This window comes from Malaclemys terrapin, chromosome 11 (genome assembly GCF_027887155.1).
Source record: "Malaclemys terrapin pileata isolate rMalTer1 chromosome 11, rMalTer1.hap1, whole genome shotgun sequence".
In the NCBI taxonomy this organism is placed as follows: domain Eukaryota; kingdom Metazoa; phylum Chordata; order Testudines; family Emydidae; genus Malaclemys; species Malaclemys terrapin.
The window spans coordinates 69,701,960-70,278,675 of record NC_071515.1 but is presented as its reverse complement, the minus strand read 5'-3'; the positions used below and the strand labels follow the sequence as shown (position 1 = coordinate 70,278,675).

The window sequence follows — 576,716 nt, the reverse complement described above, 5'->3', positions numbered from 1 at the left end:
AGGTGTCTATATAAGAAAAATCCCCAAATATCGGGACTGTCCCTATAAAATCAGGACATCTGGTCAGCCTACAGTGCTCTCCAACTCCGAAGTCAGAGGTTCCCAACACAGTGCCCGTGGGTGCCATGGCACCCGCCGGGGCGTCTAAGTGCGCCCGCGTACTGGCCAGCGGACGAGCATCCGCTGAAATGCCGCCGAGAAGCAACGTCATCCAGAGGCGGCGCCGCCCAAATGCTGCTGATTTTCGGCGGCATTTCGGCGGCGATGCCTATTAATGTTGCGGCATTTCGGCGGATGCTCATCCACCGCCACAATCCTCCGGGGCTCGTCGTCTGGCATCCACCAAACGAAAAAGTTTGGGGACCACTGTCCTAGGGTGTGTTTGGCCCTCAGTGAGTGAACGCTGTTGAAGGAACAAAGGAAACTCAGGGATCTATACCTTCCGCAGACCCGTGGTCATTCACCTCACAGTACGCTTGAAGGGATTATGTGAAAATCCTGTAATCGCTGGAAGGACTTTGCCACCTGGGACATGTGTCTTATGCAGAAAACATTGAGGAAGGAGTTTATTTTATTCAGGCAACTCCTTAGACAGCCCCTTTTTCCTGTCTTTACCTTCATGAAGTTTGGCAATACGTGTAAGGAGCAACTGGGATTGTCACGTAAGGATGTGACACCAAAGGTCCTCCTCCATTTTAAAAGGCAGGGCTTTGGGCAGCAAGCTGCCATCAACACCTGGCTCTGTGTCCTGTCATGTTAGAGCCATGCGGTGTTTAAATAAAATTCTTGTAGTTCTTAAACACAAACTCTCTGTACCCTCAGAAGAACTTTACAACAGGTAAGGGAACACGATTTATAACCTGCCATTGACCCTTTAATACTCCACCTTCTTCATACCTCATTGTGTATTATAAAAACCCCAAGCTATTTGTAACTGTATGTATTATTTTAAAGCAAGGTCTGTCAGGGATTTGTCACTAAAAGGGAGGAAAGTCTATGTGGAGATACTCCTGGAAAAGGAATTTCAGACAGGATCCCAAAGCCAGGCGCATTGATAAATGGGCCACTGCCAAACGCTTGCACAGCCCAAGTGCATCTATGATTATGATGAATGTCCCCAGCTGCTGGAGTTAATGCATAATGTATTGATATCATTTGTGTTCATTTGTAGCAAATAATTACCTTAAAATATTATCACTCATTTACATTACTTGACTTCTCTATTAATTGCATAAATAATTGGTTAAAAAACTATGTTCAGATCAATGAGAAGCATCAATAATATACTTTTGTTTCCTGATAAATACATAGGAAAAATAGGCAGCCACAAACAGATGCTGCATATGGTAAAAAGCCTGGGCCATCTAGGAATTTCATGACTGACACTACGCATAGTTATGAGAAGCTGCACAGTAGGAATAAAATTTAGCCGTCCAGCTTCAAAAGTACCACTGTAGCTAAAGTAGCTCTCCATTAGTTCTTGGCAGTATAGGGCATGTAACACAGGTACAGGTAGTTCTCTTTCCACCCAGTAGAGGGCAGTGGCATGCCATATTCTGTTTAATGTATGATCCAGATTGTAATTGACTGGCTAATGTGTATACACATTAGCCAGTCAATTACAATCTGGATGATACTTGAAACAGATAGAATATGTTGGCAATGTATTCTGTCTACATCAATTTACAAGAGATGTGTCAAACTAACAAGAAACTCTCAAGTCAGTATGTGTGCATACTTTAGGGCCAAATCCTATAAGCCAGCTGCATATAGAGATCCCAGTCATTTCCAGAGGGGTGTCTCATATGGAGGATTAGTAAGACTGGAACCAACATCTTCTTAGTCACGTACAAGTAGCTAGGAGCGTCACATGGTGCAGAGCTGAGGAAAGAGCTGTGTTAATAGTGGGGGGTCATGGTTTAATTCATGGGAAAAAAGGAGGTACCTGTTATGCTCTTGCACTCAACACATCCTTGGCTGTCATACTCCTGGGGGAATTTTGTACCACTGCGCAATGCAGAATTTTGTAGAAATTAATGTTGTATGTGAAGAATTTCATTCACCCCTCCCCCCCCCCCGAAATGGGCTGCAGAGCTGCTGGCTGCCACTAGCAGCCGCTGGACCCAGCAGAGCCCAGCTCGGAAGTAGGAGACCCTGCCGGGGGAAGGGGGAGGAGGAGCTGCAGTTCCCAGCATGCCCTGAAGGAAGGAGATGATGGTGTGCAGGAAACTCCATGTTTCTCTCTCTGGATCTCTGGGCTCTGGGGGGTAGTGTCTGGGCTGGGAGGTGGGGAGTGGTTGGGCTCTGGGGGGGGGGTGAGTGTCTGAGGGGGAAGGCCCCATAGCTGGGCTTTGGGGGGGAAGGGGCAGAGAAACAGGAACTGGGTTGTCTTAGGGGTTTCTTTAACCCTCTATTCCTGGAGGAATATTTTGTGTGTCCGTATTGTTACAGACATACTTGCTGACAGGTACTTTGAAATAAATTACCAAAATAATTGAAACTGGCATGATTATATTGTGTTTTTTTGACAAATAGAATTTGCAGAATTTTGTAGAATTTTAAAATATTGTGCGCAGAATCTTTATTTTTTTGGTGCAGAATTCCGCTAGGAGTAGCTGTCAGACTAACACCTTAGATAGAGGCTGCTGAAGCCAGCACAGCTCCTCAGGACTGGACCAGCACAGGGGGGTGGCACTGAGGATGAGGGAGCTGCAGAAATGACTTGCAGACACCTCTGCAAACCTCTGAGCTACACCAGAAGCACAGGAGCTGGTCTGGATTACAAGCTTATGACAGATGCGCTGCCTGAACCAAATGTAAAGGGTCAATTGTGTAAGAAATCCATTTATATCTATGGCATCACATTTCCACTTTAAAAATTAGGACATAACCTGTGATTTCTCGGGAAAGAAGGACCAGTGTCTACTCTGATCTCGTGATCTTTTGCTGTAAATTTTCTGCCCTGTGATACTTCTAGAAAGAGCAATCCTAATCACCCCCCTTTATAATACAAACAAAGGTACCAGGTGAAAGGCTGCATGGCCAATAACTTCTCCACTGTGTGCCCTTCCGTCTTGCTTGATAAATGGTGATTTAGCTCAAAGATTTTTCATGCACTAAAATATCCACACAATGCTATTTTCCTTCCTTACAACGTGAGACAAAAGAGTTGTGCTTTCCGGCCCAACGGCAGTTGTCTTTATTTCCAGAGCGATCTCAAGGAGGGACAGAGAAGGGGGATTGGCTGCAAAGAAGTGCAAAAGAATTTTTAGAAGTTGTTTGTGGGGCTCTCCACCTACTACTGATGCTTCAGTCAAATCAATAGAGCATCAGAAAAACATGCTGACCTCATTAGCATCTTGTCAGAAATCCTCGGCAAGGTTGAATTAATGGGAGACACCAGCTCCCTGACGACCCGCTCCAATCTAGCAGGCTGCCAAAAACTAAAAAAAATTACCGGTCAATTAACTGATTCTCTCGGAAGAAATTATTCCAAACCATTCTGAAGAGAAAACTTAAAAGCTCTCAAAGTTTAATTTGATAAAGGTTTTGATTCCGTCTGGATGGATTAGTATTCAAGGGGCAGTTCTGCCCTGCGAGAGGCTGTGGAATATGGGCTCTATGCACTTGTTGCGTCTCAGTGATTTCCATATGAAACGTAATTGTGACCAAAGCTCAAAACTGGGCAGTCATTTAATGGGGGCAATGCCATTTACAGATCCCTCCTTCTCCTTCTTGTCCTGCGCCCTGTAAATCCTAACATCAAGCCTGGTCACAGGGATTGCGAGCAATAAAAGTGGGGAGCCAACAAGGAGTTCTGACACCATGGCAAATGCCCTCTTTCAAGCTATGTACCTGACATGGCCCCCATCACAATCACTCATGTAATTATCCTCACAACACCCCTGTGAGCTAGGGCAGTTTTGTTATCCCCATTTTACAGAGGGGTAACTGAGGCACTGAGAGACTAAGCGACTTGCCCAAGATCACACTGAAAGGCTGTGACGGAGTCAGGCCTTAAACCAAGATCTTCTAAATCTTAGACAAGTACCCTAACCACTGAACTATGTTTCTCTCTCTCTCGCCCTGTCCCCGAACAATACCTACATGCTGCATCACTTGCTGGAGGTCCTAATAATAATGTTAAAAGTTAGGATGGAGGCTCTTTCATGCCCTACATTTTTTTCAGACATGTTCTCTGCTAGAAAGGCTGCACTGTAGCTTGCCCTGACAAATGTTTTTACCTTCCTTTAAAACATGAGATGATTTAAGAAACTGAAAAATTCAAGCCAGGAGTTTTAACTGAAAAGATGTATCGATTTGCTGGAGGTTGTAGAATAAAAAGAATTAGTGTGGCACAAAAAAAAAAAAAAACTTTGTTCTAAAAGACAGCTCAGTATTTCCAATGTATTTATGGGAGCTGATGCTCACATAAACTGAAGGTGGTTCTCCTATAAACCTAAACCATCACTTACCCCAGTGTGGATTTTGGGGGTGCTGTGTGGCGGGAGCATATCCACCTAGGAAGGAGGCACATACACCCCGTGGAGTCACACACAAAAATAATGATCACACTTAATGCTTCTACCAGGACTTTTTTAACCAGGGATCCCCAAGCACTTTCCAGACATTCATGAATTAAACCTCACATCGTCCCTCGGAGGAATTATCTCTGTTTAACAGATAGGATATTAATTGATTTGTTTGCTGGATTTTCTGTGGTGCCTCACAAACATTAATGCATTTATAGTCACACACCTGTAAGGTAGGGAAATAGTATCATTTTACAGATGGGAAACCAAGAGGTTAAGTGTCATGACACAGGTCACTGAGGAAGCATGTAGCAGAGATAAGACTTAAACCCAGATCTCCTGAACCCTAGTCTAATGTCTTAAGTACAAGGCCAGAGAGGCATAGAGGCTTGCCATTGATCATGCAAGATCTGTAGCAGAGCCAGGAACAGAACCCAGGTCTCATGACTTGCAGTCCTATGCCTTGACCACAAGAGCCTCCCCTGCCCATTGCATACCCTGCATATGTGGAGAGCTGTGCAATGCATTCCCAATGAATCTCAAGCCATCACCATCTCTTCATGAATGATAGACTCAAGTGCTAAAGTGAAAGACTCAAAGAGCTCTGTGTCAAGTATCAGAGGGGTAGCTGTGTTAGTCTGGATCTGCAAAAGCAGCGAAGAGTCCTGTGGCACCTTATAGACTAACAGACGTATTGGAGCATGAGCTTTCGTGGGTGAATACCCACTTCATCAGATGCATCAGACGAAGTGGGTATTCACCCACGAAAGCTCATGCTCCAATACATCTGTTAGTCTATAAGGTGCCACAGGACTCTTTGCCGCTTTCAGCTTAACAAAGAGAAGGTTATGGGGTGGTTTGATTACAGTCTATAAGTGCTTACAAGGAGAACAAATATTTAATATTGGGCTCCTCAATCTAGCAGAGGAATGTATTATATATTCTAATGGCTGGAAGTTGAAGTTAGACAAATTCCAATAGAAATAAAGTGTGCATTTTAAACAGTGAGAGTAATTCATCTTTGGAACAATTTACCAAAGGTCATGGTGGGTTCTCCATCACTGACATTTTAAAATCACGATTGGATGTTTTTCTAAAAGATCTGCTCTGCAAATTATTTTAGGGCAATTCTACGGCCTGTGTTATACAGGAGGTCAGACTAGATGATCGCAATGATCCCTTCTGGCCTTGGAATCTATGAATCTTTGAAACCTGGTTGTCTATATCCTCTGCTCTCCAGACCCTTCTAATGCCCGCTCTGCTTCCTGAAGCCACATGGAGCCCCAATGAGGGTACAGAGTGTGCCATGGAGTGGGAGCTCCCATCTACCATCCCCCTCTGTCCCGTGTCGCTCCCTTCTACATATAAAACCAATGGGGATGACCCAGCCCTTGAAATAACTTGGATCAACCATCATGCTATCTAGTTCTATAACTATTTTAACCAAAACCTGGTCTCAGGGTCTGAGCATTTGTTTGGCTCATCATCTGGGATTTTATCAGTGAGATTTCACATCATCTATTTCTCTGCCCCCTTATAACGTTCATAGACTTGCTCTGGCTTAAAAAGCTATCCAGTTGCCCATGAGGGATAAAGAATACAAAGCAGTTGGTGGTAGATAAATGCTTCTGGCCTGTTTTGCATAGATCTCTGCTGTCTACCTCCCCCGCCCCAAACCAATACACGTAGATATAGCTAAACATTTCCATGTTTCTGGAGTTCTAGGAGGAAAATGCTTTCCACTTCCATTCTGCTCTTTCCAAGCATAGTAATTGGAGTGTGGCAGCATCAGAGAACTCCCAGAGGCGGGTTTGGATCCTGGGAAGCTCAGATCCCAAAGTTCTTCAGACATGGAGTAAAAATCCTGCCCTGGGACTTCTCCAGATCCCCCAAAGGAGACATCTGGCCCCCAAAGCGTCATCGTATTTAAAAAGCAACTAAGATTTATTAGCACATAAGGAGCAAGGATTATTTAAGTTAGCGAGTAGCCAACTAAGCCCCACACCAAGCTGGAGTCTTCAGAAAACGTGCCCTCAGAAGCTTAAGCTTGCCAAGGTTAATGAAAACCTCCAATGGCTGTGTGCGCGCTCAAGTAAGATTAAATAAAAACCATATATTCCAACTGGCCCCCAGGAGGGAGAGCAACGGAAAATTGAAAATATGCAAAACGTTGCACAGTAAAAGGCTGCAAGGGCTTGAAAATCCTGCAGTGTTTCATGGCAGAAGTTTCCAACCATGCCCTTGGAATTGTTTTGGGGGAATTCTATGGCTTTGCAACACAAGAGGTCAGACTCAATGATCACGGTGGTCCCTTCTGGAATCTATGACCTAGATCAGTGGTTCTCAAACTGTGGGTCAGGACCCCAAAGTAGGTCGGGACTCCGTTTCAATGGGATCGCCAGGGCTGGCTTAGACTTGCTGGGGCCAAAGCCCAAGCCCAAGGGCTTCAGCCCTGGGCAGCAAGGCTCAGGTTACAGGCCTCCTGCTTGGAGCTGAAGCCTTTGGGCTTGGGCTTGGGCCCGCTCCCAGCAGGGGAAGGTGGGGCTTTGGCTTTGCTCCCCCGGGTGGCGGGGCTTGGGCAGGCTCAGGCTTCGATCCCCCCTGCTGGGGTCCTGTCGTAATTTTTGTTGTCAGAAGGGGGTCGTGGTGCAATGAAGTTTGAGAACCCCTGACCTAGATCACAGCTTTATGGGAGTTAAATTAGAAGTAAGACACACATTTTAAATAGCAAGGGGTGATTAACCATTGGAACAAACTGCCAAGGGATGTAGTAGACTATCCGTCACTTGATGTTTTCAGATTAAAACTGGACGCCTTAAAATATGCTTTTAACAAACACAAGTTACTGGGCTCAACAGAGAAGTAACTGGATGACACTCTAAGGCCTACATTATACAGGAGGTCAGGGTAGATGATCGAATGGTCCCTTCTGACCTTAGAAGATACGACTCTAGATAGGAGCAGATTCCTGGTATGAAAAAGGCTGAGCACCATTGCTCTGAAAGAAAACTTCAACCAAAAAGTCCCAACAAAGGGTTGACAAGCTGGTCAAGAGGAGACTGCGAGCCAACGCTACTGGGGTCTAGACAGGAGTCTGCCACTGACATGCAATGTAACGGTGGACTAATCCATCAACATGACTGCTTTAGCTGACCCATCTGTAAAATGGGAATTGCATTGGGTAACTGTGGAGTTTGTTGATGAAATTTAATGAGGAAATGGTCTCAAAGGGGCTGTATTGGGGCAGAAAACCAGCACTACAAATGAATGAGGTTTCAGTTTGCCGTCACCAGCCAGCTGTACAATGCATACTTGAAAATAGTAAAATGAAAACCCTGCCTGTCCTATCCAACTCTTGTGCATACTAGTGCTTCTTGGAGGTGTAGCCATGCCCCTGAAAAGGCTCTATAGGGGGGACTGAACCCCAGACCCTCTGGCACTAAACACACAAGCCTCTACTGCTTGAGCTAGAGGATCAAGTCTGGTGGCTGCAAGGCAATAGCAGATTTAGGATATGTTTTAGGGTGACCAGTGTGAAAAATCGGGACGGGGTGGGGGGTAATAAGAGCTTATATATAAGACAAAGCCCTGAAGATCGGGACTGTCCCTATAAAATCGGGACATCTGGTCACCCTAGTATGTTTACATAGCAAAGAAAAACCCATGTCTGGCCCATGCCAACCAACTCAGGCTCGTGGGGCTTGTGCTGTGGAGCTGTTTCATTGCTGTGTAGACTTCTGGCCTTGGGCTGGAGCCCAAGATCTGGGTCCCTCCCACCCTCCAGGGTGATAGAGCTCGGGCCCCAGCCCAAGCCTGGAAGTCTACACAGCAATGAAACAGCCCTGCAAGCCGCCGTTGGCTGGCACGGGCCAGCTGCAGTTTTTCTTTGCTGTGTAGACCTACCCTCATAATCTCCTATGTGTGGGCTAGCCATTCAGGGGAGACAGACCGACTGCGTTCGCATGAGTAAGAGACAAATAAGATATTTTATTAAAGTTAGCAGTAGCTGAAAGTCTGTGCTGTCACACAGGTGTAATTCGTGAAGTCATGTGTGTAAAATAGCTGAAAATGGCTGAGAACTTAAAAAGTGGACAGTAACAGACTGAATATTCGGAACAAAAACAGCTCTTAGCCATGCTTGTAGCTGTTTACGCTGACTCAGCAGACATTCCAGGCTTCAGGGTGGTTGTTGGGATTATAGTGTGTGGGCCATGTTGTGCTGGGAGAGTTGTGCGTGTGGTGAATGAGGGGTGTGTGCTGCAGTGAGGAGTTAGTTGTCTTTATGGGTATTGTGTATGATGGTTGTGGTGTTGTGTGGGTGCTTGTGTTGATTTGTCATGGGGGGTTGTGATGGGAGACTTGTGTTGATTTGTGCGGCTGGCATGCCATGAGGGGCTGTGTGTGTGTTTGAGGTTATGCTGTGTGGTGTCATATGGCTGTGACAGTTGGCCCAAATAATCCAGCATCTGTCTAGTCTCCCTCATATGACCAATGAACTTGCTGCATGCAAATTAGTTGTAGTATAAGGGTGGTGATTGTTTGAGTTCCCTTTGATATCATAGTGTTCTAGAGCAGTGGTTCTCAACCTAGGGCCACCGCTTGTGCAGGGAAAGCCCCTGGCGGGCCGGGCCGGTTTGTTTACCTGTCACGTCTGCAGGTTTGGCCGATCGCAGCTCCCACTGGCCGCGGTTTGCTGCTCCAGGCCAATGGGATCTGCAGGAAGCGGCGCAGGCCGAGGAACATACTGGCCGCCGCTTCCCGCAGCCCCCATTGGAACTGCGGCCACTGGGAGCTGCGATCGGCTGAACCTGCGGACGCAGCAGGTAAACAAACCGGCCCAGCCTGCCAGGGGCTTTCCCTGCACAAGCGGCAGCCCTAGTTTGAGAACCACTGGTCTAGAGTACTTGGCATGGCGTAGACCAGGGGTGGCCAACCTGTGGCTCCGGAGCCACATGCAGCTCTTCAGAAGTTAATATGCGGTTCCTTGTATAGGCACCGACTCCGGGGCTGGAGCTACAGGCACCAACTTTCCAATGTGCCAGGGGGTGCTCACTGCTTAACCCCTGGCTCTGCCACAGGCCCTACCCCCACTCCACCCCTTCCTGCCCCCTACCCTGAGCCTGCCGTGCCCTCACTCTTCCCCCCCCCCCCCGCAAGAGCCTCCTGCACACCATGAAACAAATGATAGGGAGGGGGGGAGAGGCACTGATCAGCAAGGCTGCCGGTGGGTGGGAGGCACTGGAAGCGGAGGAGGAGAGGCGGGGGGGGGGGGGCTGCTGACGTGTTACTGTGGCTCTTTGGCAATGTACATTGGTAAATTCTGGCTCCTTCTCAGGGTCAGGTTGGCCACCCCTGGCGTAGATACATGCCTTACTGTGGCTGTACACTGCACAGGTGTCATTTATAAAGTCAAAATGACTGATCATTTAAAAATTGGACAGTGGCAGCCCGTGAACCCCAGGGCTGCTTCAACCTGGTGATATTCTGGACAAAAAGAGCTCTCAGCATGCTGGTAGCTGTCGTCACTGCTTCACGCTGACTCAACAGACATCTTAGGCTTCAGACAAGTGACAATCCTGGAATCTTATTATCTATATAGAGGGACTGAAGAGGAAATTGCTGGTAGTGTTATAACTGTGTCCAGGTAGGGCAGGTTTAGGACCTGAACTATGTAGCTGTGGCTATCCACAATGTTATTAGTCATTGAAATGTTATTTTAATTTTCCTGAACCATCTTTTTTGAGGTAACAAGGCAGCACCAGCCCTGGTATTGCTACCCCTGCTCTCCTGGCATTATGATGCTCCCTCAAATCACTAGATTGTAATGAAGGGGTTGCTAGTGGTTTCAGTGTCTATAGTGGCTTGGGATGGAGATTGACCATCACAAAAATAATTACTCCCAGCTCAAACTTGGCAGCCCATTTTTTACATGGATCTCAGGCCTGACTTATCACAGCACCCAGACAGAACTTTAGACCCAAACTGCCTTAATTATATGATTTTAGGTCAGACCCTTAAAGGGACATCATCAACTTGACATTTAGTCAGTTTAAAAGGACTTCGGGGTACTACACCTGCCCCACAGTCCCCTGGCCAATTTTGTTTTGTTTTTCCAATCACATTGTCCTAGTTTTTAAAACATTTTTCTCTACCTTGTTGCTGAGTGAAAAACCTATGTAAACAACAGTGGGAACTGACTATAGAGAAACACAATTAATCTGACGGTTCTCAAAGTTCCGTCAAATGCACAAAACAATCAAGATGGGAAAAATGGACCAATTCTTTCTTTTTTTTACACCTCTGTTCTCTCTTAGACTCAGTCATGTCAGGCCTCACTTGTAACAAGAGTAGGTAAAACAAACGTTCAGACCAAAGTGTAGTTTTTAAGCATCTCCCTTTAATATGATGTTAATGTAGTTCAGTGTGAGACCCTCATTAAGATTATGAGAGCTAATAAAGTTAAGTCTAAGAGTGTATTAGGTTAAATTCCTGACATACACATAAGGAGTGAATAGTTTTGTGGTTAAGGCACTGGCTTGTGAATCAAGAGGATCTGCATTCAATTTCCAAGATCTGACATATACTTCCTGTGTGACCTGGGGAATGTTATTTAACCTCTCTGTGCCTTAGCTCCCCATCTGTAAAACAGGGACAATAATGCTTTATTTTGTGCATCCTTTGTGGGTTTTAGAATCTAAATAGACAAGCTCTTCCAGACAGGGACTGTCCCTTAGTATGTGTGTATACAGAGCACACCACAACGGGGCCCTGATCTCAATTGCAAATAACAAATAAAATAAATAATTATATATAATATAATAATATATAAAAATAAATAAATAAAAAATAAATAATAAGAGCTAATACAGGTTCAGAATGTAAGAAACTTTCTCCACTTGAGAAGCAGGCCTCTGCCGTGCAGTGGAAATAGATGCACCAGCCAAGTGTTTGTACAGAAAGTGAAAACAGTTCTGTCCTGTGAGCAATCTTTCTTGAGGGCACTGAGGTACATGGTAATTGATGACTTCCCTGAGCTTATCATTGATGCCCTAGGAGAACAGTGAAGTTCTATCACTGTTGTGTACAGGGAATAAGCTGTTGCCAGTGCCCACTGGGTCAGATCAGAATGCATATTTAATAAAGAAGAGCTGTAAATGATGGCTCATCTTGGCATAGCCATCTGGGTAATGGCACCCCAGTTTTGAGTAAGTGGTGGTGTTCTGTGGTTTCCTTGTGACTGTTGTTTCCATAATCATTTTTATTTTTCTGATGCTTTCATTGTTGTAATTTTAACCTGGCCATGGAAACCAAGTTATTTTCTGCTTCACTAAACTACCACCAGTGAGCAGATCACAGGACATATTGTATTATTCCCAGAGAGCTGCTGCTGGCCTCAGATTTTCAACTGAAACCAATTTTTAATGGCAGCAAATTGTTAATTCCCTCAATGGACTTAGAGCTAAGGAGGTCTAAAACCCCCAAGCAATTGTGCTTGTCAGTTTTAAGCTGTTCTGATCCTTGCGTTTCTTGTTGTTGGTTTTGTTTCTCTCTTTTGTCAATTTCACATCCAGGAGCCTTGTGTGCTTGGCAAGAAGCAGATCATAGGCCTGGGAGTGCCACAAAGCACCTTGGGGTCTGGGGGAGCGCAGGAGAGAAATACTCCTGGATTGATGGCATCTAATCAAGAAGCAGAATTTTTATTTTTATTTTGTGTCGGAAACTGGCAGCCCTAAGCTGTGACGTACAATATTTCTGGTAAAGTGATTATGTTTGGCCGAGTTTGCGTTACTCACAAAACCCCTTTAGAGCTAGATCACGCCTTAAGGCAAAGACTTGAGCAAGAGGTGGTGAATAACATGCACCAGCCCAGGACAGCCCCAGGAAGTATTGTGCCTCAGAGAGAGAGTTCCCATACTGTTTTCTCTCTGACTCTGGGAAGAGTATGAATGTGTTGCTTGTATAGGTAAGCATAAGAACATAAGAATGGCCCCACTAGGTCAGACCAAACGTCCATCTAGCCCCGTATCCTGTCTTCCGACAGTGGCCAATGCCAGGTGCCCCAGGGGGAATGAACAGAACAGGTAATCAAGTGAGCCATCCCCTGTTGCTCATGCCCAGTAATACTACCTCTCAGTTCCAGCGTGGCTGTGCTAGCCCTTGCATTGCAAGGGGTGGGGCCAAACTCTGACCACTCCCAGCCAACCTGTTCTGTGGGCATTATGGTGCCTGCTTATTGCTGCATGCCTAGACCCAAAGACTGGGGAGCACAGAGGCATAAGGGTGCAGGAGGGTTTTACTGGCCTGAGGCAAGAGAGGGAGGAGACCCCCTGCTGTCCAAGTCGCACTTTAGCCCTGTGTCACCAGGGTCATCCCATTCAAATACATTTTTCAGGAAAAGCAATGAGAAAAATCCCCCTTGGAAAAGGCCTGAAGAACACACTGTCCAACGTTTAAATTGCTCAATGTACTTATTTAAACAATTATAAATACAAGACAGAGTCTCTCACCACAATTACAGCAGTAGCTTGTCACCCTGACATTGACCTTACAGTCATTTACTTTCCTACTAATTCCCAGTGCAATCCCCAAAACACCGTCAATCAGTGGCACTGAAGAGCTTGGCAGTATTTTCATCTGCACTCCATGAAAGCACTTGTTAATTCTCTATTCCTTCCTTAATTACATTAATGCAATGACCATTTTATCAGTGCTTTACAACTCTGCAGTTAAATCTACTATTAAGGCAGGAATGCTCCTGTTCAGATATTTTAATTAACATGAGTGATCTCACCTTTGTCTGTACTGGGTTTTTTTTAATGTTATTATTCCAGGCAATTGTTAAACTACTCACTGTTTTAGAGAGTTTGGCACTTTTGCAAAAATGTCAGAGCTATTTCCCTCTTTTTGACTCAGATTTAATAATAATCAATGGAGACATACCTATCTCATAGAACTGGAAGGGACCTGAAAGGTCATTGAGTCCAGCCCCCTGCCTTCACTAGCAGGACCAAGTACTAATTTTTGCCCCAGATCCCTAAGTGGCCCCCTCAGGGATTGAACTCACAACCCTGGGTTTAGCAAGCCAATGCTCAAACCACTGAGCTATCCCTCCCCCCCCCCCCATTTTTTTTTCTTGCTCATTTTTTAAAATGTAACATTTGCAGATTATTCATGCTAAATCCAGTTAAATGAAACAAGAACAAGGAGATTTAAAGCAGGGATGGGCCCAAGCTATGAAGTTCCAGTTTGACCCAGAGCTTCCTCAAAGTTCCAGGGGTTTCACATCATGGGTTTTGGTTCAGGATCATCCCCAGAGCTGGTTGAAAAAAGGTAACTATAGTTAGTAAAATACTTCAAAAGAAACAAATGGGATTTTTTTGTTTGAAATATTTAAACAAAAAAATTCATTTTTTACGTTTCCTGACAAAATGTAAGACAAATTAGGATTCTTTTTCAAGTAAAACTAAAGAAAAAAATAGAAACTTTTTGAACATTTGTCAGAAATTACATTTTTTTGTTTTGAACTTTCAGTGAAAAACAGGAAATTTCAAAGAAATTGACATTCTTTTGTGAACTATTGTGATTTCGGTTAAATACCATTTTTGACAATTATTTTTTCAATTGAAAAATTTCAACCAGCTCTACTCATCTCTAGTTCAGGGCAAAATAAAGTATTTTTGTTTGATCTATTTAGACTGCTGTTTCTGGGTGCAGCTTACACTATTGTCTTAAAAACCCATAGCTAAGGGACCAAAAACCAATCACAGCCCTTCCTCCCCCCACAACCACCTTCACCTCCCCTCTGCTCTACCCTCCCCCACACACCCTAGCACTTCCAGAAAAGAAGATAGGCCATGGAACATGACTTGAAGGTTTCCAAATCCAGGCTCTGGTGAAACCACGCATAGGTGCTCAGATAGATAGATAGTTCATCACCATCATAAGTACTAATAAGTTCTCCACTATAGTATCTGAGCACCTCCAGAAGCTTATGGATTAGCCTCACAAACACCCCTGTGTGGAAGATAAGTATTCTATCACCCCAGTTTACAGATGGGGAAAAATAAGTGGCACAGAAAGATTAAGTGACTTGCTCAAGATTACATGGCCTGTGGCCGAGCTGGGTGTTGAATCCAGAGTTCCTAAGCCCCAGCCTATTGCCTTATCCACAAGACCATCTTTCCTCACGTTGAGAGATAGACAGCAATGGGACGTGCATGCCAAAGTTGAGGACCCTTTCCTGCTTAAACAAGGGGGCTCTTAGTTCAGGCACCTCGGCTGATCAGTTACCATGTCTCTAAGGTACTCTGGCCAGAAACCACTAGGAGAGAAAAATTTAAAAAGACCAAAATTAGAACCTCAGGTCTAAATCCCTTCAAATTTCCAGGGAGAGTGTGGCTGAATCTGAGTCCAAGCCAGATCCTTGAAGTCCTGGTTCCAGGCTCAATCCAGACTTGAAAGACATTTCTTTTCAGGTTCCAGTCTGCATGCATACTTTTCAGGAGACTTTGATGCTGTCCAGTCCTGAACCTGGACCCCACTGAAAATGCAGTCCAGATCTGAACACCACGTCCTTGGCCCATGGCTAACAATTAGAGGTACACGCTGATTTTGTGAAGGAGGAGAAATTACCCCCATTGCTCACCCTTTTTTACACATTTCCAATAGCTGCCATCTAAAAAGAACTTTTTGCTCATGTTCTTGCATAGCAGTAAGGAAGTTCCCATCTGCAGAAGATAAACTTAAAAAAATGTTATTTATTACTTAACTAGCACCAATAGTGCACTGCATGTGTTGCAGGCAGGCCCAGGCACCTACAATCTAAGTAGACAATGGACAAAAGAGGATTGGGAGGAAAAAGCAGCTACAGATTGAAGGTTGAGGGTAAGCCCGCGGACTGATTTGTTTTCCCCATTGGCTTGCTTTGTTTTCATGCATGTGTATGCACCTCTCTTTCCATGATTTAAGCAGATGGCTGGGCTAGAGTTATACAAGCCTCCTTGAAGAAAACTGTTTCACTTAGATTGTAAGATGAATGGGGCCTGGGCTGTCTTTTTGTTCTGTGTTCGTACAGTGCCTGGCACAAAAGGGTCCAGGTCCATGACTGGGGCCCCTAGGTGCTGCAGTCATACAAATAATCAATATTAAGGAACATGAAGAAGGGATGGGTGCGTCAGACCAACTTAGGGAAGGGTTTTGCAGGCATGTGGGGCAAGTGGAAGAAAGCCTGCAGTTGAATGTGGGAGAACAACATGGAGATGGCCTTTAGTAATACAGCTTGGGTGCTGAAATCAATGGGACTCCTCTGTTTGCAGGAGCAGGCCCAGGCCCAATGTAGCGATGCCAAGAATTGTCGTTAACTGGGTTAATTATATTCATGTTGCTAGGACCATTGTGAATTATGTTAATAGCAGCATCTGGGGAAATTACATCTTCATTAATTGGTCCTGATTGCTTTTCGCTGGATGTGATGTTTTTGGCTTTAACATACAGCGTAACAATTACTGTAATCAGCCCATGCAGTAGATGCATAAACAGTCGACCATCAACTAGCCCAGCTAATTAATTCTTGTAGGCACTAGAAATGGCAAAGGCCTGTTGGGGTATTGTGACCGGGGTCCCAGTGGGAGCCATCTGTGGTCACTCAATTAGGGTGAACTGCAAAGAATGGGGCAGACAATCCCCAAAAAGCTGGTGGATATTCCAATACTTAGATTTACCAAGCCAGCATAAAACAGCTTCATTACCTTACTGGTTACTCAGAAGACCAAACAACACAGTTCCCTTAAAGCGATCCAGCCTTATGCCTCCCTCTAGGTACCTAAGTCAAATATGATGATTTCTGAAAAGCTTATTTCTTCACATAGAAGAAAAGGTTCTAACAATCCCAAAGGATTGGACATATTACCTCCCAGGTTAATGAATGTTTCAGATCTTATCCAAAGACACGCTGCAGCCAATTTTTATTAACTAAACTAAAATGTATTAAAAAAACAAAAGAGTATGGTTAAAAGAGCGATATATATACAGACATGAGCTCAATTCACTGAGGTTCAGATTCATAGCAGAGATGGGGAGCTTTGTAGTTGCAAAGAGTTCTTTCAGAAATAGTTCATAGATTACAGTCCAATGGCCAAATATCCTATTCAGGGTGGACCAGCATAACTGGGACCTCAGTCTTGCGACTCAAACTTCCCCCAATGAAGCTTAAGCAGATCTGAGATGACAGAATCAGCACCCAAGGATCTTTTTTTCATGTCTTTTGACAAGTTGGAGTTCAAAATGTAATTAGGATGACTTTGAAGGAGGTCCATCACTGGTACTTAGCTATAGAATTAACATAAGGCAATTTGCTTGTTCCTCCACCATTCACAGCACCTTTCAAAGAGAGATGAATACCAAGATATCCCGTGTTTACAATTCATTTAAATGCTTGGATGTTCTTTTGATCTCTGAACTATCAGAATACAGCATAGACCGGGACTGTTGGTTACATTATTGACCCTACTCAGACATATGTAAATACACAAAACCACATTATCTCCCCAGTCTTTTGAGGGTTATTTATTTTGCAGGATTATTTAGCCCTTTCTAGCCGTACATCACAGTCATCTTCTCCCCTCTCCCTTCTGTCTCCAGCCAGTGAAGGGTTGTTTCCGGTGCTTTGTCTAGTAGAGTTTTAAACATTACCCTGAAGTTAAAAATGACAACATTGTGGCCTACAGCCATAGAGAATGCCATGGGACAGATATGACATCTGAGCTCGAAAGCAGTGAGCATCGTTTGATGTTTTGGGGCCCAGATTCTGGGGACAGTTACACCTTGGTCCTCTTGGTTCAGTTACAGCAGGACTGTTGCATTTTAGCGCTGATTCAGCAAGGCACTTAACCTCATGAGAAATCCCTTTGATGGCACTGGAACTACACACATGCCTAAAATCAGACATGTGCTTTCATAGGTTAAGGCCAGAAGGGACCATTAGATCATCTAGCCTGACCTCCTGTATATTAGAGACCACCGAATTTCACCCAGATAGCCCTGTACTCAGCCCAATGATTTAAGTCAGTCCTGGGGGGACTAAACTGTTGTGCACCACAAGTCAAGAGCAGAAGAGGCCGCGGTGCCCCCAATGTCCAAGAACCCTGTAATGGCAAGGAACTGATTAGGTGAGATTTACCCAGTTGATCCATACCCTGCGCAGTACAGGAAGATGGAAAAACTCCCAGGTCCCTGCCAATCTGCCGAGGGTGAAAATTCCTTCCTAAACACAAATCTAGTGATTGATTTGACCCTGTGCAAGTCAACAAGACACACCAGCTGGGCATCTCAAAAAGAGGATTCTCTGTACTACCGCAGAACCCTGCTCCACTCTGTCTAGTGTCCCACCTCCAGCTGTGGCTAATCTCTGATGCTTCAGAGGAAGGCAAAAAAAACCCAACCAAACCAAAACAAAAATACCCAGAATACATCTGACCAATTATGTACTGGGGGATAGAGGGGGAGAAATTCCTTCTTGACCCCTGCAGATGACCAATTGATCACTTGAAGCATGAGATTTGATTACGCCATTGTCTTAATCCAGAGCTGCAAGTGTTATGAGTCTGTTGAAGACAATGCAGGCAATTCCATTCTCCCCATGGCCCATGAAGGCCGGGGATGAACCGGGGCGGGACACTCCTAGATTTACAAATGCCAAGGCCAGAAAGGACCACCGTGCCCACCCAACCTGTGCCCCTGCAGGCATCATCCGTAGAATTTCTCCCAGAAGCCGGATTAAAGCATAGCTTTTAGAAAAATATCTAATCTCACTTTAGACTCCAAGCAATGGTGAGTCCGCCACCTCCCCTGATAAGCTCTTCCTATGTTTAATTACACTTATTGCTAGGAAATCACATCTTATTTCAAAGTTGAATGTGTCTAATTTCAGCGTCTGGCCACTGGATCTTCTTATGCCTTTTTCTGCAAGATTGAAAACTCCCCATTATCAGATCTTTTTTCCATGTGTGAGGACCTATATACCTATATACCCTGAGATCAAGTCACTTCTCAACCTTCTTTTTGATAAACTGAATAAGTTGAGCTCCTTAAGCATCACATTGTAAGGCTTGAAATCATGCATCCGACGAAGTGGGTATTCACCCACGAAAGCTCATGCTCCAAAACGTCTGTTAGTCTATAAGGTGCCACAGGACTCTGCTCCTTTTACAGATCCAGACTAACATGGCTACCCCTCTGATACTTGATTGTAGGGCTTGTTTTCCAACCCCTGGTCCATTTTTGTGCCCCCCAACTCCCAAATTCCCGTCAGAATTTCCACATCCTTCTTGAGGTGTTGACACCAGAACTGGAACACAGTGTTCTCATTGGGGGTCTCACTGGTGCCGTGTACAGAGGCAAAAATCACTTCTCTACTTCTACTTGATATTTACCTTTTTATACATGGAAGGAGCGCATCAGCCCTTTTGGCCCGAGCATTGCACTGGGAGCTCGTGTTGAGGAGATTGTCTAGGATGACCCCCCCCCCAAGTCCTTCTCTGAGTCACTCCTTTCCAAGACAGTCTCCCACCCTGTAGGTATAACCTGCAATCTTAGGTCTCAGCATTTGGCTGTATTAAAACGCATGCTTCGGCGCCTTTCTGAATCAGGCCTCTAGCCCTAGCCATGGTCCCACTCAGAATAACCTAAAAGTTATTGACAAAGCTTCTTATGAAGTTGTGCCCCCCACAGACATTATTATCTTGATGGTTGCTGCGGGACAGAAGATGTGAGGATTCAATGTGGAGACAGAAGGAACTCTTGGATAAAATGGCAATGGTCTATGTGCAGAGCAGAACACGCATCTCCTGTTTTGCTTTCAATGTAGCTGCAAACAAGGAATTAAACTACATTGCAGTGAACTATTGCTACATGACAGAAAGCTAGGGCACGGAGTCTAATCTCTTTTGACAAAAGACAAAGCTCAAACAATACAGAATGCCGGGCAGAGGTATTGTATTACCACTCATGAGGAAACAGGCTAAAACTCGTTCAAGGCAGAGCTCCTCATAAGTTATAAGGCGGTTCGTTCTGGGCTGGCAGTAAGTTGTATTATGGCCCTGCCTGCTCTGCCTTTTATTTACACAACATCATTTTTCACTTTAATGGTGGTTTTTCAGTCAGCTTTGTAAAGGCTGTTACTAATTGGATTGGATTCGTATGCTTTGCCAGGACTCAGAACAAGGGCAGCATTGGTTAAATGAAAATGGTGAATTTTGCCGTCTAGCATTTCTAAGCCTTTTGAATAGCCATCTCCTGAGCTGGGGAGCAATGGAGGGAGGGACGTTGTAATGATTGGAAGAGAGAAATTTAGCACAGGAGTTTAGCCCACTTTGTTGTCCCGGAAACTCAGACGTGCTCTCCAGTTGCAGTGGTTCGGTAGAATGCCAGTATATAAGGGGTTAAACAGAGCAGCAGCAAGAGAGGAAAAATACGCTAGAGCTTTTTGCAAATAAACTTCACAGCCTTCCTGGGGAGAGATGTGCTTTCTTTTTAAGAATGTGGGTTTAGAGATCAATGTTCTCGGCTTCCATTCTTTGGAAAAATGTGTTTTTATTTTAAATTGATTTTCCAGGGTTGCAATACCCGTTGGAACATCCTGAAAAGATTCCCTTTCCTAGGGCTTTGGAAAAACCAAAAAAGCAAAGTCTACCCCCAAACACTTCGTATCAGGTTTTACTGGGACATCACAGTACATGCTTCAAACGCCTTTAAATGGGGGCCCGTCAATTTATTTGCCCGCAAGGTGCCAGGTGTCCTCTATACAGAAGTAAATGATGCTGGGAGCAGGCGTACTAGAAGCTTTAGTAAGTGCAATGTAGGTCTCAGGCAAAGCTAGATGTATTAAATATAGCTGCTAGCCCTTTGCCTTAAAGTTGAGTTCAAGTGTTAGCTAAAAGCGCCCAGTAATCTAGTCAACAAGACGTGGTGGTCCTGGGTTCCTAGTTTATCCAACCTAACCAACTCACTCATATGATGTGGCAACTTCATTCCCAAAATAACTGCAGCCCAGATATTCAAACTCCCAGCAGCGATGTCACATTTTTAGCTACATAGGGGTTGTCGAGACAGGAAAAAAGTTGAAGTCAGGCTGGACCATGACCTGTTCCCTAGCACAGGTAAAAAGTAATGCTTTGTACCTCGATTGAGCTGGTTAAGGTCTACCCCAGCTCCCTCTCTAGATACAGTAATTCTGTCTTCATGCCCATTCAGATTTTGGATTCTGTGTTGAGACTGCCAAGGTAAAAGAGATAAAAACCGCTGATCAGATGGATTAAATAAACTGGATGGTGATTTAGTGAGGTGTCCCCTAGGAATGTCTCCAAAACTGAGCTCTTAAATCGTGTGTGTATTTTATTTAAAACAGGACGGTTCCTTTCTACCACCTTCAACTATTGCAAGCGGTGCACACTGCAAAATCCTTCCTTATGGCCCCAGTCACTAAAATAGACTCATCTTGGTTACAGTGAATTGTCAGAGCAAAGACATGCTGATGATCACCGGGGCTCCGTGTGCGGCTTTGTCTGCCTATCTGCATCGCATTGCAGGATCAGATTCCTAGTTAGGAGAACAAGGCAGATGAAGGTGAGAGGTAGAGAGACACTGTGATGATGCGGTAGATGGCTGTGTCACACATTTGTGATAGATTTTTTTTTAAGCCAGTGTTGTAAAAAATGGTGTCCGCAAAATATTACAAATAAAGAGGCTGCCATTACCATAAGCAATTAGGGCTGTGCAAGCATTCACGTTGCCTCATCAATATGCCAAATTCATTATTAGTTGAACATTCCAACTTCTGTCTAATGCTGAAGCATAACATATGCCATTGTTCTTTAGCACAATTGCGTTGTGACTTCAAATAAATACAGGAAGTCATGAGACATACAAAGGGAACAAAATTTAAATACAGGGAACTAATTAATGACATGAAGTAAAATGGTAACTTGTGAAATGACGCTTCTGTAATGGAGAAAAAGGTTTACAAGAAGGGAGCAAAAATTTGTAAGAAACCTAATTGCTTGGGTGTTTTGTTTTTCCCTAAAAGATGTGACTATTTTTGCAGACATCCTAAATAAGTTCAGCTCCCTTCGTGTTTGAGGACAGAAAGTTACTAGTGCTGTTTTAAAGAGTCTGCAAGGGGAATGGGGAAGTTTATCTTGCTTTGATATAGGAGTTTTCAGTTCCTGTCATCTTCTGGTACGTTGATAGCTAAATTATCTCACTTAAGTATGCAAAAGTTAGCTTGCACTTGTCCAGGCTTTCCAAGGTAGCTTTAACAGTGACAGAGCAAAACTTCAGCATTTGACTGTGATCAATGGCAGTAAGGTGCCTAAAGAACTTTAATAATGTGGGCCTTTGGAGCCTAAGTTTTACTGACAGTCAATGAGACTTACAGGTGCTTAAGTGCCTAAGTCACTTTTGAAAATGGGACATAGCCATATAAATCATGTAGGCCTTGCAGCTCTGAGTGGAGCAACACCGAAATACCTTTACAAATCTTTACAAATCTTGGCCTGTGGGACTTTTGGGAAATCTCTCTTCCTTTTACAGGTCTTGGCTATGCACAAAAATCCTGTCCCCAAAAAAGAAAAAGAGTTTTGCCATTGAGGTCAATGGAGCTAGGATTTCATGCAAAGTTACATGGGCTTAACTAGAATCTGTTTTTAATATAGATGGAGTTAAATCAGTGCAAACTCCTGCAAGCCATTCTTAATTTGATTTCAGTCTGGTTTCTAGCCATTTAGCTTCAGTAAGTAAGGGATCAACACCAGCTAAATGGCTATAAACCAGGCTGAAGTCCTATTAAGAGTGTCCATTCAGAAACTGGCATTGATTTAACTAAAACAATTTTAAAACACCCTTTGAGTTACACCGGTGCAACTTTGTGTGTAGACTGGGCACTAGAAACATTAATTAAACATTAACCCTTCAGACACCACGAGTGACGTTACTCTTCTGGATACTGGCAAAACTGCTTGTCTGGTTTACTAGGCCAGACAAGCCCCCACAACAGCTTGATCCTATGAGCTCCCAGCCCTTTTTGTTGCTACTTACGCCTCCCACAACCTCCTCCAGCAGGACTGTCCTGTCAGTTGCTCTGACGCCAGTCCTTGCAGCCAGCAAAGTTTTCCTAGGGAACCCCCCCCCACACACACTACTGGAAAAGCACCCTGCTTCCCTCCCACTATACTCCGAGAAATGCACCCTCTATGAGCCTGCTTCCACACCTAGGGAGACATCCTGGCCTCCTCCAGTCAATGGCAAAAATACTGCTCTAAGTGACACGGCACAGAATTTGCAGCCAGGGAGCGGGGGCTAAAGTGATTTTAAACCATATTTATGCCTTCCCAATCCTGGGTTGCTCCAGGTGCTAGAGCCCTCAGCAGAATTTAGGGAGTCCTGGGGCCTGTCTCAGCACTTGGCAGCCTCCTGGGACTACCTTATGGGCTACAGCACTGTGCAGAATCCCCACAATGCTGCAGTCACACCCTTGGTACCAGCCTCCTGTCCTACGCCTGGCACGCTCCCAACGCCAGGCCTTGCAAGAGCCATAAGCCATCCTGAGGACTTATCTCCCCCAGTGCTGAATATGGAGCTTTCAGAGCCCTTTTCACTTCTCTGGGCCTTTCGCCCAGGGAAAGGGGCCAGAGGAAGGGTGAGAACTGTAGTTTAAGGGTTAACCATCATGGTACCTTGGTAATGGTATTAGGATTAGCTGTATACACTTTATAACCACTACCTTATAAAATCTTTACTTTGGTAAGGATAAGAGATATCAGGAAATCCATGGTCTATATTCTTTTGAAATAAAAATTATAATTATTGTATAGAAAAATAGCTAGAACATCGGTCTTCACCTTCCTTAGCCTTGGGTCTATGAGGACTCAGCTCCCACCTCATTGTCCAAACAGGCTGTCATTAAAAAGGTCAGAACTCAGTTTGTTTAAACACTCTTAATATGTAGAAAGTTATTCAAACTCCTGTGTGCAGGCACATGACAAGAGAGTCAGAAATCATGGTCTTCTGTATACTCTGAATTGGCTCATGGAACTGTAAATTTCCCTCTTGTTAGTCCACGGGCCATTTGCCATACATGACTCCATTCATCTGTGGTAATTTTTCTCTCCATAACCACTTGCACTGAGTATGACTCTGATTTTTATAGTCCGCCTCTGAGACATGAAGCCCTTCTGGTGCTTTTACCTAGCATTGTAAACCGATCTGCTCTGGCCTCCCCAGATAACGATCTCTGACTGTAGCCTCATCCGTTAATCATGGTCCACACCTGGCGAGACATAAAAATGCTGCTCTCTGCGGACAGATTGAATGTTTGTTTAGAGCAATGAGTGATGTCTCTCTCTCTAGCCTAATGCATACAATTCAGTGCTGGGGCAATGGCTTTCCCTGCTATGCAGACTCTTTTAAAGGTAGGCCCTCCTGTACCAATATCTGGGTTTTTGCCCATAGGGGAGATCGTGTTAGGATCTTTAGGAGTCTATAAGCCTTCTCAAGGACAGACATTCTGACATACAGAGTTGGGAAATCTTTCACATTAATATAAAAAGCCCTAGCCCTGTGATATCTGAAGTTATCTTTGCAATAGAAAAAAAGAACTTTTTCTAAGCAAGCTTAGACTTTGCCGAATGTAGTAGCCCTGCACCCGAGGATCTGCTCATTCTTCCCACCCCGTGAATGTACCCTCTCTCAGATATAAAAGCTTTCTTCATGAGGATTTTCACTGAGTGTATTTGAATGAAACATTTACAATATCTCTCACCTTATGCAAATGTTCCCAGCAGCAGCCTCTGTCTGTGCCCAATGCCTGTGGTCAGGCTGAGAAGAGAGCAACTGTAGCAATGTGACAAAGGGGATGGAGCTTCATTAGAGTGTGGTTTTATTATGAAAAGTGACTATGTAAAAACTGCACCTTCTTACTCTACAGATCTGCTCCCAGGGTGCCGCGTGAGTCACTAAAGGCAGCAGATGCCACTACAATAAGTTTCTAACTACTTCTTACACCTCCTGGCATGGCATCACCAACACACAGACCGGTAAATGAAGTGGCTTCTACTCTGGGTCATTCATCAACAGAATGGCTTACTAACTTCCAGTCTGTCACACCTGTGCGATCTCACTGAGGCATTACCACTGAGGGCATTAAACAGACAGGGGGGTTGTATAAATGTAATAAGTGACCTAATTTGGCCTGCAATCTTTGTGACTGATAATAAAGAAGAAAAAGGAAAGAACCCATCTTGGTTCTGGGGCCATGGTTGAGTGTGGAGGACTGGGAATTAGATAAAGAGGATTTTACTTGTGAACTGAGCACATTTAGGGCAGATTTCAGAGTAACAGCCGTGTTAGTCTGTATCCGCAAAAAGAAGAACAGGAGTACTTGTGGCACCTTAGAGACTAACAAATTTATTAGAGCATTATTATTATTAGATGCTCTAATAAATTTGTTAGTCTCTAAGGTGCCACAAGTACTCCTGTTCTTCTTTTATTTAGGGCAGAGAGAGACAACAAATATGCCTCCCAACCTCCTAATGCAAAGAGTCATTTTTCAGAGCAGAACCACATTTTAAACTCCGCTGAAATTCTTAATTTCCACTGAGCATGCTCAGAAGTGACTTTTCCCAACTGCTTATAATTTTATTCTCTAATTTTAATTCCTCCCTCCTCCCAACCAAAGGACAAGGGCCCAATCCTGCAACCCTTACTCATGTCAGTAGTGAAGAATCTGACCCCCAAATGCTCAGTAAGGAACATATCTCTGCACCATTTCAAATTTCCACCTCCATTCATCTTTCTCTAACCCTCTTCAAAAAGGGTTTTATTTTTTTATTTTTTTTAATGACTGGAAAAGTGTTTCTCACCCCCATATTATTATTATTCATTTACATAGCTGTAGCACTCAAAGGCCTGAAACAGGATCAGGGCAACACAGCGCTGGGAACTGTACAACTGCAGATGAAGAGAATCTTCACCCCTATGACTTCCATAACTCAAAAACAGTTGGAAAGCGACTTGTGTGAAATAGCACCATTGGGCAGAGATCAGGCCAAGAAAATTTCAGGCCAAAAGGTTGGGTGCTTAAGAGAGCTATCAATGGGTAAAACAGGAAACCAGTTTGTCACCTTAATAACTGCAGACGTTATTCCCAAAAGAATCTGGCTGATGCTATAATTAGGACAAGTGCCATTCTGAAGTGCTGCCTCAGGTCAAGCAAAGACATTAAGCATTTCAGGGGAATTTTAAATGACTTTCCCAACTGTGTTTTATTGAAATGTTCTTGCGAAGATCCTCCAGCTAGACATATCCTATGGTGAAAACAACACTGAGTTCACCATGTGTTAATCCCCCAAGACCATGCTTCAGAGAGCAACACCGTAGCTTCAAAAAGATTCTGCACAGCTTCTAAACTTGTGAACAGACCCTTGCTGTGTACCGGAGAAAATAAAATATGCTTTTTCCAGGATATACAAAGATGGATTTCCTCCCAATTTCCCTGGAAACCTGCTGAAAAAAATTAATGAGTCTAAAATAGCCCACTGTATGAAGAGGGATTCAAATTTGCTATGATCTGAACAGCCGCTCAGAGGGTCTGAGCCGAGGGAGGACTGCAGAACTTACAGCACTAACATTTTTTCATATTTCATATGGAGTAGCTGGTTTTCATGCATTTTCCATTTCATGTACTATTCCTTTCCTGACTCTTTTTAAATCCTCATTGTAAAACTATCTTCTTGGCTATATTTCCCTGTGCTGTAGCCCAATCTACCTGAGGACCACCTCCTGCTCCTTGTAGGTTCTTTTCCCACCCCACCACAGAACTTTTTATTGGAGCCAGCCAGCACTGGCTGAAGAGAGAATAGGTTTAGTGTACCGAAATAGTGCATGATTCAATACATCTCCCAGGCAGCTTTGGTTCGGAGATTGAAGCTGCCCTACTATCTGGTAGACGACAGCTGTTTTTCCCCTGGGATGAAACTTCCTTTCAGGTACAGTTATTGCTGTGTCTGAGCCGCTGAATCAAGCCCAACATTCCATGAAATGCTGAAGTGGATTAATTACATCCTACTCTGTTGTTTTCCAGTTTTGACCATGGCCATAAAGTACTGGGTGCTACAAGATCTTAACTCCCCATAGTTATTGCCTTTCGCAGGATTACGCCTGTTTCAGTGACAGGATACTCTGGGACCAAATGCTGGTGTTCACCTCAGGTGTAGTTTTTTTGCCACGTACTGAGAATCTGTTGTCCAGGTGTGTATCAATTTCTAGGCTCCACTCATAGAGTCATAGCATTTAAGGCCATAAGGGACCATCAGATCATCTAGTCTGACCTCCTGTATATCACAGTCCATCAGAACCACCCAGAACCCACACACTAAACCCAACAACTGAAATTAGACCTAAGTATTGCAACCCCCAGGAAACTAGACTATTATGAGACACAGGCAGAGAATAGGAGGCATAAAAGTACACCAGTGCCTACTGTCGGACTCATTCTCTCATTAGCCTGTGCATGAGTTTGTTTGAACCCCATATAAATTGAGGCTCCACATATCTGTTATAGGTTTAAACGAATTATTAGGTTACAGGACACTTAAGATACACTCCACAAATTGGAACCATGTTGTAACCCAATCAGGGGACAATTGTGTAGCCACTGGGTATTTTATATTTCTAATCAGATGGATCCCAAAGGGGCTTTGTTTTATCTCTATTAGTTGTCTCTGCCTAATGTTATTTATTTATTCTTGTTTCAGGTATTCATTTTTATTCTGCCATTTAACCATTTGAAATATGGTGCTGGTCTGGGGCCTTACATGCATTCCCAAGCATACTTGTCTATATCTTAAAAATATGCAAACTTTTTTAACAAAAGTAAAATATTCAATTACTAGTGAGTTAAAAAACCCAGAACAAGCCTGCCAGTTTCCTCTTTATTTTAGAAATGATAAAATACTCTATCAAACTCTCTCTCTCTCCAACAAGAGACCAGCCACTAAACTGACGACTTGTGGATTAACCAAACAATCTAACAAGTCATTTGTAGAAATGGCCATTTGTGAAGAGTTTGCAGTGCTGTCTGAATCTGTTTGAGCTGCAAGTGTTTCGCAGTCATTACTCATTACCGATTGCTTCCCCGTGCAGCAAGATTTTCCAAAACGTCCTTCTTCATTTTTGCTGAGACAGTCTCTAGAGTCACTTTCCGCTGCTCCCGCCCCCACTAAGCTTGCTTCTTGAGACCGTGGTAATACTGGAATAAGATGCACCCCGAAAGGTATTTTCTCCAACTTTTTTGCTTTAACCACTGTAAAACCAACTTCATGGGTTCCTGATTTATAGTCCTCTGGTTTGGGGTTGACTTGTATTTTCCTTCTTTTACATGAAGATGCCTCCTTCTCTGTATCATGGGTGCTGGCATCTCTGTCCTCTGATACAGTTACCTTTTGATATTCTAAATATGCAGACATTGCTCCATTTAAGTACTGAAGATTGATTTCATGGGATGTTGCCTCGACCTAAACAAGCAAACAAAAATAAACATAGTGAACAAGCTGTACGTTTCTAGTCAATGCTATGCTGCTGCTTAGCTGTATGAAAGGCACTTAATTTATTACCCAGGAAAAAAAGACTCCTAGTAAGTTTAAAACAAATGTCAGTAACTCCAGGCTATTGCTGCTAATGGAAACAAGAAGGAGCTTACTTCTGTAGGATTCAGCCAGGCATCCACAGGACTGGGGTTTTCTGCAGATTTTATGGCACACACTAGTGTTCGAGTTATTGCCTCTTCCACCCGGGCTTTGTGGTCTGCATCCTATCCCAAGAAAATAAAAGGTAAATGGAGAAAATGTGGCATTTTGCACCCTTTAGAAAGCCTTGGAGGACCTTAGAAAGGACCAAACCAAGAGCCTTATCTTGAAAATCCTTCTTAACACAAGAAATCATGGGATTACTTACATGAAGAAGAGGTTGCAAGAGGGATTATTTTGTTAATTAAATCTGATACCTCATAAATTATACAGAATATGAATGCTCTTGAATTTCTGATGATATGCATTTATATAGCCCCTTTAATCTAGATGGACCCCAATAGCATTTTACAAAATTATACATATAAATATTTTAAACACTTGAACCACAAAGGATATTACTGTGAGATAGCAAATACCTTGGGGCTACTAAGGCACATGACTAAGTCCTATGAAAATTCAGGAAGCTTGTTGTCATTTGACAGTAACAGAAGCCCACTAATATGTTGTTGCAGTTTTAAATAGCAACAGAAGGAAAAACAAATGTTTCCTTCCCGGAAGGATGCTGATGGGCTTCTGCTAAACTAAAAAATCAGTAATTGATACAGCTTTGCAAATGTGAAGAGAATATATAAAATGACAGGAGGGATAGCTCAGTGGTTTGAGCATTGGCCTGCGAAACCCAGGGTTGTGAGTTCAATCCTTGAGGGGGCCACTTGGGGATCTGGGGCAAAATCAGTACTTGGTCCTGCTAGTGAAGGCAGGGGGCTGGACTCGATGACCTTTCAAGGTCCCTTCCAGTTCTAGGAGATGGGATATCTCCATTATTATTATTATTATTATTATTATTATAAAACAAAACTCATCCCACAGTGGCAGCTCCTGTCTCACGGGGCCAGGCCTGGGGGCCTACTCCAGTTTGGTCCAGCCACTCCCTGGTCATGATGGAGGGACACCTGGGTCAAATCTGAGTGGCACTGTGACCCTGCATGCCAGATTGCAATGACCAGAAAGGAGAACCGGGGCCCAGGCCTGTGAGACAGGAGCTGCCGCTGTGGGGTGAGTGCAGGGCAGGCTCGCTCTGCAATACCGCAGGGCCTCCCACTCTCCTGGCAGGCAGGATAACACAAAATAACATGACATTCCCAAAAAATAAAATGAAAAATTATAGAAAGATTAAGAGTTTTATGGGGTTCTTGTAATTGATTCTTGTGTGGTACAGACCTTGAATTCTTCCTTCATCCCTTGGCCAGCTAGACATGGGCTAATTTGGGATATTAGAACAGAGAAACATAATTTTAAACGACAGTCTGTTGTCTTCCACTTTCTATTTAACTGAATAGCTTAGAGGCAGTGGAGGGGTAGTTAGAGGGGAAGGCGGTTGATCAGGGTGTGCGGTGTTGATTAGCACTCAGCTATCACAGTGATGAGTACAATAGAAATGGACAGATAATTTAAGAGTCACTTGGGCTCTTAGGGGGAAAAGCAGGAAAAAAAGGAAGATGTACCATAAGTATGAGCCAACCAGCCAGCCATGGACTGTCAAATTTTGGGTTGGGGGTTTGAAACATTAGGATGTGTCAAGCCTTATATCTTGCTGGGAAGGGTGTTAAAGGCTGTAATGCATCTTGGAGTTTCACAGTAGAACCTGGAATTCACGCAGAAAAATAATCTATCTTCATTTCTGCACACTAGTTTTAGGACAAAATTCTGCCATTGGTGGTGTGTGTGGGGCTGTCATATGGGGGTATCTGTTCACATTTATTAATGTTCTTTCATAAAAACCTCCTCCCTGCCAAAATGACGACATCCTGATTTCTACATATAGTAAAGTTGTCATCAAGGGTTAACTGGGTTACTCAGAGTAGCAGCCATGCTCTATTCCTCTCTTCTTGTCTAGTTAGAGGGAATTGACTCCCCCTTCCCTTCTAGGCTCTGTTGTGATGTAGTAAAATAAAGCAGCACGTTCCCAGCCTGCAGTCCTGTGAGTAGACTTATTTTTGTTGCACTGAGCAATCCCTTTGCAAAACTACACGTGTACACGGTTAATATTTTTCAAGGTATTGTGATCTTGGGAGCCATCCGACTGTGCTAAATCCTGGGGCCGCATTAATCATGTGACTTAGTTCGTTAGAAAGCAGGGCTTGAATCTGTCACATTATGTTGAAAACAAATTAAACTTCTACTCTTATTCTAAAAAGTCTTGGCAAAATAATTAAAGGTATCACTAGGATGACGCTGGCATGACACGCATCTGTCAAAGTGAAAGCGGCTGGTTACAGCTCCAAGTGAGAGCACTGCTTGAATGGGTAATGGAAACGTTCTCAATATTATATTTTAGTGCCCGTGTCATGAATTATTTTCCTAGATGGATTGCCCACATCTAAAAACAATGTTGCTGTCATCTGCAGGGATAATAGGCTGTAATCGACTGTCACCTGTGCCGCAATGATTACAGGCGCTCCTTTCTAAGGTTCAACTACTGTGCAATTTGCTTATTAGCCAAAGTCATTTATTTTGTTTGTGGGGCCTTTTAATTTTTGATATCTTATTAGGAAACTCCAACAGACTCTATTCAAATTGGACTCCCATTGTGTTTAGTCAGAGCTTTGCCTTAGTAAGGGTTGCAGAATTTGGCTCCATTTTATTGTACCAGTGGATAACAAAATGAGAAAATAGTAAGGGAAAGGAAACAAAAATATGCCCAACAAATAGCTCTATCATTCTGTATTTATCTATCTCGTACAATGGGCCCGACTCCGACCTTCAACTCCTGAGTGGTGCAGTTCAAGAGGCGGAGCCCAGTTTAGGGATGAGGAGGGGGCTTTAAGTCACCTTTACATACTAGACACTAACCGAGGCCCCCCCAGTCGCTGGCACAAATCAGAACTGCCTCAGGGCCTGTACAAATTTATGACAGCCTTGAATGGCTGCCTGTAGGCTGCCTTGCTGACCCAGAACAGAGGGAATGCAGTGTTCCTAGATGCCCCCTGTATGTGACACTGTGTAAGCGACTGGCATAGGACTGCTCCACATTGTTCTTATAGCTGAATATCCCTTACAATGAGAATTCTTTCATAGGAGGATCCACCCAGGTTTGAACCCCTCTGTGCTTCCAGAGCAGTATAAAGATGCCAGAAGATGGCCCAGAAAAGGGGCCAGCCCTGTATAACTCATTCGGTACTTCACAGATTTCTGTCCTAGTAAAGCCTGTTTTTTTAGCCACTTTAATAGTATTTCATACTGCAATAGTATTCATGATAACATGATTTGGATTTAAAAACATTGTGGAGTATTGAGACTATATCACTGTTAACCAATAGATATGTGATCGTTCCAAACACAGTAAAAAATCAACGCCTAGAGAAAAGAGAAATTAACTAAGCCAGAAAATCCAATACAAGCACAATCTCCACTCTCAGGAAGATGTGAATTAAACATTCCAGGTAGTCGTATTCTTTGCCATTTTGTTTGTCATTTAGGCCCTGATCTGGCAAAGCACTTAAGCATATGCTTTGCTGAACAGGGAAGGCGTCAAGCTCATACTTAAGTCCATCCTGTTCAGCAAAGCAATTAAACACATGCTTAAATGTTAACCTGTGACTTCAATGGGACATAAGCATATGCTTTTTTTTGTCCCATTAAAGTCAGTTTAAAATTAAGCATGTATTTAATTGCTTTGCTGAATAGGGTGAATGTAAGGACATGCTTGAGTTCAAGTGCTTTGCTCAATCGGGGCCTTAAATTCTGAGCCTTCAAATCCTTATTCATGTAAAGTCTGACTGATCATGTTGTTCAGGGGTAGAGCCTGCCTACTCCCTTGCCAAGCCATGAATGCAGCTGCTAGGCATGGGGCAAGATTAAGGGAGCCTCTACTAGGCTCCTTGTAATCCAGTGTAAGGATTTAGAGGAAGAGCTGGGCCAGTGGATGCATGATTAAAGCTCCTTCCTCAAGAGCAGACATGTGATAACTCTGTGACCTGATCAAATTCCCCTCTGTAGTATTAGTTAGAGAAGTTCTTCTGCTTCCTTACTAAAAACATCCAGGCAAACACAAACAGTTGTGCAATGTATTGGCCCAGCATGGCTGCATTCTAGTGATGGGTGATAAATAATCCTTCTATAAACACAAGTCTGTAAAGTGTGTTGGGATCCCTCTGGATGAAAAGTGCTATGAAAACATTAGATTATAAACCACTCTGTGGCTCATCGTGTCATCAGATGTGGGGCAGAATTATTTATTTTTAACCAGTGAGCCTACACTATATGGCATATGCTTTGTAGCTTAAGAACCCCATAGCCATCTCTTAAAAGGAACGTACCAGTTCAATCCAAGAGTTTATACTGACTGTGATGGGGTCAATGCTTTCTACATAGTGCCACCAGTGTCTGGGAACAAACAGGACCTGAAATGAAGGGACACAGTCATTAGAATAGCAGCAGGAATCTTCCTTTTTCAAATACTGTAGCAAACGGTCTACTAAACCTCTAGTGTAACAGGAATATTTCCCTTATTTAAAAGGAAGTTAGAAGAGTATTCCCAGTCTGAAACAGTCAGGCAAAAATGATGGTATGGTCTCATTAGCAAAGCACCATACTGTACCCAGAATCATTAAAAGAAAGCAAATGTTATTTGTATATACCTTTCATCCAAAGAGTTCAAACACAAATACATTTCACCTGTGAGGTAACAGCATGCTTTTTATGTAGATGGACACACAGAGGTTAAATGATTTGCCCAAGGTCACGTAAGAGGTTAGCCAGGTCTACAATGCAGGGGGTCTGACTTTCATTTCTCCCTCAAGCTCAGCATATTCCACTGTTTCACAAGGTCAGTCGCTACTGTGTATGACAGTGGACTCAGTCCTCTACTACCTCTTATCCAAAATCCTCTGATCTGAAACAGGGTTGTAACCTCATAACTGTTTCAGTTAAGTGAGGGCCAGAGGCATAAGAAGCTGCCAGCTGGCTTAGCAGGACATTAGAGAAAGTCCTAACCATACCCTGCTGAGCAAGGACTCTTTGTAGACTCTCCAGTTTAGTAGGTTTTCCAGTTTCTCTATAAAGACTGCCAAGCTGGCTTCCCCAGGAAGTCAGTATTCTAAAGTTCTTCTAAGTGATTAATAATGTGCAGCTCTAATTCTGGTGAATAACTATCCTTTATTACACTTGTCAAATTTAGTAGACTATTTAAAAAATAAGATGCCCTAAAAAATCATGACTATCTAGTTTAGATCAGAGCTATATTACTATATTAGTGTGATATTTTTGACATAAAATTGATTTTAAACCTTGGTTTTTATGGTACAAAGACATTAATGTTGTTTTGATGATATAGTGCTAGCTTTATAGATTGCAGAACACTAGATTAACATAGGGTTATCAAGAACCGCATAAAAGACTGTTTCTGAACAGGTAAGAAAATGGTTGGACTATAGAGACAGTAAAAACATACACTTCAGTAAGGGGAAGAGCAGCAATGATTTTTATCTGAACTATAGCCATTTTTTTTTCTTGCTAGACACAAATTACTTATAAGAATGTCCTATCATCAAGATAACCACCTTTTCAGATAATACAGTAGTGGGTTGACTAGAAAACTATGTGGAAAAAGACCAATGAGGCCCCCGTTCTACAAACACTTACTTACACATTTAACTTTATGGACATGAGTGGTCTCATTTAAGTCAATTAAGCACCTGCATAAATGTAGCATCAGGGCTGTGAGCCTGGGTTAATTTTGGATGATGAGCTGAAATACGGCTCACAAGTTTCCATTTAAAACAAGCGAAAGGCTATAGATGTTTGAGGGTCAAGAATATTCAGAAAGTCACCTTAACCTCACGCAGCTTACAGACCAGAGTAAGTGGCTGATCTGAGCAAGAACAGACCGAATCATGCAGCTGTGAGCACAATGCATACTTGCCATTAAGCAAACCAAATGTTAAAATGTAGATGTGGTGCAGAAGTCCAAAGATGTTACAGATCCTTCCAGTTGCTAGAGATGGATCACAATGGAATCAGAGAAGTTCTATGGCCTGTATTATACAGGAGGTCAGACTAGATGCCAAGGTCCTCTCTGGTCTCAGAATCTATGACTATAGTACCCAGTTTTAGAGTTTGAACTTGATCTACCAAAGTCAATAGCAAAACTCTAAGCACCCAATACTCATTTACATTAAGGCCACTTCACACCATCACTCAGGAGTGTAATTTATGCTTCCTTTATACTTCCAGAGCGGTGTGAATGAGCATCAGAATAAATGAGAAACAGGCCCTAAGGTGCAGGGTGAAATCCTGGCCCCACTGATGTCAACAGTAAAACTCCTATTGACCAGGATTTCACTTTGAAAGTTCTGATATATTAGCTGGTGACAGGAAGGGGGAGTAGAGAGAAGAGGGAAGGATATAATATTCTTAGACTTCTGTACGACATTTGACTTGGGGTCACACTTGGGATTTGATTAAAAATAACTAGACCAATATAAAATTAACATGGCACACATGAAATGGATTTAAAGCTGGCCGATAGGTCTTAAATGTAATTGTAAATGGAGAATCGTCATTGAGCAGGTGTGTTTCTAGTAGAGTCCCACAGGAATCAGTTCTTGGCCTATGCTATTTATTAATGATTTTATGTTTTTTTCCCCCCCATCTATGATAAAGTTGCAGAGGACACAAAAATTGGGGAGTGGGAAATAATGAAGGGGAGAGGCCACAAATACAGAGCTGTCTGGATCGCCTGATAAGCTTACAGCAAGCAAACAATGGTGTGTTTTAATATGGCTACATGTATACAGCCAAAGAACGTTGGCCATACTTAACAGGATTATTCCCATTTTACAGATGAGGAAACGGAGGCACAGGGAGAAGTGACTTGTTTAACATCATGTAACAAATCAATGGCAGAGCTAGGACTAGAACCCTGGTCTCCTGAGTACTAGGGAAAGGGTGATGGCAAGGAAGCAAAAGCAAGATAACATAAATTGGTAAGTGCAGAAATGCTTAAATACAAGGTGCTGTTTGGAGAAATGTATTGGATGTAAGGAAAGGAAGGTTGTGAAGGCAGTCTGGCCTTTCAGTGTGGCTGGTCTCTGGTTGCAGGAGCAGAAGAGGGGATTTCATGTGCCATTACATCAAATGTAATAATTGTAAAGGATGTATATATCTGGAGCCAGCACTGTTTCCTTACAGAATTTTTGGGGCAGCTACAAAGCTTTGACTGCACGAGGAAAAGTAGGAAACATAAATAAGAAGCAGCGAGAACAGCTGGGTTTAGTAAGCATATGATCATTAAAATCAGAATTTATGCTAGCAAGAAATGTGAAATTATTAAAGGTAATAGGCAAATCTTTAGGGAAGTTGCAAGACATAGCAAAAAAGTGATCACAGACACCTGTGTGCAAAAAATAACCTGTATGGGGCTTACATAAATTATGTAACACATTTTTTGGTGATTTTTTTCAAGACCCCTCCATCCCTTGAACACTTTAACACTGAAACAAAACACACAAAATTAAAGACCCATCCACCCCTTAGTGCAGGGATACCCAACCTACAGCCCGCGGGCCATACACGGCCCACCAGAGCATTTCATAAGGCCCGTGGTCTGCTTCAACACAGTATACTAATAGCTGATTCATTAGCATTTTGTCATCATGTTTACACACTTGTGTAAACTAAAATGATGTAAATAGACAGTACTGTACATAGGTTGTTTCAATCTAAACACAGATGAAACAAGAAGGATTTAAAATATAAATCAATACAGGTGACTTTAAATCTTATTAAAATATGCTGAATCTGTTTGGCCCACACAAGGTTGTGCTTAGGTTTAGATTGCCCTCCTGTGTAATAAGATTGGGCACCATCTGCCCTAATGAGTTACATAAATTATGGACAGCCCCTAAGGGAACAAAACCGGCTGAACACGGGGAATATTTCAGATCAGAAAGAGAAATGGAAAGGTAGGGATTTTCATATGCCTAGTTTTACAGAAAGGAAAGCAAAAACTTCATCAGATCTCCAAATGAAACAAAACAGAGTTCCATACCTTTGTGCTCCTTCAAAGTGGAGCATACATATTTAACAACATCTGAAAATCAATGGGAAACATGCTGGTAAACCACAGTGAAATTGAAGGAACAGGGATAAATGTTTAGCGTACAGATCTACGGACGTTGGTGAAAGGTTAAGTCAAAAAGCAAAGCACAGACAGAATAATGTCAAGCTGAGAAAGAATTCGCTGTTGGCATGCTTTTCACTCAAGCCACTTAGTTGCAGGGGTTGGAAAAGAAAGATACAAAACTAAATAACAAACGATCAGATAGAAGCAACTCAGATAATTGTAATATTTTGGGTAGTGGATGGCAGATATAGCTCATCGCAGATAAAGGCAAACTAAACGCATTTGCACAAATCTCCTGAAAAAGATAAAATGAAAGGGCAAAACATTAGAGCACAGATACAGAGATAACTTCTATAGAGTAAATGGAATGATGGATTTGTATATCCAGAGCCACATAATGGGTTGGAACTGCTACTGAAACTTACAGCAAATGTAAGGTGCTGATATTCTCGCTTTTTAAAGAAATAAAAAGCCCAAGGAGCGAAGTATGTATATGCAAGTAATCACTGCTTGTCACAAAGAGCTATTTGGTAATCAGAAAGTGATGCACAGAGAACTTGGGTGGTGAAGGCGGCAATTTAAAAATTCCAAGGCCAGCTCAGCTTATTACAGTGGTCTTCCCACTCTGAGTGCACCCACTATTGCGGCAACTGTGGCAGATGCTGACAGAGCTATCCCGTTCTTGCATCCTTCAACAGAGCCTCTTAAAGAATACGTCTACACTGTAATAAAAAGACCCATGGCACAACCACAGCTGGCCCAGGACAGCTGACTTGGGCTTGTGGAGCTCAGGCTGCAGAGCTAAAAAATGGCAGTGTAGACGCTTGGACTGAAACCTTGTGAGGGGGTGGGTCTCAGATATCTACAATGTGATTTTTAGCCGTACAAGCCCAAGTCAGTTTGACCTAGGCTCTGAGACTTGGTGTCCTGCGTTTTTATTGCAATGTAAATGTACCCTGGTAGGGCGGTGCACCACAAGGTTCTCCCGTCCTCCCATTCACAACAGCTTGTCTTGTCTCCACTTCTTCTCACACACTGCAGGAGAACTGGGCTGCTATCACAGCTGCAGCAATAGGCAACAGCTATCTGGTAGGGGAGCCATCTTGAGCAGCCTCAATGAAATACCGGGGAGGGGACAAAATGGTGGGTCAAGAGGTACTAGACCAGGGGATGGAAGGATTGATGGAATGGGAGGAAACAGTATGTAGTTAGTAGATTTCCTTATTGATGGGTACAGGGAGGAGTGGAGCGGATGGGTTTTTTTTCCATGGGGAAGGTGATTCAGCCAGGGATTTTTCACATATTTTGCGGATCGAAGTGAACATTTTTTTGAGGCAACCTATTCTGGCAGCTCAACATCGATAATGGCATAAATCCACTACCAGCTGCTCCACCTCGTCCAACTTTTCTGTACCTGATAGGCTTGTTCTGATGTTTAACTGAGCCAAGCAGATGCTGCACGGTGTTAGCACGAGCCCACTCCGTAGGGCAGCGTGAGAGGCTGATCTGCAGCCACATGCACCGCTGCCCCCAGAAGAGTTGTTTTATCCAGGTTAATCGAATGGCCTCACCTCCGACACTTGGATTCTTCTTAAGTTAAAATCATTCAAACTCCCAGTTACAGCAAAATCCCTTTAAATATTTTAATCTACCCTCTGAGCCTGAACATTTTACTGACTTTTAACAAGAGCTTGAATATATTATGTTTCCTGTATTCCTGACCTGCTCTTTATTTTCAAGGGTATTTATGTGGAGACAGGAACTTTGTTTATCAAGAATTTATCTGCTCTTGCTTCTTATTACTTGGGGCCAATTCCTGAAGTGCTAAAAAGCTGGTTACTCAGGTAAAACCCTCATTGAAATCAGTGGGAGTTTTGCCTGCCTAAGGGCTGGGGAAGAGCAAAGTAAAGAGTTCACGACCTGGTCCCACCTGAAGTCACAGTGTTGTTTGGGGTATTATTTTGTTATTTGTATTGCAGTAGGACCCAGGAACCCGAGTGACGGACCAGGACCCCATTACGCTAGCTGTTGTACAAACACAGAACAAAGACCCTCAAAGAACTTAGCAGAATTACTGATTGTGGAAAGAGAGGCTGGTGTGAGGACATGTATACTGTTTGTTTACAATTTTAGCAGGAAGCCAGGGAGGAGGGGAGTTGTGAGATGTTCTAGGCAGAAGCCACACAATGAAGCAGAGGGGGAGAGAGAAAGACAGAGTGTTAGTGATTCTTTATTCTGTTTTCCTTATTTTGATAAAGCTCTTTCTTCACTGTTGGAAGACAGTGCCTCGGTTCTGTGATTCTTTTCTACTGATCACATGACATGGGGGACGTAATGACAGGAGCACCAGAGCCTGAGAAGTTAGGAGGAGACAGTAACGGGAGGTGGGGCGTAGGGAAACAATGATCAATAATTCTTTGCAATTATATACCATCTTAAAGTATTTTAGAGGCATTAAATTTAAGCCTCTTATTACTCTGGAAGGAGTCCAGGAAAAGGTAGAGAAAGGAAGAGGATGAAGGGAGAATACGATATGGCTCAGGCTTTTCTTTTTTTAAAAGTTTTTTTGTATTTTTTGGACACATTAAATCATCTTTGAACAAAGAAACCAGAACAGCAGCATTTTGGGTGAAAACACATGAGTTTGGTGAATGAATGTATCAGCAGTCACTCACTCACTTGGGATTCTCCCCTGTGGAACAATCAAGTAATGGCTAAGGCCGCATTTTTAAAAACAGCCTCTCAATTTGCCCCTGAAATTTTGCAAATTTGCATGCAATTGTCTGAGCTTGCAATTTTGTGAATTCAGTCACTTGCAGATACAAACACTAGCTTGGAGACCTCCAGCTACCTGGTTGGCCCTCCAAACAGTTAGATGTCTCAGTGTTATCATGTGCATCCAAAATATATTGTGGATGCAAAATTGGAGGTTGCATTGAGGCTTTATTAGAAATTTAGCCCACAGCCACAAGTCATGTTTAAACTGAAGTCTTTTTTAAAAACTAATGCAGTCTTTATACAGCTAGTTAAATTGGGAATAGAATCTATTCTTCCAGCGATAAGGGGCTAAAGAGCACATAATGTTATAATCAAAGCACACTGTACCAATATATAATGTCTCAATGTACTAATGAGGGATACTGCATTAAACTTTGCAAATGAGCATAGAAAATTGCCTATAGCAAACTGATGAAATTAAACACATTGGCCAGAAGGTGGCATTAGAAACATTAAGTTTATTTGATATTCATAGCTGCACTCAGCCTACATGCAGTTGCTTTCCTGAATACCCAAGAATATCTTTGTCTTTATTTTTCAATCCTGTACTGTTACAGCATCTAACCCCAAACATTTTGTTCACTCTCTAAGAAGGAGTGGAGATAACTAAAAATTACCACAAAATAAATCTGATTGAAAATCCTAAAGTAATTGTATTAATTCCCATCTGAAAGAGAGAGACTGAGTGGATATCAAAGTATTTATTCTTTAGGGATCTTTCCATCATTAATAATGGCATCCTTTTAGGTTATTTCTTCCTTCTCACTCAAACAATAAAGGTCCCAAGCCAGTAACCACCATCCTTGTGGCTGAGAAGTATGGGATGAGACTGCTCTAAGAGTTTGCTGTGGAATGGATGGAGGCACTTCCTCAGTACCCCAAGTCAGAGAGAGAGAGAGAGAGAGAGAGAGAGAGAGAGTGTGTGTGTCTCTCTCTCTTTTCATGGCACTGCATACTACTGAGCTGACCCACAACCTTTATTCTTAACAAAGATTAATTTGTAATTAGTTTAAGCCTAATTAAGATCATATTATAGTCATTATCAAACTGAATCATTCAGACAGAGGTTATACGTTGCAATAGCAGTGCTTGGCACTGTAGATAATGCTATGCTAAATAAACACAGTTTTACTGATATTAAGCAAAAAATAATAATTTAGTATCAAACCTCCCCCCCCCCACTAATGCTGTAAGGAGGGCAAATGGCAAAACCATTCATTTAGTTTAACATAGTGTAAACTATTAATATGCTTTGCACACAATAAAATTACTTTGAAAAGGTCTAAGCTTTCTATTTTCAGGAGCACTTTACAAGAATGTGCATTGCTAAATGTAAGAAAATGGGTAACTAATGCAGTAAATGGCTAGAAGTTGAAGCTAGACAAATTCAGACTGGAAATAAGGCATACATTTTTTAACAGTGAAAGTAATTAACCACTGGAACAACTTACCAAGGTTCATGGTGGATTCTCGAAAAGGGACACTGGTGGCTCCGGTCAGCACCACTGACCGGGCCAATAAAAGTCTGGTTGGCGGTGCTGCGGAGCTAAGACAGGCTAGTCCCTACCTCTCCTGGCTCCGTGCTACGTCCTGGAAGTGGCCAGCTGGTCTGGCTCCTAGGCAGGGGGGCCTTGGGGCTCAGCGCGCTGCCCCCACCCGAGCACCGGCTCCATGGACAATGGGAGCTATGGGGGTGGTGCCTGTGGGCAAGAGCAGTGCGCAGAGCCACCTGCTGCGCCTCTGCCTAGGAGCCAGACCTGCTGGCCACTTCCGGGGCACAGTGCAGAGTCAGGGCAGGCAGGAAGCCTGAGGAAAGCCTATGCCCCAGCCCTGAGCCCTCATCCCCCCTGCACCCCAACCCCCTTCCCCAGCCCAGAGCCCCCTCCCACACCCTGAACCCCTCTGTCCCACCCCCAGCCCAGAGCCCCTTCCCGCACTCTGAAATCCACATTTCTGGCCCCACCCCAGAGTCTGCACCCCCAGTTAGATCCCTCACCCCTTCCTGCACCCCAACTCCCTGCCCCAGCCCAGTGAAAGTAAGTGAGGGTGGGGGAGAGTGAGCCACTAAGGGAGGGGGAATGTAGTGAGTGGGAGACAGGGCCTATGGAAAGGGGCGGGATAGGGGTGTGGCCTCAGGGAAGGGGTGGGGCTAGGGTGTTCAGTTTTGTGCGACTAGAAAGTTGGCAACCCTATGTGTGATGTTGAGTAACTCACTTATAGCTTGATTTTCAAAGACTGATTTATCAGTCCATCGGTTGGTTCCCTCATCACTAAAATAGGGTTACTAATACTCAGACGCCCTTGTAAAATGCTACACAATCTTTCAATGAAGTGCACTATAAATGCAAGCATTGTCATTATAAATACTCCACTGTTAAAGCAACAAGTTGGGCAAATGTTTCCATGGTGAAGGTTATTCCTCACCGTCATAACATAAACACGTTTCTTTGTTAGCTCTGCCTACTCATTAATCAAGTACACTTCACACAACATCCAGGTTTCAGAGTAGACAGGCTAGAGCACTGCTCTAGAAAGTTTCAAAACACCTTTTTAAGAAGAGGATATGTAAGTACTTGCAAGGACTTCTATAAAACTAGGCAGCCTTTTGAGCTAGTCCTCAAAGTGTTTGCAGTTCTCATTTAAAAGTCAGGAGAAACAATAATAGTGAGCAAAGCAAGTTACTGTAGCCAGATAATTGTATTAAATCCCAAGTATACTGGGGGAGGGGAAGGGGAAAGCTGTTCTGTTGTCTTTTCCTAGCTCATGTTTAGCAGCATAAACTATTTACAAAAAGTTCCAAAATAAAGTAAAGTCTAAGTGTGGGTGGTACCTGTCCTGGATTGAGTGTAACCACATGGGCCTGGGCTTTAGTGAACCGAGGATAGTGTTTCAGATCAGGGTTGACAACGTTGACTTTGCTGAATATGCTGGATTCCTCATAAGGGATCCTAGTGGGATAAAGGAAAGTGGTGTTGCTAGGTGGGAAAAGGTGCCATCTTTTCCTGAAAGGAGAGAGAAGATAAAAGTTGATTCAATAAATGCCTGTTCTGATGGATGACTGAAGGCAATCACAAGGTTTTCAATAAAACATAAACCAGCCTGCTGTTTGCATCTCCTACACAGTAAGAACACATGCAGTTCTTACAGGCTGTTCAACTAAAAATGGTTTAAAAAAATTCTACACATTTTTAACTAAAAAGGAAGATTTACAGCTTCTCAACAATTAGTTTTGCAAGGGGAATAAAAAAAGTAGTCTGTAGCTCTTCCATTTAGTTTCTCCTTCCTTCTACAGAGCACTTGAATAACCTACACATATGCAGGGCAACTCTACACTACAAAATTAAGTCAACTTAAGTTACGTCGACACACAGCCACTGCAGTAATTAAATTTTTTGCATGGTCACACTAACTCCTTCTGTCGGCAGTGCACGTCCTAACCAGGGGTGCTTGCACCGATTTAACTGTCTGCGTGGGGTACTGACAGCCGGAGCCCTGGGCAGCGGGGCTCCGTCTGTCAGCTGGAACAGTCTGAAGTAAGCAACGCAGTGTCTACACTGACACTGCACCAACCTAACTACATCAACGTAAGTGCTACACCTCAAGGAGGTGGAATTGTTAAGTCAGTGTAGTGGGCGGCTTACATCGGCGGGAGTAAAGTGTAAGCGTAGACTCTTAGAGAGTTAGGCCTCAAAATGTTCACAACACCTGACATTTTTCCTATGAACCATGATCTCATGGATGAAGAATAAATTTTCACTAGGTAAATATATTTTGATTCACTAATTGACTGTCTGTAATATCTCTGCTTGCTATAAGTAGTGGGCACTGTACGTAGGTGATGTTGATAGTAATAGGAGTACAATGTTGATATTCTACTCCATGTTGTCGTCTACATTTCTTATATTCATTTGTTAATCACAAAGTTAATTGTTATTTAATTTATAATCCATAATAATTTGGTGGTCATCTACCATAGTTATGAGTATGGTATAAAGACATAAGTTAGATAGATATGTGATGCGCAAGACAAGGTGGGAGAGGTAATTTTTTTATTGGATCAACGTCTTTTGGTGAGAGAGACAAGCTTTTAAGCTACAGGTGTGGGAAAGGTACTGTGTCCCAGCTAAATGCAGGGTGGAACAGATTGTTTAGCATAAGTAGTTAGTACATATTCTAATCTAAAGGGACCATTCAAGGTGGAGTGGCCCGTTAACACCTTTGTAGTCATATGACAAAAAAAGTGGGTTACAGATTGTTGTAATAAACCATAAATCCAGTGTCTCTGTTCAGTCCATGATTTGTACTGTCTAACAGAGTTTGAATTTAAGCTCCCGACTCATCTTTTGAAAGAGTTGTGTAGATTTTCTTTGACATGAAGATTGATAGGTCAGATACAGTGATCTCTCTGTGAAAAGTGTTCACCCACAGGTAAAAATGTATTTTTGTTTTTTGTCATTTTCCTGTCTGAGTTCATTTGAGAGTGTAGAGAGTTTCACTCATGATAGTTGTTTTGGGGCATTTAGTCCACTGGATGAGGCATTTGTAGGACCCATGGATCCATGTTGTGATAGGCGTGTATAGGACCCATGGCTCTTGAAAGGTGTGTTGTGGGAGGGTGTTGATCACTGTAGCAGTGGAGATACGTCTGCAGGTTTTGCATCTCTTATTATGACAGGGTCTGGTGCCACTTTGGATTACGGTATATCTATACGTACAGCGCAGCAGTGGCGCAGCTATACCAATACAGCCGACAAGAGAGAGCTCTTCCATCGGCATAAAAAACCCCCACAACCTCAGTATTGTCAGTGTAACACACTGGGTAAGGTCATGACGTCTCTAGTAGCTAATCCACATAGTGATAAGAGCCTACTACTGCTCCCACTTAATGGGATCTTAACTCTAGTAGTAGAGGACTATGGTTTAGAGTGCAAGGTCCCAAGCTCAATTCCTATCTGTGACTAGTGGTACTCCATCGGCATGCACCATGCTGTGCAGAACAAACAGGAGAGATGGACCATATCCCAAAGAGTTTACAATCTATTTAAATTGCACATTCTGCACTGAAAAAATGTTGAGTTTGCCAGACCTTGGAGCATCAGTTTTATGTATAATATAAATAAATCTTCTTACCAGGTAATTTCTGCACGTATTTTTCCATAAAGCTGAATGGCTAATACATGCGGCAAAGTAAACAGGCATATAAATAACAATTTATAAGGAGAATACACTACGTGATGGAAATAACCAGGAGTAGGAGTAATTAAAGTAATAGCCCAAATGGTGAATTTATGAAATGTTTTAAGAGTAGCCATCTAATCAATACAGCAGTGACCCGCACATTTACTGACACCATGGACTGGAAAAACAGAAGGCAGCACTTTGAAGCAAGGTTAAAACAATCTGCGCTGCTCCCCTCTTACTTCCAGATTCTGGCTGCTTCCCCACTTCTTGTTCCTCTCCTATTTTCATGCTATTCAGCTCTTACTTACTTGCCTAGAGAATCTGGTTGTCAGTTCTAAGTCACAGATCTGAAAATGAGACATGAAGAAAGCGAAGTGGCACAAAACCAGAAGAGATGGGAACAGAAAAGTAGCCAGAACCAGAGAGATCAGCACAGATGGGAGTACCACAGGTTGCTGACATTTCTTGGTACAGATAATAAAAACTACTGCTAAGCAGCTGGCATAAGAGAGAATTTTCAGTATAAATAGTTAACCTATTTCCCAAAACTCAATTGCAGTAATATTTTGCACAACCATAACGCCCTGGGAAGGGACAGGAGAGTGACTCGCTTAGAAAGCCATAGGGCTCCAGACCTGGGTTCTATGCAGGAAGGCAAGCGTTATATGAGCAGGACCACAATACAGCAGTATAGCCTGTTAATCTCTAAAGAAGCCAGTCTGAAACACATAAGAGGAAGCAAGTGTTAGCAGCACAGGGCTAGGGTAGCTCAGTGGCTGTACTGGAGAGGCAGCACCACTAACTTCAGTGTAAGCCTGTTTTGTCAAACCAACGACTTAGATATTGGCATAGAAAGTACGCTTATTAAGTTTGCGGATGATACCAAACTGGGAGGGATTGCAACTGCTTTGGAGGACAGGGTCATAATTCAAAATGATCTGCACAAATTGGAGAAATGGTCTGAGTTAAACAGGATGAAGTTTAACAAAGACAAATGCAAAGTGCTCCACTTAGGAAGGAAAAATCAGTTTCACACATACAGAATGGGAATAGACTGTCTAGGAAGGAGTACGGCAGAAAGGGATCTAGGGGTTATAGTGGACCACAAGCTAAATATGAGTCAACAGTGTGATGCTGTTGCAAAAAAAGCAAACATGATTCTGGGATGTATTAACAGGTGTGTTGTGAGCAAGACACGAGAAGTCATTCTTCCGCTCTACTCTGCTCTGGTTAGGCCTCAGCTGGAGTATTGTGTCCAGTTCTGGGCACCGCATTTTAAAAAAGATGTGGAGAAATTGGAAAGGGTCCAGAGAATGATTAAAGGTCTTGAGAACATGACCTATGAAGGAAGGCTGAAAGAATTGGATTTGTTTAGTTTGGAAAAGAGAAGACTGAGAGGGGACATGATAGCAGTTTTCAGGTATTTAAAAGGGTGTCATAAGGAAGAGGGAGAAAACTTGTTCACCTTAGCCTCTAAGGATAGAACCAGAAGCAATGGGTTTAAACTGCAGCAAGGGAGGTCTAGGTTGGACATTAGGAAAAAGTTCCTAACTGTCAGGGTGGTTAAACACTGGAATAAATTGCCTAGGGAGGTTGTGGAATCTCCATCTCTGGAGATATTTAAGAGTAGGTTAGATAAATGTCTATCAGGGATGGTCTAGACAGTATTTGGTCCTGCCATGCGGGCAGGGGACTGGACTCGATGACCTCTCGAGGTCCCTTCCAGTCCTAGAATCTATGAATTTGGGAAATAAAGACTGAGTTGTTTGCCAGCCAGTTAAAAAGGCTTTACTGTCTCTGCTCTAAAGAGGCAAGGGATCCCCAAACTGTCTTAACATGCAGCCTCTTTGAAAGCTTTACGTTCTTCTTGTTCTGAGGAGGAAAAGGACTTTGTTTCCAGTCTGCTTGAAGGTTTTATGCATATTCTGTCACAGGGAGGAGCAAGCAACAGGACTTTCCTTTCCCGGAGAGAGAGGAAGTAATTTTGAGAAGGCAGACAAATTTGCAGAGCAGACCTAGAATTCTGTCCACCGTTCCACGCTGGAGACTGGAACTCCAAAGTGTATAAACTATAAGGACAGCTGGGCGGCAATTCTGTGATGCAGATGATCCCCCAAACATGTACTACGTGGTTAGGACAGCACATAGTACCTCTGAAGTCAGTGGGACTGCTTATGGTAATAAGCCCTGTGGTCAATCGTATTTGTTGAATTGGGCCTATCGAGCCTCCCACATCAGGATCTCAAATCTCTTTACAAACATCTGTGAAAACACTTCTGTGAGCTAAGTATAACTAACCCTGTTTGAAAGATGCAGGACCACTGAGATAAAAGCCTTGCAGCAATGCAGGGCCAGAACTCCTGACTCCCAGTCTTATGCCTTAGTCACAAGACTATCCTTCCCAAAACACAGTGATTTAATTAATCACATTAAAACCCCACTGGCAAGCTATTCTGCTCCACCCCCACAGTACACTGGAATGCTTGACACAAGTATTTACAAACTGCTTTGTTATTGGACAGTTGCTAACTGGGGTTGGGTTTAATAGAATTTTTTTTAAGGAAACTAAAGCAAATACTTAAGGGAAAGGGAAAGAAGAATTGCTTGGAATTGGCAAATAGGAAGAATGAACATCAAAAAGACAGGCCCCAAATTTGAATTTCAAGCCTTGAAGTGTCCATTTTAACTTTCCTCAGAGCTGGCTGCTTCTGTCCTCATGTTTCCCTTTTAAATTAATTCTAACAGGTGATTACAGGCTTTAGCCTAGAGCAGTGGCTCTCAACCTTTCCAGACTACTGTACCCTTTTAAGAGTGATTTGTCTTGCATACCCCAAGTTTCATCTCACTTAAAAACTACTTCCTTACAAAATCAGACATAAAAATACAAAAGTGTCACAGCACACTGTTACTGAAAACTTGCTTACTTTCTCATTTTTACCATACAATTATAAAATAAATCAACTGGAATATAAATACAGTAACTCCTCATTTAACATTGTTTCAATGTTACGTCCCTGCCCAATTAGCGAACATGCTCATTTAAAGTTGTGCAATGCTCCCTTATAACGTCCTTTGGCTGCCTGCTTGTAAGATTCTGTGGAAGAGCAGTGAATTTACAAGGGAGCATTGCACAAGTTCCACTTCTCCGCCTCCTCCCCCTCCCTCCCAGGGCTTCCCCCACCACCAATCAGCTGTTTAGCGGCACTTAGGATTTTCTGGGAGGGAGGGGGAAGAATGGAGACATGGGGCTTCTCCACTCCTCCCTCTCCCTCCCAGCACTTCGCGCTTAGGACTTTCTGGGAGGGAGGGGCAGGAGCAGGGAAGTGCTGCGTCTCCGCTTCTCCCGTCCCCCCCAGAAAGTCCTAAGCGCCGCCAAGCAGCTATTTGGCAGCTTAGGACTTGGGGGGGGGGGGGGGAGGGATGTGGTGTGCTCCTGAGAGGAGGTGGAGTGGGGGTGGGCAGAGGTGGGCCTGGAGTGGAGTGGGGACAGGAAGAAGCGGGCCTGGAGCATTCCCGGCAAAGTCCGAGCCTGTTCTTCTCTGGGGAAGCTGCTGCTGCAAAGGTGCTTCCTAGCGTCCTTGCCTGGGGCAGGCTGTGCCTGTGTGGGGTAAGCCAGCGGCACTTTCCAATCACAGTACTGTACAGTATATAATGCCTTTTGTCTGCCCCCCAAAAATTTCCTTGGAACCTAACCCCCCGCATTTACATTAAATCTTATGGGAAAGCTGGATTCGTTTAACATTGTTTCACTTAAAGCTGCATTTTTCAGGAACATAACTACAATGTTAAGTGAGGAGTTACCGTATTGTATTTATATTTCACGGTACAGTATATAGAGCAGTATAAACAAGTCATTGTTTGTATGAAATGTTCGTTTGTACTGACTTTGCTAGTGCTTTTTATGTAGCCTGTTATAAAACTAAGCACATATCTAGATGAGTTGAGGTACTCCCTGGAAGACCTCTGCATCCCTGGTTGAGAACCATTGGCCTAGATTAGTTTATTTCCATATTTTTGATTGCAAAACACAAAAAAGCCAAACAAACTTTCCTAGCCTCCTAACCCCATCCTGCTCAACTCATAACTACTGAGGATTTAAAATATTTATTTATTTTAGATGTATAAAATAGGCCCAGTACAACCAGTTTACTGTATAATTTACAATGACATTTAAAAAAAAAATAGGTAAACAAAGACTCTCCTTCCTCAAACATAACAAAATGTAAATTATGCACCAAACCCTCAAACCTTTCATCACTTTCCAAAGAAAAACGCTCAGCTGTGCTGGGTCACTGAAGGCTTCAGAAAATTAAAATGTTTGACGAGTTAACAATTAGAATACCCGAAGGCTGGTTTATAGTAAAAGTTGCCTCTGTAAATTCTGCACAAACATAAATATCTCTGGTTACCTTCCTTGTATCTGTAGTACTAAATTGCAGCCATAGGAATCCAAATGACAAGGAGTATTTGCTCCTGCTGAGCCAATCCACAACGTGCTCTCCTTTCCATTTCTTCCAGGGAAACCAAAATCAGACCACATTATATCCTGTTGCAGAGACAAAATTATTGATGTGAGCGATGACCTCTTATCATCCTTCGACTTCTGTGACCCTGTCCTCTTATGTTTCTCTTCTCTCATTACTCCTCTGATCACTCTTTCCTTTTCATCTTTTTTTCTGTTCCCCCTATTCTCCTCCATATATTTTTTAGTTAAAAAATAGCGTCGGGGGGGAATTTGTCAATGTCCGGACTTCCCCCCCATGCAGAGCGTGTGGAGCTTACAGGGCAGCCAGCTGGATGGTGCCACTCGCACGGGGCTCCGGCAGCCAAAGCCCTTCCTCCACTTCCCCCCTCCTCTCTCCTGCAACTTGACACCACTCCCCTCCTCTCCCTCCTTCCCCCCACCTGCATTCACAGATCACCGGCCCTCGCCTTGGCCCTCGCCTCAGCCTCCGGCAGTCTGGAGCTCCGACCCTGCTCCCCTCCCTCGCTGCCGAGCGCGCTGCTCTGCAGCGCAGTAAGGGGGCCGGGGGTCAGAGAAGCGGCAGGGAGGTTCTGGGGGGGGGTAGTCAAGAGACAGGGAGCAGGGGGAGGGTTGGATGGGTCAGGAGTTCGGGGGGGGCTGTCTGGGGGTTGGGGGTGTAAGGTTTTGGGCAGAGTATAGGTGGGGGGGTCTCAGGAGGGGGAAGTTAGGGGACAAGGCACAGGGAGGCTTAGGTAGGGGGTGGGGTTCTGGAGGGCAGTTAGGAGCAGGGGTCCCAGGAGGGGCAGTCAGGGGACAAGGAGTGGGGGGGGTGTTTGGGAGTTCTGGGGGGGGCTGTCAGGGGGCAGGAGTGGGGAGAGGGATCGGAGAAGTCAGGGGACAGGGAGCAGAGGGGTTTAGATGGGTCAGGAGTTTTGGGGGGGGGGGCTGTCAGGGGGTGGGGAGTGGTTGGATGGGGCATGGGAGTCCCAGGGGTCTGTCTGGGGGTGGGGGTGTGGATAAGGGTTGGGGCAGTCAGGGGACAGGTAGGGGGTAGAATCCTAGGGGGCCAGTTAGGATGTGGGGAAGGTCTCAGGAGGGGGCAGTCAGGGGACAAGGAGCAGGGAGGCTTAGGTAGGGGGTGGAGTCCTGGGGGGCAATTAGGGGCAGGGGTCTCAGGAGGGGGCAGTCAGGGGACAAGGCGTGGGGGGGAGGGTTGGGGATTCTGAGGGAGCAGGAAGTGGGAGGGAGTGGAAGGGGCAGGGGCGGAGCTAGGGCAGGACAGGGGCGGGACTAGGGCAGGGCTCCTCCCATCCTCTTTTTTGATTGTTGAAATATGGTAACCCTAACTTAGGTGATCTGAGTTCTATTCCTAGTTCTGCCCCTGACCTGCTGGATGGCTTTAAACAAGTCTGTGCTGCAGTTTCCCCATCTGTAAAATGGGGATAATGATACCTCCTTTGTCAAGTACTTTGAGATCTATAGATGAAAAGCAATATAGCTAGATAATAATTATTACTGCCATGACTCCACATTCTGGAATCTTTCAAAACAAATGAGGTATTGTTAGAGACATCTCGATTTTAAAAATATAATTAAAAAAATACAAAAGTCTAATAAACATTTGTCAAAAATCAGCAAGAAATCAAAAAGGAAAAATTGCTCATAGAGCTTTCCACAGACATAAAATTTAAAATCCAATATAACTATTTCAGTGATAAAGTTAGGCGTAATAACATCTCTACCCTTTAATCTCACACCTAAATAGTTTCTGTATTTTGTTACAATTTAAATGGAAAGATCGTGTGCACAATCAATATTAGATTTAAAAGAACTCTTTGAAAATGCTGCAGCCATAGTAAATACTTGAAGCGATTGTGAGTAAAATCGTTTTTAACCAATGAGCTGAAAAGAAATTGGTAGGATTACTGATATCTTGGCACAATGGGCTTCTTTTTTACAATAAAAAAGCTACAGAAAGAAGAAATGCACTCAAAGAGGTGTTCCAACCATAACAGATGGCACATTACTTGTGAATTACATTTATTTCATTTTCTGCTTATAATGAAGTTAATCTGTATCCGTATATCACTTTAAAAGGACTCATTTCTATTTAAACTTCATGCATATATCTTGCTGCTGATTTATATCTCAAATGCTGTAATAAAATATCAACTGAACAAAAAAAAAGTAAGATGCTAGATACTGCTCATAGATTAGAATAATGGAATCATTACCTTAACCCACACAACTGTAAATGATAAACAGTGCAATCTAAATTTCAAACAACTTCTAAATGGCCCTATTAATCACTATAAATAACAATGTAGTTAGCCTTCTTTTCTCCTTCAAGTCACCTTAGGTAAATCTAAATAAAATCTAAATGAAAAAGGTGTTAACATCAAATTCATAGAACAAGGGAGAATTACTGCTGTACAAATAATACTTTTGGGTGGCACAATAGTGCAGTAGTGCTTGGCAAATCCTGCCAGTCTGTAGCAGACTGCAGGATTTCACTCCCATGCCAGTACAGTCAGCATATGATAAGTAGATAAGATCCTTAAACTCCTAGTTATGTACTTGTGTGGGTGGGATGGAAGTTGCTTCTCTCAAGAAAATTTCTTACTGACCCACTGAAATAGCAGTTTAGGTAGATGTTCTGCATGTGGTTATTTTATGTAATTCTCCCAATCTTGTGCCATAAACTAAGGATCCATTGGGGCAGTAATCTATAGGGCCAAAATTCGAGGCAGTCATGTAGAGTCTGGGCAAGCCTGAAATGGTGCTAGAGCTTCCAATCTTGTTTAGCCAGAGAGAATTCCCCTCATGAATCATGCTGACATTTGAGGGGGTAAACACCCCAACATTTAGAGTGGTTCAACTCCTACTGTATTATTTATTAAGCACTGGGAATGTGTTTGACATGCTGTACAAGAGCGTGCAGGCAGAAAAGGCCTGGAGAAAACTTGCAACGTGCCCCAAAACTTTGGCTTGGATGCGTGCTCATCCTTTCAAGAATGGGCTACTCCAGTGTATTTTAACACTTTCACGAATAGTAAGGACATAATCCTGCAAACACTTGTGCACTGGTCTTCAAGGATTATTTAATGAGGAACTGTGTGCCTCCTGAGTCAGTATACAGCTCAACAAAATGGCAGTGAAACTGCATTATGGTCTTGATGCTGCAGATGGGATCTTTGGGCCAGTGGAGCTCTACTGAAGTTAATGGAGCTGCACACAGGTGTAAGGGTCTTCCTGCATTGATCCAACTGCAGCATCAGGGCCTAGGTTTGGAAACTATCACGCTTGCTAACTGCTTATCATATTAGTGGAATAATCAAACCTCATACTCACATCTTAAGGTTTTAAGCTGTAGAGGTCACATAAATGGCAATTTAAGGGCCTAATCCAAAGCCCACAAAAGTCAGTGGAAAGCCAGACACCCATTATCTTCAGTGGTGTCTAGAGCAGACCCAAAATTATGTGTGGTTGGGTGGGAGGAAGAAGTTACAGCTGCTTTAGACAATTTGTTTTGTAACTCCTATAGTGATGTGTTTTTATATGTCAAGAGTTCCTCAAGCCTGAGATGGGTGCTCTTTGGTGTGATATTTTTGTTAGACTGAAATCAAAATAAATAGGTATCCAATAAAACTGAAAAATTGGTCAAAGGAATAGAGAAGTGAAAAGGCTAGACAGATTTAAAAAACTATAATAAATCACTTACAATAATTAACCAACATCTTTAGGGCATTTACCTGCATAGTTCTGAGTTGAAGGTAAAGTTAACGGTTTACCTTGAAAATTTCGGTCTTGTCTTCAAATATCCTAGCAATATATTTATAGTCAGCGTAAGCCCAATATTTGGAGGAATCGTAACAACTGAATGGTCTAGAGACACAAGTAGGCTGTCCAGAAGTCCAGGCCAAAAACTCTTCAAGTGTAGCTTCCACATAACTACACTCGGTTTCAAATTGAGGAGCTGGAGCAATATAAGAAAAGACAACATTACATGCATACTGAACACAGCACTATAAAAATAGAGATAGGGTGAAGCAGTTTAGCAGACGAAACAATAACTTTGTCTCAGCTTGGCCCACGGATTAAATGCAATATAAAATCCGAAGTGAAATTAGCTCGGTTGCCTCACCCCAACACACAACTGAAAATAGACCACATCGCCAAGCTCATGACTAATTTAACACAATTGACAGTCAGTCTGTCCTTTAATTAGTCTCTCTCCTTAAAGGTTCTCTCTCACGTTCCTCCCACCACCACCTTTATTGAGGCTTCTTTGATTATGGAGCTGGACTCTAACTTTTCTCCTCTTATCTAAGGGAATAACTAAATCAGCACCATTTTACAGAAGCAGCAAATAGTGGATCCCTACACATGGCCAATAATCCATCTGAAAGGCTGTCACTATTTTTCAGCACTTATGGATAAAGCATCTTGCAGCATCCCCTGCCAGCCATAAAAGATTCACTAGGACCATTACCCCAATTGAAACAAGCGTTCTTTCCTCAGGAATAGATATACAAGATAGGCAATTTTTATGTATAACAATTTTATGGTATTATATCACAAAAAAAGGATTTAAAGTACTTCCACAAATGGGAATCAGCTCGCAAGGCTGAATTCACTGAAGCTGACAGAATGGCTGTTTGGAAATTCAGTGAAAAACGCTCTGTATCTAACTCTGTTTGGGAAACATTTTAAAAACTTTGTTCAGGATATAAAGTACAGCCACAAAGATCTATGCTATAAATGCCCTGGAGTCCTCATTGTGCTAAGAGAAAAGGGATCATTAGCCCATATGTGCAGGGCTTCTGGAAAAAGGCTTGAATTTTGATTCAAAATATCGCACAAATACACCCATCTCTCTGCACAAAATCCTATTATGTTGATCTCTGTGGCAGAGAACAGTGGCAAGAGGAAACATACCACAACAGAAGCAACCAAAATAAACAGGTGGATCAAGTCTAATTATTACAGACAATCCATATGGCCAAGTCAGTAAAGATTTGCGTAGGGGATCATCAACTGAACTTGAGCTCTTAGCATGACGCTGTGGCCAAAAGGGTTAAAGCATAAACAGGGGAATCTTGAGTTGGAGTTAGGGAAGTTGTTATACCGCTGTATTTGGCTCTGGCAGGACCGCTGCTGGAATACTATGTCCAGTTGTGGGGTCCACAGTTCAAGAAGGATGTTGATAAATTGGAGAGGGTTCAGAGGAGAGCCATGAGAATGATTAAATATATGCCTTATAATGATAGACTCAAGGACCACGATTTATGTCACTTAAGAAAGAGAAGGTTAAGGGGGTGGCTTGATTACATTCTATAAGCTACATGGGTAACAAATCTTTAATAATGGGCTCTTCAATCTAACAGAGAAAGGGATAACATGAGTCAATGGCTGGAAGTTGAAGCTAGACAAATTTAAACAGGAAATAAGGTTTCATTTTTTAACAGTGAGAGCAATTAACCACTGGAAAAACTTATCAAGGGTTGTAGTGGATTCCCCATCACTTACAATTTTAAAATCATGATTGGATGTGTTCCCAAAAGATCTGCTGTTGGAATTGTTTTGGGGAAGTTCTATGACCTGTGTTATACAGAAGGTCAGACTAGATGCCCACAATGGTCCCTTCTGGCCTTGGAACGTATTAATAAAAAGCTGTTGTGTGTGGAGTGGCTGAAGAGGATGTTATCCAATCCCAAATCTGGGGTAGGCTGCAGTGTAGCCGTGCTCTGGCTGCTATTCCAGCCTTTAGTTTGAAATAATGTCCACAGTACCGCCATGCCTTGTACACTGGGATTCCTAGCCAATGGATTCATGTAACAGCGGAGTCAGAGGCCCAATCCTGAACTCTTTCCCTCACACAAGTGTATTCAGAGCAGACATGGAGGTCACCTCCCCACTGCACAGGTCCCCTTGCACAGCTACTCCGCCTACAAACATGTGCCCTGTGCAGTCCCACGGCACAAAAGCCTTTGAGTGGGCTCTGTGCTAATGGGTGAATTTGTCCCTTTGGGTGAGATTCTGCAAAGCACTCAAAGTTGGCTAACTCTGCTCCCATTGAACTCAATGGGGGATTTTTATCATTGACTTCAATAGGAGCAGAGTTAGGCCGATGCTGAACATGTCTGAAAACCCTTAGCAAGTAAGATGGGGGGAAAAATAGAACCTGGGGGTTGTAACAACTGTGTGATCTGTTAAGTCACCAGCATCATCAGTTCTGTTAACCATACCATAAAGGTTGGCACCATTACAGAACAGAGTATTGTAAGTCTCCACTGCACAGAAGACGGAGGGTACTGAATCAGCATGAACACTGGTTTTACTATCATTGCCCTCTTGTCCCAGGAAGACTGTGGTACACTATTTTAGGTCAAGGTCAAGTAGCACGGGAAGGCCTACATTGTTGTTGCTGCACCATAGTGCACATCACCTTTGGCTTATCAGAGACCTTCATTTCCCATCACAGCTAGTCCTGCCAGCTTCAGATATACTCATCCAGAATGTAAAATGAAAAATTCCATACTGTACTATAACCATTACGGATGGAAAAAATGACTACAGGCTGCCTGAATGGCAATGAAACAGCAGTAATTTAACCTTGAACAACTTTCACATAGCTGCTTAATAAGGGAATCCTTTTATTCTTGCACAATAGTAAGAGCTATGGGGGAATTCCTCATTACTCTGATTTTGCTATCATGGCAATTCCCATACAGTCTCATACATTTGTTCTGATTTCCTTTGGGCAGGTGATCAGCTCTCTTAGGGCTTGTCTATACTACTACTTAAATTGATGACAAGTATCAGAGGGGGAGCCGGGTTAGTCTGAATCTGTAAAAAGCAACAGAGGGTCCTGTGGCACCTTTAAGACTAACAGAAGTATTGCAGCATAAGCTTTCGTGGGTGAATGCCCACTTCATCAGATGCAAGTTACTTAAATTGATGTAATGTGTATCGCTCTGGGGTGTGAAAAGGCACCCCTCTGAGCAACGTAAGTTAGATCGACTTAAAACAGCGTCTATGCTCCGCTATGTCAGTAGGAGATGCTCTCCCACCGACCTAGCTTCCAATTCTCATTGAGGTGGAGTAATAGAGCTGACGGGAGAGCGCTGTCCCGTTGGCACAGCATGTCTTCACCAGACGTGCTCCAGCAGTAGTGAAGACAAGCCCTTACAAACTTGCACTGTCACCCTGTCATTTTCTACTGTAGTAGTGTTGGTAGCAGCTCTCCGTCCAGCTTATTTTCAAGTTTATTGGCTAAGAATGTCAGATAAGCTTAGTATTTAGCAATATATAACTTGGCTTGGTGCTATATAAGGGCTTCCTCCAGAAATCACTTTTCCTTGCATAAGAATTGCATTGAAGACACAAGAACCTCCCCCCCATCTTAAAATCTTATATCTGATTCATCCTATGTGTTGCAGTCCAATGCTGCCTTCAAATATCCAGTCATTAATGCAGTGCACATCATTTCGCTAAAGGATGGGCTGATATAAAAATTATATAAAAGGTATCAGAACTATTGAAGGCAGTTCAGTATCTGAATTATTTTGATGAGACCAAAGAGTGCTCATGATACTGCCTGTTTTATGAGATAAGATAGAAGCAACTATTTTAAAGTGAAGAAATAGGGTATTTCTAACTTCCCATGTATTACACAAAAAGCTTTATTTGGAAAATTCCAACTATGAACAGTAAATCCTGCAGACCATTGAAGACTGTTGTTTCTAGGCTGTAACTTCCTCAGGGCAGGGATCTTGGTTTAATTTAGATTTGGTTCAGCATCAATCACACTGTGGATAATGAATAATAAACAACAAAAAAACAAGTATTTAGAAATCTAGAAAAATGGAGATGTCTACTGCAGCCTGTATGCAAGTGTCAGTGATCAGAATTGGAAAGCAAGAACATGAACAGGCTTCTGACTATTTAGTGACTGAAGATTGAAGAATTTTAAAAATGAGATCATTCTTAGAGTAAACCAAACAATTCTAAACTGGGCTAGCAGTGCTGTGCATTGGACAATATTGGAGTTTGATGCCTGTCCCTGATCTCTCATTCCCTGCACTAGTGTTGTGAACTCAAACTTGCGAGTAAGATGGAGTACTTTGTGCAGAACATCAGCTCACCTACCTGCTTAAGCACTGGCATTGACAGAAGGCTGAGAAGGGACACAAGTCTTCAAATATGTAAAAGGTTGTGATACGGAGGTTGGTGATCAATAGTTCTTCATGTCCACTGAGGGTAGTACACCTCTACCTTGATATAATGCTGTCCTTGGGAGCCAAAAAAATCTTACCACGTTATAGGTGAAACCGTGTTATATTGCACGTGCTTTGATCCACCGGAGTGCGCAGGCCCCTCCTCCTCCCCCCGGAGCACTGCTTTACCGCGCGGTATCCGAATTTGTGTTATATTGGGTAGCGTTCTATCGAGGTAGAGGTGTACAAGAAGTAATTGTTGTAATTTGCAGCAAGGGAGATTTAGGTTAAATATCAGGAAAAACTTCCTAATTATAAGGATAGTTAAGCACTGAAATAGGATTACCTAAAGAGGTTGTAGAAACCCTGTCGCAGTAGGGTTTTAAGAACAGGTTAGACAAATACCTATCAGGGATGGTCTAGGTACATTTAATCCTGACTCAGTGCAAAGGGATGGACTAGATGACCTCTTGTGGTCTCTTCCTGCCCCACATTTCTATGATTGTATGATACCAACTGCTGTTTCATTCAGAAGGATGGTGTCTGCAATGCAGGGCCTCTTAGTAGAAGTAGGGGAAATGCAATACCCGAAGGCTCCAATAAAGATGCATGGCTCCACCTTTTTATGTATTTTGATTTACCACCCTACCAAACATCCATCCACATCTCTAGGGATCTTAATTATTTAAAATAACAATCCATGCAGAGAATAACTACTTAGCAGTATAACAAAGCGCACTCACACTCACATACCAAAATTCAATAAAATATCCAGGAATGTAAACATCCAAAGAACAGACCACCACATCCAGCATCCCATTATCACCCAAGCCCTCAGCCTTCCCCCAAAGCCTTAGCAGATGGTGTCATGATTACAGGGCAAGCTGCATTTCACTTCCCTTCATAGGCCCCCTTGAGTGCACCCCTCAGGTGACAGGCTTGGCTTTCACCTCTCTTGAGGATGGAATCCCACAATTCAACTACTCTTGGACTGAATCTCTGGGTTGCAGCTCCGCCATTTCCCAACTGCGTAATACAACAGGCCCGGCTCTAATTTGGTGTCTGCAAGAAAACTTTTCTCTGGGAGTCTATGGCCTACAGTTGATTAACGGGACCCAAAACCAGCTTCTCATATTGTTTATTCATCCCAAGGTATCGTAGCAAGCAGAGAAAAGGGTTAAAACAATGGAAGTCTATACGCATTTTGTCTCACCTAAACTTTATCCTTTCCTTGCAAGTTTTGCTAAGCTCCCCTGAGTCCAGCTATCTCCATCTCTAGGGTGTGGGAGAGAGAGACTGCGAAGCTACATTCTCTCAGCATCTCTCCACTGCAATCAGGAGGTGTGGTTGCAGCAGATGTAGTAATACCCAAACTAGCGTTGATCTAGCTAGATTAAAGCTAGTTTGGTATGTCTATACATCCTGCAACCACATCTCCTGATTGCAGCGCAGGCATATCCTGTCAGACACCAACCTTCAGCAGCTGCTACTTACTCCCCCCACCTTCCTATAGGCCGGTGGTTCTCAAAGCGGGTCTGCCGCTTGTTCAGGGAAAGCCCCTGGTGGGCCGGGGCGGCTTGTTAGCTGCGGGAAGCGGCGCGGGCCGAAGGATGTGCTGGCCACCCTTCCGCAGCCCCCATTGGCCTGGAGTGGCGAACTGCGGCCAGTGGGAGCCGCAATTGGCCAAACCTGCGGACGCGGCGGGTAAACAAACTGGCCCGGCCTACCAGGGGCTTTCCCTGAACAAGCGGCGGACCGGCTTTGAGCGCCACTGCTCTAGGCAGCGGGCTTTAACGGTTTAATGTCCCTTTGATCCTAAACTCTGGCCTTGAGAAAATAATGCTATTAATCTGGCTGGAGCCAGGCAGGTAGGCATTTCCTGATCAATAATCCCTCGACCACTCTTGGTATTCTCTCTGGATGAATCTTTGTCATTGTTTTATTCCCTGCTTGTTCTTTCCTAACAGCCTCCTTTGATATAACTTTGTGTAGTCGGACAGAATAATATCAGCAAGTAAGCTGAGGCACCAATCATATTCATACACACAATACAGATATCTCACTTGTTCTCCACATCTGGTCTGTGGAATGTGCACTAAAGATCAGTTGGCAACTGGCTATTTCAGACCAACAGGAAAAGCAAGTGCAGAGCTAAGTGCTTGCAGCAGCTCCCTCTCCTTTATACTGATTGAGTTTCAGTTTGAGGGCCGCCACAAGCTATAGCTTTGACTGTGTTAGAAGATAATATAGGTGGTCTCTCAGGTAGGCAGGTCCCAGGCCACTTAGAGCTTTATAGATCAAAATCACCATCTTAAACTCCTGCCAGAAACCAACAGACAGTCAGTGCAGTGATAATACTGTTGGCTTGCAACAAAATCCCCCTTTAAAAAGAAGGTTACTCACCGTTGTAACTGTTGTTCTTCGAGATGTGTTGCTCATATCCATTCCATTAGGTGTGCGCGCGCCGCGTGCACGATCGTCGGAAGATTTTCTACCCTAGCAACACTGGCGGGTCGGCTGTGGAGCCCCCTAGAGTGGCGCCTTCATGGCGCTGAATATATACCCCAGCCGACCCGGCACCCCCTCAGTTCCTTCTTGCCGGCTACTCCGACAGTGGGGACGGGGGGCGGGTTTGGAATGGATATGAGCAACACATCTCGAAGAACAACAGTTACAACGGTGAGTAACCGTCTTTTCTTCTTCGAGTGCTTGCTCATATCCATTCCATTAGGTGACTCCCAAGCCCAACTTAGGTGGTGGGGTCGGAGTGAGACATTGCTGTGTGCAAAACCGCTGATCCGAAAGCAGCATCGTCTCTGGACTGCTGCACTAGTGCATAGTGAGCTGTAAATGTGTGGACTGATGACCAAACCGCCGCTCTACAAATGTCCTGGATCGGAACATGTGCCAGGAAAGCAGTCGAGGAAGCTTGGGCCCTCGTGGAGTGAGCGGTGAGGTGCGGTGCTGAGACACCTGCCAGGTCATAGCAAGTCCGGATGCAAGACGTAATCCAGGAGGATAGGCGTTGTGAGGAGACCGGTGAGCCTTTCATTCGGTCGGCCACTGCAACGAAGAGTTGCGTCGTCTTTCTAAAGTGCTTTGTGCGGTCAATATAGAAGGCCAGGGCCCTGCGTACGTCCAGGGAATGCAAACGTTGATCCTGGCGAGTGGCATGTGGTTTAGGATGAAAGACCGGGAGAAATATATCCTGGTTGATATGAAAAGGAGAAACCACCTTAGGGAGAAAGGCAGGATGTGGACGAAGCTGCACTTTATCCTTGTGAAAAACTGTGTAAGGGGGCTCAGATGTAAGCGCCCTGAGTTCAGAAACACGCCTTGCTGAGGTGATGGCTACGAGGAAGGCTGTCTTCCAGGATAGGTACAGAAGTGAACAGGTGGCCAGTGGCTCGAATGGAGGACCTGTGAGCTTGGAGAGAACCAGGTTGAGGTCCCACGTCGGGACAGGCTGACGTTGTTGTGGGTACATCCGGTCTAAGCCCTTGAGGAATCTAACGACCATCGGGTTAGAGAATACCGAGGACGCGAGTTCCCCTGGGTGAAAGGCTGATATAGCGGCCAGGTGAACTCTAATTGAAGATATCGCCAACCCCTGCTGTTTTAGGGAGAGGAGATATTCCAAAATGAGAGGAATGGGTGCCTGCAACGGGGACGTGGCTCGTTGTTCGCACCAACAGGAGAACCGCTTCCACTTGGCCAGGTACGTGGTGCGTGTTGAGGGCTTCCTACTGCTCAGCAGAATCTGTTGGACAGAGAGCGAGCATTGCTGCTCTGCCTGGGTGAACCATGGAGCAGCCACGCCGTGAGGTGGAGTGATTGCAGGTCGGGGTGACGCAACCGGCCGTGGTCCTGAGAGATGAGATCCGGACATAACGGAAGCGGGATCGGAGTCTGAACCGAGAGTTCCAACAGTGTGGTGTACCAATGTTGTCTCGGCCACGCTGGAGCGATCAGAATTACCTGTGCCTGGTCTCTGCGCAATTTGAGAAGTACCTTGTGGACCAGAGGAAACGGAGGGAAGGCATAAAACAGGTGGTCTTTCCAGGGAAGGAGAAACGCATCCGAGAGGGAGCCCGGAGCTCGACCTTGTAGGGAGCAGAACACGTGGCACTTCCTGTTGTCTCGAGATGCAAACAGGTCTATCTGGGGAAACCCCCACTTCTGGAAGATGGAATGTATGATGTCCGGACGGATAGACCACTCGTGCGTCTGGAAGGACCTGCTGAGTCGGTCCGCTAGAGTGTTCTGGACTCCAGGGAGGAACGATGCCGTGAGATGAATTGAGTGGGCGATGCAGAAGTCCCACAGGCGAATGGCCTCTTGGCATAGAATTGACCAACGTGCTCCTCCTTGCTTGTTGATGTAAAACATGGCCGTGGTGTTGTCGATGAGAACTAACACACAACGGCCACGTAGGAGATTGAGAAATGCCTGGCACGCCAGGCGCACCGCCATCAGTTCCCGAACATTGATGTGCAGGGCTAACTGGGGTGCAGTCTACAGGCCCTGGGTATGGTGTTCGTTGAGATGGGCGCCCCAACCCAGAGATGAAGCGTCTGTGACCAGGTGCAGAGAGGGTTGTGGGGTGTGAAAAGGGATCCCCTCGCAGACCACATTGTGATCTAGCCACCAGGTGAGGGAGGTCAGGACCGAGTTCGGGACCGTGACCACCATGTTCAGGCTGTCCCGATGTGGACGGTATATTGATGATACCCAGGTTTGAAGTGGGCGAAGCCGAAGTCTGGCATACCTGGTTACGTACGTGCAGGAAGCCATGTGGCCCAGCAGGGTAAGGCACGACCTCACCGTGGTAGTTGGGAAGGCCTTGAGCCCTTGAATGAGGTTCTTGATGGTGCCAAAGCGGTTGTCTGGCAGGATGGCTTGTGCACGTCTGGAGTCTAGAACTGCGCCGATGAATTCTATTCTCTGGGTAGGTTCTAGAGTGGATTTGTCCTTGTTGAGGAGGATGCCCAACTCGTTGAATGTGTGCACTATTATGTGGACGTGAGCTTGAACTTGCTCCTTGGTGCGACCGCGTACCAGCCAGTCGTCTAGGTACGGGAACACCTGTATCCCTTGTCGACGAAGGTACGCTGCCACGACAGCCATACATTTCGTGAACACCCTTGGGGCCGAGGATAGGCCGAAGGGAAGGACTGCAAATTGGTAGTGCACCGTGTTTACCACGAATCGCAGGAAGCGTCTGTGAGGTGGGTAAATTGCGATGTGAAAATATGCGTCTTTCATGTCGAGGGCGGCGAACCAGTCTCCAGGATCGAGGGAAGGGATAATGGCCCCCAAAGAGACCATGCGGAACTTCAACTTTACTACGAATTTGTTGAGTCCGCGCAAGTCCAAGATGGGCCGCAGACCTCCTTTGGATTTGGGGATCAGGAAGTAACGGGAATAAAATCCCCTGCCCCTTAACTCTATCGGAACCTCCTCTATGGCCCCCATGGCAAGGAGCGTAGAAACCTCCTGTATAAGAAGTTGCTCGTGAGAAGGGTCCCTGAAGAGGGACGGGGAAGGGGGGTGGGAGGGGGGGATAGAAGAAAACTGGATAGCGTATCCCCTCTCCACCGTGCGGAGGACCCAACGGTCCGAAGTTATAAGGGACCAAGCACGGTGGAAGTGGGAGAGGCGATCCCGAAAGGAGGGGTCTGGATCCTGGGGGATGACTGGGGCGCCGTCCTCGACCGCACCTTCAAAAGTTCTGTCTAGGACCTGAAGGTGGTCTTGGTGGCCCCTGGTTCTGACCGGGTTGAGGGCCAGCCCATCTTCTCCTACCACCTCGCCCTCGCCTTCTGGCAGGGTCCTGTCTCTGACGAGGTGGAGGGGGGTAAAAACGTTGAGGCTGGGGCCTAAATGGTCTGCGCTGGGGACCCGCAACATGCATCCCCAGGGAGCGCATGATTGTCCTGGAGTCCTTGAGGCTCTGCAATCAAGAGTCCATCTTCTCCGAGAACAACCCCTGTCCTTCAAAGGGCAAATCCTGTAGGGTTTGCTGTAATTCAGGGGGCAAACCCGAAACTTGGAGCCAGGAGGTCCTTCGCATAGCGATACCTGCGGCCAGGGTTCTGGCGGCCGAGTCCGCTATGTCCAGGGAGGCCTGTAAGGAGGTCCGAGCCACCTTCTTACCCTCCTCAACCAAGGCCCCAAACTCTTCCCTGGACTCTTGGGGAACCAATTCCTTGAACTTCCCCATAGAGTTCCAGGAATTAAAGTTGTAGCGGCTCAGGAGCGCCTGCTGGTTAGCCGCTCTAAGTTGCAGCCCTCCAGCTGAATAAACTTTACGGCCAAACAAATCGAGTCGCTTAGCCTCCTTTGATTTGGGCGCTGCAGCTTGTTGACCGTGGCGCTCCCTTGCATTCACTGATGACACCACCAGTGAACACGGCTGGGGATGGGTATACAAGTACTCGTAGTCTTTGGAAGGGACAAAGTACTTTCTTTCCACCCCTCTCGCTGTAGGTGGGATAGAGGCAGGGGTTTGCCATATCGTAGTTGCATTCGCCTGGATCGTGCGGATCAGGGGCAACGCCACTCTTGATGGGACATCCGCCGCGAGGATATTTACAATGGGGTCCTGCACCTCCACTATCTCCTCCGTCTGTAGGTCCATGTTACGGGCCATCCTACGTAACAGGTCCTGATGAGCTCGAAGATCTATTGGGGGTGGACCTGTGCACGACGTGCCCGCCACTGCCTCATCCGGAGAGGAAGAGGAAGATGCCTCCGGTGGTAAGGGATCCAGGGGAGGAACCTGGTCTCCCTGTTCCTGGGACGGAGCATCACCTGCCCTTGGGTCCGGGACGTCAGGTGGTGCAGATACAGAGGCCTCCATGCCCCCTGGAGGAGGGTGAGAGATGGTGGACTCTGGGGCCCTTGTATCAGAGTGACCCGAGCGAGAGGTTGTTGGAGCCCCTTGCGCCTGGTGGTATGCCCACGGAGTCCAGAACGACCAGTGAGATGGGCCATGGTCAGGGTCCTCTGCTCCCTCTTGCCAATGGCCTAAATCTTGCTCCCCGGTTTGCCCCTGAGGGGGGTATGCCGATCTTGACAAGTCCTCAGAGGAGCGAGACACCGATCTCGATGGCCATGGCGGTGCCGACTGCGCCGAGACAAATCCCGTGGGATACGGTGCCGTACGGTGCCGGTCTAGAGATGTTCTATCTCTACGCGGTGCCGGCGATCGGTGCCGAGATCGCGATCGGTGCCGATGACCTCGCCGGTGCCAGGAGTCGGACCTGGATCGAGACGATGACCTGGAGTAGGCCCGGTGCCGGGAGCGGCCTCTCGACGTCGAACGTCGATCGTACCGGTGCCGAGAACTACGTCTCGACGTTGATCGGTGCCGACGATCATAACGGTGCCGAGATGTAGAGCGGTGCCGCGATGATCTTGGCCGCGAGTACGACCGGTGCCGAGGTGATATCCGGCGCCGGGACTGCGAGCGGCGTGGGGACCTGCTTCGGGACCTGGACCGGTGCCGTGGTTCCAGCCCTTGCGATGGAGGGCGCATCAAGGCAGGTTTTCCCCTAGATTGGACCGGGCGAGTCAACGGTGCCGACGGTGCCGGTGGTTGGGGCGGTGCTGGCTCCGTGAGGGCGATCAATTCTCTCGCCGTCGCGAAGGTCTCCGGTGTCGACGGGAGGCACTGTATCACCGCCGGTCTCGGTGGTGATTCTGTCTGCACCGGACTCAACGGCCTCGGAGCCGGAGTCGACGGTGCTGGAGGCACCTGTTTTCGGTGCTCCACAGGTGGACGCGGCTCTACCCCCGGCACCGGGGGAGCCGGCGTCTTCGGCACTGAGGTCCCCGCCTTATGGGATTTTTTATGTCCCGGGGATAGTGAACGGCGCCGAGGCACTTGCTGTGAGTGCGGTGCCGATGGGGTCCGGTGCCGTGGAGGCTTGTCCGACGTGGTCGGCATGGTCGGTGCCGCCGGGGCACTGCGCACCGAGGTGCTAGGTGCCGGGGCCTGACGCGCCGATGGAGCGTCTGGGCTAAGTGCCGCCTCCATAAGGAGTTGCCGGAGTCGAAAGTCCCGCTCCTTCTTGGTCCTCGGTTTGAAGGCCTTACAGATTTTGCACTTGTCTGTTTGATGGGACTCTCCCAGGCACTTCAAACACGAGTCGTGCGGATCGCTTGTTGGCATAGGCTTAGCGCAGGAGGCGCACTGTTTGAAGCCGGGAGCCTTGGGCATGAGCCCGGCCACGCGGCCGGGGAAAAAGGGGGAGAGAACCCCCTGAATCCCCTTTAACTATATAACAACTATAAACAAGTGAATAACCAACTATATACTATAAACAACTAGAACTATAACTGTAACTGTGAATAACTGGATAAGCTAGGGAGAGTGGAGAACAGCTACGCCGCGCTCCACAGTTCCAACGACCGTCAGGGGCGGTAAGAAGGAACTGAGGGGGCGCCGGGTCGGCTGGGGTATATATTCAGCGCCATGAAGGCGCCACTCTAGGGGGCTCCACAGCCGACCCGCTGGTGTTGCTAGGGTAGAAAATCTTCCGACGATCGTGCACGCGGCGCGCGCACACCTAATGGAATGGATATGAGCAAGCACTCGAAGAAGAACAAGTGATTTGTCTCAATCTGAAACAGCTTCTGAATGGATTTCAGGTGTAACTCCAGGTTGAGCACATAGCAATAGTCTAATCTTGAGGCAATGAACATAGACAATATCTGTGTCCGAAATAAATGTTTGCAACCCTCTAGCCAGGCCTGGATGGAAAATACCATCCTGGCTGTTGTTACGCTGACCACTGATAGGATCATCTAACACCACCATTATATTGTAAACTAAGGTGACTAATGGCAGGTGAACACACTCAATCAGAGGGGCCAATATAATCTTTGCTATATCCTCCAGTTCCTCCCTATAATCTATAGTACCATCAGCACCTCATTTTTGTCTGGACAAGTGATCCTGGATCTGGATAACAGTGATAGGAAAGAAAGGGCCAAAAACACCCCTCAGAAAAACAATGTTAATGCACAAGATAGCAAACAAGCTACTTATTTCTAGCAACACCATAAATATATTACATTATTTTAGACTCTTAGGTGGCTTATCTAACAAATTCTTACAATGTAACACTTTCTGTTGCAACAAGATCCTCACTTAGCTACAGTACAACCCCAGAGGGCTCTACTCATTTTCTTAAAGACATTTGCAACCTCTATTAGCATATAACAGTGTGGTTCTGGAGACAAAACTGATTTCCTAGAGACTGGTTGTCTCCAGGGATCAGCAATGAAGGGCAAGACATACGAGGACTTTAATCTTAAAATATGAAGACTCTAACTGTTTTGAATCCCTGATGACTGAAAGTTGTTGTTATACAAGGACTCTTATCAAGTAAGTTGGTGTCAGTCCAATTCTTGACAGGTGTTCACAACTGGAACTCTAGTTGCCAACCTCAAGAAAGATGCCTAAGATTTGACAGACACTGAGACTAAATTACCCTTTCATTCCTATTGGTGCTTCCTCCATGTTAAGGTGGAAGTACATTAACAGAGCATTGTGGAGAGCTTCACGGCCATTGCCTGTATTGTGCTAGTTTCCATTGGTATCAATATGGTACCATCTGTGAAATGGCAATGATAATAATAATAGCTGCTTAGATAGCACTTTTTATCAATAGATCTTAAAGAGCTTTATAAATGAAGTCAGTGTCATTATTCTCATTTTACACATGGGGAAACTGAGGCACGGGGGGGAATGACTTGTTGAAGGTCACCCAGCAGGTGGGTGGCATAGCCAGGAACAGACTAATACCCAGGTCTTCTGCATATCAGTTCAATACTCTCACCACTAGTCCACATGTCAAAGGGGTGAAGAGAAGATTAATTCTTGTTTGTAAAGTGCTTTGAAAACATAAAATGCTAAGTATTACATATCTGGCAGTTCTTGTCTTCCACAATAACCCAACATAGACTTTGTCAATTCCATGCTTGTTAGTATCTCATTATACTGGTTACATATTTTTATCTTCCTGGTGTTGCTTTGACTCATTTAAAAAAAAATATTAAATCTTCCTAATTAATTAGCTCGTGTGTGTGAGACACTGCCCTCTACTGGATAGACTCAGAACTGTTTAATTATGTCCTGTCTGGACCGGATTGTAACCACAGACAGTAGCCGCTAAAAGGCTGCGTCATTCCACCCCTCCTCCCCACATAGGGGTAGAGCTTTGGTTCTGCCCTCCCAACACAATGGCTAGTGCAGCTGCACCTTTGAACTGGGTGGGAGGGTGTACGCTGGAGCAGGCATAGGGATGGAGAAAAGTATATCGCACCCCCTTAGCAGGGAGAAAGTAGGAGGCAGGCTGTGGCTTTGACTCACAGCCTACTTTTCAGTCTGCTATTTAGGCAGGGTATACATGGGGCTTTCGGCAAAGCCACAATTGACTCAAATCATATTCTTAGAGCAGGAGGTTCTGTGTTCTAGGCTCTATGCTGTCTTGAAGCTCACAGTGGCTATGGCAAATGCTTTTATTAACACTTTGTACTTCTATAGCATCTTTTATCAGAGTATCTCAAAATGTTTTAACAAACAGTAATTAAACTCCCTATAAAACAGATGAGGATTACCTCCATTATACAGATGAAGAAACAAACAGGTTGGTTAATGGCATGACTTTCAAATATGCACAGCCCAGCAATTCCTATGGGGATGCTCAGCACCTCTGAAGATCTAAATCATCACTTACCATCTAAAACATCTAAGTGATTTAGGGATGACCACACAGCAATTATGTAACAGAGCCAGGAAAGGAAACCAGGATTTATGATTCTCAGAAGTCAGCTCTAACCATTAGACTTACTGATCCAAATGTTAAAAGGGGAAGAAAAAAAAAAAAAAAAAGAGAGCCAGTGAGAGAGAAAGATGAGACATCACTGGCTAAAACAAACCTCCCATTTCATTCCTCTCACCCACAGTCTTTGTTAGATGTAATGTACTGTGAAAAGAACATTTGGCATGAAAGCATTGCAGAGGATTAAGAAGGATATTAAACAGAATTTCTAAATGTAACCTAATGCCATCTAAAATCCTACCTGCGTCCCTTTTCTTCATTCCCATCCTAAACCGTATTGTCCTTCCATCCAACACCTCAGAAAGATATTTAGCATTCCAATATAGTACTGGCCAATCGAAAACCATGTTACAAAACACTGCAGGTTGTTGTAGACACATCACAATTTCCTTGGCTTTCTCTGGAGTAAAAGGTTTGACGTCTTCACCTTTGGAAAGAAACAAACAGTTGTAGAGAGGATTTCACACAGTGTGAAAAACACAAATTACTAATATCTCCCTCGATGATGGCTGATTTTTTTCTATGTACTTGTTATATTTGTTTAATGAAAATTCTATTGCAATTCCTGAGAGGTCATATCCTATCCTAAATTAGAATTTAAAGAGGTACATTAACACCCAGAATACAAACACTGTTAATTATTTATGATTTTCAGTTCCCTAATGTAGAATGTAGCCCAGTGGTTTAGAATTACTCTGACAATTAAGAGCTTTGTGATTAATGTCCAAAGTTTAGAGAATATAAATTTTATGACTAACATTCCTTCTGTGAAGGATTCCTTCTGAAAAGTGCAGCATACCATCAGAGATGGCACACCGAGTGCCTAATGCATCTGACTTTAACCAATGAATTAAACATTCATTCCTTTCAGTGCAATCACAACAGCAGATATCTCAAAAGATAGATATAGATCTATTTTAAATTATTTTCACCTACAGGTTTTTAAAAGACAAAAGTGCCAATCCAAGGACTATGCTAATCCCAGATTTCAATTTAGCCCTTAGTTGTGGAAAGATTTATATGCCCCACTGAAACTGTCAAGCTGAAAAGTTGGCAACTTTGTATAAACTTGGCAGTTTTACAACTTCCCTTTAGGAATGTGTTGAGAGGTAAAGTTTCTTTAAAAAAAGATAACAGCTCCACAGTGTTGGGGCAGTGGACTACATTTCTGGATCATAAAAAACTATAAATTCAATTTTACTAAAGGTTAGAATAATAACTCATCCAGAATTTGTATCCATATAATGCAAAAAATTGAGAAGGACCAATAACTTTGTTTTGTCACACACAACCCTGCCAATTTCCTCCTCCTTTAAAAAAATAAATAAATAATTTTTGGGGGGGCCAAATCATGGCCCATGCCGCACAGTGCCTAAGCACATCATAAGGTGGCCCTTGTGCTAGTTTCCCCTACCACCACTCCAAGTATGGAAGGGGAAGCAGGATCTGCAGAGCCACTAGTTCTCCCAGGTGTGTGGGAAGGGGTGGAGTCTTGGTTCTACACTCTCTACCCCTCCAGTGTGTTAGGCAGCATAGCTGTGCCAACATGCCAGAAGACAAACCTTGCACTAGGTATAGTCCTAATGTAGAGTACTCTCTCCTCAGAGTGGCAGGGAAACTGAAAAGGTAATTGTGACTGTGAAAGTGAGTCTCCCTAGTAGGCTGCTCCTAGGGCAGTACCCCATGCTGGCTTTCACTCTGGGTTCATGACAGTGCCATGAGAGAGCCAACTATTATTAATTAATGAATAAATACTTTCACTGGCGTAGTGCCTAGAGGTTCCAATTACAGACTGGCTCCCTATTATGCTACGTATGATACACACATATATGAAAAGATGGTTCCTGCCCCAGTACAAAACAAGAGACAACATGTGGATAAAGCAAAAAGACAGGGGAAGCACAAAGTAACAGTGAGACAAGTCTGGCTCATGTAATAAACAAGAGGCCCAACACACCTACTGCATAACCATTTAAAAGGCATTTGTAGGTGAGTTTTAAAGCAGGGATTTCAAAGGGGACAGCGGAGTGGCCCGGGAGATTTTTACAAAGGGCAATTCCCATTTGCAAGGGGTGGTCTGAGGGAAAGCACAAGGATGCCTGATGGAAAACTTGACCAATAAGCAATAAAGGCACGTACTGTATTTCCCATGGAATAAAAAGTAAAGGTATCCCATCAGAGGCACTGATACTGAATAATTAACAATTACTGCACAAATGATAAAAGTTCATTTTGTACGTTTTTCTTGGGGAAGAGAAAAGTTTAGCAAAGATAAAGTTCCCGGTCCTTGGGGGATATTAGCAATGGTCAAACTGATGTGGATCTGACTGATAAAACAGAAAAGTAAAATTACAAAGATATTGTTTCCAGTGGAAACCGGGATGTCAAAGAATGTAGCTACCTGAATTCAAAGTGCAGACTGCGTGATCACCAGCATTAACCAAATACCAGCTTTCCACCCTGAAAATTATACTGCTGTTGGCAAAGCCAAGAAAACCACAAATGCAATATGGGCTCAATCTTGCAAAGTGCTGAGCAGACTGGCCCCAAGTCAGCAAAGCGCTTAAACATGTGAATACTGTAGTTCCATTGAAACCAGTGGGACTGCTTACTTGCTTTAAGTTAAGAATGTACTTAAGTGCTCTGCTGGGCTGGGGCCAGACTGTTTAGTATCTTGTAGGATTAAGCCCTATATAAAAACTTCTTTGCCTCATATATTATGCTTCATATGAAAACTCCGTTCAGTTTCTTTACTTAGTCTAGTTGTCCCTAGAAGTCATGGTATCATTTATTTTAGAAAAACACAAAGCCCTGGCACTTATCAAACGAGATGTAGAAGGGACAATGTGATTTGGTTTCATACCATGTAGAAGTGGAATAACATAAGCAAAGATCTGATTTTGTGAGCCATACAAGACTTCCACAGGTTCAGTTTAGACACCCAAGAGAAAGAACAATGTTCATAAAAAAAAATTCTTCAGCATACACAGCAGTTTTTAATCAATCAATAAATGTTTAGAAAATATAAAAATAACTGGATATCCTAGATTTCTATATTCCTAAACGCTATGGAAAGGCTAATTTTGTCTGGCAAGAAACTGGTATGTTAAAAAAGGAAAAAGAAAAACAGGATGGAGTTATTTAAATCAAAGCAATTTAAATCAACAAGTGGAAAGCCTTGAAATCATTGATCTTCATCTGTTTCATTTGTTCTCTAGTTAGTTTCTAAATAAACGTTCATTTTCCTTGGTTGATATAACTATTAAAACATGTTGATTTACAACTAAATAGAGCCTTTTCACTAGATTTGGTACATCGTTTTACTACCTAGGAGGGTAAACTGCAACTATATATATTTAGTAAGCAATTACATAGCTTAACATTTTCAGATTCTTAATTGTAAATTTTTAGTATGTTAGAAAATGGTGAATGATATATTGCTTATTTATTAGTTAACTTTTTGCTCATGATATGTGTCAAGTTGCATTAGGATGGTAACTGACATTTAATTAAATGCACAAAACAGCATAGATTTTTATTCAACAAAACTATGTTAAATGTTATGGATACATTAACTTCTCTTATCAAAATGTGTTTCACATTTACAAGTAAATGATTTATTAAACAGAGGGATTAACTGTTGTCAGTGAATTAAACTGATTACTTCAGGTTAGCCTGGGAAAATTTTCAAATATGCCTAAGTGAAAGTGACAGGAGCTTAACTTCCTACTCAGCTGTCTCTTGAAAATGATGCATTCTCCTAAGTTACTTAGGCTGACCTATTGTTCCATATTTATAAATCTAGACCTCAAAAGTTAGCCATTTCCCTCAGATGCTTTCTTTATATAGGAAACCAGCCTTTAACTCAACAATGGATTCAGCATATTTATTTTTTATTTAAATGTTTTAAGAGATGATAATAAATTTAGGCCTTATCATATTTTGTATTAAATCCAGATTTTATTTTAAACAGGTTTATTTTTAAAAAGAAAAATTATTATAATTTAATTAACAAAATAAAAAAATCTAATTTAAATAAAAAAAACTTTTTTTATTTTCTTCAAAAAATCATTGATTTTTATCCACCTGGAGAAAAATGGATAAATTCAATTTCTTCTTATAGTAGAGTTCAGACCAGTGGTTTTCAAATTTATTTATTGGTGACCCCTTTCACAAGCCTCTGATTACAACCCCCCCCACATTAATTAAAAATGTATTTTTTATATTTAATACTATTATAAATGCTGGAGGTGAAGTGGGGTTTGGGGGTGGAGGCTGACAGCTCGCGACTACCCATGTAATAACCTCACGACCCCCTGCAACGGGAATAAATGAAGTTTTTGTATTTTATGGAAGCACTGGTTCCTACTCCCATAGAGGCACTGAGTCTGGAACCGTCAAAGGAGACTAAGGGAATTCGGTCCCTAAATCTCAATGAAAGTTGAATTCCTAACTGCCTTTAGCTCTTATGAAAATTCCAGCATGTAAAGTTTTAAGAATAAACCAAAGGCCTCTCTGTTCACTCATTTTAAATGATAAAAGTACGGTAATATTTTTAAAGATAGCTGCCATTTCTTAATTCAGGAGGTTTTTATAAGCTCTCCTCTTATAAACAGAAAAAACTCCTCATGGCACTGCCGAGAGAGAAGGTGAAGATAAGTCCTGGCCTTCGGCCTCACACACTCCACTACATTAATACCCAACCATATGGAGGTCTCATGGGGACCATATGCCTTGCCATATGTTATCCCGTACACCAGGAAGAAGCCGCAATGGGTTACCAAGCAATAGATTAATACACCTGGAAAAAGCAAGTTCAGGAAAAGTGTTCATCTGGGAGCATGACAGCAGATACTGGTGCAGTCACAAGCAAGCTGGCTATCTGGTATGATTAACAGATTGCTACTCAGCATGTTTTTGCTGTGACACTAGGTCAAAGATTAAGGGCAAAGCTCAGACACTGCTGGAGGGACAGACAGAACTTTGGGAGGAGAGACCTTTTAAAAAATTATACCACCCTAAACTGCTAATTCCTGGTGCAATTCATTGTGATATAAAGCAGAGTTAGCCTTCCATGACTAGGCAGCTGTGCTGGTCGTATTTGTCTTTCAGCTTTTCAAACATACAGTAAAATAAAATTACTCCTAGTTAGGCTAAGTTTATCAGCACACAGCTGTTCTTTTGCCTGGTCTGATTTTAAAAAGCCTGCAAAGTTTCATTTTTAAGGACATAAATCCAAAGAAACACAAACAATTTATGGCAGTTTTCTTGCTTGTAGGATTTTTTACAATTGCATTTTAATGTGGAAACATCAGTTACATTGTATAGTTTAAGATGCTCAACTGTTGGGGCGTACTGCAAAAGCCTGTCTGTTTATAGAGACTCTCCCTGAAGGGGTGGGAAGATTCATTACAGCATCCATTCAGCCAACTGTTGATTTTGAGAGTCATTCTAAACTGATTTATACACATACCTTGTGCTTTAGCAAGGTGCATCTAAACAAATACTCTCTTCTAGGAAGCTTGGGGCTTGAGCCATAGAGAGTTTGTACTTATGTCAAATAAAAACAGAGACCAACTAAAAATCCTTTCTTGTTTCAATTACTCTAGTTTCTCTTGTGATGTCAAAATCACATACCTTCTCCAGTCATGTGGGCATATTTTATTGCAAAATTTAAAATAATAAAATAAGGTAAAGGTAATTTTTAAAATTCCATCCCTTCCCCCAAGGAGTGGGGGCGGGACCTGGGGCAGAGCAGGGGGTTGAGCACCCAGTAAGTCCAGGGATGCTTGTTTTGAGCTACACATATTGGAGCAACTAATGAGGATCAGTTTGGACCCAGAGGAGGTAATAATGGCAAAAACGGAACCAAAGAGGTCATCTAGTGCCCCCGCAAGCATGCACCATTCCATCATCTGGCGGTAAGAAGAAGGCATCAATGAGAATGTTGGCACTGACAACCTCAATTCTGATGGCCTCAACTCTGGAAAGTCGGTGCCTGTGTCTCCTTGAATCCTTGCACAAGCACATGGTGACTAGGTTCCATAGCCATTACATCACCTCTCGCGGCGAGCACATTACTCAGTTTGGACTCAGAAATGGGAGTGTAAACACTGTGCTCCTGTGGAAATTTTTATCAATATTTTTCTTACACCATCTAACAATGGAAGGCAAGTGCAAACGGAAGAGAAAATACACAGATGAAAATCGAGGCTTCCAACAGGAGTGGAAGAATAAGTACTTTTTCATTGAATGTAATGGGAAGGCCATGTGTCTTCTTTGCCAGACGTGTATCTCTCAGTTCAAATCTTCAAACTTGCAGTGTCACTTCTCTTCGAGCCCTGCACATATGGATCAAGAATTCCCACAAGGTTCTGAACTCCACACTTTAACATTGAACACTTTGGGGAAAAAAGAAAAGATGTAGAACCCCAGTTCCTCACCAGATTTTCCAACCAATAGCAAACAGTAACGTTAGCCTCCTATCATGTGGCCTGGCACATAGCCCATGCGAAAAAGCCCTACTCTGAAGGTCAGTTCGTAAAAAAACATGCCTCACTGATGTGATTTCAGTCCTGTCACAAGGATCTACGGAAGAAAACTTCTGGTCTGCAGCTTTCACGTCACACAACAGAACGCAGAATCTCTGACCTGAACGGTGACATTGAATCGCAACTGCACTCGCAACTTCAGCAGTGGGAGTATTTGAATATCACTTTGGTTGAGTCATGCGATGCACAGGATAAACCTCAATTATCGGTATTTGCCTGCACTGTGTCTGACGACTGTGTTATCAGGGAAGAATTCCTCGATATCGTGTTACTAAGGCACAGAACTCGTGGATGAGATCTAAAGTAGGCGTTAATGTTGGTCATTGTGAAAAACAACTTGCCTTTACCAAGCTCACTGCCATTGCAACGGACAGAGCTCCATCCATGTGGGGATTTGCGAATGGATTAGTAGTGCTTTGTAAGTCTGACGAGAGCTTTCATGAATTTTGGACATTTCACTGTATTATTCAATCGGAAGCAACTAGTATCTAAAAATCTCAAATCTGATCATGTCATGAAACCTGTCTTGCACACTGTGAATTTCATTTGCTTAAATGCACTCAATCACAGACAATTTCAAAATCTAATTGAAGAACTGGATGAAGACGACTCCCCTGCTGATTTGCCATTTCACTGTGCAGTTTGGTGTCTCTCGAGAGGTAAAGTTATTTCCCGTTTTGTTTTGGTTTTTTTTGAGCTTCTGGAACCAGTAAAATTGTTTATGGAGGAGAAACACAGAATACTGCCTGAGCTTACAGATCCTGTGTGGGTTCTAGATTTGGCATTTCTTGCAGACATGCTGCTGCATTTGGATAAACTAAACGTGGACTTGCAAGGAAAATTCCGGTTGCTGTCTGATCAAGTGCAAGGCGTATTTGTGTTCATGAACAAACTGCAGTTGTTTCTCAGACAAATGCTTGAGGGACAGCTGACACACTTTCCCTCAATGTCACAACTTCAAGCCACATCAAAAGAAGATGCAGCAGAACCCCTAAAATGGAGCACAACTAGGTATACGAGCATGATTAAGGATTGTAAGGACAGTTTTGAGGAAAGATTCCAAGATTTGCAGCGGAAAAGACCTAACTCAGATTTCTGATTGACCCTTTTAGTGCTGAAGCCGATTGTCTGAAGCATCCTTTAGTCACTGATGAAGCAACATCCCAGACCGAAATAATAGAACTTTTGGAAGATGACAGATTGAATTCTGCTCAGAAGACAGAGGGGACCCTTACTTTCTGGAAATCTGTACCAAAGGATAAATACCCCAACATCAGAGGTGCAGCCCTAAAATTAATCTTGATGTTTGTTTGCCTCAAGCTATCTTTGTGAGTCTGTTTTCTCGACACTCCAACATGTGAAATCCAACCACCGATCCATTTTGACAGACAGCCACTTAAGAGAACTGCTGCTTGTGAGCACAACTAAACAGAAATAAAACTTCAAGGGAATTGTTGAAAGCAAGGATTGCCAGAAGTCCCACTAAGTAAAAGGGTAAGTTTTTTATTATTGTTAATTATACATTATAAACATATAAAATATGATTATCAAATTATATAATTATGTGTGTGCATATATATACATAGACAGTCATTATATTTTACTGTGGCTCTTTGGCAATGTACATTGGTAAATTCTGGCTCCTTCTCAGGCTCAGGTTGACCACTCCTGAATTAGAGCCAATATGTTCTCAACTCTCTCTTTGGAGCGTTGCTGTCTGGATAGGTACTGAAACACCTTCTCCATTCAGTAAAAAAGCAGTTTGTGTACAGCAAATAAGCAATTCTTTAATTAAAGCAAAACAAAAACTCCCTACGTCCTTTTGCCCAGGAACAGAGAGTGGGTGGGTTAGTTTTTTGGCAAAGGAAAAAAGGCCTCTTAGTGGCAAGAATTGCCTGGAGCTTGAAGCCTCAGAGAACAGTCTTGTAGAAAGCCCTTTTCTATTTAGGTAATTTGTATGATTTGGTACAATCCCCAGGAACAGAGAACTTGCTGTATCTTTGGAAGATCTTACTGTATTACATATGTGTATCAGTATGGGCCAGAGATTGTAAGTAATTCCATGGGGGAAGGATGAGACAGTGGGAAGGGATCAGGCAAATTCACTCAGGCTGTAACCTCCTCAGAGAGATACCCCTAACCTGGACAGGTTCGCATATACTGGTTCTCTAGAGAATCCAGTTTGAACCAACAGACAAAGAAATGACTTTTGGATAAAAAGCCTAAGTTTAAACTGACTTGAGGCCTGCTTTCTGATCCAGCAAACAGACAGGCCTTCTGTCCAAGAGGTCTCAATCCTTCCTTGGAAGGGTTGGAAGGACTTGACCTAGTCATGGGGGTGCTTGTTCTGAGTCCAGGTGGTTATGAACTTATAACCACAGAAATACCCCCAGGTGGGATCTGAAGGACTGATCACCTGCCATAGCCCTTGTTAGAGTTGGGGGTGATCTCTGGTTAGTTAGCATGCATTCAGGTTCTTTTATTGTTTATTTGTCTGTAATGCTTTCACCTTAAGAATAAATGTGCTTGCTTAGAAGGAGCTGTGTAGTAACTTATACCTATGGGCAATTGTGCTGCTTATAGCCTCTGAGGAAAAGGCACAGCAGCCGTGCTTAAGAAGTCTAATTCGCTGGGGAATTCAGTGTAGGCAGCCTGGAAAAAAACCCAGTGAGGAGGGAGAGAGACATGACAGCTGGGGAACTGGAAGCCCGAGAGTGGGTGGACCATAGAGGAAGAATATTGGTGCAGTTGCCCTGATCTGTGACACTTGCATCAAGAGTCTTTGAGGGATCAGTCATTCTGGAATCTGAGACTCCTGAAAGCTCCCTATATTCATTTAATTTATCATTTTGCAGCATTATATCAATCCCCTCCACGGCTTCCTGAAGAGCTGTAGGCAATGAGAGTTGACAGGAGATATGAAGGTAGATTTTTTGCTTCAAATTTTTGTTACCTCCTTCCTTCCTCTGGGCTGACTATAGCACTGTCAAGTGAAAAAATGCACATCTAAAGGTGCTGCGATAGGATTTGTCAAGCTCTTTCCTGTGTAGCTCTTAACCAGGAGGAGATCTCTGGTGTAGTCCTCTTCATGCCTCTTGGTAATTAGCAAGCTAAATAGAATATTCATTTTTCAAAAAGTTCACCCAGGTCGAACGAATTATTTCATTCCTTAAGTGAATTCATGGGCAGCACCATGATACACACAGTATGTTAAGAAGGCTATCTACTCCAGGGAGATGATTATCAGCCAACTGCAAAGAATGTAGCCAGTAAATCCTGGCATGAAATAGAAGGTAAAACTTCCTAAATATTCAGGTCATATCATACCACTTAATAAAATATTTATGTCACATTAAACTTTCACACAAAAATATAATTATGTTTCTGTCATGTGAAAAATAGGACAAAAGATCAGGTTTGAAAAGGCAAAATTGTTTTAATCATGTACTACTTCATTTAAATTGTTTTATACTCCCTGGTGCATGTCAGTTGTTGTAAATGAATGTAGTGATTTTTTGCTTTATTAACTGTGTGGCTGTGAGCTATGGATAAATACTTCTTGCTCAGAACTGCAGGTATCTAACACGAAATCTTATTTTCAATGCAGTAAAACAAGTCACTCCTCTAAATTTTTATTCTTTATCTCCAAGTAGGCGCAATCCTATAATACATGTGCTCATGTGAGTAAAGTTAAGCATATACTTGCAAGATCAAGGCTTTAATGATCGTGAATAACTTATTAAGCCTGTCAGTTGATGCAAGATATGCCACTGCTGCTTTTAAAAAGAAAAGTTCTTTCCTCTAATACCTCTGGTTTACCTTCAATTTTACTTAAACTCATTCCTAATTGCCAAATTCTACACTGATTTATACCCTGTGCAAACTCCCCACATTGTATCGTGTGTAAATCAGTACACAATTTGGTCTTTGATAAGTAAAAGTAAAATTTATACGAAGGAAACAAAATGCCAGTAACACATCTTGGACATAGTACGCCACAAGCCACGGGGAAGCGGGGAGTGGAGATGTATGTTCCCTTTAAAGAGAGGAAACACTGAGACTGTCTTCTGCTGCCCAACTGTAATCTGATTAAAAAAGAGACAAGATATTAGCAAACTAATTTTTTCTATTGGCCCCAACAAGCGATGTATCTCCACTGCACAAAAGGCGAATGAATAATTTGTCCCACTTTTTGACTTTACACGAGACATGTTTAGAAGCCAACCAAGAATCAGACTTTGTCAAGTTTCAACTCAAATTCAATTACTGCAAGAAATTATATGATTTGGCACAGATGTTTTGCATTGTTTGCAATGGCACTTCATTGCTGTTACGTTCCAAAATAACAATCTGCTAATTGAAAAGCCAATCATCTTTACAAGAGGTGTTTTAATATCCAACAATGGATCCAGATTTTAATACTGTGGGGGAGGTGAAAGGGTAGTGATGATTTCTGACAATCACTTTCCAGTCTCTCTGTGCTGCCAAGAGAAAAATCAGTTCTCAATTTCTGATTTAAAATTTATTCTGAATACTGTGCAGGGTTTGGGAATAAAGAGTTTAGCACAGCAGGGAGTCTGCAGAAAAGTGGGTTTGATTAAAGTTGTTCAGAAGTTAAATGTACAGTCATTAAAAAGTTAAATGTGCTGTCATTAAAGTAGAATAATGTAGCAAATTACAAGAATTCATTAGCGAACAGTAGTTGTCTCCTGCCAATGTACCCCGCTGTTTAAATAATGGAGTTTAATTGAGAGGGTTTAGAATTATTTTCGAAAGGAAAGAGAACAAGTTCTATTGAAAATATTTGTAGAATAACCCCCATTACATTGTTTTGCTTGCAAATCTGTAAGAATTTATCATCCTAACGTCTTATAAAGAGAAAAAAATGATAAAGAGTTAAAGGACGACCCCAGGTATTTTGAATACAGTACTCTGGGAGTGCCAAGCCACTCAAGTCAACTAACCTCCATCTTCCTAAGTGCCTGGCAATCAGGGGAGGATGGTTAAGAAGGGGGGGATCCAAAACCCCTCAAAACCAAAAGTAAATGTAATGATCTGGGCAGGGACTTAAACTTAAAATTTTTCTCAATTACACCCACAAGGTAAGTGTTATTTTTTTAAATATTACAGTAATCTGCATGTGATTACACTGGTCTGCAAAACTACAAACTATTTTACGGCACTAGGAGGCACTTAAATATATATTGTTAAGATTTCAGGGCAATACATGAGTGTTTAGATACAACTTCTCTGGGCATCAATGAGACTTTCGTGATAAAACTGTCACTGATCTCTGCTATTAGTGGAGGAGTAGCGGAAGAGAGAAGAAATAGACCTCACCCACTACCAACAGCATCCTTGAAGAATCCTGCTAATAGCAAAGAGTGATCAGTCTGCAAGATACGCTGATGCAGAGTCTGATGACATATCACCTGACCTACAGTTTGTTTGGTTTTTTTTTCAAGGAAAGAAAAAAGAAAAAGAACGAGGAGTACTAGTGGGAAGATTTATTATATATATATATATACACACACACACACACACACACACATACAGAGAACATGAAAAAATGGGTGTTACCATACCAACTGCAACACCCATTTTTTCATATTCTCTGTGTATATATATCTTCCCACTGTATTTTCCACTGCATGCATCCGATGAAGTGGGTTTTAGCCCACGAAAGCTTATGCTCAAATAAATTTGATAGTCTCTATGGTGCCACAAGTACTCCTCGTTCTTTTTGCTGATCCAGACTAACATGGCTACCACTCTGAAACCTGTTTCCTTGAAAAGTGATTCAAGTCATTAACTGAGAAACCAGCTTTGTGCTCAAGCTGCACTTTCATTGTTGCCAAGGATCAAAAATCTCCAACATGATGTAAGGTGTGTGGGGGAGGCTTTGTCTTTCTTGCCTGCCACAAATCCACACCTTTGTCCTTTGGCACATAAATTACATCCACTTACACTGCTGTGAGAGTGATTTAGCAGCAAAAAAGTACCTTTCAAGTGCTTCTGCAGCACTTGTGTACCCCGATCACAACCCTGTATGTACTTTCTTCAAAGGTACAGGATATTTAATGCAAAGAGTAATGTTGCTACAATGACACAGTAGAAAAACTGAGAATTCACAAGTCAGGATATTTAAACATTCATTTTTCAAACCAACCAACAACAGCCTACAAAATCCCACCCCATCACATGGTGTAGCCACATTATACAGACAAAATGTTTTCTATTTTTTGCTTTCTTTGTTAATGGTCAATTTTAATATTACTGTAAGTTGTTCAATGCATACTATAAGATGCACTGACATTTGTAGTCATGTAGGACCTCACAGATGGGTCTGTATTGTACAACATAGTCAGAACTTCAGGGCAATAGCAGAGAGAGAGAGACTATAGATCTTTCTGGTCAAAAGGGACTACTCCCTTTAGCTAGTAACAGTGTACAGCCTATAACACGGTTTCTCAATCCATTGGTTGCAACCCAAAATTGCATCACCAGAACGTGTCAAAGGGTTGTGTGGATGTCCCAGTGGGGGAGGGGGAAATCAAGTCCATCACCCAGGAGACGGGAGGCCCTGAGAAAGGGTCAGGTTCTGCCCGCAGGGGGTATGGGGGAGGGTTGCAGAACTCACCCTACACTCACCCTGCAGGAGTGGCTCCTGCAGCTCCGGTCCCACAGTGCTGGCTGGGCTTGGCTCCCCTCTCCAGGCACTGTGAGGTTGCAGCGCCACTCTGGTATGGCCTAGCCACCCCTTCATCATGATGATGGAGGGCCAGTCAGATCAAGTTTGAGTGGCGCTGTGACCCCATGTGCCAGGTCACAACTTTACTCTCCAAATTTGGGTTGGCCAGACCCTCATTAAGGAGGTCAGGCCAAGCCTGACCAACACTGCAACCCCAGAGATCGCAATGGCCAGAGCAGGGAGCTGAGCCCAGCCCCAGGGGACGGGAGCCGCTGCAATGGTATACGTGGTTGTGACATACCAGGATACAATCCAGACTAACGAGTAGCTGTGTCACCCTGCCCTGTAACCTCGCTGCTCACAAACAGCCTCCAGCATGTAAGTCACTCCCAGCTCTGCCTGTGTGCGTGCTGCAGTCAGCCAGCCACCCCTTGGCTCTTACCAGCCTTAAAGACTGCCACAGGGTGATCCCAACAAACTCCCACTCTCAGATTTCCCCCCAGAAATGTATGTCCTGTACTGCCCAGCCCCTCCTGGTCAATACCAATATACTGAGTCTGTTATTCCTTTAAGGGAATAATACAATTTGTTACCCAGATACTTCAACTTGAACACACAGGATTATATAAAACAATCACACTAGTTTATTAACTACAAAGAGAGATTTTAAGTGAGTACAAGTAATGAGGCATAAAAGTCAGAAATGGTTAGAAGAAAAATAAAGATGAAATGCTTTCTGGTGGCTAACAAACTATATTAGAGTCAAAGCAAAGTTTTCTCATCATATGCTTACTGACCGAACTCCATTGGTCAGGACCCCTCCCTGCCACCCCTCCTAGAGTTCAATGTCTGCTTCCTTCATCTCTTTGGGTCTAGTGAATGTGATGGGCAGGGGGGAGAGAAAGGGGTGCACCTTGGGGTGTCTGTCCCTCCTTTTCAGAGTTTCAGTCCCCTCTTGAAAAAAATTTCCAGCTGAGAACCAGGAGTCAGAGAGTCTATGCGGATGGATATTCCCTGCTGGTTTTTTTCCACCTGTTTGAACTTCCTTAGCCGTCCCTTCCTGCTTGATGACTGTATTTACATTTAAATTAGGAATGTGTGCTCCGCTTAATTTTTTGTTTTGGACAGACCTGTTTGCCAAGTTTTGTTTGGGCAGGGTTGTGGGGTTTGGAAAATGTGTTAACAACACCATACAGGGGAATCTTATAATTTCACATACAATGTTGCCATACGTATTTCACCAGGACAATACTGACCAGCAAATTATGAATTTTCAAAGGATACCTTACAAGGCATACTTTACACACTATTGTAATAATCTTTATACAGAGTGTGAATACAGAAGTGTATTCCGTCACAATGGTGTACTTATTTCATTGTTATTCAATACTTATTACATTAACATGTATATACTGTGGGTAAGACATATTTAGCAAGCTAGGTATTTTTTGCATTAAAGCTATTTACTGGGTCACAACAGGCCATCAAGGTTTACAAATAGGTCCTAAGCCCCAAAAGGGTGAGAACCATAGGCCTATAATACAATTGAGCAGTTCTTATTCTATGCAGCAGGGGGCAGTGGTTCACATATGCACTACCTAGTATAAGTGTGTGTGTGTGTGTGTATATATATAGGATGTGCATCATGATTAAGAATATAGTTTTGTCAAAGTTCATGGATTCTGGGACTTTAACAGGCCTCTGTGACTTCTTTGGCTTCAGCCCCTGCCTGCAGCGGCGGGGCTGGAGGATCTGTCAGCTCCCAGGACAGTGGCAGGACTCAAGCTGTCAGCTGCTCCCTCACGCGTGCAGCGGGGCTTGGGCTGTCAGTGATACCCCTCCCCGTCCCGGACAGGTTATGGACTTCTGTGAATTTTTGTTTATTGACCATGACCTGTCTGTGACTTTTACTAAAAAGAACCATGACAAAATCTTAATCATAATCATGGTTAGTTATTGATGCAGTATAGTTTCTTAAAGGGCTGTCAGGTTAAAATATATACTTTACAACAAAACAAATATTTGTGCTAATAACACCTTAGATTATTAAACTGAAAGAAATTTGAAAAATCCATTGTGTACATGTCCAGAGAGGTTTATACAGCATGCAGCACAAGAGGGTCTCCGATCCTGATTGGGGCTTGGGCATTACTGTAATGTAAATATTTAATAACAGCGCTTTTCATTGTTTATTATGCTTGTTTCCATTTTCCTTTGATGAAAATAGTCTGGTGAGTTTAACTTTTGAGTCAGTTCCTAATCAATTTCACTTTCATGCACTAGCACAGAGGTGGGCAAACTACGGCCCAGAGGCCACATCCGGCCCGCAGGACCGTCCTGCCCGGCCCCTGAGCTACCAGCCGGGGAGGCTACCCCCAACTCCTCCCCTGCTGTCCCTCCTCCTCTGCAGTTATGCCGCCGCGCGGGCAGCGCTTTGGGCAGCAGGGTTGCACACTCCAGCAGAGCAGTGTGTTTGCCTCCGGCGGGACGGCGCAGTTGCCAGACGTGCTGCTCTGAGGGGCATGGTAAGGGGGCAGGGGTGTGGATAGGGGGCAGGGGATGGGGTACAGGGGGGTTGAATAGGCGTGGGGTCCCAGGGGGCCTGTCAGGGGGTGGGGATGTGGACAGGGGGGCAGTCAGGAGTCTGGGAGCAGGGGGGTTGGATAGGGGGTGAGGTTAGGGGTGGGGGGGTCTTTGGAGGGGGCGGTTAGGGGACAAGGAGTGGTTGGATGGGTCAGGGATTCTGAGGGGGCCAGTCAGGGGGCGGGAAGTGGGAGGGGGCGGATGGGGGTGTGGGCCAGGCTGTTTGGGGAGGCACAGCCTTCCCTACCTCGCCCTTCAATGTGGCCCTCACGCCAAAAAGTTTGCCCACCCCTCCACTAGCATAATATTGATGTTTAGGTTTCCAGCAAAGAAGGGGAATAATTGTTTATGAAACATTGTTTCCAGCATTTTGTTTTGAATTTCATAGTTTGGATTTAGCAAAAACTTGCTGTTAAAAAACCTTGGTTTAGGGCTAAATTTGACCTAATGTTGTCCATTAAGGTGTGAATCCCCTGACCTTTCTGAATGAATTCTCAATCTTAAAGTTGCATTAATGTTAGTTGTTTTACGTAATACATATACACTCAATAGAGAAATTACTGTCTGTCCAGAGAGATAGAATATACAGAATTTTACTGGAAAGTACAGCTTTAGAATGTAGAAATATATTAAATTTCACAGCTTTATAGCAGACAAACTACTACTAATGGTATCAAAATATCTCTCTTCAACCCCGAGATTTTCTCCACTGTTTATATATAATGTCCCACTCCAAAGTGTCCCTATCTATGTTCTGGTGGTCGTGCACCATCTTCAATAGAAAGACCAGCTTATTGAAGGCAGTCATTCCCCATTTTTCATGAAGGGCCTGATCACCCTGAAGGCACTCAGCTCCTCAAATTATTTGATTTTGTAAGGTGCACCGTGCCTCCTTTGATTCCATATGGCAGCCAATTATTCAAGATCGAATATCTTCATATATAAATCACAAATGCCTAGATCATTACATTAGAGCAATTACATGGAAACAGCACATCCATTAGTGTGGTGACAAAAGGAATTCACTTAGTATGGAGAGACATGAACATATGAAACAAGTTACAGAATCAGTGTTCTCTGGTTCATATTTTTGATGTTCTGTGCAAAGAACGAAGATGGTAGCTATCATCTCTAAGGGGCAAGGAAAATCTAAAGTGGTCTGGATGCCTTTTTTGAGAAGCGCAACCTTACGGGCTTGTCTACACAGTGGAAATGCTTGCAGCAGTTAGTGTGCACTACCCTGTGTGGACACTCCTACAGCACAGTAAGAGTGCCTTTGTGCGTTGTAGCTTAATGCACTTCAGAAACACATTAAGCAAAACACCCTAGGGTACTCTCAGTGCTCAGTAAGGGTGTCCACATGGGGAGTTAGTGCAAAGCCACTAGCATGCTTTAAATTCTCACTCTAGCTTACGGTACACTAACTTCACTGAATAGACAAACCCTAACTGTGCATTTTCTGGGGTCTGAATGTTTGGGGGTTGGTTGTTAAATAACATTCTTGAAAAATAATACGCATTCAGATCAGTGACATGTGCCTTCAAGCTTCACTGCACCTTAACCAAGTTTGGGTGTGTGGGAATAGCAAATTGGTCTCAAGTGCTTGTTAGTTCTTGTCTAACTAATGCTGGCTTCAATCAAAAATACCAATGTAAATTATTTTTATTTATAATGAACTTCACACTGACTATCAGAAACCTGCAAATGTACAGAGATCTTGAATATTTTAGAAAATCCCTAGTACCCTCTCCAAAACAAACAAGACTCCCATAAAAACCACAAACAAAACCAATCAAAGATATTATGATATAAACAGGATTATATGCACAGCAATGCACTTTTTCAAATTTTTGTACAGTTAATTTTAAGACATATATAATAGCAGGCATTGTGAATTGCCTTTACATGAAAGATTGGAGCAGTTTCAAAAGAACATCTCCCTACTTCATGTTTGCAGTGTTGTTGTAGCTGTGTCGGTCCCAGGATAATAGAGAGACACGGTGGGTGAGGTAATATATTTTATTGGGCCAACTTTTGTTGATGAAAGAGACAAGCTTTACGGAGCTCTTCTTCAGGTCTGGAAAAGGTACTCAGAGAGTCACAGCTAAATACTAGGTGGAACAGATTGCTTAGTATATTATAGCATATTCTTTTATACCTTCAAAAGACAAGCCTGGGAGCTCAAATTCATAACTTTTCTAGACACGAAAAATCATGGTCTTAATAAAAACACTGGATTTATGGCTATTAGAACAATCTGTAAGCCACTAACTCCCCTTTTTGTCCTATGACTGCAGGGGTGTGATCAGGCCACTTCATCTTAAATGGTCCTTAAAATGTGTGTGAACTACCGACACTAAACAATCTGTTCCACCTTGTATTTAGCTGTGACAGTCTGAGGGCTAGTCTACACTTGAAGCGCTATATCGGTGCAGCTGTGCCGCTGTAGCATGTCTGGTGAAGACACTCTATGCTGATGAGAGAGAGCTCTCCCATTGGCATAATAAATCCACTTCCAAGAGAGACTCTCCCGCTGACATAGCGCTGTCCACTCCAGCACCTAGGTCGGTGTAACTTACGTCACTTGGGGGTGTCTTATTCACACCCCTGAGTGACATAAGTTGTACCGAAGTAAGTGGTAGTGTAGACCTGGCTTGAGAATCTATCCTATACCTGAAGAAGAGCTCCGTATAGCTCAAAAGCTTGTCTCTTTCCCTAACAGAAGTTGGTCCAATAAAAGATATTACCTCACCTACCTTGTCTCTCTCAACTTCATAACAGAACTCTAACCCTTCATGACCAAATTCTTTGCTACTACATTAAAAAAACAAAAACAAACAAAAAACCCCATAAAACTCTACTTGTGTAAGTCTTAGGAGTCAAAAAATCTTCATATTTGTCTGAATACACGTTTAGCTGATCTGATGATATTCAAGTGTCTAGGTTACATTATAATGAGCTTAAAGCATGCAGAGATTTCCACACCCAAATATATAAATGTCAGTTATGAGAATGGGAAAAATGCCATCATATGGAGGAAAGAGTGATATTAGCATATTTAGAGAAGTGTTATATCCATGAGTGAAATAATGCAATCAGTTAGCTGCCAGATAATTTGATTTCCAACAGTTTATCAACAATGCAATGCTCCTTTACATTAACAAATTTAAATGGTATGAAATCCTGCAAACAAGAAAAATTCATGTGAAATGTTACTGTGTTAATTAAATAGCTAGAAAAGGTCATGCCACCACTGGAATATCTGCATATTTGTTATAGTGCTATGAAATATGGTGGAATGATTTCAAATAAAATTAAAATAAATCATTTTAATCATATGAAATCAATAGTAAATAAAGATAGCGTTACATTATCTATTTTAATATCTGCTGCTCATTTTTTGTTATTATTGCTGTTTCTTGCTTAAAATATATCAGTTCTTACTGGTCAGTATGAGAGTCAAAATATACTCCAAAACAGTCAGACGATGAGAAGGCTTGAATTAATTACTGAGCATTTATTGTATTAATTATTCACATATATTCAGAGTCTTCCTTTTTACACTATGGTAAAAACAGGGGAGTATTGTATTTACTTATTAGACCAGTGATTCTCAGACTGAGGCTTGGGAGCTGCAAGTGGCTCTTTAATATGTTTCTTGCAACTCTTTGCAGCACATGATATTAAAATACAGTGATTTAATTATTAACCAATTTAAGTTATTAGCCAATCAGGATGCTTTTACTATGTTATTAACCAATTGTAGAATCCTTGGTCCGTCATTTTGCTGTGAGAATATTATAAATATAAAAATATTAAATGAAACAATGAATTCACAATACTTTGGCTCTTTTGGATAATGTTGATCGCTAATTTGGCTCCAGAATGACAGAGGTCTGAGTATCACTGTACTAAACATTAAAGAGCACTGAAAAGTCACACTTCTGAATGAATTATATTTTCTACTCATTAGTGTAATAAAAAACACCTAGGATTACTATAACTGAAAAAGGTTAGAGGGGGGAAAAAATCTCTTCCCCCCCCCCTCTTTGTTTATCTTTTGCATTTGACAGCACGTTATCATTGGCCCTACTTTAATGAGTCAGTGAAATTACAGTAGCAGTGTAGTTATACTAGATTGCAAGATCTCTGGGGCACGGCTGTAATATAGTGAGGTGTTAGTGTTTGTAAAGCACCTCGCACTATGAGGCACTTATCTTGGTTGATACCTCTACACACTACTTAATTGAGCCAGGCCTGAATTTGGACTGATCTAGTTTGGCTGCCATTTCACATTAAGGTTCATATCTATTTACTCTCTGCTATTATCCATATGTCTCCTATTAAATAATTGTGTGTGAATTATATTTTCCCAGGTGAACTAGCCTGAATTTGTCTAGACGGAATCTCATTTTCTTATTTTTTGCCCATATTTCTAATTATTTAGGTTGGTATAAATTTTCTTCAATCCACCCTGGTGCTTGTAATTCCTAGTTTAGGCCCCAATCCTGAAATCAGACCTGCATGGGCATACCATTATGCCAGTGCCCATAGTCTTTCATGGGACTCCATAAGGGCATAAGGATCCACCTGCACAGATCCAATTGCAGAATTAGGGGTTAAGTATCATTTGAATTTCATTGATGTTCTGCTTAGATGTATTAGTGAGATAAATTCTGGTGCACCCTACTACCCAGCTTACCCCAATTCAACATACTGCCATTTATCAATTACATTTCCAATCACTGTGACAGAACTGAAGCCAATTTGAAATAAATAATTTTTCAGAGAAACTGGAATACTGTGCAGCATAAGCTATTAATCTTATGATAATTGCATGTGGTAAACAGAGTCTATTACCTATTGATATCTATGGCATAATGAACTGAATATATTCTTCAATTTATTCAAATGATAATAGTTTATAATGAGCTTAGCTCACATGACAGATGACTGTAAATTCATCTGAGGTTTTTTTAAAAAAATAAATCCATATCATAACATTTAATGGGGATTTAATTTTTTTTATTTAGACCACCATTATTATAAAACAATACTAGCAGCCTATAAGGGTAGTTTACATTTGGTGGAACTGTGCCCATCCAAGTCATATCTAGCAGTCACCAGCAGAAACCAGATCTCTTTCCCACCTCTTTGTTTCCTTTTGCATTAAAGAAAAAAAGTAGCAAGTGGATGACCTGTCACAACACCAACTTTTATAGCATCTCAAAAGCAAATTTAATCCTGGATCCTGCAATTGGATCTGTATAGGTGAATCACAAGGAGTCTCATTTAAGTCAAGGAGAGGTGATATCAGATCAGAGAGATTTATGCAAAGTACATATAATGAGGTTGCTTGTACTAATAAGATACCCATACATACTGAGGAGTTTCCTTTAAAGATTATATGTGTTTTAGGCATGGGAGTGTTGGTCATTGTTGAGGGAAATGTGGACTTTGAGTGGGGATCTGAAGGAGCAGAAGGAAGATGCATGATGCACAACATCCCAAGGGCCAGTGGAAGATTAGTCAGAGGAATTTACAGAAGGATATAAGGGGTGAGTGGAGAGAGAGAATAAGATTTAATCTATAATTTGTAATGCTGGAAAACAGCAAATAGAAAAACAGAATTTATTTTAAAAATACAATTAATTTAAATCTTAACTTGGAAATATGAAGTGGATATTCATGTGGGCAAGTTAATGTTACTATGAGAACTTTAACTTCTGTGTTTCCTGACATTTTACAGCCTTAATGCGTTTAATGTCATTGGGCTGTTAATTTCCTACTTTTGTTGTTAGTTTTTCTTCCCCTTTTTAAAATCAGAGGGCATGGCTACACTTGCAGATGTAGAGCGCAGTGAGTTAAACCTGTCTTCATAGAGCGCCGTAGGGAAAGCGCTGCAGTCTGTCCACACTAGGGTGACCAGATGTCCCGATTTTATAGGGACAGTCCTGATATTTGGGGCTTTTTCTTATATAGGCTCCTCTTAACCCCCACCCTCTGTCCCGATTTTTCACACTTGCTGTCTGGTCACCCTAGTCCACACTGACAGCTGCTTGCGAACTGGCATGGCCACATTTGCGGCACTTGCAGCGGCATTGGGAGCGGTGCATTATAGGCAGCTATCTCAGCATGCAAGTGACTGCAATGTGCTTTTCAAATGGGGGGTTGGTGGAGTGTGACAAGAAGTGTGTTGTGTGTATTTGGGGGGAAGAGAGTGGGCTTTTGGGGGGCTGAGAGCATGTCAGCATGCTGTCTTGTAAGTTCAGACAGCAGCAGACCCTCCCTCCCCCCTGCCTCTCTCTCTCACACACACAGGATTCCACACTAATCTGTCTCAGAGCACATTTATCTGTTTTGGAGCAGATAAGCAGCCGGCTGTCAGAAACAGAGCTTTCAAACGGCATATCCGAATTCCTACAGTGATTCAAAACAATGAGAAGAGTGGCCATTTGACTTAAGGGGATTATGGGATGTTTCCAGAGGCTGATCAGAGCGCAGTAATGCAACATCTTGTCCACACTGGCGCCGTGGCACTCCAGCGGGGATGCAGCAAATGTTATTCCACTTGCCAAAGTGGAGCACCAGCAGCGCTGTAGCCGTGGGGTCAGAGCGCTTTACGTGCCTTGCCAGTGTGGACGGGTAGTGAGCTAGTGCGCCCGGGGCTCCTTTACTGCACTGTAGCCAAGCCCCAAGTAGTAATGACTCGCCAGAGGCACGAATGTAAAGGACCATGCACATGACACATTAACAGCCTTGTCAGCACCAGTAACCTTTGTAGATGTAATTCCTCAGGGGTACAGCTCCAGCGATGTTAGGAACAGTGGATGCAGTACAGCAGACAGGACTCCCCACAGGAGGCAAAACCTGTCTACACCTCAGCTTCCACTGCTGGCTACCCCCAGTGGAGCTGAAGCGGGGCTGAGTTTGCTAGTGCAGAGGAATGCACGTCTCGAAGACCTGCTAGCACGGAGGTACTTACCGGAACTGAACTCATGCCTGGAGGTTAAGGGAGGCCAGACTGTGAAGTGCTGGGAGCAACCCGTGCATGTGTGTGCACACGTGTTCAGGCAGCGAGGGAGGGAGCCGCTAAGGCGCCAGCGCCCCGTCTGCAAAGAGGGTGTTGAAGACCCAGCCAGGCACTTCACTCTGGGGGCCAGCTCAGAGCCCGGACAACGGGCTGCGATCTAAGGCCAGGCCAGAAGCAGGCAGCCAGCGCGCTCTGCGAGCGGGGCGGGCTGCGAGCAAGCCGCCCCCTTGCCCGGCAGTACACCCACCGCAGCGCACACGTCAGCCGGCCGGGGCCACCTACCGGGCAGCGGGGGGTCCAGGGCTGCGGCCTCTGCCATGCTCCCGCCGGGGGTTCGGGCAGAGCACCAGGGGGTGGGGCTAGGGGACAAACATGCCCGGCTCACGCTTCGTCCGTCACTAACAGCCCCGCCCCCTCCGATCACGTGCGAGCAGCGGACCCCTCACGTGGGTTTGTTTGCGTGCGGAGGGGGCGGGCGCTGTGGTCACGCGCTCGCTGACCAGTCCTGGGGGCTCCGGCCAGCAGCGGGGGGTTGGTCGGGGTGGGGTAGCTCTCGCATAGCTCAGTACACAATGGAGAACCCCGGCCAAGGGCCTTTCAGGCTCCTGGCACCCAAGCGGCTCCAGATGAGGGAACCCAGGGAGTGACCCGGGGGGGGAGAGGGCTGTGACTGAGGGAGACTCCGAGGGAGTGACCGTTGGGGGGGGGGGCTCTGTCTGAGGGAGACCCCCCGCCCCCAGGGAGTGACCGTTGGGGGGGGGCTCTGTCTGAGGGAGACCCCCCCCCACCCCGAGGGAGTGACCGTTGGGGGGGGGTTGTCTGAGGGAGACCCCCCACCACCACGAGGGAGTGACCGTTGGGGGGGCTCTGACTGAGGGGGACGCCCCTACCCCCAGGGAGTGACCGTTGGGGGGGGGGGGGCTCTGACTGAGGGGGACGCCCCAACCCCCAGGGAGTGACCGTTGGGGGGGGGGCTCTGACTGAGGGGGACCCCCCAACCCCCAGGGAGTGACCGTTGGGGGCGGCTCTGACTGGAAGTAGAGTGGGTGGGTCGGTGGGAGGGAAGGCGCCGGCTCGTGGGCAGGGCCGCCCGGCTCGCGCATGCGGCTGGGCAGGGCCCGGCAGAGGCGCTGTGATTGTGAGTTTGGCGTCGTTTTCCCGGACCCCTCCCCGATGCCCTAGCAGGACCCGGGCCCCTCAACCGCCCCGAGAGCTGCTGGCCCCGAGCCCGTCCTGGCCGCCCGGAGGCAGGTCCCTCGCCGCCTCCCGCAGATGGGTCTAGGCTGGAGCAGCGCGGAGGAGCGGGAGTCCCTGCTACCACCCCAGCCCCGGGGGGCGGCGGGGGGTCCGGTTGTGCCCCAGCTTCGGCGGGGCCTTACCCCGGCGGCGGCGGCTCCCCGGCTGGTGCCGGTACTGGGCCGGGTTTACGGGCGGCGCTGGCTCGTGCTGCTGGTGTTCTCGCTGCTGGGCTTCGCGCAGGGCCTGGTGTGGAACAGCTGGGGCCCCATCCAGAACTCGGCCCGCCTGGCCTTCGGCTTCTCCAGCTGGGACATCGCCTTGCTCGTCTTGTGGGGCCCAATCGGCTTCCTGCCCTGCTTCGCCTTCATGTGGCTCATGGATAAGAGAGGTAAGTGTATATGTATGTGTGTATATATATCTCCTCAATGTATGTTCCATTCTATATGCATCCGAAGAAGTGGGCTGTAGTCCACGAAAGCTTATGCTCTAATAAATTTGTTAGTCTCTAAGGTGCCACAAGTACTCCTGTTCTTTTTTTAGAGGTAAGAGTGGGGGGGTCAGAGGCTCTGGGCATTCTGCAGGGGGGTCTGGAGCTTTCGTGGGGTGGGTGGCAAAGGGTTCCCATGGCAAAAGGCTTTCTGGCAGGCACGGGCTGCCATTGAACCCTGGGGCACTGTTGGGGCAAGCGGACTCCCATGGCGTTGTCGGACTCACACTGTATAAGGCATTGGGGGCTGGGGCTGCAAGGAGTTTTCATAAAGTCTCTGTTCTCCTTATCCCGCTCTCCCCATTCATATTTGTCACGTTCCCTGCTCACCCCATCCCCATCAGCACCTCTTCCCTCTTCTCAACTCTTCTTTCTCCCCCTCGCCATTCCCTTTTCTCTCTAGGGGGTCACATGAGGACTCTGACATACTTCTGTGTGTTTGTTGTTTTTCCTTTGGGTTTCATTTTTGGATGGCAGTGGTTTGGAGGTAAACCATATATTAAGATTTCTTTGTTTCCATAAATATATAATACTACTGCTACCTACCTATTATGTAGTGCTTTTCATCCTTAGATCTCATTATAACTAACCCATTTCCATTTGTGCTGAGTTGTCTGTCAAGATTGCTTGAATGAGGAAATATCTTAAAGATGAAATGAATGATATTTTAAATTGAAGCAAATGCACAGCAGAAGTCATTCACTACAAAGGATGTTTAAAAACTATCTTAACAATACCTTTACAATTTGGGGTGGGAAATTCCCTAAATCCCCTTAATCTCAAAACCTGTGGGTAAGGATGTAGAGAAGGTTTAGTGTTTCTAACATGTCCGTTTGAAGTATTGGGTTAATCTTTGAGACCATTCTAGTATCAATGTGAGGCTTGCATAATAAAAGTTCCTGAAAATAGGAAAATGTTATTACAAATTGGAGCATTTGGGGCAGTTGCGGTGCCTTGAAAAACTTTAAATTCATTTTTTAAAATGGACTAGCTGTCAAGTTTGTGATATCTTTTTAACCAACCTTTGAGGAAATTTAAGATAATTCCTGAAGTTGTGAATTTAGATTATAAACTTTTTGAGGATTGTTTTCTTACCTGTATTTAAAGTAGTACACTTTGTGTGCAAAAAGTCTAATATCTACAGCAAGTTTGTGCAAGGCCTGTTAAGAACATGAGCACTCCCACTGAAGTGAATTGAGGTTACTCATGGATAAAGGTGAGCATACGTATGTTTGCAGGATTGAGGCTTTTGTCTCTACTTATTTCATTTATTCTAGGGATTAACTGTTTGCTTATCTGAAGGAAAGGGAAAACAATAAAGTAATTATTACGTCAATCGGAAGTGCAAGGAGAAGACACAGCAAGTTTATTTTTGAACATAATGCAGGCCTATGCCTTTTAATTTTCCTGACATATTCAAATCCTGGACCTCAGCAGTCGTCAAATGGAATGTTATGGCGTTTCACCTGACAATTAGCATTTCATCTATATCTTTTTTTATTAAAGTTGATGAACTGGAGAATCTTTCTTGAATGTTAAATGCACTACTATTGTGGTCCTGACCTACAAACCTGCATATCAGCACATTTTGTTCATGGTGAGAGGCATCAGGAGTAGCATCACATATGATAGGATAATAGATGGCTTTTTCTTTTGCTGCAAGAATGGCCTTTTGCCCGCTTTTACCACCTAATTCAATAAACTCATTCTGACTCTCTCATGAGAGGTAATGTACCTGTCCTTGCGTTGTTCTAGCCTCTATCTGCTTCTGTTTACTCTAGCCAAATGGCCCTGAGTTATGTTGTCATGATCTAGTAACTCAAGAGTTCCAAGAAAGTTGCCATTGTATGGATCGTCAATCAGACTATCTCCTTGAAATGCTATGCCTTTTGAAGCAAGATGTAAGATAACATCTAACATTTTTTCCAGTATTGCTGTCCATCTTTCAGCTTTTGTTAATATTCGTTTTTGGATCTTACAGTGTGTTCCCCATCCACATCACAACACCTACTCTGATTCCTTTTACTGGCAGTAGTGGGTTTTATGATCTATGCTCTTTTTATGTTCAGGAAGTTTGATGTAGGTTGAGACATTTTTTCATAGCTGGAGAATACTCTTCACTTTTTGCCAGTATACTGCATTGTTTGTTTGTCCTCCCTCTCAGAAAATAGTCAACATGGGAAGCAGTACAGTGTTTGGTGGGTAGCCCTTCAAACAAGCCAATGTCTTGTAATCTTTTCTCTATTGTTGGAAGTCTTACATTTGAGAAGAAATTCCGGAAAATTATGGCCATCAACATCTTTTGGCACAGACTTCACCAGTGTCTGCATTTCTTTTAAATTCAGTACACCAGATAGAACAATTTTTTGATTAACAGAATCTGTAATGTGTTTAGGCCACAATCGTGAATCAGTTAAAAAAGCATGAATCAATAAATAGAAGCAGGAGAGATTAGTGCTGCACTTGCAGATCTTCCTCTGAGCTTGGTGGTGATAGACTCTTTGAAAGTCATTAGGTTGGAATCACATGATTCATCTGCCTGCTTTCATTCATCAATTTCCAAGGTCTCTATATTGAAATCACCTTCACCTTGCTGTTTGTGTTCATCCAGTTCCCGAGTTTGTGCATTGCTTGAACTAGACTGTTGAGAGGTCTTGTCTGTTTGGAAAAATTGGAGGATTTACTGTTGTCCATTAGCCAGAAACTTGAGGAGTTTAAAGAAAAAAAGCTATCTGATTTGTATTTACAGTCAGACATGTCAGTATGGCACATATATGAATAATACACCAGTGACAAATGCCCTCTAAGCACACTGGAGGTACTGTACCCTGTCCCTGTGATCTTGTCTCAGCCCTTCTAGACACCCCGGAGGACCAGCTCAATGTTCCATCTCTGGGATCGGTTATTAACTCTCAGACCTTCTAGGCTGTAAAGTTTTGGGGATCAGCCAGACCAACAAAGGGTTCTGTTACTTCCTGCCTTGTAACTTCGGGTGCTTTAATGCTATGCTGCTATAGCTCAAAGCCCTGACACCAGTTGCCAGCCTACAAGCATAAAGGTCTCACCCTGGCTTCTGTCAGCCTAGTTACGCCTTGCAGGGAGACCACAAGAGCGCTTCTGGTTCTGAGTCTCCCCAAATCTTTCTATCTTGAAATCTTAACTACCAGGAATTTAAACTTTTCCTCTCTGGTTCGTTACCTCTGAGTGAGTGAAACCTGCCTCTGTTATCAGTATGCTTTGGGGTACACACTCCATGCATTGTGCACCCCAGAGACCTGCTTGGGATAAAGACAAAACAAAAATTATTTAATAGAATAATCATAGATTCAGAGATGAAATAGTAAAGAAAATCAAACACATACAAGTTACACAGAAAATAAACATAAAGATGCAACTTCAGGCTTCGCCCTTCTATATTGTTGCCTCTGACCCGTTTCCCAGCATGTCCTCTGTTGTCAGCGCCTGGATGCTAGCCCTCAGTTTCTGGATGTCCTTCACTTCAAACCCCTTCTCCTTTTAAGGGTTTTCAGTTTTTCTTTCTCTCAGACTATGGTGATTTTCAGGGTGGGGGAAGTTCCTTTCTCTTAGGCCCTGTCTACACTGGCAAGTTTCTGCACAGTAAAGCAGCTTTCTGCGCTGTAACTCCCGAAGTGTACACACAGCCAAGCCACATAGTGTGCAGAATCTACGCAGTTGTGGCGCTGTATAAAAACCACCCCAACGAGAGGCGAACAGCTTTCTGCACCAGGGCTACAGCGCTGTGGTGCCACTGTAGACACTGGTCAATTACAGCACTGCGATTGGCCTGTTCTCACCTCTCTGGTCATTGGTTTGAACTCTACTGCCCTGCCCTCAGTTGACCAACCATGATCCCCACCCCTTAAATTCCTTTGGAATTTTGAAAGTTCCCTTCCTGTTTGCTCAGTGATGCGTGCAGTGGTCTCAGTGCATCTTTCCAGGTTGCCATGCCTGCTTCACTCACCAGGCGATCACCTGCTTGGAGCAATGCTGAGCTGCTGGACCTCATCAGCATTTGGGGAGAGGAGGCTGTCCAGTCCCAGCTGTGCTTCAGCCGTAGGAATTATCATACCTACAGACAGATTTCACGATGCATGACTGAAAAGGGGCCATGACCGGGACACATTGCAGTGCAGGGTCAAAGTGAAGGAGCTGCGGAATGTTTACCACAATGCGCGGGAGGCAAACAGCTGTTCCAGTGCTGTGCCCGCAAGCTGCCGGCTCTACAAAGAGCTGGATGTGATACTCAGCGGTGACCCCACCTCCACTGCGAAAACCACTGTGGATATTACGGTGGCTTGTGTGCTAGTCGAAAGTGGACCGAGCCAGGAGGAGGAAATCTTGAACGAGGAGGGGGAGGGGGACCCAGAGGCAGATGATGACTCGGAGGTCAGAGATGCATGCAGCCAGGAGCTCTTTTCTACCCCGGAGGAGGCTAGCCAGTCACAGCTGTCAGATGTTGGCAAAGCACAAACAGGAGAGGAGGCCCCTGGTAAGTGGATTTGATTTTGGGAATCGCTGAAGTGAGTTGTTGGGGGAAGGAGGGTTGCAGAAAACAGGCTTGTCTCCCACCATATGCCTACTCTGAGTGGTGGAACAGGCTGTTGATTGACTCCATCACTTCACGTGGATCTCCCTCACAGATCTCCAGGAAACTCTCGTGGAGATACTTGGCAATCCGCTGCTGCAGGTTCTTCGGCAGAACTGCTTTGTTTCTTGCACTGTTAACAGTAACTTTCCCACGCCAGTGTGCCGTCACGGAGCGGGGACGACATTGCTGCCCACAGGCAAGCCGCATAGAGGCCAGGGCGGAAGTCGCAGTCTTGGAGAAGACCCTCCCTTGATTCCCTGCTCACCCTCAGCAGCGAGATATCTTCCATAATGATCACGTCCCGTGGAAAGTGTGGGGAGAGGAATGATTATCAGCCCCCCCCTTCCATAATTGTAGCTCTCCCCAAGAGCCATGTGCCCAGTTACAGCAGGGTCCGGGAAGAGTGATTTACCCTGCCCCTGCAGCTACTCACCATTTTGGGGATCTTGTGGCTCATGTGTGTTTGCATGAGGTCAGCCAGTTAGTGACAGGTGTTTGAGTACTGGATGTGTTTTAAATCATTGAATCATTGTTGTCTGCAGAACAATACTGCTTCTGTAAAATGTTGCGTTTAAACTTCACAGAGATGACCTTGGGAGCCCAGCCTCCCTCTTTATCGGCGGCTGAACAGCTGTGCAAAATTAGAAAGCGTCCAAGAAGAACTAAGGAGGACTTTCTGCATGATGTTATGATGCACTCCGCCACCAAGAAACCGGAATGGAAGGAGTGGTGGGACAGCGAGAAGAGGGACCAAAAGGAGAACGTGGCGCGCTGGAATGAAGCCACAGAGTGGCTCTTAAAGGTTATGGAGTGCCAAGCAGACACACTCCAGGCGATACTAGCTCTGCAAACTGAGCAGCTCCGCGCCCGCACTCCCCTTCAGCTGCTGTCGCAAAACTCTTCCCACGCTCCCCCCAGACACTGCCAACACACTGTTATCAACCTCCTGGCTCCCGTCTGTACCCGCGGCATTCCACTCCTCCCCCCCTCACAGTCCAGCACTGCGGACTCCCACTACCCACTGCACACAACACCCATCCCTCTGCAGTTTGGCCCTGCTGAAGCACAGTGCCCGCTGCATTGTACTCTGAAGGAGAAGGTTGGATATGATCCCTGGACATACACAAATCTTTAGCTGTCCCAGGACCCCTCATCCCCCTCACTGCTGTGTTGTTGTTTTTTTGTTTTACTCTCTTCTCTGTTGTTTCTTAATAAAATAATTGTCTTGGTTTGAAAGCAATCTTTATTCTATTAATTGAAAGCAAAAAGAGCCCTGCAAAGCAACATACAATTATGTTTAAACCCACATATTGCATCATCTGCACCAATCACCTAGCATTGCACTCCCGAGCATAGCAACAAATATTAGTGGCTTTCAGCTTCAAATTGCTGCCTCGAGGCATCCCTGATCCTTATGGCTTCACGCTGCACCCCTCTAATAGCCCGGGTCTCTGGCTGTTCAAACTAAGCCTCCAGGCGCTGAGCCTCTGCGGTCCAGCCCTGAGTGAAGATTTCACCCTTCCCATCACAAATATTATGGAGTGTACAGCATGCGGCCAGCTCCAGATTTCCATAGAGGCAGCACCAGCGGGCTTTTAAATGGCCAAAAGCACACTCAACAGTCATTCTGCACTTGCTCAGCCTGTTGTTGAACCGCTCCTTGCTGCTGTCAAATTGCCCCATGTATAGTTTCATAAGCCACGGCATTAAGGGTTGGGCGGGGTCTCCCAGGATCACAATGGGCATTTCGACTTCCCCTATGGTGAGCTTCTGGTCTGGGAAGAAAGTCCCTGCTTGCAGCTTCCTGGACAGGCTAGCGTTGTGAAAAATGCGCGCTTCATGCACGTTGAAAGATGGCGCCAAATGCAGATGGAAGCACAGGGATTGCTGGGATGCGAAGCAATGCATCATGGGGCACTGGGACAGGACTCAGGATGCCCTGCAACCCCCTCCGTCTTCCCATAACTCTTAGCGGCAGAAGAGAAAGAGGTGCTCTGTGGGATAGCTTCCCAGAGTACACTGCTCCGAATACCGCTGCAAGTGCCAGAAGTGTTAACGCACTGTTGCACAGACAGCTGTCGTGAACACACCGCAGCAGTTTCTCTTTAGTGCCCTCTGAGCGGCACTGTAACCCTGCCAGTGTAGACATGCCCTCATTAGTTTTCCAAGACTGGGGATTTCTTTTCAGTTTCAACATTTTCCCATTAACTCTAAAGGTCCACCATTGTCTTTTCCTAGCAGGACAACGAATAAGTACTTGAAGTTAGTTTCACGCATACAACTGGCTTAAGAGGAGCTGAGATGTACTTGAAATTGTAGTGCCGGTCATGAGCATACTATACTATATAGCAGGGATCGGTAACCTTTGGCATGAGGCCCACCAGGGAAAGCACCTGGCGGGCTGGACTGGTTTGTTTACCTGCAGCATCCACAGGTTCAGCCAATCGCGGCTCCCACTGGCCGCAGTTTGCCGTCCCAGGCCAGTGGGGGTTGCGGGAAGGGTGGCCAGCACATCCCTCGGCCCGCGCCGCTTCCCGCAGTCCCCATTGGCCTGGGTCGGCGAACCGCGGCCAGTGGGAGCTGCGATCGGCCGAACCTGCGGATGCAGCAGGTAAACCAGCCCGGCCCGCCAGCGGCTTTCCCTAGTGGGCCTCATGCCAAAGGGTACCGATCCCTGCTATATACATAAATATGTATCTGATAATGACCATCAAGTTCAGAACATTACAGGTGTTCATGAAAGACCTTAAGTGACATATTTTTGTACACAATAACATTGTATATAACTAGTTGGTTCAATTGCTTATTCATTGGGGTTCAGATCCCCTGTTCCTACCCTTGGATTGTCTGGACCTTGATTGTTACACAGGCTTCCTGGGTGACCAGCTCACTGTTCCCTGTCCCTGGGATTTGGTCTCACTCTCAGCCCTTGTAGACATCGTGGAGGACCAGTTCACTGTTGAGGAAGTTGCTTCTGTTCCAATACTGCTTCTAATTGACTCAGGTAAACCTCATGTGATCTGGATGCTTTTTAGATACATAGGTGCAAACATACTGACTGACTAAATGTTATTTATATAATCTTAAACTGAAACGTCCACAATTTAGCCTGAATTTTTTTTTCTCGTGGTGCTGATGGGTTTGTGGCCGTCTGGCTGAGCCCCTTGGACTGAACCCTGGTAAAGTGTCCCCGTTTTCCCCCCTTTACTTGGGGTCTGCCTATGATTCACAGAAAAGTTCCTTTCTTGTGTGGCTTTTATGGTTCATGCTCCCATAACATTTAGAACTGCACTGCTGAGCAAAGTACCTGTTCCCAGCCTTTTTCTTTCTGAGACCCCTACAACATGCTATATAAACTTCAGGGCCCAATGGGGGGAAGAAGATGGGCTTTGAGCTTCAGTGGGAGGGGTGGGGGGGCTTTGGGGCTTTAGGCATTGGACGGGGGGCAGGGTGAGAGGCAACTTGGGCATAGTTTGACTTCTGTTTTGGGGGAGTGGGACATGGCGGGGTTCAGGCCAGCTCTGCACAGCGGGGCATGGGGAGGGAGCACCACATCCAACCTCTGACTCACCTCAGCAGGCCACTCAGCCTGTCTGGGTTGGAGGAGTGGCACAACCAAAAATTAAAACTCAAAGTATGTGTGTGATGGGGAAGAAGGGGCTCAGCTCACAAAGGTTAAAAGCTGCTCAGGGTGCAGGCAGGGGATAGCTAGGGGCTGTGTGCAGGCACGGGGGATACCTCGGTGCAGGGAGAGGGTAACCAGGGGCTGTGTGCCGGAAGGGGTTTGATCACTGCTCCCCGAGGGTTCTGCTGGCCCTGGAGCCAGTTCCACCCACCCATGCTGCTCTTACTGACTGCATGAGCAGTCAAAGTGAGTTGGGAGCTGATGAGTAGCTGCAGCCCTGGGCACCAGCAGTAGGAGGAAGGGACTGGAGAGTAGGGTGACCAGACAGCAAATGTGAAAAATCGGGATGGGGGTGGGGGGTAATAGGCGCCTATATAAGAAAAAGACCCAAAAATCGGGACTGTTCCTATAAAATCGGGACATCTGGTCACCCTACGGGGGAGCACCATGGCCGCCTGCTCCATGACACCAGCCAGAGCAGCAGCCGCCCTGCACTGCCCAAGTTAGGCTTCCTGCCTCTGATCTGGTCGGGGGCAGGGTGAGGAGGAGGTGGGGTGTGTGAAAGTGTCCCTGGGACTACCCTGCTCTGGCACTGCAGTTGGGGGGCATCACCCTCCATGCCCCACTCCCATCTATGCCCATGGGCTCGGGACTTCTGCCCCATAGAGCACCAGGGTTTGCGGACCCCCTGAAACTGGCTCATGGCCCCCCAGGGGACCGCAGACTCTCAGTTTAGGTGCACTGCAGCAGCAGTTCTCAGCTTGGTCAGAGCAGTGACCTTGGTTCTAAAGCTCTCTTGGCTAGGCATTTTCATTTAGAGCAGTGTTTTGTTTTCTATTTAGGAATACAAACATGTTTGTAATTACACTGAATTTGCTGTACTGTACAGACATACTGAAATCACACCATATATTCTTATGGTATATTCACCATTACTGGCTATCTTCAGCACAGAAAGATACATTGAAAACTGTATTTGTCAAATGCCATCATCTAAAATTTGCTATTTTAATTGTTACATATCACAACTTGTGAGAGAAGAAAAAACATTCCAGTTCAATATTACTACTGGGCCATATTCTGCCGTAAATATTTATGCACCTCTCTGAAGCCAGAGTATGGTTTGTCATTAGCTGTGTGCTGGCCATGATCTGTTCAGTCTGAATTTGTTTCATGATGGTTCAGATTCTTTGACATGAAAGCGGTATGTCATTTTTTTTTTTTAATTGTGAATAGTTTAAAAGCTTGGAACTTAAACCTGTTCCCCTACCAAACTTGTTTTGTCTGTATTACATGCATGTCTTGTTATACTGCTGCTTATTTGCCTGTTCTTACTGTTTTTTTTTTCTTTTAAAAGTAAACTGGAAATGGAAAAATACTTGCTCAGCATATGTGTTCAATAGTAGTCCCACTAACTAGGCTGAAAAGGATACTCTGTATATAGACAACAGCATACTTTATTTTTTCTAAGGATTTCTAAAATCATGCTGGTGTACTCTGGTGCCCCAGACACACTTATTTTGTGACATTACAGCTGTCAACCCTGGACTATGGAGTCAACCCTAAAAGAGTTAGGTAAGTGGTGTTTATTTTTAGTAAATCATATCAGACTAAAATAAACATCACTTAGCTGACCCTTGACCATGTTGTTTCCCTCCTACCAACATCTGCACATGGAAGGGATATTTCACGCACAGATCATAGACATATAAGGGATCTTGAGAGGTCATTTAGTCCAGCTTCTTGTGCTGAGGCAGGACCAACTAAACCTAGACCACCCTGACTGGTCTGCAGAGCTGTCCGTAGGGTATGGCGAATCGGGGTGACTGCTCCGGGCCCTACGCTTTGGGGGGCCCCCGCGGGCTGTGCGATTGGTCGGGTTGGTCTGTCCCAGAAGTGACAGATTTGTCACTTCTACTCCGGGCCCTCCCACCACCCTAGGGACGGCCCTGCTGGTATGTGTCCATTCAGTTCTTAAAATCCTTCAATGATGTAGATTCCTCAACCTCCCTTGGAAGCCTTTGTCATAAAAATAGGGTTCAGCCACGCCTATGCCATTGTTATTCTCTCCCCCTGTCACCTCCCGAGTCTCCTGGATCCTGTGGAGAGCTCTAGTTAGAGTTCACATAGGTGATGGGATTCGAGGCTGGGTGAGCTGCGGGTGTGAGGAGTGGCCAGGCTGCAGGTGATGTGTATCATGCCATATTTGGCTTCACAGAGAATCCCCAGCATATAGGCTGTGCTGTCTGGTCTGTGTAGCTTCCCAAAGAGTTAGGGAGCAGCTGCAGCTAGGGATGGGCTTATGGCAGGGGTTCTCAAACTTCATTGCACTGCGACCCCCTTCTGACAACAAAAATTACTGCACAACCCCAGGAGGAGGGGACTGAAGCCTGAGCCCACCCAAGCCCCACCGCTCCGGTCGGGGGCAGCCCAAGCCTCACCTCTCCGGGCAGGATGGCCAGGGCTAAAGTCCTCGGGCTTTGGCTTTGGCCCTGGGCAGTGGGCCTCAGGCTTCAGCTTAGGGGTCCCAAACCACGGTTTGAGAACCGCTGGCTTATGGCATGGCTCCTATGGAGCCAGATTGTCTGCTAGTGTCCATGCCAGTGTGGGAGAATGGGGCCTAACCTCCTGCAGATCCCCAGGGATTTCCTAGATTTGAGGGCAGGTCCCACAGCCTTTTTCCTAATGGTGTTTGTGGTAAACCCTGCCCCCTGATAGGACAGTGTGGAGAATTTCCTCAAGGGACGACTCATGGAGATTCTCACATTGCCTGGAAAAAAATCTCCCAGTCCCACAAAGAGTGGGATGATGTGGGTCCCACATGGGCCGATGTCATGCTCCACTAGGGTCGTTTCATCCCTAATGTATGTGATTTGGGGGTGGGAAGGGGGGGGGAGTTGGGTGTGCAGTGTCATAGCATAACTGTATCCAGTTGGCATTCTCTTGGGGCATGTGAGTGGACAGATACGTTTTGTTTGTTGTGCAGCATATTGTGTTAAGTAAGTGAAATGTAATGCTTTTGTTGTCAGCTCATGGTTAAGAAAATATAGTATGTAGTATCTTCTAGTTAGTACTCTTCTACCCCGATATAATGCGACCCAATATAACACTAATTCGGATATAACACTGTAAAGCAGCGCTGGGGGGGGGGGGGGGGGGCTCTGCATGCTCCAGTGGATCAAAGCAAGTTCGATATAACGCGGTTTCACCTATAATGCGGTAAGATTTTTTTGGCTCCCAAGGACAGCGTTATATCGGGGTTGAGGTGTACTTGTTTTCAGGAAAATAAACCCTAAAATATTATATGGGCTTGACAAACAAATAAAAGAATGAGTCAAGGGATACTTTTATGGTTGAAAATCTTTCTTCTGTATTGAGAGTGAGGTTTTCCTGACCTAATGTAATTTGACCACACACTTATTCTTCTAAAGTTGTAGGAGTTTATTTGAGAGGAACGAGGGTTTGATTTTCACAAATATATCTTTCTTCAGTCAGAGTAGAAACAATACAAATGTTAAAGAGAGTTTTCTTCAGTTCTCTTAGGACCTGAGCCATTGTTCATCAAAGTAAATGAGAATATTCCCACTGACTGCAGTGAGTATTGGATCAGGCTCTTATTGTTTGAATGGTACAAATTGGCTAAAGATTGTAACATGGCACTTAAATGTTGTGTACCATCAGTATTATGGCTTGTTTGGAATTGTAAACTCTCAGCCTTTTTATAAACTCAGAGTAATGACAATACAAGTCCTATAAATAATATGTATTGACAGTCTACATCATATGCACTCTCTCTCTGTAAATGTGGGTGTGTATGCGTGCACACAAAACGGAAGTAAATGGTCAAATAAATGTTCTACTTTGCATTAAGTAACGCAAAATTAAACTAATTGAAAATAACTTGAATATTATTAAATTGTCATTTCTGATTATGGTCTTGGCATTCTCCATCTTATAATAAATTTAACAGTCAGAAGAATTTTGACAGTGTCATGTCAGATATTTAATTGCATCTATTTCTTTCTTACCTGTTTTTAAATTATGAACAGTTATGTAGATTGTTCAGACAGTTTATTCTCTTGATTTTGCAAAAATCAAATTTATGATAGCCTTCCTGTCCTGATGATAAATAAGTGGGAAGAGAAATTTAGATAAATTAATAAAAAAAATTTAGTTTCCAAGATCGGCCTATCTAATGTAACTGTTGATTTTCTTGTTACCCACATAAATGACCATTCCTTTTCTGAATATTAAGCTCTTGACTTCATTGTTATTTTGCAACTCACTTAACTTCCCTGTGTCTCAGTTTCCTGATTTAGGAAAGACGTATGATAATTCCTACCCAAATCACCAGTGTGTTGTGAGGCTTAATTCTTTAATGCAGCCTTGCAAAATTGTCATGAAACTTTAACATGTAAGCATAATATTTACTTGACTGTCCTTTAATACTATGAGGACAATGGTGGAAAAACTGTTATATAGGTAAAATAAATTACTTATGGTGGATAAATAGAATTTTGCACAGTGGCTTTAATATTTGAAATTACCAGATGTGGTCAGTATGCACACCAACAACTGAAAAACTCTGATCTAAGTTGCAAGGGGGTCCATGTAGCTTAGAGCAGTGGTTCTCAAACTAGGGCCAATGCTTGTTCAAGGAAAGCCCCTGACGGGCCGGGCTGGTTTGTTTACCTGCCGCGTCTGCAGGTTCAGCCAATCGCAGCTCCCACTGGCCACGGTTTGCCGCTCTAGGCCAATGGGGGCTGCAGGAAGCAGCGCGGGATGAGGGACATGCTGGCTGCCCTTCCTGCCACGCCCGTTGGCCTGGAGCGGCGAACCGCGGCCAGTGGGAGCCGCGATCGGCTGAACCTGCGGATGTGGCAGGTAAACAAACCTGCCCGGCCTGCCAGGGGCTTTGCCTGAACAAGCGGCGGACCGGCTTTGAGAACCACTGGCTTAGAGCAACTTTTGGGCTAATTATTTCAATTCACATTGTTCCCTCTTTTCTTTGGACTTCCACTGAGGAAGGGTTTATGGAATGATATTTTTGGAGAGTTTTGAAAGAAAATACAGAGAGCGCACGACAGACAAGAAGTGAAAGATTGTTCCAAAATTTGAGAAGAGAGAAGATGTGAAAGACACGAATACAGAACCAAAGACAGCAGTTCTCTGTTTGTACAGTGCTGCCTAGCATAAAGGGGTGCTACTCCATGACTAAGGCTCCTAGGCAATACAGTAATGCAAATACTCCAATTATATTTATTATTGTTTATTTGGTGCACATCACTGACACTTGACACACAGTGCCAGACCCAATTTTGGACAAATCTTACCACTGTTTGCTTAAATCAATAGAGAGTGAGGCATTTTTCACACACAACAGGGTGGTGGCTTTTATTGTAATTTTTTTCATATTCATATTGTTGTAATCCCCAGAGACTTCAGTTAACATCAGTGCCTCGTTCCTTAATTAACATCAGGTGTTACACAAGCACAGAAGTAGGTAACTCCCTGCCTTAGAAGCCTAGAGGAGTTGTCATGCTGTGGCTAGGGAGTATACCTTCCACTCCTTTATGCCATGATCTCAAAAACAGTCTTTTCTTACCTCAGCTGCATTACTGCAAGAGGTTGGTGGTTTTGAAACATAGTAGAACCTCAAAGATACGAACACCAGAGTTATGGAGTGACTGGTGAATCGGACACCACATGGAATTGGAAGTAAGCAATCATTCAGCAGTGGAGACCAAAAAACCCCCCAAACCCTAGCAAATACTGTACTGTGCCTGTAGTTCATCTTAAAAGTAGGCACATCTGGGCTGCCTGTCCCCCACCCCAAACCCCTACTTGCCACATGGGGGGCAGCCACGTGCAGGTAGGAGGTGAAGACACTGAAGTTCACATACGCAGCTGTGAGCCCCCAAGCAAGCAGAGCAGGAGCAATGCTGGGGTCTGCGCTGCTTTTCTGTAAGCCACAGGTGCAGTGTCCCCTCCCCCCCTGGCCAGGAAGGGGACAAACTTGCAAGCTTAGTCCAAGCCCGGGAAAAGAAACTTCTCCAGCTCCTGCTGGAACCTGGCCTGGAGTGTGAGCTGCTGGAACCAGAGCCCAATCTTCTGCCTGCACGCTGTGCTCTGGAGGAGCAGCTCACTTTTAAAGGGCCACAGCCTGCTCCGCATGCTCACTGACGCCATAGTGCCCCAGTGTGCCTCACTCATCACACTTGCAGCCAGGGGTCTAGAATCAGTTGCCAGTCCCCACCCCCACTTGCTGGGCAGCCACTTACAGGTAGGAGGTGAAGATGCTGAAGTTCACAGGCAAAGCTGTGAGCTCCCGCTTCGAGCAATCCACCCTGAGAAACATCCCATAACGTCTTGTTCAGACTTAAGAACATTTCAGAGTTACAAACAACCTCCATTCCTGAGGTGTCCGTAACTCTGAGGTTCTACTATTATATTGCCTCCTGTTGGATCATTCACAAGTCAAGTACAAGTGTGAGCTCCAGCTAAAGAAACCCAAGGTGAGGCTAGACTCATACATTTCAAAAACTTTTGTAAGTAGAGTCCTGGTTAAAAGGGAAATTGAAGAATTTATGAAACATAATTTGAGCAGTCTCTTCAGTTACTGCGATTTTTGGTCCGGTCCAGTAAGATGTTGTGGCAGTTCTCAGGGTACCCGGGACAGTGAGTCACCTTGTTATCCCCTCCCTTTAGTGAAAAGGAGTCTGTCTTGTAGTAGCTGGATATCAACTCCCTTACATCTGCAGCCATCAAGCACTCGCCTCTGGGCTTATGCCACCTTTTCTTCATGTTGCAGGTTAACAATAGGTGCATCCCAATCTCCAAATCCCTTTTAATTGTTTCCCTGTAATATCCAGCCCATGACATTGGCTCTTCAAGAACTCCAGATCTTCTGCACCCACAGTTGCAGTGTACCCCAGTTTATCAGTTTTACTTTAAATCACTCCTATTGTAAATCAAACAGCACTTGTGAGTGTGACGAACTGGGACTGTTCTTACTGTGGTCTGTGAATGCTGACAGGGGAGTGTGGCTAGGATAGTCTGCATTGGGGGGTGGTGGACTGCCCGAAGGCGAATACCTGAGCGTGTAACATGAGAACCCAGGAAGGGGTTGGAGGCCAGGTGACACCTTGGCCCGGGAAACTGAACAAAGGCTGTGGGAGGGGTCGCTGAAGGCAGAGTGTTGGAAGCGGGCTGGAGAGATGGCTAGGAGGCGGCGATGGCTCTGACCCCCCAAAGGGGGGTGGGCTGGGATGCCCTGGGACCCCAAGCTGGACCTAACTGAGGGGGGCCCTGTTGTCTGTGCCTGCAAGACCTGTCTTGGACTGTATTCCTGTCATCCAAATAAACCTTCTGCTTTACTGGCTGGCTGAGAGTCATGGTGAATCGCAGGAAGCCGGGTGTGCAGGGCCCTGAGTCCCCCAATACTCCGTGACAACTGGTGGCAGCGGTGGGATCTACTGCACCCCATGGACGGCGCTTCCTGCAGTAAGTGACTGGGGAGCAGTAAAACGAAGGGGGATTGACGGGGACCAGGCGTGCTGAAGAGTGAGAGAGAGACGGTTATTACCCCTGGGAATGTGTGACCAGCGAGAAGGACTTTTGCAGTAACAGGGTCCCCCGGGGGGATCGCAGCGAGTGGTCCCAGGGGTGGAGGAGTCTGCAGCTCGACCCTGGCAGAGAGGTGGTGACCTCGAGAAGGGCTGGCACACTAGGGGTCTCCCTGGGAACTGTGGGGAGCTGTGAGCACACAGGCCGGTGAGTGGCCAGCAGGAAGATGTATGCCAAGCGGCTTAAGAGCGACCTGGTGGAGCTGTGCAAGCAGAGGGGGCTGCGCATTGGGAGGCTCACCAAAGAACAGCTCATTGCCCGGCTGGAGGCGGAAGATGGCGCGAATGAACTGATCCCTGTGTCTCAGGGAAGCAGCCTGGCAAATGCAGCGCAGGCACCAGTGTCTGTCCCAGCTGGGAGTGGTCAGCCGGCTGCTGAGGGCTTCCCGAGACCCCTCCTTCCTATGCCTAGGGGAAGGGTGGGGAGGAGCCCAGCAAATACCGAGGGCGCCGTGACCCCCCCGGCCAGCAGGGGATCCTCCCGGCGAAGCTCGCCGGCCAGCAGGGGATCCTCCCGGCGACGCTCGGCATCCGTGGAGCGGAATTGGCTGGAATGGGAGAAAGAGCTAAAACTGAGAGAGCTGGAGGATCGTGAACAACAGAGACAGCATGAACGGGAGGAGAAAGAGAAACGGAGACAGCATGAAGAGAGAGAGCGTCAGCATGAACGAGAGGAGAATGAGAGACAGCGTCAACATGAACTGGAACTGGCGAGATTGAAGGGCAGCGAACCCCCGGCTGCGGTGAGTGAGGGGGGACCCAGGACTGCACGGAGCTTTGATAAGTGCATCCTGGCCCCACGCAAGGAGGGGGAGGACATGGATGACTTCCTGGAGGCCTTTGAGACGGCCTGCGAGCTGCACCGGGTTGATCTCGCGGACAGACTCCGGGTCCTTACCCCCTTACTGGACCCCAAAGCCATGGCATTGTACCGCCAACTGGAAGAGGCAGAGAAAGGGGACTACGAACTATTCAAAAAGGCCCTGCTACGAGAGTTTGGGCTGACTCCTGAGATGTACCGGGAAAGGTTCCGGAGTCAGGGTAAAACCCCTGAGATCTCATATCTGCAACTAGCCGTCCGCATGGAAAGATACGCCAGCAAGTGGGCTGATGGGGCCCAGACGAAGGAGGACCTGGTCAAACTGCTGGTACTGGAGCAACTGTATGAGCGGTGCCCATCCGACCTGAGGCTGTGGTTGGTGGACAGAAAGCCAGAGAACCCGTGACATGCAGGCCGGCTGGCCGATGAGTTTGTAAAGAGCCGGTCAGGAGATAACAGGGAGGAGTCCCAAAGGAACAGTCCCACCACAACGCAGAGAGAGAGTCACCATGGGACCTCCCCGTGGGAAAATACAGAAAAACCCCATCAAAGGGGAACATCCGGCGTCAGGACCATCCGACCCACTCAAGGGGACCCATGGGACATGGGCTGCTACCACTGTGGCCAAAAGGGCCACATACGGGCCCAGTGCCCCAGGCTCAGGGACAGACTGAGCAGACCGAACCCACAGAGGGTTGACTGGGTAGAGACCCAGCCCGGCGAGAGGCAGCATTCCCAGGGAAGGGGGGCTGGCAGAGTACCACCTGCTAAGGAGGGAGGAGAGCTCCAGGCCAGCTCCTCTAGGGGGCTGGATGCTCCAGACTCAGGGTTTTTGGTTTATACGGTAGGCGCGGGGCTGTCCCTCCGGAGAGAGTACCTTGTTCCCCTGGAGGTGGATGGGAGGAAGGTCAATGGATACTGGGATAAGGGCGCAGAGGTGACGCTGGCCCGGCCCGAGGTGGTGGCCCCAGATCAGGTGGTGCCCAACACCTACCTGACCCTGACGGGGGTGAGCGGGACACCAGTCAAAGTTCCCGTGGCAAGGGTACACCTGAAGTGGGGGGCCAAGGAGCGCCCCAAGGATGTGGGGGTACACCCGTATTTGCCCACTGAGGTATTGATGGGGGGGGGACCTGGAGAACTGGCCAAGCAACCCCCAAAGGGCACTGGTTGTGACCTGCAGTCAGAGCCGGCGAGGGGCACTGCGCCCTGGCCTTGGGGGGGGTGCCTTGCCTGAGGCGCAGGACCCTAACCTGGTGGGGAGGGAACGCCCAGGGACACGGCTCAGGGAGGCTGCAGCTTCAGACCCAGCCGGCGAGAGAGAGCAGGTGGCCATCCCTGTCCCAGCTGCTGAGTTCCAGGCCGAGTTGCAGAGAGATCCCTCCTTGCGGAAGATAAGGGACCTGGCCGACCTCAATGCGGTACAGACCATGGGACGAGGTGGCCGGAAAAGGTTCCTGTGGGAGAAGGGGTTCCTGTACCGAGAATGGGCTCCCCCAGGGAAAATGGAGTCGGGGGATCACGAGGCAGCTGGTGGTACCCCAGAAGTATTGCCGCCAGCTGCTGTGCCGGGCCCATGACATTCCCCTCTCAGGGCACCAGGGAACCTGGCGTACCCAGCAGAGGCTGCTACGGAGCTTTTACTGGCCTGGGGTCTTTGTTACTGTCCGCCAGTACTGCGGATCCTGTGACCCCTGTCAGAGGGGGAGGAAGGCCTGGGACAAGGGTAAAACAGCTTTAGGACCCTTGCCCAGCATAGAGGATCCTTTCCGGAGGGTGGCCAAGGTTAAAAGGGCGGCTCTGAACCAAGAGAGCCCAAAGCACAGACCTCCAGACTGGAGCGCTGGGAGAAGACCACAGCCCAGTTGGAACCCCAGGGGTATGGGGGTGGGAAAAGGGCACAGGCCGCATAAACCTTCCCACATGGGAACTGCGAGTGCCATCAAGCACCCCCAACCTAAGGGGGGGCGTGAAACTGGAGGGGCCTGGTGTAATTCTCACCAAGGAATGGGAGGGATGCGGGGGCATCCATGGGAACGGGGGTAGGTTCGAACTTCCCCAGGTCACTGGCTGAAGTGACCCCGCTCAGTTCGGTCTCGAAGGGGGGAGATGTGACGAACTGGGACTGTTCTTACTGTGGTCTGTGAATGCTGACAGGGGAGTGTGGCTAGGATAGTCTGCATTGGGGGATGGTGGACTGCCCGAAGGCGAATACCTGAGCCTGTAACATGAGAACCCAGGAAGGGGTTGGAGGCCAGGTGACACCTTGGCCCGGGAAACTGAACAAAGGCTGTGGGAGGGGTCGCTGAAGGCAGAGTGTTGGAAGCGGGCTGGAGAGATGGCTGGGAGGCAGCGATGGCTCTGACCCCCCAAAGGGGGGTGGGCTGGGATGCCCTGGGACCCCAAGCTGGACCTAACTGAGGGGGGCCCTGTTGTCTGTGCCTGCAAGACCTGTCTTGGACTGTATTCCTGTCATCCAAATAAACCTTCTGCTTTACTGGCTGGCTGAGAGTCATGGTGAATCGCAGGAAGCCGGGGGTGCAGGGCCCTGAGTCCCCCAATACTCCGTGACAGTGAGCACTTAATAAAACAAAAGGAGGTTTATTTATAAGAAAGAATAAAGATTTAACTAGATTTACGAAATGAGAGAAAGTGATGGAAACAAGTAGATAAACCAAATCATAAAACACAAATCTGAGTCTACACTTATAAATAGTTACCTTTCCTATATAAAATAGGTTTTTGCCTCCAAAAGTTCAGTCTTTTGCCAAGCTGGCTGGTTTCAGAAGAACCAGGACCCAAACGTTCATGAAAGCAGCCTTGCTTCCCAAGGGGTTTCCTCAGCGAATCGATCCAGAGTGCTTCTCCCTTCTCTGTGTAATCATAGAATCATAGGAGTGGAAGGGACCCCGAGAGGTCATCTTGTCCAGTCCCCTACACTCATGGCAGGACTAAGTATTATCTAGACCATCCCTGACAGCTGTTTGTCTAACCTGCTCTTAAAAATCTCCAATGATGGAGATTCCACAACCTCACTAGGTGATTTATTCCAGTGCTTTAACCACCCTGACAGGAAGTTTCCTAATGTCCAACCTAAATCTCCCTTGCTGCAATTTAAGCCCATTGCTTCTTGTCCTATCCTCAAGATTAAGAAGAACAATTTTTCTCCTCCTCTTTGTAACAACCTTTTATGTACTTGAAAACTGTTATCATGTCCCCTCTCAATCTTGTCTTTTCCAGACTAAACAGCCCAGTTTTTTCAGTCTTCTCTCATAAGTCATGTTTTCTAGACCTTTAATCATTTTTGTTGCTCTTCTCTGGACTTCCTCCAATTTGTCCGTATCTTTCCTGAAATGTGGCGCCCAGAACTGGACACAATACTCCAGTTGAGGCCTAATCAGCACGGAGTAGAGCGAAAGAATTACTTCTCGTGTCTTACAACACTCCTGCTAATTCATCCTAGAATGATGTTTGCTTTTTTTTTTTTTTTTTTTTTTTTGCGCAACAGTGTTACACTGTTGACTCATATTTAACTTGTGGTTCACTATGACCCCCAAATCCCTTTCCGCAGTTACCAACTGTTTGTGGACACCTCACATGGTATCTCTGTGGTATAAGGAGTTTTTCTGGTCTGAGGTAAGAGCTATTTAAAAGGTTCAGGGGACCCTTTGCAAAGAGGTCTCTTGTCACAGGTATACCTTAAAGAAATATTGTCAGTAAAGCACAGAGCTTTGAAAATAAGGGTGGTTGTGGGGTGGGGAGAGAGTAGCAACATTACAGCACTCAATTGAAATATCCTCTGATAATACATTAAGATCCTGATCCTGCTGTCATTAAAGTCAGTGGCAAAGCTCCCATTGACTTTAACAGGAGCAACAACAGGCTCTGGAGGATTTAATGAAGGCTAAATGTGAAATTAGTACTTTTTTTAAACCAAAAGCTGTCTTTTCAAAGCAAAAGCAATATGAATTTGGTGAAAGGGCAAGTAAATTGATCCAGTTCAGTCAAAAAAGGCAAAAGAAACATGAAGAAATGTTCCTAGTTTAATTGCACAACAGGGCATTCATACTCTTCCTGTGGAAATAAGCAACTGAATTTTATGAATAATATAAACCTTTTAATGTCTTAAAAGGTGACACTAATCTGAACATAACAAGTTTTATGGAAGGGATTAATTTACCAAAATTAACAAATCTTCAAAGAGATGACATTGAGGGATCCTTTTCATGTGAAGAGATGAGAGAAGCAATTAAATATAGGTAAATCCCTCTGGAGAAAGACAGCTTTGTAAAACCAAGCTGTCAGGCTCATTGTGATCAGAAGGCTCCAGTATAAAAATCTGTATTTTCGAGGGATAAGGTAAAGGGCAAATTAGTTCCTCATTTAGTCTCAACCCAACAAAGAGATATGCACGTGCTTAACTTTGTTCTGAGTAGTCTTGAAAATCTTGTTAAGCCTGTGCACATGTGTTTGCAGGATCACGAACTCAAATAATGGATTCGCTATCTTTTGAGCACCAAAGTTAAGATCTACACTAACATTTGATCACTAAAGAGAGAAAGTCAGATCCCAACAAAATTGGATACCTCATATGGGAGAAATAAAGTATAGAAACTTAGTAGGTGACAACAGTGAGGAGTCCTTGTGGACCGTAGAGACTAACAAATTTATTTGGGCATAAGCTTTTGTGGGCTAAAACCCACTTCATCAGATGTATGGAGTGAAAAATACAGTAAGCAGTATAAATATTACAGCACATGAAAAGATGGGAGTTGCCTTACCAAGGGGGAGGGGCGGTCAGTGCTAACAAGGCCAATTCAATTGAGATGGAAGCGGCCTATTCTCAACAGTTGACAAGAAAGGGTGAATATCAAGAGAGGGAAAATTTCTTTTGTAGTGCTATTGAGGCCAATGTAATCTAGGTGGATGTCGCCCATTTCCAACTGTTGACAAGAAGGTGTGAGTATCAGCAGAGGGAAAACTACTTTTTGTAGTGACCCATCCACTCCCAGTTTTTATTCAGGCCTAATTTGATGGTGTCCAGTTTGCAAATTAATCCCAGTCCTGCAGTTTCTCGCTGAAGTCTGTTTTTGAAGTTTTTTTGTTGAATTGCCAATTTTAAATAGGTGACGTGAGCATTGGCATACTGAATATAAAGTGAATGCAACTCAGTTTTCCTTGAATATAAAGTGAATGCAACTCAGTTCTCCTTCTCTTCTCCATGTGTCTAGACAGGGAAAGCATTCAACAGGGTGGAATGGGATTACTTATTACAAATATATAAAGTGTGTCGCTTTATCCTGGCAATATCAAAGTGCATACATTGGCTATGCACAAAACCTAATGCATTGGAATTAAGTGATGGAATTGCATTCAAATCTTTAATGCTAGACAGGCACAAACAGACTATTGACTTCTACCACTCCTGTTTACATTTGCTTTATAATTGCCGAAGCATCCAGGAAACAAGACTTTTTTGAGGGAGTTTAATATACATTTTTCAGTGTGGATGACAGCTTATTAATACTAACTAATCAAAGTACATGCACTATACATCTGATAGAATTAATAAGTAAAAATTGTTTCTCAAGACTTCCCAATTGAAAAATAAATTAGTAAAAAAAATTAAACTACTTCCATTGTCCTCTACTGCCCAAATACTTGGCTGTCAGAATGGAACTTATGATGGTTACCAAAAGGGATCAAATATTTGGTTATATTGCTTAATGAAGGGTGAAAAACACAAGAGCCAGTAACAGTACTAATTCAAGCGTTGCACACTTTTTTAATGAACTGGATTGAACTAATACTAGTGGCATGGGGATGTACACAATCAAGATGACTGCAGAACCTTGGTCAAATTATCCTTTTGATATGTTCCCATTAAGGTATTCCAGTGAGGTATTTTGAAATAAATTAGAATGATTGAAAATTGTATGTAGGGAGGGGAAAAAAACAAGAATTTAAGCTGGGTAGAGTAGATATTCATAAAACCCTACGATTAATTTTGGGTCAGCACATAATAAACACCATTATGTCATCTGCGGTCTTGCTACACATACTGATACCATCCCTTCTCCATATTAGCAAAAAATTACACACTCAAGCTTGGGTAAGGTGGTGGTGAAAGGCTGGCATTCTTACTGGGGCAGAATTCAGATTTTGGGCTTGTTCTCTGTTGTGTATGGTAGTTGTGCTATTAGTTAAGGGATAAGCTTTGTGCTTTCATTTCCTTGTCTTTTAGGTTTCGTGTTAGTTATGTATAGCATAACCTTAACTAATGCAGAATACAGTGTTTCTTTGCATATTAATTTTCTATGTTTTTAGCTGAATCTTCAATGTAGCATAACTCTTATGAAGAACTGGACCTCTGTCAAAGAACTCTGCGATGATGCTACTTTGTAAAATGAGCTATTGCTTTGTCAGCGTTCCTACTCTTCATTAAACTGTTCAGTAGCAATGAACTAGCAGCTTCTTAATCTAAGATTTCTCAAACAGTACAAAGCCCCATGCCTAACAAACATCCATTCCCTATGCCACTGATTTGGGGTGCAGAGAACATTACTGAAAGCATACATCAAAAGGCAGGCTTACATTCCTCTCCTGAACTGTTCAAAAAGGCTTCCACACCTCAGTGTGGTATTTGCTGCCATAGGACCCCATTTTCAAGAAGAATGTTAATTTTTTCTTTCTATGAATTAACAAATAATTAACAAAAGAATTACATAACTCCAGAGAACCTACCAAATTAGGTAATTTTATTTTGCCTTTCTATAGTTTGTAACTATTAAGCTAGAGAGGTCCCCAAATTGAGGGTCAAAGTGACTTTTTTATTTTTTTGGTGGGGGTAATTTTTATTTGATGAAAATTTGGAAACTAACTGGTTTTCTTGAAACCTCTCCCCAATTTCAAGCTTTACTCAGTGATTGGAAAATTTGGGCTACATACTTCCTATTAAACAGGTTAAATTCCCCCTTAAAGTGCAAAACAAAACACCCTTAACCATAGTGTCTCAACAGCTCTGTTATAATTAGTAGCAGTATTATTGATAGGTGTTTTATGGTTAAGTGCTGAGCACGTACATGTCTTTACAAATATTAACTACTTAATGCTGAACTATTAACCCTTGTCTTTTCAGTAACTGTTTCTTTACAGATTTATTTTTGCACATGAAGGTAAAGAAATGGCAGCTTACTTCATCTTTTATTCCTTCCTTCCCCTTTCCACTCCCTGTGTGTCTTATTTCAGAATGTCTAGATGAGAAGACGCTATGTTAACATTTTAAGCTCTCACTTTGTCACACAGTGTTCTTTATTTAGTTACAAGTTAACTACAGAGTCACAGCCAGAGCATGCATATAAAAAGCACTAATGTGCCATTATACTGTCTTTTGACCAATCTTCCAGCTTCCTCAAAAATGTGCAAATTAAGCATTCTAATGCATGTTCTGTAAGCCAGAGAAGGACTTTTTTCCTCTTTGCGAAGTTTGAGGTTAATCTGACTCAACATCACAGAGGGATGAGAGTTTTGAAAGTAAGAGGTCTTCTGCTTTTGTAAAGTCTTCTGGAGTTTTTTCTGGAATGTTATAGTTCAAATGCAGCTGGGCCTAGAAATGCCACATCTGTTTTATTGAGTTGCCTTCAACAACAACTAGCCCCTTGGAATATTTTGGGAAGGTAGGGTTAATTTTTGATTTATTAGCCATGAAATTTTTTGAATCTTTGAAGACTTATCCTCAGCAGAGCCTATGAACCTTAATGTTTAATCCTTCAGGTCACTTCTAATCTGAATCATTTACATAACAGTTCCTAGCCCATTTTATTGCAAAGATAAAATTGAAATTGTAAACCAAATGCCAAGGTTGAAAGCTTGCTACAGTAACTTTTCCTAAAAATCACAGGATTTACATGGTCCTTTTATTGACTGGACTCTAGCAGTCCTATCTTCCTCACTCCCCAGGAGGGATAAACAGAGAGAGAATTTTCATACTTGCTTTTTTGTTCAGTGTCTCCACTGAAAGCACCACCAGGAGATAGTCTCTTTGCCAGTCGTTGAACCAGAGCTGCTTCTAACTCCTCTCCTTTGTAAGGTGGGATGGAAGCAGCTATATTTCTCCAAATGCAGAAGCTTCACCAACCATGTTCTGTAATGTGGGAAGCGAACTTAAGGTAACAGCAGAGCATTTATTCCTGCATCAGGTGGGAGCAAGAGAGGCACTCACCACAGTTAGAGGGCTCTTGTGCAAAGATATAATAGTGGAAACTTCTCTCCTCTTACAGCAGTCAGGAGCCCTTGGAGTGAGTGGGTGGGGAGACAGTCAGGTACTTCTCTTGTCCCTCAGCCAAAGGAGCGTGAATCTTAAAATTTCAGACACCTACTTGTCCAGATCTATTCCGCCCCCAACAATCTTCTATTCATTGAACTTTTTGAAACTTTGGACTTTTAGAGAGAGGTAAGGGATTATCTACGTGTACACGAATTTGCAGAGGGACAATAGGGTTGAGGTCTGTTATTTCTCACCTCTATATATTATTTAATTATTTATTTAAAAACATTATTGCTTTTAACAAGCATGTTATCTCTGGAGACACAAATCCATAGTTTGAGATCTGCAAAACTAAGCATCTCTGATGGTATCTTCTAGACTGAGCACTGAGTCCCATTGGGTATATAGAAAGATTAACCTAAATAATCTATACAGAAGCCCCTGGAGTCCCATAAGATTGGGTCCCTAATCCATGAACAACTGGAACTCATTTACAAAACTTTTCTTAAACATTACATGAATATATTGTTTTATACTATAGAATTAGAATTTATAATCCCTATTCCATGATGAGATATCTTTGAGCTGTAATGTATCTTTATCTTTAGATAGTTTTTTTTCTTCAAAAAGCATTTTATCTAAAAAAATCCAATTTAAATAAAAAAAAATCTGATTTTTAAAATTTGTTTAAAAAAAATTGATTTTTATCCATCCTGTTCCTGACTGATGAAGCTGTGGTAACCTAACTCTCAATGTAGATGCAGCTATGTTGACAGAAGAATGCTTCCGTCGATGTAGCTACCGTCGTTTGTTGAGGTGGTATTTGTACACCAACAGTCTAAACTGACAGAAGTGTTTTTTCTGTGCCCACACTAGGGATTATGACAGCACAGTTGTGGCAATGTGGCGTTGTCTCTGTTTGATTAGCAGCTGATGAGTTACTGCATCCCTACTACGTTACTAGCTCAAATGTGAACAAGATTGGTACTTCAGATACCCCACCCCATTCCCTTTGGCCAATAGATCAGTTAGCCCGAGGTTAAAGCACCACATAAACTAGATTTTTTTGTGTGGGGACAGGAGTCTTAGGAGCAAAACTTGAGTGATAGCTTGAGCTTAAAATGCAATGAAGACAAGCCCATGGTGAAAGACAACATTTGTGTCTCAGTGTATGTTTACAGCTGGGGTCTCAAACACAAGGCCTGCGGCCTGCATGCAGCCGCGGGGGTATTTCCTGCGGCCCGCCAAGTGGTGCGTCCCTCCCCCCCCGGCCTACCTCCAGGCCAGGGGTGGAAAAAATACACCCACGGGATTGTCCCCCTTGAGCCCTGCACTGCTCCCTGAAGCGGCTGGCATCACGTCCCTGTGGCCGGGGGAGGGAGGGGAGAGCAGAGGGCTCTGTGTTTTGCCCTGGTTTGCAGGCACCGCCACCCCCCACAAAGCATGTTGATGCAAAATCAGGAATAAATCTCTCATCTGTGTGTCTTAGTTTAGTGCTCTCTTTACTAGAAGTGGTGGTTTATTCTATAATTAGATTAACCAAACAAGTAGCAAAAGAGCTTCTTTAGCACCACACTTGTTAACAAGAAGCCAAACACAGTCCCCTTTAGGCATTCCAGCCCTTGGTTCCCATCCAGACAAATTGATCTGATAAAATGAGAGGTTACTGAAAACCCAATTCACCATATATGAGGTTCTACCAATGCCAAAGGATCAGACCCGTACCCTCTGGTCAATATTTATCTCATATCTTACCCAAATACCATCCTGTCAGCCAGTCCTTAGTTAAACTAAAGATTTATTAATAAAAGAATAGTTATGAATGGCTAATCATATACATGCAAATGATTGCAAAGTCCTTAGATCAGGTTTTTAGCAGTGATGGAATAGACTGATTTTCCAGGGTATTCGAAGTAACTACTCAGAGTTCCCCATCTTACAGATTGAACCTTTTCCTGTTTGAAGTTCAGCAGACTAGAGATGCAGGATCAGGCCCGAGGTTTCTCTTTTATAGCTGAAGCAGGTTTTCAAGTGTTTTGAGCACAGCATATGACTGCAGATTCTTTTTTGTGGCACACACACTGACCCACAACTTTAAAGTTAACATTCTATTTCCTATGCTTACTCAGATAATCTAGTTACACTTATTAACATAAGGCAAGAGCTGGTCATTCATTATAACAGGGATAGATAAACTGAAGACAATGTAGATATCAGTTTTCTGCAGTGTCTGACATCTTTCATCTGAAGGTTAACTGAACACAGTTGCATACATAATGTAAAGCAATTAAAACATGAAAAAGATTTAAAATCTAAAAGCTAATTTGGTTACATTGGTAAACTTCTAACAGGATATAGGTACACAGAGAAACACATTTAGCATCTACCCTTGATTTCTATTACTATGAATGAATGGATTAGTGATTACTGGTCTAATACATCTTCGATATTCACATACAAGTAAATTGCCCTTATTACAATTGCAATGCCTCTTGTTAAGTTGTTATGGGTCATACACAGGTTAGCTGATTTGCCAGTGTCACAGTAGTTATATGAGCTATCGTTTGGCAAAGTATGTTGTTATACTGAATAATGCACACTCAGTCTTGTGAGGGTTGTACTGCATGAAAGGCTGATTGTAATGGATATTGCACCTCTTGTTATGCATGTGTGTAAAAGTCCTGTAGTCATCCAACAAGTTATATGTAGCTGGAATAACTGTACTTCTTGATGTATATTGTTTTTGATTTAAAAAAGTCTTTACATTTTTATACTAATTATCTAATAATTCTGACACTGCATGTGTGCACAGTTGTAACCTTCTTTAAGAATTCAGTTTAATCATTTCATAATACTCATATTATTCTGGGGACCTTCTGGGGGTTTTATATGCCACTCGCAATAAACAGAAGAAAACAATTTATTTTCATTTCCTACTGCTCCTTTATTGCACTTATGGTTGTTGCTGACTGATAATAGCAGTGAAAATGTAAGCGGTAACATACAAAATGGTCTATTTTCCCCTCTCAAATAGAGGGAGTTTGTGCATGCAACTCCACATCCAGAGATAATAGACCTCAAAATATGAGAGTAATGCATGATTTTTTCACGTCCACAATGTATGAAAACCTCTTCCTGGGTTTGAGATACGGTAAATTAGGTTCTCCTTTGAGTATTTGTCCATGTTTATCCCGGTCTAGGTGGGGATGTGCCCCCTCAGAATCTTTGAAATAGCAGTGACTGTTGGGCTGCGTCTGTGCCCTGTATGACCTCCCCCCTCTTCCCCCTCCCCCCCCGTCACGCAAACTATGGCAGAAGGGGCAGAGCAGTTGCAACCATCCCCTTAGTGTATTCTCCAAATCTATCCTTATCCAGGTAGTTAAGGTTAATTTCTTAGAAATGGTCCCTTTAAAAAAAAAAAATCTTTAAATTCTTTTTTTGTAACTTATTTTTTCTCAGCACTTTGTGCCACAGCTGCTTAAAATGTCAAATTCGTAGCCATTGACCTTCAGACCTTGCCCTTCTTTTGCCAGGCACAGTCCTCTAGACCAGTGGTCTCCAAAGTGGGGTGCGCAAGAGGATCCTTGGGGGGGTGCGCGGCAGGAGGAGCGCTTTTTTTCTTTTGCTTCGTCAGTTCGGGTGGGAGTCAGAGCGGCCAAAATGGTAGAGCCGGCACGGCAGGGGGTGCGTGCTCAAATTTATTTTACTGATAGGGGTGCGCGATCAAAAAAGTTTGGAGACCACTGCTCTAGACAAGTCATAGCAAGTGTTTATTTTGTCTCGGCCAGAGCCATGTGTCTGCCCGTTACTCTGTCTGCTTGTCATTCTCAAGAAGGAGAAAATCTTGAGACATCTGGCTAAAATTACATCTTTGAGAGGAAGCGTATGAGGGACACTTTGGAAGAACAGGAATTGAGCTTCAGTATGGAACTTCCCACCTTGAAGTTCTAATCTATCAGTTTTCCCATCAGCTGGGATGAGACTCCTAAGGCTGGTATCAGTAAGAAATCTGACCTGGCACTGACAAGTCTAAAACCAGCTCAACACTGGCTGCTCTGGCACCAGAGATGAGTACTGCTTTTTCTACATCCACACAAGATCGGTCAGAGCACCCGACCAAGCACAGTTTCCAGAACCAATCTTTCTCCCCTAAGAAGGGAAAAGTTCAGAGGCCTGAGAAGAGCTCTTTGCCTTCACTCTCCTCTTGAGAACTGAACACACATCCTTCTCATGCTACAGGGGCAAGTGACGCAGGTTCAATTTCCAGCTCGGAGCTGAAGGGTCCGAAGGTTTTTCTAGTCCCTGTGTCTGGTACTGATTCCCCAACACCAAAAATCACGGTACCATCACCAGAGTTGGCACCAGCAATTGAGGCACTAACAGTTCCATCTGATTTATTATTAATGGACGTGCCCTCTTCCGTTACCATCCTCAGGACTGAGGGTGCTTCAGTACCAGCTCTGACATCTAAGCTCCCAGTATCACCATTACCTCAGAGATCAGGACCCCGCCGTTAAAGGAGAACTATTCCTTCTCACGGTCACACCACATTTCCCCTCACTCCCTCGCACCCCCCAAAAAATCCATCTAGGAACCTTCACCTTCTTGCTCACTGAGTTCAGGAGGTAGTTCTGATCTGAAGGGATGAACTACTCATTTCAGAGCCCTGGTTTACCCATCGCATGGATGTCAGCATCCCAACCAACGTATCCTTAACCAATCTGGTCAACTTTATCCATACAGCTTTCCACTATGGCCATACTGGACTTAATGGGACCCACCCTCCAGAGTTAGGTTTTCTTCCTGATCATCATCCAAATGTGGACAGTCTTGTTCTTTTAGCATGTGACTCAGGATGCCTAGGGTCGCCCTCACTGAAAATGCTAACATCAGGGCGGGCTCCAAAAAGGAGAGCAGTCTCTCCCAAAACTGGTGGCTAACACTGAAGTTAGGCTCACCAGTCAGTCACAAACTGTGCTCGTGATCACTCACACAGGTTATCAAGAAGATGAAAAAAGAAATCACACAGCCCCCTTTATTGCATTCCAGTTCTCTGCCTCCGAATCAGGACATAGGTCCAGTAAGATGAGGAGTTATTTAAAAACTCTGCTCACTATACAAAATGCTCTTCTGACCCCCAAAGCCACATTACCAGGTCAATGTTAGTTTGGATCTGATGCAAAATACCATGCTGCCAGCCAATACTTTAGTATCTGAAACTAACAGTTTACTATAAAAGAAAAGAACAACAAGAAGAGAGTTGTTAAATGGTAAAGCAATCAGATACATACATAAGACTTCAAAGTCCATATATCAGGTTCTTAGCAGTATTTATTCCTGGGGTAATTCTGCGCGCCTGCAAAAAACGCCTCTCCTTCCCCCCTGAATTCCTGTGCTTCTCCGCAGAAAACGGCAAGGAAGCTGCTCATGGGGAAGGAGGGGGCGGGGGGACGACCATAGGTGCAATTTTGGGGGGAGGATTGCCCCCCAAACAGAAGTGAGGCATGGGAGGGGGGCACACAGGGTTATGTGCCACTCCCCCCCTCATTTCTGTAAGTACAGGGCTGAACGCTGCCTCCTGGGTCCTAGTGCCAGTTGTGCTCCCCTTCTGTGTGCTGGGAGCCTTCCTGTTTTCTGTGCAACAGTGCCAGTGGTGGGGCTGGGTAAAGAGATCTGGGGGAATGAGGGAAGGGAGGGGATAGGGGGAAGAGGTAGTGAGGAAGAAAGGGGGGTGGAATAGGGCAGGGGGAGTGTAATGGAGTGAGGGGAGGGGCATGGGGCAGTGGGGGAGGGGAATGAGATGGGGAAGAAAAGGGGATAGGGGAATCATGGGGGGAAGTGGAAGCCCAGCATGCAGCATCCCCTATGCAGCAGCTGAGGTTCCCACATTACGCAGGCCCATCAAACCCTCACCCTGACAAGCCTGAAAATAGGAAAATGTTCCATGGCAGTGGAATCCTGTGATATCAGAGACATAGCTCTGCTAGTACTGCATGTCCGTTTTTTTGATGGAGAGAAATTTGTGGAGGATTTGTTGTCCCTTATACCAGATAACAATCTCATGTCAGGTGAGGATTTATTTAAACTGTTTTGTGTAATGAAGGTTTTGATGTGAATCAGATTGTATCAATTACAAGAGCTAGCACTCCTGCAATGATCAGTACTCACTGAGGGCTTGTGAAATGTCTGGAAGATCTGAACCCCAATTTGCTTTCCTATCACTGTATAATCTGTCAAACTGCACTTTATGCAAAGCTTAGTAATGAGTATGCTAATGTAATGTCAATGGTGATTAAACTTGTCCACTTCCTTCGGTTCAAGTCATCACTGCAACACAGGCAGTTCAAAAGCTTGCTTTCAGAAGTATCTGGTGATTACGACGATCTGTTGATTCATGATGACATCCGCTGGCTGAGCAGAGGGCAAGTACTTAGAAGGCTGCAAGAAACTTGAATTCATGTAGAAGAATACGTACATAACATTGCAGGGAAAAAGAGCTACATGCATTTTTGAGGGATGCTACAAGCATGAGGATATTGGCCTTCTTTGTTGATTTGACAGGCCACTTAAATGATTGTGATTTTTCCCCTATGGCTGTAAATTAAAATGTAGTGGATCTCCACAGCATTGTCGCGTCATTTCAAAACAAGTGTAGTCTCTTCAAAAGTGATTTGGAAACTGGGGAGACACTGCATTTCCTGCTGCTGCAAAGCTGCCAGAATACTGCAGGTGTGAATTATAGAATATCAGGCCTGGAAGGGACCTTAGGAGGTCATCTAGTCCAACCCCATGCTCAAAGCAGGACTAATCCCCAGACAGATTTTTGCCCCCAATCCCTAAATAGCCCCCTCAAGGATTGAACTCTCAACCTTGGGTTTAGCAGGCCAATGCTCAAACCTCTGAGCTATCCCTCACCCCCCAATCAAATGGCATCACCTCTGGACAGGCTTCTTCAAAACTTCCAACAGAGGTTCTAAGAATTTGAAAGTGTTAGGGACATCATCTTGTTTGTAAGGAACCCATTCACGATATAGGCAAATGGCACTTGGTGTGATCAAGCAAAAGCATCATTTACAGATGTTGAAAAAGCAAAACTGCAGCTGGAGCTTACTGATTTACAAGTAGATGAAGTGCTTAAGGTGCAACACACCGAAACTACATCTGAAACTTTCTGGACAACCCTTGTGCTGGACTCTGCATGTATCCACACTTGAGGAAGGTGGCATTTAACATATTGACTATGTTTGGCTTGACATACATGTGTGAGCCAGGATTCTCAACAATGAACAACATTAAATCGCGTAATTGCTCCGTTCTGACTGATGATCATCTGTGCAATTGCCTCTGTGTTGCCTTGACTGAACTCTCTCCAGACTTCAGGGCCCTTGTCCAGCAGATGACTTGTGTCACTTTTCCCACTGATAGCGAGTAGTCTAATTATACATTTGTGCATATTTTATTTTAAATTTGTATTGCCATATAAAGTTACATTTTCAGTAGTGATAATATAGTTTTAACAGGTATTTCACAGTAATTATTTGATTCTTTTGCTCAATACATGTGTAGGTGAGTGTGTACTTCTTATTGGAAAGACTTGAATCATAAAAGATAGAAAAACAACAAGGAGTCTGGTAGCACCTTAAAGACTAACAGATTTATTTGGGCATAAGCTTTTGTGGGTAAAAAACCTCACTTCTTCAGATGCAAGATAGAGTTCATATGTACTAAGTGTTTTCTTTCAAACTCTGATACTTATTAAATAAACCACAAAAGGCTTGAACATTTCGAATGTTTATCTATGCCTACGATAATTTTATTTGACAGAACACATTCAAAACTTAAAACAATTGTCTGAAAGTGTTTTAGTACTAATATTTATATCTATTTGACATTTTATCTATATACTTTCTCAAAGTCTCAGAAGTAATTTATTACATCTTTCTTGGAGGTTATTTTGAGGCTATACAGTGGTTTTATTTTTCATTTAATTCACTAAAAATATAAGAAATAGGCCCTGGGTATATTACACAGCATTGTATGAATGGCACCTGTGGTGTGAAAAATGTTGCCCTGGAGTCTGGACCTTGACTATACCTTGACCAAGAAATTTGGACCTTGACAAAAAATAATTGACTCCCCCTGCTTTAGCCAAACAAGTTATTAGGCTCAACATGGAGTAATGGTGAAATTAAATGACGTTTTATACAAGAGGTCAGACTAGGTGATCATGTGACCCCTTCTTGCCTTACAATCTATGAAAATAAAAACTCATAAAATGTACAGCAAGATGCCACCCCTTCTGTTGCGCTGGAATCTTGTGGCATTTGGTGTCTTTAGTCGATTCTAGTGCATGAACGTGAATGAGAGCAACCTCTGAAATTCTGATGTCCCTAAAATAAAGGCTTTGCCTCAATGATAAAGTAAATTTATATCCGTGCATTCTAATTTTAGGGCTAAATTCTGCATCCCTTAGTCAAGCACAACTCCCATTGGCTTTGGTGGAATAGTGTAAAGTGTTCCTCACTCTAAATATCTAATTTAAATTTCTCCATGAAGGAGCACTATGCTTACAATAAGCAAATTGCTGCTGTTTTTGTGACTCCCCAAAATGAGAATGTTTTGTTCACTGTTCTGATTCTGTGCAGCAGGTCACTAGCAGACTATGCTGATCTATGCTAACATCAGTCAATTGTGTTGATACACAAAGAAAGATGTTTGCTGTTATAAGACACTATATAAATAGAATTTTTCATTTCTTGACATGAATAGGAGTTTTGACTTGAATGGGTGTTTCTTCTGAGTAAAGACTGGGCCTTTACCATCTGCTTTTCACATGTACTTTTCAAGGTTCTCTGTATTTTCATCATAATAAGTGACTGAGAATATAGTTTAGAAAGTGAAAGGAGGAGTAATCTTTAAGTAATATTTAAGTAAATATGTGGATTTTATTCATGTCTCTTTATAGGTAGGTATACTGTTCCTATAATCTTTGTTTTTATGGAAAAATGCACTTGGTATGTCTTAGGTTGCAAATTGGGTAAAATGCCAGTAACAAAAGAAAAAATACCAATCCTATTTTAATGACTTAGTGTTGCTTACAAGTAGGCATGATGGGACAAAAAGTACAACACATACACAGTTCCCTGTGTATTTTATTTTCTGTCATTCCAGTGAAGAGTTATAACTTTTGAATTTTGTAAAAATAGAAAGGAAGCAGGAAGTTTGAATTATATTGAATGTTGTCACTGCATTCTTCAGTTTGGGGGGATGATAAATATTTAGTGGTTTGCAGTCCTTACAAATGGATCTAGTATTAAAGGAATAATGCTATGCTTATTATATTTAATAAAATTATAGGCTGAGATTCTGATCCCTGCTCTGGCCCCTTCATAGAAGGGCTGGATTGGTGTAAAGGGACACCTAAAACCCCTATAACAGCCTGGTGAAGATCGCTTTGGCACAAGCACTGTGGAGGAAGGCACCTGTGTAAGTGGTGTGCCAGGTCATCAGGGATGTGTTGGGGGGTAGGGCTTCAGAAAAAACAAACACATACTGAGAGTGATTCATGGTTAGAACAGAAAAATTAAACTGAGGAATTAAATGAAATATTAACACCTTAATGCTCAAGAGCTGTTGTATAGTGACTCCTTTTGCAAATGGTTACAAAAAATTCAGAAATGAAAGGTGCTTCCCATACTGTAACCTTTTCCTAATCCTTCCCGTGTAGTAGTAGAATGAAGAAAAAAGTTAAGATATGATCTTTGTTCAGTGACCTGTTCAGCAAAGAAGTTTTATAAATCACTGGTATCTTTCTTGGCACCTTCAAGATGATCATATTTTCCTAATTTAGCACTTTCAGTCTCTAAGTTGGAGCTGTAAACTTACTGTTGATAACTTCAAACAGAAGACACCTGTTGGAAAAATACTAACTCTGTGATGGGTAGGATTGTTCCCTTGATGTTGCATAGATACCACCCCGGTCTTTTAGAAATTCTTCCATTGCTTTAAAGATTACCAATCTCTTGTGTATTAAGTCTGTATGAGGTATGGTCAACTCCTGTCTCATGTTTTTGTTTTATGATGGTCACTGAGAAAGAGGCAGTGTCTCTGTTTTAGCAGTCACAAGAGAGAATCTTCAGGCAGTTTGGGGTATTTTGGGGGGAGGTGGAGTGGGAGGGCTTTACTACCCCAGATTCACCCTGAGGATGAAACACAAAGTGGGGACCAAAATGCTTGGAAAAATTTGCTAAACAGCTGGAGCTAATTTCTGCTCTTGAACACATACACATGGCCAGGAATTGTCTCGTTATATATGAGGGCAGGAATTAGTCCTAAATAAAAGCTTTCACTCAAATTGTGTGATCAACAGTTGCTGTGACCTCCCATGCAACTAGCCTCTTCTCCTCACTTCCTTATATTCCACACCCTGGTGCATTAGAAGGTTAATTAGTAAACAGTAAGGGCCTGGTTTTCTTCTCTCACCTTCTCTTTTACACCAGCATTACTCCTGATTTATATTTGTGTAGGTGAAAGATGATTTGGGCCCAGTAGTACATCATGTAATTTGCTGTATTTAAATACATATTATATTTGAGAGTTTAGAGGAGTGTTCCCCATCTAAAGCCTTGATAGATATTTAACAGTGGGGGAGAGATTTTCAACTAGCTAAATCAAACATTTGATTGTGTATGTTTAAAAACCATGCCTTGGGGTATGTCTATACTACCTGCCGGATCGGTGGACAGCAATCGATCCAGCAGGGGTCGATTTATCGCGTCTAGACTAGACGCGATAAATCGACCCCCAAGCGCTCTCCCGTTGACTGCTGTATTCCACCGCACGAGAGGCGCAGGCGGAGTCGACAGGGCAGCGGCAGCAGTTGACTCACTGCAGTGAAGACACCGCGGTGAGTAGATCTAAGTACGTCGACTTCAGCTACATTATTCACGTAGCTGAAATTGCATAACTTTGATCGAAACACCTCCCCTCCTCGCCCCAGCGTAGACCAGGCCTTAGAGAAATGTTATAAGGTTATTCAACTTTGTGTAAGTTTTATTTGTAGTTTGTGTGTGTTTATTGTATACCGAAAATTACTAGTAACCTGTTTCAGGATATGTGCCCCAGATAGCATTTGTATAATAAAAGCTTTAAATTTAAGAGCGGCTACTAACGTCAAAGCCAAAATATATGAAGGCTTTAGAGTAAAAGAACAGATACTAAACAATAACATACTGTAACTGCAGTTTGGGTAGTCTTTGTTAGACTATTGTCTTCACTAACGGAGATGGAAAAGAAAAAGGAGTTGAGAGAACAAGATGTGAAATGTAAAAAATAAATAAATAGGGAAGCATGTTATTAGCAATGAGACTATTGTCTAAAATAAGCTACTTGGCTGACATTCTTTTACTGCTTTTCTTTGGTGTGGCAGTTTCAATGTGCTGTATTATTCTTTAACCAAGGGGGATTTTTAGGTGTACATGCATATTAAGAGGAAACAAATGGTCAAAGAAATCATCAGCACAATGTGAAACACTTAAAGGCAATGCATTATAATTTGTAGCTTAGGAACTCAAGGTTTAGACTTCAAATTTGGAAGGGTTGAGGAGTTATCAAATACTTCAACTTCTTTATTAGGTAAAATGGATGATTTTCAGTTAAATTTCCTGGCATATGAGATTAAGATTAAATTTAAGGAAAGACACTAAAACTTGGATTCATTACAGATTTCTTAGCTGCAGGTTAAAGAGAGACTCTTCTGACAGAAGTGAGAGTGACTACAGACCTCACTGTTTTAAGAGTAAAGCGTAGAACCAAGGGCTGTTCAAAATTTTTGTGTCCATTATTTTTTCAGTGGAAAATTGGGTTTTTTGATTAATTTTTTTGGCAAAAGTCTGCTATGAATAATTTCAACTTTTCATCCCAAAAGTGAACATCTGAAAATGGAAATATTTTGATTTGTAAATGTTGCCTCATGGAAGTTTTAATTTGGTTGCTAATTCTTCTCTATGGGTCAGACTTTCTGACTGGACTTCATTTTCCATGTTGTATCCCTTCCCTCTCCAAGAGGGGAGACTGTGGTGCATCTTGGGAGATGTAATCCAACCACAGAACCTAGTGTGTACATGAGAATGGGAGCATGAGGCGTCCTACCTACAGCTCCCATGAGGCACTGCAGCAGCATTTCCAAATCAAAATAAAATGATTTTTTTCAGCTCAACTTTTTTCAGTATTTGAATTTCCACCAAAATATTGAAATTTTCCATGGAAAAATCAGACACACTTTTTAGCAGAAGAAAACTCACTTTTTGATCAGCTGTATGTGGAGCTCATTTCTTCAGTTTAGCTTCCCACAGCCACAATAGAAACCACAAATGAAGAAAGGTAGAACACTGTGTAGTAAAAGAAGGAGAACAAAAACAAACAAGGCTGCTTCAGGAGAAGGAAGGCCTTAGACCGCATGTGCCACCACAATATAAATGTTTAATAACAATGTGGACCTTTTATATTGTAATGGTGTTCTTTTTTAATAATGCGCACCTCCCCACTCTCGCACTGTGTGCAGGATGTATATATAGCGCTGTGCGGTCCAACCATCCACAGTTTCTTCTCTAATGCCTTTGATTTGTGACAGAATCCACAGCAGAGCCCGCTTCTCCAATTCACTTACTAGGTAGTGCTTTAGCTATTAGTGTAGTGTATTTAGTATCCTCTTCTCATCCTTTCTTTCTTCTATCTTTAAAAAATTGTTTGTTGTTGTTTTAACTTTACTTTCACGGTTATCTCATAGCTTAGGTTTCCATTTCCCTGATTCCCGCTCTTCCCGACCAGGAAGCTTTTTCCCTCACCCTTATGCTCGGATTCCCCAGGTTTAAGAGGCGTTTCTTGTGGGGCTGTCTTCCCGGTAACAGACGGCCACCCGAGGTGCATTCGCTGTCTGGGAGAGGGACATGTCCCACAAAAGTGTTCCCACTGCCTTGGCCTGAAACCCAGAGCCAGAAAGACCGGGACATTAGATTAAAACTTCTCCTCATGGAGAAATCGCTGCGACTGGCATTGGACCCGGGCCTACTTTCTTCCGCGGAGAGGCCTTCACACTCTGCCAGGTCGTCTGCTGATCCTCACTCCCCACTTCTCCCGAAGAGAAAGTTTTCTCTTTCTCATTCGGATGAAAAGAAACGGGCTCCCTCCTCACACTTTGAGGCACAGCCCACAAGAACACCGTTTCCAGCGAGGTCTGTTGTTTCAACATGATCTGACAGCGGACACAGCTCCTGGACCTATTCAAATACCCCTGATACTGACGTGAAGAAACAGTCTAAAGATCCTAACTGGGCAGACTTACAGCCCGCGGCACAGTTTCCCAACTCTGGGCAGTGAGATAGGCCAGCTTCAGGAGTTACAGCACTGACAAAAATGCCGGCACTGGTGCCTTTCCAACACTGATGAAACAGTTGGTGCCGGCCAAATTGCTGGCACCATCTTCAGACACTTCAGGAGAATACACCCTTCGTCACCGAGTCATACACTAGCACAGATAATGCTCTTCTCCCCCACCCCCAAGACTTTAGATATCCTAAAGATCTGCTGAAATCTGACACTCCTGAGTCTTCACTCCTTCAACGTGACCTCCCCGCACTTCCACCCTCCTCTCTGGACTCACAATACTCCTCCCTTTCTCCACCTAGGATGGCGCCTCCCTTCCCCAGTGATGAGGAGGAAGAGGAGGGCTCCATTGCTCCCTCATCTGCCAGGCAAATCACACAACTCATCCTCACTATCCACAATCCACATTTGGTCCACAATCTTGACATGGACCACCATGGATGCTACCACATTTTCCACTCCCTCAACATTGGCCATATTGGGACCCTTGGGCCATGTACAGGGCACAGTTTGGGAACTCTCCCAGGAAGCAAAGCTGGAGACCTATACCTCTTCCTTCTCCATTAATCTCTCACCCTCCAGCGATTGAACCCCCACCTGTACCAACTGAAGAGGAGGAACAGGAGGAGGACACTCCACAAGCACTAAGTTTTTCATCCTCCTCCTCTGACAAGGCTATCATGCCTCCACCTCCTACATCTGCCGACAGTTTTCAGACATTTTCAGGACTTATTCTGCAGGATTGCAGACTCCCTGCAGATTCCTTTAGAGGAAGTCAAGAACCAGCAGCATATACAGATTGATATCCTCCACACATCCTCTTCCTCCAAGATCACCATACCGATCAATGAGGCTCTTCTCAATCCTTAGAAGCTGTTCTGGCAGATCCGGCATTCATCTCGCCAACCTGCAAAAAATATTATGTTCCGGCAAAGGATGCAGAATTTCTATTCTCACACCCCACCCCAAATTCTTTGGTGGTTAATGCAGTACAAGAGAGAGGCCGTCAATACCAATCCTATGCTAGTTATCCAGACAGGGATTGGAAACGCCTAGACTTATTTGGATGCAAAGTGTGTTCATCAGCCACACTACAATTTAGAATCTCCAACTACAAAGCTCTCATGACTAAGTGTAATTACCTGAACTGCTCTACATTGGAGAAACTCTGTCATGACCTGCCGGAAGCCAAGAAAGAGCAATTCCAGTTCTTAGTACCAGAAGGACATCTCCTAGCCCAAACAGTCCTGCAAGCCTCTCTGCAGACAACAATGCCTGATCCATTGCAACTGTTGTGGCCATGAGGCATGCATCATGGCTCAAGCTCTTGGGTTTTCCTAAGAAGGTACCAACGTGGTAGAGGGCTTACCTTTTGAGGGCCAGAAACTATTCTTGAAGCGCATGGATGATTCTCTGCACTCCCTTAAAGACTCCCGAGCTACACTCCAATCTCTTGGCATTTACATGCCAGTGCCGAAGAGACACCCAGGGAAATATCTCCTACCGCGATCCTGACCACAGTAGTACCCCTCGATGGCACTGTGACACCCAGAACTGAAGACAAAGATCTCCTACCAAGCGTAGACAGACTGCTCCTTAAGGGGCTACCTCTCATGCACCCCCACCAAAGTAACAATTTTGAAGGTGTGGTCGAGATCTTGAGAAGCCTCCCCCTATTCCAGTCATTCCCACCATCTTCAGTGTTCCTCCAGTTTGGTGACTGACTAACTCCATTTTCCCCATCTTGGAGACTAATCACCTCGGACAAGTGTATTCTCAGGATAATCAAGGAAGGATACTCCATCCCCTTCCTATCTGTTCCGCCCCCGGCACCTCCCCTCCCCGTTTCTCTTCAGGAACCCCTCTCACAATTCCATTCTACAAGGAGAAATAAATCATCATCTGCAACTGGGAACCATAGAACTGGTCCCTTCCGAGCAAATGGGACAGGGTTTCTACTCCACTGTTTCCTGATCCAGAAGAAATCTGGCAGCTGGTGATCCATCCTGGACCCTTGCAATCTAAACAAGTTTGTCAAACTGCAGTGCTTCAAGATGGTTACCCTCTCCGCTATTATCCCAGCACTGGAACATTGGATTAGTTCTCAGCTCTTGACGTCCAAGATGCATACTTCCATATTACAATACACCCTGCCCACAGACGATATCTCCAATTCATTGTGGGCAACAATCACTTCCAATACAAGGTACTGCCTTTTGGACTGTCCACAGCACCTCAGGTGTTTGCCAAGGTCCTTGTGGTAGTTGATGCCTACCTAAGGAAAAAAGGAATCGTCATCTTCCCATACTTGGATGACTGTCTCCTCAAGGCCCCATCCGAGACCGACACTCTCCGAGCCGTCCACATAACAGTAGACCTGTTCCTAAAGTTAGGCCTCCTTGTGAACCTAGAAAAGTCCACTTTAGTGCTGGTACAACAACTGGAATTGACTTAATCTTAGAATATTGATAAAATAAAGAGTTTAAGAATTACTTTTAAAAAATGATTAAGCTTCTCTCATTTTGGGGCTTATGCTGCTAGCGTGGGAAGGAGGCTTGTATCATCTATTCAGAACAACTTAGATTGTAAGCACTTTTGGGCAAGGAGGGTCTTTTCTGTTTGTACAGCTCCTAGCACAATGGGTCCTTGTCCATGACTAAGGCTCTTAGGAGCTACAGTAATGTAAATAATAGATTATTCTTCCTTAATTAAAATTATATTTTGTCAAAAAATGGTACTGTGATGGTTATATGAAAGCAAAATCTTTAAGAAAACTACTAGTTCATATTAAAAGGAAATACATACATTCATATTTCTCTATTAATATGTGTTTATTCTCCTAAAACACTACTTCTGAAACCACCCAATTTAAAAAACACTAAGTGACAAAAAAGTAAGCATCTGAACCTCCCATTGTGTGTTTCTTTGTTCATCTTTTGGCCTCTATTCACATTTAGATCTGTAATGTGATTTTTTGTTCGTTTGTTTTGTAAATAACTAGAGATGCAGCCACACTTACTGGGTATATGAGACATTATCATGATTTAACTCCTAGTAGTGCATAGGAACCACAATCAAAAATAGGGGGTCCACAGTACTCAGCATTGTACAGACGGGTAACAAAAAGACAAGTTCTGCCTCCGGGAGCTCACAATCCTCATAGCAGACAGAATGCAACAGGTGGGAAAAAACAGACAAATGGAACTGGGAATGGGTTGGGAGGATGAGGTAAACAATGAAATGCAGAGAGTTTAGAAGAGAAGACAAAGTCTGAGCTCGCCGCTTGCCTAGCTAATGATGAACTGAAGTAATTTTTTTAATTTTGTTTTTTTAGGCAACAGGAGAGAGAGATTTAAAGGAGGTATTTAAGAGCATAAGGTGGTGGCTTTATGAATTTTAATAGGTTCTCTTCATGTCCACAAAATAGCTTTTCAGACATCACAACTATGTTTGTGCATCTCTCCCCCCACTCCCTTTTACTATGCTACCAAACTGTACTTGTACTGATGCATTCTGAGAAAATCTGGGTACTTATCCAATAGTGCCCTAACCTTCATACACTCAATCCACCAGCTATGTGGCATCAGTAGCACATGGGGCAATGTCCTCAGGGGTGTTCTATGGCAATGAAAACTGGGCAGAAGGCTGCCTAGCTTAACTGCTTATAAAACATGGAAGTCCTATTTGTGTTGCAAAACAAAGTGTGCAGAGCCCATTACATGAAGACAGCCATGTTCCAGCTCCTGCCTCTTGTCAGAGGCAAGACACTGTCAGTATTTTAATCAGGTAGTGTGAGGAGAGAGAATATTTAGAACCAGCCATGCTAGTAATTAATTACTAACTCAGTTAAAAGTTGTAATTGGCAGGGCCTTACTTTATATGCTCCTTGGAGTGTGTACCTCTGTCTTTGTCTTGTACAGTTCTGAGCACACTGTCAGTGATTGTAGTATGAGATAATCTATGCAGTTTAAGAATGCTGTAGATGCTACTTGTGCTCACATCAAAAAATGGTCATGTGTCTCCGTAACCTTATCTACACTAGGAAAATTAACTGTTGCTGGCAATAGCTATCAGAAATGGGTGCCATTCAGTGGTGCGCGGTGAAATTGTCAAGGCATACAGCAACTTTTTAGATGAGAGATTAAACTATTTATTTTCTAAAAACCTACCCCTAGCAATTAATAAACCAGATACATATGTTTTGGCAAATACTAGTAGTCAAATATAATGAAAGCTGAGAATATACAAATATGTGATTGCCTGATCTTTCTACTGAAACTGAAAATCTACTCTTCTATCTTTTTTTAAGAAACCCCAAGGTGTAGAAATCTGGTAAACTGCGCAGATACATAAGCAATTCCCTTTTGATGATCACTTAAGCCAATTTGGACAGGCATTTGCTGTGCTGAGTGTTGCATGTGTATGTCTTAATGCACTTTGAAGTTGAAAAAGACTGTTCCATCGTGGCAGTAGAGTAGGGAATAGTCAGAATTAAGGTATCTGACTTGTTGACCTCAGACAAGCAAAATATGTAAATCCAGCATATGAATAGTTCTATACAAGTCCAAATTGATCTTTCCCTTGGAGCTGTTCTGAGTTGTACACCGCAAACAGTTCTGAGTGCAGCTGACTAATATAAAAATACTGAGGTAACGTACTTGCAGAGATATGAGACTATCAGCTGGAAAATGTGTATGGAACACCCTGAATCTTTTTGGAGAAATTCAAGTTTCTCTACGCTTTCAAATCATACTGACATCTGTTTGCTGACATTGTCAGTAACCTCAAAGAAGAGGCGCTTACATGTTGCTTGGCCTTCTCTTGCTCTCTTTTCACGAGATTCGTGTGCATCTTGCTCTGACACCTTTCCAAAACTCATCAAAAGTTTGTCGCTTTTGGTGAATTTATTCTGTCTCACGAATCTACTGAATACAAAACCCAGTATTGTCCATCTTGGTTTGAAGAACATCAAATAACTCTCCTGTCACTTCAAATATGTCACTCCAGAGGCAAAGGAGAAACATAAACTGAAAATCATCAAGCATGGTCAGAAAAGTCTTGGCTGAGGTGAAAGACGAGCATTCCAATCTCCTGGATTTTGCACTACACTTCTCTGTTCTGCTTAACAGTTTGTACAAACCTTGAGTGAAAATTTCATCTTGTGGTACAAATAGAAGGCAGGCTTTGTTTAAATACGTTTCAGAGAAGTTCAGCTTGATTTGGAGATCAAGAGAAAAATGCAGATATTCCTTCCAAAATTTTTTTAAAGAATCAGTCATTCTCTGATACTGTATCTTGGAAAACTGAGGGCAGGATTTAAAAAATGAGCATAGCAATGAACAAGAAGTGCACAGGGGAATTTTTCACAAATATGTTTCTGAAGCCCACTTATATGACCTGCCATTACTGCTGCACCATCGTATGTCTGAGCTGCCAACTTGTCACTGAATTTAAACTTCTGGCACACCATTTCAACATAGCGATAAAGGCCAGCTGCAGTTCAGTTGTTGCTAACTTCAGTAAAACCAACCAAGAATTCTGTAGTATCACCATTCTTGCTCATATAATGCAGTATAGTTGAAAGCTGAGACTTATTGGCGATTTCTGAGGTTTCGTCCAGTAAAATAATAACAAATGGCATTCCTCAATTTCTTTGACAATGACACTAAATCGAACATTACTTTCTGCTTTGATGAGGTCATTTTGAATTCTGTTTGATGTTCCTGAAAAAACACAAGAGGTTTCCAGATGCTGCTTGAGTAAATAATTGAACTCACTGACTAATTATAAGATTTTTACATAACTGCCCTGTCTCAGAGAATCATCTGATTTGTTATGCCCATGAAATGCCAGCTCTTGTTCTCCAAGATGACATACAACACAAATTAGTTGCTGTCAGAATCAGGCTATTTAGCAAATTTTTGTGTGTATTGTCTCACAGCAATTCTCTATTGCTCATCAAACTGAAGATCAGTGCAAGCTTTTCCCAATGTTTGTAACTGTATGCAGGGTGCTATCTAGGGGCTTTGTTTAACATGGCAATTTTAGTGTGCATATAATTTGTCTATAGTGTGCTATATGAATTTCTATGTTCTCCTGTATATAAATTTAGCAGAACTTGGCTAGTGGCTACCACTGACTGACTGCTGCTTATCTTGGTCCCACTCTCCAGTGCATACCTAGTGTATTCAGTTACACACTTGCATGCCTGACGTTCCACAAAATGGCGTCCTCCATGCAATGTGCCCTTGCATGTGTGGTACAAGCTAAGTCACACTGAGCAGAGGACATGGTTTTAAAATGGCATTCTCCATGCTCGTTCGGGCAAGGGGGCAGGACAGAATGGGACCACAGGCAGCTAGTTTTTCTGGGGCACACAATGCATACGTTGCATGCATGGACGGCACACCCCTGGTGCAACTGAACCAGGGCTGGACTTTGTTTATTCGTATCTAGAAATGCAATTATCTATGTTCAGTTGTAGTTCAGAAATGGTTGGTAAGCCCAGGAGCGCTGCAAGTTTACAGAAAGGGGGTTTAGAGCAAGAAGCATTTATTAAGGTTTCTTATTTGCATATTAGTATTGCAGCTGTTTTAAGTTTCATGTAATTGAATAATTTAGGAAAAAAAATATTCCACTAGTCTAGGGGTAGGCAACCTATGGCACGTGTGCCGAAGGTGGCACGCGAGCTGATTTTCAGTGGCACTCACATTGCCTGGGTCCTGGCCACCGATCCCGGGGGGGGGGAGGGGGGTGTCTCTGCATTTTAATTTAATTTTAAATGAAGCTTCTTAAACATTTTAAAACCCTTATTTACTTTACATACAACAATAGTTTAGTTATATATTATAGACTTATAGAAAGAGGAAAAAAAATAACCCCAACTATACATACAATATGATGGGGGCTAATTTAGCTACAACGAGTCAGGAAAAAGACCTTGGAGTCATCGTGGATAGTTCTCTGAAGATGTCTACGCAGTGTGCAGAGGCGGTCAAAAAAGCAAACAGGATGTTAGGAATCATTAAAAAGGGGATAGAGAATAAGATTGAGAATATTGTTGCCCTTGTATATCAGTGATATGCCCACATCTCGAATACTGCGTACAGATGTGGTCTCATCTCAAAAAAGATATACTGGCACTAGAAAAGGTTCAGAAAAGGGCAACTAAAATGATGAGGGGTTTGGAACGGGTCCCATATGAGGAGAGATTAAAGAGGCTAGGACTCTTCAGCTTGGAAAAGAGGACACTAAGGGGGGATACGATAGAGGTATATAAAATCATGAGTGATGTGGAGAAAGTGGATAAGGAAAAGTTATTTACTTATTCCCATAATACAAGAACTAGGGGTCACCAAATGAAATTAATTGGCAGCAGGTTTAAAACAAATAAGAGGAAATTCTTCACGCAGCACACAGTCAACTTGTGGAACTCCTTACATGAGGAGGTTGTGAAGGCTAGGACTATAACAGTGTTTAAAAGAGAACTGGATAAATTCATGGTGGTTAAGTCCATTAATGGCTGTTAGCCAGGATGGGTAATAAATGGTGTCCCTAGCCTGTGTTTGTCAGAAGATGGAGATGGATGGCAGGAGAGAGATCACTTGATCATTGCCTGTTAGGTTCACTCCCTCTGGGGCACCTGGCATTGGCCACTGTCGGTAGACAGGATACTGGGCTAGATGGACCTTTGGTCTGACCCGGTACGGCCGTTCTTATGTTCTTATGACCTTCTAAAAACGTTAAAAATGTATTACTGGCACGTGAAGCCTTAAATTAGAGTGAATAAATGAAGACTCAGCACACCACTTCTGAAAGGTTGACGACCCCTGCACTAGTCTGTGCTCCCTGGGACACAGACATCCTGCTACATGCAATGCTTTCTTTTGCTGTGAATTAACTTCAAGTTGTATGGCCACATAAATATGAAATATGCAAGTGCTGTTTCATTGGATGTATGCCATATTTCATAAGGCTATCAAGATTTAACTCTGTCAAAGTATATTTATTTTCCTTCTGTTTACTGATGACAGAAACACATCATCATTAGTAGTGGCAAATGAAATTACAGCACTAAAGATGAAGTTGTTTTTGATCTAGCAACTTCTCAATCCTGAATCACAGATTTGGAGGGAAAAATATTTAAGGAATCAGTCAATTGTAACTTATTTTTTTAGAAATGTATTATACACACAACCTCTGACAACTTGATCCGAACACATCAAAAACTTCTGTTAATTGCAAGTATTGCAAAGAAGGCAAATTTTTCCAGTGAATAATTTATTTTTCAAGGTGAAATGTAAATCTGCTTTATGAAAGAATGCAGCAAACCTTCCCCACCCCCACAAAAAAACAAAACAAAACAAAAACTCACTACTTCATTTAGTGTTCAGAAAAGAACGTGTGTGGGGTCCATTTCTCCCTCTACATATATAGTCCAGAGATTTTTAGATTTCAGATCATGTTATTGCCTGACACTTCAATTGTGCATAATAAGGAACCTTCAGCATGAGTACCAGCGAAACTGTAAAGTATTTTTCTCCTCTAAAGGTGCTTATATATGATTGGCCCAGATCCTGCAAAAGATTGAAAAGGTTGGAGCTTGAATATAGAGAGGTCTGTATTTTACAATGTGGAGTCCTAGCTGATATATGTAATAACACAAAGCTTCATGGTTATGTTGGTATTTATGAAAAAGATGGTGTGTCAAGAAGCAATTTAAGGTTGCATGTATGTGTATGTATTCAGCTTCATTCTTAGCATTATTACTGATTTATTTAAAAAAATTGTAATATATTGCAATTTTTGTTTGTCTTAGGTCTCAGGGTAACAGTGTTGTTAACATCCTTCCTCATGGTGTTAGGAGCCGGCCTAAGATGTGTACCACTGTCAGATCTAACAATAAGAAAAAAGTAAGTGGAGAATATATTTTTTTTTGGCGTGTTTTAAATGTCCCTGTTTTCGCTGCTATTACAATACAGAGTAATGTCCACACAGGTTTTCCATATCGGACTCTGATATATAGAAACACCCATTCAATTTAAACTAGCTGTAACACTTCTTTCTTTGTTTCTCAGAATTGATTTTAGCATAATTCTTTGGATCTGAGGATTGCAAAGTACTTTATGAATTTCAATTAATTAAGCCTCACCCCTGTGAAGATAAGCATTAAGCTTAGTTTTACATATGAGGAAACTGAGGTATAGAGAGGTTAAGAAACTTGCCCAAGATCATACAGTTAATCATCCCACACAAAATAAAAATAGGTTATTTGTTTGCAAATGTTAAATAAGTAGCTTACATTTTATGTATTGGATTTCTGTGATCAAACACTGAGGCAAATGAACTAATATGAAAGTGCCCCTTTGCATACAGTATGTTACAGTCCTCATTCTTAGGAAATCTATATTTTAAAATTATTTGCTTTCTATGTGGGTGAAGTGTGTCCTTAGCACATAGGCAATGTCAGAGATGGGAATAGAAAGTAGGATCTTAATAAAGCCACATAAATCCAAACTGTTCAGTTGTGCCTTTCTTTAGAATGTCTTGAATTGGAAGCCTGTCCCTAGTACAGGCTACAAGTCCTATTTTTATGGTCATGCTAAATGACCATTTGTTGTTCAGCCATCTTTATTTGTCTGTTTTTATACACTCTCTTGCCAATAGGAGGCAGCATAATAACACATCTATACATTTCTTTTTCTTCAGAAAAGTGTAGTAGCATTGACTCTTGAATATTTGTGTGTGTGTGTACTGTATCTTATTATCTAAAAAAGGAGTTAATTTTAAAGGATTTTTTGGTCTGGAAGTGTCTCCTTGCTTTAGAAACTCAGTGGTGTATTTAACCTCATGTCTCTTTGCTTTCAGTAATAGGAGCAGGATAATTGACTTGCTCTAGGACCACATGTATTTGCTCTTTGTGGATCATTCAGCAGAGAACAATGAAAGAGAAGGAATTTTTTAAATTCTCCTGCTCCTAGCCTTGCTCCTGAATTTCAGCCAGCCACATGCTAGTGCAGAGTACTTGCATTGCTCCAAAATGAAATAGCAATGTGGAAACTTTTTTGCTGAGGAAAGAACAGTGGCTTTTATTTTTGAAATGCCAGTACATTGTAGGGCAGAGATTTACAGACCACAAATCAGGTAAGTTGTAAAGAGAGAGGTGGATGGTTTAGGGGACAGGTAATGAGATAAGACATCTAGGTCATTGATTCTAATCCAGACCAGGTCAGTAGTGAGTAAAGTTACCATCATGTGATGACTAGTTTAATGACTTAGGTGTAATGTGTTGATGATTTCATTCCAATTCTCAGATTACAAGTATGTATATTACAAAAACCACAGGTACACCTGATATTAACCATTTTTGTTGCTAGTCGCAGCAGGTTATTCAAGGATTCAATGGGCTGTGAAGTAAGGTTGAAGCATGTTGTCAAGGCAGCATGGGGAGTTGTTCTTGCTGATTGCCCATGCTGTACCTGTGCTGGGGATATGTAGCAGTACTCAGTCTCCAGCTCTGTCAATTCTGTATCTCTCACCAGCACCAACAATTAAATATTACAAAAATGTGTCAAATAGTTTAAATGCAATGGAATGAAATATTTTGTACTCTTTCATCTCTGACCTGCTATCTTAGGGTTACAAAGCATGTAAGCACCAGAGAATATTTAAAAAAATAAACAATACTGAAAATTTGAGGCGTCAGTTATTGGTCATCTCAAACTGCAGGGTTGCCTTTGGAACAAGTTTCTTGAGAAGATCAGATTAATTAAATCAGCCTTTTGAGTAAACTTTTCCACCATGTCCACAATGAAGGGAAGGGTGGGGAGAAAAAAACCCACTCCCTTATAGGTGTTTTTATCACCAAGAGCCTCTTAAATTAGGGAAGGGAGAGGAGCTGAAGACTCGATGAAGACCAATAAGGACCTTACCATCCATATCTAATTTATCAGGGAAGCTCTTAGCTTTTATGGTGAGGTGTGTTACTGAAAACCAATAGATCGATCGGTAGCCTGAGCAGAATCCTGATGGAGAAGATTACTTATTTCATTTGTTTGTGCTGTGAAAATATATATAATTTCAAATTGAAATTGATAAAATTGCTAGATATTTTGCCTGTTCTATAAAAGTAGAGAGGTTTTTTTTAGGAATTACAGCTCTACCTATGGAAATATACCTCTACCCTGATATAACACTGTCCTTGGGAGCGTTATAGGTGAAACCGCGTTATATCGAACTTGCTTTGATCCGCCGGAGTGTGCAGCCCCACCCTCCCGGAGCACTGCTTTACCGCGTTATATCCGAATTCATGTTATATCGGGTCGCGTTATATCGGGGTAGAGGAGTAGTTTGATCTTTTAGATTGTGTAATAAAAATATACAGAGGATTAATTATTTCCCAACTGTGTGGAAAAAAGGCTGTTCTTTTTATTGTAGATTTCTTGTGACAACTGTAACTGCACTGTTCACACTGTACATGCAGCTATCTGCTGTTAACTCTGCATTTTGAGGCCAAAGACTGAAAGCCAAGTTACATCACTTGAGAAGTCTTTTATCCAGTAAAACTGTGCTTATTGAAGTAGGCATTCTTGATTTATACAGTTTTGTTTTTAAATTTTTTAACAGTTGGCTGTGCCCTCAACTGTGCAGTTATTCCAAATACTCATAAGTATATGAGCTTTCATCAGCCCATAGGATTAACAGGTTATGCTTTGGCAATACTTCAGTAGTTTGTCGTTCCACAAATAAAGTCTTCTTGAATTGAAAACTGATTTTCTTCTTTATAATGCCTATTTTAGAAGGTGGTATAAGTGAAAATCTTTGAAACATTTTCGAATATTCTGTAATGATATTGTTACAGTCCAAGGAATAATCTATAGAAACATATGGTAATGGTTACCCATGGGAGAGTTGCAATGATGTTATGATGAATAGAATTAGAATAATGGCTTCTGGGTTTTTATTTTTGTTTTTGTTTTTTTCAGTCTCAGTTTGGCCTGGTAGACATTTCATCCCAAAAACTTTGGCAACTCAAAGTATTAAGGTTGCTCAAGCACATTTCCTATCAAAGTGATCACTAAAAATCCAGGAGATCACTAATTAAATTTACATTCCATCCACACCAACTCGCATGCTTTTCTGGATAAACAGTATAATCCCCAAATATAGAGTCCACAACAAACTCCTCAGTTCTAGTGTATAACCACCCACAATGTACACATGCAGTACCTCAAAGTCACAGTCAAACAAAACTTAATACTGACCTCAGCTGACTTGTGTCCTGTATGCATGCATGAAATGGAGAGGTATAGATATTGGCATGAGACTTGTGGACCTAGGGTAACCAGACGTCCTGATTTTATCGGGACTGTCCCGATATTTGCTGCTTTGTCCTGCATCCCAACACTGGACAAACAAGAAATTTTGCCCTCCTGGAGGGGGACTCCCCCCCCCCGCCCCCTCTTTCCCCCATTAGCTCCCTCCCCAAATCCCCACCCTGGCCCCGCCCCTTCCCCAACCACGCGGCATTCCTCCTCCCTCCCAGGCTTGCAGCTACATGGTGGCGCAAGCCTGGAGGGAGGGGGTGGCGGCGCCTGGATCCTGGAGCTAATGAGTCAGCTCCGGCACCTGGGCACCGGGCGGGCGGGCAAAGGGGGGCTGGCAAGGGAGGGAGAGAGAACGGGGGGGGGACTCAGCTCTGAGCCCCTTGCCGTGCCAGAGGGCTCCTGCCCGGCCCCCGGGCCGCTGCACATGGAGGGCCCGGGGCCGGGAGTGCAGCGTGGAGGCTGCTCCAGCCCTGCAGCCCGCGGGGCAGCGCATTGGGGTCCGGGCGGGGGCAGCGCGGAGTGGGCAGGGGCCAGGTGGGTGGTGCGGGCTGAATCCGCGCTGCTGCCGGGGAGCCCCATGCCTCTCCCTCCCGCTCTCGGCTGCGCTGCACTCCAGCGGCTGCGGCTTCTTCCCGGCGGGACGCGCCTCCCACCCTGGGCACATGCGGCGTGCGTTCCGCCGCTGCGGGGAGCCCCGCGCCTCTCCCGCTCAGCTGTGCTCCAGCGGCTCCTTCCCGGCGGGGCGCCCGCTGGGAAGGAGCCGCTGGAGCGCAGCCGAGCGGGAGAGGTGCGGGCCTCCCCGCCTGGGGCGGGCCTGGGGGCGGGAGGCTCTGCGGGGAGGGCAGCGTGCGTGGCCGGGAAGGAGCCACAGCCGCTGGAGCGCAGCGCAGCCAAGAGCGGGAGGGAGAGGCGCGGGGCTCCCCCGGCAGCAGCGGGGATTCGGCCCACCCCCCTGCACCGCCCACCCATCCCCTGCCCACTCCGCATTTCCCCCGCCTGGACTCACCGTGCTGCCCCGTGGGCTGCAGGGCTGGAGCAGCCTCAGAGCTGGAGCAGTCTCCGTGCTGCGCTCCCGCATCCTGATATTTTATCTCTCTGATCTGGTCATCCTATGTGGACCCAGGGTACAAAGTGGTGCTAAGGATTGGTGGTCTTTCATGCCTATGTAGTTAGTATGTAGTAAATGTAATATCCATTGTTACATTTAAAGAAGAAAAGAAAATCCTTCATTAAATTTATGTAGGCTCAGACCAGACACATCTAGACTTTCTCAGATAATTGCTGTTGTAAGTGTCAGGGATATTATGGTAAATTTGTAAAATTGTAAAAAGGTTATTTAAACAAATTTCTAAATGTGATGAAAGCCTCCACACCTCTTATATGCAGATTTAAATTGGGTTTCTTCTTATCTTTTCAGTTTGCACTAAATCTAAAATATTTGTGATTTGATATGAAGGCAAAATTTTCTCCATCCAGTAGACTTCAATATTTATTCTACTTGAAAAAACAGAGTAAAGAATTTTAAATATTGTATGTAAAGCGGAAATGCTCTGTGGATTTTCTTCTTTATTTTTGTTTCAAAAGTGTTTCAGTCCAGAAACACTTGTCTACAAGGGAAAGATTTTACCAGATGGTGTAATTATACCCATATAGTTACACCAAAATAAGTGTGTTCACATGAACACACTTATAACTCTATTATACCTTATAACTCTATTAGTTTAATAGTGGCTTTTTTTAGATTAGCTTAAAACCCATCCAAAGTGACATAAACCAAATAGGAGAAAGGGTGCTGTTATACTGGAATAACAGCATACACAGAGGGAGTTATACCAGTATAACTATATGGCTATAAATCGCACCATAGCTTATACAGGTATAGTTTGTCATATAGATAAGCCCTAATATCCTTCATGGTTGATTTGAGTGTCAGTCTCAAGGCATGGAGGGTCATTAGAGAAAATTGAGTATTGGGCAATGCCTGCCTGTCTGAGGAGACATGAAGTTCTTTACCTCTTGGAAACTTAGAGTACTGTCTAACAGGAAGGTGCAGTGTTTTACAGACAAGTGCTAATCATTTTATGTCTTAGATTCCAGGAGTGCGAAAATGCTTAATTCAAAATGGTAATGTCCTCTTGTGAAGGTGATGATTTTGTTTTTCAGGTTTGGGCTGTGGTGTGAGGCTCAACTCATTAATATTTTTTACAAATTTACCATTATATCCCTTGGTGATATTTGGAGAGACGACTCCGAAGAAGTGCAGAGTATTATTCTATTCTTTTACATTTCTCCTCATGTGGCAGCCCTTCCTTGAGACTTTGTTTCTTTATGCTGTATCTAGTGTCTCATGATTAGGCAATGACACAATTGTTTGTTTTTGGGCATGCAGCAACTCATGTCATATTGGGTCTTTTAAGATTTGTTCACATTTAGTGAATTTGCCCGGCATTCATGCTGCTTTAGCCATAACCTTCCCTGATTATAGGGTTTGAGAACATCTTTAATAGCATTGAAAGAAGAAAAATAAGGCTATTGAGCTGGGTTTGTTTAGTTTTACCTCAATAGTCTCTTAATAACAAATGTTGAAAAGAAACTTTCATTTCATATGGCCCCATTTTTCAAACTTGGATAAAGCTTTGACCAAAAAAACATTCTCATGTATATGACAGCTATGATGGCTGTACAAATAACATGGTGTTATGATGTGAGGATTTGAGTGAATTTGTTGCCGTACTGTCAGGGGTCTCGCTATACTGTTATGTTGTTGCTTTTTAACTGTCAGTATTGTCTGACAGAGATGTCAGTGTCTTGGCCTGATACTGCAGTGTTTGTTTCACTGTAAATCCTTGTCTTTCTCTTGGTAGGCTTTCAGTAATATTAGTTTAAAAGTAACTACACTTTTTCAATTATTTTAACTTTAAAAACACAATCCATTTTTTTTTCACAATTTTACAAGTTTTTTTTTAACACAGGTAAGAGAAGAGATATACCCAGATTTAGTATCTGAGAGATGTTCTGATCTGATGTGGGTCATTTCGAAGTCAGCTCATTCTCTAATAACATGATAGATTGTGATGAGACTGCAATAAGTGCACACCGACTGCTCACAGAACTTCTGCATAGAGACATAAGCCAGGAGAAGGAACATCAGTCGCTGCTACGACCCAGCAGCCAGGATCCAGAAGCTCTACCGGTCAAACAGCCCTAAGGCTATCAGAGAGAGCCTTGACAGGCCCTCATCTTACTGCGCAATCCTGTCAGAGAGACTATTCTCATACTTCAAGGGTATATTTGACTGTGTAGCTCAGAGCGACAAGCAGCGTCCAGAGTGCCTTCATCCTCTACCCCACATTGACTGTGCAGGAGACCTGGAACAAGACTTTACATCACAGGAAGTAAAGACCAGACTTACGAAGACCAAAAACACAGCCCCAGGAAAAGATGGTATTCGCTATAACATCCTGAAAAAATGAAACCCCGGCTGCCTGGTACTAACTGAATTTTTTAACAAATGCAAACAATTCTGCCTTACTCCCAGCTCCTGGAAGAAGTCTATGACGGTGCTCATCTACGACAAAGGCGAGCGAGATGACCCCAGCAACTGGAGTTGCTATCTCTCTGTGCTCCAACATGTACAAACTGTATGCCAGCTGCCTCACGGCTAGGATAACAGACTGGTCGGTGAATGGAGGACCCATCAGCTCCATCCAGAAAGGCTTCAAGTCATGTGAAGGCTGCTACGAACACAACTTTGTCCTTCAGACTGCCATCTGCACAGCCAGGAGGGCACAGAGGCAAAGTGCCTTAGCGTGGCTCAACTTGGCTAATGCTTTTGGATCGATGCCCCACCAGCACATTTTTGCCATGCTGCGAGAGTTTGGCATGCCTGAAAACTTTCTCCAGCTGATCCAGAAACTTTATGAAGGCTGCACCACCATCATCCGCTCCATGGAAGGATAGACGCCTGATATTCCTATCCATAGCAGCGTGAAGCAAGGTTGTCCCCTCAGCCCATCGTTTTCAACTTAGCCATGGAGCCGCTCATTTGAGACATTTCCAGCAGGCTAGGCAGTTTCGACCTCTACAGCAACAACATGAATATCCTGGCCTTCGCAGACGATCTGGTCCTGATTACAGACCACCTCGAGTGTCTCCAACAAATGCTCGACATCACCAGCCATCCTGCCAACTGGATGGAACTCCACTTCAGTGCTAGGAGGTGCACATCTCTGCGTATCGATGGCAGTAGAATGGACTCAGTCCAGGCGACGTCTTTTCAGATTCAGGTTGAACCTATGATCTTCCTTGAGGACGGGAAAGTATACCAACGTCTCGGCACGCCCACAGGTTTCCGCATCCAACAGACACCTGAGGATACCATTGCAGAGATCCTATGAGATGTGGCCACGATCGACTCCTCCCTACTGGCACCACGGCAGAAGATCAATGCCTTGAACACCTTCCTGATCCCCTGCATCTCATTTGTCCTGAGGGATCTGCTGTGGCGAAGATATCTCTGAACAAGGCAGACAGCACCATCAGGCAGCTAGTGATGAAGTGGATGTTTCTTCCCCAGAGAGTCAGCAATGAATTGGTGTACATCTCGCACAGGCAGAGTGACACCAATATTCCTGTATGGGTGATCTGTGCAGTGTTGCAGTGATCACTCACGCCTTCTGCCGTGCCCGGACGCCATGGTGAGGAACATCGCAGAAAGTGCCATTTGGGATGTCATCAAGAAGCAAGTCACCAGGACCCCCTCCAACCAAGATGTTACCTCCTACCTGAGCGGCTCGCTGGAAGGTGAATTTGGAAGAGACCGGGGAGACTTTGTTTCACTCTGGACTCGTGCCCACAACGCTATGTGACAACTGGAGAAGCATATCTGCTGCTGCTGGACATGGTGCGAGGAACGCTAGGAGCTGGGAGTCTTGGTGCCAAAGGTGAAGAACACGGACCACACAGTCCTCACTCCATAAGCTAGAACCATGCTGGAGAGGACCCTGAAGGATGCCATCCGCTGCCAGTATGTTGAAAACCTGAAGCGGAAGCCGGACCAGGGCAAGGCATTCGAGGTGATGTGCAAGTGGGACGCCAGCAACCACTTCCTCCCCGGGGGCAGCTTCAGCCGATTTGCCGACTGGAGGTTCATCCACAGGGCCCAGCTCAACTGCGTTCTACTGAACTGAGCTGTCCGCCACGGGAATCGGGACAAGCGATGTAGGAACTGCGACTGTGCCAACAAGACACTACCCCACATCCTGCAAGCCCCATTCCGGAGCCTGGCAGCTGGGACACAATGCCATCCTAGATCCCTGGTCAGAGCCATCCCACCACCCATAAGGAAGGTTGCCATGAACTCCACCATCCTCAGAACTGACAGCCAACTACAACCACACATTGTCATCACCCAACGAGGACTGGAAGAAGATCATCATGATGGACATCACGGTACCCTTTGAGAACAGGACCCCGGCCTTCCATGATGCCCAAGCTCGAAAGGTGGAGAAATACGCCCCTCTGGCCAACACCTTGAGAGCTAGGGGTTACCAGGTTCAGACGCACGTGCTGATCGTTGGAGCCTTGGGCACATGGGACCCCAGTAACGAGCTAGTGTTGCGGAAATGCAGAATCATTCAACACTACGCTTGGCTGATGCAGCAACTCGTTGTTGGATGCCATCAGATGGTTGAGGGACAGCTACATAAAACACATCACCGGACATCGGCAATACCAGGAGGGATGAGCTAGAGTGCTGATGAGAAGCGCAGTAAGGAAAGTAACTAAAAGACTTCCCTGATAGATTGTATTTCCTATGGACAACCTACCCTAATTCTCAATTACTGAGGGACAATCTCCACTCATTGATATATTTTGCTTTCCACCACCAAATCTCTGTACAACTTCTCATGAGTGATGTACCCGAATACTTGGATGCTAATATATAAACTGTGTTCTTAAATGTATTCACCTAATTTGGATTATTGCTAATTATGTACTCTGTGTATCATATGACTTTTTAAAAACAAACTCTGTATTTGTGGATAATCTAAGTACTATACCCAGATGTACAGACACTCTTTTCTCAACCTATTATATTACATAATTTTTTTAACATTAGCTTTAATAAAATGTTGAAATCTGAGAGATGTTCTGATCTGATGGTCTTTTTCAAAGTCAGCTCATTCTCTAATAACATGATAGAGTGTGATGAGGCTGCAATAAGTACAACAGATGAGATGTGAGCTGAGTTCCTAATGAAAACTGTAGACGGTACATTTATAACAATTTTTATTTAATTTATTGCCAGAGATAATGTACCACACAGTGGCTCTGCTACACTGTGACTTTCTACCTGTAATAATTCTTTTTACTGAGAAAAATGTCCTTACATTATCCCACATATATCAATGACTTCATGTGTCAAAAACAAACCAGAAAACGCTAACAATCACAATCCCTGAATATCCAGGTGGCACAAAGCTTTTGCCTTACGAATGCATCATTTAATGAAAATCTTGAAAAAGTTGCCATTTATGCACAAAGAAATCCTTTGGTAAGTTAGTTTAATACATTACTTTCTCCAGATGTAAATTTGCTTCCCAATTCTTTTATCCTGCTATGTACTGTAGGTAAATTATTTTTGGGCCATAAGCAGGAGAGAGTTTGATGCTTTTTAGTGGAATTGTATTGCTAGAAAGCACTGATATTATCTAGCTTCCTGGTTTCCGTCTATCTTTATAACTTAACTATTCTAAACCTCTAGCATGAGTCTAAGGAAAGATCTAGCCATTGTGAAAATTATATTTTTTTTACTCAAGAAGTAGAATCAATTTTCTCCTATCCTGTAATAAATCTTCTAATGTACAATGTGAATAGAATCTGTTTTTTCATATATTTTTTATTTTCTGGGCAAGTGACTTAACCCTACCGTGCATCAGTTTCTCCATCTGTAAAATGTGATTAATATTTACTCACCTCACTGCCATCTAGCAAGTCTAAATCCATTCATGTTTGAAATGTGCTTGGAGATCCTCACATGAAAGGTTCTGTTGTTTGTTTCCAGTAGCTTCCACAAAATATTAATCACTGTGTGAACTCCGAAGAAGTCACCATCTGTTTCAGATGAGCTGAGTAATGAAAATTAGCATGGATCGAATAATTCACTGCCTATGGTAAATGAGAAGCTTTCCCTGGCAAATGTGAGGACATAACCATCAATTGCTGCAAAATATAAACTTCACTACAAAAAATCCTTTCTTAAAGCAGCTATAAAGGTCAGCAAATAATCTGCCAATTGTGAACTGAATGTGACTCGATACAGTGTTGTTTTTTTCTGAGTCATCACATGGGCAGGTCATTGCCGCTGCTGCTGCTCATAGGTTTGCCAAACAAGAGAATGAAACTAACAAAACACTAATTATTTTTAGTGCCTCTATTTAAAAGTGTGGACGGCAATGAAACTGTCAAGAATCTTTTCAGTTATTGTTGTTGTTTGAGCCTGTAAACAGCAGCAGAGGCAGGCATGGTGTCCTTTGTGAAGGCAGAAAGGAGCAGGGACCTTTTTCCTTCAGCCTCACAGCAGCCAGAAGGAGTAGTGATATGAAGATACCCTTCGCTCCTTCACACAGCTCTGAGAGAAGGGAGACAGACTGCTCCTTTTCCATTCCAGTAACTAGATGAAGGTGGAGCTTCAAATTTACCAAACTCTAGTCAAAGACTAATATAAAAGGGTTTGAATGGAAAGTTTCAACCTTAATGATAGTGTTATCACTGATCACTAAATGCCTCCTCTTGTGTAATCAGCTTGTTTTCTCTTGCTCAGTTCATTCAGTGATGTTACTGTTAACATAACATAAGAATGGCCATGCTGGGTCAGACTAAAGGTCCACCTAGCCCAGTATCCTGTCTTCCGACAGTGGCCAATGCCAGGTGCCCCAAAGGGAATGAACAGAACAGGTAATCAAGTGATCCATTCCCTGTCGCCCATTCCCAGCTTCTGGCAAAGAGAGGCTAGGGACGCCATCCCTGCCCATCCTGTCTAATAGCTATTGATGGACCTCGCCTCCATGACTTTATCTAGTTCTTTTATGAACCTGTTATAGTCTTGGCCTTCACAACATCCTCTGGCAAAGAGTTCCACAGGTTGACTGTGCGTTGTGTGATGAAATACTTCCTTTTGTTTGTTTTAAACCTGCTGCCTATTAATTTCATTTGGTGAGCCCTAGTTGGTGTGTTATGAGGAGGAGTAAATAACACTTCCTTATTTACTTTCTCCATACCAGTCATGATTTTATAGACCTCTATCATATCCCCCCTTAGTCGTCTCTTTTCCAAGATGACAAGTCCCAGTCTTATTAATCTCTCCTCATACGGACGCCGTTCCATACCCCTAATCATTTTTGTTGCCCTTTTCTGAATCTTTTTCAATTCCAATATATCTTTTTTGAGATCAGGCGACCACATCTGCACACAGTATTCAAGATGTGGGCGTACTATGGCATACTGTCACAGTTCAGGGCTGCTACTACACCTGTATTCACCCTCTGTGATCCAGCAAGGGCACTCGCTGTAAGCTCCAGGTTACTTAGCCGTCACCTCTGTTGGGTGGAGACTCACTCGGGGGTATGTCTATGTTGCAATTAGACACCCGCAGCTGGCCCACATCAGCTGACTGGGGCTCGGGGTGTGGGGCTGTTTAATTGTGGTGTAGACGTTCCATCTCCAAGCTCTGTGACCTTCCTACCTTGCAAGGTCCTAGAAACTAGGCCTCAGTCTGAGCCCAGACGTCTACACTGCAGTTAAACAGGCCCACAGCTCGAGAGCCCTGCGAGCATGGGTCAAGTAGCACAGGCCTGCCATGTGAAGTGTAAACATACCTAGTATCCCTTTACTGCCTGAGGTACAGCGAGTCGCTGGTATACGTCGGGATTGTGTTCTTGAAAAGGGAACCCTCTGTACAGTACTGTACTCACGACTGCCCCGCCTCTTCCCACCCCTCCTCCATCCCCACCCCTCCTCTTCCCGCTCACTTTCGCCCCCTCCTCCGAGCATGCCCCATCTCCGCTCCTCCCTCTCCGATAGGCATGGGAACTAGCCATGTGGGGGGTGCTGCAGCACCCCCAGGTTTTTTGTGGTGCTGCCGGCCCCGTACCCAGGCCTCCACTCCCCAGCCCAGGGCTTAGGTCCTGGCTGCCACCTCTGCGCAGGGGGCCCACTCCCAGCCCGGTGTCTGGGGCCCCGAGCCCAGGACTCCACTTCCCAGCCCTGCACCCAGGGCTCCATGCCCGGGGCTCGGATCCTGGCTGCCAGCCCTCCTTCCCGGGCGCTGGCCCTGTGCCTGGGGTCACTGCGGCCGGGGCTCTGCTACTGGCCCTGCATGTGGGATCCCGGCTGCAGGCCCTGTGCCCAGGGCTCCGCTCCTGGCCCTGTACCTGCCCCCAGATGTTGTCCCCTTACCCCTGTCCAGGTCATCCCCCCGCCCCTCCCAAGACATGGCACTGCTCCCAGCCCCAGCTGGGGGAGGGATAGCTCAGTGGTTTGAGCGTTGGCCTGCTAAACCCAGGGTTGTGAGTTCAGTCCTTGAGGGGGCCATTTAGGGATCTGGGGCAAAAATTTGTCTGGGGATTGGTCCTGCTTTGGGTAAGGTAACTACCATCTTTTCATGTACTGCTATATATATCTTCCTACTGTATTTTCCACTCCATGCATCTGATGAAGTGGGTTTTAGCCCACGAAAGCTTATGCCCAAATAAATTTGTTAGTCTATAAGGTGCCACAAGTACTCCTTGTTGTTTTTGCTGATACAGACTAACACGGCTACCACTCTGTAACATAATTGTATGTTGCCTTGCAGTGCTCTTTTTGCTTTCACTTAATAGAAAAAAAAATGCTTTCAAACAAACACAATTATTTTATTGAAAAGCAACAACCAGAGGAGAGAGTCAAACGAAAAAAATCATCAGCAGGGAGGGTAATGGGAGTTGGGGGACGGGAAGGTCTCAAGAGGATGAGGGGTCCCAGGATGGCTACAGATTTGTGTACGTCCAGGGATCATACCCAACCTTCTCCTTTGGAGAGTGGAACCAGGAGGTTGATAACAGTGTGTTGGTGGTGTGGGGGGCGGCGCATGGGAAAGAGTTTTGCGACAGAGGCTGCAGGGGAGGGTGGGCGCGAAGCTGCTTGGTTTGAAGAGCTAGTATCACCTGGAGTGTGTCTGTTTGGCGCTCCATAACTGTAAAGAGCAGCTTTGTGGCTTCTTTCTGGAGTGTCGCGTTCTCCTTTCGGTCCCTCTTCTTGGTGTCCCGCCACTCCTTCAATTCTTTTTTCTCTGCGGCGGAGTGCATCATAACCTCATGCATAAAGTCCTCCTTAGTTCTTCTTGGTCGCTTTCTAGTTCTGCGCAGCTGTTCTGCCACCAATAACAAAGAGAGAGGCTGTGCTCCCAAGTCATCTCTGTGAAGTTTAAATGCAATATTTTACAGAAGCAGTGTTGTTTGCAACACAGACAACACGGTTTCAGTGCTTTAAAACACAGCCAGTACTCTCACACCTGTCACTAACTGGCTGACAAGCACACATGAGCCACAAGACCCCCAAAATGGTGAGTAGCTGCAGGGGCAGGGTAAATCACTGTTCCTGGACCACTGCGAGCGGCAGAAGCTGTGTCAGCAGGAGAAGCTCTCCTGCCAACATAGCGCTGTCCACGCTGGCGCTTATATGGGTGTAACTTTTGTCGCTGAGGTGAATGATTTATTCCACCCACCTGAGCGACGTAAGTTCTGCTGACATAAGCTGTAGTGTAGACATAGCTCTAGGCTATGTCTACACTTAAAACACTGCAGCACTTCAGTGTAGACACTTTCTATAGTGACAGGAGGAGATCTCCTGTTGCTGTAGGTAATCTACCTCCCTGAGAGGTGGTACCTAGGTTGATGGAAGACTTCTTTTGTTGACCTAGCACTGTCTACACAGAGGGTTAGGTTGGCATAGCTACATCTCTCGAGTGTGGATTTTTCACACCCCTGAGAGATACATAGCTATGCCAGTGTAAATTTTCAGCGTAGACCAGTCTCTGGATGTGGATTAGTGACCTGAGGGAAGAGTAAAAACTCTATAGCTTGAATCATTTACAATTAGACTTGATAAACACCTTGAAAAGAGGCAGACAGGATGGACTACAGGGCTCTTCTTAATCTCAGCCTCTATTGTTCTAGGCAGATTCTCCATTCTCCCTGTCTCTCGCTAACTAAAAAGATGATCTAGGCACAATTGGATGATTCACATGTCCTGTCAATTTGTATGGCAGTTAATTTTTATCCTATACATGTCTTTACAAGCACTCCTTATTATAGAATGCTGTGATACATGATACTTAAAGTTGAAAGACTAAAACCAGTGACACTCCCTGAGTCAAAAAGCTTGTAGCACAGAATCCGTGACCCACCCTCCAAATGTAAGTTTCACTTAATGCCAAATTCACTAGCCAAAGGAGCAGATATCCAAAAAGTGCTCCTAAACATGGGTTTCTAAGATGGCTGCCAAGATGGTATTTGAATCAGGCCTGCACTCACCCACTTCCATTTTAAGGCAGAAGCAGAACAATTGGTTATTTTATAAGTCTGTGTTAAATTCCTTATGAAATTTTTCTGTCATTTTTTTTCATGATTGTGATAAAAAGCATCACACTCTTGGGATGTTTTCTGTTATTTGAGCTCAATACTTTCTACATTGCTTGGTACCTGAAAATACTTTTCCACTATTCATCTAATTAATGTAGAAATCTGAGAGCAGAACAGAGCTGAACACAGAATCAATCAAAATTCAACTGTTAGTGTGTCAGGTCTTAAAAATGTTTCCAACGGAGTTCAGAACTGGACTAAAATTCTCTCTCAGTCCTCGCCTTTCATACAAAAGACATCTTGTATTACAGAATCAAACTTAAATTACAGTGTAAGGCTGTAGGAAAAAAATGTAGTTGCTCTTTGCTCCTTTTGGATAACACAAACAGAAGAAAATGGGGAAATAATGGGAACAAATGTTCTAATCTTAGAGCAATTTTTAGTGCTGATGATGGTCTGTAGGAAATAGTCTTGATAGTCTTTTAGACCGAAATCTAGTTCATGGATAGCAAGACACTGTAACAAACAGCAATCCCTGATACTATTGTGTTCATATTTCTCTGTCATCCGTATTAGCTGCTATATATTTGTCTCCTAGAGTATAGTAGTAGGTTGCTACTGAATGCACTGAACCACATTTTGAGTATCTTTTCCATCTCGTTTGGGAGACAAGCTAGAGATATACATAGAGGAACAATGAAAATAATCTCCTTCTCTTGAAAAGTAACTTAATTCAAGCAAGTTCATGAATGAGGGATAAAATGAAGTTAACAATACAAACATATGCAGAGACATTTGAAGCAGAAATACTCCGGAAGCACAAATAGTTGAGAGAATAAAGTTTTGAAATTTAAAAACCTAAAATATTGGCATTTGAAAAATAATGTGAAAATACTTGTAAAAGAAATAGACTATATGATGGGATAGCACCAGGCTTTATAGATGACTAAGAGGCAAAAAGAGTTGGCATGATATAGTTAAAAAGATGTCATACTAAATGGGAAAGGAAAGAGAGCATGGGTTAAAGAAAATAAACTGAAGAGACAAATGTGAAGTCTTTAATTAAAAAAAATTTCCCCCCTCAGTTAAGTTATTTGGATAATGTACTTAATTAAAATGTGATGTCTCCATCTTGGGTTCGTACAGTAAAGTGAATATTTTTGTTTCTCTGAGGTTATATATGCGATTATAGACCTTTAGAAAGATAATAGGTCGTCATTTTGCAACTTGCTCAAAGACAGCATGTCATTTCTTAACCCATTCTGGAGCATTGTTTCAGTACTGATTTAATCTCTCTGCTGAATCACCAGATTCTTTTTCAAGTGCTTGCTCATGTCCATTCCACATTAGGTGTGTGCGTGCTGTATGCACTGTTGCTGGAGATTTTTCCCTCAGCGGTATCCATTGGGCCGGCTCTAGCGCCCTTTGATGCCTCACACCTATGTGCTGGTATAGGAGGTCCCACTAGTCCCGCATCCTTTCAGTTCCTTACTGTCCATGATGGTTGCTGGAACAGCTACTCTTGCTTTGACAAGACATTTTTAAGTGGTTTCTTCTCTGTATCCTAGTTTATTAGTCTTAGTATAGTTTTAGTATAAATATTTTATATAATATTAGTGTAAATAGTTAGAACCTTTCCTTTATTGTTGAGGGGCTCCCTTCACCCCTGGGGCTGGGCATGCCCAGCCCCGGGCTTCAGACCTTGTACCTTCTGTGCAAGCCTGTGCCCGTGAGTGACCCAGACTCCAGTTGTCTGGAGTGTTTGGGAGGCTCACGTAAGAGCAACAGAGGGTCCTGTGGCACCTTTAAGACTAACAGATGTATTGAAGCATAAGCTTTCGTGGGTGAATGCCCACTTCGTCAGACACATATAATGGAAATTTCACGTAAGAGAGCACTGTCAGATTTATCAGGACTTTTAAGTCTCGTATGAAGAAAGACAGATTAGACTGAAGGCTATCCTAATGGAAGCTGCTCTTAGACCAGCTTTGGAGCCAAGCCTCTTGGATTCGGCACCAAGCACTTTGGCCTTGGTGTAAGGTGCTCCTCTGACACCACGCATATCCTGGCACCATTTGCCATCTCCAGTGCCAAGGAAGAAACATAAAAAGCACTGCTCCAAGAGAGGGTGCTCATTTGTGCCTAGAAAGGCAGGGAAAGGGAAGGTAGTGGAGTGCGACCCTCGCTGGGCTACTCCTCCACCCCTGTTCCCATGGTGGCACTGTTGACTCTGGCCAGAACATTGAGTTCGGTGCGGGCCCCCTGCCTATGCTAGGAAGTCATCATGGCTTCAGCGGAATTGCAGTGCCTTCAACCCTAGAGTCCTTAGCGTGGCCAGGGACTTATCACTCCGGGTACTGCCATCTCCAGTGGGACAACCACTGGCTCCAATGAGCTCAAGTGCAAGAGAGCATGGTGTTCCGAGCTTCTTCCCGGCACCGGGACTTCCGATACTTTCCAGGGGCAAGCTTACCCTGCTCTCTTCTACGAGGTTGTCCCCGGACCCTCGACACCGATCGGTGGAAATGAGGGGTACCTCGGGAGGATTCAGCGTTTGAGTCCGAGGTGGAGCCCTCCCAAGAACACCCATCCCAAGAACTGCCACCAGTACCTGTTTTACATGTCGCTGGACCCTGGTGCAGGTCCCCCCGCTGGTACTTGGCCACATGGACAGTGGCCTATACAATGGCCATTCTGGAACCCATGGGGGTTTCCCCCACTACTGGGTCCGTTTTCTCACCAGTCAAACTTGGTTGGTTGCTTCCAAGAGGAGGGCCTCTTGCTCCACTTCACTTGGCACCGGACCTTCACTCTAGTGCCGATACACAGAACATAGGACCCATGAAGGTAGTTGAGGCTGAAGAAGTGGAAGAAGCCCCCTCTCCACCTCACCAGTACAGGCCTCTTCCTTCTCCTCCCCAGATGAGGCCATCTCGGGACCGAGTGGCTCACTGCCACAAGATGACTTTAGAGCCCATCGGGAGCTTCTAAAGAGCATAGCGGCTAACCTGGGGCTAGAGGTTGAGGCTCTCAAGGAATCATCCCACAGCCTCGTTGACATTCTGTCTGCACCAGCACCATCTAAGGTGGCTCTATCCATTAACAAGGCTGTAATGGGTCTGGTCAGAGCCCTGCGGCAGACCCCGTCTTCTCTCCCTGCCACTTCAAAGAGGGCAGAGAAGAAATTCTGTGTGCCAGCCAAAGGGTACGAATACCTATACTCTAACCCCCCTCCTGGCTCCCTAGTTATATCGACAGCCAATGAGAGGTCTAGACAGGGCTAAGCAAGTGCTACCCACAAACAAAAGGGCACAAGGAAACTCTATCTGTTTGGGAGAAAGTTCGACAGGTGGACTCCCCAAGCCCTGCTGGGGAGATACGATTACAATTTGTGGGACTCCTTGTACAAATTTAAAGACTGTGTCTCAGGACTCAAGGCAGGAATTTTCTGTCCTCTTAAGGAAGGAAAGAATGTTGCCAGAGCCTCACTCCAGGCGGCATTGGACCCAGCCGATGCACAGCCAGGATGATGGCCTCTGCAGTGGTCATGAGGCGATGCTCTTGACTGCAGTCCTTGGGGCTACCTCAGGATGTTCAGCAGTTGATTCAGGACCTCCGTTTTGAAGGCTCGTTATTTTTTTCAGTGCAAACAGACACAAAGATCCATGGCCTAAAGGACTCAAGGACTACCTTCAGGTCGCTAGGCCTCTATGCTCCATCTACTCAGAGAAAGCACTTTAGGCCTCAACAGCCGGTTCACTTTTTGGCTCCGCCACCAAGATAGGACCTGTTAAAAAGAAGGAGCAGAGGTTACAAGTGTCATCAACCACTTCTATCCACCTCATCTTCGATGCCGGGATCACATAGGTACTCCGGTGGCCCCAAGCATGCCTTTTGAAAGTGCACTCGAAGGCACTATTATCAGTTCCCGCTTTGCATCCTTCCCCCCCACTTTGATTTTGGACTGATTTTCACACTTCAGCCCAGTGTGGTCCCACATCACATTGGACCCCTGGGTGCTAAATAGAGTGGTGGATGGTTGTACCCTTTAGTTTTCATCCACCCCTCCCTCCCACCCTCATCCTTCTTCAGGGAACCTTCTCACAAGCGACTCTTAGCCCAAGAGGTGCAGATCCTCCTACAGATGGGCGCTGTGGAAGAGTCACTTCAAAAATTGAGAGGGAAAGAGTTTTACTCCCAATATTTCTTAATCCCAAAGACCAAGGGGGGAAAGCAGGGCTTCGTCCCATCCTGGACCTGCTTCACCTCAACAGTTATCTCAAGAAACTGAGGTGCTGCCTGGTCTTCCTGGCCTTCATCTCCTCCTTCCTCAATCCAGAGGACTGGTGCTCCGCCCTCGATTTAAGGATACTTACTTTTACATTTCTATCTTCCATGGCTACAGAAGATTCTTCAGATTTATCGTAAACCAGGCCCATTACCAATTCACCCTCCTTGCATTTGGCCTGTCTGCAGCCCCTTGGGTTTTTACAAAATGCATGGTGGTGGTAGCAGCCTTACTCAGAAAGCAAGACATTCAAGTCTACCCGTATCTCGATGACTGGCTGATCAACGGTTGCTCAGAGGCCCAAGTAAAGAACAGCACAGGCCTGGTCCAAGCCACCTTCTGAACACTGGGCCAGTTGATAAATGAACAAAAGTCAATTCTCATTCCAGTACAGGGAATAGAGTTTATCGGGCCAGTGCTCGACTCAACCCAGGCCAGAGCCTTCCTTCCAGAGGCTCGATTCCAGACAATGTCAGCTCTGATATCCCAGGTCACAGCTCACCCAATCAGAACAGCCCAGGTTTGCCTCAAGTTCCTGGACACATGGCCACATGCACTTCCGTGTATGGCATGCAAGGCTGCGCCTCAGGTCCCTGCAGGCGTCGTTAGCTTCAGTGTACTCACTGAACAGACACCACTTGGACTCAGTAGTTACTGTTCCGGCCTCGGTCCTTGCCTCCCTCAACTGATGGAAGAGACCCCCAATCGGCAGTGGTAGGCATTCCCTTTGTTGCTCCCCAGCCATCCATATCCCTAGTGTCAAACGCTTCAGACCTAGGTTGGGGAGCCCACCTTGATCGCCTCAGGATGCAGGGCCTGTGGTCCCAGGAAGAGCTGTCCTGGGCATAAAAATGTCAGGGAATTAAGAGCCATCTGCTTACCTTGCCAAGTGTTTCTTTCCCAGGCAAGATAGTGCGAGTACTGATGGACAACACCACGGCCATGTTCTACATCAGCAAGCAGGGAGGAGTATGTTCCTCCGCCTTATGTCAATAGGCCATCCATCTATGGGACTTCTGCATGAAGCACCTCGAGGCTTCCCATCCTCCAAGAGCCCGGAACGCCTTGGCTCATCACCTCAGCAGATCTCTCTCCTCTTACCACGAGTGGTCCCTTCACCCAGAGGTCACCAGGTTCATTTTCCAAAGGTGAGGATCTCCCCAAGTAGTCCTGTTCATGACCAAACAGAACAGGAAATGCCATCAGTTTTGCTGACTGCACGGGCACAGCCCTGGCTCCCTTTCAGATGTCTTCCTGTTTCCATGGACAGAGCTCCTATACTGTGTATTTTCTCCAGATCCTCTAGTACACAATGTCCTTCTAAAAATCAAGCGGGACAGGGTGAGAGTTATTCTGATAGCCCTGGCATGGCCTTGCCAACACTGATTCGGCATGCTGCTAAACTTACCAGTAGCACTGCTGCTATCACTCCCACTCTGTTTGGACCTGATTTCGCAATACCACATCCATTTGCTCCACCGAATGTCAGATCCCTTCCCATGACCGCATGGAAGCTCCATGGCTGAACCTGGAGGAGCAAGCCTATTCAGAACACGTTTGACAAGTCTTGCTGGGTGGTAGGGCTGACCAAGTGGAAGTGTTTCTTGATATGGTCATCCCAATGAGGTCTTTCTCTGGCTTGGTTTTCGTTCTGTGTGTTCTGGAGTACTTGCTTCACCTAAAACAACAAGGCGTGGCACACACATCTGTCAAGGTACACCTAGCAGCAATTTCATCCTTCCATTTGCCAGTGGGCACTCGGTCAGTTTTCTCTCATGAGATGACAATTCGGTTTCTTAAGGGGTTAGAGAGACTTCATCCTCAGGTTTGCAAACAATTCCCTCATGGGATTGAACTTGGTCCTGTCGAAACTCACGGGCCCTCCCTTTGAGCTGCTAGTATCATGTCCTCTGCTGTTTCTCTCCTGGAAGGTTGCCTTCCTGATAGCAATTACCTCAGCTAGAAGGGTCTTTGAAATCGGGGCCCTTATGTCAGAACCATCATACTCAGTGTTCTTCAAGGACAAGAGTCAACTGCACCCCCATCTGCCTGCTAAAGGTGGTCTCTCAGTTCCATAGCAACCAAGCCATTTTTCTGCCAGTCTTCTTCCCGAAGTGGCACAAGAATTCAGAAGAGCGGCAGCTTCACTCATTGGATGTTAGGCGTGCCCTCGCCTTCTACATTGAGAGAACTAAACTACTTCGCAGATCCACACAACTTTTTGTGTCAATAGCAGAGAGGATGAAAGGCCTACTGGTTTCAGCTCAAAGAATCTCATCCTGGATAACCTCCTGTGTTCAGGCATGCTACGAGGAAGCGAATGTTCCACCGCCTGCCATCTTGACTGCTCATTCCACAAGAGTGCAGGCCTCTTCAGCAGCATTTCTGGCCCAGGTTCCAATCCAAGACATTTGCAGGGCCACAACATGAGCAAGACATCTTGAAGAACAACTTGTTACAGAAGGTCAGTAACTGTTCGTTTGGGGTTTTTTGGGACCTCCAATCTAAGAATTGAACATGCTTGATCCTGCTTAGCTTGCGATGTCCGTTAAAATCATAGCATGAGATAGTGTAGCTGCAGTTGCATATTACAAAGAAAGGTTTCAGAGTAGCAGCCATGTTGGGATAACACATCTAATTGTTAGATTTATAACATATTTTTCCTTTTATTTAATCGTTAATATAATTTAACCCCCAAGTAAAGAGTCAGTAAAATGTTTCCTTTAGATGGTATGTGATGGTGTTTTTTTGCTCTAAAGTATCTTTTATAAGTTTCCTTAATAGATTTGGATTGAAATGAATGTTGAATGAGTGGCATTCATCAGTTTTTCTTATAGGTACATGTTAGATTGTTAATTTGATAAACTATCTATCAGCCTTTTCCTGAGATGTTTTCCTTCCTACATTTTAAAGCTCCTGCAATGCTCTATGACGTTTAGCATTTGTGGCTTGAAGTGTTGCCTAAATGCTGATTAAGCTTGGCTTATGTTTCCCATTTTTAGGCCATATCTTTGTGTTTCTTATGACTATGTTCTTGCAGCAGTAACAGAGGGTTCACATTTCATTTTTAAAAAATAACCATCAAAATAAATTTTGAAATTACCTCCACTCTCATCTTAATGTACAAAGGGTGTATCCCTTTTGGAGATTGAAAATGATTTTGGCTGACTTGCTAGCTAGCTTGTCCCTGACTGCTTTTTTAGACTTCATGTCTTTTATAAATTCCAAAAGGCCTTGGCATCTCAAGTCTGATTACATTTGCAAAAGTCAAAGTGGAAGGTTTCTGGCTCGATTCCTTGTTTATAAGAGACCTCAAAAATCCTTCCATGTGTGTGTTCAGTGTCTATAGTGTTTGGGACTAATACCTTTGTTTTGATTTCCAGCCGTTAGCTGTTAGACCCAGGTGAGAGTGCATCAGGGAGTGCGGCAGGGAAAGGGAAATTGTATTTTGCTACATGGCTGTTCTAAATAGCAGAATAAGATGATTCTGTCTCAGAACAACTAAGGGTCCAATCTTATCTTGCTTTTAGCGTAAATCTTCCATTAGTGTGGAAGTAAATAATATAATGAAAATATGAAAAAGGGCTTTGTGATAGATCCAAAATTGAAACCCGATAAGGGGTTTTAAACTCCCAGTGGGACTCATGCCTGCATAACACACATGGGGTTAGGTTTAACATTTTGGAGCTTGACTGTGACTAAACCTCTTTCTTCCTTTATACCCTATCATGCTATCCTCCTCTCCAAAGCAATGTCACTCTTTTATTCCCTTCACCATTCCTTCTTTGAAGAGAACATTTAACTTCTCCATTCATTTAAGTGCTAATAAGAACAAAGTAGCTTGTAGATTCTTCATGAGTCTACTCCTGCTTCTCTTAGTATAGAATATTCCTTTTCTGCTAATGATTTCTGCATATCTTTTGTGGAGTTACACATTTTAGTGCATTCTATATCTTACATAATGTTTAAGTAATTACTTTGTAAATGTCTGCATGTTCTTTTCTCCATTCCAGACTGATTCATGGAGGGCAGCTGTTAAATGGATTGGCAGGTCCAACTGTAATGAATGCTGCTCCATTTCTCTCCACTACCTGGTTTTCTCCCGATGAACGTGCCACTGCAACAGCTATTGCATCATTGCTCAATTATCTTGGTGCAGCATGTGCATTTTTAGTAGGACCTTTGGTGGTTCCACCTCCTAATGGAACATCCCATCTTCCACTTGCATCTGAAAGTAACTCTGAGCATATCAAGGACCGCATTGAAGCTGTGTTATATGCAGGTATTTTAAAACTAATTTACTTTTATTGTGTCTAAAGTGTGAACTACTACCCTCTAGTGGCTGGCCTGCAGACAAAACTGCTGATGGCTTAAAGAGTAGTTGTCCTATATTTCAAGTGGTAGAATCCTGTGTTCTAGGGGGAGCTAAATTCTGTTCCCTTTGCCACACATGTGGGGTAACCAATTGGGCTGTGTCTCTGAATGCAGACACAGATTCATTTTAAATGCACTATCTGGTCTAGTTTTTCATATCTTCTGATTTCCCAGGACAAATATTTTCCACTAGGGCTTTGTGTTTTAATGCAGAACTTCAAAATTATGCTTGTTTTGTTGAACTTTTTAACAGTAAACCTCTCACTACCAGTTCATGTTTCTCTTTATCATTAACAGTGATAGTGTAAATCCAACAATCTCTCAGCATTTCATGCTTAACTTCTGTGATAAATCAGTCCTCATTTAGGGCTTAAATGTGTGAGAGTTAGGGCTGTCGATTAATCACAGTTAACTCGAGCTATTAACTCAAAAAAAGTAATCACAATTAAAAAAAGTAATCATGATTAATTGCAATTTTAATTGCACTGTTAAACAGTAGAATACCAATTTAAATTTATTAAATATTTTTGGATGTTTTTCTACATTTTCAAATATATTGATTTCAGTTACAACACAGAATACAAAGTGTACAGTGCTTTATATTATTATTTTTATTACAAATATTTGCACTGTAAATGAGAAACAAAAGAAATAGTATTTTTCAATTCACCACATACAAGTACAGTAATGCAATCTCTTTATGGTGAAAGTGCAACTTACAAATGTAGATTTTTTTTTGTTACACAACTGCACTCATGCTTTGGCCACCATTCAAGAGGACATGCTTCCATGCTGATGACGCTCGTTTAAAAAAATATGCGTTAATTAAATTTTGTAACTGAACTCCTTGGGTGAGAATAGTATGTCTCCTGCTCTGTTTTACCTGCATTCTGCCATATATTTCATGTTATAGCAGTCTCAGATGATGACCCAGCACATGTTGTTCGTTTTAAGAACACTTTCACTGCAGATTTGACAGAACGCAAAGAAGGTCCAATGTGAGATTTCTAAAGATAGCTACAGCACTTGAACCAAGGTTTAAGAATCTGAAGTGCCTTCCAAAATCTGAGAGGGACGAGGTGTGGAGCATGCTTTCAGAAGTCTTAAAAGAGCAACACTCCGATGTGGAAACTGCAGAACCCAAACCTCAAAAAAAAAAAAAAAAAGAGAATGAACCTTCTGCTGGTGGCATCTGACTCAGGTGATGAAAGTGAACATGTGTCGGTCTGCACTGTTTTGGATCGTTATTGAGCAGAACCCCTCATTAGCATGGACGCATGTCCTCTGGAATGGTGGTTGGAGCATGAAGGAAATTTTTAGCGCATCTGGCACATAAATCTCTTGCAATGGCAGCTATAACAGTCCCATGCGAACGCCTGTTGTCACTTTCAGGTGACATTGTAAACGAAGTGGGAAGCATTATCTCCTGCAAATGTAAACAAACTTGTTTGTTTGAGTGACTGGTTGAACAAGAAGTAGGACTGAGTGGACTTGTAGGCTCTAAAGTTTTACATTGTTTTATTTTTGAATACAGTTTTTTGTATATAATTCTATATTTGTAAGTTCAACTTTCATGATAAAGAGATTGCATTACAGTACTTGTATGAGGTGAATTGAAAAATACTTTCTTTTTTTACAGCACAAATATTTGTAATAAAAAATAAATGTAAAATGAGCACTGTACACTTTGTGTTCTGTGTTGTAATTGAAATCAATATATTTGAAAATGTGGAAGACATCCAAAAATATTTAAATAAATGGTATTCTATTATTAACTGTGCGATTAACCGCACAATCCATTTTTTTAATCGCTTGACAGCCCTAGTAAGAATCTTTCAAAAGTGATTTGTTAAATAATTATTTAAGAATATAATTGTGGAATAAAACCCCACTTGATCTTGATTTTTGTAACCAAAAACTACTTAATGCTGTTCTTTAGATTTATGTGACAGTTATTATTCAGAAGCAACAATTTACTGAATAATAGTAATGTATGAAAATGAACACTGTAAAATACTTGATTTATTTATCCAGGCTTTTCCTTGCGATGGTTTCTTCAGCACAGCAGGATAATTCCTTAGGTGTTTTAAGAAACTTATTCTAGGCATGTTCAGTGGCAAATTTTCTTTAAAGATGTGGCTGAACCCCGGTTTAAGAATCTAGGGCTTGATTCTCTTCTAATGTAAACTGCTATAGCTGACCATTTCATGTCAGTTAAGAATTTGGCCCAGTTTTCTCTCTAGAGTTCAGTCAAGAGATATTGCTAGGCTCATTTTTTTCTATTTAAAATGTTTTTGAAAAGGCACTTCAATGTTTAAAAGTGTATATACAAGTATATTGGACTCTGTTGGCTATTTGCAGTGCTTTGTGCCGGTCCATTCTTCATGAGGCGAGTTTTCTTATAGGTTAATAATGACAGGGTATGGGGCACTTTTCTTTCTTTACTTTAATAACAAGCAGTTGAAGTTGGATCATCATGTAAGTGGGTACCACATAGCCCCTGCTTCTTTGAGTGCTTGCTCACATCCATTCCATGTTAGGTGTGCGTGCACTGCGTGTACATTTGCCAGAAGATTTTCCCTCAGTGGTATCTGTCGGGCTGGCCATAGCGCCCTCTGGTGCTGCACACTCATGCACTGGTATAAGGGGCCCAGCTGGCCCCGCACCCTCTCAGTTCCTTCTTACCACCTGTAATGGTCGCTGGAATAGGTCCTCTTGCTTTGGCAAGACGTTCATTCAGTGATTTTTCCTGTTATTCTCTAGTTTAGTTTTATTTTAATCTTAATTTCTAGTTTAGTGTACATAGTGTAGATAGTGTATATAGTTAGAACCCCCCTCTTAGCTTAGAGGGGCTTCTTTCACCCTGGCTTCTTTCACATCTTCTGGGAGCCTGGAATGCTCTGGCAGATCACCTCAGCAGGTCTTTCTTTTCTCATCACAACTGGTCCCTTCACCCAGAGGTGACCAGATCCATCTTCCAGAGATGGGGGTCTCCCCAGGTAGACCGGTTCACAACCAGGCAGAACAGGAAATGTCAGCAGTTTTGCTCACCATGCAGTCAGAGCCCAGGCTCCCTCTCAGATGCTTTCCTGCTTCCATGGACAGACCTCCTGTTCTATGCATTTTCCCCCAGTTCTTCTGGTGCACAAGATCCTTCTGAAAGTCAACCAAGACAAGGCACAGATTATCTGTATAGACTCTGCGTGGCCATGACAGCACTGGTTTGGCATGTTTCTGGACCCCCGCCCCAGACCTGATCTTGCAAAACCACAGCCATTTCCTCCACCTGAACCTCAGGGCCCTTCACATGACTGCGTGAAAGTTCCATGGTTGAACCTGGAGGAACAGGCCTACTCAGAGCAAGTCCGCCCGGTCTTGCTAGGTAGTAGAAAATCATTTACTAGAGCGACCTACCTAACCAAGTGGAAGCGCTTCTCAGTGTGGTCGTCCCAACAAGGTCTCTCACCGACCCAGTCATCCCTCCAGTCTATGCTGGAATACCTGCTCCATCTGAAACAAAAAGGTCTGGCCTTTTCAGTCAAAGTACTTCTAGCGGCAATCTCAGCCTTCCACTCTCCAGTGGACGGTAAGTCTGTCTTCTCTCATGAAATGTCCATTCGCTTTCTCAAAGAGATAGACTTGACGCTCAAATTTGTGAACTGATTCCACTGTGGGACCTAAATCTGGTTTTGTCAAGACTCTCCTGGGCCCTCCCTTGGAGCTGTTGGCATTGTGCCCTTTGCCAGATCTCTCCTGGAAGATTGCCTTCCTGGTGGCAATTACTTAAGCCAGGAGAATCTCAGAAATTAGGGCCCTTACGTCAGAACCCCTGTGTATAGTGTTCATTAAGGACAAGGTTCAACTGCACCCCCTCCTGGTATTTCTCCCAAAGGTGGTCTTGCAGTTTCATAGTAACCAGTCTATTTTCCTGCCAGTTTTCTTCCTGAAACCGCACAGCAATTCAGAGGAGTGGCATCTCCACTCACTGGACGTTAGGCGTGCCCTGGCCTTCTACGTTGATAGGACCAAGCCGTTCTGTAAATCCATGCAGCTCTTCATGGCAGTAGCAGATAGGATGAAAGGCCTGCCGGGCTCAGCCCAAAGAATCTCATCCTCTATCACCTCCCGTATTCATATGTGCTACGAACAGGCGCACATTCCACCTCCTCCTATCTTGATCACTCATTTGACAAGAGCTCAAGCTTCATCAGTGGCATTTCTGGCCCAGATCCTGATCCAAGACATTTGCAGAGCTGCAACCTGGTCATCAGTACATAACTTCTCCATCCACTACTACGCCATCACCCAGCAGTCCAGAGATAATGCCAAGTTTGGATGAGCAGTGTTGCAATATGCATGTCCATGAACTCCGAGCACTCGAAGAAAAAATGGTTACTAACCTTTCCGTAACTTGTTCTTTGAGATGTGTTATTCATGTCCATTCCGTGACCCACCTTCCTGCCCCTCTGTCAGAGTTACGGGCAAGAGGGAACTGAAAGGGTGCAGGACTGTCCAGGCCCCTCATACTGGCGCATGAGTACATGGCACCAGAGGGTGCTTAGAGATGGCCTGACAGATACCACTAAGGGAAAATCTCTGGCAACAGTGCACACACATCCAGCATGGAATGGACATGAGCAACACATCTTGAAGAACAACAGTTACGGAAAGGTTAGTAGCTGTTGTTTTCCTTTTGAGTGATTCACTTTTTTCTGGAGCCAGATGTATTGAAACTGAAGGGAAGTACAATTTTGGGCTACAGCCTCTTTAAGAGGCAGATAAGATGTTTCATCCGAAAGGTTCCATGGCAGATCAAAGTAATGGTTCATGAGAAAGGAGTGCAAGGGAAAATGGATGTCCCTTTTGCTGGCCCCATGGCTCAGTGCAGCTCTATAGTAGTAATGTTGATAGAGAACTTAATGGTAGGTAACACAGATTTTCTGCGTTCCTGAAATGGAAAGGGTTATTAGGAAAATCCCCCCTTCAGACTTGTGGGTGGTATTGTCATGGGTGCAGAAACATTGTGTTGCATCTTTTAAATTTCCTGGGGAGCAACATTTCATAAGGCTGATGTAAGTTTTTTACTTTATTCAGCAGACTTTTAAACACACAACTGGATTTTTCTGTCTGACTTCACCTGCTGTGTAAGTGATGTGTCAGCGGGGGTGAGATTCTCTTTTGAGGTATAGCTCCTTTGCACCACTAATATAGTGAATGGAAGCTGGATCTTGGATATAATTGCCCAGTAGAGAATTCCGCTGGTTGTGGGGAAACTGTCAACTAGTTAAAAGGTGGCAGAGCTGGCTCAAGACACAATCACCCTGGACAACATAGGAAAGGGACTGGGATGAGACAGTATAGCCCATAGAATCCGAGAGCTGTAACTTACTCCCTGATGGCCCCATCCCCACTTTCCTGCAACCCGTGGAGCTCAGATATGGGAGAGAATCTCCCCCATACTGTGCAGCAATAATACTTAGCAGTTATATAGCTCTATTTACCTGCAGACCTCAAAGCACTTCATAATGGTGATAGGTATCATTCTCCCCATTTAACAGATGGGGAAATGGAGAGATTAAGGGACTTGCCTAAAGTCACATAGCAAGCTAGTGGGGCACCTAAGAATGGAACTTGGGTCTCTTAACACCCATTCCTTTGGCATAGCCATTGGGCCATGATGCAGCTCTCACTTTGAGATTTTGGATATACTACAAGAGTTGTTAACCTTGGATTGGTGGCATGGCAAAAGCATATTATTTTTCTAAAGCATATTTTGTGTAATGATGGATGAGGCTGTAAGTATACATAGATTTGCTTTACAATCTTTCTCTGAACCATTCCCTTCCCTATCTCTGTTTAATGTAGTGGCGTTCTTTGCACTAAGAGCTTGGCTGAATTAAGGTCAGGCTTGACAAAGCCCTGGCTGCGATGATTTAGTTGGGTATTGGTCCTGCTTTGAGCAGGGGGTTGGACTAGATGACCTCCTGAAGTCTCTTCCAACCCTGATATTCTATGATTCTATGATCATTGCATCCTATTGTCATTTTTTGCATACCATATTCTGAACACCATGACTGAAATAGCAGGGATGTTCAGATCAAAATCAAGTTGCATTACCTAAACTGCATGGGGAAGTTTGCCTTGCTGTTGTCTCTAACCAGAGCCATTAGCCATTCATTTTCCGGAGCATGAAATTAAACCCATCACATTTATTATTACAACGTTATAGATTCTTTCCTTATTGCATTGCAATTCAATACAGGATTAGGGCTTTTTAAGTCTGGATATACCTTTTCAAAAAGAGAAATATCTTTCACCAAAGATACTTGTACCTCTGAATATAAAACGTTCCCTTTCCCATTTAGAGCCCACTCAACTAGCCAGGTGCCTATTTCTCAGGCAGAGCTGGGGCCATCCCTTCACTATGACATACAGGGGGTCCCCGGTATATATCTTCCCCCTTCTCTGTTGTTTCGGATATCTGTCGCTCATCAATAGGGGAACCAGTGTTCCGATTTACATTGGTCCTGATCCGCATATCCGTCGAGAATTGGAATACCTTCCCCTATTGTACAGTACAGTACAGTACTGTACTTGCATCTGCTGGCCATGTTCAAGGCTTATTACCTACGGAGGACGTTCTCCATGCTGATTAAGGAGACGGCAGATGAAGGAAAGCCCAGTGTAAAGGAGTTTTGGAAGTCCTACAACATCTCGAACGGCGTGGAAAACATTGATGCATCGTGGGAAGATTTGATGCTGTTCCTGCTCTTGAGCAAGAAATTGTCAAGTTGGTGAAGGATGTCGGCTTCGAGGAGGTGGAAGAGGATGATGTACAAGAGTTGTTGGAGTCTCACACTGAGCAACTGACAAATGAGGAACTGATTGAGCTGGACCAACAATGGATATCCGAAGAAACCAAGGACAACGATGACGATGACGTAGGGAAGGAAGCCAGGAGTCTGACGACAAAGAATCTCTCCCGTTTCTTTGGATTGCTGGATGAGATGACGGAAATCATACAGAGCTGTTATCCTTTTTGTGAACAGTCTGCCAAAGTCTCCAGGGCTCTCAGTGATGCAGTGGCTTCCTACAGGAAGACCTTTTGTTCAAAGATTCATTCAGGAGAGCAGACATTGATAAAATCCTTTTTAAGATTTCTGCAACCAAAAAGCCAGTCCAAGAAAACCCAGCCACCATCCCTACCTAAATTTAGCGTAATTGACACTATTATATACTGTATTACTGTACTGTATTTACTATATTAAAATGTTCTATGTGTTTGGTGTTAGTAGGGTTCTGCATTATTTTATTCAACGTTTTATATGTAAAATATGTACTGTATAAGCTGTCGTAAAAAGGTACACCGTTTAGGCGAATAAAGCATTGTCATAGGCAAGTTGGTGAAGTTGTGAATGCATTCCCCCCGCCCCCATTGCATTATTTCTTATGGGGAAAAATTCTCCGGTATACATTGTTTTGGTATCCATCACCCTTTTCAAGAACAACCCCAATGTATACAGGGGACCCCCTGTGTACAGCTCATTGTGGCATGGTGCTCAGATTGTTTTCATGAGGCATTAGAGATTCACTCTTCAGCAAAAGACATACAGCTCCATGCTCAGTGTAGCATTTCCTGCCAATTAGTTTGTTGATGGTTCTTGTTCTCCCTTCTTGTTTCAAGTGCTTTGGTGGATCCATCCAGTGTTGCTGAAAGAATTGTCAGGAGGAAGGCAGTCAGTTACTGTTAAGGAGCTCTTGTCTCTGACTGCAATTTCCTTGGCACTTACAGTACATCCCTTACATCTGACCTTTTCCCGTGTCTTGCTCTTATTGTTAAAATCTAATAATAAGCTGGTAAACTTGGCCTAGGCTTGCTTTATCTAGAGCAGTGGTTCTCACAACAACATTTTTGGTTGCCTCAGAGTCCAGCACCAACTCTCACTGGTGGCCTCACTGACACTTTTTTCCTAAAATACTTAATTAACTTTAGGAAAAAAACAATTAAATAAGCACAGATTCACATCCAAATCATTGTAATTTATACACCTCTAACCCGATATAACACGAATTCGGATATAACGCAGCAAAGCAGCGCTCTGGGGGAGGGCGGGGCTGCATGCGCCGGCAGATTAAAGCTAGTTCGATATAACGTGGTTTCACCTATAATGTGGTAAGATTTTTTGGCTCCCAAGGACAGCGTTATATCGGGGTAGAGGTGTATTTGTAGGGTTTTTTTGGCAGACTCAATAACAAAAATAATGCTGCCCTCCCCTTCGCGCCCCCCACCCCCAGTCCAGGGCTTAATGGGTCCTGGGGCTTGCTATGAAAAGTGATATTTGTTAATATCACAGCACACTTAGGGTACATCCAGACTATCCGCCGTATCGGCGGGTAGCGATTGATTTATCAGAGATCGATATATCGTGTCTCGTTAAGACGTGATATATTGATCCCCGAACACACTCCCCGTTGACTCCGGAACTCCACCGGAGCGAGCGGCGGTAGCGGAGTCGACAGGGGAGCCGCATCCGTTGATCCCGCGCCGTGAGGACGGGAGGTAAGTCGGAATAAGATATGTCGACTTCAGCAACGGTATTCCCATAGCTAAAGTTGCGTATCTTACATCGACACCCCCCGCCCCCCCCCCAGTGTAGACCAGGCCTTAGCAGCTACCTGGGAGGCCGTGATAAGTGATATTAACAAACATACAAGTATCACTTTTCACAGATAGCTAGTAAATCTGCTGTGAAAAGGTGATACTTGCATGTTCGTTAATATCACTTTTCTCAGCAAGCCTCAGGACCCATTAAGTCCTAGATGGGAGGAGGGGGGAGGCGGAGGCAGCAGGGGCGGGGCAATGGGGGGGATGGATGTGAGGCCTGGAAAGCAGCAGGGGCCAGGGCCAATGGGGGTGGGTGATGAGCCCCACTGTCGCGTGATCAGAGCCAGGATCTGGTATCTGCTGCCATGCGGCCAGGGCCGGGGCTCAGTGCGCTCAGCCAGAAACTAGAGCTGGGGACAGGAACTGCGTAGCCGGAGCCAGGGATCGGAGCCCGCTGCCGCGCAGCCAGAGCTATGGGTCAGCGTCTGGGGCCAGTGCCTGCCACTGCACAGCCAGAGCCCCGAGCTGGGTGCCGGAGCCCAGGGGTGCATGGCTGGAGCCAGGAGTCAGTGCCCGCCACTGTGTGGCTGGAGCCAGTGCTTGCTGCTGCATGGCCAGGGTCAGGGGTTGGCACCCAGGGCCAGCTCCCTTCACCGCGTGGCCGGAGACCAGGAACAGAGCTGTGGGTCGGCGCCTGCTGCCGCTCATCTGGGGTAGGGGATCAAGGACTGGGGCCTCACGACCGGAGCTGTGGTGCAGCTGAGGCAGGGGATCAGCACCAGGGGCTAGAGCCACCGCATGGCTGGAACTGGGGCTGGAGGCTGACTGAAGCTCCGCAGCCAGAGCCAGGGGCCAGCCCCTGCTGCCCCACGGCCAGGGCCATGGGTTGGCACCCAAAGCCCCATGGTTGGAGCCTGCTGCCAGGCGGCTGAGGCTGGAGGTTGGCCCCTGCGGCCAATGCCTGCCACTGCTGCAGAGCCCGGGATTGGAGCCGGGAGCCAGCTAGAGCCTGGGGGGAGGGTCAGTACCCCCTGTCCCACAGTCAGAGCCTGGGGCTGCACGACGAGGTTCCTGAAGTCCCGCTGCTGAGCCTGCCGCCCAAACCCCATCCCCACAGCGTGGGTCAAGAACTCAACTTGCTCCTGCAGAGTTGTGACTCACCTCTCTCCAGAGGCGGTTCAGGATGGTGCATCCAGGAACAACAAGGAGGAAGAGGAAGGGGCCGATGCTTCCCCTTCCTCCCTCCCCCATCACTGCCCAGGAAGCTGTCGTGGCCGCACGAAAAGCCCTTGGTGCCTGCATGTGGCCACGGTAGCCGCATTTTAGAAATGTTGATCTAGAGCAGGGGTGGGCAAACTTTTTGGCCTGAGGGCTACATCAGGGTATGGAAATTGTATGGCGGGCCATGAATGAACACGAAATTTGGGGGTAGTGATGTGGGAGGGGGTTCCAGGCTGGGACCGAGGGGTTCGGAGGGCAGGAGGGGGATCAGGACTGGGGCGGGGGTTGGGGTATGTGGGAAGGGTGTGAGGGCTCCAGCTGGGGGTGCGGGCTCTGGGGTGGGGCCGGGGATGAGGGGTTTGGGGTACAGGAGGGTGCTCCAGGCTGTGACCAATGTGTTCAGACATCAGGGATGGGGGGGGGGGGGCAGGTAAGGGCTCTGGCTGGGGATGAGGGGCTTGGGGTACAAGAGGAGGCTCTGGGCTGGGATCGAGGGGTTCGGAGGGTGGGAGGGGGATCAGGGCTATGGCAGGGGGTTGGGGCATGGGGGGGGCTCAGGGGTCCAGGCTCTGGGCGGTGCTTACCGCAAGCAGCTCCCGGAAGCATGTCTCCTCTCTGTCTCCGAGGTGCGGCCAGGTGGCTCTACGCGCTGCCCTATCCTCAGGCGCAACTCCTGCAGCTCCCACTCCTGCATCTCCCATTGGCCGGGAACCACGGCCAACGGGAGCTGCGGGGGCGGTGCCTGCAGACAGGGCAACGCGCAGAGCCGCCTGGCCACGGCTCCGTATACTACGTAGGAGCAGGAGTGGGGTCATGCCGGCTGCTTCCTGGAAGCCACACGGAGCGGGGCAAACCCCTGGCCCCGCTGCCTGGTGGGAGCTGAGGGCCAGATTAAATGGTCTGACAGGCCGGATGTGGCCTGCGGGCCGTAGTTTGCCCACCCCTGATCTAGAGTATGGTATAATGAATGATGGTAGTGACAAAGGCAAACCTATTATTCTTGGTAGTCCTGGTGGGGACAGCAGTGCATCAGCTTTGTGACATGTGAGAAACTGATTCCGTTCTGGGCTCCTAAACCTCAGATAGAGCTGCAAGTGTAGGGCACACAGGACTAAACTGATATGAGGGTCCTTTATTACCTGGTAGCAGTGACCCCTTGGTTTTTGGCTAGATATCAAACTTGTTCTGTCCTTTTTTATGTGAAAGGGCAGTGATCACAAGGCAGGTTCATCAGAGTAGCAGATATAAGGTGGGAATATACTAAAGGTTCCAGGGAAACAGTTCAGAGACCACCAGGTTATTCAAATAATTTAAAAAATGACCTAAGCATTACTAGAGCATGCTAGAGAAGTTGGCTCTGATGAAAAGGACTGTCAGGTAAATCTCAGCAGTTCCCCTAAATGAGAATAGGCACTTGTAAAATACCTGCTCTTAAAAATATTAAATCAACATGGTTTACATTTTAAAAAGAGTTAAACCTTCTGATTTATAGTTAAACTATATAATAGCTAAATAGTAGTGTACATTAGCCAATCTCCAGATTTGTCTCTAACCAGATGATCTTTTGGATGTGTCCACATGTAATTCTGAAATCTTGTTTTGAAAGTGGAATAAAAGGCACTTTAAAAAAAAATTGTTATTGTCATACCTTGCTTCCTTTTCTAGGCTTCACCCCAGTATCACAGAAAGTTCTTCTCTTCTTTTTAAGTCTGGGTTTATTCAGTTACAATACAGCCAATTCCTTATTTACCATTTATTTCCTTGAAGGCAGTAATGTACAGCAGCATAGAACTTACTGTATTTGCCTAGAGGCAGTGGTGTTATAGTGTACAGTGGGGGTAGCTAACGTGTCCTTCACCCTCAAAGACAATCCTTTTATGATGAGACAGCAGTAGGAAAAGGAAACACGGCTTCGTCCAAAGTGAATCATTTAGTATTTGATGCTGGAGAACAAAATGGTCAAATCTACAAGAATTCACCCTCAAAAGAAATCCTATGTGTTTATAGTTTTTTTTCCATACTGAAACAGTTATTCTGTTTTTTTTTTTTTCCCCTCACCTGGTCCGTTCAGATTCTGTGTATCATTTACTTTTCACTTTCATGAATTATTTTCCCCTCATTTGGCAGAGCAGTTGGCAAAGTGCCTTCTCTCTCTGTATTGACTTTATTTAAAAAAAAAAAAAGAAAGGTATTTAGAGAGGAGGAAGCTAAAGCAATCTAGTACACAGCACTACTGGATTTCTAGATAGTATTTCCAGGTAGTACTGGTGAATCACTTCTTTGTAATAAGATCCCAGGTGCTCCTCAGAGGACATAATCCATAGCTATAGGGATTGCCTATACAGTAGTAAAGAATCCTGTTTTTAAGAGTTTAGGAAAACTAGCATATTAGGGTTAAGCCTGTGAATAAGGAGAATGCTGTGTAAATTGTAAATGCCTATAAATGTTAGATGGGCTGGGGGTTGATTAACATTTGTGGCTTTTTCTCAAAAAGTCTAATCATGAGACTTGCTGAGTGTCTCATGCAGGTTCAGGCCCAAATGGCCACACTGAAATTTCTGACAGACAGACCCACTGCTGTTGAGCAAAAGCAGCATCTGCAAACAACTCTGTTTCTTCATTTCTCTCCCATTTGTGTCCATTCTCTCCTTGGGGCATGGCTGACTGTACTTTCCTTCTTACGTTGTAAATCTGTCTGTTACCACAGTAACACACTCTGTGTGTGCTGTCTCTTGTTGAATTCTTTTTCCATGTCTTCATCACTCTGTGCTGTGACTATTGAAATTCATTGCTCTAGGGCTTCCCCAAGTCCCAGCTGTCCAAACTCTAGCATGTACTGCTACCTGTCTTCTCACACAATGAAAAGTAACCTCATCACTGCCCTCACGCCCTCAGAATTATCCAGTTGGGTCCAGTTTGATGATATCCTCCTTGTGTTTAAAACCACAAGCAGACCTGCTCCAGCCGGCCTCACAGACCTTGTCCGTCTCTGCACTGGCCTCCTTTCTGTCTCTTTGAGTAGTGTTATAACTGTTGATGCAAAAGCCTTTACCTCAGCAGCTCCTGCCATTGCCAATGACCTGCCTATATCTATCTTCCTACTTGACTCCCAATCTTGCTTAAAAATATATTCCTCTTCCTATTGTTTTAGATCTATAGTTCTATTATTGAAGTTTATAAAGCATTTGGCATACAATTTTTGTATGAAATAGGCTAGATAACTTTATTGTATTAAAATAAGCTCTCACTGTTAAAATCCATCACAATGTTAAACTGTTTTTTCTTAATTGTCTCTTAGAATTTGGAATGGTCTCCCTGATATTTTCTGCAGCACTAGCCTACTTCCCATCACGCCCTCCATTTCCTCCCAGTGTGGCTGCAGCTAGTCAGCGGCTCAGCTATAGGAGAAGTTTTTGTCGGCTATTAAGGTAGGTTCTCCTGGGGACAGCTTGGGTTTACAGTTCAAAGCCAATTCAGCTTTTTTTAAACCTACATTTAAAAAGCAAAACAACAGAACATGTGCTTTAATCTTTTCGCTGAAGAACAAACAAGTTAATTTGTAGTGCCTTGTAATCAAATTAAATATTAATACATAGACATGAAAGAACACTAGATGTTAAAAAGTGGAGTCATTAATTATTAACTATTTTCAAAAATATTGCAAACCACATGTCAGAGTCATTTAGCATCAACATCACAGCCTCTAAATATTTTTGTTACAATGAATACAAGACAATTAAAGGGATGTGCTCTGTAAAGTGTTGAGGTAATTTAACATTGTGAATAACTGAGCATTAAATTGTTTTCTTCATTTTCAGTGCTCTTAAGCTGCCAACATTGCTCATTATGTTGGAATAACTTGGGGTCCAGTTCCCCATTCAAATGTGAGCCCCACAACCCTTGCTATGATGAAAGAAGTACGCAAATGCATCTAAAGCAGAATTTGTCCTATTGAGTCCAGTTAATTGCATATGGTGTTAAAATGCAAAATGGGGGAATGGAAAATAAGTCATATTGCTGGACAAGGTCTCAGATTAAACATTTTCAGTGTTTTTAATTTTGTTATGAAGAAAATGTCCTAATGCTGCTTCCTTTCTCCCACCCGGGGTCGGTCTTGTGTATTTAAACTGAAAGCTCTTCAGGGCAGGGACTATTTCTTTCTATGTGCTCATATAGCACCTAACACAATGGCATCCTGATATTAGATGGGTCCTCTCGGCACTGCTGTAATACAAATAATAAGTAATATTAAAGGCCTGGATCCCGTAACTGATAGCGCAAAGGTGAACTGTTATGCCCATGCACAATCCAGTTGACTTCAGTGGAACTCTGCTCATGTGCAGCAGTCTACCACCATGCTGTCAGTAGCAGGAATAGAATCATTGTGTAAACGGGACCATTTAGGATGGAATATCTGTAAAGCTTTTTTAACTAAGCAATTATTAGAGAGCAATAAAATCATACTTGTCATAACTCTGTGCCTTCTTTACTTGCATTTAAAGCCTGCAAAAATTATTCCTCTCTTCTTCTTGTTCTTAGGGAAATCATTTCCAATCAGAAATGCTCAATTTCTGCTATTTGGAACCTGGCTAAGGCTATGTCCAAACTTCAGTTAGACACCCATGGCTGGAGTCTGGGTTCTGGAACCCTTCCACCTCACAGGGTCCTAAAGTCTGGGCTCCAGCCGGAGCCCAAATGTCTACACTGCAATTAAACAGCCTGAGCCCCACCAGCCCGAGTCAGCTGACACAGGCCAGCTGCAGGTTAATTTCAGTGTAGACATACTCTGTTACCAGAAGGTGTAAGGCAAGATAATCACCAAAGTGTGTCCTTTCTGGAGAAGGTTGGCAGTGAGGGAGGAGAAGGTGAGAACAGAATTGGTCAGTTAATCTGTAACATGACCTACTTGAGGTATTAAAAAATAGCAATTCCCTTGAGGGCACTGAGCACACTTATTAATGCTGCATTATGAGCCTAAACTGCTATAGGGAGAGATCTTGCCTGAGGGATGAGTTGTAAAAACGTTACTGTCAAATAAAAACCCAAACAACAACTGATTCTGCAGGTGAAATATAAAATTTCTGTTGACCGTATTCCGTTTGGGAGCCTTGTAACTAATTGGTTGTACACAGTACAGTAAACACTGGATCTGGAATACTTATAGTGTCAGCTAGTGAACTGCAAAACTCTGAATTAACAACTCACCTAAACCTTTCTTAATAAATATATCTTGCAGTTAAATAGTGAACTTATTTGTGTTTTAACAAATTGCTGTCAAGAGTCAGGATTGTCTATTGCTATTAAGTAAATGTTGTATCTTCCTCCCCTTATGCATTCTTCCATGCTGTCCCTTCCACAAGGCATTCTCTCTCTTCCTTTGTACACCAAACAATTGCCATCTCATCATTCAAAACACACTTCTCTTGGGGAGCCGTTCAGCAATAATCCATCAAAGAGGAAGGATTTATAAAAGAACGGAATCTGCTGTGCTGTGAGAGAGATCCATCATCAGTTGTGTTAGACATCAAACCATGTTGTCTGTCTAATCTACATTTTGTAGTCTTTGAGACAGGGACTCTTTCTTCTGACAGAGCTGTGTAAATTAGGGATACTCAGTTGATGAACCCTGGAGAATCCTGACTCCCTGGATTACAGAGTTAGTGTCCCTATTTTGAGATTACTTTCATATGTTGCTGATATGCATATCTGTATTTGATACATGTTGAGCCTGTGGGCTAACTCACAAGTCCATACACCAAAAAACACTTCAGCCATGAGTTTGTATCTTTTTGTTCAGGGCTTCAGTTTTATTTCTTCAAATATTTTTTTCAATTTATTTCTTCAAAATAAAACTGTTTAACATAAGTTCAACACCTCAGTCATGTCCTTTACCTCTGATGTGGTGTCTTCTTCAGGAACCTGTGTACTCCTTGCAGCCCACCTTCTTGGAATCAAGGTGAGCCTCTCTGCTCCTTTCTCCTTTGTAGTCTGCTCCCTGCAGGATTACACTCCACAGGCCAGCTACCTGGGAGTCACATATGATCTGGGTTCTTTCCCCTGACATGAGGATTCCTCCAGGAGCCTACCTACTCCCTTCAGCTCTCGCTAATAACGGAGTTTCTTGCTGACTCTTATGGAGACAAGGTGATCTTCAAGCAGTCACCAGATCCCAGTCTCACAACATCAGCTTGTAGGCAACTGAATATTCACATATGGGGGCTCAACTCAACTCAACTCAATGGGCCACCAATCTTGTTGCAATACCCTAGTCAAGACTGGGAAAAATACCCTTTCTTAGCTCCTTAGTTTAGCAGTGGTTTTTTTTACACTGAAACAGGACAAACAGCATGTCCTAGTGCTTCAGTAGGAAAAAAAAAAAAAATCCCAGTACCTGCAAATAGTTTAAAATATTTGTGTTTCAAATTAACAATAACAGGTTTAGTTTTAAAGCAGCTTGACAGTATTCGCCAATTATATACATTTAATATTTTGAAGAACCTATGTAAACTATTCTAAAGCTCATAAAACTAAGGACTCTGTGTATCTATTGCTCCTTTATGTACTAGAAGTCATAGCTTCACATGACATCTACATCCAGAAAGGAGGCCACAGAATAAGGTTGGTGCTAAATAGACATTGTCAAGGTTATTGCCAGGAAGCTGATTGACTTTGACAGGGCTCCCGTCTGAACAGTCTTGCCTTATGGAGTCTAGTAGTGTGCAATAGTTTTGTTTTCTTTTCTTTTCTTTTCTTTTCTTTTCTTTTCTTTTCTTTTCTTTTTTAAAGCTGATCCATATTTCAGGAGAATGTTTTAATAAAAAAAGGTTGATGCTAACTTTCCCATGTCATAGGCATGTATATATTATGATGGGAAATAATGTGGGTGCAGTGGTTGATAGTGTGACAGGCAGCAACGCGCTTGCTTTTTCTGTACAATTTTTGGATGGAGTAATTGCAAAGATAAATACACATGGCCAGATTCTTGGCTATATTCATCTTTGCATTACCTTCTAATGCTGGGGCTGCTGAAAACAAAGCCAGCCCCCAGGTGTATGTTAAAGTAGCCCAAAGGCTGCTGCAACTCATATTGTCTATTAATAGGTCCAAGGAGACAAAATGACAGCTTAAGATTGGCATAACATAAGATTGCCTCAGCTATGCACCCTTTTCTCTCCTCAAGTCCCTAATGCTGGTACAGGGGGTGGCATAAGTGACTGTCACCAGAGGGGCCCCTTACATAGATGTGATTCTCATGGGCTGGATACAGCAGCTTATGGCCAGAATCCATTGGCAAAATAGCCATACCACAGCCAAGGAGCTGATTCATAGCCAAAAGGCAAGACGATCCAGATGAGACCACCATCAACTTAATCTCCCCCGTTAGTGTCTCTTTTCAGTCTAGAAGGAAGACTAGATATGCAATCATGTACCCAGAATTTGTGACTATTTGACAGACAGTATTTTGGAACAAGTTCGGTCCCTTCTTTAGAAAGTGCCCAAACAGGTAGAACATTTTCCATTGTGTTTTATTCTGCAAGCATTGACATACCTTCCAAATGTGAAATGTTAAATAATTTTGGAAAATAGCACTGAGTACAAAAGGCAATCTGCCCTCTTAGACTCCAAGAATGCACAAGGTAGACCAGAGTCAAGGAGGAGAAAGTGGGCCTAGTAGATGGCGGACAAATGATGGTAGAAAACACTGTAAATGCATCTTTAAAATTGTAGTGAGAACATGAAATAACCTTACTCCTGTGTTTAGGCTTTCTTTGCACTGTTTTATTAAAAGAAAATTGACAAGTGGTATTGGGAGAAGGCCATGTTTATGTAATGTAGTTGCGTTGCTCGAGAATAGGCTGTGTGAAAGAAAAAGGGCTCCAGGTAAATGTTGGCTATGTTCTTTAGATCTTCTTATGGAATAAAACAAATGTGACCTCTGAAATTCTGAACATTTCAGAGAATGTTCTAAGATCTTTTCCTCAGCTTCAATAGTTGTGTGAACTAGCAAATTGCCCCTTCATGTCTAGGGAACTGGTGCTGATCAATTTCAGTCCTATGGAACCTGCTTTGAGGGAGGCCTTTTTGTGGTTACATGAACATCCTTTGGGTAACTACCTTGGACAGAGTCCTAAAAGTAAGCGATAAAATAAACACTGTCCAAATCTTAGAAATACTAGGGTTGCTGAATGTAAAGGCACCATTTTCTGTCTTCCTCTTTATTCCAAAACTGGAATACTTTAGATGGAGAGCAAGCTGCTCTCAGTAGAGGTTTTGTGCATGCTGTCAGTTACAGTAATGCTGTTGCTTTAGGTGATTGTTTTAGGACTCGTCGTGTCAACTCCTGTTTAACTTTGTAGGGTGAAGATGATGACAAACCTTTTGATTGTTTCACCTTCAATGAACAGTGAAGGTGAATCTTTTTAACTGAAAAAATCCTGATTTCTTTAGAAGAGATTCTTAGTCTTGTGTGTGTATTTGTCTCTCTCTCTCTCTCTCTCCACCGCTTTTTATGGTTTAAATTGCTGATGTTTTCCACTCTTGCTACTGTTCCCTTCTCCCTCTTCCCCAAAGAAAGAAAAAGGCATTAAGTACTATTAGCTGAATAATATGTGTAAACGTATTCAGAGTATAGTGTATTTGAACTGGAGCCCTGTTTCACCCATAATGTTGACAGTAATTTTGTCTCCCTGAGGCAGTGATTCTGGGTTCTAAGTTTGCACATTGTTGGTTCTCATTCTTGCCTGAAATTTCAGCATTCTTCTTTCTGTTATCTTCCTTGAAAGTTGAATTCAGAATTCAAATGGCATTGGCTTGTATCCAGATAAATACCCAATCTCTTTCAAGACTACCATGAGTGCTTCTTACAGTTACACTCTTCCACTGGCTGGTTTAGAGTACCTTGTTAACTATAACTCCATTTGTCTCCCCCACACTCCCAATGTGAATGGGTCACAAACACTGTGTTAGAATCGTAGGACTGGAAGAGACCTTAAGAGGCCATCTAGTCCAGTCCCCTGCACTCATGGCAGGACTAAATATTATCTAGACCATCCCTGACAGGTGTTTGTCTAACCTGCTCTTAAAAATCTCCAATGATGGAGATTCCACAACCTCCCTAGGCAATTTATTCCAGTGCTTAACCACCCTGACAAGAAGTTTTTCAAGCTAAACCGCCCTTGCTGCAATTTAAGCCCATTGCTTCTTGTCCTATCTTCAGAGGTTAAGGAGAACAATTCTTCTCCTTTCTCTTTGTAACAACCTTTTATGTACTTGAAAACTGTTATCATGTCCCCTCTCAGTCGTCTTTTCTCCAGACAAAACAAACCCAATTCTTTCAATCTTCCCTCATAGGTCATGTTTTCTAGACCTCTAATCATTTTTGTTGCTCTTCTCTGGACTTTTTCCGATTTGTCCCCATCTTTCATGAAATGTGGCACCCAGAACTGGACGTAATACTCCAGTTGAGACCTAATCAGCGCGGAGTAGTGTGGAAGAATTACTTCTCTTGCCTTGCTTACAACACTCCTGCTAATACATCCCAGAATGATGTTTTTTTGCAACAGTGTTACACTGTTGACCCATATTTAGCTTGTGATCCGCTATGACCCCCAGATCCCTTTCCACAGTACTCCTTCTTAGGCAATCATTTCCCATTTTGTATATGTGCAACTGATTGTTCCTTCCTAACTGGAGTACTTTGCATTAGTCCTTATTGAATATGAGGAACATATGAGGAATTTCTGAAAAGTTTATTGCTTACAATATTGACTTTTTCACTGTACTTTTCTATGATGCTTCTACAGAAAATGGGAACAGCAACATTTAAACAAGTGGGGATTTCAAATAACAGGACTGTATTCCAAATACATTCGTTGGAGGAAAGGTGTTCTACTGCTGAGCTAGAATTCTTGGGTTCTGTTCCTCTTTCTGCTGCGAACTCACTGTCACCTTGGGGGGAAATTACTGAAGGCATATTTTCAAATAAAAGTACCTAAATTGTGCCAACATAATACATGTGCGGAAGCAAAATAAGACAATTAGTTTAAAATATGTATTTACATGTGCAAAAATGGATAATTATACACACACCCAGTTTCTGCTTCAAAATTATCTATGTGCACAGTTTTCTTTTACATGTGCATATTTTATGAGTTTAGCTTGGGCTCTTTTATTGTGGAAACATGGAAAAATACTTAATCTAGTTCACAGGGAGGTTTGTTTGCCGGAGTGCTTTGAGATCCTTGCATAAAAGTTCTGATATAATTGTAAATTGTTGTTTATGTTTTGCATAAGCATTCCAAAGAGTTGGATTATAATATTTTTATGTTTTTGTTTAAGTAGAAAATAAGTTTTAAGAAAATAAATTTGTGATGTGTAATGCAAGTGACAAGCTGGTAGGGCAAGGAGAGAATGCAGTAAATTTCCTTTTCTCAAAGAAAGTAAACAGCAAGAGTACCTTGAAGAATATGAATCTCTGAATTTATATATGAAATATGCTTTTGTCACACTGAATTTATGCTTTTTGGTTTTTAATATGTTAACACTGCATAGACTGTCAATGTAATAAAATAGCATAAGAAACTGAATTTCTTGTGAAGACAAAGAAAGTCTGAGAACCTAGCATGTTCCAAAAATCAAGAAGGTGCCATTGATACGCACATAGTAAATGCTTTTTCTTTAATAACATGGTGCCAGGCAGTAACTTCTCAGCCCTTGGAATTTCAGTGAAATAGCCAAATACTATACTTGATTTTTCTGACTCACTCTTTAGATGTCTACTTTTCTTCTTAATGGGCGGAATATAGATTCTAGGGTACAATTTACTCTTGAAGTTAATCTGAGCCATTTCTAATACAAACAGCAGCTAACTGCATATATGTTGTCTTCACAGCAATTTCCGTTTTTTGATGATTGCGTTAGCCTATGCTATACCGTTGGGTGTTTTCTCTGGCTGGTCTGGTGTTCTGGACTTGATATTAACACCAGTTCACGTCAGCCAAGTAAGTATTTACATGCAGCAGCTGCTGTATTTCATAGGTATTTTGTTAGATTTGTAATGGTGTTTGAGCTGATGTACATATTCCCTACCTTAGTTTTTCTCACTGTTTTCTGGAACTATCAATATATACGCACCACTTCACTACTGAAATATAAAACAAAACAAACTTTTAGCATTGACATACCAAAAGTTATTGTGGCTCCCCCTGCTGATTCTACAGTGGCAGTTCATATTTTCAGAGCGGTACGCACCTATTGATGTTAATAAAGAGGCAAATAAATAAAAGGGAGTAGTGTTGGCTGCTGTACCTTCACAAATAGTGAAGGAAAAGAAAATCAATGTTTGCCAAATTGAAAGGACAAAATCAGTAGAGAGAGAGATTTTATTTTTAAGCCTCTAATAGGGTATCATAGAAATCCAGATGACAGTCCCCAGCAGATTCCAATATAAAGAGAGGTCACATTCGGGACATAGACTATTTGACCATATCCTTTCAACTAAATTATATTCCCTTTGAATTTCTTAGAAAAGTCCATCAGTTTTTTTGCTAGGATTTGTCAGTAACCCTCCCCCCCTTCACTCTTCCCCCTACCTCCTTTTTTCAAAGTACACCTCTACCCCAATATAACGCTGTCCTCGGGAGCCAAAAAATCTTACTGAGTTATAGGTGAAACCGTGTTGTATCGAACTTGATTTGATCCGCCAGAGCGTGCAGCCCCGTCCCCCAGGAGCGCTGCTTTACTGCGTTATATCAGAATTCGTGTTATATCGGGTCGCGTTATATCGGGGTAGAGGTGTAGCATCTTGTTTTCTCAGCCTTAACACTTTCATTTCCCCATGCTGTTTCCCATCAGGTGGATGCAGGCTGGATTGGATTTTGGTCCATAGTTGGAGGCTGTGTTGTTGGCATAGCAATGGCAAGGTAGGAATAATGATCTCTCCTTCAGTTCTTCATTTTTCTTCACCTGTAATGATCACTTAGGTTTTTAAGACTATAAACTGAATTTATTTCTAATCATTAGTGAAATATTTGAGATGGCAAATATGACTCTCTAAGATGATGTATTGTTTCTTTTTGTAATTTGTATATTTCATGTTACTGGACTACATGGGTTAAAAATGCCATTTGCTCACTCATCAAGTTTAAGAAGTCATATTGTTATGTCTGAGAGTGCTTCCCATCCGCTCCCTTTCAGGGTAGCCTTGTGAGAAGGAGGTTGCCTGATCTTGGGAAGAACCAGTTTAGCGCCTCTGAAAAGCATCAAAGAACATCAGTGTCTGTTTCCTGCCAATGCCTGTCTAGCAATCTGATCCACTGTGTGTTTGATGCTGAGAATACAACACACTTCCCACATACGTGGACACAGAGTGTTCCTAGCATCTCTCCTCCTGACCACCATGGGTGTAGAGTGACACTCCCCATCAACCATCTGAGAAGATGTGCATTTATGAGTGAAAAAGTGAGAATAGGAATGCCCTTCCCAAACCAAGCTACCAGACTCTTTCCATCCAAGCTTTGTTTAAAAAAAAAACAAAAACGAAAAAGCAAAAACCATCACCTTCCTTGCGGCTCTTGAAACTTAAGTTAATAAAAAATAGAAAACCACTACATTACACTCATCTCTGGATTTCCCAGTACAATTCTGTCTTCTTTCCATCCATTACCGAGTTCCTGATTCTGCAATGAATGCTGCACGGGTGCAGGAGTCTGTCTGCACAGACGTCATTGCAGGATTGGGACCCAAAACTGTAATCTCTTTTGGGGGCAGAGACAGTCGTCGTCTTGTACTGTACAACAACAACGTGTATAACTAATAAATAACAAACTGTAGGTTCAATCAAGAACTAGATAAGCTTGTGCAGGATAGGTCCACCAATTGCTATTAGCCAGGATAGTCAGGAATGTTGTTCCTAGCCTCTGTTTGCCAGAAACTGGGAATGGGCGACGGGATGGATCACTTGATGAATACCTGTTTTGTTCATTCCCTCTGGGGCACCTGCCGTTGGCCACTGTCGGAAGACAGGATGCTGGGCTAGATGGACCTTTGGTCTGACCCAGTATGGCTGTTCTTATTGGGTTTCTCCTCTTGCCACCTCTTATTCCACTTAACAGCTAGAAAGGAGGAAGAGGAAAGCTCCCCCACAGACATGGAAAAGGGAAAAAGACATTTGAGCTCACCCACCACAGTACTCGAAATGCTAACTAGCCAAAGAGCTAAATCATACGAATCAAGGGTCATACTCCAATAGGATCCCTGCAGAGGACCCATGGTTTGTTAGCTATTGCTAGATTTGGTTATGACATTTTTCTCCATAGGGAAAAGTTTAAAGCCCTCCTGGCATTTATAAAAGTAGTGTTTGGTAAATAATTACCTATTAATATATGTCCTGTCCATGCAGCAAAAGCAGTATGATGGAGAAACTAGTGTGAATACTCATGCGGAATTCTCTCTCATATGGGCTAGCCTTTGAGGCCCTTGAACCCACTAGAGGGGCACCCTTTGTAGCCTTAAGCTTCTCTAGCAAGAACTTGCTGATTCAGACCCATAATGCAAATCTCAGCCTTTATGGTAAATTAATTTATTTAATATATAGCCTAGTTTTAGTTTCAGAAAATGCGTAATGCCTCTATAACTGCTGCAAAATAGACTGCAAACTTTATAGCAAGGTCAGTATTTTGTAGAGTTCAAAACTTTGCTTTTGAGTAAATTAAAAGAATGCTAATAGTCTGTTTCCAAATATGTCTCTGCAATTCAGGCGATATATAGTTCAAACAGTAGCGTTTGCACACACACACAAAGTGGGCAAGGGTGATTTGTCACTTTTGATAGATGATTCCCTCCTCTTAGGCCTATTCAGCAGGTATCTGTGTAGGATCGAACCAGTGATGACTTTGACTGTAATCTGCTGAAAGTTATAATTAGGAAAATTAGGTAATGATTCTTGTCAAGTATGACAGGCTGATGTATTTCAGTGTCAGGACTGTGACTTACCAGGCAAGCAGCTATCTCTCTTAACAGCCTGTGGTAAGGTGGGGTTTTTGTTTTTGTTTTTAGTTTTTTGAGGGGGAGGGGGTTGTTCTACCAGCTGCTAATTTGTAAAACCAAAAATGTTACAATTTAAGAATGATAGTGTTGCTTTACTTTATTCTCCTCAAACCATAAAGTTTAGATATAATTTTACCCTTTCATTAACATGATTTAATCCTTTAACTGCATACAAAGGGCCTGATTTTTCAAATTTGGCTTCAGTTTTTGATGACGCAAATGGAACCATGTAGATATCTTAACCACCTGCTGCCTGCAATGGTAGCGTTTGTGCCTGCATTTCACTGTGGGTATTAAATTGTGCCCCTTCAAAAGGAAGGCCCATATTGAAAATCAGGATCCAAATCTCTTTATTTTGCTTTTGGTGGTATGAGGAGTTTTTCTCCACAAGGTATATAAATAAATCCTACTTCTCTCTACTCCCCCACAATCCTGAACTAGACATGTTTGGTTAATTTGTGTGATGCATTTTAATGATGGAAAAGTCTGGGATATTTTGGGCAATTGGCAGGTGTTGAACCCTTTGCTGGCAGAGGTAGAATGAGACTGGTCTGAAGCAAAGCAACTTTAAAGAGTGACATTCATGTTTTATTATCGCGCTGAAACATAAATCTATCTCCATTTCCCCAGAATTTTTCTTGTCACGTTTGCTAATGATCTCAGATATTTCTGGATTTTTGTCCTTCACAGCCCAGCATTTCCTTCTGCTTTTATCCTGCAGTGATGTCAAAATGCTGAAATGTTGTGACTTGGTGATAATTTCCCTAGCAACAGACTTTTCTCAGCAACATACATTTAGGCCTTAACTGCAGGATCCAGCACAGGGGGATTTGCTTGGTCATGAAAGATTTTGCCACAAGCACAGGGCACAGTGATATTCAGATACTCACCTACTATCCTGGCTTACCTCTTCTTTAGTACATGCACACATCCACCGTTAGTGCTGGTTTGGGATAATAGATGATGGTAGTATATGAAGTTGTGGGTGCAGGGTGGTGTTGGTGTATTGCTGCATGGTTGTAACTGACAGAGCTGCTGGGACTGGGGAACAAAAATTTTCTTTCTGATCATTGGACTGAGACCAGTGCTGTGAAAAGTTTACAGGTCTTGCAAGCATTTTTACTAGTCATACTGAGTTCACCAGAGGTGAAATACAGGCCCTTAAAGGACTGAGTATGACCGTATTTGTTATGTTTTCTCCATTTTTGTTTAATTCAACAGTTTTGTGAAACTTAGAACCAAATGAGGGGCAAATGTCAACTTTTACTCCCAGCAAAATCTGAGATGCCCATTACTGCTATTAATTTCAACAGCAGCTTATCTTTCTATATTAAAAGACAGCTGCAACTGCTCAGTACAGTAAAGTGGAGAAAATATCTGACTCAATTTTTTCCCACCCCCAATCTGATATTTCATCCATTTTTTTTATTAGGCAGCATATGTAGCCCCGCTCAGCTTTAGAAATGGAATACTGATGTTGGCAGAAAAATAACCCCTCGGACTTTGCTCCATGGGACAAATATGAAGTTCATGTTTTGTGACACTTCTGAGACGTTTCACATAGTTAGTTTAATGACAAAAATACAGAAAAAAATGAATGAATAAATGTGATTTTAAAGTTGGGTCAAACTGATTACTTTCTTCTTCCCCCCTTCAAATCCAGCATGAACAGCTAAACTTCTGCAGTTAGAAGTTAATACTCTATGCTATTTGAAAGCTGGGATTACAAGCTTTAAGATGATATACAGCATTGATTCTAGCTCTACCAGTTATTGACTTCTAAGTTCAGTGTGGAACTGAAATAGAGGGAAGGACAAAATAAGAGGAAAGATGTGGTCTTAAGATCCAATATTTCATAAAACTCCCATGCTAGATAAACTGCTGAACATTACTTAAAGGTGGCATTACTTTCAAGCTGTATATAGTGTTACCTTTTATATCAGGTGGGCCATGTAGGATTGGACCTTAAAATACCCACCCATCTCTTTTTTTAGCAGGGGAAAATAAGGCAATTAGCAAACAAGTTAGGATGTCTTCATCATTCCAAACTTCCTGGACCACACAACCCCAATCCAACAGGAGGATTAAAACTGAGCCATGAGGGGAGAAGTTCTTCAGACATAACTTCAGTAATAGCAAGGGAACTACTAACAAATTGAATAACATCTCCCTCTCTCAAATGTTTTTTCTAAGTTTGCACCAGTGTTAAAATCTCTTTTGAAAAGAGCAGTTGCAGTACTAATTGTGTTGTGGGTTCAGTGCTCAGCTGGATTGTTTTGTTTTTTTTTAATAAACACAAAAGGTGCAAAAAAATTGAGTGCCCCAGCAAACTGTTTAATAGATCTTATCTAGTTTTGTATCCAGGTGCAAGTGTCTGAGCATAGGGTTTCTGCTTGCCTTATTTACTGAGACCTCCATCATTGATTCATTTGGGTTTACAAGACCCAACTTATTCTCTTGTTATACACAGCATGTTGTTCTTTATTACAATGACTTCATAGTGATATTAGTATTGAGGATTTGAGAATAACGAGAAAGGTGTGAGTTTCTCCACAAAAATGGATCCTAGCTCTTCAGTCTAGCTTGATGAAATAAATACATATCTACACTTGCACATAATCAAGCAAGTCACCCTAAACTAATTGATCAATACACCCTCAAGTCTAAATGCCACTGACTGGCAAGCAGCCATGTAAGTAAGGATGTGATTTTGTTCTGAGAGAGATCTGCTTTGGGGGGAAAAAATTAAAATTTCCTCTTATGTTTAGCTGCTGAAAAACACCATCTGAACTATCTTTTAAGTTTCCCTTGTAAATATACAAAGCGAGACAGTGTCCCCATTGGCTGAATTGTTTTGAATTATTATTATTATTCATTTTTATTTGAATTACTGTCGTGTTTAGGAACCCTAGTCATGGACCAGGTCCTCATTGTGCTGAGTGTTGTAAAAACAGAACAAAAAGACAGTTCTTGGCCCAAAGAGCTTACAATCAAAGTAATAAATGAGACTACAGGCTGACAGACACACATGAGGGGAGTATAAATAAACAATGAAACGGTACTAGCCAGCATGATAGGTTGTGTTCTCTGCATACCAACAGGCTAAATGTCGTCAAGCTTTTTCTAGGCATCAGGGCGAACTAAGATTGTCAAGGAGGATAGTGAGTGAGTTTTGCAGATGTTTACAGGGGGCTCTTCCCAATTCTCAGGGGGCAGCATAGGAGAAAGTACAAAAATACTTGTTTGAAAATTTAATAAGTGGGCTATAAACACTGGCATCATGGGCCAGTCAAAGGCGGGAGTCAACATCTTGATAGCGAATGAAACATGATTGGATGGGTTAACGAAGAGAAGTAGTTTGATTTAATAGAGAAAAGGAAACAAGTTAAATGATGCAAAGAGAGGGGTGATATGGTCAAAGCACCAGGCTAGGACAATTATCTTTACAGCAGCATTCTGCGTGGATATGAACAAGGGCAAGATTACATTTATCAAGGCCAGAGAATAGGATGTTACAGTAATTTCACCAGCCAGATGAAAGCCTGGTTCAGAGTTTTAGCTGTGGATGAATGGAAAAGGCCATGTCTTACAGATCTTAGATAGAAAGAATCAGCAAGGTTTAGTCATAGCCTGAATATGAGGACATAGAGGGAGGTCCAAGTCGAAGATGATGCCTAAGTTATGGGCTTCAGCGACAGGTGGCATGGTGGTGGTATCCATAGTGATTGAGAAAGGAGGTAATGGAGAGAGCTTGATGGGGAAGATCAAGATCTCCATTTTAGCCATGTTGAGCTTCAGCTAGCAGCTAGATGTCCACAAGGAGATGTCAGAGAATGGCAGCAAAGAGTTAATTTTAAAAATGTGTTATAATAGCAGAGATGATCCCTATGATAACTGTGATCTGGCAAAAATACATAGGAGTCAAGCATAAGGAAGAGGTAGGGAGTGAGTGTAGTGTTTTATGAGGTTTTGTATATTGGAGCTGTGAAGATACTTTTAAAACAGCAAAGAAATCTTGAATTGTGGTTGTGAGACTGTGGAAAGAGAGATTTCAAAGCAGAGGTTAAACAGTTATTTTCCAGTTTTAGAGCATGGTGTTTATTCAGTTATTTAAAAATAATATGGTCCCTGCCCAAGAGGATTTACATTCTAAGAACTGCAAATCAGTATCCTTCCTGTATGCCAATGATCCTGAATTGATGAGGCAGACTTTTTTGAACTTCTGTGGAATCAAGTCAGGCTTCAGTTTAACCATGACAAAAATCACCATTATATATAACTCCTTCTAGCAGTTTCAGAATAAGGTGCAGGGGTCTTTTCTAATTTCTGGATTATATAGTGAGAATGTATTAATTTTACTGTAAAGTGTCATGCTTAAATAACTTGAAAAATAACATTTGAATTTATGAGATTTGTGCTTTTATTTCAGGTTTGCAGATTTTATCAGGGGCATGCTGAAACTTATACTTCTGCTGCTGCTATTTGGCGCAACACTGGCATCCACCTGGTTCACTCTCACCTGTCTTACTAGTGTCACTCACCTGCCTTTAACCACAGGTACCTAGAACAATGTAAAACTGTAAAAAGAGATGATTTTTATTGTTCTTTGGGTCTGTTTTATAAACAACTGATATTGTAGGCAAATATTTGCCATCTTAATTAAACTATATTATGATCTGTTTTGAGAACCCAATCCTGATGATAAATACATTAAATATAATAGTCTGAGTTTTCATCCATTAATTTATAATGATGGACAAAAAAAGGATTTAAAGATTATTAAATAAAAATGTCTTTGACCAGCTTTTAAAAGCATGATAAAAGAATTAAAAACGTTCACTAAAAACATAATTATTATAATCCAGATTATTAATTAGTACCATTTTTGGGAATAGCTGTGGTTCTGAATAAAATAGTGATGGTGATATTGTGAGTATATGGTAGTGGTGAATATATAGAGGAAAAATGATAAGTTCTTCTTCGAGTGCTTGCTTATATCGATTCCAATTAGGTGCGCGCGCGCGCTGCGTGCACAATCGTCGGAGAATTTTCTACCCTAGCAACACCCGGTGGGTCGGCTGTGGAGCCCCCTGGAGTGGCGCCTTCATGGTGCTGGATATATACCCCAGCCGACCCAGCGCCCCCTCAGTTCCTTCTTACCGCCCGTGACGGTCTTTGGAACTGTGGAGCGCAGCATAGCTGTTCTCCACTCTCCCTAGCTTTACTTGTTCATTCTTGTAGATAGTTGTTGGTTATATACTTTTAGATTAGTAGTTTGTTGTTAATAGTTTTGTAGAGTAGATATAAATAGTTAGCGGGGGTTAAGGGGGCTATTATCTCTCCTTTTCCCCCCGGCGCGCAGCCGGGCTCATGCCCAAGGCTCCTGGCTTTAAGCCATGCGCGACCTGTGCTAAGCCTATGTCAACGGGAGACCCTCACGACTCTTGTCTGAAATGTTTAGGGGAGTCTCACCAGATGGACAAGTAAGATCTGCAAGGCTTTCAGGCCTAGGACCAAAAAGGAGCGGGACTTTAGACTTAAGCAGCTCCTTATGGAGGCGGCACTTAGCCCAGATCTCCCTTCGGCGCGCCAGGTTCCAGCACCGAGCGCCTCGGTGCGCAGCGCCCCAGTGGCAACTTCCGGTACTGCACCGCGAGCAGACGCGGATAAGGCCCCATGGCACCGTCCTCCCTCGGCACCGCGTCCGCCGCAAGCCCCTGGGCACCGTTCCCTGTCTCCGGGACATAAAAGACCCCTCAAGACCCAGGACCCTGCCGTCCAACAGGCACCGGCTCCCCCCGCACAGGTGGTAGAGCTGCGTCCGGCTTCAGAGCGCCAGAGGGTGCAGGCATCGTCAACACCCATGACTCCGGCACTGGGTGTAGGGCCGTTGAGTCCGGTGCGGACTGGCTCACCGCCTCGTCCTATGGTTGAGCCCTGTCTCCCTTCTACGCCAGAGACTTTTGCAACGGCGAAAGACCTTATCGCCCTCACAGAGCCGGCGCCATCTCAGCCCGTGGCACCGCATCCCCTTCGCACGGTGCAATCCAGGGGCAACCCTGCCCTAATACGCTCCGAGCGTGGACTCGCGGCACCGCACCCGGTCTCGGAGCAGGTCCCGATGCTGCTCGCAGTTTCGGCACCGATCTTCATCTCGGCGCCGGTCGTACTCGCGGCCCAGATCTTCCTTCCGGCACCGGTCTACTTCTCGCCATCGACCTGAGCATCGGTACCAGTCGGAGTCCAGACGCAGTTCCCGGCACCGGTATGAGCGCCGCTCCAGTTCGCGAGGCCGCTCCCGGCACCGAGTCTACAGACGGCCTTCGTCTTCGCGATCCAGATCTGGATCCTGGTACCGGCATGGCCCTCGGCACCGTTCTCGATCCCAGTACCGCTCACCGGCACCGCGCAGAGAACGCTCGCCTGTGGACCGGCACCGCTCAGCACCGTACCAGGACGAGCCCCTGCAATCACGCTCGGCACCACCCTGGCCCCCAAGATCGGCGTCTCGCTTGTCGGAAGGGGCTTCCCGATCAGCATACCCTGCTCAGGGTCAGGCTGCAGATGACTTGGGTCATTGGCAGGAGGGGGCAGAGGACCCTAGACAGGACCCTGCACATTGGTCTTTCTGGACCCCAAGCTCAAGGGGCTCCACCAGCGGCCTCTCGCTCGGCACACTCTGAGCCCAGGGTACCTGAGGCCACCATCTCCCATCCTCCCCCAGGGGGCATGGAGGCTCCAGTGCCGACACCCACGCAAGTCCCAGACCCCGGTGCAGGGGATCCTGCACATCAGGGACCCTTGGAGCCGGACCCTCATCTGGATCCTTTACCCCCTGAGGCGTCGTCCTCATCCTCCCCAGATGACGGGGTGGCGGGTACAACAGCCTCAGGCCCACCTCCAATAGACCTCCGTGCCCACCAAGACTTGTTGTGTAGAGTGGCACGGAACATGGACCTACAGGCTGAGGAGATAGTGGAGGTGGAGGACCTGGTGGTGAGCATCCTCTCAGCTGATGCCCCATCCCGGGTGGCATTGCCCATTATTCGTACGATCCAGGCTAACGTTAATGCCATATGGCAAACCCCGGCCTCCATCCCTCCCACTGCCAGAGGTGTAGAGAGGAAGTACTTTGTCCCCTCTAAAGACCATGAGTACCTCTATACACACCCTCCGCCGTGTTCACTAGTAGTCTCCTCAGTGAACGCAAGAGAGCGTCATGGTCAGCAGGCGGCAGCGCCCAAATCGAAGGAGCCGAACGCTTCGATTTGTTTGTGCGTAAGGTTTACTCAGCGGGGGGTCTGCAGCTCAGAGCCGCAAACCAACAGGTGCTCTTGAGTTGGTACAATTACAACTCATGGAATTCCATGGGTAAATTTAAAGAGTTGGTCCCCCAGGACTCGAGAGAAGAGTTCGGGGCCCTAGTGGAGGAAGGTAAAAAGGCCTCCTTGCAGGCCTCCCTGGACATAGCAGACTCTGCCGCCAGGACACTAGCGTCTGGGATAGCCATGAGACGTGTCTCCTGGCTCCAGGTATCGGGTTACCGCCAGAACTTCAGGAGATCCTGCAAGATCTGCCGTTCGAGGACCAGGGGTTGTTCTCGGACAAGACGGACTCTCGGTTGCAGAGCCTCAAGGACTCCAGAACCACCATGCGCTCCCTGGGGATGCATGTCCCAGGACCCCAGCGCAGGCCCTTTAGGCCCCAGCCACAAAGGTTCTACCCTCCTCCTCCTCGTCCAAGACAGGACTTCCCCAGAAGGCGGGGCCGAAGTGGTAGATGGAGGTCGACCGGCCCCCAGCCCGGTCAGAACCAAGGCCCTCCTAGATCACCTTCAGGACCTAGGCAAAATTTTTGAAGGTGCGCTCGAGGACGGCGTGCCAGCCACTACCCAGGATCCATTCCCTTTCTTTCGGGATCGCCTCTCCCGTTTCCACCGTGCTTGGTCCCTTATAACCTCGGACTGTTGGGTCCTTCGCATAGTGGAGAGGGGATACGCTCTCCAGTTTTCTTCGTTCCCCCCCCTCCCATCCCCTTCCCCGTCCCTCTTCAGATACCCTTCTCACGAGCATCTCCTTATACAGGAGGTTTTTGGGCTCCTCTCTATGGGGGCCATAGAGGAGGTTCCGCCAGAGTTAAGGGGCAGGGGGTTTTATTCCTGCTACTTCCTGTTCCCCAAAGCAAAAGGGGGTCTGCGACCCATTTTAGATTTACGCGGACTCAACAAATTCATAGTAAAGTTGAAGTTCCGCATGGTCTTCTTGGGGACCATCATCCCTTCCCTGGATCCTGGAGACTGGTACGCCGCCCTCGACATGAAGGACCCATATTTTCATATAACAGTTTACCCCCCACACAGGCGCTTCCTTCGATTTGTAGTAGACAATGTGCACTACCAATTTGCCGTCCTTCCCTTCGGCTTGTCCGCAGCTCCGAGACTGTTCACCAAATGTATGGCTGTCGTGGCAGCATACCTTCGTCGACAAAGGATACAGGTGTTCCCGTACCTAGATGACTGGCTGGTGCGCGGCCGCACCAGGGAGCAAGTTCAAACTCACGTCCAGATAATACTACAAACATTCCACGAGTTAGGCATTTTACTGAACAAAGAAAAGTCCACTCTGGAGCTAACCCAGAGAATAGAGTTTATCGGGGTAGTCTTAGACTCCAGACTCGCCCAAGCTCTTCTGCCAGACGCTCGGTTTCACACCATCACAAACATTATCCACGGACTCCAGGTCTTCCCGATCACCACAATAAGGACGTGCCTCGGCCTGTTGGGACACATGGCCTCTTGCACTTACATAACCAGGCATGCCAGACTTCGGCTTCGCCCACTTCAGGCCTGGATATCATCTGTGTACCGTCCTTATCAGGGCAATCTGAACATGGTGGTCACAGTTCCGAACTTGGTCTTGACCTCTCTCACCTGGTGGCTGGATCACAAGGCAGTTTGCGCAAGAGTGCCGTTTCACGCCCCACAACCCTCCCTGCACCTGGTCACGGATGCTTCATCTCTAGGTTGGGGCGCTCCCCTTGGGGAGCACCATACCCAGGGCCTGTGGACCGCATCCCCACTAGCTCTGCACATCAGTGTTCGAGAGCTGATGGCGGTGCGCCTAGCCTGTCAGGCATTTCTTGGTCTCCTACATGGCCGTTGCGTGTCAGTCCTCAGACAACACCACAGCCATGTTCTGCATCAACAAGTCAGGAGGAGCCTGGTCGTCTCTCCTATGCCAAGAGGCCATTCGCCTGCGGGCGTTCTGCATTGCCCACTCGATACATCTCATGGCATCGTTCCTCCCTGGAGTCCAGAACACTCTAGCGGACCGTCTCAGCAGATCCTTCCAGACGCACAAGTGGTTGATTCGCCCAGATATCATCCGTTCCATCTTCCAGAGGTGGGGATTTCCCCAAGTCGACCTGTTCGCCTTACGAGCCAACAGGAGGTGCCACGTGTTCTGCTCCCTCCAAGGGCGATCTCCGGGCTCCCTGTCGGACGCTTTCCTCCTATTGTGGCGAGACCAGCTGTTCTACGCTTTCCCTCCATTTCCACTGGTCCACAGGGTACTGCTCAAGCTACACAGAGACAAGGCACATATGATTCTAGTCGCTCCAGCTTGGCCAAGACAGCACTGGTACACCATGCTTCTGGAGCTATCGGTACAAACTCCGATCACGCTTCCCTTGTGCCCAGACTTGATCTCTCAGGACCACGGCCGACTCTGTCACCCCGACCTGCAATCGCTCCACCTTACAGTGTGGATGCTCTATGGCTGAATTGGACAGAGCTACGATGCTCACATCCCGTGCAACAGATTCTACTGGGAAGTAGAAAGCCCTCTACACGGACCACTTACTTAGCCAAGTGGAAACGTTTCTCCTGTTGGTGCGAGCAGCGGGCCACGCCCCCCTTGCAGGCGTCTCTTCCACTTATACTTGAATATCTCCTGTCCCTAAAACAGCAGGGCTTGGCAATATCTTCGGTCAGGGTTCAGCTGGCCGCTATATCGGCGTTCCACCCAGGAGAACACGCTTCCTCGGTCTTCTCTAACTCCATGGTTGTCAGATTCCTCAAGGGCTTAGACCGGCTATACCTACAGCAACGTCAACCCGTTCCGGCGTGGGATCTTAACCTGGTTCTCTCCAAGGTCACAGGGCCCCCATTCGAGCCATTGGCTACCTGCTCACTCCTTTACCTATCTTGGAAGACATCCTTCCTTGTAGCCATCACTTCAGCGAGGCGTGTTTCTGAGATCAGGGCGTTCACGTCTGAGCCTCCATACACAGTCTTCCATAAAGACAAGGTGCAGCTTCGCCCCCACCCTACCTTTCTTCCCAAGGTGATATCAGCTTTTCATGTGAACCAAGATATATTTCTCCCGGTCTTCCATCCTAAGCCGCACGCCACCCGTCAAGACCAGCGTATGCACTCATTGGACGTACGCAGGGCCCTTGCTTTCTATATTGAGCGTACAAAACCCTTTAGGAAGACAACGCAACTCTTCGTTGCAGTGGCTGACCGGATGAAAGGTTTATCGGTCTCCTCGCAACGTCTCTCCTCTTGGATCACGTCCTGCATTCATGCTTGCTACGACCTGGCCGGTGCCCCGACGCCATGCCTCACCGCCCACTCCACGAGGGCCCAAGCCTCCTCAACTGCCTTCTTGGCTCACGTCCCGATCCAGGACATTTGTAGAGCGGCGGTTTGGTCATCGGTCCACACCTTCGCCGCTCACTATGCGCTTGTACAGCAGTCCAGAGACGATGCTGCATTCGGATCAGCGGTTTTGCACTCAGCGATGTCTCACTCTGACCCCACTGCCTAGATAAGGCTTGGTAGTCACCTAATTGGAATCGATATGAGCAAGCACTCGAAGAAGAAAAAACGGTTACTCACCTTTGTAACTGTTGTTCTTCGAGATGTGTTGCTCATATCCATTCCAAACCCGCCCCCATTCCCCACTGTCGGAGTAGCCGGCAAGAAGGAACTGAGGGGGCACTGGGTCGGCTGGGGTATATATCCAGCGCCATGAAGGCACCACTCCAGGGGGCTCCACAGCCGACCCACCGGGTGTTGCTAGGGTAGAAAATTCTCCGAGGATCGTGCATGCGGCGCGCGCACACCTAATTGGAATGGATATGAGCAACACATCTCGAAGAACAATAGTTACAAAGGTGAGTAACCATTTTTTTGGGAACTTAGAATTCAAAAGATTAAATAAATTATTAAAAATTAACTAAAACCTTGAACTAATTAATCCAGTGGAACCCAAACTGTGTGGCGTGCCCCCCATTCTTCATCACAGGTGAAAAAATGGACTAGCAGCTTTTACTTTTTGTGCTTGTCTGTTCCATCATTACACACCTACAGAAAGGTAACTTTGTACAAAAATTTTGTTTTCTGAATTAATGCAGTGAGCCAAACTTATCAGTCTCCTGTCCCTGCCTACATACGAGAACAAAGCAGACCACTTTCTGTAGGTGAAATTAATTACATACGCGGTGATCTAAAACAGAACTGGTATATCAATTTTTACTTACCAGCCTTTAGTTTCTTATTTTTTTTAAGAACTCAGCACACTATATAGGATCCTTGAGAAATAAAGCAGCCTCCTTATCTCTTTTTGTTTACTCAACATACAGCTGCAGGACTGTAAAATGGGGGGAGGAGAGGTGAACCATTGGATTATAAAAAAAAAAAATACTTAAAATTAAACAGAACTTAAACTGGCAGCTGTGTACTTTCAAGGAAGAACTACTAATGTTAGTGCCCTCCCACAATTACTCTGTTTAAAAATGAAATTAATGAAGATTTGGAAAGGAGTTTTTGTAGGCAAATGAAAAGATATAAAGCAACATGCAAGTACACAATAACTTCTAAAATGTTACTTTTTGTGGGTAGAATTGGCTCAAGAAACAGTCAGTCAGTGATTGTCAGTGTGGCTCTTTTTGTGATTGACTAATGATTGCTAGACTGCAATGTGTTTATTGGAGAGCATGTCTTCTTTGGGACACTGGTAGGCTTTTGTAATTTGCAGGTGGATTCTTGTAATTGGAATGGGACTCATGGTAAACTATCCTAATGGGTAAACTGAAAGGAACCAGGTTAATTTGAGGGGAAGGTAAAAATACAGAGAAACAGATTTAACAGCATTTCTTAATTTTGGTCTGCTTTGTATGCCACAAAGTGCATTAGTAATAATGACATTAACATAGCACTTTTCATCTTCAAAGTGCTTTACAAATATTGAATCTAACTTTGAATGAAGCATCAATGCATGAATATGATAGATCCCATCTCTTTGTGCGTGCCTCTGGTTGAATTTTTGTGGGCAAAATATGTTGGCTTACACATATCATGGATAGTGCATATATACATAGAAAATTACACAAGTGGAGGCCACATACAATCTCCAATCCTCACTGTCCACCGGTGGGCTGGGGGAGTATCTCCATTTCACAGATGAGGAAAAAGAGGCTAAAGTTAAATGATTTTTCCAAGGTTGCAGCTATGATTATTCTATGAAATCTCAGCCCTTATTATTTTTAAAGATTCTTTTTTTTTTTTTTTTTTTTTTTTGGAAAAACCTGACTGATCAGTGCCCTTACTTTTATATGGTATACTAAAGAAGGTGTCTTTAGCAACATAGTAGTCTCAGTCATCATGCTGGGGTACTGGATCAATGCTGAATCTGAGGTGAAAGATTACGACCACTGAGTCACCATCAGTACTATTTGTAGCAGAATTCCAGATTCCTTTCTCCTTAAAGGGTTCTTCTGATCCTGGGCTGCAGGATTGTTGTAAATCCTTCCTCTATGATCAGGTGCATTTGTGAGGTTGTTTTTTTTTTAAAGTCATGAGGAAGGTCACACTATTAACTTTTATAGCAGGAATTTTTGTGTCTCTGTCGCCATTTTAGTTTTTGTCTTTCTGTGCCTTGTTTCCTTCCCACTTAAAGATGTTTGGCAAGTGTTACTTTGTAACTCATGTTAAAATATATTGGAAAGCATTTTGCCACTTCTGTGTAATTCATGGACTCTCCTGGAAACTTTCCCTGAATAAGATTGTTTGGATGATTTTTGGGCTGACCATTGTTGAATATCTGGTAGAGCTAAAAGGAGCTTGATAAAATTAGAGCCCAGTCTTCCAAGATGGTGAGCACCTCCCGTGAGGTGGAAAATTACTTCAACTCGTGATAACTTCAGCAGTGTCCAGAGTAGACAGTAATGTTACTGTAGCACTTCAGTGCAATAAGCTTTCCTTTAAAAGCCTTTCTTACCTCATTCCTGTGTACAAGTACATATTTTAGGATTTGGCATGAAATCTCCTAAACCAGTGTGTAGTTAAAGGTTAGATTCTTCTTTTTAATCTGATAGTTTAGAGCTCTCTTTAAAATAGATGTATTGTTATTGCCTTCATAATAAGCAGTCCCTTAAATTTGGTTTTTATAAAGTACCCAAATAAAACTATTCCTTTCCTGTGGTAGATTTTCTGTCTAAGTTCTTTTAATGTGCACATCACTGTAGTTTCTGATCACCTTTTTGAGAAAACAAAACCTTGCCTTGAATAGCAGCACTAGCTGTAATGAGTACTGGCAAATCTTTAAAAGGGGATTTTAAGGATTTAGGCCCTAATTTATATCTGCTTACAAGATTTGTTTTTCCTCTGTGGCCCAACTTCCCAATTTCTTTACTAGACAGGCATTTCTTTTTATAAGCAGCTCTTTTTTGTAAAAAAGTAATATAATATAAAATAAATGCAGTATGCCTGTTTAATGTAGGTCTTTGTATATTGAATACCAGTGATACATCTTTATAAAATACATTCTTATGGATGAAAATGCACAAGCTTTTTAAAGTACTAATGTATAGTCTGCTTCATGCAGATTATTCCTAAATGTAATGATACAATATGCTTATGACTTCTGCACTTCACAGTAAGTGGGAGAAACAGCACATTTAAATTGATTTGGTTGAACTTTTTTGTTTAATTAAAAGTTTGAGAGTATAGAATATAACTGAGCCAAAGTATAGAAGGTTGAATGCAGGCCACTGCCTAGTGGCACTTGGGCTTTGGGGAAGGATTGTGAGATGGCTATTAAATGTGGAAGCATCTCTGTGTGCTCAATCAGTGGAGCAACAGTGACATTAGAGGTCAAGGATGTCGTTTGCACTTTTTTGTGTTTGGAAGAGCACTATATATAGCTGAAACAATTTATCTTAGTATTTTTTGTAGCTATTACTGTGTAGTGCTTTACATCTTCAGGGTACTTTGGATTCATTAACTAATCTTCACAACACCACTGGGAAGCAAGTACTATCATTCCTGTATTACTGTGAGGATTTTAAGGCAGAGAGATCAAGGTCCAAAATAATTTTTGTAGAAGCTAGCATAAATGTGCAGTGGTACCTGTAGAGGAGTTCTCTGCTCCCTACACAGGTTTCTCTTCCAAGATTTGTGTGTTCACTTCCACTCCACTCCTTCCCAGAGAGCTTCAGTGGTGTCAAATTTCTTTTCCTGTGTGCCTCATATGCCCATTAGTATATACAAACATCTTTCTCATAAGCAAATAGGCCCTACACATGCAAAAACACACGCTTGATAGGTTGCAGCAACATCTTAAAACTGGTCAGATATCAGGATGGACTCATCTGATGCTGCTGGTCTGAGCAGTCAGGAGGGGAGCTGTTCCAAAACGAAAGCCAGCTACTTGGATGAGGAAGCAAACCTCATCAATCAGAATATTATGGAGGATGAGCCAGGTACCTGGGAAGGCTACTCCCATGAGAGGAATGCTATTCAGAAGGAGAAGGTATGTGTTTAGTAGTGTCTACCAGATTCAGTGGGGTGAGTAGTCAGGAGGACTGTGGAAGCGGTTAACTGAGGCCTTGGCTACAATCGTGGATTCACAGCGCTGCCGCGGCAGCGCTGTGAAGCGCAAGTGTAGTCGCGCCGCCAGCGCTGTGAGAGCTCTCTCTCGCAGCGCTGCAAGTACTCCACCTCTCCAAGGTGAATAGCTTGCAGCACTGCGAGCGAGCGTGCAGCGCTGCAGGCGCTGATTACACTGGCGCTTTACAGCGCTGCACTCGCTGCGCTCAGGGTGGGTGTTTTTTCACACCCCTGAGCACAGCAAGTGCAGCGCTGTGAATTGCCAGTGTAGCCAAGGCCTAAGTGATGTTTGGTGGCCTGTTTTTGAAAATTTAGTCCCAAGCTGTTTGGCCAACCCAACACCAGGGAATTGATGTCAGAGCTGGAGTTAAAACTCTGGAGCTCCTGGACTTCCGCTGAGTTCACTAGACTGGTTCCTGACATGTTTAAGGGGAAGTTATTAGGTACGATTATTCTCCCTAAAGTGAAGTGGAAGAAAGAGGCCCTTAAGATCTCAGTAGAGGAACTGAGCAAATCTTTGTTGGCAATTTCAAAAGTCAGAAAATGTTTTTGGTCTAACAAAACGTGTTTTTTTGGTGATTTTTTTTTTTTTTTTTTGACAAAATGGTCAAAATCTCAACTTTTTTATTTTAATGTTTTTGCATTTTAAAAAATAAAATAAAAGTAAATTTTACAACAAAAAGTTGGTTCATATAAAAAATGAAATGTTTCATACAGAAAACATCTAAATGAAACTTGTCAAATGTTTGGATTTCTTTTAAATGAGCAATTCGACGAAACTGACATGAATTTGTGAAACATTTTTCTGTCACTGAATCTGCATTCTTTGCCGATAAAAGATTTCAGTTGAAAAATTTCACCCACTACTGTCTAAACCAACTTTCAATCAGCAGTATATGTAGCAATTTTATAGATCTCTAGCTAAAATAGGGAGGAAGATATTGAAAAAAGGGGTCAATGCAACATGGTTGTTTCCTGCATTTGCTTATAAAAGAGATTTCCTACAAAATTGCTTAGAGACCTTTAATATTGATATTAAAAATCAATGACTAGTTCATGTTTTCTTTAATCAGCAGTAGTTTATGTTCAGGCTGCTATTCAAAAGGCTTTTCTTCCTTTTATACAGCATGGCTTTTGCTTTCTGTTATTAGTGTGGGAGGGGGTGGTTTAAGATATTTTCAGCAGAATTGACATGAAAGCATATTTGGAAACATATATAAGAATGATAACTGATTACAATACACCTGAAGAAAGCTTGACTTTTCTTTTAATAAATTTTAATATACATTATTTAAATTATACTAAGTTAAATTCTTCATTGAGTTCCAAAGACAGTTTTGTATACACACTTAACTCTAAAATATGTTTCCATTGTCTGTGCTAGAATAGTGATGTCAAGGCTGATTCCCCACTCTGGCACTTTGAGTGCAGAAGGTGGGGGCCCGCAAGGATTCTAAAAATTAATATTGGCCACTCCAGGCTTGTATTAAATTCCCAAGGTTACAGCTTCTTTCTGACCTTGGATGGGTAGATGCTGCCACCAAGTGCAAAAAACCTGTTGGGACCCAGGAAGGCGCACTTGGGAATTCCTCCCTGTGGGGTACGCTCAAGCCCTTTCACCACCACCCCCTCCAGGGAAGAGCTGAGAAAGAAAACAAAGGAAATCAGCTGTTGCCACCAGGTAATTAAACAACATACGCACACCACTTAGGACACAAAAATTCAATCTTGTTCTTAAAAAAGGTACATTTTATTAAAAACAAAAAAAGAAAAAATACATTTGGAACTTAATAACTTTCTTGAGGTCCAGCTTAAAGGTTACAAGCAAAACAAAAGCATTTGGGGGTTATCACAGAGGAGTCCACGAGCCAATAAGAAATAAAAGAAATAACCCTAATCGCATCTTCCTAGACATTCCTGATTTACTTACATATCTCGGGTTTCAGATAAGTAGTTCTAGGTATGATCGGATGATTTCCATACCTGGCTTAAAGCTTCTTATAGCATTGCTGCTATGTGTCTCCTTTATCCAGAGAACAACAGACAGACAGACAAAGGGCATTTTTTCCCCCCAATTTTAAAAAGTTCTAGCCCTCCCATTGTGATGTGAATTAAAACTTTCAGCAAGTAAGAAAACATCTCTCTACCCAAATATAGGCCATAATATTGAAGAAACAAGCACAGTGAGAGAGGCTAGAAAATTATTTATGCACAAAGGATAAAATGATAAGACAGTAATTTCTTTACCATAAATAGCATATATTTGATGTGAATAAAGCAGCATGGCCCAGTGGATGATAGAGTTGCTAGGGCCTCTGAAGAACTAGATTTTTATTCCTAGCTTTGGCATTAACCTGCTATGGGACTTTGAGCAAATTATGTCATCTCTCTGTCCCTTGTTTTTTCCTATCTGTAATATTGGAGATAAAGACACTTGCCTTCCTTAAAGTAGTTTGAGATCTATAGATGAAAAGTGCTTTGTAAAGGGTAAGTTGCTTTTTATTGTTGATAATCATAATAATAAAGTACAGCAGCAAATGTGTGGCAAAGTCAGTTTGGATCTGAAGTGAGGAACATTTCAAGAATATACCTATAAATGTTAACAGATCCTAAAACTCATCAGTATAAAGTCTCCGTTATTTCATGATCTCTACTCTTTAGCTGAAGGATCACTTACCTGTTCATACAATTTTTAGCTCCTCAAAGTTTGTACTTCAGCTTTAACCACAAGTTTCACTTGCTTTTCTTTTGGGAAATGTTTGGAGCAAATCCAATTTGATCAGATTTCCAGTCACTTTCATAACTATATCAAGATCTAAGAATTTGCTAAGCACACACAGGAATGAAAATTCATCCAATTAACTACTGTATATACTCATTCATAAGCTGAATATTTTTAGTAAAAAAGGGAAGCACCAGAGAAGAGGTTCGGCTTATGAATGGGTATAGAGAGGGAGAGGTGGGACACAGCCCCTCCCCCCAACAGAGGCAGCACAGCCAGCAGAGCCAGAAGGGAAGAGGCGGGGTCAGAGTCTCTGCTTCTGGCCACGCTGCCCTCCCCAGCCTCCAAAGCAGCTGCAGCTCTGGGGCTGGCAGGCTGCAGCCGTGCCGCTCGGCCCTGCCCCCCAGAGCAGGCTGTTGTCGCGTTGCCCGGCCCGCCGGAGCAGGCTGCAGGCGTGATGCCCAGCCTGCCGTAGCAGCTCCAGCCAGGCCAGAGACATCCTCCCCTGGCCCTCCCCAGATAAGGTGGGAAGAGATGGGATGGGGAGAGTGTGGGGGTCCTGGGCTAGGGGTGGGGTCATGTGGAGGATGGTCACAGGGGTTACTCTCCTGGCCCCCAGCTTCTCCCCCCAAAAAATTTCCCCACCAGCTGCTGTCCCGGCTCATCAGGGTAAGCAGCTGGCGCGCCGGGACACTGTTTACTTAGGTTTACTTCCATGCCTGTGGACGCTCGAGGTAAACAAACCATCTTGGCCCGCCAGCGGCTTATCCTGATGGCCCGGGAGCCAAAGTTTGCTGACCCCTGAATTGTAGGGTTGGCTTATGAACGGGTCATAAAAATTTTCCATTTTTACTTATCCATCTTGGGTGGGTCGGCTTAAAAACGAACTGGCTTATGGTCAAATATATACGGTATATTAATGTTATAAATGTACTTTAAAGGGAAATCCTTCCTTTTTATCTTTGCTTTCGTTAAGCAAATTACAATAAAAGTTATGTTGCTTCACAATGGGTCACACTTCTTACAGAAAAGTTAAAGCTGGCTACTTCCTTTATGGTTCTTATCCTTGCTCATGATAGGAATGAAGTTATAAGGAAGTTTTGCTGTTCTACTTTAATAAACTGATTAAAGCTGTGGCAGGATCTGATTTTAGGGCAGAATTTCTCTCATTCAATACATTTTCAGAGTTCAGTAAAATTGACAAAATAGACATCTAGGTGAGGCACCAGCCTATCATCTTAGCACTTGGATTCTAGCATGATTGCCAAATTAGAAACACCTCAGATCTCTAAAGACCTGTTTAAATTCCGTGTTGAGTCCCAAGTGAAAATGAGTTTAGAGCTACCCTCCTCATTGTTTATCCATAGAAAACCTCTACATGACTTGGCACAGTTTTTCTGCTCCTAAGAGGCCCATTACTGGAATAACCAGGGTACTGGAGGTCAGGATATATTACTCCTGAGGGAATCCTGTGTCAAAAAATTAAAAATTCTGCATCAGAAAAGTAAAAATTACGTGCACAATATTTTAAAATTCTGCAACGTTCTGCAAATATTATTTGTCAATAAATAAATGTGGCTCCAGCATGGCAGTGGGGAGCACAGGCCACTGGCTGCATTGAGGTGGGAGATCACCCTGAAGTCCCCACCTCCCCAGCTATAGGGACTCAGCAGTGAGGCTGCACCTGACCCTGACACAGTGCAAGGGCTGGGCCTGCCCCAGAAATACCTCAGGGCCCTGCTGCTCTGCGCCATGCGCATCAGGTGTGGGTAGGCAGGCTCTGCCCAGCAGGATCCAGGTGTGGGGTGAGAGATTTCCGTGTGGGGTAATCTGGGTGCGGGTGGCTCAGTGGGAGATCTGGATGCACAGAGGCGTGTTGGGGGGTTTCAGGTGCAGGGGCAATAGGACTCTGCAAAGGATCCAGGTGAAGGTGGTTGGGGATCAGTGGGGGGGGTCTGGGTGTGGGGAGATGGGGCTCAGTGGGGGGAGTCTGGGTGATGAGGGAGTGGGGCTTGATGGGGTGGGGATCCAGGTGCAGCTGGTTGGGGCTCAGTGGGGTGGAGGTCTGTGTGTGGGAGGCTCATTGGGGGGATCAGGGTTTAGGGGGGTAGAGCATGTCAGGGTGAGTGTTCAATGAGCCTGCTTAATGGGGGAACCCCCGCTGCTGCCGAGGAGACGCCGCATACCAGGCTCCAGCTTCCCCCCATGATTCCCCTATCCCCTTTTCTTCCTCATCTCATTCCCCTCCCCTCACTCACACATTCCCTTTCTCCTGCCCTATTCCACTCCCCCTTTCATCCTCCCTGCCTCTTCCCCCCTTTCCCTCAGTTTCAATATCTTGCTACTTTGTGTTGCTGATAATACCTATGGATATAAATACTAACACTTTCTAAGAATTGGTATGTAATGCCAGTAAATAAAACAGAAAATATCATATTGCCTCTATATAAATCCATGGAGTACCCACATCTTGAAAACTGTGTGCAGATATGGTTGCGCATCTCAAAAAAAATATGTGAGAATTGGAAAAGGTTCAGAAAAGGGCAACAAAAATAATTAGGCGCATGGAACGGCTGCTATATAAGGAGAGATTAAGAAGACTGAGACTTTTCAGAGACGACTGGGGGGTATGATAGAGATCTGTAAAATTATGACTGGTGTGAAGAAAGTAAATAAGGAAGTGTTATTTACTCCTTCTCATAACACAAGAACTAGGGGTCACCAAATGAAATTAATAGGCACCAGGCTTAAAACAAAGAAAAGGAAGTATTTTTTCACACAGCATAGAGTCAACCTGTAGAACTCTTTGTCAGAGGATGTTGAGAAGGCCAATGCTATAACAGGGTTCAAAAAAGAACTAGAAGAATTAATGGAGGATAGGTCCATCAGTGGCTATTAGCTAGGATGGCCAGGGATGGTATCCCTAGCCTCTTTGCCAGAAGCTGGGAATGGGTGACAGGTTGGCTCACTTGCTGATTACCTGTTCTGTTCATTCCCTCTGGGGCACCTGGCATTGGCCAGTGTCGGAAGACAGGATACTGGGCTAGATGGACCTTTGGTCTGACTCAGTATGGCCATTCTTACATTAGTATGTTAGTTAATAGCTGCTTAATATACACAGAGATCTATATAGATCCTAAAAATACCAAGTACTCTATCACAGTTGCTTTAAAAAACCCCAATTCTATTATTTCATAATGACTAGAGCTTGCTAATGTAAGTGTCTTGAGCACATGTCTTAGCACACTGCTCTTTTCCCAGTTAATTACTTTTCACAGGAAAGGGCAAGTGCTCTTCTGATATGATATATGTCATGCAGATGAAGTACAGTTCTGGTGTGTATTTTTATCCAAGCAGACATGAATTAGTTGTTTACCCTGTTTTTGGAGCAAGAGAGTGAGGAAGAAATGTTAGCTTTTGTGCTGGTACTTGCACTTGTCTACATTCTGCACCATTGATGGTAGTCAGAGTTTCTTAATTAAAAAAGCATTTAGTGTAATTTTAACATCAGTTCTTTTAAACTATAAAAGAAATCATGGGACTCTTTAATGATCATGCAGTCTGAAGTCCTGTTACGAGAAGTAAATGGACTCCATTTAATAGCTGGCACTCACTCTGCCATAATAGCTTTGTCACCCCTTGAGCTGGTATTTTAGGTACTGTACTCACTACAGTAGGTTAAATAAAAGGCCAAACCCACTTCTGGACTACCATTTATCTGACTTCTTCCAATAAATTTTTCTTGCACTGTATATTTTATTTATGACTTTCTATGTAGTTGACCAAATTGGATTTGTTACTTTTAAACACTGAATTGATGCAGTAAAATTATTTATTATATTTACAGCACTCAGGCATTTTAGATGCTTTATACTACCATAACATGGAAATGTTGTCATTAAAGTGTGGTTACAGTTAGAGACGTGATTATACATATATTATTGGAGGCTTCCAGATTTTTAATACTGTCATTTCCACATCCATTTTTTCTTAGTTCACAAGTTAAAAGATATATTTTCTTACTGCAAATCCTGTAAATTCATCCTGGGATCTACAACACGCCCTGTTCTTTCTGCCTTTAACATTGATCCAGTTGCTTTGGCTTTTTTAATATTTTTTTAGATTTTAAAGTGCATGTGTTTTATAATATGTTATATTTTAAGTGTTTATGCAGTGTCCCAAGAGCTTTGTGATTGAAGAGGGTATATATAAATATGATCTATAACAAAGGCTATGTTTTAGTCACGGGTATTTTTAGTAAAAGTCATGGACAGGTCACGGGCAGTAAACAAAAATTCATGGTCCGTGACCTGTCCATGACTTCTACCGTACACCTGACTAAAACTAGGTCACCGCGGGGGCTCTGGAGCAGGGGGTGGCCTGGGGGAGCCACTGCTGCTGGAGGAAGAAGTGGGAGGCTGACGGGGCTGGCAGGCTCCCTACCCGGCTCCACGCAGCTCCTGGAAGCAGCCGGCATGTCCCTGCGGCCCCTACCTAGACGGATTTGGAGGAGCGACAAGGGGGGGGCTCCGCGTGCTGCCCCTGCCCCAAGCGCCTGCTCCGCTGCTCCCATTGGCCAGGAACTGCAGCCAATAGTAGCTGCGGGGGCAGTGCCTGCAGGCAGAGGCAGTGCGCAGAGCTGCCTGGCCACGCCTCTGCCTAGGAGCCTGTCCCCCCACCCGCAGTAAATGCCACCCAGAGCCCTCACCCCCTCCCACACCCCAAGCCCAACCCCTTGCATCAGTCCTGAGCCCCCTCCCATGCCCAAACTCTTGCTGGGGGGAAAGGGGTGCGGTGGCCTGAGACTGGCCCAGCAGTGGTCGGTGCGCCTGAGCTGCTCAGATGGCCCCCAGGCCAGCCGCACCGGCCGCTGCAGAAGTCCTGGAAGTCCCGGAAAGTCACAGAATCCATGACTTCTGTGACCTCCATGACAGACTCGCAGTCTTATCTATAACTATTTTTCACAGCAGTAAAGATTCTGAAGTCAGTACAGCTGACACTTTTTGGTATTGGGTGAATGAGGCAGAGAAGAACCCACTTTGCACTTCTATGTGGTGGTTGCCAGCATATTAAAGTACTTATAATTTTCAGAGATACCAAATGATGGCATGTTGAAATACTGCAGCATTTTCCTACAGTTACTGCTGCAATGAGGGCCACGTAAGTTCCTACTTAGATAGGCCACTGGAATAGGAAAATGCAATGCTATCTACTCTGATAATGAAATACACCAGTATCTTGGCTAATGCTGTGGTGATTGAGGGTAAATGTCTTTCAAGGTGACATGCTGACTCTGCATTGCTCACTGTAATATAAAAATGTTGTGTTTGTCACTAAAGCAAACAAAAGTGACTTGGAAAACATACAGGATATAGATTAGTTGAATAAGAAGGTGCTATTTGGAAAATTCTGTAGACAACTCCATCCCACCTGGTGCTTATGAGAGGAGCTGAAGCTTTTTGCCTCCAAACTCAGGGACTATCTTAGTTACTTTACCATGCCATCCTTTTCTCCAGCAGAATCAGCATTAGGACCTTTTGTAATTTCATAGGAACTCGCTATAGCAAACTCATTCGGTCCTCTGCTGGAGCTGTACAGCTTGTCCTGGAGCAAACCTGATTATATTAGAGCCTCCCAAGTCATGTAGCTTGTGCCTTAGTGTTCAACACTGGTGCTCACTATTCAGTTAGCAATGATTGATTTCTTTTCCATCTGAGAGTTGTTTGAGATTTAGGGCAGGTCTACATTACAAATTTACATTGGTGCAGCTGCACCACTATAGTGTGTCTGGTGAGAATGCTCTAAGCCGTCAGGAGAGAGCTCTCCCATCAGCTTAATAGCTCCACTTCAGTGAGGGGCAGTAGCAATGTAAGCGGTAGAAGCTCTCCTGCCAACATAGTGCTGTCTACACAGGAGGGCTGGGGGTCCGTTTTAAAGTTGGTATAACTATGTCACTCAAGGTGTGGATTTTTCACATCCCTGAGTGACATAGTTAGACTGAAGTAAGTGTGTAGTGTAGAACAAGCTGCACTGTAGGAACACAGTTCTCAAAGTTCATGAGAACTGGTTGGCTAAATTACAAGTATTTAAAATTTGGGGCAAAATTTCTCAAAAACTGTATGGTTAATGTATTTTCACCATCTGAAGTTCTTCCCAATAGTTACTAGTTCCTTATATATTTTCTCTTTGGAAAGTACTAGAGAATCTCACTTTAATTCTAAATAGGTGTCCCATAGATTTATCCAGCTGAATTTTGGGGGGAGAAAAGACCTGTTAGTTTCTATTCTGATATTGCAGCTTTAAAAGCCACTACCAGATCCCTTTTTGCTGGTATCAAAAAAGATTAAAATAGTTAGCTACAAATTAGAAAACTGAATCATTGATGGCTGCTTATTTAACAGGGATTAAAGCAAGAGGCTGTGCTACTGGATGGAACCAGGACTTGTGCGAGAGATTTACTAACTTCAAAATATCAATGAGAGCTTGCAGCAGATTCTGTGGATATCATGGCAGCGGAATTACTCATTCAATTTCAGATACAAGTGCCTGTTGGCATCAGGATACTAAATTTTGTTCTCACTCTTTGAGAACTCTGAACTTATCTTGGAACAGTTCCTCTGACTTTCATCCTCCAGCTGGTTATAAAAGAATTTACAGGAGCTGGAAAAGCTTTTACGGTTTCTCATAGAGAGAGAGAGAGACAGTGACATCCAGGCCTTTTAAAAACATAGAGGCCAGCCTGATCAGTCCCCTTCCAAAGTTTTGCCACTATATCATATTCCTGGCAGCTTTTTCTGCTCCCCTCCTCCCTCTCCTTTTCCAGGCAAAATCCCTGGAATTTGTGTTCTGCCAAAACGTGTCTGTGTTTTGGCAGAACCACATCAAATGACTGAGCTGATGAATAGGCATTTCTACTGTATCTCCTAAGGCCTTGTTTTCTGCCTTTCATTATACCTCATATTTTGACAAATGGTGAATTTTTTTTAGCCAAGTCTCCTGCTTACTAACAACTTCTCAGCTGAGAAATTGAGCAATGGTTAATTTAAGATGATGTACAGCTTTCTCAATTCTCCACTTTCCATGATGGATTTTTTAATGTAGTATAGTTTCAGTTTTCATATATCATCCTTCTGCTACAGCACAGTGTAAAGATACTTTAAAATTTGAAATCTTTTCCTAGCAATTGGGTGACTTTTTGCATCCCAAGGATGTTTCTTTTCATATCACCGGAGCTCTTACAGAACCGCCAAGAAATGTTTTAGACCTTTTATTTGTTCTTTTCAGTCTCAATATTTCTTCTAGCTAATTCTTTCCCTTACATATTTGCTTTTCCTTTGATAGGTCTCTTCATGTCACTGAGGCTCCAGTTCAGAAAACCGTCATTATTCAGGACTGCTCTTAAACACGACTAAGTCCCATTGAAATCAGTGCTTTCTTGATTTGGATCCTTAGAGTTATTGAATGAAAAGAAAAATGTTTTATTTCTGCATAGCTTTAGAAAATCTAGATTTCCTAGCTAAAATATCTATACTAGCATGAAACTGGAAGAAGTGCGGTGACATTAGAAGTCACAGAACAAAATACCCCAGCCAATTAAAGAAATTGCCATATTCTAATATTATGCATCTGGGATGAAAAATAAGAGTCCTGCAATGACAAATAACCTACTCTTTCAACTAGAGCAGGCTTTCTCAAACTGGAGGTCGGGGCCCCTCAGGGGGTTGCGAGGTTATTACCTGGGGGGTCGTGAGCTGTCTGCCTCCACCCCAAACCCTGTTTTGCTTCCAGCATTTATAATGATGCTAAATATACAAAAAAGTGTTTTAATTTATAAGGGGGGTTCGCACTCAGAGGCTTGCTATGTGAAAGGGGTCACCAGTACAAAAGTTTGAAAACCACTGAACAAGAGGCTAATCCTGCAGTGCCTTGGTATCTGGTAGATCATTAGTAGTATTTGTCTGGAAAGTGAAAACAAAAATTAGTTCTGACCTTTGGAACTGAGAGTCAAAATGTTAATTTCCAGTTCATTTCTGATTCAGTTAAGTAATTGTTTCTGCTCTAATTGAGTATAAAACAGTTATTGTTCACTTTGGAGGTAACTCAACCTAGATGTCTCTTTGCATAAATATTTTTTCCAATGTTTTCTGATATTTGGCAAACATACTCCAAATCACTCAGTGTGTCTTCAGGAATTCAGTTGGTATTCAAATAAAAATTGCTGAAATGATCAAACCAAAAATAAATGCTGACTGCTAACAGAGAGACATTATACACTATATGATGCACAGAGGTAAAAATAGGTCTGATTCTCCTTTGTCTTCCAGTTACTTAAGCATTAATATCCTGGGCATCTTTTGTTTGAAATATGATAGCAAAATGCTACTATGAAACTAACCCACTGTTTTTGTTTTTTGTTGTAGCTACACTATACACATCCTGTATCTTGCTCGGAGTATTCCTGAATAGTAGCATACCTATATTCTTTGAGCTTTTTGTGGAGACAGTCTACCCTGTTCCAGAAGGAATTACGTGTGGTGTTGTCACCTTTTTGAGTAACATGTTTATGGGAGTGCTTTTGTTTTTTCTCACATTTTACCATACAGGTAAGAAATATGAGCTATTTACTAAATGTAATTCTCTGTGAAGACATTCTATAAGGGGTCTATTTTGGCACCAGTGGGAGGAGGATTTACATACCAAACTCCCATTAATGCTAATTCTGTGCATAAATCTCCTGCACATCAGTGGGAGAAAAGGCCTGTAATTGTTTGTCTTTACATGCATGCCAATCGAAGAATGAAATCCTTTAGTTAGAAAACAGATATCCAGACTTTGCTTAGAACTCTCCGCAGCAGGAAGCTATTGAGATAAACATGATGGCTGGATTTTTACAAAGAACTGGATAATGTTCTGGCCATTAATAACATTTGTAGCTATGCTAGATAAAATAACAATAAAGCTAATCCAATCTCATGCTTCAGGGTATAAACTGCTCGCCGGTGGTGGGCAGAAAAGAATTTCCCCTCCGTTCTCGCAATGTTTATCATTGAACACCTGGTTGGGTGAATTATTGATGGTGGGAGAGAGTTACCTTCACAAGATATTGGCCACTGCTCTGAGTCAGAATATGGCAATAGATGATGTGTAGTGGTCTAATATGCTAAGGTAGTCCGTTGTGTTGATATTTCCAACAAATGCTTTATAGATCCTTTATTATTTTCATCTCTTGTGTATTATTTATTTGTTCACATAATGTGTCCTTGTAATTTTGAGTGGTATATCTTGCAGGTTATATTTGCATTTAGATACGAGTTACTCTGGTAACAATATGAAAATCTAGATAAGTTTAGAATAAAACCCTGCAACCTCACTAATTCTTCTTTTTAAAGTTACAAATTGCTATTTTTATATGTAGAAATCAGCAAGGTTAATTTTTCTTTCTTGGTACAAGAAGAATACTTTCAACCAAAATGTTTGTAGTTTACTTTGTAAATATAAAACCTTATATGAATTCTAAGTTTAATTGTCAAGACATCTCTTAATTAAAATGTTCCCAGCCAAGAGGAAAGTGGTAAACTTCACAGTAAACTGTATTTTGAAATTAAAAATATTAAATTATTGGCCAGACTCAGATGTCTCAGCATAGTCTCTGGTTTTCTACCTACAATTAATTGTGAAAAGGAATAACTATACATTCATTTTACCTTCTAACTATTATTTTGTAGGTGCAAGCTGATAGAAATTTAAACTATCATTTGTGGCCTGGAAATTAAAAGCCAGTTTTTCAAACATGGGACTGTATCTACCAGTTAAAAGTGATTTGATGTTTGTTTAGGAAACTCTTTCAAATTGCAATGATTTAATCAAATCTATATTGAGAATAGTAGTGGATGTGAACTGATTTAACACAAATACGATTGTTTCCAATATTCACAAATGAGTTGGCAAGATGAAAGAAAACAAATTTGAAATATTTTCAGTGTACTTCTAAATGAGAGTGAAAGTCCAGTGTTGTGAATTCATTTTCCATTGAGTGTTAGGATATAGTACATTGTACCAAATCAATGGGTCTGAGGTCATTTTACTAAAAATAATTATTATAGTATTCTACAGTAATACCTCAAAACATGGCAGTAACATGTTGGATAAATCACAGTTTTGGACCATTATTTAGAATACTCTAGTACTTTTTTCCATAAAGAATGTCAATAAATACACGTGAATGCAAACATGGAAAAAAGCATAAGCTGTAGTCTTTTTTGCCAAAGGAAGAAGCAGTGAGTTACACTGTCCTCTTCAAGATAATGCATTCTCAATGATGCAGTGTCTCAAATTATTAAAAGTGTGATCATTTATCTGATCTCTAAGGGTTGATCAACGTCCATTTGATTAAATTACTGGCTATGTTACCAAAACAAAAATCCATTGAAAATGGAAAATGATTTTGTAATAAAAATGCTTCCTTTTTAAAATCAGTCTTTTCTCCTTTGATTTTCATACATCTTTTACTATCATTCCAACTGAAGTGCAGTAGAATTCTAGGCCTCTCTGTCTCACTTTCAAATCATATGATCAGTCACTAGTTTTCATTCTGATGTCTCCCCTCTCCTCATATTCTGATATTAGTGTCCCAATTATCAAGGCTATTGGGGAGCCAGTCCTTAGAGTTTTCTAGTAGACTGAAGATTCTGATCCAGATTATTAGAATGTGAGATTTAAGACTTTAGAATCCCTTATCTAACTTCTTAGCACTGTATTCTAGTATCAAAAGCCCAGTCTCTGCATATTGTTTCATGTTTTCTTCAGTGTTCTATTTTTTTTAAACTTTGGACTTTTTATGATGTGTTAGCATGAATTGACTAGTGCTCTACTGATTTTTGTAGTACAAAAAGAGAAAGTTTAAAATAGGTCATAAAATTCTCAGCCTTTTTAGATGTTTGGTTTAGATTATATTCAGTCTAGTTAAGCACAAGTATAGTTTTCTGAGGAAAATGTTAGAGAGGCATGTTTCTGATAACTTCTGGGCATACAGCAGTCCTACTTAAACCAGCGAAGAGTTTTACTGGGGCACGTCTAAGTTTACTACAATAATAGAGACAGGGTTTTTAGGGGGTGGGGTTTGTACTACCATTTTCTGGGGTTTGGTTTCTCGAGCTTTCTGATGTTGTGTTTTTGAATTCCAGAACACACATTGTGCTTTACCTTTAGCCATATGAATTATGGATTAAACTAAGCAGCATTGCTGGAGCCTTTAATATGATTGCTAAACCTTAAGAGAGCATTTAGAATTCTGTAGAAATATTGAATGAGGCAAAAGACCATCTCCAGTAAAACTGATGCTTCTTCAGTAACTTATGTCAGAGACAAAATACTAAAACAAAAGGAATTGCTATGCCTTTGCTTTCTGATTAAAATGGCTAAACTAATAATTAAATATTGATCAATGGGGAGGATTCTTCAAACCTACAAGACACACGCTCTTAAGAGCTCTTACCCGTTACATTTAATGGTTACAAAGAGGTCTCTTGAGAGTTTGTTCTGGGACCTTTATAACTTGGATAGTTTTACTGCAGAAAAGTTTCTGTTGAGAAACTATCTTTCCATGTCCAAACTGTATAGCTGAACTAATGCATAATCAAAGTGCTGTTTATTATCCTTTTCATATTTTAGCCAGTAGAAATCTAAGGGCTTGGGTACACTAACAACCAGACCATGGCATGATAGGGTGTGAAACTATCCAGCTCTAGCTGGGTATATCCTGCCATGTGTTAACAGTTTGCTAGAGCACTTTGAGCTAGTTCTGTTTCAGAGAGGACTAGATCAAAGTGCTCTAATTAATGGTTAACGTGTCACCATGGTGTATGTGAATAGTTAGACTATCGCAGTTTTCCATGGTGTATGTAATCGTTTGTGTAGACAAGTCCTGCGAAACAATAAGACTGCTATTTAAGGTTGATTTTCTTTTCCCTACTGTCATCACTGAAAAAGTTTGCAGATGACTCAAAAATTGTGGGAGTGGCAAATAATGAAGAGGACAGAGATCACTGATTCAGAGCAATCTGGATCACTTGGTAAACTGGGCGGAAGCAAATAATATGTGTTGTAATATGGCTAAATGTAAACGTATACATCTAGGAACAAAGAATGTAGGCCATACTTGGAGGGATGGGGGGGGGGTCTCTGTTCTAGGAAGCAGTGACTCTCAAAAAGATATGATGGATCATGTCATGGTGGATAAGCTGAACATGAGCTCCCAGTGTGATGTGGCCCAGAGAGCAAATGCGATCTTGGGCTGTACAAACAAGAGAATCTTTAGTAGGAGTAGAGAGGTTATTTTAACTCTGTATTTGGCACTGCTGTGACCACTGCTGGAGTACTGTGTCCAGTTCTGGTTTCCACAGTTCAAGAAAGATGTTGATAAATTGGAGAGGGTTCAGAGGAGAGCCATGAGAATGATTAAAGGATTAGAAAACATGCTTTATAGCGATAAACTCAAGGAGCTCAATCCATTTAGCTTAACAAGGAGAAGGTTATGAGGTGACTTGATTACAGTCTACAAGTATCTACATGGGGAACAAATATTTAATAATGGCCTCTTCAGTGTAGCAGAGAAAAGCATAACATGATCCAATGGCTGGAAGTTAAAGCCACACAAATTCAGACTGGAAATAAGGCATACATTTTTAACAGTGAGAGTAATTAACCATTGGAACAATTTACCAAGGGTCATAGTGAATTCTCCATCACTGACTGTTTTTAAATCAATATTGGTTCTTTGAGTGATGGTCCCTATAGTATTCCACTCAGGGTTATACGCATGCACTCAGAGCCAGAGCTTTTCAAAATCCACTGGTCCACAGGTGCCCTTGCTCCACCTCGTGGTTTCGACTGAAGTGATAAAGGGTCAGGCAGACCGACCACGGCCTCAGTTCCTTCTCACCACCGCATGGTCGGACTCAGAGACTCTTGTCTCTTTCCTAATTTCAGGAGAAAAGACTGTTTTATTCTTGTATAGTTAGTGTTTTGTTATTTTTGTAATAGTTTTAGTGGTAGTTTAGGATTTTAAGGATTTTGGGATGCCGTTTTTGCCGGTTTCCTGCCCTCTTCCCCATCAGCACCCACACCTGGGTACTGGATTATGTCGAAGATGCCAGGGTTCAAGATCTGCACTTCCTGCCCTTGCTCATTTCCCATCAGTGACTAGCACCAACACTGCCTTTGCTGCTTGGCGAAGCCCATGTCGCATCCAGGTGCAGTATTTGTCTCTCCTTCCTGCCCATACGCAGGAAGGCCGGGCTCTCCATCTCAAGAAACACCTCACAGCTGTCGCCATGAGGCCGCGGTTGGATCCAGGCTGGGGAACCCCTCTCTCCCTGTATATTGACCTGAGTATCAAGGAGCGCACCTCCTACTGTGGCATTCCAGTCCGGTTCCGCTGGTACCAGCACCTCGGACCCCGTGCCGGGGCCTAGCCGTGAGGCAAGGAAACGTGCATAAGCATGACAGTAAGTCTTCCTCAAGACCCATGAAGGATGCTGCATTCTCCATGGGTTCTAACCATGGAGAAGTGGCGCATTCCATGGCATGTAAACACAACAAAAAGTCACATAGAACCTTGGATCCTCTAATCCCAGTTACCGAACTGCATACCCCTTCCGGATCGATACTCCCAAAGTCATGGGAGTCATTGGTTCAGAGGCAATCCTCCATTCTGGCCCTGGTTCTGGCCCCGGCTCTGTCTGTGGAGTGCATGCCACTGAAACTAGGGAAGCTCAAGTCAGCTCTTGGTCCTCATGAGCTGTTTGACATAGATGAGGTGAGGTCCCACATCTCCTGGTGCATCACCTCATCAGAGACCCCACTCCCCAGCTTTGGACTTGCTGCCTTCGGGTCATGTTCCTGAGCATTCTCCTGAGACTCACTTGGCTCCAACTGACATATGTAGGGCAGCCACATGGAGTTCAGCACATATCTTTTCTACCCATTATGCCCTAGTGCAAGACTCCACGATGCGTGCCTCATTCGGTGCGGCTGTTCTCCGTTCCACAATGCCATCTTCTTCCTTGCACCCTCCCAACTAGATACTGCTTGTCAGTCACCCTCAGTGGAATACAATAGGGACCTTCACTCGAAGAAGAAGCGAACTTCCAGTTACCTGTAACTGGAGGTTCTTTGAGGTGTGTTGTCCCTGTCTGTATTCCAATCCTGCCCTCCTTCCCCTCTGCTGGGGATCTATTCGATTTGCAGTGGAAAAGGAACTGAAGGTGCAATCAGTGTGCCCCACCCTTTATCACGTTGGTCAAAACCATGAGGCAGAGCAAGGGCGCATGCGCAGACCAATGGACACTACTACTTTGAAACTCTCCAGCTCCGGGTGCATGGCCCATGCGTATAACTCTCAGTGGAATACAGATAGGAACTACACATCTCAAAGAACCTCCATGTACAAGTAAGTAACCTCCTCATATTTTTCTAAAAGTTCTGTTCTAGGAGTTATTTTGGGGAAGTTCTGTGGCTTATGTTATACCGCAGGTCTGACTAGATGATCATAATGGTGTCTTTTGGCCTTAGAATCTATGAAAGGTGAATGAATAAGTTATTAAATTAATTAACGGTATTGAGGTTTTAAAAAAAGAAATCCATAACATCTCATAAAATGTTTCATCCACCTGTCAATCCCATGCATTGTCACTGTTTTGCTATTAGAGCAGAGCTAGCTCAAAGCCATCAGTTAAACTTTTAGTTTCCAGTATTTAAGTCCTGATTGCTTTGACGATGGAGATGTTATTTGAACTTCTGAAACTGCATTTTTTGTTTTGTTTTACAGAGTTGTCCTGGTTCAACTGGTGCCTCCCAGGATCATGTTTGCTCAGCCTACTCCTTATTCTTTGCTTCAGGGAATCCTATGATAGACTTTATCTTGATGTCGTTGTCTCAGTTTAATAGCACAGAACTGACAGAGTTTTGAGAGAGACTGGAAATCGATACGGCATTCTGCAAATTGCTTGGAATTGCACAGTTGTATGGCGGAAAAAGCAAAGAAACTACAAAATTTTAAATGTGGTTTTACCAGACTAAGAAGATATTTTTTTAAAACATCTCTTGACTTGATCTTTATTACTGACTTGAGAAACAGTGTGGTACTTCAGTTGGGAATAAGAGTATCCTAAAATACACAAGTGGACTATATCTGATGTGTATATTCTAAAGTCAGAACTGTGATATGTTATTTAAAAAACAATACTTGTAGCTATTAAGTGTACAGATTTTCTGTGCCAATTCAAACCACTTAAAGAGATGCCAAGGTACCAGTAATCTTTCCATCTTCTATCAGAATACGAATAGTGAATAACCTTTTTTAAAAAAAATCTATAACTTAAATAGGTAACACATTTAAATATTAAAAGGCCAGCAAACACATAAGCTAAAATGATATGGTTTTGCTGCACTACATTATGTTCTAATAAAGCCATTTCTGGTAAGACTTTGGTACCTGAGTTTTCAACCATATTGACTAATCTTAGCAGTCCTTGCACTGTTGTTAGAAATCTTTAACTTTCACTCCAGAACAAGTGTGCACTGAATGATGAGTGCAGTTTTAGTTACACAGTAGTTGCCACTAAAAGTCACCTTAGCTGACAGCACTGAAATTCTGCAGTTTTTCCATATGCTTAGAATAGGAAAGAACAATGGTATCTCAGATGTCTCTGTTGATAAATGTTGATGATGTAATGGCCACCACTATACTTCTCTTTCATCTCCAGTGAATACTGTGAACCCCAATTTCATGCCACTAAATAATGTAGGTGTGTATCCCCAGTAAGGTTAGTTTTAGTAGGTTTTGGGGTTTGGGCTGTAGTGCATGTGTGTTTTTAAGATTAGTTTACAATTATGGGTACTAAGTAATGTTTTTTAAATATCCAGTTCTTTAAAAGTGGCATTTTTCTGAAATGTCTTTGGACTTTGTGAGGTGCCCTTGTTAGCAGCGAAATGACACATCATGTGGAATATTTTGTTTCGTGAGTCCATGAATTTTGAAATAACCTGGGAAGTATTGTGCCAAGCAGAAAATTGTGGTCAGTCTGGCCCTTACTTGAACAGAGATACTTAAGAGACTTTGAGTAGTTTTTTAACACAATTTTAAACTGATTAGTAATTTCTGAATTCTTATAATTCATTTCAAAAATATTTACGGCATTTCCATTCTGAGTATGTTCCTGTACTCTGTGTAATGTGTGTGTGTGCGCACATGTATATATGTACAGATGTGTGTGTGTGTGTGTGTGTGTGTAATATTTATATGTTGTATATAATTATATAATATATAAATATTGTATGTAGAGTGTGTTTATAGGTTTATTTAAAAATTGTGTCTTTGGATGGTGGTATGCCACTGTTTGAACTTAAGCTATAATTTCAGTGAATGAAGTTGCACGCATATACCAACTGTGACATGAGTTTTATTTCACTGGGTGAATGTCTTTTCTTAATGTAGCTATTTGATATAGAGGGATATATACATGTTTGAGGGTGTTGGCATGTGATGTTCTGCTTCAGTGAGAAATCTGAATCAAACGCACTCCATTCCTGTGAGGGGCTCTGCTCTGCCACTCCTGAGTAATACAGCCACTGTAACTCAAAAAAATAAAAGCCGAACTGTGCACTACCCTTCAGCTATGTATCCATTTGTTCTGTCTGTTCTCTGTAGAGAGCGAATATTTTATTGACATTTTAAATTCAAAATTGTATTCATGCAGTAAAATGAAATCAGTTATTTCACATCATCTGCTTTTATTGTTTTCAGTGAAATGGGCATATTTACCATAGCAAGTATGGGATGTTGTGACCTTGTTTATTGGCTACATCAGCTATTACAAGATCAGAGTTATTCCTTGAAAGGCACTAGTCAGACAGTGGAGCTATCTGTATTGAGATATCCCAAATAAATTTAATCAGCATGTTCAAGCTGCTGAAGAAAACTGGCAAAGTACAGTTGGACATATCCTTTTACTGTCTTCACCAGCTGATTGGTACAAAGGTGTTAACCATCCAGCTTTCTTAGTTATGTTCTACTATATTTAGCAAAAGCCACCACTTTACAGTCCTTACTCAACCAGCATTCCCATTTGAGCCTGATGGAGCTTTTGCCTGAGGAAGAACTACAGGAGCAGATCCCAATTATATAAAGAAGTTCTCCCATAGGTAAGAGTCTGCTGCTATGATAAATAGAAATGAATTTTCAGACTTGAGGACTTCATCAGATCAACATATCTTTGGGTGGCAGGTGGGGGAGAATGTGTTGAAGGACAGAGGATGGGGGAAATATAAATATTGTGGCTTTGTTAGAGTTAGAATGCACTTTGACATGATCTTTAAAATAGCTCAATCTTCATTTGACTACACAAAAAGCATTCTCCCCCACTGAATCCAAGCCAGCAGCCCTTACTCAGGTAGAAATCCAGCCGAAGCCAATGAGAGTTTGCCTGACTAACGATTACCAGAGCAGGTTACCTGTTAGTATTTTTGAGTTTCTAAAGGTAAAACTTATCTTGGTTAATCAGGTCTCACTGAAAGAGACAATGGGAGGGGTTTAAATATTGCTTATATATTAATATTGAGTAGTCCCAGAAAAGATTCAGAAATGAAATATAAAATATTTGATATTTATTATTTAGCAGTAAAAAAGCACATCAGTTTTTGGAAGAGCAACTTAGTTTTAATTGTCCCTCTAATTTTCAGTGAGTACTGACATTGATTGATATCAAACACTTCTGACCATAACTGTAATTGATTTTAACAGAAAAATACTCTGAGAAAAGACAATATTCCCTGTCCCCTCTTGACTCTGAGTTACTTCCTGTAGAAATCCAGAAGAGCAATTTTTCCTAGCCCTGAGATGTGCAAAGCCACTAGAATATGGACAATCATGCTGCATTTTGTGTTATAGACTCATAGAATATCAGGGTTCGAAGGGACCTCAAGAGGTCATCTAGTCCAACTCCCTGCTCAAAGCAGGACCAATTCCCAACTAAATCATCCCAGCCAGGGCTTTGTCAAGCCGGGCCTTAAAAACCTCCAAGGAAGAAACCTCCACCACCTCCCTAGGTAACAGATTCCAGTGCTTCACCACCCTCCTAGTGAAATAGTGTTTCCTAATATCCAACCTCGACCTCCCCCACTGCAACTTGAGACCATTGCTCCTTGTTCTGTCATCTGCCACCACTGAGAACAGCTGAGCTCCATCCTCTTTGGAACCCCCCTTCAGGTAGTTGAAGGCTGCTATCAAATGCCCCCTCATTCTTCTCTTCTGGAGACTAAACAATCCCAGTTCCCTCAGCCTCTCCTCATAAGTCATGTGCTCCAGACCCCTAATCATTTTTGTTGCCCTCCACTGGACTCTTTCCAATTTTTCCACATCCTTCTTGTAGTGTGGGGCCCAAAACTGGACACAGTATTCCAGATGAGGCCTCACCAATGTCGAATAAAGGGGAACGATCACGTTCCTCGATCTGCTGACAATGCCCCTACTTATACAGCCCAAAATGCCGTTAGCCTTCTTGGCAACAAGAGCACGCTGTTGACTCATATCCAGCTTCTCGTCCACTGTGACCCCTAGGTCTTTTTCTGCAGAACTGCTACCTAGCCATTCGGTCCCTAGTCTGTAGCAGTGCATGGGATTCTTCCGTCCTAAGTGCAGGACTCTGCACTTGTCCTTGTTGAACCTCATCAGGTTTTTTTTGGCCCAATCCTCTAATTTGTCTAGGTCCTTCTGTATCCTATCCCTACCCTCCAGCGTATCTACCACTCCTCCCAGTTTAGTGTCATCTGCAAACTTGCTGAGAGTGCAGTCCACACCATCCTCCACATCATTAATAAAGATATTAAACAAAACCGGCCCCAGGACCGACCCTTGGGGCACTCCGCTTGAAACCGGCTGCCAACTAGACATGGAGCCATTGCTCACTACCCGTTGAGCCCGGCGATCTAGCCAGCTTTCTATCCACCTTACAGTCCATAAGGCTGTGCAGTTCCCCTTCCTCTCTTGTAATAGATCTTTGTTTTAAATCTCTAGTTATGTTCTAGGCTGCTCCTCAGTTTTTCACTTGGCTCCATAATAACTGTAAATTCAACTTCCAGCTATGCTGCTTTTTTCGTTTGGCTGGCTCCTGAGCTGTACTATTTCTCTTGCTGCTAATGAGGTAGGTAAGATTTAGAAGGATTGGCCTTCATTTCCATCCCTATTTTCTGTCTCTCTTCACTTCCCTCCTCACCCCATCCCCCACCACTTCCTCCCTCTTGTTTCCCTTCTCCTTCCTTTATGGCCTTTTCTCTCTTAAATGTGTGTCCATACAAGTACCATGGAAGCAGAGCTTTCTGAATTCCCAGTTCAGTTCTAAAGAAAAGGGTTGGCCAGGCATCTATGCGATATTCAAAGAAAATCACTGAACATAAAGTGCAGAATCCAAGGATTTTAGGTACTGTAATATACTGTACTGGATATAGCGCATATACAGATACAAACTATATATGTAGTTCCTGTATCCATAGAATATGAAGGAGGAAATTGTGTAATACTGTATTTAATGTACACTGGTATATGCTACAGCTGAGATTTTCAAAGCCATCTAAGGAATTTAAAAAGAATGGATATTGGGGGTCCTAAATCCCTTCGTGTCTGGGCAAATTTCAGCCTATCTATGTGGTTCGTGCATCCACAGTGCTATGGAGAGAATGTTTTGTACAGATCCAATTGTTTGGAAATGGGCTAGAGATGTTGTCCTGTCTCTCTGTAGGGCACTTTAAAATTGAATTGTAATTTGTCAAATACAATTAAAAGTTGGTTTCTTGATGCTCAGAGAGGTACTTGAGTGTAGAACCATGTTAGTAACCATGATCTTGCTTGTGACTAGATTCCAAGAAGTGGCGACCACCAGCAGCTCTCATCAAACCCAGTGAGGAATGCATTCAGTGTGTGACCTGCTGATGTTCTGCACCACTTAAGATCAGACTCCTATAGATTTGTCAGACACACTGTCCCTTGTGCAGTCTTCTGTACAGTAGTGACATGTGTGAATTGCAAAGTAACTTGCAAATAATGAGCATTATTTTGTGGTAACTCTGTTGGGAAAACAGAAACATAGTAATGCTAATACAAGTTTCCATGTAGTAACTGCTATCTTGGAAACTTGGGAATTTACCAAATGCATTGTTGCATGTAAGAAAGGGATATCTTGAAGGAGCTGTATTACCTGGAGTGTGTGTTTATGGAGAACATTTGGACTAAGCAAAGAGTGAATACATATTCTTACATTGTAAAAAGAAGAAAAAAGTTGATCTGTGTGTGTATATTGGCTCTTACCAAAAAGGGGGAACGATACGAGATTTGTGAGAATTGACTGATATGTGAGTAGGGATTAGATGTTTTATCCTAGGGCTTTTGACATCCTATAAAGCTGTGAGAGTAGCAATTTATTAATAAATCTGCTATTTCTCATTGTCATTTTTTTAAACTTAAGAGAAAAATTTTGACTACTTTGTGGCAAACAATTGGTTTTAGATGCTGTTTTTGTATGTTTTATTAGATTGGTTAGAATCTAAATATAATTCACTGTAATTGTTTGGCAGGTTAACTACTATGTTGGTGTGAAAATGCCAGAAATTCATAACACCATTGATGGATGGATGTACAGTGTGTATAGCTGGTGTCATTAGAATTTTGTGTTGAATATCATTGTGTTAAATTTTGTAAAGTACCAGTGTAATCTCTCTCTTTTTCTCTCTCTCTCTCTCTCTCTCTCTCTCTCGCAAATGGCAGTTACACAAATCACATAGGGCTAAAAGCTCACCCCATTAAAATGAATGGGAATTTTGCCATTATCTTCAATGGGTTCAGGAGATAGTACAGGGGTCGGCAACGTTCGGCACGCGGCTCACCAGAGTAAGCACCCTGGCGGGCCGGGCCACTTTTATTTACCTGCTGACGCGGCAGGTTCGGCCGATCGCGGCCCCCACTGGCCACGGTTTGCCGTCCCGGGCCAATGGGGGCGTCGAGAAGCGGCGCGGGTGAGCGATGTGCTGGCCGCAGCGTCCCGCTGCCCCCATTGGCCCGGGATGACGAACCGCGGCCAGGGGGAGCCGCGATCGGCCGAACCTGCCACATCAGCAGGTAAATAAAACTGGCCTGGCCCGCCAGGGTAAGCACCCTGGCGAGCTGCGTGCCGAACACTGCTGATCCCTGATATAGTAGAATCATAGAAATGTAGGGCTGGAAGAGACCATAAGAGGTCATCTAGTCCAACCCCCTGTGCTGGGGCAAGACCAAGTAAACCTAGACTATCCCTGATAGGTGTTTGTCCAACCTGTTCTCAGAAACTTCCAATGACAGGGACCAGAGTCAAGGACCCTTGCTATCATAAAGAGGAAAACTCTGAAATTATAACAATACCCACATCACTCTGATCAACCTTATTTGTCTGTCTTTAGCAAGTCGATGCTCTTATTGATGAGATGCTGGTTCATATTTTGGGCAGTGGTGCTCTCCCAGCAGCCATAAAACGTGAAAAAGCCTCACTTAAGTTTCTTATTTTAGGAGGTGTAGAAATATCTATTTTGACTCATGAAGGAGTATTGCTGTTAAGTAACATCGGTGGAGGATACAGAGGCCACAGTGAAATCAAAACCTGTCAGTCTGCTTACAGCATTTACAGTTGGCATTTTAAGGCAGATGAAACAATAATAAATAAAGGGGGAAATTCATCTTTATTTGAAGTTTTAACAAGCAAAAGTAAGTATTTGTGCAGATGTTTTGATTCCTGTTTTAATCTTGGATCACTGCTATGTCTGGGACCGTGCATTCTGACATAAATTTCTTCTGAATTCCATGATCCCACATCACTGCACACTTGTTCTTTTTTTACTAGATTTGCATACAGGTTCTAAGCAAAGTGAACACTACAGCTTAATACTCATTAAAAGAAAACAACATTGCAGAAAATATCTGTAGCAACACTGTGGTAGATATTGGTCCAGAAGAGATGGTGAATGGATGCAATGGCCCAGGTTTCCCTAAGTGACTGGTGATACGGGGTGTCTCCATTTTTGGTAACCCAACTTGAGACCTCTTAAAGGGCCTGATTTTCAGAAAGCGCTTGGCACTCTCCCCTGGAAGTCATTAAGGTGTCTCAAGATGGGCACCCACAAATCAAAGCCCCCAAAACCAAATCACTTCTGAAAAGCTTGCCTGATTTTTTTCCATTTTGGACCTGGAAATAATTTATAAACACATAATTTATTGCATCAGTATTTCTTCCTCACTCCCTGCACAGGTGTTGTGTGTTCATAACACTTCAGGAAATATGATTGCTGGGTTAATTGTTAAAGCTTCCATTCGGCAGTCATCCTTGAGATGTTTGTTTAGAAGACAGTAATTGACCTTGCGTATGGGAGAGTAAACATAAATTTGTTTTGTCTTCCCTGTGTTCCTCACTTGTCTACTCTCTCATACTTTCTTTATGTTGCTTCAGTGAATTTTTTCACTATTTCATAATGAGTATTGGATTTTCATGGATGACTTTCACCTGTTCTTATTCAGAACACTTGTTCTTATTCAGAGCTTTCCCCTAGATTGTGGCATTCCCTCTAACCTTAGTTCCACCATATGTAAAAGTCAAAATAAATTATTTTCCTTTGTAGATGGTCCGTATGTAGACGTGATGGGTACTTTTGTTGTTAAAGCACAGGACTGGGAGTCAGGACTTGCTCTGACAAACTATGAGATCTTGGGGAAATCACTTAACCTCTTTGTGCCTCAGTTTCCTCGGCTGTAAAATGGATATAATATTTCCCTACCTCACTAAGGTCTTGTGATGCTGAAATTGCTGTTTGTAAGGAGTTTCGAGATCCTCTGATGGAAGGCACTAGCCCTAAGCTGCAAAATACTGTTAATATGAGGTGTTCCTATATATTCTTCAGGTTTTTATTAAAGTGACTTTTTATTGAGAACATAGAGTTAACTGTGGAGTTACTGAGCTCTCTTTGAAGTCATCAGGAGTTGAGAGCACACAGCATTATTGGGATCAGATCCCCATATATGGCATATAAGTGTATATTTCCATACATTTAGAACTGCCTCTGACAGGATGGGTAACCTCAGCAAAAGCAAACTGATCGGAAAAGATGGTGTACCATGAATCGATGATCTTAGAGAATGATGGATGGGTGGGTGTCAGAGGGTGAGTGGGTCGTCTGGCTTTAAAGCCACTCTATCTTAAGCTATGTATCAGCAGTGCCTATATTTCATAGGCTCTTCTACTGCAAAGTCACCTTTTAAGAGCTGCTTGTCATACCCATTGGTTATTTAACTGACCTTTGAATTGGTTTTGAAATTCTGATTGCCCTTTGATATTGTCCTCATTTGTTCTAATTGCCTATGAACTTAATACAAGTACCTTGGGTTTAAATCTGTGTCAAATGTATGGGTCAGGAAAGAGACAAAGACATTTTAAGAATTAGAGAAGCTTCTTGAAAATTGATGAGTCATGTTACAGTGCCCTTGGCAAGAAGCATAGTGAGCTCTCTCACGTTGCAAGAATTTGCCTCATGGGGCTTTATGTTCATATCATTAAATGGCAACCCAGCAAAATTTCACTAACAGCTCTCTGATTATCCCAAACTCTTTAACTAACTGTACTTTCCTGTATGTTGCTTAGGCAAATGTAAAGCACTGCCTCTGAATTTGGCCCCCTGTCTCTGAGCAGGATTTTCACTGGGTTAAAATTCTGCTTGCCCTACAATGTTCATCTTCAACTGTATATTTTAGAAACAAGTATATGTGTTGGAAATATTGGCTTTTAATAATGTGTCACAGTTGGTTTTCTTTTGACTTGTAAACATATAGAAACGTAAGAGGGTTTGTGTGTGTGTATGGGTATGGATTTGTAAACTATCCTCAGATTGTAAGACTGTTCAGTTTTACTGGAGTTTGTATGCATTTTACTTTTGCAATTTTTAAAATTGGTTTTTATTTTAGGGCATATTCTACTTTTTTATGCAATATTCTGATGTGATATATTTTTATTTTTTTAAATAGAGTTTAAACCACTGTACACTTGTAAACATAACATAGCTGCCACTTAATTTCTTTTAAAACTGGAATTTTACTGTGGAGGTGTGTTATTTTCCATACTGCTTGTTTGACATTAAAATGGTTACTCATGTTTCTTGCCAGTATTTTTCAGTAACTTGGAAAATGTAAATAAATATTAATTTTGGGTGTCATATCAACATTGAAACATTCTCAAAGACATTGCTTTGAAAAGAAGTTTAGTTTGATTCAACTAAGACCTTATAAGGGACTCTGATGGGTGCTGTACTCACCACAGGGGGCGCCCCCTGCACAGCCGACGCTCTGCACTCTGTCTTTCTCTCTCCCCACAGCCCCAGTCTCCAGGATCCGCAGCATCTTCTTCATGGCTCAGCCTTCTGGCCAGGTCACGGTGTGGTTTCCCCTTCTTGGGAGAAAATGTGTATCAAAGTCCCTGCTTACCAACATTCTCAGGCAGTCCTCCAATTCACTGACCCAGGTGCCACTCCCTCAGGGGCTGGTAGGGGAGCCCAAGTCTGCCTTCTACTCCGATTTCTGGCTCAGGGACCCTCTAAACAGCAGCCAAAGTGTGATTCTCTCCTGCATAATGCTGCCTTTCCCTGAGCCTCTTCCTCACCTCCTGGCTCTTCCCACTCCTCTGGGTTTGCCAGCCTCTCAACTCCCTTCTCCCAGGGAAGGACTGCAGACTACCTCCCTGCAGCATCCTCTGCTTCTAATTTCCTGACTTTATTTAAGTCCTGCCTGTTCCCTCACAGTTCTAATTAGCTTCCTCCAGTTTGTTTCCCCCATTTTCAACCTAGCTGGCTGGATTGATCCCACTTGGCCTAATTCAGTCCCCTCAGGGCCAATGTGGGGAGTATGCCCCATCACAGGGACTGATCTCAAAGCAATAGAAAGACTTCTGTTAACTTCAGTGGGCTTTGGATCAAGCACTGCTGTTTTAGTTCAGAAGAGGAGGGAGATAGGTGAGAATTATTGATGAGAAAAAAGAAGGAAGAATTTGAAGAGGAGGAGAGTGTGTGTGTTTGGCAGATGATGAGTGTTGTAGCCACTGGGTTATAGGCAATCCATTTCCTTGTGGATGCTTGGTAACAGTATAGGCCTATTGACTAATAAAACCGTGGAATTACACATTGATAGTGTTGCTTACCAGTTAGTATTGTGTTGATTTTTTTTTTCACTATAAGGTTGTGTGTCAATAGAATTGTTTTTTACTGAATGCAGTTTTGTTCACCCAAAAATCTCAATAGCACTACCTGAGAGGAAGACTGGTCTTGTGGCTGAGACATTGGCTTGGGACTCAAGAGGTATGAGTTCAGTTCTTAGTTCTGCCATGGACTGTGTGTGTGACTTTGAGGGGTCATTTAATCTCAGCTCTCCAGCTATAAAATGAGGATAACAACACCTCCTTTCTCCCACCCTTTGTTTTGTCTATTTAGGTTGTATGCTTTTGGGAGCGGGCAAAGGTTGTTTCTTATTATGTGTATGCATAGCACCCAGAATCCCCTTACAGTCATAACACTGGATGCTTCCCTCTTGGAATGGGGAGCACATTTTTCCTCACACAGCCCACGGCAAATGGTCACAACACAATCCACTTGCCCATCAATCTGCAGGAGCCAAGGACAGTCAGAAATGCTTGCCTCCACTTTCTTCCCCAATCAATCAAGATCATGACAGACAACATAGCTTGCATGGATTATATCAATCATCCAGGAGGAGCACATTCCTCCTCACTCTACACCAAAGTGGTAAAGCTCTGGAATTGGTGGATAGCCAACCAGATAGTCACTTTGGCTTCTTACCTCCCAGGTATACAAAACACCATGGCAGACTATCTCAGCAAACATTTCTCCCTAAATCACAAATGGGAGTTGGCCTTGCAAGTCCTCAACAAAATATTCATAGCTGAGGGGTTTCCAAAGGTTGCCCTTTTTGCCACTGCAGCCAACACAAGGTGCAGAAAATTCGGTTCCAAAGAAGGACTCGATCCCCAATGTCTAGGAGACACCTTTCTCATTACATGGCCCAAGGATCTTTTTAAGTGTATACAACAACTCCCTTGCTTATAAAGGTTCTCAACAAGATCAAGCAGGACCAAGTCAGGGTCTTTTTGATTGCACCAACTTGGCCAAGACAAGTTTGGTTTCCTTTACCTCATCAGAGTCATCTCTCATCCTCTGTGGCGGCTCCCAATCCGTTCTCAACTCTTGTCTCAGAATGCTTGTTGAACACTTCACCCCAATCTGAACATTCTACAACTCCAAGAATGGCTCCTCAGTGGTACTCTGGTCTAGAGGCATCTTGTTCATTGGAAGAACAACATGTGCTGTTAAATAGCAGGAAGGGATCTACAATATTTGCTTACCTCCAGAAGTGGAGAAGATATCATCTTTGATGTAACCACCATCATCTTTCAACTATCCAGTCATCTCTTTAACAATCTTGGATTAACTGTTGGAATTGAAAACATCGAGTCTCTTTGAGTTCCATCAAGGTTCATTTAGTGTCAGTAACAGCTTTCCACTCACCAGTAGAAGGTTTCTCAATTTTTGCACATCTGACCACAGTGAGGTTCCTGAAAGCTCTTATGAATCTTATTCCACAAATTAGAGATCCTACTCCACTTTGGGATCTCAATCTTGTTCTTAACCATCTCATGAAACAGCATTTTGAGCCACTACATGCTCATTGTTATATTTGTCTATGAGGATGGCCTTTTTGGTGGCCATCACTTCTGCTCAGAGGGTTGGGGAGATGGAGACTCTAATAGCAGGCCCTCCATTTAATGTGTTCTCCAAGGAGAAGGTATGACCCCATCCAAATTTTTTACCTAAAATTTCTTCTGAATTTCATATTAACCAGACTTTTCACCTTCCAGTTTTCTTTCCTTAAGCTGCATCAGTCTACAGAGGAAGCTACCTTCCATATAATAGGTGTTAAGAGTGTGTTGGCCTTTTACTTGGACTGAATCAGACCATTCAAGAAATCCCTTACATCTGTTGTTTCTATTGCAGATAGGTCTAAGGGAATCCACTATTTCCACACAGAGTGGGCAAACATTTTGGTCCGAGGGCCACATCTGGGTATGGAAATTGTGTGGTGGGCCATGAATGCTCATGATTGGAGGTTGGGATGCAGTAGGGGGTGAGGGCTCCAGCTGGGGATGCGGGCTCTGAGGTGGGGGGTTGGGGGTGCAGGAGGGTGCTCTGGGGTGGGACCAAGGGGGTCAGGGCTGGGGCAGGGGGTTGTGGCACGGGAGGGGGTCAGGGGTGCAGGCTCCGGGCGGCGCTTACTTCAAACAGCTCCCAGAAGCAGTGGCATGTCCCCCTCCGGCTCCTATGCAGAGGTGTGGCCTGGCAGCTCTGCGTGCTGCCCCATCCGCAGGTGCCACCCCTGCAGCTCCCAGTGGCTGCTGTTCCCAGCCAATGGGAGCTGCGGGGGTGGCGCTTGGAGTGGGGGCAGCATGCAGAGCCCCTGGCTGCCCCTACGGGTAGGAGCCAGAGGGGGAACATGTCTTTACTTCCAGGAGCCGCACAGAGTGGGGCAAGCTGGTGGGAGCTTGAGGGACGGATTAAAATGTCTGCCGGGCCGTAGTTTGCCCACCCCTGCTCTGGATGTGTTACTTGTTATGATTTGGCTGATGCTCAATCTCCCCTATGAGCGACTGCACATTCTATATCATGGTCTACATCTATAGCCATACTCAAACACAGTTCAGTTGCTGAGATCTGCACAGCTGCAACGTGGACTTTCAGTGCATGCTTTTCTCAGCCATTGTGCTTTGGTACACGCTGCTAGACTGGATGTTGCTGTAGGCAATGCAGGTCTCTCTTCCATGCTGGATTCTGTTCCGAACTTCCTGCCTCCTTAAGGGGGTTGCTCTGTGCTATTTTCAATACCTTCAAAGGCTCAGACTCCCCCATGACATCAGCAAACTTCTCTCTTTTATATGATGTTCTGCTTCCAAATCCATAGCAAAACATTTCTGAATACGTTGCAACCAAGAACTTTTGCTAAAACGTGGCTCTGAATGTCCAAAGGGGAAACACAAAAGTATGCATTATGTTATGATTCCTTCAGAAAGCTGCCAAGAACAGTAAGGTCTCCACTGCCAAAGAGGGATAATTGAATGAAGTCATTCTTGGATAACAACTATCGTAAGTGCAACAGTGTGTATTAACCCTTAAGGAACCAAATTAAATGTTCCACATGTTGTCTGTGAAAATCATGCTAAAGCCTGAAACTGGCTAGTAGCCGTCACACTGGTTTGTTGGGAGTTTTGTCACTTACCTTGATGGTACATGTTGGTGGCAGCCATACTACTCCAGGAACTATTGCTGCTCTGGAGCCCCCTGCTGGAATGGATGGGACTGAGCTATATCTTCCTGCTGTGTGTGCATAGTTCCTTCAGCTGGAAGAGCTATTCCAATAAACTCAGAGCTGTGGAAGGTGCAGAAAGTCAGCCTGAGGGGTCTATTTTGTATTGCATTCATTTTGTCATAGCTGTGAGTGAAGCAGCAGCCCAGCTGCACCAAGAACAGACTTACCCCTAAAACGGGTCCAGTCCCCTCCCCAAATGCTTAATTCTAGCAAATACACTGGCCTCCTGCAAATCAGAGATTACTAATGGACATGGAGGCGGGCATCTGATTAGCACCTTCAAACTGTAGAAATCTGTTGTGACATTTAAAAACAGTTTTGCAGCACTTTGTGACAGCAGGATAAGTGGTGGTTACATTTTCAGAGCTGAATGATTGGAGGAGAAAGTCAACAGTGTACTTGAAAAGCTATTCCAGTGAGAAAGGGGCTCATCCCGGCAGGATCCAGATCACTAGGCCAGACACATATACTGAAATCATTTTCCAAAGACCAAAAAAGACAGTTACCTTTTCCGTAACTGGTGTTCTTCGAGATAATATGGAGATATACCTATCTCATAGAACTGGAAGGGACCTCAAAAGGTCATCGAGTCTAGCCCCCTGCCTTCACTAGCAGGACCAAGTACTGATTTTTGCCTCAGATCCCTAGGTGGCCCCCTCAAGGATTGAACTCACAACCCTGGGTTTAGCAGGCCAATGCTCAAATCACCGAGTTATCCCTCTGATAAACAAAGAATCCCCCCCCATCAACAATAGATGTGTTGCTCATGTCTATTCCACAATAGGTGTGCATGCTTGCCACGTGCACCGGTGCTGGAAGTTTTTCCCCTAGCAGTACCCATAAGGGAGTGCCCCAGCGACCCCTGGAGTGGCACTTCCATGGCGCGGTATAAGGGGTACTGCGCGCTCCCCCCACCCTCAGTTCCTTCTTGCCAGACAACTCCGACAAATGTGAAGGAGGGCGGGATGTGGAATAGACATGAGCAACACATCTCGAAGAACACCAGTTATGGAAAAAGTAACTGTCTTTTCTTCTTCGAATGATTTCTCATGTGTATTCCATAATAGGTGATTCCAAGCTATATCTGTTGGAGGTGGGTAGGAGTTCACAAATTCTCGGGACGGAGCACAGCCCTGCTGAACCTGGCGTCATCCCTGGTCTGGGAGACGATCGCATAGTGCAAGGTGAATGTGTGAACTGAAGACCATGTGGCAGCCCTACAAATGTCCTGAATGGGGACATGGGCCAAAAAGGCAGCCGATGAGCCCTGAACCTGAGTCGAGTGCGCCTTCACAATTGGGATTCCCGCCAGGTCATAACAGGTACGGATGCATGAGGTGATCCAGTTGGAGAGCCGCTGGCCATGGCAGGGCAACCACCAGGTCCGGGAGTGTCCCATACCACTGCTGCCTGGGCCATGCCATCGCAATCAGAAGGACCTGGGCCTTGTCCATCTTTATCTTTTCCAGGACCTTGCCGATCAGCGGGAACAGGGGAAAGGCATAGAGAAACTGGCCTGACCAGGACAGGAGGAAGGCATAGGAGATAGTGCCCTGTTCCAGCTCCTCCCACCCCCAAGCAGAATCAGAGGCAGCGACGGTTCTGCCGAGTCATGAACAGGTCCACCTGGGGAGTTCCCCACACTTGGAAAAGTCTGGGTAGAGAGACCACTCGGGCTGAGAGGAGAAGTCCCTGCTCAAACAATCCACACCGCCCGGCAGATGGAAGACTTGTATGCAGATGTCATGGGCTATACAAAAATCTCACAGCCTGAGGGCTTCATGGCAGAGGATCGGGCCCCGCCTTGCCTGTTGATGTAGGACATTGAGGCTATGTTGTTCGTGAGGACCCTGACCACCCAGCCCTCCAGGTGCGAGCGGAAGGCCATGCATGCCAGCCGTACTGCCCTGAGCTCCTTGACATTTATATGGAGGGTCAGATCCTGAGCCAACCACAGACCTTGGGTCTGAACGTTCCCCACATGGGCTCCCCATCCCAGGTCCAACACGTCGGACACCAGCTCCAGCGACGGGGCCCTGCCCCTGAACGGAACCCCTTGGAGCATGTTTCTCGGGAGGACCACCATCGTAGGGAGGTAATCACTGGCTCAGGTAGTGTGAGGACTTTGTCCATCCTGTCCCTGGCTTGGGAAAACTCCAAGGCCAACCATCGCTGGAGGGGCCTCCTCCTGAGTCTGGCGTGATGGACCACATAAGTGCACGCCGACATGTGACCCAAGAGCTGGAGGCACAGTCTGGCTGTTGTCACTGGAAACCTTGTGACCGTGTCAATGAGCCCCTTCAGGGTCTCGAACCTGTCCGGTGGGAAGGAGGCTCTGGCCGATGAAGCGTCCAGGACTGCCCCGATAAACTCTATGCGTTGAACCGGGACTAACGTGGATTTGGTGTTTACCAACAGGCCCAAAGTGGTGCACGTAGACAGAAGGAGCGCCATGTGATCCCGCACCTGTGACCGGGAGCTGCCCTTGACCAACCAGTCGTCCAGAAAGGGGAATATCTGGACCCCTCTGCGCCTGAGGTAGGCCGCCACCACGGACATACATTGTGTGAATACCCTGGGGGCAGTGGACAGACCAAACGGGAGGACCATAAATTGGTAGTGTTCCTGCCCCACCGTGAAATGGAGAAAGGGTCTGTGCCCCTCAAGTATATGAATGTGGAAGTATGCGTCCTGCAGATCAAGGGTGGCATACCAGTCCCCGGGATCCAGGGAGGGGATGATGGAGGCCAGGGAGACCATGCGGAACTTGAGCTTCACCATGTATTGGTTCAGGCCTCACAGGTCCAAGATGGGCCTGAGCCCCCCTTTGGCCTCCGGGATTAGTGGGAACAGTACCCCTTGCCCTTGAACTCCTCGGGGACTGCTTCCACCACTCCTAGGCCCAGGAGCCATCCCACCTCCTGCTCGAGCAGAGCCTCGTGCGAGGGATCCCCCAGGAGGGGTGGGGAGTGATTGGGCGGGGAGGAAGTAAACTGGAGGGTGTAGCCCCGGGAGATGGTGTTGAGGACCCATTGGTCTGAGGTCAGCTGTGACCACTCCGGGAGGAAAGCACACAACCGGTTGGAGAAGGGAAGCTTTATTAAGGGTGGATCCTTGAGGATAACTGGCAGGACGCCCGCGGGCGTCCCGTCAAAACCGCCTTTTCCCCACTGCCCTTGGAGGACCCAGCCTGGGGGGCAGGATGAGACTGCCTCTGTGGGCGCCTCTTGTAGTCCCGCAACTTCTTATAAGCGGTATCGTATTTTGGGTGGGTGGCCTGAGCGGGAGTCTGCTGCAGCTTGAACTTAGGTTGAGTCAGAGCCGGAACATAGAGACCCAGAGTCTGGAGAGTTGTGCGGGAGTCTTTCAGGCCATGCAGCTTTGTATCTGTTTGTTCCGCAAACAGAGCATTGCCGTCAAACGGGACGTCCTGCAGGGAAGTCTGTGCCTCGCTGGACAGCCCAGAGAGCAGGAGTCATGACGCCCTTCTTATGGACATCGCAGAGGCCATGGGCTGCACAGCCGTGTCCGCTGCATCCAAAGTTGCCTGCAGGGTTGCCCTGGCAGCCACTGTGCCCTCCTCCACCAGCGCTTTGAACTCTTCTGGAGGGAGTCCTCGAACTTGGGCAGGGAGCCCCACAGATTGAACTCATACCGGCCCAGGAGAGCCTGATGGTTTGTCACCCATAACTGGAACCTCGAGGAGGAATAAATTTTCCTTCCAAAAGAGTCCAGCCTCCTTGAATCTTTATTTTTTGGGGTAGGGGCTGGCTGGCCCTGCCATTCCCTGTGGTTGAACGACTCGACCATCAGGGAGCTAGGAGCAGGGTGGGTGTATAAGTATTCCTGCCCCTTGGCGGGTACAAAATACTTGCATTCTGCTCTCTTAGAGATGGGGGCCAGTGAGGCCAGGGTTTGCCACAGGGCATTTGAAATTTTCGCCACTTTTCATGGAGAGGCAAGGCCACCCTGCCCAGTGCCGAGGAGGACAGCACGTTAAACAGGGAGGCTGAGGGCTCCTCCATCTCCTCTGCTTGGAGGTGGAGGCTTGATGCCACCTTTTTAAAGAGTTCTTGGTGGGCTCTAAAGTCCTCCTGTGGGACGGAAGGAGGAGGGGCCGTAATCACCTCATCCGTGGAGGGTGAGGAGGCCGGCGTGGTACTTTGGGTGTCCACCAGCACCGGAGGGTCCACCACCAGGTCAGTCTCTGGGCACGGTGCCGAGGATGTACGTCCCACTGACTCCTTCCTCAGAGGTCTGGAGAGGGAGGCCGAAGGTCCTTCTGAGGCTCCGGCCACTGAGCGAGCCCCCACCGGGGGCTGTGTCAAGGGCCACGGTGCCCACTGGTACCATTGGGACGGCCACGGGGCCCGTGCCACTGCACTTGCTGTGGCACTGGCGGAGCCGGCTGTTAGGCCTGGCTGGCCTGATCCATCAAAGGACGACTAAGAAGGGAGGCCAGGCTGACATATGACCTGCCGCTGTTCCTGGACCAGGAGGAGCGGCGGCGCTGGGAACGATGCCGACCACAGGACCGCGATCCCGACGTGGAGGACCGGTACCATTGGTAACAGCTGCTCCGCAATCGGCTCCGGCAGGCAGACCCGCGATGGCAAGACGCCAGTGATCAACACCCAGGGCTGCAGAGGCAGGGCCGTGGCGGGGTCCTGGAGCTGAACAGGAATGACGTTGATGTTCGTGCCGTGACCGGCTGTGATAGCCCCTCCGAGATGAGGACCTTTGGTGACATCTGCCTCAATCCCATTGGTGTTCGCTCCTCAAGGCGGAGTGGTGTCAAGAGTCTCAGTCAGACGGAACCCAACCAGACAGCCTGGTGGGCGTCGAGGGCGATCCACGTGGATTTTCCCTGAACGGTCACTGGGCAGTGAACGGTGTCAGAAACATTCCCTCGACCGAGACGTGGGGCGACTGCGGAGATCCCAGCGGTGGTTTGCCTCTGGATCGCGGGGTCGACATCGGCAGTGCTCCTGGTACTGGCCTGGACATAAGGTCCCACGCCACCTGCAGAGCGGACATTCGGGGAGGTCTACTCCAAATGGGCCGGGCTGCTCCGCTCGACTTGAGTTGGAGGCCTCAAGGCCGGTGGGGATCGAGGACTCCCCTACGTGGGTCTAGCCTCTGTTCCGGGTTTACTCCGGTGCCACGGTGAAGAAGGCCTCTTCCTAGCCTTCTTGGCATGCCCCGTGGATGGGGAGCGGTGCTGACTAGTCGATGGCGCCGGAGGGTCACTACGCACCAACACCACAGTGCCCGGTGCTGACTCGGAGCGGTGTGCCGGAGCCGGGGTCAGTGCTGACTCCATCAGGATAGCTCGGAGCCTAATGTCTCTTTCTCTCTTGGTCCGAGGCTTAAACGACTTGCAAATCTTGCAGCGATCGCTGACATGGGTTTCCCCCAAACAGTATAGGCAGTCTGTGTGCGGATCACTCCGTGGCATAGATCGCTTACAAGTGACGCACGTCTTAAAATCGGAGCATGGGGCATGGCCTGCCCGGGCACTCTAGCTAAACTAAACAGCTAACTAACTACAGGTTCCAACACGGAACGAACAAGCAATTTTGGGGACGAGCCACAGCAAAGCTGGAGCAGAGCAGTTCCGAAGCACCTTCACTGGCGGCAAGAAGGAACTGAGGGTGGGGAGAGCACACAGCTCCCCTTATACCACGCCATGGAGGCGCCACTCCAGGGGTCGCTGGGGTGCTCCCCTATGGGTACTGCTAGGGGACAAACTTGCAGCACCAGTGCACGTGGCGAGCATGCACACCTATTGTGGAATACACATGAGCAATCACTCAAAGAAGCAGCTTTATGCCCAGCAAGTGTGTGTGTATAAACAAAGAGTGGAAAGAGACTAACAGTCAATATATCAATCATACACTGTGTTTGTAAATTCGGTTCAAAAATATTCTCAAACTGCGATGTTTAAGGACCTTTAATTGCTCCAAAGTGTATCTTGGTCAGATAGATGAGGCATCAGCATGTTTTTGTTTTCACTAAAACCCCACTGTGTAAGAATGGACAGGCCAGAAGAGAAAATAAAGCACCAGGACTCAGATATTCTGCTATCAGGCATGGGACAAAAACAGTGGGTGGATTAGATAGTTCTGGCTATTCCTTTAATGGGGACGCAAAGACCATTGAACTCCAGCACTATCCCACTGGCTGCTGTATTCATTCAGCAAGTGATTTGTCATTGCTTATGGATGTGCAGGTCCAGTAGCTATTGGTTGATGTTGCCCCTTCAGCCATCTTCAGTTAGGCAAGTAACATCCCAGACAGTAGGTGCTAGATTTTGCAAGGGGCTGAGCACTTTGGCCCTGCTCCAGCAAAGGACTTAACCAAAGCCAGCCTACTCAAGGTGCTTAAAGTTAAGCATGTGTTTAATTGCTTTGCTGGAGTAGGGCCAGAACACTCAGCGTATTGCAGGCTCGAGCCCTCACAGCTCTGTGCCAGCTCAGAATCACTTACCTGGCCTGTGTTTGTAAGCCAGTATTTCGAGTGCCCCTAAACAAACTTCCCCAGATGCATGAGGGATTTTTAGATATTTTTACTAATGCATAGAGTTGTGAAGTGCAGTGAAGGTGAGTGAGAATAACATGCACTGTGGAACAAAGTGAGCCTGTTACTTTAATGACTCAAATTAGTAGCTAGAAAAACAATATGCTAGGCATAGATTTTTAGTTTCCGATTTGAGAATTCACTACACAGAAGTGTCTTGCTTGCTAAATGGTTTTGTTTTGAATTGCTTATGCAAATTCAAGTGTAGGAATAACGGGGAAAAAAATCTGATTCCCACTAAGTTTATTTTTACTGATGATGTGCCTCTCAATTACTTTTTGATAGTCTGCGTTTGAAAAGAAATTCTTGTACATACACTTGAGCATCTGAAAACACCCAAAAGATAGCTTATGATTTACTAGGGATAAGGTATTCCATACGCAGGTGTAGCATGTTTCAGGTTGTTAGCAATCCAATCTATTTTTTATGACAGTATGGTGTAATTTTCAGTATAAAACTACAATATACGTCTTCAGCTGTCTTGAAACATAAACTAAAATGTTTCTGACTCTGTCACTTTCTACAGTCTTTATTTTGATTAATAAATGGGATGAGAGCACTAACATTCTCCAGTAAGAGGCTATGATCATCCTTCAATCAAAAATGTGCCCATTTTTACAATTTTTTACTGTGATATGTAACAATAGCAAAGTAGCTAGAATACAATCTCAGTCCAAGTGGGAACTGTACAGCTGAAAGGCTCAGCATGTTGATTATATCTTTGCCTCATTGGAGCAAGCTAATATTCTTGATACAATTTAAAAAAAACAACAAAAAACACTGTGTCCTTGGGACACTAGTTATGTGGTTCCCTGGACAAAGCAGAGGTGCTACTGGAGCCAGGGAGCAGAGTCATGCCGCAGAATCAGACCTGGATTTGCATTTCAAACCCACCGGCGTTCGGAGTCACTTGATTCAAAGCTTTAGTTCGGCCCATTTGATGCCTTATTCTGAAATAAGATTTGTGAGTCAAATGTACCTAAAGTGTGGGAGAGTGGCAGGAGTGGTTTTGGTATTTAGTTTTATTCTGGAATGCTGAACAAAATCAGGTTTGTTTAGATGGAGTGTTGCATTGTGTAGCTGAATTAAATTTTATACCCAGTAACCTTATGTAGTCATCCAGGCTAAAATTGTGATAAATGCAATTCTGTGTCATGGTTCAGGCAATAAGGGGATTGTGGTCAGCAAGGAATTAGATATTTACACATATTCCAAGTTCTAAACCTGGCCCAATTGGCCAGTTGCACTCTGGGATGTGTTTTGCCATCTGTAACGTATGTATTGACCATTGCCAGGAAAAGGTTGCCTGTCAAATCTTCGGTGACTTCATGTTATGTCTTTTTGAGGGGAAATGACTCACAAGCTCTCCAGGTGGTTCTGTTTTATTTCTGAATTACTCTTTACATTGTACAATATATAAAAATACAGAGTACCCCAAAAAAATTCACAGTGTCTAAAGGCAGTGATTACAGTCTAGGTCACCTTTATATACCAATAGTACCATCGTGTTCAATTGCATAGGAAGGGTGATGTGCCTTTACACTAAGAGTCCACTAATACTTGCCAGATTTTCCTTTTTTAGAGTAAATATACAGTTTTCTACTAACAATTTCCTGTGTATCAAAGATCCGGCATTGCCTCTGTCACTCCCTCCTCACCCCTGCTTAAGTCCTAGCTAACGTACTTACTCTCTGTGACAAAGGTTGTTTCTGATTAATTTGCTCATCTGTTCAAAATATATGCAGATGTTATTAGAGATGAGTTGCATGTAGATGAAACCCACAAGATCATGCAGCTGGGTGGCTTTTTTCCCCAATGTTTTGCCATATTTTTACTAAAAGCCCTTTTGCTTCAGTTATTAGACACACTGACCTCTCCCTCATGCTGTGGCCTGTATGGTACACAGCATCCCAATCCCACTGAGGTTTCAGTGTAATAAAGGAGTAGTGGTATTTTTATTTCAAAACTATTTATACTAGGAATTCAAAAGCTCAGTGCTGTCTTTATAGCATGTAACTATTCACGTTGTCAGGGCCAATGTGTTTGGAAAAAATAAATACTGGATAGGGCTGGAATGAGGAATCAAGTTCTAGAAGCAAACACCACTGATTACAATGATGAGAATAGGTCTTCTGCAGCTGGGAACCAGAATTGCCGTTAAAACTTCAAGAAAGGCTCTACCTTACAATGTTGTGCCCATGAGAATTAAGATACCGGATTCTCCATGAGGGCTTGCTTTTGTTAGTTTCCTTGTGCAGTTTTGAAGGCTCCACTGCTACAGACAGCATCCAACTTGGTCAGTGCTTATCTGACCTCAGAATTGTTGGATGTTTTCTCTTAACTGGCTTAAATGAGGGATTTACCTATATGAAGCTGTTCTCATTTGAGAATTCACTGAGCTATCAAAACAACCCCTTTAGCGAGGGCCAAATCCACTGCTCAGATGGGTATAGTCCTTACTCTACACTCCTTGAAATCAATGTTCCCATCACTCCAGTGGGTGCTGGAGCATGCCTGATATTCAGGGAGTCCCACTGATGTCCCTGGGTGAGGGTTAATCTAGAAGACAAGGCTGGGGATTATAAAGGTGCCCAAAGGCATTAGCTACATCTTCTCCTATTGCTCTATCAGGCCCAGTTGAAAATCACAACCTAGGAGGTGGCAGGATCTAGCTCTTAAATTGTATGACAACAGTCCTGTGTGGAAATGGTTATTAAACTATTATGCTGCCACTCAACTGCAAAGCTCTTCAACATGCAAGTGAAAATTTCTTCCAGATCCAGTTTGACATTTTTTACTTTCCATTTGTTGTTCTAACCTGCTACTTTGTTTGCATAATTAGTCTCTACTTGTAGTTGAATTCAAGAGTGATACAGAGAGCTGCCTCAGGTTGATTAGTCATCCACTGAGTGGCTACAAAAATTAGGGGGTAGCCATGTTAGTCTGCATATCCACAAAAACAACAAGGAGTCCGGTGGCACCACTGGGCTACAAAAATTGTTTACTTAGTTATTCTTAGCCAAGTGTTTTGTGGAGAATGGGCATTTGTAACTACAACAAATCAATTTTATTTTCAATTTTTTAAAAATTATTATAAAATGTATTTTGCTATATCTAATTAAAAGATCATAGGGTTTCTTAATCCTTATTTTCAGTCTTTCCCTATGGAATTTGAACACTAGCACTGCCTTTCTAAGTCTAAATTTTCTCTGTAGGTATTTGAATGGATGGAGACAGAGTTTGTGTATATATTATAAATATATACCCTAGATATCTGCTGATAGCTATGCACACTATTAAATTTGTTACATAAACTTTAAATTTACATTTTATATGTATAAAAAAATCTGACATTTGGTACAAAGAATACACTGATCTGCGTGGACAGCAATTTCATCTTCACGTGGGCTTATCTTAGACTAATCATTGGAGGTTTCCTAATCATCTTTACCACATCTGGCATTTAATGGACTCCATTCCCACTCTCTACCTTGATTTCAATATAACTTCTATTTCATTTTCTCAAAATAAGGCATTAAGAACAGCAGTCATTACTCCATACACATTCTTTTCTGGTATTTGTACATTTCACATGTCTCAGAAGAGCGAGTGGCTCATATTTACAAACATTCACAAGTGCCTCTTTAGACAACAGCGCCCCTTTCTCCAGGTATTTTACCTTTGGGGGTCTTGTCTATTGGAGGCAGCTGCAAGTTATAAAGGGGTGGCATGTTTATAACTGGCATCTCAATCCAGTGAAGTGCAATAGCAGTTTTACAATGGGGCATAGTTCACTCCATACATGCAACCTTTAGCGCAAGGGAGTAGTGCATCTCTTCATATGGAGGTGGAAAAAGAACGACCTTGTTAAACGCTACCCCCTACCCATTTGGGTGCAAGACACTTACTGCGTTCAACATGCTGTACAGCTGAATCCTATTCCAGAATATTTGCAGTGAGCGAAGGCTGCAAGGTCAACCCAATTTCTTGCTAAATAACTGATCAGCATTTTAGAAAAAAAAAAAAGCCAAAGCTGCTGTTAGAAACCTTGGGTGCTAGAGCAATGGTATTTCCAACACACTGGGCATATGTTTAGATGACCTTAAGAATGGGAAATTTAAGCAGTTTAACATCAGGTTGCAGAAGCAATTCAATCTCCTATGGCTATTACAGATCTGCTGCCAATTTACCTGCTAGAACCAAACAGAAACACAAGACTATCATTGTATATTGTGTCATTAACCTGGGCCGCACGGAGGAGCGCTGAAGGAATTCAACCCTCACATCACATTAACATTGCCCTTAAAGAACTGCACTCTCACACAAACATTAATTGAGTACTAAGAGTTCAGAGTTCCTCCTCCCCTTGCCTCTACTTTCTGCTTGAATGGAGTCCACAGATTCTCGCTGTGATTGCCAATTTCATGAAGCCATTCAGATGGCTAATAAGAATGACTCTGAAATGTCTTGATGAAAATATAACCTACCCCATTGCCCATACACACTATAATATATGCATCTTTTAAGCACAATGAAAGCAGTGATCTTGCTCACGGAGTTGAAAAACTAAATAATTTCAGCTCTTACATGGCTTTTTTTTTTTTTTGCGCAAATGGAAATGTTTGAGCTACCAAAAAAAAAAAAAATTAAAATAACTGCAAGGTTTAACTCGCTTGCACCTCTAAGAATTGCAGCTGTAATCCTGCCAAATAAACAATAACCGTATAACTCTCCGACACAGGGAACCACCTGAAATGGAAGCTAAGAAATGACTTTAGCTTGTAATGTCTACAGTGATCTTGGGCGCCAGTTTCTTTAGAACTGCTGACATTAGAGATGTCTAGTGCAACAGTTGTCAGCCAGGAGGGCTCTGCACCAGTCCTGTAACTTTAGCTTGGGATTTTCTATAGTCCTAAGGGAATTAGGTACCTAACACCCACTGAAAATCAATGGGACTTTTGTGACCAGTGCCTGCCTCTTTTGATCTAGCTGAATAAGTGTAAGAAACTAGTACAGCCAAACTCTTAGGGCCAGAATCTGCTTTTGGTCATACGGCTGTATAAATCCAGAGTAATTTTATTTAAATGGGGTTTTTCCCAATTTACACTGGGGTCACTGGAAGCAGAACCTGGATCAGCCTGCTAAACTGGTACAGTTGCCAGAAAAGGTTGGGAGTCATTGAGCTACTCTAAGACCCTCACTGACCAAATTTTATAATAAATCTCCTTACAGCTATAGATCACTACCATACGTTAGGGTTCAACTAGTTTAGAAACAGGTTACTTTGTTCGCCTGCTTTTGGTCCCACACTGTAAGACCAGGTTACAGAGTCCACCTCTGCTCTGCCTCACCCTTAGGAGAGCTGTACATTTTGAGTCATGAGCAGCAAAGCCTCGTCTCAGCTCTGTGGATGGGTATGTGTGCAATGACCAGCTCCATCTCAGCCCCACCTTCCAAACAAGTGTCCGCGAATGACAGCAACGAGAAACTAGCTGAGTGCGGGCTTCCAGTGAAATCTCTCCTATGTAACCAATACAACCCAAACTGCTTCAAACACATCCCAGTCAATGACTGAAAACAGACATGGCAATTGCTACAGTAAGATGCATACAAAGAATTCAAGTTCTGGAGCTACTTGGAGCTCATGGGTGTTTAAGTTTGTACTCTTATCTCATGCTCAGTATTGTGGCATTCTAAAAGTCTTAGCCTCAGGAGTTCATTATAAATAGTTAGAAACATTCAATACTAACAGTGTCAAACTTGCTCACGTTGCTAACACATTTGATGGAACTGTCCATTAAGCACTGGTGATACTGTTTGGCCAAAACAAAACAATGTCAGACATACATATCTGGTTGTACACACCATGGCTTCTGCAACAGTCTAATACAGTTCTGCTGGACACAGGCACACACATACACAAAATTACATTTCAAGGCTGGATATAATGTTTAATAACGCTACAGTCCCAATTTAATAACTGTAACAAGGTTGGGGTTTTTTTTGTTTGTTTCTAGCTGAGAAATCTAAAGAAATATTGGCAAACAATGCACATTATTCAGCTGTATAATTATTTGATGGCGTACTGACTGGAAGACACTAAGAATGTGCAGCAGACTTTCTGCGTCATGGTATGCTATGAATACATTCCTTAGAAAAATACCGTGCCAAAAATTCAGAATTTCTTACTCTTCAAAAAATAAGTGAACTAAAAAAATAATAATAAAATAAGAATTAGCCCCAAGCCTAGTGATTTCACAAGAGGGGGGCCTGGCCATCAGTCGTCATTCCTTGCAGATATGAACAGGATCAAGCTTGGAGGGAAAAAAAAGTAAATGTCATTTCAAAGAAAGCTCATGGCTCACGTACAGCACTCCTCACATTTTTTCCAGTGGTAAGCACATCTTTGTTATGCAAAGTCCACATCTCATTAGTCCAACACTTACTTCACTTAACATCTCATTGCCTGAATCATTTTCTTTTAATTAAAACTGGAAATATTCTGAAATGCTTCTTTGGGTAGAGTACTTTGTGTGTTTTCTTTCCCCAGTTGAACTGGATGTTACCAAAGAAGAGACTGCGGAGGCTATTTCCTGCAATGTGAAAGGAATCTTCTAGTGATGCTGGAGACACCACTGGAAACCTAAAACTGTTCTAGTTCCTACCGTGATGGAGTCTCAGGCAGCTTGTCTTGTGAACGAAGTGTCATTCAATGTACCGCCATTGTCTAGTCACTGTACAATCATCCATTGCTCTAAGGAGCTACCTGTAATGTTTCTTAGAACACACGAGTGTAGCATGGTGGAAACCTAGCACAGCATGCAATCAGCTCCTCGGGAATTCAGGCCTCAGAGAGAAATACTGATCATCCAGCCATGAATATTTGCAGCAGTAAGTGTCATCACCAGCCAAATATCCACAAAAGTCTATGCAGAATGGTCCATGGTCCATAAGCATTCTGTCAACTTAAGGAGATGTGCTGTTTAAAAGTAATACAGTTAACCAAAAAGAAAAAAAAAAGGCCCTACTTGTACAATATTTACATCTGGAGACCGGGCCAATATTTGGTCCATAAACTCAGTTTAAAAAACAATTCATATAGGAAGTGATCCAGTCCTTGGACAGTCTGTCCATCATCAGCTGTTGGTAAAGGTCCTTCCAGGGGAGGCCTCAGGCCTGTAGTCATATTTATTCAGTGTACTGGGATAATAGGTTGTAGTGTACACGTTGGTTTGCTGCAAGGGGTAGAAGTTGGTCCTCTCATCAGGTATTAAGTTGTTCTTGTTAAGCGTCTGTAAAAAGTAAAAAAATTACATAGACATATAAATGCTTTGTAAATGCTCTTTCCTATTTTCAGAAATTTCTCTCTCAGATTCCATCTCCATCCTGGGCCACTGGCACCTTCCCTCCATCTGGGAGGATAAGATGGGTGTGTACCATACATGGCTCTCTCTCTCTGTGGAGTCAGTCAGTGGGTGGACCCACAGCTCTTGCCATTTCTGTGTTGGTGGATCTGTGCTCAGCCATTACTAGAGCCAGAATCCAGAGTCTTCTGCAGAGACCCAGATTCTCCTACTAGATGGCATGATGTCTGATCATCATTGTCACACAACCATGCTGGGCCTAAACAGGACTGAGTGGTGGACTGTACACTCAACCTATTCCCTTCCAAAGTGTTCATTGGACAGCCACCAACTCCCTGTCATAGTAGTTACCAAGATGGCACTTCTTTTCTCTTTGGAAGAGCAGGTGCACATTTACCTGATCTCCATCTCCATTGGTAGATATCCAGGTTTGGACCCCCCGATATTAAGTGTGTCACTTCTGTCAGCTACAGTATAAGTAACAAGTCATGGTCACTTTTTGAAAAACTAAAATGACTCAAGAAATTCTACAACCAAGTAACAAGTGTTGTCAATAGCAGCAGAAAAATGAGAAATATAAAATGTATCTTTTACCACTAGAATTTAGAAAAGAGGCAGGGGCTTTTCTTCCCCCTTCTCTGCCTTATCATGGACTCACTTATATTCATGCCACCAGAAATTGTTTTCCCCCTCCCCTTTGTTGTAAAATCCACTGACATGCCAGATGTTTCCAGCTCAAAAGGATCAAGTCCTGTTTTGGAGGAGGAGACTCCTCTCAGAAAATTTATCGTTTTCCTTGCTGTCGATGTCATTTCAGTCACACAATCCATTTTGCTTTTGAAGCATGCTCATGGCAGGCTTTTATTTTTAAATAACTGCATGCCTCAATCTCTCACGTGGGCCCCTTAATCTGCTGTTATGCTGCAACAAGGAATTCATCCCTTATTCTGAGGCAACAAAAGATGTATGTTTCACTTACACCCTTAAAATAGGTGCACACTATTTCCAAAAAGGGTGCAGAGGCCTGTGATTGGCTAGTTCAAGCTTCTTGCCATCTGGAGTGGAGAGTGTCACTCATTTGAAAGGCAGCGTGGACTGGAGGACTGAATATAAGCTTTGGAGTCTGAAACTCCTGAGTTCTAATGCTGGCTCTGCTACTGACTAATTGTGTGACCTTGGGCAAATTACATCACCTGTTTCCATATGGGTTAATAATGCTTGCTAACCTAGCTCCCAGAAGTGATGTGATGATTAACTGGTCAATGCTCAACAAGTGCTAAGGGCCCAATACTTCCACTCTCATTCAACCTGAGAAGTAGCTTACTCATGCATAGAGTCCTAGGTACTTCAGAGGGGGCTTCATGTGAGTAAAGCACTGCTCTCGGTGACTAAAGGTAACAGCATCAGGCGCTATATGCATGCCACACATCACTCTTTGAATGGGCAGAACTACTATAGATGTGCAAATGCTAAATAATTTCCAACTGGCCAAAAAGGGGTGAGAATTCCTTCTGCCCTTAGAAATGAAAGGAAGATGTGATAGGAAGTGTTATGCATCGCTCTCAATCAGACAAAAATATCAAAATAATAAAGGGAGCAGTTTGTTGGTTAGAGCTCAGGGTTGGTGGTCAGTGAATTTGAGTTTAATTCTCTGGCTCTGCCACATTCTGTGTGTCCTTGGGAAATCTCTGAGATTCGGACTCCCCATCTGTAATATGAAGATAAAAATACTTACCCAGCTTGGTCAAAGAGTTGAGATCCCTGGGTAAAAGGCACATTATATGTGCAAAGTATTATTATTGGGGAGCTCTTCCAAAGCATATGAACTTAGTTATTCATGCATGCTGTACATAAGGATTGTTATTTCCTAACTAGTGTGATTTAGCTCCGTATACTTAACACGTGCAGTTAAATACTACATGCCAGTGCCTTCCATGGAGGAGTACGGCGCACCGTACCACTGGTGTCCTCATTCACCAAGTGAGCATAAAACACCGCCAGATCTACTCGACTGCACAGTAGTAGCCCAAGTGTAAATTTTCAGAAGCATAAATGAGGGCAAGAGGAACACGTGAGTGAGGAAATCGCCTCCTACATGGTCAAGTCCTGAGATGATGCTCAGGGAAATCTCACGGGTTGCACAATGTGGGAAGGAGAGGGCTGTCAGCATATGGATGTGTGAGAGCAGGTGTTTCAGTTGGATGCTCTCGGGAGGTCACGGCAGCTGTGGATAAGCGGAGTCTCTCACTAAGGGTTAAGAGTAGAGATGAGTCTAGATCTAAACACCCCTGAAGTTTGATGATGATCAGATCTTGGTCGGGCCCACCTCTAGCTGAAAATGAAAAATCACAGCCCTCGATTCCTTGGGCTCTCAGCTGGAATGACTAAATTTCAGGATTTCCTGCAATGCTTTAAATCTAGTCAGTGAAAGCAAGCGTTGCATTTAATTAACATTGGCATTTTCTCTCTCTTTTTTGCCTTTACTTTCCTATAACACTTAATTAGAAAACAACCCCACAACTGTTTCTTTGTTCTTTGATGGAGGGTTTCAGATCTTTGGGCAATACCTTATGAAAATGCTTTAAGGGATTTATAATGCAATTAGCTTCACAGAATAAGGCTCTGGCGATATTAGGAAGGCAGAACGAGCCCTAAATCCATATGATCAATGTACAGCGCCTTAATGTTTTCCAGCACAAACATATTGTTGGTCTTATTTTAATAAATAGATGGTTAGGCTCCCAGGCACTAGAAACTGGTTGATATTTTTGCAAGAGGAGAAATTAGGCAGCAGCGAATTTTAGAAATCCACAAACCCAGACGGGGATTGCATTTAAATCTCTGTGGGTAGCCTCACTTGTATAATTAAAAGATTTAACCCTGGCTCCTTTCCTCTCCCCCTATGCAGGGATGAGAGACAGGTGACAAACTGTCCCTCTGAAGACTTTCCTTCAGGAGTGACATGGGTTGCGCCATCAAGGCAGGACATGGCTCAGACACTGGACCGCATTCATCCCCAGTGTGCTGAACTCAATGGAGTTACACCCGGGGCACATTTGGCCCACTCTGAACAGACAAGGGTCTCCAGCAGGGTTTGTTGATGCTATTGCCTCTCCTCTAAAACTTCAGTAAGATGCCTTCTCCTCAGGGCAGCACTCCCCCTGGGCAATACACAGCTGTATCTGAGAACCTTCCTAAACATGGCTGGGAAAGGGGGTTAAGGCTCTCTCACAGCCCTGCCTCTGTAGCAGCACTCAGAATCTATGGTGATAAAAATGCCTGTAAGCTATATTTAGATAGAAAGATAGAAAATTGTTTCACTCAGGAGCAAACAGGAACTCAAACCACATTGATCAAATATCTGCTACCTGCTTCCTCCATCCTCAAGATCAGCAGTATCAGCAAAGCCAAGTTATATTTGCCAGTCTATCCATCAGGAGCCTCCATCCCACAGCCTTTTAGCAGATGGCTTGCCAGCAATTTATGCTAATCTGACCCAAACCCATTACTCAAGGGCACACACCAGAATTTAAACGTCTTCCTTTAAAAGAGTTTTTATTGTATTATATTGGCATATGAATAAAACACAAGAAAGACTCTTCTGTCCTAGGAATATTAGTTTGTCACATAGGGACGTTTTCAGAAAAGTGAAGAAAGAGATCACTGTGAGATGGTTTGAGATAAGTGCAGCATTTTGACATATTATCACTGTCAGCAATTTTTAAAAAAGTATGTCCTGACAATGCTACTGGGGCTAGCAGAACACTGAATAGCCCAATGTTTACCGAAATGTATAAGCAATGTATAGTTGTCATTACAATAATTTTAAAAGCATAGGGCTACCAAAAATGCCTTCCATATATTGTCATAACCTCTGAAACTTATATACAATATACGTATGGATATGTTCCATATGGATGGACTATTTTGTATGTGCATGTGTGTGTGTGTATTATTTAGTCTTGCATCTGAAGAAGTGAGGTTCTTACCCACGAAAGCTTATGCTCCCAATACTTCTGTTAGTCTTAAAGGTGCCACAGGACCCTCTGTTGCTTTTTACAGATTCAGACTAACACGGCTACCCCTCTGATACATGCACAGACAGTTCCATCCCATCCAAGATAAAGTTCCAATAAAGCAAAGTGTAAGTATTTTTAAACGTGACTGGCATCATGATATATTTGTTCACTAGATCTTTTTCATCATTTACTAGTGATATTTTTAGGCGAAGTAAAACTTTCAGACTTTCTAATTACTAACCGCCTGTGTCATAAGCCTTACCCCCATGCCAAAAAATTGTGCCCTTAGCCCAGGTCATTAAATTATAATCCACTAGTGTATTGGATTAAAATCTGACAACTCTCAGCACATAATCACATTTAATAATATGGATATTACAGTACTAATCCAGTTTGATCTTGGATACAACTGTATATATGCCTGTATGTACATTTGTGTGCTAAAACTTTTCCAAATTTCAATTTTTTTACAAAAACTTTTCAATTTTTTCCCCGTTTTTTGACCAGCTCCAGTGAAAAGGGCAATTTTTTTTAGTGTATTAGCTATAAATACACGTTCCTCCCAAATATATGCCTCCAAAATCTAAGTCGGCACAAAAAAGTAACAGCGTTTCTAACACAGCGAAATAATACAGAAAGATTTCTGGTAAGCCTCATCTGGTACCTGATTTTGCAGTTACTTTCACATTTGTCCAGTCCTCTCAGCACTTCAGACTCCTTTCCCTTTTTTGGAGCTCTCCTAGGATCTTGGGGGCAGATCTTCATTTGGTGTAAATTTGTCATAACTGCATGAAAGCCAATGGCGCTATGACCATTGACACAAACAGCAAATCTGCCCCAACATCTTTCTGCCACTGGCAGATATTTCAGTCTTTCCCCTTTACATATGGCAGTTATTTTTAGTTAGGTGACCCCTTTAGAGCATCTCACTCATCATTTGTGATTAACCCCTAATCACATTTTAATCTTGTCCTGGATTAAGAGGTTTTATACCATGATGCATATCTTTCCAACTGTAATTTCCCCCAAAAGATCTCTCTAAAATGCGATGACTGCACTTCCACTCCTGCAGTTTTGTATATAATGTAAGATCTCTTTTTACCATTAAAAACACATCAGTCCTAAACTTCATGTTGGCTGGAAAGGAACACAAGAAGCCAGCCAGCCAGCCAATCAGTGCTGTAGCCTCTCCATACACTTTTAAGCTTTGACATGCATTGTGCAGTGGATTTAGGCAATAGCCCAGAACTGGTGTCTACATATCAAAGTGACTGGATTGCTTTAGGATAGACAGCATGAATTAGACTACTGCACTCAGTCACAGTAGGAACCCACAATGCCCAAATTGGGACCATATGCAAGTAGAGCTTGATATCCTACTTCCACTGTAATCAAGGGCATGAATTCAATGGCACAACATTAGGCCTTTAAAGAATAAAATGAGTGGCTCCCATTTTCCCTGCTAGCAGTATCCAATATCCTGCAGTAACAGTGATCTGAGAGAGCAAGCTGGCCACTCCTGTTTTCTGTGGGGAAAGAGGGAGGGAGAAGGGAATTATAGAATCAACTCAAAATATAATTACATAATGGATAGAAATAAACATTAAAGCATAACCAGATCCAACCTTTTGTCTTTTTTGTGTTCCTCCTGGGGCTCGTGTTTTCCTCAGGGTAAAATCAGATTGGCTAAAATGCTTTTTCAATACAGATTGTTTATGTTTGATGGAGCTAGCCATGCCCTGCTCATGACAGGAAATTACTCGGTGTCATGGCAACATAAAATAGATAAGGATTACTGAAATGGACTCAGATTATGAACACTTCCCTGCAGAATGCACTTTTCTGGAGTGGTACAAGGTGGTCATCTCAGTACTATGACTAGCCAGCAAATTGGTGAATAATTAGCACAACAATTACATTAAAAATAAACAAAGCACATGACTAAAATCAAACCTCTTGGCATGTACTAGCACTAACAAAACAAAGGATACACAGCCTACTCCCGCCCATCAACTGCCTGCTGCAACGGTATCATGCCTCTCACGCTATACATGATAGCCACTACTGAAAATACAGACAAATGCTGGAAAGGGCTTCGGAATCCCACAGATTAGCCACAAACTATAAAAAGATTCACAGCCTCTGGCATCTCTTCTTTCAAGTCTTCCTTAGAAGCTCACCTCCTCCTGGATGGTGCAAAGACATTTAGATCTGCTAAACTGTACGCCCAGTGGGTGAAATCCTACCCTCACTGCAGTCGATGGCACAACTTCCATTGTGAGCTAGGCACATACTTATGGCTAGACTTGTGTTTAAGTATCTTTCTGAATTGGGACCCAAGAGTCTGAGCCAAAGGTGACTGAGGTCAAGGGGAGTCTTTCCACCGCCATCAGCAGGTGGTGGATCTGACCTTAAGTAATTTGTCCACCTCACACTCAGCGTGGTCTTAGACTCGCATGTATTTGTTACTCTTCTCTGGATGATTATCAGCATTAGTTATTTGTTTCCTGTAGCATTCACAATGTGCTAGGCACTATACAGACACAAAAGGAAGCCTGAAGCAACCTACACCCAAAAAATTCCCTCCTCTTTGTCAGTATGGAGATGTTTGGAGTAGGACACAAAATTCCAGCTGTAGTCTCAACAGTGCTGTGGAGATACAGGCTATCTGCTCCCTGCTCTGTGATGTCTCTGCAGAATTCTTCTGTCCACCTAGCTATCGCCTATTGGGAAGGTGGACAGATGCAAGCACCCCTCCTGTCAGCATAGGTATATCTACACTGAAGCGCTACCATGGTGCAGCTGCAGCGTTTCAAGTGTAGATAAGCCCTACATCAATGTAGCTACACTGGTGCAAACAACCCTAATGTGTATATACTGCAACAGTGCAACTTACCTGGTAACTTACTGGGGTAAATCACCTGGGATGGTATGAGCTCCACATCACTCCAGCACAGTGCATTTAGACTGGGAGTTACACAGATACAGCTACCCCAGCGCGCGCGCACACACACCCCCCCCGCCCAAAAAAAAATCACAGTATAGACAGGGTCTAATTTGCCAACCAATACTTTCCTTAGGTCTCTGACAGCCTTCCTGCTTTTCAGGGATCTCCTATGAGGCTGGCAGACCAGGTGCCATCTCTTGCCAATGCTTTAGACCTCAGCTGAGCACTGACAAATGTATTGCTGGAAACCAGTCAGTTTTACCTGTGTATCCGCATGGCTAAGATGGGTACTGGACTTACCACAAAGTGTTTAGATTTTATGAAATGCTTAGAAGCTGCTGCAGGCATTAATCTCATTTATCTCTTTATCACATGCTATGAGGCAGTATTTACGTTTTTGTTTTGTAACTGTAAAAAATGCTTGCTCTGAAATTGTGAACTCAGTCAGGAGGGATGTCTCCTGCCCATCAGGAAGTCGTATCAAAATGAAATGAACCATTGTGGAACATTACAATACAAAGACTTTGTTAACTGCCCCCTCACACTCATCAAGAGGCTACATGCAAAAGGGCTCATCACATCAGCTTGAATTCTGGAAGTAGGAAATAAAAACAGCTGACAAGAAAATGGGTCATCTCTTTTGCTGTTTGGACGCCCAAAGGGCTAGAGGTGGCTCCGAAACAGAAGCAGAGATCCCCTGGTGAACCTGGGTTAGCCCTAAAAGACATTCAGAGCTGACATATTACTACAACTCTGTCACCTTTTGAAACCACACACTAATTCATTTGCGTATATATGTTTGCCTACTTTAATTTTGTAATAAGGCTCTCATTTTTTTGGTACTTAATAAACCCTTAAATAATTTACAATAGGATTGGCTACAAGCATTGTGTTTGGTGTGAGATCTAAGGTGCAAATTTACCCGGAGTAAGTATCTAGTCTCTTGGGGCTGAGAGTAACCCAAATCTTTTGTTATCTTTGGTGCATAGCAACCATCTATCACTAAGTCGTTTGCCTGGGTGGCAAGATAGACTGGAATGCCCAAGGGGACTGTCTGTGACTCCACTGTAAGGCTATTATAGGGCTTCAGGAGTTCACATTTGTTACTGCGTTGGTGAAATCTCATTACAGAACATACAACCAGTTTGGGGTGTCTGCCCTGCTTTTTGACAATCTGCCTTGAGGTTGGCACTCACGGTCGTGAGCCATTCCAGGCAGCGTGACACCTCCCTCCCACTACATAGCTGCCTTTTGAGTACCTTCCACATAATTGCTTTGGGTGTCCTCCCTCCTGCTAAATCTCACCTATTTCTTTCTACATCTATGAACTCTCTGAGTCCTTTCCCATGAGTTTTCTATCAAGGCTGGTGTTTGACACACCTCCCAATTTAGGGTCTTCTGATAATTTCATTAACATGCTGTTTGCAATGAAGGTGTCGAAGGAAATCAGGCTTCACACGGATCATAGAATATCAGGGTTGGAAGGGACCTCAAGAGGTCATCTAGTCCAACCCCCTGCTCAAAGCAGGACCAATCCCCAACTAAATCATCCCAGCCAGGGCTTTGTCAAGCCTGACCTTACAAACCTCTAAGGAAGGAGATTCCACCACCTCCCTAGGTAACCCATTCCAGTGCTTCACCACCCCCCTAGTTAAAAAGTTTTTCCTAATATCCAGCCTAGACCTCCCTCACTGCAACTTGAGACCATTACTCCTTGTTCTGTCACCTGGTACCACTGAGAACAGTCTAGATCCATCCTCTTTGGAACCCCCTTTCAGGTAGTTGAAAGCAGCTATCAAATCCCCCCTCATTCTTCTCTTCTGCAGACTAAACAATCCCAGTTCCCTCAGCCTCTCCTCATAAGCCATGTGCCCCACATGACACCTCCCCACAATATGGGTAATTGCCATTAATCATTGCTGAGGCTATGATTTAATCATGGGTATTTTTAGTAAAAGTCACAGACAGATCACGGGCAAGAAACAAAAATCATGGCCCATGACCTGTACCATAAATATTCCTGACTGAACCGGGAAGGGGGGGGGCGGCGCCGGAGCCCTCAGCACCAGCTGCTGCGGGGGAGGGAGCCTCAGGGGCCCATGGCACCAGCTGTGGGGGAGGGGGGAGCTGGGGTGAGAGCCCCGGGGGCCAGCAGCCGCTCCTGCCACTGCCGGGGAGGGGGCGTTGAGCCCTGGGGCCTGCCACTGCTCCAGCCGTCCTGGGACTGCTGCTGGGAGCCACTGAGCTGCAGCTGCTCTAGCCACCCCTGGGACTGCTGCTCGGGCGGTCCCTGGGGCCAGCTGCACTGGCTGCAGAGACCCTCCAGTGGCAGCCCGTGTGGCTGGCCCAAGGGCCACCTGAGTAGCTGGCTCTGGGGCCAGCTGCTTGGGTGGCCTGGGGTCAGCCACACTGGCCGCTGCAGCAGTCGCGGAATCTGTGCCTTCCGTGACCCCCGTGACAACCACAGAGCTCTAATCACTGCCCACCATTGATAATCCATCAGCCAATTTTCAGGCTCAGTGGCAGCCCTCAAATCCAAGCCAATCTGAATCCATTTGCCAGATCAGGTTTCGTACAACCCTGTACCAAATGCTTTACTAAAGTATATGGGTGAGTGGAGCTACACTGATTTACAACAGACGGGGATCCAGCCCTAGATGTCTGACATCAGCGTTCCCTTCATCCTCTAGCCTCGGAAGCCAAAGAAGTGATCATGTTTAATTTCTCTCGGTGTGCAGAGGGGGTCCCAGTTCCGCTGTCATTACCACCCAAGTACCGTTCACTTCAAAGTATGTGATACTGCAGCTCAAAAATTAATTCAGGTCACCCTGCATATAACGATGACACAGATTGGCTTCAATGAATTTGCACGGGCATAATTGAAAGCAAAATATGGCCCATTCCAGTCATTGCTCCTGGTTTCATTCTCCACTGTGGCTCCAATTCAGCCAAGCATTCAAGTCCTAATGGGGATGGATTGAAGTTAAGGATGTGCTTAAATACTCTTTGGAATAGGAGCCTATGTGCCTCCAGATATCTCCTCTTCGCACCAAATCTAGCTCTTACTCACGTGGAATTAATGCGGCTACTCCTGTGATGGAAGTGACCCAGATTTGATGGTTCAATAGCTATTCAATTAGTTAAGTAGGGACTGGAGCTCTCTCTTCCCCTGTATTTAATACTTGGTACTATATATTTGCATTTCACAGCACTGGGGTATTGCCTCACTTTTCATGAATTTTCATAAATCAATACTAGTAATTGGGGCTGTTCATTAGCTAATTCTCACAGACTCCAGGATACAGTCCATCCAGACTTGTTGATACAGAGTCAGTTTTCCCCTTTATTCCCATACTTAGTGCTAGGTCCTGGGATCCAGTGAGGCCGATCAGGCAAAGCAACTTTAGAGATGTCTTAATGAGGATTCCCCTTGTATACAAGCATCTGAGGGAGTGGTGGAGCCAGCCTTGTTAACTCAATGCCAAACCCACCCTGTATGGGGGATGTGACTGCTGGAGCAACCAAGGCATCTTAGAGCAGCACTGAGGCTGCTCTCAACTGCTCCTCTGGACTGCCCGGCTCCCTGAGTGTCAGGAAGACACAAAGTTGGCACATTGGCCGGGTCCCTTCCTCAAGCTGCTCCAAGCGGCCAAACAACTGTCCCCTAATTCTTAGACTTGATAGTTCATTATTTCCTAATGACCAGCCTCACTCTCTTTATGATTCCAGTTAAAGAAGCCATTGAGTAGCTCAACTATTCTAGATTCCTAATTAATTTAGTCTCCTTCCAAATGTATCACTGGGCTTATACTTTCTCTGGTATTTATTGTTCCCCTCATATATTTCTAAAGCCCCTCTTAATTTCTTTGCTTAGCATTCTGCTGGTTTGGTTCCCTTCCCTCTTACACAAAGCTTTAACTAATTCTGGCTCTATTATTATTAGTCCATGGCCACTCAGGACTTCACAGGTTTCTCTATGCCGCATACCATTGCCACTCCGGGCTTCATGGAAGCAGTGGAGGGAAGAATACACATTTTCCTTCTCCAGTATCACAGTCCCATGCCCCCGAGCCAAGGGAAAATCACCATTAGGTGTTAGCAGTAAAGAGCCTAGGACATAACCGAGCAGCCCTGTTCTGGCCAGTAGAGGGCAGTGGTATAAATACACAGTAGCCAGTTAACTGCCATATTGTTGAATTCCCTCAGGAATCCACATTTCTTCTTTCTTGAATTCTGTTTTTTTCAGTGTGGGGGACAAATAAATATCATGCCAACGATGGCAAACCTGGCATTTGCAATGACTCGATGGGGTTCTCAGCTCACAGAGTAGGGGACAACAGCAAAGATCCTGCTCACATGCATATCACCCTCCGGATGGGGGACAGAGTTGAGTAATCATTAAACACGTGGCAGGACAAGAATGAAGCACCTACATCCACAGGGAGGTGGTTCTCAAGATGACTTAAAATCAAAGAAGAAGTGAAAACCGGATCGAGAGAATTGAACAGAAGCTCTCTTGACAATTACTGATGTGCTAATTTGGATTCCTGCCACACAGCACGCAGCCACAGCCCTGCGAAGCAACGAAGCGCCCGCCTTAAAAACGGTTAGAGTGGAAACCAGATTGGACTAAAGCAGCAGTGAGCGCTGTTTAACATTCCAAGGGGGAGCCCTATCAGGGACAACCAGAGAGATGAGACATTCCAGCTCTAACTGGCAGTTTTCAGTCATCTTAAACAATTCGTCTATAGATCAGAGGCATATGTGAAAACTAGAAGGCAGCTTTCCCCCTCCAGCCCCCGTTGTCCAGGACGCTGCTGTCACGGGGTAATGACCCCTCTGCTAGATGCAGATCACTCCGTGGGCAGAATAATCACATAATAGCCACACATCCAGGCATGCCTGACTGCTCAGTTTGACTTGACCCAATTAAATAAAAGGGTGGGGGGAGACAGACACTAATAGATTTCATGTGAGTTGCATGGCTTAATCCTCCCCCCCCCCCCCAACAGGAGCTCTCTTACTTTCCTTTCCTAGCAGGACTTATGTAAATCTAGACTCCCCTGAAGTGATATTTGCAACTGCTGGATCATACAATCAAGAGCACAATACTCCATTGCCAATACAGCCACCAGGCCCTACCATTCTTTTTCAAATAAGACTATACTCGTAACATATGTAATGTGCCATTCAAACAGTTTATTTCCCCTGAGCAAAGTGGCATTTGTCTTTATTAAGCATGAAATTCACCTAAAATAGATTTTATGTTTCAATCTGATTTACTGTTGTTTTTATTTGTTGTTGTTTCATCTGATTGCATCAGCTAAATCTCTCTTGAAAAAGCCACATAGGCAAGGCAGATGCTAAAGGGAAACTGTTGAGAACTTTCTTGACTGAGTTGTGTTTCATTAGCTGTTGACTAATGTCTGAACTGTATAGCCCAATTCCTGGGACTTGAATGATGCACAGTGAAAGGGTCATTGAAACAAAAGGAATTAGTATATCACAACGACATCACGGTCTGTGCTGTGACCACATAGGAATAAGTGGGTTAGCTAAGTGTAGTTGAAATAGCAACACATCAAATTAGGAGATAGGAGACGAAGTCCTAGATTTTCCAAGGGTGAGAGAAGCAAATATCCTCATAAACTAAGAATGCCTTAGGCAAAACTTACCTCTGGGGGACCCAAAGTAGCTAAAACTTTAACCCCAGCTGCTTCTCGGCTTTAAAAAAGATGCAATTTTCAGTAGCGATAAAAACAATTATACCCGAAAGAAACAGATTTTTAAAATCAAACCAATATCCAAAGTCTGCTTCAAGCTTTATTTCTCACTACACAGTTGGAAGCTGCACCAATCTTTAAGACTGATAATTCGTTCAGAATATTTATTCTTCAGCAAGGCAGAAACTCTCTCGTGCGATCCCCATATTGATATTTTGTTGCTATAAAATATTTTGCAATTGTCTGACATCCCTTGCAGAGGGTGCCTGCTCCACGTGGGTCTTTAGCTCTCAGTGGGACTATTCTCACTTTGTTGAAAGGCGTTTAATTTCGATTGTTTGATTTATATAGCTCCCATGGGAATTAATGAATATATTTTTCCATTTATGAATATTTTCTAATAGCCGTATTTTCATTCAGAGATATAACTTTGTTTGGGCAGGTGTGATATTCGCAGACTTACCCAAGTTAGTTTGTAGTGGCCTGATGTCTTCCTATAAACTCCAGGCACTAGGAAATATATCAAACATTTACAAGTTTCTTCACAGCCCAATCCCAAAATCCTCACTCAGTTTTCACTCTATCCTCTCATATAAAGCTCTCGTTGGAGCAGATGGCAGTTTTGCTTAAGCAACAACTTTTCCCGTGGTTTACAAGGGATGGCAGTGGGGGTGACAGAGACAGGATGTGGAGTAGAGGAACTGGAAGCTTTGATCATTTGTCTGAGGCATCTCTACAGAGAGAAGTTTGATTTTATAAAATATATGGATAGGTCTTCAAAATAAAGCTACAAGCTACATTACAAAAAAAGATACGTCAATACAAACACAGCTGGGAAGAAACTCTATATAGTTGTCATCACACCCAACCTTGAAAACATGCAATTCTCCTTAATTGATATGACCCTGATCCAAAGTCCACTGAAGTTAATGGAAGCCTTTCCATGGACTTCAATGGGATTTGGTTTTGGCCCTATGTGCAGGTGCCTTTCCCAGACTATTCTAAAACTCAGTCCATACGCTTTGTAGAGTCAACACTTAGCCCCCTTTATTAACAAAGAATTTAACAATAAGAGAAAGTTCAGTTGGAGCCTTGTCTCCAGGCATGGCTGCTCTAAGGCTCCTATCTCAGAACAGCTCAGCCCTGACCCTAGGTCCTCCTTGCTTTTCAATCCAAGATTCCTCCCCCCTTATATCAAGTACAGAGCTAACTAGCCACTTGGAAAGCATGGGCTGCTGGGAAATTCCCAGAAGGAACAAAACCTGCTAAGAATGCCAGTTTTGCTCTCCCCTATTATCATCAGTTATTAACTAATCAGCCTGACAGTACTGGGGATGTCGTGGGAGGTTCTGTAACCCATTCTGCCATGATGCCCAGTTCAAAGAGCTGCTAATTCTTATTTTATCGTGCCCTTGTACTGCATAGTGCTTGATATTGTCAAAGCCCTGTATGAATTTAACTAATGAATGAAACGTGAACTACTTACTAGATGACCCCAAAAATCTCTCCCTATAATTTATGAATAAGAACTCAAAATCTACGTATTGCTGATGAAAGCATATGTATGAAATCTTTTAAAATGTCACAGCAAAAATATCTAATAATAGAATCCACCAAGTCTGACAAAGCAAGATAGAAATTCAAAAGAAGCCAGGAAAATAAAACATTCTTGTACAAAACCCTATCCTGGCAAGTTATCATCAACTAAATAATCAACAGGTCACCGTCATCTATGGTATTTACATCTGATCTGCATTAATATGTTGCTGTACTTGAGTTTCCCAACAAGGCTCAGACCTGGTAAGATTGCCTTCATTAAATCTACCTTCATGTAACATTCACCTCGATTTACAATTCCGCATTCAGCACTGTACATTTGAGTGTAATGCTCTCAAACTGATTGGGCAACAGAGATATTTCAAGATGAATACGAAATAAAGAAGGTTGCAGAAGTCTGAGTAGTATCAAAAGAATAGAGAAAATAATAGAGCTGTGCATTAGCTCAGCCTTGTGTTACCATCCAGTCAATGTCCGTTATCGGTTTCTTTTACTGCAAAGTAGCCGACTGACCATATATTTCCTTAAGCTCAGGTTTTATTAACCCAGACGCACGCACATACATACATACTGTGTCCGTGTGCATTATTCTGACCCAGAAGATCAATTGGAATTTAAACATTTAGAATACAGACAGGTCCAAGCCAAAATTCCAGAGCACTTCCCATTTTTAAGAAGGTGAATTTTAGCCCCCGTGAATTTAGAACGACAATAAGGTCCATGTTACTGTATAGAGCTCAGTAGGATAACACTAAAACCATGGACCCTTCTTTAACTGGTGAGAATTCTATCTAATATATTTTTAAACTTAAAAAACCATTAAGAACATTTTTAAGTTTCCCCTTTTTAAAAACCAGAGCAGGACAGAATCTCTCCCATCAAAACAAACACCTACTACAGATCAGTTTAGGCAGGCACAAAACATAAGCAGTGAAAAAATCCCTCAAAATGCCTGCTGAAGTGTGTCAGCTACTCCCAAATACAAAACTAATAATACCCCTGTGCCTTATGTTCCACCCACACATGCAACCTCTCTTCAACTGCACTAACACTACATTATTTAGAGAACAATGAGAAGTGACTCAACTGAAGTGTAAGTCTAAGGTTGTTGGACAGACTAAAGTAGGGGTTTAAGGTAAGAGGAACTATATGCAAGCAGATTTTAAGGGGACATGATTTTACAGAGGGAGTGAGAAGGGATTTCATTTAAATCAACTGCCTTCACCAACCTGGACGTCCATGGCACTCATTCCCCACTGCCTCTGTAAAATAAGATCTCTTTAAATTCTTCTTAATATACAAGTCTCTTTTACCCTGAACTCTTAGTTCTTGGCTGTCCAATGATCTTCGATTTACATACTTCAGTTGTGTCACTTCTTAATGGTCTCTAAATAACCCCCATCTTGTCCATCACTTCTTATATGCGAGTCCCTCCTTTCCGTTAACCACCTTCACTGCCCTATCTTGCACTGTCTCCAATTAGCTAAACCTTCCTTCAAATCAAGTAATCTAAACTGGACACCCAGAATGTGATCTAACTAATGCTAAGAATTCCTACCTAATGTATATACACCCCACCCCCCCTTCAGAGAATCCAACATCCTATCAGCTTTTACTGTAGCTGCACACAAGAGCAAATATTCAGATATTCGGCCTGTCAAAAACCCCAGGTCCTTTTCTGATACTGTATTAACTAAACCATTGCCATTTTAAACTGTGCTTCACTTGAATATTATCAACTTTATACAGACATTCCATTCCATAATCCATTTGCCCAGTCAATCAATATTAGTCTGTAATCAGCTGTATCCATCTGAATCTTAACCACTCCCACTATTTTAGTATCATCTGCAAATGTACTGATCTTATACATCACAGCAATGTTTGCATCATTACCAAAATATTAATATAGTGCCCTGCAAGTATCCGTTCCTTGCCCACTTACAAAAAGAATATCCCCCTTTCACTCCAGCCCTCTGCATGCTGCTCATGAAACAAGAGAACAGTCCTGCAAAACTCTACTCACACGAGCAGGCCTTACTCACCGCTGCAGGCCTACCAGGACTAGTCATATAACTGAAAGGTTTACTCCTGTGGTTTCGGAGCTTTCAGGATCTGGCCTCAATCCTTTACCCATCTTCATAATTTATTATTTACCCAGTATTCTGAGAGTTTATAGGATAATCCATCCTGTGAAACTTTGTCAAGAGCTTTCTCAAAATCCAGATATTGTCTGCTGCTTCCCTTCTACCTAGATCAATATTTATTTAATTTAAAAAAAAGGAATCCAATTTGTGTGACATGATTTACCGTCCACAAATGCATGCTGACTCTCATTATTATGCTGCACCCTTATTAAACTGCATGCAACTATATCCGTAAGCCACCAGGAAACATATTTTTGAGATTGCATTTACAAACTTCACAATCCTGCAAGGTGCTAAACAGCAGAGGAGAGGCCCGTAACACCCATCAGGAAGTACTCACCACCTCAATCAAGACCGCAGTTACCAGATGAGTCTGTAATTTTCAGACTCTTATAATATTTCTTTGCAGTACCAGAACAATAGCCACTCTCTTCCAATTATCTGGTATAGCCCCATTATCATCATTGTTGTTATTATTATTTGTGTCGTGCTAACACCCAAAGGCCTCAATCAGGATTGACGTCCTCTCGTGCGGGGCGCTGTGAAAACGTTTAGGTAGAAACGGTCCCTGCCATGAAGAGCTTACAATTTATGGCCCCGATCCTGCAATGAGCACCGTTCAAAGTCTATGGGTACAGGGGTCTGCCTGCATGGAGCTTATTGCAGGATCATGGCCTAAACAGGAAAGACAGACAGACAACATACGCAAAATGTCAGTGATACGTAACTACTGGGGAGGAGCAGTTGTTTGTTGTTATAACTTCCAGATCATCCTCCCCACCGTGTTCCTCTGCCCCAAGACAGTCTGCTCCACTCAAATTCCCTTTCTGCCACCTCAGCAGTCACCATTCAGCTGTCTGACCCCCAATCTCATCTATTACCGGCAGACATCATCCATTACTCCCCCAATTTTACACAAATACAGGTTTACCGTTGTTTCAGTCTTCTCAGTCTTCTCCAGCACATTGTCTCCTGCAACTCCTCCATGCATGTATTGCTAATGCTCTCCTTACGAAATACAGATGCCAAGGGAGCATGTTCTTCCTACCTCCTTAAGATCAGATTCCAACACTTCACACACTGAGTAGCCTCATTGATTTCAAAGGAGCTACTCGCAGAGTAAGGAGCTACCCAACATAAATAAGGGTGGCAGAATTCGGTCCTTATTCTGTTGCCCCAGGAATGGCCTCACCAAGTTTCTCCTATTTTTCATTCCCTCAGTGTATTTAAAGAATCTCATCCTGTTTATCTAAATATCACCAGTAGCTATTTGTACTTTAAGATTTCCATTTTTCTCTCCATTCCTTCTGCTTCTTTTTATCAAGCCCTAACAATGCTGTCGGGTTATCCTCTTTCTGATTCTTTTATGTACATATATACATTTTATCTATGTATCACACGCACACACATTTATAATTAAAACCATAGCATAAATATATACGTAGGCAGCTGTTATCAATTTGCCAGTGGTGTTTCTGGTAAAGTATCCTACCTTGAATTCCATGGGCGTGTACTTTTCATTCTTGGGGGTTGTGTTGCCTTTGTAATGGAGATGGTTGGGAGTGGTTGGGTGGATAATAGTCGATTCCTGGGACTGCCGCTGACAGCGCTGACAGTACACATAGATCACAAACGTTAAGAGACTGGAACCAAAGAAGCAGGAGACCCCAGTGGCAATCAGATGGATGAGACTAAACCCTGCAAGCAAAACAACAAGTGACGCTCCTTTCAAAGAGCAGCCTTCTTCCTCTCTGGACAAGAGCACAGATACAAATCAGAGCTACATCATCTCGGAATCAATGGGGATAAGTTGCTGAATTGAATGGGTCCATACATTGTTTTCTCAAAGCTCTTTCCCTGTCTCCCCATTCTCTCTCCCTCTATTGATACTGAAACTAAACATTCTGTTAAGCTGACAGCAAAAGAAACGAGGCATACAGACAATACACGTTCATGGATTCCGAAGCACGGGCATGTCATGGAAATAGGGGGCTACAAAAACTCAGTGTTTTATCCAATGGAAAATAAAAGCCCTCTTTGTTGGCGACCCAAAAATATCCAGTGGGGGAGGCGTATGGGGGGAAGCAGCATGACACATTCCTCCTTTATGTAATCCCCACAGATACGTCGACAACGCAAAAAAAACACAAACAAAAAACCAAAAACCCATGGCAGCAAGTCTCAGAGCCTGGACCAACTGACTCAGCCACGTGGGGCTCCCACTATGGGGCTAAAGAACAGTAGTGTAGACGTTCCTGCTTGGGCTGGGGTCCAGGCTCCGAGACCCACCACCCACCACGCCGGAAACGTCTACTCTGCTATTTTTTAGCCCGGAAGCTTGAGCCCCACGGACCGGAGTCAGTTGATTCAGGCCGAGACTCACAGCTCCAGGACTTTTTTGCAGTGTCCACGTATCCCAAGTGTGCTCAGCCATCTTGTTTGTTGATTTGGCAATTAGTCTCCCCCCACTATCTATGAGGTGTATTAGCAACAGTAAAGAGTGTGCTGGTAGGTGCAACAGGAGGGGCCAGGGAAAGGGGGGGAAATGAGACGGAACAAAATGGGCAGTGGGGAGAAAAGAAAATACCAAGGAAACTGCCTGAAATATTCTTTGATCAAACTTCTCCATGAGCTGCCCAGACAGAATTCCAGGCTGGCCCTTGCGAGGCAGCTATAGTACAAAGATGTCGAAGAGCAGAGCTCTTAACCTCAGGTTTCAAACACTTCCAACACAGCATGTTATCTCCTGGAAGAAGATGCATATCTACAGGCAGGAGAAACTACAGGTGCTGGGAGAGGTAAATGGAGGAAGTCAAATAAACGCTAGGAGAGAGTCATCCTTCATGTTCTTCATTCCAGCTTCACCCCAGAGAACCTTTACATGGTCAGGGTATAACCAAACGGCCAACAGCCCTCCACCTTACACAAGAGGAACAGCCCTGACTGGAGTCTATGGCACAACCAGCACTAGCAGATGTAGGAGCGGGGACTGGAAGAGTCTTGCGCAGCACCCAGATGTGATCTGTTTAGTGTCCATCTTCAATCTGAGGCTGCTGCTTTCCAGTCGAAAGAGTGGAGCGATTTGAGGAGAATCAGCAGCGTTAGCCCAAATGTACATTTCTACTGACACTGGTCTGCTACACAATCTTTCCAGGAAGGACGACATGGGCCACAAAAGTTGAGAGGAACCACTGCACTACTGAACATCAACATGCTCACCGCTGAGTGCAGCCACTTATGTTCAGAAACTAGCTACCAGAATCTATGGGAGTAACTATGACTCTATGACTGACTCTCTTCAAGTGTTCTACTTGGGGGGATCGGGCTCGAGGCATGAAGAAGCAGCTTCGTTGAGGAGGGGGGGTTGATTCCGCCCAAGCGGCCGGCGCTCCAGCTGGATAAGGAGGTTGCACCTCTCCTCTTGAGGTTTGCTGATTCTCTCACTAATCTGAACCCTTTAGGGGGAAAAGACGTGGTTCACCACTGATCCTCCTAATCAGATCTAGTTACTGGGGCAGCAAGAATAGATCCTTAACCTTCCCGCAGTGCCTGCCAGATGCCACTTATATGGTGGTGACCAAGAGGATCTGCTGCCCTGCCCCACAGCGTGACTTGGGCTGAAAAACACCCTGTGGGAGAACACTTTTGTTTGAAAAATAAATATGAATTAGCCGAGCCTTATGGTTTGCAGCAAATTGCCCTTTTTTCCGTAGAGAATGGCGGGGTTCTCTTGAAATTTTACATCTACGGCGACTTAAGTCACTCCTGGACTGGAGGTGGCAGGCGGTCTTCGAATGTAAAGGACTGGAAACCGGGACCCTCCAGACCTTGAAAAGATCAGCCTTAGTCTTCGGACACTGCTGCCTAAGAAGGTTCGAATGAACACCATTCCATGAGGTTCTTTCCCTCATGCGATGTCTTTCTCCATTTTCCCACTGTTCTTATCCAAGCTATCTACCTTGCCTCCTTCATGGGATTCCCGTAATGATTATATTAATCATGCTTGCTGTCACCAGATTTGACGTATGTATTGGATGGGCCATCTGTGAGTGTATTGCATGTTCCAAATAACCCAAAAGAGAACCCGCATGGGTTTGACAAATAGCCCAGGAAAGCCAAAGTATTCATCTGGAGAGGCTGTGGTCTTAACTTTACTGTGTGTGGCATAAGTGACTGCCAGGCAGAGAATGCTAAAATGATGCTTATTCTTGGTCTGCTCAAGATACAGATGTGCCTATTTCTGCCTGTCAGAGGTTGGTGACATTTTACTTTTTGATGGACATGCTTTTCAAATAGAGAATTTCACCCACTAATTTTACTGTTTTGCGCTAATCTTTATTTAAAAAAAAAAAAAACCCTATAGAAATAGAGTTTAACTGGGAGTTTGATAGGGTTCTATAGAGACTTAATAGGGTTCTATAATAATTACATGAAGGAATGTACAGAATTGAGTAGACCCATAAAAAATGGTTACCTACCTTTTGTAACTGTTGTTCTTCGAGATGTGTTGCTCACATCCATTCCATTCTAAGTGTGCATATGCCCACGTGCACAGTTGTCAGAGATTTTTGCCTTATCGGTAAATGTACGGCCAGCTGTGGTGCCCCCTGGAGTGGGATCGGTATATTAGGCGCTCATGGATTGGTATATTAGGCGCCACCAGCCCTACACCCTCTCAGTTCCTTCTTGCCTGCAACTCCAACAAAGGAGTAGGAGGGCGGGTCATAGAATGGACATGAGCAACACATCTCGAAGAACAACAGTTATGAAAGGTAGGTAACCATTTTTTCTTCTTCGAGTGCTTGCTCATGTCGACTCACAAGGAGTATCCATGGAGGTGGGCTCGGAGTTCACAGTCGTGCAGCTTGCAATACTGCTCTACCAAAGCCAGCGTCGTCTCAGGCCTGCTGGGTAAGCACGTAATGCGATGTACGTGTGTGGACAGACATCCAGGTGGCAGCCTGGCAGATATGCTGGATTGGCAGTTGGGCTAGGGAAGCTGCCAAAGAGGCTTGTGCCCAGGTTGAATGGGCTATTACAATCGCCGGATGAGGCACCTGGGCCTGGTCGTAGCAGCAGCGGATACAGGCAATGATCCAGGACAAGATTCTCTGAGCCGACAATGGACGACCTTTCCTCCTGTTGGCCACCGTGACAAACAACTGCGTCAACTTGCGAAAAGACTTGGTCCCCTTAATATAGAAGGCTAACGCTCTTCTGACATCCAGAGAATGCAACCTGCGCCTCTCCTCCAACTTAAGAGGTTTAGGGAAGAAGATAGGTAAGAATATGTCCTGACTCCTATGGAACTGTGAGACCACCTTGAGCAGGAAAGCAGCGTGCAGCCGCAGCTCATCCTTGTAAAACACTGTCGGGCAGCTCAGAAGTGAGCGCCCTAATCTCAGAGACCCAGCGGGTAGATGTTACTGCAACCAGGAATTAAACCTTCCAGGAAAGGAGAAGGGGACAGCAGGAAGCCAGAGGCTCCAAGGGGGGCCCTGTGAGCTGCGACAGCACAAGATTCTGGTCCCACAGAGGCACAGGGTTCCTGACATGAGAGTGGAGGCACTCTAGGCCCTTGAGGAACCTGACCATCATGTCCTGGGCGAAAACTGAACTGCCCTTGAGCAGAGGATGGAAGGCCAAAATAGCGGCCAAGTGGACCTTAACAGATGAAAGGGACAAACCCCGCAGCTTAAGATGCAGGAGGTAATCCAAGATGAGCTTGGTGGCTGGACACCCAAAACGGTAGACTGGCTGTAGAATAAATCCTTCTGCCAAAGAGGTCCAGTTGTTTGGCATCTTTATTTTTCGGTGAGCCACTCACCTATCCATGCCTGTCCCTCTTGTTAACTGCGGACACAACTAGCGACCCCGATGGTGGGTGGGTGTGGAGATATTCAAACACCTCTGTGGGGACATAATACTTCTCTTCTGCCCTTCTGGACACGGGTGGAATCAAAGATGGGGTCTGCCACCGTGTTTAGAACCCAGGGATGGACAGGCAGCTTGATGCGGGCTGGGGTAGGAGACAACATGATGTTGAACAGGTCATCTGACTGCTCCGACAACTCCTTGATTTCGAGGCTTAAGTTGTTAACCACCCTTTTAAAGAGAGCCTGGTGCTCCTTAAAGTCGCCAGGGGGACTGCCAGTCTGGGAGGGCCCCGCCACCCTTTCGTCTGGCGACGAAGATGACGAGGGCATCGCAGGGGAAGGGGCAGGTTCCCTTTCCCTTTCTGGGGATGGCTCCTTGGGTGGTGGCCCCTGTTGTGCTGTCCCCACGATGGACTCCACACCCTGTTCCGAATCCAGTGCTGGCGGTGCCGGGGGGTTTTCCGAGGCAGCCAGGGAGGAGTGGTGGAAGCATGGAACTGGCATCATCGGTACTCCCCAAGGGTTCCAACATGGCCACTGGGCAGGCCGCTGGCCCTGCTACCACCCTGCCGTGCTGGTCTCGCAGGCCGACAGAGATTTGGACCCCTTTGGCGATGGGCTGAACCCTAGCTCCGACTCGGACCAGCCCCCTTCCAGTGATCATAGTGGTGCTGTGGAGGCCTGCATCTGCCAACTAACCTTTGTCAGAGACCAGTGTCTAGCGGGCAGGGGTTGCCACCTGTCCCTCGAGTGGTACCGGGACAACAAAGATTGGTGCCGCGATGGTGAGCAATTCCGCACTGGCGGGGACCGATGCATAGGAGACCGCCTAAGTGATAGGCGCAAGAACCAAGGCGATCTTAGGTGGAAGACTGGCCGGTACTGGAAACGTGGTGCCTCAATTCCGGCATTCATGCCTCGTGGAACGAGAGCGCGGTGCCAGGACCTGGGCCGTCTAGCCGGTGACCAAGGTTGTGGGACCGGGGTCCTAAGCCGTGGGGATGGAGACAAACGCCTGAGATCCGGGGACCGATGGCACTCCCCTGCCCTTTGGGAGGTCCCATGGCCTTGCTTGCCCTTAGATTGCAGGGCCTTAGCCATGTCCGGTGCGAAATCTGTGGTGCCGGCAGGCCCACCAGCTATTTGGCTGCCTGGGCCATCTCGGGCGACAAAGGTCCCCATAGGGGCCAGGATCCCCTACTGCTCCCAGGAGTCGGAGTCACATCCCTGGCTGGTAGGGGGGTCCAACCATAGCGGTATTCCCCTGTAGCTCCAGGGCTGGCACGGGGCATGAATTAGACCCTTTGCCCAGGGTCCCCTTCCCCTTCTTGGGCGCCACAGCTGACCCTACGGATACTGGTAAGGCAAAAATCTCCATTGACTGTGCATGCGGGCGCGCACACACCAAAAATGGAATCGACACGAGCAAGCACTCGTAGAAGAATCTATGATTACTTTTTAAACATTGTATAAAATTCCATAGCAGGCATATAATTTTCTATTATATTTTATAGGACGGTCCAAAAGTCTATAGAAAGACTATAATTTCCTATTAAATTTTTAAGACTTTTCCATCAGGGCAGTTCCCTCCTAAAAATCCACTTCTACTTTAACCACCCTCGCATCTCATATCAACATTACAATCGCAAAAACGTAGAAAGAATTAGATGAGTTCACACGACTTTCTCTTGTCCAGTTTGCCCATATTGTAACAAATCTGGTGATGGTTCCACGAGGATTTTCTGTGATTTTCATTCATTCATTCATACATTCAGTACAGTAGGAAATCCTTTCTGAAACCTGAAGCTCTTTTACAAACAGCTCCAGCCCTTGAAAGAGCCATCAGATTTTGTGTGTGTTTTCATAGCACCTTGGGGGCAAGAGATTTGGGGTTTTTTTCATAGGCAGCACATCAGTTCCCAAAGGTGCCTTCCCGGTTCATCACTTTTTAAATGTTGGTTTTCTCTTCAAGATGCAGCACAAGGAGCTTATATTGATTAGCTTCCTTGCCAGATATTGTAAGATGCTAAGTAATAAATAATATTTGACAGTATCAAATATAAATTGTAACTGCAAATAAAATAGCAATGGAAAAAAGACAGTTCAAATTGTCAATAGCAATGCATAATTCTGAAGTGCAAGGATAATCAGGAGCCCCAGAATAGGAGCAGATACCCTACATTATTTGGGCAGAAATAAGTGATGCAGAAATACACTCTTTATATAATTGGTACTGAAGTCATAATTCCACTGACTGCCCTGCAGCCACACACCAAGAAGCTACATATCAAAATACTGATGTTTTATTTGTATTTTTTGTTATCCCTTGGAAGGGAGAGGTGCTCTGCATGGACCAGAAGTTGTGCTTCATCATGAGGACTTGCTGGTGATTTGTATTTCACAAGAGCTTTGTGTTCACCACCAGTGGAAATCTACCAGAACCCCTGTGTGAAGCTTCTCTGGTACCGTTTTAAAACGTACAGAAAAATCAATAATCCGTGTCCCCAGCGGCATTGTAGGGAGCAGTAAGGGGAAGTCACAGAAATCTTGAAAGTCTTCAGAAGACCGTATCAATCTAGAACTTATAGGACCGTGGAGAGGTGAAGTTATTGATTGGATCTTCCAAGTTCTACACATAATGAAGACGCAGTTGCTTGGTAGATAAACAAGAACATGAATGGAAGGGAATGCTTGGGAGGATGACTGTCCACTCTGATCTAACCCACCTTGTCTCTCAAACCTCATTATACTGCAAAAGTACAGTCTGGGATGTTCTACTCATTGAAATGTTCATAGGTGTCTGAAGGATACCTCCCTCCAGACGGCTGGAGTGTCAGAGGAATCTCTCTTCATTTCTTTTGGACCATTTACAAAGTGGGCACAACAAGACAGGCATGTGCTCCCTGCTAATTAACGACCCTGAGGACCCACCCCAAATTCAGAAATAAGTAAGAGTCTTGGAACTGACAGCTGGACGGAGCAATACATTCTTTCAATCTGACTCAGACAACGAGACTCCATGGGAATTAAGGATACCAGCAGGATGCGAATTGGGTAGATTAATGGTTTGGTTGATGCTGCCCAGAAAGGAAAAGCCACATTAAGATACAAATAAGATATATAGTTAGTTGTACTCTACCTCCACAGTTCGTGCTCTCATCAATGCTTGAGGCCGGCAGGATCACTAAACAAAGAGAAAGCATTGGGGAAAGTTGTCATTTTGCCATCAGTTGCAAATACCCCCTTTGCTCCTTGCAGAAGTTGATTGTGCATTCCACAGCAAGCTGCGGTCCTAAGTGGAGAGATTGGCTGACAACATGGAGCAAAATTTTACAAAGACTCTGTATAAACCCCAACGGCACAAAGGTGCAGCACAGAAAAGAACACTTAGAAGGGGTTCTTCAGTCTAAAATTGCTAAATATTTGCACAGGGGACTCAAATTCAACTGACACAAAGTCTCAGGTTCCAGGTGTTCATGAACCTCAACCTGTCAGCAAAACTACACCCGAAGAGCCATCAATGCCCTCTCCCCTCCCCACATCAGCCCTACAAGCCCAGACGCCTTGCCCCTGTGGGATGTTTCCCCTGAGGTGTCTGAATGAACAAAATTCCAGTCGCCAACATTCACACAAACGCTAGGGTTCATTTAATTAACGCCTCATGAACTGCACCCTGCAGGGTTTAATGACTCCAATTCAAATTAAGCAGCTTAATTTACTGTAACTATAAACAGCATTGCCTTATGGGAGAGCTGAGCTGCCACATCCATTTCATGCACAAGGTGCTGTATGTTACGGAGGGGTTTTTCGAAGAGGTCTGCAGGCGTGTGATACGCCATTGCCATGATTTCTAGTGGCATCCAAACGCCTTAGGCAGCTCTAGACATTGCAGCCTATGTTGACTGACAGTCATTCCTCCTAAGAGAAACCTGCTTTCCTTGCCCTGGGGGGCAATGCTGCACCTACCGGGAATCTCGTTGTACAGGCAGTCTTGGTACTGCGTGCTGTTTCCGACGCACTGGGATGACTCTGGATTGTGCATCTCGCAGTAACGGCTGCGATACTGGATCCCGTCTTCGTTGCACAGGCTCCACTCTGACCAGTCCGACCACCCACCTTAAACCCAACCAGTCTGAAATCAGGAATAACGCACACACAAGGCTGCCACGGTGGAGGGCAGGGGGAAGCACGACACCCGTATGATCCCAACTTCCCCAGTGTTTGGGGGCGTCTGAATCCTGATTCCAGTGCAGGCCCATCTCTAGTACGGCTCACAACAGGGAGCCTTCAGGGGGCTGGATTTAATTCCCTCAATATAATCAACATTACCACTGTGCAACCTAAGCGTCGCACTACTCCAGTGAGTGCAAAGCAGCCTGACGGCTGACTTAGCCAGCCCCAGAAGGAAAACCCAGACTAGGGGGACCCTCCTGGGGCTCAGAGTGGGCATAAAGGCTCCTAGATCAGCCCTCTTCCTGTAGTGGCACAGAAGCTGGCTGGAGTTTTGTTCTAGCTGCCATAATGCACTCGTGGGGGGCTGCTGGCAGTCAGCATAACTTACTGCAGCCTGAGGGCTGCTCTAATGTCCTACTAGCCACCAGCCCAGCATGCAGCCAACCCAGGGTCAGGGGAGCATAAAAGTGGCTTCAAACCACCTCTGCACCCTTTTCCCAACTACCCGTCAAGTTGTGATGTGAGCTCCTCACCCATTCTGTGTAGCACAACACAGGGAAGGAAAATCCCTTGTCACCTGCACAGGCTGCGACTTCGGAGACTTCTCTTGCAAATGTCTCTCCTCAAAACTGATCTGCTTTTTCAATTATTTTAAATGGATCAGCTAACAACAAGATTTTGGCTGGCTGGCTCTAGAATACCAGGCCATGCTCTAGTGAACAAGTTAAGAGGAAGGTGATGCATTTAATTTTAAGAATAGGGTGTCTATTCCTAAATAATCTGCTACCTTTGCAGGCGTGTGTGTTGCAGAGCGCCTCCTCGGTGTGCAGGCCAATGCAGATATCCTCTCCGCTGGACGGTGCTGGGTTGGTACAGGTGCGGGTACGCTGGTAGTGTCCTCCCCCGCAAGTTGCTGAACACTGAGACCAAGGGGTCCAGCAGGACCATGAACCTTTTACTGAGGATCAGAAGAAATAAAAGAGAGAGACACACTGGCTTTTATTTCTCTTTCTCTGATGAACCTCGGGGGGACCAATTGAGTCTCGACCTCCTAGGCAGCCCAGCCCAACCTAACGAGCTCTTTCTGTGCCACTAGGAATAGAGATTTCCTGGTGCAACGTCCATGCCCGACAAAGGACAACTTAAACCAACAACGAGGTTAAACATGTTATATATACTCCATAGATGCTGAATCAAACATATCTGTTATTCAGCCAGAGGGAACCCTGTATCTTAGACTGCTCTAAAGGAAACAATTCTTTTTCATGTTTCTTTGTTCTTACACATGTATAATATAGCCACGTTCATAATCTATTATTTACCTATTTCCTGACAAGGCCCACTTCACCTACGGGGAGGCTGAACTACCTAGATTTCTTGGAAACAAATAGCTGCTACAACCCAAACATTTTTAATGCAATAATTAGTCTTTGAGTTTGCGTAGATTTCAAAGTGCTTTACTAACAGTGAGTCTCAGCACACCCTTGTGAGAGGTGTAGATCAACCCCTTTTACAGACTGGAGAACTGAAGCACAGAGAAGTTACTTGACCTGAGGTCACGCAGCCAGTCAATGGCAAAGCTGAGAATGGAACCCATAAGTCCGGGCTCACAAACCCATATTCTGGTTACTAGACACTCTCCCCCTTTTTCTCATATCCATGTTCCTTTCCTTTAAATGTGATTCAGTGCAACATATACCGGTATATTTATACACACAGAGAAAGAAGGCGGGAGGCAGAGATAAACCGATATAAGAACCATGCACTCAAAACAGTGTGCAATAAATCACTGCAAAAAGGAAAAAAGAAAAGCTGTGCAGGGTGCACAAAAGGGCACAACCGTTAGTGAAAAGCCACTGGGATGTTCCAAAATAGGAGTAAAAGCCATCTTTGCAGAGTTCAAATTTTTAATTTTTACGGGTCACGTGGCTCAAATTTTGTCCCTCTCATTGTGCTCAGACCATTATGTTCACATCTCTCCTGTCTAAAAATGGCAGCTTTATCTTTGGGGTTGCCAAGCCTCCAGGACTGTCCTGGAGTCTCCAGGAATAAAAGATTAATCTTTAATTAAAGATTATTGTTGTAGGATGAAACCTCCAGGAATACATCCAACCAAAATGGCAACACCATTTAGCTTCGCCTTTGATATTTTAAAATATAAGAAATATAATAAATGATACTGCTCATAATGATACTTAGCAGTTATAGTGATTTCACCCCAGGGCATAAAGTGTTTCACAGGAAGTGGCTAAGTATTGTTACTGTTCAGTGGTGAAGTGACGGCTGAAATTGTTTCTACGGGGTGAAGAGGAGTGGAGTGGGGAGAGTCCATGGACTACGAGTAAGGCCCTACTTAATTCGCAACACTGCGGAAATTGTGGATCCCACAATATTAGGCTTCCCCTGCAATGTTGACAGTGGGAGCCCCGTCCGAACCGGCGGCCGACAGTGGAAGCCCCTGCTCTTAGCCCAGGGTTGCTGCTCTCAGCCCTGGGGTGCCGACAGCGGAAAATCACAGAAAGAATAATGGACCTTATTACCACAAACCATAAGATCCATTACTACTTTGATACCATTCTCCGTGGCTTGTCCGCAAGTCAGTAACAATTTTTTGACAATCATCCCGCAATTCAAGTAGGGCCTTCACCTTTGAGTACTATTCTGGACCAGAAGTGCAACAAAAACACAAGGACAAACTCGAAAACCAGGTAACCTGGCACGAATACTCCCTGCTGGCCGTGCAGGAAATGCTAATTGATGTCAGGAGGAAATGCCCATGGTGAATACAGTACATAAGCAGGAGAGGCGGGAAGTGTTCACACACAAAAATTGCCACAACAATCATCTCTATGCAGTAGTAACCCACATTTGTTGTCCTCTCACCGGGGTAAGGGCACCACACTGCCCTCTGTTGGATGGAGCACTATGCCTGCACAAGTGTGTGTTAGTCACCCTCTAGTGGCTAGAAAAAAGGAAATTAAGCTACAGTGCTGCTCTCTAGAGCATGTTGGTACGTCGCTCTCTAGGGACGACAGAGGGCATAAGGCATAGCACTGAAGTGTGCACGTATCACAGGCTGCCCAAAGCTTATTTAAATACCTTCAAAAAAGTGATACAAGTTAAAAACAGACATTTAGAATTATTGAGTCTTCATGAGAAGAGCACATAATTTTGTGGCGGAAAGAAATTATTTTTACCTGGGCAGGGATGTGGGTTACAGTCTTGGTATTCCATTGCTGACCCCACGCAGGGCAGGCCACCATTTTTCGGCTCTGGGTTTGTGCATGTTCTCTTCCGGATCCGAAAGCCCAATTCACAGTCCCTGGAACACGATGACCAGGCCCCCCAAAAGGACCAGCCCCCATTGATAATCCGTGCAGAGGTCTTACCAGTCTTTAGAAGATCGTCAACTAGAGCTTCAAGAAGCACAAATAAGACACAAAAGTGTTAATTTTGGGGCAGGGCTTTGGCTTGGAAACAAACTCATTCTATATTCAGGCTCTGGGGAGGAATTCTATGGAAACTGCATCCCCCAGCGGTGCTGGAAACCCAGTGCCAACAGCGTGGCTTGACTGCTCCAGAGTGAAACCGAAAGGGAAATGCAAGGGAGCAATCTGGTTTCCCTGTGCAAACCCAATTAAGTGAAAAACCAAACCCGCAATATCACAGGGGCAACAAACTGACGAGGGCCAGACTGGGCCTGAAAAGCACTGACTTGTGCTACAGGCAGCACAGAAGTTCTCTGCCCCACAGGCAGCACCAGGAGGATTTGTGCTTTCCCCTTGGGCCTCCAGAACACGCAGTGGGAGCGTACATGCCACACCTCAGGATGTCCCTCCCCGCTAGAGAGAACGGGTGAGGCTACGCCCCCACCTGCAGCATCTCAGCCCCCTGCGGGCACTAGGAGGAAGCAGTCAATCCCTGTGCTTATGGGAGTGTAGTAAGACTGTGTCCCCTTGAGTGCAGGAGAACAAATGCTCCTTGCAGCCTCCCTGCCTGGTGCTCCCATGCTAGGGCCAGTGACAGTTGGGTCTAGAGACTCTTGCCATCCCTGCAGTATGTGATGGTGTCAGAGCACAGGTCAGCGTTTATTCCTGACTGCGCCCCCCTTTCACCACCACAAAGGATGCAAAGCAGAGCTTGGCCTCGGGCTCTGGGCGAGCCGGCGGGACGTACAGTCGGTATCACAAACCGCCGAGCCGTCATTGGGGCAGAACCGACTCTCCGTCTTCTTCCTCCCAAACTGCAGCTCGTGAGGATCAGCCAGCTGGGCGCGGCAGGTGTAGCGGAAGCGCTGCTCTTGGCGGGCTCCGTTCTGGGTGAGGTTCACGGGCATCCAGGGGGTCCAGGGCGTGTTTCTGCGCACCTCTGGGCAGCCCTCTGGATTGCAGGTCTTGTATTCCTACCAACCAGGAAAATCACTTCTCGTTACTCCCAACTTGCTTAGGGATGAGCTTAATGACTATAACACGTCTGCAGCACAGCTAAGAGGCAGGAATTCCTTTACACTCAAGAAACCAGCACGAAAACACATGGCTCTAAGAAGGCAGGCACCTGCATCACCCTGAGTGCTCCAGAGACAATTCACCCCCATGCAGAAGGACAGCATGATCCAGAGGGATTAACTGGGAGTTAACTGGTGCAGAGGCTTCATACAGGTCCTCGGCATGGGATGAATTTCATCCACTGACTTGTGGCCTATGTCTCCTTTCTTTGTTTTTGTTTCTTTGCCGATTGCAAGCTCTTCGGAGCAGGGAACAGGTCTTTGCACACATTTAAACAGTGCCTAACACATTTTGGGCAGGGCCACAATGCAAGTAATAAATGAAATAAATTATACCAATAGTAAATCTCTGGCTGTGAACAGCAGTGGGACAATCCTGAAAGTTAAATCTACAGAAGTGCATGGCCCATCATTGAAGTAAAAGCATTAGCCCATTCTCCAGCACTTTATATTCCAGTCGTGGCACTGTTTACTTCTGAAGAGGCTTTTAGAAAACCTCTCTTTTGATTTGGGTTTCTGACATACACGGTGAGGGCGATGGGCCATATAGGTCCTCAGTCTAGGTCTGAGTTCCTACTGACATTTGTAGAGGTTCTGTATGGGCGGATAGCATGGTGGTCCTGGATTCTGACAACCCCATCACCACCATGTTACAGGATGAATTCCAATGAACAACACTGAGTTCCTGTTTTTTAAAACGAATAAAGGAATTCCTTCTGGCAGGGGGACAAGAATATTCCTGCTTCAGGACTTTATAGGACTCTAGAGTAGATGCCAAATGGCTTGTGAACAAAATCAGAGGTCCCTGATCAAATCTGCTTACACATAGGAAAATCCTTCATAAAGAAAAACCTTTCTAAAACAAACTAATTCAAAATAGTGTGCACCCATCAGCTGACAAACTGCGGAGAAATACAATGGAAATGTTAACCAGTGTATCACCGGCAGGCTGATTAAATACACCTTCTATTGTCAAATGCGCGTGAGGCCCATTTCTGTGGTATGTGCAGGGCTCCCGCTAACTGCAGGAGGCTCCTCCACGGGAGTGAGATGTAAAGGAAAAAAACTGCTGGAACGCTCTCAGTTTCCCAGACAAGCGAGGGCAAAAGGCCTGATCGAAAGCCAACTGATGTCAGTGTAAAGATACCCCTCCCTCCCTCCACCCCGGCATCAAGTTCCATGAGCTTTGGCTACCTCCCAATATAGAATGAATCCACTGACCTACCATTCTCCCCATCTCGCCTAGCAGAAGTTGCTCCTGGCAATTTTTTACTAGCACAAAAAATGAAAAAATAAACACGAGCTCCCTTGTAGGCTGAATACAATGCCAGTAAATAATACATACCACAGTGCAGCCCGGGCAGGTGTTGCCATTCTCGCAGGACCTCTGCCTGGAATGTATCCCTCCACCACAATTCGCACTACATTTATTCCAGGGGCCCCACGAAGACCAAAATATTGGTAATGGGCATGGACTGTTCTCGTTGCAGAATCTGAAAGAGTGTGGGCAAAGCACATCAGAGAATCCCTGTCACTTACTAGAGGCATCCGAAGGACAGAGGGATATGGGCTTTAACCCCACCCCCAAAGCAGGATCACAGCCATTAAATACGTTTTGGGTGAAATTCATGTGCCACCGAAGTCAAACTCAAGGGAAGTGTGGGCTTTGCTGGCATGCCACACAGGAGTGAATTTCACACTTGGCACTTCACCCAAGGTGGTTAACCATTTAGGGGGAGATTTGCTAACAAGCTCAGCACCCACAGTCAGGGGCACATTTTCAAAAGAGTTCAGCTCTCCTTTGGATAGCAAAATCAATCTGATAGATTTTCAAAAAAGCCCACATGTGTCACAATGGCAGACGCTGGGTGCTGAGCATTCTGGAAATCTGGTTCTTATTTTAGGTGCCTACATGGGAGGGGAGCGCTTCAATCTGTCCCCAGTTACAGGTGCTGAGCCCTTGATAAACTTTCGAATCGCACAAAACCAAATACCCTTGCCCCGCTCCTGCCCCGCCCCTTCTCTGAGGCCACACCCCCACTCACTCCATCCCCCCTCCCTCTGTTTCTCGCTCTCCCCCACTCTCACTCACTTCCACCGGGCTGGGGCAGGGGTTTGGGGTGTAGGAGGGGGGAGAGGGCTCTGGCTGGGGCCAGAAATGAGGGGTTCAGGGTGTGGGAGCAGGCTCAAGGCTGGAGCAGGAGGTTGGGGTGTGGGTGGGGATGAAGGTGCTGGCTGGGGGTGTGGACTCTGGGGTGGGGCCAGGAATGAGGGGTATGGAGTGCAGAAGGGGGCTCAGAACTGGAGCAGGGGGTTGGGGTGCAGGAGTGGGTGAGGGTGCAGGCTCTGGGAGGGAGTTAGGGTACAGGAGGGGTTCTGACCTTGGGCAGGGGGTTGGGCTGCAGGAGGGGGGTTCAGGGAGGGGGGTTCAGGGTGCAGGCTGCAGCTGGGCAGCGCTTGCCTCAGGCGGCTCCCCATCGGCGGCACAACAGGGTTAAGGCAGGCTCCCTACCTGCCCTGGTTCCACGCAGTTCCTGGAAGCGGCCGGCATGTCCGACTCCTAGGCAGAGGGGCCAGGGCGCTCTGCACACTGCCCGCACCTACAGGCGTTGCCCCTGCAGCTCCCATTGGCCACAGTTCCCGACCAATGGGGAGCTGTGGAGCCGGTGCTCAGAGTGGGGGCAGCGCATGGACCCCTCATGGCCGCCCCTGCACCTAGGAGCTGGACATGCCGTCCGCTTCGGAGAGCTGTGCGGAACCAGGGCAAGCAGGGAGCCTGTCTTAGTTCCGCTACGCTGCCAACCGGACTTTTAGTGGCCCGGTCAGCAGTGCTGACCAGAGTCGCCAGGGCCCCTTTACGACCCGGGGTTCTGGTCGAAAACCAGACACCTGGCAACCCTATGACAAACTGCTCTTTTGAAAATCCCACCTTTATTGATGTTTGGAACACAGGTAACTAGTGTTTGAAGTTGGGCTGTACCTAAAAGCAGATTAATGTTGTTTCATGTTTCCTTTTAAAAAGGGAACATCATTTTTGTTCAACTTTTGAATCAAACTCCATCCGAATTTTAATCACTCCAGTCTTTAAACTTAGAGCACAACTGACATGCAGTCTTTAAAGTTCCTTTTGAATGGCCACAAATCAAGCCAAACATGAAGATGTCCAGAGTCAAGAAAGTGAAATGAATTCCCCTTTGCATAGTGAAAAACACAGAGAAACCTGTCTTAAGTCACTACTCAAGAGACCAGCAAAAATCTGCAGCCAAGTAGAAATGGCCTTTAATGAAATGTCAAAGCTAGAAACCACATGGGGATACTTTAAAGCATTTGCTTAAAGAGTGGCTGGACTCTGAGAAGTGATTCTGTGGAAAACGTATTGTGCATTCCAAATTTATTGTCTTTCACTGATTCCAGATCAGATTTCCTCAGTTTTCAAGTAAAAACTGTTTTTTCTCATGCCCAACCCTGCAAACTCAACCTAAGATCTGAAAGTCAAACTGGGTCCTTTCTTTTTCGCACATAATTACCATTAACACTGACCTAGGAGTGAATTGGAGTTGTAATTAAGGTGCAACTGATGTGTACGCTGACTAGAGTGTATGTACACCACTGCCCTCTACTGGGTGGAATCAAAACTGCTCAACTGAGTATCCTAGGCGTTATACTGCTAATAAAGATTCTCTTTTAGCACAAGAGATAGGATCATCTGTGTTTGGGGCAAGAAGATGTCAGTTCTATCCCTGCTACTACGGTGAAGTTCTGAGAAACCATGGCATGCAGCACGGTGGTAACTGAAGTCTTAGGGCTTGTCTTCACTACCAGGGAGATCAACGCTGCTGCGATTAGCGGGTCTAGTGAAATCGATGGCAGAGCGCTCTCCGGCCAACTCTGGTACTCCAGCTCCCTGAGAAGAGTAAAGTAAGCCGGCAGGAGAGCATCTCCCGTCGACACAACGCAGTGAAGACACCGCGTTAAGTCAACCTAAGCTACGTTATTTATGTAGCTGGAGTAGCGTAACTTATGTCGACCCACCCCACTAGTGTAGACAAGCCCTTAGATTTTCTCAGCTTTGTTACAATATAGAGGATGGTCAATGTGGGTGAGCTAATGCATCTTAATTCTGGAATTCCCTCACTTCTATGTGCTTGACTGATCAGCCCTAACACTGCATTAACACTAGCTCTTAGTGTTTCATCTACGTTAACTTCAGACCCATCCTTCCCGCTGCTACATATTTATAACCTTGAAAGTGAATGCACTGCCCTGGATGAAACACCCTCTAGTGTTTGGGCTGTGAATGCCTCTTACCGCTCTTCTCTGCTCTGTCCCACACAGACCCTGCCCCCATACCGCGGAGCAGGGTTGCTGCATGATCTCTGACGGACCTGAAAGCCAATCCCACAGGAGGTGCTGCATTGGGCCCAGGCGGACCAGGGTGTCCAAGCTCCATTTCTGACAGAGAAAAGGGAGGGGGCAGATGAGAAAACAGGCTATTTGGGTTAATTACAATTCTTCCAGTTTCATGCTATACTCAAAGGCTTAGGCTGTAAAGTTCCTAAGGGGCAGCTCCACTAAATCACTGGGATACATTAGTTCTAAAAAGGCTCACTTCCCTTCAGCCAGACCCAAGCGATAGGCCCGAAGTTAGGACTGAGATTTTCAGAAGCATTCAACCTTGGCCTAACTCCATTCCCACTGAAGTTGATGGCAAAGCTCCCATTGACTTCAAACAAAGCAGAGTTAAGCCAATGCTGAACAATTTGAAAGTCCCACCTGAGGATTCTGAGTTTTCTGTGATGTTACTGTTGATGATTTCCCTTTCCCTTCAATCCCATTCCTCTACAAGTCTCATTGACCAATCCCCTCCAATATCTCTTTACCTTCCTTCTCTAGTCAATATGCTCACACAACAGCAGACCCCAACATTTGCATGTTAAAACCCAACCCCCATTGCATGAACTGGTCCCCCCACTAAATGGGATTCAGGTGTGGTGGGTCCACAAAACCAACTCTGCCAATGCCCAGGAGTTGGGAAAACTACCCCTCTCCATCGAGGGCACGCTGACACTACAGATTTGCTATAACTTGCGTTGCTAACTCAGGATTTTATCACGAATCCTGTGATATTTGGCCAATAAAAAACCCCAACATTTATTAATTTTAAAAAAATCTCATGATTTTTAACCCCAATCACAATTTTGGGGGCCTGATGGATGATAGGGGTTGGTAACACTACTAGATCATAAATCTCAATAGGACCAGGGGACAGAAGAATTAGATTACGGTCTTTCATGTGCCACAGATTCTCATCTCAGACTGAGCCACCAGATAGTTGCCTATCTCTCTCCCTGAAGACCTCATATCAATGTGTTACTGTTTCTAGTCCAGCAATCTCATTTTGTAAAAAATGCCACTTTCTGATGTCTACTCAAGAAACGACTCAGGTGCTCTCCTGTTACAGCCATGCTCGAAAGCTGAGCTGGAAAACAGATGTTACTTTTTAAAACCTTTACTGAACTAATAACACTGCTGGCAACAAGTGCGTTTTAGCCTGGCACCAATCATGGTACAGAATGAAAGTTAAAACCCAAGTTGCCCTGAACGTTTTTTGTGTTCGTTATCAGCTCTTACCTTCTCTGAGCAGCCTGTCTTCAGAACAGTGCTGGATATCCCCTCCTCCCCATATAGGTGAAGGAATGAAAGATCCTTTTACATGAAAATCTTACTCTTCCATGTTTTAACCCACCTCTCACCTGCCAGTCCTCAATCCAGTAGGAGAGGTTTTACGCAAAATCTTAAAAGGGAAAAACACTACAAGGAGGATTTTTGTAGCAGGAAAAGAAAATATATACAAAAAATACTCCTCATAAAAATAACACTTCCTGCCATCAGGTGATTTGTATTCCAAGTGGAGAGGAGTCTCAATGGCAACAAAAAGTTTCCATTTTCAGATTTCCAACTCCTGCTTTCTAATAAAACTCATCTTTAAACATCCTGCTTTCTCTCTGAGGAAACATCCCAATGGCATATGAAGTCAATTAAAGGAAATTCTAGGGCTTACGTGGATGTAGGATGACCAGATGTCCCTATTTTTCAAACCCTGCTGCCTTCCTATGTTTTATGATGGAATACGTATTTCAGCCACTTCTTACAGGCTGTTCCCACCACTGTTCCCGCTGGACCAGAGCCTATAACGTGAGCGATCCTGAAATGCTTGTCCCTCTGGTGGGCCTGACATCAGTCACGGACAGAAAGGGTCACCTCAATACGAGACAGCAGAGCAGTGGCAGGAATGGCTGGCTCTGCTGGGTAGGCAGCATGAGGAGGTGAGGCCTACTCAGTCTGAGGAGTGTTTAAAGAGGGACTGAGGTAGATTAAAGCTATATAGGATCCCGATTCAGGAAAGCACTCAAACATAGGCCTAAACCGAGCTCTATTCGGGTAGCACTTAAGCACAAGCTTCACTTTAAATCTACGATTAAGTCCCATTGATTGCAACGAGACATAAGCAAGTCCTGTCCTGAATAGGGACGCTTTCCTAGGTCTGCCCTTGTCTCATGCCGCCAGCCGGCACCAATCCCCTACGTGGCGTGATGCTGATGGTTCACTAACTCAGGGACCCCGGCACACAAAGGAGGCACCTGAACTCTCCCGTGCAATAGACTGTCTCTCAGCCCCTTCCATTTGGCCACACTTCCAAGGCCAGAAACACAACACTAGTGTGCTTAGCACATTTTAATCTTCACAGCACTGTTCAGTCGTTACCTAAATAAGCCTCCTGCCACCGCACTGTCGTCTCACTATTCCCACTGTACAGCAGGGGGAAAGTGAGCCCCAGAGAGGCCAAGTCCAACATTTTCCAATACATCCGCTCACTTGGGGGCCTCTCAGTTTTTGGGGGCCTCACTTGACACACATTCAGCCTGTTTTTCAGAGGAGCCGAGTCCCTGCAGCTCCTATTGACTTTAACTGGAGTTGCGCCCACTTACCCCGTGGGCCAAATGTGGCCCAGAGACAAGACGATACCAGTGGAAACATAGGTGAGGAGACCAGACATTTAGGACCCACCCTGTTCCCTTCCCAGCCATGCAGCGGTACCTTGAGCAATTTGCAATCTCGATCCTGGCCCCTTCGCAGCTGCGACCCCCGCAGCGAGGGCGAGGGCTGTCACAGGACCGTGACCTGCACATACAAGAGCCTGTGCTGTCCCCATCCGAATGCTCACATGGTTGCCACGGGGACCAGGGCCCCAATCTCCCATTTGTCGTCAGGTTTTTCACCTAATTTAAAAAAAAGAAAAGAAAAAAAAGAAGTGACTACAGAGAGTTTACATTACTGGAGACAGCACCACAATAGACATGGCAAACAAAGCTGCTGAGAGGATTAAGATGCAGCTTAGACAGGAGCTGTCTGTGCCTGTGAGCGGGATTCAAAAGCTGGGGTTATTTTCAGACTATGCTGAGCCAATATTTACCCTCAGAATTCCACCCTGCATACCTAACATGCGTATACAAGCAGCAAAGCTCCCTCAGGCTACTACCGCATCCCAGAAGAGCATTGTCTGCCTCTCTCACAAAACTGCCACACCTTCAGATATCATCTCACACCGCCTCAGCCTTTAAAACACCACCACATTTTGTTATCGTTATTTATTTGTCTTACCCTAGCACCTGGGAGGCCGAGTCATGGACCAGGAGCCCACTGTGCTAGGTCTTGTGCAAGCACAGAACAAAGACACAGTCCCTGCCCCAAGGAGCTTACCATCTAAGGAGAAGACAACAGGTGGATATGGACAGACGGGGAGTACAAGTGAGCAATGAGACAATATTGCGCAGCATGATAGGCAGTAGGCACTGCCCACTAGCAGCCTAACCACTGTCTTCCTGTGTTCACAGTCCAAAACTCCACCGTTTACTAAAGTACTGCTGCAATGTTTGAGACTACTGCCGTCAAATTTATTATTTACTATTTATATTACTGTAGCATCCAGCTGAGCTCAGAGCCCCACTGCAGGAGACAGCCCCTGTCCCAAGCAGCTTACAATCTATTTAGATAACATAGGCAGAGGAGGGGAGATGAAACAGACACACAGAGGTAAGTGAAATGACTTGCTCGAGGTCACACAGCAGGTTAATGGGAAAGCAAGGAATAGAGCACAGGTCTCCTGTGGCCAGTCCAATGCCTTATCTTGTAGGCTGTGTCACTCGTCTCCAGAAAACTCAAATATATTCAGCTTGGGGTAAGTGCTGTCTTTTCATTCTGTGTTTGTACAGCACCTAGCACTCTGGCCTCCTGCTCTGTGACTCGGGGATTCCAGGCATTACAACACAAATAAATAATAAATAATAATAAAAAAAAATCAGGGTAATCATGCAAGTGCAAAAAAATGGAATAAGGGGAAGTTTCAGGCTGGGATTGAGATGTGTGAGAGGTGGGGTGTCCGTATCTGCTCATGCGATGCCTGGCTTGCTGTTAGTCTCATGCTTTCAGGATCGCTAAATTATCCTACAAAAGAAAAATAACCTTGCATGTTGGTCATGATTTATACTTAAAAAAAAAACAAAACAAACAAAAAAAAAATCCAGGCACAATTATTTAATCAAACAATCTTCCTATTGAAATTAATTCTACAACCATTCCTATCCCCCCCACCCCTCTCGCTCTCTTTCTTTTGCTACAGGAAGTTGCCCATCTCACAGACGCTCCTATGTGATGCACAGGCGTAAGGTCACAGAATTCTAGTGCAAAGTGAAGCCAAGGGCCTTGCGGAAGAGAAATGAGTTTGCTGAGCACGGTTGCCTATAGGGGAGGCAGTGTGGCACCCTAGCCAGCCATGGGAGGAAGTGTAGAGGCCCTTGAGGTGCCAGTGAGATCCATTGGGTTCCCAACGCCACTTCCTGAGGATGTGCAATTTGTGTGTTGTCTTGAGCCTACAACTCCCTTACAGCTTCCACAGAGACAGCCAAACCTGAAGGGCTCTGTGGTGGGACATGTCACTGGAGCTGTTCCAGAACTGTGCTTCTGCAATATGGTCAAAGTGAAAGGAAACAGACTCGCCATGTGTCAGGCATCTCCTGTGACATTTGTACTTCCAGACCCAATCCCAACCCCTGGCCCCATTCCCACAACACCCAGCCACAGGGTCGGCTCTCGGAAACTGACAACCTCTGCACCTCTCTCCTCTGGCTGCTCCCTGCTTCCGGAGCAGCAGAGAGGGACGGAGGCAACAGCAGTGCCACTCAGGCAGGAGTTCAGGGGCACATGGAAGGAAGTGCCTCATGCCTCCTCTGCCACCCAGCAACTGCACCTCCAGTTGCCCCTGGTTCCTGCCCTTTTTCATGAGGTATGCAAGGAATACGGTCCTGCACAAAATCCTGCAGCTATAGTGAAACTGCCAATAAAGACAAGATGGAAATTGGTCTTTGTGTCTCATTCCAAGAATGATAAGAACGGAATAGACTGGGGCCCTGGCTAACATCTCGGGTCCAAGTACTGAGCCAGATACAGCCGCAAACAAAACCAACATTGTCATGCTTAATGTTTATCCTTCTACAGCTTCAAAGAACTCTACGATCATTCTGAACTAGCCGTCACTACCCCGGTGACGTTCACATCTTTTCCTCAGCGTTACAGATGAGGAAACTGAGGCACAAAAAGGTTAAGTGACATGTCTGAGGCCACACACTGAGTCAATTGTAGAATCGGGAGTAGAACTCTCTCACTCCTCCTCCCCCGTCTGGCCTTATGTTAAGCTTTAACTAGGCACTTTTGAGAGCTGTCATCATCCCCCTCAGTCCATCTAACAGCCTCAGCAACCCGCAGCAATGACATGGAAGTAATTTAGATCTGTTACTGTGCTCGTCATATTGTGGCTAAGGGGTTTCAAGCATCTGTTGCAAACCTTTGTTTTCAACACATTGTCATTCAGCAGCAAAAATTCATTCTGGGTTGAAGGTTACCAGGCAAGATGTCCCAAAGGAGGACATTATTTATTTTTGGTTGATTTTGTGATTTTAAATACAGACGTAAAATTAATACAGCGTGGGTGTTACAAAATTAGAAAATTAAGAGAGCTACTTTCGAACATTTGATTCTGGATTATCATTTTTTCTTTTCTTGCTTTTCAAAAGTAAAAATCCAAATAGTGGATCATGCTGTTCATTTTTAAGCCAGAAGCCTTTGCTGATTTCCATGAGGAGTTCTGCTTAGAAATCAATGGTATGATATGGCCCGTTGCTTCCGTTTTTAAACATAAAAAGCTGATAAATAATTATTGGCTCGTAATTGGTACTGGGAAACAACCCAACATTTAAATAAATAAACAAAATGGCTGAAATGTTGAGATTTATAAACATGTCACGTTGCAAGTGTGGGAAGTTTTTTTTTAAGAAATTACATATGGATTATTATTCCATCCTTAAGTTTGTAGTGACATTTTGAAAAGAGCAAGCTCGGGAATTTGGATAAAAAACCATGCATTGATCTTTTCCAGAACTGGTCTCCGTGGTGGCTCCTTTGCAGCCATCATATAAACGAGATACATTTTAAAACCTCTGTAATCAAATACACCTTTGAAATTATTACACGATCAAATAAGAGACTCCTTGTTAATCATAAATAGACCCACATATGCAGAAGGGTCCAATCCTCCACTGCTCGCACAACTTAAAATTTCTCACTGAGTTCAAGGAATGCAGAAACAGGCCCAAAAGCAGCGGTGCTCAGAATCCAAGCTAAAAATCCAGACTGACCTGTTTTTATGCAGAGCAGATAATTTTAATGTATACTCAAATATTACAGGTGGGGATGGTAGCACCACCATAGTTGGCAAGTAAAATAGGCCTAGACTCCCCTGATGCAGCTGCCGCCGCGAGACACCAGGGCCGTAGTGGCCTCACTTGTACCCAGCCTCTTCCTGACCCTGCTCCGCCCCTTCCCCAAGCCCCGCCCCCTGCTTTCTGGGGAGTCCCTCTTCTTCTCCTCCATTCCACCCTCCCCAGGAGGTCCCCCATTGCTCGTCACGTCCATCCTCTCCTCCACCTCCCCTGCCCCGCAAGGCCCCCACCGCCCTGCATCCCTCCTCTCCTTCACCCCCTCCCACCCGCTGCTCACGGGCGGTGGAGGAGGAGGGTGGAGGAGAGAAAGGATGCAGAGAGTGTGAGCAGGGAGGGACCTCGCAGGGGAGGGGGTGTCTGGAGGAGAGGAGGGAAGTGGAGAGCAGCAGGGGCCTCATGGGGAAGGGGGGGTGGAAAGGAGGGATGCAGGGAGCTTCATGGGGGGCGGAGGAAAGGAGGAACGCAGTGAGTGGCGGCGGAGGGCAGAGTGGGGGGCCATGGGTGGGACAGGGAGCTAGCCTCCTTCAGGGGAAGCTTCACCCGCTGCCCATGAGCACCACCTAATATTAATGCTGCCCAACATTTTTCATTATAAGACCCCGTTTTCAGTTCCATATAGCTTTGCCAGACTCAGCCATTTGGGCTGGTTTTCCATGACGGGTGTCCGCCACAGGCTGATTTTTTAATTTCAGCCATTTCTTAGAGCAAGGCTAGGGAGAAACACATTGTTTTCCCTAGGTTAAAAATGTCTGATGTCTTTTTCTTTCAAGCTCTAGTGTCCCCATGATTTGGAACAGGGGTTTGAAATTTGGCAGAGAGGTGAATCAGGGATGTGCCTTTTGCTGTCCCAAATTTGGCCAAGTTATAAGCCTTTGAAAAAAATCACAGTTTGCACAAGCTCAATAGAGGCTTCTTAGATTTTAGAAGCGGAATTCCATGAAGATTGTATCCATGCTGGGAGGACAGAGCAGGACTTTCTCTGCCTCCGTGCCCCATCTGTAAAATGGGGATAATATCATCCCTTTCCTCACAGATATTTTGTGAAAGTAAAGGCATTAGTGTAGCACTCAGATCCTACAGGGATAAGTGCCACAGAAAAGCTCCTGAGGAAGTTAATCATTCTCTCTCTAGAGCAGAAGTTGAATAGGGTGCAGTGAAAAAAGCATGTGCTATGCATTGAACAATGAGGAGAAAACAAAATATTGAACAGTTGCTCATTAAATGAGCACTGACCATACAATACAGGGAATCAGGCAGTGGTCCTGTGGAAGAACTAGTGCGTGATCATGTAATTAAAGATTACCATAATGCATACACGCAAAGAGGCTGAATTAATGCTGCACTGGCAACTTTAATTATGGTATTTTCTATCTTTTGAGTGTTTGATTTGCAACTTGAATGACATTCTTTTAACGCAGTGTGCATAATTTATGATTAATAAAAATGTTTATTTATATAGTTCCTTGGATAGTACTTAATAGAATACTATGGATCAAGTACCTGAAACCCAATAAGATAAAAATCTGGATTCTCCAAGACGCAGGAAGTAAAACAAAAGAGATAACGGAGAGGCATTCTTCACAAGGGCAGGCCTGTTAACTTCAGTGTCCCAGCCAAATTCTGAGTTGGGTCACTGCATTCTATTTACCTACATGCCACTGCATTTTAAATGGGTAAAACACTTTTCTGCTTACTGTAATGTTCGGTCCCTTCTGAGCAAGGTGTTTACCATGCACTTAAAGTTGGGTGTATGCTTCCATACATTTAGGGTTACCATATTTAAGGTTTTAAAAAAGAGGACACTCCACGGGGCCCCGGCCCCGCCTCTTCCCTGCCCCAACGTCCCCACCCCGGACCCACCCCCAACTCCGCCCCTTCCCCAAAGTTCCCGCCCCAACCCCGCCCCCTCCCCTGAGCGCCCCGCATTCCCCCTCCTCCCTCTCAGCCACGCGAAACAGCTGCCCGAGCGCTCAGATAAGACCCTCTGCACCCCCGGCCGGGCGCTTCGCCAGCGCAGCTGGAGCCCGGGAGCGCAGGGTTTGGAGATCTGGGGGCTGCCCGGCAAACCGTGAAGCCGGTAGCACTCGGGCAGCTCCGCTCTTCAGCTGCACAGAGCTGAGGCATCTGGGGGGAGCAGCAGCAGCCACCGCCGCAGCGGGGAATACGCCTGCAGCTCACAGCCTGCTGGAGCCACGCAGGTAAGCAGGGGACTGGGGCAGGGATGCTGGCATTTTCCCGGACATGTTCGGCTTTTTGGCAATTTCCCCCGGACGGGGATTTGAGGACCAAAAAGCCGGACATGTCCGGGAAAATTGGACGTATGGTAACCCTAATACATTGCTGAATCAGGGCCTTAAATCAGCTGTTCCATTCCACATCAGAGATTGATATATTTCAGTAGGGGGGGGGAAAGAGCGAGAGGAAGTTATTTCTGTAATGTATGTGGTTTTTAAAGTACTTGGAATGAAAAGTACTATATCGATGAAAATTAATATATTAATAATAAAAAACCCAAAACTAAAACTATATGCATATTAAATTCTAACACAAAGGTGAAATGAATGTCCCTAGGAGCACACAATATTCAGAATGCTCCTGAATATTCTGTGCAGCTTTTATAACCTTGAAACAATGATCTGGAATTGCACGTTCCCCACTGTTCTGCCATGGCGGATGTGTTGGAACTAGAGGATTAACACCTCACACACCTATCAACAGACACAGGCATCAAACCGGATGAGATAACAGCTTGTGCAATCAGGAAGCACCACACTAGAGGGTTATAAACACACGAGCCTCTGAATCCAGTGGTGAAAGACTTAAGCCTGCCAAGCGGAGGATGGATTGAAGTAATGACTAGTATTTCCTGGGAAATCTTCTGAGAAGATAGATAGATAAGAGAAATAAATATCCCAGCACCTCCAGACATAAATAGCATATTGAAGATATAACCCACCCAGCCCCTTCTCAGCCTGCTGTATTTAGCCGCATTAGCACACTAAATGGCATTAGATAACAATGGAGGTTGAAGAGAAATCTTTTATTTTCCACATTGCAAGGTAATCAGAGTAGTTCTCTTTCCTGCAATCTTACAGATACGGTTCAAGCAGCAGGAATTAACTTGGCCATGCAGCTTTCAAAGAAAGTCAGCCAGTTTGCTGCTTTGTTGCAATGACATTTCAGAGACCACGCTAAGAACAGAAAAGTGTTCCCTTTGAGTGCCTTAAACCGTGTTTGAATCCTACTCAGATGAGTGGAGGGTTACAATTTCATCTCTCTCTCACACACATACACACAACCTGTCTGGTCATTCAGTGACAGACCTGCGGGTGGCTATATTACAACAGAAAAACTTCAAAAACAGACTCCAAAGAGAGACTGCAGAGCTAGAATTGATATGCAAACTAGACACAATTAACTCCGGTTTGAATAAGGACTGGGAATGGCTGAGCCATTACAAACGTTGACTATCTCCCCTTGTAAGTATTCTCACACTTCTTATCACACTGTCTGTACTCGGCTAGCTTGATTATCACTTCAAAAGTTTTTTTTTTTTTTTTTTTTTTTTTCTCTCTTAATTAATTGGCCTCTCAGAGTTAGTAAGACAACTCCCACCTGTTTATGCTCTCTGTATGTGTGTATATATATCTCCTCAATATATGTTCCATTCTATGCATCCGAAGAAGTGGGCTGTAGTCCACGAAAGCTTATGCTCTAATAAATTTGTTAGTCTCTAAGGTGCCACAAGTACTCCTGTTCTTCTTTTTACACATACACACAGACACACACACGCCGTCACCCTTCCCTTCTACTTGCACCTACACATACATATAAAATTCCCTCCACTTTAACATACACCCCCATCACCCTCTCCTTCTTTATACTCCCCCCACTCTAGTATTCTCCCCCCTTACACACACACACACACACACACACACACACACGCGGCCTGATTCTCTGTTTATGTTCAGCCTCTTTCTGCTTCTCCAGTAGAATATAGCCCAGCACAAGGAGTTTCTCTGGCCAGCACAGAGTTGTCACAAGAGCTCTATGCCAGCTCTTGCCTCCCAGTCCCTCACATAAGGTGTGTGTCAGAGATGAGTTGGGACATGCTGGGCAGGGCCAGAGAGCACAGCACTTCAGCTATTCTCATTTCCCACGGAGAGCCGAGAGAAGTAGTGCATAAATTAAAGCAGCTTTGAGGCTGCTCTGATTTAACTGGGGGTTTAGGAAGCCCGCAGCAGGACTCAGAGATCCTAGAGCATAGAAATGTATGTACTGAGCAATACGCTGACTATAATGCGCTCTCTCTCTCTCTCTCTCACACACACACACTTTTCTACCTCTTCTGTTTTAATTTCCACTTACCGGGCACTCAGTAATATTCTGAGTCCATAGGCTCATGTTGGAGCTGTCCTCAATGGTGGTGCATCGTTTCTGTTTGTTATCCCAGCCACAGTATGGGTCCCTGGCTCCTAGACATTCCCTGTGTGAGGAAAGAGAACAGATTAATATAGGTTCCAATCTTAAAGAGCTCTAAAGTGTAGTGCTTCTATATGACAGCTGTCAATTGCACTGAACCTCAGCAGAAGAAACAATTTCTTTTAGGCAGTACTTCACCTGCTTGCAACGAGAGAACAGTTGAATAACAAGGGTGATAGGACACAAAGCAAATATCACTCATACAAACTGTAGATTAAAAACCCAGTCACTCTCTTTTGAGGCCTAGGGGGAGGAGGGGAGCGGGATTGCAAATTTTAGTCAAAGAACACTTGTCATTGAGATATCCTTGTGCCCCCTAGTAATCCTTCACCGGGCCAGATCTCACACAAAGCATCCTCTGTGAGCATGTTTGCTAACACTATGTCCATGCAAAGGGGTTAGACAAGCAGAATTAGCCAATGAGCCAGTAATAAAGGCTTTCTATTAGTCTTGGCCTTTGTCAGAACAATGATTTCATTTATAATCCCAACATCAAGATGTCAGTTTGGAAGAGTCACAGCAGAACATTATTTCTGAGCCTTTGGCTGCTCTGAATACTGGTGCCTTCATTCTCCTGCCAAACCCACATTTATAGCTATGTGTGTGTTCCCATCCTATGAGCTGCTAAAGGAAAATAACTATGGCTGCCACCATCACTGGACAGCAAAGGTCAGTGATGAGACTGGTCCATCTTGGGCTGTGCTGGTTACTCCTCTCGTGGATTCCTTTCAAGTCCTTAATTTTCATTATGAAAACGTAATCGCACAAGCCACAGAGAATACGTACAAGTCAGGGAGAAAGAAGAGGGAGGACCAAAACTAAAAGGATTTGTAACATCATTTCTTTATTTCAGTAATCATGCAAACTGCTGCTTGGCTCTTTCTGAAATCCCCAAAAGATTTCAGAAATGCCAATTAAATGGTAGCATGGGACCAACAGGAAAAATCCAGTTCAGGCAACTAAAGAGGAAGATAATGAGATTCATTCCAAGGGTAGGTATCAGTATGATAAGTGAAACATCAGGAAAAAAATCAAATGAAATGAGATGTGAAGTATTCCCACCCAGAAATCTTTGAAATCCTATTAGACCATAATCAGCTACAAATGAAAAAGGATGTCCCTCAAGCACAACTGAAAACACTTGGATGCAGCACTAGTCCTACTGATTCCAAAGCAATTTGCCCAAACGCAAACACTTGCTTCTTTTGCTCTCTGGTACTGGTTTTTATTACTTAACAACTCTCTAATTTGCTCATATGGTGCAGAAGGGCGTCTGTTTCACTAAAGATTTAAACCTGGTACACAGCAAGCAATGCTGTCTCTTGGTTGTTTTAAAGGAGAGATTTAGTGAACAAGTTACAATGATTCTCCATTATGTTTTCCTTAAACTGTTTACAAATAACTGAGGAACAGGTATAGATAATTCTCATCCAGCCCAAAGTAGTAAAGGGCTGGGCTGTAACGTAGAAAAAGACTTCTAGCCCAAGGACATTGAAGGGTACATATGTGCTGCGGTATTAACTATTCTGGCTAAAGAGTCCCATCCTACTGCTTTGGCTGCCCGTCCTGTTCTAATCCACAGTATGGGGTAGAATTCATTTTCATAGGAAGTGCTTGTCTGCCTTTTGCACTTCAAAGGCAGCAGCTCCTCTCTAGGACAGTACATAGTCACTGAGCAAATGCAGAGACTGGGAAGATGCATGGCATATGCTCAGACCTCTAGGTAACCCCAGCACTTCAGAAGGGAACTGCGTGGTTTCTGGAGGAAGCGAGAAAAACACAGAGAAGAAGAACAAAAGAATCCTGCATATAACTGTACAGATCTCTGCTCATCCTTCCAGACCTGGAGACGGAGCACATGTGGTTGCTTCAGACTGTATAAAGCTGGTCCACTAGACACTCAGCAAACAGAGGCAGTCATTGTAATTCGTAACAGGGATGGCTATTGTGAGCAACACCCTATTATAAATACTCATTTTCTCTGAATTTAATTGATAGGAAAACATGTGCTGCATAAATTCAGAAAATAATCTCCATATGTTCTGTGCTGCAGCCCACAGCCACTCTGCAGGCTGCAATATATCCCAGTTAGGCACTGACCACTTTGCTAGTACTATTATTCCGTATGTCATGTAGCTAATGTGCTGTTCTTGGCTGAGAGCAGCAAGTCACAGACCCTTAATGGTGCACACAGTGAATCACAGCCTGCCATTCTCTTGCCTCTCTCGCTAACCCCCACAGCTGATGGGCAATCAGTAACTGAATCGCAGGACCGGTGCCTACGGGCCTTGGCAAAAGGCTGACGCGGTGTGTGTTAACAAGAGCTATCTCTTGTGTGAGGTGCGCACTCACTGGCCTCTGGAACATGAATAGAACAAAGTGTCATTTGCCTCTCTCTGTTACTGACATGAGAACTGGACTCTATTTGGTTAGCAGAACATACATGGTATAATTTAATAATAATCATAAAGAACAAGACATTTCCCCATCTCAAGACTGGCTTCCATGACCAACTGAGATCTAAACACAACACAGCTGTGCTGTCAACTTCACTTCAAAATTCAGAACCCATCTGGTTCAATTCTTGTAAGAAACCTATCAACTGACAGTGGTACAATTTAAGTTAAAGAGAAATATATTTACTTACACACAAGTTGCTTCATTTTTTTCTTTTTATAAATGGAAAGAGCATTACAATACACAATATAGCAAGAGACGATGTCTGGCTAATGTGTTAAGTAAACACTTTCAAATCCGCATTTCATTTAGAGTTTTGAAAAATATTGCAATGCAATACAATGCAACACATTCAGAGCCAGATTTTTCACCCATTATTCATTTGGAGTAGGACTTTAGCCCTCGAGTAACCAATGGAACTACTTACTGAGTAAGGTACTGCTCCTAGACCACGGTGGGTAGGGTGATCATAGCATTTAGAGTGGATAGATGAGGTTCAATAGTTTGGTGCATGGTTTCAGAACACAAAGACAGAGAAGTGTGTATGTGAAGTTTATCACCTACACACCACCAGCTTCAGTGATTTCCACTTTGTACATGTTGTGTTTTAATCACATAAATTAAAGCCTGACACATGAAAATGACTTCTGAAATTAAACTACCTTCCAGGCCATTTAAAAGCCAAAACACATCTAACTTATTTGAAAGTAATAGTGAATAGATGCATGACTTCTGTCGGCAATTTTGGCTTATTTCCCTTTCCACGCCACAGACCCTGAATTGGCTTTATCTTTGTGACTTTCCACTTGGGCCCCAACGTTTTCAATATCTCCATAACTGATTGTGGCTTTATAGATTATGGCCTCTCACAATCTACGCAACAAACTATTGCATTTCTTACTCCCGGACATCCCTTTCCATCATTTCTTAGGGACAATGTGTTCCTTATTGGATATGGTTTGTTTTTTATTAAAAGACATGAAATAAAACAACATTGCATTTATTCAGATTTGAAGATTAATGCTATCCTGAGAAAATTCTGATTAAATCTGGATTTACGTTTGCATCAGTAAAACAGGTTATTAAAAAAAAAAAAAAAAAGGAGCAGCAGCATTGCTCCATAAACACTATTAAAAACTCCTGTCACCATGCCAAGCAAAACTGACCTCTAATAAAAACAGAAAGTCAGTGTGCCTTTGACTACCAGATTTGGAATCAGTCACCCACACAGAAATGCAGATAACTACACAAGTCCTAACCAGAGGGATCGCAAGAAGGAATTCCTCAGTAGGGAGTGTATTTGTCTGGATGTTGAAACACAATCCATTTCCAAAACTCAGAAGGCCTTAGCCATAATAGAAAATTCCTAGAGCATATTTTGGGGGAGTTCTATGGCCTGTGTTATACAGGAGGGCTGACTAGATGATCCCAATGGTCACTTCTGGCCTTGGAATCTACAAAGACAACATCTCTTATACACAATGCAGACTGCAGTGTGGAGCAAACACACCCAAAGCAAAAAGGCAGACGGGTTAGAGATCCTTTTGAAAAACAGCACTGGCAAATTTGCCCATTCAAGTGTTATTCCCTACAACTGCTCCGTGTCATAAAATACCAGGATGCTGATGCCACCTTTGGCTGGTACTTTGCCTCTGCATTTTGAGTTTGCAATGTCAGATTTCATACTCTTAAGAATGAAGTGAATTCCTGCAATTTACTGGCTTGGGAGGATAGCAGAAGGGGCAGCTGGAGGGGAAAGAAATGTGTCTGCTCTCAATGGCAAGGAAAAATGAATACATTATAGGCAACCTCCAGAAAATGCTGCTGATTCACACCTAGGCTACGATGGGATTTATCGAGAAGAAAGCGTGCAGAAGCAAATGACTTTGAAAGAGTCATGAACGAGATACACAGGTCTGAAAACAACCTACAATTTTCCCCAAGGCTGCACAAAACAATCCCTACTTGAGCAGCTCTTTCATACGAGCTTGTTTTGTCCAACCTTTGGGTAATTACTTTCTGCTTAAAAAACTGCCCTCAGCTGATTCAATTAGAGAGAGTATTTGTAGAATAACAGAATATTAGAGAGTTCGAAGAAATGTTAGGCCATCTAATCTATCCCTTGGGGATATAGTTCAACCCTTGCCCAGTGCAGACTGATCCCTATGCTAAACAAGTGCAAGACGATCCCTTCAATACGTTCTCCATCACTTTGTTCTGTCTAGTTTTAAGTGTCCCAGGCAACAACACTTCCTCTACTTAACTTGACAGATTATTCCCCACTGTAACTGATGTCACTAGCAGGAATTTTTTCTTGATATTCACCCAATACCTTTCTAGTGCCTGTCCAAAACAGCTGGGTAGCGTTGCTGGGAGCTGCTGTGTTCTACTTGAGAAGTGACTAATTTTTAGTGGTGGATGAAATGGGTGACTATATTTTTCACACAAGGTTGTTGCTTTGGGATACTTTGGCATGAAAGACACTATATAAATATAAATAACTATCACTATTATGTGTTTGATTCTGATGATGAATTGTATATACATATTTTACACACGATGCTGATGCTGTAAAGAAAACCCCAACAACTAGCACATCTCCAAATGAAAAGGCCAAATTCCCCAGCAGCTATTCCGCTGGATATTAAACTATGACTCCACCAATCAGGGGCACACATTGCATGTTACAGTGACTGTTCACTCTCACTGCAGGTCTTGCTGTAAAAGACCGGAAATTTGAGATATGAAGTAGGCAGCCGGTGGAATTAGACTCCAAGCTCTTTGATGCAGAGACTGCGTCTTCCTATGTGATAGTGTCTAGAAAATTGAGGGTGCTACAAATAATATGAAACAACAGTTACACAAGATGTAAGAACTGAAGGCTGAAATGGATGAAACACCTGGGGCCTGCTTATAGCATTTTGTTATTAATATTATTTAAATTACTGTAGTGTCAAAGCCATCCTAGCATCGTACATTCCAAGAAAACTGCATGCTCACTGTCAATCAGCACTGGACTGAGACTAATTTCACAGCACCCACCAAGCAGTCATCAGATGGTAATGACTTCTAGACACCACTGATCTGGGCTGGACTCTAGCCAGTTAGCTAGAGGTGAAAAAATCCATCTTCTAAGCTATTCAGAATCTTCAGAGCCATCCAGGTCACAAGTGCAGTGTGGCTTTTTTTGTTTTGTTTTGTTTTTTTAAACAGTAACACCAAAGCATCCCAAAACAAATTGGCAACAAAGAGATGACAGTGAGAAAACAAAAGCCAGTGAGCCCTGAAATTAGCTCATTTTACTGGGCTCATTCTTAAGTGACCTTCGTCTGTCTCAGTTATAACCTTTCTTTTTTCAGTAGCTGCGTAAACCTGGGCTTCAGCTATTGTACAATATGGTAAATGGTAGTCTAAAAGTGAGAGAGAGAGATGGTATTAAAAAGACAGCATAAAAATACAGCTTTATAAATTGAGTTTATAGAATCATATAAGTCACAAATTGGACAGAACTATCAAATTGTCCATTCTGTTTTCCAAGCACTGTGGAACTGTTCCCTACAGATTATTTCTTAGGGTTCTGTCCACTCTACAGTAGTTTTAAATGTGCCAAGTGATGGGGCTTTTGCCATGTCCCTTGGGAGATTATTCAATAGCCAAACACATTTCTGTAACCATGTGGCTTTCACACCCTGCTCTGAGCAGAGCATCCAGACGCAGCCCAAAATCCTGAATTCCTACTGTTTGGTTTTTCACGTTTAACTCAACCACCACCAGAACCCAAACCTCAATCTCAGCTTTCTCCCCAAACTCACCCCATCTTAGCTTTCCTTGCAGATACTTAATTCTCTCATCACTGTTCTTTGTGATTCTTTCACACTTTAGCATCAGCCACAAAGCATGCTATTTTCTTCCACGTCATAAAGATACTGTCAAATAAGATGGACCTAATGCCAATTTCTTGGGTACCTCACTAGAAACTTCCCCCAACTTGCTTCGTTTTCACTTACCCGTGCCCTTTACTTATGGTCTTTTAATCGATTTTAGAGCCATACAACAATGTTCCTTTCCTAAGCAATTTGAATTAAGCTTTCATGAGATACAGTACCCATTGTTTTACTAAAATCTAACCATATTACATCTATCTCATTCCCTTCAAGCACAAAAGTCCAGATCCTGAAACTATGATGAAGGTGCTTAACTTTAGGTACGCGACTAGATTTATTATAGTAATTAAGATTACTCATCTGCTTACAGCTCAGCATGTGCATTAGAGTTTGCCGTTTGGGAGTCCAATATTGTAGTGCTATAAAAAAAGCAATCAATCAAATTCATCTACCACGTAAATCCATGTAGCTTATGGATTGTAGTTCTGTTTGTTATCCTTTAGGGTTATGTCTACACTGCAATTAAAAACCTGCGGCTGGCCCGTGCCAACTCACTCGGGTTCGTGGGGCTTGGGCTAAGGGGCTGTTTAATTGCAGTCAGATGTACAGCCTCTGGCTGGAGCCCAGGCTCTAGGACCCTGTGAGGAGGGGCTTCCTAGAGCCCAGGCTGCAGTCTGAGCCCAAACGTCTACACTGCAACTAAGCAGCCTCTTAGCCTGAGTCAGCTGGCATGGGCCAGCCACGGGTGTCTAACTACAGTGTAGACATACTCTAGAGGTGAAATGCTGGACCCATCGAGTCAATGGGCGTTTTATCATTCACTTAAATTGAGTCAGGATTTCATTTGCACGATTTATCACAATATATTAGTAGGGTTTGTGGATGGGTTTATGGGATAGTACTTTCCTTCTTTGAAGTTTTCCAAGGCTTTTCAAATTAATTATCAGTGGTATAGTAAGTAGCTAGTTCTCTTAACCCTACAGTGACCACGTCAACCAAACCCGATGGAAAGAGGTAGCACAGATTTTCCCTTTCCTGCTTTTCAGCAATAGTTACATTTTCACAAGGCCTCCCTCCCTACTTCTCGTTAAGCTCTCAAAGCCGTGCATAAAAGGAGTTCAGTATCTCAGCAATTTTCATAGTCGTTAAAGAACCAGATTTTCAAAAACACTCAGCTCCCACTTAGGTATCAAAATATTCAGCAAAAATCTGGCCATCAGTGTCACAATGGGAGCTGCTGTGCCTTAATTATGATGTTTCAGGGCTCCTCTGTGGTTCTCCCAGCATTTTTAATACTTCCTTCCATTGCACATTACTCGTTTGATTTCTGAATTCCCCAACATTTGCTTTCCTGAAATCTAGCAGGCTTGTAATGACTACATCTTTGCTATGCGAGATTCAGGTAGTTCACCGCTTCGTTTCAGGGGATCTCGCTTTTTTGTTTTTTTAAAACATCCAAACCCACCCATCCGTCACTTAAAATGTCTAGTGGAAGTTGTTTAGGCCCAGATCCACAAAGGTACATAGGGACCTATCTCCCATAGATTTCAATGGCAGCTAGAAGCCTAAATACCTTTGAGTTTCTGGGCTTAGAGGCCACCTTTAGAACTTTTATTTGACATGTGGCGAGGAAGACAGGAAGAGTGAGAGCGCGAGAAATGCACTACACTGCTTGGATGCTGCTATTGACCCTTCCTCCATGTCCAACATTCCCCTCCAAGCAGGTCCAGAAGTTACTCACCCACATGTATTCAGTTGTCTGATCACTGGCCCAGGGCTGTTCTGCAGCAAATTGTGTTCCTCGCACAGACCCCAAGTCAGCAAACGAGAGTAGCCGTCAGTCGAGCATCAGGGTTTTTGCTGGCTTTGCATAAAGCAATATGGCCAAGCGAGCAATTTAAAACCCAGAGTAGCAGGGTCAAAAGACAAGAGAGAGTCACAACTGCATGCAAAGAGGGCCTGGTTCTCATCCCAGTCACACAAGTGTAAATCAGGAATAACTCCAGTGATGTCATTACCCTGCTGCCAAACTGGTATAGGGCCCAAGAGATTCATAGCTGAAGAAGTGAACACAACTGCACAGAGAAAAATGCACCTTTAGCAGCAGAGGTGGATAATAAACTGGCCTGTTCCCAAGACCTCATAGTGCACCCAAAATATCACTGATTTGTATGAGTTATAGACTCTCTCCAGACAGTTGTGGGAGACGGTGTGGGGAGAGATGGGGGCGGAAGATGATCCATAAAAAGTGCAGTAAAATAATGTCTCTAGCAGGAGTTGGAGCAGCAGTGATGTTGGCGTCAACTTCTAGCCTGGTCATCGACCATGCTTTGTTGATGCTGTTCTAAACCAAATGCATGACTACAGCTTTGCTCACATTCCCTGTCCTGAACAGGGTTGGCTGACCCACAGTCAATAACCTGCTGCACTGTAGGCACACTCTGGATAGATGCTGGCCAAGGGGTAGGTCACTCAGATCACAAAGCTCCTTGTGTTAGTGCTGGCCTCACTGTCCCACCTGCTTCACTGTGATTCCCAACATGAAATAATGATCTCACTCTCCCTTTAAATAATTCTTGACCTAGACTAAAGATTGGCCCAAACTATCAACACTGGATTGTGATTACAAATCCCCACCACTCCAAAGTTCAGATGCTGGGTTTTGTTTTCACCTGTTCTAGATATACTGTGATGCCAGCTGTGAAATTTAGAACAGGAATCCAAGACCAACCCGAGGCCAAAGTTTAGGGGTATTTTGAAACAAGTGTTAAACCCAACTTTACCTACTTCTCGTATTGTAAGGAGATTAGAAAGGTTTCTAAACAAGTAAAACCCTGAGCAGCAAACCCAGCCAAACTACTATGCAGCGAAGAAGTCTAGAAACATGACATGTTTAAAAGGGTTTGCAGGTTTTGCATGCATTGGACACCCTCCTAATACTCTCCAATGGAAGTGAGGAACCACAGCGTTAACACAATAGGAAAACACACAAATGCACAAGGCAAGGTCCCGGCAGCCAAGTCCAGCCATCAATTTGGGCAACTGACACTACAGCCGTCTTCCTGTCGCTCGGCTGGTGAGCCTGGCTGTATTGAAAAGGCCAATTGTGACAGGTCAGTAGACATGTACAAAGCACCATTTAGACACCCAGAAATACCTTGGGTCAGCGAGACACATCAAGACACTGTGCAATACTATCAATGACCATTTAGCAGGTTCAATTGATGCTGTGGCAATAAACAAACAGTAAAGAAGAGGCCAGACGTGCTTTTTTCACCCCCTTTCTTCCTCTTCCCCTCTTTCTGAGCCTTGGGTATGGGTCCCCCAAGCAGCAGAGCTGTATGGCATGCCAAAGCTAATCGATGCTAGATCAGTTTTGTCTCCACATCCGATTTCCCTTTCTTGGGGCCCAGACTGATAGGATTACAAAAACTACTTGGCAATCATAATTCCTAATTAGCCCCTGGGGTGCAAAACAGTCACAAGCTTCCTGATAAAGAGGGACAGAGCCAAGGGAAACAAACAGCACTGTAGTATTCCTGCCTGGGAGGCACAAAATTTTCATCATCTGAAAGCTTCCCAAGCCCCCATCAAAACGATTAGATTATGAAAACTGCTGAAACCAGAGCTTTTCTGAGAAGCCAGTCAAGAAGTCATAGCACCGGCAAGGAAGTAGGTGAGGGGTAGGAATCGTGACTTGCTCCTGAGGTTATTTATTGGCATGTATTAAACATAGACACAACAATAAGCAATAAATCACAGCCCATGAGAAGTGCCAGGTGGAAAGCACCAGATGAAATTAAAACACCCCTCTTGATACAACTCGGCACTGAAATAAATACAAAGGAGATTGGTAAACATGTGATCTACACATCCAGGATATTAAAGGGGAAAAGTTTCAGGAATCTGAAATTGAGAAATCTCCTACAAAACAGTTTCTATTAGGGGAAAAAACCCACCATTTAAATACATACAACCCCAGCTCCTCGTAGCTTTCTTAAGGGATGTGCACATTTGCAAGTTTCCATTGTTTTTTTGCAATGTACCATCCCCTCTATTGCTCCACATCTCATGATAACCTCCCAGCGTTTTTCCCCATCTTCTTTTGAACTCAGGACCCACCACTGCATTACCTGCAAAAATCACATTCATTGACCAACTCTCTCTGAACAAATTCTGGCTTACCACGTTGTACAAATGTGTTCGCTGTTTGGCACCAGCGTATTTACAGTACGTTTCAGTTTATCCTATCTCCGGTACTTCTATTTAGCCCAACCCTACTAATTTTTACAGTATCTAAAACGATGATAAAACTGACTGTAGGAGGCAGGATTTTGAGTCACCAGCCCCTCAAGAGCTGGGTTGCTGCTTTATTTCATTGAAAGTAGTATGATCTGGAGAAAATTTAAAACCCTCATCTGATGTCAGGCAGCTTCCAGTCATCTGAGATAGACCTTAACATTGTACCATGAAGTCAAATGACAACTATGATGTGCGAGAGTCTGTGTGTTCTAAACTAGTGGTATACAATAAGCTGGAGTAAAGCTGGATGACCGGGGGAGGAATTGTGCCTCCCGGATCCATGTGTGGAGGGGACTCTCATGAGGCAAAAAGGACTCAGTTGCGCTTGTGACACCGTCACCCTTTCCCCCCAGTCCATGAAGCGGGTTCTCTGGGTGTCTGGGATTCTGAGCCAGGTGAAGTGTGGGCAGGCTGGGACTTGGAACACATAGCACCACTCCTCTGGCCCTGCAGAAAGTCCTGGGGCTTTGTCATCTTTTCTGTGGCCCCCTCTCCAATCCAGCGATCCCTTGAAGGGTGATACCCATGGCCAGGGAAGTACCTGGTAGCATGGATCCAGTGCAGCTCCACTGGAGCACTGAGATGCTATGGAAGGATGCAAGGGGCCTCTGTGCTAAGAGACTTAGCTTCCTATAGATTCCACAGGATCCTCGGGGTTTCTGGGTGGGTTCCACAGTCTGTTCCATATGCAGAAGCAAACCCTGATCCTCCTGATGGAATTTCCATGAGGAGATGGTCATAGACTGAACACAGGTGGTCAGGCCTAGTGGTCAGAGCAGGAGTCAGGAGCCAGGAACCGAAGGTTAGCAATGGAACCAGAGTTGGGAGTCAAGCCGAGAGTCAGAGCCAGAGTCAGGAATCGGGCCGAGGCTCAGAGCTCGAGCCAGGAGCCAGAGGTGGGGCACAGAAGCAGGGATCTGGAACAAGGCAGGGCGAAGGAACCAGGAATAGGACAGGAAGGCAGGAATCAGGAACAAGGCAGGACTTAAGAGTCAGGCAAGAAGGCAGATCTGATGTAGCTACCAGCCAGGAATTCACCTAGTTGTTTAGACGACTTCTGGTTCAAACAATGAGTCCGAGCCAATTGGAGAGACCAGACAGTTCCTCCAACTGGGAGCTTTGTGAGCGGTGCCTATGGTGAGCTAGGGTCCACCAGCCCACACCCTTTGCTGGTATCAGTCAGGTGGTGGCTGCAGTTAGAGGACTGCCCAGGGACCTGGGTTGAGACCCATGATCCCCCACAGGGGACCCTAGCAGACACTTCCTCTCCCAAACCCAATCTTATGGGTTTTTCCACAGGAATAGATGAGCCAGCCTATTGAAACTACGTTCTAATGTAATGGTGTTGCACCTGGAATGAAACTGGCCCCAGATGTGTATGTCACAAGGCTGTCTCACTAGGAAATCCTTTAGCACTAAATCAGCATTGTAACAAAGACTGTGCATGTTTGTCATAGCCATGACTTCCAGGAAGAAAGTAATGATTTTTAAGGGAGTTTTACGATGACTGTCTCAGTCACCCAGTTCAGTCTGTTACTGAGCAAGTCTCATCCATGAATGCTCACAGGATTGGCTCGTTCTCTCTGTTCAGTGGAGTGGCATATAAGTTCTTCTTTAATGGTTAGCATCCAAATCCCTCAGGCAACGCGGAAAACCTTGGCCAAACTGCCTATAATTTACAATACAAATTGTTAAAAGCAGCAGCAATGGGAATGGAGTGTGCAGATACCTTAGGGAGCCTTGAAATCGTTGCCCATTTGACTTTACAACTTTACAAAAGCTGGCCCCCACAGTGAAAAGTACTTTTATATCCTCAGACTGGGAACTTTAACATTCAATAAATTATTAGCAAGTTTAAGTGGGTATATCTTTCATGAACAAACAGAAAGAGAGGGAAGAATTAGGTTTCCCTTGATCCATTTTATATGTATATTCCTTTCAAGCTGTATTCTCCTATACAATCTTAAGAGAAAGGCTCTTGTGTTCTGGCCCTTTAAACATCTGCCATTGGAGGATTGGACGATGTTTTCCAACTATGGTTCCTTTCTCGTATTAAACCCTTCTGTATCAAACTCCTAAACCTTAATACATTCACCATTCCTGAGCCAAACTTGAAGTAATGACTGAAGTGGAGGGTTTTTTTCCTAAAAGGGATAAGTATACTTATGAGGCTCAGCAAAAATAGAAAGAGATGTTGTTTTTACATTTAGACAGACTCAACTTTAGAACAAGCTAGTTAATAATTTTAACCTGGTTAGAAACTAAGCAATCATGAAATTCACCATGTGGAATCAGGCTTTGTGCTAGGCCAAGAAAGAGGTAGAGCATGCTAATGAACTGCCTCCTTTTGGCATGCACTGAAGATATCCATTTCAGACAAGGATCAGCAACGCAAAGGCTGCAATAAAAGGGAGAAGAGTGTCTTTAGGGGTGCAAATAAGCATTACCCACAGCTGGACCCACTTTAAACTCTAGGACTGAAGATGGAAAACACAGATTACAGGAGCACCTGTCTCAGTCAGCTAATATCACACTGCTTTGCCTGCTGAAACTAGGAGCAGGAGATGTAGCTATCCAAACCCTTCTGTATTCAACACTGGGTGGATTACACCTCTGCAGTTAGAGGTCAATATTGAAAATATTTTTTTTATTTTCTTTTAAAATGTTCAAGCCAAACAGCACTTTTCCAGGTGCCAGCTCTGTCACATGCTGTTCCAATGAGCTACTGGCTTCTAAAAGCAACGAAAAATAGCCACCCAATGCACCCCTACATTGTTAAATGGTTGGGAAGCGATCATTTAGAAGCCACAATGGGCCAGAGGACCAAGAATTCAGAATACTGCAGCCTTTCAGCCAGTGAGAACTACAAGCGAAACACATGGAGATGATAAAACCAACACTGAAAAGTCAAGTAAAAAAGTAAACATTGGAAAGTATGAGGGGGTAGCCATGTTAGTCTGTATCTACAAAAACAACAAGGAGTCTGGTGGCACCTTAAAGACTGCATCTGAAGAAGTGAGGTTTTTACCCACGAAAGCTTATGCCCAAATAAATCTGTTAGTCTTTAAGGTGCCACCAGACTCCTTGTTGTAAATATTGGAAGTTACTCCTCAGTAAACATGTGATTAATTTCTAATGAGGACGAATTAATGTTTACCAAAAACAATATCCTTCATTCCCATTGCTCCTGGCATGAGCACTATCAATCAAGATATACACACACACACGCACACACACACACACACACACAAATATCTTGTCTCTCTCTCCCAGTGATGAAAAAAGGCATTCTGAAATGAATCAGACTAGAATATGTTTCCCTGGTGCTTTCCTTTGAAGCTGGAGTGGAATATATCAGAGCAGTAAAATTTGCTTACCCTTCTGTTCTGTACACTGAACACCTCTCCAGAGGAATTTTTAGCACTCCATTATTTAAACCCACAAATAGTGACCTGTCACTATGCAGGATTTGGAGGCTCTTGATTGGTTCCTGTTGACCGTCGGGAAGAATCTGCATTTCCTCTAAATAACAACTCCTCAGGCTCCTATTAGTGGTAGAAAGTGCCTTCAAAATGGTGCCATACTCTAATGGAACAAGAAGCAAGACGCAAGTAAATCTTAGAGATATTGATTCAATGTTGTACCTAGCACAAAGACTAAAGATTAATGACATCCTATTTACATAAACACTTTAAGGCTTGTTTCCTCTTCTACTACTTTTTAAACATTTTTGTTATCCAGGGTAGAAACTGCCTCAGCTATGTGGGTGCAATTCCCTTTTGTGTATTCAGGTGTCCTTACTGGTTTATAGCTGTGGAACAGATGGACCCAGAATAATGCCATCTCAACTGCAACAAATGGTGCGCCAGTGTTGGAAATCTCTAATGTCATAGTAAGGACTGAATGGGTTTGAAGTCTAAATTATCCTTTCCCTGCTAAAAGTGGTCCTTACGGTAGGAATATGGGATACAATGACAATGAGCAGTGTTTGTATGGAAGTTTATGCTACACTGTTGATCTATCAATTGGTGGATTGATGGATCTATGGGAGAAGTTCATCTTTGGGGCTGTCAAACTAGCATTTTTTCCATGAATAATACATGCATTTAGAACAAAAATTAGATTAGTCAATGCCTGTTATCTTTGAAGTTTGATCTATTCAAGGGAATAAGCTTTCCTGGTCAAACAGCATTTTTTGTGTGTCAGTACCATAGTTAAATTACTCCTAGCAACAAAGTTCTGTTACATACAGGAAGTTTCTATATCAATTAATAGGGCCTCAAATACAGATCTGGATCTATACCATCATGAAGTTTGGGGTCAATTCCGATTTGGGTTCAAGTCCACCCCTAATCTCCAGGATACAGTATGCTCAAGGCTCCCTCTAAATGTGATTCTTATCCTTTGAAAGGCTTCAGTTTCAACAGATTCCAGTCTCCAGTGACCACTACCAGTGTCCAGAGAAACTGATGTGTATAAGATAATAGATGATAAAACACTATGACTTCTTCACAGATAACGGAAGGCAAAAAGCAAATGGAATTAAAATCTCAGTCTTCCACTTCTGTTTCTTCTGGCATAGTAACTGGGACACCTCACTTAAGGAATAAAGAAGTAAAAATGGCAACACCATGCCATATTTCATTTTAAGTATGGTTTGCTCATCACGATCACTTCCATGCAGGCTTAGATCAGGGGGACTGTTACTAGAATATATCAAAGCTAATCACTTTCGAAGTAAGTGGTGGTAAAAGTTACATAAATTATGACACAATCCTGGAAGATGGTAACTTCAGAGTGAGAGGATGACTCCATATTGCAATGTTAGATTAAACTAACACTTACCGGGGCAATATATCTTATTATAAAGTCAACACTCCCACAATAAAGGACAAAAACATTACCCCCATGAGGCTGGCCATATGCTCTGATTAATCAAAATATTTAATTTAACTTTGATCTCAAGTGTGAATATAGGTTAAGGCAACCATTTATAATGCTTTGCCTTTCTTCATCACCTTTCATCCACGGTTCTTGTGCTTTCCAGCATGCCCTAATTGTCAGAGCATAGCAGTGGGAGTCAAAAGATCTGCATTGTAATCTCAGTGCTGCCACTGACTCTTCGTGTGACCTTAGGAAATTGTCTGCCTCAGTTTCCCCATCTGCAACGTGATGATAATAATGCTTACCCATCTCTTGATCTCATAGGTGTGTAAAAGTGCACAAGTATCATTGCAGATAGGTAAACTGTAGCCCGGAGAGGTTAAGTTAGCTTGCACAAGATCACACACAGCAATTTGGTTACCTAGGGCAAGCCCTTTGCCCTTCTCCACCATTGTGCCTTAGTCTGATTAGTTGATACATGTTAAAAGGAAAAACATCTTTTGCTTCTTTACGCATTGCGGATTTAAGGCCTATTCTCTCAAGGTCATGCCTCAACGTCTCTATTCTGTTTTTATCTCTTCCCTATTCAGAAAAACTAGCTTCCATGGAGTTTTGCCTAAAGTAAGAACTCAGTACAAACAGTAACAACCTCAGGATCAGGCTCCCATACTGCTATGTCTCTGAACGAGGGGGACTTCTCCTCCTTAAACTCGAATGCTCTTACCTGTTCCAATATACATCACGTGGTAGAGAGTATCCTTTCCTTGAACAATGTCAACCACCAGTTTGGAAAATCGAATGTTGTCCTGAGTGACGTAGGGCTCCACGGAGACTGGCTGAACCACGTCATTCATCAGGAACAAGCGCTGGGCATCCTGCAGGATCCTTTCGGTCATGTTCTCGTTAGGGCTGTTATCATTCAGCGTCCCACACTAAACAGGGACGACAGAACTTCAGCAGCTCTATTTGCACTTCACCCAAAACAACCCTGAAGTCCTTCTTCAGGGAAAACACTCGTTGACTTCACTGAGAATTGTGCCTGAGGAAAGCCTTCAGGATTTGGCCCCTTGTGCTAGCAGCCAGTGTTACAGGGAGCTTTGGTCACTCTTCCACCCCATAAAGTCATGTCTCCATATTGGTCCATTGGCCAGTGAAATGGTATTTTATTCCTTTGCGACACCACAGAGTGAGCGCGTCTACAGATAAACTACAGAAATTCAGAACTAACTTGGGAGAAAAAAAGTTAAGGATGGATAAAGAAATTCAGAGGAGATAAGAAAACCCTGAACTTCTACCCAAACCCTTTCTGAGGTTTTCCCAGGTCTGCCTGAAGTCTCACCCTAAAGTCCTGTAAATCTGAGATGAACGCCCCAAAAAATTACTCTTTTTGTATGAAAAAACCAAGTTCACCACCTGGCCTCTTCCACATGCATTCCCCCACTGGCTCCCCTGACTTTGAATAATCCTTGCAAGGGAGTTGGCCTGCAACTTCCCTCCAACTCCTACAGCTTCACATAGATAGCTGGTTAGCCTGTGTCCGACCATCCTCAGACTTCACCTCACCTCCCAGGTCCATCAAAATGGACCTTTTGGTTAAGGCATTGGCCTCCTTGCTTCAGTTCAACAACAGCATCAGATCTGCTACCCTGGTTACCTCATTCGGAGGCCTGCGTTGCCCTGGAATTCACGTTATATCATACTTTAATACTTAGCACTTAATATTGTCAAAACACCGTGAAAAATCATACTCCCACAGAAGTCAACGAGATGTTTGTTACTGACGTCACTGGGAACAGGATTGTCGCTGTGAGGTGGGCAAGGAGGCTTTCATTAACCCATACGAAATGTGAGAAGTCTGTTAAATGTCCTGTGCCCCAGGGCACAGAAGTCAATGGCAGAATTGGGATGAGTGCTCAGTCCTAAACTCGGTCCACTGGACTATGTTGCCCCACTGATTTACTGATCTTGACAGATCAAGGAACAGACAAATTATGTTTTCCCAATTAGGGTCCCATTTCTGACTGTTTACTGCACCAACAAACAAGTTCTTCACAATGTTCTAGGCACAACTTTCCTTTTGTGAATCCCTGCCGAAAATCTGCAACTAACTAAAATCTGCAACCAGAGCTGGAGGAACTGGAGGAAATCTAGGGCAGTCAAAAGGGCTGGTGCTGATGTATTCCAGCTGAAGATCTAGCCCTTTGGTTAGTATCTTCAGCCTCTTTCTAAATACTCATGCCAAGGTTAGTGTTTTTCTGACTCAATCCTTACAGAATGCATTTGCTAATAGAGAAGTTCTTTCTATTTCATCAGTGCCTAATCCCTGGTTCCTAAAGAAGTTTGGAAATCTCTCTTTCGCCACCTCCTTCTCATTCTCTCTCTAGCCCTGAACGTTCATGCTTCAGATAGCCTCATTTTTACCCACTATACTCTTTTCCTTCACAGGTCATCAATGAAGGAGGAATCCTGATGGTTGGAATATCATTGTTAGTTTTATTTCCTACGCTCTTGAAGCAGAAGGTAACCCTTTTGCTCTATTGGCAGCCCACATGCTGACACAGCATCCTCTTGTTATTGTTTTATTTTGTTTTGTTCTAATTTCCTGATTATCTATGCTGTCTTGATCCTCTATATCCTTCAGTATTTCTCCTTCCTCTCTGGGAAGACTTTTTTTTTTTTTTTTGGCATCCTTCCCTCTTCTTCCTTTGTGAACACTGAGTCAAGGAATTAATTTAATTTTTTTTTTTTTTTTTTTTTTTGCAATATCTGCCTCTTCTGTCACTAAATTACCTTTGTCATCTCATAAAGGCCCTTCACTGACCTCTTGTTCCTTACATACTTGAAATATATCCAAATCTCTTTTTGCAATCTTCCTTTCATCTGCCATGGACCTTCCTTCCTTCCTTTCTTTATTTTTTTTTATCTTTTAACACTCTCATATTGGCCCTGTAATCTCTTCACTCCCCCATTATATCTGATATTTTCCACAGCAAATAAATCTCTTTTCCAGACTCATTTTTTGCATTTCCCTGTTCACCCAGGACACAGTCCAGAGAGGTGCTGAACACCCTCGACTCTCAGAGAACCCTAATACTTTTCAAACCCAATAGGAATTGAGGGCATTCAGCATGACCGGGCCTCCAGTTAGGCCTTAGATTTTGTTCTGAATGCACCTAGATCAGTGTGGCCAAAACGTAGCCAATCAGTATGGAGCAATGGCATGTTGGAATCTAATCTGCATCAACTGCACCTCTGCATTTCTAAGGGGAAATGGGCACCCAATTTGGCACAAGGCCCCACTGTGCCACAGAGAGATTCACCCTGAGGGTGTGAGGGAAGATTCCTGACACACTGACACTCCCCCTGGGATTTCCACCAGTGGGGGAGGACTAAGTTCTATATTTCGATGCCGGCTTCATGGCAGCCCAGCTAGCAGAAGCTGCTCACGGATGCTCTGAAGCAGTCATCTTCACTCGCTGAGGTTTTGAGCAGAGCTGACTGTAAAGCTGGATGGTTGCAATTTGTTCCTTTTTTGACAATTAGCTGTAACTCAGGATCCCGGCAAGTTCACAATTCACGGATGCTTAGATTTTAAGGCCCAAAGGAACTATTATGATCATCTAGTCTGACCTCCTGAATAATTCACACCATAGAATGTCACCCAGTAATTCCTGCATAAACCCATAAATGCCTGAAGAGCTAGCACTATCCATTAGAAAGACACCCTCCACCCCCCAATCTTGATTGAAAGATTTAGGAGATGATTTAAGATTTCAAGTGACAGACAATCTACCACATCCCTGGGTAAGTTGGTTCCAATGGTCATGTGCCTTAGTTCTAGTCTGAATTTGTCTAGCTTCAGCTTCCAGCCACTGAATCTGCAAATCGTGGCTGGGAAGTCTGCATGGCTCATTTTAAGAGTTTCATTCTAGCCACACACATACCACAGTGATGAGCATAGCAGAAATACAAACCTAGGAGCATAGGAATTCCCATTCTGCAGTCCCTCTAGCCCAATATGGTCTCCAACAGAGGCCAATGCTAGCTGCTTCAAGGGACAGTGCAAGAAACCCCAGAGTGGGAAGTTATGGGATAATATGTCCCCCAAGAAATTTTCATCCTCACCCTTTTAATTAGAAGCTATTTTCTGCCTTTCAGCATGAAGGTTTATATGCCTTCCACAACTCTTGTTAGTTTTATAAATCTTTACTGTAACAACTCTGGCTATTCTTAGTCTCCATAGAAATGTTCAGTCTTCTCTTGAATCCTGCTAAACTCATAATCTCAGTAATATCATAGAGTCATAATCATAATGTTTGAGGCCAGAAGGGGCCACCAGATCATCCAGTCTGTCCTCCTGTATATCACAAGCCACCAAACGCCCCCAGATCATGGCCAGCAACAAGAATTAGACCGAAGTATTACAGCTCACAAGAGACTCCCCGGGCAGAGAATAGGAGGGACAAAAGAGCACCAATCCCCAAGACCCCTACAATGTCAGGTAATTGAGTTGGCAAGATATACCCAGATCATGTGGCAGGGAGTTCCACAGACTAAGAATATGCTGTATGAAAAAGATTTACTTTTACCGGATGAGAGGCTAGACCTATATATTTTTTTCTCCTCCTTCTACTTCATTTGAATACATACAGTGATTCCCGAATTCTTCCAAAAACTGACCATGCTTTTCCCCTCTACCCACTTTAGTCTTTACCTTGAAGTATTTTGGTAAATCTAGAGCACTAAAAAGAACCCATCCCAACCCCTAATTTTCCATTACACCTCCCAGTGTGGAGAAATGTAGTTCAGCACCATGCTTCTGCCTGGTATCCTGAAATCCATAAAAAACAACTCAGTACAACAGTTCCATCAAAGAGAAATTAAAAGGGTCTAGAGTAAATTGAAATGCTGCAGTAATACCTGAAAATTAGGGATGGGGTTTATTGTTGGCAGCCAGGCTGATCTTGGATTCTCCTGGTATCGGAAAGGGCCATTAAATGCCTGAGTAATGGCACTGAGGTTGAAGGCACATACTGCTGAAGCAGCTATACTGTTTCTGGAAAGGGGGAAAAAAATCAATTTAATCATTAGAACATTGACAATTTCATCATAACAGACATCAAACTCCATTTGAATAAAATACATGTAAATTACTAGGTAAAAGTGCAGTGCTACAGATCTCAGGAGGAAGAAAAAATCCAGCCAGATTAGATGACAATCTTGAGACTGAATTTTAATCTCAATTGTAAAATGTACATGTTTTAAGAGCCACAGAAGCAATCCTGACACGAAGGGCACATAGTGTTCAATTTCCATGGATTATGTGTGTCCGGTTTTTTATTTAGTTTTTTACATCCCATCAGTCCTGACTGATAATGAACAGACTAATTTTTAATTTCGTGGTATTTGTCAGATGAAGTTGAAATTCAGTTTCTGTAGATGCCTGAAATCTATAGCTGCAAAAATATACTAAATACACCTAGAGAGAGAATTAGCACCAAACCAGCAATTGCAACCGTTCAACATGCAAGGTCATGCCACAGAAAAAGTTGTTTTCAATGACCACAGTTCACTTCTTTGTGTCCCCAGCTGGGAATAGTATCTGTATCTGAATAGTATCAAGAATGCATGCCTCAGGCAGAGGAATCAGTCTGTAAAACAAATGCTTCTGGAGGAAGGACTATCTGCAAGGGAACTTGTTTCAGCAACTTTACCCTACTCAGTCATCATATCCACTTTTGACTTTAATAGGCAGTGAGGTCACCCAGAACCACCCGGAGTGGCTCCATATCTAAGTAGGGTCAAGCCCTAAGCATAGATATTAACTTAAGTGACAGAGCTTGTACAAGCCCAACCTGGGATTCAACCCATTCTTTTTAAAGGAAGAAGAAAAGAGAGAGAAAATTAGAGAGAAAGACATCAAATTAAAAATAAAAATAGATCACTAAGGGATAGCATGATCGACTTGTCATGGTGGCTTTTAGATAACCCAGGGTTTGCTTGACATATTGCGCTAATTAAAGCAATCTGAATTCTCTCAAAAGAACAATTTTTTACTAACCCAATAATTACACACACAAAAAGCCTAGCTGCACAATTCCAGGCAGGGAACGAGAGGGACAGATTCTTTCACAGCAGATTCCTTTGGAGAAACCCCATATAAAGAGGAACGTTTTTTCCTATTCCCTTTTCCACCCCCCACTAACTCCTCTCCCTGCACCTTCAATTCCACTGTGCAGTGGAGCAGTTCACTTTGAACATGTCAAAGCAACGCAAGTCGAACCTTTCTCCACTTTTGTCTGAATGCTGCTGACGCAGTGCATGTTCACAGAAGGCAGCTCTTTAGACAAAGCTAATGATGGGTGACAAGTAAATGCCTCGAGGCACACAAAAAAAGGCTAGTCTAAATAAAGCTGCATAGCTTTTCAAAATAGAATGAATTCTTATAGAGCCCTGCTAAACATTACAGAGTCAAGTTCCTTCCCTCTGCTGAAGATGAGTGAGAAGAGGTGAATATCAGATAATTATCCCGCCTGCAGGGCAGTGCTGTTTCACCCTGACTATCAAAAGTTTGATCCCAATCTTAATCCACAGACATTAATTTCTCGGTACAGTTCTTTATGGGCCAAGTGTAGCTATCCCCCTTCATTCACATCCAGTACCAGTGGTGATGGATCAACCAGGCCGTTTGGAAAATGATTTAGTTCAAAGGGTTTTAAATGTGATCTCAATGACCTTATAGAAAAACTTTAATAACAGCTGTTTAAATATTTCAGAAGCTACTTCCCTAAATAACCATCTTTCCTGCTGACTTAGCTCAATATTACACAACCATGAGCAATAAATCTGTTTGTCATGGATTTTTTACAATGAAGCATGATATAAGCCAATCGTCCTTTGTTGGGAAACAGCCCCGATCCCATTAAACGCGAGTTTTCAAAAAGTAATGATACTTTTAAACAAAAATCATGGATCTTCAGTCTACCAGCAGAACAGTGGATAGAGACACAGACTGGAGCATAAATCAGCCTTATTTGGCATGCAGAACACATATAGCAAGATATAAATCCTGATGGAAGTTAAAAGAATAGTTATTATTTCTCTAGTCAGATGACAAATTGGAACATTTTCCTCTTTGAATTCTTGAAAGAACATTCTGTCGTAGCCACAAAAAACACTACTTGATCTAACTTCAGCTACAGTCAATAATAACGCATTTAGTCAATTACACCAGTGTTATATAATACATGGAGGTGAGAAGGATGAACCAAGTGTGGGGGTGGGCCCTTTAAAGCCATGGAGTAACAAGAGTGTCTAACTGTATCCCATGTAGGGATTGGGTGGCACCCATTACGTTCTGTGTTGCTTACAAATAATGGGAGAAGTGATGCTACAGACCCAGCAGGAGAGTATCCTATCCAACCCACGCCACACAATACCTTCTCCCAGTAGATTCTAAGTATACCAGTTGTTAATTACAATAATGTTTTAATTTTTTTTTAAATTATCATTTCAAACTTTTTGGTGCCAAATGGATGTATGGATAAAAACCCTCAACATCTTCATTGTAAACTGGTCAGTCACTTTTGGTAACATAAGCACTGTCTCATATCTTCACCCGAAGCTCTAGCCAAGTTTCTTTATAGGGGCAGAATGTTTGGCTAACTTCCTTTAAGCATTAATTCTAGAGAGAGTTTCATGCAAAGTTCAGATCTGGGTTAGATTTTCTCCAAAGTCCACAGGGTGTTTGGATCTGGGTTTGTGGTTCAGGCCCACTGCCCAATTATATTTTCTTTTTTAAGCGCTGCGCTGGCTAGTTCCTGGCTGATTTTGGCAGTGAACATGCAGAAATAGCACAAGATAGATAGATATGTACAGCCTACCACCCTCCCTCCCTCTTGGCGTTTATAGAGTATGGGTGAAAGCCGGGACCCATTGACTTCAATGGCAAAAGTCCCACTGCCTTCAGTGGAGCCAGGATTTCACCTCTAGGGCTGCAATATCTAAGCACTGTATGCGGATAACAAAAAGCACAACACCGTGAGTTGCTTTGAGAGAAGTTGGTTCTCTGTCCCAATCTCAGTGTCAGAGGAGCCCGTGCTAAGACAGCGTGACTCTTTCCAGTCTGCCTCTAGTTCCTGTAGAGAGGCTGAGTTTGCTGCAGCCTTTGAGCTAAAGAATCAGGTTCTTTAGCTCAAAACGCAGACGTCTAGATCCAGGATTCCCAAGCTCAATTTCTGCCACTGCCAACCCCTGCAGAAGCATCACTGTACATAAGCAAGACCCCTATTTGAGTGTGATGCCAAGTCTCTGCCCTGCATGGGCTATTATTTGGGGCCAGACCTTTATCCACATTGAGTAGTATCCTATTCCATGAGTAGCCCCGCAGAAGTCAGCTACACAAATTAGGCTCTTTGAGTGTCGCATCTTGTACAACAATTAATTCCACTTTCATCTTCTCCTTTATAATTCAGTCTAACAAACTCTAGAGAGTATTATTGTGACCTCATAATGGACATGCTAGTAGCAGTGAGAAATTGTTCTCATCTGAGCGAGGGGGTTTGGAGAAGCCTGGCTTACACTCATCTAACTTTAAAAAAGTAAATAAAAACCTAAAAAAATTCCCAATATATTTTTTAAACTTAGCTCTTCTCCTCTGACTCTGTCCTCAGGATCCTCACACATGTGCACCCAAAACCATCCCAATGCAACTTCCTTGAAAACGATCCCAACAAACATCAGAAAGGTGATATGACAATCTCCAGTTATGTCTTTACATCCCTCTATTTTATAGTTCATGCTTCTCCCTGAAAGTTCTAAAGGATTCTTTGCCTCTAAATGATCTTTCAGAATGATGGACTGGAATTGATAGTAAGACAGTTTCATTGTGCTGGGGGCTGAGGTGGGAAAGAGGGGCCGAAACATAACTGAAAGTGTCACAACTCACACATTGGTAGTGAAGACTCCATAGATCAGGTCTTGCTCAGGAAGATAGAAGGTGCTTTGCAGTTCATTGTAATAGAAGGGGATTTCTCCAGAGCGGGAGCAGTTCAGCCTGGCCTTCATAAAAGTCGTCCACGTGTCCTCCAGCAAAAATCTCCCCCCAATGTCGTTTTTGCAAACTCTGGCCACGCGAGAATAGACAGTTTTCCCACAGTCATGTTCCACCGCATTCTCACGGAAAAAGAAGTAGGTGAACAAACCAATGTCATAGGCAGCAATAAAGTTGGGCTCTGGAAAACAGACGCGCAATCAGATTTACAGAGCTCAGAAGCCGAATGGTGCTCATCGAACGGCTCTGTGCGTTGCACTGTTAGGTTGTAGGGGACACTGTGTTGGCAGAGGGCACCTGAGCAGTGGATCTGAGAATAACGACATATGGGTGTGTAGCTCCCATTCAGTTCCTCAGCTCCAACCCTGGGGATGCAAATACTGGGCCCAATCCTTTCACCATTGCGATCAGTGGTATAGCTACCACATGTGTACCTGTATTCACGCTACAATACAAGCCACCCACCCCCTTTTCATTGCTGAGTCACACATTATGGTGTGTTAAATATGCTGTTTGCATCACCTCCTAATTCTCTAAATGCTGTATTGAAACATTCAACCTATTCTCCTAATGCAATGACATCTGGCTTCTATCATGGGCCTTTTTCCAGTTCATAGGCACTAAAAGATTTTCTCATGTTTGTAAAACAAACCACACCAGAACTGATAGTATCAAAACAAGCATTGTAGTTCTCCCCCTACAAGAATTTAAAAGACTCTGGAAGAGGTTTGAAGTGTGCATTTTAATCAGACACTACACAAAGTTTTAAAGTGTATATTCTTTCATGCCAAAAGACTTTGTAGAAAAGGAAAAAGTTTGGACAATGAACAATATTTGACTAGAGGGGGGAAAAAACTGTTGATTTTACAGGCTGCTTTTATGATCTTATGTTGGACTAATGCTCAAAGGAGGAAGAAAAATGTACAGGAATTCCTTTAATTCTACAGCCCAGGAGCGAGGAGGAGAACAGAGCATGCACGGGGAGATCTGATAAAGCTGCAAGGCAGGTTTAAGCTGGGAGGTAGTAGATGATAAAGTAGGAGAGAGCTCCACAGAATGGGTCCAATCAGACCATCACAGATAAAGCTATATAGATTTTAAGGCCCAAGGGACCATTATGATCACCTAATCTGATCTTCTACATAACACAGGCCACAGAATTTCCCCCTGTGGTTCCTGCATCAAGCCCAGTAATTTTTGGTTGAAGCAGACCATATCTTTTAGAAAGACACCTAATCCTCACAGACTGATTTCCTGAGATTTCAAATCCTCCACCTTCCTTGGTAACTTGTTCCAATGGTTAATTACCCCCACTATTAAAAACAGGCACTTTATTTTCAGTTTGAAATTGTCTATCTTCCGCTTCCAGCCTTTGAACTTATTGTAGCTTTGTGTGCTAGGTCAAAAAGCCCTTTTTTAATTGGGTATTTTCTCCCCATGCAGGCCCTTGTGCTGCACAATCAAGTCACCTTTTAACCTTCTTTTGAGTAAGTTAAATAGATTATGTTCATTAAGTCTCTCACTGCAAGGCAGGTTTTCCAGACCTCAAATCATTCCCGTGGCTCTTCACTGAACCCTTTCCAATTTTTCAACATCCTTTTTGAAATGTGGACACCAGAACAGGACACAGTATTCTGATAATGGTCTCACCAGTGCTGCATACAGAGGCAATACTGCCTTCAGACTCCTACTCAATATCCCCATTTATACATCCACAGTTTGCATGAGCTCCTTTAGCTACAGCATTGCACTGGCAGCTCAGCTTAGCTCTGCTCTTCTTTCAACTCTCTCTTCAGATTTTCTTTCCTTCGCCTGGATTTTTCTCTATTTGTCTTTCTGTTTGTTTGTGCAGGAAAACAGACTTAAAGGAGAAATGCTGGGACTTGCCTCTGAATGGAGAAACAATGCCATAGCCCAGCACCTTCTTCCTCTGGACACTGCTTCAACACAATATCCCACAGCTCTATAGCAGCCTTCATAAGCCTCCCCAGGATCTGGAGAGTGGAGACAAGCGCTGCCCATCGGGTTTGAGCCAATAGAAAGACTCCCACTGACCTGAACGGTTTGTGGATCAGGCCCCACTAACCAAGGAACATAGCAGATTCTCCATCACTTTCAGTCAAGACTGGGTCTCTTTCTAATAGATCTGTCCTTGCTCATCCAGGGCTCGATGCAGAAATTACTGGATGAATTTTTATGACCTGGGTTACACAGGAGGTCAGACTAGAACATTATAATGATCCCTTCTGGCCTTAACATCTAGGAATGTATAATAGGGTGGGGGTTTATGTTGACTTAGTTTCTCCTCCTTTGGCATCTCAAGACTACATACCCAGCACCCTCTCTCTGTAAAAAGTACTCTATAAACCACATTCTCTGAACTGTATAAAGTTCTCTGAAATCCCCTGTCAATTCTGGATTCTGGTGTGAAATGAGGGAGAAGGAGCTGATTTACAAGCCTATCCTGTTGCTTTCAATACACATATTGCTTCGGTTTGGCCAGCGGGACTTTACCATTAAGCCATTTGGAGTTGTATTGTGCAGTCCGTAGTGGGGGAACATTTCCAAGGCTGCGGTAAATGGCAGGATCCCGTCCAGAGAAATCAATTACAGTTGCAGCATAGAGTTCTCCCCGTGATGTAATCACAGCTGTCGAGTTATGCCGAGGGTCGTACGGGCATCTAGCCACTCCATTTATTTTGTCAATGGTTTTACTAAGATTTCCTACCTGTATTTAAAAGGAGAGAGAAAGTGGGAATAAAGGGTTTTAATAGCACAGTTGGCTTCTCTACGCATGCACACAGAATTCAACCTTTCCTTGAGCACCTAGTAACAACCCCCATGTAAAAAAAAAAAAAAACACAATAGGCAATGGTAAGAAAATGACATTGTGCATGATTGTAAATCAATGGTCAAATCTGCCACTTGCAGAGGGCCAGCACAAAGCCAGTGTGGTGCATTAGCTTCAGACCCGCTGGCCCTCTGGGACGCCAGCGGCCACAGCTCGCCTGTGTCAATGGAGTTGTACCCACGTACATCAGCTGCCTATTTACAGTCTCTGGATGTGTAGGTTCCTTCTGTTTCCAATTTTACCTGCTGACATTTTTTAAATCACTGGGGTCCTGGTCCTGCTCCTTTTAATACCAAGGAGAGCTTTGTCATTTGCTTTGCTGGAACCCTATAGGAGTTGGAATTCCAACAAACAGAGCCGACTCTCACTGAAAACAGCCTTTGTAGTACTAATGACACAGCTGCAGGGGCCAGTCCTGATTCTGAGGGGGAATCTCTCCTGTTGGAGCTAAAGAATGCCGCCTTCCCCCAACTTCCCCCCCCATTAGTTAGCCTGTGTTCCACGTCTCCTGAATCCACCCAGCTCAATTGCCACCCAGGATAATCTGGGTCTTGAGAAGGATGTCAGAGGACCGAGCATGCCCCATGCACATCCCCAACATCCTAAAACAGTGACAGCTTCCAGTTCAAGCTGGCTGAGCCTTCAGCTAGGGAAGAACCTTATAGAGACAACAGATGCGCGTGGCCAGTCCTAGCTGTCAACAGCAGGCTTATGAGCAAGGGAAGAGCAAGAAAGAGCCCATGAACGGCGTAAAGTTTCAACAGCCCTGTAATCCCTCTCATCCCAAGGCCCCCTTCACAGCTCTCCAGCTCTTCTGCCCTGCTCCTTACAAGGGGCTGGGGTGAGGACAAGTGAAAAAAACCTCTCCTCCAAAAACAAAAGGGTAGTCCGAGTCCTAGCCCCTTCCACCACAATCAGCCTCCCACCTCACAAAGCACTACCCTATAGGGAGTGTGTGACTCACAAGGCCACAAATATTGTTTTGTAGCTGAACCCAATCCATATATAGCATCAGCCTCATTTCCCAGCAAGGGGGGTGGGTGGGGTCACAGCAAAGAGACACAATTTCAGATCAGCTGAATTTTAAATATTTACTCTATAATAGGGAATATTCCATCTTCGCCTCAAAATGACTCTTTCCTTGGAACACACCCTCATCTCTCTCCACCATCCCTCCCCCTCCCCAAAAGAGAAAGACAATAACAGACCTGTCTACTGGAACACACTGGGGAGAAGGCATTGGTACCGCAGGTAAAAACCTTCTTGCCATAAACAATCAGCACTCGCACATAGTTCTGGCATTCCTCCTGCAAGAAGGGAAAAGGCAAACAGTCTATGTGAAAGGGGGACGGTCAAGGTAGCAGTTTTGTTAAAAAATCCTCGTATTTTCCTTACCTGTGTTACAGCCAAAATATACCTTAGAGCAATAATTATCTTTGAATAGCTTCCAAGGATCAGGCCCCATTGTGCAAAGTGCTGTACAAATACACAGCTCTGTATAGTCCACTGCCTGACTGGATAAGTCAGACAGGCAACAAATGACCAATGTGCAAAGCAAGGTGTCCACAGAGATGTTAAAAACCCACTTTGTTGGTTACTCCTCTAACCACCCCCATCCCCACTCCATTGAAAGGACTGCAATAATCTAATCTAATTTACCCTTCACCGGTTATGCCAACGGCTCACTTTAGGCACTTCACCCAGCTTGCAGAATGAGGGAGTGTCCACAATAGGACATTTTGTACCCATTTTCCTAGCCATGGTGCGGCTGTACCAGTATGACCAATGGCACAAGCTGTAGTGCAGACCAGGTGCCCTGCTTACACTGGGGTTCATACTGTTGCTAGCAGCAGTGTCGTTACATTGTTGCTGGAAAAACAAGTAAGAAATTCTCTGCTGTAGACAAGGCCTGAAAGTCGAGCAACAAGGTTGGCTTGTGTCTAGGCTGCTCCACTGCCTGTTTCTCATGCCCTGGGACTGTGTTCTCAGGAGTTTCACAGGATGCAGCATAAAACAAATTCCCCACACCAACCCAGGCCACTGAGTGTCAGCAAAGCCCCTGTTTACATCTGTCACTGGGGACTCCGGCACGCAGCAAATGACTGATGGATCTGCACAGCCGTAAATCCCTGGTCCCTGCCCCAGTTCCCCAGAGCTGCCCTTAACAGCCCTGCAGAGTATGGGAGATGTCCTGCAAGACTGCCATCAAAATCATGGCTTAGGGGTCTCTGTCCACCCTGCACTTCACAGAGAAAAGGATACAAGCACTTGTTCCTCGACTGCCATTCATAGGGCACATTGTAAAGAAATCAAATTAAATTCTATTGTAAACAGAAAAGGAAACTTGTTAAAAATAACCACCTCATCTTGGCTACATTGGCTGCTTTGCTTTCCTCCCCCGCCGCCCCCTCCACCCTCTGTAGATAATCATTTGCCATTAAGCTGAGCCCACAATTGCAGACACAGCTCCTTCTTTTGAGAGTCGCAATCATGCTGCAAGCTCCCCTATCTCCAAGTCCTACAAGCGGCTGATCATTTCCCTGAAGACTTCATTTGCAAGATTCAGCCATGTAAAAACACTCCATATCATTTGGGAGGGAAGAGACTTGCTCAGTTGGATTAAGTCCTATCTCCTTTCATTTGCTACATGGAAATCAATTCCTGAAAGGATTGTATTTAAGGAAAGGCTACCAGCGTTAGCTAAGAACAAGGTACTGACGTTTAGAATATTTGGGGATTATTATTATTTTTTTTTTTTTAAGATGCTACCAGACAGTGGGATGTGCACTTTCAGAGCTAGTCTGGGAGCACTCAAGGATTCCATGTGAAGGCTGCACTTTTCCATTGAGTCGGTAACTGCCAATCTTAATTTCAGGTTTATCGTTTCTTGATCAGATATATCAGGGATCAAATTTGAAACCCCAAGTGCCCTGGAACCAGAGCTTCAAATCCTAGCTGGGTCGATTCACCACTTCATCTTTCAGAAGCAGATAAACTGTTGTTTTGTCTATCAAACAGGACATTAAATAACAAGATCCTTATCTGTTTTGTGTTGAAATTAAAGCTCTTGTGCTTTTTTAAATAAGACTAAGGGCTTGTCTGACCATGTCTCCTCTCGCTCGGTCGTGTTCTGTTGTGCTGTGTGATCTGATTGCCCCCCTCTACCCTAGAGGCGGCTGCATTTCACTGGTGGGTAAAGTAATTCTTGTATATGTGAGTCAGAGTTCTGCAATCCCGACTCAGCCAATAACTCAGCGGGGGTTTTGCCTGAATTAGGACTGCAGATTTGGGGTTGATAGCGGTACAGGACCAAGAATATGTTGGTCAGTGGCTGCTATATAAATAACTAGACATGGGCCCAATCCCTTTTCCCCACAAAATTTTCTATTTAGGATATGGGGAAGGTTCAGCATCTAACCCAGTATGCAGATCTGTATCCAAATTCTAGTCTCAAAGAAGCTAACCCAACCCCACTCCTACTCCCAATTCCCCCAGCCTTGAGGGGGTTGTAATCAGCATCTGATCTGAATTAGCCACAGTTGTTTAATTTGATCTTTTGGGGGGTAACTTGTGTTAGGGGTGCATAGACTGATGCCTAGATTCCTTTTTATTATTTTAGGAACAACATAAACATCATTTACAGAATTTGCCGCTTTGCCACAGAACGATATTCTGGACCTTCACTTCCATTTAAAAAAAAAAAAAAAAAGCCCTCATGGCTGGCAAGATAACACTGAAAAAATTAACGACCTGTAAACTGATGCTGCAGGGTCTTCCTGACTCTGCAGGCAGCCAGCAACAATAAGCAGCAAAGTATGACATGAATTCTACTCCAGGGTGATTAGGATGCTCAAAGCATCCCAATCTGGCTGGTAAATTACCTGTATTTTTGAGAGGTTATGCACGGTTTTTAATTGTGCTCGCTCGAGCAAAAATGTAGGCCATTTAGCAAAACAGAAGGTGAATGGCTAAGGAATCTCTTGGCTGAGGAGATCTTACCACTGTGGTCTGAGCTCATAGCATTACATTCTGACTTGTGACTCAGCTTGTCCGCTCCTGATCGTGGCAGCAAAGAACATGGTTAGTATGGGGGTAGTAGGTTAAAACAGAAGCATTTGACAGCTGATATTTTTCACAAAATTGAATGAGCTGTATTTGCTAAAGTTTTCATTGGTTGTAATGGAAGCTAGGGCAAATAGTGGCATTTTCTACACCGCTTGGGAGGAGGAGGAAGGGAACGCTGCCAGGCAGAGAGATAACATGGGGCAAATGTAATTGTCTTATTCCTACAAAATAATTGCCTGGAATCTGCATAGCTTCTTTAACCGAACTACGTCTCTAGTGACAATAACAATGCTGCACACTTCTGGAAGAAGGGCAATGATAACATAGCTCTTTTTATCCACTGAGCTTAAAGAATTGTCCTTGGCATTATTGAAAGCCTCATAACATCCCTCTGAAACAGTATAATAAGTATTATTCTCCCCTGTTTACAGAAAGGTGAACTGTGGCAAAGAGGTGTTAAGGGATTTGCCCAAGGTCATGCACTTAGAGTCAGTGGCAGCTCTGAGAACAGGACCTAGGAGTCTTGACTTCCAGTCCCCTTCTTTAGCCGCCAAATAGCACAACCTCCTATACATCCCTAAAAATAGTACCGTATTAATCTTACATTTTTCACTGCTGCCTCCACACTCTCAGTTGCCTGTCTGTGCTATGTGAAGGCCTCAAGCAAAAGCAAGAATGATGCAGAAATGTTTAGATTCACTGACTCTCAAAACTTCCCCATGTGCTTAACATGAAATACCCTCTTATTTCCCCCCCTCAAAATAGCTTTGTAAAAGGCCAGCCTTCTATACACATTCTTTAAATTTACCACCTTGTCCCACAAGACCTGGGGTCTCTCTGAAAATTTATCTGTGGCTGTATTTGATACAAATTTAAGTTATAGGGAGAAGTGTAACTTGTTAGTGAAATTAAATCAAATGCTGCAAAATAACCAACTTCAACTCACAGCCTCTGACTTGCCAGCTTCTTAGACATAAACGTTTTAAACAAATAGAAGCTATTCAGTGCTAGATTTTAGTAGCTAGATGTGGAGCAATTACTGTTCTAAATAGGTGTGGCTGAATCCAAAGAGGTTTTCCTCCTGGTCACAAAGTTTGACAAGCCAGACTCCATGATACGACAATATTTACATCACAATCTGATGTCATGACACCAGCCCAAATGAACCTGTGATCAATCAGCCTGTGGAATTCATCACCACAAAATATTACTGAGTCCAAGAGTTTAATCAGATTCCAAAAAAAAGACTGGAATTTACATGGCTAACAAAAACAGCCCCCATTACAATAGATAGGATTATTTTCAAAAAAAGAGGATGGAACTGATATAAACCCTTATGTTTACTGCTCAAAAAATATGCCAACCTCTAAATAATGGGGTCAGAAAGAACTTCCACTAAGGACCGGCTATTCCATAATTATCCACTTCTGAGTTCTTGCTCTGTCCTCTGAAGCATCTAGCACTGGCCACTCTCAGAGACAAGATACTAAATAAAATGGACCATTTGTCTGATCCAGCTGAGCTATTCCTGTTTTCCTAGAAAGCATGAGCATCTAACTGCTGGCCTAGTACTCAATCCACTAGGTCACCCCGCTTCAATATCAGGGAGAGAACTTCCCTAAAGCCCTCACTTGCGGTTCCATAGATTTCATGACCAGAAAGGACCATTGTAACCACCAAATCTGACTGCCTGTAGAACACAGGCCATAGGACTTCCCCAGAATAATTCCTCGAGCAGATCTTTCAGAAAAACATCCAATCTTGATTTTAAAATGGTCAGTGATAGAGAACCCATCACGACCCTTGGTAAATTGTTCCAATGGCTAATTAATGGTTCGTTTTGTTTCCATGACTTGGATTGTTGCCACCTAATTTAAGTCTTTGCTACTTGGTTTCATTCATTCCAACATTTGGCTTTAAAAGCTCCATGAACGACGTAATATAGACTAGCAAGGTATTAAGAGCAGGCCTCATTCTGGCATTTACACACTTGCAGGCTGCTCTGAATTGTCACCAAGAGCATTTCAAACCCAATCACAGAAAATGGAGCCTTTCTCGCCTTCTCCACATTACTGCCCTTCTTCATCTGGGGAGACCAGCAAGGCAAATAAAGGGGGATGAAGTCCCTGCTGACCTGAGGTTCAGATAAAAATCAAAAGGCAGTTTTCAGCATATTAAGAACAAACCTGCTGTAGATGCTTCCCAAGGCATGTAATCTGTCATCTTTGAATACTGGGGGTTTGAAACGTGCCAACCCTTAATCTCATTGCACAGATGTATTTTTCCTTCTGACTAACTATATGGTGGGCCCCCCTTTAATTGGGACCTCACTTTGAATACATCAATGGGGATGGGTTTTCTGTGTGCTTTTTATTTCGTTTTTAGTCATTTGGCTCAAAATAGTACACAACAGGTGAGCTGAACATCTTGGTGGATCATGAAACTAGCATGTAAAAATACAAACACATGATATAATGGGGAAAGATTGATTCTGGATGATCTGTTGCCCTTGGCAAAGAAACACATAAGCCATTCAGACAGCAAGGAAGGAGAAGAGCCACTTGGTGTGGGGTCCACAGTGGTTTTACTAGGAGAAATGGAGTAACGTTGAACAAAGGCATAGGTAAGAGGAGGACTACAATCAGACCCCAAGTGGTAAGATCTTGGTTGTGGATAAATGGAAGTATATTTTCACACTATGCACAATTAACATGTGGAACTCATTGCCTCAAGATATCATCTAGGCAAAGAACTTAGAAGTATTTTTAAAAAAGGAATAGGAGTTTATAGGGAGAAAAAGAACATCTAGAGTTTCAACAGCAAGGGTTTAATTCCACGTGTTTTGGAAGGGATAAAAACTCTCATGCTTCAGGGTTTCAACCAGCCTCTAAATCAAAGGGGCTGAAGGAGCTAGGAAAAAACCTTCCCTGTGGGCAGGTTATTCCATAGCTACTACTGAAAGGTTTCTTGGATCTTTCCTTTGAAGCAGCTGTTACCGGTGCTGTAACAGCCAAGATACTGGACTGGATGGACCATTGGTCTGAGGCTTGGTCTACACTATAAAATTAGGTCCGTTTAACTACATTGGTCAAGGGTGCAAAAAATCCATATCCTTGAGTGGCATTGATAAGCCGACCTAAGTGCTTGTCTCCACTACCACTTAAGTTGATGTAACTTATGTCGCTCAGGGGTGTGAAAAAGCCACCCCCGAGCCACCCAAATTACATCAACCTAAGAGCTGTCCACACCAGCGCTAAGTCGGCAGGAGACACTCTCACTCCCACCGACATAGCTCCCACCTCTCATTGAGGTGGAGTAACGATGCTGACAGGAGAGCGCTGTGCTGCTGGCATAGCGTGTCTTCACCAGACACGCGACAGCAGTGCAGCGCAGTAGTGTAGACTTGCCCCAAGTCTCCGTGTAGACAGCGCTAAGTCAATGGAAGAATTCTTCCATTGAACTAGCGACTGCCTCTCTGGGAGGTGGGTTATCTACACCGACGGGAGACTCCATCCCGTCGGCGTAAGTAGTGTTCACATTGAAGCACCGCAGCTGTGCTGCTGTAGTGTTTTAAGTGAAGATAAACCCTCAGTTAATATGGTAATTCCTACATTCCTACCCTCCCAAGTGAGGCAATGGAAGCCACATTGCCTGAGTCATTTAAAAGCGGATCAGACCAAATACTGAAGAATACACAGTGGGGAGAGACCCTGCATGGCTGGTATCAGGGGATGGACTCTAGACTGGCCCTGGCTGGTATTTCTTCTCTAATTCTATGATTCAATATTTTCCACTGTAACTTACACATTACTGTCAAAGACTCATGGCTCTATCTATGGCATTGATTGAATACAGGGGAAACATTTCTTGACAGGGATGGGAATTTGGGAATTTCCACTGCACCAGGGTTTGCTTCAGTTCCCACTTACAGCTCTATACATTTAAAGACATTGTTCGCGGCCCTCTTGGCTGCAGGGACAGTGAATACGAGTGCATTCAGCTGCAGCGGGCTCGACTGTGACTCCCGTGGGTCTGGGTTTGCCTGGAGCAGAAAACACACTGCGCTCCAGTGGAGAAGCCCTGACGGGACAAAATTCTGGTTGGTAACGGTGTGGGAGAGGCCTCGGAGGCGCTCCCATTTCTACTCACGTGTAACAGGTATAGACAGCAGAGTGCAGCCATCCCAGTGCGCACGGGCAGCCCTCCCCAGGCATGCCCCTTAAAAGTTCTATGGCACTGCCAGCAAGACCCAAGCAGATCATCCCTGCTCGCTGTGTGTGAGTGGTGAAGTGGGAAGGAAAAGGGCTTCTGTGACACCTTGGTGATTTGCCACCCTGTGTCAGCAACTACGATCAGCCCTGACAAATTCACTACACCTAACACATTGCTGTCATAGCATTTATCAATCAAGATGACATCAAATGAAAGCTTATATCCTAGTGGTCCTCATAAGCACCGCGTGACAGATGTACGAGTAATATGTTAGTAGTTGCATGTACTACTCCTGAGGGTATCCTGTGCTGAAAAATTAAAAATTCTGCACCAAGAAATTAAAAATTCTGTGCACAATATTTTAAAATTCTGCCAATTTTATTTGTCAAATGTGGAGGCTCCAGCAAGGCATTGGGGAGCACAGGCCACTGGCTACACAGAGGTGGAAGATCACTGTGCAGCTCCCCCCTCCGGGATATGGACTCAGCAGTGAGGCTGCACCCAACCCTGATACAGCGCAAGGACCGGGCCTGCCCCAGAAACACCCCAGGGCCCTGTCCCTCCGTGCCAGGTGCACCAGCTGTGGGCAGGCAGGATCAGCAAGGCAGGATACAAGTGTGGAGGGGTTTAGTGTGGAGGGATCCAGGTGTGGGTTGAAAGGGTTCTGTGTGGGGCAATCTGTGTGTGGGCGGCTCAGTGGGGGATCTGGGTGTGTGAGGGGGGATCTGGATGCAGGGAGGCTTGTTGGGCAGATCTGGGTGCAACGGTAATGGAACTCTGCAGGGGGGTCCAGGTGAAGATGGTTGGGGCTCAGCGGGGGGGTCTGGGTGTGTGGGGGATAGAGCTCAGCAGGGTGGTCTGGGTATTGGGAGCTTAATGAGGGCATTCAGATGCTGGGGGAGTGGTGCTCAGTTGGGTGGGGATCCAGGTGCAGCTGGTTGGGGCTCAGTGGGTGGGGATCCAGGTGCGGGTGGCTCGTTGGGTGTCCAGGTGCAGGGGGAGTGGGGCTTATCAAGGGTGGTTCTGGGTGTGTGTGTGAGGGGGGGGGCGGGTGAGGCTCAGCGGGAGGGTTTGGGTATGAGGGGGATCTGGATGCACAGGAGTTAGGCAGATGGGGAAGCAGCTCCTTGTACAGTGATCCCTCCCCTTGCAGCTGAGGAGCGATGGGTATAGGAAGCACGGGAGGGTGGGCGGGGGGGGGGAGGGGAGAGTGTGCAAAGCTTCCTATAGCCAGGGGAGAAATCTGGGTGTGGGTTTGACATGGTCCCGGATGCTGTCCAGGGGAAGAGGAAGTCCAATCCTCCCCAGCTCAGCCAGGACCAGCAGCTGAGCCCGGCTCAGGGTAGGAGCCACCAGCCGGGTCTTCCCCAATCCTGCCCCCAATCCCACAGTGATTTACAACTCTGCCAGCTGCCCTGGGCACCTGAAACATACTGCTTGGGGAGGGTCGCATGACCGCTCTTGTGGCTTCCCTTTGCTTCCTCATCAGAAAGTCATTTTTTCTGCGGGGAAGCAAAAAAATCTGTGGGGGACATAAATTCTGCACACGCGCAGCGGTGAAGAATTTCCCCAGGAGTAATGAACGTTCTAAAAGTATGTTTAAACTATGTAAGCAGGCAGGGATTGATAAATAAGTTTTTCCCAGACAAAGGAATGTTGGTTTACCTGTCTGACTAGGTCTCAGATGCAAATTAAGCACGGTAAACCAAACCCAATGGAATATATTTGCATCTGAGGTATACAAGAAGATCAAGTTAACCAGAGGATGGGAAAGAAGCATGGTGTCAGCATACCACAGCACAAGCAGCAGGGGAGAAGGATCTTAGCTGGAGGTACACTTCAAAAGGATCCATTTCAAAGGATTACCAGACTACAAAAAGGAAAAAGCCATTTTGCTATCCATCACTGAGGGAGCAAAAAGAACAGCGATTTTTGCATTAATGAAAGTTGGATCCTGGCCCAGGGACGGGGCTAGTGACACTGAAGTTGCTTTAAGTGAGCAACTTTCGTTAGACAAGGATTGTAGCCTGCTAAAGTTGTGTTTAATCTCTTAAAAGGCAGCTATACTTTCATTTTAATTGTACCCAATTCTGTTTCCCACTATCCCTATTCAGTATCAATTAAATCTCCGTTTCTTAATAAACTTATTCTTGGTTTTATTATAAATTCATCTCAGTGCTGTATATTAAGTGAAGTGTAAATGCTCCGCTAAACCAAACAGGCTGGTGTGTACACTTTTTCTTTAGAGACAGCAAACTTGGTTATTTCTGTGAGTGTCCAGTGACGGGCTGGATGCTACAGGAGAACGCTCTTCAAGAGGGCTCAGAGTGCACCTAAAGATGAACTGAAAGGCGAAAAAAAGGCTGGAAAAAGCTTCTGAGGAGATTGGGTGGCTAAGAGACTGGAGTGACAGGGAGCTGTCTCTCTCTAATTGAGGCAGGGGGGATAACAAGGTGATTTATAATCCTGAGTGTGTTGAGAAAGTGTCACAGCTTCTTCTGGCCTCTTCTCCTTCTGGGGAATCAGCACTGAAGTTCACAATCTCTCCCCCTTCCATTTACATCATCCCCCCAAGAAGAACCTTAGCACAATCCCAGATCTATTGGCCGAGCTGGATTGACTGGGTCACCTTCACTAGCCAGAGGAGATCCCAGTTGACTGACCCAAGACTCTCTCCTCTTCTACACATGCTTCTTCACTCTATAGCACTCCCAGCCTAAAGGAGCACCAATAGCAATGAATTGAGCCCGTCTCTCCCCCATGGCACTGAGGTACAGAGCATTAACCAGCAGAACTACACACTGCTCTTTCCAAAGCCATTTCATTTAAGGCTGCAGCAAACAGATTTAATTTATTTGCTGCAGTCCACTCCTTTTTTCAAAAAAATCACCCCCTTGCAGGCTTCCGAGCACTGTTATTAATACGCTTTCAGATATTTATATTTATTTCCTTAGACAACCAATTCCATTAATCAGCTTAGCCTGCATCCCAGCCAAGCTATCTTTCCTCAACATGCAGCAGATACCAAGCAGGATTTCCTAATGATTTTCCAGCCAGTTTTATTTCAATGGACCTCATATCAAACTTGGGGATCAATCCTGCACTGCCAATTTAACAGGAGTAGAAGGAACACAGGATCAGGTCATTGGAAAAATTATAATAAGGGGCAAATCCGGACTCATCTCCATTTATCTATATCCATCTATCTAGGTAGTTATATGGCCCCTATCATATCTGGTTTGTGTCCTTCCCAATGGGTGGAGAGGACCCAGGGTGAAATGGAACTAAGAGGACACACCCTCTGCACAGCATGGGATCAGCCCACAAAGCACATTCTCTTGTAGCAGTAGAGCCACTCCACAGCTGGGGATAGCAGATTCCAACCTCTGGCATACAGGACTACCTGCGCCAAGCCTTTGTATCTGGGCTCAGCACATGGGAAAGACTGGCCCCTAAATGCACGAGAGGAATAAGAGCATATTGCTGATCAAGCATACAAAGAATGCCACGGTAGGATTTCTTCTAGTTCGACTTTTAATCAGGTGTTTCCCTCAGTAAGATTTATTGCTCCCCAATCACTATTAGCTCCTTGTCTCTCTTTTTCTTTCTGACCCCTGTATTACTGACAGCCATACAGCCTGGGACTCTCACAACTGTACACTACAGGCAGCTCCACTAAAGTTTTCCCACACAGTCCACAGCGGGAAGGCATGCCAATTTGGAGAGCTAAAAATAATTCAGCACTCACCCCAGAGCAACGTGTTCGGAGCGCTGCCAGTCTCCGTGTACTATGCAAAATGACCAGTGGTGGGGTCTGATTGTTATGCAACCAGAGAGGAACATCAGCTAATGACAGACGTAAAAACACCGAATGCTGAGCTCCTCGCTAGCGACAATGAATGCATCTTTGACCCAATGGGGTCACTTCTCCCCATGCCCCACCCTGTTACTCATGCTAGCCACACCCTCAATGTGACATCACTTGAAAGACAGGGAAAGAGGCAGCAAAGTGTTACACAATGCACTGCCAGCCAATAAGGTCACACTTTAAGATGTTGGTTTTAACTTGCAATCCCGAAGGGACTTGGACCTGAGCAAGCACCCAGCCTCATGCAATAGGTGGTCAGGTGTAGGGTTACTACTACAATTAATGTTATTACGGCAATATACGAGCAGCTCACCATGTATTTTGTTAATATTTAATCTGTGACTTGTATTCTTAGGCTGAAGCACCAGGCACTCTATGGCAAGATTTTCTAAGCTACCCGAGGAATCTGATTTAGACACTCAATTGCCATGAAAATGAATGGGATTTGGGCACTATAATACTCTAGGCGGCTTTGAAAACCCCTCCCTGAAAAGTACAAATAAATATATGTTTGGATGGGGGAACTAAAGCAGACAGGTCAAGTAACTTAGCCCTGGCTATGGGATAATTGATGTCCAGAACTCTTGGCTCTCTCTCTTTGGTGCCCATTATTGCAGTATCTGAGCATTTCACAATCTTCTGTGTATTTATCTTCACAACACCCCTGTGAGGTAGGGCAGGACTATTATCCCCATCATACAGATGAGGGACAGAGACACTAAGTCATTTGTCACATAAAATGACTGATAGAGCAAGGAATTGAACCCAGCTCTCCTGAGTCCCAAATTAGTACCATAAACCACTGGACCATCTTTCCTCCCTCCTGCCTAGCTACAGGTCTTGTTGTGAGACCAGTAGGCAACACCTGTCTGCTTTCAGTGCTTCTAATAGTTCAGTGCCACTCTAACTATTGTCCCTGAGAACTGTAAGATGGATTCAAGACATATCTGCAAGCAAGGCCAACTGCATACACTACGATCCGCTAAGCTATGGCTCAAAGTGAGTTTGAACTTAACTGTTCAGAACATTATCCTCTAGTGAAATGTTTGTCAAACTCTTTGCCATGTGATCGGCAGGGACAGAGCAGGCAGCAAAAAACGAGACACACAAACCATTGCTTTCCACTGACATGACGTTAAAAAGATAAAAGTGAAATTATCATGCGATGTGCTCAGTTGAGTGCATGGGAATCTCATACCGGGTTGCTCTGTGGCTTGACAAAATAATGCTTGGTTATACATTCAAGTACTTCATGAACAATGGAATGTCACTTTACTCTTGCACATTCCACAGTGGGTGGTGATAGTGAAATGCTCATGTAAGCGTATATATTCTAAAACGTAAGTACAACAGATTTCAGATTCAACTTACAAAAGTTCCCAGTGTCTTGATTTTTTAAATTCTCTCCCATCTTGGGTTTTTTTGGTATATGTATGTACAGCACCTAGCACAATGGGGCCCCAGTCTCAGTTGGGGCCTATAGGTGCTATTGTAACACAGTAATAACAATTTCAAACACCCTGAAGTTCCCAGCTTTCAGAACCGGGGGTTTGTTTGGGCTTCATAAGACGACAATGGCCATTTACAAATTGTGGGTGCGGATCTGAGCTTGAATCAAAAACACCCACAAATTCAGGTGTGTTGGAATGCAAGCTCTTTACAGTGACTGTTTTTGGTTTGAATTGCATTCTAGGAAGGTGGACCTATCTTATAAAGAATGCTGCCATGTCCCTGATGTAGAGAATTGTTTTGTGTCATCAGATTAAACAATGCTGTTTGAGTGAATTATACCAGGACATGTGCTTGTCTGCAATTAAAGCCGAATGCAAACCGACATGGCTGAGATCCAGAAACTGGCTGACTGTCTCACACCAAGCGTAAGCTGACCTGATCAGTCTCAGCTATACAATAAATGTTACTCCTGGTCTGCCACCATTCTGCTCTCTGATTTGTCACAAATTACTCCCCTTCCAGCAGTGAATTACCTTCAAATTTCATGCAGAGCAGGTCTAATAACTAGAACAGAGGGCCTTTCAAATGGCTGGTTCTATGTAGCTTATGCATTTGTTGTGGAGGCTCTAAAACCCTGCAGATTTACAAACTAGAGCGGGTGTCAGATGTTCCCTGCATGTATTTCCAAGGGTGTGAAGCAAATAATTTAACTGCAGCCTCTTTGTGCCAAAGCAAAACTTACCTCAGTTTTTCCTTTACTCTGACAGGACCTCCTAGTGTCTTCATCTGAGCCCCATTCTGTTGCCTGGGAAACCAAAATGTACAAGTCACATGATAATAGTGTGAACTATTGCTTCTTGGCTAACCCACATCTGGAGACTCAAAGAAACAAGAGCAAGCATCTCAAGTCAATTTATGCAGTGCAATTTGCAGCAGGCACTGGGACAGTAAACATAATGTCATATATATCATTCTTCTTGTGCTCTCAGTGCAAACAAATGATAAATAGATGAACCATCCAGGGGTTGAGGCAACTAACCCGTTAACAGAGAACAGATTTTAATTTGCATGTAAATACAACATCTGATTATAATTCAAGTGGAAGGGTCCAATACACAAGCCCCATACACCAGGACTTTGCCTTTTTTAAAGGTACAGTGCAGTGTAAAAGTACCAGCTTTAAGCACTAAATGGAACAACAACAACAAAAATCCTTACAGCGAAGTCGTAGGTATTCAACAATAATTTTGCACAAACTTGTTTAAGTTTTCTTAAAAGCTCCCCTGAGATAATCACCCTATTACTGAAACCTAGTGTTAGTCACACTGCAAAATCAGTTGGATAAGATGAGAAATGGAGGGATATCTTGGCAAGGGAACATGGGGAAAAGAGACCTCAAGGTGATTCTACAGCTAAAGAAATGTGGAGTGCTTGGGCCAGATGTTTAGCTTATCCTTAGTGTAAAATGGCTATGCTCAGTGCTTAAATTCAGCTGGAGCTGTCCAGAGTTGAGCTCCGGTCAGGGGCGGCTCTATGTATTTTGCCGCCCCAAGTACGGCAGTCAGGCGGCTTTTGGCGGCGCACCTGCGGGAGGTCTGCTGGTAACGCAGATTCAGCGGCATGCCTGCGGGAGGTCCGCTGGTCCTGCGCCATTGGCGTACCCGCCGCCGAATTGCCGCCAAAACCGCGGGACTGGCAGACCTCCCACAGGCATGCCACTGAAGGCAGCCTGACTGCCGCCCTCACGGCGACCGGCAGGCTACCCCCCGCGGCTTGCTGCCTCAGGCACACGCCCTCCTGCACTGGTGCCTGGTGCTGCCCCTTTTTTAAACATTTTTTAAACATTTTAACATTTTTAAACCTGGGGCTGAAGCCCTGAGCACCGGGGAGCTCAGCACCTTGAATGCGGGGGGGCGAGAGGGGGGGGGGGGGGGAGATGGGGCCTCCAGGAAATACTATATGGGAATTTAAACCCTGGCTATATTGCATTGCCAACAGTGGAGTTATGCCCGTCTATACCAGCTGAGGATCTGACCCATAGGGACTGCTTAGAAAGAGGAGTCAGACCCCCAGCAAAACTGTATCAAACAGAGCAACTTCCAGCTTTAAAATATACCAGCACCAGAGCCAGCTGTTTACCACTGTCTCAATTTTTCCCCCTTTAAGCATTTAAAAAAAATAAATAAATTAGAACAAATATTCTTAGCTTTAATAACTGGCAGTGAAAATACACACAGACATGCAGACTGTACATTGCTCTGAGTGCTAGCAAAATAGCCCTTCTAACAAGATTGGATTGTAAGATTCAGATATGGATCCAAACTCCGCTAAAGGAGACAGGGGTTTGGTGGGTTTTTTTCCAGCTCATAACAAAGATTGGTAATAGCAGCAAAGTTTGGTCTAGAACTGAACTTTCTCCCAACTTTCTGACTGCTGCCAATATTTTAATAATGGGTGTTTCCAGAAATTGTCCCCTTGACACAAGATGAACCCAGGTTGCCATAGGACGCAGAGGAGTGCCTGCAGAACAGAGGGGAGCTATTAGTTTTTCCAATTCAACAAAATACACTCTCTCATAATCACAACCAAGGACGGAGGTAGCACCACCCAGTAAGCAGTATCCAGATAGGGGAAAGACACTATCAGGGGTAGGGAGATGACTCCAACAGTCCCTTCAGTCCAGATGTGGAATTTTAACTTGCAGCTCCCATCAGAGAGATGTAACACTACAGTTAGGGGGTTTGGATTCTAGGTCCTGGTTCAGTCCCATCATCACAGCCAGCTAGCTGCAATATTCTCTACCCTAAGATTAATTTTTGACAAGCTAAACAAAAACCAACCCAACAACAACAAAAGACCACCCCCACGACACAAACTCCAGAGCAAATAACTTATTTGATAGTTTTCTTCCCATTTCAGAAACAATGAGAAGCAGCACTCTCCTTTACAGCACCCGTTTAGCATGACAGCCCTTGGCAGGACAAAATGAAAACAAAAAGAGAAGGTGACTTACCTGTAACTGGAGATTCTTTGAGATAGGTGGTCCCAATCTGTATTCCATTGAGGTTACGTGCATGCACCCGGAGCCAGAGCTTTTCAAAGTAGTATTGCTTGGCGATCCGCGCATTCAACCTTGTATTGCCTTGGGATTTCAAGGGTGAGGAGGACTGGCCACACCTTCTCCACTGCAGAACTACAGACCTACAGAACCATAGCAGAGGGGTGGGACTGAAATACAGATCAAGACCACACGTTTGAAGAACCTCCAGTTACAGGTAAGTAACCTCCTCTTCTTCTTCAAGTGATGGTCCCGACTGTATTCCACAGAAGTTGATTGACAAGCAGTACCTTGAGAGGCAGAGGGTGCGAGGAAGATGGCAGAACTGTAGAACGGAGGACCGCTGCACCGAATGAGGAATCCGTCGCAGAATGCACCCTGAGACCCACTTACAGAATCTCTGGGTGGAAATGGCCTGTCCTTTAATTCTCTCCGCTATGGCGACAAATAGCTTGGGAGACTTCCAGATTGGCTTTGTCCTTTGCAGGTAAAAGACCAGGGCCCTACACACCTCAAGGGAATGAAGCCGCCGTTCCTCGTTTGAGGTATGTGGTTTTGGAAAGAACATAGGCAGATATATGGGTTGGTTGAAGTGGAATTGGGAAACCACCTTTGGCAGAAACGTGGGATGCAGTTGGAGCGAGGACTTGTCCTGATGGAACGTGGTGAAAGGGTTTTTTTGCCATCATGGTGGCTTCCAGCTCACCAACCATCCTCGCGGAGGTAATGGCAACAAGGAAAGCGACCTTCCTGGAGAGGACAGGGAGAGTGCAGGAGTCCAGCAGTTCGAAGGAAGAGCAGACTTGTATATGGTCTGTCCACCACCGAAGACGACAGATGACCTCGGGTGGAATGCTGAGTCTGATGTCCATTGACTGATGCACAGGGGAATAGATTCTTTGCAGCCATAGCTGTAGACAACAAAGGTGCAGGTGGGCAAAGGGCATGATGTATGAGCACGCTGCCATGTGCCCTAAGATGGAAAGGCAGGTCCTGACCAAGATTGAAGGGTTGGAGGTTTATCAGGGACTGAATAGGGTAAAAAGTTGATTTTTCAACGTTGATGCTCACTCCTAGGGAGGAGATGAGTAGAAGCAGCTAGGACGTCAATGCACGAGCTTCCTCTTTGGACCATGCTGCCAACAGCCAGTTGTCCAGGCATGGGAAGACAAGAATTCCCTGACATTGTAGGTGAGTCACTACCAAGAAAAAACTTTTGTAAAAACTCATGGGGCAGTGGTAAGTCCAAACAGGAGAACCCTGAATTGGAAGGGTCTATGCACCACTTTGCACCTCAGGAACCTTCTGTGGGTCGGATGTATGTCAACATGGAAGTAGGTGTCTTGCATGTTGAGAGCTGTAAACTATCTGCCTTTTTCTAGTGAGGGAATGATGGCTGCAAGCATGACCATACGGAACTTCGGTTTGCGAACTGAGCAAGTGAGGTGACGGAGATCCAAGTTCAGCCTTCATCCCTCTTTCTTCTTGGGTGCCAGGAAATAGTTTGAATAGTCCTCCTCTGGGGTAAAAATACTGTTGTGAAAGGGATCTCTATGCGGGGGTTAGGACGGGAGATGTGGAAGAGGCGGTGTCATAAACTCTATGGTGTAGCCATGTCAAAGACGTCCAAGACCCACTTGTCTGTTGTTGCAGCTTTCCAAGCTGGTAGAAAGCGTTTGAGACAACACCCGAAAGGCGTGGAGGGTAGGAGCACTGATGTACAGAGTGGTTGACGGCATTCTAGGCGCACTCATAAATACCATTTTTGCGATGACTGAGTGCGTCATGGAGAGGTCCGAGTTGCCGGAACAGGTGGACGAGCTCTGTGTATCTTAGGGCGCTTCTGAGGAGGTTTATAGGCCCAATGGTGGTAGAAGTGAGGAGTTCTATAGCGTTGGACTAGTGGTGGATGATAACATTTTATCTTTGGTGCCAGTGTGTATATGCTCAAGGATCAAAAGATGGCTCTAGAGTCCTTTAGAGAGTGTAAGGAATCATGAGTTTTCTGGTTGAAGAGGTGTGATTCATGGAAGGGAAGGTCCTTGATTGTGTTCTGCACCTCTCCAGGGAGACCTTAGGAGTGTAACCAGGATTCCCTCCTCATGGCATTTCCAATCACCACGCAAGGACATGTCCGCTGAATCAACTGCAGCCTGAAGTATGGACCTGGCGACCAACTTGCCTTCCTGCATAATCTATTGGAATCAAGTACGATCCTGCCGAGGTAGTTTATCTGCAAATTCCTCCGTCCAGCCACGGTTTAAAAAAAATCATACTTGGCCATCAGTGCCAAGTAATTAGAGATCTGGAACTGTAGTCCAGCCCAGGAGGCCTTTCAACAGATGAGGTCCAGTCTCTTACCCTCCGTCTGCCGAGGTGGAGCATGGGTGTTACGGTTTGATCCACTCTGACGCAGCCTGTATTAACAAGGAGTTATGTGGAGGTTCTGAAAATAAAAACACTGACCTTCTGGGGGGGAAGTAGTTCCTTTTCTCTGTCCCCTTTGGGGTCAGTGCACATGTGGCCGAGGTATGCCACATAGTGCATGCTGGTTGAAGAATGGCATCACTGATCAGTAAGGCCATACTTGCCAGTACCGATGCCTGCAGAATGTCTACTATCTGGTGCTGACTGTCCTGCATCTCTTCTAGGGGGATCTCAAGAGCACTGGCTGTTCTCCGTAAGAGTTCTTGAAACTGAAGGTCATTGCCGGGGAGGAAGATGTCAATGACACAGCTGTGTTTGGAGACAATGAAGGGAATCTCTCCAAAACCACCAGTACCATTGGAGCCAGGCGGATTGGTGCTTCATCTAACTCCATTTCCGAACATCTATTGGATGAAGAGTGAGACAGTGAAACAGGAGTTCTCCCGAGCCAAATGAGACTGTTCTGAAGGCAAATATTGGGGCTATGAGCTCCAAATGGCCAACTCATTTGATCCTGCTGTTGTCGTCCTCCTTGGATTTAGAGGAAAACTTACTGCCATGCATATGTGCATGCTTCTGTGGCTCACGGCTAGGCCCCGATGCGGAGTCCATAGCACTAGTACCAGCAGATCCTGATGGAGGCTCTGCAATAGAGGGAGTGCTCTTGGAGTGTTCAAGTTGATGTACAGGGGTGGGGGGTTCCCCAACCAGGATCCAACTTTGGGCCCATTGCTACCTCCATGAGGTGCTTCTTGAGGCAGAGAGCTCTGCCTTCCCATGTCTGGCCAGGGAAGGAGAGGCAGACACTGCACCTGGAGCTTTATGTGGACTTTCCCCAAAAACAGTACAAACAGTGTTCATCACTGATGGAAAACAAGCGAGGGCAGGAAGCACAGACTTTGAATCCCAGCATCTTCGGCATAATCCAGTACCCAGACCTGGGGGGCAGGGGAGGAGAAAGACTGGCAGGAAAAACTGTTGAAGCGGCATCCCAAGTCCTTATATATAAAAACTGCTAGAAATTACCAAAATACAATGAAAAAACACAAAATCCTAACTACGAGCAAAAATAAAAACAGTTGTGTAAAAAATTTTTAAAATGTGTCACTAAAACAAGAGGTCAAGCAGAAGCTCCTACTCAGACCATGCGGTGGTGAAAAGGAACTGGAACTGTGGATGGTCCGCCCCGCCCTTTTTTTGCCTCGGGCGAAACCACGAGGTAGTATGAGTGCGCATGCGCGGACTGCCGAGCAATACTACGTTGAAAAGCTCCGGGGGCATGCAGCATGTGCATATCCCTCTGTGGAATACAATAGGGACCATCACTCGAAGAAGAACCATTGGTTTTTTAGCAATTGATGCTGCCACTTGGTAAATAATCTGGGCTCTTTGGGACTGCAGCAATGTAACTGAGAGCAGAATCTGGCCCTCTATAGAAGAGCCTCTACTTTCCACACACAAGCTCAGAGTTACTCTGCAAACACAGTTCAAGTCAGGGATGTATCTGTGCTCTAAACCATGTTTTTGGTGCTGGGTTGTTTCCTTTTGTGGACAACACTGTCCTTAGGTTCCCCTAAGTCCCCTGATGAGACGGCTGATAACAGAAGCCCTTGCTGATAGAACGAATTATAGCAACATGTTGCCGGTGACTGCACCATTCGTCAATTTAAGTTTCATTAGAGTCAAGAGGCTAATTAAGCACTAAGGCATGTTTTATTAGGCCAGTATACACACCTCAGGTAAGCTCTGAGGCACAGGGTTGAGGGCTGACTGACTCCAATGACCTCCAGTCACTCAAAGAGCATATTAAAGATCCTGCAAAGGGGAACCTGGAGCTTCTTGTCACTAATAAAAATATAGCTGCAAAACCAAAATGCTAATGTATGTTTAAGGAAAAGTAATTGTACCTCGATGAATGAATGTGCGCCAAGGGCCTGTCTCAAAGCCAACTGAAGTCTGGCCATTCATTCTGATGAGCTCTAAGGGTCCCACGGAGGGCCAGGATTTCGAGCTCTCAGCCTTTTTATCACCTCTCCTTTTGGACTCAATCTGTTCTAGCTGTTTAGATCCCTCTGCTGGCCAGACCCCCCTTTTCAGCTCTGCAACCACTTCCGAGTTTCTTCTTTCATTTCTGCTGTCTTAAGCATCTTGGATTTACCCCTTTTGCAAGCCTCCCTAAAAACTGCTCAGGCTTCAGTGTAAGCTTGTCCTTTCTACTTCCCTTCCAAGTCTCTCCTTTCCAGAAGCTCCTTATGAAGCCTTCCTCTTCCCCTAGACACATTCAACACTTCTGCTTCAGCCAACTTTATCTCCCAGTACCTTTCAGAATCTCTTCAGTCAGTCTTTCCAAGGAGACATATGTATTCTGCGGCACATTGAGTATATAAAGCACATGTGTGTCTGGCTGATACCTACATAAGCAGCATAATACCAAACTTTGGGGGTAAGGCACCCTTGCACTCATTTCACTACCTGATCACAATGCATATGGCCAGCCCAGCCATGACACATTTTCTTAGCCCCTAGTAAACAAAACAAAACAAAAAAGTTATTTCTGTTTATTTCTCAAAGCTGTCTATGCACATTTAGCTACACTGCAAACTAACCAAGCAACAGGCTGCTACCCACCAGGCTGGAGATCATCTTGAATTCTTCATTCATTTTCTCAACTGTCTGAGCCATTTAAGTTTCACTGCCACAGCAAACATAGACTGGACTATTTCCGTGCCTCCTGATATGTGTGTCAATCAGAAGAACAGCAGATGCCTATGGAATGACATGGTAAGACACCAGCTCTTAGGTGACCGAAGCTGGTAGAAGGATGCAGAACAGGAAAACAGGAGAATATGAATGTTCTTCTAGCGGCTTCCCCATCTCCCACATGCTTACACCTGCAAGCAATATTTAGCAGTTTGAGGATCGACTGATCGGGGGCACCAGTACTTCACTCCCTGTTCCTCCTAACCTTGAAGGTTCCACCTCTTCTCACCTCCTACCTGGGGGGGAGGGGGGCTTCCAGCCCCCTCGCCCCTTCCCTCTTCCTATTTCCAAACAAACTTTGTGGGGTTTCTTATTGTCAATGGTTCTGGAAACTTTGGGGACCTCATATGAAACCATGTGATCCATATGCATAATGAAGAAAGCCCATATTCTTGTACTACAAGAGTCTGAATAGCTAGTCCAAGGGCACCGTCACTGCATAAAATGATAGGCACAAAAAACATGCACAGAGTGGCCCACCCATCTGTGCAGGCTGGCACTAAAAATTCTGGCAACAGTATCTGAGGACTGATGGTGCCATTTAATGTGCTTTTCATTCGTAAAATTGACAGGTGCATCTGCTTCCCCTCTCCTTCACCTCTGTGACTTGTGTTCCTTTCAACACATAGTTCTTCTCCCAAAAGGCTTTTTCTGCAACTTTCTGAAGCCATGCAAGGGAGAAGGATTCATTTTCTAAGCTAGCAGGGTCATGTTTACATCATCTCAGAGACATGGTGCAACAGTGGCTAAATGGAGAACACTAAGTACCACAGAGATGAGCCACAGATGCAAATCTGAACTTTCTTAAAGTTCATAGATATTCTGATTGAGAGTCTGGGTTTTGGCTGTTTTAATAGGTGAGAGAGGCCAGTTGTAAAGTTTGCATCCAGTTCAGAATGTTTTTAACGCTGATGGATTATCTGATCTGAAAACTCCATTCTATCTTGTGCTTTCAAACTCTTTAGCACTTAGCACACACTTCTCGGGGACTTTTGTAGATCCAGCTACTCAGTTACCTACAGGTGCCACAGCAGGTATCCTTAGTACCTCCCTGTGTCACACAAATCCTGGTGACCTAAGTCATGTGTCCCCTCAGACTCTGATGCAACACTCTCACTGACTTCCTGGGCCAGACTTGTCTTTGGCCCAGTAACGTTGATTCACAATCTATAATTAATTTGAGACTGCATTTTAATAAAGTAGATTAGGCTCACAATAATCCCTGTGTTATACTTGGACTACAAAGATACAGTTTTTGCCCAGAACTAACTAAGGTATCATTTCAAAAATGGAAAGCAAAGACTATAAAAAAAAAAAAGTTACACTGCATATGTATTTGGTAAATGAAACCCATTTTTAATTTCTAAAGTATCTCATTACAAACCCATCCATCTGTCACCATCCTCACTTCCATTAAATATGTGTTCCATAAGAGCTGCTGACAGCCTTTCGTGCTTGCAGCTAGGCCCAGAATCATGCTGTTCTCTTCTCTTTTCATTAAGATCTTTTGTTTTTACATCTTATGTTATTTATATCTGGAGGTGATTGGAATGCACGTATTGCAAACACAGGGCCTGATTCTGCAAGATGCCGAGCATCTCCTGTAAGATCCTGAGTGCCCCCCCCCCAACTCCTACAAATGTCTACAGGAATGGAAGGAGCTTAGCATGTTGCTAGATGAGGTCTACAGGGACTGCTAAAGGCAATCAATTCACAAGAATACACAGAGGGGGATTCTTCCATCTGCCCAGGAGAGAAGAGGTGATTTTGGTTCCATGCTTGTTCAATGAACGGCACCCTGAGCCCAGATTGCCAGCTCCATCAACCTGCACTTAGACCTGAGCTGGCAAAGTTATTTCTCTCCCTTACATGTTCCTTTCCAATAACCCTAATGGGGGCTGGTATCTGCAGTTAAAATACTCCTCTGAAAAGAGAGACACCACCACCAAGGTAGCTTCCAATAGTCCTTATTCCAGCACAAACGTCTGTATTTCTTATCATTTACATTAGTAAATCTTTTTGTACTGACTCATTTTGGACCTGACCCTGTGAGGTGCGGACAGCTCTCAAATCCCCCTGACAGCAGGGAGCACAGAGGGTGCTCAATACTCCACAACAGGCACAATTAAGCAAAGCATTTAAGCATTCACTTAACTTTAAGCATGTGATTAAATCCATCTCCATTCAGCAAAGCATGTAAACATATGCTGAAGTCTGTTGATTTCAACAGAACTAAAGCACCTTGCTGGACAATGATGGGCTTTAGCATGTGCTTAACGTTAATCAAATGCTTAAGTACTTTGCTGAATTGGGGTCAGGGTAAAGCCCTTTGGGCAAAATGCTGCCTACAGAAGCCAGCACATTTCTGCTACAAATTGCCATCATAAACCTCTTCATCCATTTAACACCAGTCAGGAAAATGTCAGTTCCATAAAGTGCAACATACAGATTATTGTTGATGTAGACAAACTACTTTATAAGGCCATTTCTATGCTCATAAATATTTGATAATCTCCACAGAAGACAAAGTCCACACCATCAATGACAATGCTGACCTACCGTTTATGGAAAATCCGGTAGAGTTTAAAAGGAAATGATAACTTTCTATTGGTGTTAAATTACAGAATTTAAAAGAAACCACCTCTACTAGATGATTCTAAGGGTTGGATCAAGAAAACTCTTAAGAATGGATCTCATTTCATTCTATATAAAAAGTATTCTAAAAACCTATTCCTTTTCTACCTAGCCTCACTGGTTTCCTCCTCATTAAATTCTATTCGACTTATCCATAAAGGCCTTGGTTTTTGTCTGCTAAGTACCAGGCACATTTGCCTTGCTCTATAAACAATAATTTATCAAAATCTAACTTCTTAATAATACAGAACAGAAGCTCAGTGCCCTAAAAGCCACTTCTGAAGTTCCACAGCAGTTAAATGTATTAAAACTGTGATACACAAGGCTGATAATCAGATAGAGTTGAAAGCGAATATAATGCTGTGTCTCAGAAAATAGATGCGCTAAGTATTGCACTGGGCAAATTATAGAACATTGCTGCAGACTGTGATGCCTATGAGGAATGGTCATGGAATTCAGCAAATTAGTTTTTGATGGGAGCAGAAGTGGGGAGAGGAGAACTGCACTGCAGCTAATCAAGTTGCTAATTGATTTCCCTTCAATGATCTCCAAAGCCTTAGGATGTGATAAAATGCAAGTTGTACATTTCATTTTCAACCCAAACTAACCACACTGTGTATCAGCAAAAGCCAGCATAACAACCTGGCTCTACCCCAAGTGAGCTAACCATATGTGCTACAAGTCACCTGCAGGCGCTGAACATTATAATGGAACATTTAGGAGGCAGGAGGGATACGTACTGGAAAAAAAATCAAAAGGCCCATATCACCATTAACCTGTATTAGTGGGTATATACATTTTATCACCAGTGCAAATCAGTGTACAAGGATCAGGGCGATAGTGAATCAAGCCCTCTTATTATAACTAAAAATAACCTATTAAAACAGTGCACCTGATTCTGCTCAGACACTGGTCTTAGACTTATGTAACTCCTGATTTACAACAGTGTAAGATCAGAATCAGACCCTATGCGTAAGTGACATTAAGGGGAGGAACACCAGCCAAAGGAAGAAAGTTCTTATTTAAGGTTTGCTCTGGATTTGTAGGTGTATTGAGGCTGAATTAAACAACCTAGCCCACAAAGAGTTTTATCAAAGTCCTTGTACACTGAGAAATGGTATAGCCCCAGGTTAGCTGCTGTACAAGAGTTGTACAAATCAGCTACAACCACTCTTCCTAAATAAGTCAACAGGGACAAAGCAGGACTGATCAGACACTCAGATTAACTCTTTCTTCTTCTCCGGTTGTATTTATTTTAACCATTTTGCACCATTTATTCCTGGCAGGGCCTGTTTCCCTTCCTATCATTTGTCTGTCTTGTCTATTTAGATGGTAAGTTCTTCCGGACAGGAACTGTCTCTCGCTAGATGTCTGTACAGTGCATAGCAGAATAGGGTCCTGATCTCAATCAAAACAAATGGGACTTACTGCAAAGTAAGGTAGACAAAATCTGGCCCTTAGTTTTTAAATGAAATTCTAAGTAATATGTTTTTGGTAAAGTACTTTGCCTTCTGTGTGTTCTTGCTAATGCTGAACATTAGTTATTTCTCTCTCCTGAGCAGCTGCAATTATCATGTATTATTATTTATTTGTACTATAGAAGCTCTACACAGGGAGAAAAAACCTGCAGCTGACCCAGGTCAGAGGACTCCAGCTCCTGGGGCTTGGGCTGTGGGGCTTTCGTTCCTGTGTAGATGTACCCCCAGAGGCTTGGACTGAGATGGAGTCCCCATTGTACTGGCATCATGCAAACACACAGTGAGAGACAACCCCTGACACAAAGTGCTTACAATCTAAACAGACAAGACAGGCAAATGGTGGGAGGGGAAACAGAGGCACACAGAGGCTCAAGCTCACACAGCAGGTCAGTGGCACAGCTAAGAACAGAGCCAGTTCTCTTGATTTCCAGTGTGCTGCCAGGTCCACAATACCCCACTGCCTCCCAGGTTTATTTCTGTATGGCATTCTTCATAGAAATAGTATCACAGAATGCTTCTCAATCACCAGGTCAGTGCTAGCTGGAACGGAGCAGCACTGGGGGGGGTTTAAGAACAGGTTAGACAGACACCTCTCAGGGATGATCTATGTTTAGTAGCTAGAGCAAAAAGGACTGGATACAGGATGCACAGGTCCTATTCTTAATTCCAGCATGGATTTGCTGTGTGATCTTAGGCAAGTCCATCACCTCTGACTTTGTTTGCCACTGTGAAACTGGCATCACTGTTCTGTAGCTGTAAACTTTCATTTGCCCTGCAGGGGATTCCATTGAATAACACTGGGTTCCTGTAAATCAGACACTCCTCCTTCCTGTGGTGTTGGGTAGGAATTTACAGCTCCAAATTCTATATTTCCTTATCTCAAAGGGTTATTGTGTGAGGCTTAATAGTCCACAGTTTCTAAAGCACTCTAGGATGAAAAGCACTGTACAAGTGCAAAGTATTATTATTAAAGATTATTGTCTAAAGCTTTACTAAAGAGCATTTGATACCAAGTACAAATTTTTTTCCAGCCCTCTAGAACTAAAATGGTATAAAACTAGATTAAAATGTTTTTCTAAAGTAAGTGATAAAGATAATCACAGCCAGGGTACAACTTGCATTCTCCATTTCAGCTCTTTGTTGTTTTAAGGACATAGATACAAAGGAATTAAAAAAATGAAATAAAAATCACAGTTTATAATAGAATGGCCAATTCATCTTTAAAGAAAGACTGTCAACTTCAAATTCGTAACTTAAACAAGCAAATTTCCTTGCTAGTTGGTCTAATCCAGTGGTTCCCAAACTGGGGTTCATGAACCCCTGGGGGTTCACAAAATGTTACAGGGGGTTCTCGGGAAAAAATTCCCTAATGGTGGTCAGAGCTGTCCCTAGGGACCCCAGGCAGCACGGGGCCAGCAACCCGGAGCCCCTGGACTTCTGAGAGCTACACATTTCAAAGCAAGGAGATCTATCGTACTGAGGAGATTTAAACTTCAAGACTCCTTATAAGAAATAGAAAGGGAGGTGGATATTTTTTGCTGTTTTTAAAATTAATTAGGCAGCTACTATTGTTTTAAAAATTATTATGAAGAACAAGTTTAAACTTTGTTGTAACGTGTGTTGTTTGCCTGGACTGCTCAAGACCTGAATGCTTGTGTAGGAAGAACTCTGAGTTGGCGTCTTAAATACCTTCATGCTGTTTCACATCTGATACTCCTTGATGAAATATAGGAGCCTTGTCTCATAACAGGCTTATTCAAAGTGATACATGCTACGAAAATGAGATCTTGGAAGAGTGTTGCCGTTTTCATAATGTAATAAAATTACTGTAATGATAAATAATAATTAATAATAGTGTGTAATAAGCATATCATAAAAACAAATTTTATATGTCCAAGATCACTGCTTTTATGAATTATACTCATGTAATGGAGAAAATCCCTGGAAATATTCATTTTTAGAAGGGGGTTCGTGAAACTTGACATTTTAGTGAAAGGGGTTCACAGATTGTTAAAAGTTTGGGAATCACTGGTCTAATCTTACCCTCAGTCATTCTGGTGTATATCCAGTCTAACCAAACTGACTTCCACTGAGAACAGAACTTGAGCCCTTAACAATAATGTAAACTTAGATGGAAATTAAAAAATACTTCCTGTTTCAACCAATTTACTTTTCACTAATTACTTTTTGCATTTCTTGCACTGCACAAAGTACAGTCAATGACATTCATGTCATTTTGTTTACAAATCATTGCTCAAAACTGCAATATTTGGTTGCAAATACTGCAGAAGAACATTTTTTGTTTAAAAACAACTATATCTATTGGCAGTTAGAAAAAAAACAAATATTTCTATTGGTTGTAAGTTTGTAAAAGCACATGTTTACAAAGTCAAAGTTTGGTCCAAATGCAAGTTGATGGTGTTCCTTCACCGAGATTAAAGATGGGTGGTAAACGATTTTTCCGGCCTGTGAAAAATTTTAAGATTTCAAAAATTTTCCTGTTCTGTATCAGAACAAAACCAAATATCCCAGATGAGTGTCTTAACCACCAGGCAACTGGCTATCCTGGGGTGGGTTAAATATTCCTTGTAACGGGGACTCAAACTTGGGTCTCATACATCCCAAGTCAACGCTCTGACTGCTGGACTAGCAGGTCAGTCTTGCTTGGTCTCTCTTACCCAATGAATATATAGTTATTTATACAAAACAGAAGAGCTCAAATAGGAGAGACTGAGCAAGCCCTATCCCAGAACAGCCATTAGCCTGGTGGTTATGCTAACCACTGAGCTATTCTGTAAAGCCAAGGTACAGTATTTCCTATGATTGAGAACCAAAAGCAAACAGGAGCCATGACAAGGTATTTAGCAAAGTAGGCAGTTAACCTCCATGGTAGAATTTGGTCTCCTGCCATATCAAATATATCTTGTAAATTATGTCAACAAACGTTGGCAAAAGGGACAGGTGATTATGAAGATTATATGATAAATCAATAAAATAATTATATAAAGGAAGTTAAAATGTACACAGCCAAAAAAATAAAAATGTCACTTTAGTATGTCAGACACAAGTCAAGGATATGAATATAGCTGAACGCTAGTTTATTTTAGGTTGGTCATAATCTTTAGACACACCTGACATTTTTGTAGTACATAATACACTTTGTTCGCACCTCCAGCTCTGTTTATTTTGCAAAGATCAATTTTTACATTTCTTCTCTCATAGGTATAACAAAGTATTCCTTAGGACTGACTCAACCACAGCAATGCCTCCATTTTAGCAGCATAGCTCAATTCTCCCTTCCAGGCTAATGTATCACCAAAAGATGTCCATCTCCACCCCTTTTTGTTCTTCAGTAGAGTCACCATTCAGAAATAAATGCCTCCCTCCCATTCATGGGGTCCATTGATGGATGTGCCAGGACTCCTAAACAGCCTTCCTTTACAGTTCTGCACAATGATCTCGGCAGTAGAAGGTTCAAAAACCCTTCCAATGGACCAGCCCATATTCAGTACAAAATCGATTTACCATGGCTGCAGTCCCCTTTGTGTTTCTGCATCAAGCAAGGAGATTTTATTCTCCTTCATTTTTCTGCTCTGGGTTTCCTCTCCATTGTGCTTGCCTTTGAAGCTTACTGCTGTGTAGAGATGTTAAGACTTCTCCACTACACATGCTTTTCTTTTTCCACTACACAGATAGCCCGGATGGATACCGCACAGTCAATTGAGAGATTTTTGTGCACCCGCATTAAAAGGCTTTAATGTCCAGCTATGAAGGGGGATCTTCGTCAACGCTTCCAATCAAAGATGTAATCAACAAAGTCTATGTGAAGCTTCCACACATTATCAGCGTCCTAAATAATAAAGTGGGGAGCCATGCATTTCTTATTCCACTTCAGGTTACTGCAAGAAGTAGTCCCTTTAAGCCTTTATTTGTTTGTTTAGAGAAATAACTGAATTAAGCTCAAGGAAACTGCCCAGCGTGGACACAATTCTCTCAACAATTAGGATGAGATTCATGAATCAAAATCAGCACATCCTGCCATTTTAAAGAGACTAATGAAGAACTCAAGATGACATTTTCACTGTTCTGTGTTCCTTGTTTTTCTTCAGGGAAATCACATCTATTGCATCAATGGGGCCTAATACTCTTTCAGATGACAAACACCGCAATATATTCTCATTAAAATCGTATAAGTTGTTCAACATGGGCTTAGTCCTGTCTCGGCTCTAAAAAAGGGGCAATTAAACAAATAAAATGTTCATGTGATTCGACTTATCCTATCCACATTCTTTTCTGGTTGTGCATTTAAGCTTGGTGTAGTGCAACCAAAGGGGAAAAAAGTGGAAATCTTTAATGAACCAAACAAAAAAAAAAGTGCCTTACTGGGACCAAATGAAAGGCTTGAAATTACCTTAATTAGCCCAGGGGAATTTCGTGCAAGCCAGAGAAACTGGGAAAGTCTTTTGCAGAGAGACAGACTGAAAACATCAACAGGATCCTGAATAAACATGACTGCACTATGCAACTCTCCAAGTCTGCAGCACAAAAGGCAAAACCAGAGTCTAATTCTACTTCTCGATCTTATGATGTTTCTGAAGACATAACTTCAGGAGGAAAGGCAAGAATGGCACAACACCCACAGGTACAAGTCAGCCCACTCTTTTACCCTAGTCGATCCACTTTGCTGAGATCAAAGTTTCGCCCTCTTTTTAAAATATATATTTAGTGCTGGGGAAAGAATCCAGACAGATGACCATTATTACTATATGTAATTGTGGTAGTGCCTGGAGCGAAAAGCTCCATCACACTAGGCGCTGTTTAAATGTAGAACAAAAAGGAAGCCCCCGCCCCACAGAGCTTACAATCTAAGAATAAAGCGAGAGACAACTGGTAGACACAGCAAAGAGATGGCAGAGCACAAGGTTACAATGAGATGACTGATCAGTGTAATAAGTGGCGGTCATAGACTAAATCCCTGTTTTGCCACAGAACACATGGAGCCCAAGCAGAAGCGATGAAAGCTTCCCCAATGGGACACTGGCAACATGCTTCAATCCTGACATGGAAGGACCCCCCTGACAGCTGAAAGCACAGTTCAGTCTCCAGGGCCCATTCAATCCATAGCCTACCAAATGCTACCGGAGTTGGTGGAATTTGGGATGCTGAACACACATCTAACAGAAAGCAGACTGAAATCACCACTCATTTCCCTTAAGTAACAAACACTACAGCAATCAGTGGGTAGCGACTTTCAGTTGCTACCAATAAGGGATGGTGTAGAGGGGCAGCTGCCCCACTCCTGCAGAAAAGGGGTCAAAAGCAGCCCTGGAGAGGGCTGCAGCAGGGAAAGGGATTAAGAACAGCTGGGGAAGCTGACTGGGTAGCTGACTACAGCTGTGGCCAGCTTACTCAGGGCCATCTGGCCCTTATAAGAGGGCTGTGGGCTAGAAGCTAGCAGACTCTCTCTCTAGCTTCTGAGAGAGAAGGACCTGGCAGCCTGGGAGCTGAGCAGGGTACCTAGAGTGGAACAGGGCTGGGAGAAGGCCAGAGGAGCTGGGGAGCTCCAGCCTGAAAAAAAACAGGCTGAAGGCCTTGCTAAAGGCCAGGAAAGGTACTGGGGCTACAGAAGTGTAGCCTGTGAATAGGCAGAGGCAGCTAGTCCAACCCCCCTTGCCAATGATGAGTGGTTTACAGACTGCAGTCTGCCCCAGTGAGCAGGGCTAGATGGTGACTGGCAGTAGCCACTGAGGCAAGGTGGGGATAGAGGGTTGGGGGTTCCCCTGGGTGGGGAGACCCAGAGTGTGGCGCTTCAGAGCTGGTGAAGAGCTAATTCCTAGGACGACCAGCGGGAGGTGCCACGCCAGTGAGTCATCACACCCCACCACAGATGGATTAAAAATCAGCTGAACTAGTGATGAAAGGTTCATAATGCATTACCAACCCCCAGAGCAATCCAGTCCCCTGCAGTATCTTTTTAATTTCACTGTAGATGCAGTTGTGTTACAAATCTACACTTCTCCAGCACCTTACTCAGAGCACCCAGCGTCTAATTACAGCTTCCTGCCTGCTTTACCTCAAGCTCGCTCTGAAACTAACTTCCAGTGCCGGTGTGTTTTCATTAACACCTGGCCATCCAGGGTCTATCAGCAATGGAGCACTTTACTTAAAGGAGATAGCAGAACAAACTGTGCTGACTTCCTCAGGCCATGTTCCCAAGACCTATTCTAAACTCCCACTGCCCTCAAATCAATCTTCTGAACAAACCAAAATTGATCCAGTCCTAGATGCACCTTCCAGAAAGACCAATGCGCCCATTTTCTCCTAAAGCCCAGCTCCGTAAGATGGATCACCGTGTGCAATTACTTCCTCACTGGCCACTAAAACATTATTAGGCCCAGGTCAGGATGACCTTGCCAGAACTTCTCAGATGTAGATATAAAACTAGGGCTTGGTGCTTCATCATACCGACCAGCTGGCTGCTAGTTTGCTCAGCCTGCAAAAAAAACAGCACAGGATCGGAGTGAGGGAAACTGACACTTCTCCAAGAGAAACACAGAGTGCCAGCTTTGAGAGAAAGTGATGGGGTTTATAGAAAGAGACCTTTAGGGAGGCTATATAAAGCCCAGCATTTAGTACTACAAGACAGAGACAAACAAGAGTTTAATCAAAACAAGATTATTACCTTAAAGAAAAAGGCTTCCCCCTACTCCATGTTGCCAAAAATTCTAGTGCCTCCATCAGAATCCCATTCCACAACTCTTGCAGCAATAAAATTTTATCTGCCTCTTCACTACAAGTAAGCCTCCTCCCCAGGCTTCACTTAGCAGTTGCTCTATCTCCTCCTCAGAGTCTGTTGAAACAGACGCCTTCAGACTCCCTGCTTGGTCTGTCACAGTTTGCCTTGCTTCTGTCTCTTCCTCTCCAACACCAGACGTCAGCACCTCATGCTCCAGTCGTCTCTGCCAAGCTCCGTCCCAACAAGGAATTTATTTGCTCTTTCTACTGTAAAGACGACTCTCATCCCGTATTTTTTATTCCTTCCTATCTCTTGCCATCCCACTATTTATCTTCCCATTTCTCTCTGGATCCTTTTCTGGCTGTGCAAACTTTACAAGGAATGAAAATTTCAATAGATGCTACAAGCAAAGTACATTAAAAATTACTATTTAACATTCATATTGCAGTAGCATTTAGAGGGCAACTAGATGAGGGTCCCATTGTGCTAGGCACTGCACAAGCATCTAAGGCCTCGGCTACACTTGCAGCTGTACAGCGCTGTGAGGTAAACCTGTCTTCGTGCAGCTGAGTAGGGAAAAGTGCTGCAGTCTGTCCACACTGACAGCTGCCAGCGCAGTGGTGTGGCCACACTTGCAACATTTGCAGCTGTGTTGGGAGCGGTGCATTATGGGCAGCTATCCCAGCATTCATGTGGCTGCAATGTGCTTTTCAGAACGGGGGGGGGTGGGGTGGATTGTGACAGGGAGTGTGGGGGGAATGAGAGTGCTTTTTGGAACACGTCAGCTCTCTATTTTGCAAGTTCGGAACTCCCGGCCCCCTGCTCATTCATTTACTCACTCAAAGCAAGCTGCAATCTGTTTGCTTTTCTCTGTGGTACGAGCTTTGAAACCGGCATTTCCGCATTCCTGCAACGGGTCACAACAATAGAGAGGATTGGCCACTTGACAAGGTGATTAGTACAGCACTGCAAGCGTTTACACTCACACCAGTGAGTCGTAGCCACTCCGCTGCAGCTGTTATTCCTCTCGGAGATGTGGACTACCTGCAGCGGTGTACCCAGGGAGATACAGCGCTGTAAGTGCCCTGCCAGTGTGGACAGGGAGTGAGTTACAGCGCTGGGGGAGGCTTTACAGCGCTGTAACTTGCAAGTGTAGCCAAGGCCTAAGAAACAACAATCCCTGCCACGAAGAGCTGACAGTCTGAAAGATAAGACATACACAAGGATGAGAAACTGGGGGCAGGGGAGTGAGAGATAGCCACAGTAATGGGATGTGCACCGTTCTTAGCCAGTCAGGAGTGGCAATCACAAGTTATTCCATAGGAAGACCTATACCCTACACAGAACTGTGTGCATTGGAAGCCTTTTTCCTTGAGCAGGATCTGTTCTTCTAAGACGGCTTTTTGAAATGCTAGACTGGAAAACCTGCATGAGTTCAGCTGGCAAACTCTTGAAGTTGTGGAGAAATCAAACCTAAGCCTTCTTCAGACTCCTGAAGCGAAGCTTGAAATAATCCCTGAAACTATGGTCTCCCCCGCTCTTGGTCCCCTAATGATAGCATTTTCTCCCAATCGAGGCAACCGAGTTTATTTAGAGCTAATCAAATTGGGGCTTGATCATCTTTTTCTCCTCTTCATACCTGGCTTATAGGATATGGATTTTTTTTTTTTTGGAGGGGGTTGGGTTTATTAAGCGGGGGAACCCTTCCAACCAAAAGCCTTGTCATGTTATCAAAGATTTCACCCTGGCATGCTGCGGTGAAATCAATGTTCCACAAAAGTGATGAATTGTTCCCCTCCTTCCCCAAACTCTGGACGTGCCCTAAGAGCCGCAGAGCTAGGCAGCCTGTGTTAGTGACTCTGCTGTATGGCTTCAGGCTGCGATAATCCCATGAGAATTACTCATTCAAAACTGTTACATATCAACTAAACTGTTACCAACCAAAACAAATCAGGATCATTTTATCCTGGGAAACTGCTTGTGCTACCATGAAATGTATTTACTGTAAAATAAATGTTTTGGGGTTTGTTTGTTTTTTACAAGAGCTCAATAGTTTGTTTTATAGGAAACACACAAGGTTGTTTTTTAGGCCAGTTTTAGAGAGGCACAAATCAATAACTAGTCTTCTTACACTTCCACTATAAACTACCCTATGCTACCAGGGGCAAATTTGCTCCTGTGCAGACAGCCAGCAAAAGATATAGGAACCACTTAAGTCTTATTCAATCCCTGTTTTGAATTTAAAATGCAGATATTAACCTATATTATACCTACACTATTCTACAGTAACTTGCCCAAATACTGCAATTTCACTCTTGAAAGATGCAATACTTTGGTATGGAAGAACATAATGTTGTCTCCTTTACTAAAGGTCATGGAAGAACACACAGGAGTACTAGCAGAAGGGGAGCAAACATGAAATACTTTTTCAGCAGTGTCAAGGGATTTTCAGCTCATTTCTGGCCAGGTCTTAGGAACAAACATTTCATCTGCTTTCACAGAACTTCTCATTACTGAGTCCAAGAAAAAAAATATTGCCCTAAGCAAACATAAACAAACTTCTGCCAGTAGGTCAATTTTGGTGGAATGTTGATTCTTCGCTCAGTAACACCAACATAAATAAGGAGCACGTCCCTAAAGACAATGAACTGATGTTGGTGCAGAGCAAGAGGAGAATCACAGCACAAGTACACCGACGTCTTCTGGGCACCCTGGAATCAGAGTAGTGGGAAGCAAAAGAGAGAAAAATAAGCTAACTAAAGCCAAAATACGCTCCACATCCTTTTGCAGCACAAGGAATCAGAGGCAATGCTGATTGTAACAAATGCGAGGTGCATTTTTTCTGGTCTGTGTAAAGCATGTTTAATGGCCCTGGCTGTAACTTGCAAGTAATAAGAACATTAGTCTTCATTCCCCACACATAAAATGCCTGACAGGGTTTTATCAAATAAAAAGCCAATATGCCACAGTTATCAGTAAGTGACTTCAGCAGCTACTTAAATTCTCAGTTTTTGACTCCTACTCTAAATGTTTGCTGACAAAGCCCAAAGCCCTGGCAATTGTTTCACCGTTTACATTCCAAGGTGAGGGGTGGGGAATGGCCGCCTGAAAAGTTCTCTGGGAAGAGGGCTGACAACCAGCCGCTGACAAACATCACAGAAGCTGCACTTTTCACACATGAAGGTCAAGTGCTTGGTCCTCAGCTGACGTAAATCAATGCAGCTCTGTTGACTGCAGTGGAGCGTCACTGATTTACATCAGGTGGGGTTGTGGTCCAAACACAGTGTCAGAAAGTGAACCTCCAAACTCTTCTTACTGCACCCTAATAGTGCACCACAGAGAGCACTGACTTCAATGAGGCTTCACACAGCGGTAAGCAATATGACTCCAATTTAGCAAAACATTAAAGCATATCCTGAAGTCCATCCATATTCAGCAAAGCATGTCACCATATTCTTAACTTTAAGTAAGTCCAAGAGGAACTTGAGCACCTGTTTAAAGTTAAGCACGTGTTTAAGTGCATTATAGAACGCAGATGGACTCCTGAATAGAGTCACTACAGAGGTAAGGTGTGTTTGGAGGAAGGAGTCCTTAGAAAGGAATGCGGACTCCAGACACACACTTTGACACTTCTCATATTTTCCTCTACATCCTAGATTTCAAGAATCCAGAAGCTCCGGCAACCTCTTGGATAAAATCTGGGAAGAACCTGAAATTCAATTTTCAGGTCCAGATCTAAACTTTTTGAAAGGTGAGTGTATTCAGATGGAGGGTTTGATTTGGGCACAGATGTCAGATAAAAAAAAACAATGACAACAAGAATCAAGGTTCCTTCAGTATTCAATCTTCTATAACTGAAACACAAGGAACCACAATTCCGTATGATCTTGATGAAAACCAGATTTGCTCAAAAACAGGTCCAAGATACTAACAAGATTTGTCAGATCTTCAGCACACAGTACATCCGTCACATAAGCCATTTATTATGGAATGGCATTAGAACTCTGGGCTGAGAGTAAGGGATTTTAGGTGTAGCTATGGTAGGTAATTTAGGAATAGATTTATATGTTAATCTGCTAATAAAAAATGTATCATTCTGATAAAATATGTGACATTCATAACTAAACTATAATCCACATATTGAGGTTTGCGTCTGCTGTACTATATAAGGTGTTGATTATGTTTAAAAAAATAACTGGATGTGCCTGAAAAATAAGAAATAAATATTTTATCTAGGTATTTATACCACATCACTCACAGTGGTAACTGAATAGCTGAAACAGACAAGCCATATTTAAAACACTTACAGAAGAAAATAGTTTTTAAGTTGTAGTTAACTGCAAGTGTTACATTCTTGAAAATTTCAAAATGCAACTGATTTTAATGCAGCCTCACTAGTAAATAAAGCTATGAAAAAGGTCCAAAACTCATCTGCGTTTTGTGTTGAATGACAAACCTGGAACTCAGACCAGATTCTATTAAAGGTTTGCTAAAATTTGTGGACTTTGGAGGAAAACTTGGACCTGCTTTTGAACAAATCTGGTTTTACATCAAGATCATATAAAATTGTGGTTCCTGTTGTTTCAGTTACAGCAGGTTGAATACTGAGGAGAACCCTGATTTGGAAATATTTTTGCAAATAAATACAAATTAAAATAATAATGCTACTCTTATATAGGCCTTTCTTCTGTAGCTCTAAAACCACTTTACAAAGGATCATTATCCCCATTGTACAGATGGGGAAACTGTGACAAGGAGCTGAAATGACTTACCCAAGGTCGCTCAGCAGGCCAGTGACAGAGCTGGGAACAGACTGCATGTCCCAGTGCAGTAGTTTGTCCAGTAGGCAACACTACCTCCCAAGTTGAATTTAATAATATCATTCCACCAATCACAGTAATCATTTGCAAGTATCCTGCTGAGTATTGGTCCTTCATGAAAATGTTTCTGAACCCTTAAAGTTCCATGAATTTTAACATGAATGAAAATTTGGATGAAAATTTCTACTGAAAACTGCATTATTCACTATTCATCATTTGTTAGGCTTATAAATTTTTATACAACTGTTCAGGGAAATACTGGAAGTCAGATTCTGCCATCTCTACTTACACTGGAGTAGTGCCTTAATATGTGGACTGCTTGCAGAGTAAGGTACCAATCAACATATGTAAGGGAGGCAGTGTCAGGCCTCGAATAGTAGGAAATAAAGCAAACAGGATGTGTTTAATTCTTGTTTTTGATTCAAGACCAGAAATACAAATCTTGTTCATTCTGTTGCAGGGAGAGATGTTCAGGACCGATGGAGACATTTTATTACCATTAACTGCAACCCGTTGATAGGTACTATTGATTTACCAGTGGTTTTGCCCTAGAGTTAGTGATCCCTCCACAGAGAAGTGTCAGAGGGAGAGTGTCTGTAGCAAGAGCAGTTCAGTTGAAGAGCTGGATCTGGGAAGTGCAGCTGTTTCTGATTGTCAGATTAAGAGAGAAAAAGTGAAGCAGGGTAAAGTACCTTCTCTCAATGGAAATACTGATCGCTAAGAAGGGCAGTTTAACTAGTAAAGAAATGTATATCAGCTTTTCCTCTGTACTTGAGCTTTGCACAGACCTGCTCCTTTACAGCCTGGTCCAAATGCCACTGAAGTCAGTGTCTTGGACCAGGCCGTATGGGCTTGGGCCCTTATTCAGAAAAGTGCTTGAGCACATGGTCAATGGGATTTAGGCACTGAAGTCAATGGGACAAACTCACGTGCTGAAAGTTAAGTACTTTCTTACAAGTAAAATTTCCAAAAGCCCTAAGTGATTTAGGAGCATACCTCCCATTGACTTTCACTTAGGGTAAAATTTTCAAAAGCACCTAACTGCTTTGCTGAACAGGTACCATATTTACCTGCTTGAGGGATGGACTGAATTAAGGCCTAGATTCTGATACTCTTACTCACACTGAAAAGTACCTTACTCCACAGATAAGCCACTAAAGACAATGTTGTTACTAAGATGCTTTTTTTCTCGGTATGAGTAAGGGCCTCCATTCTGCAAGTCTGGACCAGGTATTTATTTTGCCATTTAATATGTAAATACTTTATGGCTCAACTCCCTATTTTTTTAATGGCACCCTTTTATAAAAGGAGCAAGTATTCTTGAAACAGTTTTAAAGTTGCCTTCATGAAATAATGTCATCAATATACATGATGCGCTCATACCCTGCAGTGCTGTGAGCCGAGCTTGGCAAAATGGTTTGGATGAACAGGTTATTCTTGAATAGTCATCTGAGGAGGACTTGAACTTGGGTCTAACACGTGAGAGTCCTAACTACCATGGTACAGAGTCATATATTTCTTTCTCTCCCTCCCTCTGCCCCCAATGACTATTCAAGAATTTTAAACACAGTGGAATAGCATCAACAGGAGAGACAGAGAGCCCTGCCCCCAGAATCCCCCAAAACCCTGTGATTAGGGCGCTCTCTTGGGAGGTAGGACACCCAAATTCAAACCCCCTGCTCCCCATCAGGCAGAGAGGGGGTTTGAAAACGGGTCTCCCACATCATGGGTGAGTAGCCTAACCACCAGCCTAAAGTTATAGGTGGCAGCGGTCACAGCCTCACCTCCCTTCCCACTTTGTTAATCTAGCCCCTTTAAAAATACCAAGGAACAAAACGTGTCAGGTCAAGCCAAGTTTCATTTGATGGCCAATCGACTTTCTAGATGCACTCAAAATTTCAGAAGTTTTCCATTTCAGTTCAGGTCAAAACAATTCCCACTCCCCACCTCCCCGAACTGCCAGTGAACCGAAAAATCAGTTATTCCCCCAGCTCTAGTTGTGAGTACTCTCAATGAAGTCAGTAAGACCTGGGGGTATTCAGTACTCAGGGTCTAGTGGGAAATGTGTGCCAGGCAGAGTGATTTTATATATGCTGGCAAATGTCCTTGTTTAGTCCTTTTAAGAGGCCCAAATTAGCCCAGTGTATTTTTTTAAACGCGCCATGAAGATTTTGTTTTTAAACTGACACTTTCCACCTAATCTATTAATTGTGAAGTCTAGTATAAATAGCCCCCTTACTGGCCTCTCTGTTAAAGCTGGGGATTAGAGGGTAACCCTGTTCCTGGCTCTTGCATAAATTGAACAGTGTGTGCTATACATGCATATCATTGCCTAGGTTTAAAAAATGCCCAATATTTATGAAACATAATGCATACGTGAGAGCTGCTTTCAGGGTGGAAAAGGAAGATGTATGGATTTCATGTTAAAGGGACATTAGCAGATTTTAAAAAACCTGTATGTTTTAAAGGCGAATTTCCGGAGTTTTGCCAGAATTTTAAAAATCTACAAGATTTTCAATAGTGACTAATGTTTTTAGGTATTCAACTTGAGGTACCTTAAAGGGACTGATTTTCAGAAAGTTGAAAGAACTTGTCTCCTAGAAGTTCAGCTTCATTAAGATAGGCACCAAAACATTGAGACACCCAAAATCATTAGTGACTCCTGCAATATCTTGGCCCCAGCTCACTGTTGGCCATTAGCACAGACTAATTAACATTTTTCATTTCTCTCAGCTTGGGTAGGACAAGAATAGTTTCCCCTTTGTTTCTAATCCATTTTGCTTCCTGGTTCTCAAGCACAGGCCCGGTGCTGCAGCTCTTGGAGGGGAAAACAGGGGAAGGGAATGTTTAACTTCCAATGAAAATCTAAAGCCAGCCCGAACCAGAAGTGAACCTTGGATCCTGGCAGGACAGAGGGGACCAAAGCAACCTACTCTGGAGAAGGGACAGAAGATAAAGAGCTGAGAGTGAACGCAGAGGAAGAGAAAGGAAAGGACAGTCTTTACTGTCTCCTTAACATGTCCTCCTCCCCACCGAAGCCTGCCATATCTTACCCTTACCTCCCCAAAGTGTCCCCACCAGCATCCTCCTGCACTCACCCCCTTGAAACACACCCCACAAAAACCTTCCCATACCCCTGCCTGACCCGCCACCAAAATCCTATCCTATTTATCAGGAAACATTCATTGTTGAGACATCTTTCATTGCACAAACAATACCAGTAATGTGCGCCCAGAAAACAAGGATGCGAAACAAGTTTTCATCATATGGGCAAGACGTGTTATAGTTTGTCTTTGTAATTGTAATTTCAAGATCCTAGCTCCATATTTTATGTATTGGGGGGGGAATGTTCTATTCCAATTTAAAATGGGTTGAATCTCATGTCAGTATAGCACATTTTTGTTGTTGTGCTGTGAGCTTACAAGCATTCATTGCAATGCTGTATGGAATAGAGCTGGGCAATTTTTTCCTCCCGCAAATAGTTTATTCACTGAAAAATGTCTTATGGGAGAACCAAGTTCAAATCCCTGCTTCACTATTTATGTAGATATGTATCCAGAATGGAACAGCTTCAATAGGAGAGACAGAGAGACCCACAGCAAACTAAGCTAGGGTGCTTCCCCCACAATGTGGAAAACCCAAGTTTAAACCCCTGTTCTACAAGCAGCAGAGTGGGGAATTGAACCCAGATCTCTCACATCTCAGCTGAGTGCCCCAACCACTGGACTACAGGTCAGAAGGAAGACAGTTGTAGTAATGCCATTGCCTCCTCTGGCTGTTTTATTGCATTTCCTTTGCTTTTACAGTAAAACGTGCCCAGAAAATACACCAAGCAGTTTGTTTTGACACAAAACAAAAAATTCAACTTTTTCTATTCACTGAAATTCTTCAGATCGTGTGTGTTCAGTTCAGGTTGAAACAATTTTAATTTTTGTTTTTTCTGTTTTTCAGAGCTGCCAGCAAACTGAAAATCCAGCTATGTGGAAAGAGAGAAACCAAAGTCCCAGAAGGCCTTCAAGTTTCCAAACCAAACAGCACCAAGAAGGTTTACTCTAGCCTTGTGAAATAGTAGCTAGAGCCCTGCATGGATACAATTTTATATTCACGGATATCCACATCCGCAGATATAAATTTGTATCCGCGCAAGGCTCTACTGGTAACTACAGAATTTTCAAGGGCATAAGAATTTCCTTTGAATGGAAACAGTGAATAATGTAATGTATATGATGAGTGACTTTGTCACCTGTTCAACAGTAGGAAATGTTCATTTTCGGAGTCGAGAAAAGACGGTGCAGGGAGGATGCATTAATCAGAGTTGGCCACTAAAGCTACAACATTACAGAAGGAGAGAGATTTTCAAGCACCCAAGTCAGTGGGCCAGGTAACAGTGTCACTAGGATATTGCTCCAGTGTTGCCAGGTTCATTGGGGGAAAAAAAAAAAAACTAGACTTCTACTTCGATATAATGCGGTCCTCAGGAGCCAAAAAGTCTTACCGTTATAGGTGAAACCGCGTTATATCAAACTTGATTTGATCCGCCGGAGCGCGCAGCCCCGCCCCCGGGAGCACTGCTTTAACACGTTATATCCGAATTCGTGTTATATCGGGTGGCGTTATATCGGGGTAGAGGTGTACTAAGATCAGCCTCCTTTGTGGCAAAAGCACTGAAGGGGCTTGACTCTTGTCTGTGGGTGCAGAGTGACTGAAATTTACACTCACCCTTTACCCACAGTCAGCTGTGGCCATGGGGGGTGGCAGGGAAGGCAGTTTTAAGCTCAGACTAGTACTCAATCGGATCCCCTCCATTAAAGGCTAGCCTAGAAGAGGCGCTGAATCAGGATCTCTTCTGCACGTCCTGGCTCTGCCCCCTACTCAGCACACAGTTCCTACTCGGTGGGCAGTGCTGCCCAGTTCAATCTCAGCAAAGCAGGGATGGGGTGGGGACTTGCACCACGCGATCCCCACTTTCAGGCAGATTTGGTGCCACTGGCAGCCTGCAACATGGGTTCCAGTGAGAAGTGAATCAGATCCACTGGTAGGAGAAAAGACCCTCCCAATACATGTTGAACTGTAGGATCCGGATTATATTTTAAAAGAGCTGCTAACACTTCAATACAAAACAGTCTCCATTTTGTTATTTTCTAAACTTTGCCTGCCTCCCTCCCCCTTCTATTGAACTGAACTTAGAATCCCCTTAATTTCTCGACTTGATTGTCTATTCTTTTCTTCAAAATGATGTATATGGAGGGGTGGGGTGTTCTCTGAGCAGCATTATGTGCTTCACGGATGCAAGCCAAGTAGCTACTTAGGCAACCACTAGGTCTGGAAACAATCGTTTCCATCATTCCCAACACGTGTGTCCGCATAATTCCATGCTCTCATTGTCATGCAAAGAGTTTTGTAGAAATGGCCGGATACACCCAGAAAGCAGGAACAAACTAAGCTCGTTATGTTAATCAGAGATCCCACCACATCCTCCACTTGCATACAGGAGGGCTTTCAATTTTAGGCAGTGTAGCGTGCAGGCCATTGTGGAAGAAATCTACCCCAGTGCAGGAAGGCTGCACAAAGCTCTAGTTATTGTTGAAGCCCCCCTGCAGTACTGCCCGCAGGAGACTCTCAACCAGGTCGGGATGTCGGGGATCCCAGCGGGTAACCAGAACAACAGGCTGTGATAGCCCCTCTGGGAATCAACCCTCTACAGAGAAACACTATTTCATCACCACCACTAGGCTCCCATCTCTTCTATATCCCATTGGAATTATTCTGGCACACATAGCCTACCATCCTTGAAAGGGAAAGTTCTGTTAGATGAGGTCCACTTTTAGAGTTCGTTCCACTGTCACTTGTACTTCATAGAATAAAAAAGGAAGATGCACGGGAATTAAGTGCGTGACTGCTAAATAGCTATGCTGCCCTCCATCCACACTTAATGTCAAGAGACTCGCATGCAAGGAAACAGGGTGTGGCAGGTGCTTTGCCCAGCCATGATGAATACTGCCCATTGGTCAGAGCATTTTAGCCAGACTCTACGTGGGCAAGGGCGCCTTGGAAGTCAACAGGCGCACTGAGTGACATGCCATAATGAGGCCTTGGACTCTAAAGTCTTTAGGGGTCGGTGCCCACATTTTGATCTGTCTAACAAGAGCAAGGCACATCTTTTGGTGCTTACAGAAAACAAACAAACAATCTATACCCCAGCATATTTGTTATTGACACACTGTTAATTTAAAAGTAATTAATTAATTATTAATTTTTGCTGCACCTTTCAGTTCCAGATTCAAGCTGGGGGGTGGAATCTTGCTCATCCCATTGGCTGTTTGTAAGCCTCCTCCTCTACCATTGGGTGGTGGGTGACACACATTTACAACCAGCTGTGCCTCTGAACGCCTGCACATCCTATCTTGTTTTTAGTAACACATTCAGCTCCTCAGCATTCCATGCTCCCACGGGCACAACAAAATAGAGAGCGGTGATGGACGAGAACTATTAAAGCCATCCCTGCAAGCTGCTAACTTCTGCACTAAGGAAAGCCAAAGATTTCTTTGTATGGTTTTATTTAAGCGGCACCAGTTATCAGTCATGCTACTTGCTTTGTTTCTTTAAGATGTCATATTTTCAGCACCCACCCATCCCATCACCACCAAAAACACTCAAGAATGGAGAGCAAGGAAGTGCTATCCAAATGGCCAAGCACTGGAATGCCCTCCCTTTTAGCATTATCTTCTCAGTGAGAACAAATAGTCCAATTCTTCCCTCTGCCACTCTGAACGCATATTGACAGCTTACACCAAGCGATTCCAGTAGCACGTTCATGAACGAGTCAAGCAAAACGATTGGGTAAAAAATGAACAGACATACCTGGATAAGAGAAACATTGTGTAGACTAAGTCTGAAGAGGTAGTTCCTGCATGAGAAAGAAGAAATAAAAAAAAGTTGTTAGATTCAGGAGAACTTTTTAAAAAAGGAAGGGCGGGGGAGACGAAAGTGAGGGAAAAATCATATACTTTCGGCTAAAGTGTATGGTTATGCATTTATACAGGCAGCAAGGCTTTCCAAGAAAAGTGTCCACGTGATCCACCGAAAGAACAAAAAGAAATGCTAAAATGATGCCTCTTGTTTCACAGAAATGTAGGGCTGGACTGGACCCCTAAAGGTCATCTAGTCCAGGCCCTGGCACTAAGGCAGGACCAACTAAACCTAAGCCATCCCTGACAAGGGTTTGTTCAACCTGTTCTTAAAAACGTCTAATGATGGGGATTCCACAACCTCTCTTGGAAGGCTATTCCAGTGCTTCACTGTCCTTACAGTCAGAAAGATTTTCTTAATCTTTAACCTCAATCTCCCTTGCTGCAGAGTAAGCCGATTACTTCTTGTCCTACCATCAGTGGACATGAACAATTGATCCCCATCCTCTTTATAACAGCCCTTAACATATCTGAAGAGTGTTATCCGGTCCCCCTCACTCTTTTTCTCAAGACAAAATATATCCAGGGTTTTTGCTGTAACATTTCCTCATAGGTCTGGTTTTCTAAACCTTATTTCTCCTCTGGATTCTCTCCAATTTGTCCACATCTTTCTGAAAGTGTGGCACCCAAAACTGGACATGATACTTCTGCTGAGGCCTCAGCACTGGCAAACACATCAGGACAATAACCTCCCTTTGCCTGTCTTGTCATGAACTTTGTAACAAAACTCAGAGCCAATTTGTATCCAAAGCCTTTAATAGAGATGTACAAAGAAACCTGAAGGACTAGGGGCTTGATTCAAAATCTTCAGCTGGCCCAAGGCCTATGCTGCTACACTCCTGTTTGCTTCTGGGAGTGGGGATGAGATGGAATCTGCAGACCTGGGCTCAGAAGAGCAGGGAAAAGGGTAGCTGCATTCTGCTAGGTGTTCTCCACACACACAAAATTTGCAGCGAAATCAGTGCAAGGGCCTGTGGCCTGAACCTGTGGTCCATGTGGAAATTCCCCATGCCCCCACACCCAAGCCATGATGTAGAATCTTTCCAAGCAAAGAGGATTCTGGGGCAGAGGCAGGTGGGTCCTGACATGATAGTTCTTGCTGCCAATGGTTAAAGGGGGCAAGGGGATAGCCAGATGGCTATCGGAGGCAAAGGGCCTAGGCATCCCCACGACACCTTCATGATGTGTGAAGAGCTAAAAGAAAGATTCAGATTACAGAAAAAAGGAAACAATCATTTGTGTTATGCAGGTGTTTATGCTTAATAATCTTGACTTAATGCATTCACATTTCCACCCATGTCTAACGAATACATTCAATATAGTACAATCATAAATATAATAAATAGAGAAAGATATAGTGTGATCCAGTGGCTGGAAGCTGAAGCTAGACAAATTCAGACTGGAAATGAAGCACAACTTTTTGACATGGTAATTAACCACTGGAACAATTTATCAAGGGTTGTGACAGATTCTCCATCACTGACAATTTTTAAATCAAGATTGAATGTTTTTCTAAAATATAGGTCATTTATTTTGGGGAAGTTGTATGGCCTGTGTTATACAGGAGGTCAGATTAGATGATCACAATGGTCCCTTCCACTCACGTGCACAGGAATAACCGACAGAGGAGCATGAGACTCTTAAATTACCCTCAAAGCATGTCACAGACGATACTAAATGAATGATTTCCTGAGAAGTATTTAGGCAGTGTGGCCTAACAGAGCACTAGTCTGGGATTCAGGATACTTGGGTTCTAGTCCCAGCTCTGTCACTGGCCTGTGGAGAGACCTTGGGGAAGCCAATTCCCGCCCTCTGCCTCAGTTTCCCTATCTGTAGCATAGGGATAATGACACTGACCTCCTTTGCACAGAGCTTTGAAATCTCAACTCTGTTCACCTACTGATGAAAAGAGCTAGGTATTATTAATTATTATTATTAGCAAAATGTGTCCAATGTATCTTTCCAAGTTCTCACTTAAGAGCATCTCCCCAAATCCAGCAGTTCTTTTGTATACTGAAAACATCCTTCCCTTCTCTTACAGCTGCATAACCTCCCAGATACTCTGTTATTAAACTGTTTCTCATCAGCCACAGCACGCTAACACGTTGTGCACTACCTGGTCCGCACCGGGACGCTGCATTCACACTAGAAGTTCCCCAGTGCACTGTATTGCAATGCTGTTTCAAACAGCATGATGTTAAAGCATGCTAGGGAAATTTTAGTGAAAACCAGCAGAGTCTACACAGACCAGTTACTGCGCAACAAGTTAGTGCACTTAGAAATCACATTGTTGTAGTGCACGTTGCCACGCTGTGTAGAGAAGCCCTTTAACAAATATTAAATGTTTCACAGACCCATGGCACGAGGGTTACACACAGGGGTGAAAGTAAGGCGGTACGGGCTGGTACAGTGGCCAGTACCCAGCTGACTTTAAAGTGCTGCCACGTCAGCGCTTTAAGGATCCTGCTTAAAGTGCAGGTGCAGCAGTGCTTTAACGTCGTTTCCCCCCTCACTCCTCCCTGGCCACCGACAGGAGGAGCAAAAGGAGCAGCTGCCCCGGGGCCAGTGATTTAAAAGGGCCCGGGGCTCTGGCAGTGGCGGCTGGAGCCCTGGGCCCTTTAAACCTCCGTTGGAGCCCTGGGCGGTGCAGGCCAGGCAGAGCGGTTGGGCTGGCTGGGGGACGCTGACCCCCAGCCCCACCCCTTCCGCCTGAGGCCCTGCCCCTTCCGCCCAAGGTGCCGGCCTCTGTACCGGTAAGTCCTGTGTTATACTTTCGCCTTGGTTACACACAGCTATGGAATCGCTCAAACTGGAAATTTTGATCCAACAGCTGATTTTTCTTGGATCCCTTAGGAAAGCGCATGCTAATTTAACAAAAATAATAATGCAGCTCTAGTGTGTAAGGTATCATGAAATAATCCTGCTCCTGAAGGTGTTAAAGCATGTCACAGGGCCTCAAGTCTTATAACACCCCGAGGAAGGCGTTCTCATGATAACTGGCTCGGAGCTGGTATCCTGTTGTTAAGCATGCTATTTAAATGCATTGATTTTGGAAGTCTTATAACACAGATTCCAGCTCCTTGTTTTAGTCCTGTGAAACACGGGGTGGTTTGACTGAGTGATAAACGTCTAATATTAGATTCCCCCTCCCCCCCCCCACACACACACAGGGGAACAGATTCAACCCAAAACTTTTAAAGGAAGAGGCATATTCAAAGGAGATGGTTTTCCTTGCACCCAAAAGAGCTGCAGAAAGAACAGAGTCTATTTAAAGAAAAGCAGAGTCTATCTTTGCAGAGATCACTCCGTGGCGCATGCACATATGCATCAGCTGTGAGCTGTGGTCAGGTGGCACACAACCCTCCATCAGTCAAGGATACTCAAGTTCACGCAATTATCTTCTCGACTCTTCACACTAATGTTACTCCTGGTGGAATTCTGCACCAAAAAAAATGAAAAATTCTGCAAACAATATTTTAAAATTCTGCATATTTTATTTGTCAAAATAACACAATATCATCACACTAGTTTCAATTATTTTGGTAATTTATTTCAAAATACCTGTCAGCAAGTATGTCTGTAACAATACAGGCAACAAAAAAGATTCAGGAAATGTTTTTTGACAAATAGATTCCTTACTAGGCATGTTAATACAGAACTCTGAGTAAGAATTCATTTAAACTACAATACAGAACCGTATTTCCCACACCCCTCAGAAGCAGTGCAAAGGCTTGGGGGAGTCTGGGATAACGGATGAACCGAGGGAGAGGGAAGTAATTGCTGGGAAGGACCCTGGGTATAAACTTGAAGGGTTGTTGGGTATTGGTGGGAAAGTATGGAACAGGTATTTTGGAGGGTGGGGAGGGATTGTTAAGGAGCCTCCCCATGCAGAGCCTGGCTGACCCCGAGCCTCTCCCATTCAGTCAGGCACATCTGCCTCTGTCCACATGTCTGTGTTCCTACTCAGCCATTCCTCTTCCGCCCTGTAGCTCTGCACCCCTCCCCCTCTTCCCATGTGGCGCCGCGCCTCCACTCCCATTCAGTCCCTGCCCTAGTCTGTCCTCCCTCACTAGCGCTTATGAGCCCCTCTCTGTGACCACCCCAGCAGCCCCACACTGTCCGTCTCCCGAGGGCGCTGTGAAGAAGGCCAGGCTCCTTCTCTTCCCTATCCTGGCTGGGGCTTGCCAGGAGCAGCTGCTGTGTTCTAGTGCCACAGCCACCTTCTGCTGGGCAAAAGGCAGAACTGCAGAAGTTATTTTCTGCTGGGAGCCGCTGCTTTGTTCTAGCACCACAGAGCCCTCCAGTGGGCAAAGGTGGAACTGAAGCAAATTTTCAGCAGAAGTTATTTTCTGCAAGAAAAATAAAAAATATGCATGGCACATGAAATATGCACATGCGCAGTGCCACAGAATTCCCCCAGGAGTAATTTAACGTATACCTCTGTCCTGCAAACACAATTCTGTAAGAATGGTGTCCTATATGTTTGCCATTTTTCCATGGAGAAAAATGGGCCCCATTTACAGATACAAATATGTTTTTTCTTATTTCTTACCTGGCAAACTCAACATGGCATCTGAGATGAAACGGAGTTCTTTTTTTCTCGCATATCATCACCAGTAATAGAAATTCTGCTGGCCAGATTATGCCCTCAGTGATGCCTATTCAATTCTTTGTCTTTTAATGGCTTTACACAATTGTAACTGATTGAATCTAACAATTCTGTTGGTGATGCACAAGAAGGGATAGAATCCAGCTCAGTTGCTCTTAGCTGTGTTGGCCCTGTAGGGCTAACAGGAGGAAAAAGCAGCAAAAATTAATTTTACTCACTATATTCAGCAAATGTGACTCTGAATATGCCCAGGGAGAAGATCTACTGAGTAAGAAGGCGCCATTCCTACACAGTCACTTTTAAGAGTAGAACTGTAATTTAAGGCCCCTATTTAAAAAGGTACTTTAAAAAGGTAACTCAAAATGCCCCCACATTGATTTCACTGGCACACGCGCTTAAAGTCATATGGCTGTTTAAGTAACTTGCTGAACTGGAGTTTAAATCAGCGGGAGGTGTAGAATTAAGGAATACCCAAGTGCACCAGGCCTTTACATAACAGCAGAGGTGCCTAACCTTATTACACAGGAGGGCCACATAAACCTAAGCACAACCTTGTGTTGGCCACACAGACTCTACATATTTTATTAAGATTTAAAGTCATGTGTATTGATTTAGATTTTAAGTTCAGCCTGTTTGGTATGTATTTAGATTGTTTCTATCTATGTACAGTATTGTCTGTTTAAAAACAAAAAGAAATCAGTGCATAAAACTTTCTATAATTCTGATGCATGTTTTATGCACTGATTTCTTTATTTGTTTTTAAACAGACAATACTGTACATAGATTGTTTCTATCTAACACGTAGGTCAGGCATCCCTCTGCATAACAGGGTGGAGAGTTGAGCCCCACTTCAGTACATTCCCCCCCCCCCCCCCCGGCAAACCTGGCCCTGTTTTTTTTTTTTGGCAAATTTCAGTTATTTCCTTTTTACAATAACTTTAAAAAAAAAACCTGGAGCAGACCAAACCAGCCAAAAGAATAACTGTCTGGTGCAACAAAGTTATCCTATGAACACCTTTCTCCTGTAGTTCTAGAACAACAACGGTATGAATACATTTAAAGGGACAGAATGGTATTCACTTCCCGTCCAAATTGTCCCCTTCATTTCCTGTCCTAAACTGCCATGCAAGGTTGCTTCATACTAGTAAACAGTTGCTTGTTTCACTCCAGAGTTGGCTGCATTTCACTGGTGGGTGGTTCAAGTGATTATCATTTGTAAAGTGCTCTGGCACCCTTTGGGATGAATAGTACTATATATATTGTAACATACCATGAATGCTAATTATTATTATTACTACCCTTATTTCTCACAACCTCCAATGCGTTTCTAAAAACTCCCCTATTCTTATTTCTTGTATTACGTCAGCACCCAGCAGCCTCAACCAAGACTGGGGTCCCATCGTGCAAGACAATGTATGTATTCATAGTAAGATCATGCTTTTTCTCTAAGTCCCCAATTCATGAAAGCACTTAAGCACATGCTTAACTATAAACCCATGCTTAAATCCTATTCACATCAATGGAATTTAGCCACGTGCTTACGTACTTTTCTGAACAAGAATGCTCTCCGCAATCTGGACCTAAATCCTGTTTATTTGCAGGTTTCTCAGAGCTTCATTGTAGTACAAATCCTATAGATAAAAGTATTTATTAATTGGCTGGCCTGAAAATGACTACATGCTCCTCGTGCCTAACACCACATAGCATGAGCTGTTACAGAAAGGGAACAGTCTTGATGCATCTTAAAGAGTGGAAAAAACATATCCACTTCATTCTCCTTCCAATAACATTCCACAGTCAAATCTGCTTACTGAGTAGCCACCTCACTTGGCCAAGCGCACCCTGGCTGAACTTTATAACACGTTACCACATTCTCCCTCCAAAACTGCCTTGCCTTGAAAGAATTGTATGGAGGGCTCCAAAGCACTGAGCAATGCAGCTGAAAGAGAAACTGGGCATTTCTAATGAGACGCCATTTAACGTGATGTGGAACAAAAGCCGAGATCTCCTCTAGAGGGTTTATAAGTATTTTACAATATACTTTCAGGCACACCAGTCTACAAACAGATGTGTACTCTGCTCTCTGCAAAGCCCTCTCTTTTTTCAGTCACCAAGTCTGTCAGCACGGTGCCTACTGATTAAAATAAATCTTCCTTCTAATGAAAAGAAATCCTGATCCTGAGCTCACTTACGCTGCTATAAATCAGGAGCAGCTCGAGCAGAGTCAGTGGTGTTATAACAGTTTAAAATGGTGCCAGAGAACAGAGAGTCAGGCTTCCATTACTTTTAAATGTGGTAGTTCATTTTCACATCTTGTTTTCATCTGTATTTACCGTCTTTCTCTAAAAACCAGAGTAACTCAGCTGTGCTTCAGAATGACCTCTGCTGAAGACTGCAAAGCCACAAATTTTTCCAGCGCTGGTGGCTAGTTGGGACGCACAGAGGCAGATAATGTTAATTCACAATTAGAAGCATGGCTTGTGGGGGGAGGAATGTGGAGGTGGAGAGAGAGGTGTCATTCTCGCCTTTTGGGGCCACCCAGCTCACTGATACAGACTGATCCTCCTAGATGAGGGAAGTTTAAAGCCATCCCTGGCTTATAAGCATTCTGACATGTGATCTGAGAAACTAGAGACTTCAGGGTGTAACTCTGGGAAGGAATTTTCTGTATTTGTACAACACCTGGCATAGTGGGGTCCTGGACCATGAAAGGGGCTCCAAGGTGCTACAATAATATACTACAGTAGTTACCAGAACTGGGTACAGCAGACAAGATAAAAACAAGATACAGACGGAGGTGTGAGACAAATCCTAACACCTCGCTTTGGCATTTTGCTAGAAGCCACATGGTTTAGGAATGCAAGGCTGGAAGCTGGAACTCCTGACTTCTCTGCCTACTTCTGTAAGGATCTGGGGACTAGAACCCAGGCCTGCAGAGCCCGGGACAGCTGATATTCCCACGCTGCCAACAGGATGCCATGCAGAGACACAGCCAGGGATCACTGTGGAGAGTAGGTGCCGTAAGAAGTACCATCCAAGAGACTCAGCGTGATGGTACCTTATGGCCCTCTGACTGGCCAAGCATCCTATTTAACCCCAGGAAGTTGTCTAGGCAGTCACACAGATTTTGGCCTGTTGCAATGCCAGACTTTGTCTGATCTCCGGTCTCCAACTCCAGCCTGACTCTGATCCTGACACTTCCTTACAGGACCTGGGTCTTGCGATTCCTCCAAATCCTACTTGATGACTACTGTCCCTGGTGGGACCTGAGCCCAGCTGTGACTGCTAAGTCAAACTGCCCTAGTCCCTTACATTGTGGAGCTATAGGCCTAAAGAATACTTTGTATTTCTATAGCACACGGCAAACATAACTTAGTCGTGTTTCACAACCCCTTTTGCAGATGGGAGAAAAGGAGCCACAGAAAGGTTAATGACCCACCCAAGAGCACACAGCAAGGCAGCAAGAGAATCAGAATACATACACAGGTGTCCTGATGGCCAAATCTCATGCTAGACTGGCCCACAATGTCCCCACTGAGGCCCAGATGTGGTTTGCACTTCTAAAGGGCTATGTACACCTCTGAAGTTGTCATCTGAAGAAGCCCAGAACACGGACAGATGATTCCAGGCTTCTTACTCAGAAAGGGTTGATTACATGCCTGCTTCATCAAGTGATGCAAACACTACTCTACTGATTCATTTACAGGGACCAGCATATGGATGCTGGAGAAAAGTTGATCTGCCAACATCTCCCTTGCAGCTTGTAATCTCATTGGCCAGTAATTTCGTTTCTACTGAAGAAAAACTTGTCTAGAACATCATTCTTTCTTAAAAATCAATAGTTGCTCAGCAGAGAACTGTACTAAATGGCACACAGTAATATGATGCAGTTACGAGTAACTGCTTTTCCCTTAGCAACGATTCTCTGTGATGAATCTAGGCAGAGCTACTGTAGAGTTCTCTTAGCTGGGATTGTCTTGCAGGCAGCATACCATTCCGATTAATCAGCTGTCTCAATTAAGAAAGGAGCCCACTAGGCCTTCATGTTTGTCACTGTGCCACTCATCATGGCCATTTGGTCCCTCACACTGGCAGTGAAGGTGAAATCTCAGATTCTTCTGACTCCAAAAACACAGGCGCCCGGCCAGCCATGGGAGAATTGCCATCAGCCAAAGCACTATAGGGTTTATAACATGCAGTTGAGCAGTTCTGGTTCTGTCTAATAGAAGGTTAAAAATAAAAGGATAAAAATAGTATTCTGAGAAATCAGAACAGCACAGAAATTCGGTGTGGATATGCCTTAGCAGTAGCAATGAATGAAAAACAAAATAGGGAACATTTCAATGAAATTGTTAGTGGAATTTGCACTCTCTTTTTCACACAACTACAGAGCTAGCTGAATTTTTTTTTCCAAAATCTCATATTTGGCAAGTGGTGGGGGGGAAAGAATCACAAAAACTTCCATGATACTTTTACCCGACCAGCTCGGGTTATTAGGTTATCTATTCCATCCCTCTGACAGGTTACAATATTCTCCCACGCATTGCCCAAGCAAGCTGTAATAAATTCAAACTATAGAGCTTTGACTACTTTCTTAGGGAGACTATTCCACATCCTAATGCATCTCACTGTCAGCAAGTCTTTCTTACATATCACTGTATTACTTTTAGTTACACTCTGTTGTGCCATCTTAAATAATTCCTCTTAGGTGTTTACATTATTCACATCTTTTTTGGTAGTCCCTCCCACCTCCTTAAACATCATCATCACTTAGCCAAATATCCTTATTTAACTTTTTCTGTTTTCCCCTAAAACTCCAGATGATCTCTATGTTCTCCATATGCAAATGAAGGCATGCGGGGCTGGTGATGCCGGTTCACTGTTGACCAACCCACTTTCTCTGCTGCTGCTGAGTTCCTTATGCCCTTTGAACTGCACAGAAACTTTATGTTTAACTTTTAAGCAGATGGAGAAAGAATCACTTTAGGTTGAACTATCCATATAAAACTGCTATATCACAAACTTTACACCACAGCCAAAGAGAACAACTCCATTAACACAAGGTTAAAAACTGCTCTGCAGCGCCACGCAGTGGTTTTGAGAGGAGTGCATTAGAAAGAAACCTGGGTTAGCCAATTGCTGGAGTATGTTTTTCTCAACGGGAAGCCGTTCCGTCAGCTGAAGTTTGTGCTAGGAATATCAGTGTAGTTAATGTCAGACGCTGCCTTCAACAAGCACAACGGCCACTGCCGTGCTGCTCCTTCCTCCCAGGGATCATCCAGTTGACCACTCTCAAGAGCAAGTATCAGGGGGTAGCCGTGTTGTTGTTTCTCTAGAGCAGTGGTTTTCAATCTTTTTTCATTCGTGGACCCCTAACAAATTTTGAATGGAGATGGAAATTTAACCTGTGGTCCACAGATGCCTATCATAGAAGTCTTAGACTGAAAACTGACTGAACAGAATTCAACAGTAAATGTTGCACGGGCTTGGCACAGCACTTGACACAGTGTGAGAAAGGGCACTAAATTGTGGGCTTCTGGGTTTTGACCTGTAGGTGGGGGTATTCACATACTTTGATCAAAAAAAACCAGAATGCCTTTTCTAGGATCTGAAACTTTATTTTCAGTCACCTTTCGCAGACCCCTTAGACATAGTCTGTGGACCCTCAGGTTGAAAACCACTGCTCTAGAGCTTTCAGGAAAACATCATGACCTTGTGTTTGCTTGTACCCTAGTCTCTGGAACATAATTTTTTAACTTAATTATCCTGTATGGGCTATTAGAAGCAAGTGTCTCTCATGGGTGATTTATTTTGTGATGGGGTATCACTGACATTCATTTTATCTGAAGTGTAAGGCACATTTGCAATCTAGCCCTCATTTGTGAGGTTAAGATGATCTGCATAGAACCCACATTGTGCTGAGATGGTCTTTCACACAGTGCTGTCTGTGAGACTATGTCTTGAGCTAACTGAGACCCTCGTGTGTGGATACCATGGTGATGGAATGTTATAAGATTAGGTACTCGATTAAACAGGCTGTTTGGCAGAAATGCAGATGGTGCCACCCTGAAGTTATAATTGAGGAACATTTGTTTCCATTGCTAACGAAAGGAAAAAATGGGCTAAAATGCCCATTGTCACAGCTTCAACTCCTGGAACTCCACCTCTTATTTGTTCAATTACAGCAGCAACTGCTTGTGCGCACTGGCTAGCACCAGCATCCTAAGTCTGTTTGTTTGATTCTATGTTCTATTTATTATGAGGTAATCAAAATGCCCATGTTGAATGCTAGGTAAATGTACAAACTTTACACAGAAAAAAATTATACACTGAGCAAACTGGGCCAGTGTTCAAAGATCCCAGAAGCCACAAATTGAAAAAAAAATTTCTTCCATCTCCTTCTCCTCAACAGATAGCCGGAGAGACTGCTAACACTTGGAGCATGACGTGAAGTCAGCAAATTCAGACTCTTGGGACCTCTCCCCTGGAAGGTCTCTAGCACCTTCACATGTAACCTAGGAGCTGCTATCTGAGTGCCTGAGCGAATTCCAGCTAGCAAAATACCATATAAGAGGGAAGCCCATGTATCTCAAAAGCTTGCGTCTTTCACCAACAGAAGTTGGTCCAATAAAAGATATTACCTCGCCCACCTTGTCTCTCTAATATGAGAGGTAAGTCTACCTCTGAACTACCTGAGGATCAACCCATGTAAAGCTCTATTGATTAAAGCCTGCACTTTAAATCAGGTTTGTTCCCCCTGTAAAGAAACTCCATGCACCCCTAATTAAGGTTTTAACCGGCAGTAATGTCTACTCATACATTTCTCACACTTTGCCATGTTCTTTCTCATAGAGAAGATCAGGCAGTTTCTTTAAAAAAATTTCAATGGCCTTTTGAATTTCTCTGTAAATTCTGAAGGAGGGTCCTTCTTTCGCACACTACCAGACTTGTTTATTTTCCAACACTGGGATGCAGCTTTTAAATCAGACCATTTCTTTGTTCTTCAATAAACTTAACATGGCAAGAGTGGAGGTTATTTGCTTTTCTGAGTTTCTTTCCAGCTTCTGCAACAGATTTCAGATACCCTCCTACAAGCAATATAATCAGACACACTCATGCTCCTTGCTTGATCACATTCCCATGAATACTTCAACTGGCAAAGTAATTTCTCAGCCACAGATGACTTGGTAGGGGGCAAAGCCAGCAGGAGGCTGAGTGATATGAATGTAAGCCATCATAACAAATGGCAGTAACTCATCTCAGTCACACTCTCAGAGAAATATTGGATCAGATTCAGAGGTGAACTAAGGACTGCACATCTTGTCCCTGTTGCTAGCTTGATAGTCGACGTGCTATTCAACCTCTCAACGTACCCATCAGATTGTGGGCGAGAACAAGTTTGTTGTGTTTTAATTTCTACGTGAGCACACACTACCTGATTTTCAGAGCGGCTGAGCACCCACAGTTGAAGTCAATGAGATCTGTGGCTCCTCAACATCTTTGAGGAGGATGGTCCAGTGGTTAAAATACGAGATTAGAACTCTGAAGATTTGATTCAAGACCCTGCTCTGCCACAGACTTCCTCTGTGAGCTTGGACAAGTCACTTAGTCTCTCTGTGCCTCAATTCTCCATCTAAACAATGGGATAATAGCATCCCCCTACCCCAAAAGGGGACTGTGAGGATAAGAGATCGAGAGTTACCCAGATACTATGACAATAGGAAGTAGTTTTGACAGACTCCCATACTTATGAGCTGACATTCTGTGTCTTCCTAGGTATGCCAAACATGAATATAAACTCCCAGACCAGGACTTTGCCACAGTCCCAGCTTCCTGGTTTGCAATGAATTTCTGCCCATGCAACATAATCTGGTATAGAATCATAGAATATCAGGGTTGGAAGGCACCTCAGGAGGTCATCTAGTCCAACCCCCTGCTCAAAGCAGGACCTAATCCCCAACTAAATCATCCCAGCCAGGGCTTTGTCAAGCCCTGACCTTAAAAACCTCAAAGGAGATTCAACCCCTATGTAACCCATTCCAGTGCTTCACCACCCTCCCAGTGAAAAAGTTATTCCTAATATCCAAACTAAATCTTCCCCCACTGCAATTTGAGACCATTACTCCTTGTTCTATCATCTGGTACCACTGAGAACAGTCTAGATCCATCCGCTTTGGAACCCCCTTTCAGGTAGTTGAAAGCAGCTATCAAATCCCTCCTCATTCTTCTCTTCTGTAGACTAAACAATCCCAGTTCCCTCAGTCTCTCCTCATAAGTCATGTACTCCAGCCTCCTAATCATTTTTGTTGCCCTCCGCTGGACTCTTTCCAATTTTTCCCACATCCTTCTTGTAGTGTGGGGCCCAAAACTGGACACAGTACTCCAAATGAGGCCTCACCAATGCCAAATAGAGGGGAATGATCACGTCCCTCGATCTGCTGGCAATGCCCCTATTTATACAGCCCAAAATGCCATTAGCCTTCTTGGCAACAAGGGCACACTGTTGACTCATATCCAGCTTCTCGTCCACCGTAACCCCTAGGTCCTTTTCTGAAGAACTGCTTCCTAGCCATTCGGTCCCTAGTCTGTAGCAGTGCATGGGATTCTTCCTTCCTAAGTGCAGGAATCTGCACTTGTCCTTGTTGAACCTCATCAGATTTCTTTTGGCCCAATCCTCTAATTTGTCTAGGTCCCTCTGTATCCTATCCCTACCCTCCAGCCTATATACCACTTCTCCCAGTTTAGTGTCATCTGCAAACTAGCTGAGAGTGCAGTCCATGCCATCCTCCAGGTCATTAATGAAGATATTGAACAAAACCAGCCCCAGGACCGACCCTTGGGGCACTCCGCTTGATACCGGCTGCCAACTAGACATGGAGCCATTGATCACTACCCGTTGAGCCCGATGATCTAGCCAGCTTTCTATCCACTTTATAGTCCATTCATCCAGCCCATACTTCTTTAACTTGCAGGCAAGAATACTGTGGGAGACTGTATCAAAAGCTTTGCTAAAGTCAAGGAATAACACGTCCACTGCTTTCCTCTCATCCACAGAGCCAGTTATCTCCTCATAGAAGGCAATTACGTTAGTTAGGTACGACTTGCCCTTGGTGAATCCATGCTGACTGTTCCTGATCACTTTCCTCTCCTCTAAGTGCTTCAGAATTGATTCCTTGAGGACCTGCTCCATGATTTTTCCAGGGACTGAGGTGAGGCTGACTGGCCTGTAGTTCCCCGGATCCTCCTCCTTCCCTTTTTTAAAGATGGGCACTACATTAGCCTTTTTCCAGTCATCCGGGACCTCCCCAGATTGCCATGAGTTTTCAAAGATAATAGCCAATGGCTCTGCAATCACAGCCGCTAACTCCTTTTGCACCGTCAGATGGTAGCACTTATTCATTTTATGGTTCGATGGCAGCCACTCTCTGGATACAACTGAAGAGGCCCCGGGGCTGGAAGTGATGTTTCCCAAGTGGCACAGTTTGACAGCACTATTTGGAACTTTCTGCCAGCTACGCAGGTAAAAGCCTATATTCAGCCAAAAGTCTGTTCAGAGGCTGCTATCGGAGGTACTAAGCTACCAGGCTCCAGGGCTCTCCAGAGAGTTTCAATCAACTCAGGGTGCCAGACCTGCAGGCTAAGGATCTCCGAACTTATTTGCAATCCCAACCTTACAGAAATATGTGGAACTTAGGTAACTCTTCTGGGGCCTCCATCCAGACTCCAGGCCTTCAGCTTAGCTAGTACACAATCATTTTTTGTTCATACTTTACCAAGGCCCTGTGATCAGTGTTTGCTGGCATTGGGAGTACCCAGGTGCCATGCCACCTGTTTACCAGTGATCTGACCCCTCCAAAGGAGGCTTTTTTAATATATATCTTCTCCCCTTTGATACTCAGAAGCAGTTCTTTTGACCTGATCCAGAAAAAGCATTTCTAATTCATGTACTGGTCTACCTTCCTTTAAAACATTGAGTTGCTTCTTTGCCAAACACTAATAGGCATATTCAGAACAGCTCTTAATCACTCCCCTACAAAGCACACAGGCCTCCATCACTGTCAGCTGCACAGTCCTAGATCAAACGAAGGGCATCAGACCATATCACAGTGGCCAACAGTCTCACAAAACCAGGCCCTCTCTGCTTGCCAGTTTACAGCCCTTTAACAGGGCTCAGTCACTTCCTTACTACCAATGGCCTCTTCTGCAATGTCTGTTTTTGGAAACAACTTCTGCGCTTCAGAGCCCATGTGAATTCCACAAGGGACAGACATTTTATAGCTCCTGCTGGAGCTGGCCATCCCCTGGGCAGGCTGAACAATGGAGACTTCTTGTCATGATGCTTTCTGGCTGCTTTTCCATAGCAGCACCTCAACTTGCTGCAAAAGGACAGTCTCCTTATAGATGCTTCTCACCATCCACAGTTCCAGCAGGCTATCTCCCCAGAGTGACATTCCCTGCAGCTTCCTTCTCGGGGAAGTTATAGGTTTCCCTTTGGGTTTCCCAGTCTTTCTGCATGTCTCCATTTGCACCATCCTTTTTTCGGCCAAGCTGCTACACTTCAGTTTGTAGCCATGCAGATTGTCTCACAGGGTCTCAACTATCCCCCTTTTAAAGCTTTTATTCTCTTCTAGTCAGCAAGTTCTTGTACAGTGCAAATGTTGGCTTTAGTCTGAGTTGGGTCTTTACAATCAACTCTCCTTAGCTGCTCCTGCCACTGCCCAACAGGTAATGAGATAACCTGGAGCTAGCACATCTCAAACGGCTCTGTCACATACTTGGTAGGGCAGTAAACGTCCTCCACAAAGCCCTTTATCCCTTTCCCCAGGTTACCCCTTCTGGACCAAAAGGCAGCAGGGCCATCGCATGCGGACACTGAAGGTTGAAACAGTTGCTTTTAATTTACCACTCTCACTTTTCACCTCAGCCATCTAAAACACTACATGCATCTCTTGCCCATTCATTGAATTAGGAAATTTAGGTTGCCTCCTTCATAAAACCCATTTATTTTTGAGCAGCTAACTCGGGCTGTTCTGCCCAATCCATTCACCATCTGTATAACTCTGGCAGAAGAACAGTGTGTTCCAATCTGCCTATTCTTTGCTCCAGTATTTGGAATAACCTCTTCCCTGGCAGTCTTGCCGCTGCAACGCTTTTGTCTGTAATTACTTTTAACACAGACACGCATATCTCATTACGTGACACCAATCTGCAAGATGCTGCCACTGATTTGTTACCTATTACTCTTAGATTTCAGATTTTCTGGTTGTGCAAATATATTCTTAGTTAATAAAAGCAAAACATCCACAAGGAACGCTGCACAGCAGGGTTAAATTTGAACTCTGCCAACGGGGGAAAAGAGTTGAAAGTAAAAGACAATTGTTCCAGTTATGGCATTGCAGAGAGATGGGAGCCTTTTCAATAATGAACATGGTATAACTAGAAAACTTGACTAGACAAACCACTGATAAATAAACCATAGGGCTCAATCCTGCATTGGCAGAGCGATGGACTACACTGGCCTACTAGAACTTTTATAACATCTGTTATTCCCTGGGAGACAGCAGCTTCCTGTTTCATTTTAATTGCATTTCAGATGGTTTAAAAAAGTCATGATTTCAATTCTTTACAATTATATTGAGATTCTAAAATCCCTATATAATTACAGCCCTCTCTTTGAGAGACAGACTGGCAGACAATCTACCCTGAAGCCAGTAACCTGCAGGGAAAGAGCTTGAACTGCAATTCTGGTCTAATTACAAGATTATCTTTACCTTGCTCCCACAACGAGCTGATTCCTGTTGGCATCCAGTGCGAGCTGAGAAAAGTCGTGTACACCTGGATAGGTGAAATTCGACACCCAGGGTTTCAGATCTGCAAAGAAAATGAAAAAGCAGAAAACAATGACACTGCTCCAGAAACCGAGAGTTCACCCGGACATCCACTAATGGTTTTCCTACCGAGTATCTGTCAGGGGAAGGATAATTAATAATCTTTTAAAAGTGCTTCTGTTTATTCTGAGCAGAATCTGCAAAAGCTGCATAATAATGGGAGGTTGTCTCAGCAGTTATTTTCACATCCATGATGCCCAAAGATTGAGTGTCAGCATTACCTCTGAACAGACATCATGATGGCTTGGTTTATTAGTTTATTTTAAAGTCTATATGCCAAATTCAGAACTGGTATTAGTGGTGCAATTTCACTGAAGCGCCATCCAGGGTAGAAAGGCTGGTCTAGTGGATAGGACACTAGACTGGTACTCAAGAGACCTGGGACCAATTCCTAGCTCCATCACATATTTCCTGTGTGACCTTAGGCAAGCCATTTATTCTACCCTCTTCTGGAGTTTCCCCATCAGTGACATGAGGATAGAACTTCCCTACATCAACAGGGGTATTGTTGTGTTGTTGTGGGGTGCTGTGGTGATGTGAGCCATATAGTGCCCAGACAGAATTCTTCACCAGGCTTGAATATGGCCCTATAAGATTCATGTATCTTATTTATTTAGCTTGGATTTGCCATGCTAGGCACTTCCTCAAATTGCAAACACACAAAAGTTAGATTCTAAGCAACGGAACTGGCCATCCTCAGATGGTCAAAACTCCCACTGAAGTCAACAGGAGACCCATGAGAGTCACATCAGTTAACACACTAACATCTATTGAAAGATCCAGGGGAAAATGTTTGTGATATAATAAAAAATAGTATTTAAAAAAAAAAAAAAAGAGCCCAGTTCCACGGCAGTTCTTAGATGTAATGTGAAGGCATTTACAGATTTTGAAGGCCAGAAGGAACCATTAGATCATTTACTTTGACGTCCTGTATACAATGCAGGCCATAGAATTTCACTGTACTGAGCCCAAAAACTTGAGCTTGGCTAAAACATATCTTCCAGAAAGGCATTCAGTCTTGATCTGAAGATATCAAGATATGGCATATCCAGCAATCCCTTGGTTAGTTTATTGCAGTGGTTAATCACCCTCAATATTAAAATGGGTGCCTTGTTTCTAATTTGAATAAATTCAAACATCCAGGGTAGCAGAGGCAAAAATAAGAACCATACCACTACCTCTCTAGTCCTTCTATGACCAGAGAACCAAAAATTGTGCTCCCATTAGGTGCTGACCATAGGTGCCGACTTTGTGATTTGCCAGGGGGGTATTCGACCTCCCAGCTCCAACCCAAGCCCCGCCTCCACTTCATCCCTTCCCCAAGGCCCCACCCCGCCCCGCCTCTTCCCACCCCTGCTCCAACCCCCTGCCCTCACTCCACCCCCTCCCCCCAGCATCTCCTGCATAGCTGAACAGCTGATCGTGGCAGGCGGGAGGCGCTGGGAGAGAGGGGGAGGCAGTGATCGGAGGTTGAGCACCCACCATTTTTTTCCCCCATGGGTGCTCCAGCCCCAGAGCACCCATGGAGTTGGCACCTATGGTGCTGACAATAGGGCTGGTCAGAAATTTTCTGATGAATTCATTGAAGCAAGATGTTTTGCTGAATCTATTACAAATTCGACACAAAACTTTAGTCAAAACACAAGCAGGTTACATTGGAAAGCTGCCAGTGTTCCAGGGTCCACAGTTCTGCAGCAGAGAGCCCTGGCTGGAATAGCAACCATGATTCAATGAATAACATATGTGACACAGTCAAGAACGTCAATTTCACTTATCCCCTTTCAGGAATATGTTTCAGTGTTCCCAAACCAAATTTTCCAGGATCTTTGGTTTGCAAGATAGTCTGCTAAAATTTGCACTTTGAAAGCAAATTCCAAAATACTGAAATATCTTGTTAACCGAACCCCCCCAAGTTTTGGCCAGATGAAGCTGGAAGTTTGGAAGGATAATTAGGATCCAGTACAGTAAGAGATTTCAAAGTGAAAGTTAATGTATTCTATGTACATGCCAATCCACGGAGCAGTGATCCTTTCTACCCACCCCCCTGGGATCATGCTGTTATGTTCTGCATGACATAACCGATTCAAAATCAGCCCACTAGAGCTTTTAAAATCTGCACATTTCATTTATATGCTAAGTATGGGTTTAGGTGCCTCACTTTAGGAACCCATGTTTGAAAATTTCAGTCTTAATGTCCCTGTGCCTCAGTTCTTGCACCTCGACACAGGGAGTAATAATGCTTCCCTGAGCCACAGGATTGTGCACTGTTTGCAAAGCACTTTCAGGTCTTGGCATGCTTTGAAGGGGCTACAGAAGTGCAAGGTATTATAACAAACGAATGGCTGGGTATCTGCTGGTTAACCCCAAGCCCTTTCTCTAAATGAGACCTGGAGCCACCAAAACCTTGAGAAGCACCCTGGACACTCTTCACCTTAGCCTGGTCTGCCCTTTCCCAGACAGACTCTTTCTTCCAAGCTTCCACCTTCCCCGGGATGTTCTCATGTCTCCCATTCACGCCTGAACTGCTCCTGACTGAGCCATTCCCACCCACTGCGATCAACTGTGCACTGAACCGTGGCCTGGTGCTCTGACTCAGTGCTGAGTCAGGCCCCTTATGGTAATGGATTTAAAGATCCTGCCTCAGGGCTTTTCAGTGGGAGTCATGGTTTCCCTGCACTGCTCAGGATCGGGCCCTTAATCTTAGCGAACAAGCATTCATATCACACTAACCTGGCACATGGAATGCATGTACCCTACTCTGCTATTCAATACAAAGGTGTGAGGTACGGAATAATTCAGCCAGACTAATCTTCAAGCTCTTCCACCTACTGAGCAGTCCTCTGAGGCCTTTAATGGTGTACTAGCACCACGGAGGTGTGATGCCTTCACCTCTGGCAACAGTCCTCGCTAATGCAGCTCAGACTTCTTTTCCTGTAGCTCTTTAGCTGCAGAAACATTTCCGAGCCCAGCGGCAGAAGCTGTAAGAATAACACCTTTCCAGGCAGGTGAACCAGGGCATTCATGTGTCTAATGTGGGAGATCAAACACTGTCTAAGGTGGAGGAAGGGAAGGTCAGCACATAACCACAGAACCTTTTAAGGAACCTACTTTTATGCCATAAGTTCTATTTGTTTTTCTTCTCTTCTACCAACTCTTTCTGCCTCCCCCCAAACCAACCCACTATTATAATTCACTGGCAAGAAGAAGATTTCCTCATCTGCTGTTCTAAATGAAATCTCCTCACTTCAGAGACGCCCAGTCCTCAGCTCTTCCTTTTGATAGCAAGTTCTGACAAATCACAGGTAAAAAAAATAACAATCCTAATGAAAAAGCTGTCAGTGGCTCAGTTCTTGCCACAGACCGTTTAAACATCAAGCAAGCCTATGAAATAACAGGCATTGTCCCGCTTTCTATTTACTACCGCAGGTGGCACAACTTATAAAGAAACCTTTCCTGATTATTAAATTAAAGGCTGAAAGGCATGCATCTTCATAGCAAAATTAAGCTTTTATAGACATGTCGCTGGGGATTATTAAGCTCAGCGTGGTTCCCTTCTAAGACTATCTAACTGCGAGTGATGGGAATTAATGCCAAACGGCACATTATCCTCCCCAACCTTCTTTAGAATTAGAATTATTAGAGTGAATGGATAAAATGTAATGGAAATCCAAGCGGCGAGAGAGGATGTAGGTTTTTTTCATTCAACACGTTAAATCCTATCACTCAGACCACAGGCATTCCTAAGGGCAGCTCAGTGCTTTTATTTTAAAATGAGCCTCACTTTTGTGAGAGTAAGTGTTTGGCTGGGCCTGTCCCACCTTAGCAGAAGTTTACACATATGGACCCAATGAACTCTAGCGTGTGTTTGCATTTGACCTTTTTCCAAGAGCTGATTTTTCAGAGCCGACTTTTTCATTTGGCTGCAAGCCCTCAGTGCTGAGGCATGTTTACCTTTGCAAATGTATCGATTTAAAAGCGCTATGAAAAATTAAAACCCAACGCTCTGGCTTGGCATGTCGGCAGCAGGGGCAGGAAATCTAGGAAACAAATGACTTAAGGGGCAATCTGCTCATGAAGGCCTCCTTTGTGCTTCACGTTTCTATTTCCAAGGGGCTAAAGAGCCACGTTGTCGCTTTCTCCACGTTGGTTCCCCGAAGTGTAATTGTTTGAAATACACCCCAGGGTCAGCAATGTGATTCAGAGCCTCTGAACTTTTGCTGGCCTATCTGCTGCCCAAGCTGATTCGCAAACATGGCTGCAAAGACCAAGGGCCTTCATACAAAACATCAGTCCTCCAGGCATGCACAAAGGTGGGGAGAAAAGACAAGGAATTGGTTGCACTTTTTAGGCTGGGGTCAGGCACAATACCATTTGGGAGGGTAGCCACTGATCCTGCTAGCACTTCATTGTGCATTAATCATCTAACGTAAACAGGATGTGGCGAAAGGGTGGGGTCTAAAGGCCGCTGAAGTCAGCGAGATTTTTTCCATTAAGTTTGGTGGGCTTTGGATCAAGCTCTAAATGTGGAAATTGCCTCATAAGACTCGTTATGATCACACTTAATCCCATGTCTCCTCCAAAACCCCCTTTCTCCATCCCATTCACACCTTGCATGCTTATGAGTAAGGAAGCAGGAGAGCAGAGGGCTTGAGACATCTCTGCATAAAGGATCCACCTTCTGTTTAATTTCACTTGTGCCCACATAGAGCCTCTACCTGCACTGGAGTGCAACAGTCTCCTGCAACCTGCTCACAGCACGTAAGGGTCAAGATGTTAAATACCCGCATCTGAAAAATGCAAAACCCTCTCTAGGTGCTAAGTAATATTCCTATTAGAGGCATGCCACTGTAATCCACCATCACTGTCAATTTGAACCCTGGACCCATTTATTCCCTGTTAGAAATGAGAGGGTAGCACTGAAATGCATGAAAGATAACAAAAACATACTGAAATAGGAAGATTGGAAATTAATGGGAAGGAGTCCCCCAGGACCCCACTCCAGAAACAAACCCAAAGCAGAAACTGTTAATTAGCCTTCAGACTACAGATTTATATTATATAAAGTTCCCATAAACTAAAGCTGATTCAACAGTAATGGAGCAAAACATACTATACTCCTGGGCGCCTGCCAAACCCAGTGGCATAAATAAATACCTGCTCTGCCGACACTCAAACCCACTTTTGTACAGGGCTAACCTGACCACACATGGAGTGGTTTCCTAAGTGCCTCAAGACGCTCTCCTAAAAAGACTTGAACTGGCTTCTCTGGCTGCATGTCACAAAACAAGGAATGGGTATTTTTCCTGGTGTCTGAGTTGTGTTTATGTGAATTTAGCCCCCATGGAAGGTGTGCCCATTTGACAGCCATGACGTTTGTTTATCCATAGAACAGGTACAGTTAAGGCAGTGGCCATGAAAGTATCTCACATGCACCCTTGTAACATGTCTCAACTCTGACAAGGAGGGATCACCTTTAGTTCACTCTTCATGTCTAGTCAGCCACTGGCGTCTCCGTTGGGAAAGGTCAGTTCAGAATGGTCTCGGATTGCACTGGATCCCACCGCTGACCAACAGATTTCCTTGTAACAAAGGTTCAGGACTCAGGCAGTTTAGTCTGAATACAGTGACAATGCCTCCTCCCCAGCAACAGACCCACCTTCGAGGCCTCTAATTTGCTTAGCTGGGTGTGCAACCTCATGTAACTCAGCCCACTTCAAGCCATGTTCCCTTGGAACTAGCGTCAACGGTGGCAGTGGCTTTTGTGATCTGGACTCTTTTCTGCTACAAACTGAACTGAGACCATGATCCTCGTTTTATATAAATCACTGAACAGACAGCATCAGATGGTGATAACTTCCCATCAGTACCAGCAGAGACTGGATCAGCACCAACAACCTAGAAGGGAAAAGGCTTTAGACGCTACCACCAGCCCCCTGAGGTCAGTGTGCATTGGTCATTGCAGAGAGATTCCCAACAGCATCCACATACAATCCTAGCACAATCAGTGAGACACCACTTTATAATTCCATCAGGTAAATCTTTACAGCTTCCTTCTATCAGCATGGACATTTTCACAGCTGAATAAAAAGCGACAGTTGTCTTACAATCCTCAGACAATGTAATCTTAATATGTGATTCACTGTCAGTTTAATAACCTCTTCCTTTGAAATTCTGAATCTCTCTGTAGGTCACACTGTGGGGTTAGGGCAATAGTTTTTGGAGAATTGACTTCTAATCCTGTGCAAATGAGCTGCGCAGCCTCCTCTTCGTCCCTATTGTACACAGCGTAAAACCAAACCACAACGTGGGGAACTGAAATAAATAAATAAAATCTATAGATGCGTTGGCAGGGCTGCCTAGACAAATATGCCAACATTCAGACTTTAACGTTATTCCTGAAACCAGAGATCTTGGTGTTACCCTGGGTTCTCTCTCTCCAGGGATGAAAGTAACTTAAAGGGCTTACTGTACTCCAGAGTCCTTAGGAGGGGGCAGAGCCTCAACCGGAAGAGGCGTGACCTCTACCAGAAGAGGCGGGGCATTTAAATTCCCAAGCACTTTAAATCACCAGCGGAGGGGGCCCTGGCCTCTGGCAGAGCTTTAAAGGGCCCGGGGCTCTGCTGCAGTAGCAGCAGCCGGGAGCTCCTGGCCCTTTAAATCACCTCCAGAGCCCCACGGCCGCTACCCCAGAGCTCCAGCAGCAGGGCTCGGGTGGTGATTTAAAGGGCCCCGGAGGGTAGTGGCAGTGGGAGCCCTGAGCCCTTTAAATCACCACCCGAGCCGCACTGCCGGAGCCCCAGGGTAGCAGCGGCAACCGGGGGCTCGGGCGGTGATTTAAAGGGCCCGGGGCTCTGGCTGCCACTACCACCCGGGGCCCTTTAAATCATCCCCGGAGCCCTGCTGCCAGAGCCCTGGGGTAGCGGCGGCGGTGCTCCAGTGGCAAGTTAAAAGGCCTGGGGCAGTAGTGGTGGCCGAGCCCCTGGCCCTTTAAATCGCTGCCTGAGCCCCGCCACCGCTACCTCTGGGTTCCGGGGACAATTTAAAGGGCCCGGGTCAGTAGCTGCGGCAGGCTCCCCGGGCCCTTTAAATCACTACCAAACCCCACCGCCGCTTCCCCAGGTGTCCGTCAGCAGGGCTCTGGCTTCCCCTGGTGGCAATTTAAAGGGCCTGGGGCTCCCAGCAGCGGCTGGAGCCCCGGGCCCTTTAAATTGCCGCCAGGGGAAGCCAATCCACCCCGGTATGTCGCACTGGCTCTTGCGTACCAGCTTACTTTCACCTCTGTCTCTCTCTTTCTCACACACCCACCCTTGCTGTACTGTCTTAATTGTGCACTAATCACATCCTTGCCTCAGTGACTGCAGTTCCTGCTTCCCCTGTCTTCCTGAATCCCTGCTCTCCAACCAAAGTTCCAGCGATTCAGAATGCTGCAACCACGCTACACTTTTGTTCTAGGAAATGGGGCTACATCATCCCAGTTCCTCTGTTATGATTGCTGGCGTCCTTTCCACAACTCTCATCTCCAAATTCAATTCAAAATTGCCTCCCAGATTTTCATATCTTCCTGGATTCCCCCAGCCTACTTCTCTGACCTCATATCTACCCTCCTGGCCAAGATGGGGTCTGTTCTGCAGGCAGTTCTTGCCAAGAGAAGGCGCACGTAGGAACGCAGCAGTGAAAGTCCCTTCCACCCCAGGGGCACCTGTTCCAAACACCCTCCCCCCCAGGAATGAACACACACACACACACAATAGTACAGTGAATATAGGAAAGGGAAATATTTATTCACAGAGGGATGAATGGAGAAAAATATCAGGGGGAAAGCCAGGGAGAGCGGTAAAACAGGGTTGCATTCAACACAAGGCCCCACAGGCCCAGTGGTAGCACAGTCTGAAAGGACAGACACTGAGCAATGCATCTGCACTCAGTTTGGGAGTCCTGGCAAAGTTCCTGTCCAGTGGTGAGTCTTGGGTGCTCCTGGTCGTCTTCGGTGCCAGTGAACTTTCCCCAACAAACCCCTCTGGGGCCCTCTTCTGCTGCTCTCTGCAATGCCACACAGAGGGACAACCTCCCCGCCTAACTAGCTAACAGCCTCCCTCCTTATCCCCAGTGCAAGCTCCAGTATTCCCAGCCCCATGCAGCTCTGGCCAGCGGTGATCCTGGGTCCAGCTCTGGCCTGTCCATCTCAGGCAATTCCTCCCTGTCACAGTGCTCCTCCTGGCTCCGTCCTGGAGTGTCCCAGATCCAGGCAATCAGCACTCCCCCATTTAGGACAAAGATTTACAGGGGCCATGCTCTCTAAAAACCCCAAAAGGGTTACACTCCTCTCCCACCCACTCAGTCTCCTTTCCATCTCATTTCCTGCCCACTCACTCCACTCTTACAATCCTGGCCAGCTCCACCATGAGCAGAACAATGAGCAAACTCACAATGGTGAGAGAGCCACAGGGAATCTTGCCTGCCCCCCCCCCACCCTTCCCTTAAAAGGCAGTGACAAAGGAAGTACCAGGAGCTACCAGTGCCCCCACAGCCCATGCTGTCCAACAGCAGGCAGGCGGGGGCAGCCTAGATTGAAAAAGGGAATAAAATTCTTGTTCTCTCCCAGCACCAGGAGGGAGAAAACAACCCCCTTCCCCTCCCTTCAGCAACCAAGAGAAGGAAGGAGACAGAGCAGGCAGCTCTCCTCCTTCCCAGCAGTAACAGAACAGAGGAGCTGGAGACCCACGTCATCACTGAGAGGCGTCTCAGAGACACGGGGTCATTGCCCAACCCAAGACCACTTTGTGGCACTCCCGCTCGCAACAGTCCACCGTAGCTCCCTAAACTGAACTTCCCATGGTCCTCCCATCCTAAGTTACAAGGGAGAAATGAGACCTCATGACCTGAGCAGAAACCAAGGAATCCTGGAATGCCAATAATGGCTCTGACACAGAATCCCTTTGTGGCCTTGAGCAAGTTGCTTAAACTTTTCAGTGCCTCAGTTCCCCTGACTGCAAACTGGGGCTAATGACTCCTCCCTAACTCACAAGTGTGCTGCAAGGCCTAATGACTTGTAAAGCACTTGCAGGATGTGACGTACGTCAAGACTATGTGTTGGTACAACAGAACATGGATCATCTCAAACCTTAGGTTGCTCAATAATGATCACTTTCTCAAAACAGGAGTTGGCTTGCCAAATTGCTGTAATATGAACAGAGAGGAACTTATTCCAAAACCTCTTTACTGTACAAGTACAATTACTAGTATTTATTTGCTTTTTTTATTACTATTGAGCAGCCAGCAAAGTGTTGTGGTCTGTTTGGAAGAATCCCCGGTGATTCAAAGCCCAGGTAAAGAAATGCCAGATAATCCCTACGGGCTAGATCGTGACTATACAGTCTGCTCTCATTCTGTCCTTGGAGCACCCTAGGAAGGAGATTGTGAGGCAGTCTCACAACTACCCTCCCGGATCCCTTGCTGCTCCAAGGAAGAAGTAAACTCCACCAGATCTATACCAGAACAGTGCATGCTGCCTGATGCACTATAGGGTGGAGCCAAGGCTCTGCCATCCCCCACCCCTTCGGGCCCTCCCAACCACTTGCACAATGGGAGTGTGGGGGGGACCTGCCGCAGCCCTGCAAAGCCCTTGCTGTGCCCCTCACTCTGCTATCAGACAGCGGGGTAGCCAGTACAAGGCAGTAAGGGGACTTTACACCCTATTACTAACTTTCATGGCTCCTCTAGCCCGGACCACAAACTGGCGCCCATGTCAGCTAATTTAGAGCCTGCTTGTTTTTTTAAGCACATTCCAGGGCATTTAAACATTGTGACCCATTGTTTATGGAGACAAACACTGAAGCTGTCACACAATCACCTTCATTGAGAAAGAGAAGACTAGTTGCCCATGCATCACTCATTGCGTCTTATAACAATCTGATCTGTATAATCCCTCTTTTCAGACAGGAAGGCAAGTTGCATCTTGGCTCTCAGAGCCACTGGCATCTGATGGGAAAAAAAACACACTCTTTTGTCATCACTCAATCTTTCCAACCAGCCTCTCCCACATCTGGGGGTGGATTTTACATTATCTCTACGCTCACGTCTATGCCAGCAATTTTGTGCCAACAGATGTGTTGTACCAAATTCAGAACAACTATCTCCCCTGATCAGATCCTACAAAGTCAGTAGAGACTCAAATCCTGTTAAAACATAAGCTTTAGTCAAATACAACTTACTAGGCTCCACACAGGTATAACTGGGTAAAGTCTATGGCCTCTTTTATACAGGCAGTCAGGCTAGAGTATCTAATAGTCTATTCTAGCTTTTGAATATATAAATCTATGAATGAACATCAGCCAGAAAAATCCTTTATGATTGCGTTTAAAATCTGCAGATTGCCAAGGCCTTGATGATTTCCTTTTTATTAGCACTGGGCAATTCTTAGAAGGTTTTAAGTAGAGGCGCTCAAGCTGCAAAATTCAGACCCAGATTTCAGACACAGGGACCATTTGGTTCTAGGGCACGTTAATGGCGAGAGCGAGAGAGAAAGGGCCATTTGTGAAATGTAGTCCATGATCATCCTCCAGTATTAACTTTCACTTCCTGTTTGAAAAAAACATCCAGAAAAGTTTGATCGTGTATTCAAAGCATTTCCACATGTATCCAGTCTGCATGCCAAATGGCAAATCTCCTGGGAACCGGCGTCCTTCGAAACACTTCCAGTATTTCACAGCCTCATCTCTGTCTGGTGCATTAGTGTGACCCACTGGTAAATGTGAGTTATAGGCCCCTCTCGGTACTGAGGATACGCGCTTGTTACTGCCTAGAGAGCATTAGCGCGAGGTATCGGCTTATGCGTTGAGTTCTGGAAGTCCCCAGCTTGGTCTCCTGTGTGTCAGTCAAAATGGTGCCAGCGTATCAGCATGTCTGCTGCATATACACATGGAAATCCAAAATGGGAAAGCTAATCAAGCTCTCTCTAACCTCAGAAAGGTTATCCCAACCAGATGGCTTAACCATGGTTGAGGAGATGGTTTGCCAGTGGCATCTATCGTCGCAACCCTCTGAGCAGACCAAAAAAAAAAAAAAAGTGTGTTAGGGTTTCCAAGTAAGGGCTTGATCCTGTAAAGTGATGAGCACTCTGGCTCTGCTCCAGCAAAACACTTAAGCATGTGCTTAGCTTCAAAACACATGAGTCATCCCATTGGCTTCAAGATAAGCATGTGCTTAAGTGTTTTGGTGGATCAGGGCCACAGTGCTCATCACCTTCCAGGATCAATCCACTGATAGTTAAAGGATAGTATCAATTAAACAGTTCTCATACAGGGATACATTTAATTCAGACACGATGAGATCTTTGGATGGAAGGTGTTAGAGATAACAATCATGTTATTGTTATTTACAACAGAAGATGTGTACAGAGGCTAACTAAATCAGTTTTGCAATACTATTGGCTCATAAACTGAATCTGTTAAGGAGCAACATTACGCAAACCTTAAAATCCAGAATGAGCTCTCTGGAAAGCAGATGCTTGTTGGTATTGAACCATCACAGAAAAGTTGTTTTTTTCCCCGCTTCTCTTTCTTTTGCTGGGGTTGCTGCCTGGAATTTGTAAAGCAGCACTGCTTATTAACAGCATAATTTTGTGTCCTGGATCCGACTATTCTGAATGATATATTCAAGACTCAAAGCAACGTTGCATGTAGCTGTTATCAGAAATTAAGCTAGTGGCACCTAAAAACATCCAGATGCTTTTCAAAACTGTACGTGAACTCGTTCCATCTATGATACCTTTTTGACCTACTCGCAGTCAATTTCCTCTGCTCCACAACATTTCCTAACGTGCTTCTCCTCTGCATCCCACCTCCCATGCCTCTTCGCGGTTGGGGGTCGCTCTTTCACTTGTGTTATCCCATCTCTTTAGAACTCCCTTCTTCTCCCCTCTGTGAGAGGCTCTGAATCACCCCCCTCCTTTAAATCTTACCGTAAAATCTTCCTTTTCTCTGCAGCTTGTGAGTGACTCTCTCTGTTTAAAGCATTTTATGAATGAAGGGAACTTTTCCCAGACCCTTTTTATCCCAGAGGCCTTTCGGCACAGCACACTGAATCCTTTCTATCAGTTCTCATCGTGTTTATTTGCAAGGCTCATAGGACACCACTGATGAGTAAGCACCAATGAAAAAATATTATTGTATTAAAAAAATACATTGTACTGTATAGTTGAAAGCTATTGTGTGAGATTTTCAGATGGTTGCCTGAGAGCAAAATTACTTTCCTAACCCTTGTTCAATTATTTATGACTTTATTGCTAGTACTTTCAAAAACAAATTCTAAACCAACCCTGAGGAAGAAAATATCAGATTCATTTGCTATAGTTCCATTTTCAAGATAAATAAAATACTATGAGGTTTTCTAATAGAAACGAAATCCACAGCCAAATGCCTTTGAGGTCAAATATTCTGCACCACGGCAGTCTTAGGCACATGCTGCTGTTGCTCACCCATCAGTGTTACATTAGCAGCTCAAGTTTCAACTCCCTTAATGGAGATACCAGAGTGGCAATGGATTTTTCCCATAGTACCTTTGGTTTCCCCAGGATAATTGGCTAGCCATACCTCCCAGACTTCATCCCAAAACCCTCCACCTTTTTAAACAAAATATTTGGTTAGGAATGGCAAAAATCAAGCATACTCAACATGAATGCAAATCTTTAGCAAAATTTCCTATGGGCTTTTCATACCTGGGTGGTGGAGTTCATGGATGATAGTGGCTCTCCCCCCCCCATCAGTACACACTAAAGGGAATAATGTATTAGTGACCAATTCAACTGTAGTGGGGGTGTTTGGCAGAATATTGTGCAAATCCAAGAGAAATAAATCATATCCCATTATCTTTTAGCCAGACAGAGTTAAAACAGCCTTTTGTTTCAGTACAATAAGCACACATTTAATAGCTCCCTGTAGACCTCAATGTTTGCAAGTTGGCTGGTTTTAAAAAATAAGTTGTTTAAAAATAAAAATAAGAACAATGCATTTATATGCAGCAAGCTACGTTCATGCTACCCAAATCATATTCATCTGGTAGCAGGTTACAATTACACATCAGCCCAAAGTAAAATCCCAGATTAGAACACTCCCAAATCAATTAAAACACCAGGCCACAGAAAATGCACCCGACATAATTCAGGAGAGATCAGGTACCTGCCAATAGGCCAAATTTTGCATGCATGGAAACTTTCACCAACAGTTATGATAGGATATGGAAAGCTGTCATATATAACGCCCTATGTGGTTAGGGATTTAACAGTCTTGGTTACCTAGCTCAATCCACCTCTTCCCTATGCATCAGCATGATGGCTCAGCTCAGCGGAGGAAGCTTTGCTGACAGTCCCCCCAAGGGTTGGTGCTAGCCCACTGGGGGCCCTAAGCAGGAACATTTCCCCCCCCACACACACACACACAAATAATTAATAGGGGGTCCCCTTGAGCTGCTCCGACCCTAAGCAATTTCTTAGTCTACTTAAGCCTAGCACCAGCTCTGGTCCCTGCGTTGTGCATGCTTGAGGAGTGGAGGTAGAGGAGGAGAGCTGCATGACCAATATTGAAACAAGGGACTCCCACAAATAGGTCCATCTTAGTCTATAACCACCACCACCCCCATGTCCCAGGATGACACACTGGCTGATAGGAGAGAACTAAGGACCCTAGTAATTTGTTTACTCATTTAAACAACATTCTTTCCTAACCATAATCAATAAAGAAGGCAGCATGATTTACAAACAAAACCAGAGAGAAGAAAGAATTAGTATAGAAATCTCACATGAAAACCTGTTCTCAAGTGACTTCTGGATAAGTCTGGCAGATCCAGGAGGTTCAGAATGGACAAACACATAACATATCTAAGCTTACATAACATGGCAGTGGCTCTGACTTTGTTCCTGTGGAATGGATAAATAAACCTCGGTAGGACACACGTTGCCGCAAAAGGCTTACAATACAAGTAGACAAGACAGAGAGTGGTATCCTCCCCTTGACCCAACTTGTCAATAACCAAGCCAAGACTAGAACCCCGAGTCCCGACTTCCAGTCCAGTGCCCTACCCACTAGACCATCGGCTAAGGAGATGCATGGGGTCTTGGGAAAAGGAATCCTCCACCAGGCTGCAGAGCATCAGCCCAACTGCTCCATAGGCTACAATACCAGCAGCTGCCCTTGCATTCCCACTACACAGTAGGTTATGGCCCGTGGAACAAGATATTTGGGGACCTATTGGCCACAACTCTCCTGCTCCATGCTGCCACGGAGAGAGCCTTCACACAGCAACACTCTGCAGCACATAAGATGTGGATTTCCCAATCTGTTCCCCTTGCACAGCACAACGGCAGTGGTTCCAATGCGTTCAGCACTTTCCATGCCCACTGGTGTTGGGACAAGGACAGGATACATCCTTAAGGTAAATCAAACAAAGAGCTGTGACGTGCTTTTTGGATGCATAACACTCTCTTCCATAGACTTTTGAGTGCTGCTTGTAGCTAAGGAACAGAGGTGCCTTTAAATTTCATTCTGCATATTTTCCTACAGAACATTTTCAGCAGGGCTGCATAACAGAGCACCCAAGACTACAATGTATCTTGAACAATCACCAGGAAACAGGTGCAGCAAACAAACTATAATCATGAATCTAACCAAAGTTTAGAGGACCCATGTGAGGACATTTGCCTTAGATGGCTGTAATTTTCATCTCTATTTCTTTCCTATAATTGCCGGGCTCTAATTAATCCATACCAGAAAAGAGCAGCAAAAGGGGAAAGGAATGCTCTGGGTTTTTTTGTGTTCCTGCTATGCCTGATTAACACAAAGCAGTTTGGCAAACGAAGACACCCATCTTGAACATCAACATCTCCAACTGGCTTCTCAGGATCAGAAGCTAGGGTTGAAACATGCTTCTAAACTTCACATGGGCTCCGGAAGCTAAGACATCTTAAAGATGGATCCTATAAACTGGTTCTTTGTGAACCAAAAAAACCCAACCAAAAAAAAAAAATATATATATATATATATAAATAATATATATAAATATATATATAAATAATATTAAGAGACCCAACTTCTGTCTCTCTCTGTACTTGTAATATGCTCATTACTGTAATATCTGTTTAAATAGCCAACTAAGTTCCAACACATTTTTTAACCTCAGGGATGTCTTTCACCCTTCCCCAATAAAGCAGAAGGTCAGCATTATTAAGCAATTAAATATCAAGGTTTATTTATCCCTTCCACAGGAACAAGGTTAGAGCCAGTGCTCTATTATGTACTATAGGCTTAAAGATTTGCTAATTTACTTTAATCCACTTAAACCTTTAAAGCATGGATAATGGAAAACAGACAAGAAAACTGTTTCCAAATGTAAAGACAATAGCTTCCTTCCCTCCAAAGAAGCATAAAGCCTTAGACAAGAGCCCTAAAAGGTCATCAACTTCTCCTTTCTCCCTAGACACCCCATCTCAAAGGTCACAGAAGCCTCATTCAGATGCCCTCAGCAAAGAACCTAACCACAGATGTACTGCAATCCCCCAAAGGGCAGCCAAAATCAATACTTCAACATTTAGGAGGAAGCTAGAGCTGCCAAGGAGGCTCAATGCACTATGGTAATAGTGTATGGAACTTCTTACACTGGACTATATAGGTGCTCAGATCTGAGGGTGATGAGGGTCATGGAACTAGATGGATGAATAGATAGAAGTGCTGACAGAATCCATGGGGTACCACTACTACACATAACGACATGGACCATTTATCTGGGATAAGGACACAGTTCTTCAGGGGATTCTTATGCTGCAAGACACCAGTAAGAGGCCTATGATGTTTTTATGTATGGCACTGTAGGCCCCTGCAGTTAAAAAGGCTGCTCTTTTGCCTCTAAGATCTTATTAAGGCCGGAGTCCGGAGGGAGGTCAGAAAAAAAATCACTGGCAATGACTACAAACGTATGCAGAAAAAAGCAACAATGGAAGCAACTAGTGATGATTTTATTATTATTACTGTATACACAATAATCTTGCTCTAAATGTCCACAATAATAAACGTGCCTTTCATTCAAAGATCTACAAATGCTTTACAAGTATGAAATAAGCCTCATATTAGCCCTGTGAGGTTTAGAAGCAGCACTGAACCCACTTACGGATGAGGAAACTGAGGCAAAATTCAGTGAGTTGCCCAAGATCACAGAGTCAGTGGTAGAATGGTGATGAGAAACCCTGAGGTCTTATCTCCCAGCTCTCTGCTCTGACCTCGCTGCTTCCCAGGACGTGGACTCCAGAGCGGATTATCCTATTGTACCTTGCAATCAAGCTAAGGCATAAGGGAAGAGAATCTCTTACCTTCGAAAGCAATGGTGGGGTGTTCTCTTCTGATGCATTGCTGTTGCTCAGTTTCAGGATATTCGGGTGCATTCTGTGATGCTGAGAGATGAAAAGTGAGAAGGAAAAGGCTTGCCAATGACAGAGAAATGCCCTTTAATCTTGATACAACCATGATTGGAGGCCTGCTGCAGATCTAGCTTCCAAGGTAGGCCCTGAGAGGATACCTGCAATGCAAAGAATTTCATTTTAGAAAACATACATCCCTATCTAAAGTCTGCAACAACTCTCTGGGGGTGGTTTTCCTCTTTTATTACAAACCCACGTGTGTTAACTAGATGTGATAATATTCAGCAAACAATACATTGAAAAATTAAGTACCTTTATGCAACTCTTAGCATGCAATATCAACAGAATGTGTAACGATACTGAAAAGTGCAAATACTCCAAATACATGTAAATGGCTCAGTATTAAGTAATTCAAATAATGCAAATGCAAAAATAAACTGCTTAGAGGCAGTAGGAAAGAGGCACCAGGTAGCAACATTACAAATTAAAGCCATATGGTATGTTTTATTCTTGTCCCTATGGGTTCTGAATATTGCCATAAAGATGATCAGTAACTCTTCACACCCTCTAATATCTGCATCTTCAACAACTACTATATATTATATCAAACATTATGTTAAAAGAACATTAAGATTGAAAAATCAAACACGCAGAAGTTAGGAAATGCCAAAATTAAGATTGCCCTAGCCCCTCAACTGCCTGCACCGATTAATTCCCTCATCCCACCACACCCCCTCCTATCTCTCATCTCCTCCGCATTCCAGCGTGGCTACTTCCTCCTTCTCTGCCTCATTGTCTGGCTTCCAGCAGGGTGTTTTACTGAGAACACAGGAGACAGTCTCCCTGCGGCAGACTGGAGCATGCTCAGTGCAGACAGAATCTTTAGAGAATTTAGCTGCCAAATTAACAAGTTTCTATTGAGCAGGTGCAAACTGAGATTTTTTTCCCAAAGGCTTATAACTTGGCCCGATGTGGGCGGTTTTTCATGGGAAGAGCAGAAGATATGTCCCTGACACCAGGGCAACCCCCTCCCCCTGCCACATTTCAAGCACCTGCTCCAAAGCAGGGGGTAGCTACGGCTTTGCAGTGAAATGGTTGCAATATTTTTTTAAAATACATGCAAAACAATGTATTTTCCCCTAATTTTGTTCTCAGAAACAACTGAACCATTTTAACTGAAACTTTCCAAAAAAATTTAAGCTGATTCAGACATCCACCATAGAAAATTTCAGCTCTAACAGTTACTTATATGGTAAGCAAGTTGGGGAAGGGGCAGTCTTCTTGTTCTGTGTTTGTACAGCACCTAGCACAATAGGATCTTGATCCATGATGGGGACTCCTATGGTAATACAAACAACAGATAATAAGAACAATAAAGTTTGACAAAGTTATAAGCAATTGTAATGGTCCTCACTTGGGGTCTAGTTGGGAAGTGTGGCCTAGTGGTTACAGCCATAATCCCTGACTGCCGGGGGGATTGTGAGGAGGGGAGCCCGGGCTCCAACCCAGGACCCTTTGGGCTACCAGTAGTCTAGCAACCAAGTAAGGTTGCCAACTTTCTAATCGCACAAAACCGAACACCCCTGCCCCGAAGCCCCATCCCTGCCCCAAGGCCCCACCCCCACTCACTCCATCCCCCTCCCTGTCGCTCGCTCTCCCTGACCCTCACTCACTTTCACCGGGCTGGGGCAGGGAGTTGCAGTGCAGGAGGGGTGTGAGGGCTCTGGCTGGGGGTATGGGTTCTGGGATGAGGCTGGGGAGGAGGGGTTTGAGGTGCAGGAGGGGGCTCCAGGCTGGGGGATTCAGAGTGCGGGAGGGGGTGTGGACTCCAGCTGGGGGTACAGACTCTGGGGTGGGGCTGGGGATGAGAGGTTTGGGATGCAGGAGGGGGCTGGGGCAGGAGATGTTGGGTGTGTGTGCAGGCTCTGGGAGGGAGTTTGGATAGGAGGGGACGCCGTGTTGGGGTGAGGGAGAGGGTTCAGGGTGCAGGTCCTGGCGGCGCTTACCACAGCTCCCAGGAAGCAGCAGCCAGGTCCCTGCAGCCCCTAGGCGCATGGGCAGCCAGTGAGGCTCCATGCACTGCCCTCGCATCTGCAGGCACTGCCCCCGTAGCTCCCATTGATCACACTTCCCGGCGAATGGGAGCTGCTTAGCCAGCATTCAGGGCACGGGTAATGTGCAGAGCCTCCCTGACCACCTATGAGCCTAGGGGCCGCATGGACCCGGAGGCCACTTCCAGGAGACATGCGGAGCTAGGGCAAGCAGGGAGCCTGCCTTAGCCCCAGACCCCCACTGCGCCACCAACTGGACTTTTAACAGCCCAGTCAGCAGTGCCGACCAGACCCGCCAGGGTCACATTTCGACCGGGCATTCTGGTCGAAAACCAGACACCTCGCAACCCTACAACCAAGGCTGCTTAAGGCTGTCCTCCCTGGGCCTCTTCGTGTCATCCCTCGTCCCCCCTCCTATCAGGCCTCAGTCCAAGGCCTTCCCCTGGTGGGGAAATCCAAACCAAAAAGAAGTAAGAGGGAGTTACCAATGTCCAAGGTCACAGAATACTTCCCTCTCTGGTTGTATCTGGTGTGGGTCCCCCCTTCCCTCAAGGAGACGCCGTTTGGGCAGCCGTATCAGAGCCTTTAGGATTCCCTCTGCTCTGCTACAGCTATGGACTACAGGTCTGCTCACCTCCAACTCTGACACCCAAATAAACTACTTGTTCCCTCCCTTTTAATTCCTCCAGCAGATGGAGTATTTACTGCAGTTGTGGTGGGGAGGGGCTGGCTGAACCCAAAATAATCCCTTAACCCCTTGTTGCTCAGTGTGGGGTTTGTACACCCCTTCACAGCAATTGAAAATGGGATCCTAGAACAGGAAGCGTCAGGCAACTTTAACTAAGGGCAACACTAGCAGTTCCTCGTACCGTTATAGGCTATGTCCAATTTAAATCCTTACTTGGTCTAACACAACCCAGTGAAGTCAATGGGAATTTTGCCTGAATAATAAGTGATGAAAGACCTCAGAATTTGGCCCTTGGTGTTCACTCCTATTGCATCAGTGAGTTGTGTCTGAAAAAAAGATTCGGGATTTGGCTCGGTGGCAGTTTTGTCTGACACAGTGAAGTCAATGGAAAGCCTCAAATTGGTTGCAATGGGTTTCAATCAAAGCCCTCAATGCTGCAAAGTTACCACAGGAAGGTATTCAGGGTTTGGCCCAAAGGATTTTTCAAATCTTTTGCCTCCTTTTGAGTGGTTATGAGCACCATCAATCCCAAATTATGTCACTGATTGTTCTGACAGACATAGCAATTTCCTGTAATAGCCTTGGAAGACACTAGTGCATTAAGTTTATGTATTATTGAGGGCTGGGATTGTATGCAACCTCTCAGAGGGGAGATGTGACATACAGTGCAATCCCATGCAGCACCTTTGTGGTCCATTGTTTTAAATGAATGGTTTATGTATCACTGTGTTCTATTCCATGGGGGAGGGCTACTTTAGCTCCTCCAGGAACTAAAACCAGTGGGTGGTGATTAAGGCAAATCAGTCAGGTTATAACCCCCTCAGAGACAGGGCCGGCTCCAGGCACCAGCTTCTCAAGCAGGTGCTTGGGGCGGCCGCTTGGGAGAGGGGCGGCAGGTCTAGGTATTCGGCGGCAATTCGGCGGACGGTCCCTCACTCCGGCTCGGAGTGAAGGACCTCCCGCCGAATTGCCGCCGCAGATTTTTTGGTTTTGGCTGCTTGGGGCGGCCAAAACCCTGGAGCCGGCCCTGCCCAGAGAGGTACCATCTCCTGCGGAGGCTCACATATACTACTTCAAACTACATTCTCCAGAGACCAACAGACAAAGAAAGGCCTTTTGGATAAATAGCCTGAGTTTAAAGCAGATGCAAAGGGATCTCACAAAACTGGGTGAGTAGGCAACAAAATGGCAAATGAAATTCAATATTGATAAATTCAAAGTAATATTTAAACATAATCCCAAATATACATACAAAATGATGGGGTCTAATTTAGCTGATATCATTCAAGAAAGAGATCTCGGCGTCACAGTGGATAGTTCTCTGAAAACATGCACTCAATGTGCAGCAGCACTCAAAAAAGCTAACAGAATGTTAGGGACCATTAGAAAGAGATGGATGATAAAACAGAAAATATCATAATGCCACTATATAAAACAATGTTACACCCACACCTTGAATACTGCATGCAATTCTGGTCGCCCCATCTCAAAATAGATAAATTAGAAATGGAAAAGTTACAGAGAAGGGCAACAAAAATGATTACGGGTATGGAACAGCTTCCACATGAGGAGAGATTAAAAAAACTAGGCTATTTAGTTTAAAAAACTGGCAACTAAGGGGGATATGATAGACATCTATAAAATCATGAATGGTGTGGAGAAAGTGTAATAAGGAAGTGTTATTTACCCTTTCACATAACACAAGAACCAGGGGTCACCCAATCAAATTAACAGGCAGCAGGTTTAAAACAAACAAACGAAGTATTTCTTCACACAACGCATGGTCAACCTGTGGAACTTGTTGCAAGGGGATGATGTGAAGGCCAAAAGTTTTACTGGATTCAAAAAGAATTAGGTAAGTTCATAGAGGATAGGTCCACCAATAGCTATTAGCCAAGATGGTCAGGGATGCAACCCCATGCTCTGGATGTCCCCAAGCCTTTGACTGCTAGATGCTGGCCCTGGACTTCAGGGGATGGATCTCTCAAGAATTGCACTGTTCTGTTCATTCCCTCTGGAGCATCTGGCATTGGCCACTGTCGGAAGGCAGGATACTGGGCTAGATGGATCATTGGTCTGACCCAGTATGGCCATTCCTATGTTCTTCTGTTGATTCAGGGCCTTCTTTCTGATCCAGCAAGTGCGTGGGGAGCTCTAATCCTTCCGGAAGGATTGGAAGGACTTGTCCTATTAGGGCCCAAATGACTGACAGGTGACCTTTGGTAAGATTTTTAGCATGTGTATAAGTTCTTTAATGTTTTCAATAGGTTTTCGCTATAATGCTTTCACTTTAAGAACAAACGTACTTACTTAGAAAGAGTTGTGTAGTCACTGACACCTATGGGCAATTACTCTGTTCATAGCCTCTGGAGAGGAAGCAAAGTGCAGACTCTAGCTTGTTTAGGCAGTCTGGTTTGCTGGGAATATCACAGTGTAAGGGAACTCTGCAGCCTGGAAAAACACTGGTCAAGAGGGAGTGAGGAGCAGGTCTCTGCCCAAGAGAGGTGATGGCTGGGAGCCAGAAACCTTTACGTGGATATCCTCAATGGAGCACAGCGGGGGGAATATAGGTGCAGTTGCCCTGAACTGTGACAAGTGTTACTGGCATTTAGCTATTCTCAGGCCCCAGATTAGAACAGATTTCATAGAGGGCTTTTATAAAATCCCACTGTGATTCTCCCCAGGAGGCGCTATGTCTCAGCTCACAAATACTGCAGAAGGATATATTTTTTCTTTTAAAAACACAAGCAAGTTAAAATAACAAGTGGCACTGGCAGAAATGAGAGATGGAAAATAATTCAACGTTAAGGTTAGCATAGTCTATAGCTCATGCCATTAAAGTCAAGGCTATTGCAGGGATCACACACAAACACACACACACACACACACAAAGGGTACTGGGGAGAGGTTACATGCAAGCCTTGCGACGATGGGAGGTATCAAAAGAGGATACTGGGGGGGGGGGGAAGGAGGGCAGCGGCTTCAGCAGTGTTAGTGAGCATGCTCAGTCCGTGTGAGCATGCTCAGTACAAGCCAAGCAGGAAATCAGGAGGGGGGGGACCCAGCCTACGGCCCACCCCCCCATCGCATCCCCTCTTGTATCACAAACTTTATCATTACAGAAGCAAGCAAGGGACTGAATACAGCAAATATTCCCAACATCTAGGAAGATGTGCTTTTTATCACTCTCTCCACACTGGGTTCCAGAGAAGGTAGCATGCAGCCTTCCTCCACTACAAGGTGCTTGTTATGGCGGAGGCTGTCAAAGATGGGAAAGGACGTGGGACGGGGTGGGCAAACTACAGCCCTGGGGCAGCATCCAGCCCTCCAGATGTTTTAATTCAGCCCTTGAGCTCCCGCTGGGGAGAGGGATCGGGGCTTGCTCCATTCCACACAGCTCCCGGAAACAGTGGCATGTCTTCCCTCCGGCTCCTATGCGTAGGGGCAGCCAGGAGGCTCCACATGCTGCCCCTGCCCCAAGCACTGCCCCCGCAGCTCACATTGGCTGGGAACCATGGCCAATGGGAGCTGCAGGGGCGATGCCTGCGGACAGAGAGCGCACAGAGCCACCTGGCCATGCCTCTGCGTAGGAGCCGGAGCGGGGACATGCCGCTGCTTCTGGGAACTGCTTGAGGTAAGCGCCGCCTGGAGTCTGCACCCCTGACACCTTCCCTTGCCCCAACCCCCTGCCCCAGCCCTGATCCCACTCCCGCCCTCCGAATCCCTCGTTTCCAGCCCGGAGTACCCTCCCGCATCCCGAACGCCACATTTCTGGCCCCACTCTAGAGCCTGCACCCTCAGCCGGAGCCCTCACCCCCTCCCACACCCCTACCCCCAATTTTATGAGCATTCATGGCCCACCATACAATTTCCATACCCAGATGTGGCCCTCAGGCCAAAACGTTTGCCCACCCCTGATCTGGGAGGACCTCACCCAAAAAAGGTGACCTTGATTGACACTGCTGAGTTGCAACAATAACCAGATATAAAGTGCTCACCCTTGACCCAAAGACATATGCTAGGCCTCCTGCACATTCCTCTGATGCACTCCTCATTCACTGTAAAGTCTAGAATCAAGGGATAGAAAAGCCTAAGTTGCATACTCGCTAGGATCATGGAACCATAAAAACTGCAGAGAGAAAAGACTCACAATGTCATGCAGTCCATTCTCCTGCCAACGCAGTGTTTCCCTGTTGTCTAGTTACTAGCATTTTGTCCAGGCTAGTTGTAAAATGTGCCAAGTGACTGGATTTCTGCCACTTTCCCTGGGAGACTATGCCACAGCCCAGTAGATATCCGTGTTCCCTAGAAAGTTTTCCCTGATAGTGTAAATTTCTACTCTCTCTTTAAAGGTTGACCAGTGTAGTTAAATTTAAAATTGTATTCAAAATCATTATTTTCAAAATGATACCAAGTAGAACCAAGGTGAAAAAGAAACCATAAAAAAAATCTAAAGCTTAAATATCTGTGAATATCTTCCCACAACTCTGAAAAACTGAACAAAAATCAATGCCATGAACCCCTTGAACCGAGACCCACTGTAGTCCATGGGAAATGCATGCTTGGATTAAAAAAAAAAAATAACCTCAAAACCCTTTTTATGGTTGGGTGGATACGTTTATGGTTTTATTGAAACAGGACATTGGAAGCTGGGAGCAACAGCAGACGGAGGTGTATTGGCACCAAAATATTCAAAATGAGCATTGGACCAATACACAAAATAAATATAAATGTTATTCAACATGACAGCTGAGCAATATAGTCATGACAGCCTAGCACAGCGAACTATGCACTGTAAAAAAATAAAATAAATAAAAAAACCAACCCAATGCCGACAAAAATGCAGTCCTTGATATATTCAGATGTCATTGCCTGCCCTGACCACAGACCCCAGCCAGCTGGAGTTCACTCTTTCAGACTGTTTCAAAAGGCTGCTTCTCACTATCAAGAAAAAAAAACAGAGCTTTTCTCTCTGCCACCAGCAGTTGGTACATTTACCCATTAGTGCTGTTTATGTTGTGAACAGTGGATCTGTCTTACAACAGAAAATGATACAGTGCAATTATATAACACAATGTGTCAAATCTTTCAATCACATTTACAGAACTAGACTCCCTTCTAGCATACTGAACTTTTTATTTTTTAATGCGAGATACATTTGACTACATAAACCATTGTTCAGATGTGTGTCTGGGAAGAGTCTCTCTCTCTTTGTTTTAATCAATGCATTGTATTTTTCTTTTCTTTTTTAAACCATTGACTTATTTCTACTTTTACTTCCAGTTAGACTCTGAAGTTCTTGATTCTGGCTGTGATTTGTTACTTCTAGCTGCATCAGTCTCTACAAGCTACTTATATGGCCCTAATTAGCATACCATCCTGAGGACCTAAGAGTCTCCAAGATATTTATCCTCACAACACAGGGAAGTATTACCACCTCCTTTTTACAGAAAGGCTAAGTGACTTGCCCAGGATCACACAGGAAGTCTGTAGCAGAGCATAAACTTGAACCTGGGTCTCCAGCTTGCACTCTAACCACTGGGCCATTGTTACTCTTTCTGAGTGTATAACTCACTAGGAGTTTGTCTCTTTTGAAGCACTCACGAGCTTTTGACAACATTGTTGTTTCTCATACAGGAGTAAACAATGCAAATCAGGAAATACAACAAGACACATTACTCTAATCTCTCTGTTATCTTGACATATGAGAATAGTTCAGACATGTCCACATAAATAAAAAGTTACTTAACCTACTAATTCACATTGCAGGCACATGGCATGGAAGCCTAAAGGGAGTTGGGAAGAAATAGTCTAAGGTATGAGCATCTGTAGGACTAGATAGCTCAAGGGATTGGTAATGGGCTTAGATCACCATTTGATTCCAGCTCATCTTGGTAGTGACCAAGGACATGATCCAAAGACCACTGAAGTCAACTGAAAGACTCCCATTGATTTCAATGGGCTTTGGATTAGATACCACAAGATGATACTCTCTAATGGCAGCTTGGTGACCCAGTCTGAAATGAGTCAGTGGGTCTCAGTCCACTTCTGCATGGGCCAGGTGTCCAAATCAGAGGAGCCACCAACTGGCATTAGTTGGCCCCCTTGTTGACAGAGAAGCTAACGAGTGAATGGTCTTGGAAACTGAACTGCTGTCACCCTTGAGGAGGTCCCTCCAGAACAGAATTCTATTATATAAAGTTCCCATAAAATATTTCTGATTCAACAGTACAAGCATGTGCAGCGGAGCACGACCTATTATATCGCTGGGCACCTGCCAAACCCAGTAGGCACAAATAAATACCTGCTCTGCAGACACAAACCTACTTTTGTACAGAGCTAACCTAACCACACATGGACTGATTTCCTACATGCTTCAAGATGCCCTCAAAAGAAAAAAGGACTTTTGAGCTTGCTTTATTGGCTACATGTAATATAAAAACGTGAACTATTTTGTTAGGGGTTTTGGTATGAATTCAGCATTTGTGAAAGGTGCCTTGGAGTCTGAAGTCTTCTGTTTATCCAAGGAACTAGTTTGGCGGTCAAAGCTTGCACACATTGCCCTGTCCGTATGCCTCAATCCTTCTCTCGGGGACCCCTAGAATCATAGAAGATATGGGTTGGAAGGGACCTCAGGAGGTCATCTAGTCCAACCCCCTGCTCAAAGCAGGACCAACCCCACCTAAATGAGAAAGATGGGAGGGGTGGGAAAGAGCAGCAGCTTGGAGAACGCAGGCAATGATCCCGCTACCTCTTACATGGTAAGGGAGCACTCTACCATTTTAGCTAACTCCCCATGCCCTCTATGACCCCTGCTAGGCTTGAGAAGGTATTTCCATCCCTGTCCCCAGTCAGTACTTGGCATCTCTGCTGAGATGGTCAAGAAGGTTGCCAGAAGTGATGGTGGTTTTTGTGCTGAGAGAGGCTTGTGAGCTAGGAACTGCACTGAGTATGAAATGAGTGTGACGGATTAGATCATAGAAACCCTCTTGGGAGCTGCCACCTGATGTGCCAAGACTACCTCTGCCCCTGCTTTCCCTGCCAGCTTGGGACCCCAGCACCCTGTCTTGCTAGCCAGACATGCCCGTCTGCTCCAACACAGACCCAGGGTCTGAATTACTTGCCCCAAAGCTGCAGGTTTACCTGAAAGCAGCTAACAGAAGTGTTCTTGTCTTTAACACTCAGATGCCCAACTCCCAATGGGATCTAAAAGCCAAATACATCCGTTTTACCCTGTATAAAGCTTATACAGGGTAAACTCATAAATTGTTCGCCCTCTATAACACTGATAGAGAGATATGCACGGCTGTTTGCTCCCCCAGGTATTAATACATACTCTGAGTTAATTAATAAGTAAAACGTGATTTTATTAAATACAGACAGTAGGATTTAAGTGGTTCCAAGTAGTAACAGACAGAACAAAGTAAGTTACCAAGCAAAATAAAATAAAACGTGCCAATCTAGGTCTAATCAAACTGAATACAGATAATCTCACCCTCAGAGATGCTTCAGTAAGTATTTTCCTCAGACTGGACACCTTCCAGGCCTGGGCACAATTCTTTCCCTTGGTACAGCTCTTGTTGCAGCTCAGGTGGTAGCTAGGGGATTCTTCATGATGGCTCCTCTCTTCCCTTTGTTCTGTTCCACCCCTTTATATATCTTTTGCACAAGGTGGGAATCCTTTGTCCCTCTCTGGGTTCCCACCCCCTCCTTCTCAATGGAAAGACACCAAGTTAAAGGTGGATTCCAGTTTAGGTGACATGATCACATGTCACTGCAAGACTTCATTGCCCACTTGCCAGCACACACGTATACAGGAAGACTTACAGGTAAAACATAGCCATCTTCAGACAATTATCGTGGTTAATGGGAGTCATCAAGATTCCAAACCACTATTAATGGCCCACACTTTGCATAATTACAATAGACCCTCAGAGTTATATTTCATATTTCTAGTTTCAGATACAAGAGTGGTACATTAATACAAATAGGATGATCACACTCAGTAGATTATAAGCTTTGTAATGATACCTTACAAGAGACCTTTTGCATGAAGCATATTCCAATTACATTATATTCACTCATTACCATATTTTTATAAAACCATATAGACTGCAACGTCACAATGAGTTTTCAAGGTCCCCATTTCACAGATGGAGAAATCAAGGCAGAGATTAAGGACCTGATTTTCAGAAGTGTCCATCACCCAGAACTCCAAGTGAAGTCAGTGGGTGCTCAGCACCTTGCTAATCAGGCCATACATTTCTTGATAGGGCTTCAGGCATAGGCGCCGAGTTTCTAACCTGCCAGGGTGTGCTCCCCCCCAGCTCCACCCCTTCCCTCCAATGCCCCACCCCTGCTCTGCCCCTGCCCCTGAGTGCGCTGCGCCCTCGCTCCCTCCCTCTCCCATGCCTCCTGATGCGGAGAAATGGGCAAGAGACACTGGGGGAGGGAGAGGCATTGATGGGGGGCTACCAGTGGGTGCTAAGCACCCACCATTTTCCCCCTGTGGGTGCTCCAGCCCCGGCGCCGGGACTTGGGCTAAAGTAGGCCGGCCTGTGGCATGGGACTTGGGGCGGCCCAGTGCTCAAAGGCCTGGGGGGCCGGCGAGGGAGGGGAGGCAGAAGATTTGAGGACGCACGCTTGGGCAGAAGGGGCGGGGCCCGGGGCTAGCCTCCCCGAACAGACGGTTCTTGCACTACCCATGGCTTCTCGATCTGCAGAGTAATGCATCCAGAAGCACTAGCTTCACTCTCAGCCCGCAAGTGCCCCCTCTAGAGCAGAGGATTTTCCCCTTACTTCAGTAACTCAATAAATATTTAAATAAATGCAGGTGTATTTTCTAAGTAATTAATTGTTTAAAGGCTGTTTAACAGAATGCTGGGAATCATTAGGAAAGGGATAGATAAGCAATATGATATTTTCTATCAATCCATGGTATGCCCACATCTTGAATACTGCGTGCAGATGTGGTCGCCCCATCTCAAAAAAGATATATTGGAATTGGAAAAGGTACAGAAAAGGGCAACAAAATTATTAGGGGTATGCAACAGCTGCCATATGAGGAGAACTTAATAAGATTGGGGCTTTTCAGTTTGGAAAAGAGATGACTGGAGGGGATATGACAGAAGTCTATAAAATCATGACTGATGTAGAGAAAGTAAATAAGGAAGTGTTATTTACTCCTTCTCATAACACAAGAACTAGGGGTCACCAAATGAAATTAATAGGCAGCAGGTTTAAAACAAACAAAGGGAAGTATTTCTTCCCACAACACACAGTAAACTTGAGTAACTCTTTGTCAGAGGATGTTGTGAAGGCCAAGACTATCACAGGGTTCAAAAAAGAACGAGATAAATTCACGGAGGATAGGTCCATCAATGGCTATTAGCCAGGATGGGCAGGGACGGTGTCCTTAGCCTCTGTATGCCTGAAGCTGGGAATGCACGACCAGGGATGGATCACTTGATGATTATCTGTTCTGTTCATTCCCTCTGAAGCACCTGCCATAGGCCACTGTCAGAAGACAGGATACTGGGCTAGATGGACCTTTGGTCTGACCCAGTATGGCCGTTCTTATGTTCTTATGCTGGGGAAATGGGAGTTATTTTCAATTATTTTTCTCGTCATTTTTTTAAACTCAAAAAGATTCAATAGAAATGTCTATATTCATGCAAAGTTACTGCTCGCTTTTATAATACTGTGCATTTCTATAGCCCCTTCTATCAGAGGATCTTGGAACACATCACAAACACTAATGAATTTACCTTCTCAACACTCCCACGAATTAATTTTACTAGCCCCATTTTACAAATGGGGAAACTGAGGCACAGAGCAATTAAGTGGCTTGCCCAGAGGCAAATAAACAGTCTTTGGCAGAGCCAGAAAAGTAACTCAGGTCTCTTGATTCCAAACACTTTAGACACAAGACCCTCCTTGTTCTCCCAGTTTAATTTGGAAACCATAACTCTGCTTGACTTTTGCGCAATTACAGTACTAACCATAAAGTTTTACTGACATTGTTTTATATTGCCGTGTAGAGGCACACTGGGGGTGTTCTTTGATTAAGGCTTTTGGAATAAATTTAGCGCCTGTGGCAATGAAGAGAAACTAGTAACAGCCCTGGAAGTAAGTCAGGCATAGTTCAGGCAGATACAGTATTGTGGAAGTTCCCCCTTCGACTCAACACTGTAAAGCCCCTGGCTAGTCCAGTCTTGGGACTCTTTTGAGGATAGGTTGATGATCATGCTGCACTGTACCAGCCCCTGTGGTGGTCTTGTGACTGCAATATGCAGAAGGGATTAAAAGGAGATCAACAAACTCAGGGTATGTCTACACTACAGACGCAACAGCGACAGCAGTGCAGCTATGCCACTGTAGCACAGACACTCACTACAGCAACAGAAGTGTTTTTTCTATCATTGAAGTCAATCCATCCCCTCGAAAGGTGGTAGCTTGGTCGACAGAAGAATTCTTCTGTCAACCTAGCGGTGTCTACAATGTGACTCAGGTCATCTTAATTAGATCTGAATCTATATCTTAATTTTGCCCAGCCCTAAGTGATGCAGCTAGGTTGACCTCAGTTTTAGGTGTAGACCAGGCCTTATTTTCACTTGTGACATAAGCCAGGATTTGAACTTGAGTCTCCAGCAGCCAAAAGCCAACAGATCAAATAGCCATGCCACCCAACTTCCTATCTGATAGTCAGGTTTCACATACAGGCTTGATCTACTCAGCAAGACTTTATTTTCTGACTTATTTTCTGACTTTATTTTCTGACAGCTTCCTTCCTCCTCCACTTGCCCTGCCCAACTACCCGTGGATCAACAATTGCCATTCCTCTGTTCTAGCTACCACAAGGCATTATGGATACTCAAAATCCCGTACTCCCCCATCAGGCATAATCTGATTGGCATAACAAATTTGTAGCATACCCTGCAGTATTTCTCTCAAAAACACTGTAGTACGTGCAATAACTGGATGACAAAAACTTTTATCTAACGTGCGTGTGTGAGAGAGAAATGTGTTTTTGGCTGAGACTTGTGATTATCAACTGCCTCATAACAAATATATAACTTAATTATAACTATAGAGGGATAAGCACTCAACAATGTTACAACGGAACTCAAGTTTAGCAAGCTTGGAACCACGAGTACTTTTCACTGCAGTGTTGTTTTGGCACTTCACAGCATCGTTTATCACAAGCAAGCTCTCAGCTACAAGGCATCCAAAAGGTCTATAAATGTCCAGAATGTGAAAGGAGTGGGGAGGGAATCAAACAGATTCTCCCTTTTCCTGCTACACCCAGCACACCAGTTTTATTCTGCACATTATTCAGCAGCAGGCAGCTGTCGCACTACATTAACTTTTCTCATCCATGGACCAACTTTTATCAGCCCCATCTACTGCACTCTGGATAGGTGTTCGTTAGGAAAAAGTGTGTTATGCTAAAACATATACAGCTGCGTAACATCACTTAAAGGGAGAGAAACAAGTAGGAAAATACCCAAATCACAAGTCCCTTCAACTCTTCATTACCATGAAGGATGTAGAACTGTTACACTCAACACGGTTATTAAGGGCTTAAACCATACAATGTAGGACAAAATTCTCAGAGTAGCTCCACTGAAACCACCCCAATTTACACTTCGGAAGTGTCTGACATCAGTCCCCCCTAACACTCATGCTTATCTCTGTTCTACCCAGGAAACAACCAGGCTTTGAACTTATCTTTAGCAGGCTGGACCAAATTTCTTTCTTAGGGTACATCTACACTACAGGGGGGAGTCGATTTAAGATACGCAAATTCAGCTACATGAATAGCGTAGCTGAATTCGACGTATCGCAGGCGACTTACCCCGCTGTGAGGACGGCGGCAAAATCGACTTCTGCGGCTTTCTGTCGGCGGCGCTTACTCCCACCTCCGCTGGTGGAGTAAGAGCGCCGATTTGGGGATCGATTGTCGCGTCCCGACGGGACGTGATAAATCGATCCCCGAGAGGTCGATTTCTACCCGCCGATTCAGGCGGGTAGTGTAGACCTAGCCTAAGATACCCTAGTGCAACTGTCAATAGGCTTGCACCATAGTGAACTGGCCTGCTCTTGCTCCCACTGAGGGTAGTGGAAGCTTGCCATCAGCTTCAAGAGGAGCAAGGCAGGTCCACTGAGAAAATCTGGCTCACCGTTTTCATTGCCTCAAAAATCACTTTGCAGTGGGCTCTAGTTTATGGTCCCAATCCCGGGAAGTGCTGAGCTCCCTCTGCTCCCAGCGACATCAGCGGGACTGAGGGGTCTCAGCTCCTCACAGGGTCGGACTCTGTGTGATCTAACATTAGGCCAGACAGAACCATGCTGGTGTAGTAGGAGGGAATATCTAAGACTATGCAGGCCTCCACGCATTTCTGACATACTGCTAAAAGCTGGGTCAAACCTCCAATTTAGAACTTGCTTTAGGAAATGTCATCTTTTGGGGGAGGGGGAGGGGGGCAGAGAGAAGTCTGCAAATAGAGTATCTCCCAGCCCCATGGTGCTGACTTTACACTGTGGAACAACTTTTAAAAAGAACCCTTCAGATCCAGAGCTTGTCATTTCGCGGGTGGAGAAGGGCTATGAGTGACTGCTAGGAAGGCTGGTGTCAGTTTCACACACTGTGAAGCTAGGGCTTTCTGGAGAAAATGAATGTGTGTAATGAATTCCAAGCACATGAGTTCTAACCCCCTCATCACCGTACTGCATATATAACCAAATTAGTTTAGAAGATGTAAGTTATTCAGGGACTTAGCTGTTCAGTCTGGCCTCTGAGGATTTGCTCTCATTATGGCTTTTATGCAAATTCTGTCCTCCAAATCTCTTCTGAATCAATTATTACTAGATTAATTTAAACATGTCCACCTGGGGTGCCTGTATATCATGTGCCTCATGTTAAAAAGTAAAAAGGATGATAATGAATTCAGGAGGTGACTGAAACAGATTCCTGCTTTGTGGAAATGTGACCTTTTTGCATAATGTCATAAATGAAAGAAGTTCCCTCAAGAAACATGGCAGACAGGGTCGTTCCTCAGATCATCTGGGTTCTCAATCACTCTTTGGAAATTAGCATGACAATAAAAAATTTATAAGAAAATTTTTTTTAAATATCATTTTAAAGCTCCAGACTATTAAAGTTTTTGATGGAGTGCTAATTGAAATATAATGCTTAATTTTAAGCAATGCCATTTTATTAATGGTAAAAACTTGAATTAACGTCATTAACCAATGTTAATATTACATAGACCCGAAGGGATAACAAAGCAATTAAGTTATTCACGAAATCTGAGACAAAAAAAGTACATAGCCTGCACATGGCTCTTGTGAGGAGGCAGAAGAGATTGATATGATCTGCATTTCCTCTACTGAGAAGGGATTTTTTGGGGGGGAGGGGGTGGAAGAGCGGAGAAGAGGGAAGGGACAGGAAGAGGAGAATTTTTGCTAACTTAATCACTGAGCTTATTCAGACTCTTAATATGGTTTTAAGGCTATTCTGCTACCTGGACATTACACTAAGAAGATTCTAAAAGAATAACTTTGGGAAGCAAAACCCAGTGGTGGAGAAGACACCCCACTTGGCTCCACTTGGCTCCAGGTTGTAGCTAGAACACATGCCAGCAGCACACCCATCCCCACACAACTGGACAGATCCTCACCTCCTGTTAGTGGTTCAATAGAGCCATGTTCGTTTGTACCAGCTGAGGCACTGGCCCAATCCAGACACAAGAACTCTGTGTGGTGTTGAATGCCCTAAGTTCTCTGTGAGTTGAGAGAATTCAGTAGCTTGCAAGATCAACCCTAATACAACAGGATAGGAAGAGACTTAGTGTTAATAAAAGTCTAGATGAAGAATCAAAAATGAAACCCTCGCCAATTGTCAAAAGCCATATCGTTCACAGGGAATTAAAAATTCTGTATGGCAATGGCGTAACACTGTATTTACTGAACCACAACCACATTCAGGATAAATCCTTGATTAGCATAGTCTCTGTCATACAATCTTTGTTTGGCTGAGTATCCAGCAGCAATGGAAAGCCTTCAGCAAGCCAAGCAAAGTGGCAAGTCTCTTTGAAGAGCTGAAAACCTTGCTATCTTTCTTTGGGACACACACACACACACACACACCCCTTGTGGCTCAGAAGGTTCTGGTGTGATCTAACGAATCATTTTTTCTAATATATTTCTGTTTCCCTTCATTCTGGAGGGGAAACCCATTTACAAACAGGCTTACTAAAAGCATTACTAACCAACTTTTTACTCACTTTAGATGCATATAGCATAGAGAGCTCAATTCTGCCTCCACAGAAATCAATGGAAAACTAACTACTGACTTCAGTGGGTACAGGAACTACCTATAAGTTGGGTCTAGTATCATAGATTCCCATATTTGCTATGTGAAACCATAGAGTCTTTGTTCCTTTGTGGCCCAAACCCCAACACTCCCACAAAGCCTCTCTCAGCATTTCAATTTGGACACGGTGAGAGTTTGGGATTTCAATACACTGATACATTACGTTGGGTCTTATTTCAAAGGGGAGAGAGCAACCAGGAATACTTAAATACTAGAGCAATTTAAGTCCCCAAGAAGCACTGCCGCAAGAATTATCTAGTGATTGCTGATGAAGTCTAGCCCATGGAAGGTGCCAGTCTAGCAATCTGGTCATGTTGGAGACAGACACACCATTTCTTGTGCAAAATTTACAATCCAGGTCTTTTATTTTCCAGTAACGCACTCTCCTGCTCTCTCCTTTCATTTCTTCAGAGATTGCAACTGGATGCATGAAAACCCAAGAGAAATATACCCAAAGTCCTTTCCTCTAGTGCCGTCTCTTCCTTATCCCCCTCTTCTTCAACAGGATGGAGAACAATCATTGAAGACACCAAGGTCAATGCAGAGTGAGCCAAAGTCAAATTCCTAAGATCATTTAAAACCTCACACCATCCGGCTATTATAGAGATGCGAGACATTATGGATTGCAATTTAACAGATCACAAAGGCGGACGATAAAGGGGTGGGGGGGAAGTTCCCTATACACTGAAACTTACTGATTAAGGAGCAAGAGTGGTTGGGGTCCGCGACAGCATTCACATTCATAAAGTCGAGACTCACTCGCTTCTTGATATTAATGGACACACCATTGTCGCCAGACACAATGTTTTGTTATTCTGTGATTAATTGAAAGTTGCAGGCAATGACATATTATAGGCAGGATAAAGCTGTCACTAGAAAGTCATTTTTCACAGTAATTCCTGCCAATGTCTACTATCTGAAATTGTATACACTGTTACAGATGAGCCCTCAAGTACAAACACATTACATATCTTTATATAAATAACAGTGCCGAGCAGCAGCAGTCTAGGGTAATCTCTATGGGATATGAAACAGGGAGAAAGTAAGGCAGAGAAATTGTCTTCAAATATTAGTGAGGTTGTGCATGTTAATCTCAATCAAATGAGGCATTTCTCTTTTCCTCTCAAGGAAAACCATGCTTGTCTGAGATGCATGTGATATAATAACAGAGACTCTGTGGCATAAACTACAATGGAAAACCTTCCTCTTAGGCCGCTAATTCTAAATCTTAAAAACGAATGTGGATCAATACTAATTAAGCTTCTACAGGGTTGCCTCATCAGCGACTGGTCAAGTTTAATTTCTGAAGACCTCTTGATCAAAGATCCTTTTATATTACTTTCTACAATGGCCTCAAGAAGATACCAAATCATCACTTTTTTCCAGCATATTTTATTTTAGTCACAAGTAACTGTGACCAAATTATACACTGGCTGACACCTGAAACAATGTCTACAATGCTCGAGAAAAAGAGACTGCCATATAGATAAAAGGTACGGAGGACGCAGTTCACGTCACTTACATGTCTTGTGTAACAAATTCACAGCTGAGTTGTCATATTGGGATAGAGTTGTCTAAATTTCCGGAGTTAAACCCCATTCTGCACTCTGTTGGATGACGGTTAGATCTGTCACAATACTGTACTAATATATTTGCTATTTGAAAAAAAAATTAAGATATTCCACTATTCCAAGTAGATGTACATTTCACAGACCTCGCCCTGCAAAGATCACAGTATCTAAAACCAAAAACTTTAGCCTTACTGAACCAAAGCTTTTCACCAGTTTTCAATCTGCATTTCAGACATCCTTTGAGAAGTCCAAGAGACTTTAGAGCATTTAAATACACCCACTTTTATATTTTGCACTGAACTAAACAAAGCAATAGAAAAAGAGGTATTTACCTGGTTGTAAGATGGTCTTGCTCAGACTCTTGTAAATCTGCCAGTAACAGAAAGGACCCAACATAAATGGTGATATAAAAGCACAAAGCCTGGGTTGTCCTATGGCCTACAGGCAAATAGCGATCTCTGTCTTTACCTAATCCAACCAGAACCCTGGAAGGGAGTGAATCTGTGTCCACCGGCCCTTTTAACAGTCACTTAATGACCGTTAACTTTTTTCAGCCAGCCATTGATTCTAATGGCATGTGCATTCACAGACAATAATACCTCAGACGGCCTTCATTAATTTACCATGCATAATTTCTCTGAAAGCTTTTGCCAACAGAATACCACTAAACTGACTCGCTAACTGGTGAAGATAAAGCACTTTCTGTGTGAGACCATTATGCAGATTCATGGAGTTCTCCTAAAATAAGTTAAAAAGTAGGTATTGTTTGGTGTCTACACATTTTTGGACACAACAAAGTTACATGGCTCGCAAATTTAAAACTGCTGCTTGAATATCCGGTAATACAATGACTACGTAAGATACTCTAGAGGGACAGGGGGAAAAAACAAACCCTGACTTATATGAATAAGCCTTTCTGCTGTGAAGTTCCTGAAACCCCTTACAAATTTCAACAATGGGAAGCCCTAAAAGTGAAAGGCCTTTAAAATACCAAGAGAAAATGCAGCAATATAGATATTCACAAGCCCAGTTTCATTCATCTGGAAAGATTTTTTTTTTAAAGTAGACTTTGTTCTTTGGAAACAAACCATCTCAGAAAACAAAACTTTGGGACTTTCAAGAGAATTACAGTGCTGCCCATTAGCACCACAATAATTTAAGACTCTGTCAGCATTTTCCCATTATAAATCTTCTGAGTCTCCTCTCATGTACACTGGTGTAAAACTCAGGAATAACTCCAATGGAGTCAATGGAATTACAGAGCAAAGAATTATGGACCCTGTTTATAAAAATTAGCTATAAATATTGTCTATGGCCTTTCAAATTTACATTGTACTGGTTTTACACACAAAGGATTTTTTTTTAATTAAAATTAAATTGGCCTTTTTGAAGTTATAGGAAAGACAGATGCAAGACAAACCACAAAAGTTATTTGGAATCAACTCTGCTACCTTTATGCTACATAGTACATTACTCTGCAAGTAATCACATTAATTTCAGTAGGCCTGCTTGTGGAGTAGGGTATTACTCAAAGCTAAAGGTGATCGTCTAGCTCTGAGTGAATACTGTCTGTTTTGTTTAATATGCAGGCTTTTTTTTTTCTTGCCCTCCTCTAGCACAATATCTAGAGATGGGGTGAAGCCTAAGAAGTTTGGGCCTATAACTTAACTTAGACTTCGTCTAAATTCATGGGTGTTTAGATCCAGTGTTCTGGTTCTACCCATTAGACAGAGAAGAAACGGCACAAAGTTCTAACATAGAAGCAAACTTTAGCAAAGTTCATGGGTGTTGGGATCTGGAGTTCTTGCTCAGACTCTCTCTATTAAAAACAACTTAATTTTATTTAAAGGAAGTGGCATTTTTTATTTCAGAATGTAAACTGCACAGGAGGCCCCTTTGGGTATTTTACAAGGAAGATTGAGTGACTGGTGGGAGGGGACAGCAGGCGGGGACCTGTTCATATGGAATAACTTTCAGCCTAAAAACATCCATAAGACTTTTGACAAGATGGACTTGTAGCAGCTCGGAGCTGCTACCAGTACACATGTAATGAATACTCTGGAGGAGACATCAGGGACTTGAGCTAATAGTGCCAAAGAATGGTTAATATTGCTGGTAATTTAAAGTGCCTAAGCACAGTTTTATTTGAGGCTGTAATAGTGACAAAGAAGCCAGTACACCATCTGCCTAGTGAATAATGTGCATTTCCACAACCCCTAAGTATATACCTGCATGATGAAATGGAAAAAAGCCAATCTACACTTCAGTGGAGAATTATTCTTCTTTAATTTTTCTTTTCTTCTATACGTCTGATTTACATTAACCAACCTTTAGTTGTTGTCTTGGTCAGTGAATCAGACACCAAAGGCTTTTGTTAAAGTAACACAGTCTGATTTTGACCACTGGAAACCTGGGGGTGGAGGGAAATCAGTATTAAGACCAAGATTCTCCCTTCACTTAAAGTGCTGGCAGTATTCAAAGCCTATTCAGTGGAAGTATAAATGGCTATACTAAACAAAGCAGTGGAGATGATGGAGAGTTCTGGTTTGGTAGCATTTTACTCACTTTAAACAGGCACAAATAATGACTCAAGCAAGGCAGTGGATAAGCAGGCCTTCTCTAGGTGTTATGATACAGCGATACCTTGGTATGTTTTCCTGACCCTTTGAAAAAGTGTTTCTGCATAGTACTTTCATGTGTCTTGGTGACAGGGTGGGGGAGAATGGGAAAGAGATTGATGGATAATTACCCCTTCTCTATCTCTTAATTTCTGCATTAATTGGTCTTTATTGGAATCCTGAATGTAATGCTACTAGTGGAAAATTGCAGCACTCTGCTTTCAGAGTTTATACTGACAGGCCAAAATATAATCCGAATGTCTGAAGTACCAGAGGTTTCTAGCCAGGACTGATTAATGCCAACTGCATTTCAGCAAAGACAAATCTACAAATAATGTACCATTTCTCTCTTTGTGAATAACCACTTGAGAAAACTCGCCTTCTGTATCTTAAAAACCCAAACCAATTTTGGAAAATTGTCTTACAATGAATCAAATTTGGGACAGCGCTTGACTGAAGAAATTTCAAGCATCATCTCTTTATTCTTTGGGTGCCTCTTTTATGATGTCAAGTTAGCAGGGAAAAAACCACAGTGGATATGCAGACTCCAGAGACTTTCAAAAGTTTCCATCTGGGCCTTAATTGCTATCACAGTTGCCTCACTAAATTGGATACGTTCCTCCCCCTCCTCAGGGTTTCGTCTTTATATCTGTTTTGTCTTCGTTTTGCCTTGATGAATGGAATCTGGTATAATCATTCTGTATAATGCCCCTGAGAAACATCTTCCTGCGTATGAACATGCAGGCCCATAAGTCAGGTTTTTACAGTTCTGTCTTCAGACTTCGCTCTGAACTTTACTCAAATTGATTCTTTTCCCTTTCAGGATATTATTTCGGAAAAGCTTAGGAGTAGATTTCCTCCAAAGATCAGACGCAGATTAGATTCCACCCTCCAGTTTTTAACCACTGGAGGAAAAACTACACCAAAACTTCTAAGCAACTTCTCTCAACCCCAGAAAGCACAGACAAACAACTCTTTCTCCCCTAGAACACAATATCACCTGTTCCTGACCCTGTCTGACCAGTTCATTATTGCTTTCAGATGTTAATTAAAGATCCCAGAAAGTCTGCTCTGGCATTATTGCTGATCTGTCATTGCCTGGCTTCTCACAGTTAATATCAGTGTATTTCTATAGGCATTCTCAGAGGGTAGTAAAATGTACACCATCTGTCTTCACTCTCCTAATTTGGACTGTTAAATAAAAATATGCAACATCATCTACAAAAACACCTTCATTAGGGCTCTGCCGTGAGCTCTGTATCATTTATAATTAACTGCAGGCCTGCTTGTTGGTTTCCAATAAGGTCACTCATTCATTAATCAGATGTGTTCCCAGGAGACAGTGCATAAATATCCCATATTGAAGCCCAAATTAGGCTAATTTCGAACTTTCTTTTCTCCTTTAAAGCAAACATTTATGAGCTCTTGCAATATCAGAGATTCCTTTCTACAACCAGAATTACAGAAGATCTCCTTGCTGATTGAAAAACAAAACAAAACAAACACCAGAAAAACAAACAAATCAGCCTAAGCAAATGTACTGCAGTTTGAAATGTTAGGAGTAGAATAAGAAATCTCCAACATAGTGAATGCACAGAGGAATCCACTCTTTAAAAAATAAAAAAATAAAAATTAATAAAAAGAAAAGGAGCACAAAGGATAATTAAACAGGGAGGTAAAGACAAAGAAAAATCTTGGAAGGAAACATGGTTTTGTGGTTAAAGCACAGACTGGCCAAGGACTCAGGAGATCCGGGTTCAATTCTAAGCTCTGCCAGACTCTTGGACCTTGGGCAAGTCCCTTAACCTTTTGGTGCCTCAGGAACCCATCTGTTTAAAAAAGGCAAAGCAAAGGGGGAAATGTTATTTCCTTCCTCCTACCTTTTGTCTTGTCTGATCTTACAAAGACTTACTTACATGCCTAACTTTATGCGCCGTGAGCAGCCCCAGTCACCATGTGTACAATTCCACAAGCATGTAAGTCTCAGCAAGAGTGGGTGGGGCCTTACACTCTAGAACCTCCAGAGCAGAGATTTTCTCTTAATATATGTTAAGTCCTCTGCTGGATAGGGTTGGGTTTTTTTTGGAGATGACTGAGGGTTTGCATGCCCATAGCGATAAAGGGGTTGAAGGGAGTTTTTGTTAGTGTCTGGCTCTCTAAGTTTGGGTTGAAACCATTACTTTAAATGCTCCTGGGATTTTATTGTTTTACTCATGATGTGTTAGGACTTTGGATAGGTGTCTTTTTACATTATTTTTTATTTAAATTTAAATAATATGCGTTTTTACAGTGCTCAGCATAATTAGGCCCCAATCTTTAGCAGAACTGTTACGTGCTGTTGTAATACACATAATAAATAATATTAATCATCTTATCCCAAGGCAGCAGTAGAAAATAATAGGTCACCGGAGAAGTGGAAAGCGACAGAGATCGGTTTTGGTAACCAACAGGGCATCAGTTTATCAACTGGAGGTGTAAGGATCTTTAACAGCTAGCTCCGAGTTCAATTTTTCCCATCCCACATGCTAGTGCCTACCTCACGCTGAGACACAATGGAAAACCCTTTGGGATCTCTCAGCAGGACAGATTCCCTAGCACTGCTAGGTCTTGCAAGGCAAGAGCATCATCATTGGCTAGCCAGCATGTTTGATGGCAATTTGTTGTTTCTGGTATCACCCATCAATATGCTAGATACTTTCCAAATAATAAAAGAAAGCGTGGGTCCTGCCTCAAAGAGCTTACCATGAAGCCAACACGAAGTGTTCAAGGTGTAGTACATTTGTTCACAGGCTAGCAGAATGGGGCCTTTAGCTGCTACTATCACACAATATTAAAAAGATAGATAAGTGAAGACATGAAGTTCACAACTGACCCCATTAAGTGTTTTAATTACAATGTGTTGGGAAGAGAGGGTAGTTTTGGAGTTCAATGTCTTTAGATATGGTAAGATTTTACACACACACACACACACACACACACACACACACACACACACACACACACACACACACACACACACCATTATCCCCCAGTGCCCACAGCCCTAATCAGAGACCTAGTTTCTTGCATGGCAGACGTGGACCTTCTGGAGGATTCTGAATGCACAGAGGGTACTGGCCTCATCAGCCAGCTCCAGAAAGGTGTTCTGTGCCTGGGGGCAGCAGGAAAGAAAGCACAGTGATTTGTGCAGGTGAAGTGCACTGTAGATCTTGTCAGTCTTGGCTAGTTTTTATAATCTCAACATTGATGGGCAGCCTGTTAAATGTACTCATCAGTAGTAGGTGACACCAGGGGTGCCCACACTTTGCAAAGCCAAGAGTCACATTGGCAACTTACCAGGAGCCCTAAAGCTGCACCTGATTTTGAGAGATCGACATTTGTTATGATTCAATTCACCAGAAATGAAGACAAAGCCCAAGAAAGGCTGGGTTATAACTCTATACAGAGACATGCTGTCCCACCAGCAGCGCCCCCCCAGGTATTGGGCTAGGAAGCACGGACTTCCACCAGGTGCATCGTACATCTCCCTTGTGCAGGGCATGCATGTTCTGCTGATCAGGTCCTTTCCCCATCATCATTCTTGTGCTCTCCAGGTACAAAGTGTGGGATTGTCTAGCCTCTGTACAGGGCTAGAGAGGGGATTTGGGGAATGGAAAGGGAGGGAAGGTTCCTTGTGCCTCCTTCTTCTCCTTATAGTTCTACACTGGGCCACAGGCAAACAGGGCCCCAAACTTTCATAGAGCCACTCAGTGGAAGTAGCAGACTTGGGCTACACCCAGCTAGAACCATTAGTCTCAGTCAGTCACTCCTGTACACAGAAGGACCAAGACGGTGTCCACAGGCCCCGTTTTAGGGCTCTGGGTCCCTGGCTGCACCTTAGGTACATATACATACCTATGCCACAGTATACACGTATTTGTGCAAAATGCTATGAAGTCCCACTGGATTCCCCATGGGCCCTAGACACCTAGGAAACAGCAGAAGAAATGTCTGTTGCCATCTTCAGCTTGCCAGCAGACTGTGCCCTTTCTTCTCAGACATGAGTCTAGCCACAGTGAGCCATATATTAGTCACCTCCAGATCAGCGTATTGCAATTCAGTGTGTCTGGGACGGAAGGTAGAGGTGATAGATTTCTGCACGGGCAGAGTGAAGCAGCACACCTCATCAGCAGACCACCTCACACCAGTGCCCTTCATCTTCCAGTAGCTCCAGTTCACTTCCCTTGACCAAATGTTCAATAGGGGAGGGACCCAGCTACATCAGGGGCTGCATCTCCATTCATGCCTCTCTGAGAAAGCTGCACTCCTCTGGAACAATGCAGCTAATGGTGCCCTCGACAACACTCATCAGAGCTGCAGATAATGTGTTCTCAACTGAGAGCCCTTGACTTCGGAAGGACCACTAGACTGAGCCAAAGTCTGATTGTCTTCATACCAGGTTGGAACGTTCAACAGTTTAGCAAGCTGGCCTTGCAATAAGCAAGCTACTGAGAACTTGGGAGCGTTGGAAGAGCAGAACCCACTATGAACAGCATGACTCTAATCTTGAGTACCGTATTGGGTGCTTCGATATTATGAAGATGGGTGCTCTAGAAATGATACAAACTGGAGAAGTTGGTAGATGTAGATAGAATAGATACATATAATAAAAGGTTGGGGCATCTGTGACCAAATGCACCCCTGTATTCACACCCTACACACTATTGTAATGATCTTTGTACAAAATATGCCTTGTGAGGTATAATTTGAAAGCTAATAACTCACTGGTCAGTAATATCATTGGTAAAATGTATGCAGCAATATTGTGTGTAAAGGTATGAAATCCTTCCTATATATATTAAAGGCACATGTTCAAACTCACGTAACCCTAATTGGGTAAAACAGGTCAAGCAAGCCTGTCTTAAACAAAGGGATGTATGTTTACCTCAATTTGCATATAACCTGTAAAAAGAGTCCTCAGATAGCAAGAGGAGAAAGAAAGAACATACAAAAAATCTGCAGTCAGCATACCCAAGTGAAAAGAAACGGCAAAACATCTCTTCCCCACAAGACTCCACGTCTCCTTGCTCTCAACTGGACAGAGCTTTATCTAGGGGGTCACTCTCAGGAAAATACATTTCAGAGCGTGACTGAACTATAAAAGTGAGGGGCAAAAACACCCAAGTTATATCTCCCTGTCCATCCCCTTCTTTTCACCTAAGAAGACAAAGAAACAAGACGTTGGACCTTGGGATCAGATCCTGGCCTGAGAGTTTGGTCAGCAATGTACTGAAAAATATACGGTAAAATTTTCACCTCAAACCAAGTCTACTTTGTTACGTTTAGCACTAAGAAGCACGTTATCTCTACTTTTCTTCTAACCATTTCTGACTTTAATACCTCATTATATGTACTCACTTAAAATCCTATTTTATTTTGTTTAATAAACTTGTTTTAGTCTTTAATCAAAACTAATCCAGTATCGTGGTTAAACTGGGCTGTATGGTAACTCCATTTAAAAAGGAGTAAGTTGTTATATATTGTACCCTTACAGGAACAAAGGACCTTTGTTATCTGAACTGTCCAGGAGAGGGCTGAACAATTCAGTACATAACACATTTTTTGGGAAGGGGGGAAATCCGGGACTGGGAATGTGTTGGGGACATCCTGCATATGGTAATCAAGGCTGGTGGAAGCCAGAGTGTCACTGGAGTGTACTGGAAGGCTGCAGCTATACACAGACTCTCAGGGTGTGACCTGCATGTTATTTGTGAACGGCCCAGGTAGGAACTACTGCAGCAAGGCATTGTGAGATACCTATGGTTGCAGGGCAGGGGTGACAAACCCTCACTGGTCTGGATTGCACCCTGGAATGTCATAGCTTCTTTCTTACTTTACTAAACCTGCGCCTTGAAACCACGAAAGAGCGAAGGAAAGAAGTGAACTATTTTAACTGTTCTTCTTCACCCGAACCTAAAGGTTCTCTTAGCTACAAAAGATGGACTTGTGAAAGTCCTAGTTCTATTTCATTATTAATTCAGCTGCTTAAATTTGGTATGTGGAATTTAAAATTGAACAAAATGAAGGCTAAGTGAGTAATAGCCTAGTGTTCATTGCCCCATTGCCTCTGGAAAACTGGCTTCAAATGCCATTATAAACAACAAAACATTTTTTTGAAATAATTTTTTTAAGGTCTGGTGTCAGAGGGGAAGGGCAAGCCTTGGCAATTCTGGATACAATATGTTTCCCTCCCCGGGTCCCTGATGAATATTGTGTATCTGTGTACACAGCACACAACAAATAGCACAGCTGTCTGTATTCTCTCTGCAATTTTTCCCTTTCATACATAATTCACAACTTGCTGCAGCCATTCGGCAAAGTTACATCTCCTTTAAAACACAATATACAGATTCTTTCCCTTGCTGTTTTGAATATTGAGCACATTGGATACTGATTTTCTTTTCTTTTTGTTTAAATTTCTCTTTTCAGCGTGGAAATGGCTTAGGCCAGGTACAATGCAGACAGGTACCATGCAAGGATTCCCTACATAGGTCTGCTACTCCTTCTTGATTGAAGTCTGCGGAAACTGCCAGTGATGTGATGGTTTGATGATATGAACAAATGCTTATTAGGATTTAAGGAGGAGATTTTTAAAGGAATACATGGAAATTAGGCACCCAACTCCCACTGACTTTCAATGGGGATTGGGAACCTAAAGCTTTTAGGGAAAGGGAATGTCTCTTTTTTCCATGTTTGTACAGTACCCAACAAATTAGTGTGACAGCTGTGCAAATAACAGATGTTTTCATTTGCTGGCAATTCCCAAAATTTAAAAAAAAAAAAAAAATTGTTTTGGTTCAAAGTATTTTGTTCAACCTGAAACAAAATGTTTTCATTAGATTTTGAGCACTTTTAAACATTTTTAAATTTTTTTAAAATAAAATTAAGACGAAATTTCAAAACAAAAAGTCATTTTGCATTGAAACATTTCAATTTTTTTGGAATTATATTTTTTCCACAACAGAAACAATTCTGTAAACAGCACAAATTCTTGAAATGTTCCCATATCACTGAATCTGTACTTTCTGCCAAAAAAAAGTTTCAGTCAAAAATTTTTGAGCTGCTTTAACTGGGGCCACAATCCCACTTTGGCCTTTTTAGACACCACCACAATATAAATATCTCGCACTAATAATAATAAATAAATAAATAATAATGCCTAGCTCTTGTCTAGGGCTTTTCATCATAGAGCTTAAAGTGCTTTACAAAGGAGGTCAGTATCGTTATTCCCTTCTTGACACAACTGACCTTTGTGTCTTCGAAAAATCTCCCCTTCAACTGCCACTACCAAATTCATTTTCACTTAGCATCTAAATGACAGATTTGACATCAGACTTCAGATTACCTGTGGTCTCCAAGTCTAGTTTTAACAATGTCATACAAAATCACAAGTTGAAGTCACATACCCCTAACATAAGGCTAAAGAGAAATGTAGGTTTTCCTGCCTCTTTTTAAAGTTCGGTAAGCAGTATCATTTCTCTTTCACATTCCCAGGAGGCATGGAGAAAGAAAAAGTGCCATGACTCAGATTGTGTCAAGTGAATGGCATTCCAGAGGAATCAAAGCAAAAAAAACAAAAACAATACAAAAAAACAACAACCCAAGAATGATTTTATTGTTGTTTCTGAAAGATCTAGTTGGGTGCAGGTAAGCAGAGATTTCTTTTCACTTCTTACACTTGCAGCTGACTTACCTTTCTCCTCTAGACCAGGAGTAGGCAATCTATGGCATGCATGCCAAAGGCGGCACGCGCGCTGATTTTCAGTGGCACTCACACTCCCCGGGTCCTGGCCACCGGTCCGGGGGCCTCTGCATTTTAATTTAATTTTAAATGAAGCTTCTTAAACATTTTAAAAACCTTATTTATTTTACATACAACAATAGTTTAGTTATATATTATAGACTTATAGAAAGAGCCCTTCTAAAAACGTTAAAATGTATGACTGGCACGCGAAACCTTAAATTAGAGTGAATAAATGAAGACTTGGCACACCACTTCTGAAAGGTTGCCGACCCTTGCTCTAGACTAACTGATTAATATTTGTTTCTCTTTTAAAAGGTTGGTCTCTTTACAAACTTGTGTTCATAAAGCACTGTGTAGTAGGGCTCTTCTGGACAGCTCCCCTCTAGTTCTGCATGCTTGCTTGCCTATCTACCTAAGGGTCCGTCTACACTACAGCCAGAGGTGTACGAGTAGACATACACACGCGAGCTTTGATTTATCCGGAAAATAACAGCATTGCCAAAGCAGCGCAAGTGGCTGCACGTACCGAGGGTCCTGAATGGGATTATATTCAGGCAGCTAGCCCATGCCGCTGCCCATGCCGCCATGGCTGCACAATCAGTCAAAGCTAGCACGTGTACGTCTATCGAGCTGGACGTTTCACCGCCTGCTGCAATGCAGACATATCCTCAGAGAGCAATGTAGAATTACCAGCTTTGACAAGGCATGCTTGACACGGGTTGCATTTCATTGCAACATCACGTTGACTTCACATTCTGAACACAAACCAGAGTGACAGGTTACACATAGTGTATTCTGTGGGCCAGATCCTTAGCTGGTGTAAGTGAATCTAACTCTACAGTAGGTCAGTAGTGCTACACCAAATTACACAGTTGAACATCTAACCCAGGGGTCGGCAACCTTTGGCACCCTGGCGGGCCGGGCCAGTTTGTTTACCTGCCGTGCCCGCAGGTTCGGCTGATCGCGGCTCCCACTGGTCGCAGTTCGCTGTCCCAGGCCAATGGGGGCGGCAGGAAGCGGCGCGGGCCAAGGGATGTGCTGGCCACTGCTTCCTGCCACCCCTATTGGCCGGGAGCAGCGAACCACGGCCAGCAGGAGCCGCGATCGGCTGAACTTGCAGATGCGGCAGGGAAACAAACTGGCCTGGCCTGCCAAGGTGTTTACTTTTGGACAAGTTCGGCGTGCCAAAGATTGCCCATCCCTGATCTAGCCTCTGCATCTAAGAATTAAGGCACAGAACAGCAAGGCAAGAGTTCTAGCTTTTAATTTTAGCACTACCCTGTGCAAGTCATTTAATGCTCAGTGCCTTAATACACCCTTCTGTAAAATGGAGCTAATATTGCCTATCTACCTCACAGAAATGGTTTAGTTACAGACTGTAAAGTGCTTTGGGATTTTAGGATGAAAGGTGCTATGGAAATTCAGAGTATTATCATAAACCATTGAAAACACACTACAGAGAAAGTTAATGGGTACAGTTGCTAGAAAAACATCACCCTCCCGCCCATGTTAGCATCATGCTGTACCATGAGCCAACGAATTAGGAATCGCAGCAGTGCTGTATTTGAAGAACAGATGCCAAAAAGAGGAATGTACCATCAACTAAATACTGGTCAGTCCAAAGGCCATCTGCACAGGTTGGTGTGAAAGTGTTGTGTTTTCTACCCTAACACCATGGAAATCTGGGGCAACTGGCTACATTTTCAGGGGTGGAACCTGCCACCCAGACAGTACTATTGACATTTGTGTGCCCTCTCCAAGCAGAGCCTTCAATGGACTAGGATATTGCCAATTAGAAAGCATATGTGTAGTCCTCTTTCCTCCTCCCCCTCCACTGAACAGGCTGTAAAAGAACAAAACCACAACAATCTCACAGATCTAACAAGAATATAAGAGAAATCAGGAGGAGCTGCTGCCCACCTATGACTGTCTAATTCCAGCCCAAAAATCTGCCTCCCAGCTGTGGAGAGCAATCAGCGATGGAATCTGACAGTAAAACAGAGCCAGTAGAGACCTGACTTTGCGCCTCTGGCTCCAGCACTCAGCTAATTACAAAGGACCATTATTATAATTAGTGCCAGTGGATGTGACCACGTCTCCCTGAAACAACTGCGGGGAATTTTCAACCCTCACTCCCAAGTAAAAACCATCTGTCTAACTGGAGAGCGTAAAATGAAACACCTTCATGCCAAATCCTTCCATTAAGTCTGTTCGTGTCACTAATCCAGCTGCAACGTGTGACGTGCAGGCCTCAGATAGGAACCAGTTAATTCATGTTTGTAGAAAGAGATTGCCATTTCCAACCCACTTCCTTCCCAGCACATTCCCTCTCATCTGTCCCAGGTCGGTGTGTTTCAGTAAGCTGGGCTGAAGAAGAGGGATCAATTACAGAAAGCAAGTATGATTTGGAAGGGCTATCGGGCAGCAATGGCGACGTTGCATGTTTTGCAAAGGATGGTTGCTCCTGGCTGTTCACACACAGCATGCTTTAACTTTCTTGTACGTGCACTTTGGAGACTTCCTGCATGGTAACTAGAATACTGGAAAATATAGTAAAGGCAGCATCATGCTTCCAACTGATCTAGACACAGACCATGGAGAGAATAACCTCATGCATAAAAAGCTATGGACCATATCAGACTTCTTTTTCTCCCTAGCTCAATTAAGAAACAAACAAACAAGAACACAGTATCATCCATCGTAGTGCCCTGTCTTATCTCTTTTCATGTTCCAGGGGATTTTTTTTCCTTTCCTCTTCATGCTACAGTGTTGGAGATGAATTCTCATGAGAAAATAACGGAGTCAACCCAAACTGGCCATTTTTTGTGTATTTCTTTAGCTACCAGACCCCAATCCACAAGTTCACAGATTGCCATCTGGTTGGTACTGACACCCAATTACCCGCAGTTATTTGGGGGGGGGGGGTTATTACAGATATCTAAGCACGCTAAGACTGCCAGTCTCAGTTACAATGGTTTCCCCTAACAATCTAATGAATAGGCATCACAACTAAATGAGCATTTTCAAATATTTTGGGTGAACATTTTTTTTCTTCCAAAATTTTTCTACTTTTAGGACTATAAGGCCAATAGCATAGAAAATCAGAGGTCTCTATGTACAGATGACCCAGATATGCTTATCATACCAGCTCAGGTTGCGAACTCCTCAAATCTCAGAAGCAGTGGCAGGCCAGCCTGGTATGTAACTGAAAGACAAACAGGATGTTGCTGCAGAAAGCAATGCAAGTAATTCAGAGGTGGGTGATACTACTGGAAATAGTATCTTTTGGATGCAACTAGAACTCAGATCCTAACCACTAGCTGTTATAAAGATAACATAGGAGCAAAGGAAAGACGGTATTGAACTGGAAAGCAGCTTCAATCTCAGAGCTGCCAGAGACATCCCATATGGTCTTAGGTAAATCATTTAATCTCTCTTTGCTTCAGTTCTCCATCTGTAAAATGGGATAAATGGTGGGAAAAAGAAGAATCTGTCTTGTCTAAGAGAAAGCTCCTTGGGCCACAGACTGTCTCTTATGATGATGAATATATATGGTGCATAACACGACGAGGTCCCAAGCTTGGTTTCTACTATAGTAATAATTATAAATAATAGGTTTTAAGCTGACTCTGCTTCAGGGACAGAGTTAAGGTTGTTTTTGTAGTATGTTTGCATAGGAGTGTGATGAGTGATGCACATGTTCAGGACTGGGCTGAATGAAAGCTGTACTTTCTACAACTTTTTGTTGGTTGACTCCTGTCTTGGACATAAACATATTAGGCAATTCGTAATTAACTTAACACCTGGGTTGATGGTGGGTGTACTTGTGTAAACTTAACTGTTACACAAGACGGTGTTCTGTACTGGAATATGCACATGAAAGTTTCTAATGTGCTAGATAAATGTACATTATTATTTAATATGGAGACTTTTCAATTCATGAAAATGTTACATTTTGCTGCACATTTTAAAAAAGTTTTCATATTTCCCATAATATTTTATTCTAAATCTTTAATTCCAAAGGAGAATAAAATAATCCAGAAGAATACAGATCACATTTAATAAATTTCAAGAATAATCTCCAGTGGATTCCAGCTAAATAAACCAATCTCTAATGTGTTTTAAAATGGACAAGGCAATCCACCACTGAACCATGTTTAGTCTGGGAATTTAAACATACTAGTGTCCCTAGACAGAGATTTAACTTTTCCTTTTATATCCTAAATCATTCTTAAGACTGTTCAGAGAAAATAACCTTTACAGCTTCAGAAACAATGAACATCTAAAGTAATGGGTTTCCCGCCATGCAGATTACTCATATGGCTTTGTTAATGTCAGTAATGATTTAATTTCCAATCTAGATTTCTGGGAGAACAACAATAAAATAACCTTCATATAAATGGTAAGAATCCCCTGGGCTATCTGAGACCACCAAGATGAAACTCCTAAAAGAAAAATTGAGGAGTCCAAGTCAGGTAAAATAAACTCTATGTTTTATGCAATTAGTAAGCATGTTTTACACTAAGTCTTATTAATCCCATCTTCCTGTCAGATAACCTAGTCATAAATTCATCAGCACTGAGTCACCATTGTGTCTCTCTAGGGTGCAAATGTAACTGAAATCTCAAAACCACTTACAGCTGTTGTTTTTTCCCTATTAAAAAGGCTACCAAGGTTAGAGTCAAATGCACTAAAATATCAGATCAATCTGACATTCACAATGGCTTTATCTCATGAAAGAGCCCCTGATAAGTCTGTGGATAAATGTTTGGCTTTCGATTTGCATTGACTTGCACAATACATACATTCAGATTGCTTGGCCTGGGAAAGTCAGGGGAGACGCACCTTCAGTAGAAAATTATTTGACAATCACTTAACAGTGGTTAACATCTGGTGCTTAGCTACATTAAGTCTCATCAATCAGTTTTCATTCTACTTCCCATTGGTGTTTTTCTTTATTGCTCTATCTTCCCTCCATTATTGCTGTTCAATGAAGTAAGTACAGCAGATAAAATGTTAAAACAATTAAAGACTAGAAAACTAAAAAAAGTACGTGTAAATAACAGGAAGAGTCTGACTTAAGCATAGGAAAGGAAAGGTGAAGATGACATCTTAGAGCAATTCAACAGCCCGAAATCACAAAAGAAAGAAAAAGAAAAATCATCATCCATTTAGGACAGGAAGTGAAGAATAACCTATGTAACTGATCAGTGGATGTTATTTTTATTTCACCCTTTCGGTTGCACTAATGGGGATGGGTTGAAGCTTTTAAAACAAAAAACAGAACAAAAATCAGGCCCTTGGTGTTTCCCAGAACATAAGCAACTACAGCCAGGGAATGACTAGGCTTATGATCCTACCTGTGCAATAATGTACTCCTGGTACCACAGGCAGCAATGTGAAATTGGCAGCTGTGTGAAATTGACTAGTACACCACAGGCCAACATGCACTACAATTTGCAATCCTAATCAGTTCCATCTGCTGAAAGTGCAGAATGGAAATGGATTTGTCCATATAACCATAGCCAAAGCCCTTGATATTCTGCACCCTTCACAGGCCTTTCTACATCAAGTACTCACTTGAAACGGCAGCAACAAACACCCACATTTGTGCACACAGAATCAACTAAGAATTCTAGGAGTCCTGTCATTAAACAACCAAATAACAAGCAGCACATCAACCTTATCTGAAATTCTTTTTTTAATAATGCTTTACTTCCCACAATATTATTCTTGGGATATTCAATCTCTTTTTGTTCTCATGGAACCACCAGTCTGGATAACTGACACTGGCTAAGTAATGTCAGATCTGGCAATGTTTACCATCAGATACGATCCAAATATTTAAGAATGATGCTGACATCCTATATATTGAAATTTTGCAGTTATTCACCTCTCTCAATTCCACATTACTTTTCTATTCTGCAGTCGGTGGGCAAGGAATCGTGAAATTGAAGAAATTCAAGTGGCCTGATTGTAACATCGTCATCATCATATTGTTCTGACTGACAGCTCTCCTGATCAAAACATAGGGGAAGCAAAATACCCTGATCATACAATACATATGAGAGAGAAAACTAGAACCAATCTGGCTAACAATGGGAAAAAATATGCACATTTTCATTCAAATGCTAAAGCAAATTTCTATTCAACCATGTTCACAACCCTTCGGTATTCAATTACCATGAAAATTTGAGAGCAAGAGATTTAAGTGTATAATAAGCTCAAATACACTGAAATTCCCTGAAAGTTAATTTCAGATTGTATATTTGGTTTTATTTGCAGTTCAAACCATTTTGATTATTTACATAATTCATCCAATCAAACAACAGAAACAATACCATAATACTTATAAGCAAAAAATATAGTGCAAACTGAGAATATCTGCAATTTGCAAACCATCAACGGACTTGAAATTATTCATGCTTGAATAAATGATAAATAAATAATTGCAGAGTCTGTGAACATTCAGAAATAGAAAAAAAAAGGTGAAATTTGCCAAATAAAAGTTGTTCACACCCAGCTCTAAATCAATTGCTTTCAACAGGAAACATTACTTTAAAATAAACTAAGCAGAGCCAAATAAAAAGATACAGACCTGGCACTACAAATAGACAAAATGTTCTGAGCAAAACAGAAACCACTCTTAATTCATCATTTGGATGCAGCCTGTAAATCTAGTGTCTATTCTAAAGTGGCTCAGAGGTTCAGTTTTCTTCAACTTGAAACTTGGAAAAATATCTCTGCTATGGGAAGAGCACTGGGATCCCAACACAGAAAATGAAGAGCATGGAGGTTCATCATGCTACACAATCACCATGATCCTACCACTTACTAAAGCTGTGCCACTGAGTTTACAAATGGCATTTTCACAAGCAAGCTGGCCTAACTCTGCTCCCTTTAAGTCAATTGGCGTTTTACCACGGACTTCACCGGGAACAAAGTTAGGTCAATGCAGAGCACTGTCATACAGGGTCTTAGGTAAATCATTTAATTGCTCTTTGCCTCAGCTTCCCCGACTTTAAAATGGAGTTAAATGATACTGATAAAAAGCCCTATAAAGAGCTTGGCAGATAGACCTCTGCCATTTACACTCTGGGGCTTGCTCATCCTAGTAGGAGGCTCCACAATAGCGGCAGGAGAACTTTAGAGAAGGTGCCCACGCTTCATTAGGTAGTTTGGCAGCAGCAGACTAAGGGGAATGTTCCAAAGTGCCCTTAACTAGAAAGCGGGTGCACAGTTAGGAGGAGCTACTGTGCTCCAACCTAAAGGGCTGACCATGAGTTGCTACTGCCTCTGGGCCAAGAATAAAAACTGCCGCTGTTACTCAGATACCAAGGTTACATCCCTCTAATTCCTCTTCAGCCTAAAAACAAAAGCAATCTTACCTCTCCGGGTCACCCTGGTTACAGAGTCGTGCCTGATCCTCCAACTGGCAACAAGTCTCTGCTTCCCATCTGCAGCTTGACAAGTCCATCTGCAGCAGAGGGATCCCCAGTGGCAAGGTTCCTTCTCAGCTCTCACCTTTCCCCTGCCGTGTCAGATCACCCCTCTCCTCCCCACCCTGGCAATCAGGACTTAGTCTGCAAGGACCAAAGGCAGGAATTTCCAAATAAAAGAGGAGTGGGGGGGGGGGCAGTGGGAAGATTCACTCCATTCCAGAGGGACACACAAGTGATGACAAAACCTCACCTTCTCTTCCTAGAGTTGGTGTGAACGTTTTCTTCTTCCAGTTCAGCAGCAGCTCAACACATGCTGAACAATGGGCTCTAACTGCCGATCATGCTGACCAGCACCATCTCATAGTTTACTTGTCGTTCCCCGCCTGTCTGCATCCATTTGTTGTCTCATACGCAGATTGTAAGCTCCTTGGGGCAGGGACTATCTTTCTGTTGTGTGTTTGCACAGCAGCTAGCACAGTGGGGCTCTGGCCCATGACCAGGACTCCTGGATGCTACAGTAATACAAGTAAGAATCATCATCACCTCAGCTCACCAGTCTCCCAAATTAGAGCTTGTGTGGAGGTAGCCAAAACTTCATTTCATTTGACTAGTTTAAAACAGTAATTCAGCTTAGATCTGGAACCTGGGCTCATTCCACCTTCAGCAGGAAATAAGCATGTCAGTAGCTAGACAGTCCCAAGCAAAGACGATTCAGGTTCCTAACTCAAGATCTATGAAGTGTCATTTTGTTTCTTTCCCCAATAGCTAGTGCAGAGGCCTGGACTCCTTAAAGTGTGACAGGATTCGCTTAATGCTCATGCTGGAATGCTCCTTAGCATTCCTCCTTGCCCCCTTTGGCAGAAAAAGGCTCTTCAGATAGCTTGACTATTTAATAAAGGAAAATTCCTCTGAGAGCCTTTGCGAAGAACATATTAAACAGAGTTTGTAAGTCCACTGACAGAGCTGCTATGACACCAGCTACTGCATGGTATTTATACAGGATGTAGTTGAGGAAAAGGTACAACTTATTAGCCATGGACCTGGTCCCACGCATGAACATCCCCTCACTTTGGATCTGAACTTTTGCAGCTCAGGCCTCTGCCATCTAGACAGACATATAGAGCCGCAGTCTCGGCAGCTGCAAAACTGAAGTCAACAGAGTTGCATCCATTTTCATCAGGAGAGAATTTGACCGATAGAGCTCCACATTACAGGAGTCAGAGCTCGGTCTGTCTTAGGTATTTATATCTTAGGTACCCATTCCCATTGTATCTGAAACTCTCGCAATCATTGCAATGTATTTATTCTCACAACACTCCTGTGAGATATGTATCAGCTCCAATTTACAGGTGGAAGAACTGAGGCACAGAGATACCACGTGACTTGTCCGTGGTCAGACAGGATGTCCACGCGGAGCAGGAAATTGAACTCAGGTCCTACACTAGCATCCTAACCCCAGGATCATCCTTCCCATCAAAAGTCACTGCTCCATCATTGCATCCCTGTCCATGGCCCTGTCACACTCCTCACGTAGTAGAGACCGATTCCTCAAACTGCTTTCACTCACTCCTCACTGCCTGGAACGGTGCATTGGCTCTACAGCCTCTCTCTAATCCTTGCAGGATATGCTCTCCAGAGGCTACAGAGCCCGACAAAGAGGCTTTTCAAGTGGGGGGAAACTGCTAATGAAGATACATCAGAAAATCTTTCCCAGCCCGCGGTGTCTCATTCAGAGGAGAGATATTAAGCCAAGGTCCTGATTGTCTAGTCATTAAAGAACCCATGGTGCTTTTTCTCACAGAAAGAGTTGTCAACTCTAGGAGTTCTGTCCACGTTGCAAATGTGGTAGTTGAGGGTCTGCCTACTTACACGTCCCCCTGCTGCATTACCTGAATACAGCATTCTTCACTTCCTATCTTAAACTACTGAGGAGGGTTGCTGTTCCCTTTTGAATGACCTCCCTCTTCTCCATTTCAGTAATTAAATGATTCCTAAATAATTATACACTATAGTCCCTAAACTGTTGTGGGGGCCTTGTGTGTAGTAAGAAAGCCACAGAATAATAGAATCGTAGGACTGGAAGGGACTTTGAGACATCTTCTAGTTCACTCTCCTGCACTCAAAGCTACCCCTTGACTACGTATAATAATATAACATTAACAAGCATGGGGACAAGGGTGATCCAGTGAATATAGTGTACTTAGATTTTCAGAAAGCCTTTGACAAGGTCCCTCACCAAAAGGCTCTTAAGCAAAGTAAGCAGTCATGAGATAAGAGGGAAGGTCTTCTGATAGATCGGTAACTGGTTAAAAGATAGGAAACAAAGTGTAGGAATAAACAGTCAGGTAAACAGTGGTGTCCCCTAGGGTCTGTACTGAGACCACTACTATTCAACATATTCATAAACAATTTGGAAAAAGATGTAAACAGTGGAGGTGGCAAAATTTGCAGATGATACAAAACTACTCAAGATAATTAAGTCCAAAGCATACTGCGAAGAGCTATAAAGGGATCTCACAAAACTGGGTGACTGGGCAACAAAATGGCAGATGAAATTCAGTGTTGATAAATGCAAAGTAATGCACATTGGAAAACATAATCCCAACTATACATGTAAAATAATGGGGTCTAAATTAGCTGTTCCCACTCAAGAAAGAGATCTTGGAGTCACTGTGGATAGTTCTCTAAAAACATGCACTCAATGTGCAGCGGCAGTCAAAAAAGCAAACAGAATGTTAGGAATCATTAAGAAATGGATTGATAATAAGACAGAAAATATCATATTGCCTCTATATAAATCCATGGTTTGCCCACCATCTTGAATGCATACTGTTCTGGTCGCCCCAACTCAAAAAAGATATATTGGAATTCAAAAAGGTTCAGAAAAGGGGAACAAAAATTATTAGGTGGATGGAACAGCTTTCATATGAGGAGAGATTAATAAGACTGGGACTTTTCAGCTTGGAAAGGAGACGACTAAGGGGGGATATGATAGAGGTCTATAAAATCATGACTGATGTGGAGAAAGTAAATAAGGAAGTGTTATTTTCTCCTTCTCATAACACAAGAACTAGGGGTCCCCAAATGAAATGAATAGACAGCGGCTTAAAACAAAAAAAGGGAAGTATTTCTTCCCACAACACACAGTCAACCTGTGGAACTCTTCTCTGACAGAAAACCTGTTTTCCACCTTTGCTGGGGACCAGTCCTGAGACACAGACTTTAAGGACATAGTTTTCAGTGTATAGACATAACTCCTTACTCAACATCCGGTACACAATCATACTGATGACCAGTCTGACACTGGCTTTTATTTGAGACCTCACATGACACTCTTAGGTGAACAAGAATGTACATGCCCGACCTAAGAGTAAACCCTCTGCATTGCCTCTGCGCCTCTTGCCAGAGGATGTTGTGAAGGCCAAGACTATTACAGGGATCAAAAAACAACTAGATAAATTCCTGAAGGATGGTCCATCAATAACTATTAGCCAGGATGGGAAGGGCTGATGTCCCTAGTCTCTGATTGCCAGAAGCTGGGAATGGGTGACGGGGATGGATCACTTGATGATTACCTGTTCTGTTCATTCCCTCTGGGGCACCTGGCATTGGTCACTGTCCGAAGACAGGATACTAGGCTAGACCTTTGGTCTGACCCAGTATGGCCATTCTTATGTCAGTTCCCTTTGGTCATGGATCCAAACTGCAGGCTACCCCAAGCTAACACTGCCAAATCCAAATATTTGTCATTTAAACAAGGAACTGCACCTCAAGTATTAGTCTTAGGTCTCATAAAGCAATGGAGAAATTAAACCTTTGGAACTGGGTTCATAAAAGAAATGCCAATGCAACCTTAACTGCAACGGCAGAGTCCCAAGGTTGCGAGATAGTGCTGTCAACCTTCAGACTTTCAAATCAGCTGAGCAGTAATTTCTACTTGCTTAACAAAACTTTTCTCCCCCGTCAGGAGACCAGCCTGAGTGTTTTCACGTACGCCCACATTTGTCTCTCTGTGCAGTACATTACAGAAACATTTCTTTTTGCTCTCTTTATACACCGTGTTCCAAAGCTTTTCTGACAACAGTGAATTAAATCCCCTGTACTGAGTTAATACATGTAGTCAACTCATAGGCAATCATCAATCCCACATAAAGTCATGAACCTTTTATAGAAGCCTTAAGAAGTGTCATAATGAAAAGGATCAGCGCAAGTCTATTACACTAAGGGTGACATTCCCTTCCCCTCCACCCCCACATTGCCCAGGCTCTTCTGCTCTGTTGAAGGCCCACAAAAACCTTTAATGTTCATTATAAACCATGCCACAGTGAAGATGACATCGCACGTCCCACACTGCACCCAGTGTGTGCCCCCCAGAGCTTACCCAGGCCGTCTCCGGAGGGCCTTGTTGCTATGTGCATTGTGACGCTCTCCCTAGTGTGAGGAAGTTTTGTCTGTGCCTTCCATGGATTAGCTCCCTGAAACCACCAGCCTCTGGCACCACAAGCACTGACTTCCAGACTTCCACGGGCAAGTCCTTGGTGCGTTCCCTGTAAAGTCCAGCCTCTTATCCACTGAACACTCTACAGAGTTACCAGGACTGCTGTTCCCAAAGGAACAGTACACACCGTCTTGTAAGATTCAACTCAGGAACAGCATTTTGCTCACCACCCCAGCACTTAGATATATTTACCATGAAAACCAGTGATACGGAGTCACAATACTGGAAACAAATGATTACATATAAAACAAAATCATAACTTCCTTTCAAGACACTAAACTTAGCTTAGAACAGTGGTGCCCAAACGTTTCCAGTCACGCCCCCGCACCCAGCAGTAATGGAGTCTGTCCACGCCCCCGCCCTCCATTACTGCACAGCCAAGGCTTCCTCGGTAGTGAAGTTTGGGCTGAAGGCAGAGCTGGGGGCAGAAGCTGGGGCTAGAGGATGACTTGGTCTGGGGGCGGAGAGGGAATGAAGGCAGAGCTGGGCTGAGGGCAGAGTGGGGCTGGGGGCAGATCTGGCCTGGAGGCGGAGCTGGACTGGGGGCTGAACAGGGTTGGGGGTGGAGCTGGTCTGGGGGGTGGAGCAGGCTGGAAGAATGGCACTCCCTCCCCACTCCCCAGGGGGGCTGGCCCAGGCCAGGAGTAAGAGCAGGACTGGGGACTGAATGAAGTTGAGGGAGGAGCTGGTCTGGGGGCGGAATGGTGCTGGAAGCATGATGCTCCCTCCCTGGCCTCCGTGGGGGCTTACCCAGGCCCCACTGCATGCCCCCCCGAATGTTCCTCCTCACCCCCCTAGGGGACCACTGGCTTGGAAGTTATCCACTAGTCTAAAGAAGCTTATCTCACCCAACATTCTCTCCAGCGTTTTCAACCAAGCCCGACTGAGATCCCACTTTCATGAAGAAAGCCTGCTGTCTGTATACTTCCTAGGTAAAAGATGACAGGGTGTCATCTTTGTCCCCCAAATATACTACAGCAAACCTTTAATGTGCACCTCGAGATAGGATTCTCCTCTCCCTCATCACTGTATACTTCTTCCTGTTACTTTTCTCTCTTTGAAGTTCTTACAATCGTTCATTAGCATTCGGTTCAGACTAGTGAGAGGAGACCCATTGTGAAACAGACCATACTTAATTTACATGTAAATAGCTAGTTAGATAAGCATTTCTTCTCTGACAGAAAACCTGTTTTCCACCTTTGTTGGGGACCAGTCCTGAGACACGGACTTTAAGGACACAGTTTTCAGTGTATAGACATAACTCCTTACTCAACATCCGGTACACAATCATACTGATGACCAGTCTGACACTGGCTTTTATTTGAGACCTCACATGACACTCTTAGGTGAACAAGAATGTACATGCCCGACCTAAGAGTAAACCCTCTGCATTGCCTCTGCGCCTCTTGCCAGTTGGCACTCAGAAGTTCCTGGGTGGCATATATTAACACCATTTACAGCAATAATAAATATGAACATATGGGCAGACTGGCTGAGTAACGAACGGTGTGGGAGCCAGCACTTTGAAGCTCATAATTTTTGTGGATTTAAAAACTGAATCACAATGTTGCAGTAACACTGGGTGTGACGCTTTCTTGGGGCGTCTAGAACTGTACGTCACCTTGTTACCCATCTGCCTCAGTGAGAAGAGATTTGTTGGTGCTATGCTGTGTGACAGCACCCTGCCACCCCAGTTTGTTAACCAGCAAACAAACTTCACAGGGCTCTGCCAGTGCAAACTTTGCCTTGCAGGTTGATCCTTGACGTACTTCAGCTCCCAAATCCCTTGAAAAAGCGTTCTTCTGCAGCATCCAGCCCCCAAAGTCGGGATGCCAACAGAAACATCAAGTCCCCTGTCTCCAAAGAGACAGAATACACACCAGCCTCTTGGCTCAACTGAGGGTGCACACCTCACTTGAGTATAAACAGCACAGAGATGAATTTATAATAAAACTCGAACATGTTTATTAATAAAGACCAGAGCGTTAAGTGATACTAGGCAGAGATAACAGAAGTAGAAAAGGGTTACAAATCAAACAAAAGATTCCACATGTAACCTTAGCAGGCCCCAAGCTTTGTCTAAAGCAGTTTTCTCACCTATAATTACTTTTCGGCATCACCAACCCACATAGGTAGGGCCCACCATTCATAGATGAAAACAACGCTGGCCTCTCTGTTCCCTCCATGATGGGAAACAAAGGGCCTCGCTCCCCTTATTCTCATAGTCCAGTGAACCTTTGAAATGTATTCCTGTGAAGTGCATCTTCAGATGAAGTTCTTCTCCCCTTCTGTTTGTGTTCCTGTGAGCTGACACCATGCTTTTTTCTCATTCTCCTCAGATGATATTTACCTCAGATGCGAACAAACCGCCCACTGTCTTTGGCATGACCCTGCTCAATTTACTTTGGCAAAACAGTGAACAGGCAAGCAACGTTTCTTTGTCTAGGAAAAATTTCTCTCAAGTCTGCCCCCAAAACATATTTTAGGAATATATTTCCAGCGCACATACATAACTTTTTACCCCCCATCCGTACATACATCATGCAATGATATTAGTGACTGGTGTCTCCACAGCATTCCTTGGATAGTACACACAATATTCTACAGAGATATATACTATGATGGCAAGTGTTAAGGTGTAGTGAGGGTGTCAGACCTGATGGGAGTTTACAGAACAGTGGGCCATTTGCCACTGAGGGGCTCTTAGCGTTACATGGGGGATTATGGTTGGCGGTTGGATTTAAAGGATAACATTTTATATTTTCTCCACAATGAGAAAACTCAGCAATATTTGAATGGATTCACATCAAAATAATCAAAAAGAAAATTCCCTTCTGCCATAAGAGAAATTTCATCCAAAATGGTAGTTTTTATAGAAGAATCTGAAGATGCAGGTCTGGAATGAAAGTCCCATTTCAGCCTTAATCAAAGATTCACACTGAAACAGTAGTGGAATACATATAAGATTAAAAAAAGCAGGGATATTAACATATGAGCCCCATTAATTACTGTTGATCGGGAAAATTAGCCCATATATTATTGAAATAGTCTGATTTGGGGGATGACTCAGGTGATTGGTAGTGGACTCTTCTAAGTCAGACATTCAATCTCAGCAACAAAAGTCACAGCCATCAAATAGATGGTCAACAGCAATACTTCCCTAAGATAACTAAAATGAGATATGCAGTTAGTTAGTTACGCTGTTAGCGGCATTCAAAGGATTCCCAATATAAGCATAGGGAAGAAGAAGGGAACCTGCAGATATTGAAGTAGCTGAAGAGTTAGATCTAAAGTGCATTATTTTTCCCCTCTCCCCCCTGCAAGGAAATTTATCCTACATAATAACTGGCAGAGTAACTGCCTTACCATGTCTTAGCTTTCAATCAGAAAGATGGCAGGGCAATTGCTACTGCCACCAGGTCCTCTCCTTCAGAGACTTCATTCTCTGATACCTGTGACATTGCACTGTCCCAGCAGTGCCCTTGTTGTGAGCAGCATGATAACGAAGTACAGATAATGACTCCAATTAAGAGGTGTGAATGTCATTCCACTCCCCCTGCTTTCTTCCAGGTCAGGAAGAATGCAGCTGAAAACGACTGGTGCAGCAAGTTAACGATAATTTAAATTTAATTTGCTCCCTGTCATCTCTGTTTTTTCTAGAGGCTTTAAGAGGCTTTAACAGTTTAATTTAACAGTCGTAAGCGCTGTCTATATTACCAGGACATAATGTATTTCAGGTCTGGGCGGTTGCTTGGCACAAAATAACAACATCTCACATTTATATGGTGCCTTTCATCCTGAAGGCACTCAAAAGTGCCTTAACAACCATATCCCTACAGGAATCGCTTCATCCACTCCTGAAGGGCATCCACCTCATACGTGATCAGGGATACCAAACTGGGAGGGATTGCAACTACTTTGGAGGACAGGGTCATAATTCAAAATGATCTGGACAAATTGGAGAAATGGTCTGAGTTAAACAGGATGAAGTTTAACAAAGACAAATGCAAAGTGCTCCACTTAGGAAGGAAAAATCAATTTCACACATACAGAATGGGAAAAGACTGTCTAGGAAGGAGTACGGCAGAAAGGGATCTAGGGGTTATAGTGGACCACAAGCTAAATATGAGTCAACAGTGTGATGCTGTTGCAAAAAAAGCAAACATGATTCTGGGATGCATTAACAGGTGTGTTGTGAGCAAGACACGAGAAGTCATTCTTCCGCTCTACTCTGCTCTGGTTAGGCCTCAGCTGGAGTATTGTGTCCAGTTCTGGGCGCCGCATTTTAAAAAAGATGTGGAGAAACTGGAAAGGGTCCAAAGAAGAGCAACAAGAATGATTAAAGGTCTTGAGAACATGACCTATGAAGGAAGGCTGAAAGAATTGGGTTTGTTTAGTTTGGAAAAGAGAAGACTGAGAGGGGACATGATAGCAGTTTTCAGGTATATAAAAGGGTGTCATAAGGAGGAGGGAGAGAACTTGTTCACCTTAGCCTCTAAGGATAGAACCAGAAACAATGGGTTTAAACTGCAGCAAGGGAGGTCTAGATTGGACATTAGGAAAAAGTTCCTAACTGTCAGGGTGGTTAAACACTGGAACAAATTGCCTAGGGAGGTTGTGGAATCTCCGTCTCTGGAGATATTTAAGAGTACGTTAGATAAATGTCTATTAGGGATGGTCTAGGCAGTATTTGGTCCTGCCATGAGGGCAGGGGACTGGACTCGATGACCTCTCGAGGTCCCTTCCAGTCCTATAATCTATGAATCTATGAATGAATCTATTCAGATTTATGTCTACTCAAAAGACAGAACCTGTGGGGGCACAGTTCCCACGAACACCATGGCCATCTGCTGTGCCCAAGATTTTCCTCAGCTGTCTCCCATCCAACTACTGACCAAGCGACAGTGCCACTGCTTATCTTAATAATCTGGTGATAGCCTGAAGTGGTGTAGGCCCCAAAGAGAAAAAAGATGCAGTGAAATAACTGGTTAGGTTTCTCACTTCATAAATGCTCCTGCTGAATATATGCACAAGATCCTTAATACAGAGTAGGGTCCTGATCCAAGACTGAAAGTTGATGGAAAGACACCCACTGACTTGGGATCAGGCCCTAACGGAACAAATCTTGATGTGCCTGTATAAGTGTTACCAGGTGCCAGTTTTCCAACTAAAAGACTTTTGATTAGCCCCACAACTGTGGGGTGAGAGTAACCATTAATGTTTGGACAAGCATCCTGCTTTAACTTTGAGTGAGTGGTACACCAATCACAAGAGCAATTCCTAACATACACATTTAAGACATATTACGATAGGGGTTGGTTTTGGAAACTGAATTGGATCTGTTTATATTACCAGATATTTCTGCTTTGTTAAGGTGGAGTTCACTGTATAAGAGCTTCTGTCAGATCTTCCCTATCCTTAAGGCCCTGGCAGCAATCAAACTTGCTGCATTCTTGTGGGTTTCCCAGATAAATCTTCATTGCAAGGGCATATTTTTGTGATAGTGATCCAAAGACCAAAAGAAATAGCAGAAAGTGGGTGGGTGAAGAATGAATGTGTTAAATTTAATAAAGATTCTCTCTATTTTCTATCTAGCACATTATCACATCTATGTTCATCATTTATTAAAAGCCTTTCATTTATTAAAAGTCTTTAAAGCCTAGTTTAATAACCTGTAACCATTATTTGAATCACAAATTCTGGTGTGTGTGAGAGACGCACTGTCGGGCTCAGTTTAAATTAAAGATATACTCAAATGCTCCTCGGGTTCCTCCAGCAGGCCTGCTCAGCCCACACCCTAGAACCTCTTTCACTTGAGAGGCTTCCTATTCCCTTATATCCCGATGATATAAAAAGGGGTGATTTCATTATTAATCCTCTCTCTTCCTGAGGGTTTTGTGGGTATTTTTAAATTAAGAGTTTAAACCCTAAGATTTCCAAGGTGGAATTTGTGTATGTGACAGGTAAGGATATAACAACTTCGATGGAATTATCTGGCTTATGGGAGACTGTATGGTAGCAAGTCAGAAATCCCACACACAGTTGGGAGAGAAGTCTAGAACCCTACCCAGTCAGCTCCAAAGGCACAGACCTCTACCACTGAAGCTAAATGAAAATTCCTATAAGGATTAATAGCAGTAGGTCTCATATCCCCACTGAGGCCAACCACTAAGAGGGCATCGTCACTCATACAAGAGGAAGGACATTACAAAACCTAGATCCAAACCAGAACAAAAGATAAAACAAGAGCTAAATTAAAATTGGAAACGGGTCCCAGTTGCAAACCTGAGATCTGAATCTAAAGTTTGAAGCTATTCAAATCGGGGTTTTGGTTCTGGCTCATCTGTAATTAAAAAGATGTACAATCTTCCTGAGACAGTCAACAATCTCCACTGATTTCGAGATCTGGCTTTCATTAATTTCATTAACATCTTAAATGCATTCTTGTTGCTTGTTCTCATGCTAAAGAGCAAGCAAAATAACAACACCCCATGAACTAATTTATCTTTGTCTTCATGAGGAAGCAGATACAGTATCAGACTCATGGGCATACAGGCCTTTTGTATGGAAGAGGCTAGGAAAGGGAGTTGTACTCGTGTGAAAATTTCATCTTGAAAAAAAAAAGATTGAAACTCACAATTTCAGTGCTTTTTGGGAGCTGCATAAAATTCTTAGTATTAATGAGCACAAGCATTTATTATTATTTGCAGCCCTTGGCTCAGGGAAATCCCGAACAATCAGGATCCTTATCTGATCTTTCCAGCAATCTGTATTCTCAAAAACTCAACTGGAAATCTTGTAAGAAGTAGCCTAGTTCTCATGAGATTTCCAGCACTCCTTGCTACTGGTCAAGGAAGAAATATTGAGAGGCAAATTCACTACTGGCATTAAGTGGATGTATTATGTGGTATTTGAGTATCCTGTTGTGTTTTGCATTTAAAGCCATAGCTCCAATTTGAAAAGGCAGCAGCAGAGTGAAAATGAAACAGTTTGGAAGTCACCCAATTTTTTTCAACCTAACTAGCATCTCAGGGTACTGAAATTTGGAGCAAACTTTTAATAAAACTTCTTATTGTATCTAAACTCTTTTGCCCAGCCGGAGCCGTTGACCAGTACTGGGGTAAGACAAATTACCCATGGAGTTAGCTAGATGGCACTAAAGCATACTTATGCTTGGAATGTGACTGTCTGGAGTACAATACTTGTTGCTGGTTAGAAGTTCCTGGAATAAGTTAACTATTCAGCTTTGTGATGCTGTTGATTTTTTCCCCAAATTGGAGCAAATGGTATTGCCTCCACTTAAAGATTTTTAGTGGCAAGAGAAGAGGGTGCTTTTTAAGTGCTGTCATCTTACTTTAAATCTACTTTGAGGTTTAAAAGTAAAAGAAGAGTGGAGAAAAAAGTTGGGCTTAGAAAGATAAACCCTCTCTTCTCACATGAGAATTAGTTTTAATTAAACCACCACACACAAATTATAATCTGCACATAAAACTTAACAATATCACCTAAAATTCTCAAAAAATGCAAATTTTCTCCAGTGATTTATTTGTGCAATTGTGAGTAGGGAGAAAGCACACAAAGCTTTTAAAGGTGAAGATCGAGGTAAATTGTGTGTCAGACTATGCAAAATGAGGGAAGGGGGAAGAGGAAGGAACAAACACATTCCCTGGCTGGGAAGTTATTGAATGCTCAGAGCCAAAGAGGACCTAGCAGCTTGGAGAGGAAATTCCTACAAATAACCCCCTGATTCAACCCCATTTCCACTTCAAATGTCTCTTCCACTTAGCTAACAGATGAAAAAGTTTCAGGGGTAGATGGAGGATTAGATTGGTGGTTTAAAAGGTCATTGCAGAAAATCAGCTCTAAGGTAAGCGAAGTTTTGCAATTGGTTAGATCCTGTGTGTTTCACACTTGTGTAGAGCACTGGGAATGAGGTAATCGCTTAGGAATGTGTGTGGTTGGATGGCCCTGAAAAGAGAGCCACTCAGTTACCAAAGCTCTGTGCTGAATATTCACGCCACACACACAATCATTTTTCTTGTTAAGTGCCTAGAAGAATGGGAACATTACAAATGCAGTATCTTTTTTGGCTACAAGTTTAGCTACTATAAAAAGATATTAAAAGACACTCCCTTCCCCCTCCGCCGCCAAAGCAGATCTGGATATACAGGATTTGAGAAGGAACTAACAGAAGAAAAAAGAAAATATATTTCAAATCTAAAAGAGGATTTGCCAAACAATAAGAGGTTTAGAAAATGACGATGTAACAAAACCATAACAAGTATTTTAAGATTTGGCTATATGAAAACAGATCAGCTCCCCCCCAAGTATTGGGTCATATCTGCTGACCTTATATTAACCAAAACAAGCATTTACTTCTGTTAAGACAGCAGTCAGTACAGCCATGGGAAAGCAAACTAAGTTCTAATATCAACAGAACTGTCAAGTCAATTTCTGGTTGTGGAATCTTTCCTACCGGCAACACAGTTAAGATAGGCAAAAAGAACACAGCTTAATTTTCCAATGCCGGGTAGTGTTTGTGGTGCTGGCAGTTAGAAGGGTAATTTTTTGCCTAAGATACTCAGCAAATTTGTTATGAAAAAGGCATTCAAGGCCTGATCCAAAACTCAATGAAGTCAATGGAAAGACCCCAATTCACTTCAATGAACTTTGGATTAAGCTCTAAGAGAACAACACGCTGAAGCCACAATATAATTAAACTAGCTTTTCTGACTATTAGTTGCCCTTTAGCAACAAGATTAGATAGATCATCTTCTCTTTGGGCTAGATCCAACTCCTGCTGAAATCAATGGGAATTTTTCCATTTACTTCAATGAGTATTGGAAAGAGGCCACTTGTTTAGCCCTGTAGGTTCAGTTTTATGCAATTCTCCCCAATGGTAGAAAGAAGATGACTCTGCAGAAGAATTTCTAAATCGCTGATATCTATGCAAGAAAAAAAAATTCACTCAATTGTGTGTCTCCTTTTAAAACCTTAACTCCACACATTTAAACTCACAAGACTATGCAAGATTCTAGAGCCAGAGGATTTCTGGATGATTAATCAGTAAGATATGTTTAAATACCAACCCATGTTCTCTTAAGGGAAACAACCAGTCCAACATGTATCTCTTGGCCTGCTTTAGTTCCTCTATAATATACTGTTTAATAAAAAGTGGGAGGAGAGCCCATCATCTTAAAATCCTCCATTACAGCTCTGAAGACTTAGACTCCAAAGAAGCATTTGTGTGTATGTGCTCAGAGATGAAAAATCATTAAGCACATGAACTTTCTACAGCTCGGCAAAGTGTGTTCCAAGAAAGCCACCTGTTTCATGCCAAATGGCCAAGATGCTAATTTGTTATCTTCAATTTCCAAGGACACATTTAGAAATTTCCTGGATATCTGACTAACATTACAGAACTGGTATCATTTTCCGTGACACAGGAGTATGTGAATGATCCTCCCTGTCCCCCACACATGCCAATGAGTTATTCCTATAACCACAGACAACCTGCAAGGCAAATGATGAGTTTCAGATGCAGACACCATACTTGTAAGAGGAATAATATTTCAGTAATACGGACACGGCACCCGAATCCTTACATGATAAAGAGGCAGTAGCAACTGCTTACATTTAATGACCAAGTCACCTTTTTCACCTGAAAGTTGCATTTTCTTCCGGCACCATTCTTCACAAAGCCCCAACTGCTTCACACCGAGGAGAGGGAAACATGACATAGAACTGAAAACACACACATTGGGCCAAATGATTCTTAGTTGCAGCTACGTCAATTGACAGTAGCTGAGAATCTGGCCCTTAGCACTTCTGTTTGTGCCCCCCATCAGAGGGTACTGAAACACTTCAAATGTAAATTGATGAAGCCTCAGAACATTAAGTAACCCCCCTCCATTTCACCTGGGAGGGGGGGAAAAAAGAGTGAAGTTAAATTACTTGCTCAAGGTCACACAGTGAGTCAGCTCACCTATAGGTTAGAACCCCTCTTCAGCTCTTTGTTCTGGGTTCTAACCTCAGCCCACATTCAAAATGTCCTTGTCTCTGATGACTATCTCCAAGCACTTAGAAACAAGGCATGAAACTTTGACCAAGAGGAACCGCTTTTACCTTACACCAGTTAAGTTCATTACCTTATTTTAACGAGAGGCACTGCCTTGAATACCACCCCACCCCACCCAGCTACACCTGAGTTTGATCACACCTAGAATCACTACATCCAATAGAATGAATGCCCTCAATGGAGCATAATGGAGCTCATCTCCAATGTAAGGCAACTAAAGGATTAAAAACTTCCAAGTGAAATGACATTTATAGTTTCAAATTTGTTCCAATTACACACACTTGAAAGGAGACAATTAGGGACTACACATAACAATTATACTAAAAAGTCATTTTCTTTTCAAATGTCTCATCAAGTTTGTTAATATCCTCTGATGTTGGTGAAATGATCCCTTGTTAACATTTCCATTTATTATTGCTGTTCCATTAATGAGACCACACAAAAAAACCCCACCTATAGTGGAGGCCCATAAATATGCTAAGAGTTAAACTCAGGTAGCCTAATATTGTGTGCATTTTATGAGCACTGCCATGTTACAGCTAGCATTCAAAAAGCGCTGAGGGATGGCTTTGCAGCATAAGTACCAGGTTTGAAATACCCACATTCAAATCCCAGCAGGGTCAACTCTGCTATATGTCATGCCATAGTAGCTGGATGAGTTGAGTTCCATTTAGTTCATTGTGCAAGTGTCTTTAGGGTGAAACCTTCAAATTAGAGGTTGCATGTGGCCATTTAACATCACAGGGCACTTTCTGCAAGAGTAGGGATTTGACTCAGTGTCACTGACTGAAATTCCCCTCCCCACGCAATTACAGAGAATTGCTGCTGTCACCCCTGAGTGGTGGAGAAAGCAATTTTTATCTGTCAGTTGTTTGGAAGGTATTTTCGGATCGTCCTGAGAATCAAAGTAAAATCCTTTTTGTTACTAAGCATCCTTTTAATTTATATCAGCTCATTGTGGCTCCTCCGCTGAGCTTCCACAAGTACCGGTGAACATGCTCCTCAGGTCAAGCAAGACTTCTCCTAAGGCAAATGCCATTGCTGTACTTGGATGTTCAATTCTTAATGTTTCACTTCTTGTCTTCCAAACTTTTTCAAAAGAGGAAAGCAGCAGCTTCTCTCTCCCTGTGAGCAAATAGCAAATCACATCACAATATGTTGCTTCCCTGATTCATGAAAGGAAAGGTCCATTCATCACGGGGATGTCTTATCACACAAACAACATTTTTGTCTTCTAATATTTTTCTCTCTAGTGACTAGTTACAATAAATCCTACCTAGTTTTCTGTGCAGGGCTGAAGGCATCAGGCGGATGCTAAGGGACAGATCTGTGGCCACACTTCCACTACAGGTATCGTCTTGCAAGGAGAAAACTTGTTTTAAGATGATTTGCAATTTATTTCCCAGGAAAGCCCAAGCTTAGAAGCAGTATTTGGTTTGCACTGAGGTCTTGCTCCATTGGTGATGAGAGAACTGAACGCTTCATGCTCCTTTTATGCGTTAACGGAAGAAATAATCTAAATTAGCCATTTTTCTGGTGCATTACAAGTGGGTTTTAAAAACGGGATACCTTCAGGAAGATAAAATAAAATGAAACATAAAAAGAAGCCTATTTAATGACAGCACAGACTATTCTAATAAACCTATTTCTTTGATAAGCAGACTCCAACTGTCAGCCTTTTATCATCTGCAAAAATGCATAATGGATCTTCTCTGTTTGCTTACAGTTCCAAACCTTCCTCCCTTCGATCAACTAGCATTTTTGCTCCAGTGCCTACAACAACAATAATTTCTAGCAACAAACTCAGATTCCCCCTCAAGCAGTGCCAACCCAGCCATGGGCTCACTGGTTATCTACAAATGCTGCACACGCAGACTGGTGAAAGGCTGTGCAATGCTTTTCTTGTCCCGAGTTTTCCTGCCTTTCAGGCAAACTGTCCCCACGGAGGTGGCACACATGCTGCTGAAGCCAACACTATATGTTTAATCGTAGCCACTGTGAAAGGGCAATAGAGTCTAGTCTGTGCATTCTGCATTGCCATCCCCTACTGCAGCTGCTCAAGTGAGGCAACTTTGGAGGGTTATTAATTCCCATATTAATGGCTGGCCTTTTCCTCGTTAATGAATCATGGGATCCTGAGTGTTTCACTCCTGCTTTCCCACATCTCTTTCAATTCCTCTATTGTAAATAGATAAAGTCATTATTCGGCGGAAAAGGGCCCCCATACAACACATACTTGCAGCACTTTATCTAGCTTCATGATTCAATTGCTCATTTTTTTTTCTGCTGCGTAAACAAATCTTGTTCCAAAAAAACCAAAAATGTACAGCAAGTTCCAGGAAAACTGCTGAACTGGCTACTGCCTGTGTGCACTGTTTGCTCTAAACCAGTTAGCCTGCCACATGAAGGAATGATTCAACTGCGATTTTAAACTAGGTTAGTAAAAGTATCTCAGTCCCGATCCTAGCTGATTTGAGATGATTATTTCTCAGCTATGGATTTGAGAAAGCAACGCTGCCAGACATCATTAACGTAGGGGCACTTTATGCAAAATGCAGAGTACCATACCAAGCCATGTGAACCTGAAACACCACCAGCTTTCCAGTTTTGAATCTTTCAGGCACTTTGCTGAAGTTCATGTTTTATTTCTTGGATATTAGCGGGACAAACTCTCAATTGATGCTTATCAGCATAGTACCACTGAGTTCTGATTCCACTTGCATTAGTGCAAATCAATAGCAACCCCACAGAAGTCAATTTGCCAGATCTTCAAAAAAGAAGTCTTTGGCGTTATCCTAGTCTACACCAGCTGGGTATCTACTATCTTCAGACTGAAAGATGCTCAAAAGCTTGATATTTTTATTTGCATTAACAAACTTAAAACAAAATTAAAAATTTAATCTGTGATAAAATCATCTGGCAGCCATTATAAGACATGCTGACCCAGATTCTCATCACCTGTTTGTCCACTAGAGTAAATCCATTGACTTCAGCAGAGATCCTTTATCCTCTCATCCACACATTCATGAGATCTACTCCAAAGTAATACTTTACATGGACTGAATGGTGGTGAAAGGCACTGGACTGATAACCCTAGAGTCCTCAATTAACTCATAGAAAAGGTACAGCAAAGGCATCAGGGACCAAATTCACTCCAGTGAAGGCCTTTGATTTCAGTGGGGTTGCATTAGGAATTAATTTGGTCCCAAGGATGTCTGCTTTCCCCAGCACTGCCGCTCACTCTAGCCCAGGAGGGTTCACCTCTAGGACTGAGTGAGGGGCCTGTTTGTTTTGAATACTGCACTGGGAACATTCTTATCGTTACCAGCAGGTATGTGCCTGTACAACTAAATCATTGAGTATGTGCCGCCGCCACCACCATAAAGAGTTACAAAGGGCCGGGTTCAGTGCAGAATCCGTGCTGGCGTCTCACAGTGCAGACCCTGCTAGATGCCCCCCCAACAGTGGGGAACAAGCCAAAGAAGAGAGCGAGGCCTACCTCAGCCTATAGACTCCCCTCCCCATCTTACACCATATACAATTCCAATATTCAGTAACCATCACCTACCCACACATACACACCCCCACCGCCCCACCCAGGACCAATCCCAGACCATCCTCCAGTTCACACTCTCATTACTAGAAAGAGACACCACGCTCTTGTTATCCTCTAGGTGTGCTCAAAGGGCCACTGTCCAAAAGGCAGAAGACACTGGCTGCTTGGAGATACACTGATTCAATGCATCCCACGAGCAGTCTCCTATGGATCTTGCCCCATCCATAAACTCTAAGTTGTTCCCACCCACAAACCCTACCAGAAAACCCTGAGGCGGAAAGTAGCAGTAACATCACCTACCATCCCTCAGGGCAGATTCCCCTTTGGAAGGGGCAAAGCCCGGGCTGGCACAGGGAGGTATCGTTTACACTTCACTGAACCGTCTTTGATGGATCTTGCTGAAGGTTTTGAGAGTTCATAAACGAACGGCTTCTCTTTCCAGCACCAGCAGTGTCAGGATGTAACACCGAGGTGTTTGGAGGCAGTATCTGATCTAAAGCTAAAACAAAAGAGCTTATTTCCCCTTATCTGAGGGAGAATCCAGTCAGCCTCTTGGGCACATATTTGAAACTACAGTAAGGCAATCAAAGTCCTGGCTGAAATCCCAAGATCCAGAAGAAAGCAAGCCTGTAAGATAGGCCGTCTGGAAAAGAGCTGCAATGAAAGGCGAGGTCTGGTATAGGTCCACAGCAAACGTGGGAGAGCTCACTCACATGGGAAGCAGCATGGCATAATGCAGAGAGCACTGGACTGCAAGTCAGCAGACCAGGCTTCTTATTCCGGGCTCTGCTAGGACCTGTTGAGTCCCCTTGGGCACCTCTCTGTGATCTCATCTGTAAAATGGGGACACAGATAGGAGCTAAGTATTGTTATTAATAGCTCATGGCATGCCAGCTCCTACATGTCCTTATCCAGGCAACAACCCCACTGAAATCAGCACTAGATTTGCCTGCCCTAAGTAAGTGTAATGGGACAATATAAGAACAAAAGATGAAACTGGGGGCCTTTCTGAGGCTCTCTAGACTGCTGCCAAATGCAGTCCCCATGTTCGCTGTCGCAAAGCAAAGCTCAGGCCTGTTGCTCTTTCACAGATGCAAATATTGCTCCATCACGGGGCCCTAGGACTTGCTTTGGCTTCTTCCCTCCCTTCCCCCTCTCCCTGCCCCCGCATAACCAAAAACCTCCCCATTCAGGATTTCAGAGGGTGCTGATTGATGTGGGGGGGGGGGCAGGGGAGGGGAGGAATGGGAACCATTTCTACTGCAGCTATAGTTTGGCTCCAACCTGGAAAGCCTCTCTGCTTCTCCCCCACACTCCCACCTGGGGAATTCAGCTGCTTGCAGAGACACTTGAAAAGCTAAAAAGGAATAATAATAAAATAAAAAAAATAAAAAAAGTTGGCTGGCGCAGCCCAGAAATCGGAATTAAAGGCAAGCTGCACACCTCACCCCAGTGGCTGCAGGATTTGGAGCCAACTCAGGGCTGTGGAAACAGAACGTTGCTCTTTGTTAACAAAAATAAATAACTCCTCACTTTCCCCTTCGGGGCATGTTTCTATGGAGGAATAAACCTCCACGGGGAGTTTATTATGTGTACATGAGAAGTGTGCCTCCTACTGAAAAACAGTAGGGGTGGTTTTCTCCCTGCGAGTCTCACTCGCGCCCTTCCACCACCTCTTTATTTATCCCCCAGGTTCTCCCCGCCGCCCCCATTTCTGTAACAAGTGAAGCAACACAAAGGGACATTCAGGTAATTTCGATCTTAGCTGCACAAAATGACACGGCATTCCCCCTTCCTATATAAACGATCAGTGTGTGGCCCGGGTTTCATTTGCAACTGTAAATGAAACAGGCCTACAACTGTGTTTATAATCCTCCTTAATTGAATTTCTGTGACAAAACCCAGACAAAATTATTACCCTCAAGTTAGCAGCTTGCTCGAAGTCGCCAAGGGTTCCTGGAAAGCTTTTAGAAACACATGGCAGATTCTGATGCCATGCAGCAGTACTTTGGTGTCGCTAATTTTTTAAATCTATTTATTTATTTATTGGGTCGAGGGTGGGGAGATACAGAGGTAAAGATGAGGGGAGCAGGGCTGCTTCACTATCAGGGCCAGCCTTAGGGTCCGACAGACCCCAAGCAAGAAAGAATGGAGGTACCTGGGGGGGAAGCACCTACGGCAGAATCCAACCTTAGGCAGTGATTTTGTGCTATGTTCAAGGCATTCGCACAGAGGCGTTAGACAAAAACATAAAACACTCTTGCTGGAAGGTTGCAATCCTACCCTATTTCTTAGGATTCAGAATGATAACACACAAGAACCCAAGCACAGAGAGACCATGCGGGCTGCTCCCTAATACAGAGAGGCACATCGGCTCTAGGCTGGCTCTCTGCAGATGCTCCACAGGACTCTTTGTTGCTTTTTACAGATCCAGACTAAAACGGCTACCCCTCCGATACGCTCTGCAGATGGACTCCAATTGCACACTTTCCTACTGAGCACTGTAGCCTACAAGTAGGACCAGGAAACCTCTTAGAAATGTCACAGATTCCAAGTTCAGAAGGGACCACTGTGATCATCAACCCTTCCCTCTTGTAGAACACAAGTGTAACAGGGTGTTCTGGCCCTTTAAACTAAGCAGGGAAGGGAGGAGGGAGAAACCCCATCTCAGGGGTGTTGGTGTGAGCACAGCCCCAGGAACCGATTGAACTGGGAAGAGAAGAGGTGGTTCCAGCCAAGGACTTATCAGTGGAAAGGGGAAAATTCCAGGACTTTGTTACTTTAAGGGACCAGGATCAGAAGTCTCATAGCACAGGAGGGGCCAGGGCTCCCCTCTCTCCTAGCCAATCGTGAGGAGCTCTTAGAAGGAGGAGAATATATACACACACCTCTACCCCCGATATAATGCTGTCCTCGGGAACCAAAAAATCTTACCGCGTTATAGGTGAAACCGCGTTATATCGAACTTGCTTTGATCTGCCGGAGCGCGCAGCCCCGCCCCCCGGAGCGCTGCTTTACCGCATTATATCCGAATTCGTGTTATATCGGGTTGCGTTATATCGGGATAGAGGTGTACCTCTTCCATACCCAGAACAGGGTGCACCCCAAAAGAGGAAGGAAGGCAGAGCCAGAGAGCCATGCTTTTGCTGGGCAGAATAAAGGCTCCACAGATGACAGGAGCATTGGAGATGGGTATGAACTATGGGGTTGCTAGGATGGACGTTATGTTTGGGACACTGAGTCCTATTTTGAATTACTTTGGGCTACTGACCCAGTTTCAGGGGAAACCTGATGAACTGTACCAGGGGTAGGCAACCTATGGCACGTGTGCCAAGGCAGCACGCAAGCTGATTTTCAGTGGCACTCACACTGCCTGGGCCCTGGCCACCAGTCTGGGGGGCTCTGCATTTTAATTTAATTTTAAATGAAGCTTCTTAAATATTTTAAAAACCTTATTTACTTTACATACAACAATAGTTTAGTTATATATTATAGATTTATAGAAAGAGACCTTCTAAAAACGTTAAAATGTATGACTGGCACACGAAACCTTAAATCAGAGTGAATAAAGGAAGACTTGGCACAGCACTTCTGAAAGGTTGCCGACCCCTGGACTATACTGTACTTCGTAAGGGGCCCCAAAGAGAGGGGACAGACGGAGGGAGCTGCAGAAACACCTCTGGCCACAAGAGGGAGTCCCTGCTACAACAGGCAATAACAGTTCCCCAAAATAATTCCTAGAGCAGATCTTTTAGAAAAACATCCAATTTTGATTTAACAATTGTCAGCGATGGAGAATCTATCACAACTCCTGATGAATTGTTCTAATGGTTAATTACTCTCACCATTAAAAATGTAAACCTTATTTCCTGTCTGAATTTGTCTAGCTTCAACTTTTAGCCATTGATTCTGTGATAGCTTACAATTTTAACACAATTTTCCAAAACAACACTTTTGCCTCTCCTGCTCCAGCTACTGGAAAAGGATAAGGCACTGTCCTGTTTTTTGGAAGAGGAGTATTATTTGCAAGTTGTTGTGGTTAGAGAGGGAGACTCAGAGGCAGAGGAGACCCTCAAAGAGGGGTTTGTATTGTTTATTCCTAAATCCAGAGCTAGCCAAAATTTAGGGGTTTCTCCTTCAAAATAACTCCCCTGGTAAAAAATTTATTCATTTCCTTAAAATAAAAAATTGACTTCTGTAGTAAACATCATTCTTAGAAAGAAACAGAGCACTAACAATAATATTGTGCCACTGCTAAAATATTCTGGGCTTATACCATGAGAGCTCTTCTTATTGGAAATACTGTTTCAATAAAGGCCCTGTTGTTTTGAATTACGTCTGGAATAGGAACATTAAATAAAGCCCCTAATATTACTGAAAATTCATGCAAACTCTTCCTCCAGGTGATTACAGTGTTTTTTTGGAGGCTGCTTCAAAACTTCTTTGGACACAGGTTCACGTTTGCACCAACTTCTTGTGTCACATGCACTGATTTGGGCACTGACACACGTGCCACATTTAGCAATCGTTAGAACACCTCTGCAGCTCTCTGTGCCGGCTGGTAAACTGCAGCAAACTAGTGAAGTCATCTATTATGTCTCAAAGCCCACCATTAATATTTTACTTAGCATTCCCATTGACCTCAGTAGGAATTCTGCCTATGGACTGACAGCAAACAGAGCCCTTGATGAAAAGAACAGGAGTTCTTGTGGCACCTTAGAGACTAACAAATTTATTTGAGCATAAGCTTTTGTGGGCTACAGCCCACTTCTTCCGATGCATGTAGTGGAGTTTGACAGGGAGGAGATGGAAACAAGTCAGCCCAAGTCAATGCAGTTTCCTAGGTTGCCCCCAAGTCATCATGGTGATAGTTGTTCTTTTGAACTTAAGCTGGAGGAGAGACAAAGAACGGGTGGAACTGGGTCAAGAGAAACGGAAAGGGAAGAGCAATGGCTTCAGAATATCCCCCACTGTAGGCCACAGCAGCTCCTTCACAGACAGCTGAGGTTCATGGGTATGTGGAGGAGTTGGGGGTGGGAGATTACACAGACAGTCTGTGTGGGAATCAAATCCCTCTCTATTAAATTAATTCTATCCTCCTCAGTGGTGGGGTAAGACTCAGGCACAGGTGGTGGAGAAGACTAAAAAGCAACATAGCTCATGGAGGAGAAGGGAAGACCAGGCAGCAATGTTCAGCAGACAGGTCCACAGAACTTGGCGATACCACCTGACTGTTGCCAGACCAGTCCTCCTCCCCACCTACTTTAGCGCTAAGAGTTTTTAGGAGACATTTCCCCTCCTGTGGAAGCAGCAGGAGGTGACAATCAGGTCCTATCGTCCCTCCTCAACATCTTCTCTGCTCAGAATTTGCCATTACTTGCACTAACACCAGTTTGTGAGAGAGCTGATTAGCCCTAGGGTCTTCTCTTGTAAATTTCACCAACAAGCCACTCATGGCTCTCTAGGTAACCTTTTAAGAAGCATCTTTTTATAGGGTATAGTCCCTGTTTTTCCCCAGGCCATGAGCAAGCTGCACTGAACACCTGGAGCAAAGTGAGACAGAAAGGCAATATATTTACATATATAAAAAAAATCAGGGCAGGAGACCAATGCCCTCCGGAGCAGGTGTAAGGGACAGATCTGGGGATAAATCCATGACTGTGCTGTACCACTGCTGCAACACAGGGAAAAAAAGGAAAAAAATTTAAAGGGTGATTAAATGCTTTGAGAAAAAGCAATATATTTTTATGTACTTGAAAAATCCATTGGCAGTGAATTTTCTGGTTAATTGGTTTCATCTTATTAAACTAAAAACGTATTTGTAAAAGCCAGGCCTTTTTGAGCACAAGTTGGATTCCTGCACCAAAAGCCAATACAGCATTTTGCAGACAGAAAGCTAAGCACTGCAAGCCAGGTTCCATTAGTCTGAAAGCACAGCATTTGCCACACAGAAGAGAAATGGAATGGAAAGGAAAGCTTGATTTTTGTAAAAAACACACCGTGAAAATAAGCTTGTTAATCCATTTCCCCCAAAATTGCAGGCCCTTCTCTCAAGCAAACTCTGCTCAGAAAACTTGATAAACATTTCAGTGCAATAATTTGATGATTTATAGATCAATCTTTTGGTATCTTTCCCTGCACATGTCACGTTCAATTTCTTCCCCTCATTAGGCTACTCTCTCTTTCATTAAATAGTTCCTCTGTCTAACTTGCCAAGGAACTGCCAATGGGCCCCTCATCTTACAGAAGAATAGGCCCAGTTTTACCAATGGGAAAGGGCCTCTAATGTACCATGGACAGAGTACAATGAAGCATGGAAATTTGCCTGTGTTAATGATGCTATTCCACATTGATCGGTGAAAACAAAATCTTTAATAGCTAAATGACATCCAGTGTTTCTATAGCCTGTTGAATCTGAAAACAGGGGAAGCAAAAATCGGTGTCCCTTGAGAGGTGGAATCAAAGAAGCTGCAATGTCCATTTTTTCCAGGTCTGGCTGGAAACACTGGCCAAAAAAAGAGAAAACCCACACTTTAAGCATGTTAGCAGTTTAAAATCAATGGACATTAAGGTTTTGGATTAATAAACAGATGAGTGTGTTGTCACAGTTCAGGGCAACGGCACCTGAATTTCCCCTCTGTGGTCCATCAAGGTCACCCACTCGCAGACTTCCAGCTTCCCAATTGTTGCCTCTCTTGGATGGAGACCCACATCTCACTCCCTTCTGACGAGAATATGGCCAGGCTGCATAGCTCCCCGATTGCACTGTGTATTTCCCAACAACGGCAGTCTGCCTAAACAGACCTGCTTGCTTTCTCTTTAGAGACTGACAGAGTGATTGCCACAGATATAAAAGTTACCACACAGTTCTAAGCAAGCCTACTTTATTCTTAAGGTAAAAAGCGTTACAGAGAAAACAATAAAAGAACCTACATGCATCCTAATAAGCTTGTCAGAGTTCACCCTATCATGGATTCTGGCAGGCCCAGTCCTTCCAAGCCTATCCTAAGGAGTACTTGTGGCACCTTAGAGACTAACAAATTTATTTGAGCATAAGCTTTCGTGGGCTAAAACCCACTTCATCAGATACATGCAGTGGAAAATACCAATTAAGTGGGTTTTAGCCCACGAAAGCTTATGCTCAAATAAATTTGTTAGTCTCTAAGATGCCACAAGTACTCCTCGTTCTTTTTGCTGACACAAACTAACATGGCTACCACTTTGAAACCTATCCTAAGGATTGGGGCCCTCTGCAGACCGGGGTCCTGTCCGTGTGCTGGATCAGGAAGAAGGCCCTGAGTCCACCAAACCCAGGTTATTTATCCAAAAGTCTTTTCTTTGCCTCTTGTTCTCTGGAGAATTCAGTTCAAACAGCTATGTGCATTTGTCCCCAGGGGGGATTGCTACAATGGCTGATAACCAGGAAGTTCATTACCTTCTCTAGTAGGGTGGGGGAATATGCTATATACAATGCCACCACACACACAACTGCATTTTTCATACAATGTACCCCAAAAGATATTAACCCTAATTCAGAAAATTTAGCTTAAATCAATAAAGTGTATCTTCATTCCATAAGGTTTCTTCAGGATACTGTCAGTTTGTCACATATGTACTTACGTTTGCATATGCTATACACATATACACGATTCATTACACAGCACAGTCGAAAGCATTAGTGCAAAATATCTTTCACCGGTAGAAATAAAATCTGTGATGCTTATTTTTAAGGAAAATGGAGCAAATCATTGTAAAAAAAAAAAAAAAAAAAAAAAAATTCACCAACATCCTTTGACACTTTTAGTTACTAATCCCATTAAGAACCCATCCCAAGACTTCCCAGTTCAGCAGAGCACCTAGCACATATTTAAGTGTTTGACTGAATCCCAGCCTGAGCACAACCTAGGAAGTGTTGAGCACCCTCAACACATTGGATGCTCTGCATCTCTCAGGAGCAGGCTCTCTGGGTTGCTCAATACAGGCGATCTTTGAATGAAATTAATGGAGAATTGTAGTCAATGGGCCAAATACAGCTCTCAGGTGTGCCTGGGTAAATCTGGTATAACACCACTGACTTTGATGGAGTTAATCTGGTGTAAAGGTGGAGAAGCTATGAGCAGAAGTGGATGCAATATGTTTGGGACTACTTAGGACAATCACTGAAGATGGGAGGTCACAAATGAAGTTTCTTCTACAGGTTTCACAATTTAGGAAGACTGAGAGCTATGGTTTACACCAGGGGTAATCAATTATTTTTTGTCAAGGTCCAAATTTTTTGGTCAAGGTATAGTCAAGGTCCAGACTCCAGAGAAAATAATACAAACATAATAATAATAATGATGATGATAATAAGTAAATAAAAAGATTTTGTAGTCCATTGAAAAGCGCCGGGTGGTCTCGATTTGGCCAGCGGTTTGCCTGTTGACTACCCCTGGTTTACACTGTAGTTTATGCTAATCAAGGTATTTGATTGATATTTCTGTTATAGAAACCCTTATTTTCAGGATATTACAATTTGTCAAAAATTCATTGGATTGTTTAAGACTTCATAGCAGTCCAGATTTTCATAATACAATAGGCTTATCTAAACTACTGCTAAAGTCGATGTAACTTACGCCTGTGTGAAAAAACCACCTCCCCGCCCGCCAGACGTAAGTTACTTTGGCTTAAAGCCATGTCTACACTGCACTATGTCAGCAGGAGACACTCTCCTGCTGCCATGGCTTCTGCTCTTGTTAAGGTGGAGTAATTATGTTGACGGGAGAGCGCTCTCCCATCTACATAGCGCTTCTTCACCGCTGCGCTACATCGCTGCAGCGGTGCCAATGTAGCCACGGTAGTGAAGACAAGCCCAACAATAAAGGGTCATCAACGGAGGTCAATAATAAGCATTTTAGGACTCTTTAAATACTAGTTTACTCAATAAACCAGACTAGCACTAAAGGGAAGTGTTAAGAGTCCAGGAAACGAATACCTCACACAGCATGTTAATAATTCCCTAATATGTTGTATTCTTAGCCTTTCTTTGCTGATCTGAAATATCTGACTCAATATAAAAAGCTCCTTAAATATGTGTTTACATAGTTGGCTCAGTAATCTACTTGTAGAAAGTGGGCTTTTGTGGGGGACGGACATTTTGGTTTTCTTTGAACACTGCTTGAGTTACACTAAATAAATGCAACGAGGAGTCTGGTGGCTCATTGTTTTTGTGGATACAGACTAACACAGCTACCCCTCTGATACTAAATACATTAATCCTTAAATTTCTTGGATAAATTTTGTTTTTGTCCTCCTCATTTTGGGTCCCACATATGGCCTGTGGCAATTTAAGAGTATAACTGTCACGAGGAATATCTCTGTAAGTAACCAAATAACTATGGACAATTCTGCAACAGGTCCCATACTTCACTACTCATTTAAGCAAACTCTGATTGCAGTCAAATACCGAAAGCAAGGACTACAGGATCTGATCAAGTAGTTATTAGTCCATTCCAAATCTGGGCTCCAATCTTTCTCCTAATGAAAGCAGTTGAGGATCTATGCAAGGAAAGGCTAAAGGATTTGGCCTGTAATTTTGCAAAATCCATGATCTACTTTTTGCTGTAAGTGGCTGATCAGATTTTCATTGTGACCACTAGAGAGTGGGTGACAGCATGCATAACACAGAGGAACCTATAAAGTTAATCACTCTTATGCAACATCATTTTTCACATAGTATTCTCTTATTGTCTTTCCTCAAGCTCTTTCATATTTGATCTCCTTGTGAAAAACAGCCTTGCCTACTGATATTAAAAAAAAATCACAATTTTCAATGCCAGGGATTGAGTTATCCGATAAGACCTGCCCAAAGCCATCAACAATGACTGAAATAATGACTGGAAATGGTCTTGTCTTCATTATAAGTGGTTTGGGTGCTGAGTTTTCCACTGAATTAAATGGAAATTGAATAGACCAGCAAATGAGATGAGTGGAAAGCGTAACATAACGCTTAGGAAAGAGTTACTGAAATTCACAGTTAACTATTTAATTCAACCATAAAAATTAGAAATGGGACCAACCAATAAATAACAGCACGATATTTCCTTTTTTAAACTCTCTCCAGCCCAGGGCTAATAAATCTAACCAGGTTTATGCCTCAAACAGTTTTGCTGACATACAAGAGGAAGAAAGTTTGTGGAAGGAGAAGGCAACTTCCCATTATGGAAGGTATTTTTGGATGTAATGAAAATTTTAGGCTAAATGCCAGAAACTTTATTCCCCAAAGTATAAATGGTGAAAGGCTGAAAATATTTTATTTTTAGGTGCGAAAAGCCTTTACGGGGCTCCGATTCTGACACAAAGTGACAAAAGGCCGACAAAACACAGTCAGGGCTGGAATGAATTCGAAGTCAAATTCATTCCCAGTGTAGCATCACTTAAAGTAGGTCTCCTCAACATGTCACTCTAGGGTTTAGAGACAATATGGTCTCCTTGGTTCAAAGTGGAATTCCTAGTGATATCGATGGGACCTCCACAAACAGGCAGAAGGCAGCCAACACCCTTTGCTTGTTCTGTGCCTGGGTATTGCATGCCAAATTTTGGTAATGTATCACTGCCTTTTATTTGCTGCTCATAGATATTAGTGCTGTTTTTATTTTTATGGTTCTGTGCCCATTCCTGCAATAATGATGGATTCACTTGGCATTCCACACCCAAGCTAAACAAGCCATTTTGGGAATTCTTAAACAAGAGAACAATAAGCTATGAAAGCAAAATGTCTCAACTTGCACCTTCCATTTTGGAACTATATGATCTTACAGTCATTTCCTTCCAAGCTTTCTGTAGAAAGGAATTCAGAAACAGAAGGCAGGTTCTAGCAAAGAATAGGGGAGGACGTTACCATGGCTGTAAATAGAGTCTTAAATACTTACTGCCTCTGCATCACTGGTGTGTCACATTCAAAGTCACACTCAGGGAAATATCCTGTAATAACCTGAGGAAACACCAAAGAAAATGGTAAGTGGGGAGAGGACACACTGGACCAGGTCTCAGCAGAATACAGCAAAGACTTTAAAAAAAAAAAAAAAGCATTACTATTATTTAAAAATAATTATTTTTAAATCACCCTGATATTTTGAATTAAGAGTTAAATACAGAATAGGACAAAGACTACAAAAACGTTTCGGTCAATGTTCATTTCAATGTGGCTTCGTAATTTGCTTTGCTTGTGCACACTCCAGTTTTGTATTTGCTTTCTGCATTTATCCTAACCGCAGTTTTAGAAATTTTGCAGAAACAATAACATATCCAATTTTCAAACAAATGCTATGTGTATGGCCCCCCATTACCGGAGTATCTGTGCACCTCCCAATCTTTAATGCACTCATTCTCCCAGACTCCCTATGAGGAACGGCAGGGATATTATCACCATTTTACAGATGGGGAACAGAGACACAGAGAGGCTAAGTGACTTCCCCATGGTCACAAGGGAGGTCCATGGTTGAATCCAGATCTGTGAGGTCACTAACCACTGGACCATCCTCTCTCTTGTTGTGAGAAGCAAAATTTGTAAACAAGTACATTTGCTCCATACATCTAATTCTTGAGAATTATCTTCACCCATTCAAGAAGCAGAAACATACGACATGTCCAATCCAAACTAACCTACCCGGCTCGCATTTAGAATTCCATGAAAGTCTCACAATGGGTTTGCAGAACTGGAGAAACTCTTTAGCTGCTTGATGACAGTGAAGAGGCAAGAGTAAGCTATTAATAGTATGAAACTGGATTGCGGTAGTGTCAGAAAGCTTCAACCCATTTGGACCCCCTTGTGTGAAGTGCTATACAAACATAATAAATGACAGTCTCGGCCCCGAAGAGCTTACAGTCTAAATGACAGTCTTGGAGGTTGGAGACTTAAGTAAGTAGACAGGCAGGACCACTACAATAAGGAAAAGTATAAGTTCTTTTACCAAGACTGGTTGTGAGTGCAATTTTTAGCCAATCAGTTACTCACTTTGGGACAGATTCTGATATCCTTACCCACATCGAATAGCGTCTTACTCCATGAGAAGTCTCACTTAAGTCAATGGGAGCACCCATCTCTCTCTAGATATCTACCTGCCCGCCCCCTATCGCTGTACTATCTAAGTACCTCACAATCTTTAATGTATTTATCCTCACAACACCCTGTTTGGTAGGAACACCTATTATGCCCATTTTACAGATGGGGAACTGAGGCCCTGAGTTGCTAATTGACTTGACCAAGGTCACATAGGAAGCTGTGCCCTAAGCACTGGGCTGTGGACCTCCCAAAGAGAATGTGTCACTTGTCATGAGCAAAGGGTATCAGAACCTGGCCCTCTGAATTTCTTGCTCATCTCTGATATCTGATTATCCTCCCAGTAGAAAAGACTCTAAAGCAGAGGTAGTCAATAGGTGAACCGTGGGCCAAATCTCGACAGCCAGATGCTTTTGAACGGACTCCAAAATATTTTTATTTACTTATTATCATTATTGTTATTTTTTTTATTATTTTCTCTGGAGTCTGGACCTTAACTATACCTTGCCCAAAGAAAGATGGACCTTGACAAAAAATAATGGACTACCCCTGGCTCTAAAGTGTGTAGCTCTTGCAGATCTTACAGCAAAAAAATAATAGTTCTAATAATTGCAGCAGCATCCAATCTGGGAAAAACAAGGAAGCTGCAACAACAGAAGAGCATTCACACCATTGGCAGAGAGGACCGAGACAATTGTTTTCCCACAAGAAACTTCATTTATCATGTCTCCACAATGCAGAAGCGGCTCTCAGGCCCTTTTTTGTAACATTTTAAACCTGTCACACACACAGGGTCACACACCCACCATCAGCTTTCAATTTCCTTCCCTTCCCTAATTGTGCTTGTGGGAAAAACTAGAGGCGGGGTTTTTGGAGAGGAAATCTCCACAGGGTTCTCCCTAGCTGTTCTACCTGGGGCTGGACTCAAACGCTGCAGAGCCCAAGAGCTTTCCCCACAGGCTCTATGGCGACATGGGCATTATTGAAGTCGCACTAGCAATGACGCGCCTGAGGATTCTCCTCAAAAAGGGAAGGACGTGTAACTAACATTCCGCTCAGATGATACAACCGCTGCATACAGCCAGTGGGGGAGGACCATGTGCATTCTCATCCCTGCAGATAGCCCACCCAATCTCTTTCCAGCCTCACCCCCACTCCATCCTTGGACGCCTCTGCTTTAGGGCAATGTTACACAGCCACCCTTGACAGTTCATTAGACCATAATATATACAAGTCAACTCAAGCCTTTTAACTCAAGAAGGGGGGGGGGGGAGAGGAGAGAGAGAGAAGAGGAAGGGGCTGTCTAAAAGGCATGTTGTAGCTCAGCCACCAGCTACTGGGTTCAAAGCAGGGATTGCCAAGGGGATTTTCATGGCCGCGTGATGCAGGAGGTCAGACTCAGACAAACTGAACAGTCCCTCTGCCCTAAGATGTATGAGTCTATAAACTAACTGACGCGTGTGTTTGGAAGCAGTGATGTGTTTACCTAACACTACTTAAGAAGTCAGATTTTGAATTCCCTCCCAAGTTAAAGGATGAAGCTGTTCTCCTCTCTCAGTTAAAAAATAAACATGATTTATGGATGGGATTTTCTAAGTCTGTCAGGTTATGTGGATGCTCTATTCCCACTAATTTTAAAGAAAACTGGGGTTCAAGTCCCATGTGAAGCTATGAAAAATCTCAGCCTCCATGTTTTGCACAACCAAAGACAAGAAATTCTAAGCAAAGTATGACAGTGAGTGTCAAGAAGGGACTGTCAGAAACGTTAATAAGTAGAACTCCATGGAAAATAAGGACCAAACCTCACCCTGAACACGATTTCATGCTGGTTGCCATCTTGGCCAACACACCAGAGCTTGAACTGAGGACCTCCAGAATTAAAAGCACAAACTGCTATATCTTGAGCTAAAGAACCAAGCCACTCCTCCTGGGGCTAGAACAGAGTCATATTTTTGGCCGATCAGGCACAGAGAAGGACCTGTAATGCACACTCCCCCGTGGGTTACACAGGCAGCTCCCACTGGCTTTAATGACAGTCAGATGCTACCAAGGGCAGAATATTACACTGAAGAGCACTACCTTCAAGAAGCAACAGCGGTGATGTAGAGAACTGGGAGTCCGCGGACATGGGCTACACTCCCAATTCTTCTACAAACTTGCTGTATCATCCTACTCAAACCCCTTTGCTCCTCTGCACCTCTGGTTTCCTATGTGTACAGAAAGGATAATGATGTTTGCACACCTTTGTGAAGCATTCTGAGAGTTGCAGACAAAGATCTATGAAAGTCTAAATAAAGATGGAGTTTTGGTGTTAGAGTATAATATACCTAGCTTTGTGCATGGCTCTCTTCAGGATAGCATCTGAGCAATGTCATGATGGATTTTAATTCACACATCACCCCTATGAGGTAGGAAAGTACTATCCCAAGTTTACAAAGTAGATTAAGTGCCTTGCCTAAAGTCACACAGGAAGTCTATAGCTGAGTTAGGACTTGAACCCAGGTCTTCTGATTCCAAGTCCAGTGCCCTATCTACTAACCCATCGTTCCTTAATCCTGGGCAACCTTTGAAGCTCCCAATGGGTGTGCAAGGAACAAAGACAAACACAAGCGGTGAATGCAATGGCTCAGATCACTTTGCATTAGTGTCAGTAACATTTAAGCAAGGAGCTGTAGGATTAACTTGAAATGAAAGAGTTGGTTGAATATCATGTTTGGGTTACTACATAAAACCACAAGAAAAATACTGTAACAATGTCAACATTTTCCCCTCCAAACTAATCTGACCCCTAACTGTTCAGTGCTAGACTCCCAGCCCCACCACAGATTCCCCATGCCTGTCACTTAGTTGCATAGCAAGGAACATTAACATGGCAGAAAAACCAGCCACAGATCATCAGTAGCTGAAGTCTCATGCATTATATCAGTGGGATTGAAGGGGCAGCATATGGTTGCACAATGAACCAAAAGGGAAACAGAAAAGCTAACAAGGTTCAAAGACAGACAGCTAACTTTTCAAACTGTGCAAGCTTTTAAGACCAGGTTTATTATTACAGCTGTGATTGCTTGTTGAACAAAGTGGTGTTTTCCCTTGTAATATTTCAGAGTCCTTTTAGGAATCAGAAAACACCTCCAGCCAAGTACATAAGGAGCAAATAGATAATAATGTAAATGAACCAATAATTTAAAGTCAGTGGAAGGTTCCTTGGGTTAACACTGAGAAAAACCTGGGTCACGGCTTCAGGATTTGATCCTTTGATAAGATCCTGAGTGCAGAAAACCTGCACCCCTTTGGCTTGTACAGTGCTGTGCACACATCTCACACAGAAGAAACAGTTACTAACTTTCCGTAAATGTTGTTCTTCGAGATTGTCTTTGAAATGTTGCTCATGTCCATGCCAATGTAGGCGTGTGCTCGCCCCAAGCACCGCTGCCAGAAAGCTTTCCCTCAGTGGTCGTTGGGTTGGCTCTGGTGCCCCCTGGAGTAACGGCCTCATAGCACCAGAATAAAGGGCCCTGCTCCCTCATTGCCCCTTCAGTTCTTTCTTGCCAGCTAACTCCAACAGAGGGGCAGGCAGTGGGGATGAGGAATTTGGAATGGACATGAGCAACACATCTCGAAGAACAACAGTTACGGAAGGTTAGTAATCATTTTTTCTTCTTCGAGTGCTTGCTTATGTTCATTCCAATGTAGGTGACTCCCAAGCAGTTGTGCAGGTGAAGGGTTCGGCATTCACTGGCATGCTGACTGTAACACCGCTTGGCCGAAACCCGCATCGTCTCTAACTTGCTGGGTGATGGTGTAGTGGGTCACAAAAGTGTGGACTGATGACAACATTGCCGCTCTACAGATATCCTGGATAGGAACTTGAGCCACGAACACCGCCACTAATGCTTGAGCCTTGTAGAATGAGCTGTCAGCAGAGGGGTCGGGACTTGTGCTAGGTCATAGCATGTGCGGATACAGGAAGTGATCCACGATGAAATTCTTTGGGCCAAGACTGGACGGCCTTTCATTCAGTCTGCAATGGCTACAAAAAGCCGAGAGAAATCAGTACTGGGCTCTGTGCTGGGACCTTGTCTCTGTTCCAAGGGAGGTGGTGAGGGAACTCTCGACTCCGATACGACGGAGTAGGACCTCCGGGACTATAGAACAGCCACTGTAGTGGCATCTGTCACTGCACCGGTGGCCACGCTGTTGGCGGAATGCCCTGGCTCATGTCGACCGTCAGGTAATGCCAGTTGGAGCAGTGTTTGCTCCTGCGGGAGGCATACAACTCCACCTCTGAGTCCGACTCTGAGGAGTCGCTTGTTGGCGACCAGGGTGGAGCGATGCCGACCGATATCGGAGAGCAGTGCCGGGAGGGAGAAGACTATGCTGTGGCATCATGGCTAGCCTGCCTTTTTGAGGGCACCTGGGGTCTCGGTGCCGCGGTGGCCATTGCCTCCAGTGCCACTGCTGACAGCTCCCAAATGGTGGGGGATGGCAGTACCGGGAGTGAGAACAACTCCCTTGGTGCGTCAAACACCTCCAGCATGGACGGTAGCATCAGGGTAGTTGAACTCCAATGGCTCTCTCTTGGTGGAGAGTCCAAAGGTGCCAGACTCAACAGTGTTCTTACCGGGACCGGACTCAACGATACCGTCCGCACCGCTAATGTCTGAGTGGCTTGGCACGGGTCACACTCTGCCAGCATCTCTATGTCTGACCAACCTTGGGGTTGGGAATCGCCTGCAGTCAGTTTTCCTCTGCTTCTTTTTCGGCACCGGCAATGGATAGCGGTGCCAAGAGTCCGGTGCAGGAGTGGTCTTCTTTAGCGGCGGGGATGACTGTCGGTGCGGGAAGTCCCAGGAAGCAGAAGCAGAGTCCTTCCTTGGCTCCAGAGAAGCAGAAGGGCCTGCACCTCCCTTCGAGACGCTGGGGCGCTGCTTACTGAAGCACTCTGTGTCAGGTCGGCGCGACGCGGCTCCGAGGGCGGGCGAAGTGCTGCCTCAACAAGGAGGAACTTGAGTCTGGTGTCCCTGTCTTTCTTAGTTCTAGGCCTGAAGCCCTTGCAAATCCTACAACGCTCCTGCATGTGGGCATCCCCCAGACAATTGAGGCAGCTGGAATGTGGGTTACTATCTAGCATGAGGACTGAGGCATGCCGTGGCACTGGGGAAGGGCTAACTCCGGTAAGTGGGGTCTGCTAATCAGTGTTCACTCTAATTTTTTCCACCCATGTGCGGAATGAATTGTTATGTGCACCAATATGGAGATGATGTGTGACACATCACCTTCATATCAGTGCACACAACAAAATGCATGTGGCGGGGGTGGAGCCGAGAGGTTCGGAGTGTGCTGTGCCGCCCCGGCCAGGTTTGGGATGGGGTAGGAGTGCAGGTCCAGGCTGTGGTATAGTTGGGGCAAGGGGGCCGCCCTGGGGTGGCAGGTTGGGGGCCATGCTAAGGTGGGGCCGGGATGGGTTCCCTGAGCGCCTGCGTGGCGATAAATGGGCTGCTGCACGGCCATGCGGCTTACAGGGCACTTAGCTGCTAATCTAACATACTAACTGAAACATAAGCACTACAAAAGAACCATGTACAGTAAATAAGCAAAGTTCACTGAGAGAGGTACTTGCGGGAAAACGCAAGGATGAGATGCAGTTCCAGACATCGTCATGGGCGGTAAGAAGGAACTGAGGGGGTGACAGGGCCCTTCATACTGGTGCTATGAGGGTGTGACGCCAGGGGCACCAGAGCCAACCCAACGGATACCTCTGAGGGAAAACTTTCTGGCAGCGATACTCAGGGCAAGCACAGGCCTACATTGGAATGGACATGAGCAAGCACTCGAAGAACGATCACATACAAGCTGGAGATTAAAGGTACTAATGACATAGTGCCTATCTCTTACCCAGCTGCACAAGGGAGTAGGAGTGAGTACCTGTTCCACCACGCGTTGCAGAGCTACTTAGGGCCTGTCACAGTTACAGCACCAGTGCTTGAGGAAGCTTAGGGCCCAGGTCCCTCCAGAGCAATGGGACAAGAAGTGGGCAGAAAGTAACCAGAGTCACACCCAGCAGAGCTGCAGGTCACACATGGGGAAATGGGGGGGATGGTGCTGAAGGCTATACATGGGTGCCACAAATGACTCTTCCCAACCAATGCAACTGGGTCGCCCAGGAAAGAATGTACCTCTCCAAGGCACTATTCTTCTTGATGCTCCCTCGGAACAGTCGCCATTAAGCACGACCCCTTCCTGTGGGCTGGATGCAAAGAGCACAATCCAGCCAATCATTTCTACTAGTGAATATTTTTTTTCTTAAACAACAAATTGGTCAAAGTGCATCTGATTTTTAAAAGCACCAACATCCAAACATACACAGGAAGCAAAGTCATTTTCTTTGTGAACTTTTCTACAAGTCGCATAAATTTGGTGGACATCCTTGCATAAAACATGAGATAAGAGGGGGCTTGTTTTTTAGACTGCATATCTGAGATGGTTCCTTAGATACCAGAGAAAGACTGAAGGCATGTCTTGGCTCTCGATCCTTTTTTTTTTTTTTTTAAACATTTTCGGAAAGCTAAAGATGCCTTTGACATAGAACTGATGAGAAACAGGGATGTTATCTGTATCACTCTGGGTAACATGCCAAACCATCTGGAGAGACCATCATATTTAAAAACCCTCCTGTTTGCTACTGATTATGCAGCCGAATTAAAACTGATTAAATGATTGACTGGGATCCAAGACTGTTTATCTGCACATAAATCACACTCACACTATACTCGGCCAGTGTGGATTTGGCAGCCTTGGGAAGAACCCACCTCTTTGGCAAACTGATTATTGCAGCAATTAAAATATCAATGAAGTACACGTCTTTGGGAGAGAGATGTCAGGGGTTCCTGAAGCAGTGAATCCATGAAATATGAATTCAAACAGGCTCCCAATTAAAGTTTTGAAAACAGCTCCCGATAGAGTATTAAGTATTAATTTGTTCCTTCTGGTGGGTGGGTGATGTTAGAAGAATCAAATTCTAGAGAAGGATAGGCACAAATTAAGTAGTTAGACATGCCGAAGGGATGGTAGATACATATCTTATGAGTGCAAGGGAATTAAAAAATAAAAATAGAAGGTGTCCTGTCAATTCAGACATGGTGTTAATAGCTAATGAATATGACAGTACGAACTGCACTTTTCATAGTTATTAATCTAAACTGAAAATTGGTAGCAGACTGCAGCAAAGAAAAATAAATCACACTTTGTTCAATTTAAAGATATATGTGTCAAATAACTCCCATCCCCACCCTTCTCCCTCGGCAGAACTCTCTACCCTGTCAAACAACTCTACAATGAATGTGACATTTCGGAAGCACAGAACTCCCAGATGAACTGAAAAGTGACATGATTTCATACTACTAAACACAGCTAATCTACTTGGGGGGAGGGGAAACCCACAACTTTTGTATTTATTTGAAGCATGAGCCATGAGATGCATTTCCAATCCTGAGAAACTATTTAACATGGGAAGTGGCCGGGGGTGGGGAGGGGAAAGTTACATATCCCAGCTGGAATCCAGGATGATGCTTCACAATTCTGATCTCTTTCTGCCAAGTTACATGCAGGAAGTATGAGAGCATCAGGGGTGCAATGAAATATGTTCTAGACAATAAACAACCCAGGGATGTATACAGACAGCAATGTTATGGGCCCCGTTGTGAAGCCCTTAGCATTTACTCATGCAAGAAGCCAACAGGACTACTCGTATGAGTAAATGCGCATTGTTGAGAGTAAGAATCCCACAACTGGGCTCTATATAAATAAAGTCTTCTATGACATGTGAACACAGAATATGTCCATAGGGGGAAATGTTGTTTGGATGCCGTCTGAGCAGACAAGGCCCCAAAAGGCAGTGCTGCATATGGGGGTTGGAAGTAAGAGGTAGTACCCTCGTGTGCTGATCCGTGGCAGCTCTCATGGTAGAAAAGCATCTGGGAGAGAGTGCCACCCAGACCCGTTTCCAACTCTGCTCTAGCCCTGGCCGCGAACCACAGCTTCATTCCCAACCCCAGACCTGCCCCAGCTGTGGCCCCAGACTCAACCCCCTTACCCGTCTGCATCCCACTCCCCAACCCACGGTCCCACTCCCAGCCCTGGGGGAGGGACACAAATGGGGGGAGGGAGGGGAGAGGGTTGACCCCGAATAATTTGGGGACCACTGCTATAGACACTGCTACAGCCCAGAGACTCCCACTTAGCTCTGGGCTGGGAATGGGAAAGAAGAAAAGAGGAATTCTGTATCCCCCTTCCGCCCACTAATCAGTCCATGTGTACTTTGCCCACACAAACCCCAGTTGCTCACGCGGTGCTGGAAGAGGACAATTTGCCCCCAAGTGGGTATTTAAAGAGGGGCTTCCAAAGTCCTTTGTTATGATTCTCAATGTTCTGTTATTCCTCTTAGCTCCTAACTGCCTTTTAGAAGCCACAAACCAAAATATGTAGATTCCCTCCTGTTCTGTCTGATCTCCTTTCCTCCGGTAGCTCCAACAGAGCAGGAGCCACATTCACCGCCTTATGTTTAGTTAATTCTTATGACAGATTCAGGAAGAGAATTCACGACATTGTTTTTGTTATCCACAGATCTAAAATATGGATGATGCTTTAATAACTACTGTTAATGTGGGTAATTTCACTCATCACAGCAATGCAGCCATTTCTGGGGTGGAACAAGAGGCAGTTATTTAACAAAATAGTTGACAAATTATATGAATAAAATTTGTCAACTATTTTGCGATCCATCAAGATGAAAGTCTCTACATAAATATATATTACAATTTTACTGAACAGCTGATGATAACTTGAGATCCAAAGGAAACGCTTTCCCCCTATTGAGAAGAGACAGGCTACTACATGCATCAATTCAATCTCTGTTTTTCAAACAATATAAAGCAGTTATAACTTTCAAGGAGCCACATCTCATCTGATTTTTTTTTCCTAGGCTGCCTACCAGGGATTGAATAGTAAGTAAACATTTGAAAAGTGTTCCGCTGAGAGCAAAGGTTTAGATTTGAGTCACAGGATCCATTGAAAAGAAAAATTGCTTCTGTGTATTGGGACAGTGCTTTCCTTTCTGAAAATTTTACAAAAAGAATAAATGGAGATAATCTCTTTACAAGGTATAGCCCATATGGAAATTCATTATTATTATTTTTTCTACCTTCAACAGAGTTCTGAAAGGGTCACAAGAAAAAAAAACAATATTATGTGGAAGAAAGATTTCCTCACACCTACATACAGCATGGGTACATTTTAAGGGCTGTATCATGGTCTTGAGCAATAATGGAACTGTTAATGACAATGGGCGATGGGCAACAGAGAGAAAGGTACAAAGCCCCAAGTGATCAAATGTATACAGCCCAAAATTGTGTAGTAAATATTCATAGACCCCCAAGGCCAGAAGGGATTATTGTAATCATCTAGTCTGACCACCTGTATAAGACAGGTCAGAGAACTTCCCCCAAATAATTCCTAGAGCAGATCTTTTAGAAAAACTCCCAATCTTGATTTTAAAATGGTTAGTGATGGAGAATCTACCATTACTCTTGGCAAATTGGATCCATTCTCGCTCAGTGCATAATACCCATCTATTGCACGTTTTACCTGAGGCTCTCAAACATTTTATTAACAATTAGTCCAGCCTTATAACTCCGCTTTGAGGTACAGTAGGAAGGAATTAGTGTCCCCATTTTGCAAATGGAAAACTAAGCCACAGAGAAATTAGAATACTAGCCCACTTTAAACATTAGGTCATGCTGCCTCCCTTCCCAGACATACTGAGAACAGAACTCAGAGCTTAACTACAGTTTTCAATATTGTACATTTCACATACAGCTGTAACTACAGAACTTTAGATTCTCAGATCTAGAAGCACAGACATCCACAGCAGAATGAGAGAGGAAGCAACTCGGACTGACTGACTGAAAACAACATTAACGGCTAGATTCTGCTTTCAGCCGCACCACTGTGAATCCAATGTAATTCTGTTGACTTCGTTGGATTTATACTTGAGATCAAAATTTGATCCTAACAGTCTAAATTAAGCCACCAGCTGCCTGAAAATCATTTTCTGTTATAGCTGTCACTCATTCTTGTAGTCGACTTGATTGTGCACTGTCAGTATGGCAAGCACCTGAGAATGCTAAGTAATCTTCCACACAGGACATGCTGCAGCACCAAGACAAAACAATGTAAGTTCCAGACACAGACAATAGGCTCATGGATGGTGACCTGAGGCATCAAATTCTTGTCCTAAACGAACGATCGGTGACTAGCTGGGTTAAGGACACAACAGCAGCTTTAATTCATGGTTTCTGTGTTTTGCTATTCCAAGCAGAGTCTTTAGGGGCAGGTACTGTATATTCTATTCTTAGCACATATTCACAACTCCCATTAGAGTTAAAAATGTGAGTTTTCTATCAGTCAAAGTGTGGGGGGAGAGGGGAAATGTCTTCAGCCACAGAAAGTGCACTCCACAGTGAAGTCCACCATGTGATTCAACCCTTTTACTGAAGAGAGGACTGCCAAATAACTGAACTCAAGGAAAGTCAACATATTTGAACAAAGGTTGCAATTTGCAAATTTTTAACCAAGCCTATCAGGCAGCAAGTGACTTATGAATATCTTGTTGCAACACAACGGAGGAAGAGGAGAAGAGCAACTAACTCTTCCAGTGGCACTTATTTACCTTGGGCCAGATTCTGACCTGTTAACTTCACCAGCCTTGATTCACTCTTGCCCTAGTCATTTCCACCACTGCAAAATAAGTGGTACATATCAGGTGTAGGGCTACAGTGAACTGGGCCCGTAGATTCCAATCAAGTTACTGCACATTTGCATCGGTGTAACCTGAGTCAGAATTTGTCCCTTGCTTTATGGTTATAACAGGGGTAGGCAACCTGTGGCACACGAGCTGATTTTCAGTGGCACTCACACTGCCCGGGCCCTGGCCACCAGTCCGGGGGCTCTGCATTTTAATTTAATTTTAAATAAAGCTTCTTAAACATTTTAAAAACCTCATTTACTTTACATACAACAATAGTTTAGTTATATATTATAGACTTATAGAAAGAGACCTTCTAAAAACGTTAAAATGTATTACTGGCACACGAAACCTTAAATTAGAGTGAATAAATTAAGACTCGGCACACCACTTCTGAAAGGTTGCCGACCCCTGGGTTATAACATGCTTCCCCCTATGCACCATACAGTATATATAAAGATCACATCATTTAACATCTCTGAGGTAGGAACATAGCCATTTTTATGTCCACCTATCATACAGACCTACCCACTTGTGCAGCTAGGCAGTCTGAAACATAAAGGATCCCATTCCCTTGAAGATCATGGTACAACTCCCACTGATTTCAATGAGAGCAGAGTTAGAACAGCACTGAACATTTTTAAAAATACCACGCCTCAAGTCCATAATCCTTTGCTTTGCTTTACAGTCTGAGGCAGCCTTAGAAACAGACCAGGTCTCCCGACTCCCACACTTGTGCTATAACTACGTGTCTGCATTTCATCTCAAAACTAGAGCCGCTATCATTTTATTAAGAAAAAATCCCGCTCTGGGGAGAGCGGCACCCAGCGGCTCTTCATAACTCATGCTTCAGCACAACATAAAGTGTACAACTTCATCACTAACTCGCCAGAGCAGAATCCAAGTCCAAGACAAATGGTCCTGCCACAGTCCAAGTTCCAAGTCCCACAAGATAAACTAATCAAGAATAAGGAAATACAGAACCGGTGCTGCAAGCCCCTATTCGCACGAGCAGTCCCACTGAAATCTTCTTTGAATTCCTCATACTCTGAGAGCTTCCTTCACTGGCATATCTCCTGGGCCTCCTTCCTTCTATGTCTCTTAAAACTTTGTGGATGATTTATTGCTTTTAAAAAATTGTAGTTTTGCTCATCACAAAGCCCTCCGAGTTTGGCCGGATACAATAATGATGTTATAATATCTTCTTTGAGGAAGGCTCTCATTCTTTCTGTCAGTTCCTCTCTCTTTTCCTGAGTTATGGGTCTGAGATCTCAGGAAAAATAGCTTAGAGCCTTCATAGTCAATATCCCTTTTTTAAGCAGCATACATGATTTTATGTCTCTCTTGAGAGTCTAGTCTGATATAACCGTCATCATTGAAGGGCTTGCTTTTCTTCCAGTAGGGGCACTTGTAGGGATTCTGTATCCCTGTTCAATGTAAATTTCACCGAAAGCTCACACATCGGATTGTTATTACTACTTGTATTAAGGTAGTGCCTAGTGGTCAGCGCCAGCATGTTAGGCACCATACCCACACACTGTGAACTCCTTGCACAAGGCTCTTTTACCATCTGAATAGACACAGAGATTAAGTGATGTGCCTAAGGCCACACAGGGAGTCTGTGGTAGAGTCACAAACGGAATGAACCCAGCTCTCCTGAGTACCACTCCCTAAATCATAAGACCATCCTTCCCCTCCCACCTGTCTCTGCTTAGAACCCCCCGCTCCGAATTTCCAGCTGCATCTCTTGCTTGCTACTATCTCAAGTATCATCTCAGTAACAACATTACTAATTGCAGTTGGTTTTTTCGAGCATACATCTCCAGTGGCAACCATGCTGCTAAAAAATTATCTCATTTGTGAGTCCATACTGGTAGCATGGAATCTATTAGAAGAGACTAAACCAATCTGCATCCTGCTATTAATATAGGTTTGACACAGCATTTAAAAATTAAAGTGCCAAATTCTTCTCTCAGCTACTCATATGCACCACACAGGCACTTCCAGGGCAAAAATTTGATCCTAAAAATTGTTTGAAATATTAAAGCACTATAGTGTTTCTTCAGCTATAGGAAATCTGAGCTGAATTTTGAAGCTTTCACTCCCTCCCTTGCTTCTATATTACAAAACCAGCAATTATGAATCTCTTTAAATTGTTTAGCTCCACTCTTTGCAGAAACAAATATTACAAAATGAGACACAAGTGCCAGTCTTGGAAACGCTTGTCCTGACAGAAATGTACAGATTTTTCATGCTCAGCTACAAAACCTCTTTAGGTCAATCCAGTCCAGTAGGAATTACAAATGTTAAGGAATTATAAAGTCAGGGCCAGATTCAGATCAGAATATGTACAAAGTACAAAGGAAAATCAAGAAAGACAGGAAAAGTCTTGAAACACCCACAGTAAGTTCCCAGATACACAGCCTGTTAAGTGAGTTGAAGTGGAATGGTGTAAAGGATGGAGAACCTGCCAGAGGTTGACAAGCCAAGATGAACTGAAAAGAGGAACAGTTACAAGGAAAGACTTATTTTCTCTGCTGTGATGAACTGCTCCATCCAATTACAGCACCACAGAGCAGAGGGGGATTAGCCTATGGTATCTGAGCAGAAAGACTTCTGGCATCTTCTTAGAGGAATTAAGATATTGAAAAAGATATTCCCAGTAGGATATGTTGTCAGCCTGCTTCAGCTACACAGGCTGTTACAACCGGCTGTGCAATCTCCTTGCTTATGTCTTTTAAACAATATGGACATTATTCAACTATCAAAGATGCACTTTAATTAAGCATCCTTTGTTTTTTGCAGCTGAGCAGGTAGACATACACAAACACTACACAGCAGTGTGGACATTAATAATGGTGGTCTCACAGTAATGTTGTTCATAGATGTTAAGGCCAGACGAGACCATTTGATCATCTAATCTGACCACCTTCATAACACAGGCCACAGACCTTCACCCAGTTACAGGGTTTGGTTGAGAACGTGGTATGTATTATTTGTAGATCACGGTATGCTATGCACTTTTGCCTACACATTTCTACAAACAGGGGTGCTGGAACAATGTGTACAGTGGGGGTTCTCAGAGCCATTGAACCAAAACTGTAAACCCTGTATATAATGGAAACCACTTCAAGCCAGCACCCCTAGTTCCCGCACCTATGTCTACAAATATTCATGGAAAAATATCTACCTTTCTTGGGTCATGCCACAACTCTACTGGCATAATCTCAAAGGGTCATTATTGGGCAACTCAAATATTTACATGATACCTGGGGTAAAATTGAGCACGTCGCTCTTTTTGCCCCCAGAGAATTAGGCTGCGTTGGAAAAGCACCATTCTTTAACCCATATTGTATTGGCTGCTGCTAATTTGGATTTGCCTTCTTCAGCCTTTATGACTTCTCTCACTGTTTTGGTAACTATTGCTTGCACTGCCTCTGCTATTGCTGGCACTATACAACCACAGTATGCAAATGATACTTTTCGGCTCATCTACCACAGGTAGAGAAGATTACAAAGCAGTACGATCTCCTGCATGGATTACAGAACACAGAGTAGGTCTCAACAGGATTGTCATCTCACAAGTGGAACAACATTCTGATGGCCCACAAGTTCCAGGTGTGCAGTAGGAGATGTGGCAGAACCCAAAGAGAAGTGGAGAGATTTCTAAAGGCTGGCTAATAAAGATATGGAAGAAACACGATGGTGCACATCTAGAGAAATTGAAATATCCAATTTCTCTGCATTTTTTATTTTGTTTTGTTTTCATTGCCCAAAAACTACACTTTCTTTGGCTGGAAACTAGGTTTTCATCTGAAATTTGGGGGTTTTCAGTTGCTGAACACTGAAAAGTTTTCAGTTTTTCAATGAAAACCTGAAAAATTTGAAGTTGAATTTTTATGAAAATTAAAAAAAAAAAAAAAAAAAAAAGTTTTCATGGGAACAAAAACATCTTGCAACCAGCTCTACAACAGGCACAGTTACAGCACACTGTACCAAATACTAATAGCTAGTAAGTTCAGTGGACTCCCTCTGCAAACAGCAAGCTGGTTTTGTATCTTTCTGCTTGTTCAGAAAGATACAATCCTTTTCACTTCAGATAATTTTTTCCTCCGTTTTGCATTACAGGATCTACCGCACTGTCCATTTCCATTGTTTCTGGCGCAGATCTACGCACTCTTGGACACTGAAATAAAACACCAGGCCCTGGCTTGTCCCTCAGACTGTTTTTATATTGGTGAAACTCCAATGATTTCTTTGGAGTAGCTCCTTACTTACACTAGTGGAAGTGAGATCAGAACAAGTCCCCATGTCCCTAAAGTGTCCTATGCCCACCATCAGCCAATGGAAAACACTCTGCATCTGATAACATATCACATCAATCATTGGATTGTAGTATACAGTGAAGAGCGAGAGACAATAGCATTGGACTATGAAATCTGGGACCACATATAGATACCACAATCACCACCTATGCTACCCATATGCTGAAGAAGGGAATTGATCTAAGGATCCCATGGTCCAACCACAGCCTTAGCCATTGACACTAAAGGAGAGCCTTCAGCATCTATTTTTTCCAGGAGTACCATAGATTACAGCCTCTTCTTAGACCAACTATTAAACACTTAGGCCCTGACATTCCATCCAGTATAGGACCACAATAGGTTATAAAAGGACCACAATAGATAATCTGTGTGCCTCAATTTACCCACCTGTATTAAGCATATAATAATAATAATATTGATCTCACAGGTTTGTTATGAAGCTTAATTAATAACGGTAACACTTGGATATACAAGTATAAAGCATTATTACATAGTCCTCTTCTCGCTGTTGCTGTGTATTGTTGGCTCTCTAACAAATTCTGCCAATCAAATCACTGAGAGTGCTTTCCAAATCATATGAAATTAAACAATTTTACAATCACTTCCAGATATCTGAGGATCATTGTGAGTTATATTAATTTTGAGCAGATTAAATCATTGTCTGAATTCTGTTACAAGAATGTAATAATCATCAAGTGCTTTGTGCAATATTTGCCATTCTCATACACTAAAATATATCAACCCACTTCATCTTCAGAAACAGTAAAAATTACCATTCGGTGACCATTATCCATTAATTAGGCATTTTGCATTTGTCAAAGTATTTTAAAAATGAGGCGAGTAACAAACTGTATAATTGTGGCACAAAGAAATAAATATATTTTACTTGGCTAATCATTTCCCTCAGTATGTAATTCCCTGGACTAAATCCCTCGCAGGTGCGATGCCACCAATTTCTTTATTCACTCACTTCTGTGGACTTAAACCTAGGATTAGTTTGTCCCATTTTCACAAAGAGGTGATGTTCTGGCAGTATGTAATTTGCATCTCATTTCATAAAGCTGTCATAGTTTTCCTCCAGCTTTTTAATTTTTTTCCACAGGAAAAAGATGTTTGGGTTTGTTTTTTGTCAGCTAGAGGAAATGACAACCCTGCACACCAGTGGTTTTGAAAGTATAGGTCGTGACCCAGTACTGGGTCGCAGAATATTAGGCACTGGGTCACTTGCAAAATTAAAATCTCATGATCTCTTAAAACATCTTGTATTACAGTTTTAAAATAACATTACATTCATTTAAATGTTGGACGTTTTACTTATTTTCAGTAAGACTTATTTGTTTGCAGAATGTTTCTTACGCAGTATGCACTACACACGTACACAATGTGGCCATTTTGAATACAATAACCTTGCGAGACTGCTTTCCACACACTGTCAGTTTTGTTAATGCTGTGGAGACTCAAGTTGCAAGTTTTAATCCACAAACCTTAATCCTGAAAAATGAATTGTTTTGTAATAAGAAAAAGAAATTCAGAAACCCAGTCATGAGATCCATCTACATCTGAAAATGAAAATATAAGTGTAAGTACATCCTCTACAACAGAAAATTCTAGTAGTAATGGACAGACTTCTGCCATGTCGGCCTCGTCCAAACCACCTACTAAAAAGAAAACCAAATTGTGCACTAGGCATTATAGTGATACTTTTTTGAAATATGGTGTCATCAATTGAGCTAACACAAACCAAGATCCAAAGCCACAGTGTGTTATTTACAGCGAGGTGCTGGCAAATGAGAGTTTAAAGCCAAAGTTAAAAAAGACATTTAGAAACAAAACCTGGGGGACTCATTGATAAGCCTCTTGAATATTTTCAAAGGAAGCAACAGGAATTAAAGTTGTCAGCACCACTTCTTAGTCGGTCAACTACTTTGAATGATCAGCCACAACTGGTATCATATTTGGTAGCATCCCAGCAAGAGAAAATGGCCCATACAGTTGCCGAATGTGGCAACGTGCATACAATTTTTGAAGACAAGTCTGCGAAAAATTGAGACGTATTCCTCTCAGTGATTACACAACATCTCGGCGAATATGTAATATTGCAGAGCGTTTGGAAGCCCAGCTTATTACTCAGTTACAGTCAAGCAGGGATTTTGCTATCCAATCTGACAAGAGTATTGATATTTCAAATTGTGCAACACTGTTAGTTTAGGTGAGGTAGGTATGGCAAGATGACTTTATGGAAGATTTGCTGTGTTGTCTGACTTTACCAACAAATACAACAGGAGCATAGATATTCGAAGCACTGCATGACTGTGTAACTGGAAAACACAAATTGGACTGGGCTAATTGCAGAAGAATTACAAGTGAATGGTGCAGCAAATATGACAGGTAGAAATAGCGGAGTTGTGAAAACAATAGCCGAGGCAGCTGGTAATGATGTCGTTTGGAATCGCTGTTTCATTCACCGTGAAGCTTTGGTTCCAAGGGGATTTCCCTTGATCTTATGGCAATACTGAAGGAAGTAGTGAAAATTGTTAATTTCATTAAGGGAAGCTCACTGAACAGCAGGCTTTTTGAAGTGTTATGCTCAGAAACGGGAGCGGAGCATGCTCATTAACTGTTTCACGCTGATGTATGGTAGTTGTCACAGGGCAGGGTGTTTACAAGGATGTATGAACACAGGAATGAGATTCACATTTTTCTGGTAGAGAAACAGTCTAACTTGGCAAATTTGTTTGACGACAACAGGTGGTTAATAAAGTTGTCATGTCTAGCTGCCATTTTCTCAATTTTAAACTAACTGAATTTGAAGTTACAAAGAAAAAACAAATATTTGTTTCGACACTGTGAACAGATACAAGCATTCCAAAAGTCATTAGCACTGTGGCAAGCACGACCGAAAAGTAATCGTCCGAGCTACTACATGTTCCCAACACACTGGGAACAGTATCAGCGAAGACAAAGTGAATGAAATGAAGTGTCAGACAGTTACATTTCACTGCTCTGACAATTTTAGTTGCTACTTCCCTGAAGAGGGGGTTGAAAATTTGAAGGAAAAGTGCTGTGTGAAAAAGATTCTTTGGCTTTCGAAAATCCTGAAATCAATCATGGAGCTAAACTGGATGCCTGAGCAAGAAAAAGAGCTGCTGTAATTTACCTGTGAGGGCACACTCAAAATACACCACCAGTCATTAAGATTGTCATAGTCTTAGATAAGTGTTTTCAAAGAATATCCACTGATAAGTAAGTGTTGCTATGGTTCACAACAACCTACATGTGTGACCTGGGATTTTCAACTCTGACAAGATTAAAAACAAAAGAAAGAAGAAACATAGCGCATCTGATATGCAGGTGGCACTTTCATCTGGTGGAGATCATGAACACCAGACAGCCCCACCCGTCACATTAAGTACGTGAAACTAAACCGGATAGTCTTTTTTATTGCATTATATTGTATTTTTAAATGTTTTACAAGTAACATCGATGTCTAATTTTAGTTATTACTTGAGGTGAAGTGGTTAAAGCTAGCAAGTATTGCCCTTTATTGTGATTTTATGAAAGCTCTAGTCAGAAGATATTATTGTTTTGGGTCACAGGGATGTGTGATTTTCTTCCACTACGTCTCAAGAAAAAAGGTTTGAAAATCCACTGCTGTACACAGTCCCTTTTTCCATGTATACTCTTCTAATGAATAGTACAATATCTGCAAGGATAAAATAGAGCATCTACAGTTCAACATCTCGTGAGGATTGTAAATGGTGGTTAATGAAGATCAACCATTTAACCATTAATAGCCACTGTCGGCTGTAGTAAAAACAAAAATGAAACAAAAAACAAAAAACAAAAAAAACCATGAATCCCAGCTTGACTTTCAAAAAAATCAACGGAAGTTAGTGCTTGTCTATATAAGGACACTCATGAAAATTAATCCAGATTAGTTAAACTGCATTATAACCCTGTGTGGACACTTATTTAAAATTAAAGTGGCCTTAATTCAGTTTATCTTAATTCGCTCCAGAAGTAAATTAGTCATTTGTAAGTTTCATATGATAACAAGACTGCCCAGACACAGCATACTGGGAAACCAAAGGCTTTAAATCTCAACTAGAAAAACAATTAAGCATTTCACTCTTCAGCTTTTATTTTGAAACTAGAGCACAGCTGTAATTCAAGGATCCTGTCTCTGACTCTTCTTCTCACGCTCTCTACTGTTAAAGGTTAAGAATCTTGTTTCTCTGTAACAGCATTTCTACTAAAATATAGATTATTGCCCAACTAACCGTCATTGGATTGGAAGAGGACTGCGGGGTCATCTAATCCAAACCTTTGTGTCAAGTAGGAAAAATTCAACACTACACTTACTGAACCTAGAGACCTCAACAGCTCTACTGCGTTTGCTATAACTACCTCATTAAGCAAACTATTCCATTGTCCGATTGCCCTCAACCGGCTGACAGTTTATCCTCATTTCCAATTTGAATGTGCCCTTTATTAGATTGGAACCTACTGTTTGTTCTTTGTGTATCTAATGTCATTTCATCTTCCTGGTATTTTATTACCCTTAAGTTGATTATCTCCCATTAAACGTTGCTTTGGACTAAATAAGCTGCTGAATTCCCTTTAACCCTCATAAGTCTATCATGCTGGCTGCTCACCTATGTATACGATCTCGCTTTGGAGCAGTTTTCTGTTGAAGTAAGAGCACTCTCTCTGTGCATGGGATCCCAGGTGTGGTCCCAGCAAAATGTGGTAAGTGACTCTTCAAAGTCTTACCGTGTAAGAAATCCTTCAAGAAAAAGGTCTTAAGAGTCGATTTGTTCTTACAAAGGCATCACACTCTGAACTGATAGTCAGTTTGTTATCCTCCATTAGCAAATCTCTCCCTTCCTGACTGCTTTCCAGATTTGTGCCACCTTTATTCAAGACAGCCCTCCTACTAGGAATAAGTCACTACACAACATGAGTAAGGTTGGCACAATTTGGTCGTTAATAACACTTTCTTAATTTTCATCTTCTGGTACAGGGGTCGGCAACGTTCGGCACGCGGCTTGCCAGGGTAGGCACCCTAGCGGGCCGGGCCAGTTTATTTACCTGCTGATGCGGCAGGTTCGGCCGATCGCGGCCCCCACTCGCCGCGGTTCGCCGTCCCGGTCCAATGGGGGGGGCGGGAAGCAGCGCGGGCCAAGGGATGTGCTGGCCGTGGCTTCCCGCTGCCCCCATTGGCCCGGGACGGCGAACCGCGGCCAGTGGGGGCGGCGATCGGCCGAACCTGCCGCGTCAGCAGGTAAATAAACTGGCCCGGCCCGCTAGGGTGCTTACCCTGGCGAGCCGCATGCCAAACGTTGCCAACCCATTCTAGTATCTGCTACACGTATTGCCTTGCCATTCTTTACATATAACTTGGGTCCAACCAGCTCCTGAAACTATGCACATCTTTCTGTATGTTTACAAGGTGCTTTCTCTCTGTTTCACATCCCCTCTCTTCCCACCCTCAAGATCCAAACGGAAAGACGCTTTTTGTTAAAGAAATATGTTGGTGTGCAATCCATTCACTCCCTACATTTCCCAGGCCTTTAAGTAAGCAGACGTGACAAATGCTGCAGTGAGCAAATTCTGAACTGAATCAAGTAAACAAAACAACAGGGCCTGATTAGCAGACATCTGTGTACGTGAAAATCAGGCCCACAATGCCATTTTTTAAAATGACATTTCTGTGCCGACTTAATAGAATCAGGCTGCTGTATTTCAAAAGCAGCCTCAATGGATGGAAGCAATAAATCTTGTCTGATCAGTTTAATTAAAGGTAGTAAGCAGCAAAGCCTGCTACACAGCCTCTGTGCAAACACACATACACACTAACTCATAATATAAAACCTTTTGCCTCTCTTCCATGATTTATCTGCAAATAGCTTATAATGTGGCCAAAGATCCATCTAGCAGACCCCACATTACAGGAAATATATGGTGTAGTTTTAAGCTGTTTATTTCTCATGGTTCTCTTTATTTATTTTTAATTTTGGCCTCCTCTCCCCCCAGAGAGCAGAATGGTATGGAAATTATTCTTTAAGTGGAACTGTAGCTATGTGGGGAAAATCTCGCTGGTCTTAATTAGGCAAAGGCTCTTAAACTCATGGAGATATAAATTGCCAGAAGTAGAAATCTATTGAATGTAATAAATGTGCTTTAGATAAACACCAGGGAAGAAAGTACAAATAGCCCCATGTTATGGGGCCTGACAAAGTTTTACTTTACTTGGATCAGTAGTAGAGGTTTTAATATTGAATTTTTTATTATTATTGGAACTTTGCAATAGACTATTTAATATCATGAACTGGGATTCATAAAAATAATGAACTGTCTACATATTTTTTCTAATCATAATTTACAGAGACAGTTTTGCGCTGCTTATTTACAAGTCTTTAACCAGGAAGCACAAAAAACAAAACACAAAGAAAAAGAAAGATTTAATCTCTTTACTAAAATACCAAGCAACTTCATTTGCTGTATTTTAAAAAGCTGCATGACAGCAGCAGTGGCTTTTATAATGCCATATGCACCGCTGAACAGTGTTTCACACCACTTGTGCAGCCTTACTGGAAGGTTAATAAAGAGGCGTGATCCTTTGCTAATAAAAACTGAGCCCATTACAAAGGGGATAAATTTCAACTTGCAGGAGGTAAAAAGTGAAAACAATGATAACAGCCAAGGGAGAACTCTATCCTTACCAAGGACTGTGCTGGAACAGTAGTGTTGGATGGAGTAATTTGCAGAGCAGAAGATAAGGACCTCCTATGGTGTATCATCACTATAGAACATGGGGAAGGTAGCCATGGGCCCGAGTCAGAGAGCTTGGATCTTGATCTAAAGTTTGGAGGTGAGTGGATCTGTAATTTTTGGAGTAGTCCATTAGAGACAGACGGACAGTTACGGAGCTTGGATCCCAAGCTCAAGGATAATGGGAGGCAGTTTCAGTTCAGGCCCATCTGTAGGTTTGCACTTTGGTGGAATCTGCTGCACTCCAAAGGCAAAGTGTTTTCTCTTTCCATGGGTGTTTTCATAGGCCAGAGAAACAGAGTGATCTCTAGTGGGGGACAGCTTAGCAGCCTCTAGAGGGGACCAGAACTACAGCACCCCAGAGCAGAATCCCTGCTCCACCATGCAGTGTGAACACTGCCAGCAAGCACCGAAAAGCATCTTTTGAAAAGGCAAACCTCTCACCTACTGCTAAGGAAAGTCCGCTCTTACCAAAGTGATTCACTGCATGCTTTTTAAAGATCTACCATTTCTATAGATCCAAATCCCATGGGCCTGGGTCAGCCCCTCTCTCTCTCTCTCTCTCTCACATACACACACAGGCCAGGTCCTGAAGTCTTTACTCTATTTACTGAGACTAAAGTCCCATTGAGGTAAATTGGAAACAGGATGCCAGGATTTGATCCAGTCTTCAAAAGGAATTTTGCTCTAATATAGAACTAAGTGCTGCAGGATTTTGCCCTTAAAAAGTTTCCAAAATGACTCATGGAAATTACCTCCTGCTTGGTTCAGTTGCACTGTCACTGTCACTTTGGCAGGCTATTCTTGAGGGCATCAATGCTGGCATTCAGACAAGTCATCAGCTAAGAGATTTAAGAATTATTGACTCTCCTTTCACTCTGAAGCAGACTAAACCAAACTCTTAACATACCGCATCCTTCATTATATCGCTTTGGAGAAAGACATACTTGTAACACTGAGGCGGGGGTGTGGGGGGTTGGGGGGGGAGGAGAGATCTCCATCTCTCACATTGTGATGAGTGGATGGTGTGATGTGGCCGGTGTATTTTATCCTAAAACAAGAATTGGTTGAATGAAAATATGTTTGCACAGAGAACTGCTTCCAAATCCCTTCCCCTTGAAATGTAAAGTTGACAATTATGTAAGAAATAAAAGCTATATTATAGTGGCTCCAATGTGGCACACAAAGAAGTCAACTGAAGAGGCAGTTTTCCCCAAAGCCATCCTTTGAGAACCTCAGATTACAACCTCTCTCCAAAATTCAGGAGTCAATCCATTTAGTTCCATGCATAATCAATGACCAGTAGCACTAGCCTGCGGATGCAAGAAGATCTTGACAACATCTTTTTGCATCCTGCAAGCTGGTAATGGGGTGGGGAGGACTTTTCTGTGGTGTCAGGCAGTCTATGTGCATTATGCCATAGTGACACTACATCACCATTGGATCATGTCGTTACAATTATTTTTCTTGCCAAGGAGTAGAAACCATATCTGCATGTCCGGACCTCCCTTGTTTTTCTTCTGCTTAACCACCACCATTCATAGGAGATGGGACTCCCTTCGGGAATGATGGTCAATAAGCCAGAGGGGTCTCTCCTCAAGGGATGAGCTTTCTGTCTCCACCACACTCAGACCTCCTGCTGTCCCCAAAGACTGAACCCCAGAATGGAGCTATGGAGAGCGCTGACTACTATGCCTTTGCCTCTGTTAATTTATAGCAACCGAAGAACACGGAAGCAGCTCCCCGTTATGTCTCCTGAACTTGGGAAATCTATGTTGGGACTTTCTACAGAGCCCATCGCTGACTAATGCTTTGCACTTACAGCACTTTTTATCCAAAGATTGAAACCAAGGCTCAGAAAGTTTAGGTTACTAGCCAGAGTTCACACAGGGAGTCAGCAACAGAGCCAGGAGTCTTAGCTCCCAGTCTTTTCCTCCATCAACTAGGCAACACTTCCCACAGTATCGTACTGGGCCACATCAGGAGTACTAGAGGATCACGTAAAACCCCTGGGCAGAACTCCGGCATCTCCTGATTTAGAGTACAGACTAATTCAAGTGGTCCACATCTTTCACTTTGAAACGTTTTCTCTGCACCTGACATATAAATACTTTTCATGCAAATTTTTACTACACATGCCGCAGAGATTCTAAATATTCATTCAACCGACACATCTTAATGGCTCTGAAGATGATATTATGGCTTATCAGGTCAATGATCTGCATTTTAATATCTCCCTAAACACATATTTACAAGCAGCACCACACATGCTGTTAAAATCTATTGTGTCAAACTGTTAGATTATTAGCTTGAGTGGCTTTTTTTGTTGTGTTGTACAAATACTACTTTTCTCAATATTTAAATAATAACACAAGTGATTGCTTTAACCACTGCTTTTAGGACTGATTAAGATAGATACACGATGGAGAGCTCATTAGCATGAAATATTTTGTACCATATACGCGGTAATACACAAGGATAATAAATTCAGGGTTGCCACATGTTCCAATTTTCAAGGGACAGCTCTGATTTGGGTAGTGTTGCTAAGACATTAAAAAAAATGCAATAGCACCACATCTGGGAGTAGCGCGGGGCCAGGGCAGGCAAGGAACCTGCCTTAGCCCCACTGCGCATCGCTGCCACCCCAGAGCCGCTCAAGATAAGTGGCGCCATGCCAGAGCCTGCACCCCGAAACCCTCCTGCACCCCAACCCCCTGCCCTGAGCCCCCCAACCCTCTGCCTTGGGCCCCCTGCTACATCCCTCCTGCACCCTAACCCCCTGCCCTGAGCCCCCTCCTGCACTCCACACCCCCTCCTGTACCCCAACCCCCTGCCCTGAGCCCACTCCTGCACCCCGCACCCTCTCCCACACCCCGCACTCCCTCCTGCACCCAAGCCCTCTATTCATGGCCCTGCATGTAATTTTCCCACCCAGATGTGGCCCTCAGGCCATAAAGTTTGCTCACCCCTGCATTAGGTGAACTGACCAAGTGTGTGAATATGGGCTCAGAGGCCAATCTTTGCATTTCTCATATGTATTTGGAACAGAAACAATAAGACACAGGCTCATGTATACACAGGATGTTGAAATAAAGGGAAGGGGGCAAGAAAACACTGTTCACAATATTTAAATCAAACTGAGTTAACACCAAAGGATAGCAAGGTATTTACACAAACATATATAATAATAAGCAGAGGACAGCACTGAGACAGACATCTACCCTGGATAGATGGGTTTGCAGCCTTGAAAAACACAAGGCACAAATCAAATATGAACAAGCATTAGCTACTGCAACATTTCAGATGATGTACTGATAGCAAGACAAAATAGATCATGTGTATCTTTTACTGGACTACTATATAAGCTGTTACACACAAGGTCTTCAAGCCAAGAAGATTCTTCAGGGGCGGGCTGCAGAAAGAACCTTTCTGTCTTGAAAGCATCTCAGTATTTCGGGCCAATGAAAGGCATCCACCTCTGTCCGTTTTATCTCAAACAGCTGCAAATGTTTTCTGCATCCTTTTAGTGACACAGCAAGACAACTACAGTGACAATCTGCACTGAATTGCCACGCCCACTAGAAAGGTCTTCATCATCTGAGTATTCCATTTTCTTTCTGCACTGTTTCTATCAGTCCATAGTACTTGTAGAGCATTTATCGTGGTGATTAGGGGTCAAGCCTAAACAATAAGCAAGTCCAAGCTTTTAAGAAGTTTTAAGAGGCACACGAGCATGTGGAAGTACACGTGACTAATTTCGCCTGACATTGAAATGCAGCTACCTTTAGGACAGAAGACTGCAACTGGCTTAACAGCACTAGACAACAATTTAGGAAAGGAAAAATACCATATCGAAATGAAAATGCAAGTGGTTTTAGGGAGACAGAATGAAGTTACCCAAATCTAGATTTGGCCAGGACATGGACTATAACTTCCAATCTTACACAAAATGTCCTTGGATCTCTTATTAATAATTATTTGTATTGCAGTAGTGTGATGGCCACCATCCTGGCCAACACATTGGGAACTGAGCTAGAGAACTCCAGAGCTAAAAGCATGATCTGCCAGAGTCTGAACTTAAGAGCTGGTGGTTGTGACAACTTGTATATTCTGTGGATCAGCACAGAGGAGGACCTGTAAACAAACACACACACACACACACACACACACACAGACATCCCAGTGGATTAAAGTAACCCCTCGTAGTCCTACCTGAGACTGGGCCATCATTGTGTGGAGTGTTGTACATCATAAATATATATATATATAGACAGACCCTACCATGAATATCTTACAATCCAATGACACAAAAGAAGTATTATCATCCCCATTTTACAGAGGAGAAACTGAGACACAGGGAGATTGTGTGACTTGCCCAATGTCTCACAGGAACTCTGTGGGAGAGCTAGAAATTGAACGCTACTCTTCGAAATCCCAATCCCACACCTTCAGCACCAGGGGCCAGATTTTTAAAGCAATTCAGGCCCCTAAAGATGCAGATCGGTACCTTGAGGGAATTTCAGAAGCTCCTTGGCAGAGATGGTCAGGAAAGCATCAACTTAGCGATTTTCCATTGGAGAATGCAGTTTCATCAAAGTCAAACCCCTATGTGAAATGGTATCAGTTTTGCCAAAATTTCAATTTGGAGGGGATAAAAATGGGAACAAGAGTTCTGACTAAATGTCAAATAGTCCCATTTTGATGTTTTCAGAATAAATGTTTTGATTTTTCATTCTGAAACAACTTTTCATGTCCATTTTTGTTATTTGGTATTATGTATAACAACACACTTTTAAAAAGGCAAAAATTGAAACAAGCTTTCTTCAGAATTTTCATTCACAAAGAATTTTGAAATTTTAGGAATTTGATGCTAATCGGAACGAAGACAAATGTCAAAATCTCAAAAGCTTCTGTGAAACAGTTTCTATCCAGCTCTACACACAGGTATCTAACTCCCAGTGATTTCTAGGTGCTTTTGACAATTCCATTACGTGCCTAATCTGCATTTTTGGGCACCTAAATTCCTTTAACAAATCTGGGCCAATGTGGCTGTTTTGAATCTCATCTGGAAACTGGATTTTGTATTCCCACAACATAAGCCAAATTGCATTTCCATGGAAATCACTTAACATCAGATTATTTACTGTCTCATGAATACCATTTCCTTCTAAAAAATAAAAATCAAACAAACACCAGCCCCTTGATAATGATAGTGTCAGAATTTAGCTGTAATGTACTAAGGTTGTAGCAGCCGATATCATTCCTTCCCCAAAGGAACCTTAAGTTTATGACAAATAGGAGATGAGGCTCAACAGCTATTTGATGAGCTCCACAACAGCTGCCAAGGTCTGCATGCCACTGCAGCACAGCTGGAAACATACACTGCCGCATCATTAACTGGATAATAATTCAGGGCTTGCCATACACCACGGAGTATTACTAACTTTTTTTGATGAGTTATTTGTGTCGATAATCAGCTGTGAAACCCTGAGGAAAAAGATGCACTCTGCAAAGGAGGATTTATCGGAAAAGCAACCGTGTGGTTATTAATAAAATGGCCGGCCCTCTATACCTGGACACAAATCAGAATCAAAAGCCTGTGTCGTATTCTTAAGGCATTTAAATATTTTCCCATTTAAATTTTAAAAAAGGATTAAAAGTATGAAGCTGTAAGTAAATGAATTGAGAGACTATGGTACTTAAAAGATTCTGTTAGGGGATTCTAATACACCCATCAGCATGGTATCTAGGGTACATCATCTCGCATTACAGCTAGGATAGTATTCAGCTTGAAAAAAAAAATGTCATAATGAAAGTTGACTAGGGCTTGACTGTAATTTTACAATCTGCTCTGAGTAAGGCATGGAGCATAACTGTACTGGCACAGGGTAGCCAGGGAAGGAACGGTAGATCAGACAGTCACGATTCCTTCCAAGTTCTGTGGGAGGAGTAAGCTACCCAACACTGCTGCATGGAACACTCCACGCCCCGTGTGCATGGCCATATTGGCCAGCTACTCTAGACAGGGAGTGCAGTGGACAGAACCAGGTCCCTCCCCATCTTACAGCTGATGCCACAATCTGAGCAGGGGGGGAAGTATGAAAGAGTGGAGTATTGTGTGGCCAAGCGTGGGATGTGACAAGCTAGCTGGTACTGATTGTCTATGTGTGTAGTACAATAAAACCCTTTCCATAGCTCTCAGTCAGTGGCAGCCTGAGGTGTAGACTGTACACTATACCATACACTATACTATGCCAGCCTATACCATCTCCTCCTGTTGGTGGTGGGGCATGGGCCAATAGGTAGTGTGGCCAAGAAAAGGTCCAGAGATTCACCTAGGAGAATCTTCCAAAGACAGCATTCTACATGGAAAGACCGTGTCTCTTCTGGCCCTCACCCCAGCTCTTCAGCATTGCTGTTGTGTTGCATGCCGCCCCCACACCCACCATGCATGAAGAACCTCTCCGTCATGCAGTGAAAACTACAATGCCAGGAGCAGCTGTCATTCTTGAACATGCAGGGAACCATGCTGCGTAGAGCACATTTCTCTTACTCCCCACTAGCCTCGCACCTAAACATTAGATCCATCTACCTACATAGCTCAGGACTGTGAAAAATTTTGCACCCTTTGTGACATAGTTAGGTCAACCTAACCTACACAGTAGACGCAGCTAAGTCAATGGAAGAATTCTTCCATCAACCTACTTACTGCTTCTTGGAAAGGTGGATTACCCATAGCAATGGAAAATCCCCTTCTGTAGATAAAAGAATTGTCTATACTACAGCACTACCGCTGCAGCACAGTAGCTGTATCACTGTAGTGTAGACATACCCTAAGTAGGTGGACATTTAGAGAATCATCATGTCTAAGGGTATGTCTACACTTAGAGTTGGGGGCGTAATTCCCAAATCGGGGAGACATACCCACACTAGCTATAGTCACAGTGGTGCACGCGGGACTAGCCACCCCAAGTATGTGCTTAGCATCTCAGATGGGACCATACTCAGCGTGGTAGCCCCTCCCACAGCTTGCACTCCACTCTATTTTTAGCGCACTAGCTCAATCACAGCTAGCACAGGTATGTCTCCTCAAGATGGGAATCACACCCCCAGCTCAAAGTGCAGATACCATCTGAGAGGACATCAGAAGAGCACAGGGGCTACTCATGAACCGAGCTGTTCCTCAGCTCTGACATTTCTGATCACCCACAAACTGCTGAGCAGAAAAGTTACAGATGGAGGAAGGGCTGTTGGAAGCAAGGGGAGCCATCTGAGGTGGACTGGAAGAGAGAAGGTACAAAATTCTGGTTTTTGCCCAGGGTGCTAGTTCCTGTAGCACCAGTCTTGCTTTCAGCCAGAGCCATTTATACAGTGACCAATCTTTTCTGTCTTACACATTCCAAAGGAGTCTGCCTTAAAGAATTACAATAAATAAGAGTCATCGTATTTCCTTACATTACATTACATACATTACATCTATACTGGGGCACGAGAAACGGGAATCTTGGTCTTACGTATTCACATCAAATATCATTTTCCTTCCTAACTATATGCTGGGGGGGGGGGGGGGAGAGGAGAGAGAATCTACAGCATGAACCAAGGAGACATCTTTACTGCTATCATCAAAGGAGACGGAAAGCAAGGAACAAATGGGGGAGCAGGATGTCTCAGACATGGGGAAGCCAGATTCCCACTGGGCAACGGTGTTGTGGAGAAAGAACACATAGGCTGAGCCCATCGGGGGCTGTGTCTACAATGGAAGGGGGAAGCCATTCCCACCCTGTAATCCTACTTCTCCAGAGGGACAGAAATCAGACAACAGCAGCCACACTCCAAAGGTTTCCACTACCCTAGAGTCAAGTGGCACGCGACACCCCATATGGATTTTGTAGGTCTTACTAGATCAACACTCTTCACTCAGGACTTGACTCCGGCAAAGCCATTGCTGGAGAATAAAGACATGGATTTCACTTAATGGCACTTCACATTTTCCAGGTTCCAAGTGCTAAGCACAGGGCTATATGATGAGCAATTCACCAGGAGGGGGATCAGAGGAGATGGAAGAGGCTTATTGTAACACTGACCCTCTCCTCCTGCAAGTGCAAGGGTTAGTCTCCAAGTAGTGCATTAAAACGGCTCCGATATTTGATCTCTACAAAAAGGTCAAGATTCGTTGAAAGACTCTACACAGCACCATGTCAGCAAGAAGATACAGGAACACTCACACAAGATACGGCAATACCAACTAGCCTCTGATTCCCTTTAGCAAAGCATTCCTGGAACCCATTTGGAGGCACTGAGTGAAACAACAAGAAATACCAAGCAATGAAAGTTAATCCATGTTCACAGCATTTTAATAAATAAAAAATGAACAAATAAATCCAGACAGATTCCAAAGGCTCTTGCCAACTTTGTTAATTTTTTGTAAATGACTTCACACAGGGAACATGGAATTTTACAAGTATTTGGAGCCAATAAGTGTCACTCCACTGGCTTCAGTTGAATCAGGTCCTCGGTGTTTATAATTCACCACTAAAATCTGTAAATCAAGCTGATGTTGTCTAAGCTTTGCCTCCAGAGATAAAGCACTGGTTGCAGAAGGCATGTAAAGTGATTGGCACATTTTATTTTAACCTAATTTCTAATTTGCTTTGATGTCAGCTCTGACTGCTCAGGAGTTGGTTTCCTCCAGGTATGGTGGGCTGTCACAATAAGGCTGGGGGGGGTCAATTAACTTTTGATGTATTGCAATATTCTTCACCTGCTGGAACGCAGCTGCATTGTAAACAAGAAGCAGGAAGCATTATCTCCTCCAAATTGCAACGAAACTTGTTTGTCTGAGCGACTGGCTGAAGTAGGACTGAGTGGACTTGTAGGTGCTAAAGTTTTATATTGTTTTATTTTTGAATGCAGGGGGTTTTTTTGTACGTAATTCTGTATTTGTTAAGTTCAACTTTCATGATAAAGAGATTGCACTACAGTACTTGTATTAGGTAAATTGAAAAATACTATTTCTTATTTACAGTGCAAATATTTGTAAAAATAATAAAGTGAGCACTGTACACTTTGTATTCTGTGTTGTCATTGAAATCAATATACTTGAAAATATAGCAAACATTCAAAAATATTTAAATAAATGATATTCTATTATAGTTTAGCAGCACCATTAATTGCGTAATTAATTTTTTTAATCACTTGACACCCTAGTGAAGTCAATCAGATTTAAAATCATTTCATTTTAATTATTATTATATTGATACTCATTAAAATGAAAAAAGAAGAACAGGAGTACTTGTGGCACCTTAGAGACTAACAAATTTATTAGAGCATAAGCTTTCGTGGACTACAGCCCACTTCTTCGGATGCATATAGAATGGAACATATAATGAGGAGATATATATACACACATACAGAGAGCATAAACAGGTGGGAGTTGTCTTACCAACTCTGAGAGGCCAATTAATTAAGAGAAAAAAAAACTTTTGAAGTGATAATCAAGCTAGCCGAGTACAGACAGTGTGATAAGAAGTGTGAGAGTACTTACAAGGGGAGATAGTCAACGTTTGTAATGGCTCAGCCATTCCCAGTCCTTATTCAAACCGGAGTTGATTGTGTCTAGTTTGCATATCAATTCTAGCTCTGTAGTCTCTCTTTGGACAGATTTGGACACAAATCTGACATCAGGAATCAAAATACTCAAAAACCAGTGGGAGAACACTTTAACCTGTCTGGTCATTCAGTGACAGACCTGCGGGTGGCTATATTACAACAGAAAAACTTCAAAAACAGACTCCAAAGAGAGACTACAGAGCTAGAATTGATATGCAAACTAGACACAATCAACTCCGGTTTGAATAAGGACTGGGAATGGCTGAGCCATTACAAACGTTGACTATCTCCCCTTGTAAGTACTCTCACACTTCTTATCACACTGTCTGTACTCGGCTAGCTTGATTATCACTTCAAAAGTTTTTTTTTTTTTTTTTTTTTTTTTTCCTCTTAATTAATTGGCCTCTCAGAGTTGGTAAGACAACTCCCACCTGTTTATGCTCTCTGTATGTGTGTATATATATCTCCTCATTATATGTTCCATTCTATATGCATCCGAAGAAGTGGGCTGTAGTCCACGAAAGCTTATGCTCTAATAAATTTGTTAGTCTCTAAGGTGCCACAAGTACTCCTGTTCTTCTTTTTGCGGATACAGACTAACACGGCTGTTACTCTGAAACTTGTCATTAAAATGAAATAATTTTAAAACATATTTTACTTTTTATCATGAATTCGGTCTGTTTAAATGGCTTAACGAATGCCCTCTTCCATCCAGCAGTGATGGAGACTGCAGTGTTGACTCCACCATTGGAGACTGCAGTGTTGACAAGACTCTGGCTTTTATACCACTGTGTTGTTCAGCGCTGCTTTGTTTCACTTACAGCTTCCACTTGTGCAGTCATTGGTGAGGAGCACCCTCTGGGAACTGTGGCTCTGAAAAATCCTAGCTTAGACAAGGCCTCAGAGGCCTCATCCGGACAGTGATTTACATCACTACAGCAATGAAAATTCCTGTCTGGAACCAAGTGCATCACTGCAAACTTACTATAGCTTTGGGGCTAACCAAGAGTCAAGAGGTCGCAATGTTTATTTGTTGCTCTTCCAGGCTCATTTTCCCATGAACTTGATGGATCCTCAAATGCCTTGTATTCCACAGCTTCCCGCTCCCTTGGAGGCTAACTGTGATTAATGTAAAGTCTTGTTTTAGTTGGAAAAGCTTCAGGGGGTTTTATGTTTTGATTTGTTTTGAAGAGAATCTCCTCTTTAAATATACTCAGATTCTTAACAGCTTTAAACGTGAGTTAGTAGTTTTAGATGACCAATAAAAAGGTAGGGTGTTTTTTTTTTCAATGTAAGCATAATGGCACTGATCCTGCAAGAATAAATTATTCATACACATAGCCTTTACTTAAGGAGTCCCTCTGAATTCAGCGTACAACTCAAGTGAAAAAGGGTTGCGTGTCCAGGCCCTTAGAAAGGAGCAGGGTGACATAGTGTAATGGATGAGGTCAGGGCCGTCCTTAGGATTTATGGGGCCTTACGCAGTATTATTAAACTGGCGCCCCTATGCCCGAGGGCAGCCTGGGCTCGCAGCCCGGGATGGGAGGAACGAGACAGCAAAGGATACTGAGCCTCCCAGTCCGTCTCACAGCGGTGGAGAGTCACAGTTCCCCACAGAGAGCCCCATACCCTCTCCCTCATGCAGAATGCGCAGCACCAACGCATTTGGCTCTGTGAATATGGCCCCTGCCTAAGGAGGCAGCAGTGCGCACGCCGGGTGTGTGGAAGCCGACCCGCTCTTACCTGCTGTCATGGGCGGTGGGTGAAGCTGCTGCTTCAGGCTAGCTCCCCAGCCCACCTCCCCAGCCACGCCCATACCCCGCCCCCACTCTGCCCAGACCTCACCCTCTCCCCATTGTCTCCCTTCTCTCTTCCCTCCCCCTCCATGATCACCCCCTTCCAGCCAAATCCCTGAACCCAAATGAAGCAAATGCCATTTGAAAAAAACAAAACCACTCTTCTTCAATTTCTTTCTAAAAAAACCAGAGCATGTTTTCCACTGCATGCCAAAAGCTGAAGACTGGACACGCAGAAGGTACCTAATTTAAAGCACTAAATTTGGGAATAAAAAATGTCAGTCACAGGTTTTTTGATATACCCTGAAGTTTGTCAGAGATTTATTTGCAAAAACTTTGTAGTAAGGGCAAGTCAGCTGTCCTGCTGAATACATTAAATATGATGGAACACATGATGCAGCTCTTCTCTGTTTAACATTTTCTTAATCAGTATTTCTAAGCTGTTTTATATTTTAAATGTACTCTTAAGCCTTCATAAAGTAATCATTTCAGATTACTATATATTTAACTCACTGAAACAAAGACATTATTTTAATTAATCAGTCACAGAGGTTCAGTGTGTTCAGAACAATGTTCATTGCTTTTAGAAAAAGGGAACACTAATTTCCTTTGTGTGCTCTCCATAACAATAGATACGTTTATGAAATCTCACCAACTTTAAAAAATATGTTTCCAAAGATTTTAAGCATAACAAAGGATTTTATATCTTATTAAGGTACTGATTTTGCTAGAGGGTTCTCTTAAAACTAGTTCATCAAATAGTCAGAAGTAAAGAAAGGGAAATTCATTTGTCCAGCTATCTGGCAGGAAAGGGGTGTTGTCCCTTTAAGGGCTCTCTTCAAGGATTTTTTAGAGATGTGATTTTATCATCTTCACCAACTCACTAATGAAATATTTTTAAAGCAAATTTTAAACTAAGGTCCTGTAGACTAACAGGTTCTGAGTAAATATTACAGTAATACACAACTGTTTTTGTCAGTAAATTCAGAAACTGACATTATATGGGGGGGGGGAGTTGGCAAATGCCTGTTAAATGGCTTCATTACCACTTGAATGGCTCTTTAACAGTTTCAATGTTGTGCTAATAGGTCTGGCAGGCTGGAAGGCCTTTTCACTTTTAAGTTACTAGATGGCCTCCGGAGTAAGTGTCACCAGACTGCAGCAGCCAGCTGTGGGAGCCAGGGGTGGCCCAAATTTTTGGGTGCCCTACGCAGCCGCGTATGCTGTGCCTAAGGATGGCCCTGGATCAAGCACTAGACTGGCATTTAGGGGAGTTAGGTTCTTTCCCAGCTCTGCCATTAACATGCTGCTCACCACTGCACATGACACTTCACCTCTGCATGGCCGTAGCAAGTCACTTCACCTCTGTGTGTTTGTTTCCCCTCAGTGCTGCTGATAATAAGGACTAGAATAGACCTAACCATTTTGCCGATCACAGCAGAAAACATTGTGCCGCCCCCCTTCCCCCACACCCGCCAAAAGCTGGCCAATCAGTAGAGACCAAAAAAAGGCTGGCCAATCAGAGCAAATTTTAAAAAAAGAAGCCAAGCAGCCCCCCCCCCCCTTGGAGGCTGGCAACCAGGGCGACCGCCCCTGCTTGCCCACCTACAGAGCCAGCCCTGCTGTTTAGAGACAGAAATGTGTTTTATTATTTCTGAATTCTCAGGTAAAATAATGGGACAAAGTATATTTACACAGAGTTGTCAGTTCTTGTGATTCCATCATATTCTTGCACAATTCAGAGGGGTTTTTTTTTTTAAATCCACAGTGTTTGCAGCCATGTTCTTATGTGAAAATCTCAGCCTGCATTTAAAGAAAAGTTTCTCATTCTCATGGCTGGAGAGAAAAGATCGAAATTATGAACCATAAAATAATAAAATGTAGAAATCTTTTGATTTAAATTTCATGATTTTAAAACCAATCTCTTGGTTTTGGGGACCAGACTCATGGGTTTTGAACATTTGGGGGTTTCAATGCTGTTCATAGGCCAACATATTTACTGCTGATTTGTTTCAGAAAGGTATTCTTCTTCCCCCTAACCCCTCACCAATATGGCTGGTTTTCCCTCTCTTGTTTCATTGTCTTGCGAAGCCAGAACTCAATTTTGCATTTAAGACTAGACCTGAATGGGATACCCCGAGAGAACAGTTTTCCAGAAGACCAGATGTCCTTTCCATCACGATAAGAATATTCAGTCCCACCCTCCCATCAATACTTTGTTGTATACCAGGTCCATTTGTGGAACAGTGTCCCAAATCCAAATGGATCACAGACCATCCTCGATAGTGGTTTCAGGAGAGACCTTCAAAAGGCCCAAATGGCAGTTTGTCTTTCCAAGAGAACTTGGCCACCTAACTGCCCTTTGTGCCTTTTGGAAATCTCCCCATTAGTTAAGATTCTAACAAAGAACAATTAATTTAAATTGCCATTCAAGTTCATAGGATGATGTCATCATTCAAAGGGGTGTATCTTGTCAGTTTAAATCACTGGGAATCATCAAGAAAGGGACAGATAATAAGACAGAAAATATCATATTGCCTCTATATAAATCCATGGTATGCCGACACCTTGAATACTGCAGATGTGGTCGCCCCACCTCAAAAAAGATATATTGGAATTGGAAAAGGTTCAGAAAATGGCAACAAAAATGATTAGGGGTATGGAACAGCTTTCGTTTCAGGAGAGATTAATAAGAGTGGGACTTTTCAGCTTGGAAAAGAGGCGACTAAGGGGGGATAAGATAGATGTCTATAAAATCATGAGTGGTAGAAAGTAAATAAGAAAGTGTTATCTGCTCCTTCTCATAATACTAGAACAAGGGGTAGCAGGTTTAAAACAAACACAAGGAAGTATTTTTTCCACGGAATGCACTGTCAACCTCTGGAACTCCTTGCCAATACTATAACGAGGTTCAAAAGGGAGCTAGATAGATTAATGAAGATAGCCATTGATGGACCTATTAGCCAGGATAGGCAGGAATGGTGGCCCTAGCTTCTGTTTGCCAGAAGCTGGGATTGGGTGACAGGGCATGGATCACTTGATGATAATCTGTTCATTCCCTTTGGGGCACCTGCCATTGGCCACTGTCAGAGGACAGGATACTGGGCTTGATGGACCTTTAGTCTGACCCAGTATGGCCATTCTTATGTAAATCCAGTCAAAGGGACTCTAATCAATGGCTTGTTGGACAAAAATTCGACATAACGCCTTTGCCTTCATTCATAAGCGTGTATATGAAACGAGCATCAACAATTGCAAACAAACCAGCTGATCTGAATTTTGCTGACTGGGGGTCAACTCTCAGAGAAGCTGGGATTGTGGCACTATTTCAGCAGACCACATAAAGGAGGCAGCGATCTATTTTGGGGGAACAGCAGAAAATGTAATACTGTGAGTCTTTTTATGAAAAGGTTCAGTTAGTGCTGATGGTGTCTATTAAAATAAAATTCTGAACAGTGCCTGTAAAGTGTCAGACTCAGGCTCACAAGGTGACTTGTCTTCCAAGAGCCGTATAATTAACTTGTTATATTACAGTAATGCCTAGAAGTCTTAAACATGATCAGGACTCCCTGATGTGAGGCCCTTGACAGGTGACTGGTCACCAGCAGTGACTGGTTGTGCCCCAAAGAGCTTACAATCCAAAAAGAGAAGACAGTGTGTGGGAGAAAAGAAGTCTTTATCTCCATTTTTCCTCTAAACTTGCCCAGTGTCACACAGGAAGTCTGTGGCAAAGCTACGAATTGAATCCAGATCATCTGAACAGACATCTGATGCCATAACCTTAAAGCCATCTGACACTCAAATATCAGAGGGATAGCCGTGTTAGTCAGTATCTACAAAAACAACGAGGAGTCCGGTGGTACCTTAAAGACGAACAGATTTATTTGGGCATAAGCTTTCGTGGGTAAAAAAAAAAAACATGCCACCGGACTCCTCGTTGTTTTTTTTGTTTTTGTTTTGTTTTTAAAAACACTAAAATGTAGATTAGCGGATCAGAGAACTGATTTGCCAGGGGACTGGATCCTTTCAACCTCAGGTCCCTCTACAGTGGAGCAGAGAGTGTGGACAGCTCCAACGATGGCTTTTCCACCCTGCCCTAACAACATGTTTTAGTCCCTGTTTTGGAGGGACCAACTCTAGGGACAAGAGGCTATAAAAGTTTCAAGGTCCACCCAGCACCAAGGTCCACCCAATACACGGCTTCTCCACAGAGCTGACAATTAGCACCAACAGGAGGGTGTTTTTTCTGTGAACATCTATCAGGATGTAATCAAAGCAGTGGCTATCAACCTTTGAAGACTACTGTACCCCTGGCAGGTGTCTGATTTGTTTTGCGTATCCCTCAAGTTTCACCTCACTTAAACTACTTGTTTACAAAAATCACACAGAAAAGTACAAGAGTGTTACAGCACACTATTACTGAAAAAATTGCTTATTTTATAATTATATGGTAAAAAATGAGAAAGTAAGTAAAATTGGAAAATAACTATTGTACTTACATTTCAGCGTATAGTATATTAAGCAGTATAAACAAGCCATTGTTTACATGAAATTTTAGTTTGTACTGACTTAGCTAATGCTTTTTATGTAGCTTGTTGTAAAACCAGGCAAATATCTAGATGAGTCGATGTACTCCCTGGAAGACATAAGACTTCTGCATACTCCTAGGAATATATATCTACCCCGGTTGAGAACCGCTGAACTAAAGCATCCATATAGCTCATTTCACATTGGCTGCACAACTGAAGTGAGATGATTAAGACTTTTGGTGCCTACTGCCCAGTCTCAATTTTAACCGGTGCCCTAATATTATTATTTTTAAATATGTTGTTTGCAGTGGTGTTGTAGCTGGGTTGGTCCCAGGATATGAGAAAGACAGGTGGGAGAGCTCAGTGGAGCTTGAAAGCTTGTCCCTTTCACCTACAGAAGTTGGTCCGGTAAAAAAATATCACCTCATCCACCTTGTCACTCTCATATTTTTAAATACGACAGTTATGGGGCAGTTTCAGGATTGGGCTTATGGGCAGAGCTCCTGGTGAAGTGAATGGGAGCTGAAGTCTTGAGCACATTTCCAGTGGGAAAACAAGTTGTTCCAGAATTTTGAAAGCTGGCAGGAAACCCAGCTTTCCAAGAGACTGGAGTTACATGGGACAAATCCAATGCTGCTACTCAGCAACTCTCTTTCCCAGAGAAATATAGTGAGGAGCACAATAAGGTCAACAGAGAACTAAAAATATCCTAGGGCTTAACCCACCTTGTACATACTGTCATTTAACATGCTGAAGTCATGAGTTTATCATACATACCCAGCAATGTATTGTATAGCACAGTTGCTCAATTAGCAACAGTAATGCCAGGGATGGGTTAAGGCAAGGTAATAGGCAGTGGTATATTACAGTTACCTGCTGAGCCCAGCTGGGATGTCACATATGAAAGAAAGAAGTCTCAGGGACAGGAGTACATCAAGAGGAGCAACTCTAGTAGGGGGAGAATCTGCCCCAGACGTTAAAGGAGGGTAGGAAGAAAAGTCTGTTCAGGTGGGAGCCCAACAATTTGGTGAATCCGGGTACCATTTAGTCTTTATACTTCCCTGGATTATGCCTGAAAATTCTACTCATGAAAGACGGCAAAACATCTCTGAGCCAGGCTCTAATTCAAGTCATCTTTCCCTTTCAGAGGATAATGGCATCAGATTCCAAATAATTAAATCAGACAAAATCTAGAGCTAAGATGCTGCAAGATTTGATATTGTTCAGGTAGCAGCAGGCCAATCTGACACGCGTTAGTGGATGTGAGTGTGCAGTTACTGCATGAAGCTCTGAGCCCATTGACAATAGTTAATGGGTGGTAGTTATCGTCCAGGAGTAGGGTGACCAGATGTCCTGATTTTATAGGGACAGTCCCGATTTTGGGGTCTTTTTCCTATATAGGCTCCTATTACCCCCCACCCCCATCCTGATTTTTCACATTTTCTGTCTGGTCATCCTATCCAGGAGCCAAAAGTGCCTTTTGACTAAATGTTATTGAACCTTCTCATTTTGGTCCTTGAATTCCCCCTTGGTAGGCATCATTCCCTTCATGTAGGCATCATTCCCTTCATCATTCCCTTCCCTCTGGTTGTTGATTAATGAAACTTGGCAAAGTGGAGCAATTCCATGCCAAAAGCAGTACAAAATCCTAAATTTCCTCAAATCCTCGAGGTGGAAATGCAGACAACCATCACCATTTCCTGTCTTCACTTAGCTGTGAGCTAGCTGAAAGTACTCAAATAGGCTGTGCTTCCTTCTCAGCACTCCTACCAATGGCTTCACATTCAAAGCAATTGCAGCCATCTCTTGTGTACAATTACTGGCCTTTTACAACCTCACCTTGTCTAATTCCCCACTACAGATCACGGCTCCAGTCAGATGCCACCTGCATTTTCAGTAACTTCTCACATCTGTTGCCTAGAACTCCAGCAACTTAGAAAGCCCTGCAGCCTGCAAAGTTAACAGACTTTAAAACCCTGGGTACAATTCTCACATAACACTAAACCTCAGCATTGTGGATCATTAATGTCCATGGCACCTTACTGGGCTGGTGTCAGAACAACTAACCTCTGTGGTCAGTAGATCCAGCAATGTAATGAATGTAACATTCACATATGATGTTCTTGGGTGTTCAGGTTCTAGCTCAATTTTTTTTATGCATTATAATAATTGTTATTAGGGAGGCAGTAGAGCCTAATGGATAGGGCATGGGATATGGTTCACTTCCTGGCTCTGCTAACAGCCTGCTGGCTGTCTTTGGGCAAGTTGCTTCCCTGCCCTGTGCCTCAGTTTCCCACATTTTTTTAAATGGGGGAATGATACTGACCTCTTTTGTAAAGTGCTTTGAGATCTACTGATGGAAATCACTAGAGAAGAACTACTAGTAGTAAATATTTATATGGTGGCGGTGCCTACAATTCCCAGTTGGGATTGGAGCTCCATTGCAACAGGCACAGTACAAACAGTGTTAGAGGGCTTTCCCTCCACCCTCTCACTTCCCTGGTTCTTGTCACGCAGACAGCAAGCAGCAAAAGACCAGAAGGCAGAAGTGCAGACAATGCCATGTTTATTGGGGTTAGTTTCCAAGCAAGCCTATTCCAATGCCCTTCACACCAGTCGGGCTTATCTCTATACACGGATAGAGTCTGTTTCCCAGTGTTCTGTTCCCAGCTCTAACACCGCAGAGCCTTGCCCGTGTCCCTGTTCCCTATTCCCGTTCCCCCCTTAGCAAATTTCCCTTCCCTCCCACTTCCTGTTTGACCCGTTTATATAGCAATATTTTCAGCTATACCTTAACCAATCATTTTACTGAAATTTAACTAACCAATCCTAACATATTGTAACGTAATTCTCTAACCAATTATATTCCACTACCCTAATTAACTTACACCTAGCAAAATTAATTATACAGCAGACAGAAACAATTAGAGAACCAGACAGATTAACAATAGAAAAGTGGGGGCCATAAAGATAAAAGATCTGTTTCTTTATCTGGTGGTGATGGGCACTATCAGGACAGGATCATCTTCCTAACAGCCCAATACCACCTTATTTCAATGTGAGGATGTGACCGTAGGCTGGTGCTTTGGCTGGTGCTTAGCCAAAGGTCTTAGCCTAAGAACAAGGCTTCAGACTATCCTAGTGAGAGAAGGCCCTTACACAGGCGGACTTGTGATTTTGATTCTTTGTTTTATACCTCTATAACCAGCTAAGTGATAAAAATACACCTAAATTCTATATTCTAACACATCGAAGAGAGACAATCCCTGCCCTGGAGGATTTACAATCTAAGAGACAAACAGAGGAACGTAAGGGGTAACACATACAAGCAAATGAGTACGGTGAAAAATTGGCCCAGCTTTGTTAATTACAGGTTTGGCTGTTTTAAACTGGGGTGCAGGCAAAGAGTAGAAAAAGGAAAGAAGGGGAAGAGGAAGAGTCACAGATTGTCACACGCCTGAACAGCAACCCGGGTTTTGTAGGCAGAGGGAAGTCTTAAAACTCATGCACATGAATTACACTACTACTACAAACCATTGTCTTGCACAGTGATTTTGAGGGGAGTGGGATGAGACAAAGTTCTCCGCTTCACATTAGAGCGATTTATTATTATTTAGTTGTTAAAATTTATTAAGTTGTGTTGGCCATTTTCAAACTGGCACAATGGAACCAAAGAAAGTAGTCAGACTGATTGTTTTTAATTATACTAAAGAGAGGTATTTTACAAAATATATTGAGGACATAAGAACGGCCATACTGGGTCAGACCAAAGGTCTATTTAGCCCAGTATCCTGTCTTCTGACAATGGCCAATGCCAGGTGCCCCAGAGGGAATGAACAGAACAGGTGATCATCAAGTGATCCATCCCTTGTCGCTCATTCCCAGCTTCTGGCAAACAGTAGCCCTGCCCATCCTGGCTCATAGCCAGTGATGGACATATCCTCCATGAACTTATCTAGTTCTTTTTTGAACCCTGTTATAGTCTTGGCCTTCACAACATCCTCTGGCAAGAAGTTCCACAGGTTGAGTGTGCGCTGAGAGAAAAAATACTTCCTTTTGTTGGTTTTAAACCTGCTGCCTATTAATTTCATTTGGTGACCCCTAGTTCTTGTGTTATGAGAAGGAGTAAATAACACTTCCTTGTATCAGAGGGGTAGCCATGTTAGTCTGGATCTGTAAAAGCAGCAAAGAGTCCTATGGCACCTTATAGACTAACAGACGTATTGGAGCATGAGCTTTCGTGGGTGAATACTCACTTCGTCGGATGCATGTCATATAGGCATGCATCCGACAAAGTAGGTATTCACCCACGAAAGCTCATGCTCCAATACGTCTGTTAGTCTATAAGGTGCCACAGGACTCTAACACTTCCTTATTTACTTTCTCCACACCAGTCATGATTTTATAGACCTCTATCATATCCTCTCTTAGTCATCTCTTTTCCAAACTGAAAAGTCCCACTCTTATTAATCTCTCCTGAGACGGAAGCTGTTCCATACCCCTAATCATTTTTGTTGCCCTTCTCTGAATCTTTTCCAATTCCAATACTGTACATCTTTTTTGAGATGGGGCAACCACATCTGCATGCAGTAGTCAAGATGTGGGTGTACCATGGATTTATATAGCGGCAATATGATATTTTCTGTCTTATCTCTTTCGTAATGATTCCCAACATTCTGTGTGCTTTTTTGACTGCCACTGCACATTGAGTGGATGTTTTCAGAGAACTATCCACAATGACTCCAAGAGCTCTGTATTGAGTGGTAACAGCTAATTTAGACCCCCATTATTTTACATGTATAGTTGGGATTATGTTTTCCAATGTGCATTACTTTCCATTTATCAACATCGAATTTCATCTGCTATTTTGTTGTCCAGTCACCCAGTTGTATCATCTGCAAATATTACCACCTCACTGTTTACCCTTTTTCCAGATCATTTATGAATATGTTGACTAGGACTGGGCCAAGTGCAGACCCCTGGGGAACACTATTTACCTCACTCCATTCTGAAAACTGACCATTTATTCCTACCCTTTGTTTCCTATCTTTTAACCAGTTACCAATCCATGAGAGGACCATGACAACTTACTTTGCTTAAGAGCCTTTGGTGAGGGACCTTGTCAAAGGCTTTCTGAAAATCCAAATATACTATATCCACTGAATCCCCCTTGTCCACATGCTTGTTGACCCCCTCAAAGAATTCTAGTAGATTGGTGAGGCATGATTTCCCTTTACAAAAACCATGCTGACTCTTCCCCAACAAATTATGTTCTGACAATTTTATTCTTTACTATAGTTTCAACCAGTTTGCCCAGTACTGAAGTCAGGTTTACCAGCCTATAATTGCCAGGATCACCTCTGGAGCCCCTTTTAAAAATTGGCGTCACATTAGCTATCCTCCAGTCATTTGGTACAGAAGCTGATTTAAATGATAGGTTACAAACTACAGTTAGTAGTTCTACAATTTCACATTTGAGTTCCTTCAGAACTCTTGGGTGAATACCATCTGGTCCTGGTGACTTATTACTGTTTAGTTTATCAGTTTGTTCCAAAACCTCCTCTAATGACACCTGATAACATCTTGTAACTGGCCATTCAGAACTACAAAGCAACAAAAGGAATGGAATTCAGAGCCCTGCTCCCCAAGCCTAAGTCTGTATGGCTTTATCTAAGGAGAAGGCTGTTAGCCATATAGGACTTATGAGATAATGCTGACAAGTTGTGATTCTACCCAGTAGAAGGCAGAGGTGTACATGCACAGTAGCAAGTTTTATAGTTTTACGTGTCTAGAGTAGAACATAAAAGACTGGATTCTTATCCAAACCTCTCTCTAGAGATGTAAGCACAGGACTGAGAGCATGGCATAGCTCTACCACAGACTTCCTTTTATGACCTCGATTAAAGCATTCTGTGTGTCAGTTTCCCCATCTGTGAAAGTGATGATAATACTTACTCATTCCCCAGGGCTATTGTGAAAATTACTATTTGTAAAGCACTATGAAGATGAAAAGTAAAAGTCAATATTTCCCTTGTATCTGCAGAGCTATTCTTACAGAAAAGTCCTATGGTGTTTAATAGAGATGAAACCAAAAGGAGTCTGTAGAATTGCAATAGTGCTATACAGATGTGATCCTAAAATCTACAGAATGTAATAAAGTATAAAATCCTGTATGGGGAAAAAATGTAAGCATCCTATAACTTCTATAGCAAGAATTTAAAAAGACAGGCCCAATCTCTATTTTTCAGTATAGGAGGAGACAGAACAGGACTGGGAAAGGAAGGGTCAGAAAAGAGACAAAAGGCTGGTGTTGGAGGAAAATGACTTAAGAGGCAGATAATTTAAATGAAACGTGCCATGTAAGTGTCTAGTGAAGACAGGGGGCAAGGGAGGAAATGATGTCCCTGCTATGAAAACCAAGGGAAGCCAGGAAAGCTATAAATTCTTCACACATCAGTGAATTAGCAGTGACTACTCAGGGAAGAGGTTTGAAAGAAATTATGTCAACAGCAGAGATGGGGAAAACACTGCAGAAAAAAAGAGCCAGTGTGGAATTTGCAGACTGCAAAGCAGAGTCATGGCAAAGGTGCCAATGAAATGTGTGTTACGAATTACTGATACAAATACGGGAGATGGAAGCTCTCCACAGAAAGGGTTAAAAGCAGAACCCCACAGTATGTTAAGGGGGTGGTGTGGGTTAAGCACTTTGCCTGCCGACTACCCTGGACAAAGCCATGTAATGTGAACAGAAAATGCCAAGGAGCTGATGGGGCAGGCAGGATGCAAGAACAAAAGGCTTGGTTGAGAGGTGGGGGGGGGGGGGGGGGCAAGAGAGAAGCTGCTGGATAAAAGTATGGATGACTCTGAGCCCAGACTAGGCTGTCTGCAAGTGAATTGCTTGTTTTGGTTGCTCACCTGTTGCAAATCAACATCGTTTGTTGTATTTTTAGCATGTACAGAAAATAAGAGGTAACAGCAGAAATCTGGACATCATTAATTTCTCTCTCGGTATGAGAGACACAAGCCCTAAAGCTCCCAAAATTCAGCACATGAGACAACAATAGAAAGCTGGCTATGCAGCCCTCCGAACACAGAGCTCCAAGTAGCAGAGTCCCTAGGAAATGCCGTGTGATCACTCAGACTATACAGTAACAATAACACCTTTCAGTCATGAATAGCAAAGCATGGCATTAACATTAATATAGCCTCACTGCACTCCTATGAGGCCAAGGAATATTGCTGCCCCCAGTTTACAGAAGGCAATCTGAGGCACGGAAAGGTAAATGACTTGCCCCAGGTCATACAGCAAATCAGCAACAGAGCCAGGAAGAGAATGCAGATGATCTAACTCCCAGTATACTACTCTGCCTTCCCCACCCACCCCCAATACTTTTTAATTAGACTTTGGAACTCATTGCCACATGATGTGGTGTAGGCCAAGAACTTAGCAAGATGCAAAGAATCTTTAACAAGACCATCCAGAGTTGTACTAGTTAATGCTAGCCAAAAATTAAAAAGAGGAGTTTTGGAAGGGATATAAAAACCTCATGCTTTATGGCTTGAGCCTAGCTCTGAATATTAGGGGTTAGGACAAGACTTTCATGGTGGGCAAGTTATTCCACATCTGCCTACTGTGGGGTTTCTTGCACCTTCTTCTAAAGCATATGGTGCCAGTCAGTGACTGTCAGAGACAGGATACTGAACCAAATGGACCATGGATCTGATCCAGTCTGGCCATGCCTATATTCCCAACAAAATCACTATAGTCTATCTCTATGAACAAACAACTTGGACAATTCAGTTCCTAGCAGAGACGCCCTGGCTAGAAGCTGTTTTCAAAATGGTGAGGAAAAAAGACTGAAAATGTTCCTGGATGGAACTAGATTCTTCCTATCGTCTGCATTCTTTTCTTTCTATTTGCCACTTCAGAAACCGCCTCTGGCCAAAACGTCCCCACCAGGAACTGAACATGCTCTGAGCTGTCTGCTGATAGATATCCACTTACAGCACGTAAGGAAGTGACTTCTCTCGCAGTCAGTGCTGATATCGCTAAAGGGCCCAGAGAGTCATTCACCGAGAAAGTGCTGAAGATGTAGGTACAGGTAAATTCACAAGCCGAAGGACTGGACTGACCTTCAGCCCACTCGTTCGTTCCTGGGCCTCTCTCTGCTGATTGGGACCGATTCTCCACTGTCCTCAACCTTGTGTAGTCATTCAAGCCAGTGTGAAGTGAGTGTAAAATGCTACTATTTTTAACTGGTAGCATTTAATAGCAATTTTGCTCCAGTGTAAGTGACTACCCAGGTGAAGGGCAAAGGAGAATCAGGCCCTGAGAGATAACTGAAATAGCTTTATTAGGCGCATTAGGAATCGTAACCTATGTGCACACACACACACGCATATTAACATACATATGCGCAAGCAGTGGGCTACATTTAAAAAGTCAGCATTTGCAAACAGCTACAGATATACTGTTTCTGTCTCTTCTGCCACATGTATCCACACACACCTCCCCGCACCACACACACACACACACACACACACACACACACACACACACACACACACAGTGACTGAATAAGAAATAATTGTGCAGTACCTATTGGGAAAAGTTGACCATGTAGAAAACAGGTCCGATGTCTGACAAATAGCCGTCTGTAATCACTTGTGCAAGTCAGGCAGAGAATCACTCTGCTAGACAGGAAGGAAAGATTCCAGGGCACCTCAGAAGAGAGATGATTTAGCCCCTTTTGCATAGAGCAGGGGTCGGCAACCTTTCAGAAGTGGTGTGCCGAGTCTTCATTTATTTGCTGTAATTTAAGGTTTCACGTACCAGGAATACATTTTAACGTTTTTAGAAGGCCTCTTTCTATAAGTCTATAAGATATAACTAAACTATTGTTGTATATAAAGTAAATAAGGTTTTTAAAATGTTTAAGAAGCTTCATTTAAAATTAAATTAAAATGCAGAGCTCCCTAGACCGGTGGCCAGGACCCAGGCAGTGTGAGTCCCACTGAAAATCAGCTCGTGTGCCGCCTTCAGCATGCATGCCATAGGTTGCCTACCCCTGGCCTAGAGTAAGCTCAGAACAATTCACACACCTTCCCCTTGCCGGAAATCTTCCCTGATCCCAGGCCTGGTGCTTCTGACACCATCCACCTGCTCTGCTACAAGCTGCACACAAGCAAAAGGGAGATCAGCCAGGAGAACATGTACAGGGAAGTAGAGCGAAACAACAACGGGCTGGTCAGAGCAGGTAAGCAACTGTGTGAAGACCGGAGGGAAGAGGAGGCAACTGACCTTTCAGGGTGGGGAGACTGGGATGCAATGCTTTGAGTGCATGTGGGCAGAGGGGAGCTGTGGGAGGATTAGGGAGAGACAAGGGAACAGCAGCTGCGGTCCTGTTGGGGACAAAGGAAAGTCCTCTAAGGGTTAATACTTTCCCAGTGAGCGTGAGATCCACCTCCTTCCAAGGGGTAGAAGTGAAATCTGGCTCTATGCAGCTCTAGCAGCCCCCAGGGCTTGTCTGAAAGCACTGTCTCAGCAGGAGCACTTTGCCCTCCCCTGGCAGAGAAAGTGAAAACTATTGAGCCTTATGATTTTTCTGCACCAGTTATCTCCACCCCACCCCTTTTTGGCGACTCAGAGCGGGACAGCTCTGCACACTGAATCATCCGCAGACCAATCATTTCCTTATTACACGTGGCAGCCTCCCACAGACCCAACCTGCCAGAGGGCTCCTTGGAATCTCATTAGGTGCCTTTCCTTCTCCCTGCTTCATTCAACCCACCTTCTCCACCCTAAAGATTACTGGCTCACATTAACATCTGGGCAGGCCTGGACGTGCTTCCCTCCAGGGTCCATCAGTATTTAGATAGTCAAAAAGAGACCCTGGGAAAGAACAGTGTGAGTCTGTATAGCATTATGGAAGTCACTCTAGTCTGCTAATTCCCATCCAGTTCTCAGTGGCCAGGTGGCCACATGCCCAAAACCACTAACCGCAACTCATAATAATTGATGCCTCCTATTGGGGGATCTCCACCAAGAGGCCAAGAGTTGAATTAGTCTCACACACCTAGAGGTGATTCCTCTAGGTGAGAGTTGAGGCACATTGAGCGTAGCTTGCATTGCTTCCCTGCTGCATGGAGTTGCAGAGGGCTTCATTCTCCAGGGAATGCCTATGTGGCATCTGTTATACACACAGTCCCTTTTTTAAGGAACTGAAATGAATGAACAAGACTCTAGCTGAGTGGTTTGAGCATTGGCCTGCTAAACCCCACGTTGTGAGTTCAATCCTTGAGGGGGCCACTTAGGGATCTGGGACAAAATCAGTACTTGGTCCTGCTAGTGAAGGCAGCGGGGTGGACTTGATGACCTTTCAAGGGCCCTTCCAGTTCTAGGAGATGGGAGATCTCCATTAATCTAATCTATAAATGTACATGAACTAAGGCTGCAATCTATCTATGGATGCTGGGGAGATCAACAAGACATTGTAGTTTGGCACTCAGGGTTTCTGATGTCACCACCAGCATGCCTTGATGGAATTATAGCAGCATGGTTATGCACAGCTGGAGGTAAATTCTTTATGTTACTTTTTTTATTTAACACAGTAACTTCCCTCGTAAGTACTATTGTTCAGGTCCCATTAGGCCGAGGGAGGCTGCCAATCAGAGCTATGATAGGACTATACCAAGTCTGAATCAAAGCAGACAAACCCCTGCAAAATCCCTTAAAATGCTCTACACGAACACTCAAAAGAACGGATTTCAAAAGTTTGTAGCATCTGAAGGGTGGGCAGTTTCTCTCTCTCTCTTTTTTTTTTTTAAAAAACACACACAAATGTAACAATTCCATAGCAAATGCCTCTGTCACATAGTTCTACAGGACACACAGACAGGATGTATAGCTAACATAACTGTTGTGAAGTGGTCTCTCTCCACTGGAATGCCTATAAGTCACCAGAACAACCTGAGTGTAAGGTAAACAGATGTTTTCTATAGACATACAATTTTCTAAACTATTCTGCCGTTAAATTTGTATTATCAAGTTCTTGTCAACCATCATCTTCCCATTTTATTTGTGTGGTGTTCCCATTCCCCGTATCTTCCACCTCTGTTTTGTCTTGCTAGAGGATTAGCACGATCCTTTGCCCTACAGTGATTTCTTTTCTGCTTGGAAAGCATTTAGCCCATTGCAGGCTCTACTGGAAACAAATCAATATCACCCCCACAATGTCATGATAGTTACAGCAACAGGGAATGGTGATACATCATCATCTCCTAACTACAGCCAAGAGAAATCCAGCAGCAGCAGGACATAGGGATTTGTCTCAAACTTCTTCCAGTTCTGGGTCCAGGTGACTTTGTGCCCCTGCAGTTCTTCTTTGAAGGAACCCATAGTCTAAAAGCAAAATTCACATGACCTCTCAGAACTCTCAGTTTTGCCTAGCATCCATGAAGATTACAGTGGCTTCCACCCAAAACCGTAAACCACTCCTCCGTGTCTGGAACACATCCCAGAATTACTTCAGGGGTTGAAAACCTCAGCAAGTCTTTAAGGGAATCTAGTCCCAGATCCAGGGATGCAACCAAATCTGAATCAGGTGAGTTTCACCTGTTTGGAGATTGTTTGTGAAGGTTTCATAACACACTCCAATCATGCGAGCAACATCACCACATGCTGACAATGTAACATCGCAACGCTGTGTCCTGGCGCTACAAAGGAGATTTGGGGCATTAATTGTCCCAAAAGTTAGACCCACTGTCTTCAGAAAAGACCCATGAAAATCAGGAGCATCCCACGAGTTTCAGGATAGTCCTCTCTATGAAATAGCACAGTAGTGTTATTATTTGTATTACATGGGCATCCCCCTGTGCTAGGCAACAGCCCTAAAGGATTTATATCTAAATAGACAAGGCAGGAAAAGGGTGGGAGGGTATTATGTTACAGATGTGGAATGGAGATGGAGATTAAGTCACTTGCTCACGGTCATGTAGGAAGTCTGTGGCAGAACTGAGAATAAAACCAAGATCTCCTGAGTCCCAGGCCTTGTCTACACTACCGCAGTAAGTCTACCTAAATTACACTACTCCGGTTACGTGAATAACGTCACTGAAGTCGACGTAGCTTAGGTCGATTTACCGGGGTGTCTACAAAGCGCTGTGTTGGTGGGAGACACTCTCCCGCCAACTTACCTTCCTCTTCTCGGGGAGCTAGAGTACTGGAATCGACGGGAAAGCACTCTGCCATCGACTTAGCGAGTCTTCACCAGACCCACTAAAATCAACACCCACTGCATCGATCACAGCAGTGCCAACCTACCGGTAAGTGTAGACGTGGCCCCAGTCTAGAGCCTCAACCACAAGACCATCTTTCATGTCTATGAGGGATAATCTTTGACTTTCAAAGGCAACGAAGAGAAAATTAAAGTATTTTTTCACTGTGGAACAAAGCGGAAAGTAAAGTTACAACGTGGTGCCCAGGTGGAACTGAAGACTGAGTGCCTTTGATGGCAGTATTGAGCGTCTCATCTTTTATAGCAATTAATGAAGCTTTACTACAGTCAAAGGCCTCCTTTATCACAGCAGCGCATTGCCTCAGCCTTGCAAGCGGTTTGCTTTTGGACAATTTCCCCTCTCTCTCAAGCCCATGTATCAATCACAGTCACAGGAAAGTGGACACTCAGACTGCAGGGGCTGATTTACCCCCAGTCTCACTTTCTCACCCATAGCTATTTCAGCACTGAACATCTGCCCCACATTTCATAGTCGCTTTAATTGGGTCTGATTCTCAATCTTACAACCCTTTTAGCAACAGCCCCCTAAAATGAATGATCAAGCCAGACCTCATTCTTACACAGATTAGCAGGGAAAGATGATGCTTGGCTGTGAAAGGAGAGGGAAAAGGAGCTGTTAGCCTCCACCGATCCTCAAGCTGTCACCCCATGAACAACTGCTCAATTCCCAACAAAACTCTCCTCCCAACAAAACACTGCCTTAACCATCCTGATTTATACTTTTAAAATCTTGTCACCACCTCCAAGCCAATCTGAACCACATATGTGCTTACGTGGACACCTTATAAAACAAAAAGCATCATATGGATTCAGCCTAAAATCAGATAAATTTGTTTAAACTTCACTTTGAGTTTTTGGATTCGCTCAAACCTACGTTTCAAAGCAAAATGCAAGGAGGGTGAACCACCATGAGGCAAAGACAAAACATCACTCCAAGCATGACCCTCCTCAAAGCACAACTGCTAAGTTCTGCGGCCCTAGGAATACAGAGATGCTGTCTATTTTCTGATGCACTGAAGATTTAAGTTGCTGTAAATGCCATAGAGATTTATAAACATTATTGAGCATAATCTATTGCACTAAATATAAGACTGGGAGTTGGGAACTAAGGTCCAATCCTAGCTCTGCCACTCACTCTCTGGGCTAAATTTAACCCTGATATAAAGGGCTGCAGTTTCATTGACTTCAATCAAATCACACACATCCACGCCAAGGCTGGAGTTGGCCTTTCTGTATGGGTCCTACTGGGATCCAGGAAGTGGGCGGGCTTTAAAGGATCCCCCCCCCCAACCTAAGGGGGGGTTCACAGGACCTGGAGACCAAAAAATTACAGGGGACAACTAATAAAAGAACAGGGACAGGAGTGAGGTCAAAGGGTCAGAGGAACTCTGCCCGGATACGTGAACGAACGGAGGACCTGAAATAGGCCCCACAGTCACAGGAGACTCCATCGGCCAACCTCCTATAAAACCAGAGTGAGATGGCCAGTTTCGCTAGGGCCAGGAGGAGGTTGACCTGGAGGTCCTGTGACTTTGTGGGGCGACGGATAGGGAGTGCATAAATAAAAAGGTGAGGAGAAAAGTGAAACCAAAATCTTAACAAAATATCCGTGAGGAGCCGGAATAGGGGCTGCAGCCTGGTGCACTCCAGGTAAACATGCGCCAGGGTCTCCCTCACGCCGCAGAAGGGGCAGGTGTCTGGGATAGGGGTAAACCGCGCCAAGTACACGCCCGTGCTCACGGCTCCGTGAAGGAGCCGCCAACTGATGTCTCCAGTGGGCTTCGGGATCAGAGCAGAATAAAGGCTGGCCCACCGGACCTTTCTGTATGGTGCCAGGCATGTCTCTTCACCTCTCTCTGCCTAAACTGAGCTATTTGTTAAATAGAGACGATAATGCTTACTGCACAGGTGTGTTCTGAGCCTCGGCACCACCTTGAACCGTAGTCAGCTTCAAATGAGAATTTCAAGTACTTTCCGACTCTACACCTCCCGAATCACCCTGACAGTTTCTGTGCCCCTGAACTCACCTTTTCCCATGTTTTCCTCTCCTTCCTTTCTGCATGAAAGATGCACACAAACCAAAGGGGAAATGGATTGGTGGACTGTACAGGGGGAAATGGTGCAAACTGACTATACACAAAGTACTGTCAAAGGTACAACATAAGCAAACTGAGGAAGGAGGGATTTATTTTTCTTCCTTTATTCTCTTTTATAGTTAGAGCTGTTCCAAAAATTTCCATCAAATCCAAATTTTAACAAAAAGAAAGGGAAAAGGGGGGGGGGATGCTATGGAATTCTCCCCTTGTTTTCTCAGTCGCTCGAGTTGTTATAGCAGTCTCAAGTGTTATTTGTAAAATCGTAAGAGAAAATCAAATTTCAAACAAAAGTGTGATTTCTATGTTGAGCGTGTCTCTTTAATTAGTTAGTGTTTGTACAGCACTTTGGAGATGTAAAGGGTTATTATAAGTGTTAAGCATTATTTAATGACTATGCATATGCAAAATTCAAGCAGGTGTGAACAATGGGAAAGTAGGGAGTTGCCAAACACTATACCATGTGGCTCTAAAAAGTCACAAATCCTAAGAAAGATCTGTAATGACCCCCCCTTCCTCTTTAAATGGTAGGACCAGGAGGTGAAAACTAATGCCAGATCAGGTGGACCTTTGAACCATGCACAGCTCCACTGACTTAAAGCTTGTAATTGTATACACTTAAGACCTAGTTCTTATATATTGCTTTCCTTCTGTATGTCTCAAAGGAGGTCAGCATCATATCAATTTTAGATGGGGAAACAGAGACAAGGAGGAAATGACTTGCCCAAGGTCACCTAGCAAATGGGGAATTGAACCCACATCTCCGGAATCCGATCCGCCACTCTAGCTATTAGATCACACTGACTCCCTCCAAATAGCTGGACAGAGTTTCAATAGTAGTCACAAGCAGAAGTATTTTCAGGGTCCCTGAAGTCAATGGCAGCTCTCCCGCTGCCTTCAATGGGAGCAGGCACAGGCACTACAGAGGAAGCAATGAACCACCTTCAAGGAAGTGAGGCTAAGAACAGGCACAAAGTGCCATATCTTGCGAGCCCCCCCCCCCCGACACAAATGGCAGGATCTGGCCCAAGAAAGCAGCTCTTTTGTACTTGGGGACCTGTTAAGGCTTGCCTGCCTTTAAATAAAATACCCTGAGACTGCATCTTCAGCCTCAATTAAGCCAAATCTAATGAAACAGAAGCTCAGCTGAGCAGAGCTGGTCACAATCTCTTCCTGCTCAACCCAGAAACCAGCTCCTCTTTCAGACTCTGAGGGATGGAGAAGCTCAATATTCTCACTGGGAAATTTTAAACAACTGACCCAACCCTAAAACACTGAAACACACTGCCAGGCTCTGGCCTTTCCTTCTTCCTCCTCTCTGAGGCAACCCACGCTGCCTTCATACAGTGCCGCTCCCACACACAAAGCAATTAGAATACCACGGACCCGAGAAATGTTCATGTTTGGCTCTTTCCACAATGAAATTGCTGCTCATGCTACGAAAGCTTAGTGATATGGGCAGATGTCTGGTCAGGCCACGCAGATGTTTATATCCCTTAGAAGTTTGCTAGCTTTGCTAATTACCCTCCCCCACCAAAAGGAGCCCCAACTTCCTCCCTGCTTCTGCTCCTTCCCTTCTCTCCTTGACAAAATTCGATCCCTGCCCTAGACCTATCACCAAGCTGAAGACTCTCCACCCCAAGCCAGGAGAAAAATCACTCCCTGATTAGAGCCATCAGCCTTCCATCTCTGCCAGCTACTCCCTGAATATACTAAGGCCTATCTACCACACTGAGATGTAAGTCCAGAGCAGACAGCTGCAGAAGGACACAGGTCCTATCAAAGACAAAGGAAGGAGTGGGCTTTTTGCAGGATGGAGGCAGAACACATTGGGACTTGCTCCTCTGAAGGACCTCAAATTTGTCCCACTGCTCAGTAGCCACAAAACCTGCTTCCTTCATAGAAAATGCCACTTAGGTGTCCAAATCCCATTGTAGATCTAGCCCTAATTGCCACTTCAGGTGCCTAAACTGAACATTTAGATCCTCAAAACCATCACTGCGGTGCCTAAATTCCCTAGGCACCTCATTTTCCACTGGTAAAGTCCCCGAGGCATCTTCATTGCTGCCAGTGGGTATGTGCAAAGCTCCCTCAGTTCTGACACTCAAACTCTAGCTCATACCTCAGCTCTGGCAGGATTCACAAACTAGGTGTTCTCCTGTCTAGCTTGTCTGAAAGGCCCAATCTAGTGGGGATACCATTCTTTTACCCAATATCCCAGTGGTTAGCGCTCCCATCCAGGATTTCAAGTTCAAATCCTTCCCCTGCCTGACATGCAGCACGCACTTGAACCCGGTTTCCGATATTCCAGGAGAATGCCCTAAACCCTGGGCAGATCTCTTTCCATTTCTCCTGTTGAAGCTCTTACAAAACCTTTTATAAAATAATTCATTGGGCCAGAGCAAAAGTAAAATGACTCTACAGCATGGTCCTTAAGGCACCCACCTGGGAAGGGGAAGACTTGTGTTTAAATCCCACCTGCAATGAATATTTAATACCTCTCCTTGGCACTTCCCATTACCTAGCTTACCCGGCAGCCCATTCGTCTTGTTGGCTTTTGTGAATCCCATTTTTAAGTGCCGATATTCCTCCATGCACTGTATAGGGAGCAAAGTGCCTAACTCAGGGCTGTGGAGTCTATTAGGTGGCAGAACCCCTAGAAGTTAGGTGTTGCAACACTGAATCTAAGTCCCCTCTGGGGAACTAGTCTTTAGCGGCTACCTGACTCCTGGAAATGAGCCAGTTCTCAAGTGGTATTATTTAATTCCTTCATTCACTGCCTATCCCAAGCTCTACACTCATTACAGAATATATACAACCACAGCAGTAAATTATTAACACAGGACATTCAACCACACCCTTTTGGGGGGGAAAAACTCAAACATGAAACATATACTTCTCAGAATACCTTCCCAGCCACAAGCAACCCAGCCCCATCCTTCAATCAACACCCCAATCAATTATCCCCCCTCCACTCCCCAGGAAACACCTGGGCAAACCCTGTAGTTCACCAAATCCACCTGGAAGTTAGCTAGCTTCTTAGATGTTAAATAGAGCATAACATTCCAAAGAATTACATGCCAAATATAACACTTTGCCCCTTTGGCCCCAAGCGAACTCAGAATTCATGCTGGAAATGGCAGGCAGTGCAGTCCAGTGAGCATGGCACTGGACTGAGAATCAGGAGACCTGGGCTCTATATGTAGCTCTGCCATCAACTCTGCCTCTGTTTCCCAGTCTGTCTTGTCTGTTTAGATTCCTTCGAGCAGGGAACGGTCCCTCACAATTTGTTTTTAGAGTGTCTAGCATGATGGGGCCCTGATCTCAGCTAAGGCCTCTAGGTGCTGCCATAATTCAAATAGTGGTCAAAAAACGGATAGCTGTCCACCAGGCCAAACTAATTTCCATTTGTAACTTGACTTAGCCCTTGAACCCACAGCTATTGAGTTGAATGGTTGATAGCACTAATCTCTACTGACGGCCCCATTCCTCCCCCACTGTGCTTTGACCTCAGCTGCGACCATTACCATTTTACTCCTTCCACAATGGAATGAATTCATGATTGATTGTGGGCCTTCGCTATGAATCTTCAGGCTTCTGTCAGCCTGTGTCACAAATGTAACATTATTTAATTGTAAGTTTTCCCATTTAATTGCAATATACACCTGCTCAATGTCCCTCAGTGTGTGGAACAGCACCATACTTCATTTAAAAAGCCCTCATTTAAATTCAACAGCTAGCTGCACAGATTTAACCATTAAACTGATTTATGTTGCATAAAAGATCAAACCAGATCGCACCTTGTGGCCAAAAAACCATAAAGGTTTCTGTAAAGATCATTAATTCACCTCCCTGGGCAGTTAGTTTAACAGTAAATATGACTTAGATGACTTTATCTAGTTAACCTTAAATCAATTTGTTATTATGATTGGTTGCCCTAAATAATACAAATGTGAGATGAGAAAGTGCTACAGTTTAGGGCCCCCCCAAACAGACCATCCCATGATGCATTGACCCTGGGTTCCCATGTTCCCACCTATCACTGCCTGTGACTTGACTGGGCTTTAGATCAACCGCTTAGTAAACTGGCAAACTGCATATCACAGTACAATGACCTCTCTCTTTAAACTGAGAAAATAAGATTACAGTAGACTGGGATGAGATGCAACAACAGGATATAAAACTGATGAGAGAGTTGAGATGGTCCAGTGGTTACGACACTAGCCTGAGATGTGGGAGAACGTGGTTCAATTCCCTGCCTGCTCTGTTACACACTTCCTATGTGACCCTTATCTCTCTCTGTGCCTCAGTTCCCCATATATAAATTGTGGATGATAGTACATCCCTACCCCCACAGGGGTATTGTAAGGACATTAAAGATTGTGAGGCACTCAGATACCAGGGTGATGCAAGCCATACAAGTACCTCAGACAGACATGTCAGATATCACATTCAGGGTCCAATTATCCTCTCACACCAGTAGGACTCTGACTGCAGCAATGTAATCTCAGTCAGAGTCAGGCCCTCAGCCTGGTAAAGGGCTGTCTCTTCATCTGTGTTGATACAGAACCCAGCACCACGAGATACTGGCTGGGACCTCTGGGCACTACAGTAATACAAGGAATTATCAATAATAGATATCATAGGCTTGAGTCTCTGCAGCCTTGCTTAGATATTGACACCTGTGCAAAGTGAGTGTGTAACGCTGCCAGCTCAGGATTCTCCACTCAACACGGGGGCAGGCGGGCATTTTGTACAAGCCCTGTATTGAAAAATGTGGGGGTCGGGGCATACAAAAGAGATAGGTCCTAATCATCCTCTTACCAGGGCAGCACCAGTCTCTTCCCAGTGGTGGGGCACTGAGGTGAATTAGCCTCACCCCCTACTCCTCCTAAATTCTGGCCCGGCCTCCTCCTCTCTTCCAATGCCTCACCCCCTGGATGGGGCTGCAGCTGCTCCTCAGCTTCCCTCCACCCTTTGACTGCTTGCAGCCGGGACAGGCCCAAGAACCCAGGTTGGAGCAGGTCAGTCCAGGCAACTGTGGGGAGCCCTGGACCCTCCACCTGCCCTGAGCGGCACGCCCCGGCAGGTGGGGCCACAGGCCGCTCTTGGGCAACCCGCCTGGATTTACTCCTGCACTGCTGCTGGTGGCGGCGCTGCCACCTTCAGACCTGGGCACCTGTCCAGCAGCCACGAGTCTCTGCTCTGCCTTCAGAGCTGGGTGCCCGGCCACCAGCCTCTCTGCTCTGCCTTCAGAGCTGGGCAGCCAGAGAGTGGCAGCTGCTACGGAGAGGCTATGGGGGTCTAAGGCAAATTTTGGGGTGGATACACCCCCTAGCCCTGCCCCTGCCTCTCACATATATTGGTGCAGATCGGGGTAACTCCATTATAGTCAATGGTATTACACCGGTGTGAGTAAGAGGAGAATCGGGCCCAAGGTGTCTAGATTGATTTGCGGAGCAGCAGTCTTCCCATCCTGCCAGTGGGAAGAAAGCCTCACTGACACCGTGCTACTGCACTTGGTATTCAGTCAGTGCACCAGTAAATCATGGCTCCTCGCATGAAAGAGCTCATTCTGTCTGTGTGCATATCTGTGTCTGTGTTCAGTCTCGCCAGACTGAGGAAAGCACTTTATCCTTCATTTCTATGCTCAGCCACATGCTTCCTCGGCCTTCCTACCTTGTGCATGCAGCCACAACAGTGGGGAATATTTCTCCTTCCGAAATGCACCCCTACACACCTCCCATTAGGGGAAAAAAAAAAAAACGATGCACACGGTTTTCTAACACACACAAAAATCTTATGAAAGAATGGATTTGATATGAACAGGGCAACAAGGACCTGATCCTAAATCCACTGAAGTCAATTGGAGCCTTTTCACGGACTTTAATGGACTTTGGATCAGTCTCCAAGTGTTACTTGTCTTTTTCGCCTAAACACAGAATCTGGTCATACCTTTCAACCTGCCAACGAACTGACTGTGGGACACCTGTTACAGGCATCCAGAATTATTCATTCAGAAAGCTTAAAATGCTGTGGGGGAGAGCGTGAACCTTTCCACAACCTCAGCTGCACAATGTTTTATTTCTGATGTAAATACTTTTTCAGCAAGACAAGTGAAGGGGTTACAAATTTGCGTGGCCTGGAGGTAACGTCGGGTCTAAAATGAGCCAAGTCCTTTGAAATAAGGGACACTGGAGAGGTACGTGTCTGATAGTTTATACTCTCACAGATCAGACTGCTGGAACACGGTCAATGTGATTATAAAGAAACTAAATAGCCTATTTTCATTCTCCAAGCTACATTCTCAGATACCACAGAAAATAGTGTGATATAAGGGCCTGAATGGAAAGCTGACTGAATTGTAAGCAAACTAAGGCTCCGATTAAGGCTAGCACTTAAAAAAACCATGAAGTGTGTGTAGGTCTCATTTTGACTTAAATGGGACTTAAGCTAAGCATGTGTTTAAGTGCTGTCCTGAATTGGGGCCTAGAAAGCAGAAATATTAGAAAGCAAATCTACAAAAATCTTTTAATTTTAATAATCACAGGCACTATCTGTCACACAAATGAAGAGACTATCTATAAAACGTGATATGAAATCCAAGTTCCTTTAAAATGCTGAGGGGTTTTTTTTGTCACATTTGAAATCCAGGTGCCGCGTGTGACTTCCTGACAGATTCACCAAGGAACTGCCAATTAGCAAACAAGAAACAATCAGAAACTGAGCATTACAAAGTCACAACATCATCAGAAAAGGGAACACATTTCCTTTCTCAGATTGAAATGGCATTGAGGGGGAGGGGAAAAAAAAAACTTTGATAAAAATAACCTTTAATGATAGGTAAAGGCTTAGTCCTTTACTACCGACCACACACGCATAAAAAAGGTCTTAGTAACAGTGTAAACATAGAAACTACATATTGCATCTGCATTTTATTTAACAATGTTCTTCTTGCCATTATTTCCAATAACAATTTAGAGAGAATTAAAATTGAATAAAAAGCCTAAGAGTATTTTTCACCATCTTGTTTGCTTTTTGTTCCATTTGCATAATCAAACTAGATGGTCAATTTTACATTTGTTTCTAATCTATGGAGGCCCAGCAGCAGGGTCAAAACAGGAATGTATCTGGTGCTCACAGGTTGTTTCACTTATTTTCAGGCTGAAGGGAAGGAAGGGGACCAGGCTGCAAGGTAGTTAATAAGAATAATCTCATATTTCTATAGTGCCCTTCATCCTAGAGAATCCTATATTATTTTACCAACCATGGCCTGATCCTGAATTGAAGCCAAATGGACTTTAGGTGAGAATAAATTATCTGCAATCACTCTGCAGCATTGGGGCCTAGGAGCTCTTAAACTCACCCCAGAAATGCAGCCGCTTTTGGGAACACAGCAGCTGTTTAGACAATACAGAGGAAAAGAAAAGAACAGAGAAAAGAAAAGAGAAAGACTATCATATTAAAACTGCAAGGGGGAAATCAGCCAGACAGAATGCAAGTACCCAGACTGGAATGTGACCAGGGTTTACATGACTACTCTTCTGAAAATTGCCAGGTGATCATTAATGATTTCAAGGGGTCAGTAATAATAGCTTACCTGAAACACAGCACCTCCAATATTGACACTGTGCTGGGCACTGATTGAGGACTGACTCAGACAGGACACCTTCTACTGAATCATCACCTGCATTTCCTGCAGCCCACTGGGGTTTTCCATGGAAGTCTGAGCAGGTCTGACCCTGTTTGACAAGTATGATCTGGAAAGATGAAAGCCCGCCTGATGTGGTAGGGCTGAATACTGCAGATATACAGAGCTCTGTGTCTCATTACTGCATTAACCCCGAGCCCCCAATATCTGAGTCTTGTCTCTGTGCACCATTACCAGTTCCTTGACTCATGTCCTGTCCATAGCAAGCAATCTGTTACAAGAAACAATTCTGAGTCTCTCTCAGATTGTTTCCTAAACCAGTGGTTCTCAACCAGGGTATGTGTACCCATGGGGGTATGCAGAGGCCTTCCAGGGGTACATCAACTCATCTAGCCTAGATTTACAACAGGCTACATAAAAAGCACTAACGAAGTCAGTACAAACTAAAATTTCATACAGACAACGACTTGTTTATACTGCTCTCTCTATATATACACTATACACTGAAATATAAGTACAATATTTATATTCAATTGATTTATTTTATATGGTAAAATTGAGAAAGTAAGCAATTTTTCAGTAATAGTGTGCTGTGAACACTTTTGTATATTTATGTCTGATTTTGTAAGCAAGCAGCTTTTAAATTAGGTGAAACTTGGGGGTACACAAGACAAATCAGACTCCTCCAAAAGTTGAGAGCCTCTGTCCTACACAATGGGTGCATTCAGAGGACTTATTCAGCAGAAGACTCTTGTAAAGGTATTGAACTATAAATGAATACTATTTAATCATTAAGGTAGACAGCTTTGCTACTGACGCATCTGCTGCCCATATTTGTATATTAGGTCTATGTCATAATTTAAAGACAATAAAGAGGGTGTTTTCTGCAGTAAAATGATCAACCTGTTTTTCAATTATTTTTAAAGTCCATTGTATGGCATGTTTCTGACATAAATACAATAAACTGACTTGGAAAGCTTCACATTTCTGAGAGAGAAAGCATACTCCAATTCGCTGGGCAATGACATTAGTTTACATGCAATTTTCTAGCTTGTTTTGCCAACTTCAGACAAGGGTAACAGGTTAATTGCTATTTTTATTGGTATAATAGATGATCAGGGATATGATGTTATTTTAAGTTAAACCCTACAGCAGAGTTAAGTGGAAGAAAAAAATGACTGTGTGTAATTCTCAGGTGCTTCAGATAAAATCTGTATTGTAGGGACTTGCGGTTTTCTAGATGCATTCAGAGCTATGAGGGTGTCTTTAATTGAGCTTGTATGATGACAACCAAGGCCCCAATCCTGCAAGTTACTCTGTGTGGGCAGAGCCCCACTGATTTCAACAGGGGGTTATGCAGGTGGAAGGATTCACCCACCCAGATTAGTTTGCAGGATCAGGTCACAAGATAGCCCAGGGAAATCAAATTCAATCCTTGTCAGGCCTAATGGATTCAAAGTGGGTGGAAGCAAAAAAAATCAGGGTAGAGTTTTAAAGTAAGGACTCATTGATAAATAGCTCATAAAAGAGTTAAAACATCTATTAATAAATGATCAATTGTTATAGACTGTTAGAGTGTTCAACAGGTTGCTTATAATCATTGATAACACTTTCTATAACATCACACTCTTAAGCCCCTGCATAACATTCACATTCAAATTCCTCAGCCAGTGCAAAGTTCCTCTTCAGAACGATTTTGCCTTCACCCTTGATTTTTCCATTACAATGGTGTTAAAGAAAGGCGCTTGGGCACGCTGGACTTGGAATGACCCTTGAAGGCACCACTTACTCTCACAGCAGGACACTTCAACTGCCTGGTCAAATAAGTTTCCAGCAGATGGGTTTACTGATTAGGAGAAGCCAAGTCTCAGGGAGAGGATAAAGCATATTTCACAAATAGTGGGGAAAGTACAATAAAGTCCCTATGTCCTGACACAAACCAAAAACGTTACCTCTAGGCTGCATACATTGACAATCCTTTGAATTTATCCTGCACTTTCTCATCGGACTCTTATGAAGAGTCTTACGAGTGTAATAGGGATAGAACCAATAAGGAATAAAACCTATAAAGTTTAGTAGCTAATAAGACCTTGGCTACAGGTTTTATTTTAACTGTCCTATAGCAGGAGAGCGAGAGAGGGCTGTGTTAAATTGCAATGTTATTTTAGCAAAATACTCAAAGCGGAAGAAGTGCAAATCTAGAGTTATACGTGAAATCTTTCAAATTGAAACTGCAGATATTCTGATGATTAACCCAAGACTAAGAAAAGTAGATGTCCTGTAACTATATAAACCAAAACATACATATCTGCTGTCATCACCCACACCAGTTGCTACAATTGCTCCAGGGATTTGGAACAGGAAAAGTAGCAGAACAGGACTACGCAAGAGAATCGTCCAGAACCAAGATGAAGTTGAGAGTGAATTTAGGTTCTAATCCATGCACCAGTTTTAGGAAAAGATCAAAAAACCTGGGCGGATGATGTCAGAAGCAGCATCCTTCCACCTCACTCCATCTACACAGTCTGGCCCTCACACGGGTACCTACCCAGCCACCTTCTCCCAAACAAGCCTTGACTACTCCTCACCTTACTTTAGACGCCTTCAGGCAGGGCTCTAGTATGAGCCCCTCCTAGGGTTTTCAGCGAGCACCAGATGCTGTCCCATACAGGAGCACATACTGGTTGGCAAGAAGTGGTTCTAATATTGCAGCAGGCCAAGTGGCCGTGATCTATATCAGGCAGCTGTTTGGGAACTGTGCTGACCTATGGGTGGGTGAGGAGGAAGGAAGAGATGCTGTGAAGGGATCAGCACACAGCTGGCACCTCTTCAAGGCCGGGTGTGGCACGTCAGCTCTCCCTCTGCTGTGGTCTGCTGCCACCGGCTGCTCTGCCTCTGCGGTGACCTGTGGCCCTCCATCCAGGTCACTCCCAAGTCTCTTCCCTTCTGAGGTAGTCCATGAACAAAAGCAAGGGGAATGAACACAAACCAACTGAGCTAGTGAGAGAAAGCCAGGAATGCTTCCCTCTCAGGGTATGTCAGGATCAGGCCCTTCTTTCCCTCAGGGAGGGACCATCAGGCAGTGGCTGTCAGGGAAGCTCCTGCCTTGAGTCAGCTCTTTCCTCTGGAGCTGAGGTTGAAGGTCTCTTTTCCCTGGTCTGCCCACAAGTGAGCTGTTCTGCTTCCCTTTTAATGCCTCCTCCAGCCTGTGCAGGTGGGGTGGGGGGGGGGCTAGTTGAGCCCAGAGCAGCTCCTGAACCCCTGATGTCTGGTGGGGGGCTTGTATACCCCATCACAGATGCATATCTCACTACCCCCACAAAAACCTACAACTATTGGGAGACAGTGCACTGCATGAGGCAGCCCCCCTAAAAAATCGCCTGGTTGGAGGGAATGGAGACTCAGTCCTCCTGAAGAACCGGGGGGAGCAGAGGGGGCACCTGTATCTCATAACTACTTCATGGGATGGGAGCAGTTTACTGTAGGCTGCCCCAGCCTCTGGGGATGAAAAGAATAGAGTGCTTTTCACTGATGGAGGGGCAGATTTACAGTCAGCCCAAACCTTTAAACATACCCTCAGGAGTGAGACCCTTGCTACCCTGGGGAATTGATCCTAGCAGATTTGGGCAGTCCTAAAAAGGTAGGAGACTTAGGAAGGCAGGACCTTTTGGGCAAACTGACAGGTAAGAAAACAGCAGCTGCTATAATCCAGATGTTGCCAGGGAAGAGCTGCTAGGACAAGTATATGACAAAAACCGTATCTGATCTCAGGAGGAGAGCCATAAGCGATCTATGATGGCAGCCAAAAAACAAAAACTCATTTGTAACCTTTAAAAGCAACAGGCTCAGTGAGCCAAACATCATCTCCTAGATAATGATCTAATGAGAACCAGTCTCTCTCTCTATCTGCATTCCTTTGATGTACAGGTGTAAGAGCTAATGCGGTGTGATTTGTTTCATAAACTGATAGAATACATAGGGCCGTGCAGAATGGTCCCTTCAAAGCTCAAACCAAACTCAGGCTCAAGGTTTCTTGTACGGTTCAGCTCCTGATTATGAAAGTTTGGCAAATGTGGGCTGAGGGTGTTTCACAGTTAGGGAGGTAGAAAACTTCCCTTCTCCCCGATAAGCCCCCTGGAGTGTTGAGAGAAAGGACTGAATCTAGTGGGTTTCCTGGGAGGTAGGAGTTAATTTAATGAGAACCTGGAGGGGAGTGGTTCACTTACAACCTCTCTGAACCAAAATTGCAGGGCTCCGCTTTTGTGAACTGATCACTGCAGAAAGAAAGGATGAAGAGGTGGGTCATGAATATGCTGGAAAGTATTAAAGACAGGTCCTGAGCCACAAAATTTGGATCCAATCATCCAACTTGTGGGCAGGTTCAGATCTTCGGTTTTATTCTTTATGGAGATGGGACCGCCATGCTGTTAGGACCTGGGTTTGGATTGCTTCCTTCCCCTCACCAAAAAATGCAGAGGGTGGTCAGATGAGTGTCCATCCCTAAAGCGTATACCTGTTACAGCCCTCTGCTGAATGGAATGAGACCTGCTGAGTATTACTCATTATCTCTATTACCTCAGTCCCTTTTACCTCAGATCTATTACCTCAGTTCCCTTGCACCGACTACTGTACACACACCCACACACACATCAAAAAGATGGTTCCTGGCCAGAGAGCAGAGACAACAGGTGGATAATAGGGAAGGAAGGTAAAAGAGAGATGATGGTAAGTGTAATAAGCACAACACACCACACTGCTCCTGTGCTGGTGATCACTTCAACCCCTAGCTACTGAATATAAGCCTTATACTAGTGTCAGACCTACTCTGAATTCACTGAGACAGCTGTTCCCTTTTGTCCGCAATTTCCTCTTCCCAACACTGGACCCCTTATGGCAGTGCTAGTGGTTAAGGAAGTGTCTGCATTTGGCTGCCCAACCCCAATACCAAATTCTAACCCCACACGCTCGTTACATGAAACCATAATGAAGCCTGTTTCCCTGCTCCTTGGTTATTGATTCCACCTACAATCTTTCATCTCTCCTGGCACGTGCAATGAGCGATTTCCAATATACATGCTCATTATGCTCCAGTGGAACATACCATAAAGTAAAGGTAAGCGGCACGTAGCAGACTGGCTGCATGTAGCAATCAGTGATGGGGAAGCTATTCTCAGCTTACAAAATCCACTCAGACACTTCCAGAAAATTCACATCAGATACCCGTGCCCTCTGAACGGATAATAAATACGTCTGACCCAGCAATCCAAGTGTTATCTGCGTTTCAGTTACCAAATCATACAATACTGCTGTACACCTGACGTGATTTTAATAACATAAGACCACAAAGAGCAATGGACCACAATGACTAAAAGCAGACAAGAGAACATTGATTTTCAGATTGCATTCCACTATAACATCAATCAGCTGGTAGCTTATCTGAAATATAAGCAGCCCCAAGTGGAGCAAAGCAGCCCGTGGTACATGTTTCCATGTGCTATCCCCACTGACTCCTGAAAGCACCCCCTCATTCATCAGAAAAGAATCTTTATTCAAATAAATACCAGCTTTTTGAGAATCAATATGTCCTTAGCTACAGATTTACTAATCGGTTTAGCCAGAATAAAGGGGGTTTGACAATGTTTACTTGGGTGTTACAGGAGATGGAGCCTGCATGGAAGGAGGGAGCTTATGTCTAACTACTTGTAGCATATTGAGAACCCTGGCCTGCTTTAAAGCCTTGACCAAAACCCTTGTGCTCATGTAACAGAAAATCTGTTGCCCTTTCTCATCAATGAGGCGTTTGACATCAGAACTCTAATCCACTGTAATGGCCAGGTGCTTCCTCACTTGCAGTGGGGTCACAGAACGTTGGGGCATTGTCTTGAGATGGCGATCTCATCGTCGGCTCCAAATGATATCTCGAAGTTCATGAAAATCACAAGAGAGCCCAGATCAAGCCCACATAATGAGATCCCTAAGGCCAGATTCTGCTCTCACTTCTATGAGTGTAAATCCAGAATAACTTCACTGATGTAAATGGACTTACTTCAGATTCACAGCCAGGAAATTGAGAGCATACTCTGGCTCCTGGTGCTTAGGCCACAATAGCTTTATACAATTTATGCAATGAATCTGGGCTTCCTGTGAGAAACTCTGCCATCTTAGCAGATATGGGAGCAGACATACCAAGCACATTTATTTGGCTACACTGGAAGCAACTAGCCCATTTCCCTGCCCAGAATATAGAGGTTAGAGACAGACCAGAACCCCAAACTGAAAACCCCTGAATTTAGAGGTCACACAATTCCCATGCACTTCAAGATGTTCAGCATCTCGAGACCACACCCTAAGACTGTGACCCCCTCTCCCCTACCACAAATCTGAAGCCAAGTTACATGATAGGTAGGGCTAGCATTCTGTATCTACAAGGGGAATCTGTGGGGACAGAGGAGGGGACATTAGAATGACATATCAGCCAGCTGGTGGCCACACATGGGACTCTGCTCCATATACTGGGTGGCCTTCATGGTTGGCAGCTTGCCTGGCATGATACTGAAGTTGAGATTCAAGCTTTGCTGTCTACTGACAGATTGGAGGAGCCCATACAAGCCCCTCCTTCTGGCTAACCCAGCAGAAGCTGTGCTAAGCTAGTCTCAGCTAAAAGTCACCCCTCACATCTCTTCCTTGGAGCATTCCTCCTGCCCCCGTTTCTGAGTTGATGGAGGGCCCACAGGTAGAAGATAACTGGATGCAACAGGTCCAGACTCCAACGATCTTACAGTATTTGGGCCCATTCTGCTCCCTTTAAAGTTAATGGGGAAACTACTATTGACTTGAACAGGAGCAGGATCATAAGGTAGACAACACAATGCAGATAGCCAGACGATGGTCAATGTAACAATGGTGCTGATATCACATCTGTCCCATCTTCAAGCACTGATGATCATTTTAGAAGCTGTTCCAATGCTATTCTGAGGCTGGCAAATGAAATGGCCTGTCCATTTCACCCCCATTTCCCTCAGCCTTAGAATCTAAGGAATTTAGAATTTGTCCATTTGCTAATATTTACATGTAAAGGTTTAAATAATAATAATAATAATCAGGCAGTGCTGGATTGCTGTATGTTTCCCCTCGCCTGAAATGTACAAATGGTTCAGACCTTGGAATACATTTCCAGCACCAAACTTTTGCAAGGATCAGGGCCTCTACAACAGAGCAAAATAAGTGATGGGGTTTGATTTGCCACTTGATTACTCCAGTTTTACACCAATGTAACTCAAAATTAGTGAATGGAAAAGACTGATTCAGGGTCTGTAAAACATGCCTTACAGTGAGAGACTTACGAAGTTCAATCTAATTAGCTTATTGAAGGGACGGTTAAGAGGTGACTTGATCACAGTCTATACGTACCTACATGGAGAGGAGATATCTGATACCAAAAGGCTCTTGGATTTTGTCATATCTTTGCCTGCCAGATTAAATGGCTAGAAGCTGAAATTAGACAAACTCAAAAGCAAATATGTTTTCTGTTTGAAATGGATGAAAGAGGATAATTAGCCATTGTAACAGTTTCCCAGGGGTGTAGTGGATTATCAGCCATTTGAAATCTTTAAATTCGAGATTAGATATCTTTCTAAAGGGTATGCTGAGTCTAGTTCAACCACACATTATTGAATTTGGAGGAGGAATTACTGGGCGAAATTATATGATCTGTGTTATGCAGAAGGTCAAACTAGATGATCATAATGGTCCCCTCTGGCCTTAAAAGTCTATGAATTAAATAAATGGAGTTACACTTGCATAAAACTGGAACACTGCATTAGTGAATCAGGCCCATCACTTTTGCAATGATAGTACAGAGGATAGAATAGAAAATACATATTTTAAGACAAAAAAAAATCAGTACCTATTTTACAAGAAGGGTCCAATAAGACTTTATTCTGTTATATATTTAAGATGATGTTCATTAGTTTTCCTTTACAATACTATTCCCTTTAAACCTATACAATTTATTCTAAGAAAATGTTACATGTGAGATGTGGGTTTTCTTTGCCTTCAATTTCATTTACATCCAGGAGTTTTCAAAAGACCCACACATGGAACACAAAAGTTGCAATAATACAGATCTGCGTGTTTTAACTTTGGGAGTGAAACTGACCTTTTTTTCCTCTCTTTGCAACTTCTCATCTTCCAGGGAGGGAAATTCTCTCTTTTTGGAAGATTTGGGAATTCCAATCAAATTAGTATGCATGCCATGGATTATCATACTCCTAAAAATGCTTGTCTTCTCTTTGCAGGCTTGAGCCAACAAAACACCTATTAAAGTCAATGGAAAGACTCCCATTAACTTCAGTGGGCACTGGATCAGTCCCTAAATTATTATTACTGAATATGGACAGACAGAAGGTATTTCAAGGAACAACCACTACAATCATTTCTTGGTCTGACGTTAGCTATACTGAAAGCCCTACCAAAAAGCCGGAACTGAAGCTGTCTAAGACCCCATGCAGTATTTATTTTAATAATGTTAAACATCCAAATGTTCCCAGACAATTAACAATAGTTTGTACATCTTCCATTCCACAGCTATTCTATAGACTATATTCCCCTCCCCCAACCCTATGCCTTTTGTCAGATTATTTCTTCTAGGCCATCTATGGCAGTGGTTTTCAAACTTTTATTCTGGCAACCCAGTTGAAGAAAATTGTTGATGCCCACGACCCAACAGAGCTGGGGATGAGGGGTGTGGGAGGGGCTCAGGGCTGGGGCAGAGAGTTGGGATGTGGGAGCGAGTCAGGGCTCTGGGCTGGGGGTGCAGGCTCTGGGGTGGGGCCAGGGATGAGGGGTTTGGGGTGCAGGAAGGGGCTCCGGGTTTGGGGGGGCTCAAGACTGGAGCAGGGGATTGGCGCACGGGCTTACCTCTGGCGGCTCCCGGTCAATAGTGCAGCCGGGGTGCAGACGCAGGCTTCCTGCCTGTCCCGGCACCGCAGATCACGCTGCACCCCGGAAGCGCACAAGGTTGAGGTACACAAGCAGTTCTGCGTGGCTCTCGCCTGCAGGCACCACCCCCCCCAGCTCCGATTGGCCATGAACCTGCCAATGGGAATGCAAAGCCGGTGCTTGGTGGGGGGGGGGGCAGCGCGTGGAGCCCCGTGGCCCCCCTGCCTAGGAGCCAGACCTGCTGCTGGCCGCTTCTGGGGCACAGCGCGATGTCGGAATAGGTAGGGACTAGCCTGCCTCAGCCGGGCAGCACCACCAATGGGACTTTTAATGGCCCGGTTGGCGGTGCTGACCAGAGCTGCCGTGAACCAGTGCCTTACATTCTGCAACCCAGTACTGGGTCACGACCTGCAGTTTGAAAACCACTGCTCTACGGGAATAGTTTTTAATATCACAAAAGGCACTGCTTTTGATATTGTTACATTCCTTTAAATACAAAAAACTCATCTTACAAGGAAGAAGGGGAGGGGAAATCTTAATAGCAATGGCTCAAACAATTGTGTGCAACTTACAAAGTTAACTCCACAGACTCCCTAACGTTATCTTGGCAAGAACTATCACGGGGCTCTCCAGCTTGTTACAAAATACTACTTATGTCCAATCAAGTGGCATGTGATTGCTGAACAGCAATGAGTTACAGCAGGTTCGTGGAGGGCCCCAGAAAAACCTCTCCACGACCGGTTTTAGAATAGAGGTCTGTTTCTTGTCACATCTCACACAGACAGATAATTATTGGCCTGAACGTACAGAAACCATTTTTTTCCAAAGGAAATCCATGGTAAGTACTGTAAAATCAAACTATTATTTAAAAAAAAAAAAAAAAAGAATGAAAACAGGCAGAAGCAGGTGTTTAAAAGATAGAAACAGAGGTTTAAAAAAAGTTTGTCTTAGATGCGGCAGAAGCTGATGCACACAGAGTTGGAGAGAGAAAGGAGTATATTAAAAATTAGCTCTAAGGCAAGGTTAAAATCAAGTTGTGTATTAGCCTGTTCTATTGCTCCATCTTATCACAATTACCACTCTATTTTCCTCCTATCATTTGTTACACGCTTGTTGCCTTTTGTCTTTAAATTATCCTGGAAGCTATTCCATGCAGTCAGAGCCCCATAAACTCCAGTGATGCACTAGGTTCATCTAGATGGATTAGTTTGCAGGATCCTGGCTGGAACTGTCTCCTACTATGGCCTGGTCTACACTAAAAAGTTAGGTTGATGCAAGGCAGCTTACATCAACCTAACTCCATAAGCGTCTACACTAAAATGTTGCCCTCGCCAATGTAACTTGCCTGCTACACCAACTTAATAATTCCACCTCCGCAAGAGGTGTAGCACTTAGGACAACATAGGTAGCTTGATGCAGTATCAGTGTAGACACTGCGTTACTTATATTGACTTTAGTGGTCTCCAGGAGGTGTCCCACAATGCCCCATCGTGAACGCTCGTCACCATTTTAAACTCCACTGCCCTGCAGCTAGGTACATAGGTACACACCCCTCCCTTTTTCAAGCCCCACAAATTTTTGAAATTCCATTTCCTGTTTGCTCAGCATGGAGAGCTCACCTAGCAACTGCCCAGCTGACCACATCAACTCCATGCTGCAGACGCACTCCTGCCTGGAGTACACAGGAGGTGGTGGATCTCCTGGGTCTGTGAGGAGACTAAGCTATGCATACACAGCTCTGATCCAACCGTAGAAACATCGATATCTACGAGCACGTTGCTCGGGGCCTGGGGAAAAAGAGCAACAAGAGGGACACTCAGCAGTGCCGCGTGAAAATCAAGGAGCTGTGGCAGGTGTACCAAAAGCAAGGGAGTCTAACAGTTGCACAGGTGCAGAGCGGCAGACATGCCACTTTTACAAAGAGCTGCATGCCATCCTCGGTAGAGACCCCCACCACCAACCCCAAGAGCCCTGTGGATATTTCTGGAGTCACAGCCCCTGAAGTGAACAATGAGGAGTTGTAAGAAGAGGAGGAGGAGTATGGGGGACAAGTGACTGGGGGATTCAGTGACCCAGGACCCGTTTGTGACTCCAAAGCAGTCAAGCCATTCCCTACATCCAGCACGGGTGAGCCTGATGCAGGGGAAGGAACTTCTGGTAAGTATGCACTTCGCTTTGATATTGCAAGGACACAGCTGTTCATTTACTCTTTTTTAATCATGCTAGAAGAGGTAGTGAAATAACCAACAGAGGTAGAGTCGCTATCTGCTTCTCTGTACAGGTAGGCAGAAGGGGCCTTGCAGAACAGTTTGTTTGTTTATGTGCACGGGGATGTCCTGTGAATCCTCCATAGTGATCTCGAGGAAACTTTCCTGCAAGTAGTCTGCAATCCTCTGCTGAAGGTTTCTGGGAAGTGCTGCCTTATTTCTTCCGCCACTGTAGGACACATTCCCATGCCACTCAGCAATTACTTCAGCAGGCACTTGCAGCACCCAAGCTAGCAGTATACGGACCTGGTCTGCAGATGGATGAGTGCAGGAGCTGTTCCCTTTCAGCCTCTGTTATCTCACTCCTGAGGGTATCAGCTAAAATCACCACTGCCTGTGGAAAACAGTATTCAGTGCAATTGCCCTATCTGCATATACTAATGCCCATAAGCTACTCCTCTGCCCCCTTGTTGTCCCAACTTGCTTCCTTCCCCCTGGGTCATACTCACATGGCTGGACTGCTGCAGTGCTCTGTGAATCCCAAGGAGAAGTGAGAATGTAGTGCTTGTAACTTGTGTGGATCAAGGGAAGTGAATTCAGTTTCCATTTATCTTTTGAATACACTTACAATAGTACCTCTGTGCAGTGTATCTTTGCCTTGAGAATGTCTCCATCCATACCAGCAGAGTGGCTCAGCCAGAAGGAGGAGGAGAAAGACGAGGACACAGGATGACATGTTTCAAGAGATCCTGCAAGCCTTTTGGGCATCGGATACCGAGCACAAGGCTTGAAGGATCACTCTCACAGACAGAATGTACAGGGATAGAGCGGAGAGGAGAAAAGTACAGGAAAAGGAGAGACATATACCACAGGAGATGCTAGCGCTTCGCAAGTGGCGAACAGACATGCTGGAGACTCCACCATCGCTTGCAAAACCGTAGAAAAGTAACTCTTTCTATTGATCTACTCTGTGGCAAGGTGGTCTGCTGCCAAAATAGGGAGATGCGTACCATCTATTGCCCCACTGCATTTCGGGAACTCCACTGCTGCAAAACCATCCACTATGTCCTGCACATTGCCCGGAGTTACTGTCCTTGGTAGCAGGAGGCGATTAATGGCTCTGCACACTTGCATCACAGCAACCTTCACAGTGGAGTTCCCACTCCAAACTGATTCCCAACTGATTGGTAGCAATCTGGCATTGCAAGTTTCCACACAGCGAATCGCCACTTGCTTCTCCACTGTCAGTGCAGCTCTCATTTTGGTGTTGCTGCGCTGGAGGCTGGGGCGAGCTCCACACACACTTCCAGGAACATGGCCTTGCACATCCAAAAGTTCTGCAGCCACTGCTCATCATTCAATAATCCCACCAAGCAGCACTAGTTTCTCAGGCTCAGAACCGGTGCTCCACCGTTTGCAGCTGCTCCGCGAATGCAAACAACAACCGTGAATTGTTTCTATGTCCCACAGCAAACTAGCCTCCCAGGAATCATCTTATTCCTTGCAGCTCCCCCGGCGGCTCTGCAAATACTGCAGGATCGAGCGCGTTGTGCTCACAATTCTCATCAAAATAGTGCAGGCCTGTGCAGGATCCATGCTTCTCACAGAAATGGCAGACGTTAGGGTTTGAGGGGCTCTTGGAAAGAGGCGCAAAACATTATGGGATTCAGATAAAATTATGGGATGGAGGAAACTGCATCATGGAACTTTGAAACCATGTTCCAGTCACCCCTGCGTGACTCGTTTGCCCCTAATGGGTAGGGGGATGATATGCTCAAACACCCTGTGCTAGATGGTGGCAAGTTGCAGAGTGGATAGCTACCCATGGTGCACTGCTCTCTGCCTTGATGCGAGCGTTGCTAGTGGGGATGCGCACCGCCAACCCAAGAAAAGTAGCGTGGACATGCAAAAGCGAGTTAGTTACTGCAGTGGCTGTACGTCGACATAAATTAGGTCGCCTTAATTTTGTAGCCGAGACTTTCCCCATGGCTTTGTACAGCACCTCTCACAATGAGGCCCTACGCCTAACTGGGGCCTGTAGGTGCTACTGCAATACAAATAAATAGTAATAAGCATATTTAGTCAGTACAAAGATTAAAATTACAGACTCTTCTGTGGGTCTGAAGAGGTTCCTCCTCCCCAGTAACAATACCTGGCTCTCATAGAGCACTGGTCATCTGTACATCCATTTCAAAGCACTTTATGAAGGAGATAAGAATCATTATCCCCACTTCACAGAAGAGGAAACTGAGGTACAGAGAGGCAAAGTGACTTGCCCAAAATGACCCAGAAAGCCAACAGCAGAGTAGAGAATAGAACCAAAATCTCCTGCGCCCCAGTCCTGTGTTTTATCCACTAGGCCACAACTGCCTCCCAGGATACTGTTTCCACCCAGCCCCTGGTTAGACAAGAGAATCGTCCTAGTATTACTTTATTTAAACGTATTGGGTTTATTTTAAATGCACAGTGCAGATAGGAATGTCTCCTTCAAGGAGACGGAGGATAAATCTGTGCAAAATACAAAATACTGCATTCTGCTCTGGTGTCTAGAATATCCTGCACATTTTATGCCACAAAGAAAGAAGAAAAAGCTTTGGGATTCTATCTGCCTCTGCTACACTGCTGAAATGGCAAAGGATAAAGAAATTCATTGGAGGGCAAGGAATTGATTCTCAGAGGTCTCATCTGTTCCAGTTCTGGTCATACTTACAAGTGAGACGCCAGTAAAATATCTCTGCCAGGTCTGTCCCTTGCCAGTTCTGGGAAAGACAAATCGTTGTTCACAGATTCTCCAAGGAGCTGCTACATTGTTCTGATGTTACTGATCATGCTAGAGATAGGTCTGAGCTACAGAGTTCAAACCAGATCCAAACTACTGAAGGTGATGAGTTTTGGATCAGCCCATTATGGAGACAGATCTGACTTACCTTCTGGCCCCTATGGTTTTGGTTAAGGCCCATCTCTGGAAGTCACCATTGCAGTTTAACTTCTATCATCCTAAGGCCAATTTTCCCATTAAACCCCAAAAGTTATGAACAGTTGGAGCCCAATTCTGACCTCACTTATCCTGGTATGAACTGATCATAACTCTGCTGAAGCCGATAGAATTATCACAGTAAAACTGGTGCAAGCAAGATCAGCATTAGGTCCTCACTTTAAGACAGTTCCACAAAAAGTCTCACCGAGTGACATGAGGAGAGAACATGCACCCATATCTTAGAGTTCTAGATATGCCAGAGAGGACACCAAGACACAGGGCCAGTGTCTTAGCTGATGGAAATCGGCATATCTTCACTGATGTCAATGGAGCTATACCATTGAAGTTCTGGTCCACATTCTTTTTTCTCATTTAATGGAGTTGGAACAAGGGACACGAAAGGAATCCAGAGAAGTCACATGAAGTACATGGGGAATTGTCTTCAAATGGGAGTGTAACTTGTAGGGTTCTGCAGAGATCAGTACTAGGGCTGATCCCATTCAATATTTTTAATCAATGATCTGATGTAAATATAAAATTACTGCTGATAAAATGTGTGGGTGACACAAAGATTGGCAGAGTGGTAAACAATGACAAGGACAGGGCAGTCATACAGAGCCATCTAGATTGCTTGGTAAACTGGCCCCATTCAGACACCAATGAGTTTTAATACAGCCAAATGTAAGATCGTACCTCTAGTAATAAAGAATGCAGGCCATAGCTAAAGAATGGAGGACTGTATACTGGAAAGAGGTGCCTCTGATTTAGGGTTCATAGTGGACAAGCAACTTAACATGACCTCTCAGAGTGCCATACAAAGCACCAATGCAATCCTCGGATGTATACACAGGGGAATAGTGAACATGAGTATGGAGGTGATTTTACCTCTGTATATGGCTTTGGTGAACCTAATACAGGAATACTGTGCTCAGTTCTGGTATCCACATTTTTAAAATTATGTTGAAAAACTGGAGTGTGCAAAGAGCCAAAAAAATAAAAGTGTTTTGAGGACTGGAGAAATGCCTTCCTGAGCGGGACTTAAAATGCTCAAGCTGTTTATTTTATGAAAATGAAAATTGAGATGTGACTTGATTACAATGTACAAGTACCTTCATGGGGAGAAAATACCGGGTACGAAAGGGCTCTTTATTCTAGAGAACAATGGCTGGAAGCTGAACCCAGACAAATTCAAATTAGAAATGTTGGTAAGTACCAAGTAACGCACATTGGAAAACATAATCCCAATTATACATACAAAATGATGGGGTCTAAATTAGCTGTTACCACTCAAGAAAGATCTTGGCATCATTGTGGATAGTTCTCTGAAAACATCCATTCAATGTGCAGCGGCAGTCAAAAAAGCAAACAGAATGTTAGGAACTGCTAGGAAAGGGATAGGTAAGAAGACAGAAAATATCATAATGTAACTTTATAAATCCATGGTACGCCCACACCTTGAGCGTTGCATGCAGTTCTGGTCGCCCCATCTCAAAAGAGATAAATTAGAATTGGAAAAAGTACATAAAAGGGCAACAACAAATGATGAGGGGTATGGAACAGCTTCCATCTGAGGAGAGATTAAAAAGACTGGAACTGTTCAGCTTCGAAAAGAGATAAATAAATAAAATAATTAATTAATTTATGGAGCTATCCCATCTCCTAGAACTGGAAGGGACCTTGAGAGGTCATCGAGTCCAGCCCCCTGCCTTCACTAGCAGGACCAAGTACTGATTTTGCCCCAGATCCCTAAGTGGCCCCCTCAAGGATTGAACTCACAGCCCTGGATGACTAAGGGGGGACATGATAGAAGTCTATAAAATTATGAACGGTGTGGAGACGGTGAATAAGGAAGTGTTATTTACCCCTTCACAAAAGACAAGAACAAGGGGCCACTCAGTGAAATTAATAGGCAGCAGGTTTTAAACAAACAATAGGAAGCACTTCTTCACACAACACACAGTCACCGTGAGGAACTGGTTGCCAGGGGATGTTGTGAAGGCCAAAAGTATAACTGCATTCAAAAAAGAATAAGTAATGGAGGATAGAACCATCACTGGCTATTAGCCAAGATGGTCAGGGATGCAACCCCATGTTCTAGGTGTCCTTAAACCTCTGACTGCCCTAAACTGGGATTGGATAATGGGATGGATCACTCGATAAATTGTCGTGTTCTGTTCATACCCTCTGAAGCATCTGGAACCAGCCACTGTCAGAAGACAGGATACTAGGCTAGATGGACCATTGGTCTGACTCAGTATGGCCATTCTGATGTTCTTATGAAAAAAGGTGCACATTTTTAACTGTCAGGGTGATTAACCAGTGGAACAAACTACCAAGGGAAGTGGTGCATTCTCCATCTGTTGATGTCTTCGGATCAATACTGGTGGCTTTTCATGAACATATACTTCAGTCAGACAAGTTACTGGACTCAATACAGGACTAACTGGGTAAAATTTAAAGGTCTATGATGCATGAGAGGTCATATTAGACGATCTATAGAGCCCTTCTGGCCTTAAACTCTATGAACATAATGATGATGATGGTCTCTCTTCAAATTCTATTTTCTTCTGTGTGCTAAATGCTTCTGTCAGTATGGATGTCTTCCACTGCTGAAAAATGCAGTCGTTGGGGTTATGTACTATGACCCAGTGACCTCTTAGTGCCTACATAATAATTTGTCAAAGGGTGTCATGTAAGGTCTCTACTGAAAGCCTGTGTCACACCAACCATCATAATCATTCTGAAATGTATATACAGATAATGTGTAAGGAGTTCTGTATTTATACTGAAAATTACACTCCTAAGGTGTGTGAGTTAGGACTAGTCATCAGAAAGTGATAAATAAGTGTTGTCCTGCTTGAAAGAAACTGATCTACCTGTCTGCTATATGTAGATTGAGTATTGTAAACTTCACAATGGATGCTTATTTACTGTCTGAGCAAAATGCTAATCAAGTGATTGTGAAGTGTCCAGGGGAGATGGTCTATAGGAAATAAGAAGCAGTGGGGGTTACACTGTTTACAAGAGAAGACAATGAATGGTTGGAACTATAGCTGGGAATGCGGCGGTATACCCAGGTATTCTTTACCTAGGGGACAACCTGCCAGCTGGCTTGTCTTATGAACAGAGGATCACAGCTGGTCTGGCTGTATAACACTGAGAGAGAGATTTTATGAGACGAGAGAACATATTGTTAGTTAAGTTGAGGCTCTAGAAAGCCTGTTATGATTTTACTTTATACGTAACTATTAGCTTCCATTAATTCTACTTTGTGCTTCTCTAATCTGTGTTCTTCATCAAATAAAGGTGTACTAATTTTCGCTATAAACCAGTACACATTTACGCACAAGATAACTTCTTGATTTTAAGTGCAACCCAGGATCTACCCTGCTCCTTCCCCGAGGCCCCGCCCCACTCACTCCATCCCCCCTCCTTTCGTCGCTCACTCTCCCCCACCCTCACTCACTTTCACCCGCTGGGACAGGAAGTTGAAGGGGTCTGGGGGGGGAGGGTGCGGACTCTGGGCTGGGGCCGAGAGGGTTCGGAGTGGGGGGGGGCTCCAGACGGAGTCTGGGGCAGGGGATTGGAGTGCGGGAGGAGGTGAGAGGTGTGAGCTCCAGTAGGGTATTGGGGTGCAGGAAGGGGCTCCGCTGTGGGGTGCAGGCTCTGAGAGGGAGTTTGGGTACAGGAGGGGGCTCCAGGCTGGGGCAGAGTGTTGGGGTGCAGGAGGGTTTATGGGGTGCAGGCTCTGGGAGGGGGCTCAGGGCTGGGGCAGGGGGTTCGGGGTGCTGGCTCCAGGAGGGGGCTCAGGGCTGGGGGTTCAGGGGTGCAGGAGGGGGTATGGGGTGCTGGCTCAGGGCTGGGGCAGGGGCTTCAGGGTGCAGGAGGGTTTATAGGGTGCTGGCTCTGGGAGGGGGCTCAGGTCTGGGACAGGGGGTTTGGGGTGAAGGAGGGGGTTCAGGGTGCTGGCTCCAGGAGGGGGCTCAGGGCTGGAGCAGGAGGTTCAGAAGGTGGTATGGGATGCTGGCTCCGGGAGGGAGCTCAGGGCTGGGGGTTGGAGTGTGGGAGGGGTGCGGGCTCCTGCGAGGCGGCACTTACCGCGGACGGCTCCCAGTCAGCTGCGCTCCAAGAGCTAAGGCAGGCTCCCTGTCTGCCCTGGCCCTACGCCACTCCGAAACCGGCCATCATGCCCCTGCAGCCCCTGGGGTGGGGGCACATGGCTCCATGCACTGCCCCTCTCTGTAGGCACCGCCCCCGCAGCTCCCATTGGCCATAGTTCCCCGTTCCCGGCCAATGGGGGCTGCGGGGATGGTGCTTGCAAGCAGGAGCAGCAGGCGGAGACCTCTGCACCGCCCTTCCCCCCTCTCCCCCCCGGGGCCTCAGGGGCATGCTGGCTGCTTTCAGGAGCGGCACATGGCCAGGGCAGGCAGGGAGCCTGCCTTAGCCCTGCTGGACTTTTAGTGGCCAGAGATCGCGGTCGACTGGCAGAGGCTCCAGGATCGACCTGTCCATCACGATCTACTGGTTGATGACCATTGCTATAAACCAATCTCAGAGTTGTGAGCTGAGCGGTGTGGTGACGCTGCTAAACGGACGTGCAATATACCCTTGGGAGTAGCAAATCTGTGAATTCTGCATGTCCAGTGGAACTGGTGATAGACACTCCAAGGGATACTTGTGGGGATCAGGGGTTGGTGTGTGCCTGCTAACCTGCAGAGGGACAGCAGAGCCCGCATGGATTCAGAGGGGAGCACTTGTGCTGCCTGCGGCTGGTGGAGGCAGGGAGCTGACCCAGCAGAAATTATTCCACTTTCGCTTATTTTAGCAAAAACACAGTTGTTTTAAACAAAGAAACGTTCCCCTGCTTTGGATTGAAAACCAGAGGTTGAAGCACTAAAAACTGGAAAGTGAAACTGATTTTTTAAACAAATTCAAAACTTCATTGATTTCCGTTGCGCAGGCTGAGATGAATGCGAAAAAGTGACAATTTTGGAGTGTTAATTCCCCACACACATACACTATGAACAATCTAGTGTCATTAGTAATTTATGTAAAGAGATGTGTTTATAACCTATAGGGCCAGAATTTCAGCTGGTGCAAATCAGGATAGCACCACTGAAGTTTATTATTCCAGTTGAGTATCTGGCCCACGATTTTTAAGTTGGCAATGTCCCTTTAAGAAATTACCCTTTACAGCATGATGGGTCAGATCTCTTAAGTCCCAGTCTTGTGCCTCTCATCATTTAGGGCTAGTTGCTATAACTAAGGCTTTGTGTTTGTCACAAATTCCGTGACTTCTGTGACCTCCGTGACTTCTGAAGCAGCCCATGCAGCTGGCCCGGTAGTCCCCTGAGCAGTTCAGGCAGCCCCTGGGCCAGTCGCATTGGCTGCTGCTGGGGCAGTCTCGGGCCCTCCTATCCCTCAGCAGCAGGAGTTTGGGTGTGGGGGGGCTCAGGGTTGGAGTGTGGGGCGGTGCTTACCTGGGGGGGGCTCCCCGGAAGGGCGACAGGAACTCCCCTCCCTCAGCTCCTAGCTCAACGTGCTGCCTCTACCCACAGGTACCGCCCCCACAGCTCCCATTGGCCGCGGTTCCCAGCCAATGGGAGCTGCAGAAGCGAGGCTTGGGGAGGAAACGGAGGCAGCATGTGGAGTTAGGAGCTGGAGGTCGCCGCTTCCCAGGAAACGGATAGGGAACCTGCCAAGCCCCCCGCCAGCTCCCCAGTTCCATCCAGTAGGGGGCAGTGGTGCATGGACGCATGGGCCAGATCATGACATTCTATTCTTTTCCTAGATGGTCACCTTCTCCTCTGAATTCTGAAGCAGGATATATGGAAACAACAAGGAGTCCGGTGGCACCTTAAAGACCAACAGATTTATTTGGGCATAAGTTTTCATGGGTAAAAAACCTCATGGCCATGCATCTGAAGAAGTGAGGGTTTTACCCACGAAAGCTTATGCCAAAATAAATCTGTTAGTCTTTAATGTGCCACCGGACTCCTTGTTTTTGTGGATACAGACTAACACGGCTACCCCCTGATACTTAAGGATATATGGAGTGACACGAGAACAAACTCTGAGGGAAGTTCAGTCTTTTCATGGATCTAACTTACCCCACGGACCTAAAAGCACATTGTGGATTCACACTTATATGTTAAAGGCCAAGCCACTTCAGAGTGCTGTCGGATATTACTTATTCACCTGCAAACTTCTACACCTCTACCCAGATATAACGCGACTGGATATAACACGAATTCGGACATAACACGGTAAAGCAGTGCTCCGGGAGGGCGGGGCTGCACACTCAAGTGGATCAAAGCAAGTTCGATATAACGCGGTTTCACCTATAACGCGGTATGATTTTTTTGCTCCCGAGGACAGCGTTATATCAAGGTAGAGGTGTACTTCTGTTTAATACAGGAAAACATAGTAAAAAAACCTCAACGGATTTTTTTCCCCCCAATCTGTTTAAAAAAAAAAAAAAAAAAAACCACCACCAACAAAAACCCTTACTCCCAGGATGAGGTGCCGTATGCCAACTGTCAGCATGGAGCACATTTTTACAGCCAGCTTCTAAACCCTTGAATAAAGAGAAGGGCTTAGTGGAAATAATGACAGAAGTTTAACTACTATGGGCCAAAGTTAGCCTTGTGTAAGGGCAGGCAACTCCATTGATGATAATGGACTTCCATCAGGGCTAGATTTGGCCCCGTGCCTCTAGCTGGCATGGCTAAAATATGCAGCCATAATACTGAGGAAATGAAAGAGGAAGGTCTCTGGGGGACATGATTCTTGATTCTCGCATCTGTTGGGATTCCTGCTTCAGCAGGATGGATTGCATCGCACACCTCATGAATTAGCACCTGCAGATTCACCCATGACCAGCTCTAAAGGAAAACCGTGCCACTTTTCCACGGGACAGTGATTATGTATTACACCTCTGCTAATAACTTGTAAAGCCCAAGAGACGATAATGGGGCCCTCATTGGCAGAAACCTCACGGCAGGCCTCATTTTGCACACAGTAATGTGCTTTGTTTTTTAAAGAGAGACCACACAGGGATTTTGACATCCTGTAAATGGGAAATTGTGGCTGGTTACTAACCATGAGGAGTCCGATCCTTGGCTTCAACAGGTGTTTTGTTTGAGTAAGGAACAAATAAGGGGGAAAATCAAGGAAAACAATACACTGTATTATCAAATTAATTTCACAGAACGGATCAGGTGAGGTTTCTTGCAGTCCCTCCAACCCTGAAATACAGGCTGGCTGTATAGTGCAGTGGCACAATTGCTGTCATCATGGATATAGGAAGACCAAACACTCGGGGCCAAAACCATCCATGGTGTAACTCCGCTGGCTTCACTGAGGATGAATCTGACACACATATACTAGAGCAGGAGTAGTCAACAGGCGATCCACGGGCCAAATCCAGACCATCAGATGCTTTTGAACAGACCCCAAAATCTTATTTACTTATCATCATTATTGGGGGGTTTATATTATTATAAATTTCCTCTGGAGTCTGGACCTTGACAAAAAAATAACTGACTACCTCTACACTAGAGTACTTTTTAATAGCACTAGGATGCAATATAATACAGAGTTTAAACAGCTTTTGATTTCAGCAACAAAGCTGGATTACAGTCTGTGTCTGGATTAGTACATTTAAGTACATTCAAGTATAAGGCTCCAGTCCTGCAAGGAGCTTCTGCATGGGCATAACTCTGTGCCCACATGGAGCCCTATTGGCTTCAAGCGAAGTTACACCACCTAAGGATCTTGGCCATATACATTGTGTGCCCATATACACAGACCAACACGGACAAACTGCGTCTAACTCCCAGCCAGACTGAAAATGATCTTGGATATTGTTCTTAAAGGAGCTCTGCATGGGCAGACCCCAGCATAAGTACCTGACCTTCACAGAATTGGGTCCTGCTCCACATACATGCTCAAGTTCTGTCCTTTATAGAGGGGATGCTTTCCTGAACCGGAGCTTAAAGGCTTTATCCTGCCAAGTGCTGATCACCCCTCAGTTGCCCCTGAAGTCAGTAGCACCAAAGGAGCTCAGCACTACAAGAGCTTTTAATGTGCTGGATGTCATCTTGGCCGACACAGTGGTGATGGAGCCAGGGACCTTCAGAGCTCTTACAGCTTGAGCTAAAGAGCCAAGGCCTTCCAACTGGGGCTATAACAGACTTGTCTCCTCTGCAAATCAGACACAGAGAAGGGACCTATAACCCACTCACCAATGAGTTACAGAAGCAACTTTGTAGGACAGAGTCCTAAATCCCATAAAGCAAACAGTAAGTTTCTAGGGAAATTCCTTTTTGAGCTAGGGGTTTATTAAGAAAAAATAGTTCAGAAGAATTTTCAAAAGAAATCTATTACACCTAACTTTTCAAAGTCTCTTATCGCTAGGGTGACCAGATAGCAAAAATGAAAAATCAGGACAAGGGGGTAGAGGGCAATAGGCACCTATATAAGAAAAGCCCCAAATATTGGGACTGTCCCTATAAAATCAGGACATCTGGTCACCCTACTTATCGCCGTTGACAGATTCAATAGACACATTGCCTAAAAAAAACCTCTCTGGTCAAAAATCAAATATGCAAGATTTCAAACACATGGGACTTTTTTTGGAGGGATGAGGGACATCAAGAACAGAAGCATCATTATTGGACAGTTATTATATTAGAAAGCTACCATAACTGCAACCTGAACTATGAAACTGCTGCTGCTGCAGGCCAGCAATAATGCTTATAAATACTATACGGTGCATGTGTAATTTCGGGTGTGCTACATAATCTGCTTGACATATTTAGAAAGCTCTAATTAGTTTAATGATCTATGCTTTGAAACTACCAATTGAAGTTAGTAAAAAAAAAAATGTTAAATTACATTTGGGAATTAAAACAAGCATGGCTGAGTAAGCACCACTTCATGTTGATGTATATTTCATTCAGTTCAATTAAGTTGTATCACAGAATGAAGGGGGAAAGATAGCCAGGCAAAATGCTCTTGCAGGAATTTAGGTGGAAATGAATACAGCTTACAAATTAGGGAGAGAGATTGCTGGCAAATCATCATTTAAAGAAAAAAGTTACAGATCTATTAAAAAGGCAAAATTATGATCACTTGTATTTATAAGTGCCTTTCATTCAGAATACCATCAAAGCATTTTACAAGCCATATTAGAAATACTTCGCCCATCACTGAAATGCAGCCACCGCTGGAAATGGAAAACAGAAACTCTTGAACGATACACAGTACCACACCACAATATGTTAGAAAAAGAGGGGAAGAATACTCTAGGCAGTTGAAACTGCAAGGGAGACTTATGATATATAATATAAATATAATATATAAGACTCACAAGCCATATGAAATAACACTGGGAGGAGAACAATTCAATGTAAAACAGCTATAGCTTCTCTGGAGATCATCAAATAGTCTACCTACCTAGCTTAGGGTTTTATCCCGACACCCATCACCATACTATCTGAGAACCTTCCATATACAATCAATAGCAATGGCCCTATAGGATTTCATGGAATCTCCTTATTTTGGGTGTGGGAGGTTATTTGGCTAGCTGGCTACTTTATTTGTTACAGGGTTTAGCAGGGGTGGATTAATGCTTTCTGGAGGAGGTTGTGTAGATGGGGGTGTCAAGGCCACTGATCCTTAGGGATCCAGGTCCTCCAACCCCACAGATCACACCTAGCCCATTGCCATTGGCTGTCACCCCCCAGCTGTGATCTGTGACGCTGCAAAGGGGAGCCCCAGAGCACACAAAAGCAGTTAAAGCTGCCAGCTGATCCTGTGGCTCATCCCTCATCTGCAGGCATGGAAGGAGCACGTTTTTAGGCCACCATCACTGGCCCTGCCCAATTTTTCTGTGAAGCTCACAGGGGTGGGGAGGGAGTCTACGTACAGGTTGGGGGACCATGCTGCTTAGCCACTCCCCGTGGGTGGGTCCACCACACCTTCCTCAGTAGACTTGCTCTCCTCTGAGCCTCATAGGGAACAGCATATGGTTCACAGAGTGCGATTTCCCTAGTTTGCTATCCAGCCATGACCAGGCTCACAATCCTATCAGTACAAAGTTCTGCCTCAAGGGTCTCCCATTCAAGAACTGATCAGACCTGACCCCCCTCAGCTTGTGAGAAGGAGATCACAGCCAGGGGCGATAGAGCTACAGGCTGCTAGTTACACTTTTTTTTTTAAGCCATGAGATAATGAGCAATACTTCCCTACGCAAATCAGAGGAAACGTCATTACTAGAAAATCTTACCACTGATTGTCTCGCTGTAGTACAGGGGTAGGCAACCTATGGCACACGTGGCACTCACACTGCCCTGGTCCTGGCCACCAGTCCGGGGGACTCTGCATTTTAATTTAATTTTAAATGAAGCTTCTTAAACATTTTAAAAACCTTATTTAATTTACATACAACAATAGTTTAGTTACATATTATAGACTTATAGAAAGAGACCTTCTAAAAACATTAAAATGTATTACTGGCACGCGAAACCTTAAATTAGGGTGAATACATGAAGGCTCGGCACACCACTTCTGAAAGGTTGCCGACCTCTGCTGTAGTACATTCTGACAGCGGTAGCTATTGCTGATCTATCAGTGAGCTCTTCTGCTTACAAAAGTCCATGCTAGGAAGACAAAACCTTTCACACGTCCATCTTTCCCGATTTGTGAGGCATGCCGAAAAGGAAGAGAGAGTGAAGCAATGCTAACTGACTCAGGAGCAGATGAACACTGTAACATTTCATTACCTGGGTAGCACAGTCAATTTCTGCAGCGGGAACTCATTTGATCAGAAGTGATTCTGTTGGCAATTTCACTTCATTGCTCCCATTGAAATATAATCTATGCTCCCTGTTTTAGCCAGGGCTTCTACTCACTGCCCTCAAGAAAATGAAAGCCAGATAAATGATTTCCCAAAGACATGGTGGATGCTTCTTTTTAGATTCAGTAAAATGATTTTGTCTCAATGCATACTACGGGTTTTATTAATTTAATTCAACGCCACGAAGAAGTTCTGCTTTCCTTATGAAAGTAAAAAGCTTGATTTTTAAACATACCTGTCTCAGGTTGGGGTTGCAGGGCTGTTAGTCAGCATAAAACCCCCATCTTTTTGCTTGCAAAACGAGCGTAGGAAATACGGAGCCACTGGGAACCAAATCAACATGCAGCTCTGCATTGCCATTACAACAGAACCACACTTTAAAAGCAGTTTTCTCTGAAATAACCAGAGGTTATGCACACTAAAAACACTTATTTTTTTGAGATGATGCATCTCCAGAGACCTGGGATAAAAGAAACACCAGTGGTGGCCTATCTGGACTAAAAGACAGGTGAGTTAATCACAGAATGCTACCATCTCCTCTTGAACTTGCTGGTCTAATATCAACCAGTCTCAGGAGATGGCCTGGTCTCTCATTTTTCATCCTTTTCTTTGCACCTGACCCCCACCATGCACCGCTCCCCAAATCCCCACCCTTCTTAAACTCAAACACTTGTACTTTTGGCAATACATCCCCATTTGTTTCTAAAAGAAAAAAAATCACTTAACAACTTAACTATTTGGTTTCGCAGCAAGGCAAATAATCCAGCACTACATCAAAGCAACAAGTAAGAGCAATTGGAAAACTGCACAGGTTTCAGAAACAGAACAGAGCAAAGAACAAGTAAGGTCTTATTGCCAAACAGTGAGGAAAATTAATGAGGCTTTCAAACACCCAACTGGCAGTGTTACTGCGTTAAAAAAATGTAAAAGAGGGGAAAGGACCATCTGCCTGCCAACTAAGAGTGCTCTCAGGCTGGTGCTAAAAACTCCACTGACTGCTGGGCTTAAAATTCAGGTATTAAAATTTAAGGGATGTGTTCAGGACTTTTATGAAATGAATGTGAATTACACTAAAAAAAAAAGACAGTCAGTGATGCTTTTTATCCTCTCTTACTTTTAGTACAAGTTTAGCGCTAAATGTACTTTCTGGCCACCTGTAAAAATGTTACCTTTCCAAAAAAGGAATGTTTTCTTTATTTACAACAATTCATAAAAAACACAACACTGGGGTCACGGCATAGTGTTAGGTTGATGCCTCTTTGCTAGACTCAGTTCAAAAACGGCCAGTTGATTGCTGACACCGTTCTGCTTGACACTGTCTAAAACAAGGGACAGTCCTCATGTGATCAAGAAATGGGCTCAAAATCTGGATCCAGATCTCTCTTGCTCCAAAATACAGAGTCTTTCAGACCTGATGTTTTGGTTTGACCCATTATAAAGATAAAGGGCCAGTTGGAATAACAATACTTAGCACTAACCATCCATATATCTCAAAGATTTAACTAAGCTGGGTAAGTATCATTGACTCGATTTCTCCATCTTAGAGAGGCTAAGTAATTTTCCCAAGGTCATTAAGTGAGCAAGTGGCGGAGCTGGCTATAAAAACCCTGGATCATTTGCATCCCATTCTGGGATGGTTAGATTCACTACAACATGTCCTCCAATATTCAGAACTAGCTCTGGGTTTAGATTTTGAATACTTCTAAAGATCACAGGTACCCAGATGCAGGGGTTTGGCTCAGGGTCCCGATTTCCATTCTTATTCTGTATGCTATGGAAAATGCACATTGCTGGCCTGATCCTGGAAGGTGCTGGGAGCTTGAGAGCTCTTGCAGAATCAGGATTCGGTCAGAAAGATGTAGATCTACAGGATGGATTTCAGAGCAGCACAAACTATTAGTGAGCTAGAGGGACCAATTTATAAAAATAAAACGCCTGACAGGGTAATGAGAGAACCATCTACAAATATTTGAAGGGTACAAAAATACAAAAAGGGGAAAGAATTATAAAGGGTGGCCCAAGAGCTGTAACAAGAAGTGATGGGAACAAATTAAGAAAAAGAAAGTTTAGGCTGAATGTCCAACAAAGCTCACTAACGGCGAGATCTGCTAGACTGCTGAATAATCTCCCAAGGGACCTGATAGAAGCTCAATCATTTAAAACTAACACTAGAAAATGCACTGTAGGGAACAATCCTGCCTTAGCAGGGGGATGAATTGCATGGCTGAACAACTCAGAGTCTTACCAATTATTTTATGATTCTCTGATAATCCTTTTTGGGACTGAAAGGTCAAACATACTCCACACAGCTCAGTCTGCACCCCGAGAGAGGAAAGCAAAAATTCTCCCTGTGCTGTATGTTACATTGACGTTCCTCAGGGTTTCAGAGTGAAACCCTTTCCCAGCAAAGTAGTTACATCACAGAAAGCCCACTCTCCAAGTAGGGGTGTCGTTTTAGACAGAATTGCAATTTATATGGAGCAATTTGGGAGCTTTCTTTCGACTTCACCATAAACACTTTCCCCCACATTTGAGACTGCTGCAAATCTGTCTAGACGAGGAAAACAGGTTGTGATGAAAAACACGTTAGTTAACATGTTTTTAAAATCAGTAGTGTAGATATGGTTTAACGCCTGTGAAAATGTGTTAGCAGGTTGTGGTCGAGCCCACGGGTTAAACCCTGTTTACACTGATGTTTTAAAATATGATAGTTAACACATTTTTTAAACAAGACCTATTTTCCTAGTCTAAACATGGCCTAAGTGGGTCCCACTACATATGAAAATCTGCAAGGCACACAAAAAAAAAAATTACCAGATGTTTGCCGAGTGAACGACTAATAATAATCCCCTTCCCACCCTCAGTAAAACAGGCAGATCTACAGAGGGCTAAATGACAAAGACTATGTTCAAGCGGCACGAAGGGATATATCCTCAATTTCACAGGCAGGGCTTTAGCTCCCATCGGGGAGACAACCAGAATTTTCTTAAGGAGGGTGCCCACCGCTCTCCCGCCACTGACCTGCACCCAGCCGGACCCACTTCCCCCTCCCTGCTGCCCCACACCCAGCAGCGAGCTCTCCCTTACTGCTCCCCCATGCCCACTCCTGAGGTCTTTCACACAGCCTCCGCACTAGAACCAGGGTCTTCTCCCCATACCTAGCTCCACACACACTCCCCTCCTGCTGTCCCACACTCAGCTCCGAGCTCTCCCCACCTAGCCTGGAGCTCTTAACCAGAGAGGCGGTTAGGCTGAAGAGCACCTTCCCCACCAGGGGCCAGGCAGTGCTGGGTTCCTCAGACCCCATCCTAGCTCTCCTTCTCTGCTTCCCCAGGAAGCACCACACGCCTGGCTCTACTCCTCCCACCCTCCTGTGGACCAGGGGCTCCCAATGCCCATGGCCACCTGAAGGGCTGCAAAAGTGGCATTGCAACTTGGCACAGGGGGTCACAACGCCACTCAAATTTGGCCTGGTCGGGGCCAAGGAGGTGGGGGGAGGGAGGACAGGGCTACCCCCCTCCCCTTCTTGTACCTCTGGCTTCCATTGGCATAAAGCTGAAAACAGGTCATTGAAAGCCTGAGGAGTTCACAATGCCTGCACGGTTAGGCAGACCAGGAGACTTCTGGTTAGGCACAGAACCAATGTGACACGGGTGGTGGCAGAGTGGGCTTCCTGCCTTGGCAATGGGACCCAAACCAGGACCAACAGTAGGGTTCAGTGGCTAGTTCAGTCCGCAAGCCCACTCAGCTCTCAGCCTTTCTCTTCAGCCAGCCAACAAGGGTGCCAGAGCTCAAAAACACACTGCAGCAGCGAATGAAGTGAGGAAGCAGGCAAGCACAGCGCTGTCTAGGGGCCTGACACCCTATTTGCTGCTCTCCCTAAAGCACATCCTGCCCGTGAGGTGGGAGGTAGCCAGGGTGGATATATATATAAAAAAAAAAAACACAAATCAATGATTGAAAAAAAAGAAAATCGGATTTTTTTGATAAAATGCTTTTTGAGGAAAAAACCTATCTAAAAATCGTTTTAATTAAGATACATTATAACTCAAAGATATCATCATGGAATAGGGATTATAAATTCTAATTCTATAGTATGAGACAATATAGTCATGTAATGTTTAAGAAAAGTTTTTTAAATGAGTTCCAATAGTTCATGGATTAGGGACCCAATCTTATGGGATTCCACAGGCTTCTGTATAGATTATTTAGATTTATCTTTCTATCTACCCAATGGGACTCAATGCTCAGTCTAGAAGATACCATCAGAGATGCTTAGTTTTGCAGTTCTTAAACTGTGGATTTGTGTCTCCAGAGGTAACATGCTTGTTAACAGTAAAAATGTTTTTAAATAAATAATATAGAGAGGTGAGAAATAACAGACCTCAACTCTATTGTCCCTCTGCAAATTTGTGTACACAGAGTCCATCCCTTATCTCTCTCTAAAAGTGCAAAGTTTCAAAAAGTTCAATGAATAGAAGATTCTTGGGGGCGGAATAGATCTGGACAAGGAGAAGAAGTCTGGAGATAAATGTGAGAAGCGAGGGACATATGCTTGTTTTGTTAAAATATTATATGTTTGCTGTTGAAGGAAAAAAATCCAGAATACTTAACATTGTTGTTTTACTTAAATAAAACAATTTAAATGTCTGTCTGGTGATGTTCTCCTCCTAATACAGCATGGCAAGAAAATCCTCCAAATATTAACGATTAACCTATTGAACTGGAGATAGTTCACCACCCAATGACTTCAGAAATCTCTACTTAAATTACCTTTGATAAATGAAATAACCAAACAATCATTCCTTTTCTGATATAGCTGTAAAACTAATCTGAAAAGTTTTCAAAATAAATCACTGTTTAAAAATATATAGTGTGTAGCTTCTAAAAATGAAACCCACATCTATCTCTAAGTTGTGAAGAATATGTATTAAGGTTATAAAACCAACAAGAATGCACTTTTATGTAGAAAATGATGATTAAATCAAGTCTTCCTGACTAGTGATTTAAATCAAATCCACCCTGGAGGTAGCACCTTAGGCCCTAAACCAGACACATGCATCAGGCAGAGCAGGAAGGAGAACGCCTCAGTGCTGGAGAACATCAGCTCCCGGATGGGACAGACAGGGGCAAGCAGCAGCCAGCATCGCTGCAGGAAAGGAGAGAGAATCCTGCCCAGCAGGTGCTTCCCCTATCAGCAGCCAGGACGGGAGACCGGAGCTTGCCTGCTTCCAGCAGTGCGGATGGAAGGGAAAGAGCATGAGGCAGTGAGGAACGGCGCCCATTTCCAGCCCGCAGGAGAAAGCACGTCCAAATAATTTAGCAGCCCATAGAAGAAATAGCTTGATAGGGTTTGTTCAGTTTTTGCTGTGTGTCTCTGTGAGAGAGAGAGAGAGAGAGAGAAACAAGGGAGCTCCTCTCTTCCCCACCCAGCAGAATCCAAACCCATCACCCACACAGGAAACCCAGCATGCCACCACCTCCACAGTTTCTAGATACTGTGAACAATGAACTACCTGTTGACTCTCCTGCCTGTTCTCCCCTCTGGAAAAGCGAGGCCCAGCCATTTTGCCAAAGGAAAGCTCCCCATCAGAGCCAGTGCATTAGGATTATCCCCCAAGGCTGCTACCAATAGAGGGCAAAACACCACAGATTTTTCTTTCTTGAGCATGTGTAACATTCCATTCCGCAGCGGACAAGCACGCAGCTCTACTACAATCAGAGGCCAGGCAATGGGTGAGGCATAAAAATCCTAGCACATTATAGATTTTTTCACACCGAGACCCCATAAATCTGTCCAAGGCATTAAATAAACCAATTTGCATATTTTCAACCTTAACCAAAGTTTAGCACAGCCAAGTGAAACGCTCAAATGCAGGTGGACAGCATATAAAGCAATACATCCATCCCCCGGAGTAAGGCACCTGGCCCTTACCGACGTGTGCTCCAGCTGTATTGCAGCAGATGTGCAGTTCTCACTTGGCTACATAAATAAATAAATACATACCTAAATAATGGTTTGGGTGGAATCACTCGCTTAAAGCTACAACATGCTACTGGCCCCAGATTTTAGTTGTACAACATCTGTATAGCCACCTTCTGTCAAAAAAACCCCACTCGATTACTCCATCAGATGTTGTTAGCTATGAAAATCAATGTAAATTCACACATATTAAATGAAAATGAAACTGTAAGCCGGTTGTCCCAGAAAAAGTACCTGTCATTTTGAAATACAAGGCAGTGTTCTCCAGTATTGCACCTATGCATTGCGTGGAAGGTGGAAAAAAGATGTTACAACAGGATTTGATTAAGAGCCTGATGGAGGGCCCTTTGGACTCCTGGAAAGATGCCTCCTCCCATTGACTGCAAAGGGCTCAGGATCAGGCCCATAGCAAGGAACCCTTAGGTAATTCAGAGATGTTAAGGTCATTATGACCATCTAGTCTGGTATAACACAGGCATAGTTCTGTTCCTGGGGAAGAGGACGACTTGCCTCTGGTATTTTAACGTCCACATCAAAGCTAGGGCCGACTAACAAAGTTCATGGAAACTTAAAGCCAGTTGGACCTTTGCAGTGAGCACTTGCAGAGCCATGAATGGGAAACATCCTCATGGCCGCCCACTTCAAAGTCAAGTGAGATGGGGTATCATGGGAACATGGAGCCACTGAAAAGAGAGACTTGGCAACACTTTTATAATCTTTTCGGCCTGAAAAGAGGCTCAACAAGCAAGAAGGCTAGCATATGAGACTTAATACACTAGACTAGAGAGCTCTCACTTTCATTCTGATCACCAAAGGGTTGAGGATCACGGCCAACAGAGTCAGCAGCTTGTTTCCAGTTCACAAACTACGTATGCAAGCTGGATTCCCACTCTCAGAAAGGAAGAGCTGAAGGGAAATAATTCAAGTTATCACACCCTCGGAGGCTTTGTTTGTTTTGTTTTTTTAAGTTGGCACAGGTCACTAGATCCAAAGCCAATATTAGAAGCATAGAATTTGTCTAGTGACTCACTCCTTGTTACCAGAACCACAGGTGTGGAGGAGTCTAAGAACGGGGAACACAAGCTTTTCCCACCAAAGAAAATAAGGATGGCTAATGCCAGTTGTTCTGCAAGTAATTTGGGGCAATGAAGTGAACGGAGTTATAAACAGCAAGACTTGGTGCAAATCTGGGGGCGCTGTAAGTATATCTTCGGTAATATGGATTTCAGAGATGGCACAGCCAGAATTAACTAAATCATCTTTTTATCTTTTTTAATGGCACACATCTGTCCTTTCTGTGGTTTTGATTTAAAAAAGGGTCATTCCAAGAGGAAATCACCCAACAGGAGCTTCACATCACACTCTGGTTTGGTTTTGTTTTTTGTTTTTTAAGCTTTTTAACTGCATACAACTCGTACATAGAGGCAGGAAGCATTTTTAAATACATGGAACTTTTCTGGTTCAAAGCACTTCACAAACAATCTCTGATTAATCCTCACAACATTATTATTCCAACTGGGCAGATGGGGGAGCTGAGACAGAGTTTAAGTTGTTTGTCCAAGGCAACTGACAGAGTAGCTGGTAAACATGGGTTTAAAAGTCAGACTTCCTGGGCTCTGTACCATCACAGAGCTCCATTCTCCTTCTTTCCTGACTGTTGTTAACATGCTGCAAATCTTGCAATAGCTATAAAGGATACTTGACTGACACCTCCAGACTCCAAGCAGAACTCATCATAATACAATACTTTTACTTTACATTTCTTTAGTATATCTGAGGCCAAGTTCTCATAGTGCTTCACAAATCCTAGTGATGTAAGCCTCACAACACTTCTGTCAGGCAGGTATTGTTTATTGTACTGTGGGGGAAACTGAGGCACTGAAGGGTTAAGTCACTTGCTCATGATCACACAGCAAGCCTGAAGAAGAGCCAGGGCCGGATGCAGAATCCAGGTCTAAGTCTCCTGATTCCTAGTCCCGTGCTTGACAGATGAGCTTATCCTTCCTCCTCCTCCAGTATGCTAACAGAGCTATATGAAGTTACCTTGTAGTGTAATTGCCAGATGTTGTGTTCTCCAGGCAGATATATTTTCCACATGTGGGATGACGATATAATATTACAGTAAAAGATGATCTTAATCAACCTCTTCAAAGCTCTGTGCACAAACAAATCTGGAGGAATTAAATGACTGTTCACATGGGGATAAATTATTTTGTGTTTCTAAACCATCTCTTGGCCATGTCCAGTTTAACAAGTACAGCATTTAGCCTTTTTAGCATCGTTAGTAAAAGTTGCCAACAAGCTCAATAAAGCAACATTTGAATCAGTCTCCCCTAACTCTAAAATCAATTCCACCCATCACAGAGCAGTAAAAGCTAGAGTTGCAAACATATTGTATGGCTCCTAGTGCTCTTGTACATAAACACACATCAGGCCCTTAGTAGTACTGTAGTCCTGCTAAAACAATTTCCATTAAATGCCTCAAACAGCTAAGAGATTTTTATCTGAAGGCAAACAGAAAGCATTTAAAAAAGATGAAGCACTTGGATTTTTGAACTTATTACAATAGCATCTAAGAGAGGCCCCGACTGAGAACTGGCCCATTTTGTGCTGTATATACATATAGTTTCTTTCCCTAAAATACTTGTGATTTCAATAGACAAGACAAAGGAAGTATTCATATCCCTATTTTACCGAGGGAGGGAGGGCACTGAAGCAGAGAGAAAAGGCTAGATTCTCCATTCCATCTGTCCTCCCCTTGGAGCTGGTTACAACGCCCTGATCCTGCACCATCCTGACTCCAGCATAAGTTAGAGCAGGGGTAGGCAACCTATGGCACGCGTGCCGAAGGCGGCGTGCAAGCTGATTTTCAGTGGCACTCACACTGCCCGGGTCCTGGCCACCAGTCATTAATTAAATTAAATTTTAATTTAATTTTAAATTAAGCTTCTTAAACATTTTAAAAACCTTATTTACTTTACATACAACAATAGTTTAGTTATATATTATAGACTTATAGAAAGAAACCGTCTAAAAACATTCAAATGTACTACTGGCACGCAAAACCTGAAATTAGAGTGAATAAATGAAGACTCGGCACACTACTTCTGAAAGATTGCCACCCCCTGAGTTAGAGCCATCGAGGAGCAGCTCTAATTTATGCCACTGGAGTAAGCATGTCAGAGAAGTAGCCCAGCTCCATAAAGTGCAGCCACAACTGATAGCTAATGAAGATATTTTTGTTTAAACAAAACTCTTTGCTCCTTTACAGTCCATCGTCTGGCTGGGTTCAGCCAGAGCAAAGAGCTCCAAGAGGAAAAGAAACAAGGACTGTAAGAGCAGGGTAAGTCCTGCTGTCTGAGTGTGGATGGTCTCTTGGATCCTGAGCAAAAATGGGTGTTTGGGAATCAAACCTGACCTACGACAAAGAGGATTCAAGGAGCTGCTGCATCTAAATCATGGTATCTGACAGACTCTTGTCTGTGGCATCTTTTAGCGCAAGTGCTGTACAGTAACGCCTCACTCTACGTTGTAGTTATGTTCCTGAAAAATGCGACTTTAAGTGAAACGATGTTAAGCGAATCCAATTTCCTCATAAGATTTAATGTAAATGTGGGGGTTAGGTTCCAGGGAAATTTTTTTTTGCCGTACAGTACAGTACTATAGTGGGGAGGTGCCCCGCCTTACCCCACACAGGCACAGCCCACTGGCACTGGAGACAATGAGGCAGGCAAGGAGGCTGAAGGTGCTGTAGGCTGGGAGAAGCACGTTGCGCAGCGGCAGCTTCCCCTACTCTGCAAGCACCAGGGGTGGGGGGGCTCAACCCTCGGACTGCCCACTCCACCCTTTCCCCCAAGCCCCCAGCCTAACCCTCCTCTTCTTCCCTCCCTCCTCCCCCTTCACTCCGCACGCCGCGTCCTCGCTCCTCCCCCCTCCCTCCCGCCCGCAGCAATCAGCTGGTTTGCAACATTCAGGGGGCAGGAGGGAGGGGGGACGAGCTAGGACTCAGCGTGCAGCCTCCCCCCTCCCTCCCGCCCGCGGGAATCAGCTAGTTTGCAGTGTTCAAGAGGCAGGGAAGGGAGGGGGAGCTTGCGCGCCGAGTCCTCGCTCCTCCCTCCTGAACGCCGCAAGCCAGCTGATTGCTGCAGGCAGGAGACGGGGAAGGCGCTGATCCACGGGGTCTGCCGGCGGGCGGGAGGTGCTGGGGGGGCTGCCAGCTGTGGACAAAGCAGGCAGCCAAGCAACGTTATAGCGAAGCATTGCACAACTTTAAACGGCGCATGTTCTGTAATTGACCAAGGACGTAAGATCAAAACAACATTAAGCGAGAGGATGTTAAGTGGGGATTTACTGTATATACATACCACCAAAAGGCAGCTGTGGCTGCAGTGGAGGGTGACAGACATAGGATATGCTGCACCATACTTACTTACTCTCCTTTTGCCACCATAGTGGCAAAGGAGAATAACTCCAGAGTAAGTTCCTCCTTCCCATTAGAAGTACCACAGGATCTTTACTCTGCACACAGAGTGGGCCACTCCGCAGTTTAAAGTTTTTATCCCTTAGACAGACAGGCATGCATTCAACGATATTGAACTATGGCTACTGCAAACACCATTGCCACTTAGACCAGCTACTGAGCTCAGGAATTGAGCGGTTTCTCCTTCACTCCCCTGCTTCCTTAGCCTGAGCAGGGCGCATGCCTTCAGGCAACGTGAGCAGCTGGGGCAGAGACCTGGAGAATGGGCAGTTGGAAACCTAGGTTCCCCTCTCAACTCTGCTGCTGACTCACTGGGTCACCCTGCCCCAGTCCTAGGCAGCCGTATTTTCAGAACTGGCCATTGATTTTGGGTGCCCAACTTCAGCTACTGGGCCTGATTCTCACAGACACCAAGTACCCACAGCTCTCAGCAATTTCAACTGGAGTCATGCGGCATCAGCATCTCTGACAACTGGGCCCTCGTTGTCCAAACTGGGCATCCAAAAGGGAGGCGGCTCCCAAAATCCCTTCTGAAAATACTGAGCCAGGTCCTCTGCTGGTGTAACTGAGCACAACTCCATTGATTTCAGCGGAATAGGGAATCAATGGCGCTGAGGATCTAGCCTGTACAATGGGAATAGTAAGATCCATCCAGATGGGCAAAGCATTTCCGATCCTCCAATTAAAAGGTACAGTATTGTAGGTACTAATAGGATTTATTATTAAACTGCAAAAATGCTGCTGTCCTCTGTGAGTGCATATCGTACACTTCTCTGTTGCACAGACCTGAAGCAGACACAGGGGGAAAGGGATGCTGCAATAATCAATTCCAGCCCTTCTGATCTGTTTGTTCTACAAATGAAAGGAATATTTGCTCAGGAAGCAGATTTACAGAAGATGAAGAGTGTCTAAGAACAAATGTGATTTAATTATGGGGAGATGCAAGGAACGTTCTACACATTAAGTAGATTAATTTATGTTCACTGAAAACAGGCAAATTTACTGCACAAGATTGGTACTTGGCTAATAATTTTCTGTGAGGGAAAGAGAAGGCAATGAAAAACTTAGAGTAGCTGTTGTCACGGAGTATTGGGGGACTCAGGGCCCTGCACCCCCGACTTCCTGCGATTCACCATGACTCTCAGCCAGCCAGTAAAGCAGAAGGTTTATTTGGATGACAGGAATACAGTCCAAGACAGGTCTTGCAGGCACAGACAACAGGGCCCCCCTCAGTTAGGTCCAGCTTGGGGTCCCAGGGCATGCCAGCCCACCCCCCTTTGGGGGGTCAGAGCCATCTCTGCCTCCCAGCCATCTCTCCAGCCTCCTTCCAGCACTCTGCTTTAGCGACCCCTCCCCCAGCCTTTGTTCAGTTTCCCGGGCTAAGGAGTCGCCTCGCCTTCAACCCCTTCCTGGGTTCTCATGTTACACACTCAGGTATGCGCCCTCGGGCAGATCCCATCCTGCAATGCAGACTATCCCAGCACACTCCCCTGTCAGCATTCACAGACCACCGTGAGAACAGGCCCAGTTCGTCACACCTGTATTTGTTTGTAGAAAATGTATTTAAAGGTGATTTGCAATTCTTTTTTAAAATAACTAAATATATTTTTGTATAGTACAACTTTATTTTTACAGCATCTTTCATATAATCTGTACCCCAAGAGGCTTTACAGAGTTAAAGAATAAAGTTACAGTATTAAACAAGAGAGAAATCAAGAGTTTTAAGTAAGGACAAGGTCTGTTTTTATCACAGATTTGGCATGTGACAGAGAGCAGATGAAGTGAGGGGGTAGAGAAAATTTTCATATATTCCACAATCCAGAAAGGGCTCTTGCACCAAGAGTGGAAGGGACAGAGAGCTGGCCATTCCTAGCCAAGTGCTTTGATTATATGTTTACTTGTAGCATATTATTCAGTCACTACATGACTGTGTGCTGTCGAGAGTTCCAGAGTGGGACTGTTGGTGAACAAGGAGACAAAGCTGAAACTCAAGCTTTGTGGAAGTCTGTTTCATTGGGTCAGTAGTTGTATCTGTTTTCCTCAATAAAAACCTCCTATTCAAGACAGACTGTATGATTCGATTGAACAGGACAAGTGTTAAAATGAGTAGGAAAGTAGAGACGACAACCAAGCAGGGCTTTAAAAACCAAGGGTAATTTTGAATTGGACCCTTGGAGTGTGGCACTCAAGTACACGTGTTCTAAAACATATCCTATCACCACTTAACCCAGGGCAGTTTACATCTCAGTTTTCAGCCTTGTGGGGCATCACCAGCCACGGCTTCCAAACTTCTCCAACAGGAGAGCGGTGGGAAGGTAATTTTTCAGATATGGCAATTTGATGGCACTGTGAATAGTGAGACAAACCCTAAAGAACAAGTTTGAAATTTATTTTGTTATTGTAAGCATCCCTAAGGCACCTATCAGCATAATATTAGAGCTCACTTTACAGAGCAAAAATATTTCCCTATCATTAGGAGCAAATATCTCAAGGCCTCAGCACACAAACAAGCAGAATTAGCCAGATTTCTGAGGTGCGGGTCAGAAAGTCTCTTTAAAGACGAGTACTGGAATCAGAAACGCTTGTCCTCTAATCCTGACCTTGACTGCCTCCTTCTATGACCTTGAGCAAGTCACTTAATTTCTCTGTGCCTCCGTTTCCCCATCTGTAAAATGAGGTTTCCTTTGCTGGAGTTTGTAAAGTGCTACATAATGGCTATGATGTTTTAGTGTGGTAAGGGCACTATGCAGAAATCATATTGCAGGTATTGACCGATTCTTTCTGTATCTTCTTCTTGCTCTTTTAAAATCTATTGCTAAACATAGCAGGGTGAGGGTTTTTTCCTTAAAGTTGCTTTCGCTCTCTCGTCTCTGCACTCCCTTCCCCCTCTCCACCACACAGAAGTTGTATGCGATTCCAATGTCCTTTATGAACAAACGATTTACTGGAGTGCTAGCACATTTCAATATCCTGGTACTGCTTGGTTTCATACCAGTCAAGGATTTTTGAAAAGTCCTTCCTGATCGCAAATATGGTGATCAGTTAGACCCTGAGCATGTAGCCAAGACCCACCAGCCAGACACCTGGACAAAAATTCTCTGTAGTAACTCTGAGCCCTCCCCATCTAGCGTCCCAGTTTGCTTTCCAACCAGCTGTGATGTTTGTGGGTATGTAGAAGATTCCATTTTTCCAGAGATGCCCAGGCTTTAGCCTGCAGGTGACAGATTCTAGAGAAACATTTTTAAAAGACTTGATAAAGGGTAAAATGCAGCTAAATCTGTAGGGAAGGAAACAATGCAGACATAGGGATGGCTACAGCTGCTCCCTTTTAGGTCCATTTGGTGCAGTCCTCTGCCTTTTAGCAAGTTGCTAAAGCAGCATTCAGTTGGGCAAGATTTGGCCACCAACATTTTAGATTGTTGCCTGACTGTTTACACCATGTAGTCCATCATTACGTTGCTGTATTGAAATCCCATTCTGAAAAGAAACAAATGGGGGAGGATCCCAGTTTTCTGGAACCCTCCATGAAAAAAAATTATATATATAGGGGCTAGCTAATATAAAATGCTTTGTTGCATATCGGAAATTAACAGCAGCTCCTTTTTATCAAATACATGCTGTTGTAGTTGAGCCAACATACATTGTGGCCAGATTTGCAACTTTTGGTCTTATAAAAGAAACCAACATTTTCAGAAAAGATCTCCCTACACCAATCTGCTTTGAAGTGCTTCCTACAATCATGATAATCTGTTCCAGAAACTGGTCAGAACAGAAAGCAACATTTTAAAGCAGCACATGAAATACATTTCCAAAAATGCTTTCAGTTACACCTCAATAGCAAATGTGCTCACTTTGTCATCTGGGAAGGCTGGCTGTGATAAGCATGCATTCCCCCTATCTATTGCCTTTTAATCATACCTACCAACTCAATTGTAACTGAGAAACATGTTAGCTTTGCTATTTAAAACAAACTGGAGATATCTAAATTATGCCATTGCATTTTAAAAGAGACCCTTTCAGGTTAAAAATTCAGGATCAAATCCTGCCATCCTGACTCAGACAATACTGCAATTTCAAAAGCAAGGAGTGCCTAAGTAAGAACTGCACGATCTGCACACATTTAAAGGAGCCCAGTTCTGTTCTCATTTAAGTCAATGAACACTTTATTATTGATTTCCACAGATGCAGGATCAGGCCCCTCATTTATGTTACAAATAACACAGTTATATCTGTAATAATTTAAGAGTTGAAACCTTATTTTCAACTCTTTGCACTGCTCATTTAGGTTTGGTTTCTGCTATCCTAACTCAGGCTGAAAAGAGCTTTACTACGCTAGTAGTCCCATTGGAATCAATGGGCCGGATCCTCAGCTGATATAAATTGGGGTAGCTCCATTAAGGTCATTTAATAGTTAATTTGGTCTACTTTGTACAACTCAACTCAAGAAAGAATGGCAGAATGTGGCTCTTGATTCCCCCCATCCTTTCCAGTTCCATCAGTCTGGCCTACGAAACAAACAAGACCCATCCATTTCACTTCTGCTTCTAATCCATTTCACAACTGGGTCTCATGCTTAAACGTTTGTGGTGCTTGTACCTCTCTTTTTAAAAAGCCTGCTTCCATTGGCTTGTTCTTACACAACCTAATTTTGGAGGGCAAATTTGACCTGACAACATCCCTATATAAGCCTGTAACGGATAAGCCAAAGATTTTTTAAGGACACATTTGTGTGACACTATAGGCCAAACTGTACTTTGTTAGTCTGGTCCAACCTCAAGACACCAGGGGGGTTATGCCAGAGTAAATGAGAAAAGAATTTGGTCTGTAAAGTGTTCATGGATCTCCAAATCCTTTGAGAGCTCTGTAAAAGGTCAGAGTACCATGCTGCCAGAAAATAAGAAGTTTTTATTACGTGATAATATCTTCCTGAACTTAACAGAAAGACTGTGTTACTTAAAAGAAAGTCCTAATCCTTAGGCATAACAGTTATCACAGTTTATGCCAATCCAACCCAACCAACCTAACCTAGTATTAGATTCATAAGTTTGCTTGATCCTGTAAAATCTCATTCACTAGTAGTCTCATTGAAATGAATAAGACTTCATGCATAAGGACAGACCACTCACACGAGTCAGTTTTTGCACGAACATGCCTTATGTTTCCAACGGCAGCATGACTCATGCTAGCTAGACATTGAGACTCAATCCTCATCTTACACTTTTGTTTAAAATGTCTTCTCTTGAGAGTGCATTTGAGTACTCTTCAGTAAGAGCGTATGTTTCCATGGCTGGGAACAGATGCTCTCAAACTTCCCCACGTCAAGCTCTGCTGATACAACCCAGTCCTGATATACAACACTTTCCGCTAGCCCAATCCATCCCATCCTATAACAGAAGGTGGTTTCCCAGAGATACTCCAGCTCTTCCCCAGGCAAATACCTCTGCATCTTAGTCCAGACCTGCTGTTCCATTCTTAGACCTCCCGTGCCAATAAGCCTCAATCTTGACTTACAACTTCATTGCTGTACTAATCCTTACCTTGCCCCTCAGCTCTTGACCTGCAGCTCTTTGGTATTCCAGTCCTCCCCACCTCCTACAGATCTGCCACTACACCTCAGTCCTGACTGCCAGCACCCTCACTGCAATTTACTATAGGCCGGCAGTTTTCAAAACTTCATTGCACCGTGACCCCCTGCTGACAAAAGAAAAAGTTACTACACATCCCCAGGAGCAGGGACCGAAGCCTGAACCAGCCCAAGCTCTGGGTCTTAGGCATCTGCTTCAGCCCTGGCCCAGAGCAAATCTAACACCAGCACTGGTCACGCCATTAAAATGGATTCATGACTCACTTTGGGGTCCCAACCCACAGTTTGAGAACTGCTGCAGAGGAGGGAGAAAAAGCACATTATTTCAGGAATCAGACAGTGGGTACGTCTCCACTGCAACAACAACAAAAAGACACAGCAGCGACTCTCAGAGCCTAGGTCAACTGACTCAGGTTCGCAGTAGGGAGCTAAAAATAGCAGTGCAAACATTCCCACTTGGGCTGGAGCTTGGTCTGAGACCCACCCCCCTTTCTGGGTTTCAGAGCCCAAGCGGGAACGTCTACACCGCTATTATTAGCCCATGGCACAAGCACAAGCCAGTGGGCTTTGGGTTCTGAGACTCACTTCCACAGGGGGTATATTTGCAGTGTAGCCGTACCCAGCGAGATCTACTGATGAAAACAGCTATCTAGGTTTATTATTAATGGTAAAAACCTGCAAATCCCAATTCACATGTGGATTCCTTACTCACACAAGTAGCCCCAATAAAGTCAACACGATTGCTCATGGGTATTAGTCATGTGCGCCATTTGCAGGTTCAGGCACTGGGTTTGCAATGAACAATTTTAGATTTGTCACCCCTATGCACACCGAACTAGAATAGAACAATCACTTTGTCCAGTTGTCTTTTTAAGTGATTTAGGATTTTGGATGCCTTAGCATTTGAACTTTACACAGTGATACTTGGTGGGGAAGGAAGGCATTGTAGCTTCGGCCTTCTTAAAATTAACTCACACCAGCTATTATCTGAGGAACCATCATCATCTGTGAAACTGTGTTCAAATGAAGAATCAATAAATAAATATGAAGAAGAAATTTAGGGAAAACGAAGTGCCATTAACATTGCAAGAGTATAATGAACTCATAATTCTCAAAGGCAATGCAGTGAAACCCGGCTGTATGAGGCAACCAAAGACAAGTAAGTGTACAGAGCTCATTCCAAATCTAAGTTGTTTTAATATTTCAAAGACACATTAGAGGGAACACATCACATTAGCAACACCATGATGTACAGTCCTAGACAAATACAGCAGATAGCTGGTAAATTACTCTCCTGGAAACAGTTTCTGTTGGTTAAGGGAGGACATGCTAAGTTTAATAAGATGTTATTTACTTGTTTTCATTTTAATTAAATCTTTATATATCAAGAATGATCCAGTCCCACTTCAAAATACGGGGTCCAATTCTGCACATCTTTACCTAGGTAGGCAGCTCTCTCTCAAGTAGAAATCCTATTGATTTCAATTGAATTATGTGGGTGAGTATTTGCAGGATCACGATAATTGTTTTAAGGCACAGGACTAGGGCTCTGATTCAGGAAAGCACTGAACTGAAGCACTGACCCAATGGAACTTAAGTATATGCTTATATATGTACGTTTTAAGTACTTTCCTGAACTGGTGCCTAGGAATCATGCGTTCTGGAGTCTTAACTCATCTCTGCCAGTCACTCACTGTGTCCTTTGGCAAGTCACTTAGATTTTTGAACCATCAATGGGAGGTCAGACATCATTATTAATTATTGGTATTGCGGTAGCATCTAGGAGCCCCCGCCATGAGTCAGGATGCGACCTGTGCTAGGTTCTGTACATATATATACACCCTTGACCACTTCATGCTACCAATGTATTTCTTCCTCATTCACCATCACCGCTATTTCCTGGCTACATGTAGAATACTTAATTAATTATTTTTTATTTTAGATATTTAGTTACTAAGTAATTAAATAATAGTTGAGCTGCTTTACTATGGATAAGCATATCAGGCAAATGCCAAGTCTTGTACTTTAAAAAAAAAAAAAAAAAAAACGCATGTGCCCTTGAGATATACAGTGGACCCTGGAAAGGTCACATTGTGGAACATTATATGGACTGACAGGACATTCATTGATTGTCCTGTATAATCCAGCTGATTAAAAAAACTCTCTCATTATCATTTACAACAGAAAGGGAGGTGGGGTAGGAGGAGACCCTGCGATAACTTTAATAAACTTTTGAGACCTGGCCAATTCTCTTCTCCCCTCATACATACAGGATCAATTAGGTCTCCGCATGCGTCTGTGTCTATTACATCGTTCCTTCTAGCTGATCAGTCCAGAATGAGCCTCTAGCCATGACCGATGTTTCATTTTATGAGACAAATCGGCAGTCTTTAGCTGAAACTGCAATCTAAACAATTTATGCCTGACCTGGAAACAGCACAGCAATTACACCTGGACAAGAGGCCATCCTTATTCAGCAACCTCCTGTCTTTCATATAGGCAAGAAAAAAAATAAATAAATAAAACAAAAATCCAGTTTCAGGTTGACCAGAAAAGAATTTGAGGGTGGAGGGGGAATTTGGGGTAGGGGGTCAGTCCCCAAACTGAAGACTCAAATTATTCACTCAGCTCTAACTCTGTCCAATTTAGAATATATGCTATCTGAGGGACCACCTAATCAGGCTCCATTCCCACCTACCAGATCAAGGTACTGCTGGTGCACAGTCTCGGTTTCAAGTTCATATTGTCTCTGCTTCGCTCAGTCTTCAAGCATCCCAAAGTATTCCCAGACTTAGATCCCAATCCTATGCACTGATCCCAGTATGGGCAGCCCTCTGTGCTCACTCAGAACCCCTTGAAGTTACTCTCCACAAGCACCGAGATCCATTGTACAAATCCAGCTGCAGAAATGAGGACTTTGTAAAGTTCTGATCCTCCTTTATTAGGAAACCTGTTATTCAACCAGTTTGTTTTCTGTCCTCCAAGTGGTTCCCCTGTGCCATTAATAACTATTATGGTCATTTCATAGAACCCACTATTTGAGCAATATGTTAGAACACTTTTGGTACCATATAAGCAACTTCCATTCCATTATGTTTTGAAAACATTAAGCAAAATTAAAACTACTTTTAAATTTCTGAGTACCTTGCATTATCTTTGGATTAATTATTAAAATGAAAATATTACTATTAAAATGAAGCACATGGAACATATTACATCTATCACAGCTTAAAAAAAAACCTTAAGTCTATGAATGGATGTAGTTCATTCATTGATACATGCACCACAACTCCTCCAGGGAGTTTCACAAATTCACATGATCTCTCACAGAGCCGGATTTTGCATCTGAATCTGTGTTAGATATAAAAGACGTGTAAAATCTCATGTAGCCAGACACAGTTCCCTCTTGGCTACACAATACACATCTTAGGAAGCATAAATTATTACAGAAAGTGGTCTGGAATAAATTACACAGAATGAAACTGACTTCAGATCCACCTGTTTCAGCACATAGCAAAATGCATTTTGCTAAAGCCACACGCTTTTGTTCTGAGGTTTTTTTTGATAATTTTTTTGAGAATAGAAAACTACTTGTGGATCACCCACTTAGGGCCAAGTCCTGGAGTCTTTACTCACATGAGCTATAAGCTTCAGTGGAACTGCTCAAATGAGCAAGGCCGTAAACAGCATCTATGCCGAGAGCCCGATCGTATTAGATGCTAAGCACCTCCTACAAAATGCAGAAACACCTAGACCACCAGTAAAGGAGGGCCCATCAGCACCTTGAAAGTCCAATCATAACACACTATTCCAAATTTTGGAAATTGTCTCAGGGATCTAAAAGCAAGATCAAGCCCTTGAAACTCAACAAAATATCTGGCAGAGCCCAAATATATTATAACAATTCTGAATTGTAAGCTGTTGCATTCCAGCTAGTCACATGAACAGGAATGTTGCTGCACAAAGGATAAACTTGAACCTGTGTAACTGGCACATTACATTGGGAATCAATTTTTTTTGCCTCCTTCCAATAACCTTACAGTCAAAGTACATTATATTTTGAAACTAGCAAGTATAAGGCATTTAGTCAGCCATATGACACAGGAGTGGGGGGGGGGAATCCTTGCTCATTCTGCAAACCGCTACTTAATGAAAAACCAATCAGAAATCACACACAGTCTTATTATAAACGCTCAGTGTGGTCACAATCGATTTGGGAATTAAGCCTAGCAATCTGCATGATTGCTTGAGATCTCATTTAAAGCTCACTAAAATAAATAAAAAATACATAAGCCCTTATCCAACAAAACATTTAAGCACCTGCTTAACTTTAAGCATGTGAGCAGTCCCATTGCTGGATCAGGGCCATATTCTATAACTTGGTAACATATTTCATGCATAATTACCCCACAGATTTATACAGCTATGAAAAAAAAATCATTTAGATCATAGACACACGCTCCAGAACAATGTAACAGCTCCAACCCATCAATGTTTATACACTGGTCAGGGGAAGATCGTTAAAAGCACAGAATAATTTATATGGTCATTGAAATTTGCAAATTTCTTTCTCCCAGTGTCTGACATAGACCCAGTCCAGCAAAGCACTGAAGCACATAGGGAGCTCTGAGCCTGTTGGCAATCCCACTGAAATCAATGGGATTTCTTACATGCTTTAAGTTACATGGGTGCGTAAGAACTTTGCTGTTTATAGGGCTTGAACCTGGGATAGAGGGAAACAACAGGATAGAGTACTCTACATGACAATGAAATTATAACCAAAGTAAACCCCCCACTCTTCCACCAGTATCCATAATGTGCAACGCACTGTCCACAGAAATAGGAAGACATTATCCCAGACCCAGAAAGCTGCAGAAATCTTTCCTTACTCAGGTAATACTCCCATGAAGGCTAATGAGAATTTTGATTAAAGAAAGAGATCGAATGCATCTACCACACACAATATGTAGCTGCCCAGAAAGAAAGAGAGGAGTGCGCGGAACTACAATATATCCGTATGCCATTATGTTATCACACTTTGTTGTATAAGCGTGTTTGTTTTTTCTTAGAAGGGAAACAGATACTGGTATTTTGTTCCCACTGATGGCTAGATATTCTAGAATGCAATCTTCACAGTCATGTTAAATGTTACAGTGGGGCCAGCTGAATAGTGCTGTAACACTTTGAGATAGACTCTTGCAGTAAATCAGAATAATGCGAGTTGGAATTCTGCAAATTCACCACTGCACAGAGTGTCAGCAAAAGGTCTATGTATCTCTTAAGTAATATTTTGAGATCTTCGTGGAACTTAAGTGTTGAATAGGGCACAGGGGCAAACTTTACCCTGAGAGAAGCTTTCCAATTATCTCCAACCTTATCCGTACTTGATTTTAAATAACCTCCACCTTTTATTAAAATGTATCAAACTTCTGTATTTTGTGCTTCTTCGTTTGTAAAGCAAGTCTTAAGAAACATAAGAGAAATATTAAAGGCAGATTGTCAATTTAAACTTGGCCCAATTTTTTTTGTGAAAACAACTCTTTCTCAAACCCAAGATTGATACAAATCATGGAATCATTTCCAAGATGTTTTTTAAGAAATAAACATTCCTCTTCATTATTGGAAACCCAAACAGTGCAGCCTTATGAACATTGGAACAAGTTACGTGAAACTAGCTTGATCGATTTTTTTTTCTTTGTCCAAATAGAGGGAAATGCAAAAATGTGGGTGTGTTTAACACTTTAATAATCTGAAAGTCCTAGTAACAGATAAATGTGTATTTGCCAACTTATGCTTTTATACTGGTAGCATTCCTTTAACACTGAAATATGTCACATTCAGTTTTATAGCAAAAGGTATGTAAAATCATATAACGATTCCAACTATGTGAGTAAAGAAAAGATTAAACGTTTTTAATGCACTTTTTAAAAAAATTCTGTATACCTGATCAATATATTTCCCTAGGCTGAAAATAAATGAGTTCTCCTAGGAAGCGAAGGACAGAACAAAATGTCCATTTCTCTTCCTAGTATGAAAAGTAGTGATATAAATGCCCTCCAAGTAATTTTCATTAACTGCAGTCCAAACCTAGGGCTTGATCCTGTTCATTGAGATCAATGGGAGTTTTGCCTTGCCATGGACTTCAATAGGAGCAGGATAGGGTCCCTGTAGCTGGTATTTTCACAGTTGTCAGCCTTCTTAATAGGAAGAAAAGTGGCTTTGCAACCATATGGTATTATTTTTAACCCAAAACATTTCACTGGAGAAATTTAGGCATGTTACAAACCAACGTAGTCATAAGCTTGCTACTTCATGCTTCCAATACTTTTCCTTTGGGGGAGATCTAACAATGAGGGCTTTGATCATGTAACTTTTACTCAGGTAACTAGCCCTGATGACCGCCAGTGGAACTAATCACCTGAGTAAGGGCTGCAGGATCAAACCTAACGTTACCAGGTACTGGTAGGAACAGCAAATGTTAATGCCCACGGCAGAAACTCAAACGCACCGTTCCAAAGAGTGGATTTCTTTGTAGTATTGTTTGATACTGCCCCCTTTTGCCCAACAACAAATCAACACCCTAGACTCCAGACAAAACTTTGCATGACATGCCGTTGTTTTCAGTAAAACATGATCATGCAAATACTCTGATTTAACCCTGACATTGCCGCTCGGCGCTCTAAAGAGAGACTATTAATCAAGGCTCTATAGCTCTGCTGTGCAAACCTCATTTAAAACCTGGCCGCAATTTGCCAGGCAAGATCCTTTTAAAATAGAAAACCCGTCAGCGATATTCTTCAGTAACATTTCCACCCTTGCACTAAGGGCCCATGGTCCGATCCTGCTTCAATTTAAAGTGACTTAAATGGGAGTACTTGTGGCACCTTAGAGACTAACAAATTTATTAGAGCATAAGCTTTCGTGGACTACAGCCCACTTCTTCGGAAGAATTTGTTAGTCTCTAAGGTGCCACAAGTACTCCTGTTCTTTTTGCGGATACAGACTAACACGGCTGCTACTCTGAAACCTGTCATTAAATGGGAGTAATACCTGAGTAAAGACTGCGGGAGCGGAGCCCCAGCTCGCCACGTAGAGCGAAAGGGAGGTCAGGCAAGACCAGCAGAGACCTTTTGAAATTAAGCCCTTGTTTCACCCGCATTGTCTATCAATCTTTGGGCATTTCCAATGCACCCAGCCCCGTGCTATCTTTTACAGGCTGAGGCTGTGTATATAAACGGATGGGGCCACCTTGCTACAAGTCATTCCCCCTGCCGATTCCCCTTTGCCCAGGGCCCCCCGCTTCAAGCTTTTGTCTTCTGATGTGAACTCTCTCTAGCTTGCCCCTTTTCTCCTCTCTGGTCGCCTGAGAGGTCACACGAGGGCAAACGCGTTGTCAATTGCCCCAACCTAACAACAGGAGGGTGGGACAACAAACAAAGCCAAGACCCACATTCTGTATGGCAGGAGCCCCGGGGCCTACTTCGGGATTAACACGTCCCTGACCAGGCTGAGGACAAAAACATTAATCTCTTTCAGGATAGAAGAAGGGAAAGGGGGAAATCGCCCCCCTCTAAAACAGCATAAAGCATAACAGGCACTGCAAAGGTTCCCTACTGGAATCTGCTTTATTCATCACTCAATCCAATTTTGGAAGGAAAAGTTTTAGTCGGAGGGTTTAGGAGAAGAAAAACATGCATGATTCAAGCAGCTGTTAAGAAAAAAAAAGCTATTTTAAAACCCTGAGTAATCTGGTTAAATATCAGCAGGATTTTCCTTCTTGCCACCCCCTTTCTCTCTGCAGTTTTTGACTAGCGTTTTCTCCCTTGGGTACCTTATAAATCAGGCATATAGCCAAGTTAGCGCTTCTCTGTAGGAACAGTCGTTTGTCCCAGCTATGCTGTCTCCCTCCTTCTTGCCTTTATTCGCCCATCTTTTCTAATGAAAACAGCAATAACATTTGCCATCCGTTCAGTAAACAAACATTGAGAAGGGAGTTGGGGTGGGGGAAGAATCACAGCCCTGTGATAACTTTTTGCTTTAGTTGGTTTCTCTCCTGTTGGCAGATCAATCGGCCCAGGGTATCAGCTTGTATATGAACCCACCCAAAGACGCTGAGATCAAATCTACTGCAGCCTAAACAAGAGTTTGGCCAACAAAGATAATGAACAAGGGCGTGGGCATTCTTGTTTAGAACAAGCTTAAACTTCACCAGGAGCCCCCCACACACACACACACAAAACAGTTAAAAGAGAGATCGGGAGCTGGGGATCTCACATGCTTTCAGGGTTTTTTTTAAGTGCAGGAAATAATTTAAAAACCCAAACAGAGCGAACAGTGTACAAGGAACCATACAAGTGTACTTCTCCCCAGTTACTTCCCAGCAGCGATCTAAGCCCATAAATAAAGGGACAGATTTCATAACGGAGTAATGTGGACTTGACAACCCCTTTAAAATATCCTCACACTCCCCCCCTCCCTTTGTTTGTTTTCTTTAAGGAAACTAACACTGTCTGGACACTCATGCTACCAGCCAGCACCCTGTGGCAGGTGGGAACTGCCGGAAAATACAGATCTGCAACTTTTGGTGGGTGGGTGTGTATGCGTTGGCTCGGCAAAGATTTGTTTTAGGTCCCCCCCCCTGCCCTCACCACCTAAATTTCCAACAATACATGAAACCAAGGAGCCGTACAAGGCTCTCTGGTTCCCTCTCCCCCTCCGCTTTTGATCTTCATCAGGACGTGAGCTGAACGTTAATGGGCCACCCCTACCACAAAGACAAATTACCATCTGGGGGGGAAAAATCATCCATCCCCTTTTCCTCCAAGGTACCGCACCCCCCCCCCCCACACACACACACACACACCCCTCCCGCTCTGTGCAGCCCCGGTGAGTGGATTTAGGGGGAGAAAAAATAAATCACTTCCACAGCCGCCTCTCCTAGTTCATTTCCTCTCCAGCGCTCCGGATCGCCAACTGCACCCCCCCCCCCAGCTCTACAGCCCCCGGTGGGGAAGGAGGTGTGAAAAGGGACCGCACAACCCGGACACACACACACACACCCGGAACAATGCAACTCCCCAGCACCTCGCCTCCCCTTCCCCGGGGCGCCGCGAATCGCCTCCCACCGATCCCTGTTGCTGCGGCAGCCGGAGCGAGCAGGAGGTGAAGCTACACAAGAGCTTTTCTCCAAAGGACCCCCCCGGGGTTGCGCCGGCTTCGCCATCCTTTCTCCTAGGCACGGCTCCCCCCTTCTCCCCGTTACCCCACCTCCACACGCACTGAAGTTGCTAAAGTTTGCAACTACACACACACACACACACACCCACACACCCCTCTCCTTTCTCACTTAGAATAGACAGCGCCGGGGCAAGGAAAGGGGAGAATAATCCTCCCCCCCCCCCGCGCACGCACACACACACACACACACACAGGCTCTTACTTACTATTTGGGGAGGGGGGGCAGTAACTCACTTGCCCATCTTGCTCTCGATCTGCAGGATCAGCTCAGACAAGTCCACCGCCTCTCAGCCACCCTGGTCTCCCACGCGCGAGGCTCCCGGCCAGATCCCGGGGGTCGGCGGCGAGTTCTCGGGACTGAAGTCGTCCCCGTCCCCGTCCCCGTCCCCGTCCCTCCTCGCGCTGCCTTCCACCCCCGAGCAGCCCGGCAGCTCCTACCAGGAGCGCTTCCACTCTTCCCATCAGGGAGAGGGGGGAGGAGGAGGGAGGGGGGAGCCAGGGGCTGGCAGCCCCACTCACACTGATGTCAACTAATATATTCAAAGTTCAACAGGGCATTTATTGACACGCAGCTCCCTCTCTTCCTTCCAGCGCGCACACAGCCTGGCTCGATGTTCTGCTCCCACTGCTCCTTAGCGGCTCACGATGCAGCCAGCGCCTCCCTCCGTAACCACGCTCCAGGAGCCCGGGCTCCCGTGCATCTTAAAAAGCTTGCACGCGAGACCCGCGTTAGCCGTTTGCACGGGGGGCTCGCTCGCCTCTCTAATAAAGCCGTTGCAATATTTGTCCTTGCCTTCTCTGTCAGGCACAATGCCGGCCTTGTGTGCGTTTGCCGAGGGACTGTTTCTCACGGGCTTACCAACTGCATAGCTGGGTATTTTCGCGTGCAAGCCGTTTGCAAGCCTGCTCGGCGCAGGAGTGAATAGCCGAGGGCATAATGCAAGCCCCCGGCTAGGAATGTTTGCATTTAACCCTTTAGGCGCGTAGCAACATTTGCTGCCCGGGGAGGAGGTGGAGCAGGCGGGTGCTGTTTGGTTGCAGAGGTTTTTTGGAAGCAAGCGAAAGTGAGAAGTTTAAACTTCGGCCCTGGGAAATTTTCAGAGCAAAGCGCGTTAAGAAGCAAAGGAAATGCATACAGGCAACTCACTCCCTCTCTCTTCTGAGTGGAGTTTCCACGACTGCAGCGAGCAAACGAGTTCAGTTTGGAGGGAAACCTGAGAACACACACCCCGGGCAGTAAGGGACTCATCTGTCAGGTCAGCTTGGACCAACATTTTGGGCTCTAGAGCCATGGATCAGCCTTTTAAAGTTCCTACAAAATCTGGATTTATGTGATTTGTAAAGCAACAAGAAGGTAGGGTTCCTGCCCCAGACAGTTTGCAGAGTGGCAGACAGAGGGGAAGGGAAAGTGGT

General features: G+C 43.9%; 3 protein-coding genes across 10 annotated transcripts; 1 reads left to right on the top strand and 2 right to left on the bottom strand.

The window, feature by feature from the left end:
* Positions 1 to 27,479: 27,479 nt before the first annotated feature.
* On the bottom strand, positions 27,480 to 91,182 carry HSPBAP1 (HSPB1 associated protein 1). Of its 3 annotated transcripts, none has more exons than XM_054044656.1 (8): positions 91,092 to 91,182; positions 68,193 to 68,378; positions 52,671 to 52,855; positions 48,824 to 48,960; positions 42,064 to 42,235; positions 32,650 to 32,733; positions 28,282 to 28,392; positions 27,480 to 28,096 (listed from the first exon to the last, which is right to left on the bottom strand). In XM_054044656.1, the coding sequence occupies exons 1-8, from the start codon at positions 91,126 to 91,128 to the stop codon at positions 27,542 to 27,544; spliced, it is 1,467 nt and encodes a 488-aa protein (XP_053900631.1). In that variant the 5' UTR covers positions 91,129 to 91,182; the 3' UTR covers positions 27,480 to 27,541. The 3 variants fall into 3 exon arrangements, with proteins under 3 accessions (XP_053900631.1, XP_053900632.1, XP_053900633.1); XM_054044657.1 differs by having other exon boundaries at positions 42,064 to 42,181; XM_054044658.1 differs by lacking the exon at positions 32,650 to 32,733.
* Positions 91,183 to 91,796: 614 nt separating this feature from the next.
* Positions 91,797 to 221,632, top strand: SLC49A4 (solute carrier family 49 member 4). Its single transcript, XM_054044021.1, has 9 exons — positions 91,797 to 92,436; positions 139,682 to 139,775; positions 163,112 to 163,380; positions 176,597 to 176,726; positions 184,190 to 184,298; positions 185,152 to 185,219; positions 191,774 to 191,901; positions 213,380 to 213,562; positions 219,787 to 221,632. Exons 1-9 carry the CDS (start codon positions 92,082 to 92,084, stop codon positions 219,900 to 219,902), a joined length of 1,452 nt encoding a protein of 483 aa, XP_053899996.1. The 5' UTR covers positions 91,797 to 92,081; the 3' UTR covers positions 219,903 to 221,632.
* A 19,758-nt stretch (positions 221,633 to 241,390) lies between these two features.
* SEMA5B (semaphorin 5B) lies at positions 241,391 to 576,468 on the bottom strand. 6 transcript variants are annotated; one of them, XM_054043655.1, is made up of 24 exons: positions 575,510 to 575,912; positions 573,898 to 574,001; positions 464,031 to 464,092; positions 398,411 to 398,616; positions 381,940 to 382,039; positions 365,453 to 365,498; positions 335,421 to 335,483; positions 322,290 to 322,388; positions 320,745 to 320,958; positions 318,126 to 318,411; positions 314,099 to 314,234; positions 309,903 to 310,110; positions 307,672 to 307,879; positions 293,538 to 293,655; positions 285,433 to 285,614; positions 282,643 to 282,786; positions 279,680 to 279,827; positions 278,007 to 278,232; positions 277,028 to 277,246; positions 274,618 to 274,788; positions 273,624 to 273,773; positions 272,797 to 272,841; positions 265,274 to 265,479; positions 241,391 to 247,316 (listed from the first exon to the last, which is right to left on the bottom strand). In XM_054043655.1, the coding sequence occupies exons 4-24, from the start codon at positions 398,562 to 398,564 to the stop codon at positions 247,161 to 247,163; spliced, it is 3,279 nt and encodes a 1,092-aa protein (XP_053899630.1). In that variant the 5' UTR covers positions 398,565 to 398,616; positions 464,031 to 464,092; positions 573,898 to 574,001; positions 575,510 to 575,912; the 3' UTR covers positions 241,391 to 247,160. The 6 variants fall into 6 exon arrangements, with proteins under 6 accessions (XP_053899630.1, XP_053899632.1, XP_053899629.1 ...); XM_054043659.1 differs by lacking the exon at positions 573,898 to 574,001 and adding an exon at positions 247,786 to 247,855 and having other exon boundaries at positions 247,224 to 247,316; positions 575,510 to 575,913; XM_054043657.1 differs by lacking the exons at positions 573,898 to 574,001; positions 575,510 to 575,912 and adding an exon at positions 576,451 to 576,468.
* Positions 576,469 to 576,716: the final 248 nt, after the last annotated feature.

Excerpts from the sequence above, each read along its gene's own strand:
- HSPBAP1 (XM_054044656.1), bottom strand. The coding sequence starts at position 91,128 with ATGGCAGAGGCCGCAGCCCTGGACCCCCCGCTGCCCG. Across the intron at positions 68,379-91,091 it reads CCTGGACCCCCCGCTGCCCG|GTGAAGACGTCAAACCTTTT; the intron begins GTAGGTGGCCCC and ends TTCTTTCCAAAG. Across the intron at positions 32,734-42,063 it reads TTACACTCAATCCAGGACAG|GTCCTGTTTGTTCCCAGACA; the intron begins GTACCACCCACA and ends CCTTCATTTCAG.
- SLC49A4 (XM_054044021.1), top strand. The coding sequence starts at position 92,082 with ATGGGTCTAGGCTGGAGCAGCGCGGAGGAGCGGGAGTCCCTGCTACCA. Across the intron at positions 163,381-176,596 it reads TGAAGCTGTGTTATATGCAG|AATTTGGAATGGTCTCCCTG; the intron begins GTATTTTAAAAC and ends ATTGTCTCTTAG. Across the intron at positions 185,220-191,773 it reads GTTGGCATAGCAATGGCAAG|GTTTGCAGATTTTATCAGGG; the intron begins GTAGGAATAATG and ends CTTTTATTTCAG.
- SEMA5B (XM_054043657.1), bottom strand. The coding sequence starts at position 398,564 with ATGGTTGTATCAAGATTAAAGGGCATTTCTCTGTCATTGGCAAGCCTT. Across the intron at positions 322,389-335,420 it reads AGAGTAAAGGAAAAACTGAG|GAGGAATGCCAGAACTATGT; the intron begins GTAAGTTTTGCT and ends CCCTTCTTGCAG. Across the intron at positions 310,111-314,098 it reads ACCCCATCCCTAATTTTCAG|TGTGGGACGCTGAATGATAA; the intron begins GTATTACTGCAG and ends GTCCCTGTTTAG.